A 491,373-nucleotide genomic window follows, 5' to 3' on the forward strand; every position below is an offset into this window, starting at 1 on the left:
TTTATGTATTCTGGGTACTTCTTCTAATTGGAATCAAACAATATATGTCCTTTTGCATTTGGTATAGTCTGCTTAGCTTTAATAAATTATTTGGTCAACAGTCTTACCTTCTAGCGGCAAATATTACTTGGAGTAAGTTATGTTTTTCCTGGTCCCCCTACTGTATATCACAGAAACGTGAAAGTATGCTTGATCATAGAAGTATTCAGCACAGGGACAGGGAAGTATTATGGTTTTACTTCTAAGTCCCCCATTTTGGTCATTGTTCAAGTTCGTGAACAAGATCCATCCAGATCTGCAAAGATATTTAATGGGGCTTCCTATGGTAGTGATTTTGGCCTCCCATACTTTCTTTTGCTTTTTGTTCTAGAATATCATTTCCTGGATCATTTGATTGGTGCCCAGCGACATTTAAGTGTCTGGAGGCCATATATTTGAGCACTGTAACTAGGACAGATGCTCAGAGAAGGAATGTGATTAGAGTTTATAGTCCACTTTCATGCTGGAATCTAAGACTTCCCAAATTAAATCAAGAAAATAATTTCCCTCCCTAATCCAAAGAGAAGAAAGAGCCAGATATTGGGGTATTAACCAATCAGTAGTAACCAATGATTTCTTTGGTCCCTAGACCTTGTTAGTAATATTGAAGATAGTAGAGAGGTCTATAGATACCTAAGTACTAAGTACAAATGTCTTCCTTGGACTCATTTCACCTTGAAACAGCCAGTATTACATATTTATCTTAACCTACCACTTGTCAGATTTCATAGGCCTCTTGGACAAAAGGCTCTATGGTTTCAGTATGTTGTCTAACTCTTCTGTTCTTCTCTAAACCACACCCTGTAAGACACTCCCATTTGGGGAAATTCTCATAAAATATGAAAAGAAGGGATTTCAGTACAGAAAAAAAGGCCTTCCAGAGTACTCCATCAGGTGTTAGAGGCTTTGGACTCTAAATGAGACTTAGTTTTTCTCCTTGATTTAAATTATCTAAAGATCTCTTTTTCTGAGAAGAACTTCATAGCCCAAGATAAAACCTGGATAATATCAGAGATTATCCTGAATTCAAGTAAAAGTTTAACAAGATGACAAATCTATACCCAATTGGTAGGTAGTAGTCAACAGATTTTTTTACTGCAAATTCAATAGCAGATATTATGAACCATTCAATGATACCTTTTCAGGAAAAAATACCCCAGTAGGGTTATCAAATAGTATGGGAAAGTACTGGACCACTCATAATGAGTGGCACAGAGTCAGGAGTTGAAATTTGAATTCAGAGATCATCAAGTATGGCTAAATCAAAATAACTGGGTTTTAGCATAGGTAAAGAGCTTTTCTTATAATGTCCAGAAAAAAAATAGAAGTGTCCAAAAATGCACCATTTGTTCCCTAAATCATTCCCAAGCTCTATTTCTAAAAAGGCGCACTTACAAAGGTAAGTTCACAATTTTTTTTCTATTATTCCTCCTTTATAAGGTGAAGTCCATCTTTGTGCTACCAGGAAATCCAAACATAGATTTTGTTTTCAAAGTATCTTAACAGCTTGATTCTTCTGATTTGGGAATTTTATCTTGGAAAGCTAAAAATCAAGAAGGGATACCAAAGGGGAAGAAATAGGAAAATAAATGGTCACATCCAAAGGCAAAAATTAGTTATAAGCAATATTTTTAAGCCCAAGAAAACTTAATGATTTTTAGAAATGTACTTTTGTCAACGAAAGGGGAAATTTTTGTCAAAATGATTCAAAATATGCCCCCCAAATTAGAGATGTAACAGAATACTTTGGTGATGAGAAGTAACCTCCATTATTTAGACACAGAATAATTTAGTCATTTTAAATTTATATATTTATTAAATTTAAGATTTTATTTACTTATTTAAGAGAGAGAGAGTGCATGCACAAGAAAGAGAGGGAGAAAGAGAGGGAGGATGAGGGGTGGGGAGGAGCAGAGGGAGAGGGTGAAGCCGACTCCGCCCGATGTGGGACTCAACCTCCCAACTCCAGGATCATGACCTGAATCGAAGGCAGACACTTAACTGACTGAGCCACCCAGGCTCTCTCAACTCTTCTTTTTTAAAAGAATTATACATTACAAGTTCATATAATCAAATATGATTCTATATTCTTGCAATTTTATTTTTTTTAAGATTTTATTTTTAAGTAATCTCCACACACAACATGAGGCTCGAACTTACAACCCTGAAACCAAGAGTGGCATGCTCCCCTGGCTGAGCTAGCCAGGCACCCCAATATATTCTTGTAATTTTAAATAATTTTTATAAACAATGATAACTTACTAAACCCATAGAATTTAGGTAGAAATTCTTTAATTTTTAGAAAGTCTTAAATTGTGAGAAATGAAATCCAAATCTGTCTTAAGTAAAATATTGTACTAATATTACATGTACACATTGCTAAAATCAGAGAGAAGGAGAATTGTTTTTAAGCTAAAATTTAATCTAATTTGACTAAGAGGTATCTGTTTATCAGGAATATTAAATAAATTATTTTAATATGAATTAATTTCTGTAATCATATATGCAAAAAGTACACCTGTAAGCTCTCTCAGGACAGAAGAGGTCTCTTTCCCTGACCTTAGAATCCTCAGTTCTATGGGTATTCTATTCATACAGCAAACTGTCTTTTGCAGTAAAGGAAACTGTGTTTCCTGACTCCTAGGCTACATCTCTCATGTTTTTCTCCACCAGCAAGACTTACTCTGAGTGAGTGTAAAGATACACCCCTCCATTCCTGTCTCCTCATTCTCTCTCTCTCTCTCTCTCTCACACGCATGCATGCACAAACACACACATCCCTAATCAGTGATTTACAGTCTGACTGTGCAAATGGGCCCTCTCAAACAGCCCTGATTCTCCTTTCAAAGAGCCTGATTCATGTGGGAACCAAGCAGAGCTGGCTCCCTCTGCCTGAAGATGCCATTCCAGAAATGGCCCTGACATCTCAACTGTGCTCTCAGAAACGAATGTCATCTTGAGCTCAGTTCTAACCGGATTATGGCAGCCACTTCTGCCAAGCTTGGGTCTCACTCATTTCAAATGAGTTTTTTTCTTTGCCAAAAAGGTTCCAACTCTGTCTTCTCACCAGTCCCCATATCTACCCCCTGAAAACAATCAGAAGACCTCTTTTTGAATACCTGAAGTGCTACCATATGCAACCATACTACTCTTACACTTTCCAGGAGCCAAAGTTGACACCTACTGCCCCCTCCAATGACTGACTGAAGAAAACACGAGCTGAGGGCTACTAATACACTGTTCAAACATCCATGGAATATCTATCATGTTCTGGTCTTCATCTCCTTAATATATATGGTCACTTAAAGGATCTACATAACTTATCTCATAAGAACTCTTCAGAGTATGCATTATAATTTCCACTTTTATAGGAAGTAGAAAGGAAAAGTGAAGTTCAAAGATTTTAAAGAAACTTACCCCAAATTGGACTACTACCAAGAACCCAGATTTGGTGGAAATCAAATGTGACATGATGGCAAATACTTTGATGTTTGGCAGATGCCTTGATGTTTCCCTATAAATGAAACCAAGAGCTGGCCAACCTGGGTCCCACTGTGCTGGCCATCTTTCCTACAGAGAACCAAGGAGGGTAAGCTGCCATCATGTGTGTGCCCCATGCATGGCACTGCCACTCATGGACCTGTTTTCTATACATTCATTTAGAACTTGAAAAAAAGAAAGAAAACGTAAATATTCCTAAGAGTATCACAGTGATTGAAACTCATGTTAAAGTGTAAGTTGAGGATGGCTATAGGCCCACTGCCTTTTTTATTTTTTTTTAAGATTGTATTTATTTGAGACAGAGAGAGATCACAAGTGGGGGGAGGGTCAGAGGGACTCCTGGATCACGACCTGAGCTGAAAGCAGACACTTAACTGACTGAGCCACCCAGCCACCCTACCCACTGCCTATTTTTATAGAGGTCAGGAGCTAAGGGTGGTTTTTATGTTTTTAAATCATTAGAAAAAATAAAAGAATAAGAATATTTTGTGACATGCGAACATGTCACATGATGTGAAATCCAAATTTCCATGTTCATAAATAAAATTTTATCAGAACACCTACACTTGTTCATTTAGGTATGATCTGTGGCTGTTTCGGCACTACAATAGTAGAGTTGCATAGCTATCACAGAGATCATATAGCCGGCAAAGTCTAAAATACTTACTATCTGGTTCTTTCCAGGAAAAAAAGAAATGCTGATCCCTCGTGTAAATGATTTATAAGAGAGCCATTTTAAAAGCAAGAGTTTCTGTTTTGTTTGAAAGGGCTAAGGAAGGAAGAAGGGAGGAGTGCAGGGATAAATGGATGTTTAAAACCAAGAGAAGTGGTGTCATGGTGAGGGGAAAACAAAGAATTCAGAAAGAAAAAGATTTATCAGCCTCATAATGTGGCTTAAGTCCACCGTAGGCATGGGAAAGAAAATGCCAACTATCCACTTTAATCAATCAATTCTAATACAAATAAAAGTGATGATAATAATTAACATAATAATAGCTAGTGTAATAAATAGCACTTCATATGGGCTTGGCACTGCGCTAAGTGCTTTGTATGCTTAATCTCATGGTAACTCTTACCAGGATCCTATGTGATAAATACTACTACTACTTCACTTTTCAAATGAAATTAAGGAACAGAAAGGTTGAGTAATTTGCCCAATGTCGCATAATCTGAACTGAGAACCTACTGAATGAAGGAAGGGCATAGAAAAACTCTTGCAAATCACTATTATCCCTTTAAAAGCATTCACTTTGCCAAACATACCAATATTGATTACAAGAGTTAACTAGCTTTTTTTTCTTTTTTTTTTTTTTTTTTTTCTGGAATGGTCCTAGAGCTAGAGGTTTAGTCTTTGATTTTCATGACCAAGTTTCCAGCCTTTGAGGGGGTATTAGATTTTACAAGTCATATAAGATTAAGTCCTGTGAATGATCAGGCTGGGAAGGTAATGGTCTGAGTTAAAAACAAGGTGTTTCTGTCACTTTGAGTAGTGTCTCCCTTGGCGAGACTCTGCCTAACTTGAAAGATAATTCCACGAGAGATACTGTTAGAGAAAGGAAAGACTCAATTCTTGTCTTTGTAGATCTTCCAATCAAACTAACTCTGTAAGTCAGTTATGACTTTAAATCACTGAAAATTCTAACCTTAACATTCCATTCTTTTTTCTTTGTAATAGCCAGTTCTTTTCCATGGTGCAAACTATTCAAGCAATCTTGAAAGATACACATTTTAGAGTCAAAAAGGAAATATTCTTATTCCATCATTGTTGGCTGTGTGATCTTGAATAACTTCCCTGAACTTCAGCCTCTTCATCTGCTTTTTTTTTTCTTTATTTATTCATGAGATACATGACACACACACACACACACACACACACACAGAGAGAGAGAGAGAGAGAGGCAGAGACATAGGCAGAGGGAGAAGCAGGCTCCCTGCAGGGACTCGATCCCAGGACCCAGGGATCACACCCTGAGCCAAAGGCAGATGCTCAACCACCAAGCCACCCAAGTGTCCCTATCTCCTCGTCTGTTAAATGAGGACACCTTGTAACTCTCCCAAGGGGAGGTCTGGGAGGGAATGAAGCCTAATGTCTTAAAGTGTCCATTGTATACAAGGAATCAATTTCTCTCCATGCATCTAGAATAGTACTCATTATTTATCATCATTGGGACAATTAAGAACACAGTCAACTCAAATCATTTTCTATATTCTGTGGTTCAGATACAACCAGGTACCAGGTGAGAAAGATTACATGCAGACTCAAACAAATATAGATGCTGTAAATAAGTAATCAGCATAACACATGGCATGTGGAAGGTGCTTGGTACTACAGGTTTCTTTGCCTCTCTACAGCAGGTTAGAAACCGAGCTGAGGGGATCCCTGGGCGGCTTAGTGGTTTAACTCCTGCCTTCGGCCCAGGGCATGGTCCTGGGTCTCAGGATCGAGTCCCGCGTCGGGCTCCCTGCATGGGGCCTACTTCTCTCTCTCTGTGTGTCTCTCATGAATAAATAAAACCTTTAAAAAAAAAGAAGCTGAGGTGCTCACCAAAGACAACACAACAGCAGTGCCCTTCTACACACTGATCCTCAACGCCAGCTTCGTGGCACTCAGGGGTTCCAGAATGGCAATTCTTTTCCTGTAAGAAGGCACTTTTGAACATGGTAGAAGACGGGTATCGATTGGCGGAGAGGAGAGGGGGAAGCATTCCATCAGGCGTTTCACAGGATGCATCTCCTTTTTAAGGGACAAATGTGCATCGGCCTGGCAGCTATAATGGAACTTGCAGGACCATATAGTTACTCCTTCCCTCAATTGGCAACACTGTACAAGCACTTCTTCTCCCCTGAATTTAATGATGTTTCCTTGTTTCTTTCCACTTCTTGACCATATGCTTCTGAAGGGCAGGGGCTAGGAACAGTCTTTTTTTTAAAATATATATCTTTTTTAAATTTTGTATATTTTTATTGGAGTTCAATTTGCCAACATATAACACCCAGTGCTCATCCGTCAAGTGCCCCCCTCAGTGCCCATCATGCAGTCACCCCATCCCCCATGCCCACTTCCCCTCCCACTACCAAAGATACAGATGCAGTGAAAGACCGAGACACCTGCACCCCAATGTTCATAGCAGCAATGTCCGCAAGAGCCAAACTGTGGAAGGAGCCACAATGTCCTTCGACAGATGAATGGATAAAGAAGATGTGGTCTATGTATACAATGGAATATTACTCAGCCATCAGAAAGGATGAATACCCACCATTTGCTTCAACGTGGATGGACCTGGACGGTATGATGCTGAGTGAATGAAGTAAGTCAATCGGAGAAGGACAATCATTATATGGTTTCATTCATACGGGGAACGGGGAGTATTTTTTTAAAATAGCGAAAGGGATTATAGGGGAAAGGAGAGAAAATGAGTGGGAGAAATCAGAGAGGGTGATAGAACATGAGAGGCTCCTAACCCTGGGAACAGTCTTTTTTTCAACCTTATATCTATAGCACTTGGCTCAGAGCAAATATTCAAGATGTCCCTGATGAATGACTGATGGGTTTCCAAGGAAAGCCAGACAGATGAAACGAGCAGAGGACTGTGGGGCAGACCCCTTGCCTTTCACGGGAACTTTCAGCCTATGGGGGCACTTCTGGAAGAGGATTCTTCCCAGATCCAGGGTAAGTTTACCCCCTCTCTGAGCTCGGAACACCTCAAGCCTACTTCCTTTGGCAAAAGAGAAGAAAGGGTACAAAGGATGGCTGCAGAATCAGCGCAGTCAGCTCCCAGGAGAGCCGTCTACACCTCAGGAAGGGCAGGGACACCTCCATAGTGTGGTCCAGCATCTCACAAGCCTTTAGACGCGAAGTCTCCTAACCTCAGGTCCCCAGAGACTTCCTGAGCCCACCGTTTCTCCTCTGCCCTCTCATCCAGTCACGCTTGGCTAAAAATATCCTGCGAGCCACCCAAGTCAACCCTTGTCTTTGTCTCTTCCGACGGTGTCCACAAGTCAAGGCGCGCACGCCCCCCCCCCCCCCCCCCCCGCCCTGATAGAGCATCGCGAGCATGTCTCTTTAAAGAGGAGGTCTCTAGGAAGGCGGGCCGGGCTCCAGCAGGAGCCGCGGGCCGTGCAAGGTTCAGAGCTGTTGCTGTGGCAACTCCTGCACCCTCAGCTGAGTATCCAAATAAATAGTTTGTTCTTTTTTTTTTTTTTCCTCCCCCCTCCTCCCCCCACCCCCAGCTCCCTAAGTAAGAGACAGAGACGGAGAGGATCGATGAGACTTGGCCAGGGGCATCTATTTGGAGTACTAGAGTTAGTGAAAAATTAAGTTTCCTAAAACAACAAAGAAAGCAAGCCTCCGGAAAAAGCCCACGCCCCTCAGAGGCAGCGGATGGAAAATGGAAGGGAACCGAGCGCTGGTACCGCAGCGGGAGCCGTCGCTTTGGAGAGGAGCTCCCAGCGGCAAACCCCGGGGCAGAAAGAAAGAAAGCTGCGGGGCGGCCCGACCCCACATTCCGGCGCTGGGGCTCGGCCTGCCTGCTGGGGGAGGGGGTCGGCCCCTCCCCCCTGCACCCTCCCCCTCCCCTACCCCCTCCCCCACCCCACCCCACCCCACCCCACCGTCACACCCCGCCCCCCCCAGCCTCCGCTAAACCCCAGAGGATCCCGATTTAAACAAAGAGAGCGGTCTGCCTTCAAAAACGCAAAAAAAAAAAAAAAAAAATGCCTTCCCTTCGTGGAATAGGTGATACGTGGAAAATTAATTACAGGAAATGGCACAGCAAAAAAAATAAATAAATAAATAGATAAATAAATAAATAAATAAATAAATAAGCGGCAGCATTGGTCTTTAAAAGGATGCGGGTCCCCCCCTCCCCTGCCCTCCGCCCCCCGTCCCAGCTCAGCCCTGCGCAGACAGCCGCCGCCTCCCACCCCCTCCCCCAGCTCTTTTATTATCAGTTGAATCACGTCTCGTGCCAAGCAAAAGGTCATTTCAGGTCATCTTGGAGATGAAAGGACGGGGGTAATGTATGTGAAGGTGCTGGAATTGGCAAGCCAAAAAGAGAGAGAGAGGGAAAGAGAGAGAGAGAGAGAGAGAGAGAGGAGGGGAGAGGGGAGAGGGGAGATGGGGAGAGGAAGCGGGAATATTCGGAGCTCCAGCATTCTAACAAGAACCTGGTCCTGCCAGAAAGACACAGGAAACGTTTCAACGCATGACAAATGCTACCCAATCTGTAGCTAATTCCTTATAAAAAATAAGAATGTGGCTTATATTGTGAGATGTCCAGAGGGTAATTACAGTTTCTAATTGTGCTCACCCGGAACCTCATTTTTGACCATTCATCGGTGAGAGAAATGCTGCCCGTTATTGAGAAAGTCCATGTTCTGGAAACAAGCCCGAGTAAATGGGGGCTTGGGGACCAGGCATTGGGGCAGGACTCGGAGCCAGGAATTGGGGGGGGGGGGGGGGGGCGGGGGGTTCGCCTTCCGGAGAGAGGCTCTGAACCGCCAGGGTTATGTGGGCAGTATGTTTGCCTTGTTTCAGTAGCAAGCACAGATCTCTTTGTTTGGAGATAAGGGGAAAGAGAGAGGAAAGAAAGAAAAGAAGCTTGCATACATTTTTTTTTCCTACAGTGTTTACTGGGTAGAGTTGGAGTTGGCCTGGTGGTGGTTGTTGATTTTTGCTTTTAAATCTCTCCACTAAAGAAGATGCCACTACCTCCCTTGAGTTTTTAATTCAATGCCATTTCAATAAAGACAATTGGCTGTCTCTAAATTCTTTGCCAAGTGCATTTTCCCCTTATTTTCCTTCCCACTGCTGCATTTGAATGTCCTGTATTTGCCTCGCTAAGAAACAAGGACTTTTTCCCTCTCTCTCTCTCTCTCTCTCTCTCTTTTTTTTTCAATAACACCAGTGCCAACAGCAATCTATCAAGGGAATGGGAGGTTTGGGGTAATAAATTGTTTGTTTCCAGATTCCAAAAGGCTCTCACATGGAAATTCCCATCCCCACCCCATCCCCATGGCCTCTGCTCTGCTGCAAACTCCCTCTACCATCTTCCATTCCTGCCACACCCACAGAAATTCAAACCAGGAGGCTTTGAAGGCAACTATAGGCAAGATTTGTCACAGTAAAGGCTGGCATTTGGTGAAAGTCATCCATTTATCAACCCATCCTAAAAAATAGTTTTTTTGTGCTGGATGCCACACATCTCAGTGTGTGGCACATGCTAGAAAAACCTGCCTCCATGTGCCCTCTGATGTAGGAAAGATGTTAGGGTTCAGAGCCGACAGTGGAGAAAGAATTCTTGAGACATCCTCAGTGCAAAACTATGGTTTGATTAAAGCACAGGGACAGGATCTATGGGCAGAGAAAGCTGCACTGAGGTCATGAGGAATGGCCCATTACAGACTTTAAAGTTGGGAGGGGGTTAGGGATAGCGTGAGTCTCTAAAGTATTTTGGAAACAAGGTTCCAAGACCTTGAGGGAGCTAGTTAGTGTTAGGAAAAGATCATTTATTACTGTCTAGTCATGAGACCCTTCAGATGTATATCAGTGGGCCATATGCTTAGGGGGATGGTTGCCAGCATGTATCTTGATGGGCAGAGATAAAGGAAGTTTTCAAAGTAATTTTTATATGTTAAAAAAGACTTACAGGATCCTGGGGGGTCGGGATAATGTTAAGCTAAGATTGCCTTTTGACCTTAGCAAAGTATTAACATCGAGGCAGCTGAGTTCCTAGAGGAAGGTCACTCTGCTCTGTTTCAAGGACTTGTCAGTGAGCTGTAGGTAGTAAGGAAATTTAATTTTTTCTTGCCTCCATATAATCAACTCACACTATTATACAAACATACCCACTGAAGTTATATCCGTTCCCTTATCACTAGAGTTCTACATTTCTAGAGAAATACAGTTGTTGTAGTTGTTAGTTGCAGAAAGGCTATTTGAAGAGAATGCACTACCATCAGTTTATTGAGGGTAGAGACTGAAGGGGGGGGTGTGCATTGTGCTGAATGCAAGGAGGAAGAAACAAAGGTTGAGAAATACACCTTGATTTAGCTGAAGTCAGTAACTGCCTAATTAATAACCAAACTGCTGCCGATAAGTGGATAAGGATTGGCTGATGCTTACACCAATCAGAAAATGTAGGTACCCACATATAACCTATGAGCGTTCTCAGGGCATTAGTCATTTTCCATTGCTTAAATGCACCCTGATGAAAGACCCCCAAGGCAAATCTGATACTGTAGGCTGGGGCATGCTGCTGTCACAGAGAAGATGGCAATGTTCCTCTCATTACCACTGCTGTTGAGCAGCCCTGAGTCATACAGATGAGCAAAGCAGTAATGTTCCTCCATGTTGACATCTTCCCAGGTCCTGTAGCATAACAGGGGCCTGAAGGTTGACTAGAAGTTCCAGCAGACTCAAAATACATTCAGGCATCTCCCAGCATCTTGCAGGGAAAGAACTAAGGAAGGAATCTAATAATTCTTAAATAATCATGCACTTCATGTGAATAGAACTGACTTAGTCCTTACAACAATCCTGATGATAAGTATTATTTTATTCACTGATGAGGAAACAGACATAATCAAGATATATAACTCAGAGAACGCCAGTTATCTAACAGAAGACTAAAAGCAAGCTCATGTCTATTGAGACTTCTCTGTCTCTCTAACACATAACATTCAGATAGGCTATGCCAGGCCTAATATCATCTCCATTTTCCAGATGAAGAGACTGAGATTCAAGGAACTTAAGTAACTTGTCCAAAGTCACAAAGCTAGTGAACGAAGGAGCCAGAATTCAAACTCATGTCGGTCTGAACCCCTGCTCTTCCATTACAATTGATGTCTCTAATATTAACCCAAGAGGGAAGAGTGAAACGTTAGTTCTGAGCCTTGTTCCCAATGGGATATTATGCAAAATATCCCCAATCTCTAGGAGACAGAAAAACTTCCTGTGGCACTTGTAGAGAGAAGTCCATGTCCTGTGCCTGCAAGGGCATCGTGACAGAGTCTCACGGGCCTAGAGGAAAACATTTTAGACAGTTTCATGGAGGATGACAAGTAATTCACCTCCAGGGCCGATTTTAAACTAAGACCTCATGAGCGACATTGGTTTGTTTCATGTTCCAAGACACCAAAAATGAAAGGGCGAAAGTCCCAGAGCCTACTCTCATTCTTGCTTTTTACTGTTGAGTCTGAGACCATTTTTAAATGTAACCACCAAATTTATCATTTTCAATTGCTTTGGCCATCTTGATGAATGGCATTTATTTATTCAACAAATAGTGACCTCTAGTAACAAGCAATGTGCTACAGGTTGGGGATATATCAGGTTTGTTCAGTTGACTACATAGCACTGCCATTCACTGTTTATGGAATCAGAGGAGGAGGAGGAAAAGAAGGAAGTTGGTATGGAGTGGGTGGAGAAGGTAATGAATAAAGATGGGGCAGACTAAACTGAGTCTGAAGTGGCTTCAGAAACACCCACTGGAAAAGCCTACTAAGTAGCTGAAATTATGAGTTTGGCTCTAAGGAGACAGATTTGAATTAAAAATATAGACTTGGGAGGGACTAACATATGGCAAGTGCCAACTGAAGTCCTGGAGGTAAGCAAGATCATGCAGGGTAAAGTGGGAAGAGAAATCATGAACATAACCCTGAAGAACACAACATCCAAGGGATACTTGTGATCGTCAGGCACTTTCTCCAATCTTACATGCAGCAAACTAGATAGCCTTTCATTCATACATGCATTCAGTAAGCACCTACTGATTACCTAGTATGGGTTAAGTTCTCGTAATACAAAGTACTCATTATACAAATGAATAAGATATGATCCCTTGCCTTGAGGGGGGTGTAAGAGAGAAAGGCTATAATAGATTTATATACAGAGAGCTACCTACGTTCTTCCTTGAGCAGAAGGAAAGAAACTGGTGAGACAAGGATTCATAGTGGAAATGAGGTTTAAACTGGACCTTGTACAATGAATGGAGTGGAAAAATATCGGAAGAAATCTGATTTCTCTACCTTTTAGGCAACATATTAATAAGTTAATAAATTAAAAATAATAAATGCTAATATTTGAGATAGGCCAAAAAATATGCTGAGAAGACACAAAATAATGGAAGAATCACCTTGGGAACAATGTCAATGTGGTAGGTATAAGGAACACCAAGGAAACACACAAAAGAAAGAAGGGGAAGAAAGCTAAAAAGACAGAAAGGAGTGTCTGTGTTACTAGAGGAAAGGATTTCATTAGTAACAAAACTGGAAAGAACAGTTTGGAAATTTCCTTAGTACTCCAGCGGGGATAAGGCATCCAATTTGGGAAACTGGAAAGAGCTTATTAGCCAACATTCTCCAACTACAGCTAACAGAAACAAATTGGAGGTACCTTGAGAAAAAAAAAAGAAGGATCAGGAGTATTTGTTATATGAATGATATGGTGGTAATAGGATTCAAAAACAGGGATAGAGTTGGGTCTAAGGAAGGGACTGAAAGCCTGAACTGAAAAGCTCTTAGAAACCCATGCCTGCCTCTCCCTCTCTGTTTCAGCCCTGCCTATCTACTTAAAACTTTTCTCTTTGCTAGCCAACTTTCTCTGTGTCTCAGGCCACATGCTAAAACATAAGTGCATAAGAGTTCACATGCCACGGTTCCTGCTTCATACAGCATTTAACACACTGTTTATGAAATCAGATTCCAAACGGGAAGACCATAAAGAAAGCTGGCTCACTTTGAATCAGCTGTCCACGTGTGGCACAATCACATGGCTGGGAGACAGGGCACTTGGAGGGTAGAAGTGAGACGAGGAAGTGGCTTCTTTATTGGACATACACCCTCAAGATGACCAGAAGACTGCAGTTGACGTAAAGCCAGTTTTGTGCCTATCACAATAGGCATAATATCCTTAAAGAACAGAAGACCAAAAAGCAATTGGGCTACAAAACGAAATCAAGTGAAAGTAGGAAGAGAAAACAGACATGTATTAAGTTTGGCAAAGTTGGCTCCTGAAGCTAGAGTAGTTATGTATAACTGGTCCCCCCATAATTGTCCATCTTGGGGAAGACGAGTTTATGGCCATCTAAATAGCTGGGCCAGGATTAGGGTGAGGTGAATGAGGCAAGGTCATGCAAGTGCAGGGCAGGATCCTCTGTTTGAAATTTTGATGTTTAGCTCACTGTTAATTTTTGTGTTCTTATTTTAAAAATATTACATCAAGATATCATTTATCTTGACTACTGGTGTTTTGGGTGCCTCCTGAAATTTTGCACCTGAAGCAAGTGCAACACACACTTCACCCCTAGAAAAGCATGTGGTGATTTGAATAATACCTTGTGTCTTCATACAAGAATCTTGAAAAAACTTGGTGAGGTCAGCTTAAGGTTTATTAGTCAAGAATGCAACTCACAGAAACAGTTCAAAAAGGGAGAAAAAACCTTTAATCCCATAAGTGGTTATATCAGAGCAGTGGTTAACATAAGGGACTTTTGTCTGGATGTTGCTCTGCTGACTTAGCATCTAATAGGAAACCAAAAAAAAAAAAAAAAATCTACAAAGTAAAAAAAAAGAAACCTAGAACTAGTAAGTAAACCTGATCTTATATGGCCTCATTTGAACTTAATTATATCTGCAAAGACTATTTCCAATTAAGGTCATATTCATAGTAACAGAACATATTTTTAGGGGACACCGTTCAACCCATGATGCCCTGTGTCCTGCAACCTTGCTGAATCTATTTACTAGTTCTAGTATATTCTTTTTTTTTATTTTGTAGATTGATATTTGGGATGCCTAGCCTTTGAAAATGTGAGGGGATAAATTTTTCTTGTTTTAAGCCACCGGATTCATGGTAGTTTGTTACAACAGCTCTAGAAAACTAATACACAGGGTCAGTATGCAAAAACTATTTGTATTTCTGAAAAGTAGCAATGATCAAATGGAAACTAAACTCTTTTGAACACCATTTAAAATAGTCTCAAAAATATGAAATATTGACGGATAAATCCAACAAAGACTGTGCAAAATTCATACATTGAAAACTACAAAACATTACTAAAAGGTCTTAAAGAGGATCGAAATCAATGGAGAAACATTCTGTGCACATGGATTAGAAGGCCCCGTATTGTTAAGGTGGCAATTCTCTACAAATTGATCTGTAGATTTAATGCAATCCCCTGCAAAATCCCAGCAAGCTTTTAGAAATTTACAGGCTGACTCTAAAAGTTCTACAAATACAAAGAACCTAAGATAAGCTGAGCAATTTTGAAAAAGAAAAATAATGTGGAGGAATTACATTAATTTCAAAATTTACTACAAAGTTACAGTAATTAATTGGCATAGTATTGGCATAAGGATAGTCATATAGATCAATGCAACAGGAACTAGTCCTAACAAATGACCAATTGATTTTCACTGAAAGGGACCAAAAGCCTTGTAAATAGGGACATCCTTTTAAAGTCAAAGAGTGCTAAAACAATTGGACATCCATACACACCAAATTAACTGTACTATACACAAAATTTAACTTCAAATGTATCAGACACATAAATATAAGAGCTAAAAACTATAAAATATCTAAAATAAAACAGGACAAAATCTTTGTGGTCTTGAGTCAGGCAAAGATTATGTATATAGGACAAAAAAAAACCATGAACCATATAAGAGAAATATTGGTAACTTGAAATTCATCAAAATTTAAAACTTCTGCTTTTCAAAAAAAAAAAAAAACAACTAAATATTAATGGCTAACATACACCCTGGGAGAAAATATTTGCAAAACTTGCATATGATAAAGAACTTACATTCACAATATATAAAGAAGTCTCAAAATTCAATAATAAGACAATCCATTAATTTTTTTAAGATTTTATTTATTTATTATTAAGAGACAAAAAGAGAGAGAGGCAGAAACGGGCAGAGGGAGAAGCAGGCTTCCTGCAGGGAGCCCAATGTGGGACTCCATCCTGGGACTCTGGGATCACGCCCTGAGCAGAAGGCAGACGCTCAACCACTGAGCCACCCAGGTGCCCCAATCCATGAATTAAAAGGGCAAAATATTTCGTCAAAGAAAATAGATATCAATAAGCACATGGAAAGAGTCTCAATATTTTTAATCACTAGGAAAATGCAAATAAAAGCCACAATAAGATACCACAATACAACAACTAAATGGCTAAAACTTAAAAGATTGGCAATATCAAGTAACGGCAAGGATACAGAACAATTGGAATTCTTATACTTTGCTGATGGGAATGCAAAATGATATGGCCACTTTGGAAAATAGATTGGCAGTTTCTTATAAAACTCAACATATACTTTCCATATGATCCAGCCATCCTGTTGCTGGGTATTTACCCTACAAAATAAAAATATGCATCTATGCAAAGACCTGCATGCAAATATTTACAGCATCAGTTTCTTCATGAACAAAACCTGGAAACAACCCACATGTCCATCAACTAGTGAATTGAAAAATTACAGCAAACCCTTGAACAATGGAAGTTTGAACTTCATGGATCCACTTATACATGGACTTTTTCAATAAATACAGTTAGTAGTAGAAATGTATTTTCTCTTATGATTTCTTAACAATGCTTTTTATCTAGCTTACTTTATTGTAATAATATAGTATATAATATATAGGGCATACAAAATATGTGTAAATTGACTGTGTATGTTATTGGTAAGGCTTCTGGTCAATGGTAGGTTATTAGTAGTTAAGGTTTTGGGGGAGTCAAAGTTATACACAGATTTTTGCAGGGAGCTGGCACCCCTTAGTCCCCAGATTGTTCAAGGGTCAACTGTATTGCACTTCCATACGATGGAATACTGCTCAGCAATTAAAAAAAAAGAGCAAATTACCCATATATGAAACAATATGGATAAATCTCAAAAGCACAGATTCAGTGAAAGAAGCCAGATATTATTTATATAACATTCTGGAAAAGAGAAAACTAAAATGATAGAAATGAGGTCACTGACTGGGGACTTGAAAGCAGAAGATTTACTGCAAAGGAGAATAAGGGAGCTTTGGATTGGGAATTTGGAAATGTTCTATATCTTGACTGTGATGATGGTTACATGACTGTAAACATGTGTCAAAACTCATTTAGCTGTATACTTAAAAAGAATGAATTTTATTTTATGTAAATTACACTTCAATGAAATTGACAAATACACTGAAAATATATTTGAGCCAAATGCAAACTTACATACTGTTAAAGCCCTATTTCTTTTTAGTCTGTGATCACAAAATAAGAGCAAGTACAAGATCAATCTCACACATTTTTCATAAATTAATTTGTTGTAAAATTTTCCACTTTCCATAGACCTGCATGCTGGGCATATCTGTGCATTAATTAAAATCCTTCCATTCCCTTTTACAGGCATGCTGACCTCCTTCCGCTCCCTAGGCTAAGAGATCCAAGAACACAGATGCTTACTCACAGCTAACCCATTCAGAGCTATATTCATTCTCCTCTTCCCAGACTTGGGCACCATCCCAGGAAAAGTACACAAAGTGGAAAATATAATGAAGAGTTTGCTTCATTTCCAACAGATCCACTATCTGATGGCTTGCACCGAGTGGCTGACTGACTCCTACTGGTACAGTTTCTCAACACTGTCTACTAAACTTTGGCATATCTGTCAGCAGTTGGTCCTAGAGTTCAGAATAGGGAACCATTTTTCTTTAATGGATCATTGACCCAAATTAAAAATCAGTTATAGACCAGACACCAAATAGGTCTCTTGGCAGAGATGAACCTTGAGCCAAATTCTGAAGGAAGACTGGAACATGAGTTGGCAGAGAGTAAAGGGAAAGAAATCATCTGAAGCAAGGGACCAAGAAGAGAACAGTGAACAGGTCTGCCTGACTGGTTCAACAATCTTCTCTTGGAAAATGTAGCAGTGTCCCACAGAGTCCATTCATCCATGAAAAGCACAGATTTTCTATGCCTCCTACCTCCTCTCTTTTCAAACTTCTCAATATGGCCACGATACTTCCCCTCGCCCCCCCCCACACACACACACACCCCAAACACATGGGCATTTTCCTTCCCTACAAACTAAACCAAAACAAAACAAAACAAAACAAAACAAAACAAAAAAACTTCCCTGCAGGGTAAAGTTGAACCATTCATCCCGACATGTAGAAACATTTAAATCTGCTCTTAACCTGCCTCTCCACCCAAATCTTTCGATAACTACTGCTTCTCATAAACATACCACCCTAGCCAAACTTTGCAATTCACCATTTAGGAAGGTGTCAAATAAATTGCCATTTCCATGCTTTTGCTTATACACACTCCTCAGGAAGAATGCTTCCTTTCTCCTCTATCGTCTTTGTGTGCTGACCTTCCTTATAGAACTTAGCAAGTCCCCCAAGAAAAGTCACTGTTCTGGGTACTTGACATCCACTATCTCATCCAATCTTCACACCTATAAATGTGTAAGAACCTCACTATTCTCTACTTAAGAAAACTAAAGCAAGTAGTTGAGTCTTCTGTTTAAGGACAAATACCTAGAAAGATCCAGAATAAGGATTCAATAGCAAATCTTAATCATATCAAAGTTATGCTATTATATATAGCATTCTGTGTCTCTGCATGGATCCTGAGAATGTGTGCTTTACTTTGGGATGATATGTGTGTGTTTGTGTAATTTTCATAATAAGGTGGGTAAAGACCTTATCTTTAATTGTATACCTTTAAGCTTTAAGGATGGTATTATACAAATACACAGTCATTCTGGTACATCATACATGAAAATATTTGATGAACACTGTTCAGTGGGAAATGTGCTTGAAGTTCTTTCCCTCTGCTCCTCCCTCCACCCTCTCTTTCTCAAATAAACAAATCTTTTTTTTTTTTTTAAAGAATGCTTACAACAGATTTGTCTGTAATAGTTGAGACCTGGAAACAACACAAATATCCATCAACAATGGAGGGAAAAAAGAAAATTAAAAGTGTGGGTTATTTGTACAATGAAATACCACATAGTATTTAAAAACCTACTGATAAATCCAATAATAAAAATGAATCTCACAGCCAACAAACACATAAAGAGATGCTCATCATCATTAATCATCAGGGAAATGCAAATCAAAACCACAATGAGATATCATCTTATACCCATTAGAATGGCTAAAATCAAAGTGACATGAAATAACAAGTGTTGGTGAGGATGTGAAGAAAAAGGGACCCTTCTTCACCATTGGTGAGAATGTAAATTGGTACCACCACTGTGGGAAAACAAAATGGAGCTACCTCAAAAAGCTAAAAATATAAATACCATATGATCTAATAATTCCACTATTGGGTATTTACCCAAAGAAAACAAAAACAGTAATTCAAAAAGATATATGCACCCCAATGTTTATTGCAGCTTTATTTACAATAGCCAAGACATAGAAGCAACCCTGGAGTCTGTCAATAGACAAATGGATAAAGAAGATGTGGTATACACATAAAATAGAATATTACCATTGCAGCCATTAAAAAGGATGGGATCATGCCATTTGTGATAATATGAATGGACCTAGAAGGTATTATGCTAAGTGAAATAAGTCAGGCAAAAAAAAAAAAGAAAAGAAAAGAAATAAGTCAGGCAAAGACAAATGCCATATGATTCCACTCATAATTATACTCTAAAACAAATAAACAAAAAAAAAAAGCAGAATCAGAACTATAAATAGAGAGGACAAACTAGTGGTTACCAAGAGAATGGGTGGGTGGGGTGAAAGGTTGAGCAAAATAGGTAAAGGAAAGAGGGAGATATAGGCTTCCAGATATGGAATGAGAAAGTCATGGGAATAAAAGTCACAGCATAAGGAATACAGTCAATGGTATTATAATAGCAACATAACAGGACAGATGGTAGCTATACTTGTGAACACAGCATAATGCATAAACTTGTCAAACCACCAAGTTGTACACCTGAAACTAATGTAATATTGACCAAGTTGTACACCTGAAACTAATGTAATACCATGTGTCGACTATAGTCAAAAAATAAAAATAATAAAGATAAAACATAAAAGTTCTTTAGAATTTAAAAAAATAAGAAGAAAAGAATCTCACAGACATGATATTAAGTGAAAACAATGAGACCTAAAGAGGATATACTACAGGTAAAGGCTGTGACGGAATGATAGAGACTACATTTACCCTCCCACCTTAAACAATTAGAGAAATGACTGGTGATCACTGAAAGAAGAGAAACAAAGTGAGCCCTATAATTGCCCCTGCTAACTACCTGGAGAGACATTTTCCAAACTGCAACTCACTGAACTGAGGAGAGAGATAGAATTCAGAATTGAGGGACAGCAAGGAAGCTAGAATGTGTGAGACAAAATAGTAGAGAGGAGGATACATCATAGAGAGAAATTGTCAAAGACCTGCAGAGGAGTACCCTCAAGTCTTTGAGCACTGATCTGTAAATGTGAGGGAGGAGGCTGCCTGAGGCCAAGTGAAGAACCAGAAATCAGTAGGCAGAACAATTCTTAAAGCTCACATGAGACTGGGAATAGTTAACTTCCAACTAGTACAAGTGAAAAGACCTCCTAAAAGCAACAAGTAAAATCCTCAAAAGTGTGTTGCCTCAGTAGTGGAGTCAAATTAGCCTGAAACATAAGACGACCTAGAACTTGCCCTAACAACAGTTAAAATCCATCCTACTTGATTCCAAGTAACTTGTATACATCTTAGAACAAAGCTTTGATCTTTAAAGGAATATAACAAAATCCAGCAGGTGGCAAGGTAAAATCTTCAATGAGTAGTGGCATTCAATCAAAATGACCAAGCATGCAGCGTTCACTCACATTTGCAGCAGCATTAACAATAGCTTAAAGGTGGAAGTAACACAATTGTCCATCAATGGGTGAATGAAAAAATAAAATTTAGTATATATACATACAATGGAATATTATTCAGCCTTAAAATGAAAAAAAAATTATACACCACAAATGAACTTTGAGGACGTTAAGTAAGATAAGCCAGTCACAAAAAATCAAACTCCACTTATATGAGATACTCAGAGTAGTCAAATTTATAAAAATAGAAAGTAGAAGGGTGATTGTCAGGGACTGGGATGAGGGCAGGCAAATGGGAGTCAAGTCTGCTTACGATTCTCTCTCACCCTCTCCCTCTGCCCTCCCCCTCTACTTGCACATGCATGCACATGCTTTGCTCTAAGAGAAAAAGAGAAAAAATAGAACACATTTTTAAAATTGTTTTCTAAATATCTATAAAGATAACTGACTCTAAGTAAAAATAATAACTATATTATGGGGTTTATAATATTTTCAGAAGTAAAAAAAATATTTTCAGAAGTAAAATAGCACAAAGAACAGGAGAAGTTGAAGTATGCTGTACTAAGGGTTTTATAGTATACATGAAGTAGTTTAATGTTATTTAGAAGTAGACTTGGTAAATTAAATATTAAAATACACTGTAGAAAAACTACGAGAATAGGAAGCATAGATGCTAAGTCAATAATAGAAATAAAATGTAAAATAAAATCATAAAAAGTAATCAAAAGGAAGACCAAATAAAAGGGGGAAAGTATGGAAGAAGAATGGCATGAATAGAGAATAAAAAGCAAGATGATGTGTTTAAACCTCAAAGAGTATACACTATGATAAAATGTTAATGGTAGAATCTGGGTGTGAATATTGGGTGTACATTGAAAAACTATTTCCACCTTGGCACATGTTTAAAATTTTCCATTAATAAAATGTTGGAAAAAATACATTTCAACCAAAAGAAAAATATGTATATAGTAAATATAAAATATGTATAAACAAAAATGTGTAAATATACATTTATATTTATATATAAATAGATGTGTGTATATATATATATATATACAGATATGTGTGTGTGTGTGTATATATATATATATATATATATATATATATCTGTATATATATATATAGTGCCTGGCTGGCTCAGTTAGTGGAGCATGTGGCTCTTGATTTCAGGGTTATGAGTTCAAGCCACTCCTTGGATGTAGAGATTGGTTAAAAATAGGATCTTTAGATAGAATATGATCCAATTAATATGAAGTTCAAAACCGGTAAAAATAATCTATGTAAATATTGGTGAAGACAGTGGTCATCCTTGGATGTGGTCTGGAAGAAAGCTTTCTTGAGTGTTTTTTGTGATGCTGGAAATGTTCTATTTTGATCTTGGTGGTGATGGTGGTGGTGGTGTGTGCGTGTGCAAAAATTCATCATTAGATTTTTACAGTATGTGACTTATTCTTCAGTCTTAAAAAAAATCCTACCAGGTAAGTTCAGAGGTCATCAGTGATTTTTAAAAACAATTATTCTTCCTTACTTGTCAAAATACATGGGACAGTAAATTCTTTCCAGGTCATTAAGAGAATAAAATCAAATCTGAATAATTTAGTGACAGGCTAGATTTTATATTTTAGAGTGTTTGGGGTCTAAATTATTCAAGATCTCTTAGCTACACAGTTTCAAGCTGGCACGCAAGGATTTCAGCACCATGATAATTCAAATTTCTGTTTTTACCACCCTTATACGTATTTCACTCCTGGATATCTCTACCTGTATACTTCACCATTACATCAAAAATCTTAAGTCCAGAAGCAAGTTTACTATCTCAAGTACCCTTCTACTTCACTCCCCAAATTCCACCTCATTATTATTCCCTTCTTGTCATATTATCACTAATCTGTTACCTACTTGAAAAATCATCTTTGAGTTTTCCCTGTCTCTAACTCACCAAGACTCTCTATTTTCTCTCTTTAATATCTCTGATGTGTGTCCTTTTGGCCATCATCCTATCAGCTTGTTGAAATAAACTTCTAGCCAGTGTTCTGGCTCCAGCCTTTCTCCTAGCTATCACCATACCACCAGATAAATCTTCCCTCTATATTCATGGCCCTCCCCCGCTGCCAGTGTTTCAGCTGGTCACAATCCTCTGCAGGATAAAATGCAAACTCTTTAATATAACACTCAAGACCTTCTACGCTGTCCCAATCTATCTTCCCAGTGGTCCCCAACATGTCCCCAGCACTCCACTAGACTAATTACTAATTAAATGCACTGTGCAGATTCTTCCACCAAGACCTTTGCTCACGTTTTGATCTCTGCCTAGAATATCCTTCCTTTTCATTATATTCTATTATCACAAATCCCAAAAGACTAAGATGGACATTTACAACCTCCCTAAGATACTTCTGACAAAAAACAGCTTTTCCTTTGAAATTCTTTTATCAATTCTCTATATCATTCACCGGGCAGTAATTCTAGGTTATGTTTCTGTCTTCCTCAACTTTTTTATATGTCTACATCTTATGTCCACAAGTCTGGAGGAAGCTCTTTGAGGACAAAAAGCCATGTTGAGATTTTGAGTGCTGATACTATAAATAGGAGGATATTTTGCAAGGGGAATGGTTCATGTGGGACATGTGAACTATAAAATGGAAGAATCATTGTGAAGTCCTCTGTGCAGACTCAGGAAAGCTTGGTTCACAACTGCATCTCCAAACTACATTTCTAAAACTGCTAGGTGTCTGTTCCTCTAACACTCGGACGTGAAGATGGCATATGGTCATTATTTACAGACACTCAGGAGCCAGCCAGTGTATTTTTACTCAACTAAAAGGAGTTTGAAGGCATGGGTTCCAATTCTATTTCTGTTGCTGACTGGCTGTGTAATCTTGAATCAAACTCTTGACCTCATCTTCTGCATTGGCAAAAAGAGAACTCTGGACTAGATGAGCTCTAATGCTCCTCTAGTTCTAAAATTATATTGGTATTTGTCTTTTATTTATCTTGTACACTTATTACCCTCACCTAGCAAGAGTTAGGGCTGGCAAAGAAGCTTACATTTATGGGACACCTAGATCATCTTGGTTAATTCTGGCCACAGCCCTCTGAAGTAGCTGCTGTCATAAAGGCTCTGAAGGGTTGAGTAATTTGTCTGACAAGTTCTGACAGCAACCAAGAGACAATTAAGAGTTGATCCCCAGAATTTCCAAATTGATCTACCCCAAAGCCAAGTCTTCTTTCTACTAGTTAGTGGCTCAATTAACATCTGTTCTAAAAAATGAATAATTGGATAAATCAGAAACATTGGCCAAGGATAAATGTTGACAAATACTTACATTGCATTTAAATATTAGTCTTGCTACATAATGTGTTTTTAAGGATTCATGCCAACGTCAGAATTATAATACTTTATATTTGTACAAGCTTTCACAAGGCACCTACATTATCTCATGATCCCAGCACCCTTTCAGTGGGAACAACAGACATCTGTTATCACCTTCATAAAAGAAAGAAAACCAAGACCTGGAGACGTTAATCAACTCTCCCTTAAACACAAGGTAGCTGGTGTGGAAATAGCATCGCAGAGTAGTTAAACCTCTGGGTTTTGAAGCTGTACAGACTTGAGTTCAAATGCCAGCCCACTCGCTCACCTGTGTGATATCAGGTGAGTTACTTAACTTCTTATCTAGGAAGTTGAGTTGCAGAAGCACTTGCCTCACAGGATTTTTAAGAGCATTAAATGAGAAAATGTAAGTAGCTTAGTATTATGTCTAGCATACAGTAACAAATACTAATTCTTATCACTGGCAGAAGCCCCACATCTAAATCAAAGTAGTACGTTCTTTCTACTACACCTCATGAACTTTTGATACTTCCAACAATCTCCTTTGGATAAGATTTAAGACTTAGCTTTTTGCTCAATTTAGTGCTATCATCGGGTGTATTATAGCAAACTGGAGGAGGTGTTTAATAACCTATTTTCAGGAAAAGGTGAACTTCTAAATTATTTTCTAGGAGTGGTAGTGGTTGATTTGCCTTGAACCATTCATAAACTCTTGCCCAGTCCCCAAATGACCAATTATTGCACCTGCAAGATCACTCTGCCAGTTGGATTGCCTTCCTAATTGTGGATCAGAGTTTTCCTCCAGGTAAAGATAACCAGCCTATAGGGGGACAGAACCCAGGAGTCTAGCCTTATTAGCATCAAATGCTAAACAATTGTTTTAACCGTATCAGTGTTTATTCACATATACCAGGTTAATTTTTTAATTGTTAATGGAAGATCCTCACTCTCAATAAAGAATGAGCTCCTGTTTTGTTATGTTTTATAATAGAAGCTGGAAAGAAATTTTAGAATGAGCGTACCATTTTTTTCTTTTTTTCACAGTCATTCACTATGAAAATACCTGGTGTTTCAAAATGAGAGTGTTTATGTAGTAAGTCTCATTGGTTGTGGGCATGCTGGCAGTGAATCAAAACCCCAGCCAAGTTTTGCAGTTGTAATTTTATTTTGATTTTAATTAGTATCAATTAGGACCAAAAAATAGACAGCCTGGATAAACAATGTGAAGTTGGCTTTAACAAGTAAATTAGATATTTTGCAGGAAAGGAAAGGGGGGAAAAATTAAGAGAGACTCCACTTTCTTTCTTCCAGCCCCCTGCTTCTCCCTGTGGCTGCTACTGAAGGCAACTCAGGCCTTCAGAGTGGTATCTATGTTAATGTCTCCAACAGACTCCCATCTGTTTTGGAATATCAAAGATGGGAAATTTACACATCTCAGAATGCCTCCCTATATAATAATAGGGTCTTATGTTGTCTATAAGTATTGGGCTCCTGCCTCACATATGGAGACCTTTTTCTTCTTAGTTCATCAAGGTTTATAATCCAGAAAGCACTGAGAAATTCCCTCTTCCCCTTTTGTTCCTGCACCCTTACCTCTAAACCCAGGTTATGTTGTTAACAAGAAACTCTATCATGGAAGGCATCTAGTAGTATGCTAGTAACTCTTAACAGCTCTCTAAAAAAAATAAATGGGTATATGTGTATGTTGCGTGATGGTTATTAAAATTTAATAGATACAAAGGATTGTAGCATACAATTTACAAATAATGATAAAATACCTAATACTCTATCATAAATCCCATGTGATTAATTGCTTCTCAGTATGCTTTCATTGACATTTACTAAACTCTTGTATCCATAGCTGTTAGGAGAGGTCCATTCTGGGCTCCAGCATTCCTGAATGTCCTTGTTGTGTATGCCAAATTGTATGACCTAGCCATCTCCTGATGCTGAGCCATTCTTCCAGCTAGGCACATAGGCAATTAAGTGGGTGAAGATGACCATAGTATGACTATGGGGGGACTGGCTTGCATAGACTGCAGGTGGGCCTTCCTGTCGTCTTGTGGCCCAGAGTGGCCAGTTTCAAGCTACCAGTGTGATGTCACTGAATGCATTTAGGAAGGGATGAGCATCATGTCATTATGTAGTATTTGTATAGTGCAAACACAATACATCTGGAATGATCTCACAAGCATAGATAATAGCCAAATGTAGTAAAAATAATTAGGAACTGATAAGTGATAGTATTTATTTTTGTTTTTAATATGATTCAATGTAATTAATTGCAAGTTTACATAATTTTTAAGAATGCCCACATTTGAGGTGCCTCGGTGATTCAGTTGGTTAAGCGTCAGGACTCTTGAATTTGGCTCATGTCATGATCTTGGGGCTATGGGATCGAGCCCCACAGTAGGCTCTGCACTAAGCCTCAAGCCTACTGAAGATTCTCTCTCTCTCTCCTTCTACCCCCTAAAAATAAAAATTAAAAAAATTAAAAATTAAAAAAGAATGTCCATATTTGACAATCAACAAGTGAAATACTTGAAAATGTAACAATCATCTCTTGGGAGCTGCCCAAGCACATCACTGAATACATCTCAGCTTGGTGGCCAATTGCTCATCCACTTATTCATGACACTGCAGACCTTTAAGGGCTCTGAAAATTTGACAGTTGAAGGGGCATCCCAAAAACTGAAGGGACCAGTTCCCCCCCTTCATACAGAACATCTGCCCTCTCCAAATACTTCCTATCACTCAAATTTTTGTGTAGATCTTGTGTAGATATGAGCTTCCAGTCTCAGTGTTTCATACACTCTTGAGGTCACCAAATCAGAAACTAACTAAACAGAATCCAGATCCAAGCAGACAAGTAATAATAAGAAAAGTTGCCAAACTTAGAATGGGGGAAGGAATAAGCCATTGGTTCCCTGGCCTAAACTGTTCTTGAGACTGAAGCAAACTTAGGTCCTAACCCATGGTTTCCAAGGTTTCTAGGGCAAGACCAAGGACTTCTTGGTTTGTTAGTAAGTTCATCTGTTTACCTGCCCCTTTTGAAACTTGATTTATTTTTGTCTATTTAGAGTCCTGTGTCTATTTTAGGATGTTTGGCTTTGAGAAAAGGAAATCACAGGGAACCTGGAATCCTAATTAGTGATGATCAGATAACATTCACCCACATCCTCCTCATCAAAGCTCCATAAATACTGTCTTTTTATCAGATCCCTCTGGTGTCAAATACCAAGACTGCACCAGGAAGCTGCCTCCTGCTGTTGATGTCTTATTGAAAAAGGCAAAGAAACAAAATACAAACAAAAACACTTGTAATTTAAACATACTGGTTTCCAAAATAATAATGTAGTCTCTTCATAGGAATCCATAATCAAATGTCAAATATACACACACACACACACACACACACACAAGTGTGTGTGTAGCTATGTAAGACAGATAGGTAGAATGTACATGTAATTTTTATTCATTCAATTTTATAGATATCTATAGTATATGTTTAAGCCAACCTGCCTTTTCTCTTATGCGACTAAGCAAGGTTGGAGTGCATTTTTGTCTATAGAAGTCTTGACTGAGTTGTAAGTATATGTATTTGCATGTGCAGAAAAATATTTTGATTCACTTTAGCCAGGTTGATCCTCTACATCAATGGTTCTCAACGTACTAAACTCACCTGAAGAAACTTTAAAAGTTCTCATGCCCACTTGAAACTAATATAACACTGTGTGTTCATTATACTTGAATTCTAAAAAAAATTAAAAATAGTAAATTAAAAAGAAATTCTGATGCCCACATCATACCCCAGCCTAATTAAATCTTGGTATTTTTTGAAGTTCCCCAGATGATTTTACTGTGAGGTCATGATTAAGAATGACTGCTCTAGATAATCAATGAATTTGTGTTAACAGTTCCCCCACTCTTTTTTCTACACTCATACAATCACACACAAATATATTCTAATATATAGTTTTGATTAATCAACAAATAGTATATTACTGTGCACAGCATTCTGCAACTTGCCATTTTAACCTAACAGTTTAGCATGGATATCCCTCTAGTGTGTCTGGTTCTAGTTGTGTCTAGTTCTAACTCAAAGAAAAATTTTATTAGAGGAATGGCATACTAAAAATATATTTTGAGACTAATAATATGGTGGTGTTATATGGGAAGAATTGAAGAACAAGAAGGTCAGAGATCTTTTAATAGAAGTCTAACAAAATAGTGCAGGAATGAGAACCAAGGCCTCCCAATTAGACAGGTGGCAGTAGGAATGGAAAGGGATGGATGATTGTAAGAATTATCAGGAAGAAAGAAACACTGACCTCAACAACTGACTGGTGGTATAGGATACCAGGAAGTGGAAAAGATCAAGAGCAGTTCCAGGCCTTAAACTTGGAAGACTAAAAGAATAATTAAGAGGGGAAATGATTAGGAGGGCAAATTAAATGAGGAAAAAATGATTAATTCAATTTTATACAACCCTCACAGCCTGCCCTATGGACTTCAGATTTGTCTGGCAAGCCCCCCCCCACCCCCCCCACCCCCCCCGCCAATCACGCACGCCAATTCCTTGCAATAAATTTCTTAATATATACTTCCTGGTCTGTTTCTCTGGTCAACCCTGACTAATACAGTAGCCTCCATTTATGCAGTGAAATAGGAGGCAGGAAAGGAAAGGGAAAAAGGAGAGATAGAAGAATGAATGAGAAGTAGGGACTGAGAAGCTCAGAGAGATGGGATAATTTGAGACAGCCACCAGGAGAGTCCCCAATAAATAAAACATACACTGTATTTAATCCTGTCTCCCTGTTTATACAGTCACATCACTAGGGGTTAATCCTGAATGTTCCATATTTCTTTTGAAATCTTCCATTATACCTAGCACATTATCCCTGAATTGGAATATATATTTGTCACCTCACTGATTCTTTCCTTGCAAATGTATCAACATATTTCCTTACTTCCAGTGTTTTGACCCATCTTTTAAGGAAGTTAATAAATGAAAGACTTAATGAGACCAATTACATGTCTTTATTGTCACATCAAGGGGATCCAATGGTCTGACCCAATTGTTTCAGAACTCTGGCTTTAAAAAAATTAGAGGGGGCTGTTATTTATTGAGTGTCTCAATTATCCAACAATATTATTCATAGAAACCCTACAAAAGTGCCATCTAGCCTCTTGACTACCTGATGCCTGTAGATAAGACTATATAATCAAGGTACTGCCCAGAACAGATCTACCAGTGCACAACCTCCATCTGTCATTGTTTTACATGGATGATGAAAGAATTCTTGTCAATAATTAAATAGAAATTATTGTGGACAACTGCTAATCCTGCTTTCCCAATACCCTCATTCATTTTTTTCTAGTCACACTAATTCACAGGGGTGGACACAAGACTTTAGCTAAGCTACAAACCTAATATCCTCTCCCCTGGTCCAAGGAGAGGGCCTAAGACCAAAGCCAGACAATCAGAATTCCTAGAATTGTTCACTCTGGAGCCAAGAGAGTGAAAACTCTTTCTTTTCATTCTATACAGTAGAGAGTCTTGAGCCCAGAGCTACAGGCTGCTATATAGCGTCCATAGAGGAAATCTGTCTACAAGGAGAGAGAATTAGCCAACATGTGGAAAAAATCAGATCAGGGATGGCAGGGGAATACCAGCAGTGCTGTGTCTTTATTTGAATTGCCCCTAGCTGCACCTTGTTCTTCCTGGTTATGTCATCCAATATGGCCCCAAACTAAAGTGCTTAAGCTAGGTCAAGTTAGCCTTCTGTGTCTTGTACCCAAAAGAATCTTAACTAAAGCAAATTCTAATTAAAGAGAGAATCCCAAAGATTAGAGCTGCATAAGTGGAATGAAATATCAAGTTCTAGCATAGAGGCAAGCTTGTAAACAGGAAGCGAATCTGGGAGCCAGGAGCCAAGGAAATCAGGAAAAGGTCAGGGATCAGTGTACAAAGCAAGTTGTGCTGGTTTTTTAGCTATTGTTTCTTAGCTCCAAACCTACTACTCTGGACTCTGTTTCTTGACACTGGGCAGAGACTCAGAAACCCTTGCTCCTCCTTTGCCAGCCAGATCCCTGTTGGGCTCTGTCAATGGACTGTAAGACCAGAGGAGGGAGATGGGGCTTTTGATTTCTGTTTACTTGCTGTTTCTGTAAGTGCTGCCCAGCAAGTGTTTTATCTTAGCAGGGGCAGTTAGTTCCAGGACCAATTGGTTCAGGGTCCAGTTTTATCACCCTCCTTTATCAACGGGTCCCCTCAGAGATACCAGCACCAGCTGAGCTGGACCCCTTCTTCAGATGTCTGACTCTCAGCTCTCCAGGAGCCCCAAACTGAGCTCCTGAGGCACTAGCAAGGTTAGAATGCTCTCCTCCCAGTCTCAGCTTCGTGGGGTCATTCCTTAAAGCTCTGGGATCTAACATTCCTGATATGTCTCTTTGTCCCTCCAGGAGAACAGTCCTAAGAAGGGGGTTCTTCTGGCAACTCCATGTCCCTTCGGTATTCCTTCTTTGCCTTTTCATTCTTCCAAGAACTGTTTAACAAATTCTTAATATGAAATTCTCCATGTTTAAAAATGCATATGGTTTCTGTTTTCCAGAATAAACCCTGCTTTGGGTTGTGTCGATGAAAAAATTGGTTATCAGAGCAATATTAACACAGGCTCCAAGCGTCTAGCTGTCTAGGAATCTGGGAGGAAACCAAGTGAAATGGACATCTAAGAGGAAAAGTTAGATTTTGTGGGTAGAGTCTTTTTTACTATTTGGAGGGAAATGTTATTTTTGTTAATTCTTAACTATGTTTGAGCTGTGTTACATACATTATCTTATTTAATCTTAAAAAGTACCTATTTTCAGGGTACCTGGGTGGCTCAGTTGGTTAAATATCTTACTTCAGCTCAGGCTATGATCTCAGGGTCCTAGGATTGCATTGGGCCCCACGCTCAGTGAGAAGTCTACTTCTCCCTCTCCCTCTCCCACTTCTCCTCCCACCAGGATCCCTCCCACCAGTACCTATTTTCATCATTTCACAGACTAGTTTCTGAAAGACTAGGAGCTGAAAGCCCAATGCTACTCAGCTCATAAATCGTAGAGCTGAGATCAGAATCCAAACCAAATCTTTACCAAGATTCATCCTCTCTGCATCTGGAATATATCAGAACCACCTCTATGGCTTCAGCCTCAGGACAACTGAGGCCCATCTTGTCACTCCCTGGCATACATATCTTAGACTATCTGGATGGCCTTTTCAAGGCCTGATTACCCAGTAAGGGCATGTAGGAAGCCCCTGCATGACAGTGATGTTTCACATAAGGAGCTGGGGGTGGTAAGCAGCTGGAAAAGGTAGAGTTGATTTGATTGAAGCACCCCAGTAAGGTGGGTGGAGGAAGAGAATGGGAAGCAGGAACAATTAGAACCATATTGGTTGAATCAATTAGTAGAAGACTAATTCCTAACTGAATGCTCAGTAAGGAAGAAACCCACTCATTCTAAATGTTAGCATATGCTTCACCATTATGCAGAATCTGCACCCAGCAAGCAGCAAACTTGCATTCCTGAGCTGCCATTCAGACCTAATCATGATTCAAAACCTCTCGTTGTATATAAGACATTCTGCACAAAGGTGGCTATTTCTTGGGCTTTTTGACACTTTGGTCCCTATGGCTCAACCATTTTTTTATAAGCTAGACATGGTCAGTGCTGACATAAAACTACAGCTTGGGAGCTGCAGTTCCTGGGAGGGAGATCAACTCAACTGCTCACTGTAGGATATTGAACTAGTGATATCATCTCTCCCCGACCAAAAAACTGAGATGCTAATAATAAACATCATGTGTCTATTTTCTATTACTGTTTTCTAGGCACTTTGTTAATATTTGACATACAATGCCTCAACCTAATCCTCACAAATATCTTATTATTATTATTGTTCTACGAATAGGAATCAGATGCTCACAGGAGTTAATGACCAGCCTATGGTCCACAGCTAGGAAGTACAGAGTTAAAACTAGAAAACAAGTGTGCCTAACTCAAATGCCCATGCTCTTGGCTTCCACCCATGAAAGAGTAAGGAGCACAAGACTTGCTCTCCCACTATAAACAGCTAGAAGCTAAATAAAATACACAAAACAGCTATTCCCAGAGACTGGACTATGGGTAGCACAGGGCTGTAATCCAGGAGAGAAGGGATATGGCAAAGTAAGCTCTATGATGCCCCATCTTTCTTTCTGATGCAATGTGTATGCTGCCCTATACACATTGTGGGAACCCAAGCATAGCCTCAGGGTTTTACTGAGCTGAAGAGTCAGAAATAAGAGCTCTGGGGTGCCTGGCAAAGTAAGCTCTATGATGCCCCATCTTTCTTTCTGATGCAATGTGTATGCTGCCCTATACACATTGTGGGAACCCAAGCACAGCCTCAGGGTTTTACTGAGCTGAAGAGTCAGAAATAAGAGCTCTGGGGTGCCTGTATGGCCCACTTGGTTAAATGTCAGACTCTTGATCTCAGCTCAGGTCTTAATCTCAGAGTTGTGAGTTCAAGCCCCCTGTTGGGCTTCAGGTTGGGCATGGAGCCTACTTAAAAAAAATAAAATAAAACAAAAGTCAGATACAATAAGGAAAATGGGACTTGTGGGGAAGAGTATGGGAAAGGAAAGAACTATACTAAGAAAGATCCAGAAATCTACATAATAGTCTCTTCAGTTCTTTAAACACTAATCTATGCAAGTTTAGAAAGAAACTCTACAAGGCAGGCCAAAAAAATTTGTCACTTCCAGAGAGCTATAAGCTGACTGACTCCCTGAGTTCACAGATGCCTAGTTTTCTAATAACTATCAACCAGAATGTAAGACCTTGTTGAATATGCAGAGCATTGAGAAAAGACACCAGAAAAGTGACACCTTGTTAGCATGGCTAAACTAGTCCCAAAACAAAGCCTCAAAGGTATCAAGTTGATCTATAAGGAATTTAACAGCCTGCCAAACTAACCTCAGCATTTTTATTTATTTTTTGAATCTCAACATTTTTAAACACAATGAAATGCAAATATTCAACACATAACAATCATAATACCCAACATCTAACAAAAAATTACTAGACTTGTCAAGGAGCACACAAGGAGGAAAATATGAGTCAACAGAAACAGACTCAAAAATGATAGAAATAATAGAATTAGCACCTGGACTTTAATACAGCTATTATAGAATTTAAATCAGGGATTTATTTTTTTTGTAATTTATTTATTTTTTATTGGTGTTCAACTTGCCAACATATAGTATAACACCCAGTGGTCATCCCATCAAGTGCCCCCCTCAGTGCCCGTCACCCAGTCACCCCCACCCCTCGCCTACCTCCCTACCACCCCTTGTTCGTTTCCCAGAGTTAGGAGTCTCTCATGTTCTGTCTCCCTTTCTGATATTTCCCACTCATTTTTTCTCCTTTCTCCTTTATTCCCTTTCACTATTTTTTATATTCCCCAAATGAGTGAGACCATATAATGTTTGTCCTTCTCCGATTGACTTATTTCACTCAGCATAATACCCTCCAGTTCCATCCACGTCGAAGCAAATGGTGGGTATTTGTCGTTTCTAATGGCTGAGTAATAAATCAGGGATTTAAAGCAGGAGCAGCAAACTTCTTCTGTACAGAGCCAGACAGCAAATATGTTAAGCTCTGTGGACCACATATGGTCTCTATTAAATTTTTTTAATTTTTAATTTTTGTAGATTTTATTTATTTATTCATGAGAGACAGAGAGAGAGAGAGAGAGAGGCAGAACGGGACTCGATCCTGGGGCTCTGGGATCACGCCCTGAGCCAAGGCAGAAGTTCAACCGCTGAACCACCCAGGCATCCCTTTTTTAAAATTTTTTTAAGATTTTAAAATCTTTAAATTGGATCATGATGTGACCCAAAGGTAGATGCTTAACCAACTGAGCCACTTAGGCACCCGAATTTTTACTTTTTTAAATAACCCTTTATAATGTAAAACCCATTCTTAGCTCATAAGTCAACAGTTGGATTTGGCCCACAGGCCATAATTTACTAACCTTTAATTTAAAAGAAAACATAGGACAGCCCAGATGGCTCAGAGGTTTAGCGCCGACTTCAGCCCAGGATGTGATCCTGGAGACCCGGGATCGAGTCCCACGTCAGGCTCCCTGCATGGACCCTGCTTCTCTCTCTGCCTGTGTCTCTGCCCCCCCCCCTCTCTCTCTCTCTGTGTGCCTCTCATGAATAAATAAATAAAGTATTTTAGAAAGAAAGAAAGAAAGAAAGAAAGAAAGAAAGAAAGAAAGAAAGAAAAGAAAACATAAAATGTGGAAACAAAAGATATAAAACATACACACACACACACACACACACAAAATATGGACCTTCTAGAAGTGAAAACTACAATAGCCAAGTGGAAAATCTAGTGGATTACAGTATACTAAAAGAAATATCAGTAAACTTGAAAACAGCAATAAGAACAATCTAAAGTATAACAGAGAAAAAGGGAACTGGGAGTTAAATGGCCAGTCTTCATGACTACAAAACAACCTTAAGCATCTTAATACACATGTAGTTAGAGTCCAGAAAGAGAGGAGGACAGAAAAACTAAAGAAGTCATGGCTGGATTTTTCCAAATTTGATTTTCTAAAAAGCATCAATTCATATCACAACCAAATAGCAAAAAAAAAACAGTGATAAAGAGAAAAGTTTAGAAGTGTACAGAGAAAAAAATGCACATTATATGTCCTGGAATATATTATATATATATATCTCATAGACTTCTTACCAGAAATAATGCAAATCAGAAGACGATGAAACTTCTATCTTCAAAGTGCTGGGGGAAAAAAAGAAAAGATTTTCTTTGCCTCTTGGCTAATCTGCCCTTCGATGAATATAGTAATAACCCCTAGCACACACAGTTTCTGTAAGGACTTAATGAAATAATACCTCTTATTTTTTAAAATTCTCTCAATAGAAATTTACATGCAATCACTTCAATTTTAATAATATACGGTAATGTTGTTAGTGTTACTTTACAATTATTACTACCTAAGCATGAAGCGATCACATTTTTATATCCATGCTGCAAAATCCCAAACTTCTAGTGTGGTAATCTGCCCTAAAGGATCTGTCTCATTTCCCATCTTCCCCATAACACATCTGCCTATTGGATGATCCCCTCTAAGCCACTGTTTTCTCCAATCCAAATCTTGGTGCCTATTTCCAGCTACCCATTTTTCAAGGCGTATGTCAGTGTTCCATTATCATCCTTCCAGAAGTAATTTCTTCATCTTGTCTGTTCCCATAATATATTACTTATACCAGTGTTTCTCAGATTTACTCTGCTTGTGAACCACCCGGAGTGGAATCTGAGCTCTGCTGTGTTACAAGCTCCCAGGTGCTGTCGGTGCTGATGGTCTGAGAAGAATCCACTTTTGGGTAGCAACGTCTTATAATCTTATCATCTCAATAATTAGAAAGAAAAGTGACTTTCACCTTTGTCAATAGGGAGCCCCTAAAACAGTGGTGTGCAGCTAGCTGATACTAGCTAACTACCTACAGAGAGAGATTGAGAGAGACATAAATAGGAATCTACTGCTTCCTGGCCAAGCCTGACTTCTCCCTGACACTTAAGGATCCCTATCAAATCGTGAAGTGTTGGGGGAAAGTAAAACCCATAGCATCCTTTAAGCCCTCGTGCCAGTGTGTAGCCTGCCGCTCTGTGAGCGCTACATGAGCTACATAATATCATGAAAAATTCATGAAGAATGATACTGCTGATAAAATCGTCACTTATTTTGCTGAATTTTTAAATGTAGATTTACCAAAACGTTTTCTTTACACAAATGCTCTAAGCACCTACTATATCTGGAGTGAAAAAGAAGTGCATGTGTGATAATCCTGTGTTCCCAAGACAAAGATCTTTTTTTTTTAAGATTTTATTTATTTATTCATGAGACACACAGAGAGAGAGAGGCAAAGACACAAGCAGAGGGAGAAGCAGACTCCCTGCAGAAGACGGATGGGAGACTTGATTCCAGGACCCCAGGATCACGACCTGAGCCAAAGGCAGATGCTCAACCACTGAGCCACCCAGGTGTCCCAACAAAGATCACTCTAACTAAAGACAGAAAAGGATTCCTTCTAGAGCCTCATAAACCTGATGATGTCCCTGTATTTAAAAAGCCTCCGAGCCTTTTGTGTTTCCCTTCCCCTCCCCCAAACCCATGCTCCAAAGGCTCCTGGGTAGCACTTGCCCAACCCACCCTGTATCCTGTCACATGACTGACAGCAGAGCTATCAGCACCTCAGTATTGTTTTGTACTGCAGGACTCAACATGTGTTTCCCCTTTGCAAAAATTACATCATGTCTCAGGAAGTCTCTTTTCTCCAACAGAACCAGCGGATATTCTCCGTCAAGGCTTTTGCAAATAAGAGAAGATAAATTAATCCTGGTGCAGTTGTTTAAAGGGCACATGCTTGCTGCAGAGTCTCCGTGTCACAGACCAGCCCCAACCAATTCATCTGGGCACTGTGTCCCCAAAGTCTCGCTCCCCAGCAAAACAAACAAGACCGGGAGGAGGAGTAGAGTTTGTACTTGTCTGCTCTGCAATTCTTTACATAAAAGTGCAATTGTTTTCCATACTGGCCTTTACCCAGGAGCGAGCCAGATGATAGTTTGACTTCCACTCTGACAAATGCTTTAACCTGTTGCCAGAAGAACTGGGAATTGTAAGATTCTGAAAATTCCACCTCTTTCAGGATGCCTTCTCCAGTTTCTCAGAGGAAGGCTAACAAAATCCCTTCACTGCCTAGTGTGAAAATAAAATTACCTGTAAATAAAAGTAAATAAATTTACTTTCCACCCCAAATATATTTGCCTTTGCTCTTCAGTGTAAAATGCATTTCCATATCTGTATATTATGTAAAACCTTTCTTTCTAATCCCTTTTTAAAGGATTAGGTTTATGTCCAACTCTCCCTGAGCCCTATATATGCCAATCGTTTTTTTTTGTCAGAGGTTGTGAGGAACCAGATGCCAGAGACAGAGATAATGTGGTTCCCTTTTGTCAACACCCAGCAGAGCACCACAGACAATCTAGAGCTTATTTGATTATGATGATAATCCTAATGATCCCTTAAATTTTTATAACACTTGCAAGTTTAAAAAATAGTTTCCTGCCCATGATATCATCATTCTTCATTTATTTAACAAATATTTATCAAGTATCTGCTTATGACAGGCGCCATGCAAGGCATTCAGAGGGGTAGATAAGAGAAGTACATTTCTGCCCTCACTTAATTTACATTCACTGAATGTTTATTTAGTTCTCTGAAGGTTCTGGACACTCTGTGCTGGTGATATATTTAGAAGTCATAATTCTTTTTCATGTTATAAGTTGGAAATGGGGCTCCAAAAGCCTATGAACTTTCCCCATCCCGCATGGTTAGCTGTGAGTGCAAGGGATATAGCAACCACCATGTATTGTGTCAGAGACCGACCAGAGCCCAGATAACCCATATCAATGATAATTAGCTTCTAAGCCAAGGTAATAAATTATGCTGCCCTGCATATTAGAAAGAACATCAGACTAGTGATCAGGATTTGGGTTCCACTTGAGTATTTCCTAATACATTAAATAAAGTCAGTAGTTTTCAAACAGTATTACTCAGTGTCCTAGGGTTCCTAGGAAATGATCTAGGAGTCTTTGAGGGGAATCACAGGAGGATGAGTTGGCTCCAAGCTTCTGTTCCAGCTTAATCAAAGCACCAAAGCTTCGAGCTGTTATATACATTGAGGTTCCGCATATAATTTTGCTTTTAAAAAAGACATTGAAGGAGGACACCTGGGTGGCTCAGTGATTAAACATCTGCCTTTAGCTTAGGGTGTGATCCTGGAGTCCTGGGATCAAGTCCCACATCAGGCTCCTTGCAGGGAGCCTGCTTCTCCCTCTGCTTATCTCTCTCTCTCTCTCTCTCTCTCTCTCTCTCTCTCTCTCATTCTCTCTCATGAATAAATAAAATCTTTTAAAAATTAAAATATATTAAAAAGACATTGGAATACCAGTAAAAAATTGGAAACCAATTAACTGGATTATCTTGAAGATTTTTTTAAAATTCTGATCACCTATAACTCAGTAATCTTTTCTTCAGTATGAGGTAAGAGTCTGTTTATTCTCTATTTAAGGTAGTTAACATGGGGCTCAATTCCCAACAGACTGACCAGTATGGTAGATTCTAGAATCTTGCACCTCAAAATGTGGTTCATGTATCAGCAGCATTAGTACCACCTTACTAAAAATACAGAATCTCGGGCCCCTACCCTAGGTCTCTTGAATCTGAATTTGAACTCTTTCAAGTTCTGTGAGTGGTTTGGTGAACATTAAAGTTTGAGAGCACTGATCTAGAAGATATTAGAATCTTTCTTGGTTGACTTACGTCATTGATCCTCATCCTGTTCTCCTCTCTTGGGTTTATAGTAGAAAGATTAGGATGGCTGGTCACTCTTAGCCTGTCCTACCTCTCCACAGGCTCTTTTCACCCTAGGGTAAAAGTAGAGTCAGCATTTGCCATTTTGCCTATATCCTAACTTGCAACTTAACAGTCACCATCTGTTAACTTATTCTTATAAATGGTCCCCCAATACCCATGACCATTTAGAATGTCAGGAATATTGAAAGCAGTTCTTCTCCAGTAGAGAGCTGGGGCTTTTGATGAGATCATCTTTCCAATCCAGTCCAAGCCTGAGACCCGCTAATTCTATAATACAGACTTTCATAACAAAAAACTCTCAGATCCTTTACAAATGGCCCCAGGCTTGTCCATGTGTTATTAAAGTTGGACTGAGTAATAAACGCTATAAATGTCCTAGGAGACAGCACTCATGCCCAGTGAGCATGACATCCCATAATAGACCTATTTGGCTTGTTACCCTGGCGCCTCTTTCTACCCTAAGCTCTGGAAACCAGAGAAAGGCAAACATCAGAATGTCAATCCAAAGGCATAGACAGGAGTATAAGATGCTTTGCTTGGAGAATTTTCATAAGATCATATTTCTGGCCAGATTCCTATTACTTCTGAGTTGTAGTCGGGAGGCGATTTTTTCATTAGCATTTCTCTTCCCAGAAGGAAAACATTATCCCCCAAATAAAATTCAAGTGAACTAAATCACTTCCAACCTCAGCATCATTTCAGGCTTGGTGTCATTTGTGGATTCAAGATTGAGTCCTATTTAATTTGCTCAAGTTCTATTCCTAATAGGAAAAATGCCAAGAAACAAAGGAAAGATGCATCCCATTTTCTGAGGAAATCACCTTCTATGTTTTAGACTGATCATAAAGCAGTTCAAATTATCAACTTCTTACAGAGTCAGCTCTTTCTGGCAAAGTCAAATATGAGCGCACTCATTCTTTCAACAAACATTTATTGAGTGTCTACCATGTATGTGCCAGGCACTGGAGCTCCTCAGTAGGGATAAAAGCCAGGTGTTGTTTCTCTTTTAAATCAAAAAACTCATAACTTATCTATGAAGACAAAACTATAAATAGCTACTAAGCCATATAATCATTACCTTATTGGTAATTTGAACAAGATAATATGAGAATATAGACTAGTAAGCACTGAGTATCCAAATATGGGTAAGCCCCTATCCTTGCTTTCAAGGAGATTTTAATCCAGTGGGGGGGGGGAAAACAAACAAGAAAAACACAACTTAGCACTGGTAGGCAGTTCCTACTAAGTGTCAAATGTATAATTACCCAAAACATGTCCAGGGCGAAATGTTGATGTTGAATCAGTTATAGTATTTACATAGTAATTGAGAGCTATCATGGTGGGCTTTGGGGATCAGGGACAGATGGTGGAATAGATAGTAAATGACTGTAAAGAATGGGAAGAATTTCTATTTCGATTTTAATTTAAACTAAATTTCTAAAGAAATTTCCATTTATTTCTAAACAATAAGATTGGGGGTGTCAGAGCAAGGGGAACTAGTAAGAGCAGAGGCACACAGGTAAGAAATGATGTCATCTTCCCACCTTACAACAACAATGAAGTTTTCGGTCTGCTTGGAACAGAGGTTTTATGCATAGAGTATGTTCAGTGATAAATTTGGAAAGACAGACTGGGGTCATAGTATAGAGCCTTGAACTGCAGATCTAGGAATATGGCTTTTTTTCCCCATAAACAATGAAGAGCTCACATGCATTTTTGATCAGGTGACTGAAAGGACATCAGTAGGAAAATTAAATTTGTGGTAGTTTATAGGATAAATTGGAGTAGAAAGCTACTGGCAGAAGAGGGGAAAATTCAGAAGTAATTGTTATAAACAGAATCCCATGCTTACATTTAACAATCATTGATAAACAGTTCTCCTATGGAGGTAGGGGGTGTCCATGAAAGGGAATCCAGGGTAAATGGCATCATTCTTTCTTGAGGATTATACTTTGTGTAAAATGTGATTGAGGATCTTGAGTTTGAACACCAGCTTTAGGTCATTTTCTTCATTTTAGTTGGTAGAGTAGCTGGGAGCTTTAGAGGCTATTTTGTCCAATGACCAAATAAGGTCAATAAGGTCAATAAGGCAGAGCTCCCAGACAACAATAGCCAGGCCTGGAGTTAAAACTTCAGTCCTAATTCCAGATCCTGTGCTCTTCTTGCCACACCCAGCTCTTTCTTAAATAATGACAATATGCCTCCCCTCAAAGAGCTTACATGTGTCAAAAACAACAAAACAAAACATTTTTTTTCATGCAAGGAAGATATAAAAGTGCTGGCTCATCCTATTGTGAGAAAAATGGGGTCATCGTTCTTAAAGACTGATAGAAAAATAAGCCTCCTGTACATTTGGAGAATAAAATTTCCTGGCAGACGTAAAGGCCAGATAATGAAAAGCTACATTTCTCCTTGAGTTTCAGCTTCTGAAGGCAAAGGTGGCCCAGGAGATAAAAAGAGAGCTCTTTCCTGGAAAAAGAAAACATTTATTTTATTTGCCTAATGCTATTTCCTTTCTAAATGTTGCAATCCAGAGAAGCTAGACCAAAGGATTTGCAATTCGAGGTCACAGTAGTAAGGGTCCAATTATTTTAAATAGGTACAAGAATCAAGACAGCAGTCCAGAGCCCTCGAGCGAATGTATTTGTGGACTCTTAAGCAATTAGTCACTTTCTCTGCTAAATCCTTTGTAAGAAACTAAATATGTAGATATTTGGGGTACCGAAGGTAACATAACAGAATAATCATTGCTCATTAAATACATTTCCCATAATCTCAAGTACAAGTCTTAACCCCCCTTTTGGCCCAGCCATTTTAATATGCATGAACATCAGAAAAGTGAGGTGGAGGGGTCTGATCAAAAAAAAAAAAAATCTATTTTTCCAAAGCTCATTAAAATATACACTATTTTATTTAGACTAGGTTTTCTACCTACAGATCTTTATGTCTGTTTCCTCTTTAAAACACAGTCTAAGACCATTGTGCCCCCCCTCCCATAGCATACTTCAGATGATTAAAATACTGCAATAGTTGCTATACTAAAAGTCAAATGTGAATCAAAACTATAAAATGTTATAGTTTACTGTGATGTTACAAGATGTCAAGTCTAAGCCTCCATTGGCTGCTTACATTCCAACTATAAAACCTTATCTAGGGTTCTTCCAGCCTCTATTCAAATACCACAAGTGAGAGGAAACCTACTACTTTCTAAAGTCACTTACGAATTTTACGCATTACCACCTAATAAAAGCCAAAATCTGCTATCATGTAGCTTTGTGGCTTTGCATTGTAATATTAAATTATGAGACCAAATCTGTTCTCTCTTCCACATGACATTTCAAGTCAGTAGACATTTGTTGAATGTGTACCAGGCATTGTGCTGGGTTCTAGATATCAAATGAATGAATTGAGGTATGACCCTTGCTTTAGAGATACTTGTTGTAATGGGGAGACAGATGCATACTGGTATACTCAGTGTTTAGATGTATAGAAAGGGGTACTTGATCCGGGTTTGGGAAGTTAAACGAAGTCTTAAGTAAATTTGTAAAGGCAAATAAGAGTTAGCCAAGGAAGTCACTTTCTAAAGAGAAAAAATTCAGGAAAAGTATAGAAATGACAAACAGGATGATATATTCAAGGAACTATGATTGGAATGATATAAGGAAGGAGTGATATAGAATGAGGTTAGAGACATAGGCAAGAATCTGATGAAGAGACTTGTATGTCATACCTAGCACCTCAAAAATGGTTTAAAACAGAATAGTAAAACCAGATTTACCTTTTTGTTATATCATTCTGGTGTTGGTATGGAGAAACAAAGGCAGAAAAGGCAAAACCATTTAAGAAGTTATTTCAGTTACCCAGGTGAAAAACTGAAAAATGATGAAAACATGATTTTGATCTGTACTAATGTGGATTCATTTCAGAAATGTTTATGAAATAAAATTGACACACCTGGAAAACTAATTTGATGAAGAGGGTAAAAGAGAAGGGGAGTAACTGGAGAACTGGAGTAACTGGCTATTGATCCTGCCAGTTGTTGGTACACCACATTAGAGGTGTTAGAATGAGCTGAAGAGCTGGATTTGTTGATGTCACTTTAAAACACCAATTAAGATAGATGGTTAGTAATTGGACACAAGTCAGACCAGAGGAAAGACTGAATTGGAGAAATAAGCCCAGCATCTAAATGAATAGTATGAGCTTAAGACTAGGTATGATCATCCAGTTACAGAACACAACCAGGTACAGAAAGGAGAAGCATAAACACAGAACCCTGGGGAATAATAACATTTAAGATAATTTCCAATGGCTGGAGATCGCCATTTTGTTCCTGCTGGGTCTTCTCTTTTCTACAATAAACATTCACAGATCTTTCCATTTATGTCTTCTATTCAATTGCTTCCAAATATTTCACTTTGCCAATTTCTCTGCTAAAATAAGACGCTGTAAAACTGATACTAATCCATGAACTGGAAACTGACCAAAGCTAAAGATCTCATCTCTATTTTGGATGGCATAAAGGCCATAGATGGTAAACTATTCAGCAATATGTGCCTTCCTACTTTAATAACATAGATTTGTCACTAGAAACAGTTGCCAATCAGGAACTATATATGCTGGTCTCCATAGCTGATGAAATGTGAGGGGAAATGACCTATGATACCTTTGGACCAAAGTTTTTATGAATCAGAGGTCCCCTCTCTCCTCTCTCTTTCCTCTTCTTCAGGCTAGATGCAAATTACAGTGAAACCAAAACTTAGAGAATTGCTGAGTCTACCAGATGGAAGAACCCAAGGATGTGGGTTTCCACATGGAAAGAAATAACACACAAGACACAGAATATCTGACTTGGACAGTTAACTGAGCAAGACCTGAATTTCAATTATATTATAGAAATTTAGGGATCTATTTTTTACAGAAGCTATTACCCTAATACCATACACCTATTGAAATAGCATTAAGAGGGGTAGCCTGGCTGGCTCACTTGGCAGAGCACGTGACTCCTGATCTTAGGTCATGAGTTCAAGCCCCACATTTGGTGTGGAGCCTACTCAAAAAAAATAAATAAATAAAAGAGGGGTGCCTGGGTGGCTTAGTCAGTGGGTGTCCAACTCTTGATTTTGGTGCAGGTCATGATCTCAGGGTCATAGGATAGAGCCCCGTGTTGGGCTCTGCATTCAGCAGGGTGTCTGCTTGGGATTCTCTCTCTCCCCCTCCCTCTGCCCCTCCCCTCCTTTCAAATAAATAAATTTTTTTTTAAGAAAGAAACAGCATAAGAAACCATTAATTTTGAAAGAAGGGACATCATATCAGCATGTTGTCACCTAAGTCTCCTCATCTTTATAAACTAAGATTTTCTCCATTCTGTAATTTACATTAATTTCTTTGACCCAATTGCAGAACCTTATATTTATCCTTATTAAATTTCATCTAATTAGATTGAGCAGATCTCTGAATATTTTAGCTGTTTGGAATCTGATTTTTTTCATCCATTGTATTAACTATCCCTTTCAACCCTCTAGCATCTACAAATTTGATCAAAGTTTATGTCTTTAAATCATTAATAAAAATAATTGAGAAGTTGGGCCTGGACTAACCTTTCCAGAAATATCCCCATAATGACATTCCTTGTGAGCTCTCTATGGACCCTTCCCGACTCTGGCAATACTTCCTCTAACTGGAACATGCTTACATTATCTACTGCTTTGAGCTGTGGGAACTGAAGATGAAAAGAGTCAAAAGAATAAAAATGGAGGACCACCTGGGTGGCTCAGTCGGTTAAGCATCCTACTCTTGATTTCGGCTCAGGTCATGATCTCAGGGTCATGAGATTGAACCTGTGTTGGGCTCCTTGCTCAGCATAAAGTCTGCTTCAGATTCTCTCTCTCTCCCTCTTCCTTTGCCCCTCCCCCCAAAAATAAGTAAATAAATCTTAAAAAAAAAAAAAAAGAAAGACTAGAAATAAAATACAATCAAAGGGAGTCTATGTTCCTCCTTTCCAACCCCTCTAGCCCAAACTTTTCACCAGTTCCAAATCACCCGTTTGGACATGGTGACATCCTAACTGGCCTCTCTGCTGATCTTTCCCCAATCCTATTTATCCTAGACTTGTCTCTCACAGGTCTTTTCCTTTAAAACCGAACTGTTCTCATCCTCCCACTAAACATGTCTGATGACTTCCCACTAAATCGAAACTCTTCATTTCATGCACAAAGATCTTCCTGACATAGACCCCAATTATCCACCCAGTGTTATCTTCCTCCACTCCATTGTACACTTCTTGTCATTCACTAACCATGTTAGGTCCTTCAAAAAGCCCCCGCCTTGTAAATATTGTTCTTGCGCCTGAACTGATATTTCTGCTCCTTTCCTACCTCCCCTGAGGGAAAAATTATCTGCCTTCTCCTCTTTGCTTTCACATTTACTCTGCTCAACCTCATTGTTTACAGGCCCTTCTTCCTTCTCCAACCTGTGAGCATTGGAGGACAGAGCTGTGGCTTTCACCCCTGCTTCCCCAGCTCCTGCCACAGTGGGTGCTTCACAGTTGGTACTCAAAAAATATTTGTTGAAATTATAAGTGATGAGAAGGAAATATAGGTGAATGAATGAGAAAGGTGGTAGAGGCAGAAGACACTGCTCTGACATGGAAACACAAAGTTTAAATTGCCAGTGTTTATACAGTGTTAGGAGAAACATCCGTCCATTATTGTCCATCCTACCACCATGTAACCTTAAGAACCAACAATTTTTCTCTGTCCAGAATAAGGGAGGATCACCCACTCCATAGACACAAAGCTTGATCATTACAAGCCCTACATTGATATACACAATAGATCAGGAAATCTCTTTATAGTTAAATATATATATTTAAGAGGCATGAAGTTCCCTTAATATTTAAATCCCTACCATCAGCTCTAAAATCAGCATGCTTACATCTGATCAGGTCAAACCATTATTACTATTTATCGTTGTTTGTTTTAGGAAAATAAAGAATATCAAGGAAAAATATTCAAATACCTAGAAATAAATTGAGTAAGAAGAATAAATCCAGTAATTAGTCTGAAAGTACAAAGAAGGGTTGATTTCATTACATAATAGTTTCCAAAGAGAACGAGCCATCTTCCTTTTGAATCTTGATTAAAGGTGTGCATAGGAAGGGTATGCTACTCAATGCCCTTTGGGGATTTCTTTCCATGATTTGGTTTCCCTTGAGTAGTTGGTATGATTAACTGGGCTGGTTTCTTTCATAATTGTCCTGAAGCCCTTTGTATTTTCAAACTGCTTTGCAATTGTTTTTTTCACAGATGTCCTTAAAAATAAACGTGTTAGGTAATGTGGTAGGACAAGTTCAGCCCAGAGAGGCTGCGGTTGGCAAGGCAAGGATACAACTGTACAAAGCCTTCCTACTTTTTTAGGGTACCGAGGGTGTTCTTTTGAAAATATTTTCCTTTCCAAAACTCAAAGCAAGCTTATCTTTCCCTCTTTGGACTTAGGATAAGGTTGCCAGATAAAACACAGGATGTCCAGTTAAATTTGAATTTCAGATAAATAATGAATAATTTTTAAGTTTAAGTATATCTCAATGATACTAGGATCTTAGTATTTTTATTTGCTAAATCTGGGAATCCTAACTTAGGAAGACAACATTTTTCACCCCAGAGATATGTGCACTTGAACAAGGAACTTAATCTTCCTGAGTTGAAATGTCCTCATCTCTAAAAAACAAAATGCTGTGTTCTATGACCTGTAAGGGACTTCTATGGTACAATATTTTCACATCATCTAAGATGTACCCAGGAGCATAATAACAATATGCTGGAAAAAGTGCTGCCTTTGGAATAAAAAGACCTGAGTTTGAATCCCATGGCTATCACTATGTGATCTCAGGCAAATCAAATCCTTCTGATCTCAGATTTCAGGTTTCAGTTTCTTCATCCACAAAAATGGGGACATTTATTATAAGGATCCAATTAGTTAACATGTGTAGAAGTGCTGGGGTCTATATAAAGTTATAAAAAATGATGACTTAGAAAGTTATTCAATGCCTAGCAGAATAGACTCTCAACCCATGTGGAAGTGAGTTATTACCAAAACTACATAGCCAGAGTCTGTTTCCCTACATGACTCAAACATAGCTTTTGAGCTTGGATTAATCTTCAGAGGGCATCCACAAGTAATTGCTTTCCCATCTTGCTCTTTGTATTCCAAGAGACATGGGTTCCATGTAGGCCCTACACCTCAATCTCTTCAAATAATACATGGGCAAAATAATACCCAGTGTACACATTTATTATAAGAATTGAGTGAGAAACTACATACAAAGACCTGGCACAGAGTTTCTCACTAAAAACACCTGTTTTTTTCCTTTCTCTGCTGTTCTCCTGAAGGCCTTGTTGAAGTCTAGCCCTGGGTCAGTCCATTGGAGGTAAGCGTGTTTAAGTAGGGCCTCAGTTTCCATTCTCCTCCTCTACCTGGCAGCTCTGTTGTCATAGCCCAGAAGGATCAGGAAGGCTCACTCCATCCCCAGACCCCCTAGGGTAGAGTCTGAGATCCCCCAACTCATTCGGTGTCCCCTGACCTCTAAGGAACCACAGGACAGTAATAACCTTTCCTAACCTCCTCCAGATTCAAACCAGAAAGCAGCAGGAGAAAAGTCCCCTTGACCCAAAGGGGCATCCAGCCCCTCCCACGCCAGACATCGGATAATGAAATCCAGACCACATGAAATTCCCCGTATCTGATTACTGTGCAAGCCCTCCCTGCACCAGGTCTTCCAACCTCTCTCCCTCTTGCCTCAGACACAGCTCTTCTCCAGCCACATTTTTCAGGTCAGCAGGCCAGTCCTCGATCGGGATAGAAAGATGTCTGCACTAGGAAGTTTCCAACCTGCCCAGGGGCTGTTGGATTCGCCCTTTGCAGATGCCAACTTGGAAAGGGCATCACAGCGCCTTGCATACACATCTATAGTACAACAGTGACCTCCAGTGGCAGCCATGCCCCTGGCTCAGCCAGGACAAAATGCCTGCATTTGTTCTCTGAGGGCAACCCTATCCTTTCAGGACGCTAGCATACGGGATGACAACTCATTTTGGGGACCACTTTCCAGAAAACCTATGCACAACATCTTAAAAAACAAACCAACAACCTCGGTACCAAACACCAACTGCATCTAACCATGTCACTCTGCCACTTAGACTATTGCAAATGGCCAACGGCCCTTCCATTGACCACAGGATAAGGCTTGAACTCTTGAGTACATCACACAGGGCTCTTTAGGATCCAGAAACAACTGCCTATCCTCTCCTACAACTCCTCCAACCTTCAATAGACACCAAGCTTCTCCCTGGCCCCTGCATGGCCTGTGCTCTTTCCTCTACTTGAAATGAACTTCTTCACTTCTCTGCCTGGTAAAATCCTTTTCATTTTGATGATTTCATATCAGAAATTGCCATCTTGGTGACATTTTCCTCATTGTCTCCTAACCACTGTCAAATTATGTTCTCAAAACTTACTGCAAGTAAAGCTAATATCGATCTGTTTATCTATCCATGAAACAGTAACAGAACATCTCTTGTATAAATTTGCCAGTCGTGCTTGGGTGCTTGGGGTAAACAGATGAGAGCGGCAAGATGTCAGAAAACTTAGAGACTGGTGGGAAACATGTAGAGAAATAATTGCCATAGAGTGTAGTCAGGTGCTGAGTGCAAGTTACACACTTGACTTCAGAACAGAGGTCATTACTTCAGCCTGTGAAAAGGCACTCAGTGACCCCACCCTCAAAATGAGAAGCTTTGACTGGGTCTTGGAGTCAGCCAGGCAGATGTGGGAATTTTAAAAAGGAAAAACAATGAATGAAGCATATTTGGAGCATGAAGTAACTTATACAGAAGCAGGAATGGGTTGAGGCCAGGAAGTGGTCCCCATCGGCTGGAGCGTGGGCTCTGGATTGCACAGTAGAGGGACATAGAGCCAAAACGCAGACTGGCTTCTGAACACAGGATCAAGGGTTTAAAATATTTGGCGTGGCAATGAGTAATCTTTGAAGGTTCCTGAATGAGAGTAACATTTGGGAAGAACAAGCAGATGCAAAAGCTAGCCATGGCCAATAGGACAAGCAAAAAGAGATCACAATGTCTCAGAACCACTATGGGTGTCAGTCAAATCTAGTCGGAGAGACTAAAGCAAAGTCAGTGAGTGAGTAAAAGGACAGATCAGGCACAGGACAGGGAAGGAGAACACTTTAAAGCACAAGGCAATCAAGTAAAGCCTAGTTGTGACTAGGAGCCAAGGTCAAGGTTTCAGAGAATGGGTAGTCCAAGCGGAGACAGACAGAAGTCCCACTTCTTTCTGGTGACCAGCATTTTGCTGGATGGTGGTGGCTTTGAAAGGGATGGGGCCTTGAATGGCAAGCTAGAGGGTCTAATGAAGCTGCTCTAAAAGGTCCAGTTCTGATACTCAGGAGGGTCTGTCCTCAAAGGGCCAATGGATATCAGCTCCTAGTTCAAGTATGTGTCTGGGAGATGATGATAGAGCTGTGGCCCTGTCCTTCAGCCTCCAGGTAATAGAGATTGGCTGTTGCAGAGTTTATGTGGCCCTTCTGCCCCTTTTATCACCAATGGGGGAGGACAGCTGTCCCTTGACATGCAGGGCAGGGATTTTATGGTTGCTGAGGTGGGAGATTGTGTATTTTGTGCTTATATATCCCGGGGACCTCTTGCACTCAGATGAAGGACTACAATCCACCTAGAACAAGGCCCCTCCAGGGAAAGGCAAATAACATGATGAAGATAAAGAGGACATCATAGACCTCCATCCATGTACCCGCCAGGAGCTGCCTCCTTCCATTGTGATACTTACCACAGCCAAGAGTACCTGTCTATTTACTTTCTATTCATCCCATTAGAAAATCAGCTTTCTGAAGGTAGTGAACACATCTTCCTCAACTAACATAGGGCCTGGCACAGATGGCACTCAATAAATACTGGTTTGAATTTAAAAATAAGCAAAACTGGAATGGGGAAAACTGGTCATGAAGCTACAAAGGTAGTAATGATAATACCCTTCTCCCTACACTGTGGTGAGAGGTAATATACTGTATATACATAGAGTGCCCTAGCACAGGGTGAAGCAGAGTAGACTTCTAGCCAATGGTATCTGCTATGATTATAATATGGTGTACCCTCTGGCAACAGACCTTGAACTGACTCAAATCCTTAACTACGCCTTAGTGAGTAGTCTTACCAACAAGCACTTCTGCTGTAGGCCTCAGGATGTGGAGAAGTTCTTGGCACAATCAGAGTGCTCGTGTCCATGATCATGTGCTTGGGACATACAGATTCGTGCTTGTACACTAGCCTGATGGTAATAGGAGCTCTTCTATTCTGAGTGTGAAATAATGTCAGGATGGAAGTATGACTGTCTCCTGTGTCAGTCTGTTGTTGCTAGAGGGAGAGAAGGTACGCCCTGAAATCCTCATGGCAGAGAATCCTTTATGAGGGTTCCAAAGGTGTTCTGACATCCAAAACAAACCAATGTACTTAGCTAGCTCTCAGGACTATAGGTGGCAAGAAAAAGAATTACTAAAAATCATGACATCACCTCGCAGCTAAGGTTGCTAGTAGTTGAGAGAGATACCTTAAAATCAGTCAGAGCAACCACCTACTATCAGAGCTACCTTCCATTAGTAACACCAAAAACCATGACCTGGCACTGCTTTTTACATAGGAAATAACCCTTCGGTTGGATTTTGTAGCTTCAAGGAGAGTAATATGCAATTTCAGAAACTTCCTGGGTCAAATGGTCACATTTAGGACATTGGTTTCAACCAAAAGTGACTGACCAAGAAGGCTGATGGACTTAGGCAATTTAGAGTCTATATAAGAAGAAGAAGTCAGTTTGAGAAATCAGGAACCAGGGGAGGATCATTTTCCCCTAACTATCTACTGGGTATGATGAAGTGAAGCAATCTCATTCATTTTGTGATATTAATTCTAAAATGTGAATCTGTAACCCAGACTTCTCTCCTGAGGTCCAGACTCTGTATCCAACCACCTAATGAACATGTATGTCCACTTGGATATCTCTCAGATTTCCTTTTTTTAAGATTTTTTTTAAGAGAAAGAGAGTGGAGGGAAGAGCAGGCAGGGAGAGAAGAAGAGAGAGAATCCCAAGCAGACTCCTCAATGAGTATAGAGCCTGACTCAGGGCTCGATCGCACAACCCTTAGATCATGACCCGGCTGAAACCAAGAGTCAGATGCTCAGCAAACTGAGCCACCCAGGCGCCCCCCTCTCAGATTTCTAAAACTTAGCTTTTCTCAAAATAAACCATAGCAACAGCATGGATTCCCAAGCACCCTTCTTGATTTTTCATTCTTCCCCATTGTCTAATCTGTCACCATGTCCAACCAACTCACTATTTTCAGTGCCTGCTAGAGGCACATTAGGCTGAACCCTCTGCATATACACTATTTTACTACCGGTGCTGTAATAGATTACTGAAAAACAGAAGGTTTAATATGACACACACACATCGTATCTTATAGTTCCGTAGGTTAAAAGTCCAACACAAGTCTCAGTGGAGTACCATCAAAGCATTGGTATTCCTTTCTGGAAGCTGTAGGGGAGAATTCATTTCTTTGCCTTTTCCAGCTTCTAGAAGCTACTCATTCCTTGGCTCATGGCCCCTTCCTCCATCTTCAAAGCCACCAATGTAGCATCTCTCTGACTCATCTCCAATTCACACCTTTTTCTGACGACAGCCAGGAAAGACTTTCTACTTTTAAGGACATATATGATTAGGTTGAGGTCACTTGGATAATCCAAGATAATCTCCCCCATCTCAGGGTTATTACTTTTGATCACACCTGCAAAGCCTCTTTTGCCATAGAAAGTAACATATTCTCAGGTTCTGGAAATTAGGAGGAGTATTAGGGCCAGTATTCTGATTACCACAACATGCATTATCTCATCTTCTCAAGAACTCTGATATGACTGCTATTAGCTCCATTTTACATGTGAGAGGATAGATTTAGCAAAGCTACCTAAATTGCCTAAGGTCATTTTAATATATGGCAGAGAGCTATATTGATTTCTGTTTGGCTTATTATACTATACTACATTCCTACCCCCTTAGTATCTGTTGGCTCAATGATCCCACCATACTTTTTCAGGCCACCATTATGACTTATGGTTGACCCTTGACCAACATGGGGTTTAGGGGTACCAACCACCTAGGTGAACAGTTGAAAATCTGTGTATGATTTTCAACTCCCTCCAAACTTGAATAATAGCCTACTATTGATCAGAAGCCTTACCAATAGCATAAAGTCAATTAACACACATTTTGTGTCATATTTTTATACATTATATTATTGCAATAAAGTAACCTACAGCAAAGAAAGTGTTACTGAGAAAGCCACAAGGTAGAGAAAATAAATTTACAGTACTGTACTGTATTTATTTTTAAAAATCCACATATGTGTGGATCCATGTAGTTCCAACCTGTATTGTTTGGGGATCAACTATACTTAGATTATTGGATTATCATGACTGGTCTCTCTCCCTTCAGTTTTATGGTCCTTTGGTCCATTGTCCCCCTTGCAGCCAGAGCTAGCTTTATAAAGCTCATATCTGATAAGGCTAACACCAACAATAACTCCATTACTCTTGGGATAAAACCCAGACTTCTGGGCATGGTATATAAGGACCCCAAGATGTTGCCTCTGTTTCGGTGCAGTTTCACCATCTCTCCTCACTCCCCTCATCCACCCTAACAACCTTGGAGCTGAAAACAACACAGAACTGTTACTGGTTTCCCAAATTAATCATGTTTTCTCTTGGCTCCACATGCTACTCCTCCATAAGTTTGTTGGACAGATTAAATAAGATAATAGAAATAAGGTACTTATTTCTGCACTTCGAACATAGTAAATGCTTAAATAAAGGGAAGGGCTGACTGCAAAGATAAACAATGCTTTGTATGAGAGGGAGCGAGGTGAGAGAGACTTTGCCAACATAGATCCTAAATCAGTGAAATAGGAAGCTGAATAGAATTTTATCAAATCTAAAAAAAATTAAAATTAAAAAAAAAGAAATTTATCAAATCTTTTTTTTCTCAGTTTGTTTTTCATGGGTTGCCTCTGAAGATTGGTTTGTGTAGAGATAGGGAGAACAAAAGCATATTTCAAAAACAACATTGCAAATAATTAGTGAATATGCCATCCTTTCCACCCTGTTGTCTAGGACTGTAAGTACATAAATGGAACAAAAATAACAGGAATTCAAAGACTGAAACACCACTCCCTCTGTTATAAACTATAGTCAGTGCCGGGAATGGGCTGGTTAATGTGAAGATATCTTTGCTCCTGAAGGACTGTGTCATAGGAAGCAAAGGTCTAGGTGGTTTAAGGAACAGGATGAGTGATCTTTATAAGCAATTTGCATTTCCATATAAAATAGAATTTTTCATAATATGGTCTAGGGAAAAGTTTCAAGCCCATGTGTTATCCCAGACCTACACATGGAGTAAGCTACACTATTAATTCATTTGAGAAAGGTTGACTGCACATCTACATGTATTGGACACTGATACAGATATAAATAAGCCATTACTTGCTTTTAAAGAGCTCAGAGGTAAGTGACAGAAGTAGGCAAAGAGCAAACCATGACAATGCACTACAGATATATAGAGAATCTCCTCCAGAGGGAGCTAAGGGAATTCATAGGGGAAGAATCTCCTCCTGTTCAGGATGATCAAGATATCTTTACTAAAAGAAGTGATGCTTTAGCTGAATCCTGCAGAACGCTCGAGAATAAACCAGGGATCAAATGTGGGAGAAGCAACATAAGCAATGACACAGAGGCACAAAAGAAGGTGACGGGAAAAGCCACTGAAGATGATGCTGGAAAAGGAGACAAATGTAAGATCTTACAGCATCTTGATTGTAATGTTAAGGAGTATAATCTATCTGAAGTTAATAGAAGTCCGTGATGAATTTTTTTTTTTGAAAGAGAGAGAGCAGGGGAGAGAGAGAGAGCAAGAGGGCAGGGGCAGATGGAGAGGGAGAGAATCTTAAGCAGGTGTCACACTCAGTGCAAGCCCGACACAGGGCTCAATTCCCTGACCCTAATATCATGACCTGAGCTGAAACCAAGAGTCAGACATTTGCCCAACTGAGCCACCTAGATGCCCCAAACCCATGATGATCTTTAAGCATAACAGGGCATGGGCAAATTTGTATTTTAGAACTGTTATTTGGGCTACCACCTAGAGGGTGTATTGTGGGGGCAGAGGTTTATTCAGAGGTATTGTAATCCAGGAAAAAGATCTGCATGATGTCTGAACATTGACAAGTCATGGAAATGGAGATTCAGGGATAAGAGTCAACAAGGAATAAAGACTTCTGATGGATACCATTTCCTGACATAACTGTTTAAGGAATTTGAGATGAAGACTACTTTGAGGAGAGAAAGGATTCAGTTGAGTTTGGATATTTTCAGTTTAGGATGTCTGTGAAACATCTAGGAAAAGATATGCAATAAATATTGTACATCTGGACTTGGAATTCAGGAAAAAGGTCTATAATAAATATAAATGTGAGAATCATCACTGTGAGGTGTTGGCTGAAGCCATCAAAGGGAGAGTAAAAGAGGAACAGGAAAGGCCTCTGGAAAAATCTGACATGTAGGATTTTAGATAGATGGAGAGAAGTTCATAGAGGGGTTTAGAGTGTCAGCACCAGAAAGGTTGGAAGAAAAACCACTGGAGATGTGTTTCTTTGGAGCCAAGAGAACACAGCAACGTCAAGAAGAAAGAACTGGCACAGCACAGCCACACAGGCAAAAAGCACCAGGAAGTGGAAAATGACAGAAAATGACACTCTGCCCCAAACACCCAATCTACATATCCCACTCTCACCACGTCTGCCTCCCTGACATGCCACTGACTTTCTATTGCCCTATTTTACTTGATGCACCACATACATTCTAGCTAAAAAGACCATGTTTATTCATCTCCATTGTGTGTAACCCTCTACAGAATGTAAGTGCCATGAAAGCAGGAACTTGGTACAGCTTGCTCAGCATTGTCTTCACTTGGGTTTCACAAAAGTAGGTCTGGAATGCAAGGAGTTTATTTGGGCGGTGATCCAAGGAAATATAGGTCAGGGAGTGGAGAAAGATGATAAAGACTGAGCATTCAAACCAGTTACTACCATGGGCAACTGGTGTGTAATTCCACCAGGAACCTTTGTCAGTCTGCATGGAATACATATATCAGAGATTTCCCACCCCAGACCCAGAGGACTGGGTGTCTATCTATCTACTCCTATAGGTCACTACTTGAGGAATTCAGGGGGCTGGGAGTGGAGGGCTTTCATTTCCCAGCAATTCTTGGTCACCTTAGATGTAAGCAGAACAGTTCCAGAAGCCAGAGAAAGTCCGTGGGAAACCAAATGGCAGCAAATGGAAGCAGAAGTTGGGACAGAGTGTACAGAAATAGTAGGTTCAAAGGAATAGGATCGCTGACAGCATCCACTATCATGGTCAAATCATTGGCATAGAAAATAAAGCCAGGTACATCGTGAGCTCCCTATAGACATTTGAATAAATATTTCAATCAGTGAATGAATGAAGGGATGGCCTTCTCAGTCTTATTTTATGCCATGTCCCACATTAGCTCTATGGTCAAGCCATACTAGATTTTTTGCTGATTCCTCACCTCAGAGCCTTCCAATATGTGCTATTTCCCTTGACTGAATGTTCCTTCTGCCATTATGCATCACTTCCTCTGAAAAGCCATCTCTGACCTCCCTCCCAACAGTTCACATCTCCAAGTTATGTGCCCCCCACAGCACCTTGCCACCTGCTTCCCCTTCCAAACACTCACTGCTTCTGAAATCACTGTCCACCCTATTCATCAGTGTGACTCCAATAACCAACATAGTGCCTATATATGGCAAGTCCTCTACCTGTATTTACTTAGTAACAAGTTAAGATTAGAGTCAGAGGATCATGTGGAGGTTTTGTGTAGAAAAGTGAGAGATTAGAAAAGCAGCTGAAAGGAATACAGAAAGTCATTGACTAGAAAACAAAGATTCCAGGCAATGCTGAAGACCCAGTAGAGTTTGGAGAGCACCAATGTACAATAGCACTGATCTCCATGATTCTGTGTTGCTCCCCTACCCCTGGTCACACTCTGCAAAGCATCTGTGGATCTGTAGATGGTGGGTGGTCAGGTTGACACAGCACTATGGTTTTTGAAGGCAGGCAGGGAGATATGAACATGGCAAAGGAGTTGAGGCTAGAGTGATCTACTAAGCATTTGGTCGGTCTCAAGGGGGAAACAGAAACAGGATGGCAATGTGTGTCTGATGAAGAGGGTAAAAAAGGAGATGAAAGAGCAGAGGTCTTGGGTACCAGGGTGTCTCAGTCAGTTAGGCATCTGCGTGCAGCTTAGGTCATGATCCCAAGGTCCTCGGATTGGGTCCCACGTCAGGCTCCCCACTCAGTGGAAAGCATGCATCTCCCTCTGCCCCTCCCACTCACTCATTCTCTCTCTCTCAGATGAATAAATAAAAATCTTTAAAAAGAAAAAAAGTTCAGAGGTCTTGATAGGAAGGGGGATAGAGGTACCAAGAAGTAAAAGGATAAAAGAGTGGCTAGAGAATAGAATGTAAAGTTTATGATTCCAGAGATGGAGGCATACTGTAATAAGGACATTGGAAATCCAGTATGGTCAAGACTGAATTTAGAAAAAAAAAAAAAAAAAAAAAAGGACTGAATTTAGGAAAAAAAAAAAAAAAGGACTGAATTTAGCTTCGGCTGAAGGGAGGCATAGAACAGATCATGGAAGCTGTGGCATCTTTTGTAAAGTATTAGTGAAGTCTCTTATGATACCTCCTTGAAAATAGAGACTGCCTGCCTTGTTCACTGCTATATCCCTAGCACTGACAATAGTGTTTAGAACAATGCAAGAACTCAAATATTTGAATACTTGTGTAATGAATAAGCTTTGCCCCACCTGTCTTAAACAAGTGAGGAACATATTGGCTTATGCTGTCTTCAGTTACTACAGGACTCAAGAATCAAATAATCAGGACTCAGGCTCTCTCCATAGCTGAGCTATGCTTTCCATTGCTTTGGCCTGGGCTACACATAACAGAAAGATCTGGGAAGAGTCACTTTCCCAAAACCCCTAGCAAAATTCTCATTGTCCTAAACTCACATGCTCATTCCCAAACCAGTCACGGTGTATAAGAGAATGATTCATTACAATCATCTTAGGCCTGGATCACATATTCTACCCTGAAGGCTAGGATAAAGCCAACCTTACTCCAGCCTCAGAATCTGAGATTGAGAGGAAATTGTAATTCTACCAAAAGTGGCATTAATACATCATTTGTAGCAAAAACAACAGGGGCCCATGATAAGAAAAACAAAAAAGCGTAACTCATATTCTCTCAGCAGCAGTAGGGAATCCTGAAGGATTTTGGGAAAGCAGCATAGTCAGAATTGCATTTTAGAAAGAACATCCTTTGGAAGACAGATTAGAAAAGGTTCAGGCTATGAGGAGAAAATCACTCAAATTCAAAATCATCAATTATCAATGGCTCTTCTTTCTTCTTTGTCCAAAGACAGAGAGCCAACCTATGTCTAAAAGAACAATAATGAACAAGACACAGTCCCAACCTTCAAGAAAGTTGTAGTCTAAGGAGAAAGACAGACAAAGCCAGGATTCGCATTACATGTAATTACAAGAAGTTTTCCTGATATCCAAGAAGGATCTTCTAAGCTAAGGTCTGTAAGATGAATAGGCATTGGCAGTTCTTACGACCAGAGACAAGCAGAAACACTGCACATTTGTGAAAATACTACATTCTATATAATCAGAGAGCATGGAGTTCCAACAGTGAAATAGAAAGGGATAAAGCTGGATTCTATTAGAAGGCCACATAGTGGGGGCACCTGGGTGGCTCAGTTGGTTAAGTGTCCGGCTCTTGATTTCGGCTCAGGTCATGATCTCAGGGTCATAAGATGGAGCTCCTCATCCTCTTCCCAACAAAAAAAAAAAAAAATGAGGAAGAGGAAAAGGAGTAGAAGGAGGAGAAGGAGGAGAAGAAGGAGAAGGAGGAGAAGGAGGAGAAGGAGAAGGAGAAGAAGGAGAAGGAGAAGGAGAAGGAGAAGAAGGCGGCCAGATAATGAAAGGCCTTCCAAAGACAAATCAAGGTAGTATGCTCAGAGCTGCAGACCATGAACATTTTTTATAAAGATTTTATTCTTATTTATTCATGAGAGACAGAGAGACAGAGACATAGGCAGAGGGAAGAGAAGCAGGCTTAATGCAGGGAGCCCGATGTGGGACTCGATCCCGGAACTCTAGGATCACACCCTGAACCAAAGCAGATACTCAACCACTGAGCCACCCAGATGTCCCAGACCATGAACATTTTAAAGTTTGGGAGTGGTATTATCCACTCAGCACTAAATAAATAAATAAATAAATAAATAAATAAATAAATAAATTTTAAAATGTTTTAAAATTTAAAAAAAAAATCTATCTGGCCATGTGGAAGGTGTACTAGAAAAATCACAGAATAATATGCAAGATCACCATAAAAGAAGCTTTGTAGTAATTCAGGGCAGAGATGGTGGTGCCTGTACTGACATGGCAGCAATGGGAATGATGAGAAGTGGACACATTTAACAGTTTTAAAATTTGGAGCCAACTATCCTTGAAAACAAAGCTAAGGATATAAAGGAAGTGAAGGAGAGAGGTGAGCCGGAGTGATGGATGGCATTTAGATTGCTAATTTGTGGAATGAATGGATAGGGATGCTTTTTACAGGAGGAGAGCAGGTTTGGGGGGGCGGGGCGGGGGAGATAATGAACTTGCCTATGGACACACTTAGTTTGACATGCCTGTGGAATTCAATGTGGGGGTGCCTGGCCTGTCACTGGATGTGTGGACATGGAGCTCGGGAGACAATTTGCAGCCAGAAACATATTTGGGAGCCTTCAGCATGAAAATGAAATGACTAAAGTCACTCATGTATGGGTCAATATTCAAAGAGAAGGATCCTGGCAGCAAATGCCTAGGAAAAACTAACATTTAAGGAATGGTTTAGGACTAAGAGCCATCAAGGGCGTCCAGAAAAGTAAGCCAGGGGTCAGAGAAGCAGGGGCTTGGTCCAAACAAGGTTAGAAAGAAATGTACAAAATGGAATTGAGAATTATCCTTAATATGTAACATGAACTGGGGACCTGGGTGGCTCGGTTGGTTGAGCATCCAATTCTTGGTTTCAGCTCAGGTCATGATCTTGGGGCCATGGGATCAAGCCCCATGTTGGGCTCATGCTTAGCTCAGAATCTGCTTGGGATTCTCTTCCTCCGCCTTTCCCCCTGCTCCTCCCCACTCCTTTTCTCTCTCTCCCTCTCTCTCTCTCTCTCTTTCAAATAAATCTTGTTTAAAAAACATGTAAAATGAACAGAGCTCTCCAATATCCTAGATGGGGAAATAAGGGAGAAGAAGAGATCAAGATGACTCCCAGGTTTCTAGTTGGAGTGGCCAGTTGGCTAGTCCTGTAGAACTAAGAGGAGGTTACATTAACACTTAAACACTAGTGTTTAAGGTGCTAGTGGAATATCCAGTAGAAGAACTGTGGGCAGTTGGAGTTGAGGGGGGCATCTGGATAGCCTTCAAAGTAGTCAGCACAGAGGTGAGATAGCTACATCAGGGAGAAGAGGAGTTGAAATCAGAGCCCCAGGGCTGCTCTCATTTAAGGAATAAGCAGTGGAAGAGGTTTCAGCAAAGGAGACTGTAAAGAAACTGACAGCAGGAAGAACTGAGCCAGTCCTTCACAAGAAAGCCATCTTACCTGTAGCAGAGAGTGTTCTGGGATATTGATCCTCGTACATTTTTCTGCCATCAATTTCCTCATCAGCTTTGGACTTGGGAAGTCTAATTATATAATGACTCCACACATCTTCTAAATTCATCCCAAAGCTCATCAAAGGTCCTAGGACCCATAGGAATTCTTTAGTTTCCTAATTTGCCTTTGGATAAGGGACTTTTATGGGTTAAAAGAAGTGGACCACTTAATCAAGAAATGGCTCAAATTTACTTCCATATTTGGAAATACTTCAATCATTAAGGTTGAGCAGAAACACACAGCATCCTTCAAACACTGTTCCTCTTTCTTCACATGGTATTGTGAATGGCTCAGCAAGTGGGCCCATCATTTTCTTGCTAATTAATTTAGGTCTAATTGGTTTCAGCCCACACAACAGTGCAGGTTGTAAGAGAGGGCAACAGAAGTCATATTCCACTAAAAGTACCTGCCAGCATCAAAGCCTCCACCATTAAGCAATTCACTACAGAGGGAAGAGCTCTTCAGAGCTAAACAAAGTGAATTAAATCCCCCCCCCTCCCAATTAGCTTCAGAAAAATCTCAAAGTGCTCAGAACTCTGTCAAAGCACCAGGAAGCATTTTATCTTCTATCACCATTCCAGCATAACACAGTCTTGCAAGGAGTTACCAAACATTTACCAGCCTGCATGCTGGATATTGCTTGAGAGGATTTCAAGTTCTCCAAATGACTGCTATCTCCATGGGTGGCACGACCAGGACTGGTTTTGTTTATAATTTTATCCCCAGAGACCAACACAGTGCATAGAGAGGATGCACAATTAATATCTGTCACACAAAAGAATAACTGAATGAAAGGAAAGAGAGAGGATGATAGGAGGAAGGGAAGGAAGATTAACGTGTAGAGTTAGCCGCGTTCGAGAAGTCATAAAGAGCCAGTCCCATCACCAACAAGCTGTGTGACCACAAACAAGTCACTTAACCTCTCTGAGACATAGTTTTGTCTTTCATTGAATAGGAATCACGCCTGCACTACTTACCAGGAAGAGTTATAATGAAGCTGAACTCATGAGCCAGAAAGCATTTTGTCCACAGTAAAAGCTCTTGCTATTAACATTAGGGGCTCCACTTTAGATTGTTCTCGATTATGCCCACAGTTAGACCATGCTCCTGTGTCACGTAATTGTATTTTAGCCTCACAGAACTTTCGAGCATATGTCCCGAGTGTATAAAGAAGAAAAATGCAACCGAGCTACTGTCCTTCAGGAACTCACAGCTCAGTGTGGAAGACCAATGTGAAAAAGGAAACTATAATTCAGGGAGGATGAACATGCAATGGGGATGTGGATGAATGAGCAGCTGGAAGTCACGAAGGAGGAAGAGCGATTGTACAGAGAAAGTGAGTCCAAGACTTGACGTGGTGGGGCGGAGGGGGGCGGTGCAGGGTGGCATGTCACCTGGGTCATAAAGAATAGTTGACACTTGCCAAGTGGAGACAGAACAGGATTTGGGGGCTTTTTTAAAGGCTTTCATAAATAATATTTTACTGTTATGTATTTTTCATCCTTCTTTCTACACTCAACATTATGGTTTTTACATTTACCCATATCCGGGGGATACACCAGTATCTATGGGTTTTCTGGCTTTTTCCTATGCTTGGAAAGTTTCAAGACTAAAATTAATTCTTCAGGGAACAAAGAAAGGTCCATGGCTGGGGCAAAGGCCAGGAGGTAGTTGAGAAATGGGGTTTGGGCTGACCTGGGCCAGCGTGTGGAAGATACTGCACGATGGAATGAGTATTTTGCATCATGTTCTTTGAACAAATGGGAATCAATGTTAGATCAAAAACAGGGGGGCACCTGGGTGGCTCAGTGGTTGAGCATCTGCCTTTGGCTCAGGTCGTGATCCCGGGGTGCTGGGATCGATTTCCACATTGGGCTCCCATGGGGAGCCTGCTTCTCCCTCTGCCTGTGTCTCTGTATCTCTTGTGAATAAATAAAGTCTTTTTAAAAAATTACAAAAAAGAATTGAAACAACTTTTGTCATTGCTACTGCCAGGCAGCAAAGTGGAGTGATGACAGAGAACTCACAAGCTGACGGCAACCAGTAGAGACCTGGCTCATTCACCGTTTGCTTACAGTTTCCTTGAACAATGCCTTCTGGATTCTAGAAGTAAACCAGACAAGAAAAGATCATTCGGACCTAGAGAACTAAGGGTGTCCTGGACGTGTTTAAGCTGGCTGCGGTGCTTGCAGGGGCAGCACACGAGGAGCAAGCCTGTGCCTCTGATCTGGGCAGGAAGAGCATGGAGCCAGGCCGGGCATGCAGAAATCTGTCCCTGTTCGCTCTGACGCTCCTCATTCCCGACAAGTCATCCTTGCACCGCCTTGTCCCACACAAGGTCCCACCCAGCCCCAGGATGGAAGGCCAATTGTGTGTTGCTGTGACAGCAAGTATTTAAAAGGAAAATAAAGAAGTGACAAGCTGTGACATCCTATCATTAAGTAATCATAATTTCCTCCCTATATTACGACAATAGATGTCACTCTCTCATCTGGAAGGCAGGCCACGTAGAGAAACACCATGTCAAAAACCTTTTCAGACAAAGACAGAGGGGGTGAGTTGGCTGGGTGCAGAATAGACTATTTTGACGGTCGCATCCACCCCACTTCCCACCTCCCAACTCCAATGTGCTTTGATAAAAGTCAGATCGGTAAAGAACTTCAAAGGCTTCCCTGGCTGACAAACAGTAATAAAACAAGAAACTGGAAAAAAAGAAAAAAATCTGCCAAAGTGCGTGGAGGAAGCAAAGCTGACAAGTGTTATGATGGTTCTGTTTTAGCAATCACCAGAGCCACGGCGGGGCACTTCCTCCTCGCGGGAAGCCCCGTCTGGGCTGTCAACTGTGAAGGAGTACAGAAAGGTCAGGTGGCTAAGGGGTTCGACAGGGGCCCGGAGAAGCCATTGCACATTCTTCTGGCCATTTTTCTCCCAGGCCGCATCCCCCCACCACCTCCCCAGGTGCAAGGCCTGCTCCAGCCCAACTGTCCCCTCCTCTGCTCTCTCGCCTCCTTCTTTCCAAAGAGAAACATGTGAAAAGCAAAATCAATCTGGGCTCCCCTTCCCTTCCTCCATTTAATGGGGGTTTGGGGGTTACGGGAAGCGTGCAGCAAGGAAATAGGTCTGGAATCCAGGACATCTGGCTTCTATTCAGCCCCAATCACCGGCCTTGGGAGCATATTGAAAGCATTTGGCTGTCTCAACAGTCTAAAAGAAGCTATTTATTTCAGACTCAACAACCAACCCAAACATATGCTTCCATTTGGAAACAATTGGAGGTAAGACAGAGTTCTTTTTTTTTTTTTTTTTTAAGAGGAAGGTGGAAATAACACAGGACTTTGAGTCAGAAGACTGACCTCCGTTCCATCCGCCGATCTGCCACTTGCTTGAGACAGCCGTGTGACTTTATTTGGCTTCCTTAATCTCTTCTGCAATTTTAGTTTCCCAACTGCCAAGCCATGATCAAATTCCTCTCTCACGGAGTTATTAAGGATTAAAGAGCACAAGGTATCCTAAGGACCTGGTGCGGTGCCTGGCATACGGTTGCTTCCTTCTCAGACATGTGTGTAGCCGCGGCATAGCCAGTGAACACAGAGGTGCCTGTTCAACCTACCTCACCTAGTGCCACAATAATGTAGGCAACATACATCTAAGAGTCTGGCAACTTTAAAGTGCTTGGCAGTTGGAAGGGATTCTACTTGGGATCATTATTACACCAATAGTGTGTTAATGACGGGTCAAAGCCAATGCATTGATTCCTAAACCCAACCCAGGGGAAATTGAAGATGAGAAGTTCCTAGACAATCACTGGACATTTAGTCAGCCAGGTTGATGGCCGACTCTGCCTCCATACCCTCGTCGTTATCTGGTTCTCTGGCATCTCCTGGAAACTGCCTTCCCCATGGCTTCCGCTTCCCTGAATTAAACTGAGAACGTGGGAGTGTCACTGGCCATGTCTGCTAAAATACAAGGTATGCACTTTGTCTGGGGCATGATGAGAATTGCTTGCACCTCCCCATGTCTGTGAGTCCGTTCCCAACATGTTTTGTAGCCTTGGTAAAGGTAAGGCCTGAGTCTTCCATCCTGTGGCCAATGGTGGGAGCCAACGACTCTCTCTAAGCTTGACGCCACTTTCAGAACACTGCTAAACCATCATATCTCTAATCTCTATGATTGAGAAATCCTAAGCCCTAAGAATAAGGGCTCTTCATATCATGTTTCAGAATGTGTCCTCTCACCCGATCCTAAAATCACGTTGTAATTATGTGTAATATCATCGCAGGGCACTGTAGAGCTCCTTACTCAAATTCCTCTGCTTCATATGACAGCTTCCAATCAAATTAGTGAGCACTGCCCATGTGTGGAGGTGTGATGGAATCCCAGGATAGGAAAGTAACCAGGAAAAGCCAACATTCAGTCATCAGGAACCCCAGAGGACCCTCAGGAAATGCAGGGAGGTATTCAATGAAGACCCTACATGGCCTCAATCAGTCCCAAGTAACATCCTCCCCCACTGAGGAGCTTGGCCCAGTGAAATTATTCCCCATACCCATCCCATGTTTACCTAAAACAAAGTATTGATCTCTATAATTGTGGAGAAAGAAGAAGACCTGCAATGGAAATATCTGGCCTCCAGACTTGGGCACAACTCGTCATGTCCTTGCCCCCAGACTATTTCATGTTTCTGGCTCTGCTCTGGCTTGGCCCCCTGGGTTCTCAGCATACCCATGACATTGAGTGACCTGCTGTCTGACCTGCCTCTGAACCCAGTTCATGCTAATGTATATTTTCTAGGCCTCCAACAAGCTACCAACTAAGTCTTCTGGAAGGACTTCTAGTATCACTAAAATGTTATCAGAGTCCAACATGATTTGTAGCTCAGTGGAAGAAGCAAATTAAGGAAGTACTTCTTCACCTTGCTCTAACTTAGATGCTGGCTCCTCTGAAAAGCCTCCTTTGAATGCTTCTTCCCCTTTCAACTGCTCCTTTGGTCTGAGGTGCACTCATATGCACCTCCATGGTGCCCTCCACTTTCCTGGGAGGTAGTGCTTGTCCTACTGTGTGTCATAAGCATGAGCATGTCTATCTGTCACCATCCGCTCTCATTAGCCACTAAATCCTTGGTCCAATGTGCAATGTCTTTAACATGGTAAGCATTCAGTAAATGGTTGATGAATGAATAAATAAATGAACTACGTTGTGTTTCTTTAAAGCCTCTGTAAAGACAGAGACCGTAATAAGACGAAAGATAAAAGGGCTTTGTACATGATGATATTAAGTGATTTGGGTTTTTATTTTTGTGATTTAAAAATATTACTCATACTGCTCCAGCCCAAAAAGAGAGAAGACACGCTTCCAAAATTTTTATAAGGTAAGAATAACACTGACACCTGGTGACAGATACTAAATGAAGCTAAAGAGGCTTACATTTCAGAATCCCTCACTAGCAAGGGCTCCTTCCAAAGCCTAGACCCAAAACTTATATTCATAATTTTATATTCTTTTTTTAGAGTGCAGCCCAAATTGTATAAGCTTCAGGCTTCTTAAAACTTCCCCTGCTGAAATCAACAACCAGTCAAAATAGCACAAAAATAAGACCACAATACAATTTCACTTATGAATATCAACACAAATAATCTTAAATAAAATTGTATCACACAGAACTCAGCTATATATAAAATTATGACTGAGTGGGGCAGCACAGGTGGCTCAGTGGTTTAGCGCCGCCTTCAGCCCAGGGTGTGATCCTGGAGACCCGGGATCGAGTCCCACGTTGGGCTCCCTGCATGGAGCATGCTTCTCCCTCTGCCTGTGCCTCTGCCCCTACCCCACCTCTCTCTGTTTATCTCATGATTAAATAAATAAAATCTTTTAAAAAACTATTACTGAGTGGGTTTTATTCAGAAATACAAGAATGGTATAGTATCAGGAATCTACTAATTTATTGCTATGGTATCTCTAAGAAGATAAATCATATATCTTCATAGCTACCGAAAAGCTGACTTAAAATATAATATTCATTTTTAAAAGATTTTATTTATTTATTTGAGAGTGAGAGAGAGAGAGAGGAAGGGGGAGAAGCAGACTCCTGGCTGAGTAGGGAGCATGACCTGGGGCTCAATCCCAGGACCCTGAGACCATGACCTGAGCCAAAGGCAGACACTTAACTGACTGAGTCACCCAGGCATCCCTATAATACTCATTTTTTATTTAAAAAACTAATTAGGACAATGTGGAGGTTCCAAGAAGTTAAAAATAGAGCTACCCTATAACCCAGCAATTGCACTACTGGGTATTTACCCCAATGATACTGATGTAGTGAAACACCGAGACACCTGCATCCCAATGTTCATAGCAGCAATGTCCGCAAGAGCCAAACTTGTCCTTCAACAAGATGAATGGATAAAGAAGATGTGGTCTATGTATACAATGGAATATTACTCAGCCATCAGAAGAGACGAATACCCACCATTTGCTTTGAAGTAGATAGAGCTGCAAGGTATGATGCTGAGTGGTCAATCGAAGAAGGACAAACATTATATGGTTTCACTCATACATGGAATATAAGAAATAGAGAGAGAGGGGTTTAAGGGAAATAAGGGGAACTGAATGGGAAAAATCAGAAAAGGAGACAAACCATGAGAGACACCTAACTCTGGGAAACAAAGGGTTGCAAAGGGGGAGGTGGGTAAGAGGATGAGGTAGCTGAGTGATGGGCACTGAGGAGGGCACTTGGTGGGATGAGCACTAGATGTTATACTATATGTTGGCAAATTAAATTTTAACTTTAAAAATGTAAATAAATTAAATAAAAAATAATAAACCAATTAGGAATAGGTAAATTCCCCCCTTCATGTTACAAAGATACATCTAACTTTACTAAAAAGCCAGTGTTCTGGTTATCTATGGCTGTGGAACAAACCAGCCAAAACCAGCAGCTTTAATACCCTAACAATTACTTAATGTTGCTCACAAATCTAGGGGTTGCCCAGGCCAAACTAGGCAGCTCTTGCCAAAGTCTATCCAGGATGTGGTCAGGGATGTCTGGGGCTGGGCCTTCTCCAAGGCTTCTTCACATCAATGTCTGGTGCTCAGGCCATGAACACTGAAACAGCTGGCATGTTCCTAAGCACCTCTCCTGTGTCAGGCCCCCAGGTAGAGACCTCAGGGGTGCTAGATTTTTTTAAGTGGCAGCTGAAGGTCCCTAAAGTGAGTGTGTTGCAGGACAGAGAAACAGGCCTGGCCCTTTTTAACCTTGCTGGGAAAACCAACAGAGTGAATGTTGCTGTACTTTATGGCTACTGAGATAGCCATAAAGCCCCATCCTGGCACAAGGAGAAGTGACATAGAGTCCACCACTATGAGAGAGTGCCAAAAATTTACAAACATTAAAAAAACCATCATGGTATCATACTTAAATGGGAGACACCTGAAGCATCCCATGAAAGTCAGAAACAAGACAGGAATGCCCACCGTTAATTATGATTTAGTATTTGACATTGTTCTAGCAAACAGATGAGCAAATCTTTTCTATAAAAGGCTGGATAGTAGATATTTAAGGCTTTTCAAGCCAGATTGTCTCTGTCAAAACTACTCAGCTCTCATAAAAAAGGCCATAGGTAAATATGTAAATGAATGGGTATGGCTATGATTCTCTAGAATTTTATGTGCAAAAACAGGTGGCAGCTGGGTTTGGCCAATGGGCTATCATTTGTTGACTTCTGTTTTAGAGGTTCTGGCAAACAATTATTTAGAAAAAGAAATTAAGAAGTATAAACATTAAAAAGGAAGAGATAAATCATTTTTTGCAGATTGTATCCTATAAATCTGAAAAACCCAAAAGAATCCACTGAAAAACTGTAAACAAAAACAAAATTCAGAAAGACTGATGGGTACATAATTGGAGAACAGAAATCTATTGCTATAATACTGTGATATAAGAAATAGATATATGGTCTTGGTCTGGTTTCCTGACACAAGAGCTTTTAAAATTTTTAGTTTCCTGAGTGATAAGGGTGAAGGGAACATATTTTGTTATTCATAATAAGTCCCTGTCAACCATACCTGAATTCATGCCAGTGAGATGACTCTTGGGGGGCCCCTAGATAGCTTGAGGGGTGGGGTTGGTTGCCAGAGGAACCAATCATGTGATCAGATGGTTGGAACTTTCAGCCCCAAAGAGAGGACAAGGGATGGAGACTGAGTTAATCACCAACGGCTGATGATTTAATCAATCGTGTCTATGTAATGGAACCTCCATAAAAATCCCTAAACAATGAGGTTTAAAGAGCTTCGAGACTGATGAATGCCTCAAAATGCTGGAAAGGAGATGCTCCCGCAGAGGTTATGGAAGCTCTACACCTCCCACCCCATACCTTGTGTTAGGTACCTCTTCATCTTGGTCTGGCCCTATGTACCCATCCTTTGTAATATGCTTCATAATGAGCCAGTAATGGTTAAGTGAGCTGTCTTCCCTGAGTTCTGTGAGCTGTCCCAGCAAATTATGGAACTTGAGGAGGAAGTCATGGGGAAACCCCAATTTATAGCCAGTCAGCCAGAAGTATGAGGAACTTGGGACTTGCAATTGACATCTGGAGTGAAGACAGCTGGGGTCTGCATTAACTCAGGGCAGTTGGTATCAGAATTGATTTGAATCATTCATTCACTCGGTTATGTCTAGAGAATTAGACAATTGGTTGTTGGTGTGGGAAAAACCCACCTATTTGGTGTTAGAAGTGTTGTGAATAAAAACAGGTCAGAAGAGCTCCTAGAAACACAAACATTAGAGGTTATACTGAAACAGTAGCAACAGAAGCTACTTGAGAACATAACTCAAATACCCAAGAAGCCAGAATTGTGTATTACTGATGAGAAAAACTGAAAAACACTCCTGAAGAATGTAATTTATTCTACATACTCACTTCCGAATATGCAAAATGCAAACTTATATATTACAGTACTTTCAAAATAGCAAAATATTGCAAACAACCAGTCCAGCAAGAGAGAAGTGGTTGCATTAGTATACGCACATCCAATAGAATAGTAAACATCCATCGGAGAGTGAGGAAGCCTTTTGTGTATTGTCGTGGGATTGTTTTCAAGATATATTGTTAATTAAACACACATGGCGCAAAACATATTTGTCGTCTTCCACCATTTGTCTAGAAAAGTAGGAGGAGGAAATGTATAGAAACACGCACATATATAGGCATTTGCTAAAACATTTGAGGAACAACACAAAAGAGACTAATAACACTGTTTGCTTCCAGAAAGCGGAACTGGATGGCTGGGGGACAGAGGTGGGGAAAGACTTTGCCCCAAATACCCCCTTTCTATGTTTTGATTTTTTTTTTATGATAGGCACACAGTGAGAGAGAGAGAGAGAGGCAGAGACACAGGCAGAGGGAGAAGCAGGCTCCATGCACCGGGAGCCCGAAGTGGGATTCGATCCAGGGTCTCCAGGATCGCGCCCTGGGCCAAAGGCAGGTGCCAAACCGCTGAGCCACCCAGGGATCCCTATGTTTTGATTCTTAAACCATATGAGTACATTAACTTATTCAAACATTACATACCACCTTTAAAATATTATTTATACACTAAATAAAAATCAAATGCTTTCAAATCTCTTAAGACCTTCTGGTTCATTAAAAAAAAAAGGTGGGGGGCACGTGGGTGGCTCAGTCGGTTAAGCAGAATCTGCCTTTGGCTCAGGTCATGATCTCAAGTCCTGGGATTGAGTCCCGCATCGGGCTCCCTGCCTAGCGGGGAGTCTGCTCCTCCCCCTGCTCGTGCTCGCTCTCAAAGAAATTAAAAAAAAATTTTTTTTTTTTTAAAAGACCTTTGTGGGACACCTGGGTGGCTCAGCAGTTGAGCATCTGCCTTCAGCCCAGAGCGTGATCCTGGAGTCCTGGGATCGAGTCCAGCATCGGGCTCCCTGCATGAAGCCTGCTTCTCCCTCTGCCTGTGTCTCTGCCCCTCTCTCTCTGTGTCTCTCATGAATAAATAAGTAAAGTCTTAAAAAAAGGAAAAAGACCTTGTTGTTATTTACTTTTGTTATTGTTATTTACTTTTATTTGTTGTTGTTATTATTACTTTTTACTGTTGTTATTTACTTTTCTTCACAAGTTATCACACACCCAAGACTCTGGGGTCACACAAATCTGAACAGGCACATAGAATAGTGGTAAGGCCACAGACTCTAAAGCTTCAGGTTGCCTGGATTTGAAACCCAAGCCTGCCAGTTATAATCTTGTCCTCTTGAGCCAATTAATTAACATCTCTGTGCTTCCATTTACATACCTGTGGATCAGCAGTGTTGAACTCCTTTGTAGGATAAACGGGATGGTCCCTGTTCAGTCTCATAAGCAGGGTCTTGATAGGACTTACGGCATCATAAAATTATGCTGCAGGGTCTGTCAAAACAAGCAAAAGTTACAATTGGAAAGGTAAGCTTATATCTAGGAAAATTTATCTTAGAAGCTAGAGAAACACAGAGTCTTTGGCCTTAAAAGTGACCTTACACTTGAGAAATACAACTCCCTACTATAACTTCCTATCAGAGCTTTACAACATAGGGTAGGATACCTGTTTGACTTGATTTAAATCCACCTGTTAAATGCAGGTGTTCTCAAGCTTGTTTGACAATGGCACCTTCGACCTCTAGAAAACTATTATTATCTTTCAGGAAACTACTGGTCAGAACAGAGCTTCCTAGGGCACCTGGGTGGCTCAAGTTGGTCAAGCATCCAACTCTTGGTCTCAGCTCACATCTTGATCTCAGGATTGTGAGTTCAAGCTCCAAGTTGGGCATGGAGCCTACTTTAGAAATAGATTTATTCTTCCATTCATCTTTCCATTATTCAAGTACATTGACTTGTCAAATTTAATTGTATTTGCACTTTTAACAGGACAGGTTTTGTTAATTAAATGTACCAGTCAACTTATTATGCAGCCAAGACCAAAAAAATTAAAAACCTCAACCAACCCCAATAATAGTGACAGACTCCAAAATTTACAACAGTGCATACAGTTTGCTTCATATGAAAACAGCAGCAAAACGACATTGGCATGACCTTTATTAATTAGATATTCTTTATATTTTGTAAATCTTAGGATAATGGGCGGAGCCCTGGATTTAGAACTGCTCCCATTTCTGAACTTTAATTTCTCCATCTATAAAATGAGGGTAATAATCCACATGTCAGAAAACTTAAGTAGAAAGTGTCGATACAAAGTGGTTGGCATTTAGTAGTCAACACATTAATTTTTTTTAAGATTTATTTATTTATTTATTTTAGAGATAGGGCAGGGGCAGAGGGAGATAGAGAGTCTCAAGTCTACTGAGCTGAGTACCGAACCCCACACAGGGCTCGATCTCAGGACTCTGCAATCATGAGCTTAGGAGAAACCAAGAGTCAGATGCTTAACTGATTGAAACAGCCAGGTGCCCTATCAATACATTTATTTTTACTTGAGATAATTAAAGATTGCATTTATTTAGGGGTCCATATCACAAACTTTAGCATGCAGCTGAATTTTCTAGAGAGCTTTTTAAAAGCATAGAAAGAAACTCCCAAAATGTCTAAAATGGTTAGTCTGGATCCAAGAATTTGCATTTCTAACAAATCCCCAGGTGACGCTTTTACCCCAGAGGCCACACTTGATGAACCACTGCTTTGGAAGAAAAGAGAAAAATGTGTGAGAAACTGTATACATTGATAGAAGAGGCTATTGTGATACACAGTGCTCTGCCACAGTTCTACTGATGGGACTTTGTGATACAGCATGATTTTTTGGAAGATTTCATTTCCTAACTCTATTACATTCAACCTTTTGGATTTAAGTTTCAGAAGCACCTAAGAAAAAAGCCTAGAAAAGTGCTGGTTGACATTTTTTCTAACACGTAACTTAAAATACAAAAATAAAGCCTCGTTTTATTCAATAGCGTTCAGATGTTTATAAATGCTTGACGGGATCCCTGGGTGGCGCAGCGGTTTGGCGCCTGCCTTTGGCCCAGGGCGCGATCCTGGAGATCCGGGATCGAATCCCACGTCGGGCTCCCGGTGCATGGAGCCTGCTTCTCCCTCTGCCTATGTCTCTGCCTCTCTCTCACTGTGTGCCTATCATAAATAAATAAAAATTAAAAAAAATAAATAAATGCTTGAAAATACATTATTCCATGTAGTACTAACAATCATCTGCTTGGGAGGTAGGCAGGGGGAAAATCTGTATCTGAATTTTATAGGTGAGGACCCATGGCACACAGATTAAATCATTTGTGCACGGACACTAAGCTGGTAAGAGACCCAGAGGTTAAACCTGAGACTTGATTCCCCAGCCTGGGCTGTCCGCACTAAGCCCCACTAACTTACGAGGTGATATTCAATTATATACCTATTTGCTCCTATGCAAGGAGCTCCCTTTTCCCCTATCTCGCTGTTTTTGTTCTTATCGCTCTATAACTCGCAGCCATAAATGTGTAATTGAACTTTAGTATTCCTGAACTTCTCTTAGGGTTGATTTTCCAACCATCACTCCAAACCTTGACATTTAATGTGTATTCCCAAACTACCTACACCCTCAAGTATTGATGACTTTAAAAATGTATGTAATACAAGACTCAGGATAAATTTCCATGCATTTTAAAGCCTTCAGTCCTATAATTGTTTTTGTCTGAATAACTAAAATGCATCACCAAGATTCATGTTAAACAGTAACAGTTCATTTTAAAAATACATTGTTGACCCCAAAGACAATGGGGGTATAAATCAAGGAAAAGCATTTGAGGGCGTGGTCTTTGGGGCCGCAGTTTGGGAGACACAGAGTTGACCAATCAAAAGCATGCTTAGAATTGCAAGTGGGTGGTGCAAGCCTATAAAGGCAAAAACCAAAGGTTACACAAGTTGTTTGGGAAGAATTATGATTGGTGCTGTAGGTTAACCTGACTTCCTAATACCAGGCTCGCTATTTAGTTACCAGGTGTCCCGTTATTTCAGCCTAAAATCCCATTCGAGGCAGTGATTGAAATGCCTTGACAAGTTTTTAATTTGACAATAGTTCTGAGACTTGAAGCGGAGACAGGTATAGGCCCTGCTTCCTCGATATGCTTCTGATCCCATTTTGAATAACTTTCTTAACAATGCTTGTTTCACTTTAGAATCTTCCTTCACATTTCCCCCTTTTGACCAAGATCTTTCTGGCAGGAAAGCAGGATCAATTTCATGGTCATGTATCCATTTCATAATGGAACAGTTGGCAACATGGCTCCGGATCCATCATGCCCCTCAGATGGGGCAGTTTCATAGTTAGTTGACATTTGATATGTTCAACAAGCATGCTAGGTGAGAGTCTTACGGCCACACTGGGTCACCAAGAGGTTTGGGGAAATAAGGTCTAGATGTCATTTAGGCTCTCATTTCTTTTAGCTAAAATGTAGATCTGATAAATGGCTTCGAGTCTTTGAGCAATCATCACTGTGACATTTTGAGTAACCAAACACACACACACACACACACACACACACACACACAGAATAAGCAATTGGAAAATAGCACAGAGGGCACAAATTAGAATAATATTCAACAGTATAATTTGTGAACCTGAACATGAGAACTCTTATGTTGCTGAAGGAAGCCACCTTAAAAATACCAGAAAACTTAAAATTAATCCATTCTTGGGTAAAACTCATATGTCCTTTTAAGGATTTGGCTAGTTTGGGTAACTTGGTGGTTTCTACTCATACCTATCGTGAAGTGTTTAAGTACAACAAGATATATTAACTATGGCACAAACTCCTCCTTGGACTGCAGGGGAATAATCTACAACAATTTTGTTATCCAGAACAACCCGAGCTAGGGAATCGAAAGATCCTTCTGATGGCTCTGGTGGTGGTGTGAACTATCCTGTTACCCCTTCTGGTAAGATTTCCCATCCTAACTTCTAAGCCTGCTATGCCTACTGCAAGCTGTGAACCTCCAGTTCTAAGGTCTGGGTTGAACTGACCTCCAGAGTATCAGGCAGGAAGGTCACAGCCTTCACTGTAGCCACAACTGTTGCCTTCCTATTTGGAAAGACCCTGACCAGGGTAATCATCTACTATTGATAAGGCCATTTTTCTTTTCAAGTGAAATTCAGGAATACTGGCTATAGCCATTTTGAGAATAAATAAAGTGGGATGTTAAGTGCCCCCCCCCCCAAAACATGTGTGCACCAAGCCTCTCCAAGTATCAAGATATTCATAAGCCCAAGACGGCTGATCATATCCATAAATAAAAATACATCCTTTAGGCACACAGAGCAAACCAGACATGCTGACACTATAGATTCATTAGCAGGCAATGAAGAAGAAGCAAGGTCAAGCCAGAGGTCAATCTGGGGAGGTGCCCAGAAGTTTTATTAAGCTGGCGAGCTTGGGGCCCAATGCAGAGCTCCATCCCAGGACCATGACCTGAGCCAAAGGCAGCCAAGGGAAGGAGGCTGCATCAGAAAGTCTTACAGACTGGTGAATTCTTCTCAGGAAAAGATAGGTCCCTGCACTCACATTGCAAGTCTAAGTGAGCCTGGAAATTCCCCCCTTCTAGGAGTCTGATGGCGGGGGGGGGAAGATGGATACAGTGTAGGGTATCAAGAGAAAGCATGGAACAGGAGTTTGGGGGCTGAAAACTTGGACTTGTTAGGGAATAGCAGAAGGCCTTTTATCAAAGGTTACAGTAAAGTTGGGACTATTTTGAGACGCCTGGGTGACTCAGTGGTTGAGCGTCTGCCTTCAGCTCAGGTCATGATCCTGGGGCCTGAGATCGAATTCTGTGTCAGGCTGCCCACAGGGAGCCTGCTTCTCCCTCTGCCTGTGTCTCTGCCTCTCTCTGTGTGTCTCTCATGAATAAATAAAATCTTTAAAAGCTCCTTTAAAAAGATAAAGTTGGGACTATTTTAAAAATTAGAGATTTTTAAAGCCAAGTTGTGGGTCATTATTTTTTGCTAAAGTTCCAGTGGGGAAATGATGTGTAGATCCATTGATCAGATAGGTTGCCAGATGAAGCTAAGGACTGGGACATTGAACATTATCCTTCCAGGTTCATGGGGTAGAGAAGAGCAGGGAGGAAAACTAAAGGATTTTATAACTTCATAATGTTGGATAGATGTAAAGGCAGAGAAGGGACAACAATAAGTATATAGAAACCTTTAAGATTTGATCACCACCAGTGAAGAAGTCCTTCTGAGTATAAAATAGAAAAATCCTAAGAATTCCTACACGGAGAAACAATAGTGCAAAGATCTCTGTGAGTCTAGGAGTTTCCATTGGGTGTTTCAGAGTTATTTTTTTCAAGATTTTATTTATTTATGAGAGATAATAAGATTAAGACAGAGAGAGAGAGAGAGAGCAAGAGCAGGAAGGAGGAGAAGCAGGCTCCTCAATGAGCCAAGAGCCCAACGCAGGGCTCCATCCCAGGACCCTGAGACCATGACCTGAGCCAAGGGCAGATGCTTAACCGACTGAGCCACCAGGTGCCCCAGTATTCGACAGTTACGAATTATTGTACTGGCCTGGTCCTGACTTGGGAAAGCATTCTATTCAGATGTCTGCCCCCCCTTTTTTTATAAGGTTTTTATCAGTGTACGGTCTAAGTTGGCTTAGTAGTTCAGTTTTTGGAGCCTGTTTTATTATTTTTTATTTTTTTAGTCATCTCTACACCCAAGTTTGATATAGGGAACTCATGACCCTGAAATCAAGAGTTGCACACACTCTTCCAGCTGAGCCAGCCAGGTGCCCCTGGAGCCTTTTCTAAAAAAACATGAATCCATGAGTCGATGCCTTCTAGTTTAGCAGTGCAAGGATTGGTTAGCAGTACCCGTTACAGTCCCTTCCAGCGAGGCTGGAGGAAGTTTCTTGCGGAGGCATCTTTTCCAATAAACCATGTCTCTAGGTTGAAGGCTATGATGTTCGATGTCTTCATTTCCCAGGAGCATAGTGTGGAAAGACTGTTCTACCAAAGTGTGATTCCTCTCTATGGATGTGATTAGGCTTTTGCAAAATTGAAGTATGTCCCTTTTATCCAAGGGATAAAGGAATCCAAGGAAGCAGGGGCTAGGCGTGTTGGACATCCTGACACGAGGAGAACAGATTGAACTTCTATCAGGATTTTAGGAATTTCGTATCAATTTTGGAACATTTTTATTAACATACACCTATGTAAATACAACCCAAAGAAAGTTCAGTATTACTTATTTGACAATGCTCCCTATGTAATTTAATATATTAAATAAGCCTAAGTAGTTCAATAGATCCTTTGGAATGTTCCAGGGACCCTCTGGAAAAAAAAAATCCCAGTTTCCTCCAGATCAAAAAGACTTCACTTAAAATTTGGTTTTGAGAAGTTTATAAAAAAATATCAAATTGGTTGCCTGGCTAAATAAGATCACAGAACATTTTGAAGCAATACTTAATTATTTACCTAAGGTGACAAAAAGATTTCAAGAACAAATATAGAAGATTATGTAGCTCAAAAGCCTTAGCTTTTTTTGAATAAAGAGGTCTCAGGTTTTCCAAGTAATTAAAGATATGATAAAGACAAAAACACAGAAGACAAAACATGGGATCTTTGTTTCCCAGGCAGATTAATGATTTAAAAACTTTGTTCACTATTTCTTATTAAGAACAGACCAACAGGAATGCCTCGGTGGCTCAGCAGCTGAGTGTCTGCCTTCCTCTCAGGTCGTGATCCTGGGGTCCTGGGATCGAGTCCCCCATCAGGCTCCCTGTGTGGAGCCTGCTTCTCCCTCTGCCTGTGTCTCTGCCTCTCTCTCTCTGTGTCTCTCATGAATAAATAAATACATTTTTTTTAAAAAAGAACAGGCCAATAATCTCAGGACATTTTGTTGTTTTAACAGAGAGAAAAACTCTTATTTGGCATCAGTACAATATTGAATTTCATTTTTCAAAAGCTATAAATAAATCAATTCAATCCTAGCCAGCTTTGACCATGCAACATAAAATTTCTTTCTCCAAACTTTCTACAACTTCTATGTCTATTTTAGTTTGTCCCTTGTTCTTTTCATTTCCAAAATAGGACATTAGGGCAAACTTGCTTTCATTTCCCCCCAGAAAAATGCATTTCCATTCCTCAAATCTTCTTTTACCAAAAACACACATCCTGTGTCCTTGCATACTTTTCATTATATAGTCATTTCCTTTCATCCTTATTGTCTCTAGTTGTGTTATTTTTATGTGTATTAATTAGAATTCTTTACCTTTAGAATCCTTAATTCCCAGCAAAAAACTAAGAAGTCAGCAATTGTAGACTGGCAAATGTATAAATAAATACATGCTTTCTCAACAAGGCATAGTCTGTTGTTTGCTATGTTTAATAAAAGACCCAAACATTTTCAGTTTCTCTGTAATAAAAGCCCAAAGGAGATAATCCTATGCTCAGTGATTAAGCTTGTAGTTCTCTCTCTCTCTCTCTCTTTTTAAGAAAATACAGTTTTATTCATTGCCCTGAGATCCTATAGAAATTATTTTCCCCCTTCCTTGTGACTCATGGATGAGGAGATGAGAGCATTAAATGGGGCAATGAATTCTTTATGAATAATCTTGACAGGTTTGATTCCTTGGATTGCTTCAGCACTTAAAGAGTATTGTTTGATATTGGGCAGAGGCTTTCTTTTATCAGTCTGGATTTTAATGGGTGATGCAGAAAAAATACACCCAATTTCAGTGGCATTTCTTTGACCAAAGAGTCTCAGGGATAGAAGCCAAAAGGGGTTCAGTGTTACAGTTTTACAGAAAAAAAAATGGGGATAGACATTAGGGTGCCAAGATTTTCTTGAAGTTTGGGATGCTGGTTCGATATTCAAAAATATTTACCCCTTTTGGGAAAAGAAGAACATCCTGATGGGCTTCAAGAAATGCTCCGCATCACTTGCGATCAGAGAAATACAAATCAAAACCACAATGAGATACCACCTCACACCAGTGAGAATGGGGAAAATTAACAAGGCAGGAAACCACAAATGTTGGAGAGGATGTGGAGAAAGGGGAACCTTCTTGCACTGCTGGTGGGAATGTGAACTGGCACAGCCACTCTGGAACACTGTGTGGAGGTTCCTCAAAGAGTTAAAAATAGAGCTACCCTACGATCCAGCAATTGCACTGCTGGGTATTTACCCCAAAGATACAGACGCAGTGAAACAGCAGGACACCTGCACCCCAATGTTCACAGCAGCAATGTCCACAAGAGCCAAATTAGGGAAGGAGCCACAATGTCCGTCGACAGATGAATGGATAAAGAAGATGTGGTCTATGTATACAATGGAATATTCCTCAGCCCTTAGAGATGATGAGAACTCAACATTTGCTTCAACATGGATGGAATTGGAGGGTATTATGCTGAGTGAAATAAGTCAATCAGAGAAGGACAATCATTATATGGTTTCACTTATATGGGGAATATGAGAAATAGTGAAAGGGATTATAGGGGAAAGGAGGGGAACTGAGTGGGAAAAAATTAGAGAGGGAGACAAACCATGAGAGACTCCTAACTCTGGGTAATGAACAAGGGGTAGTGGAAGGAGAGGTGGCCAGGGGGATGGGGTGACTGGGTGATGGGCACTGAAGGGGGCACTTGACAGGATGAGCACTGGATGATATATGTTGGCAAAGTAACTTCAATTAAAAAAAATATATATATATATATGAAAATCTTGACCTCAACATATGCAAAGGAGCCAAAGGGACCAGGAGAAATAGATGATGTCCCTGACTAGGACTGGAATGGAGTGGGGAAAGATCTGAAAACCATCATAGGGCATTAAGAACTCCAACCATTTATACAGTTTCAGTACTCTGAGGAAGGGGATGGGAGAAACTGGTTAAGTTTTGAACTGATAAGATTGCCCTTGTATCTATTGGGGCCTTAGTTATCTCTCCCCTATGATTAGGTCAACTGCCCCCAAAATGCTGTCTGGAAGATATAGGAAATACCCTCTAGGTCTTTGGAGCAGCCCTGCTGGGGAGATGGGTGGAAGGGGCCCTTGCGAAAGAGGCTGAAGAGACTGACTATCCTTGCTTTGGGTCCATCCTTTTAGTTTTTGACAGTCCTTTAAAAAAATTTTTAAATGCCCTTTTTGCAGTAATAATAAGTATCCTGTGGAGTAGCAGCAGAGCCTTGAAATAGGGTTTTGTGTCGATTTGCAGGTAGCTGGTGAAGTTGAAGGTTCATGGTTTGCATGGCTTTCTTTTTTATTGTGTTTTTTTTTTTTAAGATCTATTTATTTGAGATAGAGCAAGTGGGTGGGGCAAAGAGAGCAAAAGGAGCAAAGAGAAAATCCTAAGCAGACTCCCCACTGCTGAATGGGGAGCAGAGCCCCACTCCAGCTCCATCCCACAACCCTGAGATCATGACCTGAGCTGAAATCAAGAGTTAAATGCTTAACCCACTGAGCCACCCGGATGCCCCCTTTTTTGGTTTTTGTTTTGGTTTGGTTTTTGTTTGGTTGGTTTAGTTTTTTTGTTATCTGCTGCTAGTGAGACAGGGCGCATGGAAGCAGAACAACCATGCACCCTCTACCAGCTGGTCTTAAAACACAGGACCCTAGCTCCAGAAAGTACCAATGAGCTGCCTGAGTTGCTCCATATCAACCAATCAAGATGGAGCACTTTTTTGTATTTCCCTCATTAGCATATCGGAAGAGTGAAATCTCTGTGCCAATCTGAGCAGGGGCTTTATCTGTATAAGCAGGGCCTCTACTCTGTTCCCGGAGGCCACTCTAACTGCTCTGTTGGTGCCATGTCTCCCTTCAGTTCAACCTGCAGCCCCAGTAAAGCCTAGTCTGTGCCTTTGACCTTTGGGTCCAACCCCGTTTCTAGTGTCAGGTCCAAGAACCTGACTCCTGTAACATTAGTTGATTAGCTAGGTTAATGAGATCAGGAGTTTGCATAGTCTGCCAATTTAAATGGGTTCACTTAACAAGTAATAATAGTTCTTCATCTAAGCCATCAGCAAGGGTAGAATTAAAAATAATATAGCTGGCTTGGGGCGCCTGGGTGGCTCAGTCGGTGGAGGGTAGACTCTTGATTTCAACTCAGGTTGTGATCTAAGGGTCCTGAGCTGAAGCCCCGCTGGGCTAGTGTACAGTGGGGAGTCTGCTTCTCCCTCTCCCTCTGCTCTGCCTCCTGCTTGTATGCTCACTCTCTCATAAATAAATAAATAAATAAATAAATAAATAAATAAATAAATAAATAAATAAATAAATAAAATCTTTAAAAAATCATCATCATCATATAGCTGGCTCGATCAGTGGCAGAAAGGCCAGAGTGTTCACCAAAGACTCTCTCTAGTCAGTTACAATAATCAAGAACAGATTCATCAGGCCTTTGAAAACCTTGCTGAATCTTTCCCCAATCTAAGGATTTGAGGAAGAAAGCCTTGGGAATAGTTTCACAGTCTTTTTCCCAGTTTAAGGGCATCTGTTCTGTCTTGCTTTCTGCTTGGAGAAATCTCCTAGTGGGTTATATTAGTGAACTAGTTGCATTCCAGCTTCTCACCCTGCCTTCACCAACTAGCTTTATAATTAGTTGATATAAACCAGAGAAACCAAGGTCATAGGTTTGGATCACAGTGTTAAATTCCTCCGCAAATTTACAAGGGTCTTTGGTGGCTCTGGGAAATTGTTTAGCTATGGCCCAAAGTTCAGCTTTTGACCAGGGTGTGAAGGAAGTTTGGGCAGCTCCTGCCTCCCCAAGTTGAACCTTAAATGTGATCCTGTAAGATCAGCAGACTGTCAGGGTCTCAGGAGGAGAAGGGGCATTCAGCGAAGGAAGGCTACAGGGAAGGAGATGGTAGGGAAGGGGTAGGAGGAGTGGTGGGGGTGGGTGAGCAGAAGGAGGAGGAAAGGGTTGAGAGGCATTGGTCAATGTTTCTAGATCTGAGACACTCTTGGAAAGGTCTGATTCATTTTGCTTAAGTTTGGGGTTCACGGCCAAAAGGAAAGCAGAACTTAACAGTGCTTCTTTTGAAGGCCTCAGGGTACCAATTAGAAGAAGCTTCTCCCTCATTTTGTTTGGTCTTACAACCCTTTTCCAGCTATGTGTGCAAGTAAACTAACTTGGGGATGTCAAAAATGCCCCATGTGGGAGTTATAACTCATCTCAGATCGTGTGTGTCCAACGAAGCCAAAACATTACAGCAAGAAGGGCCATATTCCTCAAACCTAAATCCTGCAGCAGTTCCAGCGGGAGGCTATCAGAAGTCCCCTTAGAAGAATTATTTCCCGCAACCGAATACTCACCAAGAACCTGAAACCAGAATCTCCCACTCAGCATGGGTGAACCCAGAATTCTCCCCTCCGAAATAAGTGAGGACAGAGCCTGAATCCGGATTAGTTTCCAGGAGGTGGTGGAGGTGCAACTGCCAAGATGCAATTGGTTAAAGTCAAAAGTTGGGCCTTGTGAGACTTGCAAGAGAGCAGGAACACACGTCCCGCTACCTCAGTAATCCTCCAGAAGGCGCTGTTTTAAATGACACTCTGCAATGCTCACTGCATTTTGGGATCTTCCACAATCTCATCACCGAGAGATTGTAATTATGACACGCCCACAGTATAGCAGGGTTCTGATATTTGGTTAGGATGCAACTAAAGTGAGGCCTTCTAGCGTACTAATAATTAAATTTACATGAGACAGATGAACAGGAGGGGAAAAAAACGGTTTTATTACGTGCACACAGAGGCCCAATAATGAAATTGAGACCTAAAGAAGCAACCAAAGCAGGCAGCTTTTAATGCTTTTTTTAGACAAAGAGAATTAATTGGTGAGGAATTGGCAGGGTAAAGAAAATAGGCGTTTGGGAGCTTTAATTAGCAAGGAATTCTTAAGTAGAATCTGGGCTGAGACAGTAAATTAGAAAAAAAGACACAAGGTTTATTTCTACACCTTTCCCTGCTTTAAAGTCCCTGTCTCTGGTGATAAGGATGTCTTATTATTTTAGTACAGGGAGGGTGACTTTCAAATGGGAAATTTATTTCCAGCTTTCAGGCTGGACAGAGGAGGGTCTGAGTTTCCTTACAGTGGTGGTTTCCTAACTAACTTTTATTTAAAATAATCATTATGCCAAAGTGGTACATTTTGGGGCAGCTTGCCCTGGGCCCCTACAAGATCAATTCCTTACTTAAAAATCTCTTACTTAAGGGGCACCTGGCTGGCTCAGTGGGTTAAGCATCAACTCTTAATTTCAGTCAGGTCATAGGCTCAGGTCATGATGTCAGAGTAGTGAGATAGAGCCCCACTTCCGGCTCCGAACTCAGCAGGGAGTCTGCTTTTCTCTCTCTCCCTCTGCTGCTCCCCTCGTGCAGCACCCTCCTCTAAAAATAAATAAAATCTTTTAAAAAATCTCTTGCTTAAACAATAAATAATGCATATCTTTACTCTTGTATTGAGTATCTAAGAATTATATCAGCTCTCCTCAAAAGTCATACTGTGAAATCATGAACTCCGAAAAGTTTTGAGGCTCAATTATATATATTTTGTATATTTATATATATTATATATCATATACATTTTATTTGTTATATATGTGTGTATATATTTAAACATAGTGAAATATTTCTGTTGTAGAAAGCAGGAAATTTTTTAGAAACCCAGATATAACCTGAAAATACTCAGGCTGGCTAGATGCTATACCTGAGCAAGGAAGGCTGGACAATGGATATTTTCAGAGATATTTAGAAATACTGACAGGAGGAAATGATGGTTAGTCAGAAATAGAACTGGTTCGCCAGGAACGTGTCATGTCAGATTAACCCTGTTCTTTGCACTCATGGGATACTTGCGCTGAAAACAGATTTTATCAAGGCATTTGACAATGGCTTTCAATGATATCCTGCTGAGAAACATAAATGAAGAAATATGTGTCTATGGGAAGATAACTAGGGTCTAGAAAATGGTGGGACAAATAATCAAGAAGTCAGTTTAAGGAAGACTGGTCCATTAGGAGGTTCCTGCTGGTAGATCCAGAGCCAGCAAATGAAGACTAACCTTAATGTCACAGGAACTCAAGATAGTTGCCTTAAATGTCATGTAGAACCATATAAGAACACTGTTTTTGTATGTCAAAAATGTCCAAATATTCAACCTAATAGGTAGGCAGTTGTCCCATAATAACACCCACTCTTTTAAATCTCTTGATAATGAATGCTTATTGCTCACTGATATATCTTCAAATCCTCAGTCCATTTTGCAAATTAGCCCCAACCTTCTGGATCCACGTCCCATTATTGCTCCATCTATATCCAACGTGTCAGCCAAATTGGATTGCACGCCATTCTCCAAACATACCCCAAACTCTCTTGTCTCTGCCTGTGTGTTACAGTCTCTAAAATTCCCTCCCTCTATCCCAGAACCCTCCTCTGTATGGCATACGAGGTGGGAAATCTACTCACAATACACTCGCATGTGAGAGAAAATGAAGCTTATTTATTTTGTGTCCTACTGGGTCCAGTGTTTCTCATCAACCCCAACCCAATGGTCAAGAAGGAAGATGCATCTGCCTAGATTTAGTGGAGCTCAGTACAGTAACCTAAACTGTCCCCCTTGGGAATACTTTATCTCTATATGAAAAATCAAACACCTGAGCCCTCAGATTGCTCAGCCCCCTGCCTCCCTCCCAGCTCTGGTCTGCAGTGGCATCCCAATGAATGGGCAGGGGGTGGGGGGACACAGGCAGGGAGTGGCTTGCTGGACCACAGGGTGGAAGCAAAGCCTGAGATTCCTGAATGTCTCAACCTCAGGAGGGAGGGAGAAGATGCAAGGTGGAGTCTGTCTTTCTCTTCTTCCTCTCTCCCTCCCTTCTTCTCCCTCATGTTCTGGAAACAAGAATCCTGATCTGGGGCAACTGGACGACTCAGTCAGTTAAGTAGCCAACTCTTAATTTTGGCTCAGGTCATGAACTCAGGGTTGTGGGATTGAGCCCCAAGTTAGGCTCTACGTCCAGCATGGAGTCTGCTTGATATTCTCTCTCTCCCTCTCCCTCTGCCCCTCCTCCTGCTCGCACTCTCTCTCTAAAATAAATAAACAAACAAACTCTTTTAAAAAAAAAAAGAACCCTGATCTGCTTGTAGGCAGATGAATACCTAAAACCAATAAGAAGAAGGTCATGTACTCAGAGAGCCTAAAAGATAAGAATCGATACTTACCCTCCTTCCTAACCCCTTTGTAACACCTCTTACTGTTAGAAATTGTATTGTTTTGCATTGCTTAGGTGCTTATTGTGTCTCTGCAGGAAAGACATCAAGATGACAAGCAAGGCCATTCTAGAGGGACCAGACCAGGTGTGACAGGATGAGGAGGAGAAAAGTGAAAAATTATCCAACTAGAAAGTTCATGAGAAGAAGGAGAATAACAAAGGAGGCAGCATGGCTTTGGCAGAAAGAGCCTTTCCTCCAAGAAGCCTTCTTTGATCTCCTACTCTGTACTGGATGCTTCTCTTAATGTGCTTCCCCTTGTGGGATACCCGCAGCAGTCGGACTCAAGCAGTGAAGTCAGGAGTCATGGAAGCTTGTCCTATGTTCTGGATGCAGTATAGTGACAGCAGGACAAAGGCCGGGAAAGGACAACCTCACAGACACTCTGGCCACTCAGCAGACAACCATCGACCAGAAGGGCCTCCCCAGGGCACTGGCTGACCTTTGGACCTTTGCATGTTCTTGGAGAGAGGAACTCCAATAATGAGTGAGGTTTCATTTCCTGCCAACAAGGTGATTGGAGCTTTTGAGTCAGATGCAATTTGATTTAAAGGAAATTAAGAAATCCGATCTGCTTTGCACACCTGGGTTTGTATCCTGGGCTCCATTCTCACTGCAACCGGCGAGTTTATCCTGAGGGAGTTTGAACCTGGGGGTGAAGCTGTGCGTGTGGTCTTTTTATCGAACTCTCTGCTCTGGCCTTCCTGGTGGCCAGTCAGCTTGGGCGTGTGCCCAGGCCACTCTGATGGCCTCATTACCCCATTATCTCATATAGGTAATATGAACACAGCAGAGTGATGCACAAGAGAAGGTCTCCTCAGCTCTTCCCTCTTAAGGCTTGCCACCACGCTGGGCACCCCGTACGTGTCAGCGTACCACACAGGACAATATCTTGCCTGTTTCCACCAGTGTTGGAGAATTAATTAACCTTACTTTTAAGCCTTAATGCATCTGTGCCAAATGATTCCTCTCTTCTCCTTCAGGCAAATAGAAGGTTCTAGATACCCATGCTCTGAGTCAGATTGCGGCATATAAATGTTAAACAAATGTGTTCAAAATCAAAACTCCCAGAAGTTTCTAAGACCTATGGAATCCTGAGGACTTTCCCATGCTTCCTTCAAACTCCATTTCCATCTTCATCTTCCTCCGCGTATCCTCATACACCCCTGCACCCCCATACCACACCTCACCACACTACAAGTTAACCATACCCAGCTCCTTCCTATCCTGAGTGTGCCAGAGTCATTTGCACCTTTGTGCTTCCACACACACTATTCCTCTGCTGGGAATGCCTTCCTGCTGACCTCCCCCTTCACTGGATAACACCAACTCAAACTTCAAGATCCACCCTCAGACGTCACCACCTTCCCTGCCTCAGGACAAGCTAGAAGTCCCTACTCTGTGGGCTTGGAGCATTTTATGAACACTATGGTCTGGAACATATATGTTTCAGCAACTGGGTTGTCTGCCCTGGTCACTGGCCCATCAGTTCCCACACAAGGAAGGACTTGTTGCCCTGCCCATCTTTGTATATGCAGCACAGCACAGTGCCAAGCACACAGCAAGCACCTGATCTGTATTTCCAGGAGACAGGTGGGATAGAGCACCGGCCAGGCCAGAGGGGGAGCCCCTCGGTGGCCCTGGTGATGCTGCGTGTGGGGGCACCATGTCAATCAAGGCTTTCTCTACTTCTAACAGCTCCCAGGAGACCAAACTATCAGAGGGGCTCAACTTGATCCCGGGTTAACATTCTAGAACAAGAAAGAGAAACTCTTAATTAACAAGTGAGAAAACCATCCAGAAGGCTAGTTTCTGCTGGGGTGATGTAGCAGCCACAGACACCAGATGTCACCACCCTCCCCCTCGCCAGGAGTTTGAGCTGCACGACCGGAAGGCACAGCTGGCCAGTCGGCATCCTTGGAAGCCCCCTCTCCCCACAGAGTCTTTTACAAATTCTGCTCTTGTTCATCGACTTGGTCTCTATAACAGAAGCGACGCCCCTGGGTATATGGCAGAGTGAAAAGCACTTCATGCTGCGGCCTCAGGTGATTCTCATGATATTCCTAAAGCATAATCCCTGCACAGTTCCCAAAAGGTGGGCTGGAGCCTGACTGACACCGTGAGCCAGGTCGGTAGCTGTTTCCCTCCTCCTCTTGTGCCCAGGATCGGGCTTTGTCCAAACTTCCAGGCTCTGCTGGACACCCCTGAGACATGGGCCGGATCAGCCCCCAACTCCCCTCCAGCTTGGAGACATGGGCTGGATCAGCCCCCAGCCCCCCTCCAGCTTGGAGACATGGGCCGGATCAACCCCCAGCCCCCTCTAGCTCGCCCTTGGATTCTACTCACCTGAGTGCTTCTCTGGTGCCTCAGATCACAGCTACGAGGAGCTCTTCATCTGTTTCCAATGGTAGTGCCTCCTCCTTGTCCTGTTTCTGTTCAGGGGCCACCTGCTCCAGCGACACCAGTCAGAATCTCCCCCATCCACTTTCATCCTGACCCTTCCCTACCAGCCAGCTGGGTCTGCACACTGTCTCCTGCTTCTGCCCCCAATCTCCTGCTCCGCAGCATGAGGGACATCCTCCTGACCCACCCCACCCTCCCACCCATCCTCCCGGCATCTCATCTAGACTTGACACCCCCACCAAGTCCTGAGGGGCTTGCCTGTCTCTGGCCGCTCTCTTCTGGGCCACTAGTTCTATCCTGGCATTAGTGTCACCCCTGTTTGCAGTGTGGGAGCATGAGGCACTTTACTCCCTGCTAGTGAATTTTGCTTATTGTCCTGCTTTTCAAATTTTTCTCAATATTTTCTCCTACTTTTTCTCCGAGGTGAAATTCAGAAGTGCAGAGTGATTGCTTTGTGATTTTGATAATGTTGCCTACCCCAAAACTTTGAATTTCCGCGACGTGAGGCATGTACTAATACATTCGATGCCCCAATAAGTGTGTTAGATTAGGTGTTATCATTAATTCCCATCCCACAAATGAGGAAGCTAAGGTACTACCATTCTCTTCTGATACCGCGTACCCTGAGTTCTGGCAAACTCCACAGGATAAGGGGCCCAGTCTCCAACAAGACTGCCCTAACTTCAAATGTCAGCTGCTGCATCTGCCCCCCACCCCCTCCCCCAGGCCACCTGCCCTTCCGACCAACTGGATATACATGCAGGGGTTCTCATGACCTCCTCAGACTTGATAATTCACTTGAAGGACTCACAGAACTCAGAGATGCACTACATTTATGATTGCAGTTTCATTATAAAGGATCAGGACCTGTCGAAAAAAGAGACCAGAGGGCAAGGTTTGGGAGGGTCCTGAATGCAGAGCTTTCATGTCCTCTCCCTGGAGTGTCAGGACATATCACCCTCCTGGCACATCAATGTGTCCACCAACTAGGAGGACTCTACTGAGCTTTTTATTGGGGTTTCACTCCCTGGGCATCATTTATTGAATCATTGGTGATAAGACCAAATTAAATCTTCAACCCCCTCCCCTCCATCCTCACCAGAAGAAATCAGACTGATACATTTCACATAGGTCATCTTTCAGGAAGGACTAGCCCCCATCCTGAGCTCCCATCCTGAGCCATCTCATTAGCATAAATTAAGATGTGATCCAACAGACCACCAAGAATAACAACACTTAGAAAATCGCAAGGATTTAGAATTTCCTTCTCAGGAACCAAGGATGAAAGTAAGTCCAATTCTTTATTGTACAACCAGTGGATAAAGACTCATTAGTTACCTGAAGTCACATAGTATGTAAATGGTTGAGATGGGTCTCCAACCCAAGAAATATGGTACTGAGCCCACATTTGAAGTATTCGCTTCCAGTAAACATTTTATAGTTGTTTTCAAATGGATCTTGCCCGTCGCCAATCAATTTTATTCTGGGATAGTTCAGTTGGGGGACTTATTGTGATTGAGATTATTTTATTACATTTCTAAATAATTACCAAAGGGTATATAAGAAAATCACTGGGTTATATACACTCAGCATACAGTCACTTTACTAAATGTTCTTAGTAATCTCTTAACAGTTTTCCTGTGAATTTTCTTAGAATTTCAAAGTGAACAAACATGTCCTACCCCAGTAGGGATTTATCACCTCCTTTCCAGCACTTATGCTTCAGACTTCTCATTATGTCATCTGCTCAGCGCCTGCCTGCTTTTCCGCAAGTACCAGCGTTGACCCAAAAGTCCATCCACATTCAAAGGAGAGATCGAAACCATGTGATGATTGTCCTTCTCCGATTGACTTATTTCACTTAGCATAATCCCGGTAACTGGGTGATGGGCACTGAGGGGGGCACTAGATGGAATGAGCACCGGGTGTTATACTGTATGTTGGCAAATTGAAGTTAAGTTAAATAAATGTAAAAAAAAAAAAAAAAGACGAAAAATAATAAAATAAAATAAATATTTCCTGGAAAAAAAACAAAAACAAAAAACAAAGGAGACATTGAAAGAGATCTTTGGAACTCAGGAAATTGCTCCCCAGCAGAGGGGGCAGTTGAAGGGACTCTTGAAGGAAGAGGTGGCCATATGGGCGGGGGTGGGTGGGAAGGTAGGTGAGGACAGGACCTCAGGGGGCTGGACATGTGACTACCCCCAGGTGGGCCAGACACTGATTTAGGTCCACCCAGATTTATGGAGAAGGTTGTAGACGATTTGAAATGCATGTTGCAGAATTAGATCTCCACACAGGGAAGCCATTGATGCGTTTTGAGCAGAAGAGGAACAAGAGAACAGTCTATGCTGAGCAGACAGAGCTTATCGGGGAGCATGGAGCACAGGAGGATTTGGGGCTGAGCTGGGATGCTTCTATTTTCCATTTCACATTCTTTAACATTCTGTGTCTTATATATGCTTTATAACATACACTGTGCATAATGCACGTTATGAACATCATAAAGTAAATATGCATGTAACAGTTGGTAGGTGTTCAAACTTGAGCGCCCAGGAGCCCCCAAACATGATTTTCACAATCAAAATTTAGAGACAAGAACACCAGGGAAACAACACATTACCACCAGTAAATCACTGGGATAATACTAGATTGAGGCAATTTACTCCTAAACCACAAAAAGATGGAACAAATGTGAGAAACCCACAGGAATCTCTAAGACTCAGAAACTGTGAAATAATGACAATTCTTCTTTTGGTTAAAAATAGCTATGACAGACAATTTTGAATAGGGTGGTTTAACTCCAAGTCTCTATGTGAAAATGTTTCAGTGATATTATAATATTTATATTATTAGAAATGATCTAAAATAATTGCATGAACTGTTTTAGGCTGATGATTCTCAAATGTTGATCCTTAGGCCAGTGCCAAAACTTGGTAACATTTTCACCTCTTTTGTAACAAAATCATAAAACAACAACAAAAGTAATGATATTTCCATTAATCTAAATGTTCGATTAAGCGGGCTTTTTTTCTTTGAGAAAATGAAAATACTCTTCGGGGGGGGGGCATTATTCCCCTTTAAAAGTAAGACAATAGTAACCATAGGTGATAGATTTTTTTTTAAGTACTTGGCAAAATAAAAACTCGGCAACCACGCATTGGTTTTATTTATTTACTCAAGATTTCTTTGTGGGTAAGGATTTTTTGCTTGATTTTTTTGTTTGTTTGTTTGTTTCTTGCTTTAGAATTCATAAACATCTAAAAGTCTGGGAACTGAAGAATAAAGATCACAAGTTGCAGGTGCAAGGCTGTCCACCAGATGGCAGAGCGGCTCTACACTTAACTTCCCTCGTCTGCCTGCTTGTCCTTGGCAAAAAATCACTAGTTTACCTTTTGAAAACTGACTTATTTCCTCTTTTTTAGGATTTTCCCTCAATAAATATTTTGACCAGAAGTATTTTACATCTCAGTCTAGAAATGAATTTCTCTTACAGAATTATATTTAGGCTTGTCCTCTAGTTGTGTGTGTGTGTGTGTGTGTGTGTGTGTGTGTGTGTATTATATAAATCTCTCTTAATAAAACAAAGACCTAAGGAAGCTGTTGCAGAGCCACAGAGAGACCATGTGAGTCAGGGAGAGATGGGATGGATCCTAAACGTTTATGCTTCTGATCCACGACCAACACACACACGCAGCTGAGGCTCAAAATGTGTAGGGACAGGGACATAAGGCACGGGGGAGGAAGGAAAGAGCCCTTGGGTGGATTGTAAAGAATTTAATTCCTTAGGTCGGGAAAATAACAGCCACTTAGCAGAAACAAAGAGGAACGCCATACTGCCACCCAGTGGCCTGAACTGTTTCTTTCCAGATTGATGCAAACAAGACCTTCCTACTATGCTTGGGATGGTGTCACCATGGCCCCCACCACTCTTCTATCACCACCAGTACCTGATGCAGGTGTTAGGCCTGAACCCAGTGGTCAGCATCTTCATAGACCTTGGCCATCCAGTCGTAGGCTTGTCTGAATGCTGGGCTGGTGAGGATTTACTCAATGTCTTGCCATCTTGCAGTTCCATTCATGCACACTGAGAGCCAGAGCATCAACCTAGGGCAGTATGTGGTCAACTTCCTCTAAAATCCCCCATGTCAGGGACCCCTGGGTGGCTCAGTGGCTGAGCATCTGCCTTTGGCTCAGGTTGTGATTCCAGGGTTAAGCGTCTGCCTTTCCACTACAGTCATGATCTCAGGGTCCTGGGATTGAGCCCTGCATTGGGCTCCTCCTCTGCCCGGACTCTGCTTCTCCTTCTCCCTCTGCCCTTCCCCCTGCTCTCACTCTCTCTCTCTCTCTCTCTCTCTCTCTTCCTACGTTAAATAAATAAAATATTTGAAAAATAATAAAAATAAAAGAGAAATAGGGATGTAAATAACCTAAGAATAAGCTGACAGAGTTCAATGAGCTGCTTGTCTGGAGCAGCTCATCTTTTTTCTTTTTCTTTCTTTCTCTTTCTTTCTTTCAAGTCAGAGCTGGTCTTTTGACATAAGGTTTTCCGAATCATTTGATTTTAACTACAGAACTTTGCTAAATATAGAAAATAATGAAATGTTTCAAAGCATACATTTGAAACAGGACAGGTGGCTCAGGTGATCTGTTATTCTGGGAGCCAAAGGAGATGCCCTGCTCTATGCCTGAGGAGGTCAGGTCCCCAGTGCCTCAGACTGAGCTGGCTTCCTTTGCTTAGAATATCAATTGTGCTAGGCTTTCAAGCCCCTTTGACAGCCCCAACAGAGCCTCCATTCTTTTATAGACTCCCTGCTTCAGCCAGGTTAATAGGCTCTTTTCTGCACAGAAATTACTTCCTACCCCAGGGTGTTGGAATAATGCCTCTTGCTGAAATACTTTCCATGCCTGTAGCATTTTTCCCCCCACCCTTCTGTTATAACAGTCTTCATAAGCCACTTTACCAAGGTGACTCCTCTGTGTGGCCTCACCTGCTTTATTGTACTTCTCAGCATATTGAGACTTATTTACAGATGCATTGATGTGCCCTTGATAAGTTTAGCACCTGGCAAAATGATGGACAGCTAGCTGGTACTTGGTGAATATTTATTGACTTTTTTCCCAATCAATATGCTTCTTATATGTCATCTGCATTTGGTCCCTCCAGCCAATGAGTCATCCTTTTCTTCTATTGTCTACCATTTCCAGTCACCCTGCATAGCTAATCTGGGTAGGGTAATGAGTGAACCAAAAAGCTAGTGCTACAGTCCTTCTGGGGCTGCCTAGCGTGTGTCCTTGCTTCATAGTTTCTCAAATCATGAGCGTTGTCTCCTGAAATCTGTAACGAAAGAAAAGTGTCTTGTGGTAGGCAGTCTCTAAAATGACCCCAGTGATTGCCACCTTGGATAGTCACATCCTATGTAATCCTCTCCCCGAGTGTAGGCTTGGCTCATTGATCGACAGCTAATAAGTAAATATGGTATATGGGATGTCACTTAAAGGTTAGGTTATAAAAATACTATGTCTTTTTTTTTTTTTAGATTTTATTTATTGATGATAGACACACAGAGAGAGAAAGAGAGAGAGGCAGAGATACAGGCAGAAGGAGAAGCAGGCAGAGGGAGAAGCAGGCTCCATGCAGGGAGCCTGATGTGGGACTCGATCCCGGGACTCCAGGATCATGCCCTGGGCCAAAGGCAGATGGTAAACTGGTGAACCATCCAGGGATCCCCAAAAACACTATGTCTTAAAAAGAACAAAGTCAGGGGCACTTGGGTGGCTCAGGTGTTTAAATGTCTAATTCTTTATTTTGGCTCAGGTTATGATCTCAGGGTCCTGGGATCAAGTCTCATGGCAGGATCTGCACTCAGCGGGGACTCTGCTTGAGATGCTCTCTCTCTCTCTCTTGCTCTCGCTTTCAAATAAATAAATAAATAAATAAATAAATCTTTAAAAAAAAGAAAAGAAAGTCAGAGAACTCACACTTCTTGGGTTCAGAAATTACTATAAGGCTACATGTGTGATTTCACTTATATGAAGGACCTAGAGGAGTTAAATTCATTGAGATAGAAAGTAGAATAATGGTTACCAGGAGCTGAGAGGACAAAGGGGAATTATTGTCTAACTGATACAGAGTTTCAGTTTTGAAAGAGGAAGAAGTATTCTGGAGATGAATGGCAGTGACCTTGCACAACATTGTGAATGTACTTAAAGCCACTAAAATGTACATTTAAAGTGGTTAAAGGAGTGGGGTGCCCAGGTGGTTCAGTCCATTGAATATCAGACTCTTGATTTCAGCTCAGGTCATGATCTCAGTATCCTGAGATTGAGCCCTGAGTCAGGCTCTATGCTGACCATGGAACCTGCTTAACATTCTTTCTCCCTCTCCCCTTCCCCTGCTTGCACTCTCTCACTCTTTTCAAAAATAAAGTAAAATAAAATTAAATGGTCAAACAGTCTATGTTATGTATATTTTACCACAATAAAAAGGTAACTTTAAAAACACTGTGTCTTCCATCTTGGTCCTTGTCTCTCTCATTCTCATTGCTTCCCCTGGGAGAAGCCAGCTGCTATGTGGAGAGACAGCCCTAGGGAGAGGCCCATATGGCAAAAAACCAAGGCCTGCCAGCAATCACATAATGGGCTGAGAGGTGGATCTCCACAGGCCTGTCAACAGCCATGTGAGCGAGCCTACCCATGGATGCTCCCAGATGGAGCTCTGGGGTGACCGCAGTCCTGGCCAATACCTTGTTTGCAGCCTGTGAGGAGTTAAATTCATTCCTGGGCCAGAACCACCTGACTCAGCCATTCTCAGATTCCTGTCCCACGGAAAGTATGAGAGAATAAATGTCTGTGGCTTTTAGCTATGATGTTGTGGAGTAATTCGTTACACAGCAATAGGTAAGCTATTGGTCCAGTAGGCTGCATGGTCAAGTACATTTGGGAAATGTTCTAACCTATATATCTCTTTTGTAGATTCAAAAAAGATAGAGGTGTTAAGTTATTTAGGTATCTATTTATTTTTAAGATTTTATTTACTTATTCACGAGAGACACAGACAGAGGCAGAGAGAGAAGCAGAGACAGAAGAAGTAGACTCTATGCAAGGAGCCCAACATGGGACTCAATCCTGGAACTCTGGGGATCACACCCTGAGCCAAAGGCAGATGCCCAACACTGAGCCACCCAGGTATCCCTAGAGGTGTTAATTAAAAAAGAAAAGAAGAAGGAGGAGGAGGAGAAGAAGGAAAAGGAGGAGAAGAAGAAAGAAGAAGAAGAAGAAGAAGAAGAAGAAGAAGAAGAAGAAGAAGAAGAAAAGAAGGAGGAGGAGAACTTTTTGTCAAGAAAACCCATTAAGGGGCACACCTGGGTGGCTCAGTGGTTGACTGTCTGCCTTTGGCTCAGGGCGTGATCCCAGTCCAGGGATCGAGTCCTGCATCAGGGTCCCTGAGGAAGTCTGCTTTTCCCTCTTCCTGTGTCTCTGCCTCTCTCTCTGTGTCCCTCGTGAATAAATTAATAAAATATTTAAATAAGAAAAAAAAAGAAAACCCATTAAACCTTTTGATCCCAGTGTTACTCAGATTCACTCTTGTTATGGAATGCCTATTAACAATGCATAATATAATGCTATTCCAAGAAACATAATTTGGCCAAAAAAATTATATATATGTACATATATATGTATATACATATATAGATGTGCCATTTATATCCAACTTGTAAATTATTTACGATTAATTAGTCATTTTGGAAACCAGAAGAGAGGAGAAGTATTGGGCATTCATCTACAAATAACAGAAAACTGAAATTTTAATAGTTAAATAAAAATACAGATTCATTTTCCTGGCTTAAAAAATCTGGAGGTGAGTAGCTGCTAGCACTGGTTCAGCAGCTTGGTGATGTCAGGGCCAAATTCTTTGAGATCCTTCTCTTTCCCTCATGTTCAATGCCTCCAGGTGGCAAGATCGCCACACCAGCTTCAAGCACAGTAGAAATTTTCAAGTCAAGAAGAAGACGAATAACAGACTGCTGCCAGTTGTGTCTATCCTTTTTTCTCACAGAAGGCGAGTACTTTATAGGAAAACTTTCCACTTGTATTTTATTCCCCAGAACTGTGTTACCTGGCCACTAATATCTGCAGGAGAGGCTGGAAAAGTGATTATCTTCTCTGAGGCTGTGTACATTTCTGCCTTGAACAGAACTGGGATTTATTAGCAGGGGAGAAGTGAATGGATATTGAGGATACAAATAATTGCATCTGCAGCAGAGGGCATGAAAGACGCAGCAGCCTGGAAACACAATTCAAGGTCCCTGTATCCACTCATGAAATAGTTAAACTACAACACGGTAACAAGAAATTAAATTTCTTAAGCCCAGCTGCTTCAGAGGAACAGATATTTAAGAGGGGGATATAGGAAGCAGTGGTGGGGTAGAGTTTATAGTGGTAGGATGGAAATCTCTGGGGAATAGTTGAGCTGGGAAGTTGTTCTTCTCCTGCCAAAATTCAAACATTCTAAAAATCCCCTCACTTAACATCCTCAGAGGGTTGAGATGCAATGAGAAGAACAGAAATTTCCAGAGCAGTGCAAATCCAGGTGGTGAACTTGAAGCCATTTCAGGGTGAATAACCAACGCCTCTTTGCTATCAGTATGTCCAGATGTGATGTGAAAAGTGTAGTGGGCACTATTGGGGGCACACAGGATAATCAGAGAGTGACCACAAAAGGGGAAGAGGATGGGAGGACCTTGACCATAATCAAAACAGACATTTCCCAGTCATTCCTGACCAAGAGCTTTGTGAATATCCTGGCAAGGCGATATTCAACTGGCCAGAATCAGTTCAGTACGCTATCTTTGCAATTATTGCTCTGTAATTATTGAGTACATCCAGTAATTACTGAGTACATCCCATGGCCAGAAAGAGAATGAGGTGTTTCACCTATATGATCTTTATTTTCACAGTGCCTTTGCACATAAATAAATACTATTTTCCCCCAATACACAAATGAAAATCATAATATTCAGAAAGGTTTAGAAATGTGGCCAAAACCACATTGGTAGTAAGTGCAGAAACAGGATTCTTTTTTAAAAAAAAAAAGATAGGATTTTATCTATTTATTCATGAGAGACAAAGACAGAGAGAGAGGCAGAGACACAGACAGAGGGAGAAGCAGGCTCCATGCAGGGAGCCCGATGCGGGACCTGATCCTGGGACTCCAGGATCACGCCCCGGGCCAAAGGCAGGCGCCAAACTTCTGAGCCACCCAGGGATCCCCAGAAACAGGATTCTGACAAAAAATCTGCATGTCTACAAGACCCAAGCATTTTCCACTCTACCCACAGAGCTGCCTCTGATCACTACAACGCAGGCCATCTCTACTGAGAACATTTTCCTATTTGTGATTTGTTGAATAGCTCTTAACTGCCCAGTAAATTTGTTTCCATGTGGTCTTGAACGCTTTACTATGTGATCATTTTATTCTTTAATTTAAAAAGTCTAACATACTGAGAACTTATTAGACTGTCTTGGTCTGCCAGGGCTGCCATTAACAAAATACCACAGAGTGTCTTAAACAACAGAAATGTATTTCTCAAAAATAAATAAATAAATAAATAAATAAATAAATAAATAAAGTATTTCTCACAATTCTGGAGACCAGAAGACCAAGATCCAGGTGTCATGGGGTGGGTTTCTTCCAAGTCCTTTCTCTTTGGCTTGCAGACGACTGCCTTCATGCTGTCCTCACATGGTCTTTCCTCCGTGTATGCACATGTCTGTGTCAAAATTTCATCTTCTTTAAGGGTATCAGTCATATTGGATTAAAGACTACTCTAATAGCCTCATTTTTAACTTAATTACCTCTTGAAAGGTCTTATGTCCAACTTAGTCACATTCTTAGGTATTGGAGGTCAGGACTTCAACATATGAAGTTGGGGGGACAAAAGTCACCCATAACAGAGACTCTAAGTCAGATTCTTGAAAAACCTTATGTTAAATAGAATAGACAGATATTGGGATCCCTGGGTGGCGCAGCGTTTTGGCGCCTGCCTTTGGCCCAGGGCGCGATCTTGGAGATCCAGGATCGAATCCCACATCGGGCTCCCGGTGCATGGAGCCTGCTTCTCCCTCTGCCTGTGTCTCTGCCTCTCTCTCTCTCTGTGACTATCATAAATAAATTAAAAAAATTAAAAAAAAAAAGAATAGACAGATATTATCCATCATCTTGGCTACCAGGACCCATCCTCAAAGTTTTGGTAGTTCTGACTCCCAGGGAATCCTGGGATGAGAATTCTGGTCAGGGATCCCTGGGTGGCTCAGCAGTTTAGCACTTCAACCCAGGGCATGATCCTGGAGTCCCGGGATTGAGTCCTGTATCAGGCTCCCTGTGTGGAGCCTGCTTCTCCCTCTGCCTGTGTCTCTGCCTCTCTCTCTCTCTCTCTCTCTCTCTCTGTGTCTCTCATGAATAAATAAATAAAATATTTTTAGAAAAGAGAATTCTGGTCAGAGGATTTATGAGAACATAACACATCATGGAAATTAGGTAATACTTCTTTTTAAAATACAATTTTATTAATTTATTTGAAAGAGAGAGCATGAGCAGGGGAAGGGGCAAAGGGAGAGGGGGAAGCAGACTCCCCACTGAGTGGGGAGCCCTATATAGGGCTCAATCCCAGAACCCTAAGATCATGACCTGAGCCAAAGGCAGACAATTAATCAACTAAGCCACCCATGTGCCCCATTTAGGTAATGTTTCAATTTCAATCTGAATTATATAAAAGGGTTTTCAAAAGATTTTACATGGACTCCCCAGCACGCTTCCTGATCATGCCCTCTATTACCATGTAAAACCAATTATAAGGAAGACTTGAAGACCCACAGACATCATCATGTGACAGGTCTTCACTCTTATGGTAGAAGTGTCTGTTGTTCTTACATAAAGTACTAGAAGGATCTATGAATGCCTTCCCAGAAGAGAAGCTATAGATTTGCAACAAAGACAAGAATACATCATGTTTGCCAATTTCCTGTGAAAAGTACATCTTTGCCCAGAAATTATATGTACTTGTTTTCTGAAGCTTTCGTGAAAGAACAGGGAAGGAAAATCTCCCAGTGTCCAAATGACATTTTTAAATGTAACTTGGGGTGTGATGTCTCTATAAAATCTGCTTCAAATTATGTAAGAGACTTATGTTTGAATAACACAATTAGTCTACAATTTCTGCATTGAGAAGCACAATAAAAGGGGTCAGAACACTTCCCTCCTTCAAGGTGGAGCCCTGATTATAATGGCAGGGACGTGGCTGCAAATACAGCAGCCATCTCCTCTGTCATCTGCCTTCAAAAACCAAGTAAATTGTACCTATTCTGGGGCCCCAAGCCATTTGGGTGATCAAAGACGTCCACCTTCAGAAAGAGGGCAGGAATTGTGCACAGAATGTAGAGGCATTTCTTGACACAACATTTCAATGTTCTGACATTTTCATCTCATTGAGATTAAAGTAATCTAGTTATGATTTGGACCCAACACAGGAGTCCCGCCTTGTAGCAGACCCTAACACAAACCCTTGTAGGAAAGAGGCAGAAACAGATTCCAGTCTAGGGGTCTTGTCTTTGCTCTTCCAATGTGTATGAAGACATCGATAATTTCCATCTTTTGAGGAAAAAATAAAAGCAAGTCCCTCTATGTAATTATAGGTGAAGTTGGTTGTTTTCAAAGAGATGACATTGGAGGGGAAAAAGTAATATACAAGAACAAGAGAATGTACAAGAAAAAAATAGAGTGGCTCCTGGGTGGCTCAGTCAGCTAAGCATTGACTCTTGGTTTTGGCTCAGGTCATGATCTCATGGGCTGTGAGGTGGAGCCCTGCATCGGGCTGTCACTCAGCAAGGAGTCAGCTTGAGGATTCTCTCTCCCTTTCCCTCTGCCTCACCACCCCACTTGAGTGAAGGCACTCTCTCTCTCTCAAATAAATAAATAAATCTTAAAAAAAGAAGAACAATAAAAAGTTTCTAATGCAACTGTCTATCCATTCATATCCTTCTTTCTGGAGGAGCTCAGTAGCCAATAGGGTCTGTAGGAAAGTGTGGACGTTTCCCGTTCTGATGAATTATCAAGACTCTATGAATTGTCAAATCTCTCAGGGTTTTTATTATTGCTCAACACTAATTAATATAAGGGGTGATCAGAACCACAGAATGTTAGAACTGCAAAGATTCTCCTAGTCCAGTGTTTTTCAAACTCCATTTATCTGAAAAACTCATAATTAAAAAAAAAAAAGGAAGGAAGGAGGGCGTAGAGGGTAAGAGAGATAAGGAAAGGAAAAGTAATCATTACTTAAAACGTAAAGCAGAGGAAAGACTGCTGCTTATCACAAAGAGCTGAGCTTCCACCGTTTTCTCTAGAAAGGCCTCTGAAAGTTCTACAGAACATACTAGTCTTATGAAGCACAGTGTGTACACCAATCATTCTAGCCCGATCTTTCCCTTGAACGGAGGAAAGACCTGAGATCCCTGTAGGGTAACCACTTGTGCAAACCTAGAGCTAGAACTCAGATCTTCCGGCACCAAGTCCAAGACTTAGAGAAAAAAATTCCCCCTCTTCAAATAGCTAGGATGGAATGGTGAATTCCCTGATAGAAAACATGAGAGTAAATCAAGATTAAAACAACCGAGAAATGGATCTTCAGCAAGACAAAGAGCATGAGAAAGTGTGTTTAGAAGGTTTGGCTGCTGGAGCACCTGGGTGGCTTAGTCGGGTGAGCACTTGCCTTTGGCTCCGTTCCTGATCCTAGGGCCCTGGGATCGAGCCCCACGTTGGGCGCCCTGCTTGGCAAGGAGTCTGCTTCTCCCTGTCTCTCTGCTCCTGTCCCTTCCCCACTTGTGCTCTCTCTCTCTCAAATAAAAATAAAAAAAATAAAAATCTTAAAAAAAAAAAAAAAAGGAAGAAGGTTTGGCTGCTGATTCATGTGCTATAGGCACCAGAGCTTCAGAACCAAGGTGACAGTGAGCCCAACAGCCAACCTCGAATATAAATAGGTTATAATGTCCACGAACCAGTCTCACACAGCTCCCTACTGACAGAGAAAACTTTTTCTAAGTTGGTTCTTTTGGATGAAGGGTATTAGCTCACAAAAACTTAAACATGAATTAGCATCTCATCAGCACATGAGAATGTCACAAAGATCAAGGCAGATGGCTGGCCTTCCGTGCCCCGTTTTTACGCTTGGAAAACTCATGATCATACACACAAGCTTAGTCAAAAAGTGCGCACTGTGATTAATTTTAGAAGGAAAATGTTCAGAAGCCCCGCTGAAGCAGGGCCCCTGAAAACTCGTGGGTTTGCAGGGAATGGGGCTGCAGAAGAATCGCATGCCAATAACCCTCTCTTGCAGGTTCCCAACAAGATTTGAGGCTGCTCAGGGCTTCCTCTCCAGGCTTGGACAACACTGCCCCAGGGAGGGCATAGTTAGGCAGCCCCAAAGCTTAGCATCTTACTTCATAGTAAGTGGATGCACTTACTCTGTGTATAAATTCCTTTGGGGGGACTTAAGAAGTATTTTAGAAAAGATTCCCTCTTTTTAATTCCTTACAAAGAATGAAGTTCTGCTACGCGCCGATATCCCCAGGAGATCCCCACGCTGCAGTAGCCATGTCCTCTGCACACCCACAGTCCTCCATCTCCCTCGGTGACACTGTTCTCCTAGCCCTCCGGCCACCTTGTGTGGCATCCAGGTTCTTGTAACAGATAAGAACCTCTCTTTCCTTCCCTCTGTTTCCACTCCCTTCTCTATTCTTTTATACCTCCTATGATCTAACCATCTTCCTCATTCTGATTTCTCCAACTGGTACCTTTGGTAGCTTTTTCCCTTTATCATCCTCTGTAAATAAAACAATCCAAAGGGAAGCAAAAAGGAAGGCCAAAGACCCTGCTCAGTTTCACTCTGTGGACATGGGTGTGTTCCCCATCTTGGTGAGTCACAAACTGGCTGCGCATTGAAATCACCCAGGGAACATCGATGCCTGGGCTCCTGCCCAACCACACTGATCTACTGGGACAGTGTGCAGACTGGGAATCAGGATTTCTGAAAGCTGGGATGGGCAGGATGATTCTAATGAGCAGCAAACATTGGGGCTGTCTTCAGGCATGAGACCTGGGTGCCCATCCCAGGCACGACCTTCTGTCTCAATGGCAGATATGAGAAATTTGGAGTTTATAGGGGTCTCCTCTCCTGGAAGGCAACAGTGGAGTCCACACTATAAAAATGATAAGCTTGAAGCTCAGGCAGGTGAAATCATTGACCAGGGTCATTCAGTCAGTTCACAGTAGACCCGGAACTGCAAAAACTCAGGTGTCCTTTGGAATATTCAGGCAACTTAAGAGCGCCATCAAGACACGGCTGGGTGACTCAGTCTGTTGAGCATCTGATTCTTGATTATGGCTCAGGTCATGATCTCGGGGTCAAGACATTGAGCCCCAAGTTGGGCTCCATGCTCAATGAGGAGTTTGCTTAAGATTTTCCTCCTCCAGACGCCTGGGTGGCTCAGCGGTTGAGGGTCTACCTTCAGCTCAAGTCGTGATCCCGGGGTCCTGGGGTCGAGTCCCACATTAGGCTCCCCAACAGGGACCCTGCTTCTCTCTTTCTCTCTCTCTCTCTCTCTCTCTCTCTCTGTCTCTCATGAATAAATAAATAAAATCTTTAAAAAAAAAAAAAAAAAGATTCTCCTCCTCTCCCTCTGCCCCTCTCACCTCCCCTGGTGGTGCTCACGTACTCCCTCTCTCTAAAAAGGAAGGAAGGGATCCATGGGTGGCTCAGTGGTTTGGTGCCTGCCTTCGGCCCAGGGCATGGTCCGGAGTCCCGGGATCGAGTCCCACATCAGGCTCCCTGCATGGAGCCTGCTTCTCCCTCTGCCTGTGTCTCTGCCTCTCTTTCTCTCTGTGTGTCTCTTATGAATAAATAAATAAAATCTTCAAAAAAAATAAAAATAAAAAAGGAAGGAAAAGGGGAGGAAAATAGTTTTTTTTAAAAAGTGCCAACACACCTCTCCAAGCATTACTATTATCTCACGAACAACTCGTTACAACCACTAACGTTTACAGCGAAAAGTACGTGGCTGCAGCGCTGCCCGCAGACAAGAAAACAGCGCGGGCCGGCAGGTGGCCCCAGCCGTAGGGGAGTCTTGTATTAACCTTCTGCATCTCCACCGCGCTCCCCAGAGCACCCGCTTGGCCTTCCTGCTGATGACACCACCAACTTTTCAGTAGAAAGTGACCCATTCCTCGCCCGAGTGCCTGGGTGGTCCCGACAATAGGTCATTGGCTCGGGTGCACAGTCCGCCACCCAGCGCGAAGGCCCTTCCCGGAGTTCCTGCACACTGACTGGCAGCCCGCTGGGGAGGAGGGCACCCAGCCGGCACCGAGCCACCCATCCCAGCCCTGGCTGTGCCCCGGCAAGCAGTGTGGTCTTGGCCGGCCATGCCCGCTGCTCATCTGGAAAATGCAGGCCCATCTCAAAGGACCCTTCCAGCTCTCAGATTCCTGGATTCCGTGATCTGACTCACACAGCAGCCGCGCAGAGCCAGGCCGACTCCGAAATTTGCAGCTCCCTGGAGTTCCATAACCTTGACTGAGTGAGCTTCTTGGAGGGGATTCAGAAGTTGTGGAGATTCTACGCACCATTTGATGACAGGGAAAGCTATGTGTGAACAGAGAGAGGTGATGTGAGTATAGACAAATCAAAAGTTCAGATTTTCCAAGACATTTCACCTATGGGTTCATTGTTCTCTCCCGTTGTCCCCATAAATATATCTTACTTGTCAGACGATAGTCTCAGATAGTCAGATCACAGAGTACAATCCTTATTGGCATAAATCTTTCAGAGCTGCCCGGGATGCCCACACTCTGTTCCTCAGCCTTGACTTACACAGGACAGTGCGTACATTCTTATTATGTTTCATTCTGTAGAGATGAGACATTCATGCATTTCATCTCAAAATGATGCTTTTTTTAGGGCTCCCTCACATGTATTATCTCCATTTATGGTTTTAGGGATTGTTTTCTTTCTCTATGAGCCCTCGAAGAGAGCTGATATAGTATGCTATGCTGTTTTACAGATGACAAAACTGAGGTCCAAGAAGAGTCTAGTTTTGTTAAGTTCATATGAGAGTCTCTGTTTCAACTCTGGTCTTTCAACTTCATTTCCTGTTCACTTCTAATTCAGAACAATAGCTGTCTCTACCCTTAGAAGACTTAGCTACCACTTGATTTGGGGTCTCAGATTTGTCAGATATAAAATAGACCTACTAAGGTGAGACAAGGGTCAAAAACTGGTTCATACTTAGAGTCAATGACTATAAACTAGTATGGAAGGCTCAAGGTTGGACTCAAAACTCGGTTTGGGTCCACTGATTCCGATCCTTTTTTTTTTTAAGATTTTATTTATTTATTCATGAGAGACACAGAGAGAGAGAGAGGCAGAGACACAGGCAGAGGGAGAAGCAGGCTCCATGCAGGGAGCCTGATGCGGGACTCGATCCCAGGACTCCAGGATCACACCGTGGGCCGAAGGCAGATGCTTAACCACTGAGCCACCCGTGTCCTGATTCCGATCTTTTTCAAAAGACGTTATTTATTTATTTGAGAGATTGAGAAAGAGCACGAGTTGGGGGGGTGTGGGGAGCAAAGGGAGAAGGAGAAGCAGGCTGCCCGCCGAACAGGGAGCCGGACGTGGGGCTCGATCCCAGGACCCCGGATCATGACCTGAGCCGAAGGCAGGCACCTAACCGACTGAGCCCCCCGGGCACCCCTGGCCTTTGTGGTCCTCTAGCCCTGGAAGCAGCAATCCTTCACGCTGACTCCAGTTGCCATCGTTCTGTATGCTCGCTCTTCAGGTGTGGCTCGGCAGCACGGTGTCACCTGGAGCCGACTCTCCTGTCCAGCCCAGAGGCACTGAGTCATCATCTGCGTTTTAACAGGGGCGTCAGGCGGGTCGTGCACAGGATCCCCTTGAGAAGCCCTTCCCTGCGCTCCCCTCCATCCACGAGGTCGCACAGGCAGTGACCAGTGAATGCATCTCGTTCAGCAGCCTATGGCCGGCATGCCAGCTAGTGGGGGAGTCGTGCAAGTTGTGGACACCGAGAGTATACAGACGGGCCCCCACACAGAGGCTGCCTCCGCGCAGAATGCCCAGCGCTGTACAAGGCAATGGGAGCCCTTCGGAAGTGGCTGGTTACTCCCTGCGTGGGAGCGCCGGGACCTTCCAGGCCGCTGGTCTTCCTCAGTGGCCCCTCGAGCGGGGCAGAGGCAAGACTCCCAAGGCTGGCATCGCTGAGCTTTCTCATCGCCTGGCCTGGCCTAGGAATCAGGAAGCCACTTTTCGCCTTCCGTCCTACCCTTGTCACTTTCTGTTTCCTACTGGCCCTCTCCTAGCCTCCCTCCCTTACCTGATGTGCTCCCGCCCTGCCCACCTCCAACACACACACGCACACACACGCATGCACAGACACACAGTTTTATTTTCAAAGTTAAAGAAATGTAAAGATCATCTCTTTCTGATGAGGACCCGGGAGAGGAGCTGCTGCAAAGACATTTGCATTAATTACCACATTAATTTCTTGTCCCAGGGAAAGCTCAGCAAACCCCGAAGCCTTCCTGCAAGTGAGCACCTGTGAGGCCCGCCGGCGGGTGCAGGAGCTCCGGGGTAGGGAGGCGGCAGCAAGAGCCCTGGAAGGGAGCCCGCCGACGGCTTCCGCGCAGGTGTCCGGCATCACGGGGTGTTAATTGGGTAACAGGTGGAAGCACAGAGGGTGGAACGGGCAGCCGAGAGAACAGGGCAGAAGCCGACTCCATAACCTAATTTTAAACAGAGTGGAACTTTCCTTCTCCTTCGCCCAGTTTGGGCTGAGAAAGCTTAGTCACAATAGGATTTCTCAGCACACCATCGTTCATGACAACTAGTATTTACAGCTGCTTTCTAAGTACCCAGCACTATGCCACGGATGTTACACGCTTTACTCCAGTTCCTCAAAGCAATTCTGCAGGATAGGTATGAGAATCTTGATTTTTTTTTTTTAAGGATGCAGAAGCCAAGGTTCAGAAGGAAATGAAGACTAGCTCAAGGGCACACAGCTAGCATGTGGCAGAGTATTCTCTGTGCATTAACCCACTGCATGCTACTATCTTCCTGTATCCAGGTTCGCACGAGAGGCAAGAAGCCTTGGGACTGTGTGTTGGTCGCCCTCATCTGGAGGGTCTTCAGCAAACCTGGAGGCCACATTTAAAAGGGCGTAGAAGGACAAGGGAGTCGATCAAACATAGGAGGCTCTAGAAAATATGAGAGAACTGGCTAAAGCAGGGATCAATAAATGACTGCCTGAACCCCAGCCCACCCCTGTTTTTGTTAGGAGGGTTTTATTGGAACAATGGCCATGTGGCCTGTGGCTCCTTTCATGGCAACACGTGCAGGACCGAGTAGTTCCAACAGAGACTGCATGGCTCACAAAGTCGCAAAGCATTTACTACCTGACCCTCCCAGGAAAAGATTGACAGCTGCTGGGCTAAATGAATTATTGCCCCCAAACCTAATTGCAGGCACCCTGCTCTAAATTAAGACTCAATGCTGCCACAGAAACTGGGCACATTTTACCCAAAACAGAAAACTCAAGGGCTCATATTTGACATCATGTAGAAATGGATTTGTTTGCAAGCCAATGGGTAGACATTTTTTTTTTATTTTTTACCCAACCTCCAAAATTTTTTGCTCCTAATGTTTATGAGTGAACTTGTAGGGTAATAAGCTCTCCATCACCAGAAGTATTCAAAAAGCCAGATGAACACCCATCAGATACATCATAGTTTGTCTTAAATGATGTTTCTTTACAACTTACGATCTTACAACTTTCAGTATGAATTTCAACGCGACTGATGCACCATGGGACATTTTCTTGAGTCTCTGTGTCCTCCTCTACTAAAGCTTATCACCCCCTCCTCACCCCGTGAGTGTAGTAACAGTTAACTTGTCAAGTGTTGGCAAAAAATAAGCCTTGTACTTATGTTCCAGATAACTGAAGTTCAACCTGCTGTCAAGATGCATTCATCTTGGGAGGAAAAAAGGTACATTCATCCTCATGTGTCCTTTTGTTAGCCAAACTCAACAACAACAAATTATTCTTAAAAGGCAAAAAAAAAAAAAAAGACATAGCTGCTATCAAAAACATTAATTTGTTCATTTAATAAATATTTATGGGGGGGCACCTGGGTGGCTTAGCGGTTAAGCATCTGCCTTTGGCTCAGGTCGTGATCCTGGGATCCTGGGATTGAGTCCCACATCGGGCTCCCCGCAGGGAGCCTGCTTCTCCCTCTGCCTGTGTCTCTGCCTCTCTCCCTGTGTCTCTCATGAATAAATAAATAATCTATAAAAAATGAAATAAATAAATATTTATTGGGTGCCACAATGCACAAAACCAAAAGCAAAACTGTAAGTAGGACCTGAAGCCCCAGGCATCGCTCCTCTCCTGGGAAAAGGGCAGAGGGTCTCCAATCCTTGCAGGATAACAAGCAGGGGAAGGGCCAGAGCCAGGCTCATGGGCAGGAAAGGGGACCTGGAGAAGCCGTGGCCGGTACCTGGGGCTACAGCTTATGTAAAAGGTACCTGTGGTCACAGGAAGAGAGGGAGGTGAGAGAGACCCACACGAAGCCTGGGCCAAGGCATCTGCTGGTCTGGAATAATTCCCCATTATCACCAATATGGACGAGCCCCAGGCAATTAGGATAAGACCTAATTTCTAAACTGGAGGTTCCAAGGGAGCAGGTGGAGATAATCACAAATCTACACTAGAGGAAAGAGTGACCGCGGAAAGCAGGGGAAACTCTTGCTCAGAAAGATGCATTTTCAAATCATTCTAAGCTTGTTCTATTGTTTAGACTTTATTGAAAGTGAATTCAGCTTCCAAACATTGATTTTGTCGGCTGTTTTTCAAAGCATGTGAGAAAAATTAACACAGAGACAAGAACCAAGAAGGTCAATCCTAATAAAATGTAACTAGAACAATCTCAACACAAGTTTTAAATTAGTGTACACAGAAGCCTCAAAAAGATACCAGGATAACAGGTCTTAAAAAAAAAAAAAAAAAAAAAAAAAAGATGAAGGGCGTCTGGGTGGCTCAGTTGGTTAAGCATCTGACTTGATTTTTTGGCTCAGGTCGTGATCTCAGGGTCTTGGGATCGAGTCCTGCACCAGGCTCCATGCTTAGCAGAGTCTGCTTCTCCCTCCCTCTCTGCACCTCCCCATGCACTACCTCCCTGTCTTCCCCCCCATAAATAAATCTTTTTTTTTAAAGATTTTATTTATTTGAGAGACAGAGCATGAGCAGGGGGAGGGACGAGGGAGAGAGAGAAGCAGACTTCCTGCTGAGCGTGGAGACCAACACAGAACTCGATCCCAGGACCCTGAGATCATGATCTGAGCTGAAGTCAGATGCTTAACCGACTGAACCCCGCAGGCGCCCCATACCATCTATGTTCTCAACAAATTGTGAGGTGCACAGTACCAAATGTGTTCGCTGTAGGCGCTATGTTGCACAGCAGATCTCTAGAACTTAATCATCTAGCAAAACTAAAACTCTGTAGTGGTTGAACAACTACCCATTTCCCTCCCACCACTACCCCAGCCCCTGGCAGCCGCCGCTGTATTCTGTTTCTAAGAATTTGACTATTTCATATATATGTTGAGTCATGCTGTGCTTGTCTTTCTATGACTGGCTTAATTCACTGAGCATGATGTCCTCCGGGTTCATCTGTGGTGACACAAACGGCAAGGTTTCATCTTCAAGGCTGAATAGTATTCCACCGTATAAAGACACCACATCTTCTTTACCTGGTCATCTGTCCTCTTTCTTTACTCGGTCATCTGGACACATGGGTTGCTTCCATGTCTTGCTATTTGAAAAAGGCTGCAAAAAACATGAGTCTCTATGAGATCCCGGTTTCTAGTATTTTGGATACATACCCAGATGGGGTATTGAGGAACGACTAATTTTTAATAGGGGACCAGAGGAGTCCTACAGAGGTTGTAACACTGGAGCTTGATCCTGAGGGATGAGAAAGATTTTGATTCACAGTATAGGAAGGGGAAGGTGTGGTGAACGGAGGGACCAGCACAGGAAGAGGCTGTGTTAGGAGTCCTCACAATGGAAAACGCTGTAAACACGGAAAATTTCCCTTGGCCTCTTTTATTAGGGAAAAGCTCTTGCAAGAGCAGGTTACTTTACTACGAAGGAATAAGCAGCTGCAGCCGGGAGCCAGGATCTCAGCAAAGACTGACTCAGGCCTGCTTGCTCACACGGATGCCAGGCCTGCTATAGCCTGAATGCTGGCATCTTCCAAAATTCCTATGTTGAGACCTAATCCCCAGTGTGATAGTATTAAAAGGGGGAACCTTCAGGGACAATGAGATCACGAGGGTGAAGCCCTCATGAATGAGGTTAGTGCTCTGATAAGAGACTCCAGAGGGATGCCTGGGTGGCTCAGGAATTAAGCATCTGCCTTCGACTCAGGGCATGATCCCAGGGTCCGAGGATCGAGTCCCACATCGGGCTCCCTGCATGCAGCATGCTTCTCCCTCTGCTGTGTCTGTTCCTCTCTCTTTGTGTCTCTCATGAATAGATAAATAAAATCTTAAAAAAAAAGGAGAGAGAGACCCCAGAGAGCTGCCCTGCCCCCGCTGCCAAATGAGGGCACAGAGGAGATGGCCATCTATGACCCCGGAAGCCACCTCTCACCAGACACCTTATGTGCCGGTGCCTTGATCTTAGATTTTCTAGCCTCCAGAACCGTGAGAGATACTTTCTGTTCGAGCCACCCAGACTATAGCACTTCTGATACAGCAGCCCAAACTGACTGAGGACGCCGACCAACCCCGTTGGCCTCTGCTGGTCCTCTCCATGCAGGTACAGCATTCAGAACTATGTCCAGCACAAAACCCAATGCTACCAAAGGGAGTGCTGTGGTCTGGCTGTGCCCAGGGCCCCCCCTCCCCAGGTGGGAGCTGTGTGTGACACCTTCAGAGCTCAGCTGCATGCAGGCTGCATTTTCAGCATTTGTCTCCCACACGGCTGTCCTCTCTCTGCCTTTGGTCTTCACCCCACAGCCAGAATGGGTTTCTAGACTGCAATCCCTGGCACGCCATTTGTGTTCACTATCTATTCCCTGGCAAGAAACAACCTAAAAGAGTGGATGAAAATGATAGCAATGATCCATGATTATTATTTCTCATGCTCCTGGAGTCAGACAGGGCTCAGCTCCACGGTTCTCACTCAGGGTCCCACCAGGGTTGCAGCCGGATGGTAGCTGGGGCCAGGATCACCTGAGGCCTCTCTAATTCCCATGACTAGTCCCCCAGACTGGAAAGACCCCAGTGTCTGGGGCTCCTGGAGCAGGCCTCCCTGTGTTCACCATCTCCGCATGTGGGCCCTCCAGGGTGGGAGACTTCTTGCAGGACAGGACAGAGCTCCAAAGTCAAGAGCCACTGGAAGCTCTTGGCTCTTGCTTCTGAGCCTTGGAAATCATTCTCTGTCATTTCTACCACTTTCTCTTCAATAGAACTGAGTCACTAAGTCGGGTCCACATTCAAGAGGAGGAGAATTAGACTTCATCTTTTTTGAAAGGAAGAGCATCTGTCAAGAACTGAGCTGAACTACTCTCTGAGGTTGCCACCTCAGTGTCCAGTTTGTTTGGCCTGGTGGCCTGTGGGGCCTTTAACTGACTGGAGCCCCTCATGCAAACGCATGTCCTAGATAGCAGCCCTCGGGGTCACAGGCACATCTGAGTTCCTGATGGGATTTGCCCAGCAGCCCTGTGATCAACAGTCTCCCCCACTGCCCAGGGCCTTCCCCATCTACATCTCTGAAGCCTCCCAAAACCCCAAACTTCCTTGGTTTGAATTGACCGGTCGATCCAGCCATAGCTCGGGAACCCCAAAGCACTCCCTTCACAGATCTTAATAAAGGCATGCATCCCAGTCCTGCTGTTCTCTCTGCCTGCACGCTGCCTTGACCTCCCTCCAGGCATGCTATGTGCTTTCTCTAGGGCCTGTGAGTAATAAATATTTCACTTTCCCTTATGGTCTTCTCTGGAACTGCAGCACGCCATCCGAGATCCTGGGGCTCTACTTAATAAGTATTTATTTTACAAAGTCACAACGGTGTCATCAACTTTGAAGACATATTTTAAAACTATGACACCATCCCAAACTTAATATCCATCCATTGTCCATCACTGCCTTCATAAGAAATTCAAGCTCCCTTAGGCTTTCAGGGCCCTTCTTGATGTGGACATTGGCTGGTTGACTGTCAGCCTCAGCACTCAATGCCCCTCCTCCTTGCCACCTCACACCTGAGCGCCAGTCATGCCAAATGACACTCGGGTCCCTGCCTGAACATGCCAGGACATGGCCAGCTTCCATGCTTCGGTACCTGGGCGCCCCGTTTGCCCAAAGTGCCCCCATCTCCCATGGCACCCTTGCCCCCCTGCAGCTTACTTGAAAGCATTCACAAGGCAGCACTGAGAGGCTCCCTCTGGTCATCATCCCATCCTGGGGTCTGGTGCCTGTCTCGGTTGCCCCCTCACATACGTGTGCACTTGTACCCATACTTCCCTGCAACATACCTGCCTCATGCTTGTCTGCATCCTTCACAACACAGTGGTCTCCTTGAGCACATAAATCAGGTTTTATTCAGCATCATCTCCTAGCTCCTGTCAAACTCAGCATATGACAGGCCCTGAAAACATGACTAATGAATGAATGAGAGTCACCAGTCTTCAAAAATCCTGCTATGGTGCCTAGAATTCAGACTGATAGATTCTAAAGACATAGATCTTTGTATTTACTCTTTATAAAGCTATATGGCCTTATAGCACTGTGTTTATTCTTACATATGGGAAAATCATCCTGAAAGCTGCTTAGTCACTCTGATATATTCTTAGCAGTGTTTGGCTAGGGCTTTCTAGAAAACAGAGCCTGATACTTCGTGAGATACAAATGTAGGGCAGGGAAAAGGAGGTAAAAGGAAAACAAGACAAGAAAGTTTTAAGGCAATATGTTAGCATTCTGGCTACTGTTCAGGACAACCATAAAGAGACAGAGCAGATCTTTGAGGGTGTGTTTATTTGGCATGTGGGATATCTCCAGGGAGGCTGTGTAGAGGAGACGGGAGAGCAGGGGCATTGGCTAATGGCTCTTCCATTGGTCGGAGGTCACTCCATGGGGAGTTAATTCTCCCACATTTTTGGGAGATTTATTTATTTTAGAGAAAGAGAGCACACAAGCAGGGGGTACAGAGGGAGAAGGCGAGAGAATCTGAAGGAGACACCGTCCTGGATACAGAGCTTCACATGAGGCTCGATCTCAGGACCCCGAGATCACTACCCGAGCTGAAACCAAGAGTTGGAGGCTTAACAAACTGCGCCTCCTAGGCATCCCTCCCCCCTTCTAAATTGAAAAAAAAAAAAAAAAAAAAAAAAAAAGAATTTAAGTTGCAGTAAAGAAATCAGAAGAGATGCCAAAGATGTGTAGTGTATGCAAGCAGCATGCCACAGAGCATGCTACAGGACAGTGTTCCTCAAACTCTGGTGAATGACACTATTTTTAAAAATTTCCAACCTATGACAGACTGATAATTTTGTAACATACAAATAATTGTGTGACATACAAAACATTTTGTGACATACAATAAAAATGATTTACTTGAGGGACCCCTGGATGGCTCAGCCAATTAAAAGTCCAACTCGTGATTTCAGTTCAGGTCACGATCTCAGGGCTCTGGTGCTCAGTGGGGAGTCAGCCTGAGGATTCTCTCTCTCTCCCTCTCTCTCTCTGCACCTCCCATTCATGCTCTCTCTCTCTTTCTCTCTCCACTCTCTCTCTAAAACAGGACCCCACTCATGCTCACACTCTCTCTGATTAAAAATGATTTACTTGAAAAATGAAACTTCTCTCCCCACTCAGAGGGGAGCCTGCTTCTCCCTCTCCCTCTGCCCCACCCCCAGCTCAGGCTCCACCTCCCCTCCCCCCAAACAAATAAATTCATTTTTAAAAAATGAAACTTCTGGGCAGCCCGGGTGGCTGAGCAGCTTAGCACCACCTTCAGCCCAGGGCCTGATCCTGGAGACCCGGGATCGAGTCCCACATCGGGCTCCCTGCATGGAGCCTGCTTCTCCCTCTGCCTGTGTCTCTGCCTCTCTCTCTCGCTCTCTTTCTCTCTCTCTCTCTCTGTCTCTCATGAATAAATAAATAAAATCTTAAAAAAAAAAAAACTTCTAAAAACACCTACAAAATACTCTCTGAGTAGTACTGCTAAAGAACATCTGAGTCACTCTTGGCGGGGGCCAGGGAGGAGTGTTATGGCAAAATAAATGTGAAAACACTGTGTGCTTACTGTAGTCGGCCTGTGAGCATCTCTGTGTGTCCAGGTTATGAGATATCCTGCAGTACAAGCGCGGGAAGGACTAAGAGGGGCCATCCTTGCCTTGTACCTGACCTGAATGCAAAAACTTTGGGCTTCTTACTGTTAAAGATGATGTTAGCTCTAGGTTTTTTGTAGATATTCTTTATCAAGTTGAGGAAGTTCCCCCTCTATTCCTAGTTTATGACAGTTTTTATCATGAATGGGCAGACCTTGGGTTTTGTCAAATGCTTTTCCTGTATCCATCAATAGGATTGTGTGATCTTTCTTTTTTAACCTGTAGATGTGATGGAATGTATTAATTGATTTCAAATGTTGAGCCAGCCTTGCATACCTGGAATAAATCCCACTTGGTTATGGTGTATAATCTTTTTTATACATTGTGGGTTCTGATTTGCTAATATTTTACTAAGGATTTTTGTATTTGTCTCCATGAGAGATACTGGCCTGTAGTTTTGTTGGAAAGTCTTTGTCTAGTTTTATATTAGGGTAATGCTGGACTTAGGAACGAGAAGAGTTCTGTTTCTATTCCCTGAAAGAGATTGGTATAATTGGAGAAAATACAGAGAACTGGTATAATTTCTTCCTTAAATGTTTGGTAAAATTCAGAAGGGAACTCATCTGGACCTGGTGCTTACTGTTTGGGGAAGTTATTAATTATTGATTCAATTTCTTGAATAGATACATGCCTATTCAGTTTGTCTGTTTCTTCTTGTATGAGTCTTGGTTGCTTGTGTCTTTCAAAGAATTCATCCATTTCATCTACACTATCAAATTTGTGAGCATGCAGTTGTTCATAGTATTCCTTTATTATCCTTTTAATGTCCATGTGTTCTATAGTGATGTCACCTCTGTCATTTCTTTTCTTTTTTTTTTTAGATTTTATTTACTTATTTATTTAAGAGAGAGAGAGAGAACACAAAGGGGAAGTAGGGGGAGGGACAGGGACAAGCAGACTCTGCGCTGACCCTGGAGCCCAACACCGGGCTCAATCTCATGACCCTGAGATTGTAACCTGAACCAAAATCAAGAGTCTGCTGCTCAAATTGAATGAGCCATCCAGGTGCCCATCCTCTGTCACTTCTGGTATTGGTCATCTACACTCTCTTTATCAGTTTGGCTAGAGGCTTGTTAATTTTATTGATCTTTTCAAGGTACCAGCTTTTGTGCCATTGATTTTTTTCTATTTTTCCTGTTTTTAATTTCAGTGATTTTGCTCTAGTTTTTATTTTCTTTTCAGGTTTACTTACTTACTTACTTCAGGTTTAATTTTCTCTTCTTTTTCTAGTTTCCCAAAGCGGAAACATAGTTTTGTTTTGTTTTTGAGATTTTATTTATTTATTTATTTATTTATTTATTTATTTATTTATTTATTTTTCAGGGAGAACAGAGGACAAGCAAGAGGGAGAAGCAGATGCCTGTTGAGCAGGGAGCCAGATGCCGGGCTCAATCTCAAGACCCTGAGATCATGACCTGAGCCAAAGGCAGACACTTGACCAGCTGAGCCACCCAGGTACCCCAAAAATGTAGATTATTGATAGTAGATCATCTCTTTTTTTTTTTTTTTGGTTTATTTACTTATTTATGATAGACACAGAGAGAGAGAGAGAGAGAGAGAGAGAGAGAGGCAGAGGCACAGGCAGAGGGAGAAGCAGGCTCCATGCTGGGAGCCCGATGCGGGACTCGATCCCAGGACTCCAGGATCGCGCCCTGGGCCAAAGGCAAGCGCCAAACCACTGAGCCACCCAGGGATCCCCCAGATCATCTCTTCTAATAAGTGTTTTTAATACTATAAATTTCCCTGTACGCACTGCTTTTGCTGCATCCCACAAATTTGGTAAGTGGTGTTTTCATTTTCATTTAAACAATTTTTTTTTTCATTTAAACAAATTTTTTAAGTTTCTTTTGAGAGTTCCTCTCGACCCATGTATTATTTATAAGGGTATTGTTTAATATTCACTTATTTGGAGATTTTCCAGTTACTGGAAAAACTGACACTGATTTCTAGTTTAATCCCATTGTGGTCTGACAGCAAACATTGCATAATTTCTATTGTTTTAAATCTGTTAAGATCAGTTTTGTTTTGTTTTTTTTAGGATCAGTTTTATGACCCAGGTACCATAAAACTAGGTTGATGGGCTTTTTCTCTCAAAACTTGAACTATTCTACTCCACTCTCTTGCTGCTTGCAAGATTTTTGAGAAGTCAGATATGATTCTTATCATTGTTCTTATATAGGTAAGGTGTTTTTTCCCCTCTTCTTTCAGAATTTTCTTCCTCTTTGATTTTCTGTAGCTAAAATGATATGCTTAGTTATAGTTTTTTTTGGCATTTATCACGCTTGATGTTCTCTGAGATTCCTGGATTTGTGGTTTGGTGCCTGACATTAATTTGGGGAAATCCTCAGCCATTATTGTTTCAAATATTTCTTCCGTTCCTTTCTCTTTCTTCTCTGGTATTCTCATAACCCGTGTTATACCTTTTGTAGTTGTCCCATAGTCCTTAGATATTCTCTTATGGGGTTTGGTTTTTGTTTTGGGGGTTGTTTTTTTTTTCAGTCCTTATTATCTTTGTTTTTCAATTTTTGAGGATCCTATTGAGATAACCTCAAGCTGAGAGGTTCTTTCCTTATCCAGGTTCAGTCAAAAGCATTCTTCATTTCTCTTACAATATTTTTGATCTCTAATATTTCTCCTTGTTTATTTCTTAGGATTTCCATCTCTTTGCTTACTTTGTCCATCTGTTGGTCTTACATGCTGTCTACTTTATCCATTAAAACCCTTAACATATTAATCATTATTGTTTTAAATTTCCAGCCTGATAATTCCCACATCTCTGCCATGTCTGGGTTCTGATGCTTGCTCTGTCTATTAAAATTGTGAGTTTTGCCTTTTGGTTAGTCTGGTGATTTTTTTCTTGATAGTTGGGCATACTATGCTAGGTAAAAGGTATTGCTGTAGACAAGCCTTTAGCAATGGGGGGATGAGAAGTGTTCTATAGTCCTATGATTAAGTCCAGTCTTTCAGTGAGCCTGTGCCTCTGTGCCTCAGGATTGCGAGCTTCACAAGTGTTTCTAAGGTTTTCCTCCTCCCTGCTTAGTGGGGAGAGGATGACTGGAGTGGGCTAGAATGAATATTTCTCTCCCCAAGGTCAGTTAGCCTCTGGTAATACCCCAGGAGGTTAAGTTCCTATTAACGAGTTTCCCCTGACCAGCAGGTATCGTTAAGAAGAATATAATGCTCTGGATTATTTCAAAATGGTTCTTTTTCACCTTTCCCTGTCAGAAGCACTTAAAGACTTTTCTCCAGAATGTTCTCTGGGAACCTGATCAAGCTCTTGGAGGTAAATCTCAAAAAGTTATGGGAGTCCCCCTATGACTAGGTCTCCCTGAAGTTTTCATTCTCCAACTCATCCACACTGAACCTCCAAAGTTTGTCAGTTACAGCTCAGGGTGTTTGTTTGTTTGTTTGTTGTTGTTGTTGCTGCTGTTGTTGTTTTTACCCCAGAACTCGTTTCCAGGGCAATTTCCACTCATGAGTCTTTGCTCTGGGAAGCTATGACTCCCTGTATTCATCTGACTTTCTCCTATCTTGGGGGTTATGGTTTGCCCTGTGTCCTCATCTGTCTTACAGAACCTGGAAAAGTTGATTTTTCAGTCTGTTCAGCTTTTTACTTGTACAAGGAGAACTAGAAACCAACAGTCCTTACCTTTTTTTAAGTAATAATTTTTAAAGCAATAAATAAATAAATGCAAAATCTGCATTTTGAAAGTGCCATAAAGTTGAAAAACAAATTACAGCCAGAGAAAAAATATTTTCATTTCACATAATATACAAAGTCAAATTTCCTTAATAGAAAAGTGAACAGATGACAAGAATACAATTTACAAAATAAATAAAAATGCCTTTTAAGTATTTAAAAAGATGTTTAAATGTGGACAAAGTATTTAAAAACTGCTTATTTAACTAGTCCCTGTTTTTATTGTTATTATTAACTTCCCAAATAAAATAAATCCAAATTAAAGCTATCAGATTTCATTTTTTATTTCTGATTGCCAAAGACTTTAAAAATTGGATAACATCTTTTGGCAAAGGTATGAGCTTTTCTATACTCTGTTATTGAGAATGTAATGTGGTATAATTTCTTTGGAAAGAATTAGCAATATCTATCAAAAGTTAAAAGATATATATCCCTGATACAGCAATTTCAATCCTAGGGTTGATTCCTCAGATAAATATGTGCCCAGATATGTATATAGAAGAATATAAATTGTAGCATCTTTAGTAATATAAAATCTGGAAACAGTTATATACACCATGATATAGCAATATAATGAAGTATCTATAACTCTTTAAAAGAATAAGGTGGTGCTATAGTATGACCATGGAGAGATTTTGAAGATGCAATATTAAGGGAAAAAAATACAGAAAAAGTCTATGTATATTCATAAAAAGATATTTCTGAAAGGGGAGGAAAGAAAATGTTAACAGTGCCTGGCTCTAAGAAGTAGTAGGCCAGGGATAAATGAGGGAAGACCCACCCATGTCTTTTCATGATATGCTTTTATTATTTATGAGAGGAAGAAAGTGAGAAGAGGGTGGGACTTCCTACAGTCTGTAGTGTTTTTGACTCCTCTGGAGGAGGTAAAGTTAAAATGTATTCAGAAGATAAGAAAACTGGTAGAAATAAAGGTAAATTTGAGTTATGTAGCCTGAGCCACAGGCATCAGCTGACTTCAGAATGCAGATCAGTAGTCCCTCCCAGAGAGAGCCTTGCACATGTGCGCTGAGCCTCCCAGGCTCTGAGAGGGGTGGCAAGGGGGATTGGCACTGCTTCTGGGGAATGGGGGGGGGGGGTTGGGATGATGCTGCAGAAAAGCCATTACCTGGAGGACCTAGAACAAAGGGAGGGGAAAGTACAAGTCCTTCCCCTGAAGGTCATGTACTAATAGTGAGAGCCCAATCCAGCACATTTGTTCATTCATCCATCCATTCATTCATTCAAATACTCATCAGTCTTTCTTTCCAGTCATGTCAGTAAATATTGAGGATCTACTGTATTCAATGGGGCTGGAAAATTATTATCAAAGAGCAAAACAGAGGTCCTGCCTTCCTGGAACTTACAGTCTAAGTAGAAGAACCAGTATGGAGCAAACAATTCTAACATACATTACACAAAGGGTGCTATAAGGGACTAGATAATGTAATAGGTATAACTCTTGGTCCACATACTCAAGGGTACAAGAAATTCTAGACTTCCTTACTTCATCAAAACCAAATTAAGACTAATTTCCAGAATATATAAGCAACTCTTACAACTCAGCAATAAAAAAATAATTTAATTTTCAAAATGGCCAAATTTTTGTGGGGGTTTTTTTTGAAGATGTATTTTTTTTATTTCAGAGAATTTTAGGAGGGGAAGAAGGAGAGAGAGAGAGAAACACAAGCAGACTCAGTGCATACCAAAACCCCAAGATCAGACCCAAGCCAAAACCAAGAGTAAAATGCTTAACCAACTGTGCCACCCAGGTGCCCATCACGGTGACCAAAATTTTGAAAAGACATGTCTTCAGAGAAGTTATGCAATTGGCCGGAAAGTACATGAAAAGATATTCAATGTCACTGGTCATTAGAGAATTGCAAGATACTATAGGCTACAACTTCATACCCACTAGGAAGGTTATCATCAAAAAAGACAAATGAGGGATCCCTGGGTGGGCGCAGCAGTTTGGCGCCTGCCTTTGGCCCAGGGCGCGATCCTGGAGACCCAGGATCGAATCCCACATCGGGCTCCCGGTGCATGGAGCCTGCTTCTCCCTCTGCCTGTGTCTCTGCCTCTCTCTCTCTCTCTGTGACTATCATAAAAAAAAAAAAAAAAAAAAAAAAAAAGACAAATGATAGTAAGTGCTGGCAAAGATATGGAGAAATTGAAATGCTTATCCATTCCTGGTTGGAATTTAAAGTGTTGCAGCCTCTTTTAAAAACAGTTTTGCAATTCCTCAAAAAGCTAAACATAGTTACCTATGTCCCAGCAATTCTAGGAATACACTCAAAAGAACTGAAAAATAGGGACCCCTGGGTGGCTCAGCGGTGGAGCATCTGCCTTTGGCTCAGGGCATGATCCCGGGATCTGGGGATCGAGTCCCACATCGGGCACCCTGCGGGGAGCCTGCTTCTCTCTCTGCCTATGTCTCTGCCTCTCTCTCTCTCACACACACATGAATAAATAAATAAATCTTTAAAAAACAGGAAAAAAGAACTGAAAAATATGTCCACATAAAAACACGTACAGAAATGTTCATCATAGGGATCCCTGGGTGGCGCAGCGGTTTGGCGCCTGCCTTTGGCCCAGGGCACGATCCTGGAGACCGGGGATCGAATCCCGCATCGGGCTCCCGGTGCATGGAGCCTGCTTCTCCCTCTGCCTGTGTCTCTGCCTCTCTCTCTCTCTCTCTGTGACTATCATAAATAAATTAAAAAAAAAGAAATGTTCATCATAACATCATTATAAAATGCAGAAACCACACAAATGTCCATCAACTGATGATGGACAAAGAAGATGTGGTTTATGAACACAATGAACCATCATTCAGCCATAAAAAGGAATGAAATACTGATACATGGTACAGTGTTGGTGAACCTTATGCAAAGTGGAAGAAACCAGACACAGAGGCAACATATTATATGATTCCTTTATTGAAATATCTAGGATAGGCAAAATGGAAATAGAAACAGAAAATAGATTAGTGATTGCCAGAGGCTGGGGGAAAGTGGTGGATAAGATGTGTACAGAGCTTTTTTTTCTTTTTAGGATGACAAAAATGTTCTGGAATTGCAGAACTCTGTAAATATGCTAAAAAACCACTGAATCATATACTTTAAAAGCATGATTTTTGTGATATATGCATTACATCTCAAAATTGTGAGAAAAAAGTCAAATCAAATCTGACCCTGAACTCCCATCTTCCCAGGCTGGTGGGAAATTCCATGTCAGGACCTATTAAGGCTTCATCGTCTCCCTGAAGGTGCACAAGAATTCCTGAGGCTGACAGGGACCTAGAAAGAATCCTTGTATTCATTTTCTAACAAAGGCTGCTAATCTCCTTATTGTCCTGACCCACGTGGTACCTTGAAGCCTTCTGGTTCTGTTACTTACGTGCCACATAAGAGGCATGGGCAACTAGGGCCATTCTTGGAACCCTAGTGCTTCTTAGAGCCCAAAAAGCCATCCCCACTCAACTTTGAGTTCTTTACACCTCCTTCTGCTTCCCAAATAAGACAAATATCAAGTCTCTACTGTAGCAGAACCTGTGGACCACTTTCCCCTCCTTGAGCTTGAGAAATGTCTGTCCCGCTTTCCTCTCTCCAAAATATTACTTCTTTCCTTCAGAAACACTTTGCATAATGAGTTAAGATTTTCCCAAAGGGAGCACCTGAGTCTCAGTCGGTTATGTGTCTGCCTTCGGCTCAGGACATGATCCTGGGGTCCTGGGACTGAGCTCCACCTTGGGCTCCCTGCTCCACGAGGAGCCTGTTTCTCCCTCTCCCTCTGCCCTTCTCTCCCGCTGTATTCTCTCTGTCTCTGTCTCCCAAATAAATAAATAAAATCTCTAAGAAAAAAAAAAGATTTTCCCAAAGGACAGAATGAGAGAGTACCCACCTCTCTTCCAGTAAATGAATATGGAGGCTTGTCTTCCTGCTTAGAATGGAGAAAGTTAACACTTCTGGGAAAAATGAAATTATGATCTCAACATACACTCCTGGTGTATCTATAAGGTGGAGAACTCCTCTCAGCAAATAATTTGTCTCTCCCCAAGAGATTTTTCCTTATTAGAGGCCTTGGGTCCAGAGAGGAAACCATGGAGATCTTGGTCTACTGTCTCCGAATCAGAGCTGACCTAAGCTAACGATCTCAAGTCCAGGTAGGACAAACTGTGTTCATCCGACACTTGTGAAGGAAAGGGGGATGTAGCTGGAGAAGGCTGGGAACTCCATAGACTGCGACTCAGGAAGGAGAGGAGGAAAACAGGTTGGGAAAAGGCATCCTAAGTTGCCATGAAGTTTAATGGATGCTTCCTGAAGACCATCTGGGAGTTCTTGAGCCAAAGTCAGCAGATGCCAGGATCCTAGGTGGGTCAGGAGCGCATGTGCCTTAGTACCCTGGCCACTCAGTCATGGGCCGGAGCAGCCCCTCTAGAGGTGTGCTGATGAGATTTCCCCATGCAAGAGCTGAAGCCCTCTTGAGTTGAGGGCTGCTCCTGCAGTAGGTCCCCGGGGCCTGTGAATGCCCACCCAAGAATGATGGCGGGGCTGCAAGGGCAAGGGCCTGGTGGAGGTGTGAGATGGGGGACAAATTGTGGAAGGCAGAAGAGCCCTTCCCTTCCATATGTGTCCCATTGATGAGGAACATAAAAAGGATCTGAGGCTTCAGGATGGTTTTCCGGAGGCAGCGTGGGGTCATGGGAAGACCCCTAGCTTGGCAGTTGGCAGATGATTCTGAAAGAAGATGAGCTGAGATGAGAAAACTTCTTTGCTTGCCTGGTTACTGTCTTTGCAAGGGCTCCAAGGTGCTCGTGCTGTAGATATTTACAGAGTTTTTGATAAAACAGTTCTTTCTGTGTTGCTTCATCAGCAGTCCCTGTCCCCCCATCCCCGCCCTTCCTGGAAATAGAATCCAGGGGCAGGGTGAGCACAGTTTGGGTGGCATGCTCTCCTCTCTGTCCCGGGGGACGTGGTGTTGATTTCCGCGGGCCAGACTGCTGCATTCCTCCCCCCGGAAAGTCCTTTCTCAGGAGGCTCGTCAGCCCCTCATGCAGACAAGCCCCTAGAGCTCAACCCGCTGGGTCTCCAGCCATGTCCCTACAGGTCAGAATCCTACACCATCTATTCCTATTTGGCTGCAGGAAGCTAGACGCTACTCTGTCTTGTTTTGTTTTGTTTTGTTCTTTTCTAAGTCCCAGGTTCTCTCCAAACACTTCCCAAAGTGAATCCCTAGTAAAAACTCGTTTGAAGAGAACCTGCTCCACTGCCCCATTTCTTACCACTTTCTGAAACAGAGAGAGGGGAGAGGACTTGGCTTCATCCCCCACGGCCACACACCTCCATCAAAGTGAGACTAAAGCCAGAGGCCTTTTTAAGGATTATTCCCTGAGAAACAGAGACAGAGAACCATTAAAAGCTAGTGTCATCCTTCTGTGATGTTGCCAGGCCTTTGCATTGAAGCAGAAAAAATTCCAAATATTTTTAGCATCATAACACGGACAATCGTTTAAGAACAGACACAGAGCCTTGCTTACTGGAGGGAATGTTTTTTCACATGAATGGATGTATACGATACTGTCTTCAGGAAAAATCTAAGGTTTGTCTTGGAGGGATGCTCTTAGTTGACAGGTCAACCAGTGAAGAAATGGGCTACAAAACTTCTCACTGGTAGAGAGACTGAAAATGAACTGGGCACCAACATCCACTGCCAACCGTGGTGCCCAAGCTCATCCTCCCCCTAGAATAGGCAACACTGGGCAGACATAAACTTGCTGCCCATCTGGCAAAAGCCCAGGGTGACAGAGAGATCATTAGGCTAAGGAAGGAGCCAGAAGTGAGATCTCATCTGGATGAAATAGGGCTTCCCTAATGGATCTCAAGACAGTGGCTTTTAAAAATCCTGCCTCAAAAAGTTAAAAATACGGGGCACCTGGATGACTCAGTGGCTTAAGCATCTGCCTTCAGCTCAGGTCATGATTTCAGCCACCTGGGATTGAGCCCCACATTGGACTCTGCTCGGCAGGGACTCTGCTTCTCCTTCTCCCTCTCCCCCTGCTCCTGCTGTCTCTCTCTCACTCTCTCTCTCTCAAATAAATAAATAAAATCTTAAAGAAAAAAATTAAAAATAGAATTACCCTATAATCCAGCAATCTCATTACTGGGTATTTATCCAAGAATAGAAGAACACTAATTCAAAGAGACGCATGCACCCCTATGTTTATAGCAGCATTATTTACAATAGGCAAGATATGGAAGCAGCCCAGACATCCATCAACAGGTGAATGGACAGGGAAGATGAATGGACACACACAATGGAATACTACTCAGCCATCAAAAATGAAATCTTGCCATTTGCAACAACATGGATGGAACTAGAGGGTATTATACTAAGCGAAATAAGTCAGTCAGAGAAAGACAATTTTTTTTAATTTATTTTTTATTGGTGTTCAATTTACTAACATACAGAATAACCCCCAGCAATGGCCACGATAGCCAAACTGTGGGAGAAAGACAATTATTATATGATCTCACTCATATGGAATTTAAGAAAAAAGTCAGAGGAGCATAGGGGAGGGGAGGGAAAAAATAAAACAAGATGAAATTGGAGAGGGAGACAAACCATAGACATTCTTAATCATAGGAAAAGAGGGGGTTGGAGGGACAGGGTAACTAGGTAAGGGGCATTAAGGAAGTCATATGATGTGATGAGCACTGGGTGTTATATGATGAATCACTGATGAATCACTAAATTCTACCCGTAAAACTAACAATACAGTATATGTTAATTGAATTTAAATTAAAATTTAAAAAACAAAAAATACACATAATGGAATATTATTATTCAGCCATAAAAAAAAATGAAATCTTGCCATTTGTATCAACATGGAATGGAACTAGCCAGCATAGTGAAATAAGTGAAATAAGTCCAAGAAAGGCTATACCATGTCACTTATATGTGGAATTTAAGAAACAAAACAAGCAAAGGGAAAAAAATTAGACAAACCAAGAAACTGACTCAACTATAGAGAACAACTGATGGTTACCAGAGGGAAGGGCACTGCAGATGAAACAGGCGATGGGGATTCAGGAGCACACTTGTCGTGACGAGCACCAGGTGTCGTATGGAAGTGTTGAATCACCATACCATACACCTGAAACTACTATAACACTATATGTTAACTGGAATTATCATAAAAACTTTAAAATCGATACATAGACACACAGATAAAATCCTGCCATATGTAACAACATAGATGACTCTGGAGAATATCCTGTAAATGAAACAGACCGGACAAAGAAGGACAATTCCACCTATAGGAATGGTGCAAGATTCCACCTACAGGAGGGATCTGAACTGGTCAAACTCAGGGGCACCTTGGTGGCTCAGTGTTGAGCATCTGCCTTCGGCTCAGGGTGTGATACTGGGGTCCTGGAATCGAGTCCCACATCGGGCTCCCTGCATGGAGCCTGCTTCTCCCTCTGCCTGTGTCTCTGCCTCTCTGCGTGTGTGTCTCTCATGAATAAATAAATAAAACATTTTTTAAAAAATTTTAAGAGGGTAGGGATGCCTGGGCGGCTCAGTGGTTGAGCATCTGTCTTCGGGTCTGGTCATGATCCCTGATCCTGGGATCCAGTCCCGTGCTTCTCCCTCTGCCTGTGTCTCTGCCTCTCTCTGTGTGTCTCTCATGAATAAATAAATAAATAAATACAATCTTAAAAACAAAATAGGAGGGTAAGGGAGCCTGGGTGGTGTAGTCGATTAAGCATCAGACTCTTGGTTTCAGTTCAGGTTGTGATCTCAGGGCCATGAGGTTAAGCATTATGTCGGCTCTGAGCTCAGCAGAGTCTGCTTGAGATTCTCTTTCCTTCTCCCTCTGCCTCTCCCACTTGTTCTCTCTCTCTCTCTCTCTCTCTCTCTCTCTCTTTAAATAAATAAATCTTTAAAAGAATTTAAGAGGGTAAGGAGGCCTGGGTGGCTCAGCAGTTGAGCATCTGCCTTTGGCTTGGGGTGTGATCCTGGAGTCCCAGGATTAGGTCCCCCATTGGGCTCCCTACAGGGAGCCTGCTTCTCCTCCCTCTTCCTATGTCTCTGCCTCTCTCTGTGTGTCTCTCACGAATAAATACATAAAATCTTTAAAAATAAAAAAATAAAATTTTAAAAATTAAAACAAATTTAAAAATTTAACAGGTAGATCTCAAGATCTCATGTCAAATATTCTTACCACAATAAAAAAAAAAAAAATTGTGACCGGAGACCAGAGTATATTTGATGAGTAAATACAAGTAGGTAAATAAATACATAAATAAATTTGTAAAGTAAAGTAAAGTCCAATACATGTCAACTGGTCATTATCCTGAGCATAATAGCAGATCATAGCACCAGGATCCATAAAGAACCAAATGAAACACCAGTATTTGGTTTTCAAACTCAGTAGACACCAAAAAAGAAAAGTCAGGCCCCAGTAAAAGTAGCTCTACCTTTCCTACATTATCTAGCAGAGCCCTTTGCATATAATAGATATGCAGTAAGTGTTGGCTCTGGGCCTCATTAGGTTTTCCTGACAGTGAACATTAATTTATCTGGGTTTATACTTATGACAGATTTCCTCAGTTAAAACTTCTGGATAAAATCTCTTTGAAAATGTAAACATCATTAAAATTTCACCCCATGGCTTTCAACTCCCTGAGGTCAATCGGACCAGTCCTTTTCATCTTCTGCTCAAGTACAAATTAGCTCTTAGATCAGATGGCTCGTATAGGCCTGTGCTCTTCTTTTCCAGAATAATCGTTTAACGGTGGTTGGAATAACCATAGGGCTGTTATCCGCAGTGCAAGAGAGCGCAGGGGAAAGCTGTGAGCAGCCTTCGTGGGTTGGCAGATGCTGTGATTTTCATCCCAGATTAGAAGTTGTGTTGAGCTATATGTTTCGGCATAGACACATTCTCTTGGCAAACAGACTGTTCTTTTTGATGTATGCCTCCAACAGACTGGTGGCAGCGTGCTCAGGAAGGGAGAGTCAGGCTCCTCCAGGAGTGTGAGCCAGCCCCAGGATGCAGGGCCCTGGTTGAACCTCAAAAAATAAGCCTCAAAAGGTGTGGTTCTGACTCTTGGTTTCAGCTCAGGTCATGATCTGTGGGTCCTGAGATGGAGCCACATGAGGGGTGAGGAATATGTTTTCTCTCCTCTCCCTCCCCCTCTGCTTCTCCCCCACATACATATATACATACATAAAATCTTTTTTTTTTTTAAAGGTCTGGTTCTGTGAGTGAATGCATAAACAAAAAGAGGTTTTTTGCACACAATGGAACGCTGGTCAGCCTTCAAAAGGAAGGAAATCCTGACATGTGCTCTAATATGGATGAACCTCAAGGACACGATGCTAAGTGAAATAAACCAGTCACAAAAAGACAAATAGGTAGGATCCACTCACATGAGGTACAGAGAATGTCAAATCCAGGTTGCCAGGGACTGGGTTGGGGGGAGGAGCGGGGAGTTATTGTTTACTGTTAATGGGTACAGAGGTTTGATTTGGAAAGACAAAGGTATCCCCAAGGAGGAGGTGGTGGTGGTGGTTGCACAGCAGTGTGACTACTGAATGTTGCCGAGCTGTACACTTTTAAAAAAGATTAAAAACGTCCTGAATTTTTATGTCATGCGTGTTTCATGTTCTGGATATTTTGTGACACTTATTTGATCATTTTATGAATCAGAACATCTTTCTCTCTCCCTCTCCACTCTCCCCTACCCCCCTTTTCTATACCTCATCTCAAATTTTTCATTAAATTTGAACGTTTGGTCCACATGTGTCATGTAGAATACTAGATGTAGGTCAGAGATGTCACTATATAGAAAAGCAAGCAAAAGCAAAGCTTACTACCTCCCCGTGTTTCGGAGGTAGTGACCCAGTGATGAACTTTATAACCACCACACTTCCTCCTGCTGGGTAAGCCACAGAGTTCAGTCTACACACTGGCACATGTAAATACTCTTCCTGCCAAATGAATCAATTGGTTGAAAACATTAATTGTTTGAGTAGGCATTTTAGAATAGCTCTGGGAGAAAAAAAAAAATCCATGACTAAAAGCAGGTCAAAAAAATAAAAACAAAACAGCATTGGTTCCTCTATTTCTATTTGAACTTGCCCGATGCCTTTAGATAATTCATCTGATGCTGAGTTCCCCTCTGTCCCCGAAATGAATCTCTTTCTTTGTCCACAGTCTCTTCCCTGAAACTCTCACCCTGACCCACTGTATATTATCCCCAATCTTCCTGAATTCAGAACTTAAGTCTCTTTCTCACCTCATCGTTGGGTAATAACACTTGGCATCACTTATGTCTTTGTCTTTGGTATTGCTTTGGTTTGACTTGCGTTTCGCCTTTTGCACCACAACATAGTTTTCCCCCAGCATTTGGCCACCATGACCTTGAATTTACAGTTCCACCAGGAACTCATGGATAGTGTCCCAGTGTATTCCCCACAGCCTTCGGAAACCTTCTTACCTCTTCTAGTTCTTTGGCCATGTTGCCAAGGTAACCGGGACATCAGCCCCACCAATCTTAGGTACCTGCTGTGTAGACATAAAAGCATGGTAGTTCGCATGTAGATGTGTTTCTGGCTGGAATACCATGTGACAATGACTAAACCAGGTAACGTGTCCCAACACGACTTAGATAAACTAAACATGTCACCGGGCAGTCCTAAAAACAGAATTTTTTTAAAACTGAAGAACAAAAGGGGAACATCTTTAAACCAGAAAGAGCAAGAAGAATATCTAGAGGGAAAAAAAATAATCCATATTAGAAAGCAGGTAGATTTCTTTAGCAGTACAAGTGAGAGAAGAAGTGGAATTTGGGGAAAATAAGCAAAAGGATCCAGTCCCAGGGAAAAATGAAGTCAAGCCTGAATAGACTGATCCAATTTGCCCTGGGGAGGCAGGATAGTATAGTACATATGGGTGTGGGCCTGGGAACCAGTCATTTGAATTCCAAACCCAGCTCCTCTGTCTACTGTTCAGGCAAGCTACTCATCCTCACTAAGCCTGAGGGTGCTCACCTGTAGTAATAATACCTAAATCTTGAGTTTGGGAGAATTACAGGAGACAATATTCTCAAGCAATTATTGCAATGCCTGGCACAGAGTAAATTCTCAATTAAAGATAATGATAATTGCAACTAGGCCAAGTGAAGAATCAAGTGAAAAATGAGAGAGAAGGGGGTGCCTGGATGGCTCAGTCAGTTGAGCGTCCAACTCTTGGTTTCGGCTTAGGTCATGATATCAGGGTCATGGGATCCAGCCCTGCCTCCACTCTGCACTCAGCATGGAGTCTACTTAAAATTCTCTCTCTTCCTCTCCCTCTGCCACTCCCCACCCACATTGCTCTCTCTCTAAGAGAGAGAGAAAGAGAACTGGGCTGAAGTTTTCATAGTGAAAAAACAGACTCAAGAGCTATCTTTGAATGTGCAATGGGCCATCATGTGGAAGGGGGGGGCTTAAAAGTGTTTTGCTTTCCTTCAATGGGTAGATTTTAGGTCCAAGGTGAAAGCTAAAGGAAGGGAACTTGTAGCTCAATAAAGAGAAAGTCTTCTTTCTGACATTCCTGGGGACCAGAGTCATTCTGAAAAAAAGGGGATGAGCTTTGGCAGGACTGTTGTCACAGAAGTCAGGACTGGACTGGACGTTGTGAAGGTTCCTTGCAGTGTTGGGATTCCATTTTGTTCTACTGCTTATCATAAATAGTATCAAATATCATTGGTCATTTTTCTTATTGATCATTTTTTGAGTAGCATGGTGAGGTAAGAGGAGAAGAAAGGGGGTACAAGGAAGTAGAGGATAAAGTTCCTGTCTTTGAAATATTTGCAGTACCCTTAGGCAAGCAAGATACAATATGTCGTAAATAAATATTTATTAGAGCTGAGTTTGAGGTTAGGCCCATGCTTGTCGGTAGAAATTCAGAGGAATTGAGACAGCCCCAAGGATCCTGAAGATGTACACATTAGAATAAACAGTATAAAACAACAAGATGGTATATGCTAAGGGCTGAGGTTCTCGTAAGAGGTCTACGTGAATTCAGAAGGAGAAATTGGGACTCCTGGATGGCTCAGTCATTGAGCGTCTGCCTTCAGCTCAGGTGGTGATCCTGGGGTCCTGGGATCAGTCCCACATCGGGATCCCTTCAGGGAGCCTGCTTCTCCCTCTGCCTGTGTCTCTGCCTCTCTCTGTGTGTCTCTCATGAATAAATAAATAAATAAATCTTTTAAAAAAAGAAGAAAAAAATTAAAAAATTTAAAAAACAAGAAGAAGAAAAAGAAATCCTTTATTTGAGCAGAAGCATATTTATGCATAAGCAGTAATGTCTTGGTGAATACTTGGTTCACACCACACTCCTGACTAATCTCAAGAAAAGGTGTTTGTATTCTGATCTGAGGCCTTGCTAAGAATAAGGTATAGGACAGAAAAAACAGGCACTTGTCAGATGTCCACAGCCAGAAGAAATGGTAGGTCCTTCTGCCTCCTGGAGTAGTGACAGTGAAGGAGGGGAGATGGGAAAACAGGAAGTGAGCAAAGGGTCCCCTCTAGGCATGACAGTGAATGAAAACAATATTACGGACTAGTTTTTCATTTTTTCAAGTTTGGTTGATTTGTTATTACGTAGGTAGCTTAAAGATGACTTGATAAGTTCCCATTACATCCCATTTGTCTCAATTACATCTTAATTCTTTCTTTGTGAGAATTTCTGTCTTCCTTAGAGAAAGAAGAAATGAATGAGAAAGGGAGTAATATTTTTCTAAGCCTGGACATCAGACACTTTACCTACTTTATCCTTTTTTCTCCTGAAAACAATGACATGAGTGTCATCAGGACCTCTACATAACGCAGAAACTGACATACAAAGATGGAAGTGACTCACCCAGGGGAACAGTGAAAAGAATTCAAATTCAGATCTGTCTGGTTCCAAAGCTGGTTTGGAACTATCCTACGCTGTTTTCCCATTATGCTGATGCTGATGGTGAGGATGATGGTGATGATGGTGATGGGGAGGGCGGGCAGGGGATGCAGTAAGCTGAAGAACTGAATTACCGAATCATTGTATGCTCAAGGTTCTAGAGGCGGAAAGAAGACAATGTTAACAACCAACACAAGAGGGACCTGTAACACCAGACTACAGGGAAATAGACCCAGCTGAAAGCAGCCTGCCCACTCTTGAATCCCGGGAGAGAAGCAATCCTGGTAATGGAGTTGCCGCCAATTTAGCCAGTTCAAGATTTCATTTTTCATCCTGATTTCTTTTTCCTTTTTAAGATTTTATTTATTTATTCACGAGAGACACACAGAGGGAGACAGAGACACAGAGAGAGGGAGAAGCAGGCTCCCTGCAGGGCCCCGATGCGGGACTCAATGTGGGACTCCATGTGGGACTCGATCCCAGGACCCCGGGATCAAGACCTGAGCCAAAGGCAAACACTCAACCACTGAGCCACCCAGGAGTCCCTTTATCCTGATTTATAAGTCAACTCTTATCTTTTGGTAAAATTTAAATAAGTCTGTTAACAAGACATTAAGGAGTTTGTGCATCGCCTTCAACAAAACTGCATTTGGTTTCGTTGGTCGTGATTTTATAATTATTTTACTTTATTTAGATGCATTTATTACTTAGATCAAATAGAGAAACTTCATTTTCATGGAAAAAAAAATCTTTAAGTAAACAATCCAAGACACCTATTTTGAGTGGGAACAAGGAATGCTCTAGTGACAAAACCCCAACATTCTCATTAAAGCAAAGATAGTCAAATAAGGTCACTATGCTCCCAGCTGAGCTGTGAGTTCTTAGGGTGAGGGAGAGGGGAGAAGGAAAGAAAGCCAGAGAAGAGGGAAAATAGAATGAGAAACAGATGGCCTTCAATTTCCAAACCCGAAACTTTTTTTTTTTTTTTTTTTTTGGTTGTTTACTATTTGTAATCTGAACCAAAAACAGGAGGTAAATACCATTGCCTTCAAGTGACAACTCACAAACCCGGAGGCTGGAAGTCATGCCAGCAACTCCCCCAGGCTTGGAGTGGGGTAAGAGGGGGCCCTGGGGTGCTTTGCCCCATCCCACATGTGGTCCTGGCCACAGGCTCCTGCTGGTCCCATTGCCTTCCAGTTTAGGGCTTTGGGCTGACTGGGAATCAGCCTTGCTCTGGGCTCTGCCTGTGGGGTTCATACTCAGCCCAACCCGCAGCGTGAGGAGTGCACAGACCCCGGGGTCCCAAATGTAGTGAGTGTGGGTGTTGTGTCTTCTGGTTCTGAAGAGAGAAATAATGTCTTTCAAGTTCTAATTCATCTTTCCAGCTTGCTACCATGCTGGCTTTTCAAATGAAACACGTCCAAAATTAATTTTGCAAACCCCTCTCTTCCTGCCCTCAATTAAGTTTCTCTTTTCGAGGATCCAATTTCTGAGAATGGCAATTTCTTTGTCCTTGAAACTCAAACATTTTTCATTCACTCCCTGTATCCAAGCCATTCTGATCCTCTACAAGGTGTAGATTTACCTCCAAAATATCTCTGGAATCTCGTTTTTCATTTTCAAATGCACTGCCAACATCCAATTCAATGCTCTCACTTGGGTTTTTGTAACATTATAATCAATCTCTTTTTATCCCTGAAAATGATCCTGAGTTTATATCAGAGAGAGCAAAAATCCTACGATCTTTCAGTGTTGATGAAATCCATTTTTTATTATGATATTTAAATATAAGCCAACATAAAATTATAAATGTTTTTACCTGTAGTTATTATACAGTATAACTAAAACATTTTGCATTAAATTATATAGACATGCAAAGCTAATAAGACTAAAATACATTAATTATAATATAGCCTATTGTTTTACTGAAACTAGTATTTGAAAGGTAAATTAAAAATATCTAAAAAAAAAGAAAGGTAAATTTTTTTTGTGTTTCACTTGCTATTAACTGAATTCTTCCCTCCCCCCTTTTTTTCTATTTGGGGAGGGGCAACAGGGGGCAGGGGAGGAGAGAGAGAATCCCAAGCAAGCTCACACCCAGAGTGGAGTCCAACACAGGGCTGGATCCCACAACCCTGAGATGATGACCTGAGCTGAAACCAAGCATCTGAAGCTTAACGAACTGAGCCACTCAGATGCCCCTCAACTGAATTCTTTTGCTGTTAAGTGTGGCAGGTCCCTTTTGGACTTGGTGTCATGTTGTTTTGGGTTTTTTTTTAAGATTGTATTTATTTATTCATGAGAGACACAGAGAGAGGCAAAGACACAAGCAGAGGGAGAAGCAGGGTCCCTGTGGGGAGCCCAATGCAGAACTCGATCTCAGCATCGTGGGATCACGGTCTGAGCCAAAGGCAGACGCTCAACCACTGGGCCACCCAGAGGCCCCTGTCACATTGTTTGTTTAAGAATCATCCCTTCTGGGACGCCTGGGTGGCTCAGTGGTTGAGCGCCTGCCTTCAGCCCAGGGCGTGATCCTGGAGTCTGGGATCGAGTCCCACATCGGGCTCCCCACAGGGAGCCTGCTTCTCCCTCTGCCTGTGTCTCTGCCTCTCTCTGAGTCTTTCGTGAATAAATAAATATAATCTTAAAAAAATAAAAAGAATCATCCCTTCTGAAACTGTCCCTGGATGATTTTTAATAGTGCACTCCATAATTCAAAAACAAAAATTGTAATGCTTTCTTATTTACTTGCTAATGAACAGTTGCAGGGTAAAATGTGCAGACACGGGGTGCTTGGGAAACCTCTACTTTCACGAGGCTCCGTGTATCCAGCTGGTGCTCTGGGATCCAGGATCCCTACCCCCTCAGGTGTCTCAGTTCTCTCGCTCAAATCTTTTTATTCAATCTGCTTCACCACTTCGGCCCTTTTCTGATGCCCTGACATCATGTTGCCTTAACTCGGTGCCAATGCCATCCTAGCCACAAGTTCATACACTGGAAAGTAAACTCCATAAAGGCAGGTGTTCATTGTTTCTTCCCTTCTTTTGGGGAAAGAAGCAGAACATGCACAGAAGTAAGGAGAACAGTGTGAGGAATCTCTCTGCACCTTTGCCCGCCTACCCTAATGGTCAAGTCCTGGACAGTCTCACTCCGTCTGTATCCTCACCCACGTTCCCTCATTCCCCTGCTCCACTGGACACTTCTTCTTTTTTTTTTAAGATTTTATTTATTCATGAGAGACACAGAGAGAGGCAGAGACACAGGCAGAGGGAGAAGCAGGCTCCATGCAGGGAGCCCGACATGGGACTCAATCCTGGGATCTGGGATCATGCCCTGAGCCAAAGGCAGATGTTCAACCACTGGACAGGCATCCCCCGAATGGACTCTTCTGAAGCTAATCCCAGACATCAGATAAATTCATGCATGAATATTTCAGTATGTCTAAAAGATAAGAACTTTTGAAACATAACCACATATCATTACTATGTCTTAAAAAAAAAAACCTCCAGTAATTTCTTGATATTGACAAATATCCAGTTAGTGTTCAAAGTTGCAGAAGGAGACCTTTGTTTTGTCTACCGCTGTACGCCCAGTGCTTAGAACGATGCCTGGCACATAGTAGGTGCTCAAGCAACACTTCCTGTGCCGGCGTGGACATTGACCTTCCGTGGAAGAATTCTGTTACGTGGCGTGGTCGCTCAAATACTCCAGAATATTACAACACTTGAAGGTTCTCATTAGGAGAAAATACATACTTTGAAAATGAACCTAGAATTTTCAGAGCTCCTAGAATATGTCCACGGACCCTAGTTGACTGATATATGGATACCCTGCCAATGACTCTTCAAGTTCTTCCCATGATTCTTTTGATCTTAAAAATTTAGGGGCACCTGGGTGGCTCAGTGGATGAGCAACTGCTTCAGCTCAGGGTGTGACCCCGGGGTCCTGGGATCGAGTCCTGCACTGGGCTCCCCACAGGGAGCCTGCTTCTCCCTCTGCCTGTGTCTCTGCCTCTCTCTGTGTGTCTCTCATGAATAAATAAATAAAATATCTTTTTTAAAAAAAAACTTGTAGTGCTCCCCATTACTTGCTAAGTTAAATCCAAATTCCTTGGCCCTCAGTCCCCTGGCTTCAGTCCACCAAGCTCCTCTCTTGCCACTCCGCTCCCCATCCTGGAAGGAACTAGTCCGATGGGGCTGTCGCCTGCCCCTCTGGTGTCCCTCCTGCACCGGCCCTCCCTCCGGTCAGCCTGGACCCCGGTTCCTCGCATTCCCCATCACTGCTGATTGAAATCCTTCCTGTCCTTCAACAGCCTCAAATAGCATCTCCCGCAGGAGATCCTTAATTACATTCCTGCTGAATTGCAATATTCTCTTTCCTGAATTCAGCTAACATTGGATTGTACCTCAATTATCAGTTTCAAAATTCTGCCTGGTTCTGGGTTTTTTTTTTTTTTTTTTGGTTTGTTTGTTTTCATTTTTATCTTTTCTCTCTTCCTAGACTGTGAGATTCTTAAGGGGAAAGCTTCGGCTGTTCTTTTCTGGGTATTCCCTACTAGGCTTGGCAGAGAGCTTTGTGTGGTTCTTGTAACGATTGTTTATTGATTGAGCAGAGCTAGCAGAGGCTGGACATCTCTTTTCTCAAATTCTCTCTTTCTCTCCATCTCCCCTTACTCTTTCTCCTCAATTTCCTGTTCACCTTGGGTTAAGTTTAAATGCTTCTGCGGGTTTGCCACAGGCTTCGGGGAACGGTCTGACTCCTTGGCGGGGCCTAGGAGGCCTTAGCACCATCTGTTCCCTGCCTGTCTCCAGCTTTCTCTCCAACCATCCTGCCAACCACCCCTTCTTGCTTCAGTTCCTGAGCTCCCTGCCCTCGTTTGCCTCTAGCATTTACACATTATATTCTGTGTGCTTGAAACACTCTCCTTACCCTCTTAATTGAGTAGCATCATCTAGCTGTAGACTTAGATATCACTCCCCTTGGGAAGTCCTCCCTGAGTTCCTAAGTCTGGCCCGGGTATCTTTCCTCTACTTTCCTGCAAACCCCAAAACGTCACTAAGAAGAGCACTGATCTCTCTGCACTGGTACTGTTTGCCTATCTACCTTCAAGAGCGCTGGCGCATGTCCAGAAAGCAGAGTCATTGCTTCACTCATTGTTGCGTTGAATTGGAGCAAAGATTATGTGTGTTGGTAGTAATGGTTACATGAGGTGTTGTGAAAGAAAACATGGGCTGTAGTAAGAAGGGTCTTGACTACCATACCAAGGAATTCAACTTTATCCTGAGGGCAGTGAAGAACCCTCTTTAGCTTGGGAAAGACAGGAATGCATCTCCTGGTAAGACTTCACAATGAGTGCTTTACCTACAGTGTAGAGGATGGATGACAGTCCAGACTGACTCCTTTCCTAACTCCACCTTCAAGACTGTCACCAGGCTTGTCCTGCCCTTGGGCATTCCACAGTCTGGGTCTCTCCAGAACCCCCTAACCCCCTCCCAAAGCTGACTGGCCCTGGAGCTTTGGGGTCTGGTTCTGTGACAGCAGTCACATAACTAATCTGCTAATGTGCTTATAGGGATCAGAGTTCTTCCAGATAAGGAAGTAGGGTGCAGAGAACATGGTCCAGAGTCAGGACACCCGAAGTTAATTTTGGTTTCAATTATAGCCAGCTATGGCACCTGGGGTGAGACACTTGTGGCCCTAACCTCCACGCAGGGTTGCTGCGAGGATTAAAATCAAAGTGACTTTGAGTTTCAGAGAAGAGAAAAAGGTTTTTATTTTCCACCAAGAGGAGAAGGGAATTAGAAATGTTTCATGGCATAAGTATCATTTGAGCTACACAAAAGCCTAGATCAGAGTACCTGGGAACTTTTGAAGGGTTTATTCTCAGGGAACAGAAAACAATTTATTTATTTATTTATTTATTTATTTATTTATTTATTTATTTATTTATTTATTTTTCAGAAAACAATTTAAATATCATCTCAAGAATAGGTTTGGAGATTGTTATAAACTGAGTGTGTTCTTTACCCACCCTCCCCACCCCCAAACTCATATGTTGAAACCTAATTCCCATTGTGATAGGATCTGAGGGTGGGACCTTGGGGATGATCTGGTCATAAAGGTGAAGCCTTCATGAATGGGATTAGTGCCCTATGAAAGAGACCCAGAGAGCTCCCCTGCCCCTTCTGCTATGTGAGGGCACAGCAAGGAAACAGCCATCTAGGAACCAAGAACTGGGCTTTCATCAGACACTGAATATGCTGGTGCCTTAATCTTAAACTTCCTGGCTTCCAGAACTGTGAGAAGTAAATCTCTTGTCTGTAAGCCACCCAGTCTATGGTATTTGCTTGGGTTAAGACAGAGATCCAGATGAGTAAGATTTGATCTCAAAATATTTGTCCTAGGGATCTAGACGTCCTGGCTTCTGAACAAGGCTCAGGTGGTGCTGGTTTTTACTGTTTTGGCTCCCTTTTGCTTATGCTTTTAGAAGACCACCCTGCCCTGAATTAATACACTATTATCTACAACTCCATTCCTAATTTAATTGATAACATGACAGCCACTTTTTAAAAAATAGATTTATTTACTTACTTATTTTTATATAGAGAGAACATGCACAGGGAGAGAATCTCAAGCAGACTCTTCCGCCCTGAGGGCGGAGCCTGACACAGGACCAGATCTCATGACGCTGCGATCATGACCTGAGCTGAAACCAAGAGTTGGTGCCCCAATGGACTGAGCCACCCAGGTGCCCCCTGACAGCCCTTTTAACATTAACCATGTTCTAGGCTCTTGCTTGGATTTGGGTCAAATTCTGATTATCTTAGTACAGGTGTAAGAAATCTTCTAAGTGAACAAATGTGTGGATGAGCTCAAACACGGCTGAGCTCATGTTTGTTCTACTGGATTCTTTTTTTTTTTTTTTTTTTTTTTTTATTTATGATAGTCACAGAGAGAGAGAGAGAGGCAGAGACACAGGCAGAGGGAGAAGCAGGCTCCATGCACTGGGAGCCCGACGCGGGACTCAATCCTGGGTCTCCAGGATCGCGCCCTGGGCCAAAGGCAGGCGCTAAACCACTGCGCCACCCAGGGATCCCTGTTCTACTGGATTCTAAGTCACATGGTGGCATTTTCCAATTCTATCCTTCCATCTGGGAGAAATGAAGACACTACCACATCAGGATCCACAGGCTTCTGCACACCTCACACTCTGGATGGGACCAAGTAGAAAAGCCAGATATTTCCATTCATCTAAGATAATACAATTTTAGGGGGTGCCTGGGTGGCTCAGTCATTTAAGTGTCTGCCTTGAGCTCAGGTCATGATCCCAGGGTCCTGGGATTGAGCCTCACGTTGGGCCCTCTTCCTGGTAGGGAGCGTGCTTCTCCCTCTCCCTCTGCCTGCTTCTCCCCCTACTTGTGTTCTCTCTCTCTCTCTCTCTGTCAAATGAATACATAAAAATCTTTTTTAAAAAAGGTAGTACGTTTTTAGGTATCTCCTTAACTGACCAAAGCACTGAGAAATGCTCATGATTTTTCCAACAGTGTGATTCCGAATTTCCTTGAGAAACAAGACAATGCTTAGGTTTGGGCAGGGTTAGTGGAGGGGTGGTATGTCTGGAACATTTCCACTCTTTTGTGGATCATTCTTATTCCAGTCTGTTAAGGTGCAAATTTCATCAGAGAATTGTCTCCTTCCACCTCACACACACTCACCACTTCTCTCCTGAGCCAGACATAGAAGAGAAGGGAAAAGTCAGGGTTTGGAGCCAGAATCTCTGGGGTGGAACCCCAGTTCTGGCACTTACAAGCTACGTGATTATAGGTTAATCTGTTCACCTCACAGAACCACAGTCTCCCACTTGTCCAATGGGGCTAACAATAGTAGGAGACTTTCTGGGGTCCCACATAGTGTCATGAATGCAGAACGACTGTAAATGGTGGTGTTCAAATGCTCATGCACTTGCCATTATCTCTCCTTTTTCAACCCCTCTCTGTCTGCATAGCTCAAGTGCAACTGAGGTAGAGGCTGAGGAGTTGATGAAAATGGAGGACTAAGAACCCTGGGGTAATGCATGATCCAAGAAGGTGCTGGGGATCATGTGATGAGGGTGAGCAGAGTAGAGGCTGCAGCAAGCATAAGTAAATGGGAAACCAGCCCCTCTTCCTTTGTTCCTTCCTCTCCTCCCGCCTTCCTTCTCCCCCGATTTAGCCTTACTTGAAGAAAGTGATCAGAGAGCAGACACTGCATCTTTCATCCAGTGCCTCTGCAGTCAGGTAAGAGGAGGGTGGGAAAAGGGGGCTTGCAGGGACAAGTGGGGGCATGAGTGGCCCTGCAGGTCATGAGCCGGCATCAGCAGTGCCCCCTGTGGAGAACTCGATGTGTCCATAAATGGGAAATGGCTGGAAAGTGCAGGTGTTCTGTAGAGAATGCACTTGCTGGGGTTGTTGCACCAGATGCTGTTCTTCTGGAACCCTCTTGCAACAACATGTCTTCTAGTCATTTCTAGAAAACCCTAAGAGTAGCTTACATGTGTGTGTGTTTCAGTTACAAGGTATTTCATTTATTTTCAACAACTTTATGCTCTAAATGGTATGATCTCCATTTTACAGGTGAAGAATCAGAGCCCCAGTGGTTACGTGACTTACCCAAGGTCACCCTTCAGGAAAGCAAGAGAAGCCAAACCAAATATCAAGCCCAGAGACTAAACCCAGTGATTGAGGGACATCAAACCATAGGTGCTGCTCAGAAGCCCTTGGACTCGCACATGAGGAAGCAGCCTTGGTGGGAGGGGAGATAGTCTTGAGCCACCACCCCTGTGGCTCTTTCCCACCCTCCTCCTGTGCTCTGCTAGCTCTCTTCTCTCTCCAGAGTGTCCACCAGCCCACACCATCCCCCACAGCTGCAGTTCTATGACCACAAAACACTTCCCACTTCACATCCTGCCACAGCCCTAGAAGAGCAAGAGCCACCACAACAAAAGGAAGCAGTTGAAGTAGCCAATCCCACTGTGTCTCCTTCCTTCTCTCTTCCCCACACAGCCCCTCCATGTCTACCTTCTACATACGGCAAGGCTTCTAAAACTCCTCAGACTCACAGTGAGGGATGTCAGGGGGCTTCTGGAACTGGCTTCTCTCCCCTCTGATGGGTCCAGGAGATTTGAAGTTACCAAGCATTTCAAGAAACTTACTTATTTTTATTTCTGACCCATCATTCCTGCAAAACCCCGCACCAGCTTTCATTCCATGGTTGTTACTCAGAGGGATTAGTATTACACAGAGAATTATCGCCCTCAGGTTTTAATGAGTAAGAGAAGGAAAACTCTGGAATTTGCAGGTGCATGGGCCCAGACTCTGTTTTTGCCCAAGCCTGTTTGTTTCCTCTTTTCCTGTCCTCCCTCCCAGTCTAATCCCGATATTACTGGCCATCAGCAAGTCAGCTGAACTGAATCCCATTGTAAAGCCTGACTCCTCTCTCTACAGCAAACATCTGCCAACCAGATGCCCTTTAGGGGCAGCCTGACTTTAAGTGTCATGTCTTATTGTCAGGTCATGTCAGCTGATGTTGGGTCAGAAGATACCGTCACCTGGTTTATAGGTGGCTACATACCTTCCCCTGGGGCCTAGCAAGGCTTATTTCCCACCATATGTTTCTTGGAGAAGAAAGATAGCCTGGCTGCCTCCACCTTGTCTTCATTTTTGAGGTGTGTGCTCTCGCCTCCTGAGTTGAAAGGGGCCTTAGCAATGAGGAGAAGCTAAGAAGATGAAAGGCGCCTATGTGAACATCCACAGTCCAAGTCCTTATGAGCGACAGCCTTGCCCTTCAGTGGCTCCCCCCGCCACCCCTGGTAGTGGAGGCAGGCATGTACCTCACATGTAAGCATGGTCATTTCAGGCATGTCATAAAGGTGATCCCCCAGTGTCCTCATCTGTCAAATGGCAGCAGTACTGCAAACTTCTCAAGGCTCTTGGGGTGTAATTCTTTTTAAATATTTTATTTATTTATTCATAAGAGAGACACACAGAGGGAGGTAGAGACATAGGTAGATGGAGAAGCAGGCCCCCCACAGGGAGCCTGATGTGGAACTCGATCTCAGAACCCCGGATCACGACCTGAGGCAAAGGCAGATGCTCAACCACTGAGCCACCCAGGCAATAATTAATTATTCAGGTGTAATTAACGTGATAACTGTAAAGCACACACAGATGAGAGCTGTCCCAATGCCTTCAGTACCCTGAACAATGAATGAGTCCTATGTGCTGCCAGAACCAGCAGGACCATGAATGAAGAAATAAAAAAATGTAAGAAACAGTGAGTGAATAAATGAAAGCAATAGTTTTTTTGGTCAGTATAAGAGGAATGGTGTGCTCACTCACCTTTTATGAGATTTTATAGTCTGCAGGGCACATGTACACACTGCCTAATTTTAATCTTCAAGGCCCTTTACACAGCTTTTTAATCATTTCTTTCTGCAGACCGGAAATGTGAGATCCAGACTTGTCTACAATGAACGAGGTGAGAAATAGCAGAATGGGAATTCGAGCTCAAGGCTTCCCCACTGAAGCCCAGCACCACTGCCATTCTCTGGCATGTCTATACCTCCTGTTGAATATTTGGGTTTGAGCTTCAACTTCACCTCTTTAGTGCCAGCCTTCCCTGTCTGCTCTATCAAGTGTCCTCCTCTATCTCACCCTCTTTCCTACTCACCTGTTTTACATCCTTCACCTCATCACCACTGCTATTTGACATCATCATTGTTGTTTTTAAGTCTGTAAGCCATTCTCTGTGCTGACTTCGACCTTCATTCTTTAATAAAAGAATCACAAGAGACTTAGGAAGCTAGTACACTTTTACCTCTGTGTTACCCACGCAAAATCGAAGTTTACAGAGTTTAGGTTACTTTCAATATTTTTTAAGGATTTTATTTATTTATTCATGAGAGACATTAGAGAGAGGCAGAGACACAGGCAGAGGGAGAAGCAGGCTTCCTGCAGGGAGCCTGATGTGGGACTCGATTCCAGGACCCTGGGATCATGACCTAAGCCAAAGGCAGAGACGCTCAACTACTGAGCCACCCAGGCGCCCCTCTGAGTTGAAACAGTAATAGCAGAGCTAGTCTAAAAAGAAGAATTCAGATATTTGCTTGCAAAGGTCATAATTTTCAATTCTGCACAGTCCCCTGAAAATGCCATATGGTTGTTTTTACAACAGGGGTGTTCGCTGTTGTTATTTTCAGAATGAATGTACAACTTCTACAACACCTCTTAAGAAAATTGGTGGCATCCTAATATCTACCGACTTTGGGAAGATTGAGAGTTATTGAAATCAGTGATTTCATTGATGGATACAATTACGGAGTAATTCAAGTGATTTTTCAGAATAATGGAGACAAGCAGCTGTCTGGGCCTCATTAATATCTGGCTTGAAAATGCATGTTCTGATTCTTCCCTACAGATTTTACTGAAGATCATTTCACTAGAAGCAGACACTGATTGGCCCTGAGAAGAAGATGGCCCAAATATGTGTCTGGGAGTGAAAGGAAATTAGCAATTTAAAACCTGCTGGCTATCACCTGTCAAACAAACACTAGTGTTGACCATAAATTACTGGAAACAGTAGACAGAGCATGGATTTCACTGTCCAGTCTTTCTAACCATTTTGGGTAAATTCCCTAACTCTCTGAGTTTACTTTTCTCATCTGTAAGATGAAAAAAATAAAACCTTATTTACAGGGATGTTAAAAGGATTAAATTAAACAACCTAGTGTGCAGTTGGTGATAAGTTTGCTCAGAACATTTCTGGAATGCTTCTCTCTACCAGTCAGAACTCTATGCAGAAGATACTCACAGGAAGTGAAATCAACAAGTGGTTATTCATCCATCACCGATTGTTACTCATCCTGAACAAGTGAACGAGTGATTATTTTTCAAAACAGACCAACAGACAAGCAAGCCACAACACTAACACCACTTTACTGAGTGGCCATTCAGCAACCCCATCAAGTATCACTCAACTTTCCAGAACTTTTGTCAGATATGCTCAGAGAAGAAGCACTCCTTGGCAACTTCACCAAGGAACAACTTTCTAAATGGGGAAGTGGATTGGCCTGAGGACCAAAGCATGTATTAGTCACAGGAGGTGAGAGATGGTGACATTCTTGAAAATAGAGGGGACCAGAAATAGAATTACAAATATCTAGAACATTGTTTTCTCTAGGGAAAAGTTCAAAGGCAATAGCTTTGATGAGGAAGAGTTGGTGGTGTGTAATAAGGCTAATGTGGGAGTGAGACAGCCCCATTTCAGGGAATAGAGCTTCCCTGGAGATGGTCTCAAGAGTCCTTATTTACAGAAATGTTTGCTTTGACTGTGAGCATCCTGAAGAAAAACCACTTTAGTTAGATTTCAAAGGCCGACCATGTGGATGCTCTCAACTAGTGATTGCTAACTAGATCTGTGGATTTATGAGAAGCCTGAATCGTGGTGTGAAAGAGGAAAAGTCCATGAATAAGAAGCCAAGCAGCAAGAATGGCTCTGAGGCTTTGGGGCTCTTGCTGCTTAGGCTAGGAAGACCTACATCTCCAATTTCATCTCTAGCTGTGCTAGCTCTGCCCCAAGGCCACAGATCATCCCCTGTTGGAGTTTGACGTCTTTCCTGCAAACACATCACCACTACTAGAGAGAACCCAAAGTAATTTGCAAGGCTTAACTGCAATTTCTTACTTTTTTTTAATTTGAAAATTTTCAAACTCATAGGAAAGTTGAAAGAATAATATAGAAAATACCCATATGTCCCTTTACCTAGGTTCACCAATGGACACATTTTTGCTGTACCCATCTTCACGCTGTACATATTGATACATAGACCATCCTTTATCTCAACCGTTCAAAAGCAGGCTTTCCCAAATCACGATATTTCACCCTTAAAAACCAGCTTGGGATGCCTGGGTGGCTCATTTAGGTAAGTATCTGACTGTTGATTTCAGCTCAGGTCATGATCTCAGGGTTGTGAGATTGAGCCCTGTACTGGGCTCCATGCTGAGTGTGGAGCCTACTTAGGATTTTCTCTCTCCATCTTCCTGGGCCCCTCCCCAGAGTACATCCTCACTATTAATTCATTAATTAATTAAAATAAAATAAATAAAAAAATAAAGGCACACCTGAGTGGCTCAGTCAGTTAAGTGTCCAATTCTTGATCTTAGCACAGGTCTTGATCTCAGGGTCAAGAGTTCCAGCCCCACGTTGGGCTTCATGCTGGGCAGGGAGCCTACTTAAAACTAAACAAAAAACTTCAGCTTGCATATCCCAAGGACAAGAATATTCTCTCATATAATCACACACCACTATCACCCCTTAAGAAAACCCACGATAATAATATAATAGCATCCAACGTTGAGCCCATACTCACATTTCCTAAATTGTCCCCAAATGTCCTTTAGAGCATTTCTTTCTGTGTTTTTTTTTTTTTTTTTTGGATCTAGGATCACATCAAAGTCTAACATTGCATTTGGCTGTTATGTCTCTCTACCTTTCCCAGTTAGAACAGTCCTCTACTCATTCCAATGTCTTTGGCACCATGTCCTTCCATGAGCCTAGGCTACCTGTCCTGTAGAAGGTCCCACATTTTGGATAAATGACTATTTCCTTGGGAGACGATCCTGACAAGGGCACCTCATTGGCTGTGATGAGTCCCTCCCACAGCATCTCATCTCAGGAGTCACAAGTCAGGCCACCCCACAATTGCCAATGCCAATGTTGAGTTCTTGGTTAAGGAGGGAACTACTAGATCTCTCCATTGTAATGGCCTGTTTCTCCCTCTGTAATTAATAAATAATCTATGGTGAGGAGCGTATTTGTGGTGATGAGCACCAGGTGTTGTATGGAAGTGATGAATCACTAAATTGTACAGCTGAAATTAATGTTGCACTATGTTAACTAACTGGAATTTAAATAAAAACTTGGGAAAAAGGTTAAAATACGTGAAAAAAAAAAATCATCTATGGGATGATACTTTGAAGCAATGTGAATATCCTGTTCCCTAACAACCCTTCTACTCAGTGATTTTAACATCTATTGTTATTCTTAACTGAATCTGGCATTACACTGAGGGCTACAAAATGGGGATTTTCTAATTATATTAACATTTCTATATTTGTCAGTATTAAAGAACAGCTTTCCCCTTTCTCTCCCTACTTTTCCCTCTCTCTTTACCTATTAGAGATCACTATGGACTTAGGGATATTTTTTTCTGCTACAGCCTACTATAATCCAATATCATCATTTGGGGGCAGGAAGAGGAATGATCCACATGGATTTGGCTGTGGGAGTTCCTTCAAGCTGGCTCCTGTATCTTGTTCATATAATCCCACTGATCTTAGGGGAATCCCCTACTTTATGGCACAAGATGTCCCAGGCCAATCTTGTGCTCTCCCTCTCTCTGACCTGGAAGCAACATCTTTTCTTTCCATGGAGTCCTGGTTCTTTTTAGTAGGAAATTGTACTTAGCGATCAAAATCCATGCACCTGGTGTGCTCTCAGCTGCAATTTTTCTAAAGATTTTATTTATTTATTTGAGAGAGGGGGAGAGAGAAAGAGTACAAGCAGAGGGATGAGCAGAGGGAGAGGGAGAAGCAGACTCCCCACTGAGCAGGGAGCCCGACACAGGACTCGATCCCAGGACTCCAGAATCATGACCTGAGCCGAAGACAGATGCTTAACTGACTGAGCCACCCAGGTGCAACTGCAATTTTGAATTCACTTGGCCTCACCAGAGAGATTGGTCTACAGTGCTTTAAGGAACTTGCCCTACCCTTGTGAGAGTACCAAGTCATAAGACATTTTTGGAAACAGTCCAAGAAAGAGAGCGGACCATTACTAGAACGGCTTTCATTTCTGAAAAAGTTGAGTTTAAATACTGACTTACTCTCCTGCGTCACTGTGGTATCGTGGGTCTGTTGCTTCATTTTTCTGAGCTGGGTCCTTTTTTTTTGGTCCCTAAGAAAAATGGATTTAGTGTAACTTCTTCATATTGTTTTGTTTTCTAAAGAGGGATAATAATTAAACAAGATACAGTGCCTGAAAGTGCTTAAAAATTGTAAAGACAGAATAGGAACAAGAGTGCAACATTTTGGGGAGGCAGAAGCAGCATAGATCATTGAAGTTCAAGAAAAAACTCAGTCCCCAGCTCTGTAATTAGTTTTTAACTAAGGGGCTGATTTGAACTTGTATTTCTTCTTCTCTCTTGGCTTCTCTTTGTATGAGCTTCCCACTAAGGAGCAGAGAGCAGGCTGTAAGGAAATTCTAGGAGTGGCCTGGAGGCTCCATTCATGCTCACATGGGACATTTGACCCCAGGAGCACCCACACTTAGTTAGCCTGGTGGGAGGACAATGACTAATGTAAAAGTTAGGGCCTGAAACAACAGAGTCATTGTCATCTAGAGACACATGTCTCCCAAACCATTCTTCCCCCTGGACATTGGAGATTAACTGTCACTCTCTTCCTGGTTCAGGCCAGCCCATTCAAGAAGGGTCATTTTCCCTCCTATGGTCTCTACCAGCTTCCTGTCACAGGATCACCACTCCTGGTGTGTGCCCCTGGGACCTTTCCACAAAGACTGCTGTGAGGACACTGACTTCTGGGCTGTTCACAGGATTCTCAGCAGCAGAGACACAAGCTAGGGATGAAGATGTGTTAAATCACTGAGGAAACTGAGGCAGGGAGATGAAGATTTTGATCAGGGCTCTGAGCCAGGCCAGCCAGGGTAGGGCGGAGGGGTGGCAGAGGGAGTCGCTTGGCCTTGGTTTCAAAATCAGAGAAGCAAGGAAATGCAATTGCACTGGTACTGCCAGGATGCCTCTCATCTCAGCTGGAACGCAATTCAAGTCCGATCAGCAGACATTTATTAAGCACCTACTGAGAGTGCATCTCTGGGCAAGGCACAAGGAATTTTAAGGAGCTTACATTCCACTCTGGAGGGGAGCAGTAAGTATATGATATGCCTTTCACTGTGCTTTGTGCAGTTATAAAGGGGGCACAGAGGACAGGTGGGTCATAGATTTCACCCATGCGATAGGGGCAAGGAAGGGAGGTGAGGTCAGGCAAGGCCTCAGAGGAGGTCAAGGGAAGGAAGGGTTTTAGACAGAGGGAACAGGATAAATTGAAGAAGGCAGCTTTTTCTAGAAGGACCGGGAAAGTATGAGTTACTTACTCATTTCCTGCCCCTCTCCATGATCTATCTCCACCCCTTTACCCAAATCATGAGCTCCAAGAAGCTTCTTCTGAGCCATGAAGTCCATCCAGCCTCCAAATTAACTGCTGTAAGGAATACTAGTACAGGAGGTGAAAGAATATCCGCCCACAGATAGCAGGTCCCCATCTCTGGGGAGTGTAAACATTTCTTTATAAAGAAAACAGGGTTCTTGCAGATGTAATGAAATTAAGAGTTTCGAGACAGAGACATTCCCCTGGATTATCCGGGTGGGCCCTAAATGCAATCACAGGGTTCCCACAAGGAAGAGGCAAAAGGAGATTTCAGACAGACGCACACAGAGGAGAAGGTGACGTGAAGATGGAGCAGAGAGAGATTTGCAGATGCCGCCTTGAAGAATGGAGTGACATGGCCACAAGCCATGAACACCAGCAGCCACCAGAAGAGGGGAGGCAGGAAGTGGATTCTCCCCTAGAACCTCCAGCAGCAGTACAGCCCCGCTGCCAGCTTGATTTCAGCCCAGTGACGCTGATTTAGGGCTCTGGCCTGCAGGACTGAGAGAGAATAGATTTCTGTTGTTCGAAACCACACAATTTGTGACGATTTGTTATAGCAGCCACAGGAAACAACAGATTCCTACAGAGACCAAGCATCAATTTTGCCCGGTCTTTTGAAAGAAAGAGGGATAGGAGAGAGGGAGAGGGTAATCTGTTGTTTGCTTTATTAATTTTGCTCTTTATTTTTCAAGTGGTAGTCTGGCCACCCACGCCAGAGGTGGATCCAGCGTCCCTCTGGGATATTAGACAACACTGGGGGTTTCCGTTCTAAAGAAACACACTTGTGTAAAGACAGTCCTGTACTTTTGAAGATGACAAGGCTATGTCCTCTTCTCTTCTGGGCTTTTCACACTACCCACTCGGGGCACAAAAATGTAAGCAAATCTACATTACCACGCCCTTCGGCCACTTGCCCTAGTTCCAAGCTGGGAGCTCATAATCCATTGAGCACTGTCTCCATCAATGACAAGTATTTAAGGGGTTCACGTGAAAGGTAAAATGTGCTACAGTGAGAGTGTGTGATCTCTACTCTCGAGTCATTTAGAGGTGATTTAAGTAGACCAGACCATTGATTATCAATTTTACTAAAAACAATAGAAGGAAATGTGTTAAAATGTTTCCTTGGATCACTTCTACTTGAAGTGATTTTTCCTTTTTTTTTTTTTTTTTTTTTTGGACATTAACTTTATGATAAATAAATGCCTTATTGTATTGCTTATATATATATACATATATATTGCATATATATTTATATCTTTAAAGTATTTACATTTAAATGAGAGAATGAAGAAGTAAAGAGAAGAAAAAGGCAGTATATTATACATTATCTACAAGATCTTAGGGTTTATTTATTTTTTATAAAATTTTTTAAAGATTTTATTTATTTATTTCTGAGAATACACAGAGAGGAGAGAGAGAAGCAGAGACACAGGCAGAGGGAGAAGAAGGTGCCATGCAAGGTGCCTGACATGGAACTCGATCCCGGGTCTCCAGGATCAGGCCCTGGGCTGAAGGCGGCACTAAACCACTTGAGCCACCAGGCTGCCCAAGATCTTAGGGTTTAAAAAGTACTCTGAGGAGCACCTGGGTGGCTCAGTGGTTGAGCTTCTGCCTTTGGCTCAGGGCACGATCCTGGGATCGAGTCCCTCATCAGGTTCCCCACAAGGAGCCTGCTTCTCCCTCTGCCTATGTCTCCACCTCTCTCTCTCTGTCTCTCATGAATAAATAAATAAAATCTTTGAAAAAAATATATATATATAAAGTACTCTGAGAGTTCTTAGTAAATGGGCCTTGGGAAAACCTTCCCAGAAATTTTAGGACTTCAGTTGAACCTTGAAGAATGAGCAGTATTTTGAGATTGAACTTTGATTTGCACTTGTGTCTTAGTCTGTTTAGCTGCTGTAACAAAATACCACAGACTGAGTGGCTAATAAACAACAGAAGTTTATTTCTCACAGTTCCAGAGGCTAAAAATCTGAGACCAGGGTGCCAGCGTGCTCAGGTGAGGAGGGCCCTCTTTGGTGTTGCAGGCTTCTCCCTATGCCCTCACGTGGTGGAAGGGGAGAGGCAGCTCTCTGGGGCTTCATTTATAAGGACGCTCACTAATCCCATTCATGGGTGCTGTACCCTCATGACCTATCACCCACCCACACACCCCACCCACCAGCCCCACCTTCTACTACCAGCACACTGGGGCTTAGGATTTCAACATACTAATTTGGTGAAGAGACAAACATTCAGACCATAGCAGCTTGGATTCTAAGTGGCTTCGGATTGCTACTAGTCACCAGGTAATGATGGATTTCTCAATAGGGTGTCAAAGCCAAGTAGACATCAGCTAGGGAAATATTACCTGTAAAGAAGTCTGGTGGTGGCACAGACTTTGTGGCACAGTGCGTTAAGCATCCGACTCTTGGTTTCAAGTCAGGTCATGATCTCAGAGTCCTGAGGTGGAGCCCTGTGTTGGGCCCCAAGCTCATCGAGAAGTCTACTTGGGATTCTCTCTCCCCCACCCCACCCCCCACTCTGCTTCTCCCTGTGCTTGCTCTTTCTCTGTCTAAAATAAATAAATATATATATTTTAAAAATAGGACTCTGGTTCTGTAGTAACCTAAATTCTCCAACCCTGTGCCAATATCTGAATTTCCTTCATTCCCTCCAAATCCTATGTTTCTGCCATGTATGTCTTCACAGATAACCTGATCCCTCCCATCTCTGGCCTTTTTAGTGTGTGGTATATTTCCTGCCAGGGAACATCCTTCCTTTCATCTCTTTCTACCCAGCCTCACCTTACCCCTACCATGCCAGTCTTTATCTCGTTAACTTCTATTCAGCTCCCAATGTCCAGCTGGGTGTCACCTTCCCTGGGAGAGCTCTCTAGGCCTTTGTCCCAACATTTTGCCCCAGGGCCAACCTAAGGCAAACATCTATGTCTCTCAATCATCCTGTGTGGTCAAGGCTTGGTCGTGCCACTCTCCCTGTAAACTTGGGGCCCCTTGAGGCCAACACTCTCTTGGAGCCCAGTGTCCAGACAGAGTAGGTATCCAATTACTGTAGAAGGGAAGAAAGAAGGCAGAGGGAAGAATTTGGTCACCTACTTGTTAGTCACCTGAAGACCTGATGAGTTTAGTAAAGGTTACTTTGATACCAGATTTGCTGCATCCACTTTGACTCACGTTATCTTCACCAAATAGTCTTGACCTGTGGGTTCAAGCAGTCATGTGGTTCACTGAACTACATTACCCACTGAAATGAGTGGCCAATTAAAATATTTTGATTGATATTAATTTCACCAAGGCTAATTGTAATAGATCCTGATGTCAGATTTAGATGTCTTAGTTTTTCATGCGGTTCCAACACTTAGCGGCTGTGTGACCTTGGGCAAGTAAGATAACCTCTCTGAACCTTACCAGGTGGGTCAGTAAACTGCCCGTATGGATATCTGCCTGACACAGTTGCTGAAGGTATGAAGCAATGATATGTGAGAGTCTGAGCCTAAAGCAAGCACTCAGCATATGTTTGTTCTTCTTCCTCCAAGGACCACCGTGAACAGAGTGTCAGAGGGACACGATGCAGCGGAAGGAGCTCGAAAATTGGCAGAAACAGGCCAAGTCTCTTTCATCATTTTCATCACACTCGGCATGTGCTCTGGGCTTTATGCATACCAGCTCATTTAATTCCCACAGCAACCCCTGGAGGTTACATTCTGAGAGGTTAAGTAACTGGGACTCACTTTTTAACTGCATCTGTTCACAGACTCACCCTCCGGGCCGGTGGGGAGCAGCCCCAAAGAAGCACTTGCCAGGTAGTTGTGTAGATATTCCCACTGTGGCTGAATTCCAGCGGCTAATGGTTCTACCACTGGCTCCAGGTACTCCCGGGGATTTGACAGGGGGCTCTGACACACCTGCTATCTGCCTTAACTCTCCAGACACCACACGCTCCCAACTCCGTGCCTTTCCTTATGTTCCTTTTTTGGTTTTTACATTTTTTATTTAATTCAATTTAATTAGCATATGCTGTATTATTAGTTCAGGGATGGAATTTAGTGATTCATCAGTTGCATATAACACCCGGTGATCATTCCATCATGTGCCCTCCTTAATGCCCATCACCCAGTTACCCTCTCCCTCCTGCCCGCTCCCCTCCAGCAACCCTCAGTTTGTTTCCTAGAATTAAGAGTCTCTTATAGTTTGTCTCCCTCTCTGTTTTCATCTTATTTTGTTTTTCCTTCCCTTCCCCTCTGTTCATCTGATTCTTAAATTCCACATGTGAGTGAAATCATAGGGTATTTGTCTTTCTCTGACTTATTTCTCTTAGCATAATAACCTCTAGTTCCATCCACATCAGTGTAAATGGCAAGATTTCTTTCTTTCTGATGGCTGAGTAATATTCCATTGTATATAGATACCACATCTTTATCCATTCATCTGTTGATGGGCATCTGGGCTCTTTCCATAGTTTGGCTATTGTGGACATTGCTACTATAAACATTGGGGTGCAGGTGCCCCTTCGGATCACTATGTTTATATCTTTTGGGTAAGAACCTACTAGTGCAATTACTGGTTCATAGGGTTGCTCTATTTTTAACTTTTTGAGGACGCTCCACACCATTTTCTAGAGTGGCTGCATCAGTTTGTGTTCTCACCAACAGTGTAAGAAGATACCCCTTTCTCTGCATCCTTGCCTTTGAACAGTCTCACCTGAGAGCTTCCACATTTGCTGTGCCCTCTGCCTCCAGCTCCCACCATCCACATCTTCGTTGACCTCTCCTTCTTATCATTCAGATCTGAGCTCTGAGGTTCCCTCCACACAAGTGACCCTCCCTACCTAAATGGGCTAAAGTAGCTCCACCCTCAGTCACTCTTTAGCACATCATGGCTTTCCTTTCTTTTTTTTTTTTTTTTTTTGCTTTTTTTTTTTTTTTTGCTTTCCTTTCTTCATAGCACATACCACTGTATGGAATGTCTATTTACTCATTATTGTCTTCCCCTCCCTAGCAATGGAGACTCCAGGGGAACAGGGACCTTATCTTGTTTATTTCTGTGTCTCTAGCACACAGTAGATGTTCAGTGAATAATTGTTGGATGGATGAATTTGTTCAAGGGTCACATGGCTAATAAGGAAGAAAACAGAAGTCAAACATAGGCCCCATATTCTTCTTCTTTTTTTTCTTTAAAAAATTTTGTTTGTTTAATCATGAGAGACACAGAGAGAGAGGCAGAGACATAAGCAGAGGGAGAAGCAAGCTCCTCGCAGGGAGCCTGATACGGGACTCAATCCCAGGACCACGGGATCATGACCTGAGCCAAAGGCAGACACTCAACCCTAGGTGCCCCTAGACCCCATATTCTTGGTCTCTCTAACAATATTACCTCATCCTCAAGTGGCTTGTAGAATAGTCTAGAACATAGAATAATTACCTAGCTACAGGAAACTACAGTGCAAAGAGATCTCTTACGTGCTGCTGGTGGGAATGTAAATCGGTGTAACTGATGCTGGCAGAGCAGTCCAAGGACTGAACAGGGGTCCTGCAGGACCAGCTGAGAAGGTCTCTGGCTGTGCACAGGATAGAAATCAAATGGGAGCCAGCAGGAGGCGAAAGCAGACTTTACTGAAGGTCTGGAGAGTGCCAGTAATGAGTGTCCAGGAGACTCAGAAAGGAAAGCAGGGGGTCTTGCCTATGTTCAGGGTCTGGGGTTTTTACTGAGGATGAGAGTCTAGAATATGTGTCCTCTCTGGCATTCAGAAATAGAACAAAGATGAGGGCACAAGTGTTATTCCTTGGAGCTAGAGAGTCCTTGGCATGAAGATGTCCATGCTGGTGGTCTGGAAGATGCATATGATGGCTTCACCTTGTCATTCTCACCTGGTCCTTCCTTAGATGTTATCTGTTCTAGAGAACTCATTCACTCCTTGTCCCTTACAAGGAGGACAACATTATTTGCATTATGACACATGTATAAAGTAGGGGGTACAGGTCCCAGCAAGAATAGAAACAAGAAAAGGAATAAAGTGCAGATTTTTATGGACTCCTGCAATTTCATTTTATAACAACTTTGGAGAACATTTTGCCTACCTTCTAAGTTGAAGATGACTTCTTCTAGGAATATACCCAAGAGTAATTCTTATACGCATATGGCTGGAGGCAGTGAACAGTGTTCATTATGGCAGAATCAAGCAAGCAAAAATTTATAAATAATCCAAACATGAATGAGAAGGAGAGTGGACAATCATACAGCAACCGTGTCAATGAACTACCCCACATTCACCAGTCTGGCTACACTTTGGCCATACGCTACTGAACAAAAGACAGGAAACCCCAAAAGACTTCAAACAGCATTATATCTTTCTGTGATATTAAAAATATCTAAAAAATTTTAAATATCCTTTTTAAGAATACTTACAGATTCACTAAAGTTAAATGAAAAGGAAAACAAGAAAATGATGACTATGAAACACAGGATAAAGATCCTGGGGCATAAGGAAGGCAGGGGATGTGCTCCTTGGGGGAGAGAGTGGTATCTGGTAACATGTAGATTATTGTCAAGGTCCTAACCTTTGCTTAGACGAAGGGTTTGCAGGTGATTATTGTCTTTTTAAGAATAAACTGATAGCTGGCTGTTGCCCTTCTGCATAAGGAAACCGAGGTTCAGAGGAGTTCAGTGACTTGGCCAAGGTCAACCAGCTACCAGCTGGTTGTGGTGGAGCTAGGACTCAAACCCAGGTCTGTCTGACGCCCACAGGGAAGAGTTACTTCTCTGCTACCTTCAACTCCACCCCATTCCCAAATCATACTGTAACCAAATAAAAACCCAAACTAAATACATCTGAAAACTGGATTCACCTGACCCTTTACCTCCATTTAGAAGCCATGCCCACTTTTTTTCCCTCACCCTTCCCCTGTATGACTGAGACACTGTGGTTTAATCTGGATCAACTCTGTGTGGATGAGATGGAGCCACAGCAAAAGCAAGAACAAGTCCATTGGGCCTGGCTCTAGAATATCACAGAGACCACAACCTGGTATCTATTGGCAAGCTGGCCTAAGAGCACTATCACGACCAGAAGGAGGAGGAGGAAGAGGATGATGAGGATAATAAAGAGGACTCAGAAGACAATGAGGACATGCAGGACAGGGATGAGATGAATGACTACATGGAGTCACCCAAAGTTGGAGAGGTCAGTGAGGTGGACAAGGGAGGCAATGAACAGGATTAGGACCAGTGGATGATCTAGGTAGACAAGGCAAGTGGCCGAGCCCAGCTCACCCTGCACCCCCTGCAAAACCAGCTGGTTGCCTGGGTGCCTGAAAGCTCACCTTTGGGTATCTCTTCAGGTGCTGCCAGGAACTGGTCTCCTGGGCCCCTCCAGGGGCCATTGGTTTGCCCTTGAACTCCCAGGGCCTGAGCCCACCCCACCTTTCTGCCTAATACCTTACTCCTTAGTTGCCAGGCATAGTCTCCTTCTAACTCTCTTTAATAAAGACACAGGATTTGAAAAAAATAAAATAAAATAAAAATAAAAATGAACTGATAACAGAAACTAGCTAAACAGCTAAAGTTGAGCCCTATGGGCCATGGATTGGGATTAATTTAATTCTGCAGTCCTAAAATCTAATTAAACAAAGAAACTACATGTCATGAGAATGGGAAGGGGGAGTCGTACATAGGGAGAAAACAGTTTCATTGTGAGGGAGGTGTTTTTAATATTTTCATCCCTAGAATGAAGATGTAAGATATGTTGATGGGGGAACAGAGGACTAGTTGAGGACAAAACACACTTACAAATCCTTGAAATACGCAGAGTGACATTCCTCTAGGGACTCAGCTGCCTTGCCATACTTTGCTAAGGGCAAAAGGCAATCTTAGCTCAACCCCCAAGATTCTGGAAGTCTACTTTAACATATAAAAATTCCTTTAGAAATTTCCTTTATCTCTAAAGCCCCCAAGATACATGTTGACAATCATCCCCCAAGCACATGGCCCACCAATAGACATCTGAAGGGTCTCATGACTAACGTCTTATTAGATGGTAATAAATGACCTTTTCCCAACATTAGTTAGCCCCCTCAAGGTCCTGGAAACCTTGTTTCCAAAATTCCTTAGAGAGTATGCAATCCCCAGGCTCCTCCCAACTCCCAGGTATATAATCAGCTACCCCTCACCGGCCCTGGGCAGCATCTCTTCCTGCCCACGGATCCTGTCTCCATGCTTTAATAAAACCACCATTTTACACCAAAAACATCTCAAGAATTCTTTCTTGGTCGTCGGCTCTGGACCTCACCCCACCAAGCCTCATCTATATTCCAAAACCTCATCGATATCACTAGCCAGAGTGTCATTCTACCTATGGTTTGGCTTAAACAAAATTTTCCCTATTTGTATAGCTCATAAGTTATTTATGTTTATATTATTTAGAAACAAAATTAAACTGAGTAAAAGTGAAGGTCAGATTGGGTTTATTCAACAATTTATGAATTGGGCAGCATCCCATTTAGCACGGAGAGAGGGACACCCAGAAGCTGTGCGAAATGGATGGATTTTTCTAGGCAGAACCAGGAAGCGACCAGGGGGTTAATTAGCAAAAGAAAAGCAAGGATTGTTCAAGGCAAGGTCACCTTCCCTTAGGGGGAAGGCAGGGGTCTTAGGTAGATTACTTCACTAGTGCTGATCAGCATATTCTGGACTGATTGGTTTAAAATTCCACTCCTGAGAGAGGCTGAAATTGCAGTTACGTTAATCTTGGTGGGGTTTAGCAAAAGTGACTCCATCTGAGGCCCGTTGTTTCTTTTTAACAATATATTATGCATGAATTAGATATGAAACATATCTAAAGCAATGTACACAAGCCCACAAAGATTCACTAAAATGTCTTTTACAGAATTTTAAAATAAACTTACATTTTTAAAAACAAATATTCAAAAATTATATCTTGCAACCCCTGAGATCACTGCATTTTTATTTTTCATTTTATTCATTTATTTTTTATTTTCTTAAGTAGGGTCCATACCCAGGATGGAGCCCAACTCAGGTCTTGAACTCATGACCCTGAGATCAAGACCTGGGCTGAAATCAAGAGTCTGGCACTGAACTGACTAAGCCACCTAGGCACCTAGGCACTGAATTTTTAAAGGTTGAAAATTATTTTTCCAACTATCTTGGTCCATGACTATTGTTTCCACTCTTTTATTATTATTTTTTTTTTACTTTTGTAATATTTTCTTTTTAAGTAGTCTCTAAACCAACAGGGGGTGGAACCTACAACCAGTGGAAAAAAGTGGCATGCTCTATCTACGGAGCCAGCCAGAAGCTTCTCCATTCTTTTAAATCAAGGGGAAGGTTTGTCTGTTTGCCTCATACCTCGCTATTTAATTTTATTCTATTTCTTAGAAATAAAATTTCCCTTTTGCTGCTTTTACAGAAAGGAAGTTGTGTGAGAAGAGGGAAAACCTTTTTTTTTTTTTTTTTTTTTTTTGTGCTTGTACCATATTTCACAATACTTCTATTGTTCTGCAGCAAGTCAGAAACACAAACCCTAGGGCAATGACATTTGGGATGAGGCCTTTGCCAAGAGAAAACAGGGACAATGGAGTGTCCCCTACAAGGATTCCAGAATGACACACTGGGATTTTTGCTCAGAGATGGGCAAAAGTAAATTAATTGATTAATTAATTATGCTCCCTTCCTCATCCCCCACCCCGCTTCCTTTTGCAATGGAAGGAGGGATCTTAATTTTTCCAATGTGTGAGAAAAATATAGGTTTTTGTTGGTTTGGAGTGATGCTCCAAACTGTGTTTCTGTCTTAGTTTTTCCAACTGTGTGACATGGCTTCACAGATTAAACGACTCATCGGTAATTGTAGAAACACTACTGCAGACTTACTATGTGCCTGTACTAAGTCCTAAGGACGAATATAACACTGAAATAGTCACCAATCTCTGGGTCCTTGGATCTGTTAGGATCCTGTCTGCCTTTCTGATATTTCCACTCATTTTTTCTGCTTTTCCCTTTCACTATTATTTATATTCCCCAAATGAATGAGACCAGATAATGTTTGTCCTTCTCCGATTGACTTACTTCACTCAGCATAATACCTTCCAGTTCCATCCACGTGGAAGCAAATGGTGGGTATTTGTCGTTTCTAATGGCTGAGGAATATTCCATTGTATACATAAACCACATCTTCTTTATCCATTCATCTTTCGATGGACACCGAGGCTCCTTCCACAGTTTGGCTATTGTGGACATTGCTGCTAAACATCGGGGTGCAGGTGTCCCGGCCCCAACAACCCCTGTCTATGAAGGGTCCCTGAGCATCCATTGGCACAGTCCACGGGCTCCCCATCCTAAACCAACACCCTCATTTGGCAGGTGAGGAAGTGGAAGCCCAGAAATGGGCAGAGAACATAACCAAGTCACAGCCAACACCTCGACATCCCAATTCCTAGTTCTGGAGTCTTCTCATGCCTGTCCTTTCTTTTCCTTCCCACACACTTTCAAAATCTTCTGGTCATGAGGAATCCCCTTGAAGTTTGGGGGCTAAATCCATGCCCAGTGACTCAATAACTGCCTTCAATTGCCAAAGCAACATCCCAACCCTTGGGACTGGGAACATTTTGCAGTCACTTGACCTTTTCTCAAAGACAGAGAGAAGAAAAAGGCATGAGACAGGCTTCAGAACTTAGGAGCATGGTTCACTGGACTCATCCTCGGCATCCCTGTGTCCAGGAGGGCACCACTCCAAGAAAGTGTCTGGGGACAGCAGAGTGGACTTATACAGTGCTCACAAGAGCAAAAAAGAAGTTCACGGGCCAGGGTGGACTCTGATAGGACCTGTTGGTGCCGGGGGACATGACGGTGTGCTTTCCCTTGGTGCTGATGTGTTGGGACCCCTGTCCTGCCTCCCTCCTCCCCACTGCTGTCAGACATCCTGTCTTGTGAACAGTCACCCCTCTTTCCTGTGTGATATAATGATGTGGACATGTATAAAACTTCCCCTAGCTTTTCAAAGTTAGTACAATTGAAATACAAGTCATCCTAATTGCCAGCCCTCCATCCCGTGCAGAACAAACGGCAGCAGTCCTAAATCTAAGGAGTGCCAACACCAAGCTGAAGCAAGGTAAGGAAGCCAGGCTGGGATTTCTGTAAAAGTGCTCCAGACCAAACAGTTCCCATTGAAGGAGTCTGGTTTTCCACGGTGATTTTTCCAGGCTACCTAAAACTATTTTTATATCCATCACTTCCTCTCACAGTTTGCCTCAAGGCAGGGAGAAAGACCATTAATTCAATTTTTCTGGAGAAACAGAGATTCAGCAATTTTGTGTCCAGGGGCGTAGGACGAGTCCAAAAGGTAACCAAGTTCTTTTAATGGTTGACATCTCTTCGCCATCCTAACAGTGGCGGTAAGTGGTTGTTTGGACACATTTTAAGAGTTCAAAACCTGGCTCTACCATTTACTAGCACTTTGACCTTGGACAAGATGCTTGACCTCTGTCTTCTTCAATATCCTCGCTGGTAAAGTGGCCAAGTGACAAAATGGCAGTACCTACTTCAGTGTCTTGTCAAGGGATTAAATGAGTTATATATATATAAGAAGCTAAGAACACCACCAGCATATAGTAAGTCCTCGATATTATTTGTTTTGTACTTCCACAAAATGCTTCCACAGACATTATTACCTCCTGACTAGCCTCCAGATCGTTTGACTCTCAGCCCAGGCATTTGGAAGAAATTCAGAATATTGGGAAAGGTCCAGCATCCTTTACTGAACACGCTCCCCGGAGGCCAGTCTACTAGGTATGGTTTCCTCAGCCCAGTACTGTGTTTCTGCTTCATGATCTGGAAAAGCACTCTGCAAGGCTCCAGGCAGCTTCCTTAACTCTGGCAGAAGCCCTCACCCAGGAAGCATGAACTTTCCCTCATCCCTTATACAAGCAGAAGGGAAAATTATGCACGTTGTTGCTTAATCCCTGGTAGCCCTTATCTCCCCATTTTTAACATCACTGGACGTTCTTTAGAAAAGCGATGCTAGCCCAAGAGATTTAAGCTGTGTCATTTCCCCTGGTAAAACCTTTTAGATGCCTTACAAACCAGCATCAAAAAAAAAAAACAAAAAAAACCCAAAACTGTTCTGTGAGTTCTGGTCACCATCCCTTCCCCACGCTCCAGGCAGGGAAAGGAGTTGACTCTTTTGGAGAACCCCACGTGCGTGAGCTAGTTACTATGCTGCACACAGTTGAGGGCATGGGGCTGTAGAGGACAGAGAAGCAACTTATCGGGGCACCACAGTGGATAAAAGCTTTCCTTACGTACACTTACCAGCTCTCTATGATCTTCCTCAACCTTTCTGAGCTGAGTTTTGCCATCTGTAAACCGGGGTAATTGTGCACACCCCATAAGAGTCATAAACTTTCAATGAGTCAATTCATTTACTATGCTTAGCACCATGACTGGCACCAGAGTCCAATAAACGTTAGGTAGCATTATTATTATTACCTGAAAAAGAGCAGCGAAGGTTTACTCTTCCTCTTTTCCATGAAACCAAGCCCTTGTCCTTGACTGAGGACAATTAAGTTTGTCTCCAAATGAAAGAGCATAAAGACCCCTAAGCCCAGTTCATGGTGTGTGGTTATGGGGGGTGTGGGGGGGTGAGTGTGGTTCAGACTCCCGCCTTCTTTGGGGTGGGAGTAGTTTTGTTCAACCTACGATGCAAATTCACTGACGTCACCACGGAGCAAAGACGATCTAGTCTTTCCTTGAATCCTTCCATTGACGGGGTGCTCACTCCCTAACGAAAACCAACCCCTTCCCTTTTGAACACCTTTTAAAATTAGAAAGTGTTCTTTCTCTGTTCCTTCTTCCGCCCCCTCCTTCCACTTCCCACTTTCCCAGTCCTCCTCCTTCCTCCTTGCATCTTCCCCTTTCTCTTCTCTTTTTTTTTTTTTTCCACCCTGCCCTCTCTCTCTCCTTCCTTCCCCCTCCCAGGCCAGAGAGCCCGAGAGTTCCCTATCTTTGTCCCGAAGTCGCTATCCCAGCCCGGGACAGCCTGGGAGGTCTCTGGGGCGGCCCGCTGGCCCGCTGACCCGAGCTCTGGCGCCCACGGCCACGACCGCGGTCCGGAGGTCGCAGGGTCTTTCGGAAGCAAAACCTTTTATCTGGGCTCGGCCTTCTGGTTCATTAATGCCATCCGTCAGTTCGCCCAGTTTCCATGATTAACCCGTCTGGAACCGCAGGAACCACACGAAACTTGGCGCGGCTGGAGGCGGCGTCCGGGGGCCCCGCGGGCCGAAGGCGCGGGCGGCGGCGAAGGCGGGGCCCGGGCGCGGCTCCCCGGCCCCGGCGGTGGGGACCCTCCGCGCCGCAGCCCCGCCGCGCCCGCCCGGCCCGGCCCCGGGGCGCGCTCGGCCGCGCGGTCGCTTTAAGAGAGGGGCGGGGCCCGGGACGGCGAGGCAGGGCCGGCCCACCGGGCTCCTTTTCCTTTTTGATCCATTCAAAAATTACTTATTGCAAATTCCCGGACCGCCGGGAGCGGAGAGGGAAGGGGCGGCGGGCCGAGGGCTGCTGCGGGCGCCGCGCGGGGGCCCCGGGGGGCGCGAGCCGCTGACGGCCGGCCCGGCCCGTGCAGCCGGGGGCCTCACCAGGAAGCGTCCGCCTCGGCCCCGGGGAAGCTCCGAGCGCCGCCTCCCGCCTCCCGCCTCCCGCCTCCCGCCGCCGCCGCCGCCGCCGCCTGGCGCCCGGCCCCCGAGCCCTCCGCGGCTCCCTCCCGGACGCTCGGGCTCGCGCGGCCCCGGCATGGCTGGCCGCTGAGCCATGGCTCAGTACGGCGCCCCCGGGCCGCTCGGCATGGCTGCGAGAGAGGAGCTGTACAGCAAAGTCACCCCGCGCAGGAGCCGCCAGCAGCGCGCGGGCACCATCAAGCACGGGTCGGCGCTGGACGTGCTGCTCTCCATGGGCTTCCCCAGAGCCCGCGCGTAAGTGGCCTCCTCGCGCCCCGCGCGCCCGGCCCCCGGCCCCCGGCCCCCGGCCCCCGGCCCCCGGCTTCGCCCCGGCTCGCCTCCCCGCGCCCGCCGCACGGGCGGCGCGCTCCCCGCTGCCCCCACCTGCCGGGGCGGGGCGCGTCCCCAGGTGCGGCTCGCGGGCTCCCCGAGGTCCCCGGCGCCCCGGTGCGGGACGCTGGGCCGCCTTAGGGTCCTCCGAGGGCTGGGAAGGGGCGCGGAGGGGCCGGCGCTCTCCGTGCAGCGGCTTCCAGCTCCGGATGTCGCTCGGGTTCGGGCCCCCTCCGGAGTAGGAGGAGCGGGAGCGTGGGTGTTGCTGCGTGTTCATTGATGGGGAGGATGCAACGAGAAGGAGACGCGATCCCTCCTGGGGACCCGGGTGCTCGTCAGTGGTGACGGCAGCGCGGAAATCTGTGGGTGCCTGAGAGTAGGGAAGGGAGCTGGGGTCCCGCATCCTTCTGCCCCTGGAGGGTGGGGAGGGGCAGGGCCCGGAGCGCAGGTGGCTGTCCCTGCAGCCCGCTGGGAAGAGGCCTGGCCGCCCGCGCAAGGCAGCGGCAGCAGGAGGCTTCTCCAGCTTCCGAAGCTGGTCAGCCGAGACCGTGGGGCTGGAACCCTGCCGAGGAGGAAGCCGTGGCCGGGTGGCCCGGTGGCCCGGTGGCCCGGTGGCCGGGTGGCCGGGCCCTCCTCCCTTGGTTAATTTCTCCGTGCGGATTTCTTAGGTAGGGGACACCAGGCCTGCGATCCGGTGGGGGCGCTGCTTCTTTGAATGACATCACCTGAACGGCAGAGTTGGGCAAACTTTATCAGGAAGGGCCAAGTTAATGAAAAAAAAAAAAAAAATTTTTTTTTTCTCCCTCTTTTTCTCAGGTAGTAAGTCTAGGTTACCCTTCCCCAGCCTCTGGGCAAATCTCGCTTACTCTATTCTTTGCAAACTTGGCTGTGAACCCAGAGCCAAAAGCACACCCCTGGTTTTACCTGTCCACCCAGCCGGCTGGGACAGTCAGGAAAGTGGGCCCTTGGGAAGTCAGGAAATAGGCCAATGCTTTTGACTTGGGTTGACTTCCAAGCAGTGGGGCTCGTTTTCCATTAAGGAGGGAAAATTCGGTGGGCTCTGCAGGGCTGTGTCAGGTGTGGATGCTGCAAAGTATGCCCTGATTCTGGCTGATGGACGTGCACACCTCTCCTTAAGCTAGGGAGGTGGGGCCTGGGGAGTCTGCTGGGTAATGCTGCAGAATTAGCACAGTCCCTGGCATCTAGGCCAACATTAAGGACCTAAGTTGCTCAATGTAGGGAAGAAATACTTAAGTGAACTCCTCAGACTGTCATGTTTGCTATTCAGACCTGCTTTCAAGGGGCATCTTTTTTCCTGCACTGGGTCCGGGAGGCCTTGTCCATGTCCCCACAGATTAGCATGATGGTCTAATTTTGACTGGCTCAACCCCTGAGATCTCCTAATGGCTAGCATTTATTGAATATTTATGATGTACTATCCTAAGTGCTTTACCTTTATTAACCATTGTGCCCTAGCAACACAGTGAGAAAGCTAACACACATGCCCATCTTACGCATTTGGAAACAGAGGTTTAGTAAGGTTATATAACTTGCCCAGAGTCACAACACCAAGCAATAAGACTGAGATTTGGATCCACGGTGTGTCTGCTTAACCTCACATCCAGAGCCAGTATGTAATGAGTTAATGTAAGCGAAATGCTTAGTTGCAATGCCTGGCACATTGTGAAAGATTATTAAGCCTTAGTTGTTACCGCATTCGTTTCTGTGGCTGCTAGAACAAATGACCACAAATTGGCTGGCTTAAAACAACAGAGATTTATTTTCTCCTGGTTCTGGAGGCGAGAAGCCCTAAATCAGGGTCACTGGGCTGAAATCAGATGTCAGCATGGCTGTGCTGCCTCTGGAGGTTCCAGGGGAGAATCCACTCCTTGCCTCATCGAAGTCTTGGCGGCGGCTGGCATTGCTTGGCTCGTGGTGGCATCACTCACTCCGATCTCTGCCCGCCCGGTCCCATTGCCGAGCTGCGTCAGATCTCCTTCTGCCTTTTTACTGTAAGAGTGACTGCTCTTAGGGCTTTTCCAGATAATTCAGGTTAGCCCTCCCATCTCAGGATCCTTTATCACATCTACAAAACGTTTTTTTTTTTTTTTCCTCTTTTTTATTTTTACCATATGGGGATGTTCACGGTTCCAGGGATTAGGACTTGGAGAACTTTTGGGGAGCTCTTTTCAGCCTATCACAGCTCTGAGCATTCTGACTAGCACTGCCTCCCTTTACTGAAGGGGTGACCCAGTGGGTCCTGATGGAACAGTCTGAGCGGGAGGGAAGTTGGCTTTGCTGTTCGGTCTCCATCAGAGCCCCTGCCTGGGAAGGGGCGGAGCCCTTGGCTGTCACCTGATCTAGTTCTCCTCTCACCAGGGCTGCCAACTTGAAAAGACAGACAGCCAGGGCATCAGGCTGAGCTTCTGAGAAGCCTCTTTCTTAGGCCTTAAGCCTGGAAGAAGGCACATGAAGAAATTTGCAAGCAGCAGGGAGCAGAGACAGTTTGCTGGGTTCTGGGAGATCTGGCTGGGATGCCTTGAGAAGGGATGAGAGCGATGTCTGGAACATGGCCCTTTGGAGAGGCTGATGCAGTAGCCAAGGCTACAGCTCTGGTTTCCCTTTGGGTGTGACCAGGTCTGGTGTCCTGCAGCAGCAGGAAGGGACCTTCCACGGGGCTCTGAGGGGCGGGCAGAGAGCTCCGGCCAGCCAGGCCCAGGTCCCATTCCAGCCCGGGCTGTGGTCTTGGATAAGTCACCTACCCTTTCCAGGCCTCACTGGCTCCCTCTGAGGGGAACGGAATTAATTAGTACATGCTTATTAACTGCTCAACAGAGCTAAGGGAGAGGAGTGCTGAGCCAGCAGGGTGACCTCAGGGTATGTTCCTTCTAGCTCATCACTCCCCCGAGCTGTGTTAGGTTTTTTCCATCCCACCCTATTACCTTCGGTTCAAAAACACTGCTGTAGAAAGACCTGCCATTTGGAGGATTGAGAAGTGGCGGTTTTTTCAGGGTGTGAATGTGAGCATAAGGTGAGGAGGTGTTAGGGAAGCCTCAGGGAGGAAACCTTCAAGGGACCAACATGATCTGTCCCTCTCCCCCCCCCCTTTTTTTTCTATACCTATCAGCTCTTCTAAAAGTTCCTGTTCCGAAAGTTCTAAAAATAAAGATCTAGCTTGGTCAAGACCAGAGGGAGATTGGTCGGAAGGAAAAGGAACCGTGTGCAGAGCAAAGGCCTCGGGGAGGAGGATGCCCGGGGGTCAGGAGAGGAGGCAGGAGGGGAACTGTCATGGGGATTGTTGCTTTGCTACCTGTTTCCACACCTTCCCCTACTGGCCTCTGTGGTTTGTGGGGGAGTGAGACTCTTATCTCTGATCTCTTCTGCAGCTTGAGGCCAACTGTGGGAGCATCACTTAACCAGTGAATTTGAGGAGTCTTTGCTGATACACCTCTGACCTTTTATTTTGTTTTGGTTGGGTTTGTTTGAGGCTGCCTGTGACGCTAGAACTCTGTCTCTAGCAAATGACTCTAAGGTTTGCTAATGATCGAGAGATACAGTCTTGCAAGAGTACACGGTGGCAGGGATTCCATGGCCCAAGTGCTAGTCCAGCTCCTGACAGAGGAAGCTTGTAGGACTTCTGTTTTCCTCAATATTCTGATCAGCTTCTGTGCACGGTGACACCTGTCCTGTGTAACTCAACGAGGCTCTGTGAAGACAAAAATGAGTCATGGGCAGGAAAGGACTTAGAATACTTAAAAATATAATGCGGACACTGGACAGATAGGATTATGGTATCATTGTGTTGGATGGGAAGAAAAGGAGGTGGGGTGGTTGCTGGCTGTAGGCTCCAGCAAATATTTACATGTGCTATTAGGCCGTCCTTCTTTCCTATGGAGAATATTTGAACAATGCCTGGTTCAAGAGCAGGACGGTGGAAGAAGGAAAGTGCTGGAACAAGCACCACTGACTGCTTTGAACAGTAGTGGCGTTAGCTATGCCTCGCTGCCCAGAGATAGAAACATCCTCAGAGCTGGCGGGACGAGGAACCGACAGGCACCTTGCAGGGCCCATGAATGAAAGTATCCAGTTTCTCAGGCCTTCTCCAGCTTACCTGCTAGGTTGACAATGGATCCTCTCAAAGTACTTGGTCCACTCAGTGTCTGAGGGGTGGCCGGTTCTGGGTTGGGGCCTAGCCGCTTTCCCCCAGGGCCTTGAGTAGCGAGAGAAGGCAAACCGTGGTCCACCTGGAGCCGAAGGGACCTTACAGGTGGACAGGGCAAAGAACTCTCAGCTACCCGGCCTCACCATGCACCCACACAATAGCCCTCTACGTCTGTGTGTTATTTTGCAGTTGGAAAATGGCTCTCACCTGCACCAAATAGCCCATTCTGTTGGCACTGCAGTCCTGTGAGGTAAAGCACAGGATGAAAGCCTTGTTTTATTTTATTTTTTTTAAGATTTATTTATTTGAGAGAGAGCAAGAGCACAAGCAGGAGCAGAGGGAGAGGGAGGAGCAGGCTCCCCCTGAGTAGGAGTCCGATGTGGGGCTCGATCCCAGGACCCTCGGATCATGACCTGAACTGAAGGAGGCAGAGCTTAACCGGCTGAGCCACCCAGGCATCCTGCGAGCCTCATTTTTTAAAAAATATTTTATTTATTTATTTATTCATGAGAATACACAGAGAGGAGAGAGAGAGAGAGAGAGGCAGAGACCCAGGCAGAGGGAAAAGCAGGCTCCATGCAGGGAGCCCGAGGTGTGGGACTCGATCCCGGGTCTCCAGGATCAGGCCCTGGGCTGAAGGCGGCTCTAAGCCGCTGAGCCACCCTGGGTGCGAGCCTCATTTTAAAAATGAAGAGGCTTAAGGCTTGGAGGAGCTTGGGAACTTGCCCTGCAAGAGGCCTGGTCACCATGAGAGTCTTGAACTAAAACTGCAAGCCCAGTGCACTTCCCAGCCTGTACAGAGGCCTTGGTTCACAAGGGGAGACTTTGACGTGCATTTTTATTTTTAGCTTTATTGAGTTATCATTTATGTACCGTAAACTAAATCTATTTACAGATTGACCCGGTTGACAAATGCATACACCCGTGGAATCACCACCGCCAGACCCAGCACCTGCCTGTCACCCCTAGAACTTTCCTTGTGCCCCTTTGCAGTCCTTCACTCCTGCACCCTCTTCCTGGGGAACTATATATTAGTATTTGCATTTTCTAGCCCTGCATGTAAGTGGAATCCTACCATGCATACTCTTATGCCCACCTGGCCTCTTTCCTTCAGCTTAGTTTTTTTTTTTTTTTTTTTTTAAGATTTTATTTTTTCATGAGAGACACAGAGTGAGAGGCAGAGATACAGGCAGGGAGAGAAGCAGGCTCCTTGCGGGGAGCCCGATGCGGGACTCGATCTCAGGACCCCGGGATCATGCCCTGAGCCGAAGGCAGACACTCAGCCACCAGCCACTCAGGTGTCCCTCTTCAGCTTAGTATTTTCGAGATTATTCCATGATGTTGCCTGAATCGGTAGTTCACCTCCTTTTATTGATAGTAGATCTCTATGTATCTGAACTTGTTGGTAATGTCATTGTAACCCCTTGCACAGAGCTTCTATGGAAATTCCACAATGCCCTAATAATATTACCCTAGGTTTTTAGGCCACTTTAGAGATGACAAAGCAGATTTGTATGCATCACTACTATCAAGGCTCAGACATTGATAGTTTCATGAGAAAACTAAGGTTCAGAAGAGTTATGCGCCACAGTGAAGAGCATCGGGCTTCGTGACTCTGCCCTGTGGTTTTTGTCACCACCCCGCCCCTGGCCTCAGCTGCCTCAAACTCCAGCTGCTTTCCACCGAGTGCGCAATAATTAGTTCTCAGAGCTAACGGCTTGGCTTTTCAGAAAAGCAACCAACCTAGGGAATCTGCATCTCCTGCCAGCTCTCCTCCGGCCGGTGACAGTCGTGGCAGAGGTGTCAGTGTCACCGGGAATCCCAGCAGGCACCTGCTACGCGCGTGCGTCTGCGTGTGTGACCGGGCGTCCCTCTGCCTGGGCGGCGGGGAACCGAGGAGGCCCCCCCACTCTCTGCCTGAGACACAGAAGTCTAGACTGTGGCTGGTCTGACAGCCGGGGACACTTTGGGCCAGTTGCTGGCAGGGCCAGTGCTTGAATTTCCTGGCCTGTGAAATGTTGATGATAACAGTACTTACCTTGAGGGATGGTTGTCAAGGCCAGCGATGCCATTCCCTGCAAACAGCCCCAGAGTCTGTGGCTTTCACAGACTGTCTGACTGTCACGTCCACCTGGATGTACCTGCTACTCCAGGGACAAGGCTCCTTTGTCATCTGGTCCCTGGGGATGGCTCCGCGGGTCCTCTCCCTGGTCCTCACTGCACAGTGGGCGTAAGGTAGTGAGGAGGAGGTGGGGCTGCGCCTTCCCTCGGTACTTGGGTTCGGTTACCCTGCACCCAGGTCTGCAGAGCGCCCCGAGGGGTGCTAGGCTGAGTAGAAGCAGGCCCACGGCACAGCCAGTGCCGCCCAAGCTGCTGATTATAATAAATGGCCTGGGTTGGGGATTTGCGGGAGTGCCATCTGGTCGTCTTCTGATTAGTCTCAAATGGAATCAGACTCCAGCCCTGGAGAGGGAGGGGAAAAAAAAAAAAAAATCTCATTCAAGAATGGCTTCCCTGCACTGTGATGGGCACAGTCCCAGCAGGACCGAGTGGCTGCTGGAGAGTGAAGATGCTTGTGGTCCCCATCAGGGCTGGAAGCTCTTGTCTTCTTTGGAGGATTTTCTCAGGGGCCACCTCTGGGTGTCCCTCAGAGGCTTATGGGAGAAGTCCCTGGAGGAGGGATGGACAGATGGAGCGCTGGCCTCAGGCCTCCAGGCCTTCCGTCAGGTGCTCAGGGTTTTGGGAGAGGAGACCTTTCTTGTTGGCCCCTCTCGCCAACATCCCCATTTTCCTGATGATGCTTTGCCCGCATGCTCTTTGCCACCTACTGTCTATGGGGATGCGGCCTCTTGTGACTGCCTCAGATGAACATCCGGAAATTGCCTGAGCTCTTACTATGTGCCCGGTATCCTACTAAATTCTGTGTGCTTCTCAGGAGGAAAAGATGAGTGCCAAGTTTCACCACCTGGCGCTCTGAAGTCAGCTGTCAGAGGCAGCCTGGCACTCTCTCTAGCTGGCTGCGCATCCCCCACAGTGACCCTTTGAGGAGCAGGTGTGCTTTCTCTAGGCCTGGGTGAACAACACTTTACCGATAGTGTGAAGCCTCTGCACTCAGCTCACACCCCACCAGCAGCCCAGTGGTAACGGAAAGCAAATTTAGTTTGCCTTTCTTTCAGACCCCGGCTTTGCGTTCTTGCTCTGCCCTCCCTTACTGGCTGTTTGGGTTTACCCCCGTCTTTGCCCTTCCCCAGGCCTCAGTCTTCCCAACTCTAAAAGCAGGTTTACCCCCATCTTTGTCCTTCCCCAGGCCTCAGTCTTCCCAACTCTGAAAGTGGGTTTACCCCCATCTTTGCCCTTCCCCAGGCCTCAGTCTTCCCAACTCTAAAAGGGATCGAAGTCAATCGCATCCCAGGCATTCTGGGGACTTGAAGTGACACGGACAAGTGTTTTTGGACAGCACAGGAGGTTTCCACTGCTTCTCGTAGGTTTTTCAGTTCCAGAGCATTTAGCTTTTCAGTTTTTGTTTTATTTTCCCCAAGTGCTTTACCGTCAAATTCTTTTCTCCTCCCTTTAAAGAGAACTCTTCAGGACTGATTATTTATTATTATTTACTCTAGAGAGTAAATAAACAGAAAGAACGATAGGAGCCAATTACAATGGGGGGGTCATTTAAGTAGTATACAATAGTATAATTTTCAAATTGGTACATAATGTGCTTTCTTGCATAAAACAACCAAAGTGCTAGTTAAATGAAAGAAGAGGTTAGTGCCTTGAGCCCCACCCCTGGGGGGACATAAATTGCTCATGGGCACCATTTTTGTTTTTCTTTTTTTTTTTTTAAAGATTTTATATATTTATTCGTGAGAGACCCAGAGAGAGAGGCAGAGACACAGGCAGAGGGAGAAGCAGGCTCCCTGCGGGGGATGTGGGACTCGATCCCAGGACCCCAGGATCACGCCTTGAGCCGAAGGCAGGCCCTCCACCACTGAGCCCCCCAGGCGCCCCTCTCAGGGACACCTTTTTTTTTTTTTTTTTTTAATTTTTTTTTTTTAAATTTATGATAGTCACACAGAGAGAGAGAGAGAGAGAGGCAGAGACATAGGCAGAGGGAGACGCAGGCTCCATTCCCCGGGAGCCCGACATGGGATTCGATCCTGGGTCTCCAGGATCGCGCCCTGGGCCAAAGGCAGGCACTAAACCACTGCGCCACCCAGGGTTCCCTCAGGGACACCTTTTTAATGAAAGGGCCACCTTCCCTCCTGGAAGCCACCAGCTGTTTGTGTAACAATTCACATTGTGTTCCGTTGCCCCAGTGGAAGTGTGAACATTCTCGCACATGAAGCAACAGTGGCAGTGAACTCCACCAGGACTAGGGCTGTTGCCACACACGGTGGGACGCTGGAGGAAACACCGGCAGCGAGCAGCGAGCAGCAGTCTGGAAAATGCCAAGGGGAAGCTGATAGCACAGATGGCCAGAGGCAGCCGAACATTTCAGATTTCTTTTTAGGTTTTGTGGGATCAACCTTCTCTGTGAATCAGGTAGCAGGCTTGTTTAGGATCCTGCTTCCGTGTGGCCTGCGCCCCACTCAAAAACATTTGCGGTGAGCATTCACTCTCTAAGCGTTTACTCTCTGATCTTGGCTAGGAGGCACTCACCGAGCAAGGAAGGAGTCTGCCTCTGACGGCTGCTTTTGTGTGCAGTCCACTGAAACACGGACCCACGCACTCAGAATGGCACAGAGTTGCTGGAGTCCTGAGCCAGAAGCATCCCCTACGTCATCTCTTAACCAGCCTGTCCTTCAGTTGACTGGGGGACCCAGCATTTGTCTGCTTTCTGCCTAAGCAGATTCGCCCACCCTGGGGAAACCAGTTCAATCACAATGCATTTGCCTTCTCTTCCCTGTGTTTCCCTCCCTGCCTCCCTTCCTCTTTTTCCTCTTTTTTTTTTCCTAGTCCTTTCTTACCCAAACCTTATTAGGCTTCACCCTATGAAGCAAGCAGGAAAAGAGAGAGGGTCATCCCTCTATTGCCTGCAAGGATACCAAATACTTTGTCCAAGGTCTGTAGCCACTTCAACCCAGTGTGAATTTTTTTTTTTTTTTTGTCTTCGGGGGCCTCTTCTGATATATCTTGACAAATGAAATCCAAAGAACGAGACAAGAAGAAGAAGAAAAAAAAAAACCCAGGGGGATACCATATGGTTTTACATATATGTAGAACCTAAAAGACAAAACCAGGGAATCAACAAACAAACAAAAAGCAGAAACAGGCCCATAAATACAGAGAACAACACTGATGGTTGCCAAAAGTGGGGGAACGGGCCAAATGGGTGGAGGGGAGTGGGAGATACAGGCACAGGCCTCCAGTTAGGGAATGAATAAGTCACAGGGGTAAAAGGCACAGCACAGGGAATATAGGCAATGGTACCACACATAGTAGTGTTGTATGGTAACTGACGGTGGCCGCACTTGCACAGCATCACGTACAGTCTTGCCAAATCACTATGTCGTACGCCTGGAACTAATATAACATTGTCTGTCAACGAGACTTCAACAAAATTTAAAAAACAGCAACCCAATATGGCATATGTCTCCATCAAACGTTTCCTTGACAATGCCAATTTTTTTAAAAAATATGTACGTACTTCACCACATATTTATGGGCAACTATGATAGCCTGTTGCAACGGGAGCGAGAAGGAGGACAAAGTATCCTTATATATGGTCTCTGCCCTCAGAAGCTGGCAATCTAGTGTAGAAGGCAGAAAATTATGATAACATGTGATCGTGTGCTCCAAGAGATAGAAGCAGGGCGTGTGTGTGTGAGGAGAGGAGGAGGGGGCTGTAGGCAGACCAGGGAGCCCTGTGGGAAATTCAAGGTGTGAACAAGATTGGCAGCAGTTTGAGAGGTGGGAGTTTGGGAAGATCAGTGGACCAGTTGAATGATTTCATATTATACCACATGTGAAGACAGAGCAGATTTCAATTTAAACTTGGGTATCTTGGGGTGCCTAGGTGGTTCAGTGGTTGAGCGTTTGCCCTTGGCTCAGGTCTTGATCCTGGGGTCCTGGGATTGAGTCCCACATCGGGCTCCCCACAGGGAGCCTGCTTCTCCCTCTGCCTGTGTTTCTGCCTCTCTCTGTGTCTCTCATGAATAAATAAATAAAATCTTAAAAATAAATAAATAAACTTGGGTCTCTTGACTCACTCTACTCATCACTCTTCACATTCTCCTTCTGTTACCATCTAGCTTAGAAAGAAGAGGAAACATGGTGGCTACTAAAAGACATAGCTGGCCCATAGTTGGGCCTGACTTTATTGACGTTACTTTGTTCGCTCTTCCCCTGGACATTTACTGAGTGTCCTGGCCTCCTCTGTGCCAGGAGCTTGTTAGGGATGCGAAGGGTATCTTTCTTCTCCGAGAGCTCAGCCTTCCTCAAGAGAGAAGGACATAGAAATCTTAAATGTGATATAACAATAGGATTATTGCTGTAGTTGAGGTTTGGAAAAAACCCTGTGGGATCAGAGAAAAAACAATTAGTGTAACTTGAGAGAGTTGAGGAAAGAAGAGGAGGTGATAATTAAGGCAGACCTTAAGTAATGAGTAGGGATTTTCTTGGATGGAGAGGAGAGGAGGGGGAGGGATTCCAGTCGAGGGAAGAGCTTGACTTCAGAGCAAGCTGCCCAGGGGGCTGGGGTTGGTGGGAAGGAGACAGAGAAGTAGTGAGAGGTGAGGTGGTGAGATTAGTTAGGACCAGACTGCTTCCTGGAGGTTGTGGGAAATAACATCTTAAAGAGAGAAGTCTGTAAAGAGTGGGCCAGAACAGGGATGCCTGGGTGGCTCAGTGGTTGAGCGTCTGCCTTCAGCTCAGGGTGTGATCTTGGGGTCCCGCAGGGAGCCTGCTTCTCCCTCTGCCTGTGTCTCTGCCTTTCTCTCTCTCTCATGAATAAATACATAAAATCTTAAAAAAAAAAAAAAAAAAAAAGGATGAGGCAGAGCAGAACACCACCATACATGGAAGCCGGTGAGAAGGTTCAGGTGGAAGATGAGTAGTACTTGGATTAAGGGGAACAAGGACCAGATTCTAGAGATATTTTTGACATTGAATTGATGGGATTTATGAGCCACTAAGTGGGAAGAAGAGGACAGCAGAGTGGTAGCCCAAGGTTTCAAGCCTCGGAGACTAGAAAGGTGGAGGTGGAGACGTTACTAACCAAGTTAGGACACCCAGGAGGTTGGGTGATGTAGAGGATGAGGTGATGAGTGTGCTCTGAGACATGTTATAGGTTCTGTGAGTACACAGATCAGGAAATAGGGCTCCGGAGCTCAGAGGGGAGGTCGGGCCAGGAACCGATGGCAGCAGAAGGCATGGCAGTAGGTGTAAAGAATGGAGTGAAAAGAAAAGGAAAGGAGCCAACCCCCCCAGGATAGCATTGTAGGGGACCAGCTGGTGGGTAGAGAAGAAAGAAGGTGAAGGAAGCTAAGAGGGATGGTTCAAGAGGCAGGGAAAGGACAAAATGACAGGTGTTGTGGAAGAAGACAAGGGAGAAGAGAGTTTCATGAACAAGACTGAGGTCAACAAAACCTTCTGTTCCCTTTGCGATTCCAAAGTGAGTGAAGTTGTTGGTTGTGAATGAGGTGTTCCCAGATGAAGATTCCAAAGCCTCTCTGTAGGATTTCTGGTAATCCTTTTGGGCACGCCCAAGCTCCTGAGGATCAGGACCCTGGGATCCTGCCCCACTCTCATAGCTCCCTCCTTGGACAGCTGGAATCTTCTTTCTGAAACAGGCAGCTGAGATCTGACTGTAAATGGACCTATTGTCTGGAATCTCTGACGGAATAATCATCTTCCCTTTAGAATGCCCTCCCTGCTAGAGATTTTACATGCCCCCCCTCCTGTACCTCGGTACCCCCCCGCCCCCAGCATATCTGAATTTACCTGCCCTTACTGGAACCCATGCTGAGATCACCTGATCATCCTCACTGGAGCGCCCCTTCCTTCACTTCTTTATTCAATAAACCTCTCCCGATGATCACTGCATACCAGTCCAGGCATTAGGTGCTGTGGCTCAAGCATTGAGAAACCTTCTCAGCTCCTCCTTTCTTTGGTTCCCCAGCTGCTGACAACTCAGCCTGACATGTTCTAAGCTCATTTTCTCCAATTTCTTCTCTTTAGTAAGCTCCTGCCACCAGCACCTCGCCATCAGAAATAGCTGATCAAGGAATGCCCGGGATCTATGCTCTGTTTGTAAGACATCAGGATTCATGAGGTGGCCAGTGGCCAGGGACCAGAGCAACTTCTGTGTCCCAAGGGAAGGTGTTGTCCAGTCTTAGTTCTAAGTCACTGCAAGTTGTCCTGCACACGTGGGTCTCCTGTGCTCACCTACAGCCTGGAGATGAGTGGGGATATGTGGAATATGAATGGGCAGTGGCTTTATTGGGTGCTCTGGAAGGAAATGCTAGAGGAAAGCGGAGGGAGAAGGAAACAAGCAGAAGACCTTGAAATGAGCATACCTGAATCAAGGCTGGAGAAGGTACATCTACCCCAAAGAAAGGGAAGTTGTACTTTACGTGGTAGGTTTTATGTTTGTGGGAATTGAATTGCTGAGAGCTGATGGACATGGGCAATGCAGACACAGAAGATCTGGTTTTCGCTTTGGGTGATTTGGCGAGTGAGGACTCTTCACGGGTTGCCAAAGGTTGTGAAGATGGACAGTGTCTTGAACACAGTACTTTGTGAAAGCTCTAGATCACAGAAAGTGTGAGTAGATAAGGGTGTTTAAGAAATGTTAGTTATTCACATCTCAGACTGTGCCTCGTATTTAACTGCAGGATAGAGATCACTGGCCCCTGGCTTGAGAGTTACGAATGACAGACGAGAAGATTTCCTTCAGGGTGAAGAAGCCCATAGAAGGGTCCTGCCCTAGAATAAGAAGCTCATAGAAGGTTCCAGTATCTCTCTTGAAATAGAATATTCCTGCATAGAAAAGACCAGTAGAGGTACAATCTCAGAAGTGTATAGCTAGAATTGCCTGCGGAGCTTATCCAGTCCAACTTCCTCTTTTTACATAGAAATAAAATGAAACAAACAAATGAAGTGACTTTTTCAAGACCAACAGCTGGTCTGTGACAGAAGCAGACCTTAGGCCTCCCGACTCCCAGGCCAGAACATGGTTTCTTTTTTATATACACCAGGCTACTTCCCTGAGTCCAGGCTCTGCCTCCAAGAAGGAGATTGCTAACAAGGCTTTTTGGCTCTGTTTTCCAGAGGAATGGTCTGGACTATTATCTTGATTAACCCTGTCGCACGGTTCCTCTGTCTTTTCTTTCTCTTTGGCTCCCCTCCTTTTACCTGCCATGTGTTTAGATCTCAGCCTGTGGAAGAGGCAGCTAACTTGTCTATGGCCAGTTGGAGTGGTCACCTCTGAGAAGGAGGGTGGGCTGAGTGGGTGAGGGAGTGTCACACCAGAGGTAGGGGCGGTGTTGGAGGGGACCCATAGTTGTCTCGGTCATCTGCCTAGGAGGGTAAGAACAAATGTTGCCTTCTGCTATGGCCGAAAGAAGACTGACTTTAGAGACAAAAGACTGGCTTCAAATTCTGGATCTGTCACTTTTTCAGGATGCGGTTTTGATCAAGCATTTCGATAGTTGGATGAATCAAAATGAGGTGATGTATATACGTATAATAAAAATCACAAAAGTCATGTACATGTAAAGTGATACTACTTGTCAGTGATTGGGTCCTGGTACCTTGAGGCTCTTGCAGAGTCTGTGAACTGTTGGTTTTGTGTGACATTTGGTGAACTGCTCTAGTCCTCCCTAACCAAGCTCTGTTGCTTCGGAGAAGCTAATTTTGTGAACGAGGAACATGAGGAGCCACTTGACAGGCTAGTTCCATCAAAGTGAACGCTTCCTTCTGGAAGCTTAAATTTTCACTTCACCCCTTTTAGGAAGTAGGGACGTGAGTCATAATGAGTTAGCAAGTGGCTTTTGTGAACAACAAGAGGTTTTGTGAAATACAGTACATGTGACCAAAAGCATCTGTAGTATAGTTTCCTATTGCTACGCAAAAAATTTACTAACTTAAAACAACACACATTTGTCCTCTTAACATCAGGACATCAGAAATCCAAAATGGACATCATGGCCTAAAATCAAGATGGCAACAGAGCTGTGCTCTTGCTGGAGGCTCTAGGAGGGAGCCTGTTTCCTTGACTTTGCCAGCTTCCGGAGTGCACCTGCATTCCTTGGCTCATCGCCCCTTCCTCCACCCGCAGAATGCACCACTCCCATTTCTGCTTCCACCTGTCTCTGCCTCTCCTGCCTCACCGTCTCCCTCAGAAAGACCCTAACAACTGCAACACCCTAACTCAAGATGCTGAACTTGGCCATGTCTGCAAAGTCCCTTTCGCCCCAGAAGGGAACATATTCATAGGTTCTGGGGATTAGGACGAGGCTATCTTTGGGGGCCATTGTTCTACACAGCATGTGTGTGTGACACTCTCAGTCTGCATGTCCTCTTAGTGCGTGATGTTTCATACACAACAGAGATCCACCAAGTCTCTTCATTCGCCTTTCCTATTCCTAACTCCTGACTGGTTGTCTCGTTGCCCTCATCACTACAACCCCAGCACCGAGTATACATCGCTAATCCTCGCTGAGTGCCTACTGTGTGCCAGGCAGGATCTTAAAGCTTTGCATGGGCATTATTTTGTCGATTCTTCATAACAACCTCATGAGATGGGAACTGTCATCATACCCATTTTACAGGTGAGTGAACTGAGGCACAGAAATTTTTGAGTTGCCCAAGACCACACAGCTAGTAAGTGGTAGACCCAAGGGGCAAACCTCAGGTGGTCGGATTCTCAGGTCTGAGTTCTTAACCAGCACCCACTGTGTTGATGTGTAGCTGGTGTTTAGTTAAGTTTGAGAGTAGCAGGAGGAAGCAAACTTGAGGTCCAGAGAAATAACGTCGTGTCCTTAGATTCGTAGAACTGGGGTCAGGAAGGCAACCTGATTTGCTCATTGGTTTAATCCCTTACTGGGCCCAAATAGTTGCAATGTGGTTGGCTGTCTACTGATTTCCTATAGTTACAGTGATATCATCCTTTCTGAAAGCGTGTGTGTGTCTGTGTGTGTGTATGTGTGTGTACACACTACCCATCTCACCTCCAGACTTTGAGAAGACAGGCACAGGATTATACTCAGGGAGTTTACAGAACCTCTCCTGGCTGCTACCTGTGTTGCAAATTGAACCCTCCACAGTAGAAATAGGAAACGTCCTCCTGTTGTGTGGCCTGCATGAGGGGCTCCTTGGACAGAGTATGTGGTGGTTTGCCTATGAAATAATACACACAAAATAGTGCAGAGCCGACTCTTCAGTGCACAATAAATAGTAGATATATGGTGGTTCAGATCACTAGCTTTGGAATCACAGGGTTATGTGGGACGCAGTCAGTTGGACTCTGGGTATAAGTTAACGAGCCACTGTAAATCTGTGCATTCCTAAGTTCTCTTCCCAACATCCTTAAGACCTGGGGCCTAGGGATGATTTGCGTCGCATTCGATTGATTGGATAAGCGTTCTGGGGAGGGGCAAGGGGATGAGAGGAGTTGGTCCAGGCCTGTGGAACGGCTCTTTGCCCTGGTGCAGAACTCCACGCACAGCCACACCACTCCTGGCTCACAAGTACACAGAGCTACTCTCCTTCTCAGGAAGAATTCCCGACACGTCAGCAGTGCGGTGATGATGGCAGGGGACCCCGGGGAGTCAGCTTTTAGGTGGTGCTTATAGATCAACAGATCATCAAGATGAGCCTTTAGGGACCTCCAGCCTCCCCCAGACCTTCAGCAACTCTGTGCATCAGGATGGAGGAGCACGTTTGAAGTTCTTATCTTCCTCCAACTGTAAGATCACAGGGCTCTCAACTGTAAGGCTGAACAGACGGGCCTACCCCTCTGCTGTCTGACTGCTTTAGGCACCGCAGACCTCTGGGTGTCACTTCATCCATCAAACCATGGCAAGGAGGAGGCAAGGGCGCCTGTCCTGTCATGGCCTGTGGCTGCCAGCCTGCGGGCCTGCAGGGTGGGGAGGTGGGCCAGCGGGGGGAAGAGGGGCTGGATGCCAGGGAAACCACTTCAGCAACATAGCATAATTGGTGGAGGCTTTCAAATCGAATGACTCTCAGGGGACCTTGAATAAACAAAGAAGGTTGATGCTTGCTAGACAGCTGGCTCTGAAAGATATGAGAGATAAAGGGGTGAGTCTCATTTGAATTTCTTTCTTAATTTCTCCTTTCCATCTTAGGCATGGTGGGGAACTAGCCAATGCTCTTTTCAGTTGACCCAGGAAACAGATAGTGTGGGGCTAACTGTGTTTAGTCTGAAGATTTTTTGTTTTTAAAGATTTTATTGATTCAAGAAAGACACAGAGAGAGAGGCAGAGACCTAGGCAGAGGGAGAAGCAGGCTCCCTGCGGGGAGCCCCATGTGGGACTTGATCCCAGGGCCCCGGGATTACACCCTGAGCTGAAGGCAGACGCTCAACCACTGAGCCCCCAAGCATCCCTAGTCTGAAAGAAGATCCTATAATTCAACAAAAAGTTACTGAGCAACGATTTGATGCCAGGCACCTAGGATTTGTGCCGAGCGTTGGAGGTACTGATATGAGTAAGACCCCGTCCCTGACCACAAGGAGCTCTCAAGCTCTTGGGTAAGATAGATGCAAGCAGAAGCCTGCAATATCATGTGATAAGATAGAGAGGGAGGAAGGTTCTCTCCTCTGATGTCTTGAGGGCTACCGTAAGAAAAGAGGATGCTTATTTTGTGGACCTCAGTGGATTAGTTACATTGCTGGGGGTGAGAGGAGTGGTTTGGTGGGGGCAGACTCTAGTTCACCAGAAAAAGTTTGGAAACCAGTGGCCCAACTGTGCTGTGCTCTGCGTCCCGAGGTAGTATTTTCTCTGCCAGTTATGACTGTGACTGAGCTTCCTTTTCAGCCTCCTCAGAAGGATTGGAGTTCTAGGTTGGAGAGCATATCTGAAGTCCCTGCAGGGAGTAGGCTGGGCCAGCCTGAGATCTGAGGTCTGTGTGGAAGGATATGAAATCTGAGGGTGTCCTTTATGAGGAAGCTTCTGGATAGGTGCTTTCACATGCATGATTCTACAGCTCTGACTGTATAGCTGATCATTTCCTCTATTTAAAATATGGATGGGTGAAGGGATGGGGTACCTGGGTGATAGGCATTAAGGAGGAGACTTGATGGAATGAGCACTGGGTGTTATATGCATTTGATGAATGACTGAATTCCACCTCTGAAACTAAATAATAATAATAAAATAAAATAAATAAAATAAAATAGGAAAAAAGGCCTACAGAAGTGAAATGCACCCAAAACAATTAAGGGGTGCAACTAGGCAATCCCAGGATCATGAGCATACAGATATTGGATAGCCAAGAGGTAGGGAGAGCTAGTGAGGGGGTGGATCTGACCTCCAAGCCTGCTCCCTTTAAAATGTCTTGGTGCCAAGTCTCTGGATTCTCTGATCACCCCCTTCCCAGGCATCCTTTCTGGAGCAGCCCCAGCGGGGTTGGTTAGAAATGGATCATTCACACGCAAGGGTTGAAGGGATGCGTAGTGCTGAACTCAGGGAGTCAGACGAGGGGCTCTGAAGGGTGAGCCTCAAGCACTCACTTGTTGGGCAGTACTCACTGATGTGGAATCAGCTCCGGGCATGTGATCACTTTGGGATGGAGGGAGTGGGCAGAGGGTCAGAGAAGCAGCAGCAGTGAGCCGCATGCAGAGGAGATGTACAAGTCCAGTGTAACCAAGTCAGGGTAAAACAGCCGCCCTAAGAATCGGCTCTGAGAAAGAACTTGTAAGTTGGACAGAATGGGCAGGAGGGTGGCTTTGAGTTTTATAACACATTAAGGAGGCTGGAGATTTCAGCCGTAAAAGAATTAGCCTTAAGTCAGCCTTGAACTCTTTGCAACAGAAAATTCTAGAAGGACTGATGTCCTTTCCGTTGTCAGTGCAGTTTCTGATGATGGAGAGAACGTATGTTGCAACACGTTTTGCTAAAGAATCCAAGGTTATTTCCTTGTTTGGTTTTCTTTGCTCTGGGATTGCCTTTCTACAAAGGGAGTTTTCTCCTTTAAACGAAAAGGAAGAAGGTCACCATGAAGGAGGAAGTACTACCATGTTTTTTTAGCCTTTCTCTGCTCACTGCTGGACTCCTGCCAAAATGTTGGGAGTACCATCAGAGAGTTGTATGTCAGGGTCCAGGGTGCCTCCTTCTCCCCCATGCACCGATTTCCTGTTCATGGGATGGTTTTGTTTGTTTGTTTTTTCAACACACAATTATCAGGCTTGCACCCTGCCAGGATCAAAAGAAAAAATGATGCATAAGGAATGGCCCCTGCTGCCTTGGTGCCCTCAGTCTACTAGGGAGGACCGAGACGTGATCAAATAAGTGCATTGCACACTGCTATGTGCCAAGAAACAGAGAGATATAGACTGTGCTGTGGAATGGCCCAGGAGCTAGCAAATCACTCTGCCTGGAGGCCCATGGTTCTTCCGAAGATCTGGACAGTGTGAAGTGCATTTTAAATACTATTTTTTAGGGGATCCCTGGGTGGCTCAGCAGTTTAGCGCCTGCCTTTGGCACAGGGCGTGATCCCAAGGTCCGAGGATCGAGTCCCACATCGGGCTCCCTGCATAGAGCCTGCTTCTCCTTCTGCCTGTGTCTCTGTCTCTCTCTCTCTCTCTGTCTCTCATGAATAAATAAATAAAATCTTAAAAAAAATAAAGACTATTTTTTAGAGGTGTTTTAGGTTAATAACAAAATATAGAGATTTCCCATTACCCCTTGCCCCCACACATGCCCCAACCTCTCCCATCCTCAACACCACTCACCAGAGTGGTATCTTTGTTACAATGAACGAATCTATAGTGACACATGACAATCACCCAAAGCCTGTAGTTTACCTTGGGGTTCACTGTTGGCATCATATATTTTATGAGTTAGGACAAATGTAAAATGGACACGTATCCATCCTAATAGTGTCATACAGAGTATTTTCATTGCCCTGAAAAAGCCTCTGTATCCTACCTATTGCCTATGCATCCCCCCACCTCTACCCCCACAACCCCGGGCATTCCTCCTCCTGCAGCCACTCCATAGTTTTGCCTTTTCCAATATATCATATAGTTGGAACCCTACACCATGCAGCCTTTCCAGATAGGCTTCTCTTACTTGATAATATAATTTGATGTCACTCCGTGTCTTCATGGCTTGATAGTCCATTTCTTTTGAGCACTGATTAATATTCCAGTGTCTGGATGACCACAGTTTATTTATCTATTCACCAAATAAAGGACAACTTGGTCGCTTTCAAGTTTTGGCAGTTATGAATAAAGCTGCCATACACATCTGCATGCAGGTTTTGGTGTGGACATAAGTATATTCAACTCCTTTGGGGAAACATCAAGGACCATGATGGTAAATGCCATTTATAATCATCTCGTATGTGCCAGTCACTAGCCTCAGCGCCTTACAAACACTATGTCGGTTACTCTTCACTGAAAACCCATGCAGTTAGTATTAATAGACCCATTTGCAAATGAGCAAATAGGGCCTCAAAAGGTGATTTACCATGCCTCATGAATATGTGACAGAGCTGGGTCTCTAACCCTGGGGTTTATTTTCTTTCATTCTTTTTTTTTTTTTTTTAAGATTTTATTTATGTATTATGAGAGACACACAGAGAGAGGCAGAGACACAGGCAGATGGAGAAGCAGGTTCCCTGTGGGGATCCCGTCCTGGGACTCGATCCTGGGACTCTAGAATCATGCCCTGAGCCAAAGGCAGATGCTCAACCACTGAGCTCCCCAGGCATCCCTAACCCTAGGGTTTCTGACGCCAAAGCCCTTTCTGTTAGACCTCAGTCAGGGTGCCTCATTTGCTGCTTTACTGGTTTATTTTTGTTCCTGGATGACAGCTTTAAGCTCACACACAGAGCTCTAGCACTCTGACTGGCAAATAAACGTTACTGGCAGCTCAGCCAGCTGCTGCTTCCTGTGTTTATAGCCCACATCGCAGGAAGGTGTCTTAAGAGTTGTTTCGAGTGTTGTGTCTGCTTCTCCTTGTGAAAGTGTGGATGCCACCTCTGAGAGGGAGGAAGATGACATGGGCTGCTCAGTGTTGGGTGGCAGTTCCCATGTGGTGGGGACTTGGAGAGGAATGCGTCTGTCCCCGGATGAGATCAGAGGCTTTGTTCTGTTTGGTCTGTAACCATGTGGTCTCAAGAAGTCAATGGACTGTGAGGTCAAAGTTCTAGAACGTGCTCCTCGGCTGATCTTTCCTGTGACTTTGGGTAAGACTGTTTACGTCTGCTTTGCCCATCTGTGCAATTAATTATCCAGAGTTTCCAGGAGCGCCTCGGATGCGCCCAGGGTCATGTAGATCGACGAGCCGCAGACAAACAGGATGCATTCCTGGCCCCCGTGGATCCCTGAGATTAGGAGAGGGGCAGACAGATACAGAAGCAGTGGATAATCACCAAACAAGGAGGTAGGACGCGCTGCAAGGGGAGCCAGCTTTCCTCCAAGCTGTCAAAGGGCCGTCTTGAGACTGCAGGTTGTTGTTTTTTTTTTCTTGGAGCTTCTTAATTAGAGATAGCTAGTAAGATCTTACTTTTGTTGTGAACCTACTGTGTGTGTGTGTGTGTGTGTGTGTTACTCTTTTCTTCATCCTGAGGGGACCAGTAGGTAGTGTTTCCATTTTACAAATGAGAAATGCCAGGCAGATCAATCAAAAACTTTTTGTAACTTGTGAATGACTACACCAACATGGCCAGGTCAGGCTGGTTTTGGAGCCTTTCCCTTCCCACCTCCTCCTAAAGATTCTTTGAAGATTTCATTTTAAGGGTTCAAGAGTACCCAGCAGGCCCATGTTGGGCTGCTGCTGAAAGGCCTTCTGCTACTTTCCCTTTGGCTCCCTTGTCTGTGTTTCCAGGTATCATTTAGGAGGTGATGACCACTTGGTGGTTGCCTGTCCTTCCAGCCCCCTCATCCTCACCTACCCCTGCACCCCACACCCCCCCCCCCGTACTCTGTAGAGCTCAGCTGTCTTTGCTCAAGTTCCCACAATTTGAACACAGTGTTAATCGATGAATCAACAGGAGCCTTCTTCCTGGGTGTGCTTTTTTCTCAAGTGAAATCATAAACGTCCTTTTCACACGGGCCACCCTTTGAGAACGTTTCTCAGATTGCAGTACTCGTTTCTCACTTCTGGGTCAGGCTGTCCCCACTGCCATCCTGGGGCAGGACGAGGGCGCACAGAGGTGGTGGGTATATGTGTGGGCATGCACATCTGTGTGTCCTGCCCCAGCACGCTAGATGCGCCCCATCCCATGCCTCTTTGGAGCGCTTTGCCTGTCACATCATCATGGTTGGTTTACACGTCTCCTCCAGACTGGACTGTGTCTCCTTGAAGTGATGGTGCCTTAGTTTTTCTTGTTTCCCTAGTACTTTGCATGGTGCTTAGTACTTAGTGAGCACTCAGTATGCTCATTCCTTTATTAACATTTATTATTTCTTCTCTTTATATATTTATTCATTTGAGAGAGAGCAAGCATCAAGAGCACCAGGGTGGGGGCAGAGGGAGAGCCTTTAAACAGATTCCACTTAGCGTGTAGCCCTTTACCAGGCTCAATCTAATGACCCTGAGACCATGACCTGAGCCCAAACTAAGAGCTAGACGCTTAACCGACTAAACCATCCAGGCGCCCCAACATTTATTATTTGTGTGCTCTATACTACATGCCAGGGGGACGATGGCAAGCAGAACTGGGCTGGTCCCTGCTTCCTTCATGAGCTTAATGATGAAGGTTCATTAAAGGAAATGGAGCTTGATCAGATTATCTGTGAAGGGAGGCTGCGGTGTAGTCACCCCGGGCTGCCCGGATAAAGTGCCACGGACTGGGCAGTTAAACCACCGTCAGTTACTCTCTCATAGGTGTGCAGGCTGGAAATCCAAGATCAAGGCCTGGCAGGGTTAGGGTTCTGGCAAGGGCCCTCTTCCTGGCTTGCAGATGGCTCCCTCCTCCCCGCATCTTCACATGGCCTTGCCCTGGGCAGGTGCCTGTGGAGAGAAGTTCCTCATCTTACAAGGACCCCGAATCCTATCAGATCTGTGCTCCCCGATCATGAGCTTATCTAACCCTCGTGGCCTCGCAGAGGCCTCATTTTCAAATACCATCAGATGCTCACGTTGGAGGGTAGGGCTTCAATGTGTGAGATTGGAGGGGACACAATTCAGTCCAATCCATAGCAGCTCTCAACGGCCTTCTGGAGAGAGCAGCTCTGGGAAGTTAAGGATGGAACTTTCGGCCAGGTGGAGGAAAGGTGGGGAAGATGCCACACCAGGCATCCAGCACCCTCCACACAGACTCCCCCCAACCCCCCCCCCCAGCACCCATCCTCCTTCCCCAGCCCTCTCCACTGGCTGGGCTGCCGGGATCGTGGCGCCTGCCCTTCTGTCCACTGGGCCTGCGCTCTGCCTCCGTCTGGCCGGCTGATCCACATTCCTCTGGCTTCAGGTAACCAGCAAGGAAAGAGGAACCACAAGAAATGAGAAGGAAAATGCCTTCGGCCTCAGGCATCTGCTCCCGGAGCACTTCTCGGGAGCACCTCCCCGAGTCAGGCCCAGGCCCAGGGTCTCCCTGCCGCAGGCGGAGCTGCCGGTACCGGGCCCCACAGGCTCCGAGTTCCAGGGGTGTGTTTGCAGGAGCCGCTCCCGGTTCAGGAGTCCTCTGACTCCGCAAAGGGGCCAGCCCCGGGAGGAGGCTGCTAGCCCCAAGCTCTCTGAGTCTCAGAGCACAGGCTGACTTTCCGTCTCCTTGAAACACTGATACAACTAATTCCTCCGTCAGTTGCAACGGAGAGCATCGACCTCGGAGGCCTGGCTTGGGGAAAAGCAGACACGCACCAGGATTCAGACAGCGCAGGCTGCGGCCCCAGCTTTTCACTGGATGTGCTGGTTCTACAGGTTCCTCGGTTCTACAGGCCTCATGGTGTCTGTGGGCATTTCTGTGGTTCCATTCCAAATAATGCGTGTTGTACCCCTGCTATGTGCCGAGCGCTCTGCTTGCTTAGTGGCCGTGCAGGAGTACATGCCACGGCCTCTGCTTGAAGGACACAGGTCCTGGGGCGTGTGATTCAGGCCATGAAGAGGGTCAGGAGGCACTAAGGGACCTCGCTAAAGGGCCACTCAACTCAGCCTCAGGGAATCCAGGAGGGCTCCTTCCTTTTCTTTCTCTCTTTTTTTCTTTCTTTCTTTCTTTCTTTCTTTCTTTCTTTCTTTCTTTCTTTCTTTCTTTCTTTCTTTCTTTCTTTCTTTCCTTTCTTTTTTTCTTTTATTTATTTATAAACGAGAGACACAGAGAGAGGCAGAGACACAGGCAGAGGGAGAAGCAGGCTCCCTGCGGGGAGCCCGATGTGGGACTCAATCCCAGGATCCCAGGATCACGACCTGAGCCGAAGGCAGATGCTCAACCACTGAGCCACCCGGGCACCGTGGGGAGGCTCCTTTCAAAAGAGGTGCCCCTTAAGCTGAAACATAAAGGACAAGAAGCTGGACAGTTGGACACGTCCAGGGTGGAGGGATGGGGAGACGAGAGAATGTTCTAGGCAAAAAGGCCCGTGAGTGCACAGGCATGTGAATGTGAAAGCCCGGTGCATTGGGGAGCAGAAGGCATGTGTGTGGATGTGTGGGAACGTGTTTCTGGATGTGTGTGTGAGATGCACAGGGGGACAAATGAAACCGGACAGAATTGCCTGGTAGTAAGGAGTCTGAGTTTATTTGAAGGCTCTGCAAAGGCACCAGAGGATGTTGAACAAATCATGGCATAACCAGATTTGGCTGATTAGAACCTAGCCTTGCCACTCAGAATGTGGTCCCTGGACCAGTGGCTCCGGCCCACTCTAGAGCTTGGCAGAAATGCAGAACCTCAGCTCCACCCCAAACCCACTACCTTTTTTTTTTTTTTTTTTTAGATTTTATTTATTTATTCATGAGAGACACAGAGAGAGAGAGGCAGAGACACAGGCAGAGGGAGAAGCAGGCTCCCTGAGGGGAGCTTGATGGGGGGATTCAATCCCAGGACCCCAGGATCATGTCCTGAACCAAAGGCAGACGCTCAACCACTGAGCCACCCAGGTGTACCCCCACTACATTGTAATAAGATCCCTAGGTAATCAGTGTGACATTAATGCTGGAGACCTACTGTCTGTGATAAGGGTCCGTAAACTTGATAAAGGACCAGATAATAAATATTTTCAGTTCTACAGGCCTCATGGTCTCTGTGGCAACTATTTAACTTCACTGTCGTTGTCGTGCAAAAGCAGGCAGATGATATGTAAACAGATGAGCATGGCTGTGTTCCAATAAAAGTTTATTTATGGACAATGAAATTTGAACTTCATGTTATTTTCACCTGTGACAACAATATTCTTTTGGCTTGTGTTTTTTTTTTTTCTTTCTTTCAACCATTTAAAAATGTAAAACTCATTCTTCTCTTGTGGGTTGTAGGCAGGAGATTGGATTTGACCACAGGCTGTAGTTTGCTTGCTCCTGACTGTAGGATTCAGACCTTCGGCTTTCATATGATGGCTCCTGACCTTTATGCCGTATTGTGAAAACCCAGTGAACTGGGAATGACATGCAAACCCTCATTTTCAGATGAGGAAATGGAGGCCCAACTGGGAAATTGACTTTCTCACAGTAACACAGCTACTTACTGGTTAGGACTCAAACACAGACCTGCTTCCTTCCAAGCAAATGTTCATTCTTTACACCAAGTATAACCAATTTGAAAGGAGAACTAGAGCCTTATCTATTTTTTCCGTGGCATAAGCAGAATAAGCAATGCTTAAAAGGCAAATTACCTTTTTCTTTCTGATAAATTACAAACAATTAGTTACAGGCTTTTTAATGTCAAAACCAAATGCTGTGAGCAGCCCATCCTGGGAAAATGTATGCTGCAGGGCAAGACCCAAGGCTTTTCCATACCCAAAATAAGATATCAAGCCTCTTTTTCTTTTCTTTTCTTTTCTTTCTTTTTTTTTTTTTTTTTTTTTTTAGCCAAATAAAAGTCAGTGTAGGTGCTATTCCATAAGAAGTGAAGTTTGGCTAGAAATTATTTCATGGATACCTATTTGCTATTATTTTTACCTTGTTCTTTACAGTCCTTATTTACAAGCATAATAGAATGAATGAAAGGAGTGTCCCACTTGTTTTCTTGCACAACACTGGAGCAAGCCTAAAGGATTCTTATTGCAAAATCCAAGGCGTTGTAAATTGTTTTTTAAGAGTCCACCACTAAATTCCACATCCATAAATACACATTCCCAGCTGTCACCCCTCTCTGCCCAGCCCGACTCCTCAAACAGGAACAGTCACTCACAAAGGAAATGGAGCTCTTGCCTCCTTGAACCTCTTGTGCTTCAGACAGTGATGACATTCAGAGTATGGTCCTGGATCACTCAAGCTGAATATACTCCACTCTGAAACCTCATATGCAGAGAGGTCCTCCAGGAACATGACTGAGCACACCTCAAAGTAAAGTGGGGCCCAGGAAAGTGGGGGTCTTGCCAGCTGTCTTTCGGGTGTCCTGTTTCCTGTTCTTCCACTCTGGCACTGAGATAGTGCCTGGCCCCGCTGAGGTTAATGGGTGTGGGTTTACATGCATCCTCCAGTATGTACACACACATATGCATACACACCCATGCACGCATATGCACGCATGTCCCTCTTCCTAGCTTGGTCCCTGCGGTTGGGAAAAAACATGATGCTGCTACTCAGAACCTGGAGAAACCGGTGAGGTGGCTGAGTGCTGCGGGGCACAGGGACACAAAGAGACAGTCATCTGTTGCCATCATACAACCACCACTTGGTCAGGGCATCCTAGCTGCTCTGCTTCCACTTGAGAAGTCTTATGTGCTGAGCGTGGCGGCAGCAGGGCTGATTCATCCCTGCCACCCGGGGTGGCCCAGCTGTCAGAACAGGAATGGCCCATCTCCCTGCACTCTGCAAAAAGCGACTGGTGGTGGATCAGCTGCCTGCATTGAGCTGTAAGAGAAGCTCAAAGGTTAGTGGTGAGGACAGCCCAGTGCAAATCCTCCTCCCCAGTAGTACCCTGCTGACTCAGTTTGAGGCCTCGAACCAATTGCTTTTCCTTAAATAATTAATTGTAACGGTGTTCATTATTTAGTACTTGACTGTGTGGATGGTACAGCGGAGCCACAGTTCAGACCCAAGTATCCGACCCACCGTGTCACGCTGCCTCTCGCCACCCCATGTGACATCCCATCTTCACACCAGTATCTCGGATACAGATGGCAGCCAGGTTCCCGTTTTCTGGATGAGATCACTGAAGCACTGAGAAGTTCATTGGTTCCAGTCATGGGGAAAGGAGGGAACCCAAAACTTCTGATTCCAAAGTCCGTCTTCTTTCCAGTCTGCCTTTCCTGAGCATTTCTTTTTCCATGTGAGAAATTGAGAAACATTTCTTTCTCCCTCCATGGGTTCCCAGAGCCTGAGATACACATCTCTATCTAACTGGGAGCTTCTCTGAGGTAGATGTGTAGTCAGGTCTCCAGAGACCAGCTGTCCTCTCACTGTATCCAGCAGGGCTAAAGAAATAACCCCGCTCTGGCCACTGCAGGTGCCCCCCCACCCCCAGGGAGGGTGGCCACCGAGTACCTGCAGCATTGGCATGGTACAAGAGTACCCTGCCCCATCGAATTCATCAGAGTCACCCCATAGGGATCAAAACTTTCATGAACTAAAAAAACAAACAACTTTTGTAAACTACCAATTATTTTATTAATGGAAATATTCAAACTTGTATAAAAGTAATAAGAACGGTATAGGGGAAACAAGTGTATCGAGTTCTTGCTGCTTGATCTTTGGGCATCTGTACCATGCACTCCCCTACCCACTTTTCTGTTCTAATTTTTGAAAAGTAAATCCTAGACAGCATATCATTTTGCCTGTAAATATTCCTGTATGTACCTCTTGAAGATTATAACTTTTTAAAATACAATCACAGGTTCATTATCATACCTGAAAAATAATTGCGTCAAGTATGTAGTCAGTGATCACATACCCTCTATGGCCTTATAGTTTTGTTTTTTTTTCTTTTTAAGATTTTTCTTTATTTATTCCAGAAATAGAGAGGGGGGAAAGTGGAGGGAAGCAGAGAGAGAGGGACAAGCAGACAGCACTGAGCACAGAGCCCTACGTGCAGCTTGATCCCACAACCCCGAGATCATAACCTGGGCTGAAACCAAGAGTAGGATGCTCAACCAATTGAACCACCCAGGCACCCTGCCTTATAGTTGTCGTTTTTTAAAAATATTTTTTTTGGGTGTACATTACAGAACTCATCATGATCAGAGAATTATCAGTTTTTAACGTAGATTTCATTTGGATCAAAACCTCACCTGACCAGGAACTCTTGGTAAGACACCAGGTACAGAACAAGTCCTTACAGGAGAAAACGGAAAGTCTTTGAAGAATAAGCTAAAATAGGGTATTTGTCCTGTTAAACCAACTGGCAAAGTGTGTCCTATAGTCTGTGTTCATGTTTAGCTCATCTACTAAGTTGACTGTAGACACAAGATTGACCAATGAGAAGCGATCTTGTGAACAAGCATTTATTGAGTGCCTACTATGTGACAGTAGATGTTGGGGCTTCAAAATCGAATGGAGCACAGCCCTGGCCGAGGATGCTTTTCCTCGAGCCAAGGACAATCTGACAAGTCAGGGATGATGGCATATCATGAAAGTGCTGGGTGGAGTTAGAGACGCCAGAGCTGCGGAGAAGGGGGATGTTAGTCTCATGGGCTGACACGAAGCTTCCCCGAGGAGGTGACATTATGAAGGATAAGAGACAAACAATTTTAGAACTGAAAGTATTTTGTGCAGTTTCCTGGATGTGGAAAAACAAGAAGTGAAAGGATGTAGGCCTATATTCCTTTTTAAAGATTTCAATGAAAAAAACAAAACAGAAATAAATAAATAAATAAAGATTTCAACAAGGATTCCAAGCTGAGGTTAGAAATCCTCACGTAACTGGGAAATCATTTGTCTGGCTCTCTCATGCCTTAACTTTTCTGGCTCATCAATGTTTTATCATGTCACTGGGCCAAAAATATAGACAACCAACATGTCCTCATGTGCCCCAGATCTGAAACTGCGCATCTTGTCCTGGCAAGGGCAGGGATTAACGCAGAGTTTGCGGCCAGCGCTCCTGCAGCCTCAGGATGAGAAGATGGGCAGGGTGAAAGCCCCCTTGCACCTGTAATGGGAGGAAAACTTATCTTAATCTTGTCTGCTTGCTTGCTTATTCTCTGCTTCCTCTCCCGCTAGAATGTAGCTTCCTGAGAGCTAAGTCCTTGACTATCTCCCTCCTCACCCTGACCCTACTGTCTGCCAGAACAGTCTGCCACAGCACGTGCTCTGGAATATTGTACAGTTTATCAACGTGTCCATCCTTGTCCGCTCCCTGTGCTTCTTCCAGGGGTGGTCTTGCCCTCTGGATGTTTCCTGGTGGGAGTGCTCCCATGTGTAGGTGGAAACAGACTTCTTACATGTAAAGTGTTAGAAGCAGAAACATCTCCATGATCATGATGACACCTCTCCTTGTTCTAGCACATTACAGTTTATGAAGCATTTCTGTTTTTTTTTTTTTTAAGATTTTTTAATTCATTCATGAGAGATACAGAGAGAGAGAGAGAGAGAGATAGAGGCAGAGACACAGGCAGAGGGAGAAGCAGGCTCCATGTAGGGAGTCCGATGCAGGACTCGATCATGCCCTGGGCCGAAGGCAGGCGCTAAACCGCTGAGCCACCCAGGGATCCCCAGCATTTTATTGTCGTACACAGCAGCTGTGTTAAGGTGATGGCTGAACAGATACTATCACTGCCATTAACGGATGAGAAAACCAAGGCTCCGAGGGGCTGCGGTGCACAAGGATCCAGAGGCAGTGAGGGGTGAGGCAGCATCAGAAACCAGGCCTGCCTGACAACTCCTAAGCCAGGGCACGCTCTCCAGTACCAGGCTGCCAGACCAGTGGGCGCAGCTCCTTTCTCTGCTCATGGAAAACACAGACCGACATAAAGCAGGTTTCATCCCAGGCCACTCAGAAAGCCCTCTGGGGAAATCTGAACCCATCTTCAGCATTAAGTGGTTTGGCGTGTTTAGGGGAACACAATATTCGGGGCTACCTAAGTGCCCGGCAGAAAGTCTGCCAGATAAAGCCTAAGTGGATCTGGGAGGAGCAGACTTTTTTCTCCATTAGACTGAGTGAGGTCAGGTCAGAGACAAATGCCCACAGAAGAAGAGTATGTAAAAAACTGGTCACCATGTGTCCTGGTGTAGAAACAGCGAGACTCACACACAGTTCTATGAGGGAGCTCCGAGAGCCCTGCTGTGGGGCTCCCAGCTGCAAGCAACTGTTGCTTTTAGCTGGCACTTTGGGGTGCTGTGGGCTGTGCGGTGGCAGATTTACCAGAAACATTGAAAGGGTGCTGACGTGGTCTTAAAAGTTGGGAAAGTGACTATAAAGCATATTTAAGGGCTAGATCTCTGCAGGCTGAGTAGGCTGTTGGCCGTGAGGCACAGGGAAAGAATGTGGCCTTGGAGGAAAGGCCATCTGGGCACGTGAATAGAGCTCAGGGTGGTGGACTTGAGGGGGAGAGTAGAGGGCAGACTATTCCATCTCCCCTCCTTGTCCTCAGTGGAATAAGTAGCCCAGGCATTAACTTGCACCCTTCCCCTGGATCCCCTTCTTTACCCAGCTCCACTCTCCTGTGCCAGCTGATTGCAGGCAAGTCAACTGATCTCTGAGTGAGCTCTATGTTTTCCCAAAATGAAGATGTTTCCTGTTTTTCTGCACCTCCAGGGAGGTGAAGTACAATATGAAAAGTTGAAAGTTTATCCTCAGCCACACAAACAGTTGTTAATTTTTTTTTAAAGGTTTATTTATTTGAGAGAGAGAGAAGGCATGCTAGAGAGAGCATGAACAGGGAGAGGGGCAGAGGGTGAAGGAGGCTCCCCACAGAGCAGGGGGCCTGAACACTGGGCCCCATTCTGGGACTCTGGGATCATGGCCTGAGCCAGAGGCAGACGCCCAACCGACTGAGCCACCCAGATGCCCCAAACAGTAGATGATTTTGTTACCATCACTTCAGATGCTTTAGGAGGATCTAATAAATGGGATAAAACTGTGACATCTCCAGGTATGCATAAGATGGCAGTGGCCATTTGTGGGATCCTGCCTGAGTCCCATCTGGTAGGGATGGCTAATTACATGACTTTACATGACTTGGCCCTTCGACTCAAACCTTCTATTTGAGATAGCCCCTCATAACACCGGGTTTCAAATGGGAGGCTTTGTGCTACGTTCCCACGAGGGGGAAGAGTTTAGAACTTGAAGATGGTGGAGAACAAGTGTGTTGTCCTGGGGAAAGGATGGTTGAGGAAGGGCTGGGAGAGGGGGATCAAGCCAATTGCATGTCTCCTGCTACGCTGTACATTCTGCACACTATCTCTATTCCTTTGGATGGCCCCTTTAAGCCCATCTTACAGATGAGAAAGTTAACAATTCGCCCAGTGTCACCCACTTGATAAATGGGATCAAGGTTCCGACTCCTGTCGGCCTGAAGCCAAGGCCCACATTCTTTTCCCCACAATCAGAGCCTTGTCACTTCTCCATGTCCACTTTCCTGGTGCTCCCAGGACTCCAGGCTGAGAGAATTTTCCAAGTCACGAAGCTAAACTAACTCTGTACTGTCTCATCTCCCTATCTAGACACTAATGCCTCATTTAAGTAACTGCTACTACTACTGATGATGATGATGATGATCACAATAATAATTGAGCAGAGACAGTGTTTGTGAATTTTGTTTTGTTTTATTGGGTGGCTTCATTTTGGATTCTCTGCTTGACTTCTTTAGGGTGTAGCCATGGGGGCCGGTTGGTATGGTAGAAGCCACAGCCGTAGACAGAGAACAGTCCGTCTGCCTTCAGTTCCCACTCAATCCCTCACTCATGCACTGTACATCTCTGGAATAAGGGGAGCAGCTGAGGAGGCCTCTTGGTTCTGGTTGAGGAAATGTCTATTGTCTAGAACTGAATCCATTAGAGAGGACCTTCTCCAGGATGCAGACACTAAGTGGGAGGGGGATGGGCTCTTGGTTACATCTGATGGGCCTTTAAAAAGCCCCACAATTTAAAAAAGTGATACATGTGTGTTGTGCACATTTTGGAAACTAGAGAAAATTACAAAGAAGAAGAAGTGCTATATTCTATATATTATATGTAATTACATATGAACTGTTGAGACTCGTACCTAGCAATTTGTTGTGACATATTTTTCTGTCGCTAATTATTCTAACATGATTTCTCATGCATTTCTAGTATGCCATTAGATGGAAAAGCTATTTAATCAATCCCCTATTTTTAGAAATCTGGGCCATTTTGTGGCAGTGAACATTCTCACGCATACATCTTTGTGTCCTGAATAGCGGAGTGAGATTAGGGGCATTAGTTTTATCTTTTGCAAAATGGAGGTAAATAACACCATTTCAAAGTACTGTCACAAAGGTTATATAGAATAACACATATAAAGTACTTAGCAGAGTGCCTTGCACACCGTTAGCTACCCATAAATGGTAGCTCTCAAGACTAGTTTACTTTCCACCCTATTATTTCTGTAGGTGCCAAAAAAAGTAGGCTTACACTCTCAAGGTTTTTGAGGGCTATGTGGTTTCATTGTGTTAGCCTATCTGAAGGTCCTTGGGAAGAAGAGCAGGTGAAACAGGAAGCCAGTGTGTCATATCCGCTCGGCCATTGCTTAAGCCAATTAGGTAAGGCACCCATTGGCCCACAAATGGGGTCATGGCAGCCAGACTGCCACTGTCCCCGGCATCCCTGGCTGAGACCTGGACTCCTAATCCACAGATATTTTACATGGCCCAGCGGCTGCTAAAGTTTAAATATATGCCCATGAGAGCCAGTGAGAGCCACCCAAAGCCATCCCTCCCTCTAAAACTCATCCTTGTCCCCTTATTTCACATCTTTGTGCCTTAAGTATGAGGAATGATGGCTCAGGATGGTGTACTAGCCCACCAATTATCATCGCTGCTACTGGAAGAGGACTCACCTTAGGGTGGGAGCCCTAAGAGTGGGCCACACATGTCCTCTTAGTCCGTATGACATTCTACCTACTAGCAGAGACATCCAGAGCTGAAAAGAAACTTCTTGATAATTGGGCCTGATCTCGTCCCTTCTGGGAAAGACTGTAGCCCAGAGCGCTTAAATGATTTGTTCAAGTCATAAAACAAATAAGTGGCAAAGCCAGAACCAAACCCCAGGTCTTCCGGAGCCCTCCCCGGCTAGGATTTTTCTCCCTGGACCATGCTTATTTCCAACAAAAGGAAAGAAACCCAGGATTAGAGGTCACGGTTAACTTGTCGTCCAGATATGTGTGCCTCTTTCCAAAGTGAGTGTTTCTCCTGAGAGGTTCATCACTAGAAAAACGAAACCACATGGCTGTGTTGTCCTGCCCTCTCCCTGTGCTGGACCTTTCCTATAAAGAATCTGTTAACATCATCAAGAAGCAGGAAGGAGCTTTTATAAGATGCCTCTCTTTTCCCCCCTTCCTAAATTTCATACCACGTTTGAGGCTGGTTTTTCTAAGATAAAGCCACTGTGTTGTGCACAGAAACTTCTGCAGCCGAGCAGCGTTTCTCAAACTGGAGGAAACCGGCCTTTGTTACCTCAGATGGTTGTCGACACAGGACTGTGAAGACCAGCTTTGGCCTTCTCGTGCCGAGAGAATGCAGTTATAGAAACAGTGCCAAGACTCGTCCTTCCCCTTGGGTGCTGCTGGACTGCCACTTAGCTCTTTGGTCAACTTAAAGTTTACAATCTTCAGGGAGTATTTTTGGGGGTGCCTGGGTGGTTCAGTTGGTTGAGTGTCCAACTCTTGGTTTTGGCTTAGGTCATGATCTCAGGGTCATGAGATTGAGCCCTGCATTGGCCTCTGCGCTGGGCATGGAGCCTGCCTAACATTCTTTCTCTCCCTCTCCTTTTGTCCCCCTCACCCTGCTCTCTCTCTCTCTCTCTCTCTCTCTTTCTATTAAAAAAAAAAAAAAAAGAAGTGTTTTACTGAGATTTAAAAGATAGCAGTTCATCTCTTATTGTGGTAGCCACTGCCATTTGCAGGAAAATCCCTAAATGTCAACTTGTGGGTTGTTTTACAAATGAAAAAGAGACACCTCTGGAATCAGTGAAAGGCTGCCTTGATTGGCCTTCTGCTGGGTAGGTGTGGAGCTGGCAATTTTGCAAAGTCCCACGGCTCAGGCAAGAGGCCATGGTGGCTGTTTTGAGGCAGGGCCTGCTTGGTGGCGCAATTGTACTCCCAAAGGACACAGTCAAAGCTACCCTCCATGGGCCCAGGCTCATCTGCCCAGGATTTGGCTTCTGACCATAAAGGAGGGCAGTGGGTCGGACAGAGTAGGGTCACAGACTGGGCCAGACAGGGAGTTAAAGAACATTGGAGACTTTCCAGCCTGGGTCCATTCCTTGGCTCTGCTACTTATATAACTGGGGACAAGTGACTTCATCTCCCCAAGCTCAGATTTCCTCACCTGCAAATTGGCATCAACAGAAATGCCAACCTTGCAAGGTTGGGATAATTAAATGAGAGAATGCTTATAAAGAACCTGGCAAATAGGAAGCACCCTAGAATGTCAGCAATACATTTAATATTGTGATGCTTTTACTGACTGTGACTTTAGGGAGTTTTGGAATTGATAGGAGGAGAGGTAAATAGAAAAATATTTTTGTACTAGACATTAATCCCTTCAGAAGCTATGTAGTGATTACTCACTCCATGCCAGGCACTCTCTAGGCCTTGGGGATGCAAAATCAAGAAGCTCCGAGCTTACCAAAATGCAACACAGAATTGCACTGACCAGGGGTTAATCGTACAGTACAAGGGATACCAGGAGGCATTGTGGTACAGTGGGGAAGGAAGGAAGGTCACAGCTGGCTCTGGCGACGGGCCTCCTCAGAGCAGGAACGTGGAAGGGAGTTTGCGTGTTATGGAAGATATTCCAGGCAAAGACAGAGCCTGCACAAAGGCTCAGAGAAGGGCAAGACAGCGTTTGTCTGGTACAGCAAGAGCATCCAGGGAAACAGCTTGATAGGCTTTGATTCAGCACCAGAGATAGGAGGCAACATTTCCTCCCCTTGAGTTTAGGGACTGATAGACAAGGATTATCCTATTACCATGTGATAATCCCAATAATCAAGAGACTGAAAAAGATTCCTAGTCTCTCCACCCAAAGTTGTAAGGAAAAACCATGAAGGGATGATGACACAGCTGAAAGACTAGGAAAGTAGAGTTCATCAGTTGATGGAGTGGGGGAGAAGGAGAAACATTCCATAAAGGGCACAAAATGGAAAGGGACGTGGAGGTTTGTGAGTGGGTGTGGGTCACCGGAGGGCACACAGGCCAATAGGTATGGCTGGAAGAAAGAGGGCTGAGATGCATGCCCTGATTCATTTGGCAAATATGTGTGCAGGGCCCTCCGTGCTCCTGCATCACTCCCGAGGCTCCGGGGATGCAGCTATAGAGACCCAATCCTGAAGTGCAGGAGGAAGCACAGATGGTATGTGTGGACCACGGGGTCTGATTTGGGTGATATGCAGGCATAACATTAAGAAACAATGAATCACATGGTGAGCAATGACTCCTTTTCTGATTCTGATTACAAGGTTGCAGGGAGAGTCTCCATTCGGAGCCAGTCAGTCGAATATTCATTTTCGAATACTTATCCATCTTTCTAACAGGGAGCCCTCGGCCTTATGCTCAGAGCACTGGCAGGCAAGAGTGTGCAACCGGAATTTAGTAAAAATATTGTGTTTCCTGGGCTTTGTTTTCGTTTTTTAATTAGTGGATATTTTTTGTTTCTGGCAAGTGGTGCTTGTTTTCTCTTCCTGGAGGTTCTATGAAATTTTCTGTACAAGTATTTTGAGTCAAGTCAATCAGAGAAAGACCATTATCCTATGATCTCACTCGTATGTCAATTTAAGAAACAAAACGGAGGAGCATAGAGGAGGGGAGGGAAAAATAAAACAAGACAAAATCAGAGAGGGAGATAAACTATAAGAGACTTTTTAAAAAAGATTTTAATTATTTCTTCATGAGAGACACAGAGAGAGACAGAGACATAGGCAGAGGGAGAAGCAGGCTCCCTTCAGGGAGCCCAATGCAGGACTCGATCCCAGGACCCTGGGATCATGCCCTGAGCCAAAGGCAGAGACACTCAACTGCTGAGCCACCCAGGTGCCCCCATAAGAGACTCCTAATCATAGGAAACAAACTGAGGGTCTCTGGAGGGGAGATGGTGGAGGGACAGGGTAACTGGGTAACAGGCATTAAGGAGGGCATGTGATGGAATGAGCACTGGGCGTTATATGCAACTGAGGAATCACTGACTTCTACCTCTGAAATCAATAATAATACATTATATGTTAATTGAACTTAAATCTTTAAAAATGCTTATAATCAAAAAAAGATATAACACTAAAATAAAATAAAATAAAATAAAATAAAATAAAATAAAATAAAAATTGTATTTGAGTTAAAGTAAATGAGTTATTTTAGAGGGAAATTACATAAATACAGTAGAGTATAGATGCAGATGTAGCCAAACTAATAAGCTGATAGGGGAATGGCTGAAGCCTAGCAGGCACTGCTGTGGCCAACGGGAAACCACTGTAAGTAAGCACAGGGGAGGAAGATTTGTTAAGAGAGACTTGTCTGGGTGGGAGCTCCTTGGATGCCAAAGTTAAGTGTGTCATTGGTGTTGAGGTCTCAGCTCCTAGCATAGAGCTTGGCACTTTGCGTGGGCTCAGTTTGGGGTATCCTAGGGCGTGACACTCCCAAATGATCTGCATTCAAATAGAACACTTGCATTTATTCCTTCCACTCTGATCATCACTCTGTTGCATGGGTGCTTGGAAGGAGCTGGAAGCTCTGACGATGGCAGGACAGGAGTTCTTGAACGAGGACCAGCAGGCCAGAAAGCAGGTGCACTCTGGTCATCCTCTGCAAACATGTCAAGTCCTCCAGACTGTGTGGTGATGACTCCTGGGAACTGTCTCCTTGGAGCCCATGGTGGTCTCTCCATTGTTTTCAGAGACATGACACCCAGAGATGGTGGTGCTGATAAGCAACTAATACTGTTGCCATTCCAGTAGCTCTAAGAGACCTTGTGGGGTTTCTTTTTTGTTCCTTTAAAAAAAAATTTTTTTTTTCACGACTTAGAAGCCTTTATGTAAGCATGTCATGTTTTATGCATCATGGTCCTCTTCGCCCTTGGCTATGTTGTTTGGACCCTTATCTGCGCTGTGCCTCTCTCCCTGGAGGTCCCACGATGCTCAGGAAAAACAGAAAAGAACTGCCTTGCAGCACTTTTGTCCTAGCGCCTCGGTTCCTGCAGCCCTGCCAGGTCAAAGGGGTTTAAAACGAAGTTTCTAAGCTGGCAAGGAAAGGAAAAGGAAAGAGAGCACGGTTCGGTTTCTATAATGGAATGAAGCTAATTGCACGACCAGCTGTTCAGAACATATGAAAAAGGTTTCACTGCATATATTAAAAACTAAATAAGTTAGGGATCCCTGGGTGGCGCAGCGGTTTAGCGCCTGCCTTTGGCCCAGGGCGCGATCCTGGAGACCCGGGATCGAATCCCACGTCGGGCTCCCAGTGCATGGAGCCTGCTTCTCCCTCTGCCTATGTCTCTGCCTATCTCTCTCTCTCTCTCTGTGACTATCATAAATAAATAAAAAAAAAAAAAAAAAAAAAACTAAATAAGTTAAATAAAGTTTTCAAAGACATCACCTGGGGCTTCCCGTAGTGTAGAGCCTTCGGGAAGTTACTGAACACACACACTGAGCTTACAGTTCTCAGCCTGATGACCACACAGTTTTTAATTCCTCAGTTCTGAGCTACAGGTAGGATTTGAGCCTTGATGTGATGATTTCTCCGGGGGCACTAGGCCACTACGAATATGCTTAAAGGCAGTGAGAGGCGAGGATGAGCGAGCTGGCCGTGTGTGTGTGTGTGTATGTGTGTGTGTGTGTGTGTGTGTGTGTCTGGCTGACCTTCCCTGGGCCAGGCCAGGTTGGGCCACCACGTCCGTCTGAGGGCAGCACTGCAGGTGTGGCCTCTGGGCCCCCCTCTGTGCAGAGCACACGGAAGGCAGCCCCGCTCTAGGGAAGGCCCGAGTCTGTTGACAGACACTGCTCCTTATCTTGTTTTCACATCGGTTGCAGCATGATGTGTGTTCAGAACAAGCGTGGGTGGGGGCTCCTCCTGCCCGGCCCTGTGCTGGCTGTTAAAACAAGAGAGTGGTTTATCGTACTGTTTTTCAAGTTTTCAGGCCGCCAGGAATTGGTGATTCCGATGGGGCAAGGGGGGAGGGGGGATTTGGGGATTGCAAAGAAAAACCGACTCAGCTCTTTTGGGGAACACGTCCACCATCTACGTGATAGTCATTCTGTGTTGGAGGTTAGGGTTTGTTTGGCTGCTCAGGGGCACTAGGTACAGGGCCCAAAACACTTGAGCTACAATTTCCACCCCAAATCATCACATCAGTCTCCGGGAGTCCTAAAATGCCACTGACCGCTGGGATTCCAGTTGCACTTTGCAATCCACAGAGCACTTTTACATACGGTTGGGATGACAACACTGAAGCTCAGAAACGTTAAGGAGATTTTGACCACAGTCCTATGTTTTATAGCTAGTGACTGGGTCGGGTAGAAATCAAATCCAGGCCCTCTGGCCTCCAGTTGTGGGTCCTTTGTCCTCCACCTGGCTGCCCACATCTGGTTCCATCTTGTCCAGACTGAGCTGTCCTTTAGACACTTCAGCGCCCTGAGGATTGAGGATCCGGGAGGGCAAGGTAGCCAGGCAAGATAATTGGGAATTGACTCAGTGCATTGAGCCACAGATCCAGAATCCATAAGTTTACAGCTATTTAGAGATAGAAGTAAGGACGGAGATGAATATTTACTGAGGAGCAACCAGCTGCTGGACTGTGAGCTTCCTGGACCTGTCATGTCAAGAGGGTATATATTGAAATACCCTCTCCCTTGATCCTCCGCCAGCTTCTGGAGACAGGGCCTCTCGTCCCCATCTGACAGATGAGAGCACTAGAGCCTAGAGACACAAAGATACTTGCCCAAAGTAAGTGGTGGGGCCTGAATTCGAGACTAGGTTGGTCTGATTCCAAAGCCAGCCCAGTCCAACCCCCACACTCCATCTCTGAGGAAATGGGAGTGGTGGAGCCGCTGCTGTGATCTCTCAGCAATCACGGAGCTGGGTGTCTCCGACGTGATCCCGGTCCTCTTCCCAGCTCAGGTCAGTTGGCGACCTCCTCTCTGAGGGTTGGGATTCCCCTCTGTCCCATCAGATGAAACGTTATCAGCATCACAGATGACCTCCCCTACCCCCACCTGTGCCCTGCCCTGGAGTCATGAGAGCTTTTTTTTTTTTTTTGCAGTTCACACCAGCCATTAATTCTTTTTTTCACCTCCTGTTGCTCTCTACCTTCCAGAATTTTCCACATTCCTCATCTAGGCCTTGACAAAAGTTGTTCACAAGTAACCCCATTTGACCATTTGATTTGTCCATTTTCTTTGTACCTTGCCACCCGCTAGGAGACTACGGAAAAATAGGAAAGCATAAAGGCAACATAGGTAGCGCCCACAGTATGAGAGAGTCCACTGTGAAGAAGGCACCAGCTTTGAGGACACCAGAAACAAGGCCCTGGGGCACCATGGGAGCCATATGGAGAGGCTACGAAGGCCAGAACCTAAAGCTGACCCACTCCATCCCCAGTCCCACAGTCCTCCGTGCTCTACTCATGTTACACCTGCCACACCCACCCCCTTTGGAAATCACCTTGCTTCAGTGCTGTTGTTGGTGCTCCTCCTAACCTGAAGCTGTGCAATAAATACATAATGTAGGCAAACCAGGCACTGGGATTGGTTCTCAATCTCTTGGTCCTGGGCAGGGGCAGTGAAGGGGTTGCCTGGAAGGGAACTGGTATCTATTAAGTGCCTGCTGTATGCAAGTTATTTCACTCAAGTCTCACAACAACACTGTGAGGTGGGTTTTCATCCCATTTAACAGAGGAGCAGACCGAGGAGCTGACAGTGGTAGGGAATTTGCTCAAGGTTTCCCAGCTAGCAAGCGGCAGAGCCAGGATCGAGACCCAGCTCCCCCTCCAGGGCCCATACTCTTTCCACTTTGCCAGCATCAGATGTAGCAGAGAGCCTACCTCCAACATCTTACAGAGAGGAAAACAATATGACCTCCGACCTCAGAGAACTCACAACCCACAAGAGAGTGGCACGTGGGGTCCCAGAGCTGGGTTTGAGTCTTGGCCCAGCCCATTCCTGACTGCATGTGATTAGCGTGTCCTTGCCTTCCTTCTGTGAAAGATCTGTAAATAATAGTGTCTACCTTCCAGGATTATTGTGAGAGGACAGGTTTTTCCATGATGTGTGATCTCTTAAGCTCTCCATCAACAGTATTGTTTAATTTTCAAACTCAGTCAAGGAATGAATTGACTGGTACCTACAGGCCAGTGGTGGGGCCAATCAGGGCCTTTAGTCACCTGGCCCCAGGTGTGTGGTATGAGCAGTCAGGTGTGGGTATTAGAGGAAGCCCAGCACGTTGGTGATTTGGTGGTAGGCCTAGAAGTTATTCTTTACAGATCTGGTTTGAGACCCGATTCCACTAGGCTTTTTTTTTTTTTTTTTAAGATTTTATTTATTCATGAGAGAGAGGCAGAGACATAGGGAGAAGCAGGCTCCCATCAGGGAGCCTAATGTGGGACTCGATCCTAGGACCCCAGGATCACGACCTGAGCCAAAGGCAGACGCTCAACCGCTGAGCCACCCAGGCGTTCCTCGTCTAGGCTTTTATTTAAGTGCAAAGCCCCCAGTGCTGGGTGGTGGTTTTCCGATGGTTTAGCATCAGAAGCCTTGTCCCTTCCTTGGTTTGGGCCCTGACCAGAGTTCCGGATGGTGAGTACTTTTTTTTCTTTCTATCCTTCTCCAAAGTGAGGATTTCTGGTTAAACTTTTACAGTTAAGCGGATAAACTTAACATTTCTCTCTTTGATTTTTTTCCCCATTTTTCCATTTTGATTTTTGTGTGTTCATCTTATTTGCTCTCTTAATTGAATTCTGATGTTGACGTCAGCAGCTGGGGATGTAATTTGGAAGCGTAGAGCTGATGGCGAGGGAGAGCTTCATCCCCGGGGTAAACGGTGCGCTGCCCCGGAGGATGAGCTTTGTGCCACGGGAGCAAGCCCTGGGAAATTCGGGGTCTGTGTGTGTTCAGAGCTCAGAAAAAGGCACTCTGTTCCACATTTAAACAGAACCATCTTGTTTCATCACAAAAAGAACACTAGTGCTGTGATTATCTCTGTTTTATATTAAAAATTAATTCCCAGCCCCCCGCATCATAATCCTGTCCAGCCCATGGGCCTGTACTAATTTACATGGTTGTGCGATTCCCCATCTGCTTTGAATTTCTTGGCTTCTTTGTCCGAGGGCATTCACAAATCTGGCTGTTTGTTGGGAGGGTCTAGGGACAGTATTGATTGATCTTTGGGTTGCAAAGAAACAAAAAGACAGTGGGAAGTGTTCTAATTGGTCTTTTTTTCTTGTGTGCTGTAGGCTGAAATCCCCCAGAGTAATTAACGCGAAGTGCAAAAAGTAAAATGTTCCAGTCTAAAAGGCAGTAGAAATTGCATAGCATGGAAATAATAAAATGAGGTCTTATTAATGGGAGCGACGCACTTGCAGTGGCAAGTTCTGCTGGTCGCCCGATGGGCTGGGAGCCTTTGCAAGCTGCTTTTTGGGTAACACTCACAGTTTCCGACATCTGTGGGCTTTTTAGGAGGAAGCGTGTTCTTCCCTCTGACACCCATCTCAAGGCCCTGAGCTACGCAGAGGGGAGAAGTTTACCCAAAGGTGCAGGGGTGCATCTGTACGCACCACTGTGGCACCCATGTGCCAGCTCACTGCTTCTCATGAGGAACTAAGGGTGTTCCGGGTAGAATGGATGGAGGGCAGAGAATAGGACCAGTTCTTTCCTTTTGCACTGGAGGGGTCCCTGCCTCCGTCTCAAAACCTGTCCCGGCAGCTTTTGCCAACAGTAAACCATCTCCCCTGAATCCTAGGGTGTAAGTAGAGAAGTTGGCCTCCCTTACGAGGCCTTGATGCCCAGTGGAGACTACAGCCTCCTTGAGGGCAGAAGCCATGTCTCCTTTTGCTCTAACCTGTGGCCTGCCAATGCTATAGTGTATGCTGGGCAGAGGGATCAGCAAACACCCTGTGAGAAGTGGCGCTTGTTCCTTAGAAAATGGAATTGTTTGCTAGAATAATGAATCCAAGCGCAACGCATTTATGTGCATGGAAACCTTTCATCCAAAACATTAATGACCTCAGCACAGAGAGAGACGGAGAGTCTAAAATAAAGATCTGTTGAAAGTACTTTTAAAAAGGCAGAGAATATTATCACATAAAACAAAATATAGGACTTTATCCCCCAAAGGCATGAAGACTCCTTGCTTTCATTATTCAAGGTCAGATTTTAAGACTTCAGAGAAACTCAAATTGCTGAAGATTCTAGAAGCCAAAGAAAGATGTGTTTGGGGTTTGAGGGGGAAGAGAAAAAACATTACGAAGAAGAGCCATCAGATTTTAACTCTGGAAAAATGTATATTCTCCTTCCTCTTCTTTGGACCGTATTAATCCAATTAAATAAAGGAGAAAAATTGCTATAAAACTTATTGTTAACCCTGACTTTGCATTCCTTCATCATTCATTTGGTCATTTACTCCTTCTTTATTTTTATTTTAAATAAATTTTTATTTATTTATGATAGTCACACAGAGAGAGAGAGGCAGAGAGAGAAGCAGGCTCCATGCACCAGGAGCCCGACGTGGGATTCGATCCCGGGTCTCCTGGGCCAAAGGCAGGCGCCAAACCGCTGCGCCACCCAGGGATCCCATCCTTCTTTAAAAACCTCCCGCACTCCCTGAAGATGAGTACTGTGTCTGGTTCATGTTTGGAATGTCTTCTTCATCCTCCTTTTCCTGAGCTTGGCCCAGAGCAGGTCCCTACATACAGTTGTTGAGTTGAGTTGGTTGCAGACATGCCACCTACTACTTCAAAATTTCTTCCTTCTCCTTTTCAAAAACACTCATCAAATGGTGCTAATCCTCTTGAAAAAGATGGAAAAATCTGCCCCACTGCGGGTCATAGGCAAAGTTTTGAAACTTGGGTGGTTTATTGATCTCAAAAAGTTTAGACGATGGCTAAATAGAAACATTTAGACACTGTGCATAGGTAGGGCCACGTGAGACTCTGGGATTTTTGGCATAAGTATAATGTATTAGATTATTGTAGGTTTGAGCCCTTCTTTTTGTGAGGGCAAGCATCCTGCCTCCCAGGACACAGGAAGTGACTAAGGTTCTGTGAAAACAAGGACTTGGACCTGGTACTGGTTTAGAGGTTGATGGAAAAGCGCATTTTTTTAGGGTAGACGAGATGTTAGCAATGACATGGGCCCTGATGGGTACACTTTAAAAACCTGGCATCCTTGGCATGTGCCCTACTGGCTTCTGAGTGGTCATTCCTCCCTATTTTGGTGGACAAGATCTCTTGGGGGCCACCATCCCCTACAAGCCAACAGTCATGGTCTCAAGAATGACTCACTTGGACCCAGAAACCAGTCTGGTTTGCTCAAAGAGCCTGCGGCTTTAACGTCCCATAGAGACCAAAGCAAAGTTTTGCCAACAGTGGCAAGTGCTTCGTAGGCTGTGTGTGAACTCAAGAGAGACCAGAGCTGGTTGACCTTTTACACAGAGGCTGAGTCCTTGTCCTGGGGAGCCTGAAACCTGAGACTTGAACATTCTAATCTGGCCAAATACGGAGCCTCTGAATCACAACTTCCCAGTGTCTTCCTTTGAGATGCTGGCTGGAAGAAGTTTACAGTTTTCAGCTTTGAAAACAACTGCTGCTCTTTGCCTTGGTGGAAGATTGTTTTGTGACCTTGTGAAAGGTCACACAGGCCAGTGGGTATGAGAATAGTTTCCATGGGGACCTGAGCACAGGGGATGAGGAGGCTTTGGTTGTAGCTGATCATAAGAGCACTGTCCAATTAGAAGGCTGGTACCTGATTTTCAGAGGCCACCTTCTCCAGGGGGATTATGGGCTGATATCTCTGAAGAGAGTTGGTGAAATTGTTTGTTTTTAAATCGAGCACTTTACTCCAGGGTTTCTTTAAGGGCTATACTTGCTAGAGGTGGCACGGTGGGTAGAAACAATCAGCCCTCTTCTGTTTTCTTCATTGTGGAGGTTAGGAGAAAGGAAAAATCACCCAGATCTATGGTTAAAGAAGGATTTATGTCAGGGCTCCAAACCTAGTTACTTAAATAATCAGAGAGAACAGGTACTAACCTGGCCAAAATGATCTGTTTGGCCATATCCTAGCCCGTTGGCCCTGCAGGGAGAGGAACCGCTCCCATGGACACAGGCTACCCTGCTAGCTGCTGGCCAAATTCATGAATTCCAAAGGGAAGTGGCTTTGAGTTTGCAGCTGGCCCAACCTAAAATCCTCTTAACTCATGACAATCAGTCTAAGAACCCACAGCCCACTGCCTGAGGGCCATTGACCTCCCTTCCCTTTTTGTACTATGGTCATTTCTCATGGAAACTATAGAAAGTGAAGCCTGCCTTCCATTCCTAATGAAGATGGATTGTTTTCAAAGAGCTAACATCCCTAAATGTGCTTGTGCTCTTGGGCTTCTTCACCAATGACATTGAATCTCACCAACCCAGTGGGGTATCCCCACCTCCAACCACCTCATGTGGTTAGTTAGCAGGGAGGCTGAGCAGCCTTATGAGTGGGTGAGGTGAGAAAGAACACAACTGCAAAGGGGTTCTCTCTGACCTCCCATCGTTTCCACTCAGCTGGGTCACAGGACTTTGTACTTCCCTTGCTCCCCTTTCACCCCTCAGGGGCTAATCTCCTTTTATGAGGGAAGCTGTTAAAGAGCTGGAATCCTGTGACCTTGGATATGGCGGCAGTCTCCACAAGTCACACTGAGGCACTAGTGCACATGCTTCACCTACCTGGGTCTGGACCTCAGTCTGCACAAATGTCCTAGGGGTCATACCTGAGGAGGCCAAATGTTCATTGTGAAGGAAGAAAATACGAACATTCCTCCTTATTTGTCAAAAGCTTTAGTTCTTAATGCCACCCTCAGATTCAGATCTAGGGCTTGGGACTTGAGAAAGTGGGTTGTGTTTGAAAGAATCCATCCCCTTCTCAACAAAGTTGAAAAAAGAGATTGGAGAACCTTCTCCTCAGCTACAACCTTCTGGTAGCTTCTGTAGTCTCTGCACTCAAAGGCATTCAAAGGTCTTGTTTGTACATCTGGCTGGCTGTGGGAAAGTTTCTCCCATAAAGGTCTGGAGAAATGGCTTTGTTGCCAACAACTTGTGTTGTTAGGCCAGAGTGTACATTTTGCATTTTACTCCGGTACCCTGGATACAAGCTTCCCTTAGGAGTTACTGATCCTCTTGAGTGGGTTGAGGAGGGGCTAGTTTGAGTATAGTCTTCAGAATAATGAGTTTTAGGCTTGTTGCTCTCCTGATGCTAGAACTTAAAAGGAGTGGAGTTCTTTCAGAAGCACTATGTAGATGGATGGTTCTAGAGATCCTTGGCTAAAAGGGGTACCAAAAATCACGTACGCAAAAATAACTGCACGTACCTGTAGATTGGTTTGCCTCTACTTGAATCTATGGAAATCTAGCAGGGCTCATGGGTGATATTCTTCAGTCATGACTTGGGTCCCGATTCCTGTCCATCTTGTCATCAGTCCAAAGTGAAATGAGTATAGTAAAAAGAATACTGCTGGAAAGTTTCCAGATGGTCTTCCTCAGGAAGAAGAGCCCTTTATCCTGTGATTGTATCCTTCCTAATTTTTTTTTTTTTTTTTTGTATTTAAACATCCTTTCTTTTGTGAACTAACGGGGATGATTGGTGTTGGGGATTTTAGAATAAGCTGTTAATTGAGAAAATCAAAAGTTAACTCCATTCGATCCACCTGCATCCCACTGGCCCCTGCTCTCAAAGCATATTAGTCCATACACTGCAACTATCTGGGACCAAGTGCTCTACCCACGTTCTTGTAAGCCACCAGGCAGATAAGACTTTTCTACTCCCTGCCCTGAGAGAAGACTTACCTCTGTAGCATTTTCCAATACTTTCTTGCCCCTGTTGGGAACAGTATACTTTTGCTAGCCCATGCCTTCTCTGCCTGATGCTTTCATTCCTTCTCTCAGTGAAACCATCTAGAAATCCCTTGCAAGAGAGCTAATTTGCATCTTCCTCCTCTGGGCTGCCCAAGTGCCTTGTCTGTACTTTGTTATAACCCTTACCATGATAAACAATAGTTATTTGAATGGACCTGTTTCTCATTAAGCTATGTGGTCTCTGATAGTTTACCTTTTTATCTTTTTTTGTTGTTTTGGTGATTTCTAAGCAAAACACCTGCTAAATATGCATATGTTGAGTGAATAAGCACCCTGAATTGCATGTTGCAGTTCAAACTTATCATCTCCTTTGTCTCCCTCAGTAGACATAAAGAGCTAATATCCCATATAATAATCCTTATGAAGCAGAACTACTGTAATGGATTCCCCCTTTTGGTCATCTCTTCTGTAGGCATAAAATAATACTAGTGGAGAAGCGGTGGGACCAGGAATCTGAAACCCTGGGCTCTAATTCTGTCTCTGGACCCTTTGGAAATTCTGTCCTCTCTGTAAAGGAAAAGGGAGTGGGAGCGATTATCTTAAAGGTTCTCACCATCCTCTAGAGGAGAGAGGGCCACAGATGTGAGATGCAGGATTTCACTAAATTATTTTAAGCATCATTTTACTTTGATTTTTGGTAAGCTAGATGTTCATTCTTCCAACAAATTTTGTTGTCAACTTTAATTGCCAGTTTTTTTTGCTTGTGTCTCTCAAAAGACCTACACAGGTTTGAGAATGAGAACATCTTTTTTTTTAAATAATAAATTTATTTTTTATTGGTGTTCAATTTGCCAACATACAGAATAACACCCAGTGCTCATCCTATCAAGTGCCCCCCCTCAGTGCCCGTCACCCATTCATCCCCACCCCCCGCCCTCCACCCCTTCCACCCCCCTAGTTCGTTTCCCAGAGTTAGGAGTCCTTATGTTTGAGAACATCTTCAAGTTTGATGTTTGAGTCCTGGCTTTATGTTTCAGGAGTCATGTGACACAGGGCAAGTCCACTCTGGGCCTGAATGAGCAGAATGTTTGTAATAATCCCTCTGTCATAATTGTCAGATATGAAAGGAGCAAATGTATATAACACATCTAGCATGGTCCCTGGTGTATAAGTGTTCAACACATGGTCCTTTCCCGTCACCCTCCTTAACGCTTCTCATGACCATCCAAGAACCAGCCAACTGAACCCTTTATGTGTACTTTGGAAAAAGTAGGCTCTTTGTAGAAGGGATTTCAGAAAGCAAGCAAACCCAATACCTATCCCAGGGGAAGAATTTGGTAATGATGGAATTTCAGGAGGGAAGGTTTGGGTAAAAGAATATGGCTTGGGGGGAAGAACTAGGATTTTATCACTTATGGGAAGGCCCCAGTGGAAGCCAAGTGTATTCCCTGATGAGTGAGCTTTAACCTCAGTAAATCAGAAGAGGAAGGGGAACATGTGTAGGTGTTGGAGGGATCAGAGATTCAGTGCATGTGTGTCCTGCTACGTTGATCCCTTATTAAAGACCATGAAACTATCCCCAGCAGCTGACGGTTAACTCTTTCCAGGTGTGGGCCTGTGATCAGCAGAAATATTTCAAATCATCAAGCACCTGACATCTTTGGTAGACTTGTCCAGTCCAAGGCTTTTGCAAATGGGGCACTTGAGTCCCCACTGTTCTGCCAGAGACTGGGAGGAGTTTATCACAACATCTCAGAAGCTAGCGCTCTAAGCCATTTTTTTGTTTGTGTTCATTCACTCACTCACTTATTTTCCTGGGATTGAAAGTGCATTCTCAGTCATGGATATAAGATAATGGATAATAAATGGCCTGGCATGGCTGTCCAGCTCTCTTTCACAGGTGGAAGGTGAAACCAACGGAAATAAAGTTAGAAGACGCAGGTAAATGTGGTTGAGGGCAGACACTCAGGCAAAGGAGGAAGAGCAAGTTTGAGAGTGTGCTGATTGCTGTGGAGGGGAGGCTGTGATGATTGCATAGCCTTATTCCACACCAGGCACACTGCTGTCCCTGCATACATTATGTCACTGCATCACTATCAATCTACTAGGTGGGTCCAATCTCCTCCCATTTTGCAAGAAGGCAGCCCAGAGACGTTGAAGGCTATATTTGATGTCCTACATCTGAAAAGTGGTAGAGCTGGAAATGAAATCCTTGTCCAGCTGGTTGATGGACACTTGTCTCAGAAAATAAGGTCACCGGTAAACTCATGGGGTTAGGGCGTGTAGGAATCCTGTCACTTGAGGACTGTTGGAAGCAAGACTCATGGAAAGGAAAGTGTGAGCACTCCTGACTTTGTGCCTCTGTATCCAGGCAGGATCCCCATTGCTTCTCTTTAAAAAAAAAAAAAAAAAAAAAAAATCTCTGGCAAGGAAACTTCTCCGGCTTGCTGTTCCAGGCTCCAAAAATTTCTGCAGCAGACATTTTGTTTTGTTTTTGTTTTGGGCGTGGGGGACCCCATCCTCTGTCTAAGCCCTGGGATTCTTCATCTTTCTAGTTTTTTAATACTTAGGGAAAAGAGAAGAGAGGCAATAGCAAAAATCCAACTCCTCTTTCCTTTTCCCTTGCCTTACTCTCCTGCTAGATGGGTCTCAGCCCAAGTCCTCAATGACAGGATGGCCCCTGGAGTCCCAGGTGGTCTCACAGGACACAGGATGGAGCTGAGCTCAGGCCAGGATGTGGAATTGTTGAGCAGGTCTGAGGGGTAGGCAAGGAAGGCTGGGCGCCAGGAACCCTCAAGTGCCTTTTGAGGACACATGCCAGGAATCCATATGTCTGTGATTCTCTTGAACATGCTCCGGGGCCCTCCAGCCTGGCCTTGGCCTCAATTACTACCTCATTCTGCGTACTGGGCAACAGATGCATTGTGGGAAAGAGGATGGAGGTTTCCTGACAGAACTAATTTCCTGTGTTTAAGTTTGGGGAAATACTCTACTTTCCTGGGGCCTTTCTTCTTTCACCTCTAAAATGGGGATACTGATTTTGTCTCTGCTGAACACAGATACCCCTCACCAGGACACTGTGAGGACAAGTGAGTGTAAAAGCAAAGAATGCCAAGGCTGAAAACTGCCCTGGGTTCATTTTGTCCATTCTCTACCTCCAGCCAAGTTCTCTCCACAACAGTACCCAAACCACCCCCCCCCCCAAAAAAAAAAATGTGCCAGGGCATAAAGACCACCTAGGAGGAAGAACCCACAGCTTCCCCTTGGCTTGAAGCCAAGTTGGAAGTTGTCATGCCAGCTTTTTTTTTTGTGGCATTGCTGTTCATCATCAAGTAATTCAGGCCATTTGGAAAAAAAAATAAAAAAATAAAAAAGCTTCTCTCAAAATGAGGGAGTGATTTGCAGCATCTGTTACTTCCTTTTTAATTGAATCTGTTCTTCTCAGATACCAGGAGCAAGTGCCAAAGTCAGCAGTAGAATTCAGCTGTGTACATTTTGAAGGCATTGGGAGATAAATTTATGTGCGCTGTATGAATGCAGATTGTACAGAAACCAGATGGCCGAGGTGTCCTCAAGGTCCTGTCGAGGAGGGTGGCTGATCTAAAGCTCTAGGGTTGAGGAGGCAGGAGGTTAATTAACTTTGCTGGGGAGCTGCCTTGGTAGATACATGCCAACATGGACCTGGAAGCTTCCTCTAGAGGGTGGGGGGCAGGGGTGTCCCACGAGATGGGCTTTCTCAGCAGGCCAGATGGTCTCAGAGGTTCCCATGTCTCCCTCCATCATGCCTCTGAGTGATGGGTCAGTGCTGCGCTTGGTGCTAGTCTCTTGCACTCTCCAGCCCTGTTGAGTACCACGAGGGCTCCCAAAGGAGGCTAGGGGATTTCCTGTGCCAGGGAATACCTTGACTAGATCTAAGTGCTGGGGTGGAAGGGGAGGGGTAGATGGGCTTTGTGGGTCCCTTCCTACCTATGATGTTTAAAGAAACCAACAAAAAACCTATGCAAAAGAAACCCATGAAACACATAAAGCTTTAGTAGCCTCCAGCCTAGCTGCTTAAAAGCAGTTGTTTCCAGGAGAAATGGGGATTTTGCTTGAGAGTGGATGAGCAGTGGTGAGCCCTAGATGGTTGGACATTCACCTTCCTTCTCTAGGATGCCTCCTTTCTGGGCCTTCATCACCAGAATTGAGAGGTAGTGACGAGTCCACCTTTCAGCCTCCCTTTGTGCTCCTGTGCTGTGAGACCACACAAGGTAGCTTGGCGTTGGTGTTCCTTGTCTCAGGAAAGAAGGCTCAGAATGGGGCTGAGGCTTTCCTTTGAGCACAGAGAAGGGAAATCTTAAGAGCAGCACCCCACGATGAAGGGGGTTCCTTGGTTTGAGAAGTAAAAGGCCTTGTGCTAGTCTGGCATTGTGGCATTAAATAAATGTGCACAAAAACACGGATCTCACCTACCTGAGGAGGGCCTAGGATTATTGTAGGCTGTGGTAAAGATCTGTAGATGCAAAAACCCTTGGAAAGGAATATCCTGTGGAAACAGTAGGTATCTCAGAACTTTAGCCTTTGGAGAGTATATGTCATTCGTCCGAGGAGCTTGCCTTCTTGTTAGCAAATGTAACCGCAGTTGACCCTTGAACAATGCACCTCTGGGTCCTCTTAGACACAGATTTTTTTTGACACCGTACTATAGATGTATCTTACAATTGTCTTAATAATGTTTTCTTTTCTCTAGCTTAGTTTATTGTAAGAACGCAAGATAGAATACACATTACATACAAAACACGTGTTAATCATAAACACATAAACACAACGTGTGTTTGTTATTGGTAAGGCTTCCGGTCCACAGGAAGTTGATAGTAGTTAGGCTTGGGGGAGTCCCGAGTTACATGTGGAATTTCCACACTGCATAGGTCAGTGCCTCTAACCCTTGCATCGTTCAAAGATCAGCTGGATAGACATCTTGCATTTGCCTGAGAGCCATGCCCAAGCTCTTGGTAAGAGTTTTTTCAAGAATCATAGTATTTTATTTGGGGAACTGTAGAGATTATTTATTCCAGCCTCTTCCAAATCTGGCTACATGTCAGAATCATCTGGGGAGCTTTAAAATACATAGATTTTTTTCTGAGTACACCTCTGCAGGCTCTGCTTCAGTAGGTTCTATTGAACTTGGGAACTTAGAATCTGTATTTTCACTGAACTGTGCCCGTTGCTGGTTGGTGGCCAACTTGGTGACCTGATCTAATCCAGTTTTGAATTAAATGCTTATATCCCCCTCTGGCTAACTTAGAAGATTTTAGGTAGCTCAGATAACTGATCTGGAACTTGGATAGCCAGTCTCTGAAAACAGGAACCAAGGACACTTGCCACACTGCATTTCGGTTGTGCTCATTTCTGTGCTCTTAAGATTCTATGTCCTTGATGGGAGCAGTTGAGTGGCTAAGTCTAGGTCATAACCCCTGGGTGTTATCTGGCAGGAAGCTGAAAGAGAACATCTGCCCCGTCAGCTTCCTTACTGGGGCTCCTCTCTCACTTATATTGGGATGTCCCCTACATATGAAAGTTTTCAGATAATTGGAGAGCCAAAACAACAGTTGTTCCCTACAGATTTCCTCTCCAGAATCACCAGATGTTTACCAAGGTTGTGCCTGAACTTGTTCATCATTGGGGAACTGTCCACCTTACAAGGCAACCCCCCCGCCCTTTTGGGCCATATTTGGTGAATAGAAAGTTCTTCATGAATCTGCTTCCCTGAAATTGCTACTCACAGGCCTCAGGTTCACATCTTTTCTAAGATCCCAGCTAAACCCATTTATGCAACATTTAATAAAATCTGAGCTTCCTTTTCTGTCTTTAATATGTAATGTGTTTGAGAGGCAGACCCCTTTCCTCCAGCCATTTGGTCCAGAGACAATGTGATAAAGTGGAGAAAGCACAGGACTGAACCCAGGCTTGCTGATTCCTTGCCAGTTTGGGAACAGTCATGGCCCTGCTGTCAGGGTCTGTTAGAAAGGACATAGGGCATGGGCTGCTTTATTATGCTTCCACAGAGGCCATCCAGAAAGTCTGATTCAGTAGACCCCCATGAGTGGTGTAGCATCAGCTGAGCTATTTGTCTTTTAGGGCCATTTACCCCATTTGTCATGAAAAGGGACAGCAGACCTTGCTGGAGAAACCCTGCTCAGGAAGCCCACAGTGATAATGGCCACTGCTCTTGTGTCTACTCTCCCTGCCCCCTTCAGAGCACACACGTGGACACACAACCCCTTTTTCGGTCTCTCCCAAAACAGGGAATAATTAAACAACCCAAATCCAAACATCCAGCAGAAGTTTATGCTTGAGTCTCAGAACACAACATATGGCATCCTAGTCCTTGCCAGGTTCTGCAAACCACAAAGCCAGGTCCTCAGCTTCCACCACGGCCTCCCAGTTGGAGGACCCATTTGCAACCGAGACGGCACCCCTCCCTCAAAGACTAGGAGTCATGGAGTTCAACCCCTTGAATTGGAGTCAAAATGACATTTTCTTCTCTTTTGAAAATGTGCCAAGGATGGAGGAGATTCAAGGGTTTGTCTTCCCTCTCATCCACACTAGCGCTCACCTTCTGGCATTGGGTTTGGAGGCAAGGGGACCATACAGAGGGGACTCGGAGGTGGGATGGTCTGATGCTGTCACAGTGGCCCTCTGCAGAGGCAAAAAAGCTGTGTGGTTGTGAGTCCTGCCCTTACAGCTTCATCTCCTCCTTCCCTCCTGCTTCAGTCTCCTTAGTGCAGCCAAGGCTCCAGGATCACAGTGATACAAGACCACACGAGCAGCTCGGGATCAGGGCTATTCTTAGGATCAGCCCCATCTTCCAGACTTCCCTTGTGGCTCCTTCTTGGCCTGGGCCTGGCTGCCTCCACATGGCAGAGACCCTGTCCCCCAGGTCTCCTAAGTTCCAGAATAATCTTTAAATACAGCCAGACTCCTTGAAGTCTCAAGCATAAGGTGGGGAGCTCCAGAGACAGGGAGCTTCTCTCTTCCTCTTCCTTATAGGGCCTACCTTCCAAATACCACTGTCCCTGAAGCTGCTGTACCCCAGACTGGCTGACAGTGGGACTATCAGGTTCCCCACCCCCTTTATCCCTAGAGAAGTGACCATACCCTAGAGTCCAGCAAGATAATCCCATCAGGACCTAGAGGACCTGCAGCAGTGTAAGAGAGGTCTTGGCAGGAGCGAAGGTTGGGGGGTGGTGAGGTGTCCTCACCCCCACCCAGGCCGTCTGGACCCTGTGGCCTCCACCACATACATGTATTAGGCGTGGCTGTGGCTACAGATCAGTAGAGGGAGAAGCACTGCGAACAGAAAAGGCACTTAGAAATGTCAATTGCCCTCGGAGGGGGCTGGGGACCTGGTGGTTATAATTAGCTTCTCTAGTGCTCATGTGCTCACAGAGGGGGAAACAGCCCCTTGGAGATCCGTACATTTTCCACTGCCACACCCCATGATGTCACCGCAGGTGCCTTCTGGCTTACCCCAAGATTCTGGTGGTTCTCAGGACTGCTGTGGCTGTTGGTGGCAGTTCTGTACCTCTGAGAAGTCATAGGGGCCCTGGTCAACCACCAGAAAATGATTTCCTGTTCCTACCCCTCCTGCCCCCCAACAGCCCAGCCCCCACGAACTGTTCTGTGAGAATGTATTCAGCTGCAAGTGAGGATTTCACACCTAGGTCTTCAACCTCTCCAAGAAAGTAGATGCACACTTACTTAGTCAGATGCTTAAAATATAGTTCAGGGGTGCCTGAACTATATGGGTGGCTCAGTGGTTGAGTGTCTGCCTTTGGCTCAGGGCGTGATCCTGGGGTCTGGGATCGAGTCCCGCATCGGGGTCCCCGCAGGAGAGCTTCTCCCTCTGCCACAGGCAATTTAATACTTTGTTGAGCATTTACCATGTGCCAGTGTCTCTGCATCTCTCATGAATAAATATAGTTTTTAAAATAAAAATTAAAAGAATAAAATAAAAATAAAAATGTTTCCCATTCCAAAATGACCTAGCAAAGCCCTAGAGGCCTCAGATTGCTGGCAGATCGCTGGGACCTTGGGACCGGTGTCCCCACTCAGTGCTGGGCAGGCTCATAGAAAGAGCGAGGCTCTGGAGTCCGAGGGACTTGTTTGAAATCAGTTGCCACCTTCAACCCTATGACCTTGGGCACGTTATTTAGCCTTTGAGCACCAGCTTCTTGACCTGTAAAATGGGCTAGTTAAGTTGCCTCAGAGGATCGTGTGAGGATTAAATAGGATACATATATATAGAAGCAAATTAACAAAACGCTCATCAGACCCTTGGTAATAGTCCTTTTTAATTATTCTTAATAGCATGGAATAAAGAAAATCTTTTTGGCTAGAGCTAATAAAGGGATAACAGGCCCAGAGATTAAAAGCTCATTCATGGGTGTCTTTTGTGGAGGGAAGGATAATGTTCAATGTCAGGATTTGTGTCCTATTGGAGTAGAAAGAGGATGGTCTTATCTTTTCTTGCTACTTTGTCACAAATCTGAGTGACTTATACAATAGAAATTAAAAATAATGCTTTTTTTGGGGGGTGCCTGGGTGGCTCAGTGGTTGAGTGTCTGCCTTTGGTTCAGGTCATGATCCTGGGGTCTTGGGATCGAGTCTCACATCGGGCTCTCCCCGCAGGAAGCCTGCCTCTCCCTCTGCTGTGTTTCTGTCTCTCTCATGAATAAATAAATAAACTCTTTAAAAATAAAATAACACTTTATTGAGCATTTACCATGTGCCAGCCACTGTTTTGAGAATCTTGCCTATAATGATTCTCTTAATCCTCATTATAACCCAAGATGGTGGGTGTTATTATAATTGCCCATTTTACAGATGGGTTAACACACTGAGGTTAAAAGTAACTGCCCACGGGGCACCTGGCTGGCTTAGTCAGTGGAGCATGAGATTCTTGATCTGGAGGTTATGGGTTTGAGTCCCACACAGGGTGTAGAGATTACTTTAAAAAAAGAAATCTTAAAAAAGTAACTGCCTGAGACCATACAGCTAATAATTGGGAGAGACAGAAAGTCGCTTCCTCTCTCTCTCAGCTTCATTTTCCTTATCAGGGGCTTGGTTCAGATATGCACAAGTGTCCAAAATTCTACGTCTGTGCTAAGCTGACCCGGGGAACCTCCTGGAGTTTGTAAGCATTTTAGAGTCACTTTAGTCTGTTAGTGATGGAAAAGAAACCACGTAAAGGAGCTTTAAATGACCTGCAAGTCTTTAAGAGGGTTTTATCCCTTCCTCCTCCTCCTCAAGGTAAGCCTCCGAGAGGGAAAGACCTGTGGCAGCGGAGGCTCAGCAGAACCGGGCCTCTGTCCCACCATGTAGGCCAGGGAGTCTCCGGGCAGAGCCACTAGGTCAGGCTTAGCAGCTCGAGGGGGATCACCGTCGCGGTTTCTCTTCTTGCAAAACCTAAAGCATTAAGGACAGATTTCTTGAAGAGTAAAACTTCTCGAAGCGTTATAGGCCCTGGCTCTTTCCACTTCCTGCCCTCCTCTTCTCTCCTACGCTCCTTGCACTCAGGCGCCTGCCCTTCCTCCTGCCAGACGGCCCGGGCCAGCGCCTTATCCCCCCACCCCCCCAACCCCCCCACTCCCCCCGGTCGAGCCTCCATCCTCCCCCAGTCCGCCCGTGGCCTTTGATGCACCTGACCCCTGCTTCCTTCTGCCCCTGCTGAAGCCCCGGGCTGCCGGGGTCCATCCTCGCTTACTGGCCCTACCCCAGCTGCTTCGGCTCTGAGCCGTGTGCCGGTTCCTGCCTGCTCCCTATCATAGTTGGAGGGCCCCCCAGCTTGCGGCCCTCAGCTCGCCCCCCACCAGCCCTCTAGCTCGTGGCCCCTCCAGCCCTCCAGCTCACAGGTCCCCCCAGCCTTCCAGCTCGCGGGTCCCCCCAGCCCTCCAGCTCGCGGGTCCCCCCAGCCCTCCAGCTCGGGGGGCCACCCCAGCCCTCCAGCTCGGGGGGCCACCCCAGCCCTCCAGCTCGCGGGTCCCCCCCAGCCCTCCAGCTCGCGGGTCCCCCCCAGCCCTCCAGCTCTCCGGTCCCCCCCCCAGCCCTCCAGCTCGCAGGTCCCCCCCCCCAAGCCCTCCAGCTGAGACACGCACCTCTTCTCTTCTGTCTCATCAGCCTCCAAGCTTCAAACATCAGCCCTGTGCTGGCGACCCCTCCAACCCCTCCTGGTCCCCAGCCCAGGTCCCTCTGTTTCCTGTCCTCTGGGTGGGTGTCCTTAGGCCTTTCAGTCACGACTCTGCCCACACCATTCTCGCTCCAGGTGTGGCTGCCCCAGTCCTCCAGGTGTGGCTGCCCCAGTCCTCCAGGTGTGGCTGCCCCAGTCCTCCAGGTGTGCCCGCCCCAGTCCTCCAGGTGTGCCCGCCCCAGTCTTCCAGGTGTGCCCACCCCAGTCCTCCAGGTGTGCCCTCAACGCAAGCCTGTCCTCCCACTGCCCTTCTCTCCAATTTGCCTCCATACAGCTGGCCCCCCTGCCTTTGCTTCCGCTTCCCCGCCAGTCAGACCTCCTCACAACCACCAGAGAACCTTCCAGGAGGTAGGAGAGGTGGTACTAGCCACCGCTCAAAACGCCCCCGTGTTTTCTCGGTCACGATCAGAGTGACTTCTGAGGCCTGCAGGTCCCCACCGTCCGTGTGCCCTTTGCTGCCTGCGCGGCTTATGTCTCCCATCACTGTCCCTGCTCATCCAGCTGGAGCCACAGGTCCTCCTTGTCGTGGCTCGAATGCATGGAACTCGCCACTGCCTCTGCCAGGCCTTTGGTACCTGCTGTCCCTCTGCCGGGAATGCTCTTCACATAGATGGCCACGTGGTTCACGCCCTCCCTGGTTCAGTTAGGATTTTCCTTGCCCACCCTGCGTAAGATCCCCTCCGCTTTCTCCACTTACTGTGGTCCAATACTTGCTGTTAGGATGCACACACATGTGTATTTATTTGTCCCTCTCCAACAGTGTAAACTGTTTGAGGGTGAAGACTTTTTGTCTGTTTTGTTTACTGCTGTATCTCCAAGGCCAGAACAATGCCTGGCACAAGGTAGATGTTCAGTTAATATTTGGTTGTGGGGGATTTATTTATTTATTTATTAGAGACACAGAGAGAGGCAGAGACACAGGCAGAGGGAGAAGCAGCTCCTTGCAGGGGCCTGATGTGGGACTCGATAACAGGACCCCGGGATCATGCCCTGAGCCAAAGGCAGAGGCTCAACCGTTGAGCCACCCAGGCAGGCATCCCTCAGTTAGTATTTGTTAAAAGAATAAGTGACTATGTGGCTCAGTTACAACATCCTAATGACTAGCCAAGCTCATTATGGGATTCTGTGCACAGCGCTGTTGGGGTAGGGGCGGGAGCAGGGTGGTGGGGAGGGCCACCAGGCCTCTCTGGCTCTAAATTCCTTTTCTGGGGGATGGGCTCTAGCATTCCAAGACTTTAGCTCCAGCTGCAAGCTTGCCTAGAGATACTTGTCAGGACGAACTTGCCTGAGAATTCAGTGACTCTCAAGATGATTTCCCTGCGAGGATCCGAGTTGGAACACCATCCCTTTAAAAGTCCTTAATCCAGACTGCCTGTTCTGGAGACATTCTCAGATGCATTATTTAAAGTTATTTCCAGGGGTGCGTGGGTGGGAGGTGGGAGCTACATTTGTTACTTAGTGGTTTTGAAAAGCCTTCCAGGATCTCTTTCACTTTTAACCCTTCTTTTTGGAGTCACCTAACGTAACCCCTTAGACCTCGCAGAGCCTCCGCAGATCTCTTGATGCGCTTCCCTTGCGCATCCGCCCCGCAGCGACTGAGAGCCAGGGCCCAGCCGGGCCCTCCTGGGGAGATGTCTCTCAGGACAGTTAGGTTTATTTCCCCTCAGGAGGCGACGCATGACCTACACAGAGGATGCTTTTTTATTGAATGAATCCATTGCGTAGACCTTTAATTCTTTGGAGAAAGTTCCATGTTGGTGGTAGGGTGCGGTAGTTGTCATACTTCCAAAGAACAGAAACGTTGCACGGTATTTGCATGGCTTTTCATAATCCTCTGCAACCCTTCCCACCTGTCTTTTCATTTGATGCTCATTCACCCAACTTCCTGTAGCAGACGAGTTGTATCCACGTTTCTTTCTTCTTCTTCTTTCTTTATTTTTTCTTCTTTCTTCTTCTCTTTTTTTCCTTCTCTTTCTTCTTAGATTTTATTTGTTTACTCCTGAGCGACACAGAGGGTCAGAGACACAGGGAGATGGAGTAGAAGGATCCCTGCAGGGAACCTGATGCGGGACTGATCCCAGGACCCCTGGGATCACACCCTGAGCCAAAGGCAGATGCTCAACCACTGAGCCACCCAGGTGCCCCTGTATCCACGTTTTACAGACAGAAGCAGAGGCACAGGGAAGGTAGTGGTTTGCTCATGGCTGCTCTTCGTTGGTGGCCCAGTGGGCTCCAGTCCCAGGGCTTCTGCTCCTCAATATGGATAGGTGTCCCCCTGGGGTATGTCTGCCCATATAGTTCTCTGGGCCATGAGGCCTCAAACACTTGATGATTGCCTTCTGTCAGAGTCCCTTTGGATACCTAATGGATGACTCATGCCGGGTTCTGAGACCAGAGGGGTGATGTCTGTGTTTCTCTGTGTATCAGGAGACTATTCTTTCATATGAGACTGCTCAGAGATAGGAGGAACCCTCTATACCTCCATGGAGAGCTGCCCTCCCCAAATTCACAGGTTTCCTGAGCTCCAGCTCAGCAGAGGGTTGGACTTCTCTGAACATCCATCATGAAGTCACCTGTCCTTAGGAATCCTCCACTTGTAAGTTGGGTGGCTCTAGGAGGCTCCCTGGGAGCATGGTACTCAGACCAGGTATCTCTCCACAGACTTACAAACACTAACCATTATATGATGCTTTAGGATTGTGGCTGTGCTTTAGAAGCACCCAGGCGGTCTTTGAAAATATAGATTCCTGAATGCTTCCTCTGGAGATCCTAGTTCAGTAGGTTTGAGAAGAATCCAGAAATCTATAATTTAAGAGAGAAAAAAAAAATCCTTGGCGATCCTGACAATTAATGAGGCTTGGAAACCACTGTTTAGATTACAAAGGCCTTTTGTATATAATATTTCATTTGTTCCTCACAACACATGAGGAAGCTGTTAACCTCTTTTGCAGATGTGGCCTAAATATGGTAAATAACCTATCACGAGCCTCTCTCCGCTAGGGAATGGTGGGGCCCAGCCTGCAGCCTAAGGTCTCTGTCTCCGACCCCCAGTCTCCTTGTACTGCATTTTGCCTTGGGAAGCTCATTCCCCCATTTCTCCATTACCCTGGGGGGTGCTGGTTTTGCCACTTACTCTGCTCACTAGCAGTCTCACTCACAAGATCCAACTCTTCTTCCTTGAGGGCAGCTCTGAGCAGGTTTGGAGAAGACCATGGAAGTACAGGCCCCGGAGGAAGCATTTTGGGGCTTCCACCCATCTCCATTATCTGGGACTTGAGACAACAGTAGTGGATGGGCAGCAATGGCAGGCAGGCCAGTCTCAGCCTGAGGGAGGTGCCCTGTCAGCAGTTGAGTGGTGCGGGGGCCCCAGACAGGCCTTCATGCCCAAATAGATCCTGCAGCCCAGTTCCAAGAAAGAATTCTGAAGTGCATGAGCAGAAACCACTGACCACTGGCATGGAGAGTTGGCGGTAAATCTTTCCTCTTTCCATGTGCATTGTATTTGGAGCTAGATCATCAGGAGGAAACCTCAGAATCTCAAGATTCTTTACGATGGGAAGGATGCAGGGTGGCCCTGGGGGTGGATATGGGAAACTTTGAGTGGGTTTTCTGGTGCTTGTGGATAAGGAGATGTCAGCGTGGAAAAGTAACCAGAGAGCTGGGCTCTTAGGCTCCAGCCGGCCCCGTACCATTCTGAGCTCCTGCAGTTGCAAGTCTTGTGTTGACTTTGCGGGTGTCCTCCTTGCCCAGATCCCCCATATGCTGCTGTTCTTGGGACTTCACAGATTGGAACCTATAGGACCTTTGCCTTAGGAATAGGTGTTTGACTTGTAGCTACTTTATTCATTTCTTTATTTACAGGTATTATGACATCGTTGTTAAAAGTAGGGCTCTTGGGAATGGGGGGAGAGAGTAGAACTCTCGAGGCAGATTACCTGGACTCAAAATCTGTCTGTGCCACTTCCTGGGCTTATAATTTATGTTGCTGTGCCTCAGTTTCCTCATCTCTAAGGTTGCACTAACAAGAGTACCCACCACCAAGGGTAAAAATGGGGAGGTTGATGGAGTGCTTGGAATGGAAGTGGGCACAGGGAAGGGGGCGCCTTGTGCTAGGTTCTCCGCTGTTCAACAAACATCACATTCTGTGTCCACCGGTGTGGCCTAAAGGACAACCACCATCGACTCCCACCTTGCAGGAATTCACTGGGAATTCCCAGTTCATTGGGAGGCTGACCCAGACATGGATTATTACCATGTTAAATGGCCCAGTTGGATGGAAGTCCTGTGATAGGGGTCGTTCAGAGAGGTGTGTCACAAAGGGGCTGAGCTAGAGGCTGCTTCTCAGCAGAGCCAGCATTTGGTTTTAAAGTCTCAGGAGGAGGGCACCTGGGTGGCTCAGTTGGTTAAGCATCTGCCTTTGGCTCAGGTCGTGATCTCAGTGTCCTGGGATCAAGCCCTGCATTGGGCTCCCTGCTCAGCTTCCTGTTTCTCCCTCTCCCTCTGCCTCCCCCCCACCCCCATGCTCTGTCTCTGTCTCTCAAATAAATACTTTGTTTTTTAAATTTTATTTAATTAATTTATCAGCAGGGCAATACCTGGCTGCCTTAGCCAGTAGAGGAGGCTAAGGGTTGTAAGTTCAAGCCCCATGATGGGTATAGAGATTACTTTAAAAAAAAAAAAAAAAAAAAACTTTAAAAAAACGAATAAAGTGTCTGGAGAAATTCACCAGGTGGAGGAAAGGGGAAAAGCATTACAGTAAGAGGGAGCACATGAGCAGGGCCACAGAGCCTTGATGACTCTTGCTGTGTGAGGCAATGAAGTGAGGTAGAGAATGGGAAACACCAACAGGAGGTGGGAGGTGAGATGGGAGGAGCCAGTGGGCGTGATGGCAAGAACCTTCAATGCCAAGGGATTTTGCACTTCATCCAAAGGATGAAGCGAGTCATTGGTGCCTTTGAGCAACACGATCAAGTTTGTATTGTAACAAAATCTTTCTGGTTGCTGTGAGGAGCGCAGAACAAGACAAAAGGAAACCAACCATCTGGATGACTTGAGTTTCTCACGCTCTTTAAACGTGAGTTGAAGGTTGTCCACCATTTCCGAGAGGGCCCAACACCATCTGTGGCCAGCAGGCAAGGCTGTGGAGGATTTCCTTCTCCTGTGACTTTCAGGGTGACCTTGAGAAGGTCCTACCTCCTGTCCTCCCCTCATCTTTAGATAATGTGGGGGCAGTGCACTGTACTCTGGTCACCCCAAGTGTAGCCTACTCAGAAGGAAAACTGGGGGTCCCTTGCTTGTTTTATCTTTATGTAGAATAAATTTTCATTTGACTTTATTACTTAATAGGAAAGCAGCATCATGATTCAAAAAGCAAAGTGACAGTCTTGCTCCTACTCTTATACCCATCCACGCTTTTGTCCCCATCCCCATCCCCAACGAGCCACTGTTACTCATTTTCTTGGGTACCCTTCTAGAATTTATTTATGCAAATCCAAATTTAGATTCTTACTCTACCCCTCTTCTTATGGAAATATGGGCCCTTTTAGAATACATGCCCTCTCTTCAGGCAGAATTATCAACAAGCTCTTTGAAAAAATAAAAATGGTCCTTGTTAAGGAATTTCTGACCATTCCAATTATTCCTTCTAGAATAGAATAAAGGAGACTGGAAGCTTTGCTGTGACTTTGTCTCCCCGCTGTGCAAAATAGAGACAATATTCTGCGTTGATTCCCATGTGGGAAAGTTAGAAGCATTTTCACATTCATAAATGGCTTTGAGCTTTTTGGTGGAAGGGATTCTTACACTTGGTGCTCTTTTGATGATTTCTCAGTGAAATAGTTCCTCTCATCCTCTGGTCTCAGGACCTTCCTTTTTTTTTTTTTTTTTTAAATTTAGACTGCTAATTGTTAACAAGTCGTTAGGGTTTTTTTCCTCCCCTCCAGCTCTTCCTCTCAAAACTTCTGAGCCTTAATTGGCATCCTTGGTCTCTGCTGGGGCCATGTGTGTCTGATTTTCAACTACATCCTGCTGGATCGTCCTGCCTGCGCACACACACACACACACACACACACACAGCTTCAAGGGCTTCCCATGGTATCTGTTGCAAAGTTCTTGATTTTCCCCACCACATGTGCTGAGTTACACAAAGCACAGTGCAGCAGTGAGCCAGCACTGGCAGCCACCGGCTAGGATCTTAAACTCCTTCTGGTCAGAAAGACACAGCATCTGCACTTGCTGGGGAGAATTTCTCGCATCCTCGAGGGTTGCCGGGGAGACCCAGAGAAAGGAAGTTGTCTGTGAAGTGGTGGAGGGGCTAGCCTCGATGATCTCTAAGAGCTCTGTAGTTCTAAAATTGTGCTTTAATGACATGGTCTGGAGGCTGCCAGTGCCAACACCAGGAGTGAACCGTTACGCACAGTACACGTTTACTGGACGGTGGGATGGGAGAGAAAGGACGTGGATGCTGTTGTGTGGAATCCACAGAACCCAGTTAACGTTTTGAGAGGGATTTGGGTTTTGTTTTCCTGGAAAGCTTCCTGGAAGTCCTTTCTCAGTAGTATGTTTATGTTGGCTCTCAGGTGAAGCATAAGCCACTGTCTCTCAGATGAGGACTTGGTATTAGGGGCTTTACTTCTGGGTCATGATTCAAAACCTTGCCGGTGCCAGCTTTGTGAATTCAGGAAATTCTTGTCCTACCCAAGGACCAGAGGGACTTGGCACAGTCACTTCACGCTCCCCCCCCAGGCAGGACAGCCACCAGTGACATGTTCCCGATGCTGAGGCCTCACTGGAAATCTGCGCACTTGGGACCCTCTCCTGCCCTGTCGTTTTAGCCCATGGTAGGCACTATGCAGTTGTCCTGGGTCAATCTGTACTCAATTTTCAGGAGGATTCGAGAGTCCTTGGGTTTGTGGAGCTTTGGAACTTTGAGCAATCTGCATCATTCCCATGGGCCTCCCTCTGGGAAGGCTGACCCTTAAAAGGGCTCTGGGTGCTGCTTGGGGGATGTCCCCCTTTGTAGATTGGCACAGGCAGCTTTCTGCACTTTAAGTTTGCTAGGACCACTCCTGTTGGGTTCCTGTTGGATTCCGTGGGTTTCAGTGTGAGAAGCAGGAAACCCGTATATTGCGGCCCCCAGGGCAATGTGTATATTGTAGGTCTGAGCTATTCAGACCCACAACCACTTCTGCTAGAGAACTTTCCTTCTCCGCCAAACAGCTCTGTCTTGAAATATCAGAGATATTTGTGAACCCTAACCCAACACAGGGTCTAGTTCATCATGAATATTCAATAACTGGTTGTCGGATCGTTTTTCACTCAACAACATCATCGATTGAGTGCTGACTCTGCGTTTGGCACCGTGCTGGGGTCTGGTGCAGCCAGAACAAGGCACAGCCCCTGCCCATAAAGAGTTGAGAGTCTAGGAGGGGAGGCATCTGCATACCCCCACATCTATCACAGGGCCGGAAATGTAGGGGTTACTTGGTGGCTTTTTAGCTTGGAATTGTAGAGTGATAAAGCTGGAGGGTCTTGGGGATTACGGAGCCCCTCCCTCTCACTTCAGGAATGAAGGAACAGGTGAGTGAGAGGCTTGGGGTCACGGAGTCCAGTCCCATGGGGTAGAGAGACACATTGTCCACAGTCCCTGCTTTCCGTTCTTTGTAGCACCCCGTGCAGTTTGCTTTTGGCCTTTTACTAGAAAGATCAAATCCTGAAAAGTAGAGGCAGTGCCCAGAGCACGTAGGAGCCCAGTTTCACTGAACATCTGCTGTTACTCAGTGACCCAAACCTTGTAGGTATTTGGAGGCTCTGGACATTGGTTCTTACCCTGGGACTGCAGATCTAGCTACTCATGGGCAGTGGAGGCTCAGCCACCTGCAGCTCCCACCGGGACATGGTTCTGGAGAGGCCAGAACCCCCAAAATGAAGGCTCCTTGGTTTTGACCTTGTGGCTCAGTTCCACTGAGATGCTGAGTGGTTTTCAGGATGAGGTATGGGAGAGGTGATGGTTCTTAAACCACACAAAAGGGCTTTCCATCCGGCTAACATAAGGCCGGACCTTGTCTGACCCTGATTTAGTCAAACAAAATGCAAAAAGACCTTTTTGAGGCCATCGGGGGAAAAGAACATGGGCTTGGTATTCAGTGATATTAAGGAATGATAGAAAATGTTAAATATGATAACAGCACGGTATTTATGTTAAAGAAAAAAAACAGTTATTAGAGAGGCATACTGATGCTTGTGTTGTTTTCAAATATTCTGGGGGTGGGGTGGGGAGAAGTCTTCTAATAAGTGTTTTGGGGTGAAATGGTATGATGTCTGGAGTTTGCTTTAAAATATTCCAGGGCGAGAGAAGTTGAGGAATAGATGAACGGTTTGGCAAAACATTGATCATTGTAGCTATTGGAGCTGGGTGATCGTTGTAATTATTGAAGCCGGTTGATGGATGCGGGGTGGGGATGGGGGGGATGTTATTACCATACTCTCTGCTTTTGTATGCATCTGGAAAATTCCAGGATTAAAACAAAACAAAAAGTTAGGGTCTGGATGTCTACACCTGGCAGTCCCTGCCTACCAGTGAAACTCCTGATAGAATGGAGGCTGGCACTGCAGTGGCGAGCAGATGAAGATGAGACTTCAGAGGCCCCAGGGGAAGTGGCCTGAGTCCCCAGTTATCTCAGAGGATATAGGAAAGGCCTGGAACACTTCCTTTTGAGCACGTTTGTTCCAGGTCCTGCGCGATGTCCCCAGCGCCCCGTAGCTCACCCCTGACTCTGGAAGCTGCTCCTCTGCCGCTGGGGGAAGACAGTGCCACCCTTGGTGGTTTCCATTCCTGCTGCAGGCCAGCCCCTCAGACCCACCTAGAGAGGCCCATCCTGAGGCAGTTCCCTTGCTGGGCTGTCACACACCGCATCACTGACGCCAGAGCCTACCTCCTTAGTCCACTGTGACACCTTCTCTGACTCCTTATTCACCTATCTTGTCCGCGTCTGCCCCTTTCTTCTCCGGCCTCCCCCAACGGTGACGCTGTCACCCCATCTACCTCCTGATGGTTCGACAGAAGGATCTGCAGTCACCCATAAGCCTCTACAGGGTAGGGATTTCACTATTACTCATTAATTTCACCTTTTTCCTGTAACTCATGAGGCTTTTGTACCTAGTTCTGCTCTTGGCCAGAAGGCTCCATTCCGGGCTTCCTATGGCCTTGCCCTTGAGTACAGAGTGAAGACTCCTTACGTTCATGGAGATTTGCCTACCTGGAGCCTGTGCCCCACAGGTCCCCTCTCACACCCACCCTCGCCCAACACACACACTACATATAGGGTTTTTGGGCACCCAAGTGATTGAGAATCTGTGTCTGGGGTTTCTTCCCCACGTCCAGCCTCCCAAGGACAGACAAGTCCAGCCCTGAGAATGACCAGCTATTCATGGATGTAGAGACAAAACTTTGACATCCCCTGGGGTGTCCATGCGCATGCATGTGGAGCCCTTCCTGGAAGCCAAAGAAGCGAGGGGCAGACTATAAAGTGGGTGGGGGCACATCACAGGTGGAGGAATCAGGGAGTGTCAGCTGCGGTCTCTGGCACAGAATAGAATGCCAAGGAGTCTGAGAAATCTCACCGGGCCATTTTGAAGGGATATTTGTCAAGTAGGAGGCTAAGACCTATTTATTTATTTATTTATTTTTTTTTTTTTTAATTTTTATTTATTTATGATAGTCACAGAGAGAGAGAGGCAGAGACACAGGCAGAGGGAGAAGCAGGCTCCATGCACCGGGAGCCTGACGTGGGATTCGATCCCAGGTCTCCAGGATCGCGCCCTGGGCCAAAGGCAGGCGCCAAACCGCTGCGCCACCCAGGGTCCCGCTAAGACCTATTTAACTTACCAGTTTGTTCACTTGATTTATTACTTCCAAACATTTAGTCAGCGGGTAGCTGGGCCTCCCTTCTTCCTCCTGCTCAGGCCCTGCACATTTCAGGTATCTAAGTTCTAACTGAGACTCAGGAATTTTGCTCCTGGCTGGACTTCATCTCGCCTTAAGGTAGGCTTATGTTCTCCCGTGGTATTTCCTGCAGCTTGTAAAATACAACCGGGGAAGTCCTCTTGTAGCGCCACTCATTTCCTGTGTTTATAATGGAGGTGAAATCATGGTTTGTCTGCCCACCGCCCCTCTTCCCACTCCCAGGAAGCCTCAATTATGTAAGCTAACAAGCCACTTTAAAATTGCCTTAGAGTGAGGGTTGCCTGAGTATGCCAACAACTTTAGCATAAAAGGCTTCCCCTGAAATTTCCTATGCCCCTTCAAAGGAACTGACAGTGTTCTGGACTCCATTCAATAGGTATTAACCATAAGGCCTAAAAAGTTGAGCTATTTTTAAAATTCTAGTTTCCCCAAATGACTCTTTCTCTTCAAATAGTACTAGAACTCCACCTTTCCTCCCTCTCTCCCTCCAATGAAACATTTTCAGCTCTTCCAATAAGTTGTATTGAAATTCCAGACTTACTATGGTACACCCATCACTGAACTTACATAATATCAAACAGAAGTGTTTTTTTTTTTTTTTTTTGTATGTTTGTTTGTAAGATTTTATTTATTCATGAGAGACACACAGAGACAGGCAGAGACATAGGCAGAGGGAGGAGCAGGATCCCTGTGGGGAGCCCGATGCAGGGCTCAGTCCCAGGACCCTGGGATCACAACATGAGCCAAAGGCAGACGCTCAACCACGGAGCCATCCAGGTGCTCCCAAACAGAAGGCTTTAAAGACCTTTGGGATATCAGGGTCAATGTCTCTCACCCATATTGGTTATTTTAATGGGCTTTCCTCTATTTAGGGACCCAAAGCCTTGTGCTAAATAGGAATTGAGAAAGGACTGTGGATATGGGGAGTGAGTTTAGGGGTGGGTGAATAAAAAAGGTGACTTCACACAGAAAATGAGCTCTCCTTTGCACAAGAAAACCTACCTTTTCTTCCCAGTCACTCCATCTCAAACCCAATTAAATTTTAATCCGAATTGTCACAGATGCAAAGTGCTTTCTTCAAGCTCCTTTATTTCTGGAGCTCCCTGATGCCCAGTTTAATAAGTGCTTCAGGAGAAGAGGTCTGGTGGTGACTGAGAATTGACTTTGGAAAGGGGAGTGTTAACATCCTCAAGTATGTCACTGATAAGTCACTGGAAGCAAATCCCAGCCCTCTAGTCTGCTTGTTTATGTGGCTTGGGTGTCTTACACCAAAGCTCAGCCCAAATCCAAGTCTCACATGGGAAATAGCTGCCATTCAACTTGTTTGGCTCTTGTGTGTCTAAAAGGGTGTCAACAGGGGCACCTGGGTGGCTTAGTTGATAAAGCTTCTGCCTTCTGCTCAGGTCATGATCTCTGGATCCTGGGACTGAGCCCCACGTCAGGCTTCCTGCTCAAGGGGGGAGTCTGCTTCTCTCTCCCCCTGTCATCCTCCCCACCACTTAAGTGTTCTCTCTCTCTCTCTCAAATAAATAAATAAATAAATAAATAATCTTTAAAAGGGTATATAACAGACAAAATCTACTTCCCACAATCGCCCTTCATTCAGAAGTGCATTCATTCATACTTTGATTCCACAAACATGTATTGAATAGCTTTGTGGGAGGATTGGCGGAAGAGAGACTTCCAGTCCTTGACTTGAAGGCACCAAAGTATGCAACCAGCTGATCATAGTAATGATAGAGGAGTACACAAAAATAGAGGTATGTATAGTAACCTATTAACTCAGGAGGAGTAGTGGCTTGCTGCCTAGGAGAACTGGATGACGTATGAGAGGAGGCAGCATTGACTTGGGTCTTGAATGATACACAAGAACAGAGACAGCTGAATGGGGGAGTCAAAATTTAACCTCTCCTCTCTTGAAATTTATATTTCAAAAGCCTTCGGTTTCATGAGCACAGAAAGAAAGCTTTGGAAGCCTGGAGGTCCACTAGGGCCTTGTCATCAATTGTAGGCAAGACAGAGAGAGCGAACGAGCTGAGAAGAGTTTAGGACTGGCTGAGCCACAGGGAAGGACTCTGCCTGGCAGATGGGGATTACCAAGGAGAAAGGAAGGAGTTCAAGGCCTGACCCCACCCTTTTGCTTGGGCAGCATTCATAGGTTGACTGGCTGTTGATGGCTTCCAGTATGCCACTGGGATGGGAACCAGCTGTCCAGAAAGGCCAGTGGGAACAGTTGTCAGCAAGCTGCTCATCTGGCTCAATTCGACATCCTACAGACATGGCGTGCTTCACATACGAACCTCACTACAGCCACCTCCTTGACTTCACATCTTGAAATAACTCCTCATCACTGAATGAGTATTTTAAGATGCAACTCTCATCAAGAAGTTTCCATTAAAGCAATTCCAGTAGGGTGAATAATCCTTTTTCCCCTCTCATCAGACATGCTTGTCTTACAGAATTATGAGGAGTTCAATTCTCACTTTTTTAGCCCTATCTTAAAAAACAGAAACAAACAAAAAAACAAAACCTCAGAGAAATGAATGATCTTGCATCTGTGTCAAAAAGTTTCCCTCTGCATTTTCAGATAGTCTTTTTGGGTCAGCATTTCTCTGTCCTTATCACTTTTTTTTTTAACTTCCTGTTTCCTATCAAGCTTTATATAAACTCATTTTATCATTTCTTAAGCTATTTAGGAGTGAACTTTTCCCCTTTTTGGAGGCCAGTACTTTTTCTTCACCTCCTTACTCACTGTATGCACAAAGGTCGCAGCTATTTAAAATGTTTTGACAACCCTCAATTATTTGCACTTAAGAAGTTGAGTAGAGAAGGGGGAACTGCATAAATGATCAGCAAAATGACATTAGAGCAATCACTCACATAGATGATACCAATGGCATATATTCCTCATTTGTTTATTTGCCCTTGCAATGCACTTCAGATCTTGTTTCAGAACATGAGGCTGCTTTCATTTGCAATTCTTAAACATATAGTAGATGGGCAACAGAATTTACAGTGGATTGCCCATCAGTGTATGGGTACCAGAAAGCTAGAATAGTAGAAGTCTTCTCTAACAAGTGTTCTCTCAACAAGAGGCCCCTGGGTGGCTTAGTAGTTGAGCATCTGCCCTTGGTTTAATGTTGTGATCCCAGAGTCCTGGGATCAAGTACCACATCGAGTTCCCTGCATGGAGCCTGCTGCTCCCTCTGCCTATGTCTCTGTCTCTCTCTCTCTCTCTGTGTCTTTCATGAATAAAATCGAAAGAAAGAAAGAAAAGAAAGAAAGAAAGAAAGAAAGAAAGAAAGAAAGAAAGAAAGAAATCGTTTGTCATGAAGAGAAGCTAAATACCTAATTTTCTAATTAAGAAACAAAAGCCTAGACAGATAGGGAGCACTCTTTCCACTAACCTGACTCACAAAGACCTAGACTTTTATTGAGCACCCAGTATATGATAGGTGCCAGAGAGTCAAAGAAGTAAAAGACACTGTTCTATCTTCTTTGGGTTCAGTAAAGGAAAACACAACTTCACAGATGCCCAGACAGATCTGTGAGCCCCTGGGAGGACAGCTAACTCCACTAAATTGCAGAGAAACACATGGTCTGGGTATAGAGAATCGTGTGGAAGACCTGCCATGTGGAAATGGGGGAGCAGTGTCCCAGCATGTGCAAAGACAAGGACAGGAATGATGTATTGAGGGGGAGAGAGAGTTCAGGGTTGATGAAATGTAAGGGGTATGGAAGGGAAAGGGCATGGTTGAGCCTAGAAGGGTAGATTTGGGCACCATCATGGAACACCTTGGATGCCATGTGGAAAAGATTATATCCTGTAGCTAACAGGGTGTCTAAAGGATTAAGCAGAGGTAATACAGTCAAATCTATGTTCTAGAATAATGACTCTGCAAGCAATGAGGATGGTATATGTGAGAGAGAAAAGGCTAGGGAAAATCAGAGTGGACTTGACAGGTAAGAGCTGAAGATACTCTGGCCCAAGACAGAGCAGGTGCTGACGGAGCAGAGGACGGACAGTCAGCCACACTCAGGATGTTCTGGTACCTGTTTGAGGAGTGGGCATGGGAATGATGGGAAAGTCCTGGATGGTTCCCAATTTATTTCAATGGTATGGTCAGTTTTTTCTTTTTTAAGATTTAATTTATTTATTCATGAGTAACTCAGAGAGAGGCAGAGACATAGGCAGAGGGAGAAGCAGGCTCCCTGCAGGGAGTCCGATGTGGGACTTGACCCCGGGACCCAGGAATCACGACCTGAGCCAAAGGCAGACGCTCAACCACTGGCCACCCAGGCGTCCCAGTATGGCCAGCCTTTAAACTGCAGTTACAGATGTCTACTGCCAAAGCACAGCTTCTGCTTCTCTCTGCTCTTCCATCTCCTTTGTGAAATGGAGAACTCAGCTCTAGAGATTTTGGGAAACAATCTTATTCCAGGTCTCTGACTTCTTTGTAAGGCACAGGGCTTGTAACGTTACAGGGCTTAGACTTTTAGCTCTTCCCTTGTTAATTCAGTAACATCCTTGGTACCGTGCAGGACAGAGACCTGGTCTTCTTCCTCAAGAAGGTTATAAACTCAAAAAGGAGAAAGGCCAGTAAAACAATAAACATTAACCAAGGCAGAATGAAAACCGAAGGGCTATGGGAGCACAGAGTGAAGCCAGGGGGAAATTCAGGAGGATTTCACATAGGTGATTTGCACTAGGCTGTTTATTTTTATGGAGCATCTGCCACGTGTCATGTATGTCTCTTGGCACTGAGAATAATAATTATATATGTATATATATAAAATATTTGACCATATATATATTTACCCATATATATATAATATTTGACATATATATATGGTCAAATATTACAGATAAATTATTATAAGCAGGATAAATAATGGAAAAGAGAAATTTACCATGTCATGAGAATGAATAACTGTGAAATTAGTCTAAGCTATCTGGGAAAGCAACCCAGAAGATTTAAGCTGAGATAAGGAAGGTGAAGAGAGTCATGGACAGAGGGACGTGTTCCTGAAGAGAGAAGCACATGTTCACTTGCTCAGTTGTGGGAAAATGAAGCATGTTCAAGGAACTGAAAGAAATCTAAGGTGACTGGTGTGTAAGAGCAGGGGAGTGGCCTAAAGGAAGGTGGGAGGGGCCAGAATACAGATCATATGGTCTCGCTGGCTGTATTAAGGTTCTGAAATTTTTTTTTTTTTTAAGGTTCTGAAATTTTATCCTAAAGGATATAGGGAGCTATTGAGGTTTAAAGGTTTAAAGCAGGTGTGATTGTTTATATGTGAAGAATAAATTGCAAAGGGCAAAACTGGAAGGAACAGATCTGCTAAGATATGTTTACCAAGTGACCTGAGACAAGTCACTGAATTTTGCACTAAGCCACACCCGTGAATTGGAGTGATTGGAGTGATTATTTCATATTCAGATCAGCATCTAAATGTTCAATAAATAGTGGCCATTATTTTTCACATTATTTTTGGCATGAAGAGCCTTAGAGCACTTTCGTTTTTATTTTATTTTTTTTTTTTTGAGAGAGAGAGAGCGCACACCTGTTGGCCTCGACCTGGGGTGGGGGGAGCACGGAAGGAGAAGTAAAGAAAGAATTTTGAGAAGCAGGCTTCATGCCCAGTGTGGAGCTCAACACGGGGCTTGATCTCATGTCCCTGAGATCACACAACCTAAGCCAAAGTCAAGAGTTGGACCTTTGACCGACAGAGCCACCCAGGCACCTCTTGAGTACTTTTAGTGGTGAGGTACCAGATTACTAAAGCTTTTAGCTACTAGGGAAAGTGAGATTGAGGATTGGGAAGGATTGCCGAGATGTAAAGGAGGAGTTCCCAGGGAGGAAGAAGGTGAAGATACAGAAGATGCGTTGGCTTTCAGTGGGAATGAGGCAAACAGTGCAGGACAGGCATAAGCCAAGGAAGCTGAGGCATGGACTGATGCAGTATGAAAAGGGAACGTGGTCGAGTGTGATGGTTGCGAAGAGGCAGGATGAGCCACAGGAGGGAGGATGAGCCTATAGAGAATGTTACATTAACAAGTTTTAGAATTTTTTTATTCTATGAACCTAAGGGAACCGCTGACCATTTTAAAGGAGGATGGCGCATAGCATACCTTATTTTAGGAAAATTAACAGGAGGGAGGAGGATAGATTACAGCAGAGGAAGATTTAGATAAAAGCTCTCCACACTATGATTGGTGATGGACGAACTTTAAGACAGAGCAAAAAAAAACACTTGTGAGCATTTGACCTTGCCTTGGTCACTTAACCATGCCGAGACCCCATTTCCCCATCAGTAAAGTGGCAATGATACAGTTTACCTCTGAGATTCTTTTAAGCGTTATATTTTGTGTCAAGGATCAAGGATGGTGGTTGGCATGCAATGAACTCTTGAGTTGGTGTCCTTCCTATCTGCACTCCCCACCCCCAACATAGATACCTGCGGGTCTTGCTCTCACCTGATTTTTAAGAGACCTCACTTTGCTTTCCACAATTCTGTGCTTTACTGAAATAAAACAATAATCTTGTCTTCCAAAAAGTTTCCTTTCAAGAATATGACTAACTTGTCATCCCTGCTCCCTCCCTGATTTGACAAATGGGGATCCTTGATTTGCTTTGTCCCAAGCTGTCTTGATGCAAGAGTGTTTGTGTTTGGGGCTAGGCAGTGACTCAAAAATAGCCCCTTCCCATTAAACTCCTGAGGTCTTTACCTACAGATGGATAACAAGCCTTCCTGGAAAGATAGCAAAACCATGAAGCCATTTCCCTAATTTTTCCTCCAATTTCTCTTTTTCTCCTGTGTTTCATGACATCTGATTTGGTTAAGTTCGTTTCCAACCAGAAATAACTGGTTTCTGGAAGAGATCTAATATGGATTATATTTCTCTAAAGCCATATGCTCTATACATCCTGGCATCCACGCAGATGCCATTTGATTCCATTTTGTTTTATTCATTCAATAAATATTTATTGAGTGTCTGCTTAGGTGCCTGGCAGTGCATATGCAGTGCAAAGAGGAGTAATATTCAGTTCTGTGCTCTGAATGTTCCCAGATTTTGTGGAAAAGCAAGACCCGACAACATAATTTCAGTAGATTATGGCTAGGTTATGTAGGAGCTTCCAAGCAGCTTTAAAGTGGGTGGGGGAGAGGCAGCTGCAGGAAAGGGTTTTAGCAAAGCTGGTATTTGAACTGACTCTGGAAGTGTGAGCTTGGTTTTCCCAGGTGAAGAAATAGGGATGGGCTTTCCTGACATGTTTCCTGATGAAACAGCATGTGATTTGAAAGAGGACGTTTGGCCCTGAGAAGCTTGAATCATTTGTTGTCACAGGATTCGAATGCCTGCAAATGTTCACAGAGAGTTCATCATGTGCCAGGCTGGGTGCTGAGTTTTTGGGGGGTTTTTTTGGTTTCACTTGATTCACGGAACAACCATAAGAGGCAGGTCCCAGTATTGTTCCCATCTTAGACAGGAACTAAGTGATGCTCAGAGAGGTTGAGTAACGTACCCACAATCATATAGTGACACAGCTAGGATCCAAACAGAAGCCACCCTACTCTAGGGTCTCTGGACTCTGAAGCACCATGGCATGCGAGCTGGGTGCTGGTCACCCCGTGGGGTGGGGCGGCAAGCAGAAGGCAGAGGGGGGATGAGGCCAGCTTTGAGGTACTGAACACTTAGTGGGGCTCGTAGATATACCTTTGCATGTTTTTTTTTTTTTTAATGTACCTGTATTACTTTTTAAATGAAGCAGGACCCATCATTTAGACACCATTTATAGCAGAAGTCCTGCTTTGGTGGGAGTTAATTGTGTCAATGTGATAAGAGTTTTGGGATGAGATCGCTAACTTAAGAGCCGGTTGTTCTTAGTGATTTTGATTCCTCCTTTTTGAAAAGTACATATGGACACACTTCATTTTCAAGGTAAACCCCTATAAGGTAAAAGTACTTCTAAGTTGTTCATTCTCTTCATCTTAAAAATGATGGAGTTTTTTTTTTTTTTAATTAAAAAAATCAACGAAAAGGGGCACCTGGGTGGCTCAGTTGGTTGAACGTCCAAGTCTTGGTTTCAGCTCAGGTCATGATCCTCAGGGTCATGAGATTGAGCCCTGTGTTGGGCTCCACACTCAGCAGCGAGTCTGCTTGAGATTCTCTCTCTCTCTCTCTCTGCCCTTCCCCTATTTGCTCACTTTCTCTAAAATCAATCAATCAATCAATCAATCAAAAAAAAATTCAAGGAACGAAGATGACTTTAGCCTCCAGTTAGTTTAAGGACTGACATTGTGGTGTGATTAAGATTTCTACAAGAACTTGCACAAAAAAAGAATATCTGTTCAATTTAGTCCTAGTTCATAGAATATTTTCATGTTCTGGGTGTGTTTGGTTGGTTTTTCCTCATAGTGAATTTTCAGAATCATGAATTTGATCGTGGTACAAATATATTCATGACCTACGTCAAAAAAGAAATGAACCTGAACAAACAAAACTATCAATCGACCACAAAAGTAGCACAGTCGTGTTGGCTGTTTACTAATAAACAAACATTGGGTTCGTGGCACAATGGAGCTGACCCGTGTAGCTAGAGATCATATATGTCTCGTTTCAAGTCCCTCCCTTTTGGATCTATCTCCGTTCATACAGTGGCTATTCTGTGTCCCAGTTCCCAGGACCTAATGCAACAGTCGAATACTCCAGATTTGCAATCTCAGTCAATCTCCTGGTAGGTGTGCTGACCTCCTTGGATGGTGAAGCTCAGTGAACTTTGCTTGGAAAAGCACAGACCCATAGCGAGGAGCCCAGCTGTTCCTCTTCCTCCCACCAGGCCCCACGAACATGAACTTGCTGAACTTGGGTGGCCAGTTTCTGGAGTGAGCGGCCCAGTTCCCCTCCCACGGGTTCTGCTTCCTGGGCCCTTTTGCTGACCAATGAAACCAGCCTTGAGCAATTGCTTGGTGTGTGACCCAACCCGAGCTGGTCTGTCCAGCTTCCCTAGGACTACTCTTCCCCGCCCCTGCTCCGATCTCTTCTGGAACCCCAGACCACACTCACCACCCACACAGGCTGGAGCGCAACCGCTCCTGTCAGATGCTGGAGCACAACATCTCACGTCTCTCCCCCATCCCAGACCTGCCAAGGACAGTACAGTGACATCAGTGACATCGGAGGCTCAGAGTTGGGTGGGGTGCTGGGTCCTCTGGGCATCCACTTACTCACTGTCAGTCAGCAGGACTCTGGGGTCATGGTCTCTGGCCTCAGGGAGCACCAAGGCCTGGAAGGGTCAGGAGAGGCTTCTAAGAAGAGGATGGGACTTGGATGGAGAAAGAGAGCTTTGGACAGCTTTCCAGACGGGGGAAGGGAGAGAAGCCAAGGAGAGAGCAAGAAACCCTCCTGAGTACAGGAGCCTCTCCTTCCAGTCCTGAAGATCTCCAGGAAAGGAAATTCCAGGGCTTCCCCTGAGTCTAACCCATCCTTTTTCCTGTGACCTCCAATGTCCCGTTTTATAGGTCCCGGCTGTGCAATCTGTGAAACCTGGAAGGAAGGGCAACAAGGAAAGCAGGCCGTGGTCTGACGGAACTGCTAGCCTGGCGGAAAAATCCAGCCTGGTCTCGGTTTTTGGTTTTTGGGGTTTGGGGTTTTTTGGTGCCCTCCTGTCTCCTTCCAGCCGCATGCGTGCTCTCGCCAGATTTTACTCCCCTGGGCCGGCTGGGAGGGCGGGCGCAGACAGCCCCGCTCTGCACCCCAGCACCCCCCCCCGCCCCCCCCCCCCCCCCCCCCCCCCCCCCCCCCCGGCAGGAGGTGCAGTCTCCTCTGCAAGGTCACTGGGGGGGGGGGGGGGTGGGGGGGACACACTGTCTTTAACCCCTTCTCTCAGCCAGCAAGAGAAAGCAAAGCTCTAGAATTGTCCTTGGCCCCCAGAAAGGCCCTCTCACTAGGGCTTCCCTTCAGTCTTCTTAGGCTGTGGAAATCAGCCCCAACTGCCTCGGGCAATTAAACTGTATAAACGAACCTGCCCCCCTCCTGGTGCCAAGCCAGCTAGGATTTATTTCTCTGTGTGTGCGTGTGTATGCGTGTGTGTGGTTTGCTGTGGGTGTGTGCATGTGTGTGTCTGTGGTCTGCTCTGTGTGTGTGTGTGTAAGCGTGTGTCTGGTTTGCTGTGTGTCCGTGTGCGCGTGTGTGCGTGGTTTGCTCTGTGTGTGTGGATGTAAACCTGTGTGTGTGGTTTGTGTGTGCCCGTGTGTGTGTGGTTTGCTTTGTGTGTGTGTGTGTGTGTGTGCATGTGTAGACGTAGGAGAGACGGGGAAAGCCGGTGCGTCCACGCCCAGGCCGTGCCGGGCTGCTCGCCAGCCCGTGGGCGCACCTTATGCTTTCTTGCCTCTCAGCCCTTCCTACTCCGGGTTTTGCCCCGGCTGCGCCAACGCACCTGGCCCTCCTAGACACCCCTGGGGTTCAGAGCCAGGAAGGATGTAGGAGCTGTGACTTTCTGGAAGACGAAGAGTCAAGGTCAGAAGGTCTGCTCGTGGAAGGCGGGCACATGGGGCTTCACCTCTCCGCTGTCAGTCTCTGCATCTGTAAAGTGGGCCCACGGTTCACAGCGCGGGGCAGGGGGTGGGGGGGTTGTGGCCCTGAAGATTGAAGGACATGCTCATTGTGAAAAAACTTTGGGACATACGAGGTGCTGCAAGGATTTGGTAAAAGAAAACAGGCCCCTGGTAAATTCCATGTTAGAATGGGGGGTGGGGGCGCAGGGCCCAGGGCAGGCTATTCCATTGCAGAGGGGCCTGGCTGAGTAAGTAGCAGAGGCCTGAGGGGTGTGAGAAGCTCCCCGGAGTTAGTCCTGGAGGGCTCCCAGAAGAGGTGATTTCCAAAGGAGAGAGGGGCTCCCCATGGCAGCCAGGAAGGCCTCAGGGGCTCCCTCCTTCCCCCCCAGGAGCTCCCTGGCCGAGGGAGAGATGCCATTTGGTCTGGGTGGTCTGCATGGCTGCGTCACTGCTGCGGCCTGGCCCTGGACTGATGCCACTTAGGGGCTGGACCGGGCTGGGGGGCTCTCCTGCCCCTGGAGGACCGGGGGTCAGCGAGATGACCCTCCTGGGTCCCCCCAGGCACCTGGGCCCCTTTTCAGCAGCTCTCACTACACCAGCACCTCCCCTGCCCGCTGAGGCTTCCTGTTTTGAAATCACCAATAAGTGGAAACTGTGAGTGCTGTCACTTTAACAGCTCCGGCTGGGAGTGTGTGTGTGTGTGTGTGTGTGTGTGTGTGTGTGTGTGTACACGCACATGCGCATGCGAGCACCATGTAAATGCATGCGAATTTGTTGTGAGAGTAGGAGGGTGCATGAGAATGTGCAAGGGGGCAAATGTGTGAGTGTTGGTGCGTGTGAGCGTGAAGTATATGTGACCACGTGTGTCTCTGTGTGTGAGCATGACTGCACCGCACGGCCTGAGGTGGGGGGGCTCCCCGTCACAGGGGACGCCAGCGAGGAGCAGGCTGCAGGGAGCTCTTACCCTCCCCGCAGACCCATCTGCCTGAGCAGAAGAGGGGGGAGCACCAAGAGGAGTGACTGCAAGCACCCCGGGAAGGTGGCTGAGGCCTTTCCTGTCAACTGGAAAAAAACTCCTCTCTCGGCTTGCAGGAAGATCTTTTTTCTTTTTTTCCCCTAAGCTGTAAAACAGAAATAATTTCTTTCCAGTCCAAAACTGGCTCCTTAAGGAACTCTAGAGCACAGGAGAGTGAGACTCCAAGCCTCCTCATTTGAAAGGCAGGCAGTGTGTCTGGTCCATTTCTCTACCCCAAGTACCTACTATAGCTCCTGGCAGGTGGCAGGAGTCCAATGAGTTCTTTAAGTATTTATGGGGTGCTCACTCTGTACCGAGCAACCGCAGGCTCCTGAGATTCCACGCAGATCATCACAAAGTGTCTGCCCTCAGGTAGCTTACGGTCACCAGGGGGAGACCATTGCAATCCCACGAAAACATAAATAGGTCATTGCTGCTAGTGTAGGGTGAAAGAATAAATTCCTTTTCTTTCCTGAGCTTTTTAGTTGGGCTTCTGGCTTTTTCTGGCAAGTGGCAGAAGGAAGGCCATAATTAATATGCCTTTTCATAGTCGATGTTATCACTAAGATGATATGATTGACTCACAGTCTTTTGGAAACAAAAATGTTCTCACAGAGAGAACATGTACCTGGGTAAGCGTTCTCTCTCCTGCTATGCCCCCTCCCCTTGCCTACATTGCACCTGCTGTTCCTTCTCCCTTCTTGTCTGGACGGCAAATTCCACTCATGCATCAAGGCCCACCCAGCTCAGATCCTGCCCTCTCTGTGGGCAAAGTGAATCTCTCCCTCTTGGTCGCCCACCAGCACCCTGTAAATGACCACGGACGCACATCACTGGGCATTGTGATTGTCTTCTATCTCGGCCAAGCTCCTTGAGGCCAGGAATTATGTTTTCTCTGTCGTGGAATTTCCCAGGGCCTGGCACAAAGCCCGGTCCTCGGATGCTCAACACGTGTGGGATAGATGAACGGATAGATCAATGACATTCCCTCTCTTTATGTAGTGAAGGGCCCTATAGAGACGTTGGCCTACGATGAGATGGGCAGACTAAGGACCTTGCAAGAGATGGAGTTTGAACAGTGGCTGATGCTGACTGAGCTTGTTTTGTGTTTTTTTAAGGGTGTTGAAAAGTTATCCTTTTTAAAAATTGAAGTATAGTCGACATCCAGCGTTAGGTTGGTTTCAGGCGTACAATGTAATGATTTGACAATTCTATACATTATGCTCACCACGTAAGTGTAGTCGTTTCCATCTGTCACCACATGACATTATCACTGCATTATTACTGTGTTGCCTCTGCTGTACTTTTCATTCCCATGACTGGGCTTGTCTGACATATTTGTGAATGATCTGGAAAAGGAAATTCAGAGCGAAAGTTGCATATCTGTGGATGACTCAGAGCTCCATGCCAGTGGGGTAGACCGTCGGAGGAGCTCCTGAGCTAGGAGTTGACAGACAAGTGGAAGGGGGCTTCAGTGTGACAAATTTAAGCCCCCCTGCATTGAGGCAGAGGTAATCTGAGGTATAAGATGATGCTTCGCTGTGATTAGCACTGGCAAGAAAGAGCAAAGACCTGGGAGTCACGCCATTCAATTAATTAAACACCTACTATGCGCTGGGCTTTTTGCTCAAGACCGTTCCTCCCACCCTTGAAAGATCTGAGTCTAATGAAGAGTATTTCCAATATCGTGAGGAAAACAGACACAGAAAGGGAAATAGTTGAGGACCAGCAAGTGCTAATAAAAGAATATTATAAACTGCTATGAGACCTCAGAAGATCGCTACGTTGCTGGAGTTGGGGGCAGCAGGGGAGGACTCATTCATTCATTCCTCGGTTTCAAGGCTTTTACTAGGGTCTGTATTTCAAAGGCACAAAGTTAAACAGATGTAGGTAGAGCCTTATCTCCAAGGAGCTTACAGTCCGGTGGAGGGATATAGAGAAGTAAAGGGTGGGAGAGACAATGAAGGAGAGGTGTGATTCAGAAGGAGGTTCTGGAAAGATTCCTCTAAGGAAGTGAAGTCTTGGCTTAGTCTTAAAGTCATCATTTAAGTTCTTTTTTTTTTTTTAAGATTTTATTTATTTATTCATGAGAGACATAGAGAGAGAGGCAGAGAGAGAGAGGCAGAGACACAGGCAGAGGGAGAAGCAGGCTCCATGCGGGGAGCCCGACGCGGGACTCGATCCGCTGACTCTAGGATCACGCACTGAGGCGAAGGCAGACACCCAACTGCTGAGCCACCCAGGCATCCCCTTTAAGTTCTTTAGACAGAAAAGAGGAGGTATGGACAATTCCAGTAGAAAAAGCCAAGGGGGCAACGGTTCAGGGGAGCTTCAGGGTATATTTCAGGCAACTACGGGGGTCGTGTGGCTGAAGCAGGGCTGTGTGGTAGAAGGGTAACAGGTGCGGGGTGGTGGCAGGAGAGGCAGCTAAGCTGATGGGAGCCAGCACAGGGGGCTTGAGGTCAGCAAGACCGTGACATGATCCAGGTTAATATTCTAGGAAGATTGTTCTGGCCCCTGTGGGGGTGGGCTGGGAATTGGGAGGTGGACGTGGGGTGCAAAACCAGCAGCCAAGAGAACCTCTAAAATCATAAATCATCCAAGCGAGAGCGTATCCACTGAGAATGGAATGAATGCACTCAGAGTGACTTTGGGGGTGAAACTGGCCTGGACATCAGCCAGTAGCCTTGAGGGAACGTTATTCTCTCTCTGGACCCGCAGGGCACCCTGTGGCAGGGACCGTCCTGAGACCGGTACCTAGAAGCAGCCAGGCTGGGACGGCGGAGGGGGCACTGGAGGCGTAGGGCCTGGGCTGCCCCTGGCTCTGTGACCTGGCCAGCCTGAGCCCCCACCAGCGCTACTGGGAGGATGAAATGATGTAGCCTGAGGTCTGTGTAAACAGCAGGGGCAGCTGCTGGGTGGTTTAGGCACCTGCACGTTCAGAGAGAAAACAAAACCAAACAAAACCCAGTGCTGGAGAAGGTCCAAGAGAAGGCACTGGGCTGACTAAGGGGTTGGAAAGGTTCCTTTCTGGAGACATGATGAAAATATTGGAGCTCCCCGGTCTGGAAGAACAAAGGGAGCCTGCCAGGCTCAGGAGCAGTGCCGGGGCAGACAGGGCCTCGGGCCAACTTCCTGGGTTCGATTCCTGACTCTGCAATTTAAAGTCCTCCTGTTGGCCCAGCCACTCAGCATCTCTGAGCCTCTGCTTCCTCATTCGTCTAGGAGGTGACGGCCCCAAGCTGATCATTGTGAGGACCCAATGCCACAGGAAGGCGAAGCGCTTCATGCGAAGAGTGACACCTGATAAGCGCTTCTATCAGCCTTCCCGTTAACTGGGAAGAGGGTAGCTGAGCCCAGAGTCCCCAGATCCTGGAGATCCCTCTGGGAGAATGTGTGCGGCGAGTAAGGGGAGGTAGAGCACCCTCAATCGGGGGTTGGAAACTGCAGAAACCCTCATTTCTCGGGGCCATGGGCAGCTCCGAACTCCCATCCTGCAGGTCGGAGGGCACTTGGAGGTGAGACGCCGCTGCCTTCTGCACAGCGCCCCCCATGCCCTAGTCCCGGGGTCACTGGCACACACCAGAGCTTCATGCTCGTTTGCCACCTACCAATTCTTGGCTGTCAGTGCGGGATGGGGGGAGAGCCCTCAGCTTCGGCCCCGCTTAAATGGACAAAGTCTTTGCAGCCGGGCAGGTGCTGGTTCTCCTGGCCCCGGGTGGTGCCCCAGCCCCACATGGCAGTGTGTTCCCCTCTCCGTGGGAGGAAGGGCCTCTGCTGACACATCATGGCAGTCCCGAGGTCCGATCCCTTGTGGCTCTCGCTGTCACCAGAAACCCTCCCCTGAGACACGGCCCAATCATGGGCTGCGGGTCTTTAGTCGGCCTAATTGGTAGGGCTGGCAGCCGGGAATGTAGTTACTGCAAATGACCCTAATCTCTGAGCCGAATTCCAGAGCGAAGCTGCTGCTGAGGATGCTGTAATTACACGAAGCAGATACTCATTATGCATTTACTATATGCCAAGCGCTGCACATATTGGCCACCCTTGCCCAAAGCCTAGAAAAGCATCACAACTGTTTGCACGCGCATTGTGCTTCACCTCTCCTGCCTGCCGCGTTAACCGGGAGGGTTACCAAGGGCCCGCTGTACAGCAGGCACTGCCAGCGAAAGCCGCCAAACAACACCCTGAGTTTCATTACCATTCTCTGGTGTCAGGTGAGACCTGCGGTCAGCTACAGTCAGTAGATTTGAGCACATGAGTAGGGGGCCGGGATTCAAATCCAAGTCTCTCTCCTGAAGCCATGGGTCTGACCACTATGCAACACGGTCTCTTACCTCTAACAGGAGCTTTGTGAAGTAATCATTACCATTCCACTTTTCTGGCTGAGCTCTCAATGCCCAAAGAGGTTTCCCCTAAATTGGTCACTAACAGAGCCAAGGCTCAAAGCCAGATCCTCTGATGACCTCGTGCTCAGTATATTCATTAGCGTGACTCCCGTCTCTCCATCAGAATGGCTGAGCTGCTGATGAAACGGGCTTGCCAGTGTGGGTGCCCCTGGTTGAGATGGGGTTCATTTGCAGGCACCACCCCCCCTTCTGGGCTACTGCTCAGGCTGGATGGGAGGGGCAAAGTATTTTTTCTCCACTCACCGGGCACAAAAGTACCCTCAGTTACACCCACCTAACACTGTTGCTGTGGTTTTGGCCTAAACCCCAAAAGCTACGAAGATCGGCACTCAGCCAGTGGTATGTGACTGATTATATCACCCAACATGAAGTGGGGGATCAAATCCATCCATCTTTTGCTAGTGCAGAGAACCAGAAGCAGCATCTCCACCCCCTGCAGAGAGCCCAGTGAAATGATTCCAGAGAAGCTGCGAAGCCAGGCTCCATCTGGATTCAGCCCAGTGCTTATTACTCAGTGGTCCATGTGCAGAGTGTTCCCATAGTCAGCTTCGAGAAGATGATCCTGAGGCTTGTGTTTTACGGTCCCCTTCCAAGCTCTAGGGGATCTGGGCCATGTCACCTGAACACAGAGCCTCCATTCTCCATCAGTAAGTTACAGACGTCTATCCCTCTTGTCAGCCTCGTACGAATGTCGGACCGATGTTCCTAGGATGCTAAAGAAACTCATCGTATGTCAGTAGCACCGAGAAAAGCATATTAAACACCAACAGTGCACCGTGATCGAGGTAGAGCTGAGTGAGTAGCTCAGTGCCTGGCAAGAGGATGAGCACCTGCTGCCAGGAGGAGGAGAACTGTGTTTTGGGCCTTTTGGGAAAAGCATATAATCTATTGCAGCCTTTTGCCAAGAGCAAGGAGCTTTAAAGTTACTCCTGATAGCATTTATTTCTTAGTCATTCTATGAATCAGAGATTCCATTTTACAGATGAGACAACAGGGTCCCAAAAATATGAAATCCTAATTGTCTTGCACCAAGGAGCATCATCCAGGAAGCTGCCTAGATGTTTCCTGGGGAGAATGCTCTCTCCACAGGCCTAGGAGCTACAAAATGCCTTATTCATCTGTCCACGCGGAAGCTCATTCCAGTCTGAGGCCAGCAGTGGCTGATCTGGGAGATGCTGGCAGCCTGTCTGTCATCAGGCTCCAGGGCCACCAACAAAGTCCCCCTCCTGGTTCTAGCCAGCCTGCCCTGTAATTAGGTGTTTTAATTGGGCCCTCTGTTTATACTCAGCCAGAACTGTTGTGCTGGCTTAGGCCTCACACAGGCGGCGGCTGCCTGGCTATAATCCTGCTCTGCCCTGGGGAGAGGCATTTATTACAAAGGGGATGAAGTGTGGGGTCACACACTTGGGCCTTCTGCAATAGATTGGGAGGCTGAAATCTTCTTCTGGGATGATCTTGGCTAATAACCATACTCCGCTTCTCCCTAGAATACCATCTTAGGTCACCAAGCCCCTCATCACAGCTGTCATTGCTATACATGAGAGGTCTCTAGATGAATAGTGGGTGTCCTAGAGGTTTGATCCAGCGTGAGGTCATAACTATAACCAAAATAGTCCAGTCTCTAAAATCTTTTTTAAAAGATTTTATGTATTTACTCATGAGAGACACACAGAGAGAGGCAGAGATATAGGCAGAGGGAGAAGGAGGCTTCCTGCAGGGGGCCTGATGCAGCACTGGATCCCAGGACCCCGGGATCAAGACCTAAGCTTACGGTAGATGCTCAACTGCTGAGCCACCCAGGTGCCCCCAGTCTGGTCTCCAAAGTAAAGCCTCAACTAACTAAAGTTTTATGTTCTTTTGATTGGGCTGAAACTACATCAATTGCTACAGTATAACAATTGGGGGAAAGAATTAATTATTAATAAACATAAGGTACTTGAATTGTTTAAACTAAAACATGGAATCCACATAAGGAAAGGCAGAGTTCATCTGTACAAAGCCTGTCTTTTCAAACCTGATTTTCTTCTTGGCTTACCTCGTTCCCTATCCCTCTGGCCTCATCTAAACCCAGGCCTCCAGTGTTAACCACCCTGTCCCCATCCTGAGGTACCCAAACACTGCTTCTTTGAGTATTGTCCAGGGTTGCGGAGGAGATGCCACGCATGAATCAAGCAGAGAACAACCCCCTGTGGGGGAACATATTATATAATGTGCAAAATGAGAGCCTTGCTGAGAATGCTGGAGTTACCGGGGGCCAGAGTAATAGACAGGGTGACCTGAAGGGAGCAGGTGCTATTTGGAAAGGTAGAAAGAGGAAAGACATGGGTGACGCAGAAGCACATTTGTAATAGGAGTAAGGTTTTCCTGCTTCGGGAAAGTCCTGAGAATTGTGAAATAGGAGCTCCCTAAGCAAATGGAGTGTGTGACAGTATCAAATATTAGAAGATGGAGATTGGTCTTGATCTTATGGACACTAAGGGGCCATTTTGTATTGGGAGGCATGGTATTTTAGCAGAAATATTTCCTTGCAGATGTGCATGAGGGATCGAAGTAATGATCCCTTGGGGAGGCGGCATTTGGAGAAGGCAAATTTTTTTTTGTATATTTTTTTATTGGGGTTCAATTTGCCAACATATAGTATAACACCCAGGGCTCATCCCATTAAGTGAAAGGCAGCAGGACTCGGAGACAACCTGATGGCAAGGTCAATAACACAAACATCCAACTCTTTATTACAGTTTCCATAGTATTCTCTGTTATCTCATTTGGTTCATACAAACCAGTGCTTGGAGGTAGTATTGTTAGGCCCATTTTACAGCAGCAGAGACAGCTGACTCGCCCCCACTTGCCCTTCTGAACACAGTCTGGACTGGAGCCCAGCCCTTGACTTTCCCAACGCTCTGTTCCTTCTATTACATTTAACACCCTCTTCTCTTAGTGGTGGTGGTTTGCATATCCTTCATTGGGGATCACCGGGGGGACCCAGAAACCTCTTAGAGAATGAACGCCAGCATTTCTTAGAAGTCTGCTGTGCAATGTTGAATTACTGGCCCAACCGTACAGACGCTATATCCTATTCTCTGCACTTGTCCGACCTGCCTGTCCATGAATTCGGTATATGCGTTTGAGAAACTGAGGGCCAACCATGTGCCAGGCACTCCCTAGGTACTGGAGATCCAGGAGCAAACAAGGCCAAGCCCCTGCCCTTGGGGAGAGAACATCCTGGAGCAGCGCTGTCTGGCCAAACGTCCTGGGGTGATGAGAATGTTCACACCTGCACTGCCAACATGGTAGCTGCCGGCACTTGAAATGCAGTGAGGGTGACGAACCGAGTTTTTAGGTGTAGTTAGCCCTGGCTAGTGACTAGCACGGTTGTGCGTGGGATGGTTCTGCGGAGCATCGTGAGGCAGGGTGGGATTCCATGTGGTGCACTCAACTGCTAAGAAAGAGCAAAGTACTGGGGGTGGGGGGAGGGGGGTAAGGAGTCTTCTTGGAATAATGGGGCCTGCCCTTCTAGCACATCACTGCAGCTCCAGAGGTGGGGAGGGCAAGTCAGCGCAGGGGTGAGACAGAGCAAGGATGGCTTGGACAGAGGAGATGGTCCCTGTGAGGGAGGATGAAGCAGAATGGGGCTCCAAGCAGCCACCTCAAGAGAGGAAGGCACCTTGAAATGGCAGTTTTTTGTTGTATTGGGTGTCATGAGTGTGGCTCCGGCTGTGGTATCTGGTGTCCCTTCCCACCGAGGACTCTCAGGACCCCCCACTGTCCCTCCCTTGCAGATCGCTGGTCATGGTCAGCCTGCACCTGGCCCCTCGGCCTCATCCCTTATTCCTTCTAAGGTTAAGGAACCAGCCCAACTGCCTCCCCCTGTGGGTAGAGGAAGAGCATCCTCAGGCCGTTAGAACTGGAAGGGCCTTCGCGATCCATCAGAGTCCCTCACCATTTTCCCATAGTCCTTGGAGGGTGAGGAGGACTGGCTCTGGGGCACACAGTGACAGAGCCAGGACTCCAAGCCCGGCTGTGCCACCAGCTCGGTCCTTCCCCCAGGGCGGCACTGCACACAATCCAGAGGTAGGGGAAGAAGGTCTAGGTTGTGGTGGAAGAAGGGGGTATAACTAGGACTCGTTAAGTCCCAGGTTCTAAGTTAAGCTCTGCACCAATTCTCCATGACCGTCCAGAAGTCGTGTTTTCTCTCCCCGCCTCTGTTCCCTGCTCTATAAAATGAGGATGCGAAGACTGCATGTCTCCCCTTCACAGTCCAGCAGCGAATGTATGTGGAGATAAATATTTGAGTGGAGCCCCAAAGCTCATAAGCACATTTAATGAAGTTAATACCCACAGCCACCTTAAACTGCACATCACTCTTGTTGAGAAAAGAAAATTCAGTGCAGTATACTTATTTTTTTTAAGGATTTTATTTATGAGAGCGAGAAAGTGCACACACAGAAGCATGAGTGGGGGGGGGTAGAACCAGACTCCCCACTGAGCAGGGAGCCTGATGTGGGGCCCTGGAATCGAGATCATGACCTGAGCCAAGGGCAGGTGCATCACGGACGGAGCCACCCAGGCACCCCCAGCTGAGTCAATTTAAAGATCTAATTGGCTTTGTTCAACAGTTTGTGAGCCAAGCAGCATCTCATCCGACAAGGAGGGAGGAGCACCAAGGAAGTGAAAAGTGGAAAGATTTTCTAGGCAGAAACAGGACGGGGTTTATTAGTGAAAGACAAGAAAGGATTGTTCAAGGCAAGGTCACCTTCCCTTAGGGGAAGGCAGAGGGTTGGTTTGTCTTGTTTTATCAGACGGATTACCTCGCTAGTGCTGGTCAGGGTACTCTAGACCATGGGTGTAAATCTTCTCTCCCGGGAGAGGCTGGAACTGCAATTAGGAAAGTCTTGGTGGGCTTTAGGGGAAGGGACCCCATTTGAGGCCTGTTTCTTTGCAACCCTGTGAGTTCAGTTTAATACATAAGCACAAAGAACATGTAGCTTCTTCCCTTTTCCAGCTTTTTGCTTGTTTGTTTTAGATTGATTTATTTATTTGAGAAAGAGACAGCAGCAGTGGTAGGGGCAGAAGGAGAGGGAGAGAATCTCAAGCTGACTCAATGCTGAGCTGGGAGCCCGACTCCGGCTCCATCCCAAGACCCCAGGATCACGACCTGAGCCAAAACCCAGAGTCAGCTCCTCAACTAACTGCACCACCCAGGCACCCCATCCCCTCCCAGCTTCTTGATGTCACACATTGCCCATTAAAAGACTCAGATAAGCTCAGATAGCAGTTGACCCTTTCACGTTTGGCCTTCTGTGGAAAGGGCCTGAACGTTTTGTTATTTTAAAGGAAAGTGAGGATCAAGCTATGGGTCGAGGGGAAGCAATTAGGGTTACAGAGTGTGGCCATTCGCAGTGACGGTCTGGCACCAGGGGCTTTGCCAGAAGCGCTTACAGTGTCTAGTGTTTCTGCCGAGAAAGACATGCCCTCTGCTGCTGAATAATGCCAAAGTGGTTCTCAACCCTGAGCTCCTGACCATTCCCTCCCACTCGGAGGGAAGGCTTATCAGGCAGGAGGGGGAAATGAGTCATTGAGGATCCTCTTCTGAGCTGGGGATGGTCAATTCAGCCGTTAGGCTCAAGGAAGTAGGATTTTAAGACTGGATTTATATTTAGAAAAAAGGACACGGACCAAAAAGCACTTTTGTAAATCTATGGTTACAGACAAAACTGGTCTAAACACAGGTAGTTAATTATAAACTGCTTTTGGTTTTTTGCTCATTGGTTAATTTGATTGTCATTTCCCTGGGTTTGGAGCTAATTGCAGGAACCCACTGTAGCCCAACAGTGCAGAGAGCCTCTCCCTGTCACCACGGAGGACGCTGGACATAGGATACAGGTGTCCCTGGGTGATTCATGAGTTGGTGAAGGGAAGAGAGTTGCTTAATTCAGACAGAAGGAATCAAGCCTGACATTTAGGCAGGAGCGCTACCACATGTCGGCGTAAGAAAGCTCAAGGCTGGCTGCAGTCAGGGGTGACATTTGAAGGTGGCAGGAAGAATGAACTGTGTGAAAAATTCACACAGTTGGCCTTGAAACACCCATGCAGTTACCCAGAGATGAGTCAGGTCTATATCGTCACAGGACGATGTCTCAATTGGAGCTTGGGACTGGACTGGATTTTTTTTTTTAATATTTTATTTATTCATGAGAGACACAGAGAGAGAGAGAGAGGCAGAGACACAGGCTCCCTGCAGGAAGCCCAATGTGGGACTTGATCCCAGGACCCCAGGATCACGGCCTGAGCCAAAGGCAGGTGCTCAACCACTGAGCCCCCCAGGCACCCCTGAACTGGATTCTTGCATGTCCATAACCCTAAACCCTAATGTTTATCTGCCTCCCTCACCAAGCTTTTCAGCATCCTTAGCTTTAAAGCCTACCTGGAAGACCTTCCCTGAAGCTAAGGAAGGTGCTGTTAATGTGAGCAAAGGTGCCGAGGCCAGTGTCAGACAAGGCCTTGCAGTGCTTCCTTCTCCTGCCTCATCCCCACGGCACACCATTTATCTCCCGCATCTTGTCCCCCGAGCCCACGGAAGGGGGCATGTTCAGCTAGCTCTTTGCACACTCCGGCCTTCACATCAACGGTGGTTCTCCAAGGCTGCAGTGCCCCAGTGTGGAGGGCCGGGGTAGGGCCTGGGGTGACCAGGGTGCAGAAGTCAAGAGGTCAGGAGGTCCGGGCAGCGACCTGCTGTGGAGCCCAAGGCAGGCCAACAGGTGGTCTCTTGACCCAGCTCCCTGTGAAGGGGTGGGGGGGGCGGGGCGGGGAAGGCTCTCGACAAATTAACACCTGCTCAGGAAGTGGCACTAGATCAAAGGAAATTAATCATCACAATCTATGCAAAAAAAGGCAAAGACACAGCAGTGTAAGGTGCAAAGAGCACAATGTGGGGCCTTAGGAAACCCAGCTTCCTGTGCCTATCAAGTCACTTACTTCGAGGGACCCTCATTCCTTCTCTGTAACACGAGAGGGTTGGAAGAAGTGATCCAATCTTAAAACCCTGAAATTCTCTGACCAGCCTAAATGTTGTATATTTTTTCTAAGATTTTATTTATTTATTCATGAGAGACAGAGAGAGGGAGAGAGAGAGAGAGAGAGAGAGAGAGAGGCAGGCAGAGATGTAGGAAGAAGGAGAAGCAGCCTCCCTGCAGGGAGCCTGACATGGGACTCGATCCCTGGACCCTGGGATCATGACCTGAGCTGAAGGCAGACGCTCATCCCCTGAGCCACCCAGGTGCCCCCTTAAATATTGTATCTTAACGCATAAGCTATTAGCGTATCGCAAAGTCGCTGATACACACATGCGTGGTCATGCTCAGGGTCGTGTCAGTCCCCCTGAGCGTGAGTGGACATCTGGTGAATCTGGATAGTCCAAGCTGTGGGATACTCGATGAATTCGCTGCATGGTCTCTATCCATGATGTAAAATTAACAATTGCCTTTAGGTCCCTCTTTCCTTCTCTCCAAAGGCTCAGGAGGCATAAGGGCTCTAAGCTCTCAGAAGCCCCATGGGAAGTAAGAGATCTTACTTTTATTTTTTAGATTTTTGAAAGAGATTTTATTTATTTGAGAGAAAGAAGACAGCGACAGAGATAGCGCGAGACAAAGCAGGAGCAGGGAGGAGAGAGAGAAGCAGAGTCCCAGCTGAGCAGGGAGCCCGATGAGGGGCTCTATCCCAGAACCCTGAGATCATGACCTAAGCCGAAGGCAGATGCTTAACCAACTGAGCCATGCAGGTGCCCTGAGATCTTATTTAAAAAAAAAAAAAAAAACCACCCCCCAAAACCATACTCAGCCACTCCTTTAAATGAGACTTCCTCAGGGTCCCCGGACAAGCAAAGGTGGCAGGGTGTTTACTGCTCTCCAAAGCTCGTTGTGATACTAGGTTCTCTGAGCTCCCAGAGCTGAGGCCCAGGAGGCAGGACCGAGTGGCAAGGGGGCCTGGGGTCTGGGGTAGAGCGGGGGGGACAGAGATGGGTGGCTGGAGAGTTTGGTAAAGTCCCGTTTGGGCCCTAGAGAGCACCCGCATGGAAGGGGGAGGACTAAGTCATTGAGGAAATTCAGCCTAATTTTTCAGCAGTGTTGACACAGGCAGGTGGAACTTCCTAGGATCTTAGCCACAGTACAAACCTCTGAGGCACCAGCCAGGGACTCTCGTCTTAGGGAAGGACACCATCCAGGAGAATCCCAAAGCCCGCTTACCCCTTAGCATGGAAAGCTGGAGAAGGCAGTCAGCGGGGTCACAGGGGAGCCAGTGCCAGGGAACACAGACCTCGAGCTAGCCACTTTCTGCCATTCCCATGACCATAATGGCTCGATATTGAGTCTCTGGGGACCTAGGGGGCTGAGCTGAGGGAGACGTTAGGTCGTTTCCCCCAGAGTCTCACATCTGTCGAGCAGCGGCTGCAGATCCCACCCCCACTCTGTCTAACTCCGAGTCTGTGTCCAGGCCAATCCAGTTTACCATCTCCCTTATGTACCAGTCTGTGACTCTTATCACAGACAAGACCATGTAATGATCTAAATCAGGTGTAAGCGGTGGCAGGAATGAGATGAGGAGTATTTAAGGGGAAGGAATCAGGTCAGTTAGTTCTGGGATTGAGCCCTCCCTCCTCCTGCATTGGTTGGATGCCTGCATCGCTCCCGGGTGCTGAGGCTGCTCTCACCAGCTCGCAGCAGCCAGCGCTCAATCGGTGTTCTTAGGCCAAGACACCAAGACTCAGTTGGACACCCACACACCTTTGAGAGGCCAGGCACTCAAAGCCACACTTCCAAACAGGTGCCCGGTCTTCTTTTGTCCAGGAGTGATTCCTGCATAAAGAGGCCAAGGAAACGGGTGTCGCTAAAAACTTAGATCCAGGGCAGAGGCTCCAGGGGTGGGTGTTGCTTTGCTTCCTATTTCCCCTTTCCTGAAAAGCTGGGCATCCAGGAGTTTTCTATTACTCTGCACTAGCAACTTAGTGGCTTGAAACACACACATTTATCTTTCTCACCGGTTCTCTCCACCAGGAGCTCGGGCTTGGCTGAGTTCTCTGTTCAGAGTCTGGTTGCAATTAAGCTGTTGGGCAGGCCGGGTCCTCCTTGGGAACCTTCACCAGGATGCTCCTCCCCCTTCACTCAGGTTGCTGACAGAGTTTGTTTCTTTTTGGTTGTAGGACTGAGTGTCCCAGCTTTTTTTTTTTGCTGGATATTGGCTGGAAGGTGCTCTCCGGTCTTAGGGACCACCTTCCTCCCTCCATAAGTGGTTCATAGCACGCTGCTTCGTCAAGGCCAGGGAGCAAGTCGCGTAGAGTCTTCTATGAGTATCATGGTGCAATCACGGGAGTGGCACCATCCCCTTTGCCTGTTCTAAGTCTTGGGTCTCATCTGCACACGAGTGCACAAAAGAGTGAATAGTAGAAGGCAGGATTATTACTAGGGTGTCACCTTAGAGCCCCTCTGCCTTCAACGTCTTCATGAAGTTCACGCTTTTTAAAAAATTTATTTAGGACCCACTCTGTGGGGCACCTGGGTGGCTCAGTCAGGCGTCAGATTCTTGATTTCAGCTCAAGTCATGATCTCAGGGTCCTGGGATTGAGCCCCACGCCTGGTTCCATGCTACACTTGGAATCTGCTTGTTCCTCTCCCTCTGCTCCCCCCACCCCCCACGCTCTTACGTGCTCTCTCTTTCTCTCTCTCAAATAAATAAATAAATCTTTTTTTAATAAAACCTACTATATGCCAAATTCCATGTCAACTATTGGGGCTACAAGGAAAACAAGTAATGGTCTCTTCTTCAAGTAGCTCACAGTCTATTGTGGAAGACTTAAGTGTGGAATCGCTTAAATCAAATGTGGAATCACTTAAATCAAATGTGGAATGTGCTATGATACAGTTGCATACAGAGTGTTTGGGGCCAGACCAGTCTGAGGGCCACTTCCCGGAGGATATAAACCATACATGGAGTAGGTGAAGGATAGGAGGCAGGAGCCAGATAACTGACGGTAGAATGGGCCTTGTAGAAAAAGGAACAAACAGGAGAAAGGTTTAAGTGTGGGATCCCTGGGTGGCACAGCAGTTTAGCGCCTGCCTTTGGCCCAGGGCACGGTCCTGGAGACCCGGGATCGAATCCCACGTCGGGCTCCCGGTGCATGGAGCCTGCTTCTCCCTCTGCCTGTGTCTCTGCCTCTCTCTCTCTCTCTCTCTCTCTGTGTGTGACTATCATAAATAAATTTAAAAAAATTAAAAAAAAAAAAAGGTTTAAGTGTGAGACAGGAGTCAGAGAATAAAGTACTTGAGAGTGAAGCGGAGTCCATGGAGGGCTTGGCATGCATGGTAGGGAGTTTATACATGTTCTTGGAGATGAAGATCTTTACAAATCAGATGGGGATGTTCTATATTGGACCCTGGATGGCAGCAGGTGTCTACAGTAGCCAATCGCCTTTGCTCTAAATCCCTATAACCCTTACTGACTCCTCTTTTTGCCCCTTTACGTCACATATATAACTATATTGGCCATCACTTCATTCGGCAAACTCTGAGACTGTCCACTTCTTTTTCTAGTTTGCATTTTAATCTCCATGAATCTCTTGAAAGAAGCAGTCAGCAAAATGGGATCTGATCTGGGAGAGATTTGCTCTGGTGGAGTTTGGGACACTTGTAAGACTCAGTGGTGCCCCTCTGCCTTATATTCTGCTTCAAAGTCTACCCAAGAATCCCATGATAATAACTCACCCTCCTGGTAGGAAACCCTCGTGTTCTTCAAATTCAGGGCTCAGTGTTGTTTACCCACATAGACTCCTTTTGAAACTGACCTCATTCGATGGAGGGAGAGATGAGGGGCAGTTAGGGGGTGGGGGGGACTAGCATATGAGTTTGAAAATAGGGCCTGTTCTGACCTTATTTCAGTACAATTTGTTGGAAACAAAGCTCACATGAAGTCAGAAGAGGGAGTTCAGTTTGGGCTTTGTCACTGATGTGCTGAGCGACCGTGAACTACATATTGATCAGAACCTGCCATAAAGAGGTTTGATCACATCATTGTGAAATAACTTAATAGTTGATGAAACTTACTGGGCATCAGTTTTGCATATGTGGCTGTGCCAACTGGCAATTGTAATCATATGTATAATCATTTATTTCATGAACATCTGTCAATATCAAACCCTGTGGATTCAGCTAAGGCCTTTAGGGGGAAAAAAATCTCAGAAACAGAAAACCAGAGTCTCTATTCTTGATAACTATATTATATTCTGGATTTTCTGTCTAGGCTATTTATTCTTAGCCCTGCCTCTGCCACTAAGTGACAACATTTATGGCTTCTTTCTTCCAGGAAATGTGAATGTGTAGAGAATAGCAATTCACTTAGTGTTAGCCTAAGTACGTACAAGGAAGCTAGTCTACAAAAGAAATTAAATATCATGTTCTCATAAAAAATTAAATAAGATCTGTTTTGATCCCAGGACTGTCACTAACTGTATGCCTTGAACGATGTTCTTAATCTTTTTACATCAGTGTTTCATCATGTATAACATGGAGACAATAATACTGACCTCACCAAACTGGTTTAAGGATGAAATAAGATCCCTGTAAATTGCACAGCACATAATAGGTACTTTTAAGATTTATTAAAAAAAAAAAAAGATTTGTTTATTTTGGGGGGCACAGAGAGAAAGAGAGGGAGAGAATCTTCAAGCAGACTCCTTGCTGAGTGTGGCAATCCCATGGCAATCCCATGACCCTGAGATTAAGACCTGAGCCGAAATCAAGAGTCAGATGCTTAAACTGACTGAGCCACGCAGGCACCCTAGGTGTTGGGTTTTACAGAAATGTCGCCGTGTTTCACCTTACCATGATCCAGAAACAGCGGCCACCACTGGTGCCAACCTCCATCCGCTTGGGAGGACATGTGACCCAGTGGCTTGAGCACACACTTGAACAACACACCTTACTCTTTTCAGCTGATGGACCTGGACCAAGTTCTACAATCTCGCTAAGCCTTGTTCAGTGAGGGAAATAATGGCTCCAGCCTCACAGGGTTGAGTAAGGAGCCAATGAGATCATTTATATTTAAAATATTTAGTGCAGCACTTGCTTCCTAGTAAACTCAGTACCTGTTAGCAAGTACAGCACTTACGGGAAGAGGTTCAAAATGATGACAATGGCTCTGTTTGGTCTGTGCTCTTTCCTCTGATCCACCAGTGTTGAGTCAGAGCCTCTTCTGCAGCTTCGAGCTGAAACAATTTTGAAGCACTAAAAATCATCCATGTTTAAGTATTTGTAGGCAATTCTAGTAGTTTAAAGAGGAGGGAAGTGGAAATAGGAGAAGAAAACAAATGACTTTTACACCTGAAATTACTCCTCATTTTCTTTCTTTCTTTTTTTTTATTAAAGATTTTATTTATTTATTCATGAGAGACACAGAGAGAGAGGCAGAGACATAGGCAGAGGGAGAAGCAGACTCCCTGCGGGACTCAATCCTGGGATCCCAGGATCACGCCCTGAGCCGAAGGCAGATGCTTAACCACTGAGCCACCCAGGTGCCCTGACTCCTCATGTTCATCTATTTTTCCCAGATCCCTTTGGTGGGAGGTGGGGAGTGGGGCTACACCCTCTCTGTTTGAAATCCCACCTGCTCATTGGTAGAGCACAGACCCTTCCCACTCCTCTGCCCCCTGAGGCCCGGGTATACCTCAGAGCTCCAGACCAGGAGCAGTAGGCCCGAGCCGCAGTCCCAGTTCCGCCCTACACAGCTGAATGTATCTCTTCACCCCTCTGTTGTCTCCTTTTCCTCTTCTATGACAGAAAAACAACAACAATAATCTGCCTGCCTCTCAGGGCTGTTAGGAGGATCCAGGAGTGATTACATAGAAGTCTTAAAAGCTTCTTCACTATGGTGATGCTGGTACTACACACTATTTTTATCAGTGAGCTCCATCCTTTTCCTGGGCATGTCCTGCCTCCCTGAGGGCAGTCACTGCCTTCTTGCTGCTCTGGACCTTCCTGCAAAAGCTTTCCTGCCTTCCGTGCATGTTGAAACACTTCTGCACCCACCTGCCAGCCAGAAAGGCATCTGGGGGCTCACTGTGGTTCTGTATTAACCCCCCCGCCTTCTCCAGTGCCCCATGGGGACACACCCTCTTTTATCTGGTGACATCTTTGCCCTCAACCAGCTGGACTTTTCCTCTGCAGGGACTCAGAGACTCTGCACAACAGACACTGCCTGCCAGGGGTGCCTGATTTCCATGGTTTTCTATAGAACCCATAATCTAAAAACAGAATCTTCTGGGCTGAGCACAGCCTGAGCCTTGCTGCCTTAACTGTGGAGCTGAACCAAGTGGCTAGGTGAGGCACCAACCTACGCTCCATTGTCAGGTATCTCTTAGGGGAGGAAAAGTGTGTGAAATCAGGCAAAAATGGTAAAGTTCCTGGAGAGGGAGATAGTCCTAAAAATATGAATCCTGGCCATATTTACTGAGCACCTATTATGTCAGTGGACTGTGCCAACTGTTACTATAACATTCATATTTTCATTTGCTCTGGGTCTGGGAGCCTCGTGTCCCTGGCTTACTGTGTTGTCCTTGGGCAAAACAAAGGTAACTTCTTCTGAGCCTGTCTCTTGGGGAATAGCCCTAGTTCATTCAGCAGGTATGAGGGATTGAACTTTTGGAACTGTTATTCTATTCCCTTGGGAAGTACTTTAGGCAGGGAGGGATGAGTACCACTCAGCAACCCCAAGGACAGCACTGGTAACTTAGGATCTTCGAGGAAAACGGGGAACCCTGGCCAGCCTCCCCACAGTGCATGGCATGACAACTGTTGACCCCCTGCTCTGGGCTGTCCCTCTGGTGCTCAGAGCTGACTCTCACCTTCCCTCCTGATCTTTTTTTTTTTTTTTTTTTTTTAAGATTTGTATTTATTCATGAGAGACACACAGAGGCAGAGACATAGGCAGAGGGAGAAGCAGGCTCCTTGTGGGGAGCCCGATGTGGGACTTGATCCCAGGGACCCAGATCATGCACTGAGCCACCCAGGTGCTTCCACCTTCCCTCCTGATCTAACCTGAACTCCCCTGGCCACCTCCTGACCATCTGGGTGGTGTCCCTCTCTCCTGCATACTTCCTTTACAATAGTCACACGTCACTAGCTGATTTCCCCTCTGCGCCTTTTCTTGTGTTTTTATCTGGAGGAAATCTTCCCTCCTGCTGCAAATCCCATACACTCCTCAAGACCATGCTGTGTGGTTTTCGATGGTTTTAGCAGAGAACGAATCTGGGTTTTCTGATGCCCAGTCTTGGGATATACCTATTAGCATGGAACATACATCTGTCTGTTCTAGGAAAATTGCAAAGATCGTTAGATAACACACATAGGCATGTGTGCAGTGTAATTTTTAAGTGCCTACTGTATGCCGTATGCTGCACAGAGCTCTTCAAATTATCTGATACGGATGTTAATCAGAACCATCTTACCTTATGAATTAGGTACTGTTATCTGCATTTAAGAGACTGGGAAAATGAGTCTTAAGATAATTAACTTGTCCATAGTCTCATAACTAGTAAGGGTTTGGCTCCCAAAAATGTATGCCTTTTACACTACACACACTCTACATGTGTCTCTGTGCAAAAATTCATTGATTTTGGTGGGGGGAGGGGGGTGGAAAGATATTGTCTAGATCCTAGGGAGACTTATAACAGAAGCAGAAAGAAATGTGTTTTATTATGTCACCACCCATGGTCTAATGGCTGGTTTCCCAATTACAAACTGCTGCCTCCCTGCAGCAGAGGCCAGAGCTCCAGCCCCTTTTTAGAAAGAACAAAACAAGGTCTCTCCATATGGGCTGCTGGGCCCTGCCACATAAAAACATCGGGGAACCTACACAGCATTTTCCCTGCTAACCACCCCCCGAGGAGGGCTGCTTAATAGGCTCTTTATGGGTTGGAACATAGTCTTGTTGAGAGAAGAGAGAGACGGGCGTCACCACAGGTTGGATTTCTTCAACTGGAAAGCCTTCTCAAAGCCCCCAAATAGCTCAAGCACTTTTTCCCCCCTTCTCTGATTAGCTTTATTAAAAAAAAAAAAAAAAAAAAAGCCCACAGCATTTTCCTTCCTGTTGGCCAGCCTTTTGGTGGTAGCGTCCCCAGCCCCCCTGGTAGGCTTGATATGCCATTGATTGTTAGATGTGCAGCTCTGCAACAGGCCCCAGCAGCTGAAAGCATAGGCCATTAGCCCCGGCTCGCTGAAAGGGTTCACCGCCAGGAGACTGGTTCTGAAATTCGGTCTTTATGATCAATATATCTTTCTCCATTAGGTTCATTTCCTCCAAAGGAAATGGGGAGGGCCATTATGGTTTATGTTTATTGACGGGCCTCTCCACTGGCCTTCTCAGCTTCATGGGGAGGAGGCCACAGGAGGCAGAGACCTCAGAGATGAGGTTAAACTGAACCACCTGGCCTCTTGCAAACCTATCTCGCTGGCCTCGGTGACTAAAAAAAATTTTTAAAATTAAAAAAAAAAGGAACTGGGATTGCTTGTGTGAAAGTGATGGAATATGTTATTTTGCTGTGTAGGAAAGAGTGGCCAACTCTACCAAGTACAGAAAAGGTGGCATGAATTTGGGCCCAGTTGGAAAAAATCCAGATACATGGAAGAAATTTTGGAGCACATGGTCCATTAGGTCATCCAGAAACACAGTAGGATTCCCCTTACGGTCTGTAAGGTCTCTAAGATTCCTTCAAGGGTACATCCTCAAAGTAGTACAGCCTTATCTGGTCATAAGGAGGAATCTAGATCCTTTGCAAGCACAGAACCCCTGTTTATTACTTATGGTTGCTGCCAAGGACCTCACAACACTCTATAGATGTCCCATCTTTCTTTTCTAACCTCCCTGCATGGGCGCTCATCACTTTCTCTTTGAAGACGAAAAACTAAAACATCAAATTGGGAAATCACTTCCTTTGAGGAAAGAACACCTGAAAACCCATGCCCATGTCTCGGCTCCTGCAGGGACCCACTAGGGCCACAGCATTTGACCAGTCCTTGATTTTACTTCTGCCAAGAAGGTTTGGCTAAAATACCACCTCTGTTGCACCTTAGCTTGTGTGGCTCTTAGCTATTCCTCAAATGTTCCCCAATATTCATTTTTCTTCTGACCATCAGTTAAAGGTGGGACTAGATCTATATGGATCTTACAGGCCACTAGTAGCTGAGAGGGTAACTATGGCAGAAAGTGAAGTCTTGATTAATGGTCAGTGATGGATGAAAAGAGCTGTATGTGAATTCAGGGGATCAAGTTGGGTAGTCTGTAAGCATCTCCGTCCTTGGCCTCAACTCATGTCAGCTCCGTATTCTGTGTCCATTCCATCCTCACATCTTACTGCCCTGCGCATAGGCGACACTCCATCCCTGGAACAACCCAACCCAACAGGAGAGAAAGAGGAAACAGGCTGGTTACAGTTGACCAAACCTTCACCAGAGGAGAAAGTTAGAATCCAAGAGGAATGGGTATTAAGCAAAAGCCCAAGAAGCAAATCATTTCTGATACATAGAGGAATGATAATAGGGGAGCTTCTCCTTTTTAAATTAGCAGGGATTTTTTGGATTTTGTTTTTTAGTCATTAAAGTTTTCTTCCTGTCTAGATTTTCTTCTTCAGAGAATAGATTCCGTTTTACTCACTTTTATTTGAAGGAAAAGAAGGAAGGTCTCTGCTGATTGACCTGAGGTAAATGCACAGGAAGGCAGACGCTAATATTCTCAACATCTCCAACTCCCTTTTCTGCCAAGAAACCCCATTCCAACCTGGAAGGTACCCATAGGTGGGAGCAGATCTCCATGATCATACCCAACAAGAGGGGTAGGGGCCACTTCATCCTGGGTTTCTAGAGAAAAGAAGCTTGGAGGCAGTTGGCAGAAATGCTTCCCAGGGCTATAGGCTCAAAGCTTTAACTATTTAGTATACTCCTTTCACTGATTCAGAACTTAGCCACAGCCTCCAGAACCAGCCCCTGGATTGGGACAACTGCAGAGATGACCAGACAGCTGACCCATCAGGCAAGAGCTGCCCAGGCCAGGGAGGCTTCTTACCGATACCAGTTTCACCGTTTTTCATGAAGGTTTAAGTCTGTGAAGTACCTGGTGCATGGAAGGCCTCCAATCATTATTGACTTATTGAATTTCTCCTTTCTACTGGAGAAAGAGATACAGGATCACCTGCTTGCCTGTGTTCTCAGGAGAGCTGTCAGCCTCAGGCAGGCCGTTAACCCACCTCAAATCCTCCTGTGAAGAAGGTCTGTGCTGAGCCGGCAATTCTCCATAGAACACAATAAAAGCCTCTGATATTTCTACCTAAAACCACGTCACAAAACGATGTCTATTTCTCAACACCCTAGAAGAATCCCTCAACTCCGTTTAATGGGACCGGTGGCCCCTTGATATGACTGGACTCTCCAACCAAGAAAAATAGAAGTTGGGTTCTACCTAAGTTATGTGCACTCCCCAGTCTGGTGTAGATCATTAAACTAACTCTGAGGAAAGAGAATGAGGAATCTGATTAATTAGGTCATCTTTTAATTGAATTCAAAGTATTAGATGTAGAAAATTTAACAACTGGTATCCTGGAGGTTGAGAACATTTTTTTTTTTAAAGTCCTACAGTGAGCATTAAATGTCGCTAATATTTGCGATCGTCTTAGCTACATGAAAGATCTAATTTTCATTGCATGGGGAGTTTCATCCACTTGAAGGATTGCAGACTTGACCTCTCATCTTCTCTTTTCTGATACAATTAAGTTTTTGGTCACAGAGAACCAAAGCATAGGGCAAACACACTCTGGAGGCCACAGGTATGTGCTGGTCAACAATCCAAAGTCAAGGACAGAACAACTTCAAGTGATTGGCATGCTCGACTTAACTGAATCAAGGTCTTATTGCTTTGATGGAGTATGTTTCCTTTTCTCTTAGTATATATGTTGCTTGTTGTTTTTTGATTCAGGTGTCAGATATTTGAGTTCTGTCAAGTGTAAGAAAATAGGGGGAGGACTGTCTTCCGAAGGCACATAGAGATGAGCCACCCTGGAGAACCTGGGAGTCTGGGCCAACTGGTCTATCTGAGCCAGGCATGCCTTGAGTATTTACTGATGTCAGTACTGGGTGATTTGGGAGCTGAAGGTACTCCTTAGACAGCAAATAGGGACTCACTGCATAGCCTAAAAGAAATGTCTGGCTTACAAACAGAAAGAGACGAGGAATCATAGGTTAGGTAACAGAAGAAGCTTCTGGAGCCTGGTTCCCACAACTAGAAGCGGTGTCTGGCAATGATACGGGGTCTAGCTATCAGCATAGAATGGTAACGGAAATTGCTGATGCTCACCCCAGCCCAGACCTGTCTGTACTGTACGCTCACTCATCCCACACAGACATTCAAGCTTTGTTCAATCAGCGATCCAAACATTTTCCTACTATTCCCGTTAATCATTCCGGTTCAACCTCTCAACGTCCCCCTTCCGATCCTTGCCAAGGCCTTCCACACAGCCTTAGGGGTACACTTTCACCTCCCTTAGAGCCACCCCTCACATGCAGATCTGATCTTGCCTCTTCAACTGCCCTCCCATCATTTCCCAATGGGTAGATCCAGGCTCTTTCAAGCAGCACAGATGCCTGTGAGCTGTTCCCCTACCTACTTTTTAAGCTTCTTTAAACTTCTTCTAGGTCTACCATTTTTTTCTAGCATCACCAAATTAATTTCCCTGAGTTCCCTGTCTTCTTGTCTTAGCTCCTGCTATTTGCTCCACTTCCACTGCCCTTTTTTCCCCTCTAGCCAGCTCTTAGAGCACCTTCTCCCCCGCCCCCCCCCCCCCCCCCCCCCGCCTTAGAGCATTAGAGCACTTTTAAGATCCTGGCCAACGTCATTTCTTCTAGGACAGATTCCCACATTTTCTCAGTTTACAACACCTTCAGCAGCTCGGTCATTTTTATATTGAGCACGTAGGCAACATAAATACCTAAAAGTTCGGTTTATTTAGCAGTTAGATCCAAACAACTTAATGAGTATTTACCCCTTTCTAGCTTAAGGGCATGTGAAAAATACACAACATTGAAAGAAAAATAATTTTTTATTTCACTCTTAAATAACCACAACTACTTATTAATGGGATGTGTGTGTCTGTCGGGTACTGTACAACTGTTCAAACCCTAGAATCAGGTTGGGCACTGCACTCTCCTCTCCTGTTCCACCTTGGTTTTCTCTGGGCACTTTTTATTCTGGCGGTTTGCAAAATCCCAGTTTTACTAGGAAAGAATACAACACAAGCTAATAGTGAAACTAACTCTCAAGCTTATGGGATGACAGATGATGAAGTTTGCTAGATTTCCCTCAAAAATTGAGAATATTCCATGGCACCTCTTGCAGTTTGCTGTAGGGTCCCAACCTAGGGTAGCTCGGGATACAATTTAAGAACCTCAGCCCCAGAAACCCCCTTTCCTCTTCTTCATATGTCCAGTGCCAATACAGTGCCTGATATACAGCTGGTGTTTGGCTGAGAGGAACCCGAACTACCCAGGGGGTCAGAGGGCACAGTGGAACCCCCAAAGACCCAGAGGGGTTGCAGAGAAAACCAGCCTGCATGACAATTAAACAGAACATCCCAGTCAAGCTCAAAACCTGTGAATCTGGGAGGGAGCAGGGATCCTGCTGGGCTCGGTATGGGGCCAAACCCAACCATGGGACCCCAGAGGTGATGGTCTCCAAAAGGACACCCACCAGTCAAACTTCATTGACTGTAGCTTTCTGATCTCAACCCTTGGTTGTGTTTATGGTTTTCATTTGGTTTCCCAGTAAGAGTTCCTGGGGTGGAAGTGAAGGAGGGAGGAAAGAATGCCCTCTGTCTTAGGCAAATGGGGATGAGATTTTTCCTTTCCAGCCCTTGTTCAGACTTGAGGGCATCTCTGTGACCCTCGTGATGGGCCAGAGCAACCTGGAACCTAAAATTCAGCAGAGCTAAGAGCAGCCAGTGGGAGGGAACCCAGGCAGAGCGAGGGAAGCAAAGCCATCGGTGGGTGCTGCTGGTTTCTCCCACCTGGGCTAATGTCACCCAGCTGCTTGCCTGAGTTTTCAAGGAGCTGTTGCTTTGATCTCACTGGTGCTGTTCTTTTCCCACCATTAGCAGGACATCAGATTTTGCATTGTTTTTTTTTTTCTTCTTCTTCTTCTTCTTCTCCCACCTTCTGTCAAGAATGAACCCTAGACGTAATTGGGAAGGTCAGGAGCAAGGTCAGAGATTAAATGTGGGTCCCCTAGTAACAGCTGTAGCAGCCCAGGTGCCCCAGGGTCTCTAACCACGAAGGTCCCATCTGACTAATCAGCTGCTATGGTGGCTGGACCACTGGCCTTTGAGCTTAAAGGGACACTCTGCCTTTATTTGCTAGAGGTTGGCCGACTTCTGAGTCACTCTGAGGGTAGCAGATGCTCAGGCTCAGCCTGGTGTTTGGGGTCCACCCCCCCAACCCCGCTGTTCTTGGCATTGGCCCCATCGATGGGCCCGTGGAGGTGGGAGCACTATGGCAACAGTCTTCCTTCCACGGGGTGGAGGGGGGAGATGTGTTCTGCGGCTGCCCCTGTTCAGTCTGTTCTGTGGGCAGAGTTCTGGGAACAAACTCCCCCCAAATCACTGTCAGCCTGGCGGTGCGGGGAGGAGCAGCAGAGCTCTGCCTGTGGCTTGTGACCCTGGAGAAGTGGTGATTTTACTCCTCCTCCCACCAGCCTGCCTAGAGAATCCCATACCTCCAAGGCAGGTCACTAATGGCTTTCTAGAAACTTTCTCCCCTAAAAGAGGAAAAGAAAAGAACACCCTATAATTTTTATAGTACCTTCCTGTGGGAAAGTTCTTTCTGGTACCTACCTTGAGCCCTTTGTGCTATAGCCAAAGCTTATTTTACTTTGGCTGACCCTCTCGTACCTCATACATCAGATACGAGAACCTTCTGTAAAATCGAAGCTTTCTCAGACTTGTCTTCTTCAGGAAGAAGAATTTGGGTTTTCTTAATCTTTCACCAGAGCCTTATCACCCAAACCTTTCATTATCTTTCTCAATTATATCTTTGAACCCTCTCCAGAACCTGTCTTTTGAGTTACAGGAACCATAACTTAATTAGATCTTTCATTTCCAGAGGATACTCCTAGTGCTTAAGGAAAAAAAATGAATTAAATTTCAGTCAGATATATTTCACTGGGGGAAGGGCCTAGGAAAAAAAGAAAGAAATTGGATCCTATATATAAATAGCCCATTATATCACAAATGAGTTTTTCTTTTCCCAATTTTTGAAACAATGGATCCTTTGGAGGGGGGGGGGCTGAATTTAATTCCACAGAGATCCTAATCTAAAAGGCCATAATTTGCATTCTTTTGTGGGTAGGTGGCTTCTGGATTCAAAAAGAGCGTTAAGATGTGTGCCTCTGTCTAGTAAGTGGTAAAGGAAACACTGCTGGCAACGTGGCAGCAATTAAACATCTTATTCAGGTGTGGGATCAATGTGTGTGTGTGCGTGCTTGCGTGTAGTGGTTGGGGGAAGATGTCCCTGGATTTCCAGTCTTTTCTGTACCAGCTTTTTTTTTCTTTTTTCTTTTTTAAGATTGTATTTATTTATTAATGAGAGACACAGAGAGAGGCAGAGACACAGGCAGGGGGAGAAGCAGGTTCCCCACAGGGCTCCATCCCAGGACCCTGGGATCACATCCTGAGTCAAAGGCAGACGCTCAACCACTGAGCCACCCAGGTGTCCGTCCCTCTGTACCAGCTTTTGTTCTGAGTGGCTCAGATGCGTCTGTCTTGCTTCTCCATAACGTCAGCTTACTGCCAGCAGCCTTGCTTCCGTAATGCTGTTTTACTAGTTCTGTAATGCTGTGTAGATTTCTTGATCCTGATCGTTTGGTGTTTGTGCTCAGAGTTTCATGGGGGAAAGGGTATTTAACTGGTCTTGGGCCGTGGAACAGAGTGACAGAGCCATGACCGCGGCCAGGCTGTTTAGAGCACGTTAGTTTGCTTCCTTCACCTGAGATCCCCCTGTGCAAAGTGAAGAAGCTGAGCTCACAGATGATCTGACGGTCCTGCCCATCTGACCCCTAGGATTCCCAGCCAGCCCTTCTTGTTGCTCCATAGAGGGCCCAGAAGATAGACAGGGGAGCTGGGTTCAGCAGCCCATTGAAAAAAGGGTGCTCGGAGAGTGTCAACAGCAACTGAAAGAATTCCATCCCCCTCGCCCCTCTCTTCCAAGGAGCCTGAAGCTGTAGGGTGGAAGGGATGAGAATGGCCATTTGTTGGTCACCTCCATGGTGTCAGGCAAGAGTTCAAGGCTCCTTATGCCCACCCCTCACTACGGAGTAGACATACTGAGTGTCTGACACCACAACCACCACCCTGCCCACCCCTGCCCAGGGGAGTCTACACTCCTCAGATCTCACTCAAAATGTCACCCCCCAGTGAAACCTTCCCTGACCCCTCAACCCAAGCTCGATGTCTCTGTCCTATGTTCTTATGGTTCCCTCTGCTTTCTCTTCATTGCACTCGCCACCAATGTCATTATCCGTATAATCAATGCTTTCATGTCAGCTCGAGCAAAAATTTCAGAAGGGCCAGGACCATATAAGTCTCATTTTCTACTATATTCCTAGAGCCTAGCACAGTGCTGACAAAATAGTAGTTCAGTAAGTAGTCGTTGAGCAAACGTAAGCATGAATGCAGAACCAGTGGATGAATAGCAGAGCTGCATGCAAACCCAGAACTGTCTGGATCTGGGACACCAGATTTCAGATGCTCTACTTGCATGCATGTGCACAGGGCCTCACTGCTGTCACCTTCCTATGACAAAGCCCCTCCTGTAAATATAGGGCTTTGATTCGTTTCCCCAGCAGGGGGAGTGATGGCGGCCCAACTCTGGCCCTAAACAACCTGTGCTACTTGTCCCCAGGGAGGTCTAAAATAGTTGGGAAGACTATGGATCCAGGCCTGAGGCTGTTGGTGGCGGTTGGCGGTGGGTGGGAGGAGTCACTGAATTGCACCAAAGTAAATGTCCTTGTGGGCATTAGCCCCACTTTCTAACGTGCTTTGCCAAAGGGGCTGCAAATTTTAAAAACTGCTCAGCAGGGGATCTGGGTCAGTAGGAGTGGGTGAAAAGGAAAGAGGACAGACCAAGACATGACAACCTTTAGGGAAGCAAAAATAAAATTCTAATGTGGAAACTGCTCAAAATAGATTGCATGGCTGTCAGGCTGCATGCAAATCGAGTGCTAATTACATGGAAATTAATTACAAAGTCCTAATTTCCATATGCCTTGCTATGACCCTAGGGGCTGGGGTGGGGGTGGGGATACTGCCGCAGGTGTCTCCCCCACACCACCGAGGCGAGGCGGCTGTGATGTCGCCTACTTCACACTCCTGCCACGATAGTGAAAAAAAGCTGATAGGAGGCTAAAAATACTAACAATAGAAATTTGATTTCTTCTTCCAGACAAAAGGCCTTGGCATCCACAGGAGGAAGAAGTGTTCAGGCAGCATGTGACTGGTTGGTATGAAATAAATAAATAGAGAAAATAGCATATAATTAACTCTGAGTGTATGTGGATGAGCAGGGATGTGCAGCCTTTCTCTAATGGGCTGGGCGGGGTGGGGGGGGGGGTGCTGGTGGTATGAGCCAGAAGCCCATGTATCAAGCCAGTTGCCTCCTCTGTCCGGGCCCTAGCTGTTTGAAAAAATTCAAAGTGTGTCCAAGGTAGAGCCCTTATCACAATATCTGTCCCTGTTCATCACTTAAAGATACACCTTAGGTATGTGAGTGCTAGGTGAATCAGCTTTAAAAAAAAAAAAAATCCTATCTGCTTTGCATGACATCACTCCCCAGAGCAGACCCCACAAGGCTATGCTCCTGAAGCTCTCCTGATGTTTGGGGGCATGTGGGTTTAACTATAGGCTGAACTGTAGGGACAGGCAGGGTTGGAACAGTGCTGATGGGCTGGAAAGGGATTTGGGGTTTATCTGAGGATATCTGGAGTTTATCCGGAGTGGCTTTAGGATTTTTTATGGAGTTGTGGGATGTGGGTATGCAGCATGATAGACAAGAGAAGTTGGTGCTTCTGAGAGCTGGTTATGCAGTATGAGCTTTGAGGGATGGACTTCTTTAAAGCACAAAAATGAAAACCCATCCCTTGGCAAGGCCTGGGGTATGGAGCATTTGGAGGGTGGATCTGTCTCTTTCGGGTCTTCCTTCCTTTCCATTGGTCTCCAGCGAGGCCTGCTTGGCTCCCTTGTCTCTGGCAGGTTGTTCTCTCACGTCGGCGACCCTTTCCTGGATGACCCCCTGCCCCGGGAGTACGTCCTCTACCTCCGACCCACTGGCCCCTTAGCACAGAAGCTCTCCGACTTTTGGCAGCAGTCGAAGCAGATCTGTGGGAAGAACAAGGCACACAACATCTTCCCCCACATCACCCTCTGCCAGTTCTTCATGGTGAGCCACGGACCCTCCCCAGCCCCTGCCCAGGGGAGCCTGGCTGCCATACGCCAGCCAGGTCCTTGTGACCTGGAATCACAGTGCAGAGCCTCCTAGGCAGCTGGCAGAAAGAGCCACAGGCTCCTAGGCTTGGATGGGCCTTCGAGGAATGAGTAAGGCCCAGAGCACACAGGTGTGACGTGCCATCATGATGACGGCTGTTCCTCAGGACTCTAGGGACAAGCCTGACCCCCTGAGTGAGGATCTGCACGGGCAGCCGCAGCAGTGAAACTAATGCAGTGTCTGAACTTGTCTGTTGTAGGGGGGGAAATTGGCTGGGACCAAGAAATGTGGCCCATAGGTGGGAGGAGGTGACCTTTGCCTCATGGACATTGTCCGCAGGTCTGTCTCACCAGGTCTTTCTGGAGACAACAAAGATGACCTGTGACCTGCCCTGGTTACCTAATCCATCATCCTAGCCATCACAGAGCTTCCTTAATGACCAAATTAATTCCCCTCCTATAATAAATATCAATACATCTCATCTACTTCAGTCCTCTGTGGAGGAGGAGCAGAGGTGGCTTATCCAGGCATATTCAAGAAGAAGCAGACTTTAAGATTATTTTGAGATATTTTTTTCCAGATTTTCTCTGTCTCTTTAAGGTAAAAATGTGTTGCTAACACTTTCTTTCTACCGTTCACTTGGAAAATTAAAATGATTACCACTTCCTCTTAGTCATCCCAGGATCTTTCTCAAAAGCATTCAGAGTTCTAGAGACACTCTTTTTTTTTTTCTCTCTCTCTCTCCAGTGCTCCAAAGAGGGTGGGAGGATGACATCACAGCTGAGCCCCATTCTTCCCAACTATCATGGGACTGGCAGTCAAGTCAACTTCTGATCATCTAAGGGGAATAGGCACGGCACAGATGGTGGGAGGAGATGGAGAGCACGCCCGTCACCCTGGATGCTGTGCTCTTCGGGAACATTCATTCCTCCACTCCTCCCTTCCACTGGACCAGTCCCGCCTCCTGGCTGGGCTCAGAAGCACAGCAGGGCAGGGTGGGACAGAAGAGTTGGTCCCTGGCCCTCGTTTGATCTACCAGTTAGTTAAGCCACTTCCAGATCACTGGAGCCTGCAGGTCCTCTCCCTCCTCACGAGCAGACGTGATGGTTTAGTAATGGCATCGTCAGCCTCCAGCTCTGACTGTGGAGGATGCCACATGCTCAGCCCCAGTAGGTAGACCTCCACCCCCACCCCCCTCTGAATGAAGCATTTGCTTTCCCCGCCAGTGTGAGGACAGCAAGGTGGACGCCCTGGGGGAAGCCCTGCAGACCACCGTCAGTCGCTGGAAATGCAAGTTCTCAGCCCCGCTGCCCCTGGAGCTCTACACATCCTCCAACTTCATTGGCCTCTTCGTGAAGGAAGACAGCGCCGAGGTCCTCAAGAAGTTTGCTGCCGACTTTGCTGCAGAGGCTGCATCCAAAACAGGTGAGCTGATGGCTACTGGGCCCCGTTAATCAAAAATCTGGGGAGGGAAGGGGTAAGCGGGTATGGAGGAGTGGGCTGGGGCCAGGTGGAGGGATGGGGCAGGAGGTCCTGCAGGAACACACAGAACATGACAAGGGATCCCACCCTTTCCTTCACCCCTTTGCTCCCTTTTTAACACGGCAACAGCCGTTTTGCTCAGCCTCCTGCGAGAACATCCGTTGCCTGCCCCCAGGCCCGAGCTGAAGGCACGCACATGGCTGTTCCACACTGAACCATGAGAGCATCCTTTGTAGCTCTGCCGTCTTTCCGATGCAGAGTTAAAGAATCTTGCTTCCCCCACCACTTCCCCGCCGTGCAGGCATTGGTCTGGGTCTCACAGCTCACTCTGTGAGGACCCAGGGCTGTGCCGGGGGTGGTGATCCAACACAGAGTAGAGTGGAACCGCTTAGTATCAAATCATACATCCATTGAGCCAACGTCCCACACTCACTGAAACCCATCAGATGGGTCCCTAAAGCCTCAACAGTACAAAAATGTCACTCTTTCAAGATGTTCCTTGCTCCTTCCATGGCAGATCTTAGTTCAAGCCAACTGAGATTTCCCAGCAAAGGAATTAGCGTAGAGAGAAACTCAGGATGTATGTTGACGTAGGCGGGAAGCACAGAAAGGGGACAAATGGGAGAAGTTGCTAGGGCTTTCCTGTCTGCCTCCCGGTTCAGACGGGCTCACGAAGGTCAAGGAGAGCCTTGCCTCCTGCAGGGGGGCAGAAAGTGGCGGTGGAGGGAGGGAAGAGTTGGCAGGGGGAGGTTTGGGTGACCCCCACAGAGAGAAATCACAAGTGGTGGGTATTTATTAGGGATCCACTATGTGTTTATCCGTGAAGCGTGCAACAGAAGAAGTGGTTTCTCCTGGCCAGAGGTGCAGGTTCAAGTACAGGTGATAACGGAGCTCTGAGATGAGAAAGGCCACCCCAGAACAGAGTGGTTCCACCATCAGGGAAAAAAAGGAAATGCACACTGGATGACGGGGGTCCCTACCATGGAGGAAGGGCCCTGCGGGTGGCACCTGCTATTTTGCTCAGGGCTCTTTACCAGAAAAGCCCCCAACAGGGCTCAGGATTCTAGAAAGAGCGTGATGAAGGCTCAGCATCACCAAGCAGGAGGGCAGGGAGGGCTCCACTCTCAGAGGGGCTCCAGCCCTGAAGGTACCTGTTCTATGTCGGGGAGCGGGCCTCCTCAGAGCCCCTGCCCAGGCACGCCTTCTTCCCCAGGGACCAGGCTCTGCTCTCTGACGGCCCTGGAGCCCACCATTTCTTAGCTTAATAATTCAGAGAAATAACATAATAGGCAAATTATTTCCTGTTCCTATCCCTCTAACTCAGGGAAATGGCTCTTTTTCATCCCACAGTAGCTATTACTAAAACCACGAAAACTCCCACAAGACCCAAATCTGGTGTCTAGCCACAAAACCCAAATCCCTCACAAATGCATAGAGCAGGTCTCAGCCAGGACTACGGCCAATTCTGATGGCCCATGATGAGCGAGAGGCCAGAGGCCCTTGCTTCCTTTCCTTGCAGGGAGAGGTAGGGCCAGTCCTCTCCAAGACCTGGGGCCACTCTCTTGAGGAGCCCAGCCAGCTGGGTTCCCTGCCCCTGTGCGGCCCCCTGGTGGTGACTGGGACAACTGGGTGGCTGCTGCAGCTCCTTGCCTTCTTGTGTGCAGAGCTGGCCATCCCATCTTGGCCCTAGAACTCAAGCCTTGTTATTCTAGAGTTTTGGGCAGATCCGATTCCTTCTGCAAGTAGATTCAGTGCCCATCATAGGTGGTTTAGGGAGATTCATGCATGTGTATTCAATCATCTACCGAATACTAAAAGCCTATAATGTTCGGAACCCTGATACGTTGCTAACAGGACCCAGAAAGCCCTTGCCTCATGGGGACTCACACCACAGAAATACACTCCAGTATAACAGAAAGAGAGCCAGCTGCTACTTCTATCTCCCTGTGACATGAGCAAGCCGCTTAATTTCTCAAGTTCCCTATCTTCCCTCTGGTTGTATCTTCTTGGACAGTAGATGGATCTCCCCCGTGCAAGAATGTACAAAAGAGAAATAAAATCCAATTGTCTATGTAGGGAGATTGGTTTCTTTTTTTACTACTTACAGGGTCTTAGAGGAATAGTCTGTATACTTAAAAAAAAAGGGGGGGGGGGAAGGAAACCACTGGTTTAAAGATTTTATTTATCTATTCATGAGAGACACACAGAGAGGCAGAGACACAGGCAGAGGGAGAAGCAGGCTCCTTGCAGGGAGCCCAACTTGGGACTCGATCCTGGGTCTCCAGGATCAGGCCCTGGGCCAAAGGTGGCGCTAAACCATTGAGCCCCCCGGGCTGCCCCTAAACCAGTGGTTTTCAATCAGGGAGGTGATACCTCCCAGGAGACATGTGGCAATGTCTGGAGTCATTTTTGGTTGCCACAGCTCAGGGTGGGTGCTACCCGAATCTAGTAGGGAGGGACCAGGGATGTGGGTAAAGACACACCCCACCCCCCCCCCCCAATGAAGAATTATCTACCCAAGTGCTGCTGGGAAACCCTGTTGTGAATTTTGAAAATATTCCATCTTATTCCCTGGTTCCTCCATCAGAGTCACCCAGACGCTAAGAGACCTGGTCTCAAAGTGAAGGCGATATAGCTTTGGCACTCACATAATGACAAAACTTCTTTATTTCTACATAAATTAGCTCACCCTTCCATGTCTTGGTTTCCTCATCTGAATGGTGGGCTGGTGATAGTGTGTTGGGAGGAAAAGCCAACCCAAACGATGAGCCTTCTGCTGATCCGCAGCTCCTACGGAAGAGCCAGGTTGTATAGCTCTTAACCTCTCAGATTGTAGGTTCATTCAGGATCCTTTACCCCCTCCTCTCCCCTTATTCTGCTGCTGTGAAGGAGGGAAATGGGTTTTGTCTGGCCAAGGGACTCCCTCCTTTGTCACTTGGGAGAATTTACAAGGGCACCCTTCTGTGCTCCTTGAGTCTCCGCCATCGCTGTGATGACCACCTTCTAATAACCGTTTCCTTCCTTCCTTCTAGAAGTCCATGTGGAACCTCATAAGAAGCAGCTTCATGTAACCCTCGCTTACCACTTTCAAGCTAGCCACCTACCCACCCTGGAGAAACTAGCTCAGAACATTGATGTCAAACTTGGCTGCGACTGGGTGGCCACCATATTCTCACGAGATATCCGGTTCGCTAACCATGAGGTAACGTCTCACCATGGCTTCTGACGCCACTGGAGGTGCAGGGGCGCAGACACAATCAAAAGCACTTGCAGCTCACTGCTGTAGAGAGATTGGTGCCAAAGGAAAGCAGCGAAGTGAGCACCAGACCAGGAGTCAGTCGGCCCACAATTTTCTCCGGGATCTCCCTGCCTCCCCCGGGAAGCTTGGAGCTGGCACCCTTCCTCCCTGGGTCCCAAGTGACTCCTCGGTGTACTGCTCCCATTGCTTTGTCTGCCCTGCCAACCTCACTGGGCTGATGCAGAAATGAAATGGGAGGATAGAAAAGTATGTAGGAAGAATTTTAATTCTATAAATTCATGGGGTCCATGAAAGACCTCAGCCAGATTTTAGGTGAGGAGAATGCAGAAATACCGGGTGGGGGGGGGGAGGAAATCTGTGATCACATAATTAACAGATACTTGCTAAGTATCGATGGCATGTAAGTTACCATGGAACATACGAGATTTTTAAAACATGGTCTTGTCCTCAAGGAGTTTGAGTCTAGTAGGGGAGAGGGAAGAGACACACGAAATAAAAACAGAGACCACATGTTGTGACAGTCTGTGTGCTTCCCTCGTGGGAGCCAAGAGTGGGACCACTGGCTCCCAGTGCATGTGGAAAGGTTGGCATAACCCCAGCATCCTCCTTTGGAGAGAATCGGTATTGATTTCCAAAACAAGCCCACGTGCCACTCTGAACAGTAATATTGCCCTTTATTTTTCTGAAGGAGAAGCTGAGATCCAAAGAGAATAACTGGCTGGTCCATAGCAAACTAGCAATTTAGGGCCAGAGCTGAAGCCAGAACCCAGGGATCCTGAGCAATAAAGACAAGCAACACATCTTTTAAAACAAAAAACAAAAAACCCACAGTTTGATGAAAAATTTGTCATCCAATTTAATTACATTTATGAAACAGTATTTGATTTGCTTCCCAATTTTTCAACAGCAAAAGGACTGACGTTGTTAGTTTACGTAGCTTTTAAAAAAAAAAAAATCTCTGTTAGACATTAAAAATATATGAAAAACAGTTGGAGTCTCAGGGTCTAGAGAGTGGGAGTGTTGAAAGGAGCCAACCCATGAACCAAGGGCCTGTGAGTGTCAGGGACATGCAGCTCTGTCAGACCCTGCTGACGGGAATGTCGTGTCCTCCTTCCAAGTTCATTTGACGGAAGTTTCTGGAAAGACACAACAAGGAGACGGGCTGGATCTGACTTAAGAATTGTGACAGCTCCCGGAATTGCTTAGGAGGAGTCCTAAATATAACAGGGGAGGTGTGGCTGACTAGGTTCCTTACAAGGACAGAGCGGGGGTGGGGGAAAAGTCAAGGGTTGGGTGTAGATGGACGGAGGGAAGTCACCTTTCTAGGAGAAGGAAGGTGGCAATGGAATTTTCCAGGAGTATCTTCTAATCAACACTGCCCTCCAGTTAACTCAGAGGGTAATTGCTTTTCAGCCTGACCCACATTCCGCTCAATTGGCATGGAGGAAAAGAGGCAGCAGGCGCCCACGCGAAGTATTTTCTAAAAATAACTTGGCCTCTTTTATCTCGTATTTGTAAAAGCTCATTTATTACCCTTCCTTCTGATACGGCTGGCTCTCCGAGGTCATCTGGCTCTACCTGAGCCCCCCTTGCATATAAAAACCTTCCCTTGTCTGCCTTCTTCTGTCCCCCGGGAGGGAGGTTGGATGGATCGTGCCAGGGAGGCCAGCAGACGTCCAGAGACGGACAGCGGTTTGGACAAGGGCACTCAGCAGGCCACGCTTAGGAGCGCATCCAGGGCTCAGCCCTCTGCCGCCGCCCACTTTGGTTTTGGGCTCGCAAATGTCTCTCTGTACGTTGTGTAGTCTTCCCTGTTCGTGATGACGTGAGGCCACGCCGGTTTTCTATGCCAAGTGATAGAAATCTGAAGGAGGACAGCAATACACAAGCACCCATGGCTCCAGATCCCGGCTCCATCCGTGTGGCGGTCGTTAGGTTCGCTTCTGCAGCTCCTAGAACACTCCCATCCTTGGTTGTTGTGTCACGGTACAGTGGCGAGAGTATTTTGCTGGACTGTTGCTGTCGTGTGGGCTCCACGAGAAGATGACGGAAGGGTCCTGGTAGAGGCAGCACAGCGTGGCTGCAGCAACAGAATTGCCGTTGCTACGAGAAGCTTCGAAGTCAAGGAGGTTAGGTTCCTACAATCACAAAGGGCTGCTGCTGCCCGTACAAAGGGAGAAAAACTAGAGTCAACCATTCTTACAGGTAAACACTAAACATAAAGAGGTATAATGCGGTGCAGAACGCGGCCTGTGTCCTGCCAACTCTCGAACGTAGGTTGACTTTTCGCATGTGCTTCTGGTGAGCGGAATGGGCTGCGGGGACACGGGCACCAGTTATAATTTGAGATTTGCTGCTATGTCTTATTTTATTGTTTATCCAGTAAATTAGAGCTACCCTCTGCTTAGGACACACGGCCCCCTAACGCTCCTTTGTTGTGCCTCTGTTTCCCGGGATGCAACCTAGAGATAGAAAACTCACCCCCACCAAGCGATAGGAGGAAGGAGTTCTCATCCGAAGTCACTTTGAGTTTCTCAATGGAAAAGAAAGTTCTTGGCCAAAGGCATAATTAATCAAAACTATGCTGTTCTTGAGTATCTAAGAGACATGAGTTTCGACTTGTTCCCCCTATGACTTGGTACCCCTCTCCACCCTGTTCCAGGAAAGGGAGGGTTCCTTTGGGTGCATCATCACATACCTAGCTTAGAGAGTTGGGTTTTTTTCTTTCCTAAGCTGTTTTCACAGCCCAGCAGAAAACCTCCCTGGCTAGTTCGGAACGGCGGTTTGAGCGCGAATGTGTCGGAAAAACAAGGGAAGTAGTGGGAGGGGAACAGGGACAAAGATCTGGAGCTGAAAGATCTGTGTGTTTTCACTTCCATTCTCCGAGGGAAAAAAAAAAAAAAAGATCACCTCTTTTTGCCAATGCCCTCCTTAGAGAATTCCAGAAGGAAATCCGTTATAACATGTTCTGATGTGTCTCCTTGACAGATACCGGCGAGCTGGTTAGCCCACAAGCACAGAGTCCAGGGGTCAGGCTAGAAGGAAAAATCAGGCGTCATGGTTCAATAGACATAATTATGCACCTTCTGTGTACAGGCTCTGACCTATAGAGTTTTTCCTTAGATTGTCTTATTAACTTTTATAGTCCAGGCATTATTTTCCAGATGAGAAAAGGGAAGCCAAACAGGGTTAAAAACCTGAAGGTGGAACCAGAAGAGTTAGCCTGCCACTAAGGACTTCAGGACTGTGGGAAAGACTGTTCAAGCATCTCCCTCCGTCATTGTGTTCATTGTGAAATAAATAGGAAAGGAAGTATTTTCCTTACTATGGAGGGCCCTTGCTATAAATGAAAAAACAGGAAAATGTTTTCTAAAGCATCTTCATGCTGATGCCATTTATATATATATATCGAGAAAGGAGGCAAAAAATCAAATAAGGCAGCCAAACAGCGTGGCCAATGGTTGGCTCTGAAGGCTCTTTTGGAGCCCAAAGAAGGAAACACGTGGTCTCCATCTGTTCGCTGGTGAAAGCTGGTTACATGGACAAACACACCGATGGCTGTGAAAGATATTTTTCTTTCAAGGTCTTTGTGAGAAATGTAGGTTTAAAGAAAGCTCCTTGAAGGCAGAGACTGTCTTGTTGAAGCCTCTGAGATACACATAAAGGGAAATGCATCGGTCCCCACGCCTGCCTACAGAAGAGTGTCCCCACCCAGCCCATCTGTAACCCCCAGATGGAAGACTGACTTTCCATAAGCAGAATTTCAAGTGTCTATTATGGTGCCGACCCCAGCACATGGAGAAGGGGAAACCAGGTCCAACCCCATATGTACAGCAGCTTAATAGAGCGCCTACGGGCTTGCAGATGAACTCCCCAAAACTGTATGTGAATCCTGACAGGAAGAAAGACATGCCCGAAGGAAAGTCTGGAGCCATCTAGCAGCACCAGGCACACGCCCATCATACCCTGGGAAAAAAAGGGTGAAAAAAAAAAAAAAGACATGTTTTCTGATCTGAGTCCAAATCTATTCCAAGTCTGCAGACCCCCGTGGCGCCTGTAAATGTCAACATCTGGATGTGCGCGCCGTTAAAGTGGGACACACAGATGTGCCCTGAAGGCACTCACACTGGGTGGGATGTGGGCCTTACTCTTCCCTCTCTTCCTCTTTCAGACATTACAGGTGATCTACCCCTACACCCCACAAAATGATGATGAGCTGGAGCTGACCCCGGGGGACTTCATCTTTATGTCTCCCATGGAGCAGACCAGCACCAGCGAGGGCTGGATCTATGGCACCTCCTTAACCACGGGCTGCTCCGGGCTCCTGCCCGAGAATTACATCACCAAGGCTGACGAGTGCAGCACCTGGATATTTCATGGGTGAGCAGACTCAAGGTCTTTGCCCGCTGCTTTGGGAAGAACACTGCAGCCTGGGAGGAGGTGGTGGGGAAGCAGACGTGAGTCTGGCCACACGTGGCAGCAGGAACAGGAAACAGAAGTTCATGGGGAAGAAAGCTGTAGGTTCAGGGCATTCGGGATAGGGCTGGTGGGGGGGGCATGGGAAAAATGATGGATGGATCCACTCTCCTGCTGTCTGCTGAGTTCCTGATCAGAGACTACCTAGAAGCTGCTCGTTAGGGTCCATCTCTCTGGCTGAACTGTGGGGCATCCCAGTGCTGAGACTTCATGGCTGTTGGGCTTCTGGATCCTTCGTCCTGGGTTATTGCTCAAGAGTGGTCTGACTCCCCAGAACAGCTGGGCAGGTTCCCATGATGCCAGCCGGACCAGTAGTGAGAGGGTTTGCAAGGCTCAGGGGACCTACCTGCCCCTCGCCTGTTGGGCAACCCTGAGCAAGTCCCCAGACTTGGCACATAAATGCCGAGATGAGAGGGACCGTCTAAGGAAATGGGCAACTGCCAGAACCTTAAGGTGACACACGGTGGCCCTAGTCCTCTTTAGAGTCATAACTTTGCACCCACCTCTCACTACTGTTTTACCCGCCAAACCAAACTGGTCCCATGTTCAGAGCGGCCTGTGTCATATGGCCAGCTTTGTCTGGATAGATAAATCAGGAACGAGAGGCACCTTCTCATTCTTCATCGGAGCAGCGCAAAGCCAGCCCTTCCCTGGCGTACTCGGGCATCTGGCCAGGGCGTGCACGCTGGTTTGTTTTTCCTCCCTCTTGTTCTTGCCATGTGCCAACGCGGCTGAGAGCCGGAAGCTCTGAGCACCAGCTGCGTGGTGTGTCGAACATTGTTATTACTGCCATAAAAGAGAAGCAGAGAGGGGCAATTTTTGTGAGTGTTTTGCCTGGAGGGAGAAAAGAAAAAAAGGTTCTCTACCCCAGTTAGTGGCAAGCAGACAAACCACAAACCCAGAGATGGGAAAGAACATCTTCCTTAATGATCCCCTGCCCCTCAATCCCTGCCTCTTCCTTCCAGCCCTCCCCCATCCCCGCCCAGGAGCATTCTGTGGCACCATTGGGAGGTCAAAGCTGCTTCATGTTCCCCTAAACGTTGGTTGTTTGGAAAGGTTTCTGAACATCTAAGTTGGTTTTCCAAGGTCAACATTTTATCCCCATGAAAACAAGTGAAGCGTAATACGTGAATACAAGACGAGGAAGATGATTTGTCTGGTGATGCACAGCTCTCACATCACTTTTTATAGTCAGCTTCTAAGTGGGAGAAAAGGGATAGAAGCCCTCCTGACCCCTATCAGGTCAGTGTTTCCAGATCCACTCCCATCCAAACTGGAGCTCAGGCCAAAACATGGGAACACTGGTTCATGGACCACAGGGAGGTTCTCATGTCCTCTCCTTTTAGTTGAAGAGATTACTAGCGATGATATTGACCTGGGAACCATGTCTGAAATTATTTTTTTAAGATTTTATTTATTCGTGAGAGACACACAGAGAGAGGCAGAGACACAGGCAGAGGGAGAAGCAGGCTCCCCGCGGGGAGCCAGATGTGGGACTCGATCCCAGGACCCCAGGATCATGACCAGAGCTGAAGGCAGGTGCCCAACCACTGAGCCTCCCAGATGCCCCACCATGTCTGAAATTAAACTCTCAGCTGTCACATTCAGTGCTGGTCAGAGTGGGGAAGTACTAACTAGGCTTTAGGACACCTTAATTAAGACTTTGAGTGTTTATTCCAGTAGTTTCGGGTTCAATTCCTAACACTCCTACTTAAAAGCTGTGTGACCTTGGCCAAGTTACATCACCCGTCTGAGCTCCTGTTCATTATTATCAGATGGCGATAACAATTGCATTTGCCTCACAGGGGTGTTATGAAGACTGCAAGAAAGGACTTTACATTGATCAGTGCCACAGGTGCAACAGCACTGAGTCTAAAGAGCCGTCAGCTTTTCTTTTCTCTCCAACTTGTGTTTTCCAGTCCTCTCCTACATGCTTGTCGAATCAAACATCTCTTCTACAGAGGTGACCCTACAGAAGAACTGCACTTTCCTATATAACCCCAGAAGCAGAAATGACTTAAGGAGGCTCCCTCTAAGATCTTCTCTCTCCCCTAACCAAAGTTAGCCTTGAGGGGGGTGGGGGTAGAGCCCCAAGAGATGCTCAAATCACCTGGCTGCCTTGATGGGAAGTTGCCGAGGGGATCCAAGCAACAAGTAGGGACGTAGGGTCAGTTGCCCTTCACAACCCTTTCTTTCTGCCCTGTTCTTCTTCTAAGTCCCTCCTAAGGAAAGTTTTTCCTACCACCCTTATTAGGGCATCTTGCCCAGTTTCAAGTGTCTCTAGGTACTTGTCAGTTGGTGAAGCCCCATCATGTCCTTTGAAGTGCAGGTGTGGGCAGCTGGCCACCCTTCTGGGCTATCTATACAGGACTGATGTGTCCTAGGGAGGTGCCAGCGTCCCCCCTTGTACTTGAGATATTCTGGGTATCAGGCATCGGCTTCCTCCCTATGCTACTCTCAACATAAAGCCTCTGACTATTGTCTTATTGGAACTGACAGCACCCAACTGTCTCAGAGTGAGTCAGGTCCTTTGATTACGATGACAGTCGAGAAGGAGGTTGGCATTCTCCTTGCCAACCGAGCGGAAGAAGAGGGAGAGGGAGAGAGACAGAAGGGATTCTTCAGTGTCTTCACAGCTATAACAAAGCAATGAAATTAAGGGACGTGTACAAGCAAGATGTCAAGACTACTCCATCTATCCAGACATTTCAGGTCCTGAGGCTTTGATGAATCAGACAGTGAAACTGAATTTTCCTTAATGGTGATGTTTGCAAAGAGAACGCCTGTCTATCAGACTGTGCAAATGGCACTAGATTTTCTTGGTCTACAGTTGCTTAATTTTTTCAGCAGGTCTCCTGGGCTGCACATCACACTTGCTGACGCAGCTTTGTTAGGCTGCTGCTTCCCAGGTCCCACCCCAGATCTGCTGAATCACAATCTGTGACAAGTCGGGCCCAGGCTTCCCCGGTGACTCTGATGCGCGCAAGGGCTGAAATGTCTCGTTTTCAGGGCAGGAGGCTTCTGAAACCTTCGTGTCTAAGTAGGATGAGTCTGTATACAGTTACAGAGGGGGACACTTCAGAGTCCCCAAGTTATTAAAAATCATAGCATTTAAAAAGATGTTTTCCTGACAACCACTTAGCTTTATTATATTGAATATAAAAAGTTGTTTTCCAAGCTGAATTTCAAGGACTACTACCGTGTTAAAATTAAATATACCTGAACAGATGAGGTCAACAGGTACAAGCCAGGACTGGGCTGAGCCAACTGGAATGAATGGCTCCCCTAGTTCTAAAGAAGCAGGAAATCTAAAATGTAAATGCTCTCCTTTGAACACTGCTCGGTGATGCAGAAGGAGATGTTCATTGGATTTGCCTCATGACCATATTTAAATTGCAGTGTTTATTAGATAAAGCCTTTTGGAGGCCCTGTTAATCAAAATAATTTAAACATGGCATAATTTGCTGCCTGTCAGCGAGACCTCTTTGGGGCTTCTGTAGTTAGTGTTACACCCAGAGATGAGAGTTCTTGGCTCACAGCTCTCTACATCTGGTGAGAATGGCCTCCTCTGAAATAATTCTGTACTTAATCGTCTGGTTGGAGGTATTATTACGATGGGGAGAAGGGCAGGGCGAGTGAAGACAGAGGAATGGGGGAGAGTGGCCACAAGGCTTCCCTGATCATTAGGACCCGCAGGCCAAGTGGTAGCGATAGTAAAAATCCTCTAATTTGTCAGTTCCGATGGAAGTCACCATGGACAAATTAAAGGCAACAGGGATTGGGTGGTTGTTGTTTTTTTTTTCTTTTGAGCCAGAGGAGTAGCTGGAAACAATGGTACAAAATTGATAACTCATTATTCTTTAACATGCCTCGGCGCCAGGCACGCCTGTGGCATGCTGATTGGCACAAAATCAGGGTCCCTTCCCCACCCAGAGAGACGAACACATCTGTTCCAAGTACAGAAATCCATCCACCCCTCATTTAGTGAGTGCAAGGCTGCAGTATGAAACAAGATGTTCCTCTCCAGAAACGGGGTGTCCTCTGCTCAGCTGCCCTGCCCAGGGCCTGGGTCCTGCTACTGCCTGCAGTCCCATGGACCTCAAGGGTGACTTGCTGATGACTTCCGCCTAAAACAGACACCATCTTTCTTATCTTCTCCTGCAGTTCTTACTCGATCTTAAACACAGCATCTAATGCTCTCTCATTTGGTGATGGCATGTTGGAGAGGCGGCAGTATGAGGACCAGGTTCTGGGGGAGACGGCGCCCCTGACTATCATCTGCCAGCCCACGCAGGTAACACTGACCGGCGGGGTCACATCCTCAACTCTACTCAGGATTCACTGGGCACTTACTTGCTAAGCAGGAGGGCTTGCCCTGGCTGCCCCAAAGGGTCCCCGATCTCTTGGGGGAGAAAGGGGCACAAAATCATAAAAGATACATAGGAATTCAAGGCTAGGAAGAGCCATGTAGGTGGTCCTGGCAGCATCTACCACGTGTGGGTCTAGGCTGGTAGAGAAGGTGGCTCTGCAAAGAGGAGGATGTGTTCTCTGTAAAGTCATAATGGTTCTATCTCAGAGGTCAGTGTGAGATTAAAAAAAAAAAAAAGGCCCTTTGCACAGTGCCTGGCACATGGTGAGTGCTCACGTATGTCTGAGGGCTCGATATATGCCAGGAGCATTGCAGAAGGGAGGAGTGGGTGTGGGGATCGTTCTGAACAACCAAGACAAAGGAAAGTTAAGGATCAAGAGACTAGATCACGTTGGCTTGGAGCCCAGGGCTTGAATCAGAGGAGAATGGGAAAAGAAGCAGGAAAGATCATCCCTCTATCCCACATATTAACCCTGTCAGGGCAACTAACCGGCCACAAATGTAAAGTGCTGGCCACACTAGCGAGACTGGGAATAGCCGACTATTGGAAAGAAGGAACATAGAAACATCTATAAGGATCCACCCAGCAGTGATAGAATCCAAAGTCATTTGGACATGCCTTTGACTAGACAGGCCTATTTCATCACTCAGAGGGAGCAACTGTCCTCCTGAACCATTTCTGGGAACACCAACAACGCATGTAGTCAGACAACAGCGCCAAAAGTGAGATCAGGATACTCAAAGCTCGGGGAGACCATGGGGCCAGATGGTCTAACCACCATGTGTTAGAGGTGAGGCAGACCGTTTTGTGATAAAAGTCCTTGCTCCCTGAAGTTGTTGATGAAGTATCCCTTTAGGGGAGGACTAGATGGCTGGCTGTACATACTGGCTAGTTTTCCCTCTGGGCCATAACTCAAGTGGTCTTCACGTTTTAGTACTGGCCAAATGCTACTCCTTCTAACCACCACAGCAACAGCAAGGGTGAGACGGTCTTTGCAACCCTCTGGTTTTGCAAAACAGCTGCAATTCATCTCATTCGAGCCTCGGAATAACTTGTGAGGTCTGTAGGATGAGTCTTACTGCCCCCATTTTACAGACAGGCCAACCTAAATCCGAGGTAGTTATGGGATTTGCCCTTGTTCTACACTGGTAGAATTTGTTCTAGAGCTCAGCTCTGTTCATCTGGCACCTGGCTCCAGGACATGTTCACTTTCTTATGTGCTTCCCCCACTAATAGCCTTTCTTTCCCTGCAGCCTCTGAGGGTCAGTAGCCAGCCCGGCCCTCAAAAGAGATGCCTCTTTGTGTGTCGGCATGGTGAGAGGATGGATGTTGTGTTCGGGAAGTACTGGCTATCCCAGTGCTTTGATGCCAAAGGTGAGTGGTTAGTTGACCTGCTTAGCATTGGCATACCTATTATGGCCTCTGGGGGGCACAGTCCAGCTACATTTGTCTAGATGGAGTCCTTTATGGTCTCTGAGCTATAGGAAATGCCTATAATCTGCCACAATGTAAGTCCTTCCTAATGGTCTTGAATGTTAGTGAAGGGGAAAGTGTCCTTGTCCCCATTCTATTAACTGGGACACCGGGGACCAAAGAAGGCAAATGTCTTGCCCATGGTCATTTGGCAGAGGCCTAGACAGGTGTCCTGATTCTGTGGCCAGAATTTCCTCCATTAAGTCACCCTGGATAATTTTGGTTCCAATTTCATTTGAGTGGCATGTCTTAAGACTGGGAGGTTTTCATCTCTCAGAATCTTCCTGCTTTAGGATGTGTGGTTGTTACTTTCACCTAAAAACTATCTCTTATCACTTTTGTCAACCAGAATGCAGGAGTGGATTCCCAGACTCTACCAAAGGAAACGTGTCAGCTTCAATATTTTCTAGAAAAGTTCAGTTCCCTTTCTTTGGCCAAAAAGGAATGGAAAACGGAGGGCCATCAGGATCAACAACAGAAGTCCTAAGGAAAACAAAGTCATCCTTTTACTTTTTTTTTTTTTTTTCCAGGCCGCTACATACGCACCAACCTGAACATGCCTCATAGCTTACCTCAGCGGAGTGGTGGTTTCCGGGATTATGAGAAAGATGCTCCGATCACCGTGTTTGGATGTATGCAAGCAAGACTGGTGGGTAAGTGTCCTGGAGTGATTGCACAGCCTTTCCTGGCTACGTCTACAAAAGACTGGTTCCAGTGGGTATGCCAGGACACTTTCTACAGCTCTCTACAAGTTTCCTACAAGTAGTTTATTTCCCCGATTCAAAAGCGATTTATTTATTACACAACCACGAAGTTCCGAACACTGTGCTTGGCACTGGGCTAGTTTACCACAGTGAATGAGGTATGATCCCTTGAGGGCTGTATGGCCCAGTGATGGGGCAAGGTCAGCTTCTAGTGCAGGGGTGAGGAGGAGAGGAGAGAAGCCTGGAATGGCTAGATGTAGGGAAGCCAATTGATCCTTTGAAAATAGTCAGTTCTGGGGTGCCTGGGTGGCCCAGTTGGTTGGGTGTCTGCCTTCGGCTCAGGTCATGATCACAGGGTCCTGGAATTGAGCTCTGCATTAGGCTCCCTGCTCAGAGGGGAGAGTCTGCTTCTCCTTCTGCCTCTGCCCTTCCCCATGCTTGCTTGCTCACTCTCTGTCTCTCAAATGAATAAATAAAATCTTCAAAAGATGAGGAAAAGAAAGAAAATGGTCAGTTCTTGCAGGTCTATTCCATACATACCAGGTGGAGACAGCAGCCCTGTCCTGTTCAATCCTCTAACACATTCACTGATCGTTTACTTTGTGCAAGGTCCCATGCTAGGTGTTGGGGATCCAAGTGAGAGCCCCTACCCTCAGAGAAACAGCTTAAAAGTGAATAAATATCATACATCTTGAATAGAACTGTGTGCAGAGTATTATGGGAACATAAAACACACACACACACAGAAGAGGGGAAGAGAAGTCACCTGGACAGAGAAGGAGCAGCAGGGTGGGAAGTGTGTGTCTGGTGGGGAGAACCACAAAAAGTCATAGACGTGGGAAGTAACATCGAAAGTAGTTAGAGAAAAGCTCTCTCCTTCTAGACCATGGCTTGTGAGCCACACGAGATAAGGCTGGTGAGCTGGATAAAGACAAGTTCACAGAAGACCTTGCCCCGCATGGTTATCCAGTAGAGAAAAGAAGCATGTTCCGTGAAGAAAGTGTTGAAGTATCGGGTGTTGGGATTTACCTCTGTTATCTAAGAAGATGACAGGTTGAGATCTTGTTTAGCGCAGGATAAAAGTAAAACAAGATCTAACTGTCACAATATGAACCATCTCGTTTATATCACAAGTGTGAAATCAGAGCATTCTCATGTTTCTGGATCTCTCCTAGATGGATATTTTCCTGCTTGTTAGCTTCAGAGAGAAGGAAAGAAAAAGACAAGAGGGGTCTTCCCTTTGGACTCTTTCACAGAAATGCTGATGAGGGGATGGGCTGGAAACAAGGCTCAAACTGTTGGAGTCTGTGAGCCTCCATTGAAAAAAAGAGGTGTGCAGGGTCTGCCTGCCACCCGCTCCCACGTTAAGCTCCAGCAGAGGCTGCATAAATCCAGCAAGCTGATTCTCCTCTGCCTTCCTTTGCAGGGGAAGCCTTATTGGAGAGCAACACTATTATTGACCATGTCTACTGCTCCCCATCGCTGCGCTGCGTTCAGACCGCATACAACATCTTGAAAGGTTAGACTTGATAAAGGCCCACGGGACTATCCTTCTGCCTCTAGACAGCACTACGCCTAGATTATCCTAGACTTGGGGAACATGCACCAATTGAAAGCTTCACATTTGGAATTTTTAGCAATGATTCTTTTGGAAGGCGTCTGTGCAAGAGTCCCCAAATCATACTCTGGTGGCATAAATGAGACAAAAGGAGGTAGAGAGAGAATTTTTCTCTTGAAAATGTAAAGCCCTCTTGGATGAATGGTAAGCTTGTGAAATATCGTTGTCTGGCAATAATTTGGAGCCTACAGAGTGTGATCCTTTTTTTGCAGTGAAACAGTGAAATCATTTCCTCCCACTCTGCTCTGTTTGCTTCTTGTTTACAGTAGCAACGGTGCTCCTAAGTATCTACAAATCTTAATCATCCCTGTTTCTTTAGTTAATTGGATGACTTTAAAAGCACCGTTGCTATAAAGATCCTCAACTTTCACCCTATAGGGATCTCCATCCTCATTTCACAGGAAGGAAAACTAATAGAAACAGAGTAGAACTGTTCGCTTGTACAAAACAAATGAATGAGCCAGAAATAGCCAAGCCAATGAAGAATTTATACTACCTTGGAGGCTTCTATTTCTTAAGTAAACCAGAATGCATTTATGTATTAAAAAACTGGGCTAAAGCAATATAAAGAAAGCCAAACAGGGACTAGTCGAGTGTGATTACACTTCCATAAAACACCAGACTTGTGCACTGGCACTTGCAAATATTCAAAATTGGATTTTCTGCTGGAGAAAATGAATAATTTACGTGATAACTCAAAAACAGTATAAGCTATTCTGGAGTGGTGGATGCTGAGAGAATTTCTGAAGTCTCTTGGTGAGGCAGTCTTGGGACTTAACCTTAGAAAAAGAAAATCTAGCAGTCACAGAAGTGTATACATTATATGGGTAATGACTTGTGGTTTTTTCTCAAAGTCAGAGACCACTTAGAGCCAGCATACATCCTGTTGGTGTGGCCAGAGTATTAAACTTGTATGTTTGTCACCCACGGAAATTAAAACCCCTTGACCAAACCCACATTCTTCCACTTTCCTTTAACCATCTATAGCGACTGGTAGAAAAGAGAATAGAATTTTTATAACAGTTTGGCCTCTGAAACACAGTGCCCATTCCTTCATCTTTGTTTTATTTTACCTCTAAGGTTTACAACAAGAAAATCACTTGAAGATCCGTGTCGAGCCTGGCTTATTTGAGTGGACAAAATGGGTTGCTGGGAACACATTACCTGCGTGGATACCTCCATCAGAGTTAGCTGCCGCCAACCTGAGTGTTGATACAACCTACAGGTAACCGTCTGAGCTGCTGTCTCCCAGAGTCAATGTGGAAGTACTTTTCTACACCAGGTCAGGCTGACTAAGGAGATGAAGGACCAGACCTAGGCCATGGGCAGTTGTCCATATTGGTGGGCGTCAAGTTATGATCTGAAAAACCACAACCGGAGAAAGCCAGCATTCCCTTGTATTTAGTGTGAGTGTGGGTTATATCTCCCTGCACACACATTGGGCTTTCTTGACTTTATTATATCTCTTTCAGTGAATGATAAAACCACTTTGCATTCCAGGATTATGTACCAGCTAAGGATAGTGCTGTTCCAGAAGCTTGTTGGGGAATAAGGGAAATGACAAGGCCTTGCCTTGGACTGTCATTTTTCAAAGCATTTTTAATTATCTTTATCTTCATTTGTTATTGGCTGTAACCCCAGAATATAGGCAAGCCACTTTGGGAAAGCCACTTGTACTCTCTCGTATATTAAAGTCATACATTTAGTGACCACACAAAACAATGATGGCAACAACAACTAACCCCTATTGATCATTTTCTGCATGTCAGGTTGCACTCTGTAATCTGCTTTACTGTCTCCACATCCCTAGTCCTTTGCTTTTTCCATTAGACCAGACTGTACTGGGAGTAAAAGGAAGTGTTTGTAGACAGACTGCAAATGAATAATCCACATGTAAGCAATTAACGTAACTATATTATTATTGGTTAATTCTTAACCATCAAGACTCCACTCAGGTGTTTATAAAATGTCCCTGAGAAGGGATATTCGTGCCCATTATAGCGGGGAATTAAGTTCATATTTCTCAAGGCAGAATATGAACCAAGTGACCAATATAAACAGCAATTTCCTCTTTATGATATCCTGTGACCTTTCATTTCAAATACCTACCCAAACCATAAATGAAGGAATGTGAGCTTCTGGCCAAGATAGGAGAAAATATCTTTCTTCCATATTCCTTTTCCTCTTCTATAAATAAAACTTCGGATAACTCCATATCCAAATGTGTGCTACTTGCTTAAAGGAATTAGCATTCTTCAAAAATAAAATCAAACCAATCAATCAGATCCCCTACTAATAATTCAGTTGGCCCTTGAACAACTCAGGGGATAAAGGGTGCTGACCCACACACAGTCAAATTCACATATAACTTTATATTTCCCAAAACCTCAACTACTAATTGCCTACTGTTGACCAGAATTATTACCAATGAATAGTCAATTAATACGTATTTTGTATGTTTTATGTATTCTACTGTAGTCTTACAATAAAGTAAGCTAGACAAAAGAAAATGTTAAGAAAACCATAAAATAAACTTAGACAGTACTATATTTATTTATTTTTTAATTCCACATATAAATGGGCCCACACAGTTCAAACCCATGTTGCTGAAGGCTCAACCATACTTCACATTTTGCCCGATCTACCCGATGGCAATTGTTTTTTCTGCCCTTTGGGGAAAATGGCAATAAATTGTCCCCATGCCAACAGCTCTCATTCCTCTGGACTGGAAAGACGATGAGTTATTGCCAACATTGGCAAAATGACTTTCCTCACTCGCCACTCAGCCCCTCCCAGCCAACCTGGGCCAACCACGTCTTCAGTTTGCATCCTGCAAGTCTTCCCAAGCTCATTTACAAGATTATCTAGAATCATTCTGTCTGGGCCTTTCAATGCATATGCAGACACACGCACCAACGGTCATACAAGCAGAAGAATGAACATCAGGAACTCGAGGGCCAGGACATGGTTCTTATTCCAGATTTTCTTCTACAGAAAATCAAAATTCATTTCAACCACTTTGCACCCAAGGAGGAGAAAAGGATAAAGCCTAATTCTATAAATCAATTGTGAACATCGACAATAAAGCACGTGAGAGGCACAGCCCCTCTGAAATTAATTATGCCAAATGAGCAGACCTTTTGAAGCAAGTAGTGATGCCCAAGTGATTGAATAAATATGGTGAGCAGAGGGACAAGGACTGGCAGTATTAGAAGTCAAGCAAGCACCGCTTGAAGAGCCCTGTGACCTTGGAACAAGAAGGAGGTGGGATGGAAGCCGGTTAAGGAAAATGAGCCTGGTGACTAATACCCAAGCGTCATCCACAGGCACCAAGACCCAGCCTGGGGGCTGGGTGTAAAAAGCAGTCCCAGTCTTTGGGAGCTGGGCCAGAAGGATTAAGATAGAAAAAAATAAAACATACACCAGCTGGATAGGGCTTCAGAACAAGCTCTAAGGGTGATAGGGGAATGGCATGCAGATGGGGCATGAGTCCAGAATGTCAGAGGGGCAACGAATCATACTTTGGTGTAGGGCTCAAGGCAGAAGCCTGCACTATAGCTTAGATCAAAGAAGAATAGGGAGTAGAGCATGTACCAGGGAGGATACTATTCCAGGAATGCGATCTGAGCACCCAGTGCTCTGGATTCCAGGTCTAGTTGGTGGTTGGAGGCCTACCTGACTCTGAGTACAGTACATGAGTCCTACAGCTGTGGCTAGAAACATGGTTCATGCTGGAAAGAAGCCTAGGGAGTCTAGGAAGCCTAGACTCTGTCCTCCCACTGTCAGAACTAGTTCAACCATGGAAACCTTTCGTAGGTTGGACTTCAAGACAAGAACTGCCAAAGGCAAGAGCTAACCAAGAGAGACTGGACCCCAGCATCTACCTGCATCTCAGACAATATGATGTGGTCTCACCATGGAAATGACTCCCTGAGCCATACAAAGTCGCCTTTTGTCACCGTGTAGAGCTCCTGGGAGACCAAGTGATGTAAGGGGTAATGGAACTAGATGAGAGGTGGGGATAGAAGAGTTTGCTCCAGAACAATGAAGGATGTCCCTAAAAGTGGTGATTCATGCCTCCCTCTCTCCGCCAGGGTGTTCTGAGACTCAGAAGGTTGTTTCCTAGGAGAAGTATGCTTGCTGAGGGGATGTGATTTTGATGAGGGTGGGTTTCCTTCAGATGGATGACGATGGCTTTGAGAATGCCATTCTTCTTTTCTAGACTGTAAACCCAAGTACACAGAATGGCATCCTTGAGGGGACATGCTGTCAAAAGCCATCCACAATGCCTCCAGGTTTCCAGGTAGCGATCTTAGACCCAGATTCAAATCCAGGGCCGAAGAGTTGCTAACGGTATAAGTATAGGCATATCATCTCTAGCCTTCCTGAGCCTCAGTTTGTCAACCATGAACAGCATTTGCAAAAGGGTTGTTAGAAGGGCTACATTCAGAGAATGCAAGTAAGGCACTTTGCACAGGGCCTGGCACATGGGAACCTCTCAGTAAATCTTTGTAGTAGTAGTAGCAGCAGCAGTAATGTGATCAAGATGCCCCGTGAATTCACTTTGAGAACTCACTACCACCTCCATTCACCATCCACTAAACATCAACAAGGAAAGACAAAATACAGAAAATATGACATAGTTGTACTCAAAAACAAGATCCACATCTCCTAGATTAGTAACTCTAAGTAGTAAAGGGAGATGCAAGCAGACAGAAGTGGCTGAGATGGGTGGGGTGCCTGGGTGGCTCAGTCAGTTAAGCATCTGCCTTTGGCTCAGGTCATGATCCCGGGGTCTTGGGATCCAACCCCGCATCAGGCTCCCTGCTCAGTGGGGAGTCTGCTTCTCACTCTCTCTCTCTAACCCTCCCTTCTACTCTTGTTCGTGCATGCTTTCTCCCATTCAAATGAAAAAAAAAAAAAAAATCTTTGAATACATGCAGGGTCACCAAGATGAGAGGGCCCTGAATAGATCATCCTCTTATACTCCTTTGTATGATGTGCATAATTATCATTTGCATCAATAGCCTATATGCTCCAATCACACACTGAGAGCTCCTTTCAAGCACAGAAGCTGGGTTCTCTTCATCTCTATGTTCCCTGAGCTTTTCCTATTTCCAGGTGTATGGTCTGTGTTCAAAATAAGAAAAAAAAGGGTAAAGACTGATGAAGATTCTATAAGTTCATAGATCCAACAGACATAATATCTGCTTTTAAAATCTATCCTTACAATTCCCCCACTCCTTTTACAAGGGCAGCATTATCCTGATAGCAAAGCCAGAAAAGGATACTGTAAGCAAAGAGAACTACAGTCCAATATTTCTAATAAATATAGATGTAAGAATTGTCAACAAAATATTAGTGAACCAAATTTAACAGCACATTAAAAGAATCCTACATCATGATCAAATGGGATTTATCTCTCAGATGCCAGGATGGTTCAACATACACAAATCAATATATGATGTACTGCATTTGTAGAATGAAAGTTAAAAGTCATATGCTCAACTCATGAAGAGAAATCATTTGATGGAATATCCCATATTTTAACAATAAAAATGCTCAACAAATTGGGTATAAAAGGAATATACCACAAGATAATAAAGGCCATATATGACAAGCCCACAGCTAACATCAAATTTGTGGTGAAAGATTGAAAACATTTCCTCTAACATCAGGAAGAAGGCCCAATCTTACCACTCACCTTCAACAAAGTACTGAGAGGGCTATCCAGAGCAATTAGGCAAGAAAAAGAAATAAAAGGCATCCAAATTGGAAAGAAAGAAGTATAAATGTCTTTGTAGGTAATACGATTTTATACATAGAAAATCCAAGACTCTGCCATAGGACTGTGAGAACTAAACAAACTCAGTAAAGTTGCAGGATACTAAAAATCAACATACAGAAATAATCTAACAACACATCTGAAGGAGAAATAAAGCAATCCTATTCTCAATAGCATTAAACATAATAAAATAATTAGGAATAAAATTAACAAAAGAGGTGAAAGATCTATACACTGAAATATACAAGACTGATTAAAAAAATGGAAAAAGACACAAATGGAAAGATATCCCATGGTCATGGATTAAAGTGTCCATACTACCTCAAAACTATCTAGAGATTAAATGCAGTTCCTATCAAACCCCCACTGGTGTTTTCCATATAAATAGAAAAACAACCCTAAAATTTGTATAGTACTATAAATGATCCTTAAATTGCCAAAGTAAACCCAGCAAAGAACAACAAAGCTGGAAATATCACACTTCCTGACTTCAAACTATACTACAAATCTATACTAATCGAAACAGTATGGTACTAGCATAAAAATAGTTACAGACCAATGGAACAGAATTGACAGCCCAAAAATAAACCACCAAATATACATTCAACTAACATTTGACAAGGTTGCTGAGAATACTCAGTGGGGAAAGGATAATAAATGGTGGTAGGAAAATTGGATAATAGCATGCAGATATACCAGTCACAAAAATTAACTAAAAAATGGATTAAAGACTTAAATATAAGAACTGAAATCATAAAACCCCCAGAAAAAACACAGGGACAAAGCTCCTTGGGTGTTGATCTTGGCAACAATTTTTTAGATGTGACCAAAGCCCAACTAACAGCCAAAATTAATAAGTGAGACTCCATCAAACTAAAAAGCTGCAAGGCAAAAATGAAACAAGAGAATAAAAATAAAAAGCAACCTATAAAACAGGAGAGCATATTTGCAAATCATATATCTGGCAAGGGGTTAATACCTAAACATGAAGCACTCCCACAACTTGATAGTAAAAAACCAATCTGATTTAAAAATAGGCAGAAGAACTTAACGGGTATTTTTCCAAAGATAACATATAAATGGCCAACAAGTACAAGAAAAGATGTCAACATTATTAGTTATCAGGGAAATGCAATTTAAAACCACAATGAGATACGACCTCGCACCTGTTAGAATGGCTGTCATCAAAAAGACAAGAGCTATCCAGCGTTGGTGAGGGTGTATACTGGTGCAGCCACTATGGAAATCAATATGGAGATTCCTTTAAAAATTAAAAATAGAGCTACCATAGGATCCAGCAATGCCACTTCTGGGTATATAGTCAAAGAAAACAAATACAGGAGCTCAAAGAGATACCTGTACATGATATATGTGAAATCTAAAACGCCAAACTCCGAGAAACAGCAGAATGGTGATTTCCAGTGACCCGGGGGATGGGCAAGATGGGGAGATGTTGGTCAAAGGATACAAACTTCTAGTTCCAAATTCTGGGGATCTAATGCACAGTGTGGTGATTACACTTGATAATATGGTATTATATACTTGAAAGTTGCCAAGAGGGTCGATCTTAAATGTTCTCACCACAAAAAGGAAATGGTGATTATGTGACGCGATGGAGGTGTTGGCTAACAGTCTGGTGGAAATCATTCTGTAATGTATAGATGCAGCCAATGAACACCTTTACACCTTAAACTTAAACAATGTTAAGTGCCAATTCTATCCCAATAAAACTGGAGAAAAAATCTTTAAATAAAACCAATCCTTACAGTTTATTGTATATAAGGCTATAAAAGAGGGGGTTGGGAAATCTCCAGTGATCTACAGAGAGAAAGAGATCTAACCTCCGCTTTGCTTCCTGTTTGCTGTGTGCCCTTGCACTGATGGTCAGTGATAGTAGTCAAACTACTTATGAGTCATCCTGCAGGTGGTGCAGGCACTGAATGTTTCACATTTCCACTGGTCACTCTGACACCTGGCATGCACAGCCTTTATTTCTGCACATTCTGTGCATTTCGACCCCACTTCCATCAAATGAAACCCTCTTCCTCTACCTCCATCCTTTCTCGGGAAATGGATAAACAGAAACATGGGAGCTCTAGAAAGGTCTTGAAATATACATTTAGAATCCTATCAATTGCTTTGTCTTGGGATCAAAATGTTTTCATTTCCTTTGTTCATTTTTTCTCTTACAGACCTCACATTCCAGTCAGCAAATTAGTGGTTTCAGAATCCTATGACACTTACATTAGTAGAAGTTTCCAAGTAACAAAAGAAATAATAAGTGAGTGTAAAAGTAAAGGTAGGTGATATCATTTTGGACTCTATATTTAAATATGTGATCATTCCTCCATCATGGTCTATAAGCTATTCAAGATGTTTCAACTTGCTTTAGCAGACCTGCTTAGTAAGAAAGAAAAGTCTTTCCCAACTTTCTTATAGACATGTTCATTTTGAATTTATAATATTCTCTCAAGTACCTAAAATGCCATGGGAATATTCCAGACCTAGTTACTACATGAAATAACTTCGAACTCTGCATTACACCTATTTATCTTGCACTCTATGACAACTTCCAGAAGTTTTTTAGCATAACACTATGGTTGCCTATGATTTGATCCAGAAGCATGGACACCCACACACAAGCACACCTTCACCAACACACTGTCAACTGCTACCATGAACCAAGGGCAGGGTTCTGGAAGACTCAAGTCCGTTACTGAATTTGATAGACACTGAACTCAAATATTTAATGATACATAAGATTATTCATTATCAATTTTTAGAGGAGAGATTACAAAAGTATATGCACCTTTCCATGGCTTTTTAAGTTATCATCATAGAGCAAAAACTGGAATTCTATGCACCAAAATGTTAACAGTGGATAGCCCTGGTCAGCAGTGTCGTGGTTGATTCCCACCTCTCAGTATCCATGAACCACTCATTTCATTATTCTCCCCACTGTAAAGATACTCATCAGCATATTCTATCCACCAGAAGGTATCAAGTGCTCACAGTCTACAGTGGCAACATTGAAAACTCTAGAAGTTGCAGGAAGCCCTGTAGGCATAGAATAGTGTTGTATCTTGATTGTGGTGTTTATGAAGAGTTACACATGCAATAGTTAGATGAACCTGGTGGAATCTAAATAAACTGTGGGTTGCACCGGCACCCATTTCCTGATTTTGCTACGGTCCCATAGCTAGGCAAGGTGCGCCCACTGGAGGAGGCTGGAGATCCAGCCTGGTATGTGGGACCTCCCTCATGTTCATATGCGTATATATACTATATACTAAACTATACATATGCTATATGCTATACACACACACATAATATGTGCATCTATATGTGTGTATACAAATCACACAATATATAGGTCATAAATCTATAATTGTGTACAGATACATAATTTTACACATTGTATATAGTCACATATTATATACGCATCTATAATTATTTTAATATTAAAAGGGTTTTTTTTTAATGATATTAGGCTGCCTTAACAACACAAAGCATTTCAAAATATTACTTAGACAAATTGTCTCATTCTTGAGAATGTTTGTCCCTCTCTGGAACATTTGGCCTCCAGTGTTTACAAAGTTCACACACGTCTTTATAGAAATGGTCTTACCAGGAGCACCTGGGTGACGTAGTCGGTAAAGCATCCCACGTTGGGCTCTGCAATCAGTGGGGAGTCTGCTTGAAGATTCTCTTCCTCTGCCCCTCACCACTACCTCTCTCAAACAAATAAATGCATCTTAAAAAAAGGTCTTCCCAATCCTTGCTCTTCTCCCCCCAGGAAATAACATCCTGATTGTGGCTCATGCGTCTTCCCTGGAAGCGTGTACCTGCCAACTTCAAGGTCTGTCACCCCAGAACTCCAAGGACTTTGTACAAATGGTCCGAAAGGTAATTCATATTTATATCTCAGAGTCCTGTGGTGCCAAGCAATTTTAGACCAGTTGCTTGAAGTATGTGTTTTCTCTGAGCTGAGAAGATGCATTTATTGATTCACTCAACCAAGCTGTACTGAGTGGTGCTCTGTGTAAGGCACTTTAGTAGGCCTTGTGTAAGAGAAGAAGATGTGTTTGAGCTAGTTTTGGTTTCTAAGAGCACAAATTTAGGAAGTAGCTAAGAACTGTAAGCAAATTGCCTGGATTTCCCTGAGGGGCCATGGATTAGATGAAGAGGGCTGAGTGGACCCACACAGAGCATCTAGAAATGAGGGCCTGGCTGGTAAGCCAAAGGAGGCGGTGGTTTAAAACGATCAGGCTAAAAGGCAAACCAGGAACAAGGCCATAAGACAAAACCCATGAGATTGACCAACACATCTGGTTTCTTCCTTTTCATGCCTGTGGGAAGAGACTTTCCCATCAGCCCTCCCACACACTTCCCTCCAGGCTGACCTACATGCTTCCTGTATCTGCCCCCAGAGAACCTGATTCAAATGCGATTAGGATACTCTTCTCATTGTTTTTTAAAGCTTATTTATGCATCTGTGCCTACCCATTACTCTATAAGCTGCTTGAGGGCAGAGACTTTTGTCTTGTCTTTAACTGCAGCTCCAGTCTCATGCACAAAAATATGTTTAGAGATGCCAAGGCTACTGACCTCAGGAAAGAAGGGCACACCTTCAGCATCAAATGTTACCAAGACCCATGCCAAAAAGGGGGAAAAAAAAAAGACGAAACTGGATGAAACATTTTTTAAAATAGAATAATCTCTCCCATTGTCCAAATATAATTTCTGAAATGTCTGAGCTGCATTTTAAACTCAATTCGCAATTAGGAATTAACTCTGAGCATTTTAGCTTTCTATAGGATTATCCTCTCTCTTCCCACACTATCAAGAAGCAAGCTATAAACAATTACTTATTTACACTAGAGGTGCTGTTTAATGAATCTTTCTGATGAATCCCCTTGCAATATAAATACGCTTCCCTCTAATTTGTCAATTTTATCCATTTCATTTTTCTTTATCGATTTTTGGAAGAGATGCAGATCTACGAAGCCCCTATCAATTCCTAGGACTCTTCCTTATTCCCAAGGGCTACCCGAAGATCTTTGTGGGTAGGTCAAAGTGAAAGCACTAAACCTGTTTTTTTTTGTTTTTGTTTTTGTTTTCTATTTCCCCTTTTTGTACTACTATGACTTCAGATCCCATATTTGGGGTTTTGTTCCTGTGAAGAACTAGGAGAAACTGGAATATGGCAGCTGACAGACCCACCTATCCTTCCTCTTACCCATGGACCAACTGGGGGCTTCAACTGGAGAGAAACCTTGCTACAAGAATAAACCACACCAGTGAACGGGAAGAAAAGGCTCTAGAAAGCCTTCGGGAGCAGTGTGTTTCTGTGTGTTTAGTAACCGTGGCAAAGTCTACACCACCTTCTAAGTGGACAGCTCAGAATAATTTAGCAGATTTCCTTTCATGCTTTAAAGCTCTGATGGTGAGACTGTGTCAATGAGACAAGGACTTGATTCAGGGATAAAATTCATTGTCTCTGGATGCTTACCTAGCTAACAAGGCTTTCGAGAATTGTCTTCATAAATCAAGGCACCTGCTACAGCAGAGGACGTATTCTTCCTTCTGTGCATGGCTAAGGAGTCGGAGTGCTCTCAAAGGGAGCACAGCCTGCTCTAAGGAAGAATGCAAGAGGAGGGAGTGTGTCCAGAATGCAGCTGGAGAGACACTGAGCTGCCAGTTTGCTGATGGGATTTTCTTTTTATCTCCATGTTCCAGTTAGGCAAAGCCAAGCTGAGGAATTCTTTTAAGGTTATTAGAGAACATGCCCCTGCCGAGAGTTGTTCTTAGATTACACATCAAACTCTACCCTCCATATGACCTACACACCAGTGCTGCTGGCTCAAGATGCCTGCTTGAGGACCCACAGCTACCCCGTTACTGCCACATTTTCTCTAGAGCAGCTGGCTACAGCTTTTTGCTACGGCCCTTCCCCTTTGCTTCTATCTGTGAAACGGGGAGACGAAGCACTTTTGGATACTCAGGAGGAAGATAAATGTGTGAAGTATTCAATTGCAGGAGCAAAGGACTTGCAAAATATAAAGTGACCTGGAATTATCCGTGTTTTACAGCACTTCCAAATCACCATGATTTGCTTGTCTTTGCCCCTAGAGTCTAGCCTGTGGTAACTGGTTAAGGATGTTGGGAATTTGAAAGCATGTACATTCGCTCCATTATTTGAGTCAGCAAAAAGCTCATTCCTGTGCAATATGGACATCTTTACAAACCATACCAAGGGTCAGGTCATTGTACACTTAGAGTACCTGTCAATCAGAACATCCACCAATGCATCAGTTATACCAGGGATGTATAAAGAAGTCAGGGAACTAATTTAAAGGATGACAGCCACGTTTGCTGTCTGTGCTGTCGTTTTTGTTTGTTTGTTTTTCTATAACTTAAAATATGTAGGTAGGGCTACTTAAGAAAAGGTGGGAGAGCCGTATCCTGTGGTTTCTCAGCACACCTGCTTCCCAAATTCAGAGGGAGTTTATTTAAAAGAAAAATAAATGACAATCAAACTAAAACATCAGTTATCAATGTGTATTTAATTGTGTGACTAGCTGACTGTTGGCAGCAGACAATGGCCTGGTGCGGTATAGTTCACTATGTATGTGCAAATAAAATCCCAGACACTTAAACAGTGTAAAACAAATCAATATACGTGGTAGCACTGACTAAGCTTCAAAACCCAAAAACATATAAAACCTGGTATATCAAAAGAGATTTATGCTATTTGAAACTGGAATTTGAGGATCTCTAAAAAGAAGGGGAAGTGAAAGGATGCTGGTTATGTATGTTAACAAGAGGGTTACAGTTGGGGGTTTTTCAGGCCAGTTAGACAAATAGATCATGAATTTTAGATTTTAAGACACCAGCACGATTTATTCTAGCATTGCACAAACGTTCATCCAGCTACTGGGTATAAAAATACTCTGTGCTGATACTATTGAGTAATAGAAATGCTTTAACCTTAAAATGGGGGAAATATTCCCATTAAAAGATTCTAAAAGAAAAATCACATTAAGGCTGATGTAATGTCACTACTATTCATTTATCTGTAATGAAATGAATCTACTGTTTAATCAGATCTGTAATGTTTATTAGATTCTCCACAAGTTTTCATGGACTTCCAATGTTCAGAATAATGCTTGAACGCCTTACCTCTGATTTCCTTGAAAACTGTAGCAGTGTGTTCTGGGCAGCATCTCTACCTGAACAGAACAAAGTTCAGGATAGGTTATCCTCTCCTTCCCTGATGTCGACCCATGTCCTTAGCACAATAGGTCAGAGCCTTAGGCTGTCATCTATGCGAGCAGGAGGCAGAGATCTGAAATCATTTTCTGGATAATTTAGGTGGAAAACCCTGAATTAAAGGGTTTATTCCTCTGCTTTTGCTTATCAAATTGGCCTGAATGATCTGAATTCACATTAAACTCTCTTTTCACGTATACCTATTTAAAAAACTAAGACTCCAACTGAGTTCTTTGAAAATCATGTTGAATCTATGTGTAGTAAAAGGAATGCACAAGTGTATTACATGATTTCATTTTCATCCAAAAATTCTAGGTTGATATCACAACCTGAAGTTCAGCTTGGTTCTTTCTGATCTGAGGCTGATGCTTATTAAGAACAAATGTTGGGGGCGGGGAAGACAGAAAAGGAAGGAAGGAAGGACATCAAGATAAGAAGAACCAAATGTTTCTTGCAGAGAGGATTTTTTTTTTTTAATGTAGAAAATTATGTGAAACGGAGATGAAATTAAGTAAAGGACTTAATCTGGGATTGAAACTCTGAAACAGTTTGCTGCTCGTACAAGTGTGCCCCATCAATCCGCTAATGTCCCTGTATTATTCATAGGTAGGACTTTGGTTTTGGTGATTTTAACATGCCACATCTATTCCTTGTGGACTAGAATAATTGGCACATTTTAATGCACAAGCTGGGGTCTCGCTTTCCCAGGCCCTCTTCTCCATCACTGCATCGGTAGCTAGGAGCTCATTGCTTTGCCCCAGTGTGGAGTTAGAATACAGTGTTTTCCATTACATTTAGATTCACAGAATCTGAATGGCTGATTAAATGGCCATCTGATGGCTGAAAGAGGGGGGTATTTTTCACCCTGTAGTGAAAGGCTTGAAGGAGTTTCTACTTTTTATTTGAATTATACTTTAACCAAAGAATTATTTTAAAATAACCTTATATTTAAAAGATGATTTTGCAAAAAATAAAAAATAAAAAAAAATACTACTTCCTGGAGTCATGTCAGTTTGGTAAATCACTGTGGATAATTTTCTTGCATTTTAGGCTGATGTCATTTCCCTGTCAGTGGTATTTGGATGCATATACACTGTCATCCAACTGTGCTTAGCATTACCATAAATGTATCTTTTCCACTCAACTAGCTGTGTTCGTGTTAAAGGAGGTCTTCTATTTGAATTACCTAGTGTCATCGGGAACTAATTGAAGATCTACAGGAAGAGAAGTTCCTATCTCATGGTCTTGCTAGAAAAGCAGCCCTAGTAACAAAAAGGGAGGCATTCCTCCGTAACCTAGGCACTCTGCAACTCCAGTGTTTAAATTTGAAAGCAGTGATGAATTGCTCTCTTGAATCGACACTGAGTAATGCGTGTGTTCGAATACAGATGAACCTCCCCTTAATTTTCACAGGCAGAGTCACAACTCTACTGTGTCTGTACGAACTCCTCAGATAATGAGGCTCGGGGTCATTTGCATTTAAATTGTAGTCCCAGCACATTTGAGAACTGAGAGGCGCTAGTCAGGTTGGGGTGCCTTGCCAGGAGGGATGACACTGGCCTTGGAGTGCAGAGAAAAGAGCATTTTAACATCTACTTAGGTTAATATTCACTTTACAAAGGTAATGGTGGTGGTGGTGGGGGATATTTTGTTCAGTGACGGCAGATGCTTTTCATGTTTAAACATAGGATTCAAATTGGATTTGCTTCTCTTTAACACTTCAGTGTAATGAATTTTCCTAGGAAAGTAACCAGCTCTAATGAAAATTCAAGGGAAGGGGGAAAATGCCGCTAAAGACAGAGGAAATAACTTGATCTTTAAATACGTATAATATTATGTTCAGTGTATGTAAGTTTAAAATTATAGTGAGGAGTAGTCAAACTTAATATACAATCAGCTCTTAGGAGTGTTTTACACAGTACCACTTAGCTGCCATTACCCACACAAAAATCAGGATTTTGCAGATGTTTAACTATTCTTGGACTCTGTACAGGATACATATGTATAACAGGAAATGTGTGCTGGTTCTTTCTCTGATTGCCACTCAAGATGGGAACACCATCCCAAAGCATTTTGGTTATGCATAGACCATTCTCAACCTGCTGTTTTGAGAGGTATTATTGGTTTCTTTCTCATTTATAAGGTTATTGTATCTTTTTTGTTTATTCTATGTGATTCAGCTGTATTTATTTGAAGAAAAAGGTCTGTAATTATAAAAAAGGAAAACCACACCGAATTGTATTGCCAAATTCCTTGTAAACTACCTGTGGCATTTGCGCTTTCCTGGCTGTGTGCTCTTCCTCTGGATACAGCTCTAGCACCATTGTAATTAGATCATTCCATTCCATGAGCATCTCCGTTTAAGTGGTTCACAGATGATTTAATAAAGAGGAACTGTGTCCTCAGTCAATCCAGAGCAATCTCCTCTTAACTTCTGAGTGGTCTCTATTCCTATCATGTTTTTAGATGTTACTGTGGTCATTATTATTTCATAAATGTCCATTAAGAGTGTGATTCCTCTCTCAGAGGGCCAGAGGGGCATTTGTTGCTGATGGAAATGGAAGGATGGTCCTGCAGCACTGTGGGTCTCTGGTCCCCTCTGATGAGGCATCTCTCTCTCAGTCACCCAGGCTGGAGAGGAGACACTCACCCAGGAGTGAGAAAACAAGCTCCAAAATGCTCCCACTGCCCATGTGCGAGCCTTCATCCCTCACCACTGCTCACCTGGAGGAGGTAGGTGTACCAAGAACAATTCATAGATTAAGAATTTGGGGAGGATCCCTGGGTGGCTCAGTGGTTGAGCATCTGCCTTCGGCTTAGGCTGTGATCCTAGGGTCCTGGGATCGAATCCTGCATCAGGGTCCCTGCAGGGAGCCTGCTTCTCCCTCTGTATCTCTGCCTCTCTCTCTCTGTGTCTCTCATGAATAAACAAAAATCTTTAAAAAAAAAAAAAAAAGAATTTGGGTAAGAAGGGAAATCCAGCTCAACCTACGTTCCACATTACCAAAAAGCCATAATAGACCTCCTCTTTTTTTTTTTTCTTTTTAAGAGAGAGTGTGTGAGCAGGGGGAGGGGCAGAGAGCATCTCAAGCAGATTCCCTGCTGAGTGCAGAGCCTGATGCAGGGCTCAATCCCACAACCCTGAGATCGTGACCTAAGCTGAAAAGCCACACATCAATAGACAAACTATACTCAAAGGAATAGATGATGTCAAGGGGAAATTTTTTCTTCAACTATGAGCAACACTGCACGCTGTTGTACAACTGGTATATTACAATAAAACATTCCACACCTCAAAACCACTACTGAAGATTCTCACCTCTCAAACTGCCTTAAAAACTGTCTACAATTCTCTGGGTTAGCTGACTGGCAAGTGGACCCTTGATGCTCAGTAAATTTTGAATGACCTCACAATAATCTTCAAATTTAAGTCACTCTTCTATATCTGTGGTAAATAATTACATTTTTAATACAAATTACTTACAGATCAATTTCCATTCCTGAGGAAAATGTCACTGTATATAAAAGTTGTATATGAAATTGAATACACAGTTGCTCTATAAATCTATTCATGTAACATTTAATAAGGTATACCTTTAATGTAAAAAAAAAAAAAAAAAAAGAGTTGGACATTCAACAGGCACCCAGGTGCCCCCGACCCCATTTTTGAAGTAAGGTATGTGAGGCTAATAGAAGTTAGAATAAGCCATGTATGCAAATTTATACTCAGGACACGAATGCAGGTTTTGGGCTTTTTTTAAAAAAGATTTTACTTGCTTACTCATGAGAGACACAGAGAGAGGCAGAGACACAGGCAGAGGGAGAAGCAGGCTCCATGCAGGGAGCCCGATGCGGGACTCGATCCCGGGTCTCCAGGATCACAACCTAGGCCGAAGGCAGGTGCTCCATCACTGAGCAACCCACGTGTCCCAATGAATACAGGTTTCCATGGACAGAGCCAGCTCTGGGCACAGTTTACTTCCTGTGGAAACAGCAGCTAATGCTCATATCTGACAAAAGACCAAGCTACGTTTAGCCTTGTGGCTGGTTCTCGGTTATTCTGAATAACTCAGTTCTCTGCTTGACAGATTCCCAAACTCCTTTTGCCCTCTTGTGCTGTATGTAAAGTCGGCCTGCACATCCAGAGAAAATGAACTCATGTGCTTTGGATTTGTTTAAGCTGAAATCAGCAAAATGTCTTTTTTTTTTTTTAAATAAGTTGAGAACCAAAAAAAAAAAACCCACAGTCTTCCTTCTGAAGAAACGGAATACTTCATTTTGCCAGAAATAAACCCAGATGGCTTGCTTCTGGCCATGAGAAGCTGCAGGTGTAGATAGCTACTGGGTACCACTGCGTTGATGGGGCAGTCCAGAAGATCTGTGTGTCACTCCAGAAGAACTTCATGCTGTACCAGAGAGGCAGCCCTACTTCTGGCATCAGACAGAGCTGGGTTATTATCCCGGCTCAGTTGCTTAGTAGATGCCTTAAACTGTTTTCACCCATAAAATGGGTACATGGGTCTTAATAGCATGGTTGTATGATACGGGGTAACAACTATAAGATGCCTAATTGGGACGTCTGGGTGGCTCAGCCAGTGAAGCGTCCCACTCTTGGTTTCCACTCAGGTCATGATCTCAGGGTCCTGGGATCAAGCCCAGTGTTGGACTCTGTGCTCAGCATGGGAATCTGCTTGGGATTCTCTCTTTCTCTCTCCCTTTCTGTCTGCTCCCCACCCTATTCATGCACGTTCTATCTCTAAAGTGAATGAATAAATAAAATCTTTAAAAAAAATGATTTTCTCTGCTCTGCCCCCCCACCCTCTCTTGCTCCTTCTCTTAAAAACAAAAAAATAAAATGCCTAATAGAACATGCTAATAAGATACTACCTGCTAATAAATAAAGAATTGCTTTTGCTAAGGCCAAAGTAAAAATATCACACATGTAGCCATTTTCTTATCTGTGGAAAATATCAGGGACAAGGAATGAAAGTAGCCTCATTCATACTGGCATTACTTTACTATTATCTCCCTAGGTTAGCATCCGCAGTAAGAGAACGTGTTGGTCCAATTCTGGGGTTTACCTAAGAGGCTGCCTTAATGATTTACTACCTTCCTTTTAAAAACACATTTTTCTTTGATCCTCATTCTACGAGGTAAGGAGGGCAGGTATTATAAACTCAATATACAAAAGAAAAAAAAAAGACTGAGGGCGTGGACTCATTTATCATTCTACAATATTGATTGAACACGATGTTCTTGGCAGGGTGGCAGGCTGGTGCTCCAGGAGCAAATAAAGCAAGGTCCTTGTTCTCATGGAGTAGAAAGAGAGAGACACTGAATACATAAACAAGATAATTACAGAGGTTGATCAATGTTGTCTAGGAAGAAAACTGGGCTACCCGATAGTAACTCTGGGAGGGATGTGGGGCAGGGTGTACTTTACATAAGGTCAGGTGTGGTGTCCCCAAGCAGCTGGCAAGGAAGCTGCCAGCTAAGGTTGAGTAGAAGCTGGTCATGGTGAAGAGCTAAATGACGTTTCATAAAGACAACAGGTGGGGCACCCGGGTGGCGCAGTGGTTGAGCGTCTGCCTTCAGCCTCAGGTCATGATCCCAGGGTCCTGGGATCGAGTCCCACATCAAGCTCCCCGCAGGGAGCTTGCTTCTCCCTTTGCCTGTGTCTCTACCTCTCTGTGTCTCTCATGTCTAAATAAAATCTTAAAAAAAAAAAAAAAAAAGACAACAGGAATGCAGATGCCCCCACATGAAAAGGAGATTGTTGGGTTAGAACACAAGGGGTCAGGGAGCTAAAGCTTAGTAAGTGCAGCAGAAAGTGAAGAGAAACAAGACTGGAGAGGTGGGTGGACCCAGACATAGGATCCTGTATACCAGGGGTTGGCAATCTACTGGCCCACAGCCTGTGTTTAAATGGCCCATAAGCTAAGAATGTTTTTACAATTTTATTTTTTTTTGTTTTTACAATTTTAAATGGTTAAAGAACACCAAAAGAGGAATGCTAGTCCTTGACACATGCTAATTATGTAAAATATAAATTCCACAGCCTATCAATAAAGTTTTATTGGCATAGAGCCATGCTCATTCATTTACATGTTACCCAAGGCTGTTTCCAGCACACAAGGGTGGAGGTTAGTAGTGGAGGGCCCATAGCCCACAAAGCCTAAAATATTTACTACTTGGTGTTTTACACAAAAAGTTCACCAACTTCTGTTGTAAACTATGGTGAGCCATTTGGATTTTATTCTAAGCCCAAAGAATCCAGCACAGAAACTAGTTTCCCTGGCATAACAAATCAACAGATTGGTCATGTTTAGAGACTGGCAAAGTGATAGCCAGCATTTGTTGAGTGCCGATGTGGATCAGACACTTTTCTAAGTACATAATGGGTGTAAACCTTTTCAATCTTCTTGACAACCCTATTCAGTAGATACAATTATTATTCCAAGCTTACAGAAGAGGAAATAATCTTACAAAGATTCAGTAACTCACCCAAAGTCACATGGCTGGTTCGTGTTAGCGCAGAGATTCGAGCCATCAGTCTGGTTCCAAAGCCTAGACTAATCGCTTACGATATTTTTGCAAAGAAATTTTAAGGAAAATATTGCCCAACCCTGAGGCACCTGGGGGATACTTGGTTGCTTCAGAATGCAGTTGGAAACCGCTGGTCTCATTTAATCCCCTCGTTTGCAGAAGACCACCCCCTGGGAAGTCATTTGTCCTGGGAAAGATGTGTCAGCTGAGACGTGAAGCTGCCACTTGCCGGCCTGTGGTACATTCCCCCAAACCACAATCATCATCTCTTCTTGGGTTGTCTCTTCGGCATGCTCCAGTTGATTTAATTCTAGGCAGAAGTCTTTAGAACAAAAGCTTAGCAGACTCTCCTTTTGCAGGCACGTCTAACCTACCATGGTTTCTGTGGGCCTGAGATGGAGCCCCAGCCACTGCGCTGGGCACTTGGGATGCTATGTTTCATTCATGCCTCCCAGTCACCTTATGCTGTAATTATTCTCCCCATTTTACAGATGAGGAAACTGACACCAAGAGGCAAATACGTCAAGGGCTACAAGGCCACTAGTGACCAGGCCCAGGTGACAAGTCCGGTCTGTCTGCCTCCTACTCTCCACCTCATACTCATCCCACTAGCCTTCACTGCTGCCAAAAAGCCTTTTCTCAATAACTAACTACAGTGGCTGCTGCTCTAGTTTAGAAACTCCACAGCCACTCTGTGCCTACTGCAAGCTCGAAGCCTCCCTCCACCAGCTACGAACTAGCCACCTGAGGCATCTGCTGGGAAATGCAGGCAAGGCCACTTCTTGCCCTGGCCTTGGGAAAGGCCACAGGTTCTTCGCTTCAGCCAAGAAATGTCAAGAAGAAAGTTTAGGCCCCTCTCGTAATTACAACAAAAACCCCAGTGGCATCTACGCATGGGGAAATCCCCTATCCTTTCTGACCCTTAAAACAGTCCATCTTTCATGTATTTAATAAATGTCTCCTTTTTCAGGTTTTTATTCCCCCTCTGACAACCAAGGTTGACCAACGGTGATGGTGGGAGAGAGAGGATATTTCTCTAAAATCTGTCCCCACGCCACCCCCACCCCCACCAAATGTGACTTCCTATTGGTACTGGAACACACAGTAGGAGGATTCATTAAGTGAAGATCAAAATGACAACCGGCTGTCAGTGGCAAGGCTTCACCTACCAGGTGGTCAGCAGACACCTTCCATTTGAAAACAGGTAGGAGGTCACTCCCTGACCACCGCACTCCAACCTCATCTTTTCCTTCCGCTGGGCTAAGCAGCCACAAGAGCATCTTCCTCTGCTGAACCCCCGGGGGGCCACAGGCTGAAGTGGGGGCGGGGAAGGGGTAGGAAGAACCGTGCAAACCACAACTACTTGTCATTCACAGTCCTAAGCCTCCTTGTGGCTCTGCCCCCACAGACCATTTTAAACCTCAGTCCAGTGGACTATCGTGACGTCTGTCATGGTCTGTGACCAGTTCGATGTCACAGCCGTGGGTGAAAAAGATACACTCATCATTGCCCACAGTGCAATCTAAAAAAGGTAGGGTCTTCTTTAATGCTCTGAAAGAATTAGAAATCACACATCCTTTTAGGCTTCAAAGTAAAAAAGAGCATCTTAAATGGAGAGTCCATTCTTCCATTCACTCGCTCACTTGAGAATTTTTTTCACCTGCTGTTGAGGGGCCGGTGCCCCAGGTCTGATGTTCAGATGGAGATTTATGTGCACACGTTTAAGGACAAAACCTGTGAAAGCAGCGAGACACGGTGGCCACAGAGGCCTCCCCTGAGCCCGATCCCCCAGAGGGCTCTGGAGCTAGAATGTTTCCCTTCAGAGTTGTTCCACCTTGAGACAAAGAGGACACAACCACTTAGCCCCCTGCTGGGTGCCCCACGGAGGAGGGAGGATGTTGGGTGAGATGGGTCTCTTCCAGGGACAGCAATACCCAGAGAGGGACCCAAGTGGCATGTCCCATCCTTCCAGCCCCTGCAGGGGAGGGAGATCAAGGGAGAGTCAGGGGGTGCACTCTAAGTGCCAACTAAAGACCAGCACTTAATTGAACTAACCTGAACTTTTTTCTCTGAATTAGATGATCATGAAATGTGGGGACATATCAGGTTCTCCTTAAAGTGACCCTACAACTGATTCAACATAAGACACAATCATTAAAAACTCTCCTACTGTAAACAACCCGGAAATCAAGCTACAGGTGAACAGGTCAACAAACTGGGGTGTGTTTACATAATGAGCCACTACTCACGGCTAGAAATGAATGAACCCAGAACACACGCTACCGCACGGATGAACCTCCAAATAATTATCCAAGTGAAAGGAGCCAGACAAAGGAAAGTGCACACTGTATGATTCCATTTATGTAAACTTCTGGGAAACGAAAACCTAATCAGTAGAGACAGGAAGCGGATCAACAGTGGCTTCGAGAGGGGAACTAGGGAGGAACAGGAGGAAACTTGTAGGGGCGATGGGACTGGGATGTTCACGATCTTGACTCTGATGACACTTTCACGGGTGGATGCATATGCCAAAATGTGTCAGATGGTACACTTCGAATAGGCACAGTTCATTATGTCAGTTATACCTCAGTAAAGCTATCTGAAAAACAACTGTACCATGGAAGGCTCCATGCCAGCCCTCAGGAACACCAAGGTAAACGAAACAAACTCTGCATTCAGGAAGCTGGGAATCTAGCAAGGGAGACAGATGCATACTGAATGGAGTAGAATGCAAATCGGAATAAAAACTGGTATGATAAAAAGAAAAAGAAAAACTAATTATGGGGCAAAGAAAAGTGGAGAGGTGATTTTTTTTCTAGGAGTACAGAGGACAGTCATGGCTAACTATGTACCAGGCACTATGTGTATTAACTTTTTTTTTAAGATTTTATTTATTTATTTGACAGAGAAAGAGAGAGAACAATCAGGTGGAGGAGCAGAGGCAGAGGGAGAAGCAGGCTCCCCACTGAGCAGGGAGCCCAACACAGGGCTCCATCCCAGGACCCTCAGATCATGACCTGAGCTGAAGCCAGATGCTTAACTGACTTAACCAGGTGCCCCTTAACCTCTTTCATTCCTACAGAAACCATCTGAGTGCTGTCATTGTACCCATTTCACAGGTAAGGAAATAGGCTCTGTCTCCAGAATCCATATTCTTAGTCACTAGCCCCTAATCCTCTCTGAGAAGTGCCACATTTGATCTGGGTCATAGAAGAGGACTGGAATCTCCCCAGAGAGAAAAAGCCATTTTTGGCAGAGAGGGCAGTATGAACTATGACCCAGTAGGACCACAATTACCAAATGTACTCTATACTTGAAATGTGGCAAGAATTTTCTATGAGCATATTTTGGGTCAGGATTAAAAGGAGGGGCTGAAAAGTAGATTAGGGCCAGGGTGTGAATGGTCTTTGATGATTTGCTAAAGAGTCTGGACTACAATCTTCAGGCAAAAAGAAAAAACAAAGTTTTTGAGTGGAATAATATTTGGGTTTTAGAAAACAGAAAAGCTACCTGTCTGCAGTTAAATGAACACCTGGAGCATTTCATGGAAACCCATTCACAGGTATTGCACTAAAATCACATTAAATCAATAGATTGGGGCTGGACTACACTGTAATTTTAATTATGATCTCAGAATATTTTATTCTGTGGTCACATGAGTCCTATATTCATTTTGTTTTCACCTAAGTTTCCATACATTTTTACCCAACAGAGAAAATCACAGAAGATCACCGTTGGAAAAGAGAGAAGCAAGGGAGGGTACCTGGGTGGCTCAGGTGGTTAGGCGTCCAACTCTTGATTTCAGCTCAAGTTGTGATCTCGGAGTCCTCACTGAGTTCCTTGTCAGGCTCCACACTCAGTGGGAAGTCTGCTTGAGAATTTGCTCTCTCCCTCTTCCCCGGCACATGTATATATACTCTGTCTGTCTGTCTCTCTCAAATAAATAAATAAATCTTTAAAAAAAAGAGAAAAAGCAAAGTGATCCTTCTCCAAGCCTCTACTGAATTTAGTTCAGAGCTGGACCAAGATATTTTTTCCACCAGCTTAAAATGAAAAGTCCCATGATGACATTTTTACTTCTGTTTCCTATAAAAGTGGTTTTTGACCCCCTCATACATTCAAGTCACAGAATATGCTCACGATCTGGAAAATAAGCATCTAGGTCCAGACATGGATGCTAATTCCGTGATGGCCCATGTGACCGCCAGAAGTAAATTCCTTTTCCTCTGTGCTTTGACAGGAGTGTCACAAAACCCTACAGGGAATAGCACTCTTCCAGGTGAAAATGTGAGAAATTATCAACTAACCACAGGCAATGCATATCTCCTATGGGAGGCCCAAAGAGACACCTTATGCCCCATTCTTTGGGCTTTCTTAAGGAGATTGGAGACAGGGTACAAAAATGAGGGATCACCCTACAGCAAGGACATGGCAGTAACAGGAAAATTAAATGCTTAGACACGACAAACCCTTAAATATAAAAACTGGAAGTATCTGGAAGGAATTTGCAAATGCAAAAAAAAAAAAAAAAAAATCAGACCAAACACTGAAGTCTTGGCTTGTCTTCTCAGCTCTACCACTGACTATATTACTTCAAGCTAATTCCTTAATTCCCTACTTTTATTTTTTAAAGATTTTATTTATTTATTCATGAGAGACAAACAGAGAGAGGCAGAGACATAGGCAGAGGGAGAAGCAGGTTCCTTGCAGGGAGCCCGATGTCGGACTTGATCCCAGGACCTTGGGATTGTGCCCTGGGCCAAAGGCAACGCTCAACCACTGAGTTACCCAGGTGTCCCTAATTCCCTATTTTTAAAAATGGTAGGATGCGGCCTATCCATTCCCTGCTTCCATAAGCAAGTCAATATATGTTAATATAGTCAACAAGCAATTTATGGAGTCTCCTCTGACCCTGGCACACCAGCTGGTAGCAGAATGAGAGCTAGCTCCTTTATGTCTTGATTTCTGTTCCACAATACTGTCACTGTGGTTCCAACTTGACTTATGATACCCGGAGAGCTTGTTAAACACACAGGTGGTTCCTTACTCAAGTGTGATTCTGATTAAATCACTCTGGGGCTGACCCTAGCAAACTGCATTTTTTGGCTGGAGGCCCAAAGCATTTATATGATCATACAGTTTAGGAAACATTACCTTCTATCATGCTATGCCCTACAAGAAAATTCTATTTTCTCTCCTCTTTTCATCCTATATGTTAAAATGGGTAAAATATTTGAAGGGTGCCTGGGTGATTTGTTCAGTTAAGTGTCCAACTTTTTACTTCAGCTCAGGTCGTGATCTCAGGCTCCTGGGATTGAGCCCCACACTGGGCTCCAAGCTCAGCACAGAGTCTGCTTGAGATTCCGTCTCCCTCTCCCTCTGCCCCTCCTTCCACTTGCACACACTCTCACTCTCTCTCAAATAAAATCTTTTAAAAAATAATAGGTAAAACATTTGAAAGACATTTTTGATGAATAAAATTCTCTACTCAAGATATCAACACATTTACAGAATAAGCAACACTTATTATTTTTTTTAAGATTTTATTTATTTGAGAGAGAGTGTGTGTGTGTGTGTGCAAGTGTGCTCAAGCAGGGGGAAGGGGAGGAGCAGAGGGAGAGGGAGAAGCAGATTCCCCACTGAGCAGGGAGCCTGATGCGGCTCCATCCCAGGACCCTGAGATCATGAGCCGAACTGAAGGAAGCCACTTAACTGATTAAGCTACCCAGGCACCCCCCTCTTTTTTTTTTTTAATTTTATTATTTTTAAAGTAATCTGTACACCCAAGTGGGGCTTAAACCCACAATTCCAAGATCAAGAGTCATGTGTTCTGCCAACTAAGCCAGGCAGGTGCTCCATCATTTTAATTAGAAACAGTAAATATTATTTCCTTTATTACTTTCCAAATACTGCAGTCTAGACTCTATCTTTTAAATAAGCTTATTAGTATTTTCTGTGTGGCCTGGAAAAAATGAAGTAGTATATCTCAATTTGCCCCAATTAATGACAATTAAATCCTAAAATGGTTCATTTGCCTATTATGGACTGGAGTAGTCCCCCAGTAGATCATATTCTCCTCAAAAACAAGGAATTGATCTTTTACATATATGACATCTTAGAACAATACATACTAGATGTCTGGATAGATGTAGATGGATGGATGAACGGATGAGTAGGGAAGATTGATACCGATTTTTTAAATGATCAAATAACGTGAATGAATGAGTTCTGGCCCTAAATACCATAATACGTTGTTGTAGAAACAAAACATATTCACAAAGGTTTAGCAAAAATTGTCTTGTTATCATTGTCTAATATACTAGAAAAGTAAAAACAGGGTTACCACTGCACAGGGAAATTTTAATCTCTCCCCCACCCATCCTCCCCCCCAAAAACCTTGCTACTAGTTGATTTATCAGTACTACCCACATGTGGCAGAATGATTTGTGCCACCAACACATCACTCACACCTCTCCACAATCGAGATGACACATGCGGTTCCCTAAATGTTCCACCTGGAGGTATTTTGGGGGCAGCTAAGAGGGGGCTTCCAGAACCAATGGAGGAGTTGAGACACATGAGGTCACAGAGCTACTGCCTCTCCCCCTTCAAAAGAAACCACTCTGCTCCCTTTATTTCAGAATCTAGAGGAAGTTGACAAAGTGTGACAACAGCACGGCACAGTATGTGGTGGAGACTTTGCAGCTTGCTGGCTTGGTTCCCCTTACAAGGTAAGGATTTAGAGCTAATTTTTTATGATACTCAGTTGACTTGACTTTACCAAATTTATCAGTTGACTGCATTCGCGGAGGGCCTACTACAGAAGACAACCCAGGTAAATATGTTATTACTTTCCAAGCTGTACCATGATCACACATGGGGGGATGTTACCCCTTTATTTAATCTCTTGTTCAATTTCTAATGGGTATGGGTCTCTGTGGGGTCCATGTTATGGCAAAATGTGACAAGCTTATCAGGCTCTGTCTTTTAAATAAGTGTAAACCAGGGGCAGAGCAGAGTTTTGGATTTTAAAAACTGCCTTGCTCTATAAGCCTTAGCCAGATAATTTAAGTGCTCTGAAAACTCAATTTCTGCATCTTGAAATGAAGATGATTAGCAATGTTCAACTACCAAGCTCCCCGGATTTTTAAAGGGATCAAATTCCAAAACATGAGAGCACTCTGAAGATGGCAAAGTGCTATACAACTCTTTATTAGTTCAGAGATCATAATGAGCCCTGTGAAAAACTCGTGCTTAGATGAGGCAGCTATACTTGACATTTTATTATAATTTTCAAATTTGATTTTTGATGCTTACTTAATTCTAACGTAGCACATGAAAATTAAAGACACGGTTACCTTTTTAGCACAGGTCAAATTATTCCTGCTCTAAAGGGTGGGGGGAGGGGCCAGGGTGTAGGTGTCTCTAAATCTCTGATTGCAACTTGTACCAGATTGGATTCTCGCAAAAGAACCCATATGTACATGTACTGCTTGCTTGTTATGTGTACTTCCGAATATTGAACTGAATTATAGTTATATTTCAGGTAATGCACCTACCCTTCTAAATCTCCATTCACCATAGAACTGCATCTGAATGACACGATTTTAAAAAGCTAGATTTCTTGTTTTATGGAGTATTTCAATTTCTTATTTTAAACAATTAAATTAAGTGCGTTCTTTTTTGGTCCCTTTGCTCCGAGGCACTTAATATGAATTCAATATTTGGTAATAAATAATATTAGTTTCTTCAATAAGTGGCTTAAAGGACAGCTCCTACATTCAGGAAAAGTACACTTAGCTAAAATTAGAAAGTTTTCAATGATTCCAAAATTTAAAGCCCTTCACTGACTTTCACTTTTTGAGGATTCAAGTTATTGCCTCATAAAAATACCTTACAAAAAAAGTTTTAAAATAAAAACAATAATCATGATTTAAGGCAAACCTAAAATAACTCTTAGAATACAGATTATTCAAATACTATTTATAGAGACAGGAGAAAAATATATTCATTGTGCCAGGCACAGGAGTGAGCACTTTATACTAATATTTCAGCCTAGCAAATTGAGGTATTAATGTCCCCTACCCTAATTTCCATGAGAAAATAAAGTTTAAAAGCAGTTAGGTAACCTGCCCACATTTTCATAGCTAGTAAATCAGCCTGCACAGCACATATATAAGAATTATCTCATGAAACATTTAGAGTGAGTGTGTGTGTGTGTCTTTCTACTAGATTATGGTAGAAAGTGTTTCTTAATGCAGATCTAAAGTTTGAAAGCCACTGATTTATACAATTTGGAAGATCTGTTATTGAAAAACCCCAATCTGTAAGCTCACCCAAAGGGCCACCCAAAAGGCAGGTATGCTCAATGAATACAAACTGTCCCCTCTGACTAACCTTGCTCAGGCCAATCAGAGTCCCAAACAGGGAAGGAGTTGACCACGTTGCTTTCTTGTTACCAAAAAGGCATCAAATCATCAATTTTGGCAACACTTTACATTGCCAGCTGTCTTTAGCTATGAATCATGGGAAGATCACTGTACCTTCTACTAAGCAACTTCTAAGGCTGCCAAGAATTATGGGCAAAAGTCCCATAATCTTGGAGCCTGCCTCTTTTCAAGGTCACTACTCACATAGATAGCCTCTAGATGGGTAAAATGCAGTAAGAATGAAGAATCTTTCAAAATGAATCCCATTCACCTATATCGTGGATGATGAAAATCTACCAATTTGAACCTTCTATTCTGGACTTTACAAAGAACAGCTGCATATTTAAGGTTCTGTTGAGATTCTTTTTGACCATGTTTGTTGTTTTTGACCATGAAAAGGTCCCACTTTTCTTGACACTTTGAGATGTCTTCTTGAAAGCCATACTGGAAATAATTTAATTTTGGCACAGCCAGATTCATCTGTACCCTTGCGATTTTCTCTGTTGAGTCAATCTAAAAAAAAAAAAAAACTAATAATCCTTTTTTATAATGATCTAAATTGAAGCATTTTTGTTTATGACTTCATAATAGTCATGTACGTAGGGCTCTGATTTGAGACACTCATCCTCTGTCTCTGGTTTAACTTAGCGCAAGTCTTTCTTATACAACATAATGATAACAGAGCCAAGGTGGCATCCTATTACATTGTTTATTACTGACTATATAAATGTCCATGTTTTTAGCCATTAATTCAATTAATACTTAAAATATTATTTTGAAAATAAAATCTTGGTGTTAGGTCCTGGGACTATAAAACGAATGACAAACAACTTTCCTATGAGAAGTTTGCAAACTCCACAGAGAGATACTTATAAGCAAATATAAAGCAATGTGCTAAGTGCTATAAGAGAAGTCCATTCAAAACCTTTAAGGATCTGGAGGAGAGGGCAGGTCATCATGGGGAAGGAGGAGGCTAAAGACTGGTTAGGTGGATTTGACAAAAGTGGTGTAATTTGAGTTGAGTCTTGGAGGAGGTAAGAAAAGTATCCAGGTGGTGGCATGGCACCTCAGTGGCTCAGTCAATTAAGTATCCAACTCTTGATTTCAGCTCAGGTCATGATCTCAGGGTCATGATGATCTCAGGGTCCTGAGATGGAGACCTGCATCCCTGCATCAAGCCTCCAGGCTCCTCATTGGGAATGGAGCCTGCTTAAGATTCCCTCTCTCTCCATGGCAACCTTCTCAGGTCTTCTCCCTCTTCAGGAGCTTAGTATTATCACTCAATAAACTTTGCTTTGCTGCCCACTAGAGAGAGAGAGAGAGAGAGAGAGAGACACTCCTTCTACCCTTCCCCCAACTCTAAAAAAACAAAGAAAAAGATATCCAAGTCAGTAGAACAGTATGGACAAAGGAAAAGGAAAAGTGTCTTCTTGAGACTGGACCTGGCAGTGGCTGGTGACCACATTAGATACAAGCAGAAGTGGAATGGAGCTGGTAGTGTATCTGTGCTAGGTGTGTGTGAAGCCTAGGGGGACACAAGAAATGATGAGTTCCAATGGGACATCACAAGTTTGGGGGCCCTACAGGACAGGCTCATTTGATTCTGGAGTTTTAAAATTTATTGCATGTAATCATTAAGTTACTAAGGTAAGAAAAAAAATAACATTTTACTCTTTCTTGAATCTACCATGATAACCTCTCATAGAGAGGAGATCAGACACTGCAACTCCCAACATCTTGGGGGAAAACCAAGGAATCTTAAGGACTGCTCAGGTTTTATCTATGCAAGCTCTGGTAGATGGTTGTGACTGCTGCTTGCTCTTTGGCTTGAGGGTCAGTCACAGGTGCTTTGGCATGAATCCACTGCCCTGACAGGACCATTAGAGTTCATGAGATTGCGGGTGGAGATGATGAAGGTCACAGCTTCTATTTCTATATATAAACCAGTCACAATCTATAACCCCAGCAGCTTCCTAACACATGGTCTTGCATGGATGGATGAATCTAGTCAGAAGTCAATAATCCACTCAGTAAACACGACCTACCAGCAATAAGTGGGGGACCTCCCAGGAGAAACACCACCGCTATTCACTGCCAAGCTTTGCACACTCAGCATCTGTGGAACCACATAGGGCTAACGTGCAGACTGGAACTCTGAAGCCCAGCTGGGGAGCACAAGGAAGGAGGCTCACAGCACTTGGGATCTACCCAAGAAAGGCTAAGGGTGCATACAGATATCCGTGTTTCTAGAGCCTGCAGGGGAGGAAGTGGTAAACAGAGAAGGTAACCCACACCCCACTTCTCTGACAAAGGTGAAAGTAGGACTCCAAACTTAGATGGAAAAAAAAAACATAAAAGGTGGTTCCAGTTTAGTTTGCAATGACAATGAGAGAGTCCTGGTGAACTTCCCCTTAGAAGATGTGCCATCAAAATGCAGGTACAGGGATCTTCCTCTTCCATGCTTGAGCAGAGCCTAGACCCGCCGAGCTATCTTTTTAAGCACTTGCAGCTGAAGCAGTGTGAGTCTGTGGCTTCTCTCTGGGGCTATTCTTCCCTTCTACAATGATTTCCTGTCTCTAAATCAAACATGGGTCTACATGAAAACACTGAATGAGAAATCAGCCTGTAAAGCTAAAGGCAAGGCTTGGAGCAGAGTCGAGAAAGCAGCAACTATCCCAGGCCTCAAGCATCGTCCTTTCCAAGTGATACCCAGGTGTTTATATTTGTGGTCTATAGGCTGATATTAAATTCTCGACAACAAGAGCAAACACTAATCTCAGGAGATACGATTCTTTAGCATATGCTAAAAAGCCCCCTTACATTTCATGACAATGTCTTCAGCATTATAAGAATCAAATAACAATTTAATTCAAAAACACATATCCCAAGAAAAAAAGACATCCTTAAAATGGATGACATTTATTCATAAACAGGCTGCAGATAAATACCACTCCCATTTCCCCAGATGCAGGCTTCCTGTCTAGACAATCACTTTGCCAAAGGTAAAAACATGAGCAAAACGTTTTAGTATCAACTTCTGGACTGGAGGATGAAATCAGGGCATGTTGCTTAACTGCGGTCTTTTTTCTATCATTGATTCAACCTAGTAACTTCCCTCCTGTCTCAGTATTCTTATTAACAACAGGAGACCAAAGACCTGTCCATCACCTGCTCTATGTTGCCATCATGAAAGCTGGCGCTAAACCATTACTTTCCAAGCTCACACTGTGATAGTTTCTATAAGGAATGAATTTTAGAGAAATATAGTCACTGCCCTCTAGAAACTTCAACCTGTGGGAAGCAGGATAACACATAAGAACTCAAAAATAGAGCAAGAGTCACGATGGGAATGATCATGGAAGCAATGGAAAGTAGACAGTTCTAGATTCAATTTCTTGGCTCAGAAACTCCTTAGCCTTAGAAGAAATTCCATTGTCATTTCAAAGCATCTCTACTAATATTATCTTTATTACTCAATTATGAGTTGATTTTATAGATAAAAGTATTTCCAAATGATGCAACCTAAGCAGAATTCTGGGCTTATGCTTCAATGCGCTTATGAAAACACAGTATCTTTTTATCGACTCTTTATTGTTCATTATAGTATTGGTGATGATATGGGTATTTTTCCATTACAACTCAAGCGAACTTTTTTCCCCATGAAAGTCAATACGAATACAATACAACGATTCTGGGTTATTATTGCCAGAAGCTAAATTGAAATTAATGGCCTAGGAATGGGACAAACTAAAAAGTCTACATCAATTAATTCCCAGGGCTCTCCAAAGCACTTTTCTTAATACTTGAAATTCATCACAAGGAAATAAATTCCTTGTTTCTTTCTCTCTCTCTTTTTTAAGGTTTCAGATGATGCAGTAAAACTCATTACGTTGGCTATTCATAATTTATAAACCCCCACAGTATCCTTCTGTTTATGAAAGTGTTTTGTACTTTCATTGATAAGAATTGTCTAGTCCTCAGAAAAAAAGATTTTTTTTAAATTTAAAACTTGAAGAAATAATGGATGGCAATAAATGTGCCAAATCAGCAGCAAAGCCAATTTATTTTTTTTTTTTATCAATTTCCTTTTTGGGAGAATACATTTGCAGCTGCTTACAACCAATTGTTTATCATTCTTTGGGGGTTGTGATTTGGGAAAAATAGATTCTCATGTTTGCCTGGAGAAAGTGCTGCTGTGGAAAATTGAATTGGAAGAGATCTTAGAACATGCTCTCTCTGACATACAATCTCGTCTGCAGGTGGGGCTTAACCACTCCCGGTGAAGGTGCTCACAGGAGCACTACTTGGGATCCTAGACACATAACTTAAAGCCACAAGTCACCTGTTTCATAAATTGAAGCCAGAAAGGTTGAGTTTTCTGGGGTCTCATCATTTAGACAGTCTGACCTAGTTACAAGACCATGGACTTTGAAGCCCATAGACATGGGTACAGATCCCAGCCCCAGGACCTGTGTCACCTTCAGCCTCTATTCCTTCATCTGTAGAGCCAGAGAGATAATTCTTTCTTTACACAGTTAGTTCAAAAGCTAAATTAAATATAGGTTAACGTGGCTGGGCAGAGTTCCTGGCCTATAAGAGAGCAAGTGCCCAATACATGTTGTTCAACATTTTCCTTCTTTCCTATCAAAAGACCACTCTTCATTCAGGCCTCCTTCGGGTGACATCTTACTGCTCCTAGGTAGGATGCTTGCTCCTTTATACTGATTTATGTTTTGTTTCTCTAGGAAGTATGTTATGAGGGGGCCCCTGGGTGGCTCAGTTGGTTAAGTATCTGATTCTTGATTTTGGCTCGGGTCATGAGATCAAGCCCCACCTTGGGCTCCATGCTGAGCATGGAGACTACTTAAGATTCTCTCTCTCTCTCTGCGCCTCTTTCCCTGCTTGCTCACTCTTGCTCTCTGGGGGAAAAAAAAAAAAGTATGTAATGAATGACAGAATGAATCCATGGGTTGTGTTGAGAAGACGACCTTGGCTCAGCTTGGAAGTGTCTTGGCCCATGCCAGCCTGACCGTCCCCAATTCTCTTTCTCTGCAGAAGCCTTTCTGACTAACCACACGGAAACAGTCACTGTGGAGGAAGGCCAGACGCTCACTCTCAACTGTGTTGTTTCTCCAGAGAAGACCACCTCCCTGCAGTGGCTGGCCCCGTCAGGGTTCACCATTTTTTTAAATGAGCATCCTGGTAAGTGAAAGAAAAAAAAATAGCCACCAGACCTCAACCTGAGGGATTTTCCAGACAGACAAGTTGGTGGGATAGAAACCAGCATGAGTCACCCAAAAGGTGGGCTTGGCCCACCTACTATTACATGGGGATCACACCCAGAGGCCTATCATTTTACACATAGCTGCTTTTTCTGACAGGAAGTCTGAAATGGAAACCCCACCAGAATGGTTAGTAAAGGGGGCTCAAGTTACAAAGCACATTTCCTTGCCCACACCTCACTGCCACGTCACTCTTGTACTCAGCAGCCATGAAACTGCCAGCAGCACCAATGACAGACAGGCCGCAGACTAACCGGAGGCCTTTTGTCCTCGAGCAGCTAACACCATCGCCCCACATCTGGAGCCAGCTGCTTCGTTTTTCATCTGTGCAATTCAAAGTCCCATCACAAAGCTCCCTTCCAGATATTGCCTTTTCTCCTGCTGGTCTCAACACAAAAGCAAGATCCCTGAGCACCTGAGGAATGGACAGGACATAGACTTTGGAAGAGAGAGCACACGTTCCTATTTTCACAAATACACACTGAGTCCCAGATGTCTGAGAGGGAAAGGGACTCTTCCCCCAGCCCCTAGTTTTATTGAGATCTAATAAACAGGTAATACTGTATAAGGTGTAAAATGATCTGATATTTCATATATACTGCAAAATAATCACCACAGGAGGTCTAGCTAACATCCATCATCTCACACAGTCACAAAGGGTTTTTGGGTTATTTTCTGAAGGAAAGGGGTTTTTTTTGGAAAGGGATTTTTAAAAGTCTCTTTAGTTCATCTCTTTGGGCAGGATTTCACTAAGCCCTCCCCTTCATAATGAGACCATTGTAAATCTCCATTTAATATTCTGAACTGCCAAATGCTTGGAAAAGTCTCTGAAACAGAGAATTTCATTGTGCCTTGTAGAAGTAGAGCCTCTAAAAAACTTGATATGGTATGAAACATTATTTTTTTAAAGATTTATTTATTTAGAGAGAGAGAGAGAGCATAAGTAGGAGGGGCAGAAGGAGAGGGGGAGAGACAAAATCTCAAGCAGACTCTGCACTGAGCATAAATCCCAGGACCCTGAGATCATGACCTGAGTGAAAACCAAGAGTCAGAAGCTTACTGAGCCCCCCAGGCACCCCTCTGCATGAAACATTATTAAATATCACTATGTTCAATGTAAGCTAACCATATATTTCAAGCTAAGTAAACTATTCATAGTAGATTCCAATAAAGTAAGTAGATGTGAATTGTTCTGAGAGAAAAACTTTGAGTAGAGATCATTCCTGTTAAATAATGCTTTCTCGTGTTTCAGTTTGGTTTTTAATAAACTGAGGAGATGAGCACTGTCAAATTTCTGCAGTAGAATACCTTGATTGAACTCGGTGATGTCCAACTGAGGGTCATTCTTGCCTTCAAGGGGACATCTGGCAATGTCTGGAGGGAGTTTGGATTGTTGTAACTGGAAAAAGGCAGGGGGTGGTCTGGCATCTAAGGAGCAGAGGCCAGGATTGCTGCTAGACATCTTCAGGTGTACAGGGTAGCTCCCACAACCAAGAATTATGGACTCAAAGTCAATGTGCTGAGGCTGAGAATGCCTGAATTCTAGCCCGGGTAACATCGGTGTCAAAGGACACACAACCATTAGTTCAGATGAGAAACAACCTTCCTTGGTCAGCCACTCAAGGTTTAACTATTTTTGGCTTGTTTATGTTATAAACCTAGGAAGGAAGGAAGGAAGGAAGGAAGGAAGGAAGGAAGGAAGGAAGGAAGGAAGGAAGGAAGGAAGGAAGGAAGGAAGGAAGGAAGGAGAAATGAAGAGAATGAAAGGAAGAGAGTACTTGATTCAGCAGCACATATACTAAAGTTGAAAGAAAGAGAGAGAGAGAGAGAAAAAAAAACAGTCATTTCAGGAGCCTCTGATTTGTTAAGGGACCTAAGACCTGAGATATAGAATCAAACAAACAGCAACAACCCCACCCTCAACACTTGCTATATCTTTAGGAAACTATAGGGGCACTTGGGTGGCTCAGTTGATTGTCTGCCTTCGGCTCAGGTCATGTATGATCTCAGGGTCCTGGGATCAAGCCCCATGTCAAGTTTCCCTGTTCAGCAGGGAGCCTGCTTCTCCCTCTCCCTCACCTCCTGCTCATGCTCTCTCTTGAGATATCTCTCTCTCTCTCTCTCAAATAAATAAATAAAATCTTTTAAAAAAATATTTAGGAAACTTCAACTAATAATAGACCTCTAAAAAATTAAAAATAAAAGGGGGTGCCTGGCTGGCTCAGTCAGTAGAGCCTGAGACTGACTCTTGCTCTCGGGGTTGTGAGTTCGAGCCCCACATTGTATGTAGAGGTTACTTAAAACCTTTAAAAATAAAAAGCACCCAAATGGAGTAATGGATAGCCATACATTTATCATCCACTCTTCACATCCATCTTGACAAGACAACCTCAGATCAATCAGATTTCAAAGAGGTAAGTCTAATGGGGCATTTTTTGTAATGTAAAAAAAGAAAAGAAAATTTAATCCTCCTGCAACCCGAACCATTCACCAGCATCGGGTTAATCTCCTACGTGCACAAATAAAGCAAATGGTCTATTTCACAGGTCCCAGTATCAAAATATTTCATTTCCTAAACTAATGTCAAGCTATTGAGAGGCATCCAGCTGGGAACACTAGGATTTGGAAGGCAGCTCAATCGAAGATGGGACATTTGTTCTGTCGAAGTGTGAAATTCAAAAGCCATTCCTGCAAATAATCAATCCACTGAGAGATTAGATTCCTCAGATCGCTTTCTTCCTAACAGCTCTTTTTCCCCCCCTCTTGTCCAGCTTTACAAAATTCCAAATACCAGCTTCTTCACCACTCCACCAATCAGCTCTCCATCAGCGTGCTTAACGTCAGCCAGCGGGATGAAGGCGTGTACAAGTGCTTACATTACAGTAACTCCGTGAGAACAAAGGAAGTAAAAGTGATGGTGCTAGGTAGGTGCCTGACAGCCAGCAAACCCCCGCACGGGAACAACAGACTTAGGAACAGGACAGATCGTTCTCAGACTTAACATTTTACTTAGAAATATTGCCTAGCGCAGAGCATTTTCTAGGGCACCTCCAATCATCTTTTGTTGAAAGGAAAAACAGAAAGGAGCATTTTGACTGGCGAGCCCTAGATTAAAATGTGACTCTGTGAAATTTGCCCTTGGCATGAACTAAGTTTCCTGTCTCGGAGACTAAGAGAAAGGAGAATTGATAGGTGATAAGCTGCTACGATGCACCCAGGCACGGTGCTAAGCTCCAGGGAATCAAAGAGGAACCAGGCACATCTCTGCCCAGGGGGGTGGGCACATGAGTTTAGGAAGGCAAAACATGCATGTAAATAAAGGTGAACCCCACAACAGCATATCCTAAGATTGAATGAATTCAGATGTAACTGCACCGGACACTTGGCTCACGTCCTCTGCCGAAGCCAGTTCCCCTCTTCCAGTGGGATGTGGGGTTGGGAGGTGTGGGTAGGAAGTGACGGAATCCTGATTGCCTGGGACTCGCTCAGTTCTGTGGATGCTCGGCTGTGTTTGGCATCAGTCTTTTTTTTTTTTTTTTTTAAGATTTTATTTATTTATTCATGAGAGACACACAGAGAGAGGCAGAGACATAGGCAGAGGGAGAAGCAGGCTCCATGCAGGGAGCTGGATGCAGGACTCGATCCCAGGACCCCAGGATCACACCCTGAGCTGAAGGCAGACGCTTAACCACTGGGCCACCCAGGCCTCCCTGTTTGGCATCAGTCTTACCCTCTTTACTTTTCTGCTTTTTGTGACGGACCAGATCAATTATAAACATTGCTTTTTGTTAATCTCTAAGCGATGCAATTTCACATATCACAAGTGAGTTTCTCAGGCTTCTCCTGTTGGATGAATACAGCGGGGGGCCTGCTATAAAGTAAAGGCACGGAGACAAAGTATCTGGGAAGGAACGGCTCCCTAGGGGTTTTGAGAACCAGTGTGACTCAACTCATCCTCCTGGCCACCCCTCATAGCACTCTGGCTCACGCTGCTTGCGTGCCCTTCTGGGCTCTTGTGCCACTCCACTCGTACCTCTTTCCCTGCCCTTAACACATGATCCTTTAACTAACAGCTTAGGGGCTGAGTCTATCACACTGTTAGCTTCTCAAAGGGCTTTATCTTTTCCATATTTGTACTGTCAGCATCGAATGCATCCAGCGCACACTTGGAGCTGACTTTGCAATCTCAATGGCAGATAAATGAGCAAATCAGTGTGAAAGGGTGCAGGCCTGGACCAAAGTGTGAAGTAGAATGGGAAAGAGGAGGAAGTTAGCCTACTTGACCCTGGAACCACACAGGTTTAAATTGTGCAGGTGCACTTATATGCAATTTTTTTCGATAAATACAGTCCAGTACTATGAATGTATTTTCTCTTCCTTGTGATTTTCTTAATAACATCTTCTTTTCTCTAGCTGGCTTTGTTGTAAGAACACAGTACAGAATACATATACAAAATATGTGTTAATCAACTGTTCATGTCATTGGTAAGGCTTCCCATCAACAAGTCAAAAGTTACACAAGGATTTTCAACTGTGCAGTGGTCAGGGGAGGTGTCAGCACCTCTAACGTCCACATTGTGTCAAGGGTCAACTCTATTTCCAAGACAGGAGTAGGAAAAAAAAAAAAAAAAAAGGACAGATGGGCCCTTTATAAGAGAAATGCATCTTTGATGTTAGCAGGGAACAGAACTAACTCACCTCGAGGTGAATCATACACTCAGAAAAGTCTAGAACCATAGCAGCCAACTCATAAACCAACTCCGTCGTGTCACAGACAAGGAAACTGACCCACCAGGATGTTGAGGGACATACAATAGTTCTTGCAATCACAGGTGGACCTAGAATTCAGGTCTGTACTCCTCACCTAGTGCTCTACCAATCAACTACAGTCATACATCAAATGTAAAAATTGTTGTTGTATTACTGGGAATTTCCAGGGACTAATCATACACTGGGTAACCAGCAATGTGACCAAGGTAGCTTTACAAGTACCTAAAAGCCCTTTAAACTATAGTCTGAGAAAGATCAAGTTTAAAAACAAATGCCCATTATTTAGACCATATGGTACAACGATCCCTTTAGATTATTAGATTCCATGCTTTCCTGGGATATGTAGACCAGCTAACTGAGCACAGAAAAATCAATTCTCTTCCAGCAACACCTTCCATGCCAACCCTGGAAGCTTCAGTTATCAGAACGCAAAATGGAAAGGAACACGTTACACTTAGATGCTCCACTGTGAGAAGTAAGCCCCCTCCGCAGATAACATGGATTTTAGGGAATGACATAGAGCTCTATGGTAAGTGGGGAGCTGGTTCTCTTTCCTCCTTTGTTTTCCATCCTACTTACATTTCCAAGGAATTTTTAAATCCTCTGGCACCCTCTGGTGGCATTAGGTGCCCGAAAACAACACTCAATAACTCTTCAGTTCTTCTCCAGACAAATTATCTTTATAGCCAAACAAGATTATGCTTTCGTCTTGAAAGCCTATCACAAATAATGTGATTACATGTGTATACTTAGAGTAGAAACTTAAAATGGAATATTATAGCTTCTTAAAATTCAACAAAAGTTCATATCTAGGTACAACTATTACCTCCGCATGAACTTGTTAGCAGACATAAAATTGAAAATACATTTAACACGATGCTTGTGTATTGGAATAGGTAAGATCCTCCTTATACACTACAATGTCATACCCTCAATAAACATATATTATGGAGAAAGAATCTAAACTCTGAGTAGATTGAAGCAGGGTTCAATGGACTGAAGCAGGATAACTACTTCAGAACTGTTTATAGTTTGCTGACATTGTAACATATGTTACATTGGATTTTACATAGAGAGAGGTTTGGTCCAGTGCCAATTCTACACCATTATAAGACCTATTCTTTCATTTGCCTTATTCATTCAACCTGAGTAAAGTCTTGGATCTTTGTGTTTGACAACATCAGGCTGTCCTTATGTAACCACAATAAGCTTTGGAATTTTTTTTTTCAGCAGTGAAGGTTTATACCAACCTAACCACTGTTATTCACCTGCTTCCCTCTGTGACGAGGGCCAAGTGTGTACGAGGTTGCTGGCTGAAGCTAGAATGAGCTTAGAAGTCTAACAGCTTAAAAAAAAAAAAAAAGTCTAACAGCTTTGCCAAGATGTCCCAGCCGTTGGTCCCTGAGAGAACTAAACACACCCAGTGGTATTACGTAGCCACAACCTCATACATCTCTTTAACTTGCTCCATAGGTGAAACCCACCATGAATTTGAAATGGATGGGAAGAAATGTAATAGCAGCAGCCTCCTCAGAGTCCACACATATGGCAAAAACTCAACAGTGAACTGCATCATCCGACACAAAGGTCTACAGGGAAGAAAACTGGTAGCACCTTTCCGATTTGAAGATTTGGGTAAGAAGAATGAATGACGGTCTTTAATCATTTTTAATTTACCCTAACATTACATTATCAAACAAAATTAAATGGAATGGGAAGAGTCCTTCAGAGTGAGATCACTGTCCACAAAGCTCTCCTTAGCAGCAAATTCCTTTAATGATTAAAATTTCTCCAGCTGTGTGCTAGAATGCACCTGTTCCAACATTCAGAACCCCAGTTGTGCAGAAAGCCTAGCAGGGCGCCATATGCAAATAGTGTCATGATTCCTTTTTGGTAGTGACAGCTGGCATAACTCGGCCTTCAACAGTTTTATTGCAGTCATGTTTTCAGAGAGGTATCTGTGCTTCAGATGGCCTCTGTGCTTTATCTTTGTAGTCAACCCAAAAGGAGATAACAGTGATTGAAATAAATCTAAACTTGCTGGCGTCACTTTATGTTAATATAAAAGACTCACACAGTCAAATTAAGCCACAATTACTCTTTAGATATATTTTGTTAATGACTGTTTTTGCAGATTTTAGTTTAACCATGTTAATATTCTGGGGAGAACAAATACTAACACATAAAATGCCAAATGGTAAATGTGAAGAAGAATTGCCTCCATTTTCAGAATGGGTTCTGAAATTTCTTCACCAAAAGCAAATAATAATAATAATAATAATAAAATAATAATAATTTTTAAACTCTAGAAAACTTTCTCTTTTTTTAAAAAAGAGAGAGAAATTGTGAGGGGGTGGGGGCAGAGGGAGAGAGAATCTCAAGCAGACTTTTTGCCCAGCACAGAGCCTGAGGCAGGACTCGATCCCATGACCCTCAGATGATGACCTAAGTCAAAAATCAAGAGTCAGACACTTGACTGAGCCACCCAGGTGCCCCTAGAAAACTTTTTGATCCAAGAAGTATCTAATAAGAAGTAGCATGAATCACACATCTATAATTAATAAGACTCTGACCTCTGTTATTTGTAAGGTGCTACTCAGTGTAAAAAGAATTCCTGAAGTGCAAGGATTCACTCACACTAGTGAAGGAGGGAGCTGGATGAGGATATGTTTGTTGAGAAAGCTCTACATGAAATAACTGCTCATGCAAGACACTAATTAAGGAGAATGCCATCATGGGAAAAGCGCCCTGCAGCCCTGTGGGGGTTGCTGCTGTGGCTAACAGCTCCCCTCTCACCACCACATGCTTTCCATCAGTCACTTTCTCAAACCAAAAGTAGCAAGTTTTGAGGAAGTTGCCTCTAGAAGCCTGGGGCCCCCTACCCTGGGCTGGCTACTGTCATCTGATGCAGAGAGTCCTGCCGCTCCTTCACTGTTCCCCTCTAGCCTCTGTGGTCAGTGGAGCATAGTGCATGCGGGGCATGCTTCTGAAAAATATTCAGGTTATTATTATTTTTTTAAGATTTATTTGAGAGAGGGAGAGAGAGAGAAAGAGAGAACACATGGGGAAGGGGGAGAGAGAGAATCTCAAGCAGATTTCCCATCGAGCATGGAGCCTGACGCAGGGCTTAATCTTACAACCCTGAGATCATAATCTGAGCTGAAACCAAGAGTCAGACGCTCAACCGACTGAGTCACCCAGGTGCCCCAGACATTCAGATTCTTAAACAAGAGAACCAATGATGCTGGAAAAAAAATATATATATATATATATTATAATTTTTTACTTTTTAGCTATTGTTCAGGCCATCTACAAAAATTACTCCTGAGTGGAAATGACAGTTTCTTCTCCATTATGGCCATGGTTCTGTAGGACTCAAAATCCCAGCCATAAGATGCTTCTAATTAGAATAAGACTTGACTTTTATTTCTGATCTATCGATTACTTAGCACCCACTGCCAAGATTTCCATAAGTATTCAAAGAGCAACTTCAGTATCAGCTATCGGTGGCTTCCATTTGTTTACAGCTTTTTTCCCTTTGGCAAACTATTACACTGACATACAGATATTACACACGTTTTGTTCATCCAATGAGTTTAAAAAGTTTGATTAGCTGAGAGGTGCTTTAAAACACATTTACAAGTAAGGATTCTGACCCCTTTCCTTCCCACACTCTGCAAGGTAGGACCTGGGAAAATGTAAGCATCATATCCGGGGCTATGAGTAGTGTCTTCCTTTGAAAAACCCACACTTAGATATTGTGAAAGTGTGATGCTTGGAGAAAGAGAACAGAACAGGAATAGAATCAGACCCTCCTCAAAATGATTTACTTCATTTATTTAGTGTTCCAACATGAGGGATCTTGATTTCCTATTACTTAACTGGAGGTGAAATAAAAACAAAAACTTGAGTGACAATTCTCAAACTTACTGACTTCAGGACCCCTCTACACTCCTACAAATAATTGAGGACCCCAAAGAATTTTTATTTATGTGAATTGTATCTGTCAATATTTACATATTAGAAATTAAAACTGGAAAAAAAGTGTGAATACTTATATATTTAACAAATAATTAGTCCACTACATATAAACACAAATAGTATATTTGTGTGGAAAAAATAACTATTTTGCAACAGCAAAATATTAGCGAAAAAAATGGCACTGTTTTTCATTCTGAAAATCTCTTTGGTATCTGGCTTAATAGAAAATAATTAGGTTCAGGGCACCTGGGTTGCACAGTTGGTTGAGCGTTTGACTCTTGGTTTTGGTTCAGGTTGTGATCATAGTGTCCTGAGATCAAGCCCCATGTTGGGCTCTGTGCTCAGCGTGGAGTCTGCTTGAGATTCTCTTTCCCTTTCCCTCTGCCCCTCCCACTTATGCTCTCTCTAAAATACATAAATCTTTAAAAATTACGTCCTCATAACTTCAGCATTCAATCTCTTGCAATACGTTGTTTTGCTTGAAATATATACAAAAATATAGCCTCACACAAATAGGTAGTATATTAACACACTTTTCAGATAATTGTGGATTTTCTTCTTTGATACTACCCTAAAATTCAACAAGAGGTGATTTCTGAAAGGTTAGTTGCTATATGGACTCTGGAATTCTATCAATGAACTTTCATACCCTTGTGACATTAAAGTTATTTGACAAACTTGCACTTTGGATAAATCTTTTGTCCAGGCATGATTTTGTAACATCGTGCTTTGGTCGTTTGGAAAATATCAATTTACTGATTTATACAGATCTTTCAAATGTTGACACATTTCACTATCAAAATCCATCCCACTCATTAATATCATCACTGAGCACATCAGCAATCTAAGCATTTAGAAGCTATCAAGCTCACAGTGGTGGATACAGGTTTTTCAAAATGGAAATGAGGCTGGTGCAACTGAGCAACTAAATTTTTAATATTAATTTGTATCAAAAAAATTAATTTGTATTAATTTAAGTTTAAATAGTGTAGCTAGTGGATGCTGTATTAGATAGCAAAAGCCTAAAACATTCTAACCAACTAGAGAGAGCAATCATAATGCACCAGTAGCCACTTAATCAAAACAAAATTCAGTCTAATTGAATCTATTCACTAGTTTGTTGATCGTGAGGATAAATCAAAGTAAATATGAACTCATGTGTATCTCCTCTTTTGTACAAAAGTATATAATTATCTGAATTCATATCATACCATCCATATTACTCCAGAAGATCTTGATCATTATTGATAATTTTTCTTTGTGACCCCAATATTTCCCATATTGTGCTCTTCTTATAATTTGCCTCCAGTACTTCAAAGTAGCTTTCAAACTTTCCCCTCTTTCCATTGCCAGTAGCTCTCTCTTCAATTTCCTCTGGCATCTTTGTGGTCACAGAGCTCATTTTAGCCTTAGAGTCTAAATTACTATTTCTCTATCGTTTCCTTACTGGTGGGTCTTCCTTTTCTCAGAGCTCTTGCATGCAACTCTGGCATTTTTATAGTTTCCAAAATTTTTAAATGCTTTATTAAGAAAGTAAGGTTTCAAAACCACAGAAAATTATTTGATAAAATAAAAAGCTGAGACGCACTCTCAGATTCCATAAAGATATTACCCACCTGTCTCATATCAGTATCAATATTTATAAAATTTCAGGCACCTTTTCTATATATTACCTGGTTGCAGGCCTATTCATTGGTCAAATCTATGTTAAGCTGAATTCTAGAATCATTCCCAAACATTAGGGGTTTTTTTGTTTGGTTGTTTTTTTGTTGTTGTTGTTTTATATAGAGAGAAGGGGGAGGGGCAGGAGGAGAGGGAGAGAGAGAATCTTAAGCAGGCTCCATGCCCAGCATGGAGTCCAATGCGGGACTCGATCTCACAACCCTGAGATCATGACCTGAGCCAAAATCAAGAGTAGGATGCTTAACTGGCTGGACCACCCAGATGCCCCAAACATCATATTACATTATACAATAACATTTGTAAGCACTGTGCTAAGCCTGTTGTATGAATTAACTCATTAATTCTTACAAAAAAAAAAAACCCTCCAAAAGAAATGCCATTAGTAGTTCCATTTTACAGGTAAGGAAAAACTGAGTTCTCAAGAGATTAGGCATCTCGCTCAAACTTACTCAGCAGAAGGCAAGTTAACAGCATCAGAATTCAATCCAGTCTGCGCCTGACTCTGAGGCCACCTAACCAATAAGGAGGGAGATAGGTGACCAGGGAGACAGACAGACAGAGGGACTGATGGATAGATGGGGACAGAGAGAGGCAGCGTATAGCTTTGCGTGCTACTGAGAACACACAAGCTCCAGATCCAGCATGCTGTACTTCTCAGCCAAGCAGCCTAGCAGATGGGCAACCAGCAGGATGCAGATTCAAAAGCCAGAGCAAAGGCTGCAGAGCACGGAGTGCTGAGGTTTGTGCAGAGCCTCCACAAGCGGGTAGCAGCCAAATATACTCTCCAGCCTATTGTCCTGAGCACCATGTGGGTGAAACTGCTCTCTGTAGTTGCTGATTTCTGTTTTTCCCCTTTCCTAGTCACTGATCAAGAGACGGCTTCAGATGCCCCGGAGAAAAGCTCCCCATCCTCTCAAGACCCTCAGCAGCCCGCTAGTACCGGTAAGTCAACCCATGAAGACTTAAAAAAAAAAAATCATGCCTCCTTGAAAAGGGTCACTTTTCCGATTCTCATTTCTAAGATTTTTTTTTAATATTTTTTTTAAAAAAGAGAGGAGAGAGAGAGGTAGGGTACGGGGCAGAGGGAGAGGGAGAGAATCTCAAGCAGGCTCCACACCCACCATGGAGTGTGACCCGGGGCTCCATCCCAGGACCCTGAGATCATGACCTGAGCCGAAATCAAGAGTTGGACACTTAACTCACTGAGCCACCCAGGTGCCCCTGAAATTTTAACTTTTAATAAGACTGCGCAGGACCCCTAGCCCTGGCTCCAGCTTCGTGGTGTCCTGGAGGAGCTCCAAACCAGGACGCTCCCTTAGTGGGATGGGCTTCAGGGTAACTAATGCCTTGTAGGTTCAGTGCTGTTTTGCTTGATACACACACACACACACACACACACACACACACAGGATTGTGACATTTGAATTTCCTCTGTGGTAAAGGGCAAGGTTGAATTCATTTACGGGGAGACACATTTCTTTTGTTTTCTCATCCAGAACAGACCAAACACAAAATAAAGACTTGGTTTCAGCAAAGGGCAAAGAAGCAGGATCTGGAGATTTGGGGCTTTTTGCCGTTGAATAACAAAAATCACCTCTGAAAGCACATCAGTTCCTTGGTTGTCAAGAAACTGAGATAGTTTTTGATGACAGGATTGAGCTCTAAATGCAGAATTTAGAAAGCCCAGGATATAATTCCAGTTTTTTAGACAGTGAACCCACCAGGTGGTTAGCCCTAGGCAATGATCATATATTTAATTTATCTTTGTATTTTACTTGGCATAGCATCTGGCACTAGCAGGTACTCAGAAAATGATATAAAAATGAATAAACACACGTATGAATACATTTGTTTGTTACGGTGTTTTGAGCAAGATAGCCTCATCCAGAAAGGGCATAAATGCCTACATGGCCCCTTTCTGTTTCAAAATAGTGTGTCTATAAGAATTTCCTTCTGTGGAATAAGTGCTTTCATATCATTATCATGTTCACAGTTCTGAGGATCAGATCATGTTTTTAAATTTTTTTTATCTGGAATAACATTTAAAAGTAAATGTTTGGGGGTTTTAACCACCGATAAAAACAATACGTACCATCCAGTGTTTTGATGGGCAGTGGAAATTGAAAATAAGCTGAAGTGGAGCAGCCATATCTCTTGCTTTAATAATCCAATATTTTTAAACGTGTTTAGAATCTACTTGTCTTTAAATTGGCTCACAGCACCACTGAACAACCCAATTTTCTGCCCTGCTTTTTCATATATAACATAAGATTTAATATGGTTTTGAAATTTCCTTTCAGCTTTCAATTTCTACGATTTTATTACTGCTAATAATACGCATTTCTAGTAGAAGGGGTGGTTTCGATCCCCGAGGGATCCACACAGTGGCGCTGTGTAATGGACTAAAAAGCAAGAGACCCAGGAGGGGTGGGAGCAGGAATTGGGAGGATGAGCAACCAAATCAGAAAACAAGATCTTTTAGGGGTCCCTGGATGGCTCACCGGTTGAGTGCCTGCCTTTGGCCCAGGATGTGATCCTGGAGACCTGGGATCAAGTCCAATGTTGGGCCCCACATTGGGCCCCACTTTGGGCTCCCTGTATGGAGCCTGCTTCTGTTTCTGCCTCTCTCTCTGTGTCTCTCATGAATAAGTAAATAAAAAATCTTTTTTAAAAAATGAGATCTTTTATAATTGTGACTTCTCTCACCTAGCACAAGCATCACAGTACGTGCCCCTTCTAAGGGGAGAGGCAAGCATAGGTCTGAATGGCAAAGGATCCTATTTTTCAACATAAAAATCACTGCTTCCCAGGCTGTTGGGTTTTCTTTCCACAGAGCTTGGGGTGCCAGGCTTCAGTGTTCTGGCATCATCATGTACCGTTCTGAAGACCTTCTCACGAGTGGGCCTGACGCAAGAAGGAAGTGCAAGATAGTAGTTTACATTTTGCATGCTGAGCTTCGGCACTGGCTCTGTCGCCTACTTACTCCCTGACTTCAGACCATTTATTTACTGAACCTCTCGGAGCCTCTGTTCAGAGCCACAGTGAGAAACCTACCAAATGCTCTGCTTGGGGCTGAGCCCAGAGGTGGTGTTCAGCAAACATCTACCTTTTAAAAATAAGGCAGAATGAGCCTGGCCTTTGTAACTATTTCTGGAAGAAGTCAGCAGTTCAAAAATGGTCTCCTTGGTTTTTTTTTGTTTTGTTGTTTTGTTTTGTTTTGTTTTGTTTTGTTTTTAAGGAGGACCACCTAATTGGATTTCCCAAGCTGTTTTGCTGCTTTGGGATGGCCGTGTATATATACACACTATTCATATATAGTCATAGGTATATGCCATGTCTTCATTTCTTTCAATCTAGTTACAGTAATGGAAGATTCTAGTACAACAGAGAGTGACAAGGAAGAGAAAGAACAAACCACTCAGGACCCTGACTTGGCCACTGGTAAGCATCCCCCACAGTATTTAGAATAAACACTTGGCATTTTAACCTCTTAATCAATGAATCCAATGGCTTTTTTTTTTTTCAGTCCCCATTTTTCTTGACCTTTCTATTGGTTAATCACTCCCTGGGTTCCTGACTTAGCTGCGTCCTGGTTCCCTTGACGTACTCCGCCTGGTTCTGTCTCTGTTTGCTAACCACTCCTCCTCTGTGTCCATCAACACATCCCTTCCTCCTCTGGCTTCTTATATATGGATCTACTTCTGACTTGACTTCTCCATCCTTGATTCTTCACTGAATTCTTCAAGAGTTTACCTATTCCCAAGGTTGTTCCTATTGCTACCAGGAAGAAAAATTCCGTATTTCCAGAACATTCTCCTGAGAATTTATCTCTGATTCATTCCACCTCCTACATCCCTGTTGCTGAATTCTTCTGCCGTCTTCTCGAACTCAATATCACTAAAAACCAAACAGCACCTTTTCCTACAAAATCAGCTTGTCCAGATGATTACACAGGCCCTAAACCTTGGTGTCATCCTTCACTCTTGTGTGTGTACACACAAACACATATAAAATCAACTCATCTCCAAGGACTTGTGAGTCCTTTTACTGCCATCCCTGGTCCAGACCCGCATCATCTCCTGCACAAAGTCCTGTAACTTCAATTTCTCTTGTGGTCCTTTTTTTAGGACTATGATCAAAACATCCTTTTGTATTCTGCACACCTGTGTTCAGAAAAACATCTGTGGCTCCCACAGTCTACCAGGCAGAGCAGGAGCCTCCAAGCCTCCATTGAGTGTCCTCCACCCCCTGCCTCTGTAGTCCTATCTCTAAAGTCCCAACAAGAACACACATTTTTCTCCAACAACATCATCTCATTTTGACTGACCCGGCCCTCGCTGGCCTGAACTGCCCCTAAAGATTAGAAGAGCCTCATCTTCCTTCTCCTTACCCTTCTTCCAAGGCCAACATCTCCACTGAGAACTTTCCTGACAAACACAGGGACCACTCTGGCCTCTGAATCCCTGAACACATTATGGTGTTAACAGATATGGATCTAGAATTTGGCATAGATATATGAATTCTGTTGATTAATTTATTTGTCTCTGTAGAGAGAGGGAACTACCCTCTAAATCACAGGGACTGTGTCTTATGCAGCTCCAAGCACAATGTTCTACACATAGGTAATGCTCCTTAGCTGCTTGTTGGTTGAGACAAGGCCAGGACATCTGGGCAAAACTGGAGCCCACAGAATCAGAATGTGAGGTTTAGAAAGATCTTAAAGACTTCACCTAATTTATGTCCAAATGCCTTCATGTAGAACCACATTTAACCTAGCCAACATTTACGAATTTCATTTTATTTGTATAGTTTTTCACACTCCTTAACAACCTCTCTTGCTGATTAACTACACCTTGCTGAAAAACCATTCCTTCCAGCTCCTTTAAGTCCCCTGACTATAATTTAAGTCAATATTCTTGCATGTTTCCTCTAGAAATGAAAAAAATCACAGCTTTGATATCTACGTAACTTAAGAGCATTTTTCAAATCACCTCACAGAATTGCTTTGTTTGCATGCCTGTTGGCTTGTTTTCAGAGAATGAATGACATGCATCTTTCCCTTCAGGGTAGGACTCTCTGTTTATCTGAGTTGCCTCTCAGCCAATACAACCTTTTGAAAGTATTAGACAAATTCCTCAGTAACAATAGCAAACCAACTTTGAACTGTCTAAATTCTCTCCATTTTCTCTATAGAAAGAAAACTGTCTAATTCCTTTCATTTTCCCTGTAGAAGCCAATCTTCAGTACTTAGGAGTGGTACGGAAGAAAAATGGCATTCTGCTGCTCACACTCGTGTCCTTCCTGATCTTTATACTCTTCATCATCGTCCAGCTCTTCATAATGAAGCTTCGGAAAGCACATGTGGTGTGGAAAAGAGGTGAGAGGCAGTGGACCCAATGGGACACCGATGGGTGCTGTAACACTTGGCTAGGACAAAGGAAACTCTGCCAACTAAAGCTTTTCCGTTAGATGCTGCACAATATGTTTGATAAGTGTTGTCATTCAAATAAGCAATTGCTTGTTCGGTAGTAAATGCAGAATGTGAATCTCCAGGGGCTATAATCAAAGAGGGTACAACCAAGAGAAATTAGGGTAGCTCTGGGAATTGATATTAAATTATAAAAGCTCCTACTCACAAAAGGATACTGAGTAGAAAATTCATTCATTCATTCAGAAAGCATTCAATGAGCACCTCTCATGTGCCAGGCACTGTTCCAGGCCCTGGGGATACCTCTGTCACCAAGAGAGACCAGGTCCCCGCTCTTGAGGAGTTCATATCCTAGGGATATGGCCACCCCTTTTGAAAAAGTTATCATTGGAAACTATATAATTTATCTAGCATGGAAGAAACCTATTAAAATGCACAGATTCAACACGTACCACCGCTGGAAGGGGCCTTAGAAAGTTATCCAGAATAACTGTCTACTTGATTCATTCCATCAGTGTGAACGAGGATTAAATCCCCTCCTTAATTCTGAGTGATCATTTAGACCTATGCTGCCCAGTGCAGTGGCCACAACATGGCTACTGAGCACCTGAAATGTGGCAATCACTTTTGAGAGGTACTGAAAGGATAAGATAGTCACCCAACATTGAAAGCTCAGTACACACACACACACACACACACACACACGAATGTCTAATAATAATATATCGGGTTTCCTAGGTAAACATTAATTTCATCTGCTTCTTTTTGCTTTTTGAGCATGGCCACTAGAAAACTTAAAGTTACACATGTGGTTCACATCCTAGTGTTGCTGGACAGTGCTGATTTAGCCATGCAGGATTCCAACACCTCTAGTAGCAGACAACTCATTATGTCCCAAGGCAAAATACGACCTCTTTATATGGCTCTCACCCTATTAAAAATATACCGTCTCCTAGGTTGGTGTCAATCTGTCTATATATTCAGTTGGACTAACTTTCATCATATATGGACCTAGAGACAGGGTCTGGCTTTTCAGCTGTACCTGCACAATAGGCAAATGCCATAGTATTGTTTCAAAATCTCCCATTAATCCTTTACCCCCATAGTTCTTTACGGGCTACCAGAATTATTCCATCCCAAAGAACAATACTTGATTCTACTCTGCTGTCATTTGCTTTCCACAACTCTTACACTGCCCAGCATAGTGCTTGGAGGGATCAGAGCAAAGGACAGAAAGAATTCTCCAAATGAATGAGGACATGAGGTATGGGAGGGGGTGGTGGTAAGTCCACTATTGTGTAGACAGAGGTATCATCTTATTCAAACATACATCTGCATGCATAAGTGATGTCTGGCACCAGAAATTAATAACATCGGTTTTTTTTCTTGCAGAAAATGAAATCTCAGAACACACTCTAGAAAGTTACAAATCAAGGTCAAATCATGAAGAAACATCATCCCAAGAGAAAAATGGCCAAAGTAAGTCAACTACATGACCTCAAATTTGAAAAATGAGGTTCATTAATTTGTTCGTTAAGGAGGAGGGTAAAAATCAAAGTCTAATTTTTAGCACTAGAAAGTCAATCACCTAAATCATCTTGTAGAACATAAGTGCATCTTCCAAAAATGAAAAGTAGCAAGCATTAAATTCCTAGGGCTGCAGATATGCCCTTTTGGGAAGCCATCCCAGAGTTCTCCCTGTCACACACCAGCACATCCCTGCACTGTGTGTCCCTCTTGTGCCCTGGGTATCTTGCATACAACTTAACAATCCGGTACTTTCCACATCCTACACCCTATGGTCATTTTTAATGTGTTGATTTAGCTACCACAGTACTCCTCCAGGTGGTGAGTAGCTGGGTTTATCTATGTGTGTCTCCAGTGTCTAACACATGGCCTATGCAAATGGAGTGTTTGATAAGTTAGTGTTGAATAAATGAACACAAAACTTAACTTATTCAAGCAGAGACGTTTTGGGTCTTTTGGATGACTCCGTTGTAGTTTCTCAAGCAAAAGATGTAAAGAAAGTGAAAGGAAGAGTTTCTAAAAGGAGAGAGAGAGAGTTCATTCTTGACAAAAATCTAGTGGAGAGCAGCTCCAGAAAAGCAAGAATCTTCTACCTTTCCACCATTTTTGTTTCCTCCATGCAAATTACCTTATGCCACCTCCCAAGAGTTGCAAGATGTGCAGAAAAGCTCTGCTGCTAGTTTTTATTGCTTTCACTGAGGTTTCTGTAGGAAGCTGGCCTTTCACAACACCTCTGCCTTTTTTTTTTTTTTTTTTGCTTTGACCTAGTGGGGTGTGAAGTGGAAAGAATCATTGTACTAGCCAGGCAGGGGAACAAGAGGGCAGACAGTGAGAACTGGGGGTGGGGGAGGGAAGAGTGTGCAAGAAGCAGAGAGTCTGTGGTATTGCATATGTTTTCTAGAACATCAGTGTTCTTGCCTTTGACTGACAAGTAGGAGAATTTTGTCAGTATGATGTATTAGTTGGACAGTTTCCTATGCCAATTTTTTTTAGCAAGGGGAACAAAAAGTGGGCGTAGAATGATAAATTTTAGCAGGGAGAGAAAAGACCTTGGCCCTGCTGCTGAACAAGCAGAAAGCCTTAACATCTCAACTTTAATAAAGCTGAAAATTACTACATGTGGGGCACTTCAGAGACTCAGTGTTTGAGTGTCTGTCTTTGGCTCAGGTCATAATCCTGGGGTCCTTGGATTGAGTCCCCGAATTGGGTTCCCCGCAGGGAGCCTACTTCTCCCTTGGCATGTGTCTCTGCCTCTGTGTGCCTCTCTTGAGGGAGGGAGGGAGGGAGGGAGGGAGGGAGGGAGGGAGGGAGGAAGGAAGGAAGGAAGGAAGGAAGGAAGGAAGGAAGGAAGGAAAAAAGAAAGGGGAAAGGAAAGGGGAAAGGAAAGGGGAAAGGAAAAGGGAAAGGAAAGGAAAGGAAAGGAAAAATGACTGCCTTCACTCAAGGCTCTCTTCCCAGAAAGGTCCATCTGTCGGGGCTGGGCCACAGATTGTGGGAGATGGTTCTTCCTCCTGGGCTCTAACCTGCACTTCCATCTTCCTTCCCTTGGCACCCTCAAACCCAGCATTTCAACTTCACTATTTTTGCTCACTTAAAGGGCATTCTCTGGAGCTGTCTCCACCCTCTATGTATAGAATTACATGGGCTTTGAGTGGTCAGCCCCAACCCTATGTTTATCATTTACTGTTACTTTTAGTTTGAAATATGCTGAATTACACTGTGGGGTTTTTTTTTTTTTTGTATTTTCAATGGCAGAAATGTCTATATTATTTCAGGTTTATTAGTACATTTACGTAAGAAGACTTTAAAAAAAAAAAAGTCAGACTATAACAATGCATTCCGACCACTGATGAGATGCATCAATTTCAGATTTGATTTTTTAAGACATTAACATACGAACTTAAAAATACCATGTGTAATCAAACTGTCTCAAATAAATGTGTGCAGGATTGTTCAAAATAGTCATCTTTGACATGTTTTTCTTTCAGCTTTCCACTCTAAGAGCTACATTAACTACATCACACAGTTGTACTCAGATGCAAAAACGAAGAGGAAGGAAAACGCACAAAATCCAAAATTAGAAGGAGAGCCCACTCATATACCAGAGAGCATTGTGTAGTGCTTCCTGCAACAGAAAATTGGATTTCGGGGCAGCCGCATCATCACAGTGGAGCAGCCTATGGGAAGGAGCATCATTACTGTCACATGAAAAATATACTTTGCGTGCAATGCAAGATGGTGCCTTGCCAGGGCAATCTGCCCTGGATTCAGAGCTGTTAAATGAGGACCAAACTGTAGACACAAAGCTTCATACTTAAAAAAAGAACGAAGGAAGGAAGGAAGGAAGGAAGGAAGGAAGGAAGGAAGGAAGGAAGGAAGGAAGGAAGGAAGGAAGAAAAGAAAAGAAAAAAGAAAAGAAAAGAAAAGAAAAGAAAAGAAAAGAAAAGAAAAGAAAAGAAAAGAAAAGAAAAGAAAAGAAAAGAAAAGAAAAGAAAAGAAAAGAAAGGGAGAGAAGAGAAGAGAAGAGAAAGAATCAATTATGCCTGACACTACTTCTGAGCAGGAGGATTCTCCTAAGCCTTGGAGATCTGGGTTGATCTGGGCAGCGAACATCTTACCCTAAACGGAAAAGGAGGTTTTAGATGCTAGGCTCTTAACAGAACTACTTAAAAGAAATTTTTCTAAAATCTTTCCTTCTGGTCTCCAAATAAAATCTTCAGGATGAAAAGAACCTAGAGGAGGTCTGTATTCCTAGGAGCTTACTTTCAAGATGGACTTTAAGAAGATGTAAGCAGTATATACAACGTCTGGAGAAGGGGTACATAACAATGAGTGGGCACTGAATCATGAGCATGAATGCCCCAAGATTCATGTCCTATGACTCAAGCATCAGTTCCAGGTAGGCCCAGAGATTCCATCTTCTAAGGGTTTCTTGCTAAGTCATAAGACCTGATCTAACAAAGTTTTCTCCAGGACACTTCATTACAAAAACATACACAAATGAAAACAATGAGCCTAACTTACTATGACCTGATGAGTGCTTTTTAAAAATTATTTTAAAAAGAGCTGAATATATGTTTTTCTAGTCACAAGTAGTCCAAGTTTTACTCGTGAAAGTGGCATGCCTTTTTTCCCCCCAATCAGTTTATTTATCTATGACATTTCTCAGTTTGGTTCTGAATAATTCTAAAATAATATCCCCCCACTCTATCATACACACTCATATTATGAGTTTAATTTGTTACAGGGCCAGATCTAGCTGTGATTTTTTTCTCCTTATAAAAAAAAAATTAAGTAATTCCTTCATCCAACGTGGGGCTTGAATCATGACCTCAAGATCAAGAGTTAGATGCTCTACCAACTAAGCCAGCCAGGTGCCCTGAAAAAAAATTTTTTAATAATCATAAAATTACTGAAACGCATCAGAACAGAGCACTTTTCCCTCTGAACCATTTGAGAGTAAGTTGCCATGCCGCCTGGCGCCCCTGAAATACTTGACCTTTATGTCCTATGCGCAAAGACACTTTCCCCTGGAACCACAAGGTGAAATCAGGAAACAGACATTGGTGTATTCCTGCTACCAGTCTTCAGACAAAAGTTTCTCTGATCGGTCCAGTTGTCCCAGAGGATCCAGTTGATTACAGATTTAATTTTAGTCTCAGTCTGTTTGGAACAGTTCCTGAATTTTTCCTGCATATTCACGACATTTTGGATACTTTTGAAGATTGCAGACTAATTATTTTGTAAATTGCCTCTCAATTTGCATCTGATTGGTTTCTTCGTGATAAGATTTGGGTTGTGAAAAACTGGGACAGGACTGTCACAGAAGTGATGTTTGGGTTACCTCACTGTGTTTTATTTAGCCCTTTACTGATGTCACTTTAATCACTTAAGGGGCTGTCTGCCGGGACTTCCCCCTGCAAAGTTGCAAAGTTCTTCTTTTCTCCTCTGTAAGGTAATGTCTTGTGCAGAGATGTTTTTAAAAATGTATAGATATCCTGTTCCTCATCAAACTTCCAAGTTACTCATGTATTTATATCTGTATGGACTCATGGTTTCCTGTTATTCAATGAGACACAATCTGTTACTCTCCTAGCTCACACACTGGGTTATAATCTGTTACCATCAAATTAATCTCTTGCTAACTTGGGTGATCAAATTGTGGAAACAGGTTTTTGTGTCCTTATTCTCAACCTTGGAGCACTTTCTTCCTTTCTGGTACAATATATTCCAGGCTCAACTTTAACTTCTTTTGCCCCAGCCATTTCTCCAAGGATCCCTGGTTCCTTTTCATGGAAAATGATATTTAGAAGCCAAACTCCAGGGTCTGTGTATACACATTGCTTTTGGGGTATCATTTTTCAAGTCATCTGAGTACACAGAGCTACGGAATATATGAAAAAGTGTGCATATTGCTGACCCTTGAACAACATAGGTTTGAACTGTCGAGGTCCACTCATATATAACTTTTGTTCTGAAGAGTCAACAGCAAAAGCCACAGGATATTTATTTACAACTGCCTGCCCCATTCTCTCAGACCAAATTGAAGTTAATTGGTGTAAAGGTCATACCTGCTGCCCTGTGAGTACCTTGGGAGACCCCTGGAGACCATCAGCAGCCTCCAGAAACCCTAGATCCCTCCCCTGCCCAAGTTCTCTATGATCAGGGTTCCCTGCTGGTGCTAGGGTGGCTGCAGGCCTTGGGCCCCTCCCAGGCAGGGCACAACCCCCTCCCCCCAGCAGCACCCTGGCCCCATAGCCATCAGGAGGCTGGAGGGCTCAGATGTGGTCACAGCTGCCACCGGCAGTGGTACACCTGCAGGCAGGTGGGGCGGCTGTACTGCATTGCCAGGTCGCTATCACTGCCTGCAGCACCAAGGCCATCAGGCTGTGAAACATCACCATCCAGGGGCCAGACCTCTCACTGCCACCACCTCTGTCCTGGCCCACCCATCCTGCATTTTTGTTCAATAAATATATGTACAGTATTACCAATGTATTTTCTCTTCTCTTTTTTTCTCTAGCTTCATTATAAGACTACCGTACATAATACATAGAACATACATAATACATGTTGATTGACTGTGTTACCAGTAAGGCATCTGGGCCACAGCAGGCTATTAATAATTCAGTCTGGGGGGAGTCCCAGTCATACAGCAATTTTTCATTGGGAGGGCTGTTGCCCCAAACCCCGCGTATTCAAGGGTCAACTATTATATATGGATATATGTGTCTATGTGTGTGTTCATATTTAAATCTATTTAAAACCATGGGTATATTCTAGTTTTCCCCCTAATTATATTTGTAGCTCCCTTTTCTGAGAAACCCAGTTTCATTATCCGTAATGTACTTATTTGCCCAGTCCCCTGTAGACATGTCATCTCCCATCTCTGCTACCTTCCTATTCTCCTGGACCATATCTCCCCCATTCCTGTGCAAATGCAGAGTCCACCTGCTGTGCCCCCACTCCACCAGGCGGATGCTGTCCTCACCCAGCTCGGGCTCTTACACCGCATACCAGATCCTCCTGCTCCATAGAAGTCCTGGACACACACCGCTGCGTAGCAACCCCCCACCCACCCACTCAGGTTCAGGCACCCATGCAGGGCAGCCTTCCTAGGAGCACCACCTGTTCATCAGGCTCGGAGCACCCCTCTCAGCCTCCACAGCTTCCCCACCAGCCCCAATGCAGACTCCCACTTCACTATACCCCACCCCCTGGCTTTAGGACTGGACTGTTCAAGAAGAGAGGAAAGTAAGGAATTCTGAGAAAAGAAATTAGCCAGAGGTCCTGATTTTTTTTTAAGATATTTTTTAATTTATTGATGAGAGACACACAGAGAGGCAGAGACACAGGCAGAGGGAGAAGCAGGATCCCCATGGGGACCCCAGTGCAGGACTTGATCCCTGGACCCCAGGATCACGACCTGAGCCACCCAGGTGCCCTGGAGGTCCTGATTTCTAAGAGACTTTTAACATAACATCGAAATGAGGCATGCCATGTATAGTTTTGTAGCAGCTCGGAAGCAGAAATCATTCACTGAGCCATTTGTGTTCTGAAAACAATCCAGAGAGATGAACAGTTTCACTTCAGAGATGGTGCTCGTCCCAGCTGGTTAAACCTTGCTTGCACCATTCTACTTTAAGCCCATGTTTGAAGTTGATCCTCTCCAAAGATGCTCACTGGGAACATTTCCATTGCTTTGGTGCCTTTTACACAAGAAGCCAAACTAAGGTGCCAATGTTACAGCACCATGCAGAGGGATGCAGACTTAGCCAATCGTCAGGATTGCCTGAGAGGATTTCATAAAACTGGGATTCCCAGGTTTGTCCTCAAAGATTGGTCTCGGGGCACCTGGGTGGCTCAGATTGGCAAGCATCTGCCTTTGGCTCAGCTCATGATCCTGGGGTCCTGGGATAGAGCTGAGCAGGGAGTCTGCTTCACCCTCTGCCCCTCCGCCCTGCTCATGCACTCTCGCTCTCTCTCAAATAAATAAAATCTTTAAAAAAAAAAAAAAGATTCATCTCAGTAGACCTAAAGATGGGGCTTTGGGGTCTGTTTCTTTTTAAGCTCCCTAAGTGATTCCAATAGGTGAGGGTGTCCTCTTACAGCATAAAACAATTTTTTTCAAAACACAGCTGAAGCAGATATACTATCATCAAAACTGAATTAGGAATCATATTTCAGGGCAGCCCGGGTGGCTCAGCGGTTTAGCGCCGCCTTAGGCCCAGGGCCTGATCCTGGTAGACCCAGAATCGAGTCCCACGTCGGGCTCCCGGTGCATGGCGCCTGCTTCTCCCTCTGCCTGTGTCTCTGCCTCTCTCTCTCTCTCTCTGTCTCCCATGAATAAATAAATAAAATCTTTAAAAAAAAAAAAAAGGAATCTTATTTCAAAATATTATATTCTGGAGGCAAAAGGAGCTTATGAGTAATCAAGTCCTACCCAAGGTACAACTACACCCCAACACCAAGAGCAAACACATTCTGTGGGCAAAGAGCATCCAGTCTGTACAGAGCCTAGTTCAAGGTAAGTTTCTCAATTTATATTTGGCAAAGAGTCGAGGGAAGACAGGAAAATGAAAGATTTCTGGGCTCAAATAAGGTTGAAAAATGCTGACTGCTACATCTCCCTAGAGGTGATGCACACTAGTATAGCAAAGGCTCTGACAGGTCTTCTTATAAAAGTATCTCTTGGTTTATCTAACCCAGCAAAGCTCAAACTTAACCATCTCGAGCAATTCATGATGCCTGCCTACCCAGTGACCATTTGCCAATGTCTTTCTCCTTATTCATGGATCTGTGATTTTTGTTGCAGTATCCAACCCACACTAGGTAATCCTTTTGGTAGGTGAACCTCATCCCCAGCCAAAAAGAGAAATTATGACTGGTCTGAACCAGTCATGGTTCCATCCCCTCTGTTCATGGTTAGTTCATGCCGGATATATCACACTTTGGGACATGAATGAATGTCCAGAAGGCTTCTGGGAAAGCTCTCTCTTTTTCTTTATTCCTTTCTTTCTTCCTTTCCTTTTACTGTCCTTTATTTTTCTCCCTCCTTTCTTTTCTCTCTTTCTTTTTTTTAAGAGAGAGAGTACATGTGCATATGCACATGAGCCGTGGGGGTGAGGGGGTGAGGGGGTAAGGGAATGAGAGAATCTCAGCAGTCTGCATGCTTAGCGCAGAGCCCAATGTGGGGCTTGATCTCAGGACTCTAAGATCATGGCCTGAGTCGCAATCAAGAGTCTGACACTTAACCAACTGAGCCACCCAGGCACTGGGAAACTGTTTCTTAATGATTAAAAAAAAAAAAAAAAAAAAAAGGTACTCAGCATGAAAGCATCTTCCTTCCCCCAAAATGTTGTCGTAACTGTGAATGATGCTTGGAACTGCTACAGCCATTGTAAGCCCATCAAGGAACCTGAGCCAAAGTGGTGAGAAAGCCATAGAAAGGGAACAAAATGACATGGAATCTTTGATGATTTTGTTAAACTGCTAAATATTTCAGAACTTTTTGTTAAGTGAGATAAAGAGCCCCCTATTGTTATTGAAACTAGGTGAACTGGATTTTAAATTACTCTCAGCTCCAAAACAGAGCATCTTTTGAAGCACAAAACAGTTGTTTTATGAAACATCAGTGTACTAACAAACACAGTTTGGGAACCACTGATCTAGAGCAATTCTTTTGTATTACAGATGAGGGCCCTGAAACGCAGAAAGCTTTCCTCTGCCATCAGAGACCACACAGCAATTTAGTAAGATAGCTGGGATTAGAAACCTGATACCCTTGGCTCCTAAAAAGACCAAAACAGGATCCCGCTTCTCTCCTTACTATATAACTTAAATCCCCAAGAGAGCATTTCATGCACACATCTTGTTCATCGGAAGATGGAGCTAAAGAACAACTCAGAAATTTCCATTGAATGATCCTTCTTAATATTACTTTTGGGGAACTAAGTCAAAAGGCTGCTTGTATTACATTCTCAAAAATGATTTTTAAAAAAGGCCAAATTTTCTGGCTCCAAGCATCATTTGTACCACCTACCATTAGGTGAACATAACTGAGAGCAAAAATTATACTACCTAACAGACTGAGCACACATCAAGTAGTGAGGCTCCCTGCAGATGAAAAAGATGGTTTGAACTGCCAATCATTCATGAGTCCACTAATTTAGCCTAACAACATAATGTCCTGTTACTTCCCCTGGTTGAGGTCATGGTAATTTGCTATATTTATAATGGGGTTTTGATCTAGATGAGAGGTAGTTCTATTTTTACATTACACCTTCTCAGAGAGAGCCCTTCCTTCCTGTGATGCATTCATGAGCACATCTGTCATCACAGGTCATTACTCCAGACCCGGTGAATATGTTAATTTTTTTCCTACCTTTTCTCCTCTACACCTGATTTTCAGACAGAAGCAAACCAAAAGGAAGCCAGCAAAAGCTTATATTCTCCCCACCCCCCTACCCAAAGTCTCACAGTTGATCTAAAAATGAGAGTGAGGGAGAGCTTTTGCCTAAATGCAGACAGAGGGCTAACTTTGGGAGAGCACCCTGTATAGACATTTTAAAAAAGAAAATAATTCTGTTAGGTCTTCTGCAAACCCATGATATGATGGGTCACAATTTTTCATTAAGTCAGGACATCTCTTTTAAATTAAGTGCTAATTTGTGAAATAAAAACTGTGTCTCAGAAAAATACTAAACTCTGTGGCTTCCAGTGTGGTTTGAGGGAGACTGAGCTTCAGTTATCCAGACCAAACTATTAAATCAAATTATCCCCTTTACTGGAGACAAACATAGAACAAATATTTCTTATTTTTTTAAGACTTTATTGATTTGTTCATGAGAGACACAATGAGATCACAACCTGAGCCAAAACCAAGAGTTGGCACTCAATCAACTAAGGCACTCAGGTGTCCCTATATCCTAATTTTTAAAAAGTTGAGTCTTGTCCCTTTCCCATTAGGGTTTTTTTTTTTAAGATTTTATTTATTTATTCATGAGAGACAGAGAGCCAAAGACAGGGGCAGAGGAAGAAGCAGGTTCTCTGCAGGGAGCCCAATGTGGGAATTGATCCCAGAACCACGACCTGAGCCAAAAGCAGATGCTCAACCACTGAGCCACCCAGGTGTCCCCAAATATTTCTCTTTAAAATGAGAGAATGCTCTCTCTTTTTGGTTTCCCCTAATTCCTTATTCCCAAATTGTTGTTGGTTGGTTTTGGCATGAATAACCTCTCGTATCTTCAATTTCTTCATCTGTAAAGTGGGGATAACAATTCTCCTCTCACAGGATTAATGTAAGGATCAAATGAGAAGATATAATGCAGGCAGTGTCTAGCCCAATATTAAATACATAATAAGTATATAACAAGTGTTAGTATTTTTCTCTTCTACCTTAGATGGTTTTCTCCTTGTACTAGTTTGAGACAATGGTATGGAGACCACAGAGTCTGGGTTTCTTTCCTTAGAACACCCCCAATAACTGATGATGCAGAAGTTTAAAGCTAAAGGGCACAAAGGGACTGCTACTGAAGACAGGCTCACAGAAAGACCCAGTGGCACTGAAGACTTTTGGTTAATTTGGTCATCTCATCTCATAATAAATCAGCAGCAATTATAGGAATAGGTTTTAATGTTGACTATCAAATGAAAGTGTTACATGTGATACAGATAGTATCTCAAATCAGTAGGAAAGATAACATTTTACTAACTGGACATCCATACAGAAAAAGGTAAAGTCAGAAGTATTGCTTATATCATAAACCAGAAATAAAATCCAAATGGATGCAAGATTGAAATGTGCGGGATCCCTGGGTGGCTCAGCGGTTTGGTGCCTGCCTTTGGCCCAGGGCGCGCGATCCTGGAGTCCCAGGACCGAATCCCGCACCAGGCTCCCAGCATGGAGCCTGCTTCTCCCTCCTCCCGTGTCTCTGTCTCTCTTAGTGTCTCTATATCTATCATGAATATATAAATAAATCTTTAAAAAAAAAGATTGAAATGTGCAAAATGACATCAGAGAAATACTAGAAGAAAACATAGATTGAGCGCTCTATAACCTGCAAGTGAGATAAAGTTTCCTCAAACTGACTCAAAATCCAGAAGGAAGGGGGCAAAAGATTGATAAATTTGACTACACAAATTTGACTACTTAATGCCTTTTTTGTGTCCCCCCCCCAAAAAAAAAGTAAACACCAAATGATAAATTGATTTTAAAAAATCCTTGCAAATTATACCACAAAGGATACTTAGGGAAATATAAAGAGAATTGTGGAATCACCATATTGTACACCTGAAACTAATAGAACACTGTATATTAAATATACTTCAGTTTAAAAAAAAAAGATAAGAAAAACAAATACCATTCCACACAAAAAAAGGCAGGAAGAAAGGCAAATTATTTTTAAACATATAAAGTGATACTTACATAAGGCAAATGCAAAATTAAAATGGCACTGAAATACTATTCCTTATCTGTTATACTGGCAAAAATCCAAGCATTTCACAGCAAGCATGCTTTGTTGGCCAGGTGGTAGGAAAGCAAGCACACTCATATGTTGCTAGTGTGAATGTAAAATAATACAGCCTCTATGAAGGGGAATTTGTCAACCTTTAGCAAAATTATGTTAGAACTCACTTTTTGACCCAACCATTCCACTTTTAGAAATCAAACCCAAAGGTAAATGGCAAAATTACAATTTGACATACGTACAGGGCTTTTATGAACTGTTTGTTACTCACAAGACGTCACACAACAAATTCGTGGCTTTTTTCCCCTCCACACCAACCAAGTTTCTAACTCTCTTGACGTTAACTGGGTGTCCTACAATTCAATTCAGTTCTGACACTAAACACCTGGAATCAGCCCAGACCCCAAAAGTTAACAGCTCAGTCCCTCAATACTGTCCCACTTCATATGCCAATCACAAGGTCCAGGCCACCTGTACTTCTGACCAACCAGCTGTAAACCATGGATTCCCGGGGCCTTCCCCTCAGGTTCTAGAATTTTCTACAACCACTTACAGAACGCAGGGAAACACTTTACTTACTATTACTAGTTTATAATAAAGGACATTGGAGGTGATACGAATGACTATCCAGATGAAAAGGCATAGAAGGGCAGGTCTGGAAGAGTCTCAAGCACAGAAGCTTCAAACCCTGTGGAGCTGGGTTGCATTACTCTCCTAGCACATGGACGCATTCACCAAACCAGAAGCTCCCTGAGCACCATTATTTGGGGATTTTTATCAAGGTTCCATTAAGCAGGCATGACTAAGTCATCAGCCATTGGTGATTCACTCAATCTCCAGCCTCTCTCCCAAGTCCTGGGAGGTGGGGTAGAAAGTTCAGACCCTCTAATCACATGGTCGGTTGCTCTGACAGCCGTCATCCTGAAGCTACCCACCAAGAGTCACCTCACTAACATAAACTCAGATGTGGTTGAAAGGAGTTTATTATGAATAATCAAAGATACTCCTCTCACCTCTATCACTCAGGATCTTCCAAGGGTTTTAGCAGCTCTTATCTCAGGAACCTGTGACAAAGACCAAATACAATAATAAAATATGCTCCCATCATCCTTACTGGTCAGGAAATTACAAGTGTTTCAGGACTTCTGTGCCAGGTGTCAGAATGAAAACCAAATGTATATTTCTTTTTATATCGCAACATTACAGCTACTTATTGCAGCACCATCTATAATAACTCAAGTATATATCAGTAGGGAACTGATTGGGCACACAGGGGACTATTATACAACCTACAACCAAGCAAAGAAATGATAAAATAGTTCACTGTATATGTCTCTCGAGTCATCTCCAGGATATACTATTGAATGAAAAAAGAACAAAGTACAGGAGAGAGTATGTATATTCCTTTAATCTGAGAAAGAGGTTAGTTAGAAATATATACATATTGGATTATATTTTTTAAATATAACTAATCTAAAAACTAACAAAAATCATCACTGTATATGAGCTAAGAGGCGATTGAGTGAAGGGATGGGGATAGAAATTAGACTTCTCAGGCAGCCCGGGTGGCTCAGCAGTTTAGTGCCGCCTTCAGCCCAGGGTGTGATCCTGGAGACCCGGGATGGAGTCCCACATCGGGCTCCCTGCATGGAGCCTTCTTCTCCCTCTGCCTGTGTCTCTGCCTCTCTCTCTCTCTCTCTTTCTGTGTTGTCTCTCATGAATAAATAAATGAAATCTTAAAAAAAATTAGACTTCTCTAAATGTCCCTGGCTTTATAGTTTTGACTTGGGAACTCTGTGAATGACTTACATAATCACTTTAAAATTTTAGGCAAAATTAAAAATTAATTTGGTAGGAAAGTATAATGCTTCAACCACTTGGGAAAAAGAGCTTGGCAGTTCCTCAAAAAGTGAAACAGAGTTACCATAGGATCTAGAAATCCCACTCTTAGGTATGTATATACTCAAGAGAACTAAAAATATATATCCACACCAAACTTACACATGAATGTGCATAGCAGCATTATTCATAATAATGAAAAGGTAGAAACAATACGAGTGTCCATCAGCTGGTGAGTGGATAAATGTGATATATTCATACAGTGGAATACTATTTGGCAATAAAAAGGAATGAAATCCTGACACATACGACAACGTGCATGAACCTTGAAATCATGCAAAGTGAGAGAGGCCAGACACACACATGTACATACACACACACACACACACACACCACATATTGCCTGATCCCATTTATGTGAAATGTCCAGGATATGCAAATCTATAAAGACAAAAAGTAGATTCATGGTTGTCACTGGCCGAGGGATCAGGGGAATGAGGGGTGACTGCTAATGGGCGTGGGTTTGGGGCGGGGGGACAAACGTTCTGGAATTAGATAGTTGTGATGGTTGCAAAACTAGTGAATCATGTATTTTTAAGGGGTGAATTGTGTGTTGTGTGAATTATATCTCTAAGCTATTATTTTAAAAAATCACTTTGTAGAACTTACTTGAATCCTAATTCAAACCTACACACTCTGAAAGGATATTTGAAAGACGATTTCAGTCTGAAACTGACTCAGTACTAAATGATATTAAAGAGTCATTAGCTTTATTTTAAATGTGATTATTCTATGGCAGTTATTTCAAAATTATCCCTTACAGATACCTTACTGATGAAATCATAGGACACCTGAAATTTGCCTTTAAATAATTTTGGGAGTCAAGCACAGTGTGTTTACAAACAAGACTGCTCACATGTTGGTCTTTATTGAAGCCAGGAGAGGGCTACCTGTATATTCACTATACTTTTCTCTCTACCGTTGCATATGCTTTTAAATGCCCACAATAAAAATGTTTTAAAATTATTTTTAAGAGGGATCCCTGGGTGGCGCAGCGGTTTAGCGCCTGCCTTTGGCCCAGGGCACGATCCTGGAGACCCGGGATCGAATCCCACGTCAGGCTCCTGGTGCATGGAGCCTGCTTCTCCCTCTGCCTATGTCTCTGCCTCTCTCTCTCTCTCTCTGTGACTATCATAAATAAATGAAAAAAAAATTATTTTTAAGAAAGAAAACCCAAAAAAAAACAAAGGCAAGAAAAAAGGCAGTCGTCAACAATTTGTTGCTCAGTATTCATAAGAGCCACCCTATAGGATCATCTCATTCCAAAAGCCTCCGATTCCAGTAAGGCAAAAGCCCCCTCTTCCCCTCTGGTCTCCCCCAGGACTCGACTCCATCTTCTGGAACGGGGTTAGCATTACTTGTACTTCTGTCTGTTGAACTGCACTGTCTATATAAAAATATATTTATTATGACTTCAGTCCTCTAAAATTATTCTCCATTAGTCACTCTAAATAAATGATAGGGGTGCAGGGATAAATGAGAGTTTGTCCCTTGACATTTTAAAGATTTTAATATGAGGGGGAAATCTTTGTAAAATATATTCAATGATTTTTTTACCTGTCTACTCACATTTATTAAACTGATATACTCTGTATGAATTTTTAAAAATTAATCACTATGGAAATGAATTGTGCTCGTTGTCATACCCCGATTCCCTCACAGGGTTTTTAGCTAGAGGGTTGCCTGTTGCCTACAGCAAGTAGGCTTTGAATTTAGCTGGGGTATGCATAGCTTATGATTCAGCAATTTCACTTGTGGGTATCTATCCCCCCAACTTATGTGCACCCAAAATGGAAATAACTGAAATGTCCATCAAGAGTAGAATGGTTAATTAAAATGTGCTATTCCATACCCTGGCTTGCTATAAAATAGTGACAATGAATGAAATACAGCAGCAACTGCAAGCTGCTTTGCTTTTCTGAACATCTCTTATTTTTGTGATACTTCTATCTCTCCACTTGCTGGCAGTGGCTCTCCTCTCAGTCCTCGGGTCGTCTTTTCTTACCCTCTTCTAACTTGCTTCTAACTTACCATATACGTCAAGGAACCAGACAATTAAACCTGCTAGAGTAACACACAGGATGACCACACTTCCAAAATACTGAAAATTTCAGCTTCTATCTGTTAATAGGAATTTTTTAAAATTCTTGAGTATATCCTGGGCTTAAGTGATAAATTCTCTAATCATCCTAGTTATGTGCCAAATAAGAGCATATCTCTACTACCAGGCCTAAGAGGGCTACACTTACCTACCCTCTGTTCAAGGGCTAAATTATAAGGGCATTGTGGTTTTGCAACATTTACTGAGCATCTCTCTCTCTCCTTTTTTTTTTTTTTTTAAGATTTTATTTATTTATTCATGAAAGACACACACACAGAGAGAGGCAGAGACACAGGCAGAGGGAGAAGCAGGCCCCATGCAGGGAGCCGGACACGGGACTCGATTCCTGATCTCCAGGATCACGCCTTGGGCTGAAGGGGGTGCTAAACCGCTGAGCCACTCACTGAGCATCTCTTAAGTGGCCCACACAACGCTAGTCCTTGCTGTCCCGGAGCTTATCATATAGTAAGAAGATGACAGAATTTATACAAGTAATTAATAAGTAATACAATATGACACATGTGCATGTGTCACGATGGAAGCAGGTCCTTGGGTATTTTGGGGCCACAAACCGAGGGCTATTAGTCTAGCACAGGCTTTGTCAAACCCAGAATCATTAACATCTTGGACTGAGTGGGCTTTTGGCTGTGAAGGCTGTCCTGCTCATTTGCAGGATGTTTGGCAGCATCCTGGCCTCTACCCAGGAGATGCTGGTAGCCCTCCCCTAAGTCATGACAATAGAAAACATCTCCAGACACTGCCAACATCTCCTGGTAGACAACACTGCCCTCGGTGCAGAACGGCCATGGTCCGAGAGTCAGGAGGACGGTGGTGGTGGGACTATCAGAAATTCTTCCTGTAGGACATGAAGCTCTGTGAGGTGGTGGAGAGGGGTTCAGCGCAGTCCCGCATTACTAACCTCTTGCAGGTTTAGTGCTGGGTTTTGTTTTGTTTTTTTTTATTCGTTTTTCTCGCTTTTCTTGTGTTTTGGTTAGGGTCAGGTTGACAGCTTCTTCTGAACAGATAATGTGCGCAAAAGCACCTTGCAAACCCTGGGTAGTGTTACTCATATGTAAATTATCATTATTACAACCCTAACCATGGATAAAAACAAGGTACTTTATGGCTTTGCTTTGTGCTGTTCTTCACGATTCCTTTTAATTGTATTTATTCATTCATGAGAGATGCATAGAGAGAGGCAGAGACACATGCAGAGGGAGAAGCAGGCTCCCTGCAGGGAGCCCGATGTGGGACTCGATCCCAGGGCCCTGGGATCACACCCTGAACCAAAGGCAGATGCTCCTCCTTGACATTTTTTTTTTATAAAGATTTTATTTATTTACTCATGAGAGACAGAGAGAGAGAGGCAGAGACACAGGCAGAGGGAGAAGCAGGCTTCATGCAGGGAGCCCAACGTGGGACTCGATCCCAGGTCTCCAGGATCGCCCTGGACCAAAGGTGGTGCTAAACCGCTGAGCCACCCGGGCTGCCCCCTCCTTAACATTTTAAAGATCCCCTCTGTGTTGTTGCTGTATTTCATTCACTGTCACTATTGCATAGTAGGCCAGGGTATGGAATAGCACATTTTAATTAACCATTCTACTGTTGATGGACATTTCAGTTATTTCCATTTTGGGTGCACATAAGTTGGGGGGATAGATACCTACAAGTGAAATTGCTGAATCATAAGCTATGCATGCCCCAGCTAAATTCAAACTATTTGCCAAAGTGCCTGCACCGCATAACATTCCCATCCGTAGCCTGTGAGGGTTCTTCACCCTGCATCCTCTCCAAACCCCAGCCCTGTCAGAGATCTTAAATTCTGCTCATCTGATGAGTATGGATAAAGAGATATCCACCATGGTTTTAATTTGCTTTCTTCTGATTATTAATAAGTTAATCATCTTTTCAATCAACCACAAATATTGATCAGGCTTTTGTATTTCGTTTTTAATATTCCTGTCCAAGTCACTTAATCATCCTTTCACTAGATTTTTTTTCTTAATTTGTAGTTCTTCGCCTATCCTAGCAGTATTTGTCGCAAACATCTCCATCTATATAAGTGACCCGTTTTCCTTGCTTTCCAACGTTTGGAGGTCAGGGCGCCCTACCGCAGCCTGGCTCAGAGCTCGCCCGCCTTGAACGCGGGTATTACAATAGGTTCCACCCCCCTCCACCGACAGGTGACGTCACCGCGCCGGCCCCGCCCCCGGACAGCCCCTTCCCTGGGTTGGCCCCGCCCCCAAAGCGGCCCCGCCTCTGGACAGCCCTTCCCCTGGGCTGGCCCCGCCCCTGAGGCGGCCCTTCCCCTTGGCTGGCCCCGCCTCCTGGAGGCAGCCCCGCCCCCAGACAGCTCATTGCCTGGGCTGGCCCCGCCTCCTGAGGCAGCCCCGCCCCCAGACGGCCCATCCCCTGGGCTGGCCCCGCCTCCTGAGGCAGCCCCGCCCCCAGACGGCCCATCCCCTGGGCTGGCCCCGCCTCCTGAGGCAGCCCCGCCCCCAGACAGCTCATCCCCTGGGATGGCCCCGCCTCCTGAGGCAGCCCCGCCCCCAGACAGCCCATCCTCTGGGCTGGCCCCGCCTCCTGATGCGGCCCCGCCGAGTTGGCCCCGCCCCCGAGCTGGCCCCGCCCCCTGCGCGGAGCCCCGGGGCGGGCTCTGTTGGCCGCGTCTCCAGGGCAGCACCTGGAGCGAGCGGGCGGGGTGGCGGGGGGAGGCCGGGCGGTGGCGGCGGCGGCGCGGGAGGATGCCGGCTGCAGGGGTCGCGGTCGCGGAGCAACACTGCGCAGGTGACAGGCGGTTGCCTCCTGAACGAGGGTGCGCGCGCCGGGGAGGGAAATGGGGAGGAGTGGGACTGGGTGGGGACAGCAGGAAACCTCCGGAGAGAACTGGACCAGGACCAGGAGAACCCCAAGGAGCCGGCGCCCGACAGCATTTGGGGCCCCGGCGGGAACGGGGGCCCAGGGGGCGGCACCTGGACAGGCTTTGGTGCCCAGACTCCCAGAGCAGCCCTGACTTCTGATGATTAAGACCTGCCCGGGGCACCAGACCCCCACCCCCAACCCCACCCCCGCCACCTGTCCCTTCTTTGACCTTAAAACGCCTTTGCTGCCTGGTCTTGTCCATCAGGGGGAAAAAAAAAAAAAAAAAAAAGGCAAAGAGAAAATAAACCGACCGCCCCTTATGGGCAGCTTCCGGGCAGTAACAGGGCAACTTTTTCTCTGCCTTTCACCTTGGCCAGAGCAAGCAGGGCTCCTTCTCACCTACAGAGGGAAATTCGTTCCTCCTCCGGGTACAGAGGACAGGACCCAGGGTCTGGAGGGGAGCCCGAGGGAACCGGCCGCGTCTCAGTGCCTGGATACCATTGGCGACATCCCAGTCAGCCTTGTTTTCTTTTGTAACGAGATTGCCAGCCTCTCTGGGTCAGAAACTTCAGTGAAAAACAACTGTGCCACTAGGGAGCCACACTTATTACACTTAAAATGCCTCCTTGCTGATTTATTCAAGATACCAGCTTTTCCTTCATTAATCTCATTCCTCTATACGATTAGGGCTCCACCAAAGCCCCAGCTTTGCTAGTGTTTGGCTTTGTTCTCTCCGCACTATTCCAGATTTCATTAATTACAGCAAAATTGTCTTCTTCTATGGACTTTTTTTTAATGCGTTAACTCTAAGAAACCTTAGTCTATCTCACTTAAGCACCATTGAGGGGACTGAATGATTTCATGAGCAATCCCAAATTGGAACAGAATGATTATTTTAAGCTTTTTCTTTAACATCCCAAGTACAGTTGTGCTCGCTTCGGCAGCACATATACCAAGTACAGTGACTTAGGCAGTAAAACTCTTACAGATATTTATACAAACGCTTTGCGTTAAAATGGTCAGTACTTGGTGGCTTTGCTGCTTTCTAAAAACACCCTAAAAAGCAAGAGTTAATCTACTTAATTAGTACTAAAATAAGATAGGGTGCATTATGTATCCTTAAAATGAGATGATACAGCAAAGCAGTCTGTACAGTTAATATATTACTTATATTATTTATAGTTACAACACTAGCTTGGGGAATTTTGAATTAAAAAGAAAACCACTTCACATATATATATTTTTTAAGATTTTATTTATTTATTCATGAGAGATACAGAGAGAGAAGCAGAGACACAGGCAGAGGGAGAAGCAGGCTCCATTCAGGGAGCCCGATGTGGGACTCGATCCCGGGACCCCAGGATCGGGGATCGGGCCCTGGGTGGAAGGCACCGCTAAGCCACCCAGGGATCCCCACATATATTTAAATCTGAATGCCACCTTTTGTCTGTTTTGCTATGGTACTTTAAGACATCATTAGCAGTGCTAGGAATAGGAATAAGTTTGTGCTATTTAATTAAAGCTAGCTTTGCCAAAAGAATAAGAGTAAGCCCTTAGAAAATGTTATAGGAATCTCTGATGGTCAACGTTTCTGTTGTCTGACCTACAGAAAAAAAAAATTGCATAAAGGCCAGTGAGATAGAAGACTGAGCAAAATAGAAATGCTACAGAGAGATGAAAGGAAGCCCAATCCAAAATCCTCTCCTTTCAAACTGATACAAACTTAGAGTACCCTTCCCATAAACCATCTCCTGGGTCTTTATGACAGCCCTCTGAGACAGGGAAGACTCACTTGGAATCACACACTTAAGCGAGTTGAAGGGACCCTAGCTGTTACTCAGGCCAATCTCTCACCCATCCAACATTCTCCAGGACAACATCCCTTTCAGGTAGGTAGATATCCAGCCTCTGCTATGAACCACTAAGTGGCACAAGTCACAAAGTGTCCAAATCTTATGTTAAAAGGCTTTAATCATTGTTCTTTTTTTTTTTTTAATATATATACTGAGCTGAGGTTGATCTCTGTGTGAGGTCCACCAAAAGTACACATTCCTACCAAGTAGCCACTGGGGAACCACAATATCTTCTAAAAGATGAAACCAGCTAATGTAGATCTAGGAACAAATAGCCTCCCTCTTTACAGTTCCAACTATGGAAGCTACTCTCTTCCTATCTCCATCCTTTACTTTTCAAAAGGTTGACCCTGAACTTGTTTTTCTCTATCCATAAATACTCCTGAACAGGCATATTTATATTGGTGCCCTGGGTATCTGAAATAATGCCATAGAAGTACTGTCCATAATTAACCATTTAGCTTTGTCCAGGCTTGTCTGTAATAGGCCCTTGGAAGGTTAAAAAAAAAAAAAAAAAAAAAAGAATCCAGCCATTTGATTTCCTCAATAAAGCTATATTTGATTATCAGGCTGTTTATGAACTCCACATCAGATGTGCTTCTGTAAAGAGAAAAACACAATAGTTTTTCCAATAGACCTTCCTCATACAAAAGGGTACATACAAAAGGCTGCTGCAGATAATGTAACAGGGTTCTGCTCACTTAAGTGTTTGATTAACATTGAAATTAGAATTCAGTAGTCACAAAGTGCATAAATAATTTTTTTTTTTTAGGTAATGCTTTTGTGAACCACAACTTCGAATATTCAAGCCAACTGCTCCTAGCATCGAGGATATTTGAATTCACATTTGTATTTGTGTTTTTACAAGATGAGTCATAGTAAATTAATTCCCAAGCTCTCAATTAAATCTCCTGTTCATCATGCCAACTTAAAGGTCCAGTCCAGAGAGCCACCTTTTAAGAAGGACTTACATCTGATTTCAAAAGATTCTTTGGAATCTGATTCAGGAAGCTTCACTCAAGAGAGTAAGTCCCAGTCTGAACTTGAAGACCAAATCCAGGACAACAGTATGGAGCCAGACAGCTTGGAGGAAGAAAGCCCTCAACAGGAAAGCCTGAGTGAGACAGAAGAGGAAACAAGCAGAAAAGTAGCTCAGAAGAATGGCAAGGAGAACGTCCGTACCCAGAACAATGGCATAGACAACAGGTAAGGAATTGGCTTGTGTAAGATAACAGTGTGATCATCACTGGTAGATCACAAGGCCATGGTAATGAATACCTTATAATGTGTGTGAGACAGATCCCAAGCAACTAAGGATGGCTTGAAGCCAGGCTTTTTGCCATGTTTTTAAATAAAAAGATATGCAAAAAACAAGGATAGGTATTAATAAGGGTGTATGTACTCCTTCTGGTCCTTATTTCCTGTCCATATTCCAAGTGTCTCTACTGCTATGACTTGCCTTGGGGAAATCCCAGAAAGCTTGCCATAGAAGAGTGCCATGACTTGGAATCAGGTGGTGTTGATTTGGTCCAGGCACTGCTGTTTAGTGTATAATTTGGAATAAGTCACTTAACTCTTTGGTGGCTCACTTGTGTCACCTGTTAAATTGATCTGGCCTATCTCCCAGGACTGTTATTAATGTCAATAATACACTCTGGGAGTATAATCCTACTGTACTACCTCCTGGGGCTTATACAAAGATTTAATTTCTAATAATCAGTATTTACGAGGTGTTGACATTATGCCGTGAGATACCAAAGAATATAAGAGAATATAAATTAGTGCATTACTCCATTTTAGTTAAAATACTAATTATATGACACAGTGTGGAAGAAGTTAAAAGCCATTGATTAGAAAGACGTTTCTGTGTGGTGACAAAGTGCGTAGTCTGGAGTAGACCATCTGGGTTCAAGCTGCGTGAGTTGGCCAAGTCCACTTAATCTCTCTGTATCTCAGTTCTGACATCACTAAAATAGGATAATAATAGTTACTTCACAGAGTTTTGAGGCTAAAATAAATTAATATATACACAATGTATGTAGGGTGGTGACTAGCTCTTTATAAGTTATAGATGTGTTAGGTTTTTTTTGTGTGTGTGTGTTAGGTTTTTTTAAGATTTACTTATTCATGAGAGACACATAGAGAGGGGCAGAGACACAAGCAGAGGAAGAAGCAGGCTCCCTGTGGGTGGCCTGACGCAGAACTTGATCCCAGGAGCCTAAGATCACACCCTAAGCCAAAGGCAGATTTGGCTCAGTGCTCAACCACTGAGCCACCCCGGTGACCCGATGTGTTAGGTTTTTCTAATGGGTAAAATATAAGGGAAGTTTGTTAAAAGGCCTAGAACCAAGTTCTAGGCAGGCAGGGTTTGGGAGAGATGGTAAAATTTGGAAACAAGAATCGAATTAGAGTAAAAGTGTGACATGTTCAAGACCCACTTGGTGGCAGAGGATTTGTTCCAAGCATAGGTAAAGAGGACAGCGTAGGGGCCTGATTATAGGGGCCATCATGTGCAACCAGTGCACAACCCAGATAGGGTATTGAACATAGTACCCTACAACATGTCCCAGCAAGGCGGTCAAAGCAAGAGCACCTGCCAGAGCCAGAATTAGACCCCAGTCCCAATCTTTTTCTTCCTTTCTGCTTTCTCTCCTTGTTCCTTTCACTGCAAATATTATTGGGCAGAATCAAGCTCATTTGCTTCTTAGGGATCTCAAAGTACAGGGCAAGTGGTAATCGCCATGACCAAGGTGCAGCCATAGCACTGGGGGAGGAAAAGAGGCTCAGGGAAGCATCAGCCAGACAGCCACCCCTGCAGGGCCTGGGCTGGGTGCAGCAGGGGGAGAGAATACAGATTCTTGGGGGGTCCTGCAAGAGGCAGCCGAGTTTAGGGAAGATTATCCTGCAAACCAGTGCGTTCTGAATTAGAGGGTAAACTCACAATGGACAAAGAAACTACCAGATGGTAGTCATAATTACAACAATGACAATAACGTCTCTCTTTAAAGACCCATCTATAATTTCATTTAATTCTTCATTGTCATCCCTGCCAGAAAAATGCTATTCTCATTTTACAGATATGAGAAATGAGGGGAACAGAGATCAAGCAACCTGTTGAACGGCATAGTGCTGGTGGAGGATATCTGTGGTTTTGTTGTTGATGTTGGTTTAAATTACAACCAAATTCTAACCTAAAGAAAAATACAGAGGGGCGCCTGAGTGGCTCACCCAGTTAAAGTTCTGCCTTCAGCTCAGGTCATGATCTCAGGATCCTGGGATTGAGCCCAGAGTGGGGTTCCTTGCTCAGCGGGGAGTCTGCTTCTCCCTCTGCCCCATCCCCCTGTTCATGCTTGCTCTCTCTCTCAAATAAATACAATCTTAAAAAGTACAGAGAAAAATACCATATAACCCTTATTGCCATATTTGTTTCAGATATATATTTTTCATTTATTTATTTTAGAGAGAGTGCACATGAGTGCGAGGAGCGGGGGGCGGGAGAGGGAGAGGGAGAGGGAGAGGGAGGGAGGGAGGGATGGAGGGAGAGAGAGAGAGAGAGAGAGAGAGAGAGAGAGAGAGAGGATCTCAAGCAGACTCTATGCTGAGTGCAGAGCCTGAAGTGGAGCTTGATCCCATGACCCTGAGATCATGACCTGAGCCAAAACCAAGAGTTGGATGCTCAACCGACTATACCATCCAGGCGCCCCTCAGATATATATTTTTTAAAGACATAAAACATTACAGATAAAATTTCCATGTTCCTCTTCTCAAACCCATTCCCCTTCATCTGCCTCCTCAGAGATAACCAGTTTGTACACTTACGTGGGTGTATATCCTTCTTAGGAATCTTTTATTAATTCGCTGCATAGGTAATTTATTGTTAATGGGGCAGGGAAGGGAGAGAGAAAATGAGAATATGAATTGATAGGGCTTGTTGACAGATTGGATATAGTGGCTAAAGGAAGAAGAGAAGCCAAATGTTATTTTAAGGTTCTCATAACACCAGCTAGCATTTACAGAGTGTTTATCATGAGCCCGTCTCTGCACTAAATACTTTATGTGCATTATCTCATTTAATCTGTATGGCAGCCCTGTGAGGAGACACTAATGGTCCCTATTTTATTTTTTTTAAATTTTTATTTATTTATAGAGTCACAGAGGGGGGGGCAGAGGCACAGGCAGAGGGAGAAGCAGGCTCCATGCACTGGGAGCCCGATGTGGGATTCGATCCCGGGTCTCCAGGATCACGCCCCGGGCCAAAGGCAGGCGCTAAACCGCTGCGCCACCCAGGGATCCCCAATGGTCCCTATTTTAAAGGCTAAACATGAGGCTTAGAGGAGTTATATGTACACCCATTTATTAAGCCAAGTGAGTGGTGAAGCAGAAAACTCAGGCAGTCGGACTCTATGCTTTAAGCCATGTTTTTATCATAACTCTGATATAAGAGAGTCACAGTCTCCTAGGTAATAAACGGTAGTAGTTTTATTGCTTTCCACCTCCCCCCCACCCCCCGAAACAAAGGCATAGGAAAAATGTTTTGCAGTAGATAGGCATTTTTGTCTGTAGTTTCACAGTGGAGAAACCAAAGCAAGAGTCCATTAAAGCACCTCATTTCCCCAAAGTTGAGTTTTTCACTCTTTGAGTCCAGGGCTCAGGGAGCAGACTATCCCTGGCGCTTTACCCAAGGACAATGTAAATGCCACTCAATGTATTTCAAAATAAAGAAAAGTACTTATAGAAACCAAAACTGTGGTGAGGGCCTTCATCTTCTGATTCAGAGATCCATAAACCTTGCTGTTTTCCTTAGACTTATTTGCCTTAGAAATCATTAATGACAGACCATCATCCTCAGGGTTAGAATGGCTTTTAGCTCTAGTAATTATTTGGCAGTGTAGTGCTTGAGACATTGAACATGAAGATGACCAGTTCTCCACTACAAAGGAAAACAGAACCAAAGCATTTAGCCAAATAATGCCTCAAAAACATTATTCAGGTTATTGGCCTCTTTCACCTACGTCTTGGCAACCTTTCCTACGTGCATTGTTGCTTGGCTCTGAGTAGTTTATTAGCCATGAAACAGACGAATCGATCTCAGACTCTCAAAATGAAATTCAAGTAGGCTTTCATTTTTGTAAGGTAGATGGCATTCTGGGAATTGTAGTTCAAAAAAATTAGTCAAAGCCTTGCCTTAAAACCATGAAAAATCTCTTTCTTCTTGCTGTTGTAAGCAATGATTTTAAAAGCTGCCTGACAAATCACTTGAGCCTTACTCTTCTGTTTTGATGTTACTAGAACCTCCTCAAAGCAATTACTCTCTTGTAGCTCACCAAAGTCAAGCCATAGTTCAATGTATATAGATTAGAGAAAACCTTTTACTTAATGGAAATTGGAGCAGCATTGACTACAGTGAATGAATCAAGAGTGGAGAGAGGATCTCCACGTGATAATCCTTAAACCCCACTCCACAACTAGCCTTAGGACACTCGGCGCTGGCAAAGAAAGAGATCAATGTAATTCCTCAAGCATTAGAAATAACCTCTTCAGTCCTAGGCCTCTGAAACCTTATATGTTTAAAAAAAAAAATCAGAGGGCAGCAGTACAGTACCTAGGATATGTGTTTAATAAGAATACTTAAATGTAATTAGCTACCATTTGTAGAACTATTTGCTTTATATGTACTATCTTATTTATCCTTACAAGAGCCTCTTATGCATTATTATCCCTATTTTTTTGCAGATAAGGAACCGAGGCTCTGACATTTGTGTAGGTGTATGTAGTTACTAAGTGGCAGAGCCAGATACTGAACTGAATGAATGCTCCCCTAACCAAAGCCCGAGCCTCTAATTATAAGTCATCTAGCTAGGATGATCAGGGTTGATCTAATAAAGGATTCCAGTTTACCATCTAGCAAAAATTAAGGCTATAAAAATTTTGATATGGACTAAACTGAGGCCAAAGTAAATATTCATGGAAAATTATGACTTTTTAGTAAAGTAATAAACATTTTTAAAGGATACTCTGCCTTCGGAATAAACCAACATCAATCTTATCTTGCTTTGGGAAGCAGTGTCATGGTAGCCTATATTCCCCAGTACCTCTCCTGGGAAAGAGAGAGGTTTTCATTCATTAAGGTCTGTAGATGGCTTTTGTATCATCTGGGAATGATAGCCTTCACCAAAGATTCCAATTCTAATAAACCACCTTGTGCCAGAAATTATGGGGCAGGAAACAGATACAATGAGGAATTCTTCAATGGTAATGCTCAGAACGGTCTAAAAGAAGGGGACTCAATAATAATAATCTGCATTTTTATTGTGTTGTGGTACAGGATTTTCCTCCCAAATGCTTCTGTATATATTAGTTCTGATGAATAATACAAGAATCAGGTGAAGGGCTCAAATAGCAGCACTGAAAAACCAAAATAGCTAAGGGATAAAGACAGCCTTCAAAACTCGACATTTTCATTTCCCTTCAAATTTCACATTGTTTTGTAGAACACATTGGAAATAGGAAGCTGAGGGCAGATTTTCTATTACAGGTGTTGGATTTTTTTTTTTTTTTGCACTGGTTAGAAGAGTAAAGATGACACCTGAGGGCATGTTGAACATTCTAAGTATTACTAAGAACACTGTGGGAGCTTCCAGGAACCCCCATTCATCCCTGTTGGTATCTAGAAACATTCATCCATGTTGATCTTTATGGACTCTATTAAATATTCAATTTAGGGCCATTGGTCGACCAACCACTTCATATACATTATAACCTGATTGTCAGGCTTTCACATAGTATTTGGGGGGTAGCTGCTAGCATTTTAGTTATTCATTTTTGATCATGTGGGAATGGGTATTATCAGAGAGGTGACTTTTTGTCGGAGGCATTAGTCATTTCTATTTTTATGTTCATCCATTTGCTCACAAACTCTGCTGTAGTTAAACCCTGGTGCACTCCTCAGGGCAGGCATGGTGCCATCACAACAGATGAGCAGTCAGAGACGGAAGTCAAGTGTGTGCGTGGGCATAGATTGTGTCTATTAAAGGCAGAGTCCCCCGCCAGAAATGCTAAAGCCATGGTGCCCTGGGGTTTAATGCCCTCAGAGACAACCACTAGTTCCTTTCTAGCTTATTTCAAAATTGGGATGCTTACTGTGTTAAATTAGTAAATAAAGAGTGAGTTCAAAAACCTCACAAAGTACAATTAAACTTACATCTCCTACAATCCTGTGAGTTTATCAAGACAATTAAGAGGATTGTAACTAAATTATTAAAGGACTAGTTTAATTCAAGACCTTAACTGTATCATTTATTTCTACTCCCTGGCAAGTGTGAAAATGTAGAAAGCTTTAAATATTATACATTTTTTTTCATATACTGAATTTAAAATTAATTCTTTTTCCAATTCTTATATGCCACTGCTGAGTTTTGCATGACAGATACAATCCAATTAATAAGACTACGGATTCTTAGAGCTGCAGGGCTCCTAAAGCACAGCCTATTCCCCTTTAATGTCCAAAGGAGGAATCCAAGGCCTAGGGTGGTGAAGAGATTCACCAAAGCACACACAGCTTGGCAAAATCTGGACTGGGACCCACATTTCAAGACCTGTCCTACTGCTTTTCTCATGACATCACAGCTACCTTGCAATTACAATGCTGTCAATATCTGACTTTTTAAGATTTTATTTATTTATTTATTTATTTATTTATTTGAGAGAGAGCGCGCGCGCAAGCATAAGCAAGGGAGAGGAGCAAGGCAGAGGGAGAAGCAAGCTCCCCGCTGAGCAGGGAACCCGTTGCTGGCCTTGATCCCAGGACTCCAGGATCATGACCTGAGCTGAAGACAGACACTTAACTGCCTGAGCCACCTAAGTGACCAATATCTGGCATTTAAAACACAGGAAATTCTATGGGGCACCTAGGTGGCTCAGTCAGTTAAGCATCCAACTCTTGATTGCAGCTCAGGTCATGGTTTCAGGGTCCTGAGATTGAGACCCACATGGATTCTGCACTCAGTATGGAATCTGCTTGAGATTCTCCTCCACCCACTCATCCACCTTCACTTGTGCATGTGCTCTCTCTAAAAATAAATAAACAAACAAATAAATAACTGACAGGAAATTCTAAAGAAAGTATAAATACTAGAAATTTTATAAATCCAAGTCTCCTTAGCCACCATTTCTGGAGAGTGAAAAAAAACATCCAAGATCTCCATGGAAAATTCCTGGTGTAAGTGTCATAGACTCTCACTGAATATGAGGAATTGTATTTCTACACACTGGGTCAAACATCATTTCCCTTATGAAGATCTAGGCTTTGTTGCACATAAGTGAGGTAACTAGAATGTTACAATTATAAACATATGTTCTTTGGATCATTCGTTTCCATTCAACTCACAGACTGTCCTTGAATCAAGGCTGTACTTATAAGAACATGGGGCAAATATCTGGTTATTTTGCAGCCATAAATCTGTTGTCAAAGACAAAGAAGGGACTCTGGGTTGGAATTACCCAAATTATATAATTGCTATAAATAAAATTCACAAGGTAACAATCCAGTCCCTTCTCTTGAGTGGGTTTCTGTAGACAGTCTTTGGCGTTCAGTTCATTAAAGCAACTTTTTTCCTATTAAAATGTTTAATTTTTTAGCTGGATGCCTACGTTAAATGAAATTTCCTGCATCATAAACAACCTCCTTAAAGTGCATCAGTGTATTTATGGGACCATTTTATTTCACACTTGCAAAAGTGATTTTTTTAATCCTTTGGATTTATTTCATTTGATTTACTTAAAAGCCATTGATAAAAAGATTAAGATGAGCCTAGAATTCAGAAATCCTTGGAAGTAATTGTCAGTTTTATAGTTCCTTAAAGAAGCATTAAAAACTTTACACTTAAACAAAAATTGAATTTGCTGTTCATATGCATAAAAGGTTTAATGGCATATAAATTGGGAATAATTGTTCTGTTTAAAAGGATTAAATTAAACCTAAATCAATAATAACATGTGCAGTTTCAATTTAACTGCCTACTTAAAATAAAGTGGCAAATAAATAACTGCTAAATGATTAATAGCAGTGCTTTTATTCACCTCCTCAACAGACAAAATGGCCAGTTATTGAATATTTTATTATGAGTGCAAAGGATGTTAATTGTACTAGAAACATGCTCTAATTTTAGTAATTTTTTGATTGAATGCTATACTAAATATGAGGCTCTTCATTAAATGGAGATTTTATTTTGTTTGAAGTTGAGTACAGTAAGTACTCAAATATGGTCCATTAAAGCCCGCAAATATCATGGCGTATGCATATGAGACCACCCTCCCCTTTCTCTCTGCATCCATGTCTTATCGAGGCATCTGAAGAGGAGACCTGGCATCTGTTGTCTGAACAGTAACAAAAGAGTTGTGTATGCATTGTCTGTGTAACCTTTCTATCACATGGGGAGGGAAAGAAGTGCATGTTTTGTGTGCAGATGATTACTGATGAAGGAGCACTTCACACTCATTTTGTTCCAGTGTGTTGACCTGGACCACGAAACCTAATTGAGCTTCTTAGCACACAAGCTCAGTACAATGGGGTCCTTCAGTATCATGTTCTATTTCAACCATTAGATTCATTTCTGTGAAGTATTACAGCGTCCCATGCCCGTGATTTTGCAAAACATAACCTCACATTTGTTTCAATATAGAGTTTCCATCTAGAAAGGGGATGGAGGGGATACTCTGAGATGGTCATTGCAGGTGTAAACAGTGCAGTGTAATTAAAGCTCTTAGAAGAGCCCCATTTTCAGATTCAGATCTCCTCTGTATACATTATTAGAGTTTCTCTTCACACGATTGGTTCAAAAGCATTTTTCTCAGCCAAAGCAATTCATTTTTTCCAATCTGTTCCAACACCCTTTGTATTTTCTAGGTTGCACTTAAAACACCAGTCTTTCTCCCATGTGTGATATACTTCTACAGGCATTTAAGAACAGTAATTTGTTGAGGCCAGAAATTACAGCTCTTTCTGAAGATCTAAAGTAATTTAATTCTCCCTGTTTTATCTTCCTCCTCATCCTTTCACCAGGTTCTTAAAATATTTCATCACATGGCTGAAATTTCTTAGTCCCATTTCCGAAACCACAGTTCAGATTGTCCACAGGTGCCTAAGTCATGGTAACAAAAACTGGAGTTTTGAAGATCAGTGTTACTTCCTTCAGGCCACTAAGATGCCACTTAGCGCATCACAAGACAACTTTGTGCCCTAGAAATAACTTAAGCCCTAGGGAGAAAAGAATCCCTTGAGATCCATCGTCAGGAAGCACAATACATGACAACGTTATGTCATGGTGACCGAATGTAACACATGGCAAGCAAAGAACGGTGACAGAGGCTTTCACAGCCAGGCTTCATTGGATCCGTACTCTGTGTCAAGGACACAATTCATTGTAAGCATTCATATGTATTAGGTCACTTAATCCTCTCAAGAGCACTGTGAGACCTATCTGTGAGATCACTGTGAGACTGTGATCCTCATTTTATTGATGAGGAAGTGAGGGCACAGAGAAGTTAAATGACTTGCGCATGCTCACACAGGAACTGGTGGCACCAGGGGTTGAGTTCAGACAGTCTGATTCCTTGTCCCGAGACACTCTGCTGTACCATTTCTCAGAACCAAAAGACACCATATCGTTATTCAGGAAGGAGAGCCCCCCAGAGATTCCGTATAACTGAGGGAAGTCTGCAGTCATGATTAGACATTATGCCATTTTCAGCAGGTGCTGGTTAAATGTGATGACCACTGTGAGTGCCAGTTTTCTGCAGTGTAACTGAAGACACAGAATCAGGGAAACCATCTCCTTCAATCCTTGAAGACTCCCTTTTTTAAAAATAAGATTTATATATTTATTTGAGACGGGAAGGGGAGAGCAGAGGAAGAGGGAGAGGGAAACTCAAGCAGACTCTGTGCTGAGCGTAGAGCCCAACACAGGGCTTGATCTCACGACCCTGAGATCATGACCTGAGCTGATACCAAGAATCAGACGTTCAACTGACTGTGCCAGCCAGGCAACCCTGAAGACTACCTGTTTTTTAAAATAATAAGCATTCTTCAGCCTATTGATTCTTTTGTGGGTTTATCATAGGATCATAGAATAGAACTAAAATGGACTATGAAATATCAACTAGCAATTGAATCTAGAAGTAAGAGGTTAACATAGTTTCTGTGATAAGCTTATGCCCCCTATTTTAAAAACCCTAGTGCTGCATTTCTTTAAACATCTCATTTATTACTTGATTATGAGAGTTGGTGCATAAATCCTATTTCCTTTCTAGCAGGTAAGGTCCACTAGCCTGCTTCTGTTTTGCTCGCTATGCTTCAATGCCCAGGCCCCGGGGAGCTGCTCAGCACATATTTGTTGACTGGCCGACTAATTCACTGACTCACAGACAGGCCTTGCCCACGACCACCTATGGGAGTAGCTGCACGAAACAGGCCAGCTCAGCAGACAGGAGTCAGGGCTGACTGCCAGGGTTTATGTCCTGACTCCACCACTGGTTAGCAAAGTGACCTTGGGAAAGTTGCATAAGCTCTCTAAGCTCCAGTTTCCTCATCTATTAAATAGGGATGATAATTCCTTCTTAGGGCTCTTCTAAGGAAAACACTGGAGATTCACTGTCAGCATTGCCTAATTGGCATGCAGAATATGTGCTGTCTCCCCAGTCGGCGCTCCACATCCCAGCCACCCCCCAAGTAGCAGAGTAGTGATCCCCAGTGGGATGCTCACTTTCAAAGGCTGCCAACCTCTGCTTTAAGGCATACAAAGAAGGCTAGTTATTCTAAAACTTTACCAAAAAAAAACCAAGCAAACAAAAACACCTCCATAGATAATCCCCTCCCCAGATTCATCACTTGGGCTCTCCAGAAGTATTTGTCTAATATCTCTGCTCTCTAATTAAATTATTTTTGCTCAAAGCCAGACTCTCAAGTGAACTTAGATAAGCCAAGTTCCTTCAGAGAGTTTACAAAGCCTTTCAAGATCTCACACCTGTTTCACCCTGAGCTCTCCTCAATCTTCCTTCCATCTGTACAGAATCTGTTCTTTGAAAGCACCACGTTCTGTTTTACAAGCTCTTCCCTCAGCCTGGCATACACTCCCTGTCCTCTGTAGCCGTAGGTCTCAGCTAAACCATCACTTCCTTCAGAATGCCACCCTCTAACCTCCAGAGATGGGATTGGAGGTCCCTCGTGAGTCTCGGTCACCCATGCTCCTCATCAGGACACTCATCACTCCCATAGGAAATTGCTTGTTTTCTTGTCTGTATTCCCCACCAGGCCATGAGCCCATCACTGTTTCGCCTGGCTCAGTACCGGCTCAGTACACACTCAGCAGAATCACTGAGTGAGCTAGTGAATGAGAGAAGCTACATTCTGTGAAACAGAGCAAATGAAGGACAGGACCGTTGAATTTACTTTTTTCCTTTCAATGTGTATTGGATATGGGGAAACAGCATCTTTCTTTATTTAAAGAACATCTCATGCTTTTATTTGCTTGAAGATCTAATCAAGGTACCCCTTAATCTGTTCTCCCCCACCCCCGCCAAACAATCACAGTTGATCTTTATATTTGACTCATTATAAGATGAACCCTGAAGTTATTTGCTAATTTGGTCCAATGAAAGAAGCTTTTCTGCATGTTTAGATTCTAATTTGCTACTATTGGGTTTTCAAAAATCAATATCTGATGCTACATTTGTGTTGACCTGAGTGATTTTAGAGGCTCACTTACTTAAGAAATGCTCATTAACTCCTCTGTCCGTAGCACGGGGTAGAGGACTAGGGCAGAGGTTAGGGAAGTGTGTAGGTTAGGAAGTGTCAGTGCCTGCCACCCAGAGGCAAAGTTACCATGGTGAAAGGTGAAATAAGCACAAATACAGAATATTAATTAAGACACACTGTCTCATTTCAATGTTTATGCAATCCTGAGAAGTAAACAGAATCTTACTTATCCCTCCTTACAGACAACAGAAACTGGCTCAGAGAAGGCATGATTTCATGTACTGATTAGGAAAGGACAAACCCAGAAACTGAGCCCAGATCTGTCCAGTCCCAAGTCCAGATTGTGCCCTATTGGACCATTCCATGTCCCCATAACATGCCCAGTGAGACCCATAGAGTCAAGTGAAAGGCAAGGCCAAACATAGTGTGAGTTCATGAGCCAAGACATCACACAGGGAGAAACCTCCTCCTCCTCAAAGCCCCAGAGACCAATAACCCTTAGGTGCTTAGGGAGTGGGGCGAGTGGTATAGTTTGATGTCTGACTTCCCAACGAATGTGCACAATCTCCATTCCAGCATTTTGCTGGAAGAGAATTATCATTTTTCTTCCCTCAGTGGAGAAAGCAGCACAGCCTACTCCAGGAAGCTCTCCATCTTAATACGTGAACTAAAAATTCAAAATGACAGTTTAGCAAGGCATGGGAGTTTTGTCTTTCCACTCTCATTTTTGCCTTACATCAAATCAAAAGAAATCTTGGTCCGCATTAAGAGAAGTAAATTAGCAGTAGGGGCACCATTAGTTTGTTTACCCAGCATAAAATTATGTCCTCTGTAAACGGGAATATCAAGTAGCATAAAAAGCCTAGGTGATTTACATTTTCTTTTTGATTAGAGGATTGCATCTACTATACTCAAGGAAGGAAAATCTCTCCCATTTAGCTTTTGAAGATCAAAGGGGCCATTAAATATGCCATATTATCAGCATTTTTTTTCCTTTTTTTTTTTTTTTTTTTGGTTAAGACCAAGAGGTGCTTTACAGATTGAGATTGTCATGAGGAAAAGGGAAGACTTTATTTGGGGTCATAGGCACTGATTGTGGACTAGCCCATGTCCCTATGGTAGGACCATATGTTTAACCTTTTGCTGAAATAGGGCTGTCCTACAGCTTAGAGCACACGCTGACCTGTGTACTGTCTTATGTGCCTCAATCCAACAAAACAAACGAATATGAACGAAAAGCTTTCCAAGTGAGAAACCATCTGATTCTAAAGATTGGGGATCTTTCTACAGCACACATGATAAAATCTACAAAGACACAATGCAAAGCAAAATCACTTAGAAGGAGGATGAACCTAAGTAGGCATTCCACTGGGATAAATCTTGCTTTCCCTTACAGGAGGAGCAGACTAAGGAACGTATTACCCAGGCAATAATGGCATTTTCTTCCTAGATAAGCAGCCAGATGTGTATGTCACCAACCAAAACACGCAGTTTTTTCACTAGCTGAAGTCCTTAAGGTGTGCATAAGTAATAGCATCCCTTGAACCATAGTGATTCACAGCTTGTGTTTTTCAGCTGTTTTCTGGCATTTATAAATTATTCCCCATTTTTACTTCCTAATTTAACAAACTCAGAGAGTTAAGAACTTATGCCCTTATGTATACTGTGTAAGCCTAATTTGAGCCTCAGATATACCTTCAACACCTAGGTAGTAAAAGGAACATTGTAGGGAGAGATTCAAGTAAGATAATCAACTAAATATAACAAGTAAATTCATTTTGATTAAGGACCTGACATTTCCTTTCTGCTTTGGGCAGCCAACAACCACTAGAAGATAAATATTCAGACCTCCGATATGACCCAAACTGGAAGAGTAAGAAAGAAGAGGGGAAGTTGCTGACTATGGATGCATTGCCAGAATCTGTAAACAGCTCTCCTGAAAATCTGACTTTGGATCCATTGTACCCTTCCAAGGAAACGTCAATGGAACTCTCAGAGGAAAAAGGGGAACCCAAGAGTAGCCCACAGAGTGCTGCCTCCTTACTTGGCAGTGAATTTTTAAGCCCAAACTATGAGCGTGGTGCCCATCACAGCCAGCCATTTTCAGAGCTGAGCGACAGTGATTTGGGGGAGAAGTCAAGCAACCTCTCTCGGTACCTGAAGAGTTCAAGTTCCCATAATGAGGTTTTCCTGCCAGGATCACGTGGCCCTCGGCGAAGGAAGTCCAAACAATATTTTGTGGAAAAAAACAAGCTGACTTTGGGATTACCTACTCCTAAAACCGACTCTTATCTTCAACTTCACAATAGAAGAAGAGGGGAAATTCTCCCAGAACAGGTATGTAAGTGCTACTTAATAATCTCTTCCATGCACTAGACTGGAATTTGCCTTTATTTGAAATGGCTGGAGATCACTTCCGTTGAGATGGTGATGTCATTGTAACCATGTGGCTAAGTAAAACAAATGTCCTATATCTCACTCCTCTTTGAAGAATCAGAGGAATTATTCCACTTTTTTTTTAAGATTTTATTTATTTATTCATGAGAGACACACACAGAGAGAGAGGCAGAGACATAGGCAGAGGGAGAAGTGATATGGGATTCAATCCCAGGACCCTGGGATCATGCCCTGAGCTGAAGGCAGATGCTCAACCACTGAGCCACCCAGGTGTCCCTATTCAACTAATTCTTAAGAGCAAAATCAAAGCCATCAATGTCTTGCAATGCTATAATTTAATTATTATATCCAATATATTTTCATTCATGGGGTAAACGGGTGACGGGCACTAAGGATGGCACATGATGGGAATGAGCACAGGGTGTTATACTATATGAATTTATATTATATTTATATTGAATTTAAATATTTTTTAAAATTAAAAAAATTCAAGGAACCATAGAATTTTTTTAAAATTTATACTCCACTAAATAAAATATAGGACTGAAGGTTTGATTCCGTGTTAGGAATCGCTTTGTTTCCAGTACAGCACTGGCTTTCAACTCTATTAAAAGTCCCAATACATTGGAGGGGACAATGGCACACTCATGTCAGTAACAGCAACACACACAAGTGATTCTCAACTTAAATATTATAAACATTTGGGGTGGTAGCAGGCGGGTGGCAGGCTACAACATGTAGTTGTTTTGTTTTGTTAATTATCCAGGTGATTCTATTACCTTTCCAACCACAATTGATAATCACTACACCACCCTTTATTTTGAGCAAATGATATCATTAAACTTTAGTCACTCCATCTATGGAATGAGAACAATAAATGCCCTCTTTTTTTCATCTCATCATTTCAAGAGTAAAGTCTATCCCTGGTGATGGATTCAAAATCCGCTGGAGCCAATAACCTTAGTTCTATTTTATGGGCACTCATAAAGCTCTTATCAGCACACCTCCTAGTGGACATGTCCATGGGCATAAAAAAAGAATGCTAGATCAGTATATCCACCATCCTTCTTAGAGAAACAACTTGAAATTCATTATTTACTAATATGAGGTCATTTTTTAATATGAAGGAAAGGTTATTACATTAACGGGGATGCCTTTTGACCTATTCCAAATTCAAATTGGTATTATTTAAAATGCCCTAACCTGTCCTACCCGGTAAGTATTTTTTGATAAAACAGGAAAGAGGAAGTAGATGAACATTTGTGATTTGCTCTTAATTCAGAAACTCCCTTTATAAAGGATTATGGTCACACCCTTACTTTTGTAACTAATAATAAAACAGAGGAATGGATGTAGTATATTCAGCTAAATTACCAAAACAGACACTTAGCTGAATGCAAACAAAATTTTCAACATTTGGGGCCCAATTTTAGATGAAAACACACTTTTCATAAAATATTTGAAATTTTGAATTTTGCTTGGTTGCCCCTTTAAAGATATAAATTCAGCACAGTCCAATATCTGTGAAAAATGTTTATAGCCAGTAATTTCTCCTAGACTAGAACAATATTTTTCATTTATTTGCAAATGTGTTCCCCAAAAAAGCCAGTCTAGAAGGAGAGGAAAATAGTGAAGCCAAAGGAAATTTTAATTTCTAATAAAAGTGAAAATAGCTTTATTCTAAACTCTTTAATTGCTGATTTCTTAATTACTAATTTTTCTTAGTAGTTATAACTTCATTTACAAACAATATTGGTGAGAGTGGACTGTCAGTGACTCCACAGCATAATTTTTGGTTATGCCAGCGAGAAAACTTTAAAGCATTTTTGGCTTGCTCAATCTGTAGGCTCATAAATTAGTCTTTGAAGTGGCCATTGACCTTGTCTACCACTCTCTCCAGGTTCAAACGTCTAAGAGCTGATTGCTAATTACATTCAAAATTGTTTCTTCACCATTGCCCAACATACATTTCCTTCATCTTATTCCTATTCTTTTAAAGATAAAAGTTAGTTTGACCTAACAGTGATAGGACATGTGTAACTGTTTCATTGAATTATAATCAATAGCCTAGAACAATGTGTTCAAGTCATATTTATATATGAAGTATGTGCAAGTCTTTCTGTCAGTACAGATTAGAGGTTTCCTTACGGGCAAGAACTATGCTTTGTACCTATTTTTAATTGTCATAGTAACTAGCCTAACATATACTGTAAAGTCTCAAGAAATATATGAGGAATGAAAAATAGACCTCTTCCATCAACTCCAAACTTATTCTCTTTACTATAAATTTTATATGAGGGGGAAATGGTCTTTCTAAAGCAGTGGTTTGAAATCCTGAGAAACTATATTAGATTCACCTGAGAAACTAATTTTAAAAAGTGATTCTTGGCATCACCTAGACCAATGGGCATTTCTGGGTAAGACCCTGAGTGCCAGTATTTTTCTTTTAAAGATTTTCAACTGATTCTAATGTGAAGCCAGGTTTAAGAAGCAGTGTTCCAGACCAGAGCAGTGATTCTATTCTCATCCTTAGCTTCACAATGGAATCATCTGGAAAATTAAAAGAATACTGATTCCTTGGCCTGAAACCCTGAATTTCTGATTTAACTCATCTGGGATACACTGTCAGCATGGGGATTTTTCAAAGCTCTCCAAGTTATTCAAATGCTTAGCCAAGAATGAGAACCACTACTTTATATCAGGGATTCTCAAACATTGGTGTGCATCAGAATCAACTGGAGGGCTTGTTAAAAACAGATTGCTGGACCAAACCTAATGGTTTCTGATTCAGTAGGCATAAGGTGGGACCCAAGAATTTGAACTTTCTATATGGTTCTGGCTGGTGCCACTTCTGCTGTTGGGCCCACTGATAGCCTGATTTTTTTCCCCTCAAACTTTATGACACTCATGAACCACTCCAGAATCTCATTAAAATACAAATTTTGATCCAGTAGGTCTCAGGTAAGACTCAAGAGTGCGCATTTCTTTTTTAAACATTTTTTAAATATTTATTTTAGATAGTGAGAGAGAGCCCGAGCAGCGGGAGAGGGAGAAGAAGACTCCCCACTGAGCAGGGACCCCAACATGGGGCTCGATCCCAGGACCCTGGGATCATGACCTGAGCTGAAAGCGCAGACACTTAACTGACTGAGCCACCCAGGTGCCCTAAGCTGTGCATTTCTAATAAGCTCCCAGGTGATGTCAAGGCTGCTGGTTCATGGACCACACATAAAGCACATACAGGGTTTTTCAGAAACCCAATCACAGTTGTGTAAGTCAGTATCCATAGAGTATTGATGTCTTCAATGGCTGATAGATTATTCTGCTGGTTTGGGAGCAGGAGCTAAGAATTGAGGGTGGCAGGTTTCAAAGGTATTGTTTAACATTAAGCAGCATCTATCTGGAAGGTTTTCATGTTTAAAAGTCTATTTTCTCCTCTTAATTTCATTGAAAGAGATGACCAATGTTTTGTAACTGAAATTTTGAAAGGATAAATGACATCTATTGCCAAATGAATGACTCAATGTCAATTACCATTACACAGCCAAGAAAATCAGCTTTTTAATATATCATTTTAACACAAGTATTTATGCCCAGGGTCTTAAGTATTGCCTTTGGGAATATTTGGGAAGTATATCTAAGAAGTTTACAACATTCCAAGAAAATGTCAACTTTTTTTAAAAATAAAACTCAAAAAGCTGAATAAATTCAGATAAAAAATAAGAGCAGGAATAATAAAGCAAGCTCTGGACACTAAGAATCATGAGAGAATCTGGCACTACTATGTAGTGTATTATAAAGCCTCAATAAGTAAATATTAAGATAATATTTAATGCACATATAGACAGAAAAATGGAACAGGGTAGAAAGTCTAGAAATAGAGTCAAATTACATATGGGAATATAGGATATGATACAATGATTTGATAAAGCAGTATCTCAAATCACTGAGGAAATGATGGGTTGTTCAATAAAACTGGGTAGCCATCTGGAATAAAATGAAGTCAGATCCATACCTCATATCATACAAGTTCCAGTTGGATCAAATATTTAATTTTTAAAAATTAAACTATAAAAATACTAGGGAAAAAAATAAGCAATTTCTCCCATAACCTCAAGATGGTTCAAAATCCAAAATCTACAAAAGATTGATATATTTGACTACATAAATACCAAAAATTTCTGTAGCAAAAAAAAAGCAAAATATAAGGAAGAAAAATATTTCTAATTTATATCACAGGTAAAACACAATATCCCTAATATATAAAGAGCTCCTTAAAATCAAGACCAAAAATTCCCATATAAAAATACATAAAGGCCATCAAGAGAAAAGTTTATACATTATTTCTATGATACATATGAAAAGATGCCCAACCTCAGAGAAATACAAATCAATACTACATTAGGATTCTATTTTTTTTAAAATTTTATTTATCTATTCATGAGAGACAGAGAGAGAGGGGGGGAGAGAGAGAGAGAGAGAGAGAGAGAGAGAGAGAGAGAGAGAAGCAGAGACACAGACAGAGGAAAAGCGGGCTCCATGCAGGGAGCCTGACACGGGACTTGATCCCAGGTCTCCAGGATCACGCCCTGGGCTGAAGATGGCTCCAAACCAACGAGCCACCCAGGCCGCCCTATTTTTTTACCTATAATTAAACCAACAAAATTCCAAACATTTGCTGAACCTTTAGGCAAAAAATACAGTCAAGTTTGTGAGATAATAAATTGGTATAATGGGTATGGAGGACAATTTGTTAATATCCATTTAAAATATAAATACATATGCTCCTTGAAAAAGTAAAACATAATGGCTAAGAGAATAGACTTCAGAGCCAAGGTGGCTGGCACCACCACCTGCTGTCTGACCTTGGGCAGGTAGCTTAACCCCTATATGCCTCAGTTTCCTCATCCTTAAAAAAAGATAATAGTACTTTCCTCACAGGATTATGAAGATTAAATAAATGAATAAATATATGTGTGCAGTTAGATCAATGCCTGCTTTATAGCAAACACTGTATAAGTATTAGCAATGATTATTTGACCCCACATATTCCACTCCTAGGAATTTTTCCTGGTTATATATGTGCAGTTTTAAAATAACTCCTGTACAAGATTATTCATTACAGCCTTTTTTTCAGCAAAGGATTGGAAACCACCCAGATGTCTATCATGTGGGTAACACTGAAATTATAGTACATCCATAGAATAAAGTACATTGTAGCTGTTAAAAAAAAAATGAGGATGTTCTCCATGAATGATTATGGACAACTTATCAGGGTTTATTAAAAGGGAAAAATTAAAGATATAGAACAGTGCAAACTGTGAAAAAATGAGGAAGAATAAAGATATATGTATATTTTTTGTTTGATATGCATTAAAAAACTGGGAGGATATCCAGGTGGTTAATTGTAGAGGTTGGGAGGGGAACAGATTGGGGGCACAGTCTTTCACTTTATACCATTATACAGCTCTTCTTTTTTAAAGCCTGCCTGTGGATTCACAAGACACTACATTTTGTAGTAACCCTTGTAATTTCACACCCGTGACAGCTTAGGGTAAGCCACGTTGCATTCTTGTACTTGTAAATATTGGCTCAAAGCAGAAGCATCAGTTTTTAAATTAAGCTGCCCCACAATTTTTTTTTTTTTTTTTTTGCCATTTTTCAGAGATCTGTTGATGGTACACTAAAATGCACTGGAAAAATCACCTTGGAATTCAGGAGATCTTTATCACATGACGTGTGAAGCAAGGAACTGATATAAAAACCAACACACACTAGAGGGCACCTAAGTATCACGGTCAGCCAGGAACTTTGCCGGTGAATATTCAGGACTTACTTTTACTCATGATTTGTTCAGTGTTTGTCTGAAACTCATTAGTTAGAATTTGAGTCCATTTATGATCTACCATTAAAAGAAATCTATGTCTTGAAAAAGGAGCTACCTTTCTATCTTGATTCCAGCATGACTTTGAAGACTGATGAAGGTAAAATCTAGCGTGCCCACAAAAGAGCAGTAAGTGCTTTAGACATGTTATTCTTCCCTTGTCCTGCCCGGAGGGAAAAAAAGAAAAAAATCACAGATACTTCGTGAAAGCAAATATAGAAAGGTTATACAGTTACCTATAGTCTTCAAGACAATATAAAGCCCTAGAAAGAATCCACTACCCATTTTGAAGGTCAACATACATTTGTGGCTCCTGCTGAGACAGCAGGTGTGTCAGCCAACAGACCTTTATTGAGCACCAGCTACATGCTTGGTGCTCAGTGCTAGGGATGTAACAAACAAGGCAAAGGAGCTTGGGCTTCAAGGAACTTCTGCTCCAGTCATGTAACAGAGGCAAGAAATCTAACAAAATAATTTCAAGTGCCAATACATATCTTAGAGAATACTGAATAACTTTACTTAATAACACGATGAAGGGGGTGTAGCTAGGATGTCTGAGTACTTGGGAAGGACCCTCTGAGGATATGTCATTCAAGCTGAGATGTGAACAGATGAGAAAGAGAAAACTATGGAATCTCTGGGGGAGGAGGTTTGGTTTGTGCCAGCCCTGGTAGCACAGGGGCAACCGCTAGGGGCAACACAATGCTATGGGAGAAAAAAATAAAACCAAAACAAAGCACCAATTTGGAAGTCAGACAATCAGGGATTATATCCTGACTCTCCAGCATATTAGGTGGTAGCACTTCCTAGATATTTGAGCAAGTGATTCTTTAAGTCTTACATTCTTTATCTATTGTATGGGGTCAATTTCTGCCTTAGAGGCCTATTGGGAAAATTATACAAAGCCCCCAACATGTAGCAGACAATAAAGGGAAGCTATTGTCACAATACTGGGCATTCTGAAGCCCTAGGAAAGGAAAGGAATCATTCTGGGAACAGGCCCTTCGAAACAGATTTTTTTTTTTTTTTCCTTTTTTCAGGTCAATAGTGCCTCAAGATGAAAGGAATAGGACTTCAGGTAGAATAAGAAAGTATGGCTAAAAAAGTAGCATTTCAATGCCTTAGTAGCCCAATCTATATGGTATGACTCCCAGAAGACTGTCCACAAAAGGGTATGTGTAGGCACACTTCGCACTTGCCATGTCTATGCCAGATTCAAACTCTCAGAGTGGTACACAAGGCTCTCCGTGACCTAACCCCTTCCTGCTGCTTCAGCCTTTCCCTTTGTCATCCCCACCCTCAGCCCTGCCCCTTGCATCCTCAGGGAACTCACAGCTCCCAGAACCCAGCATCTCCACTGCGTTTCTGGTCATGCTGATGGACCACTCTTTCTTGCCTTCTTTGCTTAGGAAAACCTTACCCTCCCTCTTGAGATGCAGCTCAAAGGCCTCTGCCTTCTACCGCAGACCCGGGATTATGGGATGACCAAATGAGATACTGTATGTGAAAGCTTTGTATATAACATGTAGCCCTACATATTTATTATTGAACATTTGATTTAATTTAGTCTCCTACTGGATAAGACTAATATTTTAAAAAAATTTTTTAAAAGATTGATTCGAGAGAGAGAGAACATGAGTGGGAGGGGCTGAGGGAGAAGGAGAGAGAATCTCGAGCAGACTCCCCACTGAGCACAGAGCCTGATGCAGGGATTAATCTCATGACCTATGAGATCAAGACCTGAGCTGAAACCAAGAGTTGGCGGCTTAACTGACTAAGCCACTCAGGTGCCCCTAGACTCATATTTAAGTAACAGATTGCTCTTCTTTACTATAGTTTTAGGTTTATATAATTATCTATAAAATTAAGCTATACCTTTATTTCAAGTGATGATCATTCTATTTGGTTAGAAACAGAATTCTTTTTTTTCTTAGAATTCTTCCAGTTTGGTTATATTTTTCCATCTCCCCTCTATTATATGCATAAAAATTATTCTTCTATAAAGTACTCTGTATCTTCATTGATTGGGTTATTTTTTCCTTTTGCCCTGCATGACCACAACAAGAGCACTTACTTATGACAGCATAATTCAAATTGAACTTTGGAGTTTTTTTCTAGTATAACGCATTTCCTAAGGCATTTTTCTGTGCACACCACTCAGCACTTAGTTGGTTTAACTACCAATTGTATGATCTATAGAGTGACACTCCATTAATTCAGCATTACTGCTGAGGGAATCCATGATAAGACAACTTTCCACGTAACCAAAGCATGCCCTTTCAGAAACCTGAACCTTAACATAAGCAATCATTTCTCAGGATGGCTTTCACAAACGTGCCCAGAGGGCCCCACAGGCCTGGCCATCTTCCCCAGGCCATTGTACCTGCTTATGTGGTAAAGTCCAGAGCCGTGGTAATGGGAGGAAGGATGCTCTGCCTGTTTATTAAATGACCTAGTCCACTAGGAGTCTGAGTCATTTTTACTGCTGTCACTGTATCTGCTCTTTAGGAGCTTACGGCCTTATGGGTAGCAGACATTGGAAGAGTCAGCATCAGGGTGCCTGGGCGGCTCAGTCCATCAAGCGTCCACCTCTTAATTTCAGCTCAGGTTGTGATCTCAGGGTTGTGAGATCAAGCCCTGTATCAGGAAGTCTGCTTGAGATTCTCTCTCCCTCTCCCTCTGCCCCTCCCCTCCCACACTCCAAATAAATAATAAACAAAATTTTTAAAAAATAAATAAGATAGTACCTGTAGAAGAGACACGTAAGGTCCCAAAGGAACACAGAAGAAAAACTGCCTGAGTCTGTCAGGGGAAGCTTCACAGAAGAGGCAACCATTGAACAAATTCTTCAAAAGGAAGGTAGCAGATGGTGGTGGGCAACAAACATACTGCAGGCAAAGGGAGCAAGTGTGATGGCGAGAAAGTGTTAAAAGGATTTGGTGTAGGTGGAGCCTGCTGGTACAGTGGGAACCTCTAGGGTACTAGTCAGTTAACCAAATATAGTGGTTAAAGCAGATGTGAAAAATGATGACCCTAAATAGTTGATTTTCACAGAAGAATATAAACGTACAGGAACTCACCAGTCTGTCCTAAGGGGCCGAGACCTCTCCTGTCGGTGTGTGTGATCCTGGAGTACGCTCTTGTCCTTTTGCATCAGTTTGAGAGACCTAGGATTTTTACTTTTAATTTCTTAAAGCCAAAGGGAAAACTTGGGAAGCCTTTAGAGAGGATCTGAGAATATAATCTTTGATTTTTTTTTTAAATGACTGTTTCCCCTAATCTCTTATATATTTTCCCCCCTAGCCGTCACCTTGCCTTTTGCTTTTTTGGGTCACTCCAAATTATTTTATTTAATTTCCTGAAAATAACAACTCTGTTCACACTCAGATTTCTCCAAATTATCTAAGTTTCAAATACATTCTTAAAATTTCCACAACATGTACAATAAAAATTAACAGGTTACGGGCACTAAGGAGGGCACGGGTTGTGATGAGCACTGGCTGCGATACTATATGTTGGCAAATTGAACTTATATTTTAAAAAATAAAAAAGTCTGTGGGATCCCTGCGTGGCTTAGCAGTTGAGCATCTGCCTTCGGCTCAGGGCATGATCCCGGGGTCCTGGAATCGAGTCCCGCATCAGGCTCCCCGCAGGGAGCCTTCTTCTCCCTCTGCCTGTGTCTGTGCCTCTCTGTGTGTGTGTGTCTCATGAATAAATAAATAAAATCTAAAAAATATTTTTTTAAGTCTTCTGATCCAACCTTAAAAAACAAATAATAAACAAACAAACAGGTTTGCAAAGAAATGCAAAAGCCTCTTGGTAAACATACCACTCAGCTGGTGGACACAGAAATACCAAGGCATCCTAGAGAGTAGCTGGCCAGCCGTGAGCATCAGCTGTGGGCATTAGTTGGGATATCTTAAAGAAGGACTGGAAAGTGCTACTTAATCCAGTGAGTTGAGAAGATGAATACTTCCATGTTGTACCTGTCTAGACTATGAGGATGGGAGCGTGGGTATTTAGGCCAGAGAAACTGGCAGGTGCCTTCCATGCAGGCCCTTGTATGTCACTGTAACCCAGGAGCTATCAGAATGTGGTCCCTGGAACCTGCAGCCTCCGCATCACCTGGGAAATTGTTAGAAGTGCAAATTCTTGGGCCCCATCCCAGACCTCTTGAATCAGAAACTCTGGGGCGAGGCCCAGCAATCTGTTTTAATAAGCCCTCCGAGTGATTCTAATGCATGCTCAAGTTTTAAAACTGCTGTGCTAAAGAGTCGTGCCTTTCCTCTACATGATGTGTTATCACTGAAGGATTTTAGTAATGGAGCAATTTGAATTCTGTGGCCATCCAGAGGTCACACTTACATATTCTTGGTTGTGTTATATAGAGCTCAGGTTACCTGATTAATCAAACACAAGATATTCCTAAAAATCTCTTTCATATTCTTAAAAATAGTTAACTGCTTCATTCATTGGCATATATTTATTAAGAGCTTATTATGTGTCAGGCATTGTCTTAGGTACTCAAGCTAGATCACTGAACCAAAGACAAAAGTCCCAGGCCTCGTGGGGTTAACTTTCTAGTAGGAAGAGATGGACAATAGACAAAATAGTTAAATCAGTGTATTTGTAGGTGATAGAAGGACTAGGGAGGGAGAGAGAGAGAGAGCAGAGAAATAGGGAGTTTGGGTATATGGGGGGGTGGGTGGATTACAGTTTTAAAGAGATCATGAAGGAGGTGAGAGAGCTCATCATGCAGATATTTGAGGAAAGAATGTTCCTGGAAGACAGAACAGCACATGTGAAGGGTGAAGGCCCAGTGGTCCTGGGCGGAGCAAGCAAGAGAAAGGAAAAGATAAGGCCTGCTTTCCACCTTATTTTGTTGATGGTTGACAACCTGGCTTTATTATAAACCACAAATCTGGCCAGATAAACAAGTAGGGTCTCCGTATTCTGATTGTAAATGGAGAGTTCAGAGCTCAATGTAGACAGGTCTTTTCACTCAGTAATATTTACAGAGCATGTATGTCCGGGCACTTTCAGGGCCGCCCCATGGCTCCCATTAATACCGCTGCTGGAGCTGGGACTTACAGTCTAGAGGGGAAACAAACCGAGTCACCCAGGCCATACCCATTACAAAAGGGAAAGTACAGAGTGCCAAGGCCGTGAGTTCAGGTGCATCTATTGTAACCACAGAGGTGTCAAAGAAGGCTTCCTGGAGGAAGTTCCATTTCAGCTGAGACTGGAACAGCAACAGTAAATAGGATTGGTCAGAATAAGTGAGGTGAAGAGGTGCTTCCCATCAAAGGATGGCCTACGCACAGACCCAGAGATCCGGGTACCTGTGGCCCAACCACAGAACTAAGAAAACACACAATGTGAAAAGAGCAGGAAGTACAGGAGGCAGGGCCTTACAAGCCTTTAAAGGTTAAAGCAATGGAGAAGCACTGAAGGGTGTTAAAGCGGTGGCCAGCATAATTCATTTGGGGGTTTCATTTATTTATTTATTTTAAAGAATTTATTTATTTATGAGAGACACATGCAGAGGGAGAAGCAGGCTCCGTGCAGGGAGCCCGATGCGGGACTCGATCCCGGGACCCCAGGATCATGCCCTGGGCCGAAGGCAGAGGCTCAACCACTGAGCCACCCTGCCGTCCCCATTGGAGGGTTTTAAAAGCTGCAGGATCCAAAAATGCAAAACGTAGTCTGCCCAAAGGTCATCAAATTCTCACTGAGCCCATCCGTGTGAAATGCAAGGTGACACGTTCCTCAGGAAGGGGCCAAGTGGCCAACCCGGAGCCAAAATATTTCATGCGTTTTGTCTCTAAATCGCTGCATCCCGAATACAAATCCCCAGATCATTCAAACAGCTGTGCAAAATACCCATGTTAGAGCCGCACAATGGGGGGGCTCCCTGCACCCCCTCACCTCTGCCTCTCTTGCTGGCCCTGTACCCGCAGTGCTGCCGGGGGGCCGGTTTTGACACGGAGCGCAGCGTATTAGAAATCGCACAGATCGCTCCTTAGCCAAGTCAGCCACCGTTCACTGACTCCAGGGATTGGGTCCCGAAGGGAGGGGGACAGAGGGAACAGATGTCCTGGAGCAATGGGAAGCAAATACTACAGTAAAAAAAAAAAAAAGAAAAAAAAAATCAGACCCCTTGGCCTGATTGATTTTGGATACATGCTGGTGGTTAATACCATCCGGGAGTCACAGGGAAACTGATCTGTCCAGCGTAGGGCTCTGCATAAAGTCTAACAAGACACAGCATCAAGGAATAAAGGAGCGAAACTTCCAGCGACTTCAGAACTTAAGGATCATATGCTTTCTAAATAGGTTGCAGCGTGTGTCTGTGCAGAGCTCTTCGGGTAAAGCCTCAACTTCTCTGTGCGGCGCCGATCCTCTAAGAACCCGCCGAGTTTCTTTGAGAGCGAAGTAGCCGCCCAATCTAGCTCAGCTGTACTCAATCTGAGTCGCTTCCCTTCCTACAAACCCTCACTTCAAAGCAAGGAACATAATGTACAATTTTTTAATGGCTCTAGACTCAGGCACTCAGGCTCTCTGCTCTGCGCCTTACCTCAGTGTAAACACCTAATCAGGATTGCCCGTGCTTCATCAATAGCAGCCAAATGCAATTCGAGAACCGCAAGCCTTTGAAGTCCTCCCAGCAAAGGCCGGTTTTCTAGTCTGGGATAATGACATGCCATGATTGCTGTCTTTGTTGTATCTTTTCAGTAGAGAAGCAATTATAGGCCTCAATTTAACAGAATAGACATTACACAGCTTATGATGCTCAAAATGCAATTTCATTTGATCATTTTCTCGATTTGATTGGTATTAATAGAATGGTTCGCCAAAGGGAAAAAAAAATAGCTGGCAGAGGTTGTGTCCCATTCCACTTTCAAAGAGATAATGTAGAAGTATGCTTTACTTGCCCTGAGACTCTCACTGGGGTGATTCAGACACTGAGTTCCACCAAAACAGCCTGCAGATGGAAATATCCTATATCCTACTACACTCCCTGGGGAAGGAAGCGGAGGACCATGTATTTGTAATTTGGAAACTTCTCAGCAGAGCTATGTGAGGGATCCCATCACGGCGGTCAAACAATCAGTATCGCCAGGGACAGGCTGCATCAATTAAACCAAGCAAGTCCCTTTTACAAAAGCCAAGGAATCAAACATCCTAGTGGCAGATGCAGGAAATAGCCCAATTTTTTCTCCCAAGCTCCTGATAACATTTTTGTCCAAGACATCACCTGTTTGAGGTTTGAAAAAGGATTATTTCCTCCCCTGCTTAGGCAGCCTATTTAGACTTTTTTCCCAACTCTCTAGGCCTTCATTTCTCATCCAGGAAAGAGATGATTTTCCTTTTAAATGAGTGGCGTTTCTGGGGGGCCCGAGTGGCTCAGTGGTTAAGTGTCTGTCTTCGGCTCAGGTCATGATCCCAGGGTCCTGGGATGGAGCTCAGGGTAGGGCTCCCTGCGCAGAGGGAGTCTGCTCTTCCCTGCTTGTGCTCTCTTGCAAATAAATAATTTTTTTAAAATCTTAAAGAAATAATAAGATAAAAATAAATGAGGGATGCCTGGGTGGCTCAGTGGTTGAGCGTCTGCCTTCGGCACAGGGTGTGATCCCGGAGTCCCGGGATCGAGACCCACATTGGGCTCTCTGCAGGGAGCCTGCTTCTCCCTCTGCCTGTGTCTCTGCCTCTCTCTATGTGCCTCTCATGAATAAATAAATCTTTTTTTAAAAAATTAAAAATAAAAAATTCAAAAATAAAAGATAAAAATAAGTAATAAATGAGTGATGTTTCCTTTTAACATCACGGGAGTAAGGGATAGAAATCTTTGCAATAACAAAGCCCAGAGTTATGAAACCTAATACTTTTACAGTCTCCTCGTGTTTTTTAAACCAGGGCCATGAGAGGAGGGACAGAGAGACGGCATCATGGCACATAGTTCCTGACCTTTGGTGGTAGCATTTGTATTTTTAAACTTCCCATTTCAGAGCAGGTTAAGCTATTCCATGGTGTTGGGAAGTCTTCCTTTTGCAGAGTAGGTAATCTTTCAAAATCTGTTGAGTATTCCCATTTGTAATCAGGAAAAAAATCCCATAGTCCAACAGCACGTTTTGTTCCATGTATTCGCCATGATAATTCAAGCATGAAGAAGTCTTATTTTCATTTTTTCCCATTTCCAGATCAACCTTGAAGTATCTAAACTTCCATACCATATGTTTGCCATATCTATATATGTGAGTCTAGTAATGAGGACAGGTACACATCCAGGTGGAGATAAGAGTTCACCCAAAATAGTCTTTCTCGTGGCCACAGAAGCCACATCGAGTGGTGAGGAATGAGATTATCATCGGACTCTGGCTTTTTATTTTTTATTTATTTTTTTTAAAGATTTTATTTATTTATTCATGAGAGACACACAGAGAGAGGCAGAGACACAGGCAGAGGAAGAAGCAGGCTCTACACAGGGGGCCCGATCCAGGACTCGGTCCCGGGACTCCAGGATCACGCCCTGGGCCAAAGGCAGGCGCTAAACCGCTGAGCCACCCAGGGATCCCCAAGGACTATGGATTTTTAATATTAAACAAGTATTTCCCCCTCTTTCCCTTATTGAATAGCAATTTGCATAAATGTGGAGTAATAGTTACAAGCAGCAGGAGAATCTCAACATAAACATGACAGATTCTAAATCCCATGCTCTTTCCAGCATTAGACAGCTTGCTGCTTTTCACACAACACAGCCCACCAGGGGTAATTTAATATAATAAATATATGGGTACCTGGGTAGCTCAGTGGCTGAACATCTGCCTTTGGCTCAGGTCGTGATCCCGGGGTCCTGGGATCGAGTCCTGCATCAGGCTCCCTGCAGGGAGCCTCTTCTCCCTCTGCCTATGTTTCTGCTTCTCTGTGTTTCTCATGAATTAATTAAAATAAAATTTTAAAAATTATTTAATAAGTGTAAAATACAGAATCTAAATTTAAAGGTCTGTTACAGCAGTTTAGAAAGGAGGAAGTCAACCTTTACAAGCCATAAAGCACAGTGGCCAAACGAGTCCAGTGTGGGTAACCTGTCTCAGGAGGAATGGCAAAGAAATCTTTCCCTGGGTCCTGTAAATAGAGGAGGCTTAGCAAAGGCATCATAGTCAGCTGCTAACATTTGGGGCTATTGTCTGAAAGAGAGATTGACTTAATTCCATTATTTCAGAAGGCCGAGGGATAGAAATTACAGGAAGATATATTTATGCTCTCATAGGGTGAACTTTGTAACATATAAGTGATTGTTTGATGATGCAACAGTATGTTCACCATCCAGGAAGCAGAGAGTAAGAGAGCTAACACTTTATTCCATGGGATGGTGGAAAGGACCAGGTCTCCCACAGAAAGGGAATATTCATAAACCGCTTTACGCCTTCTCTCCTCCTCAGTCCATGGAAAATCTTTAAACCTTTAGTAATAGTAACATAAACAGGTAATTCCTGCCAGAAGAAGGGACATTGTTTAGGCAGCAAATGGATGCATCTCTACCAGGGATGGTACAGAAGTACTAAGCAGATATACTGGATTACCTCCAGATTCTTTTGCCAACATTAAGATTGTAGGACTTTAGTTTGCTTTCTGAAATGCTTCCTGGTGCCTGGACTTCCATAAAGCACAGAGACAACCTAATTTCTTGATTTAAAATAGGTAGCAGGGCACCTGGCTGGCTCAGTAGGGAGAACGGATGACTCTTGATCTTGGGGTCATGAGATTGAACCCCAGGATGGGTGTAGAGATTATTTTTAAAAATAAACTTTAAAAATAATATAAAATAGGTAGGTAATGAAGGCAATGAAGGGCTTCCATAATTTGGGGACCTAAATCCCGCGTAGCTGCCTTCATCAGTGATTCCCAAACCTGGCTGCATAGTAGACCCACCTGGGGAGCTTTTAAAGTATAATGCTCTCTGGGACACCCCAGAGCTTCTGATTTAATCGGTCTGTGATGGGGCCAGGGCACTGATATTTTGTCATTCTAATATCTAACTAAAGTTGAGAACTTCTGATCTATGTTGTTCAAATTCCCCAAGTGCCAACATTACAAATTTTGTAAGTCAAAGATGATATTTCAAAATTGCTAAATAAGAGGCTCTAGAGTTAGACTGCCTGGCTCCTCCACCTATCAGCTGTTGATTCAGGACAAGTTACTTAACGTCTCTGTCCTTCAGTTTTCTCTTCTGCAAAAAAGGGATAATAATAGTTCATGCATGATAAGGCTTAATATAGTACAACTAATATATGCTAAGTGCTTAGGACAACTACTACCACACTATGAACTTTCAATGTATATTAATATTATTTCTATTGTTACCATTATCTTGAAGCCTAGTGCTATTTCATTTCATTTTATAGACTCAACATTAGTTACTAAATCTGGTTCAGATAACTGTTCTAAAATTGGGTCCCCCACATATGTATTGAACACTTAAAGTAAACACTAGTTTGACCTCAAAGCACCAATTCTCACATCAAGCCTATAGGAGAAAACACTATTTATTCTTGTTTTTCTTGGGAAAAATTCAGGTCCCTGAGGTCTAAGATATATCCTTGAACTGAAAATAAAACATAGCCCTGTAGGACCTCTTTCTAGAGTACATAGATGAGTCTCATGTTTCTAAGACTAAAATGAATCCCACTAACACGCTTTATATGTTTATCCTCTCAGATCTACCCCATCAGTGCAACTGACAAGACATCCATTCAGAATGCCAAAGAGATGGAAAATGCTACCATCAATCCTGAAGACAAATGGCATCAAAGAGCCCAACAGCTAAAGGTTACCTCTAGATTAAACTCTTAATGGGTTTCAAGAGTTACTGTTAAATATATGTAATGTTCATGACTCACTTTTTATCACTTACAGGTTTATTATTATGCCTGAGAGTAGTTACCCACCCTTCTAGGGCTAAGACTGTTTTTTTCCCCAGATGGGCCATTGCTTGCTCAGCCAGCCAACTCTACCCATTTTTCCAAAGGTTCCAAATTTCCTGGAAGAAAATCATCAAATCACTCTTTAAATTAAAACCCCAAACAGAAGAAAGGCATGAAGAAAATGCAGGAGGAAAAAAAAATTTCAGTTGCATAATATTGTCCAAATGTGCACTGCTCCCAAGTCTGTTTCCTTATGGAGCTGGCAGTCACAGTGTCCCTAACTGATGGGCAACACAATCCCTAAAAATAGGCAGGAATCCCCCAGAGCGTCATTGAACCCTCATTTGTAGGATAAGAAAGCCTACCAACCAGGAATTTAGCATGAAAACATCCTTTTCTGGCCCTGGGCTATTCTGACATCATAATATGACTTTAGGGAAGATATTTGCAAAATAGTCCCCAGTGGCCATTTTTTTAGAAGAGGAAAAGTGCTAGCACATGATTTTGTCTCGAACCAGTGTCTGGAGTTACAGGGAGCAGTCACCCTCGCACCAGATTTTATCCCTGCTGAAGGAGGGGTGAGCCCTATGAAATCACCCAGCCTAGAAAGCCTACTGACACCATCAGTTAGAACTATGTACGGTGGTAAAGGTATAATAATAAAAATAAAGTTCATTCCATTTTCAGAGAATTTAGAAAAGAGGGACTGCCTAAATCATCATCTTTCCTTCATAGTGGCTTCCAGTCATTCTCAAAGTTGGGAGAGGGGGGACAGGGAGTAAAAACAATTGTTCACCCAGAACTTCCTGAAACCCAGAGGTTGAGAGGATGGGTACTGAAATGTTCGTGGTAATGGGATATAGAGGACAGGGTCTACACCAGACCTGAGGGCGAGACTAGGGAGCTTGGCTAACAGGATGGAGAGGACAAGGGAAACACTTTAGGGTTTTATCATGTGTTACAGCTAACAGACTGCGTCAGAAAACATGGATTTCTGGACCTTCACCTGTCATTTAGTCAATTGAGAACTTTGGGCAAATCTCAACTTCCCCCAAGCCTTAAGTTTCTTCCTTATTAAATGAAGAGTTGCCCAAAATGAATGACAAGATGCATCCCAGCTGCAAAATGCTATTATTCTATGATATTTTTCTCTAGTTAAATTATTACAGAAAACATACTTGAAGCCTGTAAGCCTCTTGCAACCTAGAGCTTCCATAATTATCGTGACAGAAAATTATAGGATCTCAGTCAATGGTAAAATAATCACAGTGCTTGATTCATGGCATGGCCTTTGACAGAGGAGGTCAAAAAATTATGTGAGGAAGAAAATCAGAAGAAAGCCAAAAGAATGCTGTTTATTCTCTGTGTGGGTACTAGAACTCACTTGTTTATCACCCACTTCTGAATGGAGACAAAGAGGGCCACATATCTAAAGATCATTAGATCTAAAATGATCAACGCAGAGTGGCCCATAGGATGCTTCCCTTTCTTTATTTGGAAAGGATTTGTTAACTCCCTACTGCGTTCTACACACCAGCTAGGCAGGCACTCAGCGTGCAAATGCTCCAGGTTGCCTTTCTTTCTCTGATTCAACTACTCAGATCCAGTGCCTTCTTTCTGGTCCCCCCATCCTGCATGAAGATTTTGCAGCCTCTCCCACCCCACCCTCTGCCCCTTCTCTCTGCTACCACTGTGCCTGTGGTCTGGACTAATCCCTTCGGGTTTATCACATTTGGCTTCACCTCATTAGCTGTTTCCTGTATTCCTTTGGTACCAACTATACTATAACCTCCCTGAACATGTAGATTATTTCTCTACATTTGTTAGCACAGCACTTTATGCCCTCGGGAAGTATCTACTGGTTGGTTACAGAAACATGTAAAAATCATGTTGTGAAAATGGGCCCCTCTGAAATTTTTTTCTTGAAAGAGAACTTTTAGAAGACTTGATGTGTCCCTCAGTAAACCTACACTAACAATGAGTAGCTCTCACTAATAAGAAGTGGCTTTACATGAGATCAAAATAAATCCCACAATGAATATTTATTCAATATTTATTGAGTATCTACTATAGTCCAGGCACTGGGGGTCAGGTGTCTGGCCCGAAAACCATGGTTCAAGAAAAAGAACTTTAAAAAAATAAGGTAATAAGAGATAATTTTTTAAAAAATGGTTCCTACCCTCCAGGAGCTCAGAGCTTTAGCTGGAAGACAACAATATAATCATTATAATGCAATGATAGGAATGTGGGTATAACATGCGGTAGGAACTAAAAGAGCACCTAATTCTGCCTTAAAAAGATGAGAAAAGTCTCCTGAAAAGAGACAGCATTTGACCTGGCCCTAGAAGGATGAATCAAAATATGGCGAACAGACAAATGGGAGCAGAAACCTGAGAGCATGAGAGACGGGGCGTGTCCTCAGCCTCACCTGTGGCTCAGCAAATGAAGGAGCATGTGTTGGGGAGGAGAGTGGTGTGACAAGGGCTGGACAGGTAACTAGAGGTAGGGGCCCTGAAAGGCTTTCATGCCAGCCCAAAGATTTTAGATTTTATCCAGTAAATGGCAGGAAGCCACTGGCAAATTTTAAGCAGGTTAATGACACGACCAAGCTTACGCAGTAGGAGATTCATTCTAGCCATGGTCTGAAGAATGGATTGGAGGGCAATAAGATTGCAGAGACGGCAAAACCAGTAAGGTGGCATGTGCTGTGGTTCCTGCAAGAGATAATGTGAGAACTCAGGGCGGCAGCACCTGCTCTGGGTCTGTCCCACACTCCACAGACCATTAGCTCACTTTTCAGTGTGGTGGGCAGATCTTAATGCACCAACTGGATGACACTTCCTGAGGGTCAAGGCAGCGCCTGACCCCCTCAGTGCCTGCCTAGAGATGGTCAAGAAGTGAGAATAACCATTTCAGCAAATTGCTTGAATATGAGGTAAATGGGAGAGAGAGAAAGAGACTGGTTTCCAAGTGTCCGATTAGCGGTACTAATGCCACTGAGGAAGAAAAGGAGGGTTTTTGTGCTGGGGGGAGGGGGAAAGGCATGAGAACAGGGGTGGTGAGTCTGAGTTTGGCGGCGGAATGTGATCTGAGCATAGAATTCAGGAGACACATCTAAATTAGCAATGTACTTTTGGTGGAAAGAATCCACTCCCTGGTGGACAGAGGCTGTAGGAATTGTTGAGATACCCCAGGAATTGTAGGTCATGGGAGAAGAGAGGAGGGTCAAGAACAGGGTCCATATTGTTAAGTCTTAAGGGTATGCAGAGGCAGAGAGCAGGAGGTGAGAGACTATAAAGGCCGCCCAGGGTAAAATAGTGTCATGGAACCAGAGACCTGAAAATCTCTAAGAAAGATGCATCAGTGAATAGGATCAGACTCTACAGGGAAGACAAAAAGGTGCCATGAAAAGGGAATGGTATATGTGGTCTCAAAGGATTCAGAAAAAAACCAAGTAGCAATAATGCACACAATAGTCACAGAAATGACATATATACATGTGTGCGTCCATCTACCTATATATGGAGAGACACGCAGAGGAAGATGGAATGTGGCACAATGTTAACGACTCCCAGTAACAGTATTTGGGAGCTCTCCATGCTCTTCTTGCCATTTTTCTGTAAGTTTGAAATAATTTTGTAAGTTTGAAAAAAATGAAAAGGCAAAGAAAATGGTGCCCAGAGGATTTAGCAAGAGGTTCCCCTGGTGGCAGGGTGGGTGGGCTGGTGGGAGTCAGCGCTCTCTTGCAGGGTGTAGAGGTCAGAACCAGAGATGGGAAAGGCGGCCTACCCTTGCGAGATGCCCGACTGCGGGTTAAGAGATGATGTCTAATCAGAGAATGAGATCAGATGACGGATTCTTACTTTTTTTTTTTTTTCATAGAAGAGATAGAAATACATTCACAAGCAGCAAGGTGGAGCAAGCAGGGATAGAGCAAGGAAACAAGACAGGCCAGAAACAAAGTCTCAGAGCCAATTTAAGCCTGTGCATCTTCGCTTTAAAAATACTGACAGTTGACAGTCATCACCATCACTTTCCATAGAAGCGCCCCACTCACGCCGAAGGGTTTGACTAAGCCACAGCATCCCTCTTCGCTTTGCCTTGCCACATAGATCTTGTCCTGAATTATTCTGGGCTCCTTTCACGGCTTTTCCAAATCCCAATTCCACTGTGTATCCAAAATGGGACCCAGTACTTAGCTGAGAGTCCAACCTTTGCTGGCCGACGTGAAGGAGCACATTCCCAATAGCAGAAGAACCTGCTATTGGGAAGGTTGGCATGAGCATGTTGTCAATAGCAAAAAGAGAAAGTTCTCCAATTAAGTGAAGCTTCGGAAAAACAAAATAGGATGTTTTCTTTCTTGCCACTCTAAAATTACTCTTGCCTTTCTAGGCAAGGCAAAGGAATGACAGGGTGAAAGGTATGCAGGATCTTTGACTAATTAATATCAAAGTCCTTGTAATCACATCCTAAGTAATCTTCCCACCTTTCCTATTATTATAAGAATATAAGAGCTGTTATTTTGATCTTGCCTCCACCACCATCAATAGAGCTATGCTTCTTTTATTCATCAGAACAGAGTCCTCTCTTACTGATGCTGAAAATGAGCCAGTTAATATGTATGCTCTACATTTTCTTAATATCATCAGATGGAATTTATAACACACACACACCCCAATGTATTTGCGTTTTATTGTTAATAAGCATAACAGACACTTCCCTAGGTCAGAGCTGATCTTGGAGCCCAGGCACAACCCTCAGGATTGATCGGGGTGGCTTAAGAGCAAGGATGGCTTTTGTTTTAAAGCAGATGAACCTTCAGTTGAGACAGAGCATGCATCCTCCCCTCTGCTCATAGCATGTAAATAGGAAAGTCCTAGAAGAGAAACAGCCTCCGCTCATGGCATGTAAATAGGAAAGTCCTAGAAGAGAAACAGCCAGACCCTGCCTTTCACGGGGTTGGGGGCAAACTACCCGCGGATGGCACAGTATGAATGAACGTTAATAACTAAGTACAGATCTTACTAAGAAATTATCATCCTCGCATTAGGCATCAGGATTCCCCAATGCGAACGCTGTACCAATGGCCACTGCTGTGTGTGTGCTGGGAAAACCTCGTGCCATTAAGCAGTTATTCTGAGTGCATGGAGTATGGACTGATTGTGAGTATTGGTAACAAAAGAACCCCATTGAGAGCAGGATGGAATAGAGGATTTCAGGGCTGGTGGAGATTAAGTAGCCTGAGAATGGCTTTGTATATTAACTTGAGGGAACTCAGGTCTTGCGACCTAAAAAGTGACACCTGATGTCTCAATTGTCAGGTAATAAATCTTCAGTAAACCACAGATCTCAAGTAGCCTGCTCAGAAGGTGAGAGAAATCACATCAAGCCTGTAAATGTCTTCCTTTCTGGGGACTGAAATGCCATCTCTGGGCACTTAGACTTATGTGAATAGCAGATTTAACACTTGAGACAATTGAAGTTTCATAAAATGAGGAGTCCTTGGCCCTGTTGACAAAGCACCCTGTGAAGAGTACTATTGTAATCGGAATTGTCAGCAGCAAAGGTATAACATGATTAAAACCAAGTGGTAACCCAAGATTTCGGGTCTGGTACCCCAGGGAAAAAATTCCTGATAGCTTTCTTTTTCCCCCCTCTTTGTTGGTGGGAATGAGGACAGAGAACTGGGTCATGTACAGTCAGATGGCAGCAGAAAAGGTTCCTGTTCATCTATTTTCCTAGCAATTTTAAAAGGCTAACAAATGTTTTTTATTTTTTAAAGACTATTTATTTAGAGAGAGTGAGCACAAACGAGGGGAGGGGCAGAGAGAGAGGAAGAAAGAGAACCTCAAGCAGATTTGGTATGGAGTACAGAGCCTGACATGGGCTCCATCTCAGGATCCTGAGATCATGACCTGAGCTGAAATCAGGAGTCAGATGCTCAACCAACTGAGCCACCCAGGTGCCCCTGACAAATATATATATATTTTTTACTGACACTCCCAGCATCAATAAATATTCATATATCATAGCAAAGATGGGTTTTGGGGAGGTTTTTTGTTTGTTTTTTGCCTTCATGAAGACTGATGATGGCCATGAAAAGGGCCACTGTGTTTCATTAACATACCTGATAATATTGTAAAATAGAGTTTTCTTCTAGGTCCACTATAAGGGAGGACACTCTTGGAAATTAGGAAAGGGCCTACTGTATATCTATCTGCAGAGCCCTCTTGCCCACATTTCCCCCATGCAGCTCAATATACTGCATGGAAGGAAGAACCTTTCTTAATTGAAATACAGAAAAGGAAGTTTTTCTTTTTTGGGGTATCACCAGTACACAAAGTGTAGAGGTGTTTCATCAGAACTTGGTCAATGCTCCAAAAAGCTCAAATTTTATGGAAAACATGCTCTAAATTTCAGATAAGCCATTTATACTTAAAATCTGACATGCAATATATTATTGTATTGGACTGTTTTAAATTTAACAATCTCAACCTCATTATAGGGAGATGTCATTAGAAATAGAATACCAGGGACGCCTGGGTAGCTCAATGGTTGGGCGCCTGCCTTGGGCCCAGGGCATGATCCTGGAGTCCCAGGATCGAGTCCTGTATCCGGCTTCCTGCATGGAGCCTGTTTCTCTCTCTGCCTGTGTCTCTGCCTCTCTCTGTGTCTCTCATGAATAAATAAAAATCTTTTTAAAAAAAGAAATAGAATACCATTTAATATTATACAGGAATAGGATGTCTTAGTAGTTTTATCAGAAAACTGAAATAAAAGTTGCACTCATTGCAATAATTTGATCATTCTTTGTAGCAAGCTAAAACAATGTGAGCAAAAATATGATTTATTAACTTTAAGGATTGTTTTTTCCTTGAATTATCCAGTAACTGGCATTTTTCAATTAATGTTGCATAGGTAGAGATTTTTTAATATGTTCAGAAAGAAAAAATATGTTACAGTTATATACCACACAGATGCATATGGTCATATTACTATTTTTACTAAGCATTTAATCATTCTTTCCAAAGGCCTCTTAACTCTGCTAGTTTTTCACAAAGTAATGAGTGCTTTATTCCTTGGAAAATATCTCTAAATGGCTTAGCACAATATAGTTACATAGTGTATCTATTATACCAGGAGTACATTTTGTTGTTACAAGACTTTGAAAAGCATAAAGACCTTTCTGAAATTGAAATATTTCCCCCAGATGTTTGATTGCCTAAGTACAGGCTATATTAAGGAACTGAAGCAAAACAACCCTTGTGGCTTCACAGATGTCCTATCACAGTGCAGACTCTTTTATAATCCTCTGAATAAAATCTAATTTGTTTCATCTGGTGAAGAGGTCATTTCTAGCTTCTGACCTATATGAGTAAAAAGATCTGATCATCTAAATTGTATCTCATATTTGACTTGTACTTTGTTGGTAAAGCAGATCATTGATGTGCTCTCTGGTTAAGATTTTTAAAAATATTCAGCTTAGTTAAAATAAACTTGCATATTTTGATGTATATTTGTACTTTCTTTGTATGTAGCCCTGTAAAGGTAAAGCTCCCCCCACCACACACACACACACACACACACACACACACACACGGTAACTCTTCATTTTACATTTGAAGTCAAAGACTTCAATATAAAGCCCATTCTCTCTACTTATTTCTAGATAATTCATAATCTGAAATTGCCAGGAGGAACTACTTAGCTAATCACTCTTATATCCTGAAATTAGGAAAGAGCCTATTGTACTCTTTATCTCCTTCCAATATTGTGGTCACCCTCCCAGAAGTCTCAGCTCCTAGTTTGAGAAATACTAATGTAAAGTGAGAAGAGTTCCAATCACCCAATTTACATTAACCAAAGATATCTTTTTAGAATTATCAGGAACACTTGTCTCAATATGAAAGTGCAAAATCAAACAGCGTACCAAGAGGTCAATCTTCTGAAACAACAAATGGCCAGCAACCTTCCAGAAGACCAACCAAGCACAAGATTCGAAACCAGCATAAACGCCCGCGTGGCCGGAAGTCTTTGGTGACTGAAGAGCTGGCTGTCAGTCACAGAAACCAGAAGGGCACTCCCAGGCAGCAACAAAATCAAAATAAGCCTACCGAGACTTCAATAAAGCATGAAACAATTGGAATTATGAATGCGCCTAACAATGATTTACAACACTCAAGTGCACTTAGGAGCCAGGATCCCACAGTAACCTCCAATAAATTTGCTCCACCACAGCAGGCTTTTGACAATGTGTTGTACAAAAACCCTACTGGATATCACTCGGTGAATGTTAAGAAAGAAAGAGGACACAAAGGCCAGGGAGAGAAGAGACTGTCACAACAGCAGCTACACGTCAACACTCTTTCCCATGTGGACTTGAACTACCTCCATGAGCTTACTCAGAGACCAGTGCCCCTGAGCCAGAAGGGCTCCTGGTCTGTTCCTAACATAAACATTAATGGATCGAAGGAAAAGAAGCAGCAACCCAATCAGGCTTACGCAGAAACAAAATATAAGAACTTAGAAATACTATGGTAAGAATTCCCTTTGCTCAAGTGTTTTCCTAGAGAAGAAATGAGAGACCACTGAAGACAGGAGGAGAATGGGGAGGGGGGGCTATGGGGACAGGTCACGGGGGTGGTCACAGGAGAGGAAATGTCACCTAACAAGATCCTTGGCTCCAATTTCTTTTCTTTTGCTTTCCTTTTTTCTTTTTCTTTCCTTTCTTTCAGAGACAGAGCATCAAGTGTGGGAGGAGGGAGAGGGAGAGAGAGAATCTCAAGCAGACTCCCCACAGAGCACAGAGTCCGACATGGGGCTTGATCTCACGATCCTGAGATCATGAACGGAGCCAAAACCAAGAACTGACTGAGCCACCCAGGCACCCCAATTGGCTCTGATTTCTGCCTCAAATAGTACACTTTCAATGTATTTTTCCTGGTCTCTAGTTTTTCAACTGTAGTTAAGCCAGATGTTTAAGAGGGAAGAGAGAAGGACAGAGGGACTGGCCATTAAAAAAATAAAAAATCATTATATTTTGGGGATTAAAAGTAATGTTTGGAGGAAACTATCTCCAACATTGTATTGACCTATCCTAAGGAAATAATTCAAAATACAGAAAAATGCATATGCACAAAAATACCATCATTTACCAAAAGGACAACAATAACCCAACAATAAGGAAAGGTTTAGGTAAATCATGGTATTTAATATCATGTAACCATTAAAAGTTATGGTTATCAGGAAACACCTCTTAAAAAGAAAATAGTAAGGTACAAATTGACACCTAAGGAGTGGGAGCTTTAGTATGTAAAAATATGCACAAAGGAAAAAAATGCACCAAAATATCAATAGTAGTTATTTCTGGCAAGAAAGGTTGGATTATTTTTAATGTCATCTTCATACTTTCTGAATTGTTCAAGTTCCCTGCAATCTAGATCTATTCCTTCTACAATAAAAAAAAAAGTTATTTAAAAAATCACTTCAGAGGACATTTCCTGATGTCTTTCAGTCAAATGTGTTTATCACAAACCTGATATGCACTAAATCCAGAGCTAAAATGCTGTAGAAGATACAGAAGTAGTATGATGCCCAGGTACCTTCCATGAGCTTACTTTCAAAGTAGGGAGACAATTTTGCATGTCTGAAGTGATGAGAAGACATTTCGGGGCTGTCTGTGTTGGAGATGTGGAATGTACATTCAATAAAATTCAGATTTAGCTTCCTAGAAGAGATAGTGATAGCTAGCAAGCATCCTGGCCTTTCTTTCCTGACTTTAGAGGGAGTGCTTCTAGTATTTATAGGATTAAAAATATTTAACTTTTGGTAGACAGTGAGGGGAGACAGGAAACTTCTATTCCTTTTGCAAGGAGCTTTTATCACAAATGGATTTTCAGCTTTAAACTACTTACATTTATTGTAATAATCATATTTGGATTTACTTCTAGCATCTTAATTTGTCCCTTCGATCACCTACTGTTTCTATACTCCTATATCTCTCTATATATGGATATATAGATCCCCTATTGAACTAATAGAGTTTTGTTACTTTGTCCCTCTCCTGATTTGGAAATACATATTCTCTATTTTGCATATAGTTGACATACAGCATTACATTAGTTTTAGGTGTACAACTTAGTGACCTGACAAGTTTATATATCATGTACGTTCACTGGTAGCTACCATCCGTCCCATTACATTGCTCTATATAAAGACTATATTCTTTATGCTGTGACTTTTATTTCCATGACTTATTCACTCCGTACCTTAAAGTCTAAACCTCCCTCTCCTTCACCCATTTAACCCAATCCCCTACCTCCTCCTATCTGGAAACCACCAGTTTGTTCTCTGTATTTATGGGACTGATTTGGCTTTTTTCTTTATTTTTTTTCTTTATTTTTTATATTTCATGTATGAGTGGAATCATATGGTATTTGTGTGTCAGATTTATTTCACTTTGCATGATGTCCTTTAGTGCCATCCAATTAATTTTTTAAAAAAACTTAACTAGACTAGTGTTAATATTTCTGTTCTCTTCCAGAACATATTCAGAATTGCTGGATTGTTTTAATCCAATCACCCTGCGGGTCATAGAATTTCTGGCCAGCATCTTGTCCAGCACCTAGAACTCTAAAAATTATTGATTTTATACAGTCAATATTTCACATTTAATTGTTTTTTCATGCCTTTGCCTCACAGTTTTTCTTCCATTTTACTCTTTCTTCTTGAAGCAGACATCCTTTGGAAAGTATTTCAACAAGAGTAGGTCACTGGAAACTTTACCTGAAATTCCTTTACATTCTATCTGGAGATATAGTTAAACTGGTAAAAACTTAAACTCTTTGAAAACATTTTTCTGTGTTTCTGTGTGGAAAGTTTTTTGTCAATATATTATTCAGTTTTGTCTTTTCTGTTACAGTCGTCCTCTTTGTTCTTGGTGTTCTGAAGTCTCACTGTGTTAGGTCTAGGTACGAAATGTTTAATCCTGCTTGTGATTTCTAAATCTGAGGATTCATTTCTTTCATAAATTCCACAAAATTATCATCCATATTATGAAATAGTCATAGGCAATATTACACACCTTATGAAGTATCATTTGCCCTATTTTCCCTCTGGGAATACCAAATAGAGGTATATCAAATTCTGTTATTCTAGACTCTATGTCTCTTGAATTCTGTTCCTTATATTCTATCTTTTAGATACCTGTGCTTTTTTTTTAAGATTTTATTTATTTATTTATTTATTTATTTATTTATTTTATTTATTTATTTATGAGAGAGAGAGAGAACGCAAGCAGGGAGAGCTGCAGGCAGAGGGAGAGGGGGAAGCAGGCTCCCAGCTGAGCAGGGAGCCCAACGCAGGGTTTGATCCCGGGACCACAGGATCCTGACCCAAGCCAGAGTATTTTTCATGGCTAGAATTTTTATTTGGCTCTGATTAAAACCTTCCTGTTCTATTTTCTTTTTTCTTTTTATTTTTTTTAAAGATTTATTTATTCATGAGAGACAAAGGGAGAGAGGCAGAGGGAGAAGCAGACTCCCTGTGGGGAGAGCCTGATGTGGGACTCAATCCTGGGACTCCAGGATCACGACCTGAGCCAAAGGCAGGTGCTCAACCACTGTGCCACCCAGGCTTCCCTGTTCTTTTTTTTTTCAAAATGGGTTTCTCAGGGTTTTGATTTCTTCTTTCATGTCTTTAATCATTTTAAACATGCTTGCTTTAATAAAATTTTAAAAAGATAAATGTACATGCTAAAAAAAATCACTGAACTATATATACAATTACCAGTGGGTGAAATTTGATGATATGCAAATGATACCTTGATAAAGCTATTGAAAAACAAAAAAGAGAATGCTAATATTCTATTATCAGAAGTTCTTAGGAATCTATCACGGATCCTGTGTGTGTGCATGTGTGTCTGCAGACTCTGACTTGATAGATGATTTCCTCATACATTCTAAGATTTTGGATGGTGAATGTATGTTTAGCCATCTTGTCTGTAAACACCTAGCAGGCTTGAGAAGGAACGTATCCCTCCAGAGAACTTGTATATTTGCTTCTGCCAGATATGCAGAGGTAGCCCTCCTCCGGGATCCTTCTTATGTTACTTTTTTTTGGTGTTGGAATCCAGGATTACATGGGTAAATATGAACCTCAAACACTGTCGGGTGGAGATTCGCAAGGAATTTTTTTTCCAACTGAGAACCTAGACCAAGACAGATAGATTTGCTTTGTTGATTCTCAAGGATGGTGACTGAGGTTTTCACTAATCCAGCTTCTGAGGATGTAGCTTCTCCAAGGCCCTTATACAGGCATCTCAGTGGATTCCCTGCCCCACATGGGGCCAAGATTTCACATACCCTGCACCAAAGTGTTAGAACTCAAGTCTATAGACCCAAAACTCCCACAAAGAAAGCCATAGCTTCAGCTTATTCAAAATCTGCTTTTTCTTTAGTTCCTTTTTTGGTTTTGGTCTCAAAGATTCCCTGCCTGTCTTGTAAATTCACCTATGTGGGTGCCTGGGTGGCTCAGTGGGTTAAGCATCTGCCTTTGGCTCAGGACATGATCCCAAGGTCCTCAAGTTAGGCTCCCTGCTCAGCGGGAAGTCTGCTTCTCCCCCTCCCTCTACCTCTTTCCTCCTGCTCGTGCTCACTTGTGCTCTCTCACACTCTCTCTCTCTCTCTCTCAAGTAAATAAAATCTTACCCCAAAAAATTCACCTGTGTATTCAAAAGGATGTTTAAATTTAATCCAGCATTTCCAGGAATTTTATGGTAGGAAGATCTTTGACTTTTTAAAGGTTGTTTTTTTGTTTTTGATTTTGTTTTTTTCTGAATGTACTAAATGGAAGTTCTAAATAAGAGCTAGACTATCCTAAAGAAAAACCAGGAGGCTTTTAAGAAATTAATATATTTATGAAAAGATTAAACTAGATGTGCCTGGTGGTGCAGTCAGGTAAGTGTCTCTCTCTTGGTTTCTGCTCAGGGTGGGGATCTCAGGGTCATGAGATCGAGCCCCGTGTTGAGCTCCACACTCAGCACAGTCTGCTTCGGATTCTCTCTCCTCTGCTTCTCCTGCTCATGATCTCTCGCTCTTTCTCAAATAAGTTTTTTTAAAAAGATTAAACTACAGGTCATTATTTTAAGATTTAATTTGATCTGGAGAGTGAATACATCAAATTCATAAAGACTTTTATGGTAAAAGTCTTATGTATCCAGTTTCCATTAACAGATTTGTGTGTGGGTGGGGGGTGTTTCCCATTCAGGAAATTCCATTCTTCCTTGGACAGCCAACCTGTTAGAGCTTCTCCAGATTCACAGCTCAATCAGATAATGGAGCAGCACCAGCAAGCCTTAATACAGCTGACCGAGGTGCAGCCCAGTGAAGGGGCCTCATCCAGCATCACACTTCCACCTATATTGTCAAGGGTAGAAAGTGAATCCCAACTCAGTTCAGAGAGAAGCCAAAGACACCCAGTGAAAATTAGCCGCAGCAATTCCGAAGGCTATCTGCTTCAACTGGAAAAAGGAAGAAAGCACAGGAGAAGCAGCCACATCAAGGTAATGCAAGCATTTTACCAAATAACCTTTTCATTCGATAATATAGATGGCCCTTGGGTTTCATTTCCCCACATCAGATCTACAATAGGGATGGAGGGATGGTCATTACTGAGCCGCTGCCACACTGGGCAGCCCCAAGTCCTCAGTCACTTCTGACTTGATCCCCTGCTGCTGCCTGAAAGGTCCCTCATTCGTGCTTCATCTCAGGGAAGAGTCTACTTTAGCAGAGAAGCAGAGTCCTCCTTTGGGCCCAGGTTAAACACCACACCCTCAGAAATGCTCCTCACATCCTGTCTCAACCCCTAGTCAAGGCTGAGTCTCTCAGCACATTCTCCTATCCGAGGAGACAAAGTAGGGCTGAGCAAGGATGCACGGTGGAATCTTTCCAGGCAGAAATGAAGGCACATGAAAGGAGTCTTTTTTTTTTAAGGTCCTGTGCATTTCTCTACTGTTACAAGAAAAAAAAAAACCCTCAGGAAAGGTCATTTGCTTCTGTCAAATGATAAGGGGGGAAAAATGGAAAATGCATTCTGTTTTACAGGGCAACTGGGAAAGAGCTGGTCAGAAGCAATGGCCCTGTGGTGATCTGGGTTCCCCAGGAATAGACTCTGAAATGGAGGCCCCTGGGGCAGGAGGCTGAGGAGTTAGGGAGCAGGGCTGGCTGAGGGACAGTGTGCAATGATGCAGGTGCAACAGGAGCCTCTAAGAAGCCCATGAGGCTTGGACTTTGGGAGGGTCTTTGAAGGTAAAGGGCCCAGGCTTTTGCTCCATCACATGGACCAGCCATTGGCTACTGCTTCTCCCTCTTACCCCTCAACCCAAGGCTTGGAACTTTGGGCACAGCGGTTCCATCTGGCTGAGGACAGTTCTTAGGAAGGGAACTGATGGAAAGCCAGAGCACACAGCAGTCCCAGCAAGTGGAAGAACCAGTGTCCCAGCCCAGAGGGACATCCACTATAAGGTCGTTTTAGGGAATCAACCTTAGTTCAATTCAACATAGGTGTTGACTTCCTAGTAGGAAATGCGGTAGGTGCCAGCATGTAAGGAGGATGAGCCATGACCCTTCCTCACATAGACACACATGAAAATGGCTTCGGTATAACATTGCAGAAAAGGAAAAAAAAAAAAAAAGAGGTATGTGTGGGTTGCACAGAGGAGCTTGGGTTGACATCCCAACCTGGGGGTCGGCCAAGCAGAGCTTCAGGGGATAATTCTGAGCTGAGTTTTAGATGATCAAGAGTTAATAAGAAAAAAACAAAAGAGTATTTCAGGCAAAAAAGAAGAAGAAAAAAAAGCTTAGTCCCTAGAGAAGAGGAGATCATCAAATGTTAGCTTCCTTTTCCTTCCTCTCTTAGTAATGTAATTCATGTCTCACAGAGAAGAGGTGGAGAAACGAACCCCAGTGACAGGGCATCGCCGGAAGTCTAAGAGCATGAGAGGGTAGGGAAGGGGAAGGGGAAAAAAAACAAAAAGAACTTCCAGTCACTGCTACCCAAAGCCCCTTTCCAACTCAGAAAATCTCTCCCTCCTTGCTTACTTCCAGGAATGTTACAACCCACCAGCATCCATTTGCTCGGTCCAACACCTTCACCCTACATCTGACAAACGCACAGAAGTGCTCTTTGTCCCTTGAGCTATTCCAGAAGCTAAAATGATTTAGAGCCGAGCTATTTGTATAGAACAGCAGGTAGCCAGGGCCCCAGACAGGGGGAATCATTATCCAGGTCATGCCCATTTGCTAGTCACAGCAAATCTTGTGGTTTCCAAGGGAATCGACTTGAATCGCATTAAAAATTTGAGGATTTGTAAAGCTAACAGGCCCAAGCTCCGTTCCCCTTCTCCTGGCAGCTCTGATGGGACTGATTTATGAACACGGAGCATTGTCCACGCTGTTAAATCCAGACGTCAGGCAGCAAGGGACTGATGCAGCATTAAGGGGTGACCAACCGCATAAAAGTATTGCACCCCCCCCCCCAGAACAACTGCTTCAGGAGTTGTTGGACAGCTGAGCCACAGTAATTAACTCATGTGTCTGTTGTCACAGACAGTCTGGGTATTGCTGCTTGACGGCTCCTAAGAAGAGGTTTATTTGGATTAAATTTAGCAACCACAGAGCAAATTTCCTTCACTCGCTGTTCCCCAGTATCTGAGGCATTGTTTTTTGCCCTGCTTCTGAGTCACTCTCACACTCATACATCTGAGGAATGTTCTGGAGGAAGGCCCTCCCGTGTCCCCCACAGCAGGGTACAGCATTTCAGAGTTGAAACAAGTCCTCCGGGCGCCTGGGTGGCTCAGTTGGTTGAACGTCTGCGTTTGGCACAGGTCATGATCCCAGGATCCTGGGATGCAGCCTGGGGTCCAAGCTCCCTTCTCAGTGGGGAGCCTGCTGCTCCTCCTGCTTGGGCTTTCTCTTTGTGTCAAATAAATAAATATTTAAGAAAAAGAGAGACAGAAAGAAAGGGAGAGAGACAAAGAGAAAGAGAGGAGGAAAGGAAGGAAGGAAAGAAAGAAAACAGGTCCTAGCAGGGCCAATCAAGGCCATTTTCAATTCAGGCACACTTTGCCCCAAGTTCACAGTAAAAGCCACTCCTCTAGCTTGAGAGGTGGGATTAATTACCGGCAGAAACGTGCCATCAGGAAAGTCTGGTGCCATCCTCTGCTGAAGGGACCATCAACCTTGAACACCAGTTCAGGGGGGTGGGTCTGGTCTTCCAAATCATCAGCCCGGGCCCAGGGATGGTGAAGGGCAGTTTGTGCAGGTCTCCTGCAAGGACCAGCAGCGCGCTCCATCAGGGGTTTGCTGAGAACAGGACTATATTTTCCCTCTGTTCTTGGGGACCTAACAGGACTATCATTGTTGATTTAATTTTCAGGGGAGAGGAGGCATGCTACTGTGACCTTTTAGTCTTGTAACAGCCAAGGAAAGCTAAATCAAAGTAAATTCTGAGGATTATTTTTCTATAAAAGCCTTTTGAAGAGGCAGAAAGTAGATTAGTGGTTGCCTAGGGCTGGAGGTAGAGGGGGGCGGAGGAGTGGCTGCTAATGGGTACAGGGGTTTCTTTTCAGGGTGATGAAAATGTTCTAAAATCAGATTGTGCAGATGTTTGCACAACTTGATGAACATACTAAAACCCAGTGAATCGTACAACTTCAAATGGGTGAATTTTGCGGTATGTGAATTCTGTTTCAGTAAAGCTGTTAAAAAGACTTCTGGTGGAAAGAGATCAAACGAAATTACAGCACTGAGAGCCAATCAAGATTACTTGTGGCAAACTCAAGTAAATCCAGGATTTTTCATTGCCAGTCACCCAGAACAAACTCCGTTAGGAGCCATGCTCTCTCTGCCTTGAGAAAAGGTCTGTTTGCTAGAAGGCAGCTCACCCTGGAAAGGAGTTAGTAGCATTTGGATACTCAACTCGTCCCCTTCTTAGGCCCCAGTGTTTACTGTGTATCACTATGTGATGCGAGTCCCTTTGCTGTCTTCCTAAGATAGCCAAGACCTTTATTCTGGTTATTCGAGGTGATGGTAGAAACTGGGACAACAGGGGGCAGGGAGCAATTATTTGTGCTTCACACGGTATCTTTTGTGTCTGTGCAATGATTAAAGTTAAGCTGCTTCACGCTAAGTATGTGATTTCTGGACACTGATCATTTCTCATCAGTTTAGGACAAATTGGATTTATGACCTGGATCTGAGCGAGGTCCTCTCCTTTCTCATTCTTGGTTTGTTCTGGCAAATAGAGAGCAACTCAGCGATTGCAAAAACAGCAGTACAGACGGCACGCCCAAGACAAGGAACAGATTTGCAGTCGCCAAGTAGAAGAAAATCCGAGTTTGCTCACCTATTAACAATTAGTGGAGATTTTTTTTTTAATGTGATCATACCTGGAGTAATCAAGGTTTGGACAGAAAGGGCATTCTTAGGCATTGCCAATGCAAGTGTTCACTTATGACCTTAAGTGTGTTTGTGATTTTTGTCTCAACAATTCTGCTTCGATGAAGGGATCTCAAAGCAATCATCAGAGTAGCTCACAAACAACACTCGTCCCTGGGACATCTTAAATGTTCAACATTTAAAATGTTACAAATAAAAGTCACATTTTTGAAAAATATTGACAGGGAAATACAGCATAACGCTAAAATACTTAGTGGGGGGAAAAAAACTAATTTGCAGCACTCAACAATTTTATGAAAGTATGAACAGATAGATACCAAGGGCATAGAAGCCGCTGGAGTGGTTTTGCCAGGTGATTGTTTTCTTAAAGGAGACTTAGGATTTTGACAAGTCTTTAATAAACAGTATTTTTTTCCTCTACACTTTAATATTTTTTAATGATTTTAGTCCAACTTTTTTTTTTTTTAAAGATCTTGATGGAGTAATTGGGTGACGGGCACTGAGGAGGGCACTTGATGGGATGAGCACTGGGTTGATGTTGGCAAATTGAATTTAAATTTTAAGAAAAAGGATCTTCTCTCATCTTTTAGCAGTAGATATACTGAAAGACTTTAAAGTTTTGAACATTCTGATCAGGGAAATTCTATTTACAGAACTCAATCCTCGCAGCATAGAAATGCTGCCGAAACAGGATTCTGGCTCTCTGAAGCATCGAAACGTTAGAAATACTGCTTTCAGCTACAAGTCACAGAATACTATTCACAGCAACTTTTAAAAAAATGAACCCATATTTTTGAAGATTTTATTTACTTGAGGGGTGCCTGGGTGGCTCAGGTGATTAAGCTCTGCCATTGACTCAAGTCATGATATCAGGTCCTGGGATCGAGTCCTTGCTCGATCAAGCTCCTTGCTCAATGGGGAGTCTGCTTCTCCCTCTGCCTCTGCCCTTTCCCCTACCCCTGCTCATGCTCGCTCCCTCTAGTAATTTTTTTTTTAAGATTTTACTTATTTGAGGGACGCCTGGGTGGCTCAGCAGTTGAGCGTCTGCCTTCGGCTCAGGATGTGATCCTGGGGTCCCAGGATCGAGTCCCACATCGGGCTCCCTGCATGGATCCTGCTCCTCTCTCTGCCTGTGTCTCTGCCTCTCTGTGTCTCTCGTGAATAAATAAATATTTTTTAGGAAAATGTTTTACTTGAGAGAGAGAGAGAGAGGGCAGGAGAGAGAGTGAACAGGGGCGAGGAGCAGAGGGAGAGGGAGAAGTAGGCTCCACACTGAGCAGGGAGTCTGACAAGGGGCTCAATCCCAGAACCTGGGTATCATGACCTGAGCCAAAGGTAGATGCTTAACCAACTGAGTCACCCAGGTGCCCAGCCTGAGCTCATTCTTCTCACATACAGCTACTCCACAAGTAGACAGGAACTAGTACCGGTGATCCACAGCTCGAAACATCAGAACCAATATTTGTACGGTTCTCTCATTCCTTTCTTGACACAAGATTGCTGCGGTAGCTCCAGCTATCATATCCCCATTCAAGGCCAGGAAAAGGAAAGGGAAGGGCCGCCCCAGCCTGAATAAAAGTGACAATACACACTCCACCCTATCCAACTTTCATTTATGCCTCACGGGCCAGAGCTCAGTGCTGAGGATCTGGGAAAGGAGTACCCGGCTCCAACCCTCTATGGTGGGGAATGGCAAAGGAGAAACTACTGGGATGAGCTACGAGCAGTCAGCCAGTAGGCCAGTGGAACCAGAACACATCCTTGTAACCCTGATACCATGTTCATTAAGTTCACTTTTAAGATCTGGGTGTTATATGTAGTAACTATATCCAATAGGATGAGAATCTTTTTAAATCTCTGGACTATCTGCCAAATTGTCTTAAAAGCTCATTAGATAAACTGCATATCTTAGGACTTGACATAATTTAGAGGAGCTTTCAAAACTTAGAAAAATACTGAGCTTTCTCATTAGCACATAGACAGGTAGTACCATGTGCAGTTAGGATGGCTGTTCTTTTTCTGTGTTCTAAGCACCCACTTAGATTTGTCCAAATAGAATCACTGTCATCCACCCTAGCTCTTTGGGGTTGTGCTTCCTACCCTTCCCAAAGAGGAAAACCAAATGAATTCACAAACTCAAAGGATTTGGTATCCCCATAAGAGTGTCTTCCCCAAGTAGCAAGTCAGTTTTAACATTGAAAGCAGCAGTTTGGGGGATGGGGTATCTTAATCTCTCCTACAGTCAGGAAAGCATTAGTGTTTCTCCTGCCTGTTATCGTGCTCAAGTGTCATAATCTAAAAACGAAATTGCCTCATTATGTTACTGTCCCTTTCAATATTCCACACTAATATGTTGTCTTATGTAAACTTCAAAATATCCAAAATCACATTGAATGAAAGGAGTTTCTCAGTAGATCTTGCCTAGACTCTCAACCCTTAAAAATTATGATCTTTTGAGTGTTATAACATCATTAGACAGGGCACTCTCATTTTGAAGCAATGTTTACCTGATTTCAATTCCCTCTTCCGGGGAAGTCATTTTGTTTAGTGAACTATATACAAGACCAGACAATAATAACAGCAACAGTGAAGTGGTAACATATGTGTCATTTAAAATGTTAATAACGAAACAGCTCTTTATTCACTTGGAAATTTTTATTTATAATTTTCAGAATTCCAATTTGTTGTTGTTGTTGCAGAAGTTGGAAAAGTCAAAACATGTTAGCTGACCAGCTGCAAATTACCCAAGAAGTTATTATCAATAACTACCATTAGAGCAGAATTGTCAGGAAAAGCACCCACTCTCCCAACGGTCCACACAGGCTTCCATTCTTCCCTTATGCGGCTATAACAGCATGGTGGGGGGGGGGGGGACACGCAATTCCTTAAAAGAAACTGTCTCTTTGTATTTGTAGAGCTCTAAGCTGAAAGGTTATCAGAAAAGAGACATGAAGCTTGGAGGCCTTGGACCTGACCTCGAGTCCATCAGAGAGAAAGTGAGTGTGATGTACATACAGCATTTTTTAGGCTTGGATTTGCCCACCTGTGTTTTAGCAGAACTGTAAACATATCCCCCACCCCACCCTCCAACACACACACACACACACCAGAACCAAGTCGTAATCCAAATGTCTCCCTCTGAATAGAGACCCTTCTGAAATAGCATTGGTAATAGAGACCCAGATACTCCTTTTCCCATAAGATAAAATTACCTAGCCAATGTTGTTTTATGTATCCATCTTTTAGTTAGTTTTGAAGGCCTGTGCAGAGAAGAGGGCCATGTGCACATGAAAAGAGATGTGTGTGTTATACGGTCGTTGGCCTTTCCCAATAGAGTGATCTTGGTAATTTTCAAGAGTGACTACAGAGAAGACACTTAGGATAAGAGTTTCCCAACCCATGAAAAGTGCATCCACTTTATTTCTTTTCCTCTAGTGAAAGAAGATCTTCACTTAATGTGTTTTAACTACAGTTGCACTCAAGGCATAAAAAGAGAGTATAGTTCAAAGTTGGAAGCCAAAATGAAAATAAATTGGGTAAATGCAACAAAGAAGGAGCTGAATGTGATTTAGACCCTGTTAAGGGAACACTGGGTGGTGCTATGGCAGTGATGCCCCCCCTCAGAGAGAGACTGTTTCTTGGAGAAACATTAACTTAACCATCTCGCTGCTGTTGCCTTACACACCGTAAATCCCATTTCCCCTCTGCTGCTGCTGATACAATAGGCCCAGCTCGCTCCAATGAGTCTTGCTTTTAAAGAGAGAACAGAGATCTCACAGGACCTGTGCGCTGTTGTAACTTGGTTTCTCTGAACAGATGCAGAAATTAACCCAAAAAAAGGAATATGCGAAACAAATTAAGGAGTATAACATGAAGACCCTATCCATTCTGTCAAAACCACAAACAGCAAAAACTGAAAGTAAATCTACCGTCCCTCGGCAGAAGGTAAGAAATCCCCACCCAAGGAGGTTAGCTTTTCAATTAGAAAGAGAAGGAAACCTCTGTTACCGCTGAACAAATTCCCCAATTTTTTTTAACCCAGGGGATGCCCTAGCTACTGCCGTTCCTTGCAGGAAACGTTCCTTTATAAAGCTACCATCATTCACAGATATTGATATGCAAATAACACGTACACATATGATGCTGTAAGCTCAGCCTGAAGTTCATCATGGTCTTTAGCCCTCCACATGTTTTCTTCATAGTGTTTCAAGTTTGTCACACATAAAAATGGACATAGTAAGGCTAGCAGACAGGAAAAGATAGTCAACGTCACTCAACATCAGGGAAATGCAAATCAAAACCACAAGGAGATCACCTTACACTTGATCAGAGGGCTAGAATCAAGACAAGAAATAACGAGCATTGGTGGGGATGTGGAGAAGGAGGCAGGAACCCTCATGCACCACTGGTAGGAATTTAAATTGGTGCAGCCACCGTGGAAAACAGTATGGAGGTTCCTCAATAAATTAAAAATAGAACCACCATACAATCCAATAATCCCACTACTGATTATTTACCCAGAGAATACAAAAACAATGTTTTGAAAAGATATATGCACATGTGTTTATTGCAGTATTCACAACAGTCAAGATACAGAAGCAACCCAAGTGTCCATCTACAGATGAATGGATAAGATGTAGTGTGTGTACGTACACATACACACACACAGGCATTTTACACAGCCTTAAAAAAAAAGGATAAGATGGTGCCATTTGTAACAACATGGATGGACCTAGAGGGTATTACGCTAAGTGAAACAAGTCAGACTAAGAAAGACAAATACCATACAATTTCACTCCTATGTGGAATCTGAAAACCAAATGAACAAAACAAGCAGCAGAATCCAACCTATAAATATAGAGAACAAATTGATGGTGGCTGGAGGGGAGGTAGCGGGGTAATGGGCAAAATGTATGGAAGGGGAGAGGGAAATACAGGCTTCCAGTTAGGGAATGGTAAATCATGGGGACGAAAGGTACAGCACAGGGAATACAGGCAATGATACTGTAATAGCATTGTATGGTGACAATGGTAGCTGCACTTGCGGTGAGCTGAGTATAACACAGAGAAGTTGAATCACTAGGTTGTACACCTAAAACCAACATAACAGGTGTGTCAACTATACTCACATTAGGGGCACCTAGGTGGCTCAGTCGGTTAAGCATCTGCCTTTGGCTCAGGTCATGATCTCAAGGTCCTGGGATCAAGCCCCACATCAGGCTCCCTGCTCAGTGGGGAGTCTGCTTCTCCCTCTGCCCCTCCCCGCTGCTCATGCTCTGTCTGTCTCTCTCTCTCAAATAAAACTTTAAAAATAATTTTTTTCAATTGAATAGTAAGGTGATTTCTTATAGGAAACTAGCAATCCTGATAAGTCCTATTCATTTCCTTCTCTACCATTAAATTTTAAGGAATCAGTGTCTCCTTGTCATTGATGGGTACGTATGTCAAAGAAAAGTCCTTCGTTGTTTCTTTCAAGTTCATGCCCTTATATTATTCCCAAGGGACTATAATATATAGGTTCCTGTAGCCACAAAAAAATGATTTCATAAAATACAGAATGTTCTCCCGCTCAGAGGTTATCCAACTATAAATCAGGATGTGAATGAAGTACATTTGGCAGAGACACCAAGCCTTGTAGAGCTGTCTGTCTCAGCCCCAATAAGAACATGGGACCCTTTGCATGAGGGACAAGTGACCCTTTGGTGCTTTTAGGAATTTGTACTTCATGTTCTCGCTCACAGACCATCATATTTTCTATTTATTGCCATTCTTCCTCAGACCTTGAAGACCTCAGGCCACTTGATTGAGTTTCCATGGTGCTACTTTTTCTTTTTTCTCCAATCCATTATTTTTTCCATGAAGAGATTGAAGACAAGTCTGTAATTACAAATTCCTACAGAAGTCACCTACACACACTGAGAAATTTGGACTTTTTTACCCCTTCCAGCACCTGAACATACCATCTAGTCCCATCTCAGCTATCAAGAAACTTCTTAAAATATAAAATGGATATAAAGACAGATTTATAAATCATATTTAGTGATCTCATTTTTATTGTAGTGTCTTCTGGAACTGACATCACTGAAAAAAAGAAAGACTGCTTTTTCTAGTCTCCAGATTTCTATAGATCTCCTAAAGAAAAGGATAATTTCCAACCTCTAATAAATGGTTGCTAGAGTTCCAAGAGCCTGGGAACAAGAAGAGTTGATGTAATAATGGAATCTCAATTTTATATCAACTACAGTGATGTCTTTGGTCTCAAGCTGTAGCAAGTCCACTTTGATTGGAATAGTCTGTGAATATCTCCTTAATAGAAGTTTGGTTTTAATAAGACTGCCAGAAACTAAATAGAGCCCCCACGTGAGAAATTGATTTTCAAACACTTGAATAAAACTTCATCTTATAGGGGCACCTGGATAGCTCAGTGGTTGAGCGTATGCCTTTGGTTCAGGTCGTGATCCTGGGGTCCTGGGTTCGAGTCCCACATCGGGTTCCCTGCGAGGAGCCTGCTTTCTCTCTCTACCTGTGTCTCTGAGTGTCTCTCTCATGAATAAATAAATAAAATATTTATTTAAAAAACTCCATTTTATAAAGAAAACACCCAAAGGCACAACTTTGTTTCATTTTTGAGCTCTTTTCCTTAGCATACTGCTGTGTGGTTAACTTACTTTGTTCAAATTGTGTGTTATATTGCATGACTTTCATTTCCCATCCATTCTTCATTCCCCTCTGCATCTTATACTTAATGGTAGCCATAGTGTCCACTCATATTACCAATAAACATTTCCAAAGATTTGATTTAATTTAAGGAATCCAGGACTCACTTCCCACTTCAAATAAAATTTTATCTTTATGCTTTTAGGCTTTGGAGTACGCTAAGACCATCCCCAAACCCAAACCTCCAAGTCTGACTGATCCAGCATCAAAGGAAAAGAAAAATCCCACCTATGCTCGAAAAGAAGACACTCTGCCTGAAATCTCACTGCTTGAAATACTGCAGAGCAGACACGAAAGAGAAAAACAGGCTGTGGCTGCTTTCAAAGTCCTTCACATTGTATAGACAACACATTTGTCAGAGACCAAAAATGCCCAGGGACTGGACGTAGAGAAAAAACTCCAACCAACCTCTCTACCTAGAGAGGGATGACACTCTGTCCTCTCGCTGCAGTTCACATTTGCTTTGTACAGAATTTAAAATATGGGGACCTTATCACATTACAGGGCTATATTTTACTTTCTAGGAAGATTTTTCTATTATTATTTTCAAATCAGAATTTGGGGCCGAATAAGGACTAGGGAATAAAGTCTTTTAGTTTCATACTGGATCTTTTAATTTCTTAAAAAATCTCTACCCTTCCTTGCATAATGAAAACTTTGAAGAGACCCAGCAAAAAAAAAAAAATTGTATCTAACTTCTCTCTTACCTTCATGATAAGGAAAGAAAAAAGTATAAACACTTCAGTTTCGAATTAAGTGAATGTAACCTGGACTAACTGCTAGTACATTTGGAGATACTGTTTCCAAAATAGTTCTAAAATCCGAAAACTTAAAAAGTAAAATCTCTAAATTTAGCAAAGGGTTTATATATAAAATTGAAAACATGAAAGCATATTTAGCTTTGCCTATTCAAGTATAACATACCCCAATGTTGTTCTAACAGAGCATCGAGACATAAATTAGAAATCCAACAAGTCCAGAAACATCCACTCAGGAAACACCTTCTCAAAGCTACTTGCTCCAAGTATGTAAATATGCCAGGCATCTTGCCATCACAAACATCTTAAAATATTACCACATCTGTGCTTTCTCACACACACACACACACACACACACACACACACACACAATGTTAGGTAAGATGAGAAAGCATTCAATACTTTAGTACTGAGTGTCAATAATAATTTTTTTTATTTTTTCATCTTTTGAAACTGATTAAACACTGTAAAATTATCAAGTCTTAAACTAATTGTTGAAGAACTTAATTTTTTCTTGTTTATATTAGACAGGCATTGCATTCTTTGAGAGCCATATCCTGAAATGGGCAGTTTTAACACTAATTTAAGGAAAATTTTGTTTACCTATACAGGCGGCATAAGAACCAGCTTTGGAGAGTTAGCCCTTTGTTACAAACATTTTACATAAACCATGATGTGGTATAAAAGCTACCAGCACATAATTTTCTCTTAAACTAGAAACAATTAGAATTGAAAGTCTGGGGGAAAAAATCACACATATCTGAAGATAAATAATAAATTTATCTATAGTAAATCATGTTTCTGTAGTATTTTGAAAATTATATCATATGTGAAGCACGACTTTGGGAAAATCATAGCCCAAACTGCTCCTAAGATGTATTTGTAAAAGAAGAGGACCCTTCATGGTACATGGTGAAGACTTTTCTAGAAACTTAAGAATTATTCTTTTTTCCAAACAGCCTTAAATTTAAACTTACTCTGGAAGATTAATGCATATAGAGACATTTCCAAATTTAAATGGACAGAGCAAATTTTTAAAGTATTGCATTTCTATTAGAGTACCTTCAAAAAATTCAGATCTTGGAGTGGACTTATCTTGTTCACCTAATTTTTCAGAAAAGGAAATGGAGATCAAGGTCAGATAAATGACTCGATGTCTGTCCGTCGGCGTACTGATAGTAATGGGAGAAGGAGTTAGCCAAGTCTCAACTTCAGCCTTTCAACACCAAGGACAGCGCTCTTTGATTATTTGTAGAAAGGGGTAGTTTTTGTTTTCCGTTGGGCAAGGAGCATGTTATTACCATGAACTTCCATTTTGGATGTGAACTCCCATTGTTTCAGTTTTAGAAATATGCATTACTACATACTTGATCGTATTTTAACACAATCTGGCAATTTCATAACTACATTGTTAAAGTCAAAAGAGACACACATGAAGTAGCTCAGATGTTGACTAGTGAAAAACACTTTCGTTTTTGAACATTTAAAAAACCCTCTCCCAAAAAAAAAATAAAATAAAAAAAAATAAAATAAAAAAAATAAAAAACCCTCTCCCTAACCATTTCCTTGGTAGCTAAGCACTGTTAAATCCTTCAATCCCTTCACGCAGTGTCAAGAAACACACTTCGCTGAAGCAGGTGGCACAATTCAGTCTGTGTCAAACATTTCACAGAATCTACTTCCAAGGCAAGTCTGTACCATCCAGTATATAAACCATAGAACATCACAATTCTTTGTCCAAAAATATTGAAAGTGACAAGTGGCATCTAAAAGGGCTGTAGCTACAGAAATAGAACATATTTGCTAAAAGCTGGGGGTTGAGATCAAAGAATGAACCAAAATAAGCCTTTGGGCCCACCTGGTAAGATCTAGCAAATCACTAAGCTACAATGATACTATGACAGCACAGAGATTCTGTAGAAACAGTGAATGACAAATACTTCTTTGCTCCTCCTTGAAAATAAATAGTACCAATAGCAACAATATTGATCTTCTGTAGACCTAAGTGGATCAGTGATCAATTTTTACAGTATTTCTGCTTCAGATATTCAAGAAGTAAACAATCTGCATATCAGAAAGCAAGGGACTTTAAACCTGAGTGATAGAATGATAGAGGGCCTGCATTTGACCAGATGTTCTATATGCCCAATGAAAGACAGAGGGCCTAATCTGCCTAATTTCTGTGAACTCGTGTAAATAAAGGCCCTTAAAACACATATTTTCTCTTATTATAGACTCCTTTTTTATGGTGTTTTTCCATCTTGAATTGCGAAGGAGAGCATCCTCTTAAGAGGAAGCTTTGTTCCAAGTAGCTGAATTTAATGACAGCTGTCTTCATGATATTGTTTTGTGTATCAAGGAGTCTCTTGGGAGTTATCTAGAAACCAGCCCAAGAAAAGACAATATTGAGGAACAAAATAAAAGGTAAGTCTAGCAAAACACCAACGCCTAATGGTTCCAATTGGGGCCTATTATTGGTTAACGAATCATTGTCAAAACCTCACAGCAAGCATGAGCGTGCAGTCTAGTCTATAGTGAGAAAATGACTCTTCATCCCAACAGTTATTAGCTGGGAGTTGTTTGAAAACACATCCAGTAATTATAACAACACTGGAGCTAATTGAGAACTTTGAGTTGATAGCAAATGGTCTACAATAGCAGACTAGATAAACTCGGGGTTGGGGAGGGAAGGGAGGGATTCTTTTTTACTTATTGACAAACAGCACAAAATGAATAGAATTTGGGTCATAGTCTGAAGATATCAGGACATGTTTAGCTAATTATTCCCAACATATTCTTGAAAATGTAGATTATCATCATATTCAAAGAAGCAATTTATATTGGAAAGTATAAAATTTATAAGAAAAAAATCAAAGTTACTCATCTAAAAATGCCTTTTTAAGATTGACTTTATTAGAGCAAGAATAAATCCTGAATAATACATATTTCATCCAACTCTCAAGTATTCATGGGATGACGACAGGATTTCTCTTCCATAACTCTTTTCATAATTTCTATTCCTAATATAAATGGAGACAAAAAGATACACAAATACTCCATTTACATCTTTCATTGTCACAGTGAGAGAAGGGTTTTAAACTATACAAGTAAAATAGTTAATTACTGTGGATTTTTTATCCAGAGTGTCTTGCTCCCCTCTTACCCTGACTCTAAGGAACTGTCTATATTACATCAGACAAAATTTGTATATTATAAAGGCAATATAAAGGAGAAACATTATAATAAAAATTTTATTTTGATATTCCACTCTTTAAATGCACTGAAGTAGGATTCCAGAATAGCTAAAATCTAATATTCAAAATCAAATTTTAAAAAATTTTCTGTCCCCTAGAGGTGTCTGTCTGGTTCAGTCTGTAGAGCATCAGATTCTTGATCTTGGGGTCAGGAGTTCAAGCTGCACATTGGGCCTAGAGCTTACTTAAAAAATATACCTCCAAAATGGTCCCCTCAACCCCACTGCCTCCAGGCTAAGTTCAATATTTGTTCCTATCTTTTCCCCTCTAGCTTTGTTGAGCAAAACCACATATCTGTTCACAAAGGTACTGAGAAAACATCTCAGTTTTCTTTTTTTTTAAATTTTTATTTATTTATTCATGAGACACACACAGAGAGAGAGAGAGAGAGAGAGGCAGAGACACAGGCAGAGGGAGAAGAGAAGCAGGCTCCATGCAGGGAGCCCGATGTGGGACTCGATCCCGGGACTCCAGGATCACGGCCCTGGGCTGAAGGCAGCGCTAAACCACTGAGCCACCCAGGCTGCCCACATCTCAATTTTCTAGGTAAATATCTGGTCAATGGAAAGCACAAGGTTTCAGAAGGCAGAGTTTTCATTCATTCATCCATCCATTCATTCATTCATTCATTTTATTCCTCAGTCTTAAAAATTCCATTCTTTATGTTTGGGGACTTAGTTTTATCTCAGTGAAATAACTGGAATGTTGGGGCTTCCCCCAAAACGTTGTGGAAACATCACATCGCAAGATGAAGCTGCAAAATAATAGATTTTTTTCAGTTCTCTCTACCCCTGAATATAGCGAGGGCTCTTTGGGTGACATGAGGAAAGGAAAAAAGAATTTGGTGGGCCAGGCTTATCTCCCTTGCTGCCTCTCCACTGCCTTTTCATTTTCCCTGGCAAACCTGAGCAATGGAAGTAATTAATTTTCAATAAACTGAGAAAACGGTCTTCCGCTCTTAAATAACTCTAATAGGTCGAGAGGATTACAATGACATGAACATTTCAGGCAAATATAGTTAGTGAAGCCTTGGAGATGTGGGATAAGATTTCATAAATATCCTTTATGGAGTTGACCGCTCATCCCTGAGACCAGCTCTAATACTGGGACTGCTAGACCATCTTCCCAAGGTCCCATGCTTTAGCAAGAAATTTTTAAATAGAATATCCTTACAATGCAAATTTAATAGTGGGGGAATAATCTTCAGATATTTAAAATCCAAAAAGTGTGATCAGTTATTCTTTCAGAAGCTACAGAAAAGGAAGTAGATAACAGAATATTCAGATTATATATATTATTTTATCAAATAAAATCAATATAGCTCTCTCTGTAGAGAGTATAGCTAAATAATTTGTGCCCCAAGCATACTCTTTCCTCTGTGGTGAACAGGTCTCGAATTAATCTTACACTTTTTTTTTGCCATCTGACAATCACTAAAGTCACTGTCATGAAGCCTGGATGGCCTTACCTTGTATTTCCAACCCCTCACCTGGCAGAAAGGTCTTTCCCATTGCCCTCCCTCCACACAATGGGGACACTGAAGCAGTGTAATGAGGTCCCCAAATTTGTTGTTTCTACTTAAAATTGATCTCCAATGACACAAACCTCAAGCACCTATTTTTAATGAATCCTTTAGATGAATATCAAAGAACTATTTAGCCATGTCTAATATTTTAATTAGATTATATTCTCAATTTAACCCATTAAACCTCCTTTGACAATCCCCATATTTAGTGTTTAGCCTCAGATGCACGAGGTAATGAATACTGGACCTTTTGATTTAATGAGAATTTCAGCTCTTCCAGCCTGCGCCTCATTGTATACCTTTTATTTTGCTGGCTATAGAATTCAGTTAATTGAAGGAGTCTCTTACCATCACACATTAAGGAGGATAAATTAGCATCCCCATTCTGATTGGAAAATGCAAGCAGACAGTTTTGCTTTGATCTGAGGATTGAACTGAGTAAGGCAGCAGCCCTCTGAAAATGAGCTGATGGTCTTGTTATCAGGGCAAAATGCAGATGCGTCCATGTGTCACAAAACACTTAATGTCTTAATTGATCACCTTCCAATTCTCCCTGTCCTGTTTGTCTCCTTCTCTCCAAGAGCTTGTGTGTGTGTGCGTGTGTGTGTGTGTGTGTGTGTGTGTGTCTGTAGCTCTGTCTTGCTTTCTGTTTATCTTGTTTCTCTACTTAGAGAATTAGGGACCTAGGTTTCAGTTAATCTAAGACCAAGGAAAATGAAACAATAAATTCCTCACCTTGAAATTTCTAAGGATATCCTATAAAACTAGTTGGACCTTTCGCAGACCAAGATTCTTAAGGACTAACTCTAACTTCCAATGCCCTCAAACTGGTAGATCCCATGCCATCTGTACTGCATCACTAAATAGGAGGCAAGAAGGAAGGGCTATTATGTATTTTTGGCAATGAACCTTTCAATCTGTTCTAATGATAATGCAATTCTCCTGAACCTCAACAAATGCAGTTGCATTAAAGCATTAAGGTAAAAGATCAACACCTCCATCACTCACTGTAAGAGCTAGAAGAAAACAACATTAAGTTCAGACTATGAGACTTCTGGGTAAATATGTTAGGCTAAACACATGAACGCACACACACTGACTTCACTTCCTTGGCAAATCCATGCTAAAAATTACAGTAAAGGGTTTTTAGAGGGCATAAACAAAAAAAAAAACAGGAGGAGAAACAATAGTAATAGAAGTGTGAAACCAGGAAAGCAGATCAAAGTTGAAAAAGACTCTAACCTAGTAAACTGGAAACTCAAGAATCAATGTGATTTATACTCCAGAATATCCAAAATGCTCAAGAATGATGAGGGCAAATGCCTCTGAAAATAGGGGTATAAGGGCGTGAGGAGGCTAAAAGAAGGACAACTGCCCTTTCACTACTTCCCAAAACATTCTCTCCCTTCTGTAGAGGGTAGGACAATGTCTCTAGAGTGAGGGACAAGTGGCTCTGTTGGGGGGCACAAAGCTGAATCAATACTGAACATGTGCGTTCTAAACTCAGAAGCCTCTATACTCAGACCTCTGATCTACCACATGGCTCCCAAAACACAGGGCCTCATCTTACAAGCAGGAGTTTGAAAAAGCCTCCTCTGGAGAATCCGACCAGCCTAAAATAAAAGCCTTAAAAATTCTGACTTTAGAGGGTCTCCAAATGAAGAACTCAACCACATTATCATAGAGGAAAGCTCACAGTCAAAAGTACACACACGCACACACACACACACCCTGCCGCCGTGTATTCAGAGCTTCCTTTTAGCCTTTTCTCATAAACATGAGCAAACAATGGAGAAATGCTATGCATCTGAAGAGATCACTGAGGAAACCCACTAAAAAGGAGGAGAGGAGAAGAAAATTAAAAGAGGTCTGGGAAGTCAGAAATGTAAGATACATGGCACCCCGGTGGCTCAGTGGTTTAGCATCTGCCTTCAGCTTGGGGCGTGGTCCTGGGGTCAAGCCCTGCATCCAGCCTGCTTCTCCTTCTGCCTATGTCTCTCTCTCTCTCTCATAAACAAATAAATAAAATCTTTAAAACACACACACACACACACAAAGAATAGAAATCCTTGAAGAATTAATTCAAGAAAACTTTACATAACAAAGTTTTCAGACTCAAAGAGCGTATGGAGGATCCAGAACAATGGGTGCAAACAGGCCTCCAACCAAGGAACACAACTGAAAAATATCAGTCCATTGGTTACAAAGAGTATCCTACAAGCTTCCAAAAAAGGAAAACAAATTAATAAATTCAACAAGGTACACAAAAGATCAAGAATCAAAATGGCTTTAGACCCTCACAGCAGTAATTGGTAGCCTATTAATAAAAACAAATCAAATGATATTTTTTAAATTATTCAGAAGTATTCAAAAATAACTTCCAAACTTAGAATTCTACACTTAGCCAAAATACTAAGAAAGCATGTGACTAGACTCAAGATTTTTTAGAGAAGGATGAACTCAAAACATTTACCTTTCACAATCAGGAAACTATAGGAGACAGTGCTCCCCCAAAATGAGAGGGTAAACCAAGAAAGAAGAAAATACAGGAAACAAAAGTGAAAAGGAATCCTAGGATGGAGGGGAAGAGAGTGACAGTGACATAAAATCCAGAAGTGAGCAGACCAGAGTCTCTCGGAGAGATTCGTTCAGGAAAACAAAACCTTAGCAAGAACAATTGGGAGTCGGCTACAGACAAGTGGTGAAGAGTTTGGAGTTAAGTTGGCCACAAGTACATTAAAAATTAATAAGACCTTAATTCCAAGAGGAAAAAAAGGAAGCCTTTTTTTTCCTAAAGATTTTATTCATTTATTCATGAGAGACACAGAGGGGCAGAGACACAGGCAGAGGGAGAAGCAGGCTCCCTGCTCAGGACCCCAGGATCATGACCTGAGCCAAAGGCAGATGCCCACCACTGAGCCACCCTGGTGTCCCAAAAAAAGGAACTCTTGCAGGAAAAATACGTGGCTGAATGGAGAGTCAGACATATATACCGTAATAACAATCTAAACAAAACCCTGACACGGAGGAAGAGATGAAGAGGGTGCACATGTATGTGGTGGGAACAGGGAAGAAATAACTAAATTTTCATCTTTTATGGCATGAAGTACTAGATAATTCTTAAAACAAAAATACCAAAAAGCAGCAATTAAACAGTTACTTAGAAACACGAAGACAAATATGAAAAGAATCACACAGTACTGGAAAGCAGTTGCCTCTGTAATAAAGAGAACATAGAGTGGCCAAGGGACTGCTTCTTTTTAAAATAATTCTCCTACAACTATTTGACTTTATACATAATGTACACGGGTAAATGATGAAACCCAAATCTTTAAAATTAAATGGAGAGAACTTAAGGAAATAAAAAAATAGATGGGAAAAGAATAGAACAAGTATGAGTTTTTTGCCTTTAGCATGTAAATTATTCCCATTTGAGAATCAGGCTAAAGAGCCACCCTTCTATCCTTATTCCCATTGCTTTCTACAGTTTATTTTGCTTTCCAAATCAAGCACTGAGAAAGAATAAGGACTATCTGGCCATTCTTTAACTTTGGGCTAGAATATTGGCAAGTGTACTTAATTACTCTATATCTGTAGCGACGAAAGCTAGGGAGAGAATGAAGGTCACAAATATTCAAATAATCCCTAAGAATTCTGTCAATTTTTTTAAAGATTATTTATTCATGAGAGATACAGAGAGAGGGGCAGAGACACAGGCAGAGGGAGAAGCAGGTTCCCCGTGGGGAGCCCAATGTGAGACTCCATCCGGGGATCTGGGATCACACCCTGAGCCAAAGGCAGACGCTCAACCACTGAGCCACCCAGGTGTCCCCCTATTAGTCAATATTTTTAAACAACTTTTATTCTTGTTACAGATATACAGTCTAAGGTGTGCCTTTTTTAAAACCAAAAATTTTTCTTAAAAGCTTCAGAAAAAAAGCTTAAATATTGGATTTCCCTGGTAGATCCTTTACTGGCAACTCAGTCTCTTAATAGGGCACCCATGATTTGAATTATATACCGCCCCCCATTATAGCATTTATATCCGCCAGAGAGAACAGAACCCCTGGGACAGGATGGAGGCAAGATAGGAAAGAGGGAGAGAAAGAATATTCTAAATGAGGTACCCTCAATGCAACTCTGTGGCCCTATATGGCTCTATTTCATCCAAAGCCACCATGCCCTCACTTAGTCCACACAGGGCAATGACAAAGAGAAAATAAGATGAAGTTATTTTAAAAACTCCTTAGAAAGGGACATGGTAGGGGTGCCTTGGTGGATCAGTTGGTTAAGCATCTGCCTTCAGCTCAGGTCATGATCCCAGGGTCCTGAAATCCAGCCAGGTTGGGCTGGGCTCCCTACTCAGTGGGGAGTCTGCTTCTCCCTCTCCCTTTGCCCCTCTTCCCCCCAGCTTGTACTCTCTCACTCACAAATAAACAATCTAAAAAAAGGAGGGGGGAACATAATAAACCCTTGTAATGATAGTGATGGAACACAGGACTAATACCTTTTAGTTACCCACATTATTACTGTTGTAGTTCTATGAAGTATAGGATCAAGAACCAACTGGATATGTTCAGATCTATATTGTAATTCATTATCTTCCTCCAGCACTTTTCATCCAAGATCTCACAGTAGATACTTTCATATCCCATATTTCACATCTCCTCACCATTCCTAACTTAAAGGACACTCTCCTCATATTTCTGATGCCAAGTAAGAGAAATTATATAATCCTGAACAAAAGGAAGATTAGAATTGAAGTCTTCAAGCCAAATCATTTAGTCAGTGGCTATGATGCTAAATCCAGCTGCAGCTACACAATTTTGTAAAGAGAGTAAGAAAAGAAGGCTCCGAGAATTATAAATGAAATCATGGAGGGAACGTTTCCTAGTGTACACCCTGGGAATTCTAAGACAGGAGGAGTAAATAAAATGGAAAAAAAATATGTGTCTTTAGGAGGAGGAATTAAAACCAGAAAGTACAATGGAGAGAATCTGGACAGAAAACAGGAAAATCATATCAATTATTTTTATCTCCTAAATATTTATTGGAATGATCTCGGACCTCTACATATATTAATTTTGTAACTCATCAAATTAATCAGTTGTAGGACAGTGAGCAAGTTAATCTCTCAGACTCTCAGTTGCCTTGTATATAAAGATTAGGCCAAATTTTTCGTCATATTTTTCATCCTACTCAATGTATGAACTTCTTTGAAAACATCCCAGCACGTAGTTATTCAACTTTGGCTTGAATGAAAAAGGTTAAGGGGCTCAGTACCTCCTCAGAGAGCCAGTTTAAATTTTAGATTGCTCTTCGTCAAAAGTTTTCCATAAATTGATTTAAGATTTTACTAGGTAACTTCCAGCTAATTTTAAATTTTTACAACCAAAATTACTATGCAAAATCTTTTCCTCTACATAATACAATGACAAATAGCAACCCCCCCCATCACTTTTATCATAGTATAAATTAGTGGTAAAAGAGGATCATGAAAATTGGCTTCTAGTCTGAATTCTATTTAACATTGACAAGGCATTCATCATACCTGGATCCTAATTTCTTCACTTATAAAATGAAGGGCTTAGATTTTGTTAAAGGTCTCTAATACTGACCAGTCTTCCCTGACTACCTATCAGTCCTTAACTCCGGGGATGTCACTTTGTTTACCTTACTTTCTGGAATGGGATGCTGGAGACTTCCTTAATGAATAAAAGAATAACCTTTTCATTTTCTTGTTTCTCTTAATTCTTCTAATTGTTATGGATATATTTCTTTAGAGTTCATGAATTGAAATCTTCTTAGTGAGATGACAAATAACCTTAATAAGTTGGAATTTATAGTTCTTTCCTACAAGAAGGAGATCGGATACTAGGCTCTTAAGGATTAGAAAGAAACAAATCGATTTACCTTCTCACTAATGAAGAACCATAACAGAGCCTTTTGGCACCTAGTGTTTTGCTTTCCAGCTTCTGTTCAAACTTTTCTAGTGAAAGGTGTTTAGGATTTTCTGGACTTAGGTTGTTCTATTGAAGGAGGGCACACTATCTGGCCTATGGGAGGTATGCAAATGTTGTTCCAAAATCTGTTTCCCTGCACCACCCATTGGTTCTGGTTCCACCTCCTTTAGCAGAGCTGCTTAGATAGACCCCTTGATACTGAGTAGCCCTGCAACCACTCCAATACAATCATCCTAGCTAATCTCCTCTCCCACCCCTCCCCAATACTTGGCTTCTCTAAGCTAAAAAGCTCACACTCCTTTGTGTTTTCCACACCTTTTACCACCCAGGTTCTTGTAGACTGTATGAATTTTAGCTTGTCAACAGCCTCTTTAAATGTGATGCCAAGAACATGACATAAATGTAAAATATTTCCTTTGCTCGTTATTTCCACACACGTATTGAGCCCAACTCAAGAAGACCAGGGAGTCACCGCTTCAACTAAATGTGTTTATTGCACAATTCTCTTAGCACCAAAAAGCATTCTTGCTTGCTCTGTGCCTTCACATATCTTTATCTCTAGTTACCAAACAAATGGATATGAGCCAATCCTCTACCTTTTGAAGTGGTGCCATGGATTCCAATTAATTATTTCTTAGTGCTACTATCTGCTAATACTGGGGAGAATGGGATGTTGTCCATTTCTTATGTTCTTAGGTCATGTGAGCAGAAATAATATCAAGAGTCCCTCTCTGAGAGGCTGTGAAATGAAGTCCAATCCAAACAGAATTAAGAACAAATCTGGAAGAAATTATTTACTACATTTGGGATTACATGTAAGATGATGTGCCCACCTTGGCTATTTTCAGATGTCTTTGCCTCTTGAGAATCAGGCTAGGTCTTTAATATATCATAGTGAATGTGGCTTCGTCAGATCTTTACCACCAAGTCAAGCTGAACTGAGGCAAAAGCCTAGGTAATTCAGATAAAATGCCTCTTCAGCCTATGGAGGCTTTGATCGGTATTGAAGGCCAAAAACAAACACTGCCATCATGTTACATTAAATTGAAACTAAATTGTGTCTATCCTCTACTATCATCACTAACCCGCTGAGCATTAAAAAAAGAAAAAAGCAAAAGAAAGAAAGGAAAGGAAAGGGAAGGAAAACCAGGAGAAGTTTGCTATTGAATTGTTTGCCATCAATTTCAGGGAATACGGTCTGATGAGAAAACCGTGCCACAGTGAGTGTGGCTGGCACTGCAGGTGTGAGCTCTTCCCTTCCCACTTACCCTGGCCAGGAACAGCCACAGAGGGCAGAACAAGAATCTCCACGTTTCACACTCATGAATCAAAGACACAGCCATTCCCTGGGCTCCAGGATTCATTCTGCCTCCCATCAGGCAGAGCTGTGCCCACACTACCAACGCTATTTCCTTGCCTTTCCAAAACATCATGAAATGTGCCTAATCTCTGCTCTCAGAGCCAAAAATAAAACCTGGAATCTTCTTGTGAAGACAGGAAAAAGATCTCAATGTCTGGAGTTTTGGGGCTTGTGTTAACCATCTAATTTAAATATTTTTAAATGTCCTCCAAAAACGCATTACTACTCAGCTTAAAGATTCTCCCCCAAATCCCTTTAACTAGCTCTTCTTCCTAGTATTAGAAGAATCTGAGATTCCCCCCTTTGTGTAGTAGTATCTACTTTCCCTTCCAATAGTCACAAATCACTTTTTCCTCTCATAACCAAGTCTTTTGTCTTATTGTAAAGCACTTGCCAAAAACTCCTACCTTAAAAAGGTACTGTCATTATCTGAACAGGGAGACAGGAGAAATCTCTCATCTCCAAAACCTAAATCAATGGGAGAGGTGTTCATACAAAGTGATAGGGGCAAAATGCCAAGCAGTGCATTGTTCCAAGAAAACAGTGTGTTGGACAAAGAAATGAACAAGGAGTCAAAAGAGATTGGGGGGGGGGGTTCCTGCTTTGGCTGTTAGCTAGTACTAAGTTCATAGGTGGATCCTTCAGTCTTGCCAAACCTCGATTTCCTTAACTATAAAAGGAAAAATTAATCTTTGTTGTCTAGGACTCACAAGATCTTGATTGATAACAAGCATTTTGGAAAATCCAAACAGGCTATACAATGCTTATGTTTTTAAAGCAATAACTTGATCACCTAAATGATGCGGACTGGATAGGGGTCTCACCCTGACACTTATCCTTGCCTAAGTTAATGTTTCCTGGAACACACCTGTAGAAAAGAGAGAGAGAGGAAAAAAAAAAAAAAAAAGAATTCCTACAGCTACATTCATAGACTTTAGAGGGATATTTAGGATTCTCTTTTAGAAAAACAAGGAAACAAAAAGATTAAATGTAACCCAAGCTCACACGGCCATTGTCTCTATAATTATTATTCATCATTGGAACCCAAGGGTCAGGACTCCACTTAGCCACACACTCTTTGCCAACCTTCCCGGGCTCACTTACCTAAATACACAACCAGAACCAAAGGAAGATCGGAAGCTGAGGTCGCCTCTGGCACGGCCGCTAGCTCTGATAAGTGTCCTGGGTGTGCAGCGTCATCACACAATTTATTACCATAATTTCAAACTCTAAATATCAAGGGATCTCTGTCCCTTTGGTATTTAAAAGTAAAAAAAAAAAAAATACCATTTGGGTGACCTTCCCCACACAGCTGGAATCCAAGACTATTAAACGATTAAAAACAGAAAAACCGGGGTGGGAGTGAGGGGATCTGTCAACGAAAGGTTATTAGCCCTGTTCACTCCTTTCGGGAACAGGGCGCTGCCTGGGCGCAGGGGAGGGGGACGCGCAGCAGGACGCGTTAACCAAAGATGCCCCGGAAACTCGGTTCGTTCCCAGTTTTGCGCCGCGAGCCCTTTTATTCTCTAGAGAGACTGCAAGCCCCGGGGAGAGCGCCGGAGACCTCCTAGGGGAAAGGGAGGGAGGCGGCGCGCTGGGCCAGACTCTGCCGCTCCTCGAGAGGCCACGCACAGGTGCGCGTCCGAAGGGGGTGCGTGGTTAGCTGGCATCTCGCTACAGCTCCGCATTCCCCAAAACGCGGTGAAAATGAGCATTTCCGCACGCAGCCCGAGGAACGCTGATTTTTAAAACCTCGGCAGCGCACGGGGGTGTAAGAAGAGTTGCGGGGCAGGTGCAGCGCGGTCGGGAGGCCGGGATTGCCAGCGAGCTTTTCCCGCCCGCGTGGCTGGCCGCGCGTGGGCGCCGCTCGGTCGGGAGCCGGGGTGGGGGGTGCGTGCGGGGTGGACGTGCCGGGGAGCCGAACCGCAGGCTCTGGAGGGGACCCGTGACCCGAGCGGATGGAAGCGGCTGGAAGCGGCTGGAAGCGCCGCCCTCCTGAAGAGGGCCTGTGGCCCGGGGCTTTGAGCTGGAGATGGGGGCGGGGGGACCCCAGCGGGAGGGTAGCGGCCGGGAGCGCGCGGGACCGTCCTGCACAAACATCCTAAGCATCTGGCTGAGGCTCCACCTGGACGCCCGCCGAGCGGAAGGCCCGCGCTCCGGGTCCCTTACCTGCAGCCAATCGGTCTACGCAAGGAAGGGCAAAGGGTCCGGGCGGCGAGGTCGCGGAGCTGGACGGCGGAGCGGGGGCAGGTGGCGGAGGAGAGGGCCGAGAGGGTCTGCGAGCGCGGCGGCCCTGGGGAGCCGGGAGCCCGGGGTCCAGCTGGCGCCACGTACGACGCGGAGCGCGGGAACGAGCCGGCGCAGGTGCACGCGGGGCCGCGGGGCGGGGGCGGGTTCGAGGGTTGACAGGTGTGTTTTGTTGGTGTCCCAGGAGCGGAGCTCCGAGGCCCGCCCGGCCCGAGGCCCGAGGCCCGCGGCCCGGAGCCCGAGGGAAGCGCGCCCCGCCCCGCCCCGCCCCGCCCCGCCGCGTCCTCCCGGGCCCCCGCCCCGCGGCTCAGAGCACGTGCGGCCCGGGGCCCAGCTCCCCCTCGTCCCCAATGTCCACCTCGTCCTCCGGCTCGGTCAGCACGAAGGGGCCGGCGGGCAGGCCCAGCCGAGCCTCGGCAGAGGCGGCCTCTGGGCCGCGGGGGCTGCCCTCGGGGCTCTCGGGCCCGTCTGGCGCTTTGGGCTCATCCTGACTTTTCCTCAGCTGCTTTTTATGCTTCATCCGCCGGTTCTGGAACCACGTTTTCACCTGATTTCAGGGAGAAAAAAATAAATAAATACAACCGTGTCATTCCTTCAGATCCATAGTTACCAAGATCTGAGAGATGGCTGGCCTTAGGAAAATGGGCCGCAACCCATTCACGAATTATCCAAGAGCTGTGACAGTCTCATCCTCGGGTGAAATCAGCCCTCCACCGCTCGCAAGGGATCGTGTAGGTTGAACGAGAATCAGGCATCCTAAAGCTCCTGGAAGCAACTGTCCAACATAACGATAAAGGCCAAAATGGTGTGCTTTGTGAACACTAATATTGCTGTTAATTATAATTACTAATGGTAGGTGCGACTGGACGAGTGGCCTTTATGTTTAACTTACATTCTCCCCATTGGGGCCTCTGAGCACCGGATCCAGCAGGAGGATGAGAATCAACCTTGCTGGTTCTCATCAAAGAGAAAAGTCACGGGCACCTGGCTGATGATTTCACAGCAATCCGGGCTCCCGGGTACAGAGAATATAAGAGGAAGCGGAGGGAGTTTTAAGGTTGCAGGTGAATAGCATCTGGAAGATGGAAACAGTCCTCCTCCCGCTCAGGACAGGGCAGTAAGGAGGAGGCCTACATTACAGTGGGGGAGTGGGGAGGCTGGATCTGAGGGCTTGCGGCTGTGAGAGACAGTCAAATAATAATAATAATAATTAATAATAAAATGCTTCCCTGCGCGGGCCTCTCTCAGGACAAAAACCGGTCTAGTCTCTTTATTTTCCGGCCGCCCAGGCTTACAGCCCCGATCGATCGATGGATCGATAGATCGGAGGAGAGGAGTGGGGGGGCGACAACGGATGGTTCTCAAACTAAGAGTGATCCTCGGGGTCACCGAAGCACTTTCTCCTCCCGGCCCCGAGCTCCGGCAAGAGATGATGCTTCGGGAAGTCTGACCTGAGGATGGAGGTGTCGGTACTTTTCCTAAGGATCTTTGGAGAAGCCTGGAATAAAGGGGAGAGGGGTCGCCCCCACTCGAGAGCTCCAGCTCCGCACCGGGCGCGGAGGTGGAAGGGGCCCGAGGAAAGAGAAGCGGGGCCCAGGAACTGCCCCGTCTCGGGCCCACCTGCGTCTCGGACAGGCTGAGCGCCGTGGCCAGCTCCACCCGCTCCGGCGTGGACAGGTAGCGCTGGATCTCGAATCTCTTCTCCAGGCCCGAGAGCTGCGAGTCCGAGAACACCGTGCGAGCCTTGCGGCGGCGGCAGTGCTTGCCCGGCAGCTCGCTGTGCTGGGGGTGCGGGAAGAGCGCGGGCACCGGCATCCCTGCGGAGAGAAAGGCGGCCCGGGGGTAGAGCCGGCTCCCCGCGCGCCCCGGTCCCGCGCGCCTCCCTCCGCTTCTTGCCTCCGCCGGTCCCCTCGTCGCCCCCACGGCTTCTCCAGCCCCTTCTCCCAGGAACCGCAGGGCGGGGGGAATTTTAAAATCACAAGAATAGCGCTTGGGGATCTTTATCAGGCGGCTCATCTAAGACGTACAAACAATAAACAGTAAGTGGAATGGAAAAGAACATTTCAAGATCGGAGGCCTTAAAAAAAATGTGCTCTAGGAAAGACTCTGCCGGCGTCCGCCAGCTAGCAGTCAGTCCTTGTGCCCCTGCCCAAGTTTTCTTGCAAACGTCGGCTGGTCCAGGAGCTGCTCCGCCCAGCCACCTCTCCTCCATACCCCCGACGACACTCCGTCTAGTTCTGCGGCTAGTACAACCAGGAAGGTGGCCTCGCCTCTCAACCTCACTAAAAAACACCTTTTTTCTCTCTCTCGAGTGGCCCCCAACCTCCCGCCTGCTGCCAAAGGGAACAGATCAAAACTCTCTCCTGCGGAGCAAGAACCGAGAGGCAATTCCCGCCTGGCACGTTCCTTATTGGTTGTGGGGTCCTGCTGGGGACCCCGATCTCTAATCGAGTCCTCATTCTTTTCTTATTCTTTCTCTCCTACCCTGAAGAGAAGGATGGAAGCGCTTTTCCCCCTGACCAGGTCGGGGGAGACCTGTCTTGTCCTTCCTGACCTCCGCATTTATTACTGTGTCTGAGACACACCAAGTAAACTGCTACAGACATCAATTTCTCCCAATAACCCTGGGGAAAGGAAACGAGCAATTGTGGCATCGAGGGTTTTGGCCACTGCTATTGGGGGGGGGGGGACATGGGTGCAGCCCAGAAGGGACTGTCCTGAGTCAGGTAGTGAGAAGGCCAATACCAATACCAAGATGCCCGCTTCAACGTAGCTTGTACAATTGCCCTGCCAATCTAGTGCCTCAGAATCTGGGTTTTACAGCTTCATAGAAACTTTTAGCTTTTGCCATAGATTCCGGAGCACACATTTCACAAACTGTCTCATGTGTTTCCATGGCTTTCGCCTGGAGAGGGTTGTTTTCCTGCCTGAGCTCTGCATTTGGACTCAATGAATTATTATATTTCAACTGGAATGAAAAATGCCGAAGAGGGAAGCTATGAGTGTGGCCTTTCAGAGAGCGGCAGGAAAAGTCTGGCCTCACATCTCCCACTCCCAGCCACCTTACTGGCCCCCGGGTTTTGTCATTCATGGAAAATCAAAATGCTATGGTGTGGGGCTCCTGCTCCAGCAGCAATCAGGGCAGAGGAGGGCAGCCGAGCCCAAGATTATGAGTTAGATGTTGAGAGCGCAGAGGGTTAAAGTGGAGCAGCGTCCTTCACTCTCCCCCTCCACCCCCCACACACTTTTTTTTTCTTACCCTTTCTCCCCTATTCTGGCCAGGTCAAACCTTCAGTCCTGGGAATATCCCAAACCCTCATTCACTTCTAAGCCCCTGCACTATATCCATGAAAGCTCTGCGCAGAGGTGAAGAGAGCTGGCCCTGCTGGAGCCTTTGGAGCTAATGAGCTGGAAAGTGGAGTTCTGCTCCACAGGATGGGGTGGTCAGGGGTCTCCCTCAGAGCAAAGACAGAGAATCAGAATTAAGAGCTGGACCAAAGTGGCCCGGAGGACCAGGAGGAAGCAGACTGAGCACTATCCACCAAGAATGTTGTCAAAACCTCTAGCCACCTTTTGGATAGGAATGTTTCCTCCATTATAAAGCGTGTGGAGGGACCATGACTTATCCCCCATGGGTTGGCATGCCTCCGGGGAGCTCTGCATGTCCTCAGCCTTATCCCCAATGTTCCACTGTCACTTAGGGAAGGAAGGCACCAAGCCAGGCCGAATCAGCTCTGGCCTTTCCTCAGCTCCATCACAGGCATACGTCTATGCTGGGAGACCTGCTCTCACTCCCCAAACCTGGAGGCCCCTGTACTTACCCGAGGTGGTGAGGAAATAAGGGTGGTGGTGGTCTCCCTTATGCAGAGGGTGATGAGGGTGAGGAGCCAGGAGGGTGGGTGTGGGCATGAGGGGGTAGCCATAGTCTAGCAGAGGCACCCGGGAGGCCAGAGAGCTGGCGAAGTGGTCAGGGGCCATCTCCCTTAGCGGCTTGGGCTTGTGCAGCAGGATGTCCTCAATGAAGAAGGACGTGGGCCTCTGAGAAGACGCCGGGTGTAGCGGGGAGGTGAAGTTGAGATTCATCTTGAGCCAAGCGTCTGCCACAGGGCGAGAGCCGGGGACGAAGTGTAGGAAGCAGGCAGCGTCTCAGCAAGCCTGGTGGAGAGCGGACGACCCTCCGAGGCTCGGAAACCCCGAGGCTCCCTCCCCGGCCTGGGCTACCCCGGGCGCTGGAGAGGCGAGAAGACGAGCTCCTGGGTAGGTTGGGTCTATGTGTAGAATTGGCAGCTTCAAGAGGGGAGCTGGGAGAGCCAATGGCAAGGCTGCCAGCGGCGAAGGGGAGGGTGCGGTGGGCTCGGGGCGGGGCGGGGCGCTGTCCGCGGTGCTGAATACGACCGGCCGGGCCCGGAGAGAGCGCAGCGGACCCGCGTCCCTGCTCCTGCCAGGTTGGTTTTTCGACCTCAATTTGAGCTGCTTCTGCTTCTTCTTCTTCTGTCAGGCATTTTAAAAGAAAGCTAAAAAGAAAACGTCTCTGTCATTCGACAGACTCTTCTTTAAGAGAGCAAAAAGCATTTAAAGGGCCCCAAAGCAATAGGGATAAGGCACTTACTTTGGCATTTAGGCCTGGGTTTTCCAAGTTTAGAGACACGGTAGCGGGATGGAAAAGGGGAGAAGTGAAGAGAAAATCTGTATCTGTTACACCCAACTTCAGTTGCTGGCTGAGGCACGGAAGAACTATTGAGGAAAATAAATAAAATGCGGATGACCATTACATTCTTTACCTCAGTTAGAGAGGGTGGTATGAGGAAAGTTCTAGCTACATTGGTCAAATAATTTGGTCTGTGTAAGTATGTCCAGAGCTACTTCTTGATGCCAGCTTCCAACTCCTCCCAAATTTCCCTTACTTCCTCCTCACACAGCTTCCCATTTTGCCATACTACCACCTTCAACCCTAACCCACCAAAATAATTGTACTAGATTTTTGTCTCCTGTTCTTTCCCAGCCTTTCATTCTCCTCCCTCCCAATCTTTTGTTTTTGGTTGTCTTTTTTTTTTTTTTCCTGTTTGTCTCTTTCTAATCTGTCACATTTATTTCCCTGGAGTCAATTTGCTAAAATTAAGGTGATCATCTACAGCACAGCAGGGGTAATTTCAGCTCGCATCTCTGAAAATTGCTCTAATTATTGATGTTAAACTCAGGGAAATTAAAAGAAGCCACTTCTCTTCCATCTCCCCATTTTTAAGCTCTAATTTGTTGAAATCTAGTCGTCATCACAATTCCAATCACTACTGCTAATAGTAAAAGTGTTTTAATAGAGACTGAGTCCTCACAACCCATGCTATTAGATAATTAGAGGAGGTGTTAGAAAGCCAAGTGCTAATCCTTGGGCGCACGGGTAGGATTTCCATCTGATCTAGCAGGTAGAACAAATTAATTACCAGAATCAATTAGGCCCCAAACTACAGTGGTCCAGGAAGTGGGAGCATCGTATTCTATACGGATGAACCAGTAAATGGTAAACAGATGAGGAGAGCGAGAGGACGAAGGAAGAAAGGGGGGGGGAAGTAACTTTAAAATAAGATCTTGGCAAGTAGGCATCTAAACGAAGTCAGAACGCTCTATCTGGGAGTCTGAATTGTGATTTCTTTCTTGAAATGATGGTGATTAAAGACTGATAAACCCCAGAGCAGGCAGCCATGGAGGGGGGAAAGGAGTGGACTTTGAGGAGTCGATCCTCTCTCTGTAGCCCCTCTCTCTGTAGCCCGGGTCTATTGATCTTCCGCTAGAGGGAAGATCCTCTAGCCCCTTCCCGGGGCTAGAGGGAAACTGAAACCAAGGGAACTCGTAAAGTGGTGCTGAGGGTGACAGTCTACACTATACTGATGCCCACTTCCCTCTCAGTGAGAACTTACCCGGCTGAGTGAAAGCCAAGAAGTCCAGTCCCCTAAGGCCCTAAAGGCTGAGCACCTGCTAAGGGCGTAACAGGTGTACAACCAGACTTTGGCCTCAGTAAAGAGCCTAGCTATGCCCGGCGCTCCCTAGGCTCCGTCCCTACACACACCATGGGTACAGATTTGCACCCAGCCTTGGGGTGGGATTTAAACTTCTTTCCAGAGCAGAGACTAACTTCTGTCTGGGAAACAGAAATCAAGATTATTGAATGTCCCTCTGGGTGCAGGAGTAGAAAAAAAAAGTCTTTGGGTGACTGCTACCTTTGAGCCAAGGCACTGCAAACCCTTAGAATTTAGCCCTACACATGCACCAGGGTGTTCTCGGGGTCCAGAGAAGGGGAGGGAAGGGTAGACCGCCGCTCGGTCCTACCCTCCCCCTTACTTCACGTACGCTGGACTCCGCTCCCTGCTCGACCCCAAAGCTGAGGCTAGGTCTTCGGCCCCGCTCCCTGGAGGAGACGCCTCGCTTTTTCTAGCTCTGCTCGCGCTGAGCTCGCTTTCCGGAGAGCCGAGCGCTGAGCGCCACCGAGGGAGACTTCAACGCATTTCCCTCGGGAACCCGGTTCTGCTGCCTTTGCCTCGGCTCCAGCAGGAACCTAAGACGTAAGAGAGGAAGGGAGGAAGCTGGATAGCTATGGAAAGGAGGAGGACCTCAAGGATTGTAGGACTAGGAAAACTTCCCCTTCCCCTTCCCGTGTTTCTGCAACGAAGAGAAACAAAGCTGGGAGGCGGAGAGGACCAGCCGCCCACACCGAAGCAGGCCCCTGGGGATGCGGAGGCGGGACCAGGGGATCGGAAGTGGAGGCGGAGACAGGGATTCCTCAGTCGCCACCCTTTTTCAAGGAGGGAGAACCCCTTCTCCCAGGATGCTCAAATAATCACAGCTGAGGCTTGCCTTGGGAGCTCTGGGACGTGAGTCCTGCCTGCGAGTAGGCAGGCTGTACAGGCAGGTCTTGTCCTGGAGAAGTGCCTGTTGGGTCCTGGCCGCAGACTCCTCCTGGAATTATTGCCCACCTTCTCGGGGAAATGGAGACGTCAAGAAAGCTGGCAAGTTTCTCTGCAGTGGTGGGGCTACTGAGCAGAACCCCCGGAGAAACGCTAGGGTTACCAGAACCCAATCTCTATCCTCCCCCTCAAGGCCCCGGGCATGGCCCATCCTACTGCGTTGGAGTGAAGGAGGCCCCCAAAGATGTTCAGCCTCCTCTTAAGGTTCAATTCTGGCCTGTCCTACGCGGGAGGAGGAAGAGGCATTCCAGAGCCTACAGGGTTTCCCAGCCACCTAACCCAGCCCCTTCAGGGCCCAAACCCGGAATGAGTAAAAGTTATATTTTTTCAGATAACTTGTAAACAACTTGCCCCTTAAAAGCAGAGATGTTTTGGGGTGCCTGGGTGGCTCACAGGTGAAGTGTCTTCCTTTGGCTCAGGTCCTGATCCTGGGGTTCTGGGATCCAGTCCTGCTTCCTGGTCCCCCCAGGGAGCCTGCTTAGTCTCTGCCTACGTCTCTGCCTCTGTGTGTGTGTGTGTGTGTGTGTGTGTGTGTGTGTGTGTGTGTGATAAATAAATCTTTGAAAAAGAAAAACCAACAACAACAGATGTTTCATTGTCTGGATTATCTCTAAAGTAGAGACCAGCACTGGCCAAAAATGTGAGTCACATAGGTAGTTTTTAATTTTCTAGTAGTCACATTTAAAACATAGGAAGAGGGATCCCTGGGTGGCGCAGCGGTTTGGCGCCTGCCTTTGGCCCGGGGCGTGATCCCGGAGACCCGGGATCGAATCCCACATCGGGCTCCCGGTGCATGGAGCCTGCTTCTCCCTCTGCCGGTGTCTCTGCCTCTCTCTCTCTCTCTCTGTGACTATCATAAATAAATAAAAAAAAATTAAAAAAAAAACATAGGAAGAAACAGGTGTAATATTAATGTATTTCATTTAGCCCCAATATGCCAAAAAATTCAACATCTAATCAATATAAATATATTAATGAGATTTTTTTGTATTATTTTTTTAAGATTTTATTTATTCATGAGAGACACAGAGAGAGAGAGAGAAAGAGAGGCAGAGACACAGGCAGAGGGAGAAGCAGGCTCCATGCAGGGAGCCCGACGTGGAACTCGACCTGGGTCTCCAAGATCACACCCCAGGCTGCAGGCAGCGCTAAACCGCTGTGCCACAGGGACTGCCCTTTTTGTGTTATTTTTAATACTAAATCCTCAAAATCCAGTGTGTATTATATACTTAGTGTACATCTCAATTTATACTACCCATATTTTAAGTGCTCAATAGTTACACATGGCTACTGGTTACCTATGGGACAGCACATGGCTAGTTAATTGCCATAATCCCTTTTACCCCTTTCCTTTTTTTTTTTTTTTTTTTAATTTTTATTTATTGATGATAGTCACACAGAGAGAGAGAGAGAGAGAGAGAGAGAGAGGCAGAGACACAGGCAGAGGGAGAAGCAGGCTCCATGCACCGGGAGTCCGACGTGGGATTCGATCCCAGGTCTCCAGGATCGCGCCCTGGGCCAAAGGCAGGCGCCAAACCGCTGCGCCACCCAGGGTTCCCCCTTTTACCCCTTTCCAATGTAGATAGGCATACACAGAAAATGGAAAGCAGTTGCAAAAGCCAGCCTAGCACTTTCTTATGCCTGCCTTTTAATCATGTATTACATTCAATTATTGTAAGCATTCATTGAGCATCTACAATATACCAAGCTCTTCACTACACACCTTCCCAAGCTTTCTCCAAGCTTTAGGAGATTAAATGATGTACTCACATTACATTTATTATTGATTCTCATTTGACTAAAATCTGTCACCTAGAAACAGAAGGCTGGAGCTGTATGCTGGGCAGACATGTAAAACAAGATCCTGAACACTGCTCTGAGCAAAAAAATAAAGATCAAATGTATTTCTTCCCCCCCCCCCCCCAACCCACAAGACCTGATAGAGCTCCTACTATGGTCTTAACTGGAGAATTATGAATTCCAAGAGGAAAAAGACATGTTTTTCAGGGAGGGAATAATTAAACAGTCCTTCTCTCTTTCATGTCTGCCTCATCTAAAACTGTCATCTGAGCTGGGACTTAGTTTCCCAAAGAGACAACTCTATTGACGATCAAAGGAAGAGACTGGTTCCATTAGCCAAGGTGCCTATACAGTGGCCTTCAAAATAAGAGAAAAAATGTATTTTAGAAGGATCTGAGTAACATACTTTACTCATAACATTTTATATTATATTGCTTGTTGTCTGTTTCAAGTCACTTTCTATCTGAGTACTTTATTTTAAGTACTATCAAAGTGGATGACATGTCCAGAGAAAGAACAGGAGTCACTGAATGCTTCCTGCAAATGCATCTTCAAATAATGCTTTTTTCCCCAAAAATAATGCTTTTACACCAAAAATTAGGATGTGAACTCACATGAGAACACATCCAAGGATAGGATATCCAAATCACAGTATTCTTAACCTAATGACAACTAAATGCATCCTGTTTGCCATCCAGGACGAAGTCAGTCTATAAGGATCAAAATTTTCTTTTCTCTCTCAAGGCTTTCTATGCTAGTTTTGGCATCTTATTTTAAAACATGCTTCAAATAAATAAATAAATAAATAAATAAATAAATAAATAAATGCTTCATAAAGCAATAGGAAGAAAGACCTGGAGCTGGGAATTAAAAGTTTGAAATACAAGAGATCATATATTGTTTCTTAATCATTTAAAATGTATACAGTGGAATAAGAATGATCCCACCATTTTCTTCATCAAGTCCCAAAAAAGTAGCTCAATATATTACTAGAGAAAAACCAATAAGCTAACAAAAATGCCTTTTAAATATCATTTTGTCCCATCCTAAACCATCCAAATTCTATTTTCAGATTTAAAATTTGGCACCTATTGATACAATGTACTTCAAAGAATAATACCAAATTAGTATGCATAGCTTTGAAAATAATGGGGCATAAAATGCTACCATTATGAACTGTGAATTTCTGATGCGAAAGATTGTAAAACCTTTTCAAACTCTATTATGAGGTATAGAGATGAGCTTGTAAACATTTCCCAAGAGGACTGTGCATAGAACTAAATATTTGGTATATTTTTGTTAAAATGATGGATCAGTTATATTTTGTTTGAGAATACTCTTCACAAAGCCAAATTGATTTTTGTTCTTCTAACTTTCATTGCTAATACAATCAAGTTAGTGGACCAAAAGAAATGGAAGGTACAAATGATTGCAATATAAGTGGATAATATTGAATTTGTCTTAGCAATGACCAAGATGGTAGATAATCCTAAAAGGAAACAGAGTAAAAAAATATTTGAAAAGTTTTATTAAATAAGCTGAAAATAAGAAAAGTCATTCTATGTATAACATAAAAGTCTGGAAGCCAAAGAGGAAAATATTGATAAAATTAGCTGTATTAAACTTTTTAAAATTCTGCATGCCAGAAATTACCAAAAGCAAAGGAAAAAGATAAACAACAAAATGATAGGAGGCATTTGCGATTTATACCCCAGACATGGGGATAATTTGTTATATATAAAAAGTTCCTACCAATCAATAAAGAAAAAGACCAAGAGCACAATTTAAAAATTGGCAAAAATCAGGCTCCCTGCTCAGTGGGAAGTCTGTTTCTCCCTCTCCCCTCTGCCCTTCCCCTGTGTTCTCGTTCTCTCTCTTGCCTACTCACTCTGTCTCCAATAATTAAATAAAATTTTAAAAATAAATAAATAAATAAAATAAAAATTGGCAAAATATAGGAAGAAACAGTTCACAAGAAAGAAAGTATAAATGACTATTAAACATTTTAAAGAGGCTAATCATAATACTAAAAATAAGCCTAATGAAAGATCAGCTACAGTGAGACAACATTGTTAATATGTGGAATTAAAAAATAAAAAATCAAATTACCCACTCTGTTGGCAAAACTGTAGGGGAAAGAATCACTCTCATATATTGATGCAACGCATGCAAACTTGCACAATCTCTATGGAGAACAATTTGGCAATATATATCAAAATTCCAAATGCACACTGAAATTCATTTAACAGATATGATTTGCACATCATGGCTAAATTATACAAACTCAGAATGAAAGGAACTCTAAGGATACACTTTGAAGTGAAAAGGGCATTTGCTTTAGACTGAATGCTAACATTTGTTTTAAAGGGGGAGAGAAGGAGAAAAACATACAAATTTGATTATATATGTTAGACATACCTCTGGGAAGATATATAAGAAACTCACATTAGTTACTTTTAAGGACTGAAGTGCTGGGGTCTTGGTGAGAGGATTTTCCCCATATGCCCTTTGGGTTTTAGTTTTTTGTTTTTAAAGATTTATTTATTTTAGAGAGAAAGAGAGTGTGAGTGCATGTGAGTGGGCGGTGGGGTGTTTGGAGGGAGAGGAAGAGGGAGAGTCTCAGGCAGAGTCCCTGCTGAGCATGGAGCCTGATGAAGAGCTTGACCCATGACCTTGAGATCATGACCTGAGCCAAAATCAAGAATCGGAAGCTTAACCTACTAAACTAGCCAGGCACCCCTCCTATATGTGTGTTTGTACCTTTTGAATAAGAATCATATTCATGCAATGTTTTTTAAAAATCAAGTAATATTAAAGTTAAAACATAAAGGAAAAGGAAATTCTTTTACTTTAACCCCAAAATATCCAAAAATTACTACTTTTTTTTAAAGATTCTGTTTATTTTAAAGAGAGAGAGGGAGCACAAATGGGGGATGAGCAGAGGGACAAGCATACTCTGCACTGACCCTGACACAGGGCTCAATCCCACAACCCTGAGATCGTGACATGAGCCGAAACCAAGAGTCAGATGCTCAGCCGACTGAGTCACCCAGGCATTCTTCCCTATGTTCTTTCAAATTATTATTTTAGCCCTTCTCAATAGGTTACTGAACCCAAATTATTACAAAGTGTTTTCACTGAAATTTGCCTATAAAGGACAGTTTTATTCCCTAGTAAAGGTTCTACAACACTTTGCTTTCCTATAAATTATATGTGTTTTCAAAGAGGTGATCACACACCCACTCCCATCCACAAATTAGGGGTAATATGTATCTAATCACTTAAAGAAAGGAAAGAATAGTTTTTGACTATTTCAATGACAGTGCTATGAATAATGAGGTGAATTTCTTGTATTTATATTGTACATTGTGTACTTTAAGCTGCTTTCTTACCTGAACATCACATCTCTTCCTGTCCACATACATAAAGACACAGAGGATCACATAGGTAGAATCATGAACTCAAGATCACTCAGCTTTGTAGGTCAGGATTTGAACTCAGATTTATCTGACCTGAGAGTCCGTAGTCTATTCATTATAACCACATTATCTTTGAATTTGAAAAATTAGCAAGTAAAGCAATAATAGATGCTGCTTATCTCTCATCTGGAGTAAAACTTTCAACTATAGCCCTTGATTTAAGAGGCCAGTCTCCCCAATTCTTCTCCTTGGAGGATTTATAAATTCATACCATTACCTGCAGTAACTAGAACCTAAAATACCAGAAAGGATGTTTTTACTTTGGAAAATGAATACGCACGCACGCACGGACGTGCACACACACGAACACTTAGCATCATCACTTCAAGGTGAAGAGGGCAGGATGCAGGATATATTACCAGTGGTAAATTGAACAGGGCTTAGAGTCAAACAGACTCCAAGGTTAGAATCTGGATCTATTACCATTGCATACTAGCTGTATGACCTTGGAAATTGTATTTAACCCCTCTAAGCCCTACTTCATAGGATAGTTTGGGGGAATAATTAAGATAATGTGTATACCCCAAACATACACAATGTCATATGTCAATTATATCTCAATTTTAAAAAGATAATATATGTAAAGCATTTTGCTCAGTGCCTGGCACACAGCTAAATCTCAGTAAGTAACTGCTGCTGGTGCTGCTGCTGGTGGTGGTGGTCTGACAAACCAATACAAGAGACCCCAAATGATCAATGGTGGGACCCTAGGGATACCATGGACATGGGTGATTAATAAATCCAACACCATGCTGTTCTATAAAAGCAGGCTATATAATCCCAGAAAGAGATTCTTGCCAAGAAAAAAAGAATGTATTGGGAAGGAGGTGATGGTACTAGGTAGTGCTCTTCTGTGTACAAATGTGAAAAAGTGGGGAGTATCTATTTAGTTCTAGAAGATACCTTAAAGATGATTTTAAGAAAGATGACATCGTCTAACTTCCCCCAGCCAGAATTCAAAAACACTAAACTAGAAAGTACTTTTTTTTTTAAACGTTACTTATTTAATCATGATAGACACACCAGGCAGAGACACAGGCAGAGGGAGAAGCAGGCTCCCTGCAGGGATCCTGATGTGGGACTCAATCCCAGGACTCCAGGATCATGACCTGAGCCAAAGGCTGATGCTCAACTACTGAGCCACGCAGTTGCCCCTAAATTAGAAAGTACTTTAAGATCAACACCAAGTCTGGTTCTCCCTGCCTTCTACCAGAAGAAGACAATCAGGCAAAGGGTATTTATTGTTTACCAGGTATCCTACCTTTGCTAGGCTCTGTATGAGGTGTTTTGGAGAGATAGGATAGAGGAGAGCAGGGAACAAAGAAAAGTATAAGCCTTATGTCTGCTTCAGACACACATATACACACACCCCATACATGTAACCCAAAACATGCAAAGCAAACAAAACCAACCAAGAGTTTCTCTGTGTATTTTACTTAATTAGGAAAACATCACTAAGATGATATAGGCTCACTTGTAATTAGGATAGAAAATAATATCGGGAGACAGTGGAGCCAAGAGCTCTGTGATTTATTCAGTTTTTATCTGCAAACATTTATTGAACTTGTACCTTGCAAAAAGGTGGGTATGTATTGGAGGCCTTTTGTCATATGTATTTATCTTGCTTCCACTTTTAAGCCAAGGATTTCATTTTATCTACTGTATCTTAATATTTTCCAGTGCATAGTAGACTCTTCCAAAACTGACATGAAAATACTTCTATAATTGATTGCCATATTATTTGGCAGTTCCCAGGTAAAAGAATAATTTTTAAAAATTTTTTTATTTATTTATGCATGAGAGACACACAGAGAGAGAGGCAGAGACACAGGCAGAGGGAGAAGCAGGCTCCATATAGGGAGCTTGATGTGGGACTCAATCCCAGGACTCCAGGATCATGCCCTGGGCCGAAGGCAGGCACTAAACTGCTGAGCCACCCAGGGATCCTCAATAAAAGAATAATTTAGTGCTGGTTACCAGATCCCTCCCTATTGGCTGATAGGCAGGCAGCTCCTTAAGATGGTGTAGTGATATCATATGATTTTTTTGAGAGAGAGAGAGCATAAACGGGTTAGTATGTAGGGGCAGAGGGAGAAGGAGGGAGAAAATCTTAAGCAGACTCCATGCCCAGTGTGGAGCCTGATACAAGGCTCAAGCTCATGACCCTAAGATCATGACCTAAGCCAAAATCAAGTGTCAGATGCTTAACAGACTGAGTTACCCAGGTACCCCTACCAAATGCTTCTTTTTTTTTTTTAATTTTTTTTTTATTTATTTATGATAGTCACACACACAGAGAGAGAGAGAGAGAGAGGCAGAGACACAGGCAGAAGGAGAAGCAGGCTCCATGCACCGGGAGCCGATCCCGGGTCTCCAGGATCGGGCCCTGGGCCAAAGGCAGGCACCAAACCGCTGCGCCACCCAGGGATCCCCCCAAATGCTTCTTTTAAAAGAAAAACACCATGTGGGGGCACCTGGGTGGCTCAATCAGCTTAGGTTATGATCCTAGGGTCCTGGGAACAGCCCCACATCAGGCTTCTTGCTCAGTGAGGAGCCTACTTCTCCCTCTCCCTCCCTCTGCCTGGTGCTCCCCCTGCTTTTGTGCTCTCTCACCCGCTCACTCTCTCTCTTTCTCTGTCAAATAAATAAAATATTTTTTAAATTTTTAAAAATTAAAAATAAAAAAAAACACCAGGTGGTTTGGTGAGGGGAAGAAATGTGGACTGGTGAATCTGGAGAAGTCTCTTCAAACCAAACTAAAACAGAACCTTCACTTGGCACTCTGCAGTTTTAGCCTCACCAAATTCAATTATTAAAAATCACTTTCATCTGTCTTTCTGGAAGGATCATCCTTGTCAGCCCCCATCTACAGAGATAATTTCCATTCAAATCTAGATCCAGTTCACTCCACTCTCCCTCAGAAAACCACTCCTTTCTCCAGCACTTAATACACAGAGATACCACTGACTGGGCATTTGGAAAAAAGCTGAATACTATGTTGATATGTTTTATCTCTTGTCATGGCCATGTTCTGTTTTCCAGCTAGACTACTGTGTTATAGGCAACATATTCAAATAATTCAAAAGTCAAAAATTAGAAAAAGTTCATGACATGAAACATCTCCCCTTTCCCTCTCTTAGTGAATTCTCCCTTCAGAGCCAATCACTGTTACTGCTTTCTAAGTGTCCTTTCACAGATATTTTAAAGTGTGTACAGACGATATATATACATGAACACACATACACACATGTAGATGTGACTATATCTGTGCATAAATAAATGTATAGGTGAAATATATATGTATATATATTCCTCACTCATATACACATCTTTTCTCCCTCTTTTGATACAGAGGGTGAAGGGGTAGCACACTATGTATCCTTGGTTTTTATTTAACTTTTTTTTTTCGGTTGCACATTGATTGTGACATATATGGATGCACCAAGATTATTTAGCCAGTTTCCTTCTATGGTATCTAGGATGATTTCCTAAGATATTTAGGATGCTTTCAATCTTTTGCTATTACAAACAATACTGTATTAAATACATGTAAAAAAAACCCTGTAAACATATTTTATACATGGGCATTCTTAGAGGATGAATTTCTAGGTTAAGTTTGTAGTTTTGGTTGGTTTTGCCAAATGGTACTCCAGAAAGGGAGTTTATCAGTCTATTCTCCTATCCACGGCAAATTAGATAGTCTCAGGTAATTCTCCTACAAATAATGTAAGTACAGTACTCTTGTTTTTACGTCACTTAACCCTTGAGAATCTTAGTTATTCTATCTGCAAAGTGGGGATAATGTCATCTACCGCAGAGACCTATCCTAGGGATTATTTTGTGAGGAAAATATGCAGAAGAGCTATAAAAACTGTCCAACAAGAGGAAAATGTCAATTACTATTGAGAGTAATAGCTTCTAGGGGTACCTGGGTGGCTCAGCTAGTTAAGTGTCTGCCTTCGTCTCGGGTCGTGATCTCATGTCCTGGGATGGAGCCCTGAGTTGGGCTCCCTGCTCAGTGTGGAGTCTGCTTCTCCCTCCTCTCTACCCTTCCCCCAGCTTGTGCTTTTTCTCCCTCTCAAATAAATTTAAAATTTTTTTTAAAATGTAATAGCTTCTAGCACTTAATCTATGATAAATATCATATCACATGCTTTAATATAGTCTAATCTACATTACAAAGTAAACATAATTACGTTAGATTTATATTTCAAGAAAATGAAGCTCAGGGTGCCTGGGTGGCTCAGTCGATTAAGCATCTGACTCTTGATTTCGGCCCTGGTCTTTGATCTCAGGGTCATGAGATTGAGCCCTGCCTTGCACTCCACACTCAGTTGGGAGTCTGCTTGGGATTCGCTCTCCCTCTCCCTCTGCCCCTCCTGCTCCCTCTCTCTCTCTTTCTAAAATAAATAGATCTTTAAGAAAGAAAAAAAAAAGGAATGAAACCACAGCTCAGAGAGTGGACTTATCAGTCCACATCTGGCAAGTGGCAGAAGAGGGACTGAAACCCAGGTCTGCACAGGTTCAAAGACTGGGCTCTTTCCACTGAACCTCATTTTGACTTACAATTTATTTTTGTTAATTCAAGTAAAATGAATGTACGGTGTTCTATTAGTTTCACAATAGTTCTATTAATTATACAACATAGAGATTTGACATTTTGACTTATAATTTAAAAATTAAACTATCACTCCTTTAATTTGTATGAAATTGTATTTGAATCAAATATAATGAAGGAGTAAAGGTCTCATGCAAGACACAACCTGGACCATTAAGTATTGGTAGAATTTGGACAGGTGGAGGGATGTGAAGATACTCTTCCTGTAGCAGAGAATGGCAAATACAAGTATTCACAGGGCAAGTAGAACAAAGTGTATTTTGAGAATACTGAGATGATCATAACTAGAGTGGAGCCTTTGAGTAGTACTTGGGAATGTGGTTTAGGGGACGTCCTGGGTAGCTCAGCAGTTGAGCGTCTGCCTTCAGCTCAGGGTGTGATCCTGGGTTCAGGATCGAGTCCTGATCCCGCATCAGTCTCCCTGTGAGGAGTCTGCTTCTCCCTCTGCTTCTCTCTCTGTGTCTCTCATGAATAAATGAATAAAATATTTTTTTAAAAAATGTGGTTTGGGCCTTATTAACAAGTACTTGGAAAGATAGTCAGAGAGCACCTGATGGTTCAGTGGTTGAGCAGCTGCCTTGGGCTCGGGTCATGATCTGGAGTCCTGGATTTGAGTCCCACATCAGGCTCCCTGCAGGAATCCTGCTTCTCCTTCTGCCTATGTCTCTGCCTCTCTCTCTGTCTCTCATGAATAGGTAAATGAAATCTTTAAAAAAAAAAAAAGAAAGATAGATAGTCAGAAGACATTATGCTTAATTTGGAGGAGAGCAGCTTGAGGGTAGGGGCCAGTAAAGCTTTTCTGAGCAGGGCTGTAACTGTGGATGATAGTGTTTTAGGAAATGTTATATCAAGTCTTTATGTATGAGGAATTAGAGAAAAGGCACTAGAAAGTGTGGAAGGTATTGGTGTTTCCAGAGAGGAGTCCCTTCAGCCATTCAGTCAAAAAACAATCATTCATTCACTCAACAAATAGATATTAGTCACTTTCCATGGACATCAGGCATGGTGAGATTAGCTTAGAAGCTGTAAATACAAGCACCACACAGGCTCTGCTGTTAAGACTTTCAAATCTGGGGGAGCCTGTGTGGCTCAGAAGTTGAGCATCTACCCTCAGCTCAGGGCGTGATCCTGGGGTCCTGGGTTCTAGTCCTGCGTTGGGCTCCCTGCATGGAGCCTGCTTCTCCCTCTGCCTGTGTCCCTGCTTCTCTCTCTCTCTGCATCTCTCATGAATAAATAAATAAAATCTTTTAAAAAAAAGAGACTTGCAAACCTTATGATAATATCAGGATCTTAACTGCTCACATCTTCTCTGTTCCGTTTTATCCCTCCCTGTAATCCTTTCTTCAGGAGCCAGAGTGCTGATTCAAAAGCACAAATCTGATGAATTAGTCCATGTTCAAAATCCTTTGGTAGCATGTTATGTCACCTTCCATGCCAGGAACATGTGTTGCTCTAACCACCTCCCCAACATTGGCTTACCCTTCTATGGTTCTCAGAACAAATGGCTTCCTCCCTGAAGCCTTCCCTGATGCCTCCAGGTGTGTTAGGTGTCCTGCCCATGTGCAACCACACACTTCTGATATTATCATATTTTTCTCACTACAATGCAATTGTCCCTTTCATCGTTTGTCTCCTTCTCTAAACCATAAATGCTATAGAAGGAAGACCAATGTTACCCCAAGCGTCTAGTCCAATGTCTGGCACATGGTAAGGTCTCAAATGCTGACTAGCGGACTGAACCTGTGAATAAATAAATAAGTGCATAGGTAAAATAACCACTCAGATGATCCAGCCGGGTAGATTTTACTTTACTTGGGAAAGAAAGCAAATGTTTTCGTTGTTTACAAAGTGGCATGAAAGCTAATCAATCCCTGGTCGCCTTTCCAACTCAATATCGAATGGGACAGAGACTGTAGGTAGCAGTGGAGTTAGAATGGCTGGGTTAGCAGATAAGGAGTTGTGGAAAGGGTGGTCGTCATGACAACCTGTAAGCTTATTAGGTACCACAAGCCTGTAGTGCACCGGAAGAACCCAGATTCACATGGGTTCAAGATCTGCAGGCTCCAGCTACCTGGCCCAAATAGTTCTATTTTTTGGACTCCTAGAATGCTATGGCGGTAGAACCTGTGAGATTGTTCCTTTCTGTGTTGCTTGTTGTACAAATAACATCCGGAGAAGGTGAGTGATTTGTCCAGTCACACAGCAAATTCTTGACAAGGCCGAGGTAGAAAACATGAGTCTTTCCACACCCAGGGGAGTGTTACCATTTCATGATTCCCAAAGATGTTGGATTCTTTCACCAGTTTATCAGTCACAGGTGGATTTGCAGAATTTTTCATCATGTTAAATTTTTCATTTTATTCACTCAAAACTTCACTTTTTAAAAAATTTTTTACTCATTTGAGAAAAATTGTGCAAATGAGAGGGCATGAGTGGGGGGAGGGACAGAGGGAGAAGCAGGGAGCCTAACTCAGGGGCTTGATCCCAGGACCCTGAGATCACGACCAGAGCCAAAGGCAGATGCTCAACCAACTGAGCCACCCAGGCTCCCCATTCACTCAAAACTTCATGAATCCATCCACTCATTCATTCACCCCTTCAACCTGTCTCTTGGAGTGTTATTACCTATCTTGCACTACTAAGTGCTGTGGAAAATAGGACATTCTGTAATGCAGGGTCCTTGGCTCTCATTTGATTCTGCTGTAAAATGGGGGGAAATGGATTTTTGCATGGTACCAAAGTATTCCCCTACATGTTACTTGCTGTTATAGGAACAAGAAAGTATAACTGTGTGTGATGTGATCAGACTGTCACCACTTCAGCCCAGTGATCAATCTTACATCTCTTATGGCCAGACAACCAGACATTCATTATATGTGCCCTGCGGTGATGCTAAGTGAAGTACACACCGTCACCTCCAAAGTATTCCTGCCAAATGTTTAACCTGAGTCTAATCAGATTTACACCCTACTTATTTCGAGCCACAGAAACTACAGAGGGTAAAAAACAAGCTACAGTATACTATGTGGAAGCAGACAAACCCAAGCTGTACGCATTGTATGAGACAATTCCCCATTTCCTTCAACAATGGCAATGCCATAAGGCATACTTTATTTACTTAGGGACTTAAGACACGCTGTGCACAGTCCTTTCTTTAAAAAGAAAAAAAGTGGGGGAGGGCACTTGGGTGGCTTGGTAGGTTGAGCATCTGACTCTTAGTTTCAGCTCAGGTCATGATCTCAGGTCCTCCAATCTAGCCCTCCACCCTGGGATGGGGTCCTGGCTCAGCAGGGAGATATCTTGGGATTCTCTCCTCTCTCTCCCTCACCATCAACCCCTCCCCACTCTATCTCTAAATGAATGAATGAATGAATCTTTTTAAAACAAACCAAAAAAAAGAAGCACGATGTGCATGGTCCTTGGCTGGATGCTGCTCTGAGCATACCATTAAAAATACTTTCAGAGAAATAGGAACGTTTGAATACGGACTAGGCATTAGAATATGAAGGAATCGCTAATTTTGCTAACGGTGATAATGGTATTGTGGTTATACAGGAACATGTCCTTTCAAGTTTTTTTTTTAAAAATGTATACATTTAAGTAATTTGGGTGAGACATCATACTGCCTGAATTTACTTTAAGTAAACCTCAGGGGTGGGGTAGAGATGAAATAAGTGTGACAAAAGATTAGTAACTGCGACTCAAAGATTAAGAACTGTTGAATTTTAATGATCAATACACGGAAGTTCCTTATTTTGTTGTTTCAATTTGTGGAAAGTGTCCATAATAAAAAGACAAAAGCAAAAATATTTCAAAGGCTTGGACATGGCCTAAATCAGGGTATGCTCAGTTCCCAATGTCCAGAAAGCAACACAGGAAAAGCCCAACAGCTAGCTTTCCAAGGAGGCTGGAGAAGAAAGATGTCTTGGTCCCAGAGGGGGAGCCGGTGAACCGAATGGAAATGCGCGCGGGCGGAGCGAGGGTCTGAGCGGAGCCTTAGACACCTGCCAACTTAGAGACCCCCTCGCCTCCTCTCTCCTCCCACGCGGACTGCAGGGGAGACGCTGGCGAACCTACCTCTCAGAAATGCCCGGCCTTGCTGCCTGATTCGACCTTCAAAGTGCCCTGGCAGTGGGTCCAGGGAGCGGACCCAGAGCCCGACCTCCCACCGCGCGCCGCCCGATGCTCCCAGCAGCAGAATAATCAAAGCTAATTACGAACACAAAGGGATGCTCATTTGCAAAGAAATGACCTGCAGCTACTTGTTGCTCGGGTCGGGGGTCAACTCGGCGCGACCCAATTAGTACTTGCCCCGAGAGAGATCCCTGATACCCTTGCCCATCCATCCCAGCAGCAGGCTGGAGTCGGAGCCCCAGCAAAACCACCCAGAAGCCTTTGAAAGCCCCTGGACGGGGGTGTTTTTTCTCTCAAGCTCAACACTGACCAGTCCTTACCTAGCCCTTATCCCTTAAGAACAAATTCAGCGAGTCCACATCAAACAAAACAAGGGCAGGATGGATGATGTTGCCATTTATACGCTCTGACTAATGCAGTTCCTGATTTGCCTTCCAAATTAAATGCATCTCGCTTAGTACATTTTCAACAGACGTTACTCATCTGCTCGATTAATGAGTTTGCTGTGAAAGCGTACTTTGGTAGCAATTTGAAACAAAAGCACCTCAACGTGACTGTAGCTTTGCTTTTCCTTCTCTCTCCATCTTCGCCTCCCTTCCTCCCTCTCCCTCCCCAGGGCAAATGCATCACTGAAGCGAGGGGCCGGGAAGCTGGAATTGGCTGAGGGTTCTCTTCTGTGTCACTACACTACATTAGGAATAAAACCTTCCACTTAAACACTTAAATGAAAACATCGAGAAACTAATTTACTATTTGCAATCACATGATTTAAACCGAAGCTGCCTTAATTTCCTCCCCATTTTGCTTCATATTCAATATGAGCGCACACTAGATTGGTCTATGAAAAGGCTGTCTTCGAATCACAACACTTAAGACCTCTTTCATTTTCTTTTTGATTAAATAATTGAAATTCCTGTCAGGGCCTGCACTTTACTGACGCACAGATTTGGTGTGTGAGGATAAAGACCACTTTTTGTTTGCTGCCTGGGTCTTAAAAGCCAGCGGGCTTCACTTCATTGAGGGGCCGATAAGATGGACCCACGCTATTCACCCATTTCGCAGAAATTTTCTGTGCCCATTAAGTGATTGTCTGAGACAAATTATGGAAACGTCTCCTCTCGTTTGACCACCCTCATTCATCTAGAGGCTTCTGTTGCTGAGAGCTGAGCTACTCTCACGCCAAATTCATCCACTAGGAAAATAAAAACCCACATGCATGTAGACATACAGCCGCCAAACACAAACACCAAAAAGAAAGAAATCACAGAAAACTTCATTTGCTCAACTAAAGAAATCAGAGGTTATTTACATCTCATGGCAAGTCAAGGCAGTACAAGTAAACAGCACAGCACAGCAGGGCCATGGGCCTCTGGCATCCTCAAGGTTGAGGTAAATAGGTAAAAAAAAAAAAAAAAGGGTAGAAGAGACCCTCACTCGGAAAAGAAACGAAACCACCCCCTCTTCCATCCCATCATCTGATGAGCCAATGATTGAACTAGACAGCAGCAGGTGTTTGTGTGGCCGTACCCTTTGAAAGGTCTCATAACACATATATGGCCTTAGAATGTGTGTCTGTGTTTAAATACAAATCACACATTCTCTTTTATGAAAGTGGTCATCAGACATACCTGAATGTTCAACGTAGGTCTACTTACGTTGGGCATGTTATCTGTGACCTCCTGGAGACCCAATCTCATCTGAAGAATGGGGACATAAATAAATGGTCCCTCCTTTCTCTCAGGATGGTTAGGAGATTTAAATAAGACAGTGCATGGAAAGTAGTTAGTGCTTCTGGCACATGGTAAGTGCTTAATAAAAATTAAGTGATACTGTATGTGCTTATGTGTCTATAGGTAAATCTACCTATGGTCATGTTCATGTTCCCTCAAATAGTGTACTTTCACAGAAAGAACAGTCACACTCGTTAAAAACCAACCAAACGGGGGGCACCTGGGTGGCTCAGTGGTTGAGTGTCTGCCTTTGGCTCAGGCCGTGATCCTGGGGTCCTGGGATCGAGTCCTACATCGGGCTCCCTACAGGGAGTCTGCTTCTCCCCCTGCCTATGTCTCTGCCTTTCTCTGTATCCCTCGTGAATAAATCAATAAAATATTAAAAAAAAAAACAACTGAATAAAATCTGAGTACAGGAGGAGAGCCATATGCTGTATACACACGCACACACATATACAGGGGTTAGGTCCCATGCAGTCACAAATCCACATATAACTTTGACTCCTCCAAGAAGTAACTACTAACAGCCTACTCTTGACCCAAAGCCTTACCAGTAACTATGCAGTCGATCAACACATGTTACATGTTATATGTATTATATACTATATTACAATAGAGTAAATTAGAGAAAAGAAAACGTTATTTTTAAAAAGATTTATTTATTTATTTTAGACAAGCAGGGGTGGGGGGGATGGACAGAAAGAGAGGGAAAGAGAGTCTTAAGCGGACTCTTCACTAAGCATGGAGCCCGAGGCAGGGCTGGATCTTATGATCAGGACCCTGAGATCGTGACCTGAGCTGAAACCAAGAGTTGAAGGCTTACTCAACAGGGCCACACAGTTGCCTCAGAAAAGAAAACATTAAGATAATCATAAGAGGGCAGCCCTGGTGGCTCAGCGGTTTAGCGCCGCCTTCAGCCCAGGGCCTGATCCTGGAGACCGGGGATCGAGTCCCACATCGGGCTCCCTGCATGGAGCCAGCTTCTCCCTCTGCCTGTGTCTCTGCCTCTCTCTCTCTCTCTCTCAGGAATAAATAAATAAAATATTTTTTAAAAAAGATAATCATAAGGAAGAGGGGAGCCTAGGTGGCTCAGTTGGTTAAGTATCCACCTTCAGCTCAGGTTATGATCTCAGGGTCCTGGGATCGAGTCCCACATTAGACTCTCTGTTCAGTGAGGGGTCTGCTCCTCCCTCTCCCTCAACCCATCCCCGCTACTTGTGAACATTCTCTCTCTTTCTCTTAAATAAATAAATAAAATCTTTATTTTTTTAAATTTATTTATTCATGAGAGACACAGAGAGAGAGAGAGAGGCAGAGACACAGTCAGAGGGAGAAGCAGGCTCCATGCACCGGGAGCCCGATGTGGAATTCGATCCCAAGTCTCCAGGGTCGTGCCCTGGGCCAAAGGCAGGCGCTAAACTGCTGCGCCACCCAGGGACCCCTGTTTTTTGAATATTAAAACACAAACAACAACAAAAACATTTTAAAAGCTCTACTGTTGGGCACCCCTGGGTGGCTTGGTGCTTTAGCGCCTGACTTCGGGCCAGGGCATGGTCCTGGGGTCCCGGGATCGGGTCCCGGGATCAATCCCATTTAGGGCTCCCTGCATGGAGCCTGCTTCTCCCTCTGCCTGTGTCTCTGCCTCTCTCTCTCTCTCTCTGTCTCTCTCTCTGTCTCTCATGAATAAATAAAATCTTTTTAAAAAAATAAAAATAAAAATAAAAATAAAAAAATAAATTAAAAAAAATAAATAAAAATAAAAATTAAAGCTCTACTGTTTTCTCTGAGCATCCTCTTCCCCAGAACGTGCACAGCCTCTCATAACACATGATTTTTAGCCCTCTTACCATTATGGGACTCTGAACTTTTTTTTTAATTTTATTTATTTATTCATAGAGATGCAGAGAGAGAGAGAGAGAGAGAGAGAGAGAGAGAGGCAGAGACACAGGCAGAGGGAGAAGCAGGCTCCATGCAGGGAGCCCGACGTGGGACTTGATCCAGGGTCTCCAGGATCACGCCCTGGGCTGCAGGCGGCGCCAAACCGCTGCGCCACCGGGGCTGCCCTCTGAACTTTTTTTTTTAAAGATTTAGTTTATCTATTCATGAGAGACAAGAGAGAGAGGCAGAGACACAGGCAGAGGGAGAAGCAGGCTCCCTGCCCAGGACCCCAGGATCATGACCTGAGCCAAAGGCAGATGCTCAACCACTGAGCCACCCAGGTGCCCCAGGGCTCTGCACTTTTAAAGACGCCTGCCTCACTTGCACATAATAGTCCGCACGTGGTCTGAATAATACTGGATAGAACTACATATTGCATTCTTCAGCATGGTGACTATAGTTAATAATATTATATTGTACACTTGCAAGTTGCTAAGACAGAAGATCCTTTATTTTATTAACTTCTTACATTTTGATCCCAGCATAGTTAACATACAGTGTTATATTAGTTTCAGGTATACCATAGAGTGATTCAGCAATTCTATATATTACTCAGGGCTCATCACGAGAAGTGTGCTCTTAATCCCCTTCACCTATTTCACCCCTCTCCACACTCACCTCCCCCTTTGGTAACCATAAGTTTGTTCTCTATAGTTAAGAGTCTACTAGGGGTGCCTGGCTGGCTCAGTCAGAAGAGCATGCCATTTTTTTTTTTTTTTTTTTAGATTTTACTTATTTTTTCATGAAAGACATAGACAAAGAGGCAGAGACATAGGCAGAGGGGGAAGCAGGCTCCTTGTGGGGAGCCTGATCCCAGGACCCCAGGATCACACCCTGATCCGAAGGCAGATGCTTAACTGAGCCACCCAGCTGCCCCCAGCATGCCATTCTTGATCTCATAGTTCTGAGTTCAAGCCCCATGTTGGGTGTAACATGGGGCTTGAATAAATAATTTTTTTTTTTAAAAAAAGAGTCTGTTTCTTGGTTTGTCTCTCTCCCTAAGAGAGAAGATCTTAAAGGTTCTCATTGCAAAGGAAAAAAAAATCTGTAATTATGCATGGCGTTGAGTATTAACTAAACTTATTATGGTGATCATTTTGCAATGATACAAATATGCAAATAGTGAATCATTCCAATATACAAATAGAAAATCATGATATCACACACCTAACACTAGAATATGTCAATTATATCTCAATAAAAAATAATAAATATTCCACCCCCCAAAATTACCTCTTTATTGTGCAACATTGAAGATCATCCATGACAAAGTATCAGTCCCAAGGATGTTGCTCGCATTTCAGCCGTACTTCCTGGGATTCTTCATTTTGTTTTCAATTATTAGGGGCTCAGAGACCACAAATCCATCCTTAGCCTTAACCTAAAGAATAAAAGGAAAAGAGATGCCTCTCCTTCCTCAAAGTTACTTCATACCTCTCAGTTCCAAACAGAAAGATCTTTAAAGATTTATGCAATCTGAAGAGAAATCAGAGTATTTTACTATATGTTGGCAAATCGAACTCCAATAAAAAAATATACAAAAAAAAAAAAAAACTAGAAAGATCTTGGTATTGGCCACTCTTGTATCACCCAGTCCCTCTTCTCCATCGCAAACAGCACGAGTGACTGAAAATGAACATGTTAATGGAGAAAATGAGATGACTTATCCAAGTAAGACTTGTGAATGCACCACAGCCGAGGAAGGCTTCCACAGGAGACTCACCTCGAGGAAGGCTTCCACAGGAGACTCACCTCGGGTGGGGTGGGGCATGTGGGGTGAGGAGCAAGCTGCAGAGGGGACAGCAGTACACCCGCTGCGAGCCCATCCTGCAAGTGGTGGAGGGGGAGGGCATTGCTGTTTTAGAAATCCTGGAGTGGGGAGAGGGACAGTCCTGGCTGAAGCTGCGGTAAATTGGGAAGAGCATATTCTGAGCAGGTGTTTGGATGGAGGGGACCAAGGGCTTACACAGCTCAGGCAGGAGGGAGAGGAGAGGGCACAGCCTAATGGCAGCCACCAGGAATGATGCAAACACAGCCCTGCTTGGAGGCCAAAGGAGAGACCTGATGTCCCTCAGAGATCTTAGCTAAACAAGAAGAGAAAACAAACCAAGTTGTTGTTGCAGAGGCCTGGAGAATATGCTTCCAGCCTTTTCTGTTCTGAATGGAGATGACTCTCTGACTTGTCCTGTGAGGAGATCCCTACATGAAAGCAGAATTACTGGGATTGGTCCTACAGCCATTTCTGCCTTGCTAGATGGCCTCCTCCTGGAGCTCAGTTTCCCTAAGTGTAAAATGAACCTAGTCTCCAGGAGTTGCTAATGAGCTACCATGACCTGAGGCACAGAAAGGTGCTTAGGACACTTTGGAGGATTTTCACAAACTTACTAGTGAGGGTGTAGACAAAGCAGACAAAGTGAGGTGATGTGGAAAATGCCACTTTATCAGTTTAAACATCAAGAGTTGTGTTGTGCTCATAGACATCTGGCTCATACTACCCAGTGGTACCCACCTGAGCCATGAATCCTAGGCCCTGTGAGAACCCACATTGCATTTACATTTCATTCAGATTTCCCTCCATCTGAGATAATTTAGGCCTCTGTCCCTGGAAGCAGACAAATGCACTAGATCCAGAGTTCCCAAATGCTGGTCTGTGGACCAATGCTGACACTTGAGGTTTTCATTAAGTACAATGAAACGAGTTCGATAAAGACACTGCAATGAATCATTCATACACTTCAATTTATTTTACTTGAAGAATTATCTTTTATTCTGAGATTATGTCACTAGAATATAATCTCTAAGAGAGCAAGGACTCCAGGGTTCTTCTTTTCTGCTTTTTCACCAATACCAGAAGAAATTTGCACATATCAGGCACTTGATACGTATTCAATGAATGAATGAAGGAATGGATTATTTGCTTTCCATATTCCTGAAGAATATTTCACAGAGTATCTTTTATTCTATGAAATAGTATGGATAGAAAGTGTCAGGGTTTTTAAAAATTTGTTTCCTTGGGAAAAAAATCAAAGTATATAATTATCTTTCAAAAAGTTTGTTGATCTGTTATGTTTAAGTTTAAGAATCTCTAGACCAGACAATGAATTGAAGACCATTCAATCCTGCTATCTAACAGATACTGAGTGGCAATGTGTTCAAAGTCCTTTTTTTTAAAGGATTTTCCAGCAGCATGAAGGAAAGGTCTAGAAAATTGTCCTAGTGGTTGCCTGAAGATTTTTTTAGCTGTCTCCAGGAAAGATGTTTCCCCTTCTCAGCTGGTACCTTGATCCCTCTAAAGACAATAAGAGCAACATTTGCTTCTAAATTGGGCACGTTCTTGCCAGTATGAGGGGAAAGTGGAGCAAATCCTAAGGTGATGAGTTGAGAAAAGTGATTTTTTAAAAGTTAAATACATTTTATTTTAAGGATTGTTCTTTATGGTGTCATTGGTGTATTGATGTTTTTTATTCTGTTATTACATCAGGGTAATAATAGATCACAGTTGTTTCTTTTTAAAGTCAGGGTTTGTTTTGTTTTGTTTTGTTTTGTTTTATCCATCCATGAGAGACACACAGAGAGAGGCAGAAACATAGACAGAGGGAGAAGCAGGCTCCCTGTGGGGAACCTGATGTGGGACTCGATCTCAGGACCCCAGGATCACAACCTGAGCCGAAGGCAGATGCTCAACCACTGAGCTACCCAGGTGCCCCTTAAAGTCAGGGATTAACAAAATTTAAAATTTCCAAAATAAAAGACTGAGAATCTACACTCTTGTTTCAAACTGACCTAAGACAACATTGGTCATGCACAATTACTGGGTTCTTTTTGATAGATATTGGTCCAATAGTTGACATAGAAAAAAGATCTAGGATTTTCCCCCCATAACTTCACCTCATATATTGTGTATATTACAAAGAGAAGCACAGGCTAAATTTTGTCACTTATACAAACATGAGCTGTTTGACATAAAAACAGCCATATAGCCAGTTCTGTGAGCTCAATGAAGTTGAAACTCTCTTTTTCTAGGATTTCTTGCCACTGTTGACATTCAAGGTTGGGTCATTCTTGGGGGAGGGGGCTGCCCTGGGCATTGTAGGATGTTCAGCAGCATCTCTGGCCAATATCCACTAGACACCAGTAGCACCCCACCCCAAACACACATACATATACATACAATTGTGACAACAAAAAACATCTCCAGACATTGCAAATGCTTCCTTCTCTCATCCTCCTCACTCCCACTCTCCCATGGTGAGGAGGGGCAAAACCGTCCTCAGCTGAAAACCCTCACTCCAACAAGTATCTTCCAAGCAAGGTTCACTCACAGTAGAGTCGCATCAATTCTTTTTTTTTTTTTAAGATTGTATTTATTTATTCATTAGAGACAGACACAGAGAGAGAGGCAGAAGGAGAAGCAGGGAGCCCGACGTGGGACTCGATCCCAGGTCTCCAGGATCAGGCCCTGGGCTGAAGGTGGCGCTAACTGCTGAGCCACTGGGGCTGCTCAAGTCACATCAATTCTTAATCAGAGCCTGGCAACCAGATCCTGCATAAGCTTCCTAACATATGACCAGGGAAATTTCCAGGCCTAGGCAGTGTTCCAAAGGGTGTAGGCTACCCGGTATGTTTATAGCAAATTCCCTGTACATTCATGAAAGAAATTGGCTGATTGATATTTCTAACCAATCCACATATCCTGAACACCATTCATTCCCCCAGTAAAAAAACGTTTCTGACACCAAGTGTCCATATTAACAAAACTCTGGTGTTCATAGGAGATGAAGATCATTAAAGTGCCCATAGTAGCCATTTGCCAGATACGGACTTTTTTCTCTTTTTTTAAGATTTTATTTATTTATTCATGAGAGATACAGAGAGAGAAGCAGAGACATAGGCAGAGGGAGAAGCAGGCTCCCTGTCCAGTACCCCAGGATCATGACCTGAGCCAAAGGCAGATGCCCCACCACTGAGCCACCCAGGTATCTCCAGGTATGGACTTTTGACTGGAGACTTCCAATTGCTAATCAATTAACTAATTGATTAATTAATCAACTGTGAGAGATGCACCACATTCTTTATACTGAAGCAATTTTAAATGAAGGCAATATAATAGTGCAATATGACAGCTCTTCAGATATCCCAAATCTTTTTATTATTATTATTATTATTATTATTATTATTATTATTATTATAGGGATGTTATTGATCCACAAGATCCAAAAGACTGAAAACCATTACTCCCACATCAACCTGCTTCTTTGTGAAAGGCTATTCAGGTGGAAACTAGTCCCTCCAAAGGGACTCTTGCACTCACACTGTTCCTGCATGTGATTTGTAGCCAAATTTTAATGAAAACCAACATCCCCAGCCACTTTTCCCAACTGACGGAAAAGATGGTTTCGAACAGAAGTCAGCCTAGGGTCCATCTTAGGGGTGAATTGCATGATTGCCAACCAGAGTTTGTTTCTCGGGGAGTTTGTGTGTATAAGAATGCACAAGTTGCAATTAATTCCCAGCGAAGTCACTCCTCAAGTTAATTAGAAATGCAAAGTGTGAGTCTAAATGTTATGAGATTATAAAATGGCTTAATAATGGGAACAATGAGATTGAAGCATATGCATTCTGGCCATGTAAATATTTCATAACAGTGCCAATCTGATTTCATTTGCCTAATCATGCCATTGATATGCAGCCACCAGCCTGCAAATAGAAAGGCTGAATTGCAGCAGATCACCCTTCTAATGTCATAATTATTAATATTGGAGAAAAATGGAGCTGCTCTACTCCCATGCAGACTGCTGGGCCTTTGGAATTGAGATGGGAGCGGCGCAGCGGTGGGAAGAGGAGGAAGATGGTAGGTACACCAGCCCCAACATCCCCGCCTGTTGGTCAGACGTATTTAGGGAGTAGGCAGCTCAACAAATGAAAAGTGATGGGCATGCTAGGGAGCAGAGTTGCTGGGCTGAATTACCCAGCCCTTAATTAAATTTTTTTTTATACATTTTTTTTATTTATTTATGATAGTTACAGAGAGAGAGAGAGAGAGAGAGGCAGAGACACAGGCAGAGGGAGAAGCAGGCTCCATGCACCGGGAGCTCGACGTGGGATTCGATCCCGGGTCTCCAGGATCGCGCCCTGGGCCAAAGGCAGGCGCTAAACCGCTGCGCCACCCAGGGATCCCCCTTAATTAAAATCACAGTGAAACACACAGGCAACTGGAGATGAGGGAAAAGAAGCAAGTTTAGTGGGAATTCAGGATTCTCGAGAGTTCAGCTAGTGCTGGATGGGGCAATAGGGCTGAACAGGGCTGCCCTCCTCTCTCCCCTTTGGCTTCCTCTATTGGGTTAGCATCCCCCATATATTTTGTGCACAAATCTCTTTGATATGTGCAGAATCTGACTCCCCCGTGACATTTGAGAATGACTTTCCCTTCATTTCCAGCTGAACTGCTTTGAGACATTTCTTCTATCATTAACTCATTGCTCCTGAGACAGGGTGTGTTCTGCCTCTTCATCTGAAGCATAAGGGGTGTCTGATTCCTCTGTGGCATGCGGGATACAATACAATTCCGCAATACAATGCAGGAAATACAGTGGCTTGACTGACTCCGCACCGCGTAGGGAAAGGCTGCTGGATGGATATTAGTGAGATGCATGTAGGTTTGAGTCCCAACCCTGCACTTATCATGGGCAAGTCACCTAATTCCCCTCTCAGTCTCAGTTTTCCCATTTGTAAAATGAAGATCATTGATGCCTAGCTCATAATTTCATTGTGGAGGATTGTTCAAGAAAAAGAATGTGACATCACTATCTGTTTAGTTACAGAGTGCCTTGTTTTGGGGCGTCTGGGTGGCTCAGCGGTTGAGCATCTGCCTTTGGCTCAGGTCGTGATCCTGGGGTCCTGGGATCGAGTCCTGTGTTGGGGTCCCCATGGGAGCCTGCTGCCCCTCTGCCTATGTCTCTGCCTCTCTCTGTGTCTCTCACAAATAAATAAATAAATTCTTTTAAAAAAATAAAATGCCTTGTTTTACAAAGGATTTGGGACAACCTGAAGCTTGGTAACAAATTGTCAGATGCTGGCAGAAGTATAAAATATATATCCTCAAGGCTCCTGGGTGGCTCAGTCGGTTAAGCACCCAACTCTTAGTTTCAGCTTAGATCATGATCCCAGTGTCATGAGATCAAACCCCACATCGGGCTCCATGCTCATCAGGGAGTCTGCTTGGGATTCTTTCTCTCTCTTTCCCTCTACTCCTCCTCCTCCTCCTCTCTCTCTCTGTAATTAATAAACAAATCTTTTTTAAAAAAGAAAAATAAGACAGGGTGGCTTGGTTGGTTAAGTATCTGCCTGCCCCTCAGGTCATGATCTCAGGGTCTTGAGATGAAGTCCTGCATCAGGCTTTGCCCTCCCTCCACTCATTCTCTCTCTCTCTCTCTTTCTTTCTCTCTCTCTCTCTCTTTCTTTCTCTCTCTCTCTCTCAAAAACAAATAAAAATCTCTTAAAATAATAAAATAAAATGCACATCCTCAGCTTTAAGTTTCTCTGCTTCCTTTTGCTCCAAACAAGTGTCTCCCTAGGCAAATAGGTCATTACCTAGAAACAAGCACCAGACAAGTTTCCTTTGAGAGCACAGTCCTTACCCCCCAGTGCTTCTTGTCCCTAAGATTCACAGACATTGGCATGGGATTATATTAAATCTTATGCAGCACATTTTGGGGGGTACTTTTTAAAAACTGAGCAAATTATGGAACTTCTCAAAACCTCAGTAAATTCATCTGTGAAATGGAGGTGGTAATTAATAACTCTTATCATGAGGATTAGTGTGAAGACTGAGGTAACACATATAGAAAACATTTAGTATGCTGCCCAACTCACAGGAGGCACTATGTGTAATCTATTACTATGCTTACTTTTATTTTCTTCTTATTATTAATATATAGTATGATATGACAAGTAATACTAAGAGCATTACTAATTATTTGTTACTATCAATTATTTTTTTATTTTTATTTTTATTTTTTTTACTATCAATTATAAGTAGAGCTATAACAGCAGATTCTAGAGAACCGGGAAGCTAGAGATATTGCCACAAATCTAACTCTTGAAAGACGCCTGGGTGGCTCAGTGGTTGAGCATCTGCCTTTGGCTCAGGGTATGATCCTGGGGTCCTGGGATTGAGTCCCACATCGGGCTCCCTGCATGGAGCCTGCTTCTCCCTCTGCCTGTGTCTCTGCCTCTCTCTCCCTGTATCTCTCATGAATAAATAAATAAAATCTTTTTTAAAAAATCTAACTCTTGGTTACCTTCTTTCTGTCAGACCCCATAAAGAATTGTAGGTTAAAAAAAAAAAAAAAAGAATTGTAGGTTATCACTAAATGTCCGCAGCATCCAGAACTTGTGAAACCTGTACTGTAGAAAGAATCGCTAAAACGTACATGGCGCTAAATATGTGCCAGCCACCGTTCTAAGCACTTCACGTATAACTCATGTAGTTCACACAGTAGCTGTCACGACATGGTCACTTACCATTCTTCCCATCTTACAGATGAAGACACTGAGGCAGAAGGAAGCATATAACTTGCCCAGAGAGAGACACAGAGACAAAAAACAGTAGAGCTAGGGTCAAGATCATGCAGTTGGCCTCAGCATCCAGACCTGTCCAGTGTGGGAGGCCATTCTGCTGCTTCCTTACTGTAAAGAAATTCATAGGAAAGAAGAAATTAGGAGTCAGCTCCCATTGCTGGCCCCCTTGGGAGCTAAAAGCCAGCAGCGATGGACATGGAGGGGTTGTCCTGGTCTTCACAGTGCTCTTTTTACCATTTTACCCTGAAAGCCTTTAGGCAAAATGTGTGCCCTTCAGGCTAAGACAGGCTTCCCCACTCAGGACAAGATTATACCCCTGGTATCTGTTTGAGCTGCCTGGCCCATGTGGGCATGTTGATTAAAAACGTGCAGCCCTGTGCTCTCAGAATCAGAAGGCCTGGAATCTGAAGTTTGGACTTGTACTCCAGAAAGGGGGACACTGGGCTTTGCCGGTAGCATGCACATGAGAAGAGGCTGTGTCATAGCGAACAATGTCTTCTTCTCAGTCTCCAGCGGCACCCTAGGATGGGAAGGCTGCCAGAAGCCACCTGCATGCTTGACTCTGGAGTTGGGACTTTGGGTTTCAAGCCATTCGTCCCTAAGGGCAGGGAGTAACTTGCCTTTGCTTATCTCCATCTACACATCCTGCTTCCCCGTTAGACCGGGCTTCCCAGAGACTGCTTCTCTGCAGCCAGGCTGGTGCTCTGCACTCAGGGACCACCCCTTACCTGATGCTCATCCAGGCTATCCCAGCAGATAACTAGGGGATCACCAACACGGAGGCTTGAGGATTCCTCAGCAACTCCAACGTGGCATCTGACCACCGGGCTCTTCCAGGACAGCAGTGGGCCCCTGAGGTGAGGAGTGGAGCAGCAGACTGGCTGTGAGCACGGACGCAGCAGCAGGAATGGCAAGACCCCAATCTTGACTTCTCTTCCATCTAGTTGCATTGTGAGGGTATCTACCTAACCTCTTTGTGCCTCCATTTTCCTCAATGTCAAGTAGGAACAAATGAGAACACCTAACTTACAGAGTTGTGATGATTAAATCTGTTGATCCATATAAAGCATTTACAATCATGTATGGTGCATAATAAGTGCTCAAGAAATATTCTTTTATTACTCTTCACTGTATGTCAACCAGCCAGCCAAATGTCTAGGTAGCGTCTCTGTGGCTGACCTCTGACCCCTTGCCCCTATCACCCTCTCTCTTGATTGTAGCTTTCTAGGCTGGAGACAAAGGAAGGGCAGAGCCCTGTCCCCCATCCCTCCCTCCCTCCCTCCTTCTCTCCTCTTGGGGCTACAGCGAACAAATGATAACAACACAGGTTCAACTCAATTAGGACAAGACCCCAAAGCAGATGCTGCTTATGTGCAGAGGATAGAGTAAAAGAATTGACTCCAGAAGGCTTGGGATGCACTCATAGAGGATGTTAATTGGTTTCTTGCTGATAATTTTTCACCCCTAAGTGAACAAGAAAGAAGGCATCTCAGAGGCTCATCTGCTTTGCAGGTGATCAGGCAAATGAATGTCTGTGTCCAGGGAGAGGTGAAGATTGTCTTTTTTTTTCTCTCTCCAAAGGGAACATAATCTCATTTGTCCCTGGCAAAGATTTAATTCCTGGCAGGTCTGCTGAGCTGGCAAAGGATAAAAGTTGCCTCCAAGATGGAGGCTCTGAATCTTGCATGCTCTTGGGAAATCCTAGGGTCACAGAGGCTTGGGTAGAGTTGATAGGTCATTTTATCAACAGGGAGCTGGGAGAGAAGTATGGGGATGAAACACGAGCCTCAGAGACTATGAAGAGCTTGGCTGTCAGTGGGAGGGTTGAGGTTGAACAACACACAAGTATCCATAAGAATCATGCCCCTTTAGAACTCTTTCTGTGCCTTTCATAAATGTCTCTGGTTCCAGCGTCTTGATGGACTGGATGAACCCAACTACATGATTGTGACCTGGAGGGGAGTGCCTTGTCTTATATATAACACCAGTCACTTATTACATACACGTCAGGCCCTGTTCTATTTGTTTAACCTGTATTAACTCATCAAGTACTTAAGCAGGAGTTACAAACAGATGGAACTAGGAAGCCTGATAGAATCCTACATATCTGTTCTCCTTGCATCCCCAAACCCTACCGCCTTAAGGTATTCTATTGACCTAACCTCAAAATACAAAGTAAGCACTGCCGCTAATGCCATGAGCATATAATACTAAGTGCTCCAGAAACATGTACCAAGGAACTGAGTAGCCATCTGCTCTGCCAGGATGACTGGTGTATAGCTATAGTCCTAAAATAGAGGTTGCTACCCACCTGGAAAGAACTGTAGGAAGAGGGAAAAAGCCATCCACACTAGCTGCCTCACCCAGTGGGGGCTGCAAATTGATCTCTGAGCTTTATCTTGGCTCCCTTACTTGGGACCATTGAGTCTACTCTGACATCATCCCTCCTGTCCATTCTTGTCACTGCCTCCATTCCATTACTGGATATAGAGTGCCGCAGCACGCTGAGCACATAGTCATCTCTTGTTAAATGGCAATGGTTTTGGGTGCCTGGGTGGCTCAGTCAATTCAGCATCTGCCTTTGGCTCAGGTGATGATCTTAGAGCCCTGGGTTCAAGCCTCACATTGGGCTCCCTGCTCAGCAGGCTCCCAGCCTGCTTCTCTGTCTCCCTCTGCCTGTTGCTCCTCTCTTGTGCTCTCTCTCCTTCTCTCTCTCTCTCTGTCAAATAAAGTCTTTTTCAAATAAATGTAGTAGTTTTTTCCTTTCACGTATTTCAAAAGGCCTAATAAAAGATGTACATTTTCTACCTGATATAATGTGGGACAGAAATGTCAAGTTTCTTTGGTTTCAACTGCCAAACTCAAAGAGTTCCCTGAAGGAAGGGCTATATCTTCTCTATTGACGTACCTTGAATGTATTCCAAGTACCAGGCACAGCACTTCACACAAAGAAGGTGCTAAATACTGGTTGGTTGAATGTTGGCTAACGTGATGATTAGGAACTTTAACCAACACTTTTACTATCTTTAATTATAAGTAGGATAATGTGTTACTTACTAAATCCACTTTGGGAGGCAAAATCTTTTGAATGTGGGCCCATTGCCAAAAGGAAAGGTGTAAGGCCTCACCACCACAGCCCCCACAGTCTCATTTATCTTCACTTGCTGTTACCTCTCCTCCCTTCAAGAGCCTTTCCTCCTTATCCATGATGCCTTTTCAGATTCCATCCACCATATGCGTGTCTCCCCATGATGAACTTCCAAAACTCCTGCACCTGTCTTCAACATATAAGCTTCAGGGACCCCTGGGTGGTTCAATCAGTTGTATCGAACTCTTGATCTCAGCTCAGGTCTTGATCTCAGGGTTTGAGTTCAAGCCCTGCATTGTGCTCCATGCTGGGCAAGGAGCCTACCAAAACAACCAAACAAATAATCAAACAAAAACATGTAAGTTTCATAGCATACCATTTGAGGGTTAGTTTTGTGCTACCTCTAGGCCACAAACTCTTTGGAGACCTGTAACAGCTTTCATCCGAAGCAACTAGCAAAATATCTTGCTTTTAGAAGATACACTGTCATTGTCACATTGTCATTGATTGGTTCAGTCTCTTCTCTACCTCCATGGCATCTTCCCCTCTCACCACCCCACCACCCAGACCTCTCTCCTCCTACAGAACCAGACTAGTGGGACCACATAGACCAGTCCTATGGTTTCAGCAAACGAGGCAGTTCTTGATGCAAACAAGCTGCAAAATATTATGTTGTTCAGGGGCACCTGGGTGGCTCAGTGGTTGAGCTTCTGCCTTTGGCCCAGGTCATGATCCTTGGGTCCTGGGATGGAGTCCCCCATCGGGTTCCCCACAGAGACCTGCTTCTCCCTCTGCCTGTGTCTCTGCCTTTCTCTGTCTTTCATGAATAAACAAAATATTTTTTTAAAAATATATTATGTTGTTCACAAAGTGGGCACTGAGGCAAACTAAAGAGGTTCCAACATTAACCCTACATTCAGCTCTTACTGTGACCTTGGGCAATGTAGTTTGTTTCTCTAGGCCTCAGTTTCTTCACCTGTAAAATGGGAAAAAGAAACAGGAGGCCTTATTTTATAGGGTTGTTTGAAGGATTAAAGGAGATAACAAAAAAATCCTTTTCAGGCATTGTGCCGGGTATATTACAAGCACTTGTGAACTGTTAGCTAATAATTTAAGAGCATCCAAAAGGCCATAAGCCCCAAATGTCACTCACCACCAGTTTGCTGGTGCCTAAACTCTACTTGGTTAAGATTATGGGCTGGGAGCCACACGACTTTGGTTCGAGACCTGCTCCCTTGCTTACTAGCAACATAGCTTTGAGTAAATCTCTAAAGCTGAGACTTGGTTTCCTCTTCTTCAAAATGAGAGTGATGCTGAGACACCTGTATGGCTCATCAGTTGAGTGGCTGTCTTTGGCTCAGGTCATAATCCTTGGGTCCTGGGATCGAGTCCCGCATCAGGCTCCCTGTGAGGAGCCTGTTTCTCCCTCTGCTTGTGTCTCTGCCTCTCTCTGTGTGTCTCTCATGGATAAATAAATAAAATCTTTAAAAAAAAAGGGGGGTAATGCTGATTACGCACTCCCTCGTGAGGACATAGTGAGGATAAAGTAAGTGAATACACATAAACTGTTTAGGATGGTGCTGTCACACCGTAAATGCTCAATAAATATTAGACTCAATGGTATAAACACCACAGCTTCATCCCATTGCTAAAGAGTTTACCAATTTTTCACACCAAGGCCGAGAGGATCTACTTGTTCTGGTCTTCCACGTCATGCACCATGAGGACGCCTCTTCATTTCCACTCTATCAGATACACAGAGCAGGAGACTGAGAGCCCAAGTGACTAAGACATCTTTCTTGTCCCCCAGGAACATGTGATCCCATCCCTAACGGGTAACAATCATGTCGTGACTTGCAGTTTGCAAGTCACTTTCTCAATTACCATTCTGTGCTTGTTCACAGCCCTGGAAGATGGGTGTTAGCAGTCCTTTTTGTAATTGAGGAAAGGGGTTTGTTGAGTGTAAGTAACTCAAAAAGACCACGGGGCCAGTGAGTGGCCTAGCCAGGATTAGAACTTGTGCCCTGACCTCGGAGATGCTTTCAGCCCCCAGAGAATGGATTTCATTAGGTAGGAGGGGACCAAGGACAGGGGATTCCTACGGAGCGGAGGCAGCTCAGAGAGTGAAGCAAGGAGACAAGGAGGGTATGAGGGTCACAAGTTCTTCCTCCTTGTCTGCCAGCCCTGGAAGGTAAGTGACTGTTTTTATACAAATGGCCTCCAGGCAGATGCTGGAGGAGCACAAGGGAGAGGCCTTGCCTGCGGGATTCCCCTCCTTTGATTAGTGGCCTCCCCTCCTTCCTGTTTCCCCCATTCCAGTTTTGTCAAAGGGCAATTAAGCCCCTCTCTCCTAACTGTCTGAGGAGGCTGCCTTTGTCATTCGGTCCAGTCCTCCTCCTCCTCCTCCTCCTCAAGCAGCAGCTAATGAGGCCTCCCCTAATTAGAGTTTTACAGTCACCTACAATTAGGCCCCTTTAATGCTTTTGAATAGGATACTTTTAACCTATTTCGCCTTGTAATTGGGGCATCCATCCAGGTGTACACACATAGGAAGCAGGCCCTGGTGAGGGTAGAAGATAAAGGGGTTAGGTCAAAGCACATATGCATACACATGTACACACACACATGCATGCCTGTATAACATATGCATACATGTACACACATGCACACACAAACACGTATGTACACATGTCCACTCATATCATAATGAGACCGTATGGCTGTTGAGGGTGTGCATGGAGCACAAAGATGCGTGGCTGCCTTTGTGTGCATATTCAGGCTCTGGGGCTTTAGGGGAGAACATTTGGCGATGAGTTTACTATTCAAAGAGTACACGTGGAAGTGTGTGGGCAGAGGGTTCTCGTGTGTGAGTGTGTTAAGGGAAGGGAACGGGAAAGCAGGAAATTGTTGGTGAGCGCCTACTAACTCTTTCCAAGAAAGGAATTTATTTTTAATGGAGATTCCATGTACATGGTACAAAAGATATCAGTGAAAAGAATGAGATCTCCCTTCTATCCTTGGCCCCAATCAGCCAGTTCTCTTGCCCAAAGGCGATCTTTTACCAGAGATATGCTATGCCCATACAGTATATATTTATAAATATCTTTTTCGTAACAGAGTAATAGTTAAATGTACTCATTGTTCTGAACCTTGCTCTTTCCGTTTAAAAATAGATGTTGTCTGTTATGTTATTCTGGGCAGTGTTTCAGATATATTAGAAAGAGCTCTTTTTTTAATATATCTTTTTAATGACTATAGAGTATCTTGTTTTCATACCATTGTCATTTCATTAACAATACTCTTGTGAAGTATATGTTTCTTCCCATTTTAAAAAAAACACATTCTCTTTCATTCTTCCTCCTAAGGAAACTCAGTTTGCTCTTAAGCATGCTCACCAGAGGCAGAGCTCGGACAACTGCCAACCCTAAGAGTTCAAAGTGGGGCTGGACTCTCCCAAGAGACCCAAAGGATATGCCTTAAGGAGTGTGCAGCTACCCGCATGGTGTGCATCCTAGCTAGAGGTTAGTGGGGCCTGGAATGTCCCTGCTTGGTTCTTTTTTTTTTTTTTTTTTTTTTTTATGATAGTCACACAGAGAGAGAGAGAGGCAGAGACATAGGCAGAGGGAGAAGCAGGCTCCATGCACCGGGAGCCCGATGTGGGATTCGATCCCAGGTCTCCAGGATCGCGCCCTGAGCCAAAGGCAGGCGCCAAACCGCTGCGCCACCCAGGGATCCCTCCCTGCTTGGTTCTAATGCCCTAGGGTAGCCTCTCAGACCCTGGACACTTCCTCTATCAGTGATATCAGACTGAGCACTTTCTCTATCGGTGATATATTGTGGCATAACAAACTATCCCAAAATGTAGTGGCTTACGACATTGAAGATCATTTCTCTCATGGTTTCTGTGAGGCAGGAATTCAGGGGCCGCGTAGTTGGGCGGTGTGGGCTCAGGATCCCTTGTGAGGCTGCAGTCATCCCTTGCGGGCCGACTCATCTGAAGGCTCAGCTGGGGCTGGCAGATGCCCTCCTGAAGTGCTTCACCCACATGGTTGGTAATTGGCACTGGCTTTTCCCTGGAGGCCTTAATTCCTCTCCAAAGTGCTAGTTGAGCATCTGTGGTAGTCTTTTATTGCTACACAACAAATGACCACAAACTTGGTAGCTTAAAACAGCACCCATTTACTATCTCCCAGTTCAATAATCAGAAGTCCAGGCAGGCTCGATTGGGTTCTCTGCTTAAAGTCTTACAAGGCCAAAATCTTGGTGCCAGCAGGTCTGGGCTCTTTTCTGGAAACTCTGGGAAAGAATCTGCTTCCAAACTCATTCAGGTTGTTGGCATAACTGTTTCTGGCAGTCACCTAGGGCTGGGCTCCCCATTTGCTTGCTGGCTGGTAGTTGAGGGCGGCTCCCAGGTTCTAGAAGCCACTTGTAAGCCCAGCTAAGTTATAGTAACACATCACGACCTTCTCACGCTTTGAATCTGTCTGATGTCCTCTTCTGCCATCAGCTGAAAAAAACTCTCTGCTTTTAAAGGATTTATATGGTTGGGGCACTTGGGTGGCTCAGCTAGTTAAACATCTGACTCATGATTTCAGATCAGTTCATGATCTCAGGGTTGTTAAGACTGAGCCCAGCATGGAGCCTGCTTAAGATTCTCCCTCTCCCTCTGCCCCTCTCCTCCTACTTGTGCTCTCTCTCTCTCTAAAATAAAAATAAAAATAAATAAATAAACAAAAAGGGCTCATATGATAATATTGGACCCACTCAGATAATCTCCCTGTCTTAAGGTCGACTAGTCAGTAACCTTAGTTACATCTACAAAATCCCTCTTGCCATACAACATAAGATGATGGAAAAAGAGAGAGCAAAGGTTGTTGGGGCCAGCAGCATGAGGACTGCTCTACATCTTCCCTAACACTTGGTATTATCTGCCTTTTTCTTTTTCATTATTCCAGTTGGCCATTTAATACCATTCATTTAGCAAGTATCTATCAAGTCCTTACTACTATATGCTAAGAGTAACATCTAAAACCATGTCTAGCACAGAGTAGGCCCCCAGTAAATATTTATTAGCTGATATTCCAGGTGGTGAAGATACAAAACTCAACAAGACATGGGTTCTGCCCACAAGGAGCTTAAAAAATATATATCACATATATATATTATATATCACATTATATACATATATATTATATATGTATATAATATATATATCACAGTTTTTTTTTTAAAAAAGGCAATAAAAGCCATGAAAGAGGTAGGTTAGAATGCTAGAAAAAAAGAGAAAGAGAAAACATATTCCAATTTAGAGAGAGACAAATCAAGGGAAACTTCCTGTAGGAGGTGGCATTTGAGTGGGTTTTATAAGAAGGAATTACGGTTTAGACATGCAGAGGTGATGGAGAATGATAGTAATGACTAATTTTCCAAGCAGATAGAAGAACATAAGCATGGGTACCTGAGTGGCTCAGTCGGTCAAGCATCTACCTTCAGCGCAGGTCATGATCCTGGGGTCCTGGGACTGAGCCCCACATCAGGCTCCCTGCTCATCAGGGAGTCTGCTTCTGTCTCTCCTTCCACCCTCTCCCCCCCTCTGCTCCTGTTCTCTCACTTTCTCTCTCCTCTCTCCTCTCTCTCTCTCTCTCTCTCAAATGAATAAATAAAATTAAGGAGAATAAAAAGAACATAAGCAAATTACTGAGTGTTTACAGAGCCGCAGGCCTAGGAGAAACCATAGTGATAAAGATTCTCTAGTCCATGAGCTGCCAACTGGCAGCGTTCTGGATACATACAGTGCCCAGATATATCTTGTTTGCTCTACTCCATGTTTTTTCAAAGTTTCAATTTGAATGCATTTCAGCAGAGTGTGCACTTTCCAATTCTTCCTTAGTCAACCGTACTTCCTGTTGTCTTAAACCACTCTTGAGCCTCTTCATTGATTGACATTATCCTCCAAGGTTCTGATGGATTTGTGTTTGAGACCTTGGAGTTCAGTAATCTCTTCTTTTTATATGTAAAGACACCAAAGTCCAGGAAAGGCTAAGTGACCTGCTCAAGGAGGCGCCAATAGTGGTGGTGTTTCTACACGATTTCCAGCTTCTTCACACCCTGCCTGAGCTTCCTTTGCAGAGAGGTTGACAGACAAGGAGCTCAGTACACTTACTGTGAAGCATCCCCTGACAGGGAACTGCATTACGGCTGTAAACAAACCTATGTTTATGCTTTTCCTTGAAGCAGGTTTTAAGGAAAGGAAAAGGCAAGGAGCCCAAGGTTTCCAGGCAAAAATGAAGACACAGACAAAATTGTCCTTCCTTTGTCATTTTGCTTAAAACTGAGCTGAAGACCTAAATGGCAAGGAATTTCTTAATTAAAACTGCAACTAGAGGGGCACCTGGGTGGCTCCAGAGATAAGCATCAGACTCTTGATCTCAGTTCAGGTCTTGATCTCAGGTCATGAGTCCAAGCCCTGCATTGGACTCCACACTGGACATGGAGCCTACTTTAAAAAAAAAGAAAAAGTGTAACTAGAATATCCTTTCCCTACTCAGGAATGCAGTGACTTCCTGAAACAAACCTAACCACTGGAGAAGCAGATTTTTATTTAAACTGGGACTGCATAGACTCTGAGGCGCCACCTGGTGGCCACTTTCAACTCAAGAAAAAGGAAAAGGTTGAATTAAGGGATTTGATCCACCGAAGGCTGATAATTGGTATAGAAAACGCCCCACCGATAAGCATGGCTTTGCAAGGATCAAGAGATTTTACCTGGGGGCCAAAGCAGTGGAGAGTTCAGTGGAGGTGGGTAGATTAAAATGCAGGACTTTGAAAGCACTTGTGAGAACTTCTTCCCAGAGCACTGAAGAAGCAGGTGATAATAGGCGTGGAGACAGGTACTGGCAAGAGTAGGGTCCCAATAAGAGATAGGGTCCAAATCTCCCTATAGGCCCGGAGGGTCCAGCTTGAGAATCTCTCTCCAGGCGTTCTGGGCTATGCACAGAAGAAAGAAAAAGTTCCCTATACATGGCAGTCTTCAAAATATTTTTACAAATATTCACTGTTAAAAACATGTATTGAGTTTATTACAAATTAATAACATAACCACAATAAAGGGTGTGAGGGAAAAAGGAATTCACCTAAGTACCTTTGGCCACTAATTTAAACTGTATACACTGAGGCTAAAGAGTACACAGTATTGTACTCCAATTAATAAATCTGTTTTTCAAATAGGTTATAGGTTAGCAATTCTGAAACTGCTTTCTGTGTAATCTAGTGTTGAGCAAATAAGTAAATATATTGTTAATAATAAGCACCAGAGTTTTTATGGTCAGAAAAAGAAATTACAAATAAGAAAGGGAAACGATAGCGGTGCCTGGGTGGTTCAGTGATTGAGCGTTTGCCTTTGACTCAGGTCCTGATCCCAGATTCCTGGGATTGAGTCCCACATCAGGCTCCCTGCATGGAACCTGCTCCTTCCTCTGCCTGTGTCTCTGCCTCTCTCTCTCTGTGTGTCTCTCATGAATAAATAAATAAAATCTTTAAAAAGAAATGGAAAGGATAGAATGAACCCTGAGTGTTGGAATGGAATCAGAGGAATCAATATAAAGTCACAGTTTTTAATAGATAGGTAGATAACCAGATATGGAAATAAGTAGAGAAGTGTGTATATGTCACACATACATATATTTCCTAGCTCTGGACACTGGGTAAAGAAACAATAACACTCCAGGAGCAATGAACATCTAGTGTCCAGACCTTCGTTTCTAAACATTATTTCTGAACATTATTCTCCAGGGCACCTGGGTGGTGCAGTTGATTAAGTATCTAACTCTTCAAAACCCACATGGGCTCCACTCAGCACAAGTCTGCTTAGGATTCTCTCTCCCTCTGACCCTCCCAGTCCTCAAATAAACAAATCTTAAAAAAAAAAATTATTGTCCAGTAAAAAGGAACTAGGCATATTTAAAGAGATGACTGATTACAAGACAGGGGCAGAGAATGTATAGCACGAATTGGAACATCTTGTGGTACCAGCAGGTAAGGAAGTGCTCAAAAACATGAGAAGAACATAGGGAGAGGATACAAGCTAACTTGATGGGGCTCCAAAATCTGGGACAGTTGGGACAAGAAAATAAGAAATGATAATATCAAATTATAATCCACAGAATAAAACAAATATTAAAGGGGCATCTGGGTGGCTCAGTGGTTGAGCGTCTGCCTTTGACTCAGGTCGTGATCCCAGGGTCCCAGGATGGAGTCTCACATCGGGCTCCCGGAGGGAAGCCTGCTTCTCCCTCTGCCTATGTCTCTGCCTCTCTGTTTCTCATGAATAAATAAATAAAACCTTTAAAAACAATAAAATAAAAATAAAACCTTTTTTAAAATGTTCAAAAAATGTTCAAGAGTCTATGTTGTCATAAATAGATGATTGATTGAATAAAGAGACAGCAAATGGAGAGAAAGGGAAATTCCTATTACAGCACTCCAATGAATAAATGTAGAAATGATGATGAAAATAGAAAATCATCGATTGCAAACACCACTGTAATAATCGTTCCAAGAAAGTATCATCAATGGTGCTAAAATTTGTGGATGAAAATATGACTGGAAACAGGAAATTCACATAGTGTCACGGTATCTCTCCAAGAGATGCTTATAATTACCAGAGAGAAAGGTAACAACTTCACAGGGGAAAAACCTGGCAGTTATCTCCTTAACCAAGTGATCAAAGTTAATATCACCAGTCAGGAAACATATAGACACTATGTGCTTCCTGATAAGATGTGTTAAGAAGGACACAGCATCACGTCTGTGTACTGTGTCTGCATCCTTACCAAAATGCATAACTGGATTTAATGACAAGGACACTCAGGCAAACCCAAAATTGAGGGATAGTCTGCAATCCAACTGACTTTGTGCTCTTCAAAAGTATCACGGTCATAAAAGATAAATAAAAATCAAGAAACTGTCTCAGTTTTAAAGACTAAGGAGCTATGACAAATAAATGCAATGTGTAATCCCAGATTGGACCCTAGACCAGTTGGAACCTTGATGAGACATCAGTGGGACAGTTACCAGCAGGGTAGCAATGCAATTTCCTGGTTTTATCATTGCCCTGTGGTCCTACAACATGTTAATATTATGGCAGGTTAGGTAAAGAGTATAAAGGAATTCTTTGTACTATTTTTATCATTTTTTATAAAACTTTTCATGTACATCTCACATATCTCTATCTTAATTGTTTTGTTCATTCATTAATGTTTTTAATTAAAGGACTGTAAACTGGGAACACAATAATAAATAGGCCCAACATAATCCTTATTTTCAATGAACCAAAGGTCTCATGGAGATATAACTAAACAGTTAATTATGATATAATATAATAACTGCAGTGATGTGTTAAGCAACTGCAGGCAGTGTGACATAACAGCACAAACTCCAGAGCTCTATTGTCTGGATTTGATTCTAGGTGCTACCCCTAGCTGTGTGATTTTGGGCAAGTTACCAAGCCTCTCTGTGCTTCCATTTGCTTACCTGTACATTGAAGATGGTAACAACTGTATCTACATTCCAAGGTTATTGTGAAAATTAAATGATTTAATTTTATAAAGCCTGGCACACAGTAAGCGTTATAAAATAAATAAGAACACACAAGGTAGGTAGGGGCGCATCCAACCCGAATGTGTGGATAAGGGGAGTATTTAAGAAAATGTTTCAGAGCAAGTGACACATAAGCTGAGACCCAAAGAGCAGAATGATTGTCCTTTGCAAAAGCCCAGAAATGAGATAAGGCAAAGAGATTTGCAAACTGAAAGAAGATGTGAATGTCTGGAGTGGTGAGCAATGAGTAGTGAGAAACGAGATAAAGGAAGTAGATAACAGATACTGGGACTATCACCACAATCAATTTTAGAATATTTCTGTCATCCCAAAACAAGCCCCATACCCATTACAGTTACACCACATTTCTCCCCAAGTCCCTTCCTCACACTCTATGCAACCACCAGGCTACTTTATGTCTCTGTGGCTGTGCCTATTCTGGACATTTCATATAAGTAGAATTATATAATACATGGTCCATTGTGACTTCCTTCTTTTACTTAGCACAGTGTGGGCAAGGTAAATCTATGTTTTAGTGCATACCAATATCTCATTCCTTTTTATGGCTCAATATTCCATTGTATGGACATGGCATGTTTTATTTATCCATTTAGCAGTTGATGGACATTTGGGTTGCTGACCCTTTGGGGCTATTATGAATAATACTGCTAGGAACATTCATGTGCAAGTTTTTGCGTAGATACATATCTTCATTTCTCTTAAGTATGTAAGTAGGAGTGGAATTCCTAAGTTATATGGTAACTCTATGTTTAAGTTTTTGAAGAACTGACAGACTGTATCATTTCACATAAACAGGAATGCGGTGTATGAGAGTTCTGATTTTTCAACATCCTGGTCAGTGTGAAATAATATTTTGTGGTTTGGAGTCACATTTTTCTGATGGCTAATGGTATTGAGCATCTTTGACCATTTTTATGTCTCCTTTGAAGAAATGTCTATTCAGAACTTTTCCCCATATTTAAATTGGGTTATTGTTCTTTCTATTGTTGAATTATGAGTTCTTTATGTAGTCCTGATACAAATCTTTTACCATATATGTGGTCTGCAAAATTTGTCTCCCATTCTTTTAGTTATATTTCACTTTCTTTTTTTTTTTTTTAAGATATTGTGTATTTATTTATTTGAGAAAGAGAGAGAGAGAGAACAAGCAGGGGGAGAGGGAGGAAGTAGGCTCCCCACTGTTCAGGGGGCCTGATTCAGGGCTGGATCCCAGAACCCTGGAATCATGACCAAAGCTAAAGGCAGATGCTTAACTGACTGAGCCACCCAGGTGCCCCTTTCACTCTTTTTTTTTTTTAAGATTTTATTTATTTACTCATGAGTGGCACAGAGAGAGAAAGAGAGGCAGAGACACAGGCAGAGGGAGAAGCAGGCTCCCCGCAGGAAGCCCAATGTGGGACTCAATCCCAGGTCTCCAGGATCAGGCCCTGGGCCGAAAGCAGCACTAAACGGCTGAGTCACCCAGGCTGCTCTCCTTTCACTTTCTTGATGACATATTTTGCCATGCAGGAGCGCATGGGTGGCTCAGTGGTGAGGGTCTGCCTTGGCTCAGGGTATGATCCTGGGGTTCTGGGATCGAGTTCCACATCAGGCTCCCTGCATGGAGCCTGCTTCTCCCTCTAGAGCTTATGTCTCTGCCTCCCTCTCTCTCTCTCTCTCTCTCTTTATGTGTCTCTCATGAATAAATAAATAAAATCTTTAAAAAATATATTTTGCCATGCAAAGGCTTCAATTTTGATGATGTCCTGTTTACATTTTCTTTTGATTCCTTCATTTTTGGTGTGACATCTAAAAAGCTATTGACTAAATCCAAGGTCAAAAAGATTTACACCTGTGTTTTGTTCTAAGGCTTCTATAGTTTTAGAATTACTAGTTTAGGGGCTTTGATCAATTTTGACTTAATTTTTGTATATGGTGTTTGGTTGGGGTCTTTACTCATTATTTTGCCTGTGGGTATCTAGTTGTCCACCTTGATGAAATTTTGATAGGAGATATATTGAAACTGCTCCCAAGAAGAGTGGGGAGTAGAATCTAGGAAAGAACCATGGGCAACACTAGTAGTTAAGGAAGGGCAGAGAAATGCTGTTGGGCCAAAGAGTTTGGGAAGTGGGTGGATAGAACAGCACAAATCCAGGAGAGCATGGTGTCAGAGAATTCGAAGGAAGAAAAGGTTTTGGAGAAAAGGGTGAAGTCAGCAATGTCAAAATTCTCAATGAGTTCAAGCAAAATGAGAACTGGGAGTATCTGTTGAATTTAGTGATGGGGTGGTCAGTGGTAATACGAGAAAGCCTTGTCAGTGGATAGGTCGGGGTTCTCATCAGAGTCAGGTGTGAAGCAGGTGAAGAAGCAGTTTGACCATGATGGAGATGATGAAAGCTGATAGCTTATCACACGTCCACCTTGTGCCAAAAGCTTTCATAAATAATCTGTCATTTAGTCTCTTTGACCACCTTAGTACTTCCTGTGTGACACCCTACTGGACTTCCTGTGTCTAGAGCATTTCCCGTTTGATACCAGTCAGAATGGAAATTATACTTCATTCTTAGTGACCATCTTCTTTCAAAGGTTCACAAAACATTTTCCCCCACAATTTATTCTAGAACTTTGCTGTGATCAACTTCAAGATTATTGGTCTATACCTTCCAGAATTTACCTCTCCCCTTCCATATTTGCCTATATTTTGTTTTCTAGCACCAACTTTTTTTAAAGTTCATTAGCCAGGACTGATGCTGTTTCCATGATTAAGTGGATTCAAGTGTATCGTTTCAGAACTACACAAGATCTAGATTAAATACCCCTATGTCCTCCTTTCTTTGTTCCCCATCCTCTATAACTCACCACACCCACCATCACCACCACTACCAGAGCAAAGAACATAAATGCCACTTCACAGACATCTTCTCCTTGTTAACATTAAATACAGCTTGACATGAAACCCAAACCAAGAGAAACCGGGTAAGTTTTGTTACGCAGTTTTATCCACTGCCCACGTCCCCATTTCCGTGAGGCCCACTGCCTGGTTTTTAAATGGGGTCAACTCTGATTATTTTTAGGCATTTGGGACCCGGGCTGCTTTCCTGAACTTGTTTTCAGCACAATAAAGCATTCTCATTTCAAACAAACAAACAAAAAACCCATCATGCTTTCTTCACCTGCTTAAAGATGCAGCCCCACCATCCCCATCTCCCTAAAAGCTTTCTGCAGCCCACTAAAAATATCCAATGTTGACAGATGCAAGCTATCAATACGGAGACTCAAGATCCCAGGGTGAGAAGTGGCCAGAGGCAAAGTCTTGATAAACAGCTCAAATTGGCTCTTACTCCACAGGTGATGCCTAGTTTATCTGGGTAATTGTAAAGGGCATTTTACAGCAAATCAATTAAATGAAAATCTTTTAAACCCTTTTTAAATGGGGGGATGGGAGGGGAGGGTGGAAAGGGCCAACCTTTGTAAGCTAACAGGTGATTTTAATTGGAACCAGCAGTGTTATACCATGGTTTTGACCCATTCGGTAAAGGCAGAAAAAGAAATCAATAAATTTCCATCAGCATTTGCCCTCCTGGAGTCTTATAAGTAGAATGGAGACACGAACCCCAGTTAATGGCTTCGTCAAGCACCTCACTGATTCTCTAACAGAATTAAATAGGTTGCAGTTCTCTCACTGTTGTCCTCTACCATTGAGATTCAAAATGCCCCAATGTGCTGGGTGCTGTTAGGTGACACATGGGGTACCATCCTCCTCTTTGTAAGCACAAGCTCCACTGTGCTCCTCCAGGCCCACTCGCGACAGAATCTCCCGAACCAGCCCTATGTCAGAGATGAGATCCACGCACTGATCACTTATTAAAAGCAAAACACAGGAGCTCCAAGTTTCACTCCTGGAAATAGATCCATAGAGAATCCAGAGGGCCTAATCAGGCAGCTTGACTTCAGCCACATATTAGCTGCGCAACCTTGGATAAATTACTTGACTTCTCTAATTGGCTATTTTCTCATCTTTATAAGGAAGAGTAATGATACTAGCCTACTACCTCATTTGGTTGCTGTGAAATTAAAAGTTGTCATATGTCAATATACTACAGATATATGATAGATAGATAGATAGCAAAAATTTGAACAAGCAGAAACAATTTAAATGACTATTTAACACATGTGAAGATGTACCTCACTCAAAATAAAGAGCCATGCAAAATAAAACTACATTGAGATGCTACTTTTCATCTATCGGACTGGCAAAAATCCCCAAGTTCAAGAGTATATTCTATTGATGAAACGGTGGGGGAAATACACACTCATTCATTTTGGAACTCATAAAGGCATCACCCTATTAGAAAGGGATTTGCAAGTATCTAGGAAAAATTTATGCCTTTACCCTTTGACCCAGAAATCTCACTGCTAGGAATTTATCCCAAAGCTACACTAGCAAACATGCAAAATGACAAACACAAAGCTAATCTTTGCCGCCTTATTTGTAACTGCAAAGGATTGGAAACAATTCCCATGTCCATGAAGGACTAACTGACAAATATGGTTCTCCCCTGCATGAGATCCTCTGAAGCTGTAAAAAGTGACAAGGAACAACTGTATATGCTGATAGAGAGTGAGCTCCAGGATATATTAAGTGGAAAAAGCAAGATGTGGAACAGATAGGTACATAGAATGCCACCTTTTGTGTAATAAAGGGGAAACAAGTGCAAATACACACATGCAAATATACATATACATTGCTCATATCTGCAAAAAGAAATACTGGAAAAATAGGTGGAGAGCTAATAAAAGTGGGGAGGATGGACAGGATCATAAGTGCAAGCAAGATTTCTTTAAATATACCTTATTAAATAAATAAATAAATAAATAAATAAATAAGCCTCTTATAAATTTGACTTTAGAAACATGTGTTTTATATATTTAAAAATGATATTACGCAAAAAAGTAATTCCTAAAAATTAAAAATGAGCAAAGTTAACCATAAGTCCTTATGATGAAAAAAAACGATCTGATGAAAAACACTCAGAAAAAATAATTATTCCAAGCTGCTTGAGACCACAGTAATAGAAAACTATATCCTGAAGACAACGCTAGAGAGAAACTTTAAACTTCATTTGGTAATCTAGTGGTTAAAATAAGATTATTTCAAAACGATGTTATGTGTTGTAGAATAATGCTAATAAGTAAATGCACTAATGTTGTTAGGAACCAAGATTTCCAACATAAAAGGAAAAAAAAAAAAGGCATAGGTGCACCTGAGAGGCTCATTTGGTTAAGCGTCAGACTCTTGGCTTTGGCTCAGGTTGTGATCTCGGGATTTACGAGATCAATCCCCACATCAGGCTCCAGGCTCAGTGAGGAATCTGCTTGAGATTCATTCTCTCTCTCTCCCTCTGCCCTTCTCCTGCTCATGCACACTGTCTCTCTCTCTGTCTCAAATAAATAAATAAATCTTTTTTGAAAGATGTAGAGATAAATTTTTAAGAGTAAAGATCTTGGCAGATAGAGATTATGCAATTATGCATAGGCCTTACTAGGAAAGGCCACAGATAATTTGTGTCTATTTGCAATTATGCAAATCTTAATTTCTTTTTTTTTCTTTTTTTGTTTATGTTTTGGGAAGAGACCCCCCCCCCCCTACCTGGGGAGTACACTGAGTACAAGCATAGTACACTGAGTTTCTTACCTTTGCTTGGGGTTCTCTTACACTAAGTATTTATTAGAAGCAATGCAATGCAAATAGACTCTGGCTTCCTTGCGGGGGGCGGGGGGGGGGGGGAGGCAGGGGAGGGGAGGGGAGGGAATGACTTACTAGAAGGATAGTCACAGGATCAAAGCAATCACACTTTGGGGAGAGTCCTTTGAGCAGGGCAGTCGGGGGCTGTTTTATTTATCTATTGCAGCCATAACAAACCACCACAAAATTAGTGGCTTAAAACAACATCGCATTATTTCTCATAATTTTATGGATAAGCTGGAAGAGTTTCTGTTGATTCCTCCTGCGTTTGCTCATGTGACCACATTCAGCAGGTGCACAGATGGGGGCTTGAGCTCTGCCAGGAAGGCTGTGAGGACAGGACCTCTCTCCATGTGCTCTTTCCTCCTCAGGGAGACTAAACCCGGCCTCTTCACCTGGTGATGGGAAATGTTCCAGGAGAGCAACAGGGGAGCTACAAGGCCCATCTTGGCAACTGCACATCACATCTGCTACATTCTGTTGATCAGAGAACATCACTGGGACATCCCAGATTCCAGCGCTGAGGAACCAGACCCCATGTCTTACTAGGAAAGGCCACAGATAATTTGTGTCTATTTCCAATCCACTAAGTCCATCACTGTGGCCGCAATTATTTGTGGCTCCTCCTGTCAGGTAATGAAGTCCACCCCTTGATCCTGGACTGGCTTTGCAACACATTTTAAATGGTAGAAGATGTGGGGTCTTCTAGAAGACCTCCTGGGTAGAAGAGTGAGGAAGGCTGCGCTGCAGTGTCTGGACAAGGTCTTGTCTTTTCCCTCCTGGAACAGTCTTTGCCCTGGGGAGAACCTGGCTTAGACTGCACGGGGATGCAGGACCACGTGAAAAGAAGCCATGCCAGGCTCCCAGCTAAGCTCAGTTCCCAGTCTGCCACTGGAATGCAACTGTGTGAATGGGCCCAGAGAAAGAATTGACTAAACAACTCACAGAATCATGAGAAATAACAAATTGCTGTCTTAAGTCCCTACATGTCAGGGGCAGTTTGTTACACAGCAGTAGGTGACTGCCATAGGAGCTCCCCACAGCAGGAGTTGTGCAAGTCTCCCCGACTGGTCATTAACGTAAATGCTCCAAAGTCTGGCATCCAGGCCTCTTGGCTCTAAGTTAGAGTGGGAAGTCTGCTTCCGAATCACCCAGCTATGTAAGGAAGGTAAAGCCAGGTCTCCTAGCAGAGATGGGGACCCAGGAGGCACCCAAGCTGTCATTTCCCATCACCTCCACATGGTGTCCCAATGAGTTTGCTCTCTCTGCTTCCAACCTTCAAACTTAAGCCAAGGTAGGATGGTTCTCCTTCCTCGCTTCCTGAAAGACAGCTGAAAAATGTGGAAACTAAGCAAATAAAATTGCCAAGACCTCAAGAGAAACCAAAGAGATGGAAAGAAAGAAAAATAAGATGTATGTAATAATCTAAGTAACAGGATTTCTCGGATGTGTGTTACCTAAACAGTGATGAATTCTATCAGTCCTTACCTCTTTTTTTAAATAGAGATTTTATTTATTTTAAAGAGAGAGCACACACAGGGGTGGGGGTAAGGAGAGGGCAGGGGGAGAGGGAGAAGCAGACTCCCCACAGAGCAGAGAACCCAACACAGGACTCAATCCCAAGACCCTGGGATCATGACCTGAGACAAAGGCACATGCTCAACCAACTGAGCCACCCAGGGACCCCCTCTCTCCTTACCTCTTATACCCTGAGAATAATTTTGTCCCTATTGTGGATCCAAAAGCATATCAATATCCTGACCATACAATACACATATATATTGAGCATGGTCTGTTCTGGGAACTTTCCATTTACAAATCCACTAGAGGAAGTTTTATATGGAGAGAGGGTTCTGCACAGGGTTTAATATTATGACTTAAAGAGACAGACTAGGGGCACCTGGGTGGCTCAGTGGCTGAGCATCTGCCTTTGGCTCAGGTCATGATCCTGGGGTCCTGGGATCGAGCCCCACATCAAGCTCAGGGAGTCCCACAGGGAGCCTGCTTCTCCCTCTGTCTACATCTCTGCTTCTCTCTCTGTGTCTCTCATGAATAAATAAATAAATAAATAAATAAATAAATAAATAAATAAATAAATAAAAGACTAGTCTCATTTGTAAAATGGAAATAGAATTATCTGCACCATTATTTTAGGAATAAGATAATGGTGCAGATTAAAGAAAAAAACCATGTTTAGTATTTAGCATAGTTGGTAAATAGTAAGTACTCAATAAGTGTTTATTGTTAATAATTAACTGAGAACAGCTTTGAGCACAGAGGCATGGCTCATTGATCTTTGTACCCTCAGAATTGGTCACACTGCCCAGCATATATTAGGGGTTCAATAAACGTTCACTGAATGAGTCACTGTATCCAGAGCTCTGGAATATGAGGACACCCAGCAATAAAGTCATTTGCCCAAGGTCATCATGCCACCTGCCACTTCAAAGCAGAACTTGTCAATCTCTACAGAGTGGGTTTCCCTTTAAGTTTCTTGCTTCCTATGTGTTTAGATTGTACCTGACTGAGCATAAGTCTTGTGGAGAAAGATTCAATCAAAGTTCCAAGTCTGATTCTATTCCAGCCAGAGCTGAGTGAGTGTCTGTCTCTCCTTTTCCCTGGGTCTGTCACAATCTCAACAAATAGGCTTTTAAATTAAGTAGTGATTTGGAATGTAAGTGAGTGCATTTAAGATGATAAGAGACAGAGAGATCCTAATGGCTGAAATATTTGTCGTATCACAAGTAAACGGAGTGTTTCAGGGAGTCACTAATATAACTAATTTTTTCCAAATCTTCCTCTGCTCTATGTGAGAAGATGAGGTCAGTGCAGGTTGAGCCAGACTGCAGTGAGCAGCTGTCGGGGGACTGAAGAGAATACTGATGGATGGCTGAGGCGCCCGGACTGTTTTCCTTGGGAACCCAGAGCCCAATTGTTCAAATTAAGCTGCGGCTGCCCAACAACCAGCGGCAGGCTGCTGCTAATGAAAAGGTGGGGAACTGAATGTGAGGCCCAGACTGCCTCTCCCCAGAGCACACAGATGTGCTGATGGTTTGGGCTCAGCCCAGTGCTGGGGGGGAGGGGGAGGGCCCGGGGCGGGGGGGGGGGGGGGGGGGGGGGGCGCGGGGGTGTCTTGAAGGGAAGTTGGAAATAATCGAATGCAACTCCCTCCCCGCCAACTCCCACTCCCCCATTCTTGAATCTCCTCTGCAGCCTTCCCAAAGAGTGTCAGTCAAATTTCTTCTTGACTGCCCCAGAGCCTGGGATCTCACCACCTCCAAGGCAAACCATTTCAATGAGTGTGCTCAGTAGAACCCAGATGCCTCCTCTACAGGAGCCACACTAACATCCTTGTTTGTATTAGCGGTGAACTGAAAGGTGGACAGCCCTGGTCAGCTGGGCTTGGTGTTTGGGGTGTTAGGCTCACAGCCAAGCATCTGAGTTCAAGTGTGGACCCCCCTACCCTACACCTCCTACCACCACCCCCAACCACCCCCACCACCAAATTTGCTGTTATATCTCCAACTAGGAACAACACTTGCTGAGACACTTCTGGTTTATAAAAACGGGGATGATATCTACCCTTTCATAAGTGGAAGAGTTGGTAGAGAAGGAGAAATGGGCATTTTACCTGAACCTCACATTAATGAAGGACCTCACATTTAGATTTTGACATTATATTGGAATGAATATACATTCAACCACAGAGAAATACAGGATTAGAAGGTGTTCACCACCCAGTTTGAAACTTACAATGACATTTTGGGACCATACCTGCAGCACACTCTAGAAAATTTAATAAATTTTTTCTGGGACAAGTATATGCATTGTATTTTTAAAGTATTCATTCGTTCCATGTAAAATGTTTTAATGTACCACAATTTCTGGAATCTCAAATTGGTATTTCTTTATATTTTGAAAGCCTTAAAAAAAATGGAAATAGTCCAGGCCTCTAAGAGGCTCTGACCTGTTAGCTTCTAAGATTACTGTGGTACTCAGGGGCACCTGACTGGCTCAGTGGATAGAACATGCAACTCTTGATCTGGGGGTTGCGAGTTCAAGCCTCGCATTGGATGTAGAGATTACTTAAAAAAAAAAAACAAAAAAAAACAAAAAATGGGGGGACGCCTGGGTGGCTCAATGGTTGAGCGTCTGCCTTTGGTCAAGGACATGATCCCAGAGTTCCAGGATCAAGTCATGCAATGGGCTCCCTGCATGGAGCCTGCTTCTCCCTCTGCCTGTGTCTCTGTCTCTCTCTGTCTCTCTGTGTGTCTCTCATGAACAAATAAATAAAATCTTGAAAAAAAAAAGATTATTGTTGTTAATCAAATAATATTAAGAATACAAGGGCGACTTGGTGGCTCAGTTGGTTAAGCATCTGCCTTGGGCTCAGATCATGATCTCCAGGTCCTGGGATCCAGCTCCACATCGGGCTCCCTGCTCAGAATAGAGTCTGTTTCTTCCTCTGCCTCGGCCCCTCCCCTCCATTCGTGCTCTCTCTCTCAAATACATAAAATCCTCAAATAATATTAGGAATGTAAAATTGGCTTTTTACAAAAAGGTTTTGTATATTATATGAGGCATCTAGAGTAGTCAAATTCTTAGAAACCGGAAGTAGAATGGTAGTTGCCAGGGGCTGGGGGTCAGGAGAAGGAGAATGGGGAGTGGTTGTTTCATGGATACAAAATATACAGAACAGCAATTTTGTAAGATGGAAAAATTGGAAGTATAAAAGATGTAAATATACTTTATACTACCACACATTTAAAAATGGTTAAGATGGGAAAGTTTATGTTACATGTATTTTACCATAATCAAAAACATTTTAAATCATAAAAAACTTTTTTAAATGTTTAATAAAGGGGCACCTGGGGGGCTCAGCAGTTGAACGTCTGCCTTTGGCTCAGGGCGTGATCCTGGGGTCCTGGGATCGAGTTCCGCATCGGGCTCCCCACAGGGAGCCTACTTCTCCCTCTGCCTGTGTCTCTTCCTCTCTCACTCTGTGTCTCTCATGAATAAATAATAAAAATCTTTTTAAAAAGTGTTTTTTTTCTTTCTTTTTTTTTAATTTTTTTTTTTTATGATAGTCACAGAGAGAGAGAGAGAGAGAGAGAGGCAGAGACACAGGCAGAGGGAGAAGCAGGCTCCATGCACCGGGAGCCCGATGTGGGATTCGATCCCGGGTCTCCAGGATCGCGCCCTGGGCCAAAGGCAGGCGCCAAACCGCTGTGTCAGCCAGGGATCCCTAAAAAGTGTTTAATAAAAATATTATGTGTTACTGCTACTATTTTTTTAAAAGATTTTATTAATTTATTTAGAGAGAGAGCATGAGTATAGGGAGAGGGGCAGAGGGAAAGGGAGAAGCAGACTCCACACTGAGCAGGAAGACTGACATGGGGCTCGATCCCAGGACCCCAAGATCATGACTGGAGCCAAAGGCAGACGCATTACCCACAGAGTCACCCAGATACCCCTATTAGTGCTACTATTAAGAGTACAAGCAGTGACTATAGACTGAGTCTTTCCGTAAATGTGTATTGAATATCCACTCCGCACAATGCTGGACACCGCAAGGTCTAAATAACTTTTAACTGTAACTGCTAAATAAAAAGACCATAACATTTCTTGAGGTGGGAAACAAGAAATTTATTAAAATGTCATGGAAGGGGCCTGGGTGGCTCAGTGGTTTAGCGCCGCCTTCAGTCCAGGGCATGATCCTGGAGACCCGGGATTGAGTCCCACGTCGGGCTCCCTGCATGGAGCCTGCTTCTCCTTCAGCCTGTCTCTCTCTCTCTCTCTCTCTCTCTCTGTGTCTCTCATGAATAAATAAATAAAATTAAAAAAAAAAGTCATGGAAATTGGCATCTGAGTGTTGGAAGGCTCACTAAATAGGAATCTGGTCTGCCCTCCCATCAGGAGAATGCTAGAATGGAAGTGAGCTATCCCAGACTCTAGTCGGAACACTGCTACCAGCTTCTAGCAATATAGAGAAAAGGGGTTAAGGTAGGGACTCAAGCCAGAAATCTTGGGTCCAAATTTCCACTCTGCAATTTACTGCCTGTGTGACTTCAGACAAGTTACTTAACCTCTCTGTATTTCAGGGAAAGAGAGAATAGTAATAGTACCTCCCCGAGAATGTTGTTACAGTTTAAGCGAACTATAATGTATAAAGTGTCTCACATAGGGTAAATGCTGTATATGATTATTGAATGAAATAGCATACTTCTCAGTAAGCCAGTTAATTTTATGGGCTGCTGTAAAATAATGAGGTGCAATATAATATCTAATACTTTGTGGTCTACCAATTCTGTGATTCCATACTCTTAGAAATGAGGACTTTGTAACCTCCCAAGTCATGAATTTACTTTTTAACTAGCTTTCACAGCTTGTAGGAAAAGCTTTCTCAACAATGATAATTACATCAGTGCCCAATTAGGAAACCAGAAACCACAGAGATAGGAGCCGTCACCTCCCCTAAGGCTGGGGCAGGCTGTGGGAGGAGGGGTCCCTAAGCCCCCAGACCTCTGAGTGCTACCAGGCTGGTTGCTATTCCCTCAGAAACTCAGAGGAGAGCCTCATGGACTGGGATGCAGACCTTGGGGTGGGGGTGGGGGTCAATCCACCCAGTGCTGACCACCTCTGAAGGGCCACAGTGCTATCTGTTCTGGGTGTGCTGGAAACTAGAACCAACTATCACTGTCACGGTGGAGGGTGTGATGCCATCAGCAACAGCAAACAAGAGGGTGAAGTCCTTTGTCCTTTCTCCTGCTTTCTAGACTCCCTTTGACACCCCTACCAGGGAGACTTAAGAGGGATCCAGTTGGCAAGGAGAAATGTGATTTTCAGAGTCCCAGGCCCAGCATCAAAGTCTTAAAGAATGGGGGCCCCTAGGTGGCTCAGTGGGTTGAGTGTCCGACTCTTGATTTCAGCTCAGGTCATGCTCTCAGGGTCTTGAGTCGGGCTCTGCACTCAGCATGTTGTCTGCTTGGGATTCTCTCTCTCTCCCTCTCCCTCTGCCTCTTCCTCTACCCATCCCCCAGCTCATGCCTACTCTCTCTAAAATGAATAAATAAAATCTTGAAGACAAAAAAAAGTCTAAAAGAATGTTTTTGGAGCTAGAGGCAATAATCAGCATATTAAGCCAAACTTCTTCCTGTTACCTCAAGTCAACCATGGATGCCGGTTCTGACCTCCAGAGTAATACCAACATATTCATATTCTCCAACTATTCAAAAATTGCCACCGCAACCTCCCCAAGCTCTCCGTTTCCTGCCTAACAGAACCTTTTGTTGATTTCTCCACTTTGGACTCCTTACGACAGGGGGTCCAGGAGTATCGTTTCAATATGCCTCTGAAATCAGGGTGACAACACCACTACCACACCAGGGGCTTTCTCGGCATTGATGTGAATTGTCAGGTTGTTCTAAATATTAATCAGTCTTTGTATGGAGCCCAAATCAGCCTGTCCTCAAAGCAAGTGGCTCATCTTCACCCCTCCCAAGCCTCAGCTTCTCTGCTATGATTACAGTTCAGGCATTCCCCCCCAGTGAGAACGCTCTATCCCACACTCAAGGGTTGAGAGAAAAGAGACTAGTGGGATGTGTGCCCTCAGCACCTCTCCCTCACCCTTGGCCTAACTGGTCTTTCCTCTTCACACCAGTCAGAGGGCTAGAGTGTCAGCCCATGGAGATCCTTTGTAAGAGTAGTGGGCCATCAGGAGAGGTTAACCTTTGACAAGCAACAAGGGGTAGTCTTGCTTGTGCTGCTCACAAGAGTCAACGTAGTGTGGAGAGTAACCCGTCAGGTTCGGGAGTCAGATTCCCTGTGAGGCCTGATTCCTTGCCCTTGACTATGGGACCTTGGACAAGCAATTGGGCCCCACTTACCCAACTAAAAATTAGAAGTACTAAGGGCAAGAAACACAAAGGCTAGTTCCTATCCGTGACAAATGATGGATGCTCAATATGAATTAATTACTTCTGAGGGCAAGGTACTTGGCACTATTCCAAATGGCATTTACACCTGTCCTGTCATTTATACCCTTACACACCTTGCAACTGGATACATCACACACACCCCTTTTATAGGCTAAGAAACTGGAAGTCAAGGAGCCACATAGACAAAAAAAAAAAAAAGGCAGTGCCAGGGTAACTCCAGAATCAGGGCTTGGGGTGATACTGCCCCCTAAAGGGCACTTAAGAAATTTGTGGGAACATTTTTGGTTGCTGCTAGGATTGGGGTAACCACCCACCTTTAGTAGGTAGAAGAGAGGGATGCCTGGTATCTTGCAATATTCAGGTCGGTTCTGTACATCAAGGAAATTTCTATATCCCAAGTGACTTCTGAATATCTTCCAATTAGTCTTACAAAAGAGAAAACTTTCCATATTTAACTGTTGTACAGCAATAACATGAAATATTTCTTTCAGTTAAAACATACTGAATTTTCCCTGGCTGCAAATATCACGCAAAATGAGAAGACGAACGCCCTTTGTTTCGTCTGGGACAATACAAAGATTTGCTCACCATTTCAGAAAAGCATGTCTCAACAGGAGTGTCCCTGCTCTCTGAGCCACCAAAGTATTGGCCTGAGTCTGTCGGAATTTGTAACTGGCTTTCACCAAGTTTCTGTAGGAGTGAGCATCTCACTCAGCTCTTTGTGCCTTCCTGTTCATCTGAACTTGAGCATTTATCTTTTGAAACATAATATTTTACAAGTTGTTTTTCTTTTTTTTTTTAAGATTTTATTTATTTATTCATGAGAGACACAGAGAGTAACAGAGACACAGGCAGAGAGAGAAGCATGTTCCATGCGGGGAGCCCGATACAGGACTCGATCCCAGGTCTCCAGGATCACGTCCTGGGCTGAAGGCAGATGCTCAACCACTGAGCCACCCAGGTGTCCTGCAAATGGTTTTTCTTTAATTCTCATACAGATTTATATTTATGATGGAATATTTTGGTTATTTATGAATTTCACTCCATGATAGGAAAGAGGATATTCCAAAATATTTTTTTAAGATTTTATTTATTTATTCATGAGAGACACACACACAGAGAGGGGGGCAGTGCGGGCAGAGACACAGGCAGAGGGGGAAGCAGGCTCTATGCAGGGAGCCTGATGCAGGACTCAATCCCGGGTCTCCAGGATCACGCCCTGGGCCAAAGGCAGGTGCCAAACAGCTGAGCCACCCAGGGATCCCCCCAAAATATTTCTTATAAAAGGGAGGTCTGGGGATGCCTGGGTGGCTCAGTCAGTTAAGCATCTGCCTTCAGCTCAGGTCATGATCTCAGGGTGTCCTAGGATTGAATCCCACATAAGATTCCCTGTTCAGCAGGGAGTCTGCTTCTCCCGCTACCCCTCACCCTGCTCTCACTCTCATGTACTCTCTCTCTCTCAAATAAATGAATAAAATCTTTAAAAAAAAAAAAAAAAAAGGAGGTCTGAGCAGGTTAGGGACCTCACTGCATTACAGAACTTACTTTCTAAAGCCTGGTAGGATTTAATTAATCAAGTTTCCATTCAATTCAGGGATCATGCAAGATTATCTCTTTGTTCATGTCTAGGCCACACCTCTGTTCCAATACAAAACTGTGTCCCTTCATTCAAGAAATACGCACCGCTACATAAAGAGCAAATAGCAACCACCTCTAAGATAGGTATTATTTTTCTCTTTTTATAGATGAGAAAAGGGAGTGTCCAAGTAGTATTAACCTTGGTGCAAGTTCTTAGAAGGGAATTATAACCTAAAGAAAAGTATTTTCAGAGGGAAACTTGCTTGAGGTTTTCACAGCTGGAGAAATATGATATGCAAACCCCAGAGCTCTGACTCTGCCCCATGATTCCCAGAGAGGCAGGGCCTACAGAAGGCAGATGTATGAAAATAAAGGCACAGCCCCTACCTCAGAGGATCTCTCTGTCCAGTGGAGGGGATAGCCAGGCATGTGAACATCTCCAAAACGTGTGGAAAAGGCTATAATAAAGGTGCAAAGCATTTGGAAATGCAGAGTGGAGAAGTCACCAACCGCATCTAGGAGAATTCCAGAAAGGGGATATTTCAGCTGGCTGTTGAAAAGTGAATAGATCCCCAGGTAGAGAGGAAGAAAGAAGCCATGCTAAGCCCACAGGTCCTGTGCTGAGGATGTTATTCTGTCTTGGTTCTACCTTTCTCCTTTCTTCCTGGGCTATTTCTGGAAGCAACATCTTGCAACCCTTCTTGCTACTTCAGTTCCAGGCATTTCCTCGAAATGGTGAGCAGCTATGTTTACATGCATTCGCCCTCTTCCTCCATGCTGGTCTCCACTGGCAGTTTTGTCATGCATAGATTGCCATGCTCAACGAATTTGACACTGACTATAATCATAATACCAAAACCCAGTTTGTTAAAAAGATCTATGAAAAATCCAAAGTTAACATCACATTTAATGGTGAAATATTAAATGCTCTCCTCCAAAGATCAAAAACACAAGGCAAAGATGTCTGCTTTCAATGTCCTTCTACTCAACATTTTACTGGAGTCCTAGCCAAAGTGATAAGGAAAGAAAAAGAAGTAAAAGGTGTAAGGACTGAAAAGGAAGAAGTAAACCATTTTTCCTTTTAAACTACAAAACACTGCTGACAAAAATTTAAAAACACTTCAGTAAGTCCACCTGTGCGGCTCAGCTGGTTAAGCTTCCAACTCTTGATTTCAGCTCAGCTCTCAATCTCATGGTAGTGAGTTCAAATCCTGCATTGAGCTCTGTGTTAAGTATAGAGCCTACTCTAAAAAAAAAAAAAAAAGGCTTAAACAAATGGAGAGATACATCATATTCTTGGATTGGTACTCGATACTAAGATGTCAGGTTTATCCACTTTAATCTGTAGAGTCATTAAAATCCCAACTATAATTCAAGCAGGCTATATTTATGGTAGAAATTGAGTTGACTTTTTTCTTTAAAGATTTTATTTGGGCAGCCCTGGTGGCTCAGTGGTTTAGCACTGCCTTCAGCCCAGGGTGGGATCCTGGAGACCCGAGATCGAGTCCCATGTCAGGCTCCCTGCATGGAGTGGAGCCTGCTCCTCCCTCTGCCTGTGTCTCTGCCTCTCTCTCTCTCTGTCTCTCATGCATAAATAAATAAAATCTTTAAAGATTTTCCTGGGGGAAGCCCGATGAGGGACTCGATCCCAGGACTTCAGGATCACAACCTGAGTCAAAGGCAGATGCTCAACCACTGAGCCACCCAGGCACCCTGACTTAAAATGTACACAGAGGGACACCTGGGTAGCTCAGCAGTTGAGCATCTACCTTCAACTCAGGGCATGATCCTGGGTCTGTGGATTGAATCCCACATCAGGCTCCCTGTGAGGAGCCTGCTTCTCCCTCTGCCTATGTCTCTGCCTCTCTCTGTGTGTCTCTCATGAATAAATAAAATCTTTAAAAAAAATAAAATATACATGGAAAAGATCTAGAAGAGTCCAAACAAACTTGAAAAAGGAACAAAGTTGGAGACTCATAACCTGATTTTAAGACTATAACTATAGGGATGCCTAGATGGCTCAGCAGTTAACTCTGCTTTCATGATCAGGGTATGATCCTGGAGTTCAGGGATCGAGTCTCACACCGGTTGCCCTGAATGGAGCCTGCTTCTCCTTCTGCCTGTGTCTCTGCCTCTCTCTGTGTCTCTCACGAATAAATAAATAAACCTTAAAAAAAAAAAAAAAACTAGGACTACAAAGCTATAATAATGAAACTTGATCAAAGACAAATTTAATCAAATCTAACTGTTCCAGTTATCTACCACCATGTAACAAGTCACCCTGAGACAGTGGCTTAAAACAATGACAATCATTTACTTTGGTCATAAACCTGGCGATTAACTGGGCTCAGCTGACCAATTCTCACTCAAGTCTCTTTGAAGGAAGATGTAGTCAGTTGAGGGCTGGGGCAGAGTCATCTTCAAGCCTTTGTCACTCACATGTCTGGGGCACAGACTAGGACCATTCAGTAACTAGGGCTCCTCCTTTTTTTTTTTTTTTTAGTATGATTTTTTTTAAAAAAAGATTTTTACTTATTCATTTGAGACAGAGCATGAGCAGGGGAGAGAGGCAGAGAGAAAAGGAGTAGCAGACTCCTTGTAGAGCAGGAAGCCCGACACAGAGCTCAATCCCAGCACCCCAGGATCATGACCTGAGCAGAAGGCAGATGCCCAACCAACTGAGCCACCCAGGCACCCCAGGGCTCCTTTTTCTATGTGGTCTTTCCACTTACGGGCTTCACGGGGGCAGAAGTTCCTAGGGGGCAGCCGAAGATTCCTACAGTGAGTGTCCAGAGAATCAGGTGAAAGCAGCATGGATTTAACAGTCTAGACTTGGAAGTTACCCAGCCTCTGTCTCTAAGCCAGGCCATGTTTAAGGGAAGAGGAATTAGACTCCATACACTCAGGACAGTAGTGTCAAAAAAAAGTTGCAGGGGGCAGGAGCACCTCAGTCAGTTAAGTGTCCAACCCTTTTTTTCTTTTTCTTTTTTTAAGACTTTATTTATTTATTCATGAGAGACACAGAAGAGAGAGAGGCAGAGACACAGGCAGAGGGAGAAGCAGGCTCCATGCAGGGAACCTGACGTGGGACTCGATTCCGGGACTCCAGGATCATGCCCTGGGCTGAAGGCGGCACTAAACCGCTGAGCCACCTGGGCTGCCCAAGTGTCCAACTCCTGATTTCAGCTCAGGTCATGATGTCAGGGTCCTGGAATCGAGCCCCACATCAGGCTCCTTGCTCAGCAGGGAGTCAGCTTGAGATTCTTTCTCTCCTGTTTCCTCTGCCCCTTCTCTCTCTCTCTCTCTCCAAATAATAAATAAATAAATAATAAAGTCTTTTTTTAAAAGTTGCAGGAAAAAAAAAAGTACAGACATCTTTTAAAACCACTACCTGGGTCAAACAAGTGAAGAATCAGAAATAAAACTTCATATTTGGCCTAAAGAAGAGTATAGCAGAAATAAGAAAGCCTTGGATAAAATGATGGGAAATGTCACTTGGGACCTGGATGGAGCTTATTTGAAGCTCCTGATGAGATTAATCCTCAATTGCAGGTGGGTAAAGATAAGAAACCAGGGGGCGGGGGTGGAGGGAGACTTCTCCCCACCTTACTCAACTAGGGGAGGTCCACAAAATTTCATGGGCCTTCTCTTTCAGTTACAGGCCTCTTAAACATGCTGTTCCCGCTGACTAGTATGCCCTTCTCCTGTCTAAGACTATCTCCTACTCATTCTTCAGGTTCAGCGGGGCATTTGCTCCTCCAGGAAGCCCTCCTTGACTGACTCTCCCCTCCATGGGCTGCCATAACTCCTTGCACTTTGCCCTTTCTCGATGCTTATTAGTGTCTTGCTGCCTGTTTGCTATCGATCCCTCTCCCAGATCCTTTACTGGGGTTGAAGCTCCCTGAGGGCACGAGGCAGGATTTTGTACACCTCTGTCTCCACAGCACCCTGAGAAGGGTGTGGCATGTTCCTGAGCTACGACGGGACTCAAAGCCACAGGAGGAAGCAGCCACAAGATCTCTCGCTTTGTCCCAAAGTGCCGTCCCGCACAGGCAAACCAGAAGTGGGCAGAGCAGACCCGAGAGCACGATTAGCGAGTCCGTTGGTGTGAAGAATCCACACTGCAATCTGCTCACCCGTGGTCTCCCCTCCGGCCTCCCCAAATCAGCCAACTCCCCTTCCCACCTCCTCTCTGACAGCAGAGAGACCTGCCTCCCACTAAAACCACAGACACGATAATAGGAAGGGGACAAAATGTGGATGGGAGGACAATTGGTGGCAACGAGATGAACACAGATTAATGATGTGGACCTCACCCTGGCCACCCCAGCCCGGGCTGGGGAAGGTTCATAGTTGATACCCATTAAAGGGCTTAATGAAATAATTATAATTCGCACCCCAGAGCATCAAAGAATCAATGCAGGGGAACTCTGGACCACTCTGGGGGTGGCATCCCACTGGCTTCGCAGCTCAGCGCAGCAGGCAGAGCTAGTGGAAGTAAATGCGGCTGACACGGGAGTTGCATTAAAAGAGGGCAATGAGAGATTAAAAGCTGCCGGGATCCTGGAGACCAACCGTCAATATCCTTTATTCCCTCCCTCGTCCCAATTCTGCCTCCTTCCGGCACTATTAGCCCAAATCAATGGGCTGTCAATTGACATCACCAGATCCAGCATTAATGCGAGCTCACAAAAGAAGTCCGGCCCTATATTATCACTCCTCTCGCTTCCAAATTACCACATAATGCAGGCCGCCGGCTGCCTGTGACATGTTAACACTACACACGATTTGTTGGGATTGGACTAAACATTTCATGGCTAAAGATTTCATCAGAGACTTGATGACAGAAATAAACTGCTGCCCACGGGGAAATCACTGGCAATAATAGAATTAGGCATTCGTTTGGGAACCTGGAGGGACGGTGGGCTGGCGAAGGGACGGAGGGAACACTGGTGCCCACAGCTGGTGGCCTGTGGCGGGACCCTCGAGGGGAGATGAATGAAAACGCCTTTTCGTTGGTCCCATGAAAGAAGAGATATTTGGATTCTCATGGATGGGTTTCGATTTTATTTTTTTAGAGATTTTATTTATTTATTCATGAGAGACACAGAGAGAGAGGCAGAGACACAGGCAGAGGGAGAAGCAGGCTCCCTGCATGGAGCCTGATGCGGAACTCGATCCCAGAACCCCAGGATCACCACCTGAGCCAGAGGTAGATGCTCAACCACTGAGCCACCCAGGCGCCCAGGGTTTTCTATCTTTAGGCAAAAGCTGGGCAGGGGACTCCTGTTCTGTGATAACAGGGAATGTGACTGTTATGGGTTGAATTGTGTACCCTGCCCACCCCACCCCACCCCCCAAAAAAAGTCTATGAAAATTAATAAAGGGAAATCTCAGTGAAGTGGACTCAGGATGCCAGAAGGGGAGGCTGGAAGGGGAGCCTGGACCACTCATGTCAGTTATAAGAATTGTCAGGTACAGATCCCAGCAGAAGATAAGCCAACAGGAAAGAACCATCGATTAATTATAAACTCCAACAGAGAAAGAGGCACACTGCATCTCCTGCAAAGAGATGGACTATCCCTGCCACTCACCAAGGGAGAGACCATCATCACCCTACCTCTTTCTTGCTTTTCGCCAGTAACCATGTCTTCAACTCCTCCCAACGTCCTCCTTCTCCTGGGTAAAATAAAGTTCCTCCCCTTTGCATGTAGGACTCGCCTCTGGTGTTGCCTGAGCTTCCTTGTCTTACGTTGCAATTCTGTTATTCCCACATAAACCCATGTGGCTGGTAAAATAAGCGACAGCTTTATTTTTAAGGTAAACAAATCCTAATCCCCACTACCTCAGACTGCAGTCTTGACCAAGGAGATCAAGTTAAAATGAGGTCATGAAGGAGCGCCCTGCTCCAGTACGACTGGCGTCCCTGTGGAAAGCAGAAATTTGGACACAAAGAGATGCACACGGAGGGAGGTCAAAGTGAACACACGCAGGGAGGAGACGGCCATGTGACTGGAGTGGGGATCTCCAAGCCTGGGAACATGTGAGGCCACCAGACCTAAGAGAGAGGCACAGACCAGCTCCCGCCTGCCCTGGTGCATTCAGACAGCATGGTCCTGCCAACGCCTTGACCTCAGACTGCTGGCCTCCAGAACTGCGAGACAATACCTTTCTGCTTTAAGCCACACAGTCTTTGGTACCTTGTTATGGCGACCTTAGGAAATGTTAATAACTATTATTGTTACTTAACTAATCATTAATAATAATAGCTGTTACTGAGCACTTATTCTAGGAGCCAAGTAGAGCGCTACATACTCCACATATCCTCATTTAATTTGCATAACAAACCTAATGGTTGATTAATTTAATCCCCATTCCATAAGATACTCAGGTTTTTTTATAAAGATTTTATTTGGGACGCCTGGGTGGCTCAGCGGTTGAGCATCTGCCTTTGGCTCAGGTTGAGTCCCCATATGGGGCTCCCCGCAGGGAGCCTGCTTCTCCCTCTGCCTGTGTCTCTGCCTCTCTCTCTGTGTCTCTCATGAACAAATAAATAAAATCTTAAGGACCCCAGGATCACACCCTGAGCCAAAGGGAGATGCTCAACCACCGAGCCACCCAGGTGCCCCAAGATATTCAGGTACAAGAGAGAATAATTTGCTTAAGGT

The 491,373-nt window shown here is 43.7% G+C and overlaps 4 protein-coding genes, 1 long non-coding RNA gene and 1 pseudogene across 14 annotated transcripts; 4 read left to right on the forward strand and 2 right to left on the reverse strand.

Annotated features, from left to right (window-relative positions):
* Positions 1 to 150,628: 150,628 nt before the first annotated feature.
* On the forward strand, positions 150,629 to 151,410 carry LOC144305649 (anaphase-promoting complex subunit 15 pseudogene; annotated as a pseudogene).
* Positions 151,411 to 157,896: 6,486 nt separating this feature from the next.
* Positions 157,897 to 297,375, forward strand: UBASH3B (ubiquitin associated and SH3 domain containing B). 4 transcript variants are annotated; one of them, XM_077893908.1, is made up of 14 exons: positions 157,897 to 158,143; positions 263,483 to 263,536; positions 264,289 to 264,475; positions 265,747 to 265,945; positions 269,035 to 269,204; positions 273,433 to 273,641; positions 277,902 to 278,031; positions 279,361 to 279,481; positions 280,111 to 280,233; positions 281,711 to 281,803; positions 282,983 to 283,127; positions 289,880 to 289,986; positions 291,484 to 291,593; positions 292,841 to 297,375. In XM_077893908.1, exons 1-14 carry the CDS (start codon positions 157,983 to 157,985, stop codon positions 292,976 to 292,978), a joined length of 1,947 nt encoding a protein of 648 aa, XP_077750034.1. In that variant the 5' UTR covers positions 157,897 to 157,982; the 3' UTR covers positions 292,979 to 297,375. The 4 variants fall into 4 exon arrangements, with proteins under 4 accessions (XP_077750034.1, XP_077750036.1, XP_077750038.1 ...); XM_077893910.1 differs by having other exon boundaries at positions 289,880 to 289,968; XM_077893911.1 differs by lacking the exon at positions 157,897 to 158,143 and adding an exon at positions 178,724 to 178,948.
* LOC144311433 (uncharacterized) lies at positions 159,976 to 165,460 on the reverse strand. Its single transcript, XR_013377046.1, has 2 exons — positions 164,419 to 165,460; positions 159,976 to 161,924 (listed from the first exon to the last, which is right to left on the reverse strand). It is a non-coding gene; the product is annotated as an uncharacterized LOC144311433 (long non-coding RNA).
* Positions 297,376 to 308,057: 10,682 nt separating the features above from the next.
* Positions 308,058 to 337,599, forward strand: CRTAM (cytotoxic and regulatory T cell molecule). The gene is made up of 10 exons (XM_077893913.1): positions 308,058 to 308,236; positions 314,990 to 315,136; positions 317,988 to 318,140; positions 320,372 to 320,515; positions 321,460 to 321,621; positions 326,512 to 326,592; positions 329,008 to 329,091; positions 330,881 to 331,027; positions 332,471 to 332,557; positions 334,594 to 337,599. The coding sequence occupies exons 1-10, from the start codon at positions 308,191 to 308,193 to the stop codon at positions 334,722 to 334,724; spliced, it is 1,182 nt and encodes a 393-aa protein (XP_077750039.1). The 5' UTR covers positions 308,058 to 308,190; the 3' UTR covers positions 334,725 to 337,599.
* A 12,658-nt stretch (positions 337,600 to 350,257) lies between these two features.
* JHY (junctional cadherin complex regulator) lies at positions 350,258 to 409,207 on the forward strand. Of its 7 annotated transcripts, none has more exons than XM_077893914.1 (9): positions 350,258 to 350,362; positions 353,063 to 353,496; positions 366,859 to 367,378; positions 384,039 to 384,149; positions 392,123 to 392,781; positions 397,511 to 397,805; positions 404,616 to 404,696; positions 405,517 to 405,645; positions 408,563 to 409,207. In XM_077893914.1, exons 2-9 carry the CDS (start codon positions 353,159 to 353,161, stop codon positions 408,758 to 408,760), a joined length of 2,331 nt encoding a protein of 776 aa, XP_077750040.1. In that variant the 5' UTR covers positions 350,258 to 350,362; positions 353,063 to 353,158; the 3' UTR covers positions 408,761 to 409,207. The 7 variants fall into 7 exon arrangements, 5 of the variants coding, with proteins under 5 accessions (XP_077750040.1, XP_077750043.1, XP_077750044.1 ...); XM_077893917.1 differs by lacking the exon at positions 408,563 to 409,207 and adding an exon at positions 407,479 to 408,172; XM_077893915.1 differs by having other exon boundaries at positions 350,282 to 350,390.
* Positions 409,208 to 423,831: 14,624 nt separating this feature from the next.
* Positions 423,832 to 427,607, reverse strand: BSX (brain specific homeobox). Its single transcript, XM_077884713.1, has 3 exons — positions 427,346 to 427,607; positions 425,145 to 425,341; positions 423,832 to 424,071 (listed from the first exon to the last, which is right to left on the reverse strand). Exons 1-3 carry the CDS (start codon positions 427,605 to 427,607, stop codon positions 423,832 to 423,834), a joined length of 699 nt encoding a protein of 232 aa, XP_077740839.1.
* Between the last annotated feature and the right edge of the window lie 63,766 nt (positions 427,608 to 491,373).

Source organism: Canis aureus, chromosome 3, assembly GCF_053574225.1.
Source record: "Canis aureus isolate CA01 chromosome 3, VMU_Caureus_v.1.0, whole genome shotgun sequence".
Taxonomy (NCBI): domain Eukaryota; kingdom Metazoa; phylum Chordata; class Mammalia; order Carnivora; family Canidae; genus Canis; species Canis aureus.

Coding starts and splice junctions, on each gene's coding strand:
- CRTAM (XM_077893913.1), top strand. CDS start 308,191: ATGTGGTGGAGACTTTGCAGCTTGCTGGCTTGGTTCCCCTTACAAG. Junction 308,237..314,989: donor GGCTTGGTTCCCCTTACAAG/GTAAGGATTTAG, acceptor CTTTCTCTGCAG/AAGCCTTTCTGACTAACCAC. Junction 321,622..326,511: donor TTTCCGATTTGAAGATTTGG/GTAAGAAGAATG, acceptor CCCCTTTCCTAG/TCACTGATCAAGAGACGGCT.
- UBASH3B (XM_077893908.1), top strand. CDS start 157,983: ATGGCTCAGTACGGCGCCCCCGGGCCGCTCGGCATGGCTGCGAGAGAG. Junction 263,537..264,288: donor GTTCAGGCAGCATGTGACTG/GTTGGTATGAAA, acceptor TGTCTCTGGCAG/GTTGTTCTCTCACGTCGGCG. Junction 278,032..279,360: donor TCATCTGCCAGCCCACGCAG/GTAACACTGACC, acceptor CTTTCCCTGCAG/CCTCTGAGGGTCAGTAGCCA.
- BSX (XM_077884713.1), bottom strand. CDS start 427,607: ATGAATCTCAACTTCACCTCCCCGCTACACCCGGCGTCTTCTCAGAGG. Junction 425,342..427,345: donor TTATTTCCTCACCACCTCGG/GTAAGTACAGGG, acceptor TTCTCTCCGCAG/GGATGCCGGTGCCCGCGCTC. Junction 424,072..425,144: donor TCAGCCTGTCCGAGACGCAG/GTGGGCCCGAGA, acceptor CCCTGAAATCAG/GTGAAAACGTGGTTCCAGAA.
- JHY (XM_077893914.1), top strand. CDS start 353,159: ATGAGTCATAGTAAATTAATTCCCAAGCTCTCAATTAAATCTCCTGTT. Junction 353,497..366,858: donor AACAATGGCATAGACAACAG/GTAAGGAATTGG, acceptor TGCTTTGGGCAG/CCAACAACCACTAGAAGATA. Junction 397,806..404,615: donor GGAGAAGCAGCCACATCAAG/GTAATGCAAGCA, acceptor TTGTATTTGTAG/AGCTCTAAGCTGAAAGGTTA.